The sequence below is a fragment of the Patagioenas fasciata genome, chromosome 1, assembly GCF_037038585.1.
Source record: "Patagioenas fasciata isolate bPatFas1 chromosome 1, bPatFas1.hap1, whole genome shotgun sequence".
In the NCBI taxonomy this organism is placed as follows: Eukaryota; Metazoa; Chordata; class Aves; order Columbiformes; family Columbidae; genus Patagioenas; species Patagioenas fasciata.
The window spans coordinates 68,321,076-68,733,699 of NC_092520.1; the positions used below are offsets into that span (position 1 = coordinate 68,321,076).

Sequence of the window (412,624 nt, forward strand, 5' to 3'; positions counted from 1 at the left end):
GTGTAGCTCAAGTCAGTGCTGTAGAAAGTAACAGTTAGAGATTCAAGTGTTGGAATCCCTTTAATTATATTACTTCCTGGTTTTAGTGTCCCATGCCTTTTTAGCAGAACCTTACCATTCTATGTATTATTTATGATCGTCACTTTTATAATATTGCATTGCACTCATGTCTTGTCCCATTATTCAAAGCAATGGGCAAACAGCTCTGATATACACCTTTGCCCAAGAGAGTATGGAATACATGTAAAATTGAAGGATGTTACCAAGAAAGTTTTATATGGGAGGACAAAGATGGCATTAACAATAAATGAGGACTCCCTCTATGGTCTTCCAATGGAGAACACACAATTTGTTCCAAGCCTCCTGTTCTGAAAGCAATCTGTTATGTTTTGATAACTTTAATTCCATGGAAAGCATTAATATTACTATCCTGGCCTTTGTCTTAGGCCTTCAAAGCTCATCAGAAGAGACAGATTTGTATAAAGAAGAGGAAAAATTGAGCAAGACCTGCATGGGTTAGGGATAAGCAGACAGCTACTTGAAAGAGATTGCAGTATGGTGACGAGTGAATCGTGAGAAGAGAGTTTGTATCAGCAGGGAGAAAGGAGTTGAATAAAGGAGGATGGGCCAGATTTCTGGAACTACATCAAGAAGACAGACCAAGAAAAGTGACATAACACATCATTATAAGGTATAGTAAGGCTGTGCTTGCAAGTAGAGAAAGGTTTCCTCATGATCGTCTGCAAAAGAGCAACTAAGAGCTTTAAGAATAAGTTTGTAACAAATGTTTGAACTGAAGTGCTAATTCAAATCCATCATTCAAATGTCATTGGGCTGCCATGAAGAGGAGTGGAGCAGTTTGGGCGGCAGCCACAGCTTTAACTGAGAGGCTAACCACTGTTTCACGCACAAGGGAAGTGGAGAGTGAAAAACGTGTCACTGAGCTTTGTTGCTCTTCCCATTTCTTGTTCACTTCAACTGAGCTCTCTGGACTTGGGGACCAGAGTGTTATTTTCTGTCTACGTGAAGTATCAAAAAGTTGTTAAATAATCAGCGGGACCGAGTGAGAGCAAATATTGTTTGAGGGGGCCTGACCTTATTTACAGGATCCAAAGCAGCGTAAAGGAGATGGTCATTGCTGTGGATTTGTTTGGAAGTTTTTTGTCTTTCCTTTTGCAAAAAAAAGCTCATGACAGGACGTAACCTCATATCCTCCGGTCAACTAGTTGCTTTCTTTCATTCAACAGTAATTGATACATTTTACTGCTATTATGAAATCAACTTTTGCTGATTTAACTCTTTTTGCAAGACTCAGCACTGAATTCAGAGCCACCCCATTCACCATTGCTCACAGCAGCCTTGATGTTTCTCCAGCTCAAAGCAACCACACTGAGATAAGGAAGGTCCAGGCTTGTGAGACTGAGCAACATAACCAGTTTAAGAGAACAACAAAAGAGAATGCACAAGCCACTTCAAGGCTTTCTCCTCTGGGGCATTCCCTAAAACTGGTGCTAAATCACTGACTGAGAGGGTGTTAGCTTAAGCAAAGTGGATGACCAGAATATCTGATACAAGAGGAGGCAAAAATCTGAATTAGGGACTACCATTTAACTGATATCACACTAGTAGTTCGAGCTGACGATAGTGTAAGATAGTAAACTAGTAATATAAACCTCTCCTGAGTGCTAAGCACAGAGCTTGAAAGTGAATTAAAATGGAGAAAGCAGCTGTGTTTTTTTAATGCTTGTCGGAATGCATGAAAATGTTCAACTCACTGTAACAGCTGGCTCCTCCACACATCCCCTCTGGCTCCTCCAGGTCTCTGGCCACTCTGGAGAACTGGAAAGGTGATACCATGGAAAGAAACATCTCTTCCATCCCTGGAGCAAATGGGAGAAGTAGTTCTGAGCTCTGAACTCTGTCAGTCTCCTTTATGCCGCCAGGCGACGAACAAGCTTCATGTCCTCCTGATTTCAGTTTCTTGCTCTTCGGCAGAAGCCTGAAGGAGGGAAGAGGAGCCAGACCACATCACTATGCGGTGGGTTTTGGTTGTGGGGTTTGTTTGCTTGTTTGGTTTGTTTTGTTTTTATTATACAGGGCATGTTGAGAGTGGAAATTCACATTACATGCAGGGAAGCTGGAAACGATAATTTTTGTTCATGATTCAACAGTAAGTTCTCTGTTAGTTTCCACACCCTTCATTTGTGTGGTGTTTCTCCTGTGTTGCTCAGCAGCATTGCAGGGAATGGTTTCAGAATGACACTGCACTTGGGAGAAGGAGCAAATAAGACAAAGGATATAAGGGAAAGGACAGAGCTGAAGGAAAAAAGCCAAATCTGTACTTTAGGTAAGCTGTCTCCAACACAGATTTCATTGTAGAACAGACATTGTCTCTATATTTAGAAAGTTAAGTGCACAGGCCCAACAAGCTACAAACATGGTACTTTCCCTTTTTGTTTTTTTTAGATGAAACTTCTCAAAGCTTGTTTTGCGTTCTTCAAGAGCAGCTTTTCAAGGACACATTTCAGTTTACCGAAAGCATTGCAAATCTGACGCATACTTTTGTGCCGACTGGGTGAGGTTGCTTATTGATGCTCAAACAGAACTGGCTGGGAGGGGAAGGAGCGTGGTTAGCAGGCTGTGCCCCACTCGAAGCATGCCTTCTGTCCCTCCAAGATACTCTGTGCCAGGTAGGTTCCTCCTCCAGACCACTCCAGGACTTTTGCTGGATGTCCCAGCCCTCAAGCTCAGAGACTGGTCATTAGGAAAGCCGGTGTAGAGAAAGGGAAAGAAAAAGCATAAGCAAAGCAGAGTCACCCAGTGGCATTGATAGACTGCTCTGAAGGAGTTACAGTTTAGTACGGCTTTCAGAGGCACCATGATATGTGTGAGAAACAAGTCTTGTGACCCCAGCTGGACTTGGACAGAGCAGTCATAGGTTGTCTTTTCACCTTCCCTGCACTGGAGAATTTTCTAGGTTTTCTGGAAAGGGACAGCATCAATGACTTATGAAGAGGATGTTGCAATAATGTAGCACTTCCTTTCTTATGGCACAGAAACGGATCTCCTGGAGCATAAACAGAAATAGAATAAAACATCCTAAAAGAAAACTACTCAAAGGCCTTAGCTGGTAACTTGTAGCAAACATGAGCATGTGTGAGATGTAATATGCAATGATTTATAAATTGGCCAAATCCACATAGCACTTCACAGAAATGCAAGCTACACATGCCTGACAAAGATTGCATTCCTCTTCTTGGCTTTAAAGCATGTAGACACAGTGGTTTTCCTCTTCGACCTCATTCTGGAAATTTCTCATTGGATTTGGGTGACTTACAAAAACAAACTTAGATGACTATGAAGCATAGAAAATCTATGATGTCCAAAGGGATAATTTTAACAATAGTAAAAAGACCTGACTCAGAAACTTAGAGTTTCTATCAACCCCATCCATGATACTACCTATTAATTATTATTGCTATTTCAACTCCCCTTCTGAAGTCTAATGCCAGCCAGTTATAACACCTTAAATAAAACCTGGTCAAAACACACTCTGTTTACAAATCAGTTGCATATGAAAAGTTGATGGGGTTTTCTGTATGTTTTCATTGCAATGGCTACTTGGAAAACAGTCTTAGGAAAGCATTCCTGGGAAAGCCTGCACTGAAGTATACTAGACAGCAATTCTCTTGTTTAAAAAACAGTTTATTCATCCTGACAAGGCAAGTAGTTGAAGTAGCCTCCTGCGGTGCTTTCAGGAACCTACATTTGTTGCAATGTTAGAGTGGTTACTAGTTTTGTTCAGTAATAATAATTTTCAAAGGAGATTGATTAGACTAAACCGACCATTTTATTGATTACGAATATTTTTTTGAAAACCTAGAAAAAAGCAGACTACAGGGAAAACAACTTCTCACTCTAAGTGTAAGAGTAATTTTACACAGAGGTCACTAGAACACTTCAAATTTCTCATTCAAGAGGTTTCAGCCACAAGTGGAGTTACACAAAGGCAATAATGTCTACTACATCCAATATAGGACATAGTAGCAATCAGTACAGCACCACAGCAGCTGAGACTGCAACTGGAACATTAATCAAAAGGTACCAGCACACTGTGCTTGTACTTCTGTGGTTTGACAGGCTTCCTGCCTCTCCCTGTAACACTCAACAAAGGAAGAACTGTAATAGTCACAAAGAATAAAAGTGGCACCAGCACTTGCAGTTGTTGCAAGTTGGGTTTCTATTCAAGAGGAGACTTAATTTCGTCAATATTTTTTGTTCCACATTTTCAGATATTTGATAATATTTGGCAGTCTGCGTCAAACAGAATGCTCATGCCCAGGCTGTCTACAGTAGATACATGTTAGTGCACATCTGTGGTCTACTCTGGGTCTACATATGCAATATATATGTGACCTATGTAAGGTCAAGCATCCCCCATTCTGAAGAGATGTACAACATTTGTAGTCCCTGAGTTTCATGCTTCTCACCCTTGCTTGGCATTTCCTAGCTTTTATTGTTCAGCTGGTAACAAGTCTCTTGATGCTAAGATACCTGAAATATGTAAGATTTACTGGCAGATTTATGGTATGCCCTTCCTTTCTTTGTCAGTGTTGTCAGCAGATATAAAGAGCAAAAACTGAATTCAGCACACACTCTTGTCCTGATGAATTTATAGCATAAACTCACTATGTTAAAAGAACTTGACTGCAAAGTCAGTGCTGGAAAAAAAATGGCAAGCATTAAAACGAAATCCATATAGAAACAAACACTTTCTGAGCTGGGCTTGAATGAAAGACAAGAAATAAGGCACAGGGCTGCTCACTAAATTACAAGGGAGAAAAAATTTCCTGACTACATGACCATTAAAAGAGAGCACCTTCTTTCTTGCCAATAGAGACAAAGACTTCCTAGAAGGTACAATAGCATGTGACTAAATAATTGTAACATGTGCAAAAAGAAAAAATGTCAAGACTACTTACGCAACTTTAAGCAACAAATGCATTTGAGTTATTAATTTTGCAATCTTGATGATGTTAATCTTGACAATATTCTGAGAATGAAAGGAATGCCCAGCTAGACCATACCAAAATACCCTATCTGTCCCAGCACTCAGTTTCCAGCAGTGGCCATAGGAGATGGTGTCCTCTGTTAAGGGACATGATACAAATCTGACCACTAGCTACAGCCCAGTCCTCTCATATAACCTCATGTTTAGGATTGTCAGGAGTTGTTGGCGATTGCTGTCTCCTGTCCTACCCATCTCCTCCCTTCCTTTGCCTCTCATTTCGAAAAAGCATATGGGTGTTGCCCCTCTCCTGGGATTGCCCAGCTCCCACTGCCATGGCAAATAGAGGCCTGCCCACGGGTGGGGTGCTACCACTGCTGCTCACCTTCCTCTGCTGGGCTTCATGGCACCTCTGGGTTTTACTATTGGTGCAGGAAGGAGGACTGGCAAAAGAGGGCCCCAGACATAGCACTGCCAGTGACCTTTCACACCCAGGTGTCTCCTCGCTCTGTGGCACTATCCAGGTAATGGGATCAGCATGAACAGGCTAATTCAGCTGAACCTGCCTGTGGTGGGGAAGCAGGGTCCGTGGAGAGGGAGCTACAAGGAATGCCCTGAAGTGAGACCAAGCTGCTTGCAAGAACAGGTGGCTCCCTCCCTTGACATTTCCTCCTTGAGTCTTGCCACCCAGGACCTCTATGCTGAAACCGCTGTCCCAGACTCTGGCAGAGAGAGCAATCTTGTTTTCAGGGCAAGCATAAATGACAGGCCCAAACCCTCTCTGATGAGAGACGCTTCTCAAGGCATCTGAGGAAGCCACTGTGGGATCCCAGCCATGACCCACAAGAGAGTCCAGCAGGCAGAAACAGCCATTGGCAGAACAGTCAGGCAAGGGCTAGTGCTGCTGTGGTGTTAGAGGGTTCATGTGTTTCCCCAAGAGCATCTTACCATTAATTCACCTAATTCCTTTTTGAACCTGCTGATGCTGTCTGCCCCCACAAATAGCTGTATCGACCATCTACAGAACGCCACTACTGACTGTGCAAAGTACTGTCTTTTTATAAGGGAAGTGTCAGTTGCAATGGCAATCCTTTAATTTCACTACCATGAGATTCATCTTACTTGTTGCATTCAAAACTCTGTAACCCCCAGTGATATCTATCTTTTCCCACCAGCCACTTTATCTCCAAACTGAAAAGTTCCAGCTTTTTGTCTCACATCATGGGACAGCTGGATCATTCACTTTAACATCATCCTGTGTGGTGCACCTGTATCATGAAATAAGGATACCATACAATACTCAACTGTTCAAACAATAATCAATGCAGAGGTGCCACAAGGTTTTATATCTTGGTAAAAAGATGCTTTCTGGCTTTATTCTCAACACATTTAGTGAGATCTTCTGGTTTCTATTGTACATTGACGTGATCCCTTCAGAAAAACTGTCAATGCTTAGTCCAGGATTTCTTTCTTGAGCTGTAAGTGCCAGTTCTGTGTTCAGAATTTTATAGGCATGGCCTATATTATTTTTATCTATATACACGATCTTACATCTACCTACATTGAGATTTATGTGCCACATTCTTACCTATTTTCTCGGTCTTGTGAGAGTCTTGTCGCAATCTCTGTTTTCTTTGACCTCTAAACCCAGTCATAGTCCCCTTCCCTGTGTAGCCTCATTCCCTCCTCCTCCTCACAAAACAGATGCCTCCAGTCTCCCTGTCATTCTCAGTGCAGCTGTCCATGAGCTTCTCCTCCAAACATCATCATCACAACCCTCCCTGTATTGTCACCAGTTCAAAGTTTTCTTTTCTGATTCTTACACCCATTTCTTCATCTCCCACTCCCTGTATACCCATCTCCTGTCAAACTCTCCACACATTGTTTCTTCCAACAAAAGAGGCTAATGCCAGTCTCCATGTTTAGACAATCTCCATCTCTTTCAAAAACTTCTATTTAGCAGATTCGCTTTCCTACACACTTCACCTGTTTTCTATTATTACTTTAAGCTGCTCACCAGAGTATGAACCACTTGCTCCTAATCTAACTTTAATGGGAGTCAGTCTAATGCTCCATATCCAGCTTGCTCTGTCTTTCCCACTCCACAGTCATGTCCCTTAACCTCCTCTCTGAGATTCATCACATACTTCCTTTCTCCAGTCTGTTCCTTCCCTCTGGCCCAGGTGTTGTCCCCTCTGCACTTGTGGAGATGGATTCCTGCTGCCCATTCATCAGCAGCAGGATGGGCACAGACACCCAAGGAGAGACAGATTTCCCTCTCTCAGTACTAGTGTCCAGTTTCATTATAGGGTAGTAGAGAAAATATAGGGAATGTCCAATATTCTTGCTAGACTAGAGGGTTCTATTGGTCCACAGACTTGTCCTGTCTGCTCAGCACTAACAGCCACAAGGCAATGCAACATGTCCAGTAAGGCTAAAGTCTTCAGAGTTGTAGGTTGCTAAGCCTCAAAAGACTCTACTGTATTGTGGAATTTTCCATTTTCTATAAAAGCAGAAATCTGACACTTAGCATCTGACTTCATCTCACTGTATTTCTCAAATGCATTTCATAAATGAGCTGTCAAGACTGAATATTTTATGGTATTTTAGTTTCAAAGTTCCTAATTTCTCACAATGATGCAAAGAAGTGAAGCTGGATTAAACAAATTAGAAAAGGAGCTGTTTTGAGGGAGCAATAGTGTGGCCAGCAGGACTGGAGAAGTGATTGTGCCCTTGTACTCAGCACTGGTGAGGCTGCACCCTGAATACTGTGTTCAGTTTTGGGCTCATCATCTTAAGAAGGACATTGAGGTACTAGAGAGAGTGCAGAGGAGGGTGACACAGCTGGTGAGGGGTCTGGAGCACAAGTCTGATGAGGAACAGCTGAGGGAACTGGGGCTGTTTAACCTGGAGAAAAGGAGGCTGAGGGGAGACATTATTACTCTCTGCAACTGTCTGAAAGGAGGTTGTAACATGGAGGGAGCTGGTCTCTTCTCCCAAGTACCAAGTAACAGGATGAGAGGAAATGGCCTCAAGTTGGGCCAGGGGAGGTTTAGATTGGATATTAGGAATTTTAATTTAAAATGATAAAAAGAAAAGAGGAATTGACTGAGCTGAAGAGGAGAAAAACAGAACAGAAGGAAGATGATGGCTATAAAAGGAACATTAATGATTCTGGAGTGTTTCACAGCATTGGTGTGAAGTACACAAGCTGTAACTTTCTGAGAAGCCACCAAAGGACATGCTTGAAGAGGAAGTGAAGAACCATGTGCCCTTGTGGTTACCTGACCCAATTAGTGATGGAATGTGACCTGATTTAGTAGGCAGGAACTATGCTTTTATAAATCACTGTCTTAAATATAATTGGTATTATTTTAGTATCAGTAAGTAATCGGTATTATTTTAGCTACATCGTAGCTGTGACTTCTTTGTGCTTGATTGTGCTTTCTTCTGAGGATGGCTTGTTGGGGCATTTTGCTTATATGTAGTTCTAAACAAGTCAGTATTTTTGAATAAGTGCTCACTTTAGAAAGCCTTTACTAAAGATAATAGACTGTATCTTCATTAGCTGAAACTCTTTCTGAAGTCTTGTCTTACAGATCATATTCATTGTTCATTTTGAGTAGCTCAATCTCGAATAAACAGCTGAGCCAGTTTCAAAAACAAATGTTTTCTTCCATTAATTTTACAAGAAGTAGCTTTGAAGGATGGTGTTACTTAGTCTGAACCCAGGAGGAAAGCAAAAGTCTGCTCAAAAAGATTCAAAACTCTTCCTTTGTATACCAGTGAGCATAAGATCAAAGTGACATAATCAAAACATAGATGATGATGGTCATTTTAATGTAGAATTTTCTTCCAGAATTAGAGCAAAGCACATTAGACAATACTTTTAGGTAATTAAATTAGATCATTTTGTACAATATAAAATCCAGATGTTCAACAGGGAGGGGTTTTGTCCAGGTTATAATAGGCTCAACTTAAATCATGCAGTGACATTGCCAGTACTCAACTGGTTTTGGCTAAACCCTGAAGTGCCTGTCATCATTCCATCCCTTATTGCATCCTTTTCCTTCCCCACCTTATCCTTTTCCTCTCCCTTTCATGCCTTAGACTCTATTAACCCATGCATAACTTATGATTTAGAAAGACTTATAAATCTCTTAGAAGTTGGAAACTGTCATTTTCATGGCATGAGTGTTTAAAATTATGAGCAGCTAAGACTGTGTTGAAGTTTCTTGAGATGGTGTTGACTCTAGATCTTTGTACTTCTCTCCCTCATTTCCAGACAAGTGGAAAAAATATGTAACAATAAAATGATGTGGAGATTCCTGGTTTATCTCCTTGTTTAATGTGTGACGGGGAAAAAGAGAAGATGCTGCCAAACCATCTTCCTTTGTTTTCAAGTTCTGCTTAATTTTAGATTTGAACAATGGCATTCAACCTGAGAGCAACTCCCTAGCTGCCTAAGAAATTGCCAGAGTGCATAAATATTTCCCAAGTTCTCACAACATTTACATCCCTTACAGGTATTTCTGTAGTCTTCTTACAGCTTCAGAACTGGAAAAGTGGCTCAGTGCTTCCTGTCCCCTCAAGATCAGCACCTCTGCCTCAATGAGACGACCTGCAGGTGTTCCCAAGTTCCCATCTGAGTGTCACTCCCCAGCACCTCATCACTTCTTGGTGCCACTGCCTCCATCAGGGCGCGCATCAGGTCGACCTTCCCCATAGCCTGCTTCAGCCTTGGGAGAGAAACAGAGACTACCTACAAAATACCACATCTAATTGGTGAGAATGTTTGCACCTCCCAGCAAGTATGTGCGTACTCACCCTAAGAAGCCAAGCAAAAATCTCTGCTGTGCCTTGATAGCCCAATACTGGCAAAGTTGATCACACCTAGACTGCCTAGTAAGGTCATAGAATCATAGAATCACAGAATTATAGAATAGTTTGGGTTGGAAGAGACCTTCAAAGGTCATCTAGTCCAATGCCCTGCAATGAGCAGGGACATCTGCAGCTAGTTTAGGTTGCTCAGACCCCATCCAGCCTGGTTTTGAGTGTCTCCAGGGATAGGAAATCTCCCACCTCTCTGGGAAACCTGGGCCAGTGTTTCACCACCCTCACTGTAAAAAATTTCTTCCTCATATTTGTCCTGCATCTCCCCTCCTTTAGTTTAAAACCATTACCCCTTGTCCTATCACCACAGGCCCCTCTAAAATAGTCTGTCACCATCTTTCTCATAAACCTCTTTTAAGTACTGAAAGGAATCGTATCCTTTATGAAGGCTGCACAGATTGAACAAACATGAGAAAGATGCACATTGCACTTTATGTTGCTTCAGGTGGATGCTGGTGTAATTAGTAGTATAGAGTTTGAGGATGGATCTACATTAGCAGGGTATTACACAGCACAAATTCATTTTAGATGCAAAAACTTCTCTGCATCCCTACTTCGGAGCTACAGCTTTTTACAACTGAAGCAGCATCATGTTACAGGCTTCAAAGCTGCATTTCTTACTTTTTGCCATGTTCTGGCCACACCCATTTATATTTTATGTCATAAGAAAATACAACTTTCACAACAAAACAGAAAACTACTCCACAGACCAGCATCCCTGTGGCTGTTCACTCAGCTGCTGCTCAGATCTCAGCTAACACACACAGCTCATGCTAAGGTCTGATGTATATTTGGAAAAGTGCCACTAGGTCAAAGCTAGGGCAACACATAGGCAGAACATGGTGGTCAGAAATGGCTAAAGGTCATTATACAGTTACTGTTACCTGCAGCTTGCTGTCTTGTGCATCCATCAGCCTTGCCTGTCGAATGTCTGTCGGTTTCTTCAGAATCTAATAACTCATGGAAACTGTATAGACCAAACTTCCAAGCTGGAAGGTATAAATACATCAGCTTACCCCAAAAAAGGTTTTTGAAGTGGATCCAACAGCAGCAGGACTGCTGAGGCTTTCATGTTCCTGGTGTGATACAGGGGACATCCAAACCATGACACTGGAGGAAGGATGAGCACTCATCATTGACTAGGTAAATGCTTTGCTCATAGGTGAACAAGTTAAGAGTTATGACTTGTGAGTTAGAAACCTCATAAATTAAGTGATGAATTAGTGAATTCATGTGTTAGACTAGTCTGTACAAAGGGGAAATAAGGCTTGTTTGTTGGGTTTGTTCCTTTCTTTCCTAATGAGCTCATAAAATAAAGTTTAATTTATGGAGTATGTTGTCCTGTAAGTTTGAGAGATCCAGATGGACCATGGCAATCCCAGACATATCAGCACAAATAAACGAATGGGCCAGAGAACAGGTAGTCAGAGGTCTCTCTCCATGCAGCTTAACTCCAATGGAAGTCCTCAAAAGGGTGTCCTCAGCTTCACTACTGGTGGACTGAATGGACTAGGGACTATTTAGGACAAGACTCTTAGCCTGGGCTAGTCCCCGTACCACAGCAGATATTTCTTAGGAGTGTGCAAGCTGGCACAAGCCCCAGGTGTGTCAGGGAGTGTGCAGGTAGAAGAGAAGGTCGTGGGACAGTGCTTGTGTCTCTGCCATGAACTGCTTTCATTCACAAGCACATAGATAGGCTTTCTATCTTGAAAGCGTTTTCGGAACACCGATAGATTACCTTTTGAACAAAGGCTTTTGCCTGAAATTCCCCCCATATGTAACAGAATAAAAAAGAAAGAGCACTAGGTGTGTATTAAATTTTTAAGATGTTTGCTTTCCTTTTCAAAGTCTGTTAATGCATGTCCAAAGGGTTTTCAGAAGCTGATAAGCCATAGCAGCTGAAGTTACAGCCATGCCCTTATTGCTATGAGCAGCAATTACACTCTGTGTTGCACCAGTAGAGAAAGTAACAAATAGAAAAATGCAGTAAGCAACACAAATCAAAATAATAACCCCTGTGCTTTTCTTGCGGGCTGGTAATGAACCAGGAGTCAGGTCAAACTATAGCCTGTTTAAAAATAGAATGGGAAGGGAGTAATTTGGTTTAATGTGAAAAATGTCCAGAAGTGATAAAACTTTTTACATCCTCCTCATCCCCTGCCAAGAGCTTCATACATCTTATCAGGCACACACAGAGCATGAAAAACATTTATTTGTTTACACTTCTTTAACAGGAGGAATTTAGAAAAAAATCGTGATCCATTCAATTCTGAGCAATGCACCAGATACTTTTGCTCTGCACATGACATAATCTATTTCCAAGTTATCTGATTTCTTCCTCATGAAAACTGTGGGGGGAGGGAGAGGGAAAAAAAAAAAAAAAGAAAAAAGAAAACCACCCAATACAAAAAAAAAAAAAAACACACTAAAACAAGAAACCCCTTTCCCAAAGAGATGAAAGAAATCTCATCATCCCTGGTCTGCTTCCACAACCAGAGAGTACACTAGTCTGATATTTTAATAGATTTGAGGGAGATGCCATGTATAAAGCTGCTTCTGCAATATGAAAACTTTAACTTGGTGTGCACATACAGCAGAATTAACAAGTCCAAGTCTGTAACAGAGGCACTGAAGATATTGTATCTTGGCTGACCTTGATATCGCCACTTAGATGCTGAAACAGCTTTCTGAAATGAGTCACTGGACCGACTTGAGTTACTGCGTGAGATTGGCAAGATAAATTAAAATTGGAGAACTTCGAATCATCCTAACAGAGGCATAGTCTGGAAATGAAAGTCAGAAATTCGAAATAATTTGTGGTGATCCTTTTTTACTCCACTAATTAAAACATTTCCAGAGGTAATCACGAAATCCTGTACACTAACCGTTTGAGACATGGGACTACATTGTGTAAGCAGTAGCATCATCTAATCTAAAATAACATCTGCTTTTAATTGCATCCCTGTACATAGCTATTAATTTTAGTTTTCTTAATTTTAAATGTATTTCTGCATTTTCAAAAGAAACTTCAATTAACACAGAGCTAATACAAATTACAATATAAATTAATGAATTATAAATTATAATATGAATTCTTGCATATTCAGGAGAAGCTTATGAACCATTCCCTTTTTATCTTCTGTGTTGAGTCTAACAGTTTGAAGACATTCAGCACAATAAGCTTTTGTTTTTTAAATCCATGAATGATCAGTGTCCTGCTGATCAGAATCAGAACCTAATCCTTGTAAAACAGCTTATTCATTAATCTCATAATTTTTTCTATGTTTTTACATTGGTTTTGTCTCTCACCCTTTCAACTGGAATTTATGTGATACACCATACTTGAAATCTGACCATTTTCAGATCATTGTCTGCAGTGTACCACTGTGGAGGTTTGTTGAGCATTCAACTAAAAACATCTTTTTAATTTTAGAAAGTAAGATAATATGAATGTCATACAGAAGGTTTAAAGTTAAGTTGCTGGTATTCCCAAGAGGAAATTTCAGGTGTGACCACTACTCAAGCCTCCCAGAATAGAATCTATGGTTTCCATCTGCCTTTGTTTTAAAATCAGGCCAAAAGGATGGCTTGAGACCTTTCTTGGCTAAAAAAGTCCTTTTGGAAATGGTTCAGACATCTCCAGGTACTCTCCATAAAAATGTGCAATATTTCTACGCAGCCTGAGCTCAGGCTGAGTTTGAAGTGCTTATAATATGCAAGAACGAAGTCGGCACCTCCTCAGAATCTGGTGCATTCCTGAGAGTCCTCGTCTGGGCACAGAAAAAGCTCAGCTACCTACTGCCACAGCCAAATTCCCCTACATTAAGAGACGTAGCTCTGTGTTAAGTCTTTACAGGCTGAGCCAAAAGTGTCCTTTTCCCGAGAACAAAAATATTACAAAGTCTTTTAAAGTCTCCAAGTTCTAGTCCATCAGGTGATTTGAACATAGCAGAGTAAACTGTCTCTCTCTAATTAGATTTCTTTCTAACGAAAGTTTGTAATACATAAACAGAAATTATAGCAACAATAAAGGTTTTAATATACAATTTACTTGTCAAACTGTATATCTGAATACAATCTAAGAAAGACTGTCAGTGGAAAAGCATATCAGACACTTTAAGTACTTTTAAAAAAAAGTCTGCCCCATTTATTCCATTTCCTGTGACACTGTGTTTCAGACTTATTTGGGAGTTTCTTTGCTAAAGGTTAAAAATAACTCAAGGTGAGGCCTAGATTTGATTACATAGGGGAGAGAGAGGCTCTGAATGAGCACAGGCAGGCAGCCTCCTGGCATTCTGAAGAAAATAGTAATCTCAAGAAGTAAGAAGTACAGAGCTTACAGTCACTTCAGGACTTGCAGGTTTTGCATCTCCACCCCCACACTTCTGAATCCAGGTGAACTGAAGAACTCACCAAACCCCAAAGCAAAATCCTATTGAGAATTAGCAGAGAATTCTGCAGGGCACTTCATTTTACATCTTGCAGCACTCAATCCCTTTCCTTTCCTTTCCTTTCCTTTCCTTTCCTTTCCTTTCCTTTCCTTTCCTTTCCTTTCCTTTCCTTTCCTTTCCTTTCCTTTCCTTTCCTTTCCTTTCCCTTCCTCTCCTCCCCTCCTCTCCTCTCCTCTCCTCTCCTCTCCTCTCCTCTCCTCTCCTCTCCTCTCCTCTCCTCTCCTCTCCTCTCCTCTCCTCTCCTCTCCTCTCCTCTCCTCTCCTCTCCTCTCCTCTCCTCTCCTCTCCTCTCCTCTCCTCTCCTCTCCTCTCCTCTCCTCTCCTCTCCTCTCCTTTTTTCTCTTCCTGTCTTAAGTACATTTAGTTCATCATCTGATCTCTTCCAACTTCATCCAAAGATTCAGCATTTTCCTTCTGAAAACTCTGGGTCATCGTTCAGCAAAAGAAGCCCTTGCTTCTCTGCTATGCCCACAGATTCCCTAGAACCTGAACATATGGGTATTGCTCACAGAAGCCCCCACTGAAGAAGAGAGTAAATAATTGGTTTTATGCTATGTTCAGCTTCTTTCCCTTTTTAACTTGTCCTTTGGACAAATTTTTCTATGCTCCTAGCTAAAAACTCGTGGTCTTAGTCTCTCCCTCCCCCAGACTTTGTTCAGGGTGCAGATTTGGAGTTTCCTGTTGGACAGCATGTGCTTGAAGTTCTCTGATTATTCATACTTGGAGCTTTTCCACCCTCTTTCACAATCCTGGCTCTGTAGTGTGCGAACTGCACAGGGAAATGCATTCACAGCCCACACGGTGGGAGTACTTGGTGCTTTGGAGTCCTTAAGTGCTCTGTTTTATCCTGCCTCCAGTTCCAGAGGATATATACACTTGCAAGAGCACCATAGCATCCTTCCCACATTCTGTTAACACCCTGTGCCCTCAGATCCTTGTCTGCTGAATGTCCCTGTGTGCACAACATCTCTGACCTCTGCCAGCTAGCCGCCCCAAGCCTGGAAGCCCTGCCGAATGGCGCACTCTGGGACTCAACCTCATCCCTTTTTGTAGCCCTTGTATTTTACCCTTTTTTGGCAGAGGTTGAGCACACAAAGACTACTTTCTGCCATCTCACAGTTCTGTGCTTTATGTTATGTCTCTTCTGAAGAGCAACTAGAAGACAGGCAAAATCTTAAAAGAGTTCTGCAGGAAAACACAGCAAATGCTATAGTCATGCTTCCAGCTGTATGGTTATACATATGTCTACAAGTCACAGTACAGATTTTCTTAGACAAACAGATAGGCTCAGTATCCCTTCTCTAATATATCTCCCTGGCAGGTGTCAGCTCTATAAAAACAGAAGACAGTAAGTCAAGTCAACACTGCTATCTGGAGCAATCCAATAGATACCCTCTCCATCATGTGCAGGAATTGACTATAGTTCTTTGGATGCCGCAACCTACTGGGTTAAGGTAGACTGTTTGTTCTGCTTTTTCTTTGTTCTGCAGTCAGTTCCTGGTGTCTCTGATGGCAGTTTCAGTGCTGTAGGCACTCCAGTTTTCTGCTTTCAAAAAAATACTACTAGATGACCACTGATGCTTTTGTACCTGCTCTTCCGCAACACAGCATTATTGGGCAGTCTTATTTCACAGGATTGCAAAAGATGCTTTCCTGTTTTGATGCAATTTTCCATGAGCCAACAGGGTCAAAATAGTGATCAGTAGTAGTGATAGGTCTAAAGCTTTGCTTTCCTGCAAACTAGTCAAACATAATGACCACCATACTTCAGTGAATTGTTAAGAAGTTATATAGCGAATACACAGCATACAATTAAATCTGCAAAGCACAACCACATTTAATCTGTAGTTGAAGAATAAATCTAATAAACTATCTAATAAAACTCACTGAAAAAGGATTTGGAGCTGTGAGTAAGAACGATTTCCTACGCAAAGCACTTTGCGGTCAGGAAATAAGACTTTATTTGCAAAACATGAACAAACAGAAGTGCACCAAAGACATCTGAGTACATCACCAATCTCTTCTCCAGATAGAGACAACCCACAGGATGCTGAAGTTTGGTTAACCAAGTAGGTCAAAAAAGCAACACAAGTGAGAGATTGTGCAGGTTATTTCTGGAGTTTCAAGAGATAAAGTGATCTTAAAACCCCACAGACTGGAATGGAAAATGGAACTGGAAACCCCTCCACATGGCTCAAACAGTACAATCATTCTGTGCTGTCTGTTCCTGTGGGGACGGCAGTATTTCTTTCTTTCTTTAACATAGCCTCTGTAACATGTAATTTTATAGGATAAAGATATTACAGTAATGAGACCACATAAGCCACATAAACTTAAAAAAAAAAAAAAAAAAAATCTTGTTAGAACAGAAGCTCTTCTGCACAGTGTGGCAACTGAGGGGACATCATAGCCCTAAGCATTTAAAGTTTCCTGAGCGATGCGGGTTGACTCTTGTGGAGAAGACCACAATTTGTGAAAATTATTTTAAACCCAGCTTTCAACCACTTTTGTCTTTCCTGTGCCTCCTGTTGCTGTTTTACATTGGTTTGGTGAAGACCCCTACAGTTTATTGCCTGTAGTCCTGAGGTTCCAGCACCCAAGAGTTCAGTGGATTCCTGTGGTCCAGCTGCAGCCCTCAGCCATGCTTTGAACCCTTAGCACGTAGATGTCCCAGTACATGGTGAGGACCCCTCTTACCTTGTTTTATATGGAAAATAAACCTCTGAGGGCTAAAGCGATAATCTTCCTTTACGCAGATTCACAATATGAATGCCTAGAAAGCCAGAACTAAAGGGAGAGACAGAACACGCCTCCTTTGAGTCTAGAGGGAGGCTGTAAAGGTTGGTTAGTTAAGTCTTCAGGTAGTTGGCCAAATCGTGGTTGTCATACTATGTGAAGTAGTTCACACTTTCACCCTTAGCATGTATAATTTGTTGGTGGCTGAGAATCAGAACATAAAGTCTTAATTGCTTGTGAGGTTGAACTCGTATCAGTGGTATCAGGGGATTGTTCTGTCCATTTCAATAACACAGCTGCAAGTTTATGCTACAATGACAATTTAAACACAGTAACATGATGAGTTAAAAGAAAACTAGCAGAGAGTAAATCTCAGCTGACAGAAGGTGTGCTATGTGAAATCATGCAGCCCCGCAACTCTGGGCTATCTGGTGCAAAACCTGAGGTTTAAAATGGTGCTGTTAACATTAAATCTTTCCCATAACATGGTTTCTGGGACACCCAGGGGTCACCCAGTCCAACATCTATGAAAGACCATGCGTCTCTTACATATTTTGCTCACTAGGATGCTTCTTCTAATTTTAGAAAGAAGAGTTGACTCATGTCTTGTTTGGTTTTCACTGTGTACGAAAACCCCATTAACAGCTTCCATGTGTTTGTTTGGAGCAAAGATCTTAGCGAAAGACCTGGTCAGCAGCTGTCATTACTTGGAAGTGGCAATTTCACCCTAGCAGATACTGGGCATATATCTCACATCATTTGCACTGTTTATGCATTTACCAGGTAATCATACCTTCGTATAGTAGACTACTTTCAGTCTGCCTTTCCCCATTTGCAAGTTACGCACATTCAATTAAGCCAATTAGCTGTATATGTCCATTATTATGACTTCAGTTATGATAAATATCTGAAGAATATCTATATTTACAGCTCACAGATCTCATCCCAAGTCAATGTGAAGAACTCTGATGTCTTCGAACAGCTCTGGTTTGGCTCCTAACCAAGATTCAGAGGACACTATAAAAGCTTGTCAGCTTAGAAACACTCACAAAAATGTCAAAGGTTTGACTGATATTACCTAATGCAAAGATCATTTTATCAAAAGCAGAACAGGATCTATATCTTTACTTCATTGTTCCTTTCTTGCATGACAAGTCTAACTTCTAGTGAAGAATGCAGAGTTGTGACTGGTCCTTTAAAATAAGGTAATGACCAAATTCATGGCAAAAGCCCTTTCATTTGGTAAAGGTTAAAATGCCCTGTGCACAAACTTGTGCAGTCCAGATACTGAAGCATGCAGGCAGCAGGCTGCCTTTCTTTTGTGACTCCTAAAAAATTATTGCCATGTTTAGGGAAGAGCCAAAGCAGAAGAGAAAACACTGTCAGGATGATAATCCCTTCACCATGCTGTGTCATTTACTGTTATATCCTTTAGGAAGTCCGAACAGGAAACTAAACCAGTCGGGTGTCTAAGGAGCCCTAGAAGACAGCAGAACTTAAGACTTTGTTATGTTATGATAACCAGGAAGCAGTCCATTATGTTGTTTTAATCTCATTCTCATACTTGTCCACTGAATAACTGAGTAAGACTCTGTTTTAGGCACAGACTCATGGCATTAATACTTACTGTAGGTTTGAACCGTTTTCATATCTTTTCTTTACTGCAATGCTTTCCCACTTTCCTTCAGGCACAGATCGGACATTACCTGATGTCATGTTGCTTTTGTATCTGTTTCTAGTGAAGTTAATTCTCGTTTTTTTCCAGCAGTCACTGATTAAATCATTGACCTGCATTTGTTCTGCATAGTAATTTATGGGATAACAAAATAGAAGCTTTAAAAATTGTCACTTACTAGAACTGGTGTGGCAGAAGAAAAAATATGTAACACTAAATCTAGATGCCATACAGCCCCTGAGACAATTTATTGTCTCTGACCATGGCACTCTGCAAGTACTTGTAACTATATTATCTGAACAAGGCTAATGAGAGTTTGTTTGTATTTGTTATGCTCTCCTGCTTTCCAGTAATAGCATGTCAGACATCCTGTCAGCAAAATGTCATGCCCACATTCAGTAGCTACTAATTAACTTTCCCTTCATAGCTCTGTCTAGTCCCTCTTAAAACAACTTCTCTTTCTTGCCTCTACAACAACCCCTGGAAATGACTTGCACATTAATCATTAAACAGTAAGCACACGTTGTGATTAAAAAGGAATACTCTGCTGCTGCTTCTTAATCTGCCACTCAATAACTTAGCTGGGCGCCCTTCTGTCTGATTATGTGAGAAAGAATGAACACATCTTTTCCTGCTCTCCTTCTCCGTTACTGTTCATGACTCAGAGGATCTTCTCAGCATTTCCAAGCTGAAGAGTCTTCTAGTAAAGCCACTCTACACCACCAATAATCTGTCACACCCTCCTTGGTGCTATATTTTGTCGGTGATGGAAGGACAAGAACTATATGTTCTTTCCAAGATGCTGGTGAGCCTGCTTTGCTGCAACCATCTAATGTTACTTGATGTACCTAACCCTACATTGAATCTTGACCTTTTTAGTGCCTTTCCTAACAATACCAGATAGGCCATCTGTCAGACTACTACTCCTCATTGAACTGATGCTTTCAGAGAACTAACTACAGCGATATCAATGTGCCTTTCCTAAACATAGGCAGCTGACGAAAAACCAGCTGTTGGTGTGGCTAATGCTGCTTTTCCACAGGCACAAAAAGGCTCTGTATTTTTCAACACTAAATTTAAATTTCATCAGATAGGCCTGTGAGAAGATTTAATTAGACCCTTCTGTAGCCCTTACAGCCTGTTTTAGTGTATTTGGCTAGCCTAAATAATACCATAGCACAGCCAAATTCTGTCACTCTGCTTTTTTGAGAAAAAGTTCCAGATTCCAGCACAGATGTCAGTAGGATCCCCCTGAGAACTCTGCTGGCAGGTTAGCAGCACCAGTGACCTCAACCAGCATCAGACAGTGTGATATGCCCTCATTTTTTACTTAAAAGCACTCAAAGGAAATTGTGAACTAAAGTGTCTCCTACCAACAGCGGGAGAGAAAGAGGATGCCAGTCTCTTTGCTCCCTTGTAGGAGTCTGGTGATATCATTCAAGAAGAGTGGTCCCAGGCTAGAAATGGTAGGACTTTGCAGCTTGTCTTAGTTTCAGATGGAGATCAACCCCCTGTTCTTCTACAGACGATGAAGGAAATTCTTGCCAGACAGAAGGAAAAAGGGGGTGACATGAAATATCACAGGGATCACGGAAATCTCATTCCCATGGCATTTCTGGAGTTCAGTGATCAATATGATGATTAAACCATTCTGGTGTGAACTGAATTCATCCTGCAGCTGACTCATGTGAAAGTGCCGGGTTTGATGTTGCAAGAAGCACCCGTGCTTCACACTGTGACACACTGAAGGTGCTCCTGATCTGTGCCAGCAATGTTCTGGTTGTTACAATCTACGAATGAATTCTCAGGCTGAAGAGGACAAGTGAGTTGTTAAAACATTGCTCTTTCTGATTGCTTTATCAGTACACACTGAGAAGAAATCCGAAAAGATCTGTGGCAAGCCACATGTTCCAATAATTCTGGATGTGAACTGGAAGAGCAACTACCAGACAACTATCAGAATTATTTCAAAAGTCCTTTTGGACTCTCACTTCAAAATCCAAATAATTTATAAGGAAGCAAAAAGCATCCTTTCAGTCAAGATACCAAAGAGATGGATATTTCTTCTCTTAGCACATTGAGTTGAAATTAAATCTTCCTGAGTTTTTCAACAGAAAGCCTAAAGAGCATCCTAGATCCTGAAGAAAAGTCAGAATTGCAGTGGTGAGAGAGATTCAATCTCACATTTTACTTGCTTTGGGACAAAGAATTCAGCATGGTTCTTCCATGTCTCAGCAAAAGTTCTTCCTGGAAACTATTTTGTCCAAAATTAATTCCTTTCATAGAGAAGTTAAGGTGTTAATAAATTGGCATTTTCTTGTGACCAAAGCTTGAATGAAGAAAACTCCGTTCTTCTCCAGTTACACTGGCCTCTCTCCCATAGTGAAGAAAAACTTGCCATCTTATTTGATGAAGCTGCCTAATTAAGTAATTTCCTTTCTCTCTTTTAGTTTTAAAGCTCTTGGAAGCCAGAACAGATTTGAGATGGACCCTACCAATATTTACTCATCACACTACATATGTAGCCAAAAATTATCCTAACTGCTTAAGCACTGACACCAGCTTCTTCTCTCTTTACAGATCCTGTTAAAGCCGTAAAGTCATCTCAGTACATTTTATTATTTATTTCATTTGATAGTGATATCCAGAAGAGGAAAAATGTACTGAGGGTTGATCCACTCCTTCCAATAGGAATTATTGGGACTTTAAATGAGCCACAACAAAACCAAAGCTCTGGTTTGTAGTACACAAGTCCATGTTATGGCAGGCAAAGCCTACCTGACCAGCATTTAAATGTCCTTAAGGAAGAAATCTTCCAATCTCTTGCTTAGCTACAGTCTTCATGTAATAGGAACCTTAACAGTTGAATATTTCAAGGGCTGGTAAGGAAAAGTGGGAAACTGCCAAACCCACATTCATGGGAGCATAAGTCAAGTGAAGGCTTGCTTTTCTGCAATCTCATTGTCACATATCTTGTTTGTACTCATAATCTGCCAACAGGGCAATTCTCATTATGCATATGCATGTGAGAAAAGAGCCTGAAGTTAGCGGAACCTTTGCCCTTGTTTTGAGTGGGAATAGGTTTGTACTCTGTTGTATTCCTTGAGTATCATTCATTCCTAAAAGCTCTGTGCTCCATTCAGGCTCCATGTGGCATCTGCTCATGTGTCATATCAGAAACTGGGAGGAAAATTTGCTTTCCAATAGCTGACTGCATATGCTAACTACTGAGGCAAACCTTTAGAACCCTCCTACGCAATAACTGCTTCCACAAGCTATTCTCCAGCATGAGTCTTATTTGTTCTGAGCCTTTTGTGCAAGTGCTTTGGGCAAATGGATTTACTGGAAAAGGCATCTGCAGGGCTTCCTTTCAATTCTCAGAAACAGTTGTTTAAATGAAGAGCTGTCACACATCACAACCAAATGCTCTTTAGGAAAATGCCTCCCCAAAATGTTATTTGCTTTTTCCTTCACTTTTGAAAGCCGGGCTCATTGCACAGCTCCTCTTCGCACAGGAAAGTGTGCCTGTGGCTTCTTCCACTTACAGACCTGATTTGCTTCTGACTGAAGTTACTGGAAAGGCTCTCATCACCTGCATGGTGAAGCAGATGGAAAACTGGAGAATGACTGGAGTTTTAAATAAGTTTGAAGAGACCCAGAAACATGCATATCTGTATAAAGGTAAATCAGTTTCTCTTTTGCTTTGTATTCTGTGAAGTACACAAGGTAGTCCTGATCCTGCTTGGGATACTAATGCAGCGGAAATAACAAGTAGCTGCGAGACTGCTTGAGTGAATCAGTAGTGTACAGAGATTTTGTGCAAACTGCAGCCCACAACAACAATTCACAATTGCTCTTGCAAATCCAAGGCTCAGCTGGAAACGTGCACAGTTTCTGATGAGGACATTTCCACTGATTTTCAGGAAGCCAAAATTCTCAGCCCTCATCCACTGCGTGTCTTTCCTGACTTCTTTCAAAGCTCTTTCACTTCTGGGTTCAAGTTATCCCCTCAGTTCATATACCTCCTGAGTTCTTAATCTGAAGAGAAGCGGCATTGAAGCTAGGACAGTACTAAGAAAAAAATAAAATAAAATGGGAGGGCTAATTGAAAACTTAAAGTTGTCCATACTCTGAGCATGCTTCTGCCAACCTGTCTTCCTTTTCTTCATGCATTGCCTCTTTTCATTGGCTCTGGGCACAAGTTTCTAAACTTTTGTTTCATTCCACACTAAATCCTGGTTTTCTTTTGGACAGAGTTGTTTTTCTTCTATCTGGTCACATCTACCACAGTTTGAACAGTACTGTCTCACAAGCATTTAGTCAGGTACTACTACCAAACCTGACAGAGTGGTATATCCCTGTCTCAGAGCCTTGAAAAGTAATGCAGCATCTTAAAAACAATCAAACACACAGACACAAAAAAAACCAAACAAACAAACAAAAAAGGCAAACCAAACCAACCAAACAAACAAACAAAAACACCAAAAAAAGAAAAAAAAAACAACAAAGCAAAACAAAACAAAACAAACAAACCAAACCAAACAAACAAACAAACAAACAAAGCCACCACAGTCCAAGAGGCTTCTGAGCTGCACTGGGATGGGGTATGGGGTAGAGCAGTGTTTTAACGACAGGCACTTTTTGGTCAACAGCAACCAGCAGACTAGGGATGAACTATGCAAGGGCGGCTGTGTGTACTCAGGAACAGAGAAAACTTGATGAAGACTCTGGGATCCTCCCCAGGACACTCCACTGCTGTCTGCGCCACTCAGTCAAAATCTTCTCTGTGCTCTCACACCTTGTCCTCTTCACTATTGCTGGTGTGGATGGCATCACACTACACTGAGCTGCTAATCACTGCACATTTCACCCAGCCTTTGATTGATCCTCAAAGGCATTTCAGCCCTGGGTAACCCAGCCCAGCTGGATGCCAGGCCATGTGCTTGCAGTTGATAGATTTATGGCAGATTCAGCAAGGATGCACAGAGAAAGTACATACAGACAGAAGGAGGTTTTGCTCTTCCTGGAGGTTCCATCCCATGATTTCCCTTTACAGGGCTTTTCCAGAACATATTCTTTCAGCCCATCAGTCTGATATGCCAGTTGTAGACACAGCATTTCTCTCCACATGAAGGTGGGAGTTTGTGGTTTGTTCCATTCACTACAAGAAAGACATTGAGGTGCTGGAGAGAGTTCAGAGAAGGGCAACGAAGCTGGTGAGGGGTCTGGAGCACAAGTCTGATGAGGAGCAGCTGAGGGAAGTGGGGCTGTTTAGCCTGGAGAAAAGGAGGCTGAGGGGAGACCTCACTGCTCTCTGCAACCACCTGAAAGGAGGTTGTAGCATGGGGGGAGGTTGGTCTCTTCTCCCAAGTAACAAGCGATAGGACAAGAGGAAATGGCCTCAAGTTGCACCAGGAGAGGTTCAGACTGGACATTAGAAAAAATTTCTTCATGGAAGTGGTTGCCAGGCACTGGAACAGGCTGCCCAGGGAAGTGATTGAGTCACCATCCCTGGAGGTGTTTAAAATGTTTTTAGGGACATGGTTTAGTGACAGTGTTAGGTTAGTGGCTGGACTCGATGATATTGAGGATCCTTTCCAACCAAAATTATTCTATGATTCTATCTGTAGCTTTGTAACCACAGGTCAACATTTATCACTTGATCCTCTGCAGACAAGTTGGGGCAAAGGGGGAAATTCTTCCTTATCACATTGCAGTTGTGTTTATCCTTCAATATAACTTGAATTTCTTCCAGCTGATTTTCAGCTTTGGCTTGTAGAAGTCCTACAAATCTACTAAATGTGACAAATTTTAAAAAGGGGGGAAAAATAATTTCATTAAAGGAGTTTACCTTACAGATAGCTTTATTAGGAAAAGTTCCTGCAGTGATCTGATTAGTGAAGATATTTCTTTAGGCAAAGTAACCATTAGAAAGCTGCATACTGATTGTGAACTTGTAGTTCTGAACTGTGAATTTCAGATTTTTTTTAATATAATTTTAAATTGCTTTTTCTCCTTCATTTCTTCCAAGTAATATTAGGGGATTTACACTACTCATGACTAAAAATGCAAATGTGCTTATTTGAGACTGGTTGCAAAATTACCAGAGGACAATCAGAAACCAAATTCAATAGAAAAGCCTTGAGCAACATTTGCAGGCTGTATGATCAATGCAAGTGTCAATGCCAATAACCTAACCTGTTTGTTAAATAGCTGCTGACGTCCAAATTCCTGCAGCCAAAATAACCATTGTGTAGATCACTCAAAAGAACAAAGAGTGGAGGAAAGAAATGACAGTTTCCCTGGTTAAAATAAATAACATAGGGTGGAAACCTGTATGGAAAGAAAAAAAAAGGAAATGTTAAATAAAGGTTCTTTTGGAAATGCAAAACCACAAAGTTAATTATATAGTTACATTCTTATTTGATCTGCGAACCTGAACTTAAATTGAATTGTATGTTTATTTAAAATGTGTGTTAATGTCCATAGACTTAGAAAGGTAGCATGCAGAAGAGGTGCTAAGGTGCATTTTGCACACTGCTGTTTGTAAAGGTTACTGAGGGCTTCCAAATAAAACCTCTCAGATTTTATGCCATACCGAGTTCAAACATTCAGCAATGAAATGCAGCCTCAGAGTGCCAAAAGTGCACCTGATATTTCTGTGAAGAGGTTAAACCACAAATTCATCCCCAGCCAGAAATGACAGGAAGACTTGGGCTGCTCGAAGGGACTCGGCTCTCCCTTGCAGGATGAGTCTGGTTTTTCCTCACTTAAGCTTTCCTTTTTAAGGAATATTTCCAACATCCTCCAGAACAAGCTCCAATGAATTAATGGAGTAACAAAGAATCAAAATTTTCTCTACTTCAGTGCACACAGAGAAAAGGTTAAATCTGAAGCAGTTCACAAAAACTCTGAGAAAGCTATTGAAAATATAGGCAGAAGCCTGTTAAAGAAGAACCAGGTATGCTAAACTGATGCACAAGTACTTTGTTGCTTGAGGGAAGAGAAAGCGACTCCACAAACCCTTGCACAAAACCTTGGAGGAAAAAACTTGAGGGGACTTCACAAGGTTATCTAATCTGTGCTTCTATCCTAAAGTGTGGGTGGTAGGCGTTCAACATCCTTATGGATATTTAACATACTCATAAAGATATCACAGTGTCCCCCCCATCATAGGCTATTTCTGGTCTTAAACTAGAAAAATTTGCTCCAGCTGAAGAGAATGTAGAATTAGGTTTCCCTAATACGGTATTTGTATAATGTTTACAAATGTTTAATTTGTAAAAACATAATGTTTATTTTCCTAAGCAAAACTGAGGAGATTACTGCTTGTCCTAATTCAGTGAACATGGAAAACAACTGCTTGATATCTTCTTGCCATTTTGGAAGTTTGTTATCATGTTATCAATATTCCTTTAATATTCTCTTATATAAACAAACTCATTTGTTTAAATTTGTTTCAAATAATATTTTTCAAAATTCTTCCTGGATCTCTGTTCTGGATTGTCTCCAACTTATGTGCATCTTTCTCAAAAAAAGATTCCAAAAGTCAATAAAGTTTGAATGCCAGATAAGGTCTTCCCTGTGAGGATAGAGCAGAATAAATACCTCTCATGTTATACGAAAAAGAACTCTGTTAGTACATGTCAAAATGAATTGTCTTTGTTGCAACTGGTTTGTATTATTGACTAACTCAATTCCTGGTTGACTTTGTTTTCCATATGCCTGGCAGAGCTGCTATTGCTTAATCAATTCCCCAAAATACCACTAAATTTTTTCCTAGTATTTTCTTTCTTGGATTTGTGCTCATCAGTTTTGCACTATCACCCCAACATATCAAACTTATTTTGACCTTTGCTGTTTGTCTTCAAAGTGCTTCCACCCTTTCTTACTGTAATTTGAAGGCTAAATTCATGAAACCGTTCCCCAGTCTGTCACCAACTTTATTAACCTACATGATTAGATTAGGCAGAGTCAAACCATTTCCAGGAATTAAATTTGCAATATTGCCTTGAAGTATCCACCATTTCACAAAATTCCATTGTTGACTACCCCATGAATACAGTTTTCCAACTAGGTGATCATCGGTTTTACATTCCCATCATCTCCACCATGTTTCTCTAGCTTACTTATGGCACTCCTCAAACCTGTTACTAAATCTGAGATATACCACAACTACTGCTTCCTCTTTAACACTAAGCCAGTTATCCTGGAAAAGAGGAAACAGAACTGGTAAAGCATGTTTTTGTTTTGGTAAACCCACTTTGCTTTTTAATCAGCTTTTTGTCTCTTACATATGTTCTTGTTCCTTAGATACTGCTTGGAGTTTTTTCCAAAGACATCCTCCTACTTATTTGCCTCACATCAGTTCAGAGCTTCCTTCCTTTATTTAGAACGCTATTGTTTTGTAGTCTTCTATAACTCACATTGTTGGCTGATCTCTGGCTGAATTGAATTTCAAACATATTTAATTGCTGTCCCTTATCTATTAACTTCCTCTGCCTCTACAATAAAGTTGCCACTAACACATTCCCAGAACTTGATGGATCATCTGTGCCCTCCTCTGTTCCTTTCCCAAAAGATATTTGAACAGTTCAGATCTCCACTACTGGCAAATCCTTAACTGTGAGACTTCTTCTTTTCACTTTTTATTTTTACTTAAAAACATTGAACAAGTCTACCTTCATCTCTTTCTGGACTTGAGAAGAATCATATACTATCTGACTGCACAACCTCTCATGTGCCTTTTTCGTCCTCTCCTGTACCTTTATAAACCAGCATCCTAGTATAATCTAGCTATGATATTAACTGACCAGATTGCAATAAAATATCTCACAGTATGTTGTGAAAAAGAGAAGAGGAAGAATTACATGAAACATCAGAATAAGGTGGAAAAGAATATGGGATAAAGATATTGGGGTAAATCATATATTACACAAATACATATATGTGTAGTGTTTCTACAGTGTATATATAAAAAATAGAAAAATTTCCAGTATTAACTAATCATATATTAACTACTAAAGGTTTTTTTAATGTTTATTTTGGAATACTTTTCTAATGTGGAACATATTTAACTGTCTGACACAATCTGCAAGCAGGAAATTAGCTAACATGAAGTATCTTTCTTGTGTCTTCCATTTTCTCTAATTGTGTCATTATGTATCAGGAATGGCAGAAGTAAATCAGTACCACATGTTGAAGGAGACTGGAAAAAATATTTAACCCAAAGGATGCAATCAGCCTAGTATCCATTTGGAAGGAAATCTAAGGCTTCCCTAGGGAAAAATAAATAAATAAATAAGTACATGAACTTGTGTAAGTAACTGGCAGAACTGACAAAACCATCAGACAATCTCAGTGCAAAGGAAGGTTTTAAGGTAGGTGAGGATGAACAAGGTTGCATAAGGAGCTCTCTCATGAGTTTCAAATGCAAAAGGAATTGAACAAAAAGTGAAGAACTGGTATCACAGAATCAGAGAGCCACAGAATGTTGGGGAGTGGAAGGGACCTCGAAAGATCATCTAGTCCAATCTAGTCGGAATTCATGAAACCTGAAAAGCTAACAGACAGAATGAGGCACAACCTATTATCACTTCACGTGAAGGACTGGGGAAGGAGACCTAAGAAGGGCTGTGCCTTCTCCATCCTTCCCAAATCCTTCCCCTTCCACAGAGGCAGAGCCAGGCTGTGCTCCAGGGAATGGGCAAAAGCTGTCCTGGGGAAAGGGAGCCAGATGACTTCTCCAGAAAGCAGCAAGGCTTGAGGGGGTCCACTCCCCACTCCCTGGGATGAGCCTTCCTCATACATTAGCTGTTCCTCAGATGAAAACTGTGACTATTGCAGGACCAGACACATGCATCTGCTTGCCCTTTCTCCTGACTGTTTTGGCATTTTGGCACACGTAGTCTGGCATGCCATGGCATTCTTCTCACTCAAAAAACATCTCAGATCTGTCTTTCCCCTTTCCAGAGGAAGTTTTGAATCCTAAGTACTGTGCAAAGGCAGGAGCCACCAACACCTACAGCTGTCCAAAAGTCCAGCTTTTCAGGTGGCCTCTTGGTGCCAAATGTCTCTCTGCAGAAATCTGAGTATTGACTCAGCTCTAACAGCACATTGCTCTACAACACGCATTTCTGTGCATGTATCAGCATCCAACTGTAGGTACTTAGGAAATATCCAAGCCACATAGAATTAGACCTGGAGGGTTAGAAAGTGCTAGAAATTAGGAGGTGGAGTTGTCTTGGATCTACAGACCAAAGTGAAGGATGTGCAGAACTTAGACATGTTGCAAGTTCAAGGAGTCAAAGTTCATATTTAAAGAAAAAGATGGCATTTCAGTCTGTAGGTCTGACTGTCCTACTGCAAGTCAGAGTGGAGGAAGGCATGTGACTTCTGTCTTGAGATGTGGATGAGAGAATACATTACAAAACTGTCGAGGGTTAAGATTGCAGGGTGACAATCAAACCTCCTCTCCCCCCCACTTCCCCCTTCTGCCCCTCCCTCTCCCCCCTTCCCACTCAGGACAGGCGATCGGGAGGGAAAGAAGGACAGAGAGAAGAGAGTTGGAAAAATTAAAGATGTTTTACTAATGCTACTAATAAGAATAGAGAAAATAATACAAAATATACAAAACCAATCTTGAAAGTCTCAGCAACTGCAGAGCCAGCACCGAAAGTCCTGGATTGGACTCTGCAGCCAGCCAGAGCTGGATTCAGTCTCTCACTAGGCCTCAGTTCACAGGGACGACCAGCAAGGTCCTCTCCTAATGTCAGCCATGAGCAGAAGGGAAAAGGAAAAGGGCCGAGATCCTCGTGATCTCCCACTTTTATATGAAGTATTCATGTGAATGGAATGTTATACACCGTTGGTCACCGGTTTCTGGTTGCCCCTCTCGCGAGATGTCCATCCATGCTTATCAATAAGTTTGCATTCCATTGCTAGGTTTACCAAAACAGGTGTCTTGTTCTCCAGGAAAATGCAGCTAATATGAAGGCTTCAGCTGACAGGCAAAATTCACTAAAAGAGAAACTTATTTTTAACAAAACCAGGACAAAAGCCAAATACAATCTTGCTTTTTTGTATGTGCAGAGACATGCTGTATATGCAGTGTGGAAGGGTGCAAGATAAGATGCAAAGCACTCAATAGTTAAAAAAAAACCAAAACAACAGCTTGAGAACCCAATGGCCTTCAGCATTAGCTTATGCCTTTCCTAGGAAAAGTGTAGGTTTGTTCCCAGGCAAAGAAGGAAAAGTACCTCTTTATGGGAACCAAGGAGTTATTTTCCAGTTTAAGCAGTCATCAGCTGGCAGATGTTTATGGAAAAGTTTTCCTTCTCAACTGCAGTCAGGAAAGCTGTACAGAGATACTGAGTGAGAACATATGGCATGATTTCATATTTTATCTCCTCATAGCCAAATTGCAGGAGACAGCTGGCCCAAAAACAGGAAGATGTGAAAGGTGTCAGGGTGGAGCCTGAGACTGGATGCAGCCAGAAGTGGACCGAGACAGGGAGTCATAAACAGTAGCAGAGTGGTCAGGGTTGGTTGAAGAAGTAGTCACGCAAGAGCCAAACAGTGGAAATAACACCACAATCCCTGATTTTTAATGGCTATTTTCCTGTGTCCACTCACAATAAATACGTTATACACTGCAGCACTGTTTCTCAAATTGACATGTTCCAACCCTTTGACTCCAACCAGGCCTGGCTTGACTAACATTCAGCTTACCACTCTGATTTTTAATAAATCAAAAGCTATTTTAGGAAAACATGCACTCACAGGAGAAAAAAAATAAAATAAAAAGAGTCTGGAGAACATTAATAAGATTGTAAAATCAAGCCTTCTGAAACTAGGCAATATAAGAACCGAGGATTCAGACACATTATGATACATTCTTTAAACACTTCATGCATTTGACCTTTTCCCTGCCTTACAGAGCACAGGATGGACCAAGCCATGGAAGTGAATCAGGCCTGCACCATACACGAGGTTGTTTGTGGTAGGATTCCTTTCTTATTCGCTGCAAAAGCTGGAAGCTAGTAAGGGATGAAGCAGAGGTTGGAGAAAAAGAGAAGACTGATTATTTTTTTAAGGATATCAATGTTGTATTTGAGAATCAGATTTCATTCTCAGTTCTGCCACAAAGCTCCTGCAGAAGGGCAAACAAGTAATATAAGCCACATACACATAGGTGATTACTAATCACAGAATCACAGAATGTTTGGGATTGGAAGGGGCCTCTGGAGATCATATAGTCCAACCCACCTGCTAAAGCAGGTTCACCTAGAGGAGATCGCACAGGAACAAGTCCAGGCAGGTCTTGAATGCCTCCAGAGAAGGAGAATCCACAACCTCTCTGGGCACCCTGTTCCAGTGCTCTGGCACCCTGGAAGTAGGGAAGTTTCTCCTTCTATTCAGATGAAACTTCCTCTGTTTCAGCCAGTGCCCATTGGTCCTTTTCCTATCATTGGGCATCACTGAAAGGAGTCTGCTCCATCCTCTTGCCACCCACCTTTAAGATATTTATAAGCATTGATCAGATTCCTGCTCAGCCTTCTCTTCTCCAGGCTGAAAAGACCCAGCTCTCTCAGCCTTTCCTCATAGGAAAGATACTCCAGACCCCTAATCATCTTTGTAGCTCTCCGCTGGATTTCTCCAGTCGTTCCCTGTCTTTCTTGAATTCAGGATCCCAGAACTGGACACAGCACTCCAGAAGTGGCCTCACCAGGGCAGAGTAGATGGGGAAGATAACCTGCCTCGATCTGCTGATCACACTCTTCTTAATGCACCCCAGGATACCATTGGCCTTCTTGGCCACAAGGACACATTACTGGCTCAGGATTAACTTGTTATCTGCCAGGACTCCCAGGTCCTCCTCTGCAATGCTGCTTTCCAGCAGGTCAACCCCTAGCCTATATGATGCATGGGGTTACTCCTCCCTAGGTGTAGGACCCTACACTTGCCTTCCTTGAACTTCATTAGGTTCCTTGTCAGTTTGTCCATGTCTCAATGAATGACAGCACAACCCGTTGGTATGTCAGCCCTTCCTCATAGTTTTATATCATCAGCAAACTTGCTGAAGGTGCACTTAGTCTCTTCATCCTGGGTCATCCTTCTTGCCCTTTTTGAAGTCTGGAGTGACACTGGCTTTCCTCCAGTCCTCAGGCACCTCTCCTGTTCTCCATGACCCTTCAAAGATGATGGAGAGTGGTTCAGCAGTAACATCTGCTAGCTCTATCAGCTCTCATGGGTGCATCCCATGGGAGCCCATAGATTTTTGGTTGTACAGTTTGCCTAAATGATCTCTAACCTGTTCCTCCCCAACCAAGAGAGAGTCTTCTTTTCTCTAGACTTTCTCTCTTACCTCCAGGGCCTGGGATTTCTGAGGGCCAGTCTTAGCAGTAAATAAAGAAGGAAAGGAGTCATTCAGTAACTCTGCCTTCTTCATATCATCCCTCACCAGGGCACCCACCTCATTCAGCAGTAGGCCCACATTTTGCCTAATCCCCCTTTTACTACTGATGTACTTGAAGAAGCCCTTCTTGTTGTCCCTGACATCCTCTGCTGGATTTATTTCCAAGTCGACCTTAGCCTTTCTCACCACATCCCTATATACTCTAGCATAAAGTTCCTGTGTTCCTCCCAAGTGGTCTGTCCTTTCTTCCACATTCCGTAAACTTCCTTCTTCCATTTGAGCTTTGTTAGAAGCTCCTTGCTCATCCATGCAGGTCTTCTGTTCCCTTTGCTTGATGTTTTACTTATAGGGATGCATCGATTTTGAACTTTGAGGAAGTGAAGTTTGAATATTAACCAGTTCTCTTGGACCTGCCTACATTTGAGAGCCCTAACCTATGGGATTCCTCCAAGTAGGACCTTGAAGAGGCCAAAGTTAGCCCTCTTGAAGTCCAGGGCTGTAATTCTACTTATTTGCCCTGCTTCATCCATGCAGGATCCTGAACTCCACCATCTCATGGTCATTGCAGCCAAAGCTGCTCCCAGCCTTCACATCCCCAACCAGCTATGCCTGTCCTTTGCCACCCCAATGGATCATTAAATTATTTCTTGCAAATGATGCAGCAAAGAAACTTTGAATTTACTGGTCAAAGAAGGTTAGACGTATGTATTACTGAATGGACACGTGGTTGTTAATGTTCCTGATAAACACAAAGATATTGAAGATAGGTAGTAGTTTTGAGTAGCTTAAGAAAGCTTTCTTGAGCTTTTTTCTTTCTTATTCTGCAGTAGTACAAAAGCAGACTTATCCTGTTGTAAAAACAAACAAACAAAACCAAACAAATAAACAAAAAAAAACATACAGAAAAGTCTTCATAAGTTTCATCTAGGTGAAAATTAGGAGAACTGTTGGACACCTTCTTTCCTTCCATTTGCACTGGTATCTATTTGTTATGAGGTATAGGAAATGATTCCCTAAGCCCATAGAGCAAACATAGCTTTGAAAAATGGCATTTGAGGCCCCGGCTTTAAACTGTGGAGAGCCACAAGGTTTATGCAGTGGGTTCAGGACACACAAGAATTTGTGATGTACTGAAATGCTCTATGGGGACTGGGAGCAGAACAAATAACTCAAGTTCATTAGTTTATTTTGAAGGAATGTATTAGGATATTGAATAGTAAGTTGCAAAAGTCTAAAATACTTCAGAGGAAAGTATATGTCCCTCAGGCTAATGGCATGTCAAACTAAAACATTCAAGAAACAAAGTCAATGACTTTTGAATGCACAAGGTCAAAGGGTGAGCAAACAAATTGCATGTGGTAAAATAAAATGGTGCTAACTTTAAAATTGCCCCTTTCTTCAACCAAATCACGCACACATTAACTATTTGTCCTGAAAGGACAAGTTCTGACTAAATTTTAAAAAGCTGCAACTACATTAGTCACTTCTTAACAACCTACTGTGTTTCATTAGGAGTCTGGCATTTATTTCACTACCTAAAATTAGCTGTCGCACATGAACCTGGAGTCATCACTCTTACAGTGTTTAAATGACATGAGTAATGCAGAAGTTTGAAAATACAATACTATGAACATCTGCGTTTAAAAAAAATCCTTTAAAAATGCCTCAGCTCACATCGTTTCATTGTAATACATAAATGCCTTGTGGTCTCTGAGCCCATGCATTAAAGCTTTACTCAGCTCACATGGAAAGGCTGAATGACAGTATACAACCACAAGCATCCATGAGTTAGTGACATATTTCGTCTGGTTTTGGTCAAAAATAATGAATTGTGTGCCCAATTTAATGTTAGATATATAGTGAGGAGTCAAGAGCTCCCACCTCATGAGTCAGTTTGAAATGCCTCAGCCTTGAAGCAAACATCTCTGTATTAGAAACTGATGCCAAACTGCATCAAAACACCCACACAAGGAGAGGAACAGCCAGGCCTGGGGCACTGTGTGGGCTCAACATCACCTGGGACTTTGGTTGACCAGAGAAAATAGCTTGAAATGAATGCTGTGCCATAGAGGTAGAGATGTCCCACTGGTGTAACAGGGCTTTCACCTTCCTCACAGGAGGGCAGGCAGGGTGCCCTGGCCACCATAAGGAGTGGCATGTAAGAGGATGAAAGGTGGGGACTTGTGCTTCTCCCAGAACAAAAGCCTTTTTGCTTCAGGCTTCAGACACCTTATGGTCCAATATACCTATTTGAGCAAGCCACTTGTTTTTAATATCTTTTTTTTTTTTCTCCCTTTTTGGTGTTTCTTTCAATGACGGAGCAAAATGCTTTGTTTAGAAGGGAAAAATTGAGTGCCCAGAAACCCATGGTGTCCAGAGACCTGAAGTGGAAGCCTACAAGACTGCCAGGTCTTGCATTATGAAGTCCTGTTCTGCACCACACCAAAACACCAAGATCTGACATTACCACTCAGGTCTCCTTCTGTTCACCATGCAGCTTGCGCTGGTTGATTTTTCTCTCCATGCAGGAGATTGGGTCCCACTGTGTGCCCCCTCCCATTCTCCTGTGCCCTGACAGAGCAGAGAAAAGGAAGAGGTGTGAGAAGGTGCAGTGGAGTTTTCTGTCACCTTCCTGAGCAAGATGACTTGGGAAGAGAGGAAGCGGAAGGGCTATTGCTCACAGGTGAACTGTGCTGGGACTGGTCTTTTTGATCTCCCCCCCATCCCCATACTGATACCAGTCCCCAAGCAGGAGGGAAGGGGAAGGGGAAGGGGAAGGGGAAGGGGAAGGGGAAGGGGAAGGGGAAGGGGAAGGGGAAGGGGAAGGGGAAGGGGAAGGGGAAGGGGAAGGGGAAGGGGAAGGGGAAGGGGAAGGGGAAGGGGAAGAGTCCTGCCTGCTTCTGCTGGGTTTTCTGAAAGGTTGCTCTTCAGGGGAAGGCATGTAAATGGGGATAGTATCCACTCAGAGAGGATTCCTCCCACTCCTGAGCTCATCTGCTAGAGTCCTGCACATAGGTCATCATGTAAAAGTTGCACCAGCTCCAGATGAGGCTTCATGAAACCCATGGAAAACTATGTGGATTTGCAACACCGGCAAAGGTACACAGCTGAAGGAAATTAGCATATCCCACCACATCGAGCAGGCTCCTTGCACAGTTGGTCCACTTGCATCCACTTTGCTGAAATGTATATTACAAGCTGCCCGGAGAGACTTAGGACCAGGGATTATCTCTGCAAATTATGTTTTGCCTCTGCAAACAAGCTGTGGCATGCTCAGACATCCTCAAGGTGTTACATAATGATAATTTGTTTTCAAGAATAACGAGATTAAAGTCCCATGATTCACTTTTAAATATCATTGTAAAAGTAGGATTTAATTAGTTTTCTTAATCAAAAACAAATAAAATGTATGCAACTGCTAAAAATCACAAGCACTAAATCTAAACTACAAAGTTGGTGGCTGACGTATCCACAGTCTTCGCATAACCAATGTGTCCCATACTGGTGAGATAGCTGATGAAAAAACTGAGTTACTTATTTAAGGGGAATGAGGGGGTTGCATTTGGGTAAAACAACACTCTGCTTTTATAATTGAAGTTAAAAAAAAAAAGAAAAATCCAGGCACAGGCAATAATCCTGAAATGTGATCCCATAAGCTGTAGAGTACTTCTGTCAAGCTTCTAGCAGTTGTGTTTCAGCAGCTGGTTTCTATGTCCTAAAGTGCTCTTCCAGGGCTGGTAGCTGGATGCCACTGCCAGTGATCGTTACTGCACCCTTTGCTCCTTGTCTCCAGTGATCTAAAATTCCTGTCAAAGCCTCCCCTCCTGCTGCTTGCCTGCAGCCTGAGAGGTTCTACTGGCCTGAGCCAGGAAGCTCTTGGGACCCTCGCTGGAGCAGAGCTGCTCCGTCCTGGTTCCCAGTACACAGCCAAGAGGGGACACACAGGAGAAGATGTTAAACAGTAAACAAGCAGAAAACAACATCCAGGATAGTGAGTCAAAAGGGACAGAGCAGCTTTTAAGAGCCTCCTCCTTTTCTCTGTATAATGCAGACACTTGGGTCATGTGAAGAGCTAACTCATCTGTCACAACACAGTTTTATTTAGAGAATGGATTGCTCCCTCCAGCAGGAAAGCCAAGTCTCATTAAGGGCTGTTTACCAGGGGCAACTGGCATCTCCTGGCAGAGTTTAAAGCAGATTAGGACTTTGGACATGTTTACATATCCAGCAATTGTGTCCAGTGTTTAATTATTTTGATCTTCCAGTCCTTACAAGCTTTGAACAGGCAGTAAGTATGGGCAGAGGAGATTTAACTGAGGAAATAATAATAACACAATAATTAAATTCTTAGATGATATTTTTTATCTTCAGCTGTCCAGCCCTTTTTCAATGGAAATAAAGAGCACAAAGCCAAAGGACATCATGCAGCCCTGCAGGAAGACCTCCTGCTACCACACACATCAAATCCCTTTCATAGATGTACCCAACTCCAGATTAAAGCTCATTTATTTTCCTACCCATTGCCCCTGCTGAGAAGCTCTTTCAGGACCTCACTGCTGCAGTGATTAGTGTCCAACTTAATTTTGGTTGTCCATTTTACATCCCAGTCCCCTTCATTAGCAAAAATAATTACATGCTCTTGCTTTTCACTCTTCCATTGGATGTGCTTACAGGCAGTTACCATGGCCTGTCTTTGCCTTTCCAGGCAGAAGATAAGCTCTTATTGCCTATTCTCACAAGTTCTCCATTTCCTGACTGTCCTTGCAGCACTTCACAGCTCTCCCCACGGGAAACCACCCTCTTCCACTCATCCCTGTGTTCTCCCATGGAATTCATGTTTCCTAAATGACACCACATCACCATGATAATAATTTCAGAAAATTCTATATATTCTTTCCTAGCAAGGAGTGATCAGTCATACAGCTCTGCCACTGTCATGTGGAGATGTGAATCTCTGATCATTCTCTCCTTTGTTTCCTCCTGCATTTTCCTGGCTTACACTCAGCAGGTAAACTACTCATCAGCTGCGACCAAAGGCATGGCATTTGTTTCTCCCTTGAGCTGTTAGCTCATCTCTACTTACAAGAAGGAGGCTTTAGTCTCCTGCATCCACAGGCTAGCCGAGCTATGATGATGAGAGCTGAGAAACTGCTATGGCTTTACCCGCTGCCTCCTCTGAAGAGCTCTCAAAATAGCTGAAAACCAGCCATGTGAAGTCCCAGTCAAAATGAAAAGAGTAGTAGCAATATATTGAGGATATATGTAATGTTAGCCTTCAATTACTTAGTTCAGCTGTGTCCCCAATTTAAAAGCCACAAGTTACTTGAGAGTCCCTTATTTTGCAAGTAAACAAACATAGCATCAACTATTTCCAGTCATAGTCTGGCCTCCCAAGCACTTATGACGAAGCATATTTGGGAGCCAAAGCAAGCAAACAGAATGATTCACTTATCCCACAGCTTAGCAGATGAATGAATCCTGTATAACCAAGGCAAAACAGGACTTCTAAGGCTTTAAACAAACAGTATTGTTGAAGTCCTGTGAGACAGAAACGCTAGTAATGCCTCGTTGTCTGCAAAGAAATCAAGACTTTCATTTCTATGAAACGTAAGTACATAAAAGTAAAGTTCTTGGGGTACTATTCAACAGATGACAAACCAGTAAAAATAGTGAGAGAGGACTTTCACTTCTTGTCAGAACTGAGAGATTGACTTTTCCAACACATTACAAAGGAGTTTGCTGTTTACACCTGAAGCTGTTGTCAGATTCTAAGACATTTTAGACTGCTGCAAAAACCTCAAATTGGTAGGAGGGAAACACAACTATAATAGCCACACTACACTTTGCAGTTAAAGATTCAGTTATGGATTAATTTCCTAAATTCTAACAAGTAAGCTTGGATCTATGTGAGGTTTTAAAAGTTTTCCCATTATTATTAGATGTGTGCCTCTCCCTTGAGGAACTTCAGGAAGATAACACCATGCCCCTTCTTGAAAAGAAATTGCTGCTGCCTTTCATTTGCTTTATTGGGCTCTTTACATCGTGTATACTAGCTGAAGAATAGACTGCTATAGACTACAATTTCCAGCATGCTAAACACACTAAAGTAGACTAACAAGTTATTTATATATATTTGGTGGTTTTCTTATCAACAGCCTCTGTTTGTCTGCTGGCAGCAGGCTAGTTTCATGATATACCATTTGTATGTAACAATATTTTTCCAATATTTCTGCTGCTGTTGCCCAGCAGCACCTGCCAGGAGCTGTCTGCTGAGTTGACTGAGCACCAGGGAAGGGTTGGAACCCCCCAGAGTCCCCAGTCCACCTCCACTCCCACAGCAGAATTCTCCTGGTCCCAAAGATCCTCTGTGTCCTCCAGTCTCACACACACGGCAGCTCTTGCTTTTCTTCCTGTAACAGCTCTGGCACTTCGCAACCACATGGTCCATGAACCACAGACTCTTTTCAAGGCATTGATGTGATATTTTCAGCCTGTTTCTTATGTTGTATTCCACATCACATACCTGTGTGCCTGCCTCACAGCCTCTTACAGTATTTTCATTTAGCATGTGTCAGTGCCCTTGCTCTGCACAAGGAGCTGCCAACATTAAAGTCATTGCCCAAGAAAGCCCAGTAGCCTCAACTCTGTGTCTCGGCGCTTAAATGTGTTTCCTCTCTGATAACCTGAAATCCCGTGGTCCACCACCAATCATTCCTGTAATCCATAGTGGATTCATCTCACTTCATCTTAAACTGGTGGGAAAAAAAGGCACCTCTAGAGGGCAATTCATCCCGTTTATTTTAGACACTGGTGATAACTCTTCACTGAGTGGAAAGGAAACCAATTGGACCAGCTGTATTCCTTTCAGCTGGTCGAAGGCTGGATGAGAGGCACCCCACCCTAAGCTATCTTTAGCAGCTTCAAATGCATGAGTGGACAGGGAGTTCTCAGCTCCAAAACATAAGACCTGTTCCTTTCTTTGTTTTGCTCTCCTGGGTCTCTTGCTTTGTAGACTCGAGTCAGAATAATCATCACACACTTTTATAAGCCATTCTCATATTTAAAGCATTATTCCTCACAATGGTATTTCACATGTTTCTTGTCCTCCTCCATGCACACCTTCTCACCACAGATACTAGAATTAAAAAAAAATATAACTTTATATTGACCTGCCAAGATTAACTCTCTGTGCAGATTGAATTCTTATTTCCACTTGCTCCCACATTTTTTCAAGGGCTTTGCTTGGGAACTGGCAGATCTAGTAATTTGGTGCTCTCCAAATTATGCATTTACTTTACTTTAGGTGTTACTCTGGTCAAACGTTAATTATGCTGACATCAAGAACACATTTTCTGAGTAAAACAAGATAATAATTGTTAACTGAACTCACATTTCCTGAAAATAACTGCTTCCACAGGAGCAGCCACCGTCCTGGATGATGACTCACGCCAAGACCATGGGACACCAGTCCCTTCTCATCTGTAGATGTTCCTCTGAAGTTGTTGCAGATGGATGAGTTCTCTGGCAAATGCTATAAACCCACATAGCCCTAGGAACAAGGTAGCCTAGTCCTCCTGACATCATTAATTTTTTTTTTAGTAGAAACATTGTGCTGCAGAGCCCTGAATTCTTGATGTGAGGTGGCATTCCCTGATATTGTATTTCTTTTCAGGTCCAATTATAAACCAGTACAAGTCCTCTGTCGCAGTTTGCCTTGAGATTTAGACATTTTCTCCTCAAAGTACCCTGAGGCTAATGACTATGAACTTCCCAGGATGGACCTACCCAAAGGACAGTGACAACTGGAGTTCTCTGATTTTAACTGAAAAAAAAGAGACAAAATTTTGCCATTGAGCAGTTGAATAAGACAGATCTCCCTGCCTGGGGACCACATGCTAAATTCACATTCCCACGGTGACAGTCTGTGTTAAACTATGTTTCCAGAAGTCCCCCCACAGAAGTCAGTGGAGGGACCTAATACTTCAACAGCAGGTGACCAGAGAGAGGAAGATCACCCCATATCAGCTGTCCAGAGTAAGCCCAAGCACTCGGGAGACTGTGGAGCAAGGACAACTATAAAAGTGCTGACAGTCAGAAGAGGAGCTTGGTCCATCAGGATTTAGTCTCCTTTGCATGTGCCCAGGCACAGCCACAGGACAAGAGCAGAAGGAGTTGAAGGACAAAGTCCATCCCACAGCCCCACAGAGCTGGGGCCATCACAACCCCAGCCCTTCCACAGCAGAGCACTGGAAAAATCACACCTCTCCATGAAAGAGCTGCCACCCCCATCTCACATCTTCCTTGCCATGAAACTCACACACCAGCCCTTTGTTTCACTTTTTATTTTTTTTCCATTTTTCACATAACATTTTTAAAAACAATATAGACCATGTTATCCTTGTTCATAACAATAAAAATCAATGTAAACCATGTAAACTATGAAGATCACTTGTTCAAGTCTACCTGTCAAATATTTACACTATATAGTTCATGAGAACAAGTCTACCTATCATGAAAGCCTCCAGAACATTACTACACTCATAGTCAAAGAAGCATATATCACTTCATGAAAGGTAAACCTTCGTTTCTTTACATTCCCCTTGTATTCAAGATGCCACTGAGCATGTAACAGCTGTTCTCTGTGTGTCTAATTTTTATCCCACATTCACATTGCCTTCTCCTTCTCTAGTTTGGAGGAAGATCTGAGGTATTTAACTTTCTTATGGCACCAACACTCCATATACGAAAAGCTCTACTTCTTTTCCTCTACTTAGTGAAATCCAACCCGATCCTACAGCTAGATGCGTTATCATGCTGCTCTTGGAGGATACAAGTGGATGGGAAGAACAAATCACATTTTGAAAGTTTACACTTATTGGCAAACCTAATTTGTTCTCTAGCTGCAGATTAGCAACTGCTTGAAAAAAATGAGCATTCCTGATGTACCTAAAACACTTTACATGTTTGTTCCAGTAATGGTCAGCTCATCTGTAGTTCTTTTTTCGTTCAAAGGAGAGATATCCAAGTGGAAGGACTGTTTTCCACACTTGCAGCCACGTTTTTCCCCATCTGCCCATAAAATACATGTATTCTTTATCATTATCTTTAAATCCTGCATTTGGAAACAGGGAAGCTTTGGTTTAAATCTCATAAAATGTGAAGGTTCTTGCTAATAGATTGAAAAGTTTCTTAATTCAAGTTACATCCTAGTGTTTAAAATCCTTCCAAATATTTATTGGGCTAAACTCAGAACCAGCTCTAAGTAGTGGTGGAAAAGAATTAGATTATGGCCTCTCCCAAAAGGATGAGAGTTGTTCATTTCTCTAGTTTGTGAGACCACAAGCAGTTCTAACATTTTTACTTTATAATTTGTTTCTTTGGAGCCAACTTTTTGCCTGATTATATTTTTCCCTACAGAGTTTGAAAAACCTCTGGGCTGACTTAGCCAAACAAAAAGCTTTATCTTTGGTATCTGTGAGAGGTGTCAGTTGTGGGTCTGTAGCAATCTGGACCTTAAGGCTAGAACTCTTCCCCTCCCATACAGATGAAGATTATTACACATCATATATGATGGAACTATTTCTTGGCTATCAGAAGTGTTATCTCTTGGAGAAGGAAGTAACCAAGTCATTCTACTCAGTCTGATCCTCAAAGTACAACATCATCACAGATTTATTGCTCCCTTATGATTTATCCCAAGACTGGAATCCAGTTAGATTAACCTAACTGGGCAGTGTTTTGCATCATGAGTAATCAATGTGCATACTTCCCTCTAAAGGGCACAAGGTTCCTGAAGCTGTACCAGCTTTAAACTGGTGCAGACTCATTTTTTATGGGAATCTATGCCAGGGTTTTATACCCATATCAGTAAGGAGAATCAGACCAGTCATGAAAGAGAGGCATAGAAGGACAAGATTGTACTGGTAATCTGTCCAATCACTTCCAGGAATAAAACTTTGTATTAGTCAAATTACTCTCAAAATACTGAAACACCCCTCCAAATTATTTTCTTGGCAAAGATAATAATATATTACAGCTGCCTGTGAATCTCTAACTATGAGATACTGGTAGATAAGACAGAAATGAATTCACCGGTGTACAATTATCTGTTACGCTGATGCGTTTATCTCTGGGGAAGGGATATTCTGAGACAGTCCATTTAAGCAAAGAATATTCCAAATGGTGAAAAAATTTAGATTTTCTGTGGAAAAGTTCATAGATATACAGCTGCCATGACAATCTATTTTTCTCTTGAAAAGGGAAAAGCACAGCTGGCTTTAGACTGAAGTGAAATGAGTTTGAATGCTTAAGAAAACTGCATGGAATAGTCTTTCTGTTGCAAGATTTCTTAGCTTCTGCTTTTAGGTTTCACAGATTTTCTTTTCCTCTTTTTTTTTTTTTTTTTTAATAGGACTATCAGAATCAGAAAGGACAGGAGCACCTCCCTTTCCCTACCCTTCCCATATCCAGGGCAGGTACTTGATAGGCTGTGTTCCCAAATGCTATAGGCTGCACCCTAGCTGCAAAATAATAGAAGCAGGTTCCCTGCATCTAGGCAGCATAAAAATGCAAATTGATATTTATAACTCAATGAGATCAAGGAAGATTTAGACAAGAGGAAAACAGCTGATATGTCAATCTGCTGGAAAAGTATATCCATCTGAAATGTCTCCCTGTGCCTCACATGGAATGTAGCCAGGATGATTTTTTCTTTTGGTGGCTGAATAATGAAGTAGATTTTAAACCTTTGCTATTGTGTATCCTTTATCTGTTCTCCGCTTCCAGCACTTGTGCACACATATCCCCCCCAGGATCACACAGGCCAGTGCGACAGGAATCGTTGCAATGTACCAGGGCAAGCCAACAGCTGGAAAAGTAAAGAAATGAAATATTTTGAGAAAAAAACTCCCAGGAACATAGTTCTCCAAGTTCAAGTAGGAAGAGGAGAAATCACAATAAAAAGGATGTCTGCAAGTTAACCTTACAGCAGGTTGATCACCTGTGAAAGGAAGAGGCCTATTGATTGAACACTCTGGGAAATGGGTTTGTGAAGATAAAATCACAGAAAAATTTTGGTTGGAAAAGACCCTCAGGGTCATTGAGTCCACTATTAACCTCACACTGTCACTAAACCATGTCCCTAAAGAACATGATCTACACATCTTTTGAACACTTCCAGGGATGGTGACTCAACCGCTTCCCTAGGCAGCCTGTTCCAATTACTGATAGCCCTTTCTGGGAAAAAAAAATTTCCTAATACCCAATCTAAATCCCCCTGGAACAACTTGAGGCCACTTCTTCATGTCCTATCACTTGCTACATGGGAGAAGACACCAACCCCATCCATGCTACAACCTCCTGTCAGGTAGTCGGAGAGAGCGATAAGGTTTCCCCTTAGCCTCCTTTTCTCCAGGCTAAACAGCCCCAGTTCCCTCAGCTGCTCCTTGTAAGAACTGGAAAAAAATAGGGTGAGAATTTAAATTTCAATCCTTTTGCACACATGACTCTTCACAACCCCTTCTTAGAGCAGCTATGTGCTTTCTGTCTTAATTTGGTGAAAGCACAGATACTCCAAGCAGGAAATAAATGCACCACATGGAAAAGGAGTTCATAACAGCTAGTCCACCCTCAAGCTCTGTGAATAGTTTTCTTATAGAGAGTGGACTATAAATTGCTAATGATCCAGCCAAGGTTCTAAGCTTTTTTCCAAAATACAGCTAATTTCCAAGACCAGTGTCCATCCAGACCATTTTGGATTATTCCAGCCTATATTGATTCATGGATTGCCTCCTCTGTATTAATACCTGTGTCACTCATGGAAGACAAGGGCAGCACATCATCTACCAAATGAGTACAAATCCCTTATCATAGGATGCTGGAGTGAATCATGAGTTATAACTCATAATGAAGACTGCAAATGTACATGTGCCTTTCGAAGACAGTGTGAGCAAGCTTTGGTGATTCAGGAAGATCACGAAAAGAAACAATTAGCATTGCTTCACATTGTTTTCACAGCTGGTTCTTGGCCAATGGTCCATCACAATGCAACATTAATTGCACTGAGCTTAGGGCTTCTCCATCAGGGTATTGTGGGGGACTACGGTGGGTCCGTGGATTCCCTGACACTTCTCTTCCCATTACTAGGAGCCAAAATAACGACACCCATCATAATTTACACTTCTTATTACTTTGGTGGCAGTCTGTGCATGAGGAGAAGGAACACTGTGATCTTTATTCTGCTATTGTCTTTTTTTTTTTTTCCTAGTTGTTGAGGAACTGGGGAGATCTGGCCCTGCTGCACTCAATGGGAGCTTGCCAGTAGTCTCCCTGGAGCCATTATTTCACAAAGTGTATCAAAGTTTGAGTCCTATCCAAAGGGCAGATACATTAGCACATATCCTTATTCCTGCAGACAATGGCAGTGAGTGACCTACAGAAAGAATATTTTGTGAAGAGACTGTTCCAAAGTCTACAGGTGAAAGAGACAAGCAATTTTTCCTCGGGCAATAATTCATCCCAGTACTAGCTCTGACAGTATAAAAGACTTGGATGATGATTTAGCATTGCAATAATAATAACAATTATCCCAAATAAACACTCAAACTAGTTACCTTCCTGCTTGACCCTTGTTGGCAATACTTGGTAGCCATATCTGTTCTGGGCCAGACATGTAAAATCTGTGTAAAAATCCACTTCTTTGACAGAATCAAAAATCAGTGGCACTTCAATGAAGTTTTCACCATTTTCTACAATTTCTCTGGAAGAAAAAGAAAAAATTAATGTTAAGTCCTTTTATAAGCTTTTCTTTGTTTGGTGTGTTCATTCTGACAGCACATTGCAAGCAAATGCATTGGATATTTGCTCATTTCAGATCTAGTCCCTCAGCATTAGAGGATACCTGTGTCTTCCAGCCCAGTTGTGCCAACTATTTGAGTTTCAGCAGTCAGTACCCATCCTGCACTTGTTGAATCTTCCAGGAAAAAAAGAAAATCTGTATCTGCCTTGCAAAAATAAAGAAATGGGAGGGAAGAAAGGCAAGCAGATTTCTGTATATCTTAGAGTTCTCTACACGGCACCACAGAAGGACCTAATTCCTTCTCTCTGACCACATTCGTTTCTGAGATTAAATCTTACTATCAGCTGAAAAAGGACATATGGAGAACATAACCCTGCAAATGCTCACTCAGCAAACTGAACCATTATTCCTGTCTATCGAGCATCCAAAACCAAGACCTCAATCCAAGAAACTGTCTAGGAGGTTTCCAACTTATTTCAAGCCGATTGTTTTATCAGTCCAACTATTTGAAAGTGGTTTTCTAGCTGCAGTCAAACATTGTCTCTTGATATCTTCTAGTCATTGCTGGAGAAGTTGTCCAGCTGCACTTTCATGACCTGTTCATGAGTCCGCTATGCCCTGCAGCCACGAAGTTCCCTGGGCACTCTCCCCGGGACTGCACCGCAGGAAGGCAGCAGCATGGCAGTGGGTACTTTGCTAGAGGAATTTGTTTTGCAGGGAATTTGTTTTCCTGGTGGCATTTGACCTGTTTTGACTTGCTGACATTCTGAGGGCTTCCAGCAGAGCTGGGGTATCTCATGCACCCTGGGCTCCATGTGAGCCCTAGCTGGTGTGGTCCCTGTCCTTGTGCAATTGTATAATAATATATAACACTAACAATTATAGTGATAGTAATAATGAAAATAATTTTTAAATTCTAAGTAAGAAAGTATATGTGCTGCCCTATTCTATAATCTGCAGAGACTACAGGCACAGTACATCCGATGGCTCCTGACTACAGATTTAACGCACAGTCACTTGCCCATATAAACAACATCATAAATTAATGGTCTCATTCATGCTGTGGTGAATGGGAAAACACAGCTGAGTTACCATGTTACCTCTGGATGCAGGTGTGCAGTAAACTAAACACAGCCAGGTTGTTCTCTGGTACTGATGGCCACAAATGGCCAAAACCAGCTCACATCTATAACTGCTAAACACTCTTATCCCTCAAAATAGGGATGCCATATCCCCAAACTCTGTTGGGAGTGGCCCCTGCTCCATGCTAAATCTTAATTGATAGCCAGGAGCTTTTTGGGAAGGTGTTAGCTGGAGACCGACCAGTTTAACCATTAACAGAAGAGGTAATGGCATCCCAGAAGCCAGGAACCTTCCCAGCTCTGCCCACTGGTACAGGCAGAGCCATCATTACTCAGGTGAGGGTGGTGACCTCTGTGGACACTTTCAGCTTCACCAAATGAGAGGTAAAACATGCCAACTTGGCCCTCAATTAAGATATATCAGTCAGTAGGTTTACCTCACATTTGCAAAGCACTAGAAGTGTGCCTGCACACAGTGAGTTAGCGCTGCTCAGATGACATGTGACAGGAACATAAAGCAGATAATTTCCCTCCTTTCCTAGCAGGAAAACCCCTGAAGCATACAGCTATGAGGCAGCTGAGAGAAGGCTCTGCAAGATGGGGAGAGACAGTGGATCAGGGCAAGAGGATGTAGCACATCCTGCTTCTGCCTCCCACCAGCATCCCTCCCAGTGCTTTCCTGGCGCCAGCTCTGGCACTCAGTGGGCATCTCTGTGAGTCAGTTTAACTCACTAATGTGGAAAAGAACAGCCCGAAGGGGAAAAACAATGTTATTAAGGAAACAAAACAAAACAAAAATGACAATGACAACAGCAACAACAAAAACTGGGTAGTTTTCTGTTGTCTTGTGTGTTCAGAGAACCTCATGAATGTCAGGGAGAGGATGTTGCTGTTTTGCTGACATGGGGTGAGAAGAAAGACAAGAGAAATACTAGAAAGGGTAAAGTCCCATTGCTTTCCACAGCAGTCAGCTCTTACATCAGCTCAGCTGCCCATGAAAATGTGCTTCAAGTTTAAGCCTCGAAGTTGGATCATTTGCAGTATACCATGATAAAAAGAAGAGATAAAGAATTTATTTTACCCTGCCTGGGCTGAATTTTGGTTTTGTTTGCCTGATTGTTTTTTTCCCCATTCTCCCCTTCACTTCAGATCTGTCCATATCTCATTTCATTACCTGGCACACAGTTGCACAGAAAGCCCCAGTCACACTGCAGATTAAATCAACAACCACAAGGAAACACTTTGAGCCAGACTTACTGTCGTTCCCCCTCGGTAATTCTGCTTTGCTTGTAAACCACATCGACAGCGGTGTCATTTGCCAGCCATTCCACATCAGTGTGCATGTGGCTGCTCAGGCCAACAAACACTTTGCATGGGAGAGTCATCTTGGAGCCTGTTGGTAAAAGAAAGATTTAAAAAAAAAAAAATTTTGCTACATATGGAGAACTACTCATTCCCTTGGTGAAAACCAACATCTCTAGAGGCAGATCAAGTTCCTACACATGTCAAGCACCTCTACATTCAAAACCAAAATTAAGCCCCAGATTGCTTTTGATCCCCTGCTCCTTGGCAGCAAGACCCTTCAGTTTGTCAGTCCTTCCCACTGCTAACTAAATTATTTTCCCATTGCAATAGTCAGCAACTCTTGCACTAGACACATTCCTCAGGAGGCAAAGTTGTGTTCTTGTGGTCTTGCTGCTTTTGACATACTGCATCTTAAAGGCCATGGTATGATTTACCACTGAAGCAACTACATTAACCCGCAGTGTAGCTTCACTCAGGTGCTGTGGGCAAGGGCATTTAGCTCATGGTGAGACCTCCAGACATAAAGTGAATGTGTAAAAATTCAGAAATTTTATTGTAATTATCGTAACTCAGAAATAAGGGTAAAGATCCTTCAAACTGGTGCATATCTATATTATATGGAAAACACAGGGCTCAATCATGCTCACAATTGTATTATTATATCTTGGAAGATCATAATAACAGGGATATAAAACACTCCACAGAGCTAGATAGGCAAAAAAAATGACTTGGTAGGCCTATGCTGATGGAAAGAAAAGTGACAGGGAAAACTAGGACATTATAGGACACAGCTGTGTGTGTAGTACCCAAGTTAAAAAAGCTTAGTGTAAAATACACCTGGCATTTTCTGGGAAGATGGAATGCAATAGAAATTTGTTGTCATAATATAATCTTCAAAGAAAAATTGAGATCCTATCAAGGTCCTTTCTAACTAGCAACAACTGTCTAGTTCAAACAGTAAAAAGCAATAAAAATATCTCCTCCAAAAAAGATGACTCATTCAGTCATCTACAGGATTTCTGTAGCTTCTCCTACAGAAACCTAGCTTCTCCTAATAAAACCTAGTTGTAGACAATAATATGCGAAACTACTCCAGCACTGACCCTCAGCTAATATAATCAAAATCAAAAGAAAGAAAACAATTTATGCCAACAAATTTCACCATAAGAGGACCTGCTCTAACTTTTCTTTGATAAGGTGTTTCCAAAAATAATGTTGGGCCTTACCGAGAGCAGCTGATGTTGTCTTCGCTGTTGGATACACAATTATTGGGGTAAATCTCTTTTCTTGCTCTGGAGAGAGAAAGAGAATGGAGAGGCAATGCTAGCACAACAGAAAATTTAATCACTACCCCAGAAATATAATCAAAAATGTGCCACTTCACTCAACATCTTTTATCTGCTAGGAAAGCATTTGTCTTAAACCCACTGGCACAGAGCGACACGCCCGCCCCCTGCTGGCCACTGTGCGCAGCAGCGCAATACCCGCCCCCCCCTTCCCCAGCCCGTCCCTCCCGTCGCCTCCCGTTTCACCCCTTTGCGAAATAGCGGCTTTTCCCCATCCTGAGCGAGTTTTAAATGTTTAATTTTCTAAGCCCTCACAAGTCATTCGCAGTGATAATTTCTAAACACACGCACACACACACGCTCCCGCAAGACATAAACTATTTGGTTTAACAGCCGCAGGCACTTGCAACATCGAGTTCTGCCTCCCGTAAAGCTGCCGCAAGTCTGGCAAAGGGGTGACCCCCCCAGCCCTGCCGGGGTGCTGTGGGAAAATCTCCAGGGCCAAAGCAAGCACCCGCGGTGTCCCGCTTTCCTTGGCAGTGCTGAGAGACCGAGTATGAGCTCCTCTCCTGAGTTTAATTAACAGGGAAGAGATTGTCTTAAAGGCTGTAATGTTTTAAGGGGTTGATATTTACCAACAATCTCCAGATGAATTGTTCTGGTGATTTCATACATTACATCTTCATATGGAAATGACATCTTGCAGGTGTAATAGCCAGCGTCTGTTGGTAGCACGGAAGTTATGATCAGAGAAGAGGAACCTTTCAGATTTATGAATTTTTCATTGTTGTCTTCCAAAGGCAGGGCATCCTGGAGAAAGGACAGAAACTGGTGTCATGGTTCAGATAGGTGTAGTTACACCTTGTGTTACTTCTGGACAAAACTACTTATCCCTGTTTCTCTGTTATTAAAAGTTCACTTATCACTGGAAATTAGAGCATTTCCACTTTCCCACTAAAAGACAAGTTCTTCAAATGTGTACCTTTCTCTAAAATGTTCTGAGGCACTATTTGAAGTATGAAGAATTGCTATATCCATCTGTCTACAATGTGCATGTTTAGCTTTTTAATAAACTGCTTATTTTAAATGGAAATAGGCTCTTTCCTGAGTCCTCTTAAGAGTAATCATCTAAGACATTCTTCTAAGACAAAATTATTTTAGTAACCATGAAGGTTTTCACAACACTGTTACTTTCCATACATGACCTCATAGGGGTAATATTCTAAGTCATTCTTCAAAGACAAATACTAGTAATCGTTCAGTTTTTCTCAAAGCTGTTGCTTACCCTACATGATCACATAGACTGTGATAAACTCCTGTTCTGTACCGCTAACATTTTGTTCATGCAAAGGTTGGAGCCCCGCTAGGAGCAATGATGTTCCTTCTCCATGGAGGCAAGCTAGTTCCTTCTGACAGTTATAACAAGAACCATATTCAGGGAGGGCAGACTTCTGCTTAGATAAGTGGGTTATAGCCCGGTTCTAAAGGGAATCCTGAGCAGAGATATTTTGCTGATACAGTAACAGACACTACATAGGTACTGCTGTCTGAAGCCAGCCTAGGTGTTGTATCCTATAGTAAGAATGATAGCTGCACAAGGCAGAGCCTGTGACCATAGTGGGAGTGTAAATAAAAGCTAAACCAAGGTGTCATGAAAATAAAAGAAAAATCCTGTGCTGTCCAGTGCAAGATTGTACAGCTGAGGATGATTAAGTGAGGGATATTTGACCTTATAGGCAAAACCAGGCTTGTGTACTTGAAAAGCCATGGCCTCCAAGTTAGGTAAGAGAATCCTATAAGCATTGTGTGATGAATCTAGTATTTCAAAATGCTATATTGCAGTTGATTAATGAAAGTTATCCCATCTGAACAGCTCACATGGGTGAAGCATCACTGGGAGGTCTTACTTCATGGAATTCACTAGAGGGGCCATAAAAAGGAGCACAGTGCCAAAGAGAAAGGCCTAATCTCAAGTGGCAATCCCTAGGGTCAGGGTAGGTAATCCAGCCTTGAAAAGAGTTACGCTGCCTGTGAGAGCATGTAACATGTAGAGCACTTCACCCTCTGCTGAGTCCACCCCAAAGAACCTTTCTTAAACTATATACATCCGCTATACTATGTCATGCTCATTAATAATATGATGTTCAGGAAAAAGAGAAAGTGGAGATGTATGTGCCTTTACAAATAGGTTGGGATTAGGTTTTGCACAAAGAGGAGGTGAAAGTTCTACCTTGTACCACTTGAGCTCCAGGCTTGTCCTATTTGGTGTAAAATCCCACAGGTCAGGGCAAACGATCTTTCCAGAGGTGGAAGTGAAGAGGACCTGGAGATAGGCAATCTCCCGAGCAGCTGTTTTCTCCATGACCGTGAGGTGGATGGAGACCTCGGCGCAGTAGGAGGAGTTCCTGCAGACAGAGGGGGAAAGGTGAGCACCCACCAGAGATAAGGGGAACTCAAGTGACACCCTTGGCTTTCTCCTGGCTTTGTTTCCCTCCTTAGTAGTTTCTAAGAGGCCAAGACTGAGATCATACCAGGAGGGATCCTGGAAAATCACTGGTACTGGTTTTTTTGGCACAATCTAAACATGTTGCTGACACGTCTGCCTTGGAGCTTCAGTCTTGTCTTTTTTTGTACACCAGATTTGCTGTGCACCCTTAGGCTAAGGCGTGATTTTAATTTTGCAAGGAGAAGGAACATGTTCACCTGAACAGCAGCAGATACATCATGAACCCTCCACCATTTCCTTGAAAGAAGTCTTGACTGTGAAAACCCTAATGACTGAAATCTCAAAGGATAAAATAAAAAGCTTGAAGCATGTATTAAAAAGCATCTGCAGTTTCTGTTCCATAACCAGTTGGCATTTCCGTAAGTATGCATTATTTTGAATAGAAAATAAGGCATTCTTGCTTTGAAAGTTTTGCAATATTTAACTTTTCTTTCTGGATCCAAGTGACAATAACTTCCAGTCCCAAGGAGTACCAAACTGGGGGAAATAAGTGCTTAAACTATGTTCTTCCCAACCTCTGAAAGCCTGTCTTGGAGATGCCTCCACCCAGGGCAGTTTTTGGAAGCCAGAGGGTCAGGGCTGGACTTCCAGGAGACCAACTTGGGGCTGTGAGCTGATGGACTCGCAATACTGCTGGGACACTGTGACTGGCGGTCACCTACAGGTCAGATGCCTAAATTCATAATACTTGCTCAGCAGAAGCAGAAATTCATGATAATTTCATTCTACCCTCATGTTACAAAGAGTTGAAAAAGATCTGATAGCTTCCCTGCAGGATAATACGTAAAGCAAATATGATTTGTTTGTATTTTATTAATCCTGTAGTAACGTTAGTGATGAAGCTATGTGCTTGGCTATTGTATACTTTTTTCAAACAGATTTCACAGCATTTTACTATACTGTCAATAATACTCCAGAAAGGGGATTAAAAACACCTTTCAAGGTCTCAGGTGACTATTCTGTGCTCTAGTACAATATTTGCAACCTCTTTTTATTCTGGCCTCACTATCCAAGTCTTGTTTTCTGCTCCACCACTTCAATTGCTGCTGAGATGTGTGGAAAGGCCAACCCAATATGCTGAGCATGATTTATTAACTGGAGTTCTGCCTGTCCATCTCGTATGCTGCTGACATGTCACTCACGAGGTGTGCCCTGCCAGCAATGAAACTGCTCTGCACAGGCAGCTCCAGGGATGTATAGGTATGTTTTCTACCATAGAGCCCAGAGCAAAGTGCCATTTGCCAGGGGTGTGCTGGAGGCTGACTGGAAGAAGGAGCTGGCAGAGGACAAGGACCCAGGACACCCTGTAGAATTCAGGTTCTAAGGGGTTCCTTAGTCCCCCACAAATCCAGACCCTGGTACCTCTTTTGAAACTGTACAGTGGACTGTCAGATACTCAGAAAAAGATGATCAAGTCTCAAACCACTGCAGCATCATAAATCTGGTTCTAGTCTCGTAAATGCACATCAAGTCTCATGACAGATCTTCCAGCAAAGCCAAGGCAATCAAAGTCTGGTTTAAAATCTGAAGTAGAAGAGAAGTAAACACCAGGAATAAGGAAGAGGGAAGAAGGAAGCCACTCCAAAGCCTTGGTAGGTGCTTCATCAGACAATCTGAATTGTAAATAAGGCTATTTGCTTCTTTGGAACTGTAACAGGAGGGTTGCATTCTGCAGGATCCCCTGCCTGCAGCATGTCCCCACTCACCACAGATCTGACTGGCTCATAAATAATCTAGAACAAACTCTCACGTACACTATTTCTTCCTGTGACCATAGCCAGACTGGCAATACAGTGTCACAATTGATCTAGATTTCAGTATATGTATCTATAGGAGACACACAATACATTTAAGAGTTCTGATTTTCCACATTTTTTTTCTCTAATGAAGTCATCAAAGAAATTATCTTATTCGGACATGCTCTGAACACAACTGGAGTTCAGAATCAAGCTAATGTATTTTAGACATGGTCGTCTTGTTAGCACACTGGATTTTCTTTTAAATACCCACCTTCTGGTGCAGATATATACTCCTGAGTCTTCTACCATTGCTGGTAAAAACCAGAGTGCATCTCCTTTTGCCCAGATTCTTGGATCTTCATCTCTTCCTGATATCATAGTTTTTGAACCATTTTTATACCATGTGATATTAGGGGTCAAGGCAGAAAAATCCAAATGTTTGTATTTGGGGGATGGGCATTTCAGAACCACAGGTTCTCCATGCAGTTCATAGTAGTGTTTGAAAAACACGGTGTGATCTGAGCAGTTTTCTATATAAATCAAAGATATTTTTACATTACTGTCAGCCAAGCACATTAAAAAGAAAAGAGAGGGAGACAGTAGGGAGAAAAGAAAAGGCATGCCCTTACCTGTGCTTTTGACTTGCTGGAGTCTGAAAGCAGAGGTGCCTGCTGTGCACATCACGAGGATAAAGAAGAGCCCACGCATTTTTTCCCAGAGAAAATTGTAAGAAGATCGAGGGGAAGTGTCTTGAAATCTACAGGGAAGTTTATTACAAGGTAGAAGATACAATGAAAATGCTCATCATTAACTGAAGAGTTAACTACTCTTTTCCTCACTCTGGACCTGGCAAGCTTTGGTTCATTCTTAGTAAGCAGAAAGTCTTCTTCATCCCTGGTTTTTTGAGGGCTGACTTGTGAAACAATAGCATGTGGCTTAGCAGAAACAGATCACTTCTGTCCCTTTCTGACTTCAGGAGATGCAAACAACATACCACAAGATGTTGCTGTCCCCACAACTTTCTAGTGCAACAGCTACTGGTGGACAAATCTAGCGCTGCTGATTTTGCAATAAGAGACAACTGAGGCAGGGATCAGCTGCTTCCACCTAACTGTAGTGTAGTAGCTTGGGTGAACACAGGAGCAAAGATACAGTAGAATAGACTTTAGCTCCTTAAGAAGTCACATCGGGTGTCTCCCAAGGTTGTATGGTCCTCATTAAATCCTGTGTTACTTTGCCTTCCCCACTATGGCTACCAAAGAAGGCCAGCTAGTGTAGACTGGGTTGCAGGCAAACCTCCTGCCATGCCCAAAGTCAAGCTTTCAAAGTTTCCATCAGTTATTTTTCTTGGGACAAAAGAAACTTTGACTTCAGTAGTATGCACACCCGTCTCTCTGTTCACGCACAAGTGAGTTTTCAGCACGGACAGTATCACCATCTGTGCTAAGAACAAAAGCAAACAAACAAACAAAAATGATGAGGAAAACCCTGAACAACTCATCCTAAAAATCAGACACAGTGACACTGAGGGGAAACAAAACTATCCGCTGCCAGTCATTCATTAATTGTCATCTGTATTGGCCTGCCAAGGGCAAGGCATCTTCTGCCCACATCACTGAATGCTTTGTGGTCTGCCACAAGGTTTCAGCTGCTGCTACTCTGCTGATTATGTGTTATTTCAGTGTACCACAGACAAAAATTCATAATGCATACTACATATAGGCACCAGTTTATGCTTTAAGGTATTTATGTGCTATACAGTACATGTATGCATGTGATACATACTAGTTCCATTTTATATACAGAAGTGTAAATTGCATGCATTTAACATTAGCCTGACACTACAGGATGAATATCAAATGACTGGACAATTACTTCAAATTGTATCAAAAAGCAAAAACAAATTTCTACCAATATAACACAGTCATGTTCATAGGTACTTACCTTCTGGCATCTTCTGTGTATCCCATCATGCTGATATTTATACTGTGGTTTTAATCCAAATTTCTCCTTTTTCTAGTAGCTCTGTTTATCTGACATCTGATCATTTTACTATAATAAACTATTTCAAGCTTATTGCCATCTCTACAACACCACAAAGCCAACCGCTTGCTCAACAATACTATTTCATAACCACGAGTCATCTCCCCTACCCCTAGATCTGCAAGAGTTTCTAGGGCATAGGCAGCGACCTGTAGCCCCTCTCAGGGCTACACCTGGACAAGGTGCTCGTGGCTTCGTCTGCAGCATTGATAAGCCCCACAGTTCACATCTAACACCCTGTAACATGGAAGTTTATCTCTCGTTAGATCCTTTGCTTGAGGAAAATACTTGGTTATTTTGTCCAGAGCTTTCCGGTCCCTCTGGTTTAGTTTCTAGCAATCTCCATAAACCCTGTACAATCTGAAGGTTTAAGGGAGGATTTTGTTCCCAAATCTCCATCAGATTCACTTACCTGTGGTTCTGCAGTCTTTCAGCCATTAACTTCTAATGAAAAGATACAACTGAAAGTTGCTAGTGAGGAACTTATATAGGTTTTAGCTCAACACATAGCGGAAATTTGTCTCTCATTGTGCAATCATATGTGTGTCAGAACCAAACGACATTTTAGACCCACCTTTCTTTCCTTCCTTCCATACAGTGAGGATGAGAGAAACAGAGACAGAGAGAGAGAGAAAAAAAAAAAAATGCATTTGGATTTCCCAAAAAAAGGGGAAATGACTGCTAAATACATGAGTAAATTTCCCTTTTTCTGACGAATGGTAGTTTGCATACACTCATCTCTTCACATGACTATTTCACGCTCTACCTCAAATAAAAAATTCTCATGGGTAACAAAAGGTGTCCTGCAGCATAGTCAGCAGCTGAATAACAGCAATCTTCACGTTATGTGGTTTAGCAAGTTCCTCATGGACAACATAAAACTTTCACGATTTCCCATATCACTTGTGAATCACAAATGGTTTGATTTTGCTTTCCTTCCATAACATCCATCTTAATGTCACAGCTTACATTAAGGCTCTCTTTGCAATGGTATATGAAGAATTAACATATACAAGCAGATTATGGCATCCAGGCTCATAAGTAGAAGGGGTAAGAAATGGGTTGTGCATTGTGGCAATGTTGGCCTCTGCCTGTTTAGAAGAAGGCAATCTAGTGGAGGACTTCAGCCTGGAACTGGACCACACGCCAGTTTTTCCTGTGTCTTGTCCTGACATGTGATGCCTCCTGAAGGAAACCTGAATTTCTTACAGCTTTGTGATCCCTCAGGGAGCATCTGTCACGCACGGCTTCAGTGCTAGCCCAGGAAGACAGTGTGTGGTGTCCAGCTGACCGGCTAGACCTCAAGTCAGCACACAGGTCCTTGCTAGCAGACCTCAGTAAAATACCATTCCCTCCCTGGGCTTCATAAACCTCAGCTGAGGACTCCTGGCCTGGAGCACTGGGGCTCAGGCTTTGTGGTGCTCTCACTAACCAAATAATGACTGAGGGATGAAAAGAACATAGGTGTTTATCACAGTAAGCATATAAGAACCATTTTTTATCTAACCCTAACATAATGCATTAACTCTTTCTTTAACTAATATCAGTCTCAGTTATACTGGACACAGAATATTGTTTAAGACGTGAAAAATTATCAGGTTTTGAGACCATGCTGCCATCTACTATGGAGAGAAGAAATGAATAGATGATGATATCTATTAATACAGTGCAATCTTTGAGGATGTGTCATATGCTTGAGTTGCACATATTTTTTTTCTGCAGGCAATATCCACCATATTACATCTATTTCAGTAAATAAACAAAAACAAAAAATCACAAAGCCCAATATTTCAATCTGCAATGGTCTTTACAATTTCTATATCCTGATCAATGTAGTCACTGCAATGGTCTCTGCAGCTATCAGCCCCACGCATGACTGCCCAGTTTTCCTTAAGCAGTCCCATTACTCATGAACCTGAAAGGCTGATAATGCACCTAAAAGTAGCTACTGCCCTGTAGTGCTCCATCTTCTCAGTGTAAAGAAAGAACTCATCTCCATTGATGCTAAACTCCCACATTTGGGTTATGAAACCCCGGGTCTTGCTTTCTGGAGCCCCCATACTTCATTCTGAGAATATGACCTTATGAATTATAGAATTATTTCAGTCCCTCCTTTTCCAGTTCGCTGTATGGCAACCAGACAGAAGGGTTGTCAGATTGGATGACCTATGCTATATTAAGTCTAAGTTCAGACTTACTATATGAGTGACTTACACAATAGACGTGGGAGTTTCTAATGGTAACCCTGGTCACAGGAGCCAGGCAAGTTCCCAGCAAATAACCCAGACATCTACCAAACTCAGAAAGAGCAAAACTACAGGAAATTAAGTTGGATAGCCATGGAAAGATTGTACCTACCAGCTGCTGCAAATGCATTCGTTGCATTCACTGAGTAAAGGCATCCAACAGCAAGCTGTTCAATGAGCAGCAGAACAAGCATCACTTGTTCTTCTGGAGAGGTTTGTGCCCCATGCCCTATCGCAAACACAAACATACACACATAAACACTCCTTCACTTCAGCTCTCCCCTCATGGCCTTTTCCTACCGCATTGCAACCTTTTCCTACCCCCACGTCATGTCCTCTGCTCCCACCTCACCCATGTCTAGGCCAGGTCCAGCTCATCTTTGGGCTTGCTCCCAACTACCTCAATACTAACTGGTCAACTTGGCATTGCCCATCACCATGTCTAAGGACTGGGCTCTGCCTGACTTTGGCTTTCCCATCTGTCCACACCAACAGTGGTCAATTTCCCTCACACTACTACAACTCCAGACACTTTGAAAACATAACCCCTTGTAAAATACAGCTGAAGCAGGCTAAAGGGTTCAAAGTGAGTTTATAGTGCAATAATATATGCTGACGTGCCTTAGAAAACTAAACTAAAACCAAATACCTATGGAGTAGCAGTGCAGTTCCAAGATAGCGTAATGATCAAGAGGAATCTCAGTCATACACCTAACAAGGATCAACACTTTCAATAAACTTTCTTCAGAAGACCTCTGTCTTGGTTTTCTTTTTACCCAGAAAAGGTCCTGATGACATGCACCAGTATCAGGACTTTAAGTTAAAATACTATATATGAAGGTGCAAAAATCTAGTTCAAAATAACTCAGGAAGAAATGAAAGACAGAAGCAGCATTTTTTAGGAGCTGTCTGCTGAGAAGACCATGTCACTTTGCGGCCAGTTATGACTGAGTATTTATAAACAAAAATATGCAAGTCTAGCAGCTATATATATATAGAAACTCTTTTAGGGAAGCTGGTGTCACTCTGTGGTTTCGCTGTGCTGATGATTCATTTATACAGCTCAAAATGCTGGAGCATAGCTGTGAAATTCCTAACTCAAAGACCAGGCTATTCCCCATATGTCTCATGCGTTGCTCATCTCACTAGATTGCTATTTCCCGCACCAGGGCTACATGCAGCTGCCTTGCTGCGTTTGTTGGATTTTGCTCTCCTAGTATAGCCCAAGAAAATAACCAAAATCTCAAGTAATATTTAGCGTTGTGGCCGTTCCTTGCCACAGAGATTTTCTAAAGGCCTCCACAAGCAACATTTGTCTATTTATTGTCCCTAGTCCATAGAAGGGGAAAATGGAAACTCAGACATCATGGAGTGGGGATAAGACCATTTCTGTGAGGGACATTTGAGGTGCCAACTTTTTCTAGTGACTCCCAGGTTCTGCTGTCTGTGCTGGAGGAGCTCATCCAAGTGGCTCTGTGGCTGATGATGTTTGGCATCCAGAAACTGTGCTCACATGGACTTTGCTATTTATTCTGTTATTGAGTTCAGCTTCACACAATTAAAAATAGGAGAAAATTTCTCTGGTTCACATAAGAATAAGGTGGTGAGGCATTAAGAAATATTGAATGTTGAAAGCTGACTGGCAAGCAGATGCAAAGTAAACCACAACTATTTCACCAACACATGTTCTTGGGCTTATTGATACAGGCAAACCCAGTTTTAATAATTTATAATGCCCTTGTGCACAGTTCCCAGATGGGCCCTTGGAGAGCACAGAAATGGAGAGGGAAGAAAAGAAGCTATCCAACTCTGAAAATAACCAAATAGATGGGACAGAAAGAGAAAGACTAAACAGAAAAATTAGCTCAATGCACAACAGATGCCAAGAATACAGGAATTTGCATGCTCATCCAGATAAATAATTGCTATCATACACCAGTTTTGTATGACCGATTGAGAGAAACAGGAGGAGATGGGCCAAGAGACATTCACTTTGTCATGAGAGAGTGTGTGTTTGGCCAGAGCAGTGACAGCTTGATTACGGATTGCCTCCCTGCTAAGGGCTCCTGGGATTTCCACAGACCCTTTCACTGCAAAAGAAACCAGGCAGGCTGTGAAGAATAATCACACTGTCAAGAGCTGGAAGGGTAGGGAGGAGGAGACCCTCATTGTAGAAGTCAACAGGGACAATGTAATAGCTGGAAAAGCACAGAGCCAGCAGCAGTGAAGCCAGAAATACTTCAAGCAACAAAATGTGCCTCACCTGCCCTCACCACAAATGGAGTTTGAGTTGACCAAGGGCATCTAGGTTGATCAAGGGGACTCTTGGTCATCCTCATCACTGTACCTATCACACCCATGTTTGCAATACTTGCCTGGAACACTGGAAGGTCTTTGTCTTGCCCACTAGCACTGAGCACAGACTGTCAGCAGCAGGTTAAATTCCCTCTGGACAGACATTCAATCATAGACTGGTGAAACAAATTATTTCTAAAAAAGTAGTATTTGCTGGCATTTTGTGTGAGAAAACCATCCTTGGGCACAGCCTATATGACATGCAACGCAAAGTGGACAAGCAGTGAAGGAGAACTGGTGCAAAGTTGAGTTTGCTGAAGATTGCAGAGTTAAAGTGCTGTTTCTGTCTCTATATATTGGACTGGAAAGGGTAATCTAAATTGCTAAATAGTGACAGTCTCACCATCACCGCATCTGAATGCCTCTCTAAAGCCAAAATAAAAGTGGAAAAAAAAATCTCTTACTGTCTTGCTTTCTCTCATGGATAAAATTATGTATAGATATGCTGCATTTTGTCTATGGTGTGTCAAACAGTGGCTTTACTAGTGTAAAGGGTCAGATGCTGAGAATTACATGCTGCAAGTGAAATCAGTAGGATCACTGCTGGAATGCAAGCAGGTGTATTTCTTTGCAGATCTGCAGATGATGACTGACAAAGCAGGTGAACCACAAGTTGCAGCTCAGCTTGAGGACTTCCCTGGGGTACCAGCCATCCCCACTGATTGGATGGAACAAGCCTAGAGTATCTACCATGCCTCAGTGCAGGACTTTAGGCAAAACTGCAGCACTGACATGGTCACTCACTGTGTCAGGGCTGACCGGTAAGGTTGACTAGCAGCTAAGATAACAGCGAGCAGACATTTCCCACAGCTGTGGCATCTTCTCAGACCACAGGCAATGAGTCAGTAGGGGCACTAGGGACACGCAAGAAAAAAAAGTAAACCTGAGATTTTTATGTAGCTGTTTTATTTTCCAAAATCCACATGTTTGCTTGCAATCATGATCAGTCTTTTTATATATGAAGCAACAAAATGTGCTCTGTGGTCTAGTGTGTGAAAAGTGTAGAGGGATTTAAAAACACAGAGCAGTGATTACGAAAATCCCATGGTAACAGTAGACAGGGGAGGAACTGTGTCCAGCTGAGGAGCACAAAGTTATACAGAGTTACAGGAACCAGAATAACAGGGACAACATAAGATTTCTAAATCAGTTATGGTGCTTGGTTTAAGCAGCCAACACAGCAAACAGGGAATTCCAGAAGCAAAGGGAAAAACAGATGACAAAGACTTTTGTTCATGATTGCCTTTTTGTTAGCTGGACTTAAAATTAATTGGTAAAAAGTAACTTGATAGCTATGAAAAACAGTGACAAATGTATGGCCTATGATTAGGGAAAAATTGAGCTGGCATGGATCATACATTACTGTAGGTGTACTGGAAGGATAATATTAACCATTCATTTTTTATTACATGAATAAAATCCTTGTCTCACCAAGAAGAAGTCATTCATTTAGTGCAGGCAGTAAATCTTCTCGTTTATCGTAGTTTTACTATCCTTCTGACACACAAGTATGTTTCACACACTTGTTAAAGAAGTAGAAGTATGAAACACACTTATTGAATACAGTTACCCATGGTATTTCTTTCCTACTCCACTACCTTGGTGTGTCGTTCATTATCACAGGAGTTACAGGGGCTGAAGTGGAGGACACAGTGCAAAATCTATGAAAGTATATACGATATAGAAATAAAGACACCAAAGTTTCAGTTATATTTGGTGTTATCCCTTAGGACTTGTCTTGTGTTTAGTGTCACGATGGTCAACGATTGTGACTTGGCATCAAGGGCTGCTTGAGAAAAAATAAGACAAGATAGACTTGATCTGGATATAATGGAAGAGGGGATTACAAATAAATGAATGACAAATCAATAGATGCAAGAAATAATGCTTCTTAGTGGGGGGAAAAAAGCATGTATTTGAAAACATGAATTAGGACAAATCAAATCAGTGCAGAAGAAAAAGAGCCAATCCAAACACCACCATCATCCTCCTGAAGATGGAATGCAAGAGAAACCTAAAGTGATGCTGTGAGATCACGTTTTTTTGCAATAAAGATGAGATTGGCTTAGATTTTTTATCTTCTATTTATCTGTGAAGGTGGTGCACACACATTGTGAAGCACTGAAGAAGGTAAGATTTTGTACGATTCATTCACATTAATGAACACATTTGTTTTAATAAAAACAGTTACCATCAGGTGAGCTTGGGGGTTTCTGTTATATTCACAGTGACTGATCACACAACAGGAGTACAAATACACACAGGGCAGCAAAACTAACCTTAGAAGGATTTTACTGAGCTAAGCCCTTCTCCAGCACATGGTGTTCTGTACCAATTGAAAAGGGAACTCACTATTTCAGCAATTGGTTTTTAAAGGCCTCAGGAGGATTTCCCACATGATAAGAAGTGAAGACAATATATCATGCCATTTGTTTAAGTTGTTGCTATCAATTTTATTTTGCAAATAAATATAAGGGATTTTTTACAGCAATATTGCTTTACTGTGCAAATTTTCCTGAATCACAAGCTGGAAGAGCATTCATTCAGACTTAGTCAACCAGAAGTAGGGAGAACCGAACATGAGGGTTTACTATCTGCAGGAAAAATTTGGGTAACTTTAATTAAAGATTGCAAGAAAATGGTGGTTTTTTTCCTTCAAAACATCTCTGGATTGAGAACATCCTTCCTAACAAAACTGAGATTCCTGCTGGCCCTTCTGGCTGTAGCATCCAGGATCTGTTACCTCAGGGGCATTTCCTTCACTGGGGACCCAGCAGAGCCCTGCACTTACTTTAAGAACAGCTCATCAAACTTGATCTTCTCATAAGTGCTGAGCCATTCCTTTGTCTTCACGGAAAGCTGAAAGATCTCAGGACCTCTATATGTTACTATTTTGATTAATGTACAAGTTCTTGCAACTAGGTTTCCCAGGGAGAGTGGTTTTGGCAAGATGTATGAATAATTGATGCAGCTCTTGGCTTGATACCATAGTTACGGGAACAAAAGAAAAAATGGGGAACTGAATTTAACCACATAGTACCATAATGATATGGCAGCACCGTTTGGAATCTTTAACCATCATTTGCTCCCTTTACATTGCAACTGGCCAGCTCTGCACAGCAAGGACATGACACTCAGCAATAGGGTATCTTGCTGCTCCTCAGTGGTTCAGAGCTGCTGCCTGTTTCACAACGTGTTTATGTAACTGGCCAGAGAAGAGAGGGTTGCAATTACTTGTCCCATGCAGAAGTCACCAGATCTTTCGCTGATTTTTAAAATATCCAAGAAAATTCTTGGAGATAACAGGTAAGAAGGCACATAGTCCTTGGCACTCTAATGGTAATTTTCAGACTCATTAGAAACTCTTTCTGTCTATATGTGGATGGAAACAAAGAGAAAGAAAAAAAGAGACATATACATATCCATACATGGAGAAATACAGATGCTGCCACCTGCTGAGAGGGAAGGGGTTTATTCCCATAGCAAAGGTCCCCAAAAGATGGGTGGAAGTGAAAGCCCTGCCGGGTTTCTGTTCCTGCTTTTCTGTGTGTGTTTTTTGTTGTCCCATGCAAAGTGAACAGCTAAGGATTTTGGCTGTGCTTGCCAGAGGACACCAGAGTAAACTGGCCAAAACTGTTCAGTGGAAACTGGTAAATGTTTGCAGAAACTAAAAGCTGTTTTACAGCAAAACATCAGCCAGAAAATGCTTACTTATTAACAACACAGCTAATAGCATTTTGGTGGTTTACACATATAGTGAGAACCCAAGTACTACTTTAAAAAGTATTTACTCTGTGTAGTTCTATAACATCAAAAAACTCAGTCACAGCAATGCTGTGTCATGTTAGGTCAAAATCCATTAATAAGTTTGCAGGTGATACCGTGTTTATTAGAGGCTGGCAGCCTCTTGCAGAGCCCCTGCAGCTGGGCATTCATGGAACCATCAGAACTAAAACGTCACCCTGCAGAGCTTGCTCAGACCACTTGTCTCTTAGGATAAATTTACTTCCTCACTTTCCAGAATCACTGCTATGATAGAAGAGAATGATTTTTCTAGTATATCCTCAAATCATCCAGTTATTCCTACTTCTGAAGGCTTGGTGGAATGGAGGAAAGGTCTGAAATTTTCTGGCACTGCAGTCTGCCAAAGGAAGATACGTAGTGTTTTCTTAACAATCTAAGCAGCCATCAGTTTTAACACTCAACTTAAATGAGTTTCAAAACTTGTAATGTTGTAATGAAGAAAAGTGCCTGGCAGAACTGTTCCTTGAGGCTGCGCTTTCTGAGAATATGAAGAAACAGCACCTTGAGGAAAGGATTCTGTCAATGTGCCAACTCTGATGTTTTTGTAAGATGGATTTTCCTCAGAAATTGGTGCACAGGAGGAATAATGAACTAACCTGCTCTTAATCTGCTCTCCTCCATAACCTTCACCTCTCTGCAGACCTCTGTCCTCCCAAGACCCCTATCAGTCCTGCTCAGGCATGAACATAGCCAGATCACGTATTTAGATGAGGGACTTTGTTATCCTTCTCTGTTAAGAAAGCATTATTTTGTACAGAGGCAAGTTACTTACTGATACAGCCACAGTAGAATGTAGGTCATGAGCAGAAGTAGAGTCAGGACACAGAAGACGGTACGTGGAGTGGTACAAATGCAGGAGACGCTGTTACCATAAGGAATTCAACTGTATCATTCTCCACCTTTGCACCACTGTAGAGAGGCCTCTTATCCATGTACCTGCTTCATTCATAAAGGCTGTCCAGATCACAGCCAGCAGCTCTTATGGTATAAAGATCTTTCTCAGCAAAGTTCAGCTTTGATCACAAGACTCTTCTTTACTTTCCTGTCCTGCAAATGTGTGCTTCATTGTGTGTGTATATATATCTATGTACACACAGCAGATTACTCAGGAAACAGTTAACTCTTTTGCTAGTAAAAGGCTTTGTCAGTGAAGAACAAAAGGTGTCATGGACCTTCAGGACATCAGGAGAAAGGGCAACTCATATATGTATGGGAAAAAGCTTAATAAACAGAGTAGTGGAAAACACTTCCAGATCTTCTGAAGACCTCACGATACTTCATAGGTGATCCAATAGTCAGGAGTCACATCTTGTAGCATCACAGAGAAATAACCATGACAGCTGGGGAATCCAAAGCCATAAGAATGTTAGAGCAGTTGCAGTAGATCAGACCAAAAATCCGTGTAGTCCTGTATCTGGTCTTGACAGTAACTTGCAACAAATGTTTAAGGAGACATAAGAACTTAACACATGTATTATGAATTTTCCTCCCTTTTGTTTTCTGGTAATGATCAATTAATGACTTTCAGAGCCTCCAGAAAGGACTGATCCCAACACCACCTGACTTTGAGGAATCTGGGATACCTCCAGCCTCTAGCCCTGACTGAGCCCCCCAACTGCCAGCTTTTCTCTGTGCTACCAAGTACCAAACCTTGCTGTAGGAGACACATTTCAGGTCCTCTGTCATTCATACTGCCCTTGTGTGTATATTTTGTAATTCTATACCCCAGTTGAGATAAGACAGACAGAACCACATGTATGAGTAATATCAAAAGTTCTGTAACAACCTTTTCTATTGTGCCCTTTATTCTCTTTTGTACCAGTTGAACCCAGCACCACGCAGTCACAGAAGCCCAACCATGTCTAGTCACAAACTTCCCGTTTGCCACTTAGTGCTGGACAAAGGTGCTTGATGGTGGCATTGTACATTCCCCTGTCATGCATCATCATCATCTACCAAGTGGGTGAGCAAACAACAGACAGCAAATTTGCAAAAAGCGAAGTCTACATGCAGGAGTTCTCTCACGTTGGCAGGCCATTGCAGCAAGCTCTGTTCACAGACTGAGGCAAGTGGCTTTTCATGTAATGGAGTTCTCGCCCTGCCATCCTATCCCTCTGACCCCCAGCACTGTACTCCTGTGCCTGCTTTTGTTCAACCCATCTCCAGATGTAGAACTAGCTGCTTATGTCTTTCTCATTACCTACAGATTCAACTACTCAACAGTCCCCTGTTTATATGTCTGACTGCAAAGACCACAAAGTACATCAAGGCTTTCTCCATGCAAGGAGGCAGAATTTTAAAAAGGCACCCATTTGCTAGAGTTGCAGGGATGACACCGCTGGGCCCAAGATATCTTGTGCTTTCTAGAACACTGTGCAGAACATGCACAGGTTTCCTGAAAAAATCCGGGACGGAGTTGGAGCAACACTTGTTGGGACAGCTGACCAGAACACACAGCACTTATCAGCAGTCTGTGTTCATGCAGGATGCAGTAACATGAAACTTATGGACACTGATTGCAGAACAAAATGTACTGTACATGTACTGCTCACGCAACCATATGGAGCTCCAGAACAAACATGGAGTTCTAAAACGTAGATATGTCCCTGAGAGCAACCTCATGTTTGAAAACAATTCAGTCCTCACATCCATTTCATGCTGAACCTCATGTTTCGCATTCTGGCTTATGAAGTTGTAGATATCAGGTTTTCTAGGTAAGCAAGGTAGCTGTAAAGTGCCAAGAGTTCACTGTACAAAAAGCATCCTATTACTACTCAAGTAATAGGAAGAGGTGCTTGTGAAATAAGACTCTGTGACTATGTTTACTTAGGCAACATCTCCATGCCAGTATTCATTGATCTGTTGTACCCAGGGGCCGTCCCAGATTGCGTATTGCCTGCCTTGTTCTGGAAGAATTGCCACACAACGAGAGGCTACAACTTGCTTCCTCTTTGATAGGTTTTTTGCTCACTTGACAACAAAAAGCTCACACTGCTTGAACTGGTCCAGTTTTCCACCAGAGCAAGTCAGCAATGCTAGGGAATGAGATGAGAGGAAAGCACCCAAGAACTTAGCTTCTGGAAATACATGCTGGAATTCAAAAAGCCAAAAGGCTATTATAATCACTCATATCTTAAAGTTCAATGTAGCCTGATTATATATATTTTCAATTTTTTCTGCAGTCCTTAAGATATAGGAGTTTGGGAATCCTGGCTCCAGCTACTTATTTGTACGTTCTGCAGGACATCTATTACCACTAACATCACATGCATGTTTTCTATTGGAACAAATATGACAAGGAATTTGTTCCGCATTGTGGGATGATTCCAAGCTACATTTCTCCAATTCTATTGGACATTGGAAATGTTTCTTTTTGATGGCCCCAGTCATCACTGCCCTCCACACAAAAGTGCTGAGAGCCACAACATAGTGGTTGATGTAAGTGGCAGGCACACCAATATTGCTCTAAATATGATCCAGAGCTCTTGTTAGCTAGGCTGGGTGGTAGCATGACCTGTTCAACATAACAAGGTATCAAGGCACAATCTTGTTATTTTTACAAAAAATTATACACCAAGTTTCCCATATAACATTTCCTTCCAGCAGCTGGAGTTGAAAGAATATACTGTTCCATAATGATTCCTGCTGGGAAGGTTATGAATATTGAATCAGTGGCTGTGCATCCATCTAAATCTCACTGCGTCATGAACGCCGGTACAGTAGGGAAGGCAGCTGCAGAAGTGGACACAAAGCAATTTGTCACATCAGTATTTCACTTACCTCTCCCCTCAGCCCTGGTTCTTCACTCTTCTTCCATTTTTGCTTTTTTCTTTTTTTTTTTTTAAATGACCTGTTCTCTCCAGTTTGTCAGGTTTGAACACGTGATACAAAATTAATGTTTTCTAATGGGTGGTCTTGTACTTTTTTGGCCTGCTGCCAGTTTTGGTTTTGTGAAAGATTTAATCAACATTTCATCAAAAAGAAGCCATGCATCATTTTTGCCCAACTCCAAAAATAACAGTTCCCGTCCCCATCTGTGACACGCAATAAATATTCATTTTTATCATGCATCCAGAGGTTTTTCAGCAGCACTAGGGACTGAAAGAACCTGAAATATTTTCTGATTTGAATATTAAAGAAAAAAAATACATTTTACACCAAATGTGGCTGTACTTATTTCAGAAAAAAAAATAAAAATCTGTGTTTCATGAAGTTTTTTGTGGATCTGTTTTATTCTAAAAGGTTTGCAGTGTTCAGTTAAAGTACATACTTCCTCCTCAGTTCATACAGCGTACCTTTGTATCTACCAAAAAAGACAGCTGGTAGCCATCTGTCTGTGCACGATGGCACTTACGCTGCTGACTTCACCAGCTCTGTTTTTAGCTACTTGTTCCCTCCTCGCCTTCCACATATCACACAATGTTCACTTCAAGGATTCCATACTTTCTTTAAATATGTCTCAAATACATCACTTTTAAAAAGAATTCCCAATAGTGATGAAATAAATAAGTTTCAGTCCACCAGTCCCAACACACCAGCACAGACTTGAAGGGGGAAATAAGTCCATTTTTTTATCCACATACTCACACAACCTTATGCAAAAAGGTTAAATAGAGATGACCCAAATTGAGACATTTGGCCTATGCAACCTCAAACCTGGGGCTTAGAAAATCTGAATCTGACACTGTCTCAGGACTACACTGCACCAGCCAAAGGGGGAAACTTCAGTCGACCATGGTCAAATGGGTTTGCTCAAGTCCAGCTCTTGTGCAACCTAAACAATTCAAATGTTTTATCTCAATGAGGAAGAGTCTAAGTCTCTAGGCAAGGTTTATTTAGGCAGCATTTTCATTTCCCTACAATATATTTGAAATATCATAAATAAGTTTAATATCCATTTTCTTACAATAAAAAAGCAATATAAAACTATGAAAAGTAAAGCAATGTAAAAAGTGCAATGTATCTCTTTGGAAAGCTACTGACATTTACAGTTGCGCTATTTCAACATTAACTTGTGAGATTATACGTTCACATTTTTACAGCACTTGTTACTACACCAGGAGATCAGAGCCTTAGCAGAGAACAGAATACAAGGCCATTGTAGCTCAGAGAGACCTCTCTGGTAAATGATAGCAAAAAGGGCTACAAACCATCTGTTTCAAATCATGAAGGAATCCAACTACCAATGCATTCTGCTGATAGCAGGAAGGATTAGCCAGTGCCTGGGTGCCGCAGGACACTGTGAACAGCACGGGGACTCAATGTGCCAAGAGCTGGCCTGCTCTCCTCAGCAAAATTAAGCACCATGTTTTTCCAAACTGGATGGATCTGATACTCAAATCATACTCAGCTGGAGTAGGCTGAAGCTTTTAAGTGTAGTGAAGTGAGAGTTTTAATCTGTTAACAGATGAAGACACCAGAATGGGTTCCTAACACATTTAAATGATAGCATTTAGATAAACCCTTTGGGGTTTGGGGTGGGGTTTTTCGTTTGTGTGGTTGTTGTTGTTTTGTTTGTTGTAGAAAGAGGAATCTAAAGGAGAAATTAAAAGGATGTCTCCAGTGTTACCCAATGTCTCTTTTAGAGGCCGTTCCCCACCAGCTCCTACAGGCATTATCCCACCAATCTCAGACAAGTATGAAGGGGAAAATAACAAGGAGTCCCAAGTGAGTTTGCATAGCTAACAGCTCTCTCGCTTGAAATTTTCTGCCCACAACACATGTTAAAAATATATAGTGAGGAGATGACTACATTCCATCTAAGGGACTAAGACTGCACATTTAAAATTTACTACATTTCTACTGGAAAAGGATTGTTCCCTGCTGTCCATTTCTAGGAGTTTACCTGCACTAATCATCAAAGCAGCAGTACAGCAGTGACCTCAAAGGTCCTTACAGGAAAAACCTCCCTGCTTTAGGGAAAAACACAACAGAAATCCCAAGTGCTAGAATTAATTGCTTTTTAACTGTGGATATATGAAATGTTGTTTTTCTTGGAGGTCTTTTTAGAGTAGGCTTAAATGTTAAAATCTTATGAATCTGGGAATAAATACAGTCATCATTCAGACTTTCCAAGATAAGATTCACTGCGTCTTCATACCCACATGCTACAAACACCATACACACTGATAACAAAACTGCCAACCCCAAGAAACTCCAAAGTCTACATGGCCTGTGTGAAAACTTAATGTGAAATCTTAACCTGAGATGTGAACCTCTCTAGAACGTGGCTTGAAGTTGGTTGTCCTAATGTAGTCATTTAAAAAAAAAAAAAAAGGTGAAAAAAATAATATTAAATACTTGCAACAGGTAGAGTGGTCAAGCTACTGCAAGAAGCAGAATTTCTGCATAGAGACTAGAAGTACTTTCATGGACAGCATCAATGTTATTCACTTAACAAAGACACACTGCATTTTTTTATTTCTTAACATTACAACCTTCAAAAAATATTTACTGTCACCGTCTCTGTAAACTTCAGATTTTGAACATCTCCCAATCTATTCTCATTGCACGAAAAAGAACCTATCATGTGTGACAGCAAGCACTCAGCATCTGTGCTGAGAGAGACAAGTTCAGCTCAGATCTTACTGGAAGGAAACTGGATGCACTTTTCTGGTTGTCACCTCTTCGTGAGAATGGTGTTTCCTGAAGTGAGATTAGAACTTGCAAAATGAGCTTGCCTAATAGCACCGTATTTCAAATCCAGAAGGAACTTCTAGGCCTTTGCATTTGGCTTTTGAGATGTTGGCACAGACAACACGTTCCAGAGTAAGCAGTGAAGACGGCTATTACAAAACTTCATTAGTCAAGCCTCAGAGTTACCACAGCCAACTTGAAACCAAGTCACGTACGTGAGATTATAGTATTTGCTGATATACATTTTGCAAACAGATGGCCAATTTAGAAGCAAGATTTGGATTTAGCCTGTTCAAAGCCACTTCTGCAGCTTCATCCCTTCATGCAAATACTCTGTTATTTGCACAAATTAGCCCAAAGCTGCTTGACTAAAAGCTAGAGTGTCTGCCCATCTTGGGGCAGTTATCACTGGGATACATGCACAGATACACACTGCAGTGCAGAAATGCAATCTCAGTACTACACAGTCGCATCTTTGCTAGAAGCAGCAATAGCTGCCTCCGCTGAAAAAATCTCCAATGTGTTGCTTAAACCCATTACATTGCAGGACAAACATTGCTTTGGGCAGAAACAGAAGTATGATAGGAGAAGGAAGGGGAGACAGCTGAAAAAAAGGGAGCAGATGAAAGAAAGAGGTAATGGGACCAATAACACTACTCCAAATAAGACTGAATTTACAGCTGTTGCAAAACAGCTTCTGCCTCTCAAACTTCTGGGAAGTCAATGAGTCCCACAGGCCCTAAAGACACGGTTGCAAGAAGGAAGCAAGCTGCTACTCCTGCAGCAGATGCAGCCAGGTGTGGGATGAACCTAAATGATAGGTCCCACCCAGCAGTTTCCCCCAGCTGTTGGCACCCAGCCTGGCAAGACCCAAGGTGCAGCACTGGGTGTAAAGCCTCACCAACCTCACCAGAGCCTGTGTCCTCCAGCTCTGGTGCACCAGCCACCCTCAGATCCACTGGCATGCAGCTCCCTGTGTCTCTCCTCCCTCCCCAGGGGCTGCCAAGAAAGGAACTTGAGCTCTTGTATATGTGGCTTTGCTATGCAGACATCTCCCAGTCACTGGGAAATCATGTCTGCCTCCCCTCAGTGTTCTTATCACAGAAGAATGGGGAGAAGGCCAAGGAATCATTTCAGGCATTTCAGCAACAGGAATTGAGAACACAATGTTCTCCACACAATTAGAAATAAAACTGAAACTAAAAGCTTTGGTTCTATTTATAGAAGAGGGTCAAGAAAATATCAACAATTTCACTTTGCCCATTTTCGTGACCTCTTGCTCTTTTTGCTACTCTCCATGGCAGAGCTGCCAGGGGAAACAGGCACAGTGCAGCTCACTACAGCTGGCCCTTGGGTTCCCCAGGGCGCTGAGTGGCAAAAGCAGATCTCTCGGCCCAGCCCAAGTCACTGAAACACACAGGTCTAAGAGCAGTTTACCACCTTCCATGAGGAGGGCCAGCAAAGGCACAGGTGGGCTTGCCAGGATCGCTCTGTGGTTAGGGCTGGCCAACCCTCCAAAGGGTCTGGTGAAGGAGGTCTGTCTGTCCTGCCAGAGCAGAAGTCAGCAGATCCCAGGCACACAGGTGAGGGCTGTCTGCTTCCTTGCCTTGGTGCATACAGGAACTCACAGACCCATTCAGAAGTAACTACAGTGTCATTCTGGGCTGTACCATGGTCATGGGTAACATAAAACTCAGAGAGCAGAAGATGGAGCTCATCACCTCCTACCAGTAGAAGACAGCTCTCCATTGCCCATTTCCTCACAGTTCATTTGAATTAACTTTCACTGTCTTGAGTTACCTGGAGTGATTTCTTCTGGATTAGACTTAGCGTTCCTGCAGAGTCTAGATTCACAGATTTCACTTCCAGACAACATTTCTGACTAGGAAAAACCCATGAGAGAATTTTTAACCATTAGTTGTTCTCTAGACCATCCATTCTGACTGGTCTTTTAGAAACAGATATCCTGCTGCAATGAATCTCAGCTGCAAACTGATCCCAGGAGATTAACATATTGGGTCAATTTCAGTTAAGAAACACAATTGTGAGACATTCTCTGTGAAAGCGTGACCGTCGGTGCTGAATAACACCTTGTTTGACTGGTAGGCACATGCATATGTGCAACAAGGAGCACAATGGGATCTACTCCTTTTGCCCACATACTGCTGCGTGGAAGATTGTGCCTACCTCCCATGTCATCAGTGATGCAATGGATCACTCTTTAGAAGCCCCCGAGGAGGATTTGTGGAAAAACCTAATTTGCACTGTCTTCACAAAATAACAATCAGAGTATGCACCTTGCACTTTTAGGCAGAAAACACATTTAAAGGTAGTGAATAAATCATCTTCCAAAGACAAGCTTGAGAAACAAGCACCAGAAATCAGGGCTCCACTGTAGACACTCATTTTATAGCACAGTGTGATAACCCTTTTCCCTCCTTTTCAGCCTAAACCTCCCTTTGTTCTACTGGTCACATGTTTTTCCTTAAGAAACAACCAGTTTATCTCCTCTCTAGTTAACAGTCATCTAACACAAGCTCTTTTCCCTCAGTGATTGGGAGACACAGCTAGCTGAACCCAAAGGACTTGTTCTCCGCTTGTGTTTGTCACACCTGAACAAGGGCTTGTGTGCTTGGTAGAGTTCCCGAGTTGTTGTTGCTTCCCCCTTCCTTAGCAAATTTCGGTTGTTCTAACAAAAACCATCACTCCAAGGCACCTACCTAATTTTGTGTGTGTGACTGGCACTTGTTTGTCCACAATTCTGCAACTGGGACCTGTGGGTTCCCTGATGTGAAGGCAACGAAGAGCTTCTCGCCTTGCGGGGATAGCAAGGCATGGGGCAGCTCATGAGTGAATGCTTTGGCCAGCTGGATAAAACCTTGCTTCAGTTCTTCATGTAAAAAAATCACAGGAGGCTATGCATTTTCTATCTGAATCTTTTCCTTTTTAATCAGAACTTCAATTCGCCATTCAACTGATACTTCCCATGAGAAAATGCCAGTCTTGCGAAATACATGTAATCTGATCAAGGAATGTGAGAGGTGAATTTTTTCTAAGGTCAGTTTGACCGAGACAGAATGTTTTGTTTAATTGATGCACTCTGAAATAATGTCACAAAATTTTTAAAGCATTTACCTCTCAGCACCTTCTTTCACCCAGCACACGTTTTCTTATAGGTATACTCAACGCCTCAACAACACGAATGTAAGCTGATGTAACACATTTCCTTTGGAGAAAAACTTTGTGAGCAGAACCATGAGAAAAGCTGTCCATTCAAAAAGCACCACATATAGGGAATATGGATGTAGGGAGCAACAAGAAAATACCTTTAAAATTCAAATTACAGTTAACACGATGACATACTTGTGGTAATTATGGCAAGAAAAATATTAAAGTTATTAAGGTGAAGAAATTAATTTTGACCAAATACTGCAAAGTTCCACTTTGACTTTTCTGGAATAAAATGCTTTTAAAATTCTCTTCCATAAAAAGAAAACCCTAATCTTTTGTTCCTTATTTCACATTAGGCTAACAGAAAAAAAAAATGCTTCTAATGATAACCCTCCCTCACTTTACAGGAATGTAGAGAGGTTCATTAGTATTTGTGAACCATACTAAGTTGATATAATTTATGAGAAAACGAGCACTTTGGATGACACCGAGTAAGATATACATAAGGCTCCAAATTAATTAATGAGGATGAGAGTTTTTGAACACTTATCCCTCCCATGAGAACCATCTGTTGTAGAGTGAGTATGGCACTCCAAGAAAAGTCTATAAATGTAATTAAATGCTGAACAGTCGTAAGAGGTGTCTGGGTTAAGTTTAAGTTAGGAATATTAAACCTTGGTGTTTTCAAATTTTTCAGCATTTTTTTTTAAATCTGTTTTCTAAAGGTTTGCGTTACAGCATCAACTGGTTAAGTTACGCAAGGCAGTACACGAACACACTCAATGGAAGACAAGCCTTGCACTGAGGAATTCAATATCATGACAAACATGTTAAAACCTCTGCTGGGATTAAGGCACCTAAACCCAAGCATGCAGTTCCCTTCCAGATGTCCAAGGTACCTGAGACATCCCCATCTCTCTGGGAACTCCAGAACTTCTATAGTAGCATCCAGGTTTTAGGGACCTCGAGTAATCCCTCTGCAAATGCTCCTAACTACCTTGGACCATTCACAGAGATAGTGAAAAGAGGGTTCATTTCCTTGCTACTTTGTGTGTGTTACCATGTAATATAGGCAAAGTTAACATCTGTCTGAATTTTGTGTCGTCACTTCTAACATCTGAGTTTGTACATTGCGACCAGGAAGGAGTTTCTCTCCAGCTGCAAAGTCTTCAGTGCCTGAAGGTGGAGAGAAGGTGGCCCACTGCCTTTCTGGCTCATAATTTCTAATGCCACTGCCACCTCAGGTCCCTGATTTCATGAGCAGAAATACTTGTCCGTCACACACCACACCTGCTCGTGCATCAGCTGCTCACCTGACACATTGTACAAGGGCCCTTTCAAGGCAAGGTGACATCAATCACCATTCATCTCAACACTGTAAGCTGAAACTTTTCAACAGCTGATTCCCAGGTTCAGCCATCTCAGCACTGTGAATTGAACCAAGAACTCAGCTGGCTGTCCTAAAGTGTGCCATCCTTGCCCTCAATTAGAGCCCTGGATTACCAATGTACTAAATCACTTCATTCTAAGCATGTGAAGAGCTCTGTTGAACCTGACTACTGGCTTACATCATTGGCAGTAGGCACGGGTTCATGCATTTCAATGAACATGAGTTTAAACGATGCCACCAAACTGCTGTGTGACATGAAATAAATCACTTCATTAAAATCGCTGGTTGTTTTCACTAGTGTAGAACTGAGATCTGTCCCACCGGTACATTTTTAAAAGCACTAGCAAAATGTTTTTATCTGAATGGCAGATAATAGATGAATTCATGCTTAACTTGCATTATCCCATTTTAGAAAAATTAGTTTTAAAAAACCCTATCATAGAAGCAGAGTAATGATAATTGCAGCTTAATTACCCATAACTGATTCTTTATGCCCTGAAATAATTTATTCTCCTTTTATACTTGTCTCTGATATCCATTAGAGTCATTACAACTGTGAGTCTATAATTACATACTTTGCATTTTAACATTCTATGCCAGTTTGTGCTCTCTTCTTATCTTTTAGTTAATTTCATTACTGAAACATCGAGAGAATTTCCATATGAATTTTCCAGATGTTTTTGTGATTTGATTGGGGGAGGTTAAGGACTTAATGAAGCTCAGCGAGCCAGTTCTTAAGACAGAGCTTCTGTACGTGCACACAAGTCTGGCTCTGCCAGCTGCTCTGTGTAGTCTGCACCATGGTAGGATCCATTGCTAGGATGTCTTCCTTCAGGTTTGGGACTACATTTAAGCATTAGATGGAGGTTAGGACGGAACTAAGTACGCAGGAGAAAGAAAGTTAGATTATGCCTGTGTTATATCTGAAGTTAAATGCTTAAGCCTGCAGTGGGGTTGACAAAGCTCTTGGCAAGGCTCTTCTAGGATGACCAAGGTCCACTTTCTGCTTCTTGTGGCATCACTGGTAGGAGACACAGGGTTGCCAAAAGCCAGGATCCCTCTTTGTCACAAGTGAGCATTCTCTATGCCATCTACATGCGTGTGCCTAGCACTGGTGAAAAATTTGGTAAAATCATTGCAACAAAACTGAAAAGGAACACACATATTCCCTTTATGCTTTACTTCCTCACAGGTCTCGCCTTGCTAGGAGCTTCCTGTCTGAATTGCCAGAGGTTAGTGAGCATCAACATCTGGTCCAGGAAAGCGACTGTGTGGCTTATGCTCTATTGCCTCATCAAACCCAGGAGAGACACTGGTGTCTCAAAGGGCTAGGATGGTTTAATGGCTGAGATGACAGATCTCACACTAAAACCTCTGTTCTCTTATTGTCTCTCTGACTTACTAAAAGCTCCCAAACACCTAATTTACTGTCTTCTGTCTTTCAGCTTTGCCTGTGTAAAACTAGAGTCTTGCTAACTATACCGACAGGACTCTACCGAAAACTGTCTGAAATCTCCCCCTGACAAGGGCCAAGGCAAGCAGCATTTTACAATCCCTTCACTCCAACAGTTATTTCACAGCCAGAAAAGCATTTTTTTCCATGGCTATTATGGTGTGGGCAAATTTGCTTAGGAGATGCAAATATTAAAATAAAATGGAAATGTGGTAATGTCTTCTAATGGACAAATTACGCTGAATGACAAATACGGGGTTGTGCAATAAAAATTTCACACAGAGGACAAGTAAAATGTGAGCTGTGTACAGCAGTTGGAACAAATTAATCTGACTTTCCCATGCCACACATTTACGCTACAGAACCACAAGAGCCTGCGAACAAAACATTGAAGTGAATTTCCTGTTATAATTTAACAAAGGAAAAACCCTGTTATTTCCTCAGCTGGAATGGGCATACATTTATTGAGTCAGGGATTTATTTTCTCAAACAACAAAACACCTCCCTCCCTCCTTCTCTCCCTAGTTTATATTGTTTAGAACGAGAGAAGGAAAAACCAGAGAGGTGAGAAGGAGTAAGATGGTCAGTATTTCTAGAGCAGAGTTTTTACCCTTTATCGGAGCATATGCTACACAGAGACACAGGATCAGAGAGTGAAAATTAAGTGGCTGCAATTACCTGATGTTCTCCTTAAATTACCCTAACCGGTAACCTCCACAGCTCTCTACGCAGCAATACCAGGGCCTGACCCTGCATTTCCACACCTTACCAAGCAGCACCAACACCTCAATGTGCCAAAAAAGCCTCTTAGAAAAAAGAGGTTAAGTCGAAAGAAGACAGTTGTTACCAGCCTTCTCGCCTTTAATGGGTTGGAAATAGACCAACAGCCAGGTGCTGGAGCTCAGCACTGAACTTGCTCATACTGGAAGAGAGCTGCAGCCAACATTCATCGCTCTCTGCAACTACCTGAATGGATGTTGTAGTATGGAGGGGGTTGATACCTTCTCCCAAGTAACAAGTGATAGGACGAGAGGAAATGGCCTCAAGTTGTGACAGGGGAGGTTTAGATTGGGTATTAAGAAAAATGTTTTCATGGAAATGGTTGCGGGGCACTGGAACAGGCTGTCCAGGGAAGTGGTGGAGTCACCAGCTCTGGAGGTGTTTAAAAGACACATAGAGGTTCTTAGGGACATGTTCAGTGGTAGTGTTAGGTTAACAGTTGGACTCAATGATCTTGAGAGTCCCTTCCAACTAATGTGTTTTTTTAATTTCATTTTTATAGCTGCTGGGTACACATGGCTCTTGGAACTTGCATCCCTCACACGCACAAAAATAAGCTGGCAGGCAAGGGACACCCATCCCGTGCAGCTGAAATCCTGGCCACGAGGCAGGTCCCAATGTGGCAAGACAAGTTCTTCTCACAGCTGGGTGTCCAGGGTTGCTTCCCTGCTGGACTGCTCAGCATTTCAGGGCAAAATAAGAGCCAGCAGCAGGTAAACCAGGCTGGCCATGACAAGTGCTTACAGAACAAGGCACAAGCAACACGGCACAACCCAGTGCTGATATTATGCTGGAGGAAGAGAAAAACAGCTTTTAGCTGAGAGGCTGGAGCTCAACAGGAGGGTAACAGCGCACTGGACAGGGAGCTGAAAATGCATTTGCACTATTATTAGCAACTTTGTTGCCTTGGACCATTTTGATACAGCAGAGCCCCATGTTGAATGCAGTCCCGTCTCCGCCCTAGGCTCTTTTTTTTTGCATTGGAAATTGTTTCTCCAATAACTTCAGTTTCTTTTTAGCAATATTAGTCTTCATCCCAGACCAGAGTACAGATACAAGCCAAAGAACTAACAAGCTCTCTGCAAGAGAGGCAGCAGCCCACAAAAACTATACTCTCTCCCTTTCATATAAGGTCCTACACAATCCTAATGCGCTAGCATGCGTGTTTCAGCAAAGTAACCCCCCTCCAAAGGGCTGCCTCTTGTAATTTGCAGTTTTTTAACTTTAATCTCATGGGTACGTGTACTTTTCATTACTAATATTTAACTTGTATATTTAAAATATTTTTTAAAAAATGTTTCAAATGCTCCCTTTGGTGTTTTGATCATTTCTTTCTCTGGTGTGACTACTGCAGTTGCTCATTTTGAAGATGCATGTTCTTTTGCTGCACAATTCATTTTCTTCTGTGTACATCCCACCTCCCCTCATGAGGTACAAATTTGGGCCCATCTCACCACTGCTACCTACACAAGCCCCACAGAGGAATGAGATCTGTTGCTCAGTTTCCAGTGCCCCAATTTAGTATTTCGTGCTGTAAATCACGGCAATTGTGTCTTTCTTCACCAGAGCGTGAAGGTTTTGCGTGTTGTCTATGGCCTCAGCTTGCACCCGCTGTGAAGCTCACACCTGGGGTTGCTGCTTTCACTTACTTACTGTAATGGGCAACAGCTTGTATCTGTCTTCACGACTAGCTAAGGTGCTCGACCAAGCTAAATACGTTTAACTGAGGGAAGCCTTAAAGAGGTCAGGAATGACAGAAGAAAACCAGCAGCTCCAGAGCAGCAACTGGAGTGAGCCAGCAGGAGCCTGGCCAGCAGTTGGCTGGTCCTGCTAATTTCTCAAGCTCAGTATCTCCACTTGCGGAAGCGGAAAAGCTGCGGGGCTCGAGGATTTCAGATACCTTTGTCCATAGGAAGCGAGTGAAGCCCTGAAACATTTCTTCGACTCGCGCCACATCCCACGCCTTCTGTGGATGAAAGCGCGAGGAAAGGCTGGAGCCGGGGAACACAGACTTCCTCCTCCGCTCGCAGAGACCAGCCTTGTCGGAAGGAAACGTCTGCTGCTTATCTCCTCTGCAGAAAACAGGCACAGCCCACAGTGGAAAAACATGGGCAAAGGCCAACAAGAACCCCGAACAGCAGCTTTGTATCAAACCTGCTCCATACTCACAGGGTTATAACTTGGAAAGCCTCGAGTTTTTTGGAGTCATGCTTTTATGTCGTGCAAGAATCTGGGCTCAGGATTCCCATCTATCACGCTCTCTTGGCAATAAGTGATGCCAGCTCGCAAAAATCACATGCCCCAAAGTGGCGTGGCAGAAGGGCACGTTCACAACACAGTCAGGCTCTCCTTTGTGCAACTTCTTCTTTCCCAACCCCCAGGCACTCGCTAATGTTTCTAAGATTTTTTGTTGTAGCTTTTCTCTTTAAAAGGAAAACTGTAATTCTCAAAAGAGCAACTGCACCAGGAGATAGGGTTTTCAGGAAGAAGGTTAAAACAAAACCAAAAATGCTCTCAAAAGCCCACATTTATTGCCAAAGTCTCTAAAAATGATGAGATTTGACAATGAGGCTTTTGTTCTTAGGATACATGCAACTAGGCAACATGCAGCTTGATTTCTGCAGCCAGTAGATATTCAAAATACTTCCCACATACAATAGGTGTCAATTTGACTTTATTTAAGGAAAAAAGGGGAAAAAACAGTAATTTCCATAATACACAGAAGACAAGTTAGATAGCACTGCAAAAAAAAGCTGAGTGTTTTACTTGTCACCAGTCTGCTTTGCAGCTCTACGATTAGTAATTTTAATGCAGTTTGTCATTTTGTATTATTGTTTAGCATCTTTATAATCAGCAGAGTTTGGGGTTATTAATCACAAAAAGTGTACTACTACTACTATGAAAAACTAAAAAACCCACAAAAATCACTTTCAAATAAACCATAAATATGTGATGCACATTAGTGTAACAAAACCATTTTTGTAAACATTTTCTCCAACATAACATGTGCATAAGATAAAAAATAAAAACACTGCAGTCATACAAGTTAGGGTTACTTTGACTTAAAGATACAGAAAATTATTACTTATTAAAGCTTAAAACTAAACCTAGGAGCTTTTCCTTTCTTCTTTGCTTACAAAAGCACTGTTTGAAGAGTTCGATGTGTACATAGTGGTTTTGTAATACTGTTTTTACCTTGCCGTGCTGGCGCTTCTGTGGAGGCAGAAGCTGCCAGGCGGCCAGCCCCACCAAAGGAAGGAGATTGTCCTTCCCCCCCGGAGCCTCCAAACTTCAACAGCACGTATCCGTGACTTGGGCATCCCTACTGTACTGGAGCATCTTCCTCTAGGTGAGTAGCATCAGCTTTCAAGGACTAGATTAAATTTTGACCACATAGTGCTGGAAGATTTATAGATCACGCAGACTGACATTCGATTGAATCAGCTTCGGCAAACTACGCTACAGGGCAACTGTGTGATTACACCCACGTCTACCATCACGTCGCATTTCCAAGTCCCCCTTGAGTTCATTATAGTACAAAAGGTTGATTGTTCTTCCGGCTGACCGCACCGGGCCTGAAAAGAACATATCCTTCACCTTCAACGCTATCCAAAAGTCATACAATTAAAAAAGGAAAAAAATAGTTCTAGGTATTCCTCCGCCAGCAAATGTAAGGCTTTCTCGAGTTTTATTTCTTATTTTTCAGGGGGAGGGGGGGGAGGGGAGGTGGGGTGTGTGTGCAGGCGTGTGCGCTGGCAGTACACATTTACCGCTCACTTTTCAACCCTCGACGACGTTGGAAGGAGAGTCTTCAGCGGCAACGCCGGCTGGGGTGGAAGGATTTACAGCAGTCAGGTTCGAACAGCAAAAGAAGCGTCTGTCGAGTCTGAGCTTTGCACGCTCGGTGCTCTTGGCTCTCAATCGATTGTGTGACCAGTCGCTCGAGCCACCGGCTTGACCGAAGGAAATACGTGTTTAAAAAGCCCTACCTGTCATGCCATGAAGGGAAGTTAACCGCAGCAGAAGACAAAGCCCAGGAAACACTGAAAGCCTGTTCACTGAATGAACAGTTTAAGGCAGCTGTCAGCAAAGTACCCCACCAAAGGAATTTAAAAAAAAAAAAAAGTGAAAACCAAAAGGAAAATGGCTGAATCATGACACTGTGCATTATTACAACACCAACAGATTATTATACACTCAAGGTTTCTCAAGTAATGAACATGTAGCCATTAAACAAATTATTACTCTCAAGACATTTATTACAAATGTCAGAACTTATTCATAAAATAAAACTGACTTAAAAAAAAAAAAAAAAAAGAAAAAAAGCCAGAGCTGGGATCTTACATCTAAACACAGGTATACGCTGTTTTTATGAATAAGCAGTATTAACTACATTCTTAAAAGAGTTTTAGTGCATTGCATTCTTAAAAAAGAAAAACATCACCACCCCAAAATGGTTCCTACAACATTTAACAGTTTATAGAACTAGCCTAGTTATTTTAACCTGCCTGTTACTAAGCCCACGTGTTAGAAGAGTGAAACCTCTGGGTTTAGGCTAAATTCAGACTTCCATTAAGGATGAAACTGGTTTTAAAAAATGCTTGCTTTATCAAATTGTGTAAGCAAATTACATTAATCAGTGTCTCACTGCCATACCGCTGCCACTATTGCCCCACCGGACCACTCTCTCCTCCTGCTGAAACTTGCTACGCAATAACAGTCAGAAACCTTTCAATCTGGTAGTTTTGGTATTAAGATTAAATTAGACATTAATGGTTTTCATCTAAAAACGTATAAACTAAACCACCTCTTTTATTTTATGCATTAAAAACAATGAGGTAGGCACAAAAAATAAACATATGTAGTTTGGATTTTATTTCTCTCTTTTTTTTTAGTTCTGCAAGTGCAGACTGCGGTAAAACTGTTGTTGCACTTCTAGGTTTAAACAAAAATTAAACCTTTAACTGAGGCAGTGCTAATACTGTGACATAACCAAGTTCTGGCCTAACACAGAATCATCATAGAAAATGAAATTTTTTACTTTTGTTTTCCTTTTTTCTTTTTTTTTTTTCTTTTTTTTTCTTTTTTATCATCTGCACATGTTTCAGGCAACACCTGGTACACAGAAAATGACTAAAGTTATTGGCCAGGCCAAAATAAAACTGCAGAAACAAAAAACTCAAGAATTCCACCCCAAGCCCCTTCCCACCCTCCCTGTCCCTAAGAAGTTATTCTAGTCACTGTGTCTTTCACATTTTATAAATATTAACTTCTTAAAACCTGCACCTTCCTCTTTGTCCACATATTGTCACATTACAAAAAAGAAATGTCAATTAAATACATTGTTAACATTACTAGACTAGATCTGCCCTCTGTTTCAGCCAGTCTGACTCTCTACGCCACTTCTCACCTTCTCTTGCCTGCTTGCTCTCCACTCAACAGCATGTTCATGGTAAGTCTGGGTTTTTTTTCCTTATTTCTCCCCCCTCCTCTGTTCTACCACTAACAAACAGAGTCCTTCAAAGCCTAGGAATCCTGGAGCTGAAGGGAAAAGAAGACCTGTAGCTTTCTAGCATGATCCCAAATCTCAAAGACATCGTAGCACCTGATGGCAATATCTTTACAGCACCAGCTGCGTCGCAGCCTCAGTTGAAAAACATAAAGAAACCTAACACCAGTGATGCCTGCACACACATTTACACAGAGTGCTGCATTAGTGCAGGTCTGTACTCCAGTTGAAAATAATTCCGAGTTATGAAGATCTCAGACTCTGGATGTCAGCAAATCCTCGCCAAATCCCATTGCTTCTACCAGCTCAGAAGAGAAGTCCTGCCAAGTGTCATGAAATAGACTTGACTGCTTCCACCCGACCGTACGGAGGCAAAGAAAACCTGTGAAGAAAAGAGATGGGTAAATTCAACAGGTTGGACTGCAGAGGCTTGAGTTTGCCTTCACTGCCCCTGATATTTAAGGTGGAATGGCAGTGCTGTGCTGGGAATAGCTGGGATGGAGTTGACTTTCTTCATAGCAGCTGGGCTTTGTGGCTAAACCAGTGTTGTTGCCACACCAGCACTGTGGCTACTGCTGTACAACACCTGCACAGCACCAAGGCATCCTCTTAAGCCCCAGCAGCCACTGGGCTGGGGATGGGCAAGAGGCTGGGAGGGGACAATGCCAGGACAGCAGACCCAAACTGACCAAAGGGACATCCCATAACCTCTAACATCATGCCCAGCAATGAGCATCTAGTTGAAGATGTCCCTGCTCATTGAAGGGGAGTTGGAGCAGATGACCTTGGAAGGTCCCTTCCAATCCAAACTGTCCTATGAATAAACGCTCAGGGAAAGGAAGAGGATGGGGAAACATCGTGGTGATGACATTTGACTTCCTAACCAAGCGCTGGAGAAGCAGCAGGATAACTGCCCATCAATGGGAGGCTGAGAATTAATTCCTTATTTTGTGTGCGATGCTTTTGCTGTCCTTATTAAACTGTCTTTATCTTCATCCATGAGTCTTTTTGCCTTCCTTCTTTCTTGTCCCCATCTCACAAGAGAGGGGAATGAGTGAGAGGCTGGGTAGGTGTCTGGCTGCTGGTCAGGGCCAAGCCACCCCCCATATCCAGTTTTATCATTTTGGCAACAAACTGGGAAGCAGGGGAATTATACCTTGTCATTGCGTTCACACAAGAACTTGAGTCTTTGTGCCCTTTTGTGCATGAACACACCGTCCAAATGTCCAGTTTCCACTGACCGTATTTCGATTGCTTTTTCTCCCCAGCCCATGATCTGGTTGGATCGGATGTACGCTTTGAAAAGAAAACACAGCACACAGCCCATTAGGACAGGTAGAGGGCAACATGGAAGAACCGAAAAAGCAGAAGCATATACGATGCACTCTGGTTAAAAATGACATACACGTACTTATTATAACATGTTCAAAGTGCTATTTCTGTCTTCAGCATCTTCATGAAGCCTAAAAATACCTTTTTTATTTTAATTTCCTCGTGGGTTTTCCATGTCAGTAATATACGTCTTGCCTGAGCATTCATGACACAATGGGAACCTTCCAACCTTCAATTAAATGGAAGGAACATCAAGTTTTTACAAAAGCTTTTTCTGTCAAGTTTGGCAAAGAGACAGGCTAATTAGGTGTTGACAAGGAGAAAGCAGAACCCAAGGTTTAAACAGACTAAAACCATCCACTCTGGTATGTCCCCAGCACTAGCTCTGTGTCTTACAGTGTTATTCTCCCTCCTTGAAGGAATAATCTGTCAGCAAAAACAGAGAAAGGAGAGAGGGAAAGGGAAAACTTGAAACAAAAAATGAGCTAGCCTCCTTTTATAGGAGTAATATTTCAAAAATCTATTCTCCTTCTTGAGAAAGCCAACTGGTCTGAAAAGTATTCTGTGTATCTTAAAAAGAGGTTCATATTAAGCTCTCCAAGTAGAAATACTATCATTTGTCATACTGCTTTCCTTTGTGCACAAATAAAGCAAAAAAATCAAGCATTTTTACTCAAGAGTGTCACTGGGGAAAACAGATTCGTAGCAGCATGAGGAAAAAAAATATGTTCTTGATAGCGGTAAAAGATCAAGTACAGGAGAAAGTCACCAGCATTGTGAAGAGGTCTATTCAAAAAGTGATTTGATGGATAGTCTTAGGAACACTGCCAAAAATAACATATGGGAACTTAATGAAGAAAAAGCTGCTGCCTCTGATTTGCATGCATATTTACCAGAAAAAAACAAAAAGAACAACAATAGCTCTTAGCAAGCAGAATTTAAAAAAAATGTTTAATTCTGCAGTACTTCTCTTTTATAGATTTTTCTTCTTATTAATTATCAGTGAAACTAAATCAAATTATCTATTACAGTACACCTATAGCATCACATATAGCATCATCATGGAAATGTATTTCTTTTTAAATACGTCACTAGTGGTAACTGGGCCAAATAGCTTCTAAAAATTGTCAGATGAGATGTTCAGATGGTGTCAGCTGCCTCAGTGCCATTTACTTGACAGGCACTCCAGTTCCCAGAGGAAGTACAATTTGCCAGTTGATAAATTCTGCTGGCTTTTAGATCTAGACAAGATTTAATCACCCCAGGAGCAAACATGACGTGCATGAAACTTCTTTAAATTTCTTCCTCCGTTATTGTTCGCATTGCTCCAACAGCTATCAGGAGTCGCCTCCCAATACGTGCATCCATTCCAAAGCACATTAAACTCAATGTGTTTGCCCAACAAAATGAAGGTGTGATCGCAGCCCATGCTCCACTCAGTGCTGAAATACAGCAGCACACGTGGTAAAAGGGATCCTGGTGCGGACTTGTGTCAGTGACAAACCTGAGCCCATTTTACTGTACTTATTGCTCCCACTCTCAAATCTACCTTATTTTGAACAGGAGAGATGTGGGATAATTATCATGCTGGGACAGACGAGCAATCTACAGGCGAATTAGACACATCAAATCAGATGTACAGACTGTTGTCTAAATAGTATTACCTGTAATAATCTCTTACCCATCTGCCACTTTATATGTCTTTTCTTTTTCATTCCTGAACTTTACAGCTTGCTTGGATTTTGTTCTTAAAAACTCAGCACAAAACAGATCCATATGATTACTCTCCACTTTGCACAGCTGTTTTCCAGGAATACTGTATCATCACTGCTTCTGAATCTGATGTCAAACCCAATGCCCCTTCCTTCTGCCCATGTGTACACACTCGTGTTCCCCAATGGCACGTAGTGTATGATTTGCCAGAGGCACCTACCAACTGAGGTTGGCATTTCTCCCCACTGCAAAACCACATCCTTTGTTATCCTTCCATACGTGTTGACATAAACTCCTTCATCCTCGTAGCAGACCAGTAGCTCCATCCCATCCGTGTTTGGGAGAATGATGATTGCGTGAGGTTGGATACTGCTCTGGATCTACAGGGACAGAAGAGAAGAAGAAGTCTTTTGTTTTAATGCCCCAGAGCCTGTGCTGGGAGAAAGGGCTGGGTGATTTTTGATTTTGGCTGACAGCAGATTGGCGGTTCACTCACTTTCAGAAGTGCTAGCTCTGCTCTTCCCCGGGCGAGATACCCTACACAGTGACAACAAAGACCTGGGAACCCTTAGGGCACAATTCCTCTCATCTTCAGGCAGCCGTCTAAACACAGGAAAGCTGAATTTCTCTGCAGAGATGCCCATTTCTTTCCAGGGGAAGAAAGGGATCTGGGGGCAAGCAGCCCAGATGCAGACCTCAGAACTCTGCACTGCAGTGACTAGTGCTTGAGGAGGTGCATCACACACTGCAGACTCACCTGACACCTTTGTGTACAATGAACAACAGGAAACCTTGGTAGCGAAGGCCACCTGGCCTTTGACAACCCCGTTGTACCTCATATCAGTGGGCTGTCGGGTCATTTGTACCATCACCTTCCCTGCAGCCTCTGCCAGGCATATTTGCAACTCGGCCATTCAGATGCTAGCCCTGGACCAGTCACGTTGGCCCATGTCAGACCTGAGTGGGCAGTTCCCAACCACAGAGACAAACTGATCGTGAGGAGAGGATAGAGAGCGAGGCACAAGCCCCTAAAGCACAGGTGGCCACACCTGCTCGGACCCTTCCACCCAATTTACAGCTGCCAGCATCTGGCAGTGATCCACAAGCCTGACAAGTTGGTCATCTGAGGAAAGGAAGAGGGTGGGGAAAAAACAGAAAGAAAGAAAAAACCCAACGCCAGCAGCAACTCTTACATGTGTTGGTAGATAAATATCATAGACTGATCCTGAATCCACATCAACGGCATGGAATCCAGCGCAGGAGCCATAGATCACTTTTAGTCTCTGACCCTCTTCTACAGTTAGATCCACCAGCAATGGCTTATGTACCAATTCTCCAAACGACTGTAAGACAACGACCAGTGAGATTTACTTTACTGCTTAGAACCACAGTGGACTTTACAAAAACATGTCCTAATGCACATATTATGGGTTTATTCATCCCACATCCCTCTGGCTCCCACCCACCAGACCAGCCAGACTAACATGTCTCTCATGGACCAGGACAGATAACTCCGCAACCCGTTGCATTTCAATCACATAAAACTGTAAGCGATTTTCTGTGGAGTTCACTTTAGTTGGTCTGTTTGTTTTTTTAGTAAACATTGTTTTCCCCAAAGTTCAGGGCAAATTGACACTCCCGTAGTGTTTGCTTCAATCTGCACAACTGACACTGATTGTCTGCACATCAGTCTGGTAATTATACCAAGCCAGTTAACTTCATTCCTGCTGCATTCAAAAACATAACAATGCTGAGTATCACTTAATGACTTGTTCTGCTCAGATGAAGATGTTTAGGCTCAGTTCACTTCTCTCTGCCTCATGTTTTATTTATAGAGAGATGAAACAAACAGTTTTGATATTGTGTCATTTTGATTATTAGTTTGTGCTCAGTTCCAATTTAGAACTTTCAACTATACTGCCTCTTAAGAGCTAAACAAGCTCTGAAAATATAATATGAAGGTCATGGAAGATTTACCAAAGAACTTGTAAGATGGCCATGATAAAATGTCAGAGCATTTTGGTAAAAGGGGTAACGGCAAGTGGATAAACGAAAACCCTACATATGACTGAAATATACTGTTACCTTAAAGGCCATAAATTTATGGTATGGCTTTGGTGCCCATGCATAGACTTCCACAGAACTCTTCAATGCAATTACCAAGAACTTGATTCTTTCATATTTTACTGAAATTGAAGAAAACAAACAAACAAAAATTCAGCAGTAATTCCAAATGCATTCCAGTTACTTCAGGAAGGCAGAAAATGACAATATTTCTCCATACTTACATACATTTGGAGATTTCTACTAACACTGTATTTTAGGATTGATAATTCTGTGTAGTTAAGTTTTTTGACACATTTATGCCACAAAAATCATTATTCTTATCAGTAACTGAACCCATCACCAAATCTTGAATTACATACTTATTTACACTTATTTTTTTCCACATTAGACAGTGCTTACTCATCAAGAAAAGAAAATTGGTTTTCAGACGGGGACATTTCCAATAACAGAAGCCTATGGCTGTGGCAGAGTGAACTGGCAGTTCCAGTCACAGGACTGACTGGTATTTTGAACTGATGGCAAAATTCTCCAGGGCAAAGGAGGGAATAAAAGGAACTAAAAAGTTAAAAACCAAGTCCATTTCAAAAGCAAAGACAATTTTAGTAGAATAGCACTTTTCTTTGTCCCTAAAGCCTGAGATAAGTCATTTGAAAAAACAAAAACCACACACACAAAAAAAACCTCACAAACAAACAAAATCTAACACAACCAAACAAACAAATGAAACCAAATGGAATTTACCAGAAACAAAGTGTCATGACAAAGCTGATCCACAAATTATTGAATATATCTCTGTTCCCACATTCAAACAGCTTGCTAAATTAACCATCAAAAAAGCTCTGTTCACTACTTCTGTTTTCCAGAGGGGACCAATAACATCTAGAAATAGCCATTCAAGAAATTTTGCTGGATCTGCACTTCCAGCTGCCATGTGAATTTGGGAAGGAACAGATCATGGGGACTTCCAGCTGCTGAGGCTTGTTAACCTCTTTTCAGCACCCTTTTTGGGGGAGAGGAAAAAAACCAGCATCACTTGGATGACATAGAGAAACCGCAGGAGGTTTCTGCTATATCTTCAAGTTTTAGGGGAATATGACAGTTTTCCAAAACAATGAGCAATTCTGTGCACCTTCACCTTCTGCCATTGTATCTCTCAACCAAAACTGATTTTGAAACATGGCAGGAGTGAAAAATTTCAGACTTGTGAGAAGAAAACTTATTTAATAAATGCTATTTTAATGCCTTTAGATAGTTTATCACTGTACAAGCCTGAAGTTGTTTTCTCTTGGTAGGTAACAGGGAGACAGAGCTACTACTTGCTCCCTTTTCACTCTGCAGGGAAGCAAGACTACTGAACTGTAAGTGTTAAAGGACTTGACATTTTTTCAACAGACCAAAAGAAGTCTCTCAACCTCCACAGCTGTACCAACTGAAAAACAGAGCTTTTGTTCAGTCTTGTCTAGCTTACAAGACTGCTCGGAATATTTTCTTGGGGAAGAGGGGTTGTTGAACAAAACCACCTTATCTGTGAAAGGGGACCTTTGACAATCCACATTCTTTGCTCTGGGTGCTATCTGGGAATTCACTCAAATCTTAAGTTTCAAAAGAGCAATGTATCATTTAGAGGAGCCAAAAAATTGCCTGAAGCAACCAAAATCCATAAATACCACTTCACCCTAACGTCTGAGACCCCTGTCTCATCAAAGAGACAAGGAAGCGACCAGGGCCAGCTGTCTCAGTGGTGGCCTCCCGAGCGTGAGCCCAACTCTTGGCAGAGCTCATCCCTCCTCGGGAACTAAAGCACAGCTGTCAAAGAGGCTTCTCACTACCTGAAGAAGTCATCTGCAGTTCAGAGGGAAGTTCAGTGCCAGGCTGCAGCCCAGAGGAACAGCCCCCCCTTCATCTGGAAAAGAATGCTCTTTGTTTCATGCACTTCCCTGCTGGAAAGTCTTCTTGCAATAGCTGTTAATGTATTGTTAACAGGCCACTTCATTATGCTGCTGATGCCCTCGGGTATGATACCAGAGAAATACATTATTTATCGGGTTTGGGGTCAAGTTCCTGGTTCAGCAGTCACTTACTGCCATCGTTATTGATTACAGCTCACAAGTAGGTTATTTCCAAGAGCACACACATGACAGGAGGAGACTGAGCTCAGCCAAATTGCTGCTGCTCCACATTGAATAACACAGCTGGAAAGGAACTGAGCTGGCTCTTAGGAGGAAACCAAATCAAAGGCAACATCCAGGGCCCATTAAGATGCATCATGAGACTGAAGGAGGAGAAAGAGCTCTTGGTTCATACCCCCATCTGCAGGGCAGCTGGCTCACTGCATACTCTGCTGATGAAATGCTACATGTCTCTCAATAGTTTTGGTGGAAGTTCCTACAGCCAAATCATTTTAGAGGACTTAAAGCCACTCAAAAGGCACCTGCCTAGTGAAAACACATTTCATCCCATAAATGTACTGCAATGGATCTGAGACAGCATTAGGAAACTTCATAAGCTAAGAGGAATCAATGAGTCATCTTGAAGTTAAACATATGCTTCTGTTCCCAGATGCTCCTCAAAGCTCGTGCACTAGCTGGGTTTGCTTTCTCCTCCCACTCTCTTTTTTTCCCCCCCCCACTCTTTAAAATCTACGTTAAAATGAAGACTTTTTTTCACGCCACTCCATCATGTGATTTCATCACAGTAAAAGATCAGGAAAACCTGTTAGTAGACTAGAGTCCCTCTGTCATCTAAAGGGTCTAACAGAGGCAGCGAAAGGTTACCAGCCTTCACTGTCTGCATTAGCACTCCCCTGGAAGTTGCATCCACCACGGGAAGGAGACAGATGGGGATTTGCACCCACTCCAGTTCACAGCCCAGCATCCCACCGCAAAACATCTCCCAATATTCAGTTTAATCCAGTACCTTGTCACCTACTCTGGCGCTTTGCCAGAGAAGTTCACTGTGAGGGACAGGGAATACAGCCAGAAATAAAACCAAATCTTAAACCCAGCAGCTACATGCACCGCAGTTCCCTCCCTCAACCAGCTTTTACCCCAAAAATTTGATTATCGTATTCGCTACTCACCAACTTTATAGTGCACGCAGCCTTCCAGGTCACCCACTGTTGTCCAGCCCTGTTTCTTTTCTACTTCAGGGTCGTTGTGAAGGATTTTATTTCTTAACCAGGACAAATAGTAAACTCGCAACTTGTTCTTCTTACCTGCCCACAAAACGAAAAGGGTTGGTTTATCTCCATAGGAAGATAAGTGCAAAAATCCCCTGCCCAAGCAAACAGAAAGGCCCGCAGAGCAAATCACAGTAACGACGACAGAAAAACTGCTGCAACCACAGATATCTCCCTCAGTTTTTATGCCCACAACAGCTTTTCTCTAGTCTCCACCCAAACACATGCTTTCCTGATAATCGATGACAGAGACTCATGGTAATACCACATGAACATAAGCTAAAGGAAACAGCTCTTGTTTGTCTGTTTTTTAGGATGCAAATAACTTTTATTAGAAAAGGGTTATACTCCACAACAAAAACACTGAGATTAAAAAAAAAGAGCTGAGTCAAAACAGCTCTTCTTCACACAATACCATAGGAGACTAGCAGGATGGAATCTGAGGCCTGAAATTATCTATACAGCCACCAGAAGAGAGCAGGACTGGTTTGAAAGGAGGAAGCACAACTGAAGAAGAATATGGTGATGAAGTGTATTGTACAAATTCTTCCCAGTTAGGGACCAGGACACTTCCATCCCTTACATCATCCTCGGACACAAAAACTCATTAAGTTTTATTAAGATTGTTCATTATTTCTCTGGCAGAAAAGCACACCAAACAACAGCACTAAACAATTTCATTACTGAACCACTTTACAGTAGTTCTGTTGTAAGGAAAAAACATAAAATATCTGAAAATGCAGTGAGGTAATTTCACACAGCCCATGCAAACTTTACCCACTCGCTAAAAGCTGACGACTGCTTTGTCAGCAAGCCCTAACCTCGTGGTGCACCGAGTGTCGTACTTATCAGGCTGCACACAGAAACCGCAAGAGGTGTTTCTTCTCCACAGGTGAGAGAATCTACTTGCCCAGGCTACCTTATCTTCATCTGCCATGGTCATCAAATTACAGCTCAGACTCTAACTCTCAATATGAGAAGCCTCCCTGAATGTGGAACAAGGTTCATAATAAACTTTATCAGTGATTCTTTAATAACTAATGGCTCACAAAGCATTTGCTGAACTAGTGAGAAGGTGACCCTGATGAAAATACTCAAGGTTTGCATTCTCCTTCCTCCAGCTGCTTTGCTGCCCGAAGCCATCACAGTCCCTCAGATGAAACTGGAGGTGAAGTAGAGAGGTGGTCACTGCTTTGATTAGGAACCATTTAGGAGGTCCTCTGCACAATGAAAGAGAATAGGAGATGCTCTCAGGGACCCAACTTGTCAGTGCAGTAGCTCCATGCTAGTGCTTCGCCAGCCACGATGAGGAAGCTGTGTGACTCTGGACAATGTTTCCCAGGCCTTGAAGCTGATAGGAGACATCTGACAGTGCTGCAGTCAGTGCTGGGCTGGCCAAGGGACATGGTACTGGTCTACCCTGCAGAAAGCCAAGACCTGTCAGAATGGTCCACCTGACAACCTGCTGGCCAGATCCACCTATAGGGTTTATCTAATTTCTTTAATTTGTCTATTAAGTTTTCACACGATGCACACCAATGGATCAGTTTGTGGATGGTTGCCCATTTCAAAAAAGGGTGTATAGGCACTGTCTTTTGTTTACCCCTGCTACAGATTTGACAGTAAGTGAGCACCCTGATCTACTGCCTGACTTCATATTTATTAAGCCAAGTTTCATAAAGGGATAAAAAGCCCCATCACTACCATGGCTCAGTAAGATTTGGAAAAGGGACCAGAGCAGGAAACAGTATTCCCAGAAGTCATGCATCTGACCAAGAAAAGGTCCTCCCATGAAAATTCTGCAAACAATAGCCACAAGGGGTCTTTTAGAAACACTGAAATAGAGAACACAGTCCAGACTAGGTGGTTTTGGGCGAGTGAGAGCTCAGAGGGCACAGGATAGCTGAAGGTCAGTACAATGCACCATAGGTTTTTAAAACCACCACAAGTCCCTGTGCACTGGGAGACAAACTCTCTCTCAGATATTTCCATGGCTTCAGCTTCCCTAGTAGCTTAGTCAAACTTGAAGGGTCAGAACAAACATTACACATGGGAATTTCCCAGCATGTGGCTAATTATATTTTTTTTTCTTCTGGTTCACATGATGAGCACCAGGGTATTTCTCTCCAACCAGAAACATTTTTCAAAACAACAACAGAGAAATATCTCAAGTGTGTTCCCATTGTGTTTTAGTGTCTAGCCCACAAGGAAAGTCACAAGACAGGAAATTCCTCTGCCTTTCAGCAGCCTAACATGAAAAGAGCAGGACCGGTTAGTTATATAAACATGGCTATGTGTGTATTTCAACAAGTTATGCTGCTCTTAATGTTCATATTGGGAGTGGGGGTATTAGATCCTTCTCCTTGTATATCTCCACCAGTCAGTTTAAAAAGCTTGCAAAAATCTGGCAGTATTTTTTTTTTTTTGGTCTAACTGTTATGGCCATGAAATAAGAAAGAGAACTCTGCTCCAGCCACCAAACGAACTGATCAGTCAGTGACTTCTATGAAAACTCCCAGCTCTGGTTCTCCCACAGACGCCATTTCAAATGTGAAGTCCCTTTACCTATATTGAGTTTTTTGTTTTTATTGTCGCTGTGGTTTTTAATTATTAAGCAGGCAGATTCCAACCAGTTCTTCTACTTTGTCATCCCTTCCTACCTCCCTGAGTGGTACCATCAGCAAGTTGGGATGGCAAAACCCTCAGGAAGCCACATGTGGAGTGTGTTCTGTACGCACGTCGTCGCTCTCTCTTCCAGTGTTCTTATGGCTCTCGGCACGGCATCACCTGAGCAGTCGAAACTACGTTTTTGCCTCTCAACAGAATGAAGAGCCAATTAACTCCTCTGCTTTGACCTGCAAAGCCTTCTTGTACCAGCTGTAGCAGCTCAGTATCTCAGCATCAAAAGCTTTGTTCTCAATAAGTTTTATATTTGAGATGTACACTGGGGGAAGAATTCACTTCAGGTTTCCAGACTCAAAAGAATGTATATTATAAGCAATTCCAGGTGACAATCCCCCCAAAATCCTAATGCACTGCAATTTCTTTGCACAACGTGGTGACACTTTTTAAACCTCGCTACTGTCAGCACATCACCATCCGAAAAAGCCGAGGGAATGTACAGCCAAGAGCACCGTACGGAGCTGAACAACGCTCCCAGCAGAGCAGCAGCAGTCCCAGGACAGAGCTCAGAGGTAGCTCCATAACCAGCTGCCAAAACACGCCATCTGCAGATACACCTCCCCATGTCAGTGTTCCCAGTTTGCCTGGAAAGGTGGAGTAACCCACTATAAATAAAAAGATACTAAGAGAAGTCCAGTATGAGCGTAGCTTAAATTGAGCATCGCAGCAGCTGGAACAGGAAGGTAAGGGGTGGCCTGAGCAAAAAAGCATAATGATTTCACCAAGTGTGCTCCCTATCCATCTCTCAGTGGGCAGAGCTGCCTCTTTCCTGCCTCGTACTCCAGTACACAGGAGATGGGACAGAGACAAAGGCATAAACCAGTTGAAGATCAGCCGATTTCTTAAGGGTTAATGTAGCGTGTCTCCACAGAGGAAGCAATCGGTTTGAAGGAAACAAAGAAAAAGGATGTGTCAGGGTACTCAGATAGTGACCGATATAAATGTAAATAAACCTAAAACAATTACACACAAGACTGAATCACAGACACTTGTCATCTGTGTAGGATATGCTTCAAACCAACAGATTTTACACAAGTTGGATTATGTAATATTTTTGTTTATAAGGTCTACTACAGAATAAACTCTATCAAATGGTGCTTTTCAAACAGCTTACATTTTAACATACAATGTTAGTTATCAAAAGGACACACAGCACGCTGTGGTTTTTTAAACCCTCCTTGATTTATCTTTTCTTTTTTAAAGATTTCATAGCATAGCTGTAGCTGAGAATGCAGCAAGCAATAAGCCAATAAAATACAGTTGTTCTAGACAGAAACGAAGTCTCACGTTGACACCAACAGGGGCACGGTTCTTTGGACCTGTAGTAGTATAACACTGCTAACATATTAAACTGCATGAAAATGTTTAAGTGTGTGTCCTTTTGCACAGGTGCTGGGAGAGCCAGTGGGGCTCTGGAGCCTCAGCAAAATTTTGGGTGACTCTGAACAATGTTACAGGAGCCACTGTGTGAAACCTCATTTAACATCCTCCCCTTGTCACACATGTGCAGCGTAACAAAGGCTGATTGCACAAACAAACTAAGCCAAAAGGAAAGGTAAATGGCTGAATTACATCTGTGAAGAAAGATTAACGGTTCACCACATCAAGTTGCTTAACAGCAGGACAACCTTATGCAATAAATCTCCGGGGCCAAGGAGTCTGAAACCTCAAGCTTCATAAAACACATTTTTATCAGTGCACACAAAAAAACCACATCACCATCACCATCTCCCATTGCTTTGCCTTCTCTCACTGGATGCAAGTGCAGATAAGGCTAAAAGCTGCACCGATCTGCCTTCTCACACCAGTAATTTCCACATCACATACACATTGTACTCCCCTCTCTCTCAAACACCAACAAACTCCGTGCACATCACTCTTATTTCCCTACTTCGCAGGAGTATTTCCCATTCTACAGATCTTAACACACAAGATAACCTTTAAACCCAGGTAGCAAATCATGTTTTGGTTAGAAAGAGGCCAGGCTGAAAGTCATCATCATGAGAGAGGGAAAGAATGCCATTTTCACAGACTTCACAAAATATTAACCTACAGCTCCCAAACACTGAACAAAGTCAGATGTTTCCCCCAAACCCATGTGGCATTTTTAAAGGCCACCCCATGGGAGAAAGGACAGGGGGCAAGCAGGCACAGTGTATTGTGTGAAAGTGATTCACTTGCAGAAACAGAGTGCAGACTCAGAAGCGAAATGATGGAAAACCCACTGACTTCAGTCAAGTCAGGACTTCCTCCTCAACACGCAGGCTGCCAAGAAAAGCGTTCTGCCATGCCACACCAGAAGTGGGGAAAAAATCATGTTGAAAAGTTAACTTTACCAGAAATTGTCACCAAGACATTCAGCCCTTCAAGTACATCCATTTGCTGGAATCTTCTTCGATTGATGAGTGGATAAACCTTCCCCTGACCACTTCTGTCTAGCAGCATCAGGCCACTTTCAGTGCCCACTAACAGGTTCACTCCTAGAAGAAACGAAAACAGAGACCCAAGTTAGCAGGTTGTTCTTCCACATACTCTGATGAACTGATGCTTGACACAGCAACTGTCTTGTTCCAAGCAGGTCTAACCACTGCTGATTGGGACTCAGTTGCCTGCAGCCTAAAAGATCTCATGATGTAGAGGCTCTCCATGCCACCTGCCCACAGTGACTCCTGACAACAAACTGCAGCGTTCAAGGGAGTGAGAGACTGGTAGACCATGGAGAGCTTTCTAGAGCACCAGTTCCCCAACAAAAAGGCACAATAACACTGGAGGAGGGGTAAGGCACAAAGTGGTACCCAAGCTTATGTATTCTGAAGGATGTATTAACTGTTGGTAGGGAGCGTGGAAACAGAATGTTCTTGACAAGAACATTGCAGAAAAGCAGTGGCAGGTGTCTGGTCCCCACTGGGAGGAGAGGATTGCAGTGCAGCCCTCACATAAATGGACAAGCACAGGGTTGGCCCTCAGCCTCCCAGTCATCTTTTCCATCTGAATGTTAAAATTAGAGGAATTACAGTAACCTTGTGTTTGTACAGATTTCTCCTAAAGATCAAGCAAATACAGATGAGAAAAGTCAGCAGGCCTGTTTCATTATACAAAGGTCCACACACCCACTGGAACATTTCTGTGCAGTCGTTTCTGCTTTCAGTTTACCTGTGCATCCATGCCCAACCCCTTCCCTTAGTTATATGCATTTTGAGGTGAAACTAATGAGGCAGTACAGTGGTGGAAAGCAGTGCCTGTATTTTAAAATGCAGGCACTGTCTTTATTCACAACCAGCCAAGTTCTTCTGCCACCACCCTACAATTAAGCAGTCCTGCTTTTTCAAACAAATGGAAATGTTGCCTGAAAAAAAAAGTACAGGCTCTCTGTGGAGGTTGGGTGTAAAAATCTATGCTATTGCATCCATGTCATTAATTTTAGCTTTCACCACTCAGTACTAGAAGAAATAGCTCCATAGACCTACTGCAATCAGTAACCTGCCAGATACTATGGCACTGACACTGGTAAAGGCAAAGCAAAACAAAGCAAAGTAAGCCCTGCTCTTTTTGAATATGAAACATCACCATGAAAAGGTCTCATTTACTTAAGGGGAAAGGAAGCTAAACCTTATCAGGAACTAAGCATGTGTACCAACTTAGATCACCATCAGTTTGGCCCTAAGTTTAATAAGGAAGTGCTTTGTTACAGCTGTAAAACACCTCTAGGATTTTACGCCTGTACTTTAAATCACCATTAACAGTCAGATACAAAGATCAAAGGAAAATAAAACCACTAACACAAATTGCTACTAGCAAAACAAGGCAGATCAGAGAAATTATGAATCATCTTTACTGATCCCACATGATTTTTCTCTGCCTTCACCCTCTCACGGTCTGAAAGTTTACATGAGCACAAGTCTCTTCATTTTATCAGGGAATTATATCAATGTATGCAAAAATAGCACTGGGGTAAAAATTCTTACCAGTGAATTCTGGAAATAAAGAAAACAGTGAAGAGCAAGATAAGGTGTCAGAGAGTTATTTAATTGACATGGCTTTGCAGGCAAGGAGGACAGGACAACAGCGCTATTCTCAGAAACAAGAAATGCTGGAAATAACCCCAAAAGAGAACTAAAGCTTTGGAAAGAGCTGTGAAAATGTAAACAAGAAAAGTGCAGTATGTTACTTATACAATCATCATGAGACTCAGGGGAATGGCCAGCTCTCTTGTTCATAGTTTTTAAAATGACATGCATGTCCATTTACAGTCTGTTAAGTTTAGGGATAGTAGATAAATATGTAAGTAATGCATGTGACTATCTTCTGTTAACATCTAGATAATGAAAAAATTCAGGTGGCTTCATAAACTCTGGTCAAGAAAGAAATGACACAGAAGAAGAAAGCTTTTGCTGGGTGTTGCAGCAGTGACTCTGCATTGTAGCAGGGAACAAACACAGTTTTAAACCTTTCACTAGTGCAGGATCCTGACTGTCTGACACCAACACAAATTACCCCTTGTGACAAGAAGGCCAGACACATTTGGTCAGCTGACACCGCATACCCAGCTTTTCCCTGCACTAACCACTCTTAATAAAACCAAGCCACAGTCTCACACTGGAAAATGTCCCTCCTATCCTTCCCTCTTCCCTCCTAAATAAACGGATGACTGAGGTGGAAAGTCACCTTACGAAACACATGTTAATCGCGCTCTGCAGCAACACGTTAGAAAGAGGCTCAAGATGATGTTCATTTTTCAAGTGGAATACCCTATGTGCACCACGTGTACAATGAAAAGATGATACGAGTTCCCAAATGTTGCAGGAGATGTACTAATGGAGGCTACAGAGAAAAGGGTATCCCAATCAGTTGAATGAAGGCTGAACTGTTCCATCAGAAGCATATATACAGCAGCAGGAAATTATATCAAAGCAGGAACAGCATAATAATGGTCAGCTTTTGCAACAAAAATACGTAAACAGGCACTGAATAAATGGAGAGAAACAGAGCTACAATTTCAGGGATACATTATTGAAGACCATAAGCTCATAACTGGCAAATCTGCACTTCAGAAGGGCACCAGTTGAGGGAGGAACAGCTTTGCCTTACCCCATAAGGCAGCACAGAGTATCTCAGAATTGAATCTCTTCTTGTATTTGCGGATCTCTGGGGTATCACTCTGTGGACGCGTATTCGTGGGATTCACATTGACAACTGATCCCTTCCGTGTGGGGTCTTGCCTTATTGCCTCCGATCTCATTGCTTCACTAGAAAATCCTACTGAAAAAAAGAAAAGTGCATGTAATCACCCTTAAGTGCTAAATTCTGGACAGACATTCTTTACACTAAGCAACCCAAATCAGTAACTGAGAATATTGAGCAGGTCTTTCTTTTTGTAAGAAATGTAAATGAAAAAAGAAATGAACTATGCAATCCATTGCAAATCAAATACAAAGCATGATGATAACATCAAGTACTTTAAAGAGCCACTGAACTCACTGAACCCTTTTCCAATTGTCATCTTCAGCTACTTTACTTACCCACAGAAGTCACAGTTGTCCCACTAGATGGAGAAATCTGTAGTAATCTGGGGTCTATAAAAGGTGTAAAGGAGGAGGAAGATTTGTGTTTCTGGAGTGTGTTACTAGCGGACTGAGTCTGCAATGTAAATTTCAACTTTATTAATATTAATGACAAAAAAAGGCACGGATAACAACAACCAACATTTAAAAGTCACTACAGAATTACACTACAGAGCCTCCCCAAGCTTTTATACTTCCTTCATAGATATTGCACTGCAGGCACCACACCTGAACTATATACATAAACACACTGCACATGCTACAGCAAAATGCAATTGGCTAAATAATTGTCCCTGTCACCTCAGCTGCTAGCAGAGATTTTTAGGACTGGCGACTACGATCAGGCACAAAGTGAGGGAATGCCTCATTTTTTAAAAAAATTTGCTTAAATGTATGTATACTCTCTTATCTGCAAGCTGTCTGCTACCTACAAGTTTTGTATTTATGAAGCATCTCCTAAAGTGAGCTAGTTTAGTAAGTTATGAAGTTTGATCTCTTGGCTTGTGCAACAAAATCACAATCATCTGGGATCAAGCATTCGCTTCTATGATAGATTTAGTGTCCACTACTGTTCACTCTCCCTATTTTGGTTAACCTGAGCCTCTTGCCAGAAAGCTGCAGCAGGTTCTTCCACCTTTATTTGACAAAGCAACACATTAAACCTGTATTGAACAAAGGGGCTCATTAGTGTGGAAGGTGTAGCAAACAGTGAAATGAAGCTATGAATATGTAGTGGATAAAATCACTAGTGTTTGCTAAGTTATGCAGTTTAAACATGAAAAAAACAAAAATAAAAACATAAAGAACGGAAGAAGACAAGTGAAACAATGAACTGTTAAAAGTGGAAATGGAACAACTTAAAAACCCTTGCCAGTTTAGTATTATAGTGACAACATTGCACACTGAAGCAGAATGGGACAAGTTAAAAAAAAACCAACATATATATATCTAAAGGGCATGCATGTGGCTAAGTTATACCAAGCAGTACTGGGTTTTTGTTCAGTTCTACACAAACGCAGTTAGATACCCTTCTTTATCATCAACTCATCTTCAACCTCCGATTTTTCTAAGCCTCATAGCGATGGGTCTTAGGAGTGTATCACTCCCTTGCACAGCTAAATACTGAAAGGCTCCTTCACTACCCGCCACTGCCCAAGCTGAGTTAACTGAACCCTGCTTATTTATTGTTTAGGTCAAAGTAACAAGCAAGCGTATCTCTGGATCAATCAGCTGATCTCTATAACCTACAAAAATGTGCTTTTAGAAAGATCGAAGACCAATGAAGCATAGTTGAAAATTAAGTATTACGCTAACTGCATTTCTAGGAGGAAACCCTCCCACCCACCCTCCTGCTATGTGGTTCAGAAGCGTTTTTGATCCTGCAGCAAACACACTGCCATCAGCCTACCCAGCTCACCGCAACATCTCCTCATCACAGCACTTGCACTCCTATTTGGCAGGACAGCTCTACCCTGAGAAGTAGCAGCTTGTTTTCCCCGCGTTTTGCTCCCCCTGCATCAATCCTGCTTGCATACAGTAAGGGGCTCCCCCCAAGAGACAGGCTGCCATGCAGCTGGGCTTCGGGCCACCATGCTGAGCTCCTCACTTCCTGCTGGGGCTGGGAAGGGGCGGACGATGCCCTTCGTTCACACGTGTGCAACTCCTCTGCAGCAGGGGGTTACACACACGTGAAGGACCAGGCTTATCCACCAGCACTTGGTGAGGAAGGGAAGGCACCATCCCAGGATCAGCCCAAGCCAAGCCTTGCTTCTCCACAGAGACACAACCAGTTCTGGTGGAGAAGAATCATCTTTACACAGCTGCTTTTCAGAGTACGCACATACTTGGAAAAAAACCCAAAGGTTTTCCCCCATTCATTATTCTAAAGCAACAATACCCCAGGCTTTTACAACCCTCCCAGGCAACACGTGATTTGTCCACCCAGCCCACATGGCAAGCTTTTAAGAGCAAAATCCCTCCACGGCCGCTTCCTCTCCCAAAGGGTGAGTTTCCACAAGCAGCTCCTCATACGTGCAGAGTTACTAGCCCAGCCCTTACTGACAAAGCCAAAATTAACCGCTAATTTTTAAGAGGCACACTGCTTGCAATTAGCCTGCTCCCGGAATAAAACAGAATTTAAAAATAAAAGGGTATTGGCTTGAAAATGCAATAGTCGAGTTTAGTTTAAAATGAACGCCATGCAATTAATGACTCACTAAGAGGAAGCAAAAATAGTAAACTGGCAAGTTTGTCGTGGGACTGCTCTAGAGTTAAGGGCTTCTTACACAGAACTGAAATGTGTTATTTGGGAGGTGGCAACAAAGTTGACAGAAAAAAAATAAAAAAGCAGGGGGAGATTGGCTGGAGTTCCTTTGCAAACTAGCTACTAGGTAACGCTGCTATAACCCTACCAAAGCAGCCAGCTGTGGTGTAAGACATACCTCATTAGTAGTTAGCTTGTCCTGGGGTGTCTGTGGGGACATGGTGGGTGTCGGCTGGCTGGAGGATGGGGAGGAGGAGGTGGAGGAGGTGGAGGAGGAATGGCTTTGCTGTAAGAGATCTGGCAAGAGGTGAATGCGACCGGCAAAGCCATTGCTCTCATGATGGCTGGCACGCTTTTTGTCAACTGTACTCTGTAGAAAAAACAGGCACACTTGTCTTGCTCAAGTGCTGCTTAAAGGTCTGTATCCCTAACAACCTCTCTCCTTCTCTCCCTCACTCACTTCCTACCTTTGTACATTTATTTACTTATTTATTTGAAAAAAAATAATCTGATAATCCATGCCTTGATGCCTGGACGGAAAGGGAAAGTGGGCAGAGCTACTAGAATTCAGCAAATTCCCACCTGTTCTGGAAGGCAAAAGCTTAGTTTGTGTGGTTGACTTGCACAGCCAGTTCCTCTAATTAAGAGAAGAGTAACTGCGCCGGTAAGTCTTCCACCACAACACGGACAAGCACATTTTTGGGGGTGGGGGTAGGATTTCTTCCCCTATTGTTTTGTTTAAAACTAACTCAAACCCTATACAGATAAATACTTGGACTGTCTGGTGAATGCCTTCAGCTAACTATTTAAAACAATAAGCACGAAATCTTAATTTTCAAACCAGAGGGCTCAATTAAGAAATTGGCATTCGGTTGTGAAGTTCAGAAATGCGATTACTCCTATAAGCTAGCACGCTCATTAACGCATGAGCTCATTTAAAAGCAGGGAATCATTATCTTTCAGAGGCACAAGAATGAAATATTTTTGGAATCAAAGGCAACAACCCAGCACTCGAGCTCTGTCTACATTCTCTGCCTCACCACCTACTTTGTTTCTCCATTCCCCCGCACTAACTGTTGCATGAATTTGTATGTGTGTGTGTGTGTGTATCATCTGAGTCGTCTATACACCCCGAACTACAGGTTCAAAACAATTTTTAAAATACCCTGAACACTCTCTCTCAGCCTTCCTCCCAGCCCCACTCCTGAAAGCCATGTTTGGTTCCATGGCAAACCTAAACTAAGTTCTTCCTTTAGGTACTTGCTCCACACCTGCAGCTTTTCTACCCTTCTCTCCCACAGACTTTGAGGTACTCTGCATGGTGCTGCCATGGGTGTCACTGGAAAGCATGCAAAACAGTAGCAAGGGATGAAGGGCTACTCTTTTCTTTGCATGCAAACATCTTGCTCATCTGCAATTCACTATAGCTGTGTTCTGATAATACGAACAACAAATATAATGTAGAAACAGCATGGGTGAATGAGCGAGTGGGTTAATGAGCACAGAAAAGGTGCAGCACTGCATATGGAAGGAAAAGCAATACCTGTCGGACAATTAAGGTGCCCTCCTTAGAAGGTGTCAAAGCGGGTTCACTCTCCACATCATCATGGACGATCATGGTTTTCACTGACTCTGTTTCACCATTACTCAAGTTCAACGTTGACCTGTTTGCCAGATAAGAAATAACTGGGATGAGACAATAACATTTGTGCCCCAGCTTTTGCTGCCTCACACCAAGGCATAGTCAAAATTAATTTATGTTGTGACCACAGCGGAATATTTACATACCCTGCCTAGAAAGGCTTCTCTGCTGAAAAAGGTCAGTAGTTCGTTAAACACCATTTCTTGTTTTATAACAAATTAAAGGCAGAAGAGGTAAAGGATATAATTTATAGAAACACAATTCAGCCTACTTTAATACTTTGGCACTTTCTTGAGGGCCTGTGAAACTGATTCCTCATCTGCAGAAATTACTTAAAGGGACTTATCTGCTAACTTGGTTCCTAAATGCTCAGCCTGATTTTGAAAAGATTGGCCTCACTGTTTGAAAATGTGAACATACAAGGCTGCTATGTCTTGCTCATAGATTGCTATAAGTTGAAGAACTAACATACAAGCCCAAATACCCAATGTCCTTTTCTTCAGCCCTGTAGGAGGGAAAACAGAAACAAAGTACAGAAGAACTAACACTGCTCGGACATCATCTGGTCCAGAAGTAGATTCATCTGCTCCTTCTTGTTCCATATCATCGTCTTCCTCATCCGTCGTCCCTGACTCCTCACTTGAGGATGAATAATCTGTCACTTTATGTGGAGGTCGCACATCCTCTACTGCTCGCAATTCCTTTGCCAATGCAGTTAAATCCTGATGGGAAAGGGAGGCAAAAAAATATATTGCAAGGAAGAGAGGAGAAGAGTTTGCAAGACAACCCCACTGGATTGGTATCCAAGTTTGCTTACTTGTCCACTGCTGTGTTTCCACAGCCCCAGCAGTATTGCTTCCTTTGATTTATTCATTCCTGATAGTTATCAAAACTCACTTTCTGATAATTTTAAGCACTGAAAGAGTCAATCTAAGGAGGCATTTGCCACGTTATAGAAAAATGTGTATGCTCTGAATCTAAACTCCTGATTCTGACTTCAGTTTATCCCATTATAGCATCTGAAAGACATACATAAGCACCTGGGCCCACTCTCACACAGTGGTTGACTGTTGCAGTTCACCCTTCCTTAACTTTGCAGGTTAACAGAATCCACCACAAGAAAACAAGCCAGCAAGGCAGCAGAAAAATCCTAAGACTTATTGAGCCACCCAAGGCACAGTGACAGAGAGCTGATCTTCTTGAAACCTTTTGATCCATTTCCAGTTGCATGGATCCACGCTAAGGAGCTCACCTCAGAGGTCAGACTCGTTTGTAAGCACCAGCCCAGTCGCACCCACCTGTTGCACAGTGCAGGACATAAGCTGCTTTTCTGTCTGCAGCTTGGAGTGTGGGCAAACCAGGTTTGCAGACAGTGCAATCTGCCCTCAATTGTGTTGCTATGCTGTATTTAGATGAACACGGTTTATGGCAAATGCTTCACACGTTATACTGTCAGAAGTGAAGGATCAGCCTCTGTGTTTCTTTAATAAAGCAGTTTTAACTGACAGATTTGGGTGCTGGTGCAGCATCATAACAGCAAGAGAAAAAAGTTTTAAGGAAAGCTGGAAATACTGTGAAAACCCACTGAGAAGCCACAGATACAACTGGACACAGAGTTGTAATCAACTGCAAACAGCGGTGAGAACAAGAAAACGTAAAAACTCTTTCATGGAATACAGCAACAATTGAAGGTCTTACCACTTCTCCCTGCACCATTCAGCCCAGCATTGGCACATTCAGGTCAAATGCATGATCATTGGTCCAGCCCCAGGAAGGAAGCGCAGGAGTGAAAGAGAGAAAGGCAAAGGTTAGAAAGGAAGAAGATTGGAGAGCAGAAATCAATTCCAGATGCAGAGCAAATTCTAATGTTTAAAGTACTGTGATGTGTGCAGGTAATTGCAGAGCCCAGGACATGCTGCTGAGCCCCCAATGGCATCATGAATGGAAACTCGCACTGTACTTTTTGTGGGCCTCCCTGAAAGAGAGGGGGGACAGGGAAAAGCGGATGCAACTTACAGCAGGCTTGATAGGTCTGAAGACTTCCTTTTTCTCTTCAGGCTTTTTAGGTGCGCTTTCATGACGCTGCGATGGCGAACCCTCTGATTTGGATGATGCTGCATGTGTCAAGACCCCCAAAAAGAACACAGAACAAAACACATTAAGCAGGGAGCTAAAATTTATTGTCTTACTTCACTTTGGACTGCGGAAGAGAGATAAGGTGGCTATCAGGCAGTGCCTGACAGCAAGACATAAGTTTCACTGGTTCATTACTACGTTATCCCTGAAGAACTATACAAAAACCATCATAAGCTGTGATCTGTATAGCTGACCTATGACTGAAGCTGAAGTAAACTGTCAAACAGTTGTAAATCAAAGAGGGTAACTCGAGTGTGGCCACAAGCTGCAACAGCATTCAACGTACCCCAGCTGAAACCTATTTGTAGCAGTCTGCACCCCCTCAACAACCACCAAGGCGATAGGTACCAAGCATCAAAAGGTACCCTTGCACATAGGAGGAGAGGACCTGTCAGAGCAAGAAGACTGGGCTGTTTGCATATGGGCAAATTCAGCAGTGACTGAACACCAATCAGAGAACACAAACACTTTTGTGACATCTTCTGCACCCACTGTCTTTCCCAAGCAAGGACATACAGCCAAGGAGGGTACTGAAAGGTAACCAACCTTTGATACGGCCTGTTCAAAGGTCTTTCCCAGTGAGGGTTATTATCCTTCATTACTGAGTGTTGCACAACTCAATAAATTTAGAAACAGGACGTAAGAAAGGGTGAAGGAAGGACTTACATCTCATCCGGAACCGCTCTCCAGATCCGCTCTGAGAGCCGGGGTGGGAGCCAGGCTGTGAGCCGGAGTTGCTTGAACCTGAAGAACTGCCACTGCCTGGTCTCGGTACGAGCTTCTCCACCCTTTCCCACAGCAGACGAGGCTCTATATTGCTGTATCAGGGGAGGGAGGAAAGTCTTTGTCATGTACTTCAGTTTCAGATTCCCGTTTCTAAAATCAAACATCACTCTTCCTCAGTGTTTTGCTAACAATTCATCTGAAAGAGCACTTAACGCTGAGCTGAAGGTATCAGTGATGCTTCACAACTCGAGCAGCATCTCCCTTTGAAATACCTGTTACCTTATTTAGGATGGTAAAAAAGAAAAAAAGTTTAGGTGGGTGTAACTGGAACTGGCTACCTGCCATTCTTACATATCTAACCCAAAGTTCGCATAGACTGCATGCAGCAGGCTTAAAATTGGCCCAAAAATGCCCTGGCCACTCAAGCACAAGCCAAGAAGCCTGACTCTCTCACACCCATCCAGTGGCTGGTCCACAGTGCTCTGCTGAGCTCTGGAAGTAGCCCCTTCCTCTCCCCTTCCTCACCTCAGATACTCTGTGTCACAGCTCAGGGATGCTTTGCCCCTTCTTAAAGTCTGTTTCTGGCTGAGAGGCCAGAAAGTTTCTGAGGTTGCTTCACTTAAATGTTACAAACACTTTGGCTGCTGGTAATCCTCACAGTATGCCTAAGACGACTTATGGCACCAAAAGGTAAGATGTTCGTGAATGGCCACATTTTTTTCAGTGACCTTAAGGATATTTCTAAATTATTGCAAAAGTTACAGGGTAGGCAACTCAAAGGAAGAGAGGGAAGAAAAAATTTTGCCATTGTTTGCTGACACACATGACACACCAAGGAACATCAATATTTATCACTGCTGAAAAGGGATCCAAATTTATCTTCCTTTCATATCTAGACAATGCCAAAAGCCCTCTGAAAATGCCTGGCTTTCCATGAGCCTTTTCCTTCCAACGCAGGAAAGGCAAGGACATGGAGGTTTACAAACCTCGTGGAGTTTCTTTGACCTGCTTGGTTATTTTGCTGCCCACTGCCCTGCAGTGGAGAATCACGGCGGGACAAGACTGGTGACCGAGATGTTGTTCTCACAGGTACCTTGGGAGAAAAAATGTTGTGTTAAACCCATGAAGAGGAGAGTGAGAAGAGGAAGATTAAACCTCTTCTGTTACAGAATATATTCTTAAGATTTTAACAAACATTTATTCTAAGTCCAAGCTAGCATCAATGACTAAAAGCAATAAACAAATACCCACAAAACCAAGAGCCTTAGTTGGGATGCTGTTCAGATTTGAAGACAACTGAAAGTTCAGTCTTAAGATTAAGTAGTGTTTAATAGGTACCACACAAACACATACACACCCCGCTACCCTCCAACTACTGAGACATTTGAAAAGAATATGGCATTTTGACTGAAGCAGGGGAGGCACAAAGCAATTTGCTCAAACAGCATGAAAATTAGGAGAATAAGCTCAGGGGAACCAAACAAATGCCTGGGAATGGACCAGCAGAAGGCAAAGACTGGTGGGGGAGCAAGAATATACTCAGAAGCAGCAAATCCCAGTGGATGGGAGGGGGGCGGGTAGGGGAGAGGACGAAGAAATATATTGAATGTTTCCTTTTTGTTGAGTTCCATCTCAGTTTTAAATATGCGTATGATTCACAGTTTGGGTTGATAACAGATGAAGAGGAAAATTAACTCTGAGCAATAACCTCGGGGATATTTTAAATTCTTTCCTGAGTATGGTAATGATTTTTTAACTTAGCATAATAAATTGTCTCTCTGAAATAGCTGCATTCTATAAATAATTGCCAATTTTATATGAAGCTTCAATATTGTACCTAAGATTGATTACCGTTAACCCGTTGACTGAACACCTACATTATGATCTGCCTTCCAAAATACTGTTACCAATGCTGGCACAAGGGCACAGTCTTCACAGTGCCCAGGGTATCACATCCTTAAAAAAATAATCATTAATAATAATAATAATAATATAAAGAATAGCACACATCTGTCTTTCTACTCCTTACCCTTGGAGGCACCTCGTCACTGTCTGATCTAGCCCAAGCCTTTTGGGTGGGGTCGGGTACCTCCGACCTAGAGTCAGAACTCTGATTTAGCACTTCACTGCGTGAAGGTGGATATGGGTCCTGGGAACGAAGATGGTGATGAGCAAATTTGGGAGAAGGGTCACTGAAGGAATGGGATCGCGAGACAGGGGAAACATTGTTCTTGAGAGATGCCAGATGGGACCACTGTACCTTACAAGAAAACAAAACATAAAACATTCAATGCGCTCAGTATAACTGGCTTTCCAATTAACACAGAATAAAGGCAGGTGGGGCGGGCAGAGACAAATTGGTTATGGCATTAGGTAAGCGTGGGGTGGAATCAATGCACTTAAAAGCAAGGCAAGCGCCCAAAGAACGTAACAGACTCAAAATACAGCACATATGCATTTTTTGGTGAGATACGCTCTCCACATACACGTACACTGGTGCCCCAAAAGAAAAGGCGACCTAATATCTGCACTGTGAGCCTGAGCCCAAAGGCCACTCAAGGCAGAAGTTGCCTGCTGTTCCCTGGTCTCCAGTGGGCTTTGGTCAGGTCTCATGGCAGCACTGGTGGGCTGGGAAATTTGAAGTGGATAACCAATTGAAGAAGTGTACAAAATTAAAAGATGCTGTAAAACGTGCAAACTGACAGACATTTATGTTACCTAATATATTTAGGAACTAGATGCAGTTCCAAACTTTTAGAGAAAGACCATAACACAAAAGCCTTTATTCCTTCACAGTCATCGCAATATATATATATATATATATATAAAGACCATAATATATATTGTATATAGTATACATATGTACAATGCATATTATACTGACACCATATATGTACTATATACTGTACATATATACATATTTATACACAAACTAAGCACACACATATACACACATTCAGTTACACATACTAAGAAGGCACAACAGTGACTTCAGAATTGGAAATCCATTGGGATTTCCATTGAAATCCATATTGAGCCTTCAGTTGACTCTCTCCTTGTGCATAAACCTGCCTTTCAGAACGGATTTCTGAGGAGGAGGAGGAAAGGTGATAACTGAGGAACACACTGGCTTTGCACCTAATAATTAATCACAACTTCGCTTTCAACCCCAGTTTCTGTAGACTGGGTCTATTTGTTTTCATATGATTATTATTTCCTCAAATTTAAAACACACAGTTGTTGAAGAGTCTGATTATCCTTAATATCAATGGCAAACCCAGAGACTTTAAAAGTAACTGGCACACAGAGCATGAACATACAAGTCCAATATTTTCAAATAGTTACAGAGGTTTGAATAAAGGCCAGGAATTAATGAGTGAGAGTTGAAGTTCTGTACTGATTTCTCCCACTCTCCCGTCTGGTCAAATTCTCCTGCTGCCCAAAAGAGTCACAATACCTAGTCACAAACAGGGACAATTTTAACTTGCACCGTCATCAACAGACCTAATTTGGGTGAGAAGAATTCAGCATGGAAACAGAGGAACTAAATACAGAACTATGCTATTTAATTTAGCATTTCTAAAACATGCAGAATTTATGGGCTATGTCTACGTTTTAGACAAAGCTTACTTTTTAAGTTCATGCTGTAATTCCTATGAGATACAGACACAAAGATCTGGAGAGTTTTCATTCGAAAAAAAAAGAATAGCAGCAGCCATGCAGCTCAGTGGTTTCAACCTTCCTTTTAATTTTACAGGAGTGGTACAGAACTCTATTTAGCAACTGTAAGCCTACTGACAACAAACTTGCTTTTCTTAGTCATGTTTTGTAAATCTCTTTGAAGCAGTGCTCATACTATTAAAACCCACTTGTTTAGTTAGATTTTTCCACAAGAATTTAAAAAACTAAACCAGCTGCCTTCTTTCCTGAGCATCCTCTCTGGTAATAAGTGTCTTGCACAGATCGAATTCTGAAATATGGAAGCATACTGCAACTCTCACCAGTGTTCAGCCCATGATTCCTCTGTTGCACAGATAATAACAGAATGCAACAGCCCTAATATTAAAAAAAAAAAAAACCACCCACAGCAAACCCACAAAGCCATTAGTTTATCAATAAAATAAGCAAAAATAGACAAAGATCAAATCTACTGAATGAACCAAGCTGTGTAACAGTGCTACGCTTTCTTTACATAAGACTTTCTATATGCCTCGATCTGCAAATCTGAATGAAACATGTTGGGACGTCTGCATTTCCTCCAGGCTCACTGAGATTTTCCTGGGCACTTACCTGGGGCTCCATCGGCCTCTGCAGGGCAGGCTGAGCAGGTTCTGAGTTTCCATTGGAAAAGGACTCTGATCTTGAAGGCACTGGTGGCTCCAATACTTTGCCCATCTGCTTAGACTGTGCTTCAGGGGAGCCCTGATTAGTTTTTCTAAATCTCTCCTCCACCTAGGCCAAAATAAACGGAGTATAAGCCTGAAGTCAATAAAAGCAATTACAGTAGAAATATGAAAGTGACTACCAACTTTCCTTTACCATAAAGAAACCAGATAAATTTGGCAGGATTTTTTTTTCCCTACTGCTTCCACCAGCAATGTAAAACACAGGGTGAACTGCACCAAAGTGGCAAGTAAGCCAATATGGAAAATCTGTTCTAGGAGAAAGGTTACAGCACTCAGGAAGATGTGAAGTGATACGATTAAAGACCATGATGAGGTTTCTGATAGCCTTGATAGAATTAAATCTGTCCAGGGACATCAAGGGCAACAAGGAAAGCTTCTGTAGGTACGCTGGTGATGAAAGGAAGACTAGGGAAAAAGCAGGTCCTCTCCAGAAGGAAATTGGAGACCTGGTTACCTGGGATATGTAGAAAGCTAAGGTCCTCAGTAACTTTTTTGCCTCAGTCTTCACCAGCGAGTGCTCCAGCCATACCACCCATGTTGCAGAAGGCAAAGGCAGGGACTGGCAGAATGAAGAACAATCTACTGTAGGAAAATATCAGGTTCAAGATCATCGAAGGAACCTGAAGGTGCACAAGTCCATGGGACCTGATGAGATGCATCCACAGGTCCTGAGGGAACTGGTGGATTAAGTTGCTAAGTCACTATCTGTCATACTTGAGAAGTCATGGCAGTCTGATTGGAAAAGGGAAAACATAACAGCTATTTTTAAAGAGAGAAAAAAGGAAAACCCAGAGAACTACTGGCCAGCCAGCCTCACTGCTGTGCCTGTCAAGATCGTGGGGCAGATCCTCCTGGAAACGGTGCTAATGCACATGGAAAGTAAGGAGGTGATTGGTGACAGCCAACATGGCTTCACTAAGGGCAAATCATGCCTAACAGCTTGGGTGGCCTTCTACGATGGGATGACAGTGTTGGTAGATATGGGAAGGGCAATTGACATCATCCACCCAGACTTTTGCAAAGCATTTGACATTGTCTCCCTCGACATCCTTCTCTCCAAACTGGAGAGATGTGGATTCAATGGATCACACACTTGGTGGATAAGGAATTGGCTGGATGGTTGCACTCAAAGAGTTGCTGACAATGCCACTATGTCTGGGAACAGGTTGCCCAGAGAAGCTATGGATGCCCACCCCTGGAAATGTTCAAGGCTAGGCTAAATGGAGCTTTGAGCAACCTGGTCTAGTGGAAGATATCCCTGTCCATGGCAGGGGGTAGAACCAGATGATCTTTAAGGTCCCTTCCAACCCAAACCACTCTATGATTCTTTCTACATAGACTGCTTATGGTGTTTTCCTCAGTATTTTCCTCACAGAGAATAAAAGGGATATATGGAAACAGAAACAACTTTACAATATAAAAGTACGTTTCCCATTGCTATACCTTACTGTAATTACCCACCTTACACAACCAACATCATTTAATTATCTGCTCTCATGTGCTTGCCTCTTTGGCAGTGCAAGAAGAGGCAGGATCTGCTTCCCTACCTGGTACTACCGGAGCCTGTTCAGCTTTAGATACAAAACTGTAGGACTGGTCATCCTCTCTCTTGTCAGATAGCTCCAAAACAATCTCACAGACTGCAGAGAATGGCCCCAGCAGTTTGTTTCTTGTTCTTAGGGACATGTAGAAGTTGTCATGTGCTAGCCTAGAGAGCTTTTCAAGGGGAAGACTAAATCAGAAAGTGCTCAGTCCTCAAAAGAACATTAAGAGAGGCTGCCATGCAGAAATGTCACCTCTTTCAAGGCCACAGCATTGCAAACCAAGGGAGCAGTACAAGGGGCTAGACACAGAGGGGCAGAAAGGAAATAACCTCCCATCTCCTAAGACAGCCTGTTGCTAGAATCAGGGCAGTGTGTGTGTTTCTGCCAGAGGAGCTGCTGCTGGGGAACGCTGAGCTCCCAGAACTTTAACAAAGCATCTAAGAAAGATCCAACTGGCAGCTCAGGTTGATTTCATTTGCTGAGATGCTGCTCACAAGATTTGCTTTAACCCTTGTGCCTGGAGCACAAAACCAGTACAGGGGTGGTTTCCTAATTGTTCCCTTCCAGTGATGGTCTGGAGAGACTGGCTGTTCACATACTCATGTCAGAAGACAGAGGCAACTTTCCAGGACTCCTTGGCTGGGATGCTTTACAAACCAAACCAGTCTCTGCTTGCTAAAATTTGAGGACAGTGACAGTTTGCCTATGGAAACAAGCACACAAGCTTCTGCCAGGTCTACAGAAAATACACCACGTCTGGGGAAATACAACAGTAACGGAGGTGAGCATCTTCACCATACAATCATTTTCACTACCACATTCAACTTGACAGAGCCATCCTTTAAAGCTTAAAAAAACAGGCCAGACTCCTTGTCATGAATAGAACAAGGAAAAGCCCCAAGTCTTTCTGTCTGAAGAAAAAGTCTTCATTGTCTCTAGATGTAGATGGTAGGAGGTTTCCTCCACAAAGCATGCGAACTGCACAAGCCACAAGCCCTCAAAACCAGGCAAAGAGGTGAGAAGGAGACAATCAGTGCATCCCTGGATAGAAACATGCCCTGTTCCACTCATCTGACTGTCTGGACCAGAAAAAGGTATTAAGCCTCACTTCTTGCTCTAATCTCCCCCTCTGTTTCCCAGAGCCAATCTTAGAAGCCCTCTTCCTTACATCCCCATTGCCACTGTAATTTGAAGAAAATCCCTAACCATCATTAGATTTTGCCACTTTGGCTTATCATCCTGATGGTCAGCATCTCCACAGATGGAGACTTTCTCTGGACAGTACTATATCTCAAAGCATGAGGCACAGAATGCTCACTCCAACTCCAATGTCAAGAATGACATTAGAGTTAATGCCTGCTTTTAAGATTAACTGGTATTGCTCCCACTGCCAGGCACCAAGATATGATGGCTATGCTTCTACCACACATGCATAGCAATTTCTCAGAAGACCTGACTACTAACACTATTTTTCTGTGACTTCACTTTACTCCTTCTAGTTTGAGCAATCATAAAAGGAAAAGACCACAACCGAAAAACAGCTGAGTCAATGGTTCTGCTAAAGGATGTAGTGCTTCGACTCTTCAGGAGTTTCTCTCCAACTTTGAAAGGAAAATGGGAGACAAGGAACAGAGACAGCTCTGCATCTCTCCAAAGCCAGCCTTCAAGTTGGACAGGAGTGCTGGACTGGCACTGTGCTTTCACTGAGGCAAGGCAGGAGCAAGGACAGGAGGGTTGGTTGCAAGCCTGCACCACCACATATTGGACAAGTCTGTGCTTCTTGCAGCAGAGAGAGACATACCAGGTACTTCAGCCACCAAGACGAATGGATAAGATAGCACAAAGATGGTTTATGAAGAGTTGGACAACAGCACCTACAAGAAAATTAGTTTGTGCTCACCAAGCCCAAACAGCAATACTTCAAAGACAATGAAGCACTACTGGACAAAGGTGGAATGAAAGCTATTTTATAATGTTAAACAGTCCCAAGGATTTTTTTTTGTTCTTGTTCCAAAATGTATTTACCTAGTTCTCACATGCTGGTGATGAATGCTATTAAGAGCCCTGACCAGTACTGCCCAGTCTAGCGGTTTGTGGGCAGTATGGTGCTCCAGGGAAACATAAGAATACGACCGCTGAAAGTGAGCCAAGTATGCATCAAAGAGGCAATTACTTGCTAAGCAATGTTGCCCGTGGAACAGTTAAGACAGGGGACCACTCACTGAAAGAAACAGCACTCTGACGATTTCAGATCGATTCGTGAGTGCCTGAGGTCCAAGAAGGCAGCACCACAGAGTTTTGTAAGAGCAGAACATGATCTCAGAAGAGAATACTTAATACTTCAAAAATGACACTAATGAAATTCAGGTTTGTGTTCATGAGAAGGTAATTTCCAAGAGCATGGGCTAAGGCACCAAATGTCTAAACAGGTGCTGTGTGCAAGGACCCCTCATAGGTTCATGATTTCCAATAGCCTGCCAATTTCCAATCGCCAGTACTTGCCAGAAACACAGATCACCAACTGCACCAACGCTTCCTGCGAAAACATGTCTGATGAAGTGAGACTAACTTCCTGACATGATGCTTCTAAAACCTTCCAGAATTTCTTTCCACCCTTTATACCTCAAAACTCTGAACTTCAATGATTGCAGCAGCAGTACTCAGAAATACCTCTTGGGTTTGGAAACCAGTGGCCAACATTTAAAAAAATCCTGCCCTCTATGAGCAGCGCTCTGGCCTCCCACTTAATATAGCAGAACCCCAGTCACCATGATGCCAACAGGTAGTGGCAGAGAAGCAGGTAGCAGATTCTCGCCCACAAGCAGGACTTACCTCACGTGCTCTTTCAGCAGGCTCATAGTGGGGTTTTGGCTCGGGGGTATGATAGCTTTGTTTATTTCTTTCTTGCTGCTGCTGTTGTTGTTGTTGCTGCTGTTGCTGCTGTTGCCGCCTGTGATCGTGCTGCAGCGACAGGAGGTAGGCTTGCTCCTGCTGCAACTGGCGCTGGAGTCGCTCCGCCTGCCGGTGTTCCTCCATCTCTCGCCATCTGTATTCCTTTGAGAGAACGTGCGAGTAATTCAAGACGTGGCATTGACTGTATGGCGGATGTGTCCCTATCCATCCCGTTAAAAATGCACCTTTCTGGTTATTTTTGCTTTTTTTCTTTAATTTTTTTTTTTTTTATTTCATTGTTAAAGTGTAGCCAAGAGCTAAGTTAGACCAATATGGCATGTGTCTCGTGTTGGTAAAGTTGAGAGTGTGCTGCTAAGCCTGACATGATTTGGAGAGTTACGTCAAAACTGATTTTTATTAAAGGAAGAAAAAGAGGTTTTTATACTAAATCCAGTGTAAAGTTCATAAAACAATGATTTAGACCAACACTAGGCCATTGTATCCCGGGGTGGATTTATGTATCATGTGTGCTTTTGATCTGCAACATAAGCACTCTAGTTCTTCACTGAATGCCAAGGTCTGTTCAGAAACTCAACCACCACACCAGAACTGTTCCACTTTAACATAAAGCCTCCTCTTATTGCCCAGAAAGCAGTGTGACCATATAGCACTTCTCATATGTGCCTGTCAGCCCACGACACTAGCATAAATGGCCTTTTAATCAAGCTCCTTTTTTGTCATACTGTCAGTGCAGCTGTGCCTGACTGAGGGAAGCCTAGGACTGGCCGGATAAATGAATCCTATAGCTACTGAACAAAACAGATACAGTGCTTTACCAGTAACATGGCCTGCTCCTGGAGCAGCTGCTGCTGTAGAATTTCCAAGTGCCGCTGCTCCTCTTCTAGCTGTCGCCTGATATACTCCTGTCACATAGAAATTACCCAGCAATAAATTTATTCAAAAGGAATGCATCAGAACCCCCTGGGTGGAACACCACACGCTACTTCCCCAGTTCAGCTTTAACGAGAAACACACTTCAGGATGGATTAGTGCCTGCAGAACAATTTAGGAAGCCCTGCCTCCTGAGCATCGGATTTTGGCCCCTTCCATTCTGAAATTTGGACTCCTCCAAATGTTGCCGGCATGGGCCAGAGCTTGTTTATGTATTTTGGAAGTGGTTTCAAGAAGCAGCAAAATGCACTTGAAGGTTTTTGGAAAGTTAAAACACAGCAAGTCTTGACTCAACACAGCCAACACAAAGTCACATGCAAGTTGTATTAAAACATTAGTTTGTTGCGCTGGTGCGATGAACTGTTAGCAACAGCTAGAGCCAGGCGTAGTGTCGGCAGAGCTGGAGCAAGCTCCCCCAGAAGGGCTCTGCCCAGGGCAGCTGGGACCTGCCCTGTCCTCTCCCCTGCTGCCCTCACCAGAAGCTTCTCCTGAGCAGACGCTGCCAGCCTTGCTGAATTATGGGATGGTTATGACACAAACAAACATCCACCAGGAAACAGATATTAGACCAAACTCTCTTGCTCTTGCGACCTAGCCATCACTTCGCCTGCAGCCTCAACAGGTCGAGAGGTTTCCCCGCCGCTTTGCCTGACCCCCTGGAAGAACTCAAACTCTTGAAGCACCAAACCCGAGCTGGTAACATCCTATCATGCAATTAATGGAAGTATGTAACATGTGCATGCGCACACACACAAGCACACGCACATATTTACAGTGTATGCATAAAGAAATTAATGGATCGGTGATACAGTGATGGGAGTTGTAGAAAGTCTTGTGACAGACTGATGAGGTACACTATATTTTTTACACACACTGGCTGAGCCATAGTTTGGGTTAACAAAAATTCTAAGAGGGGGCATGTCTTTTCTTCTAAAAAAGATGTAAATTCAGAGTGGTTCAGCTTGGCCACATCAATTAACCATTTGTCATTATTGGCACTGTGCATAATTAGCATTTGAACAGTTTAAAAAGCAGCTGGGGGAATACCCAGTGTCTGCCCAAAAGCAAATTGCTGTGCTGTAATTAGAAATTTTCTGTATATTTATTCCCATTGGTTAGTCTTCTCTCCTTTTAACTCAAAAATCTTTGAAATATATAAAAACACAATAAAATTCCTCAGTAACATGATCATCAATGATCTCAAATACAGTGATTTTATTTAAAGAAAAAAATAAGATATATCAGGCCAAAACCAGCATTCCTAAAGTTAATAGGAAATTTACAGTCAGCCTCTAGGACGGTAGTTTTGGCCCTTTCTTTGGGATCAGTATTTTGCAGTACGTGCACAGTAATTATTACCCTGATTATTGCCGTGATTTAAGTTTTTAAAGGACTTTAAACATGCAGATTTCATGCATAAATATAGCAGCCAAATGTCACAGTTTAAAAGGTTTCTCACCTGTACTTTCAACGTATTAAGGGCACACCGACAGAACTTAAGATACACTTGCTGCCTGAACTGGCATACATTATTAGAGCTGATTTTAAACAGACAGAGTAAGAGAAAGATATTGCATATTTAGGTTTTAAGCAGGAAAACCCTCTGCAGCTCAAAGGTTCCATCTCAAATTCAGAATATTCAAAGTTTATGATGAGCCTCTGTCCAATTCTGGGTGCCAGAAGGTGACAAGCAACAGAGCTGCCCTTCTCTGGGAGGTCTTCTGAACAGGGGCATGTCCTGCAAGAACCACTGATCCAGCAAGACAAGTCTAGAAACGATTTTCAGTCCCAGTAACAATTTCACCAATTCTGATGGTTTTAGTCAAGCTCAGGGGCACGAGCTGAATTTAGAATGAGTACTGCAACAAGACTTCTTTTTTTGAGGGAATATTGAGGCTGCCAGAATTTTCCATAAAGCCCTACAATCTATGTTAGTGTGTTTGCTGTCAGAGACAACAAAGATGGAAGGGTCAGTGTTACATTGTCTCTAAAGCTGCTTTAGGCTTACTATTTTTTTAAAAATCAAATTAGAATTTAGAAGAAACAAACTTATTGTGCATGTATCTGTATCATGGACTCACCTGTTCCCTTTCTACTCTCCTCTTTTCCTCCTCTGCTCTTCTTCTCTCTTCCTCTTCCTTACGCCTCCTCTCCATTTCTTCCAGACGTCTCTTTTCTTCCTGTTCTCTCCGCCTTTGCTCACGCTCCTGTTGCCTTCGAGCTTCCCGTTCTCTTCTTTGTTGCTACAGAAAGGGAAAAGAAACCACAAAGTTTTACTTTTGTTGTTATCAAAGAAAGAGGTGGGGTTGTTTTCTACTGTGAAGAGAAGGATTTACCAGGACTGGCAAGCTCTGCAACTGAGTGACAAAACATTTTATGCAAGTGTTCCACCAGGAAACTAACTCATACCCAGCACACAACTACCCCTAAAAGCTGTCTCGCTTACTCTCTCTGGTTTCTTCATGCACACACAGAAAGTCACGTACCATATTCCTGACAACCGAGGTGTGGAAGCTCACTGCTGCTCTTCAAGAGAGGCTCACACTGAAATCTCAATCTTTGAACAACTGTTCAACCCAAATCTTAATCAGAATGACACTTTTCCTGACTTCAACACATTATCTAAACGTTGCCAAAAGGGAATTATCAACCCCATTTAATCAGCTAAAACTCAAATGACAACTATCTGAGCTTTCCATAAGTAGCTCCTCTCTTAACACACATCATGGTCTGCTAAGAATTTGGTGGTGTTGGCCCAACAACCAGGCGTGATTTAAGGCACTGCCCAAAACTTCGCTTAAGAGAGAAGGAAGGCTGACCAACAGCATCTCAGCCCCTCCCAAAACATCAAAAGCACCTATATATAAAAGAAAGAAAACAGCAGAGCTAAGCTTTTGCACTTACACAGATAAGCTTTCATGCATGACCCAAATACAAAGTGGCGCTGATAAGTCTGCTCAAGTCTGGAAAGGACCTGGAGAACAGCTCTAGAAAGCATGAACTGACTCATTTACGTCTATATAGCCCCATGTATGACTTCAGAGGAGACATTTTAAATGCCCATACAGTCGTGACCAACTCTTCCTGTGCTTCTACAGAAGCATGTAGTTACTCCACCTACCTCGAAATCCCAGGCAGCCTCCCACTACTACCTAAGTGTCAAAAGACCCAGATGTCTCATGTTCAACCATTAACTGCAAATATCTCTACAACATTCACTTCCATTATAGATTTCTACAATACGCTAAAAAATGGAAAAATTTAAACCAAAAAAAGCACACTCAAATTTAATCCCAAGAACAAAATAAAAACCTGCACTGGTTATTCCTTTGAACATTTAGGTTAAGGTTAATGCTATCACCAATTTCTGTTGAAGCAAAGCTGCCATAGGTTCTCCAGTCTTAAGGCACTCCAAGTAGTCTTGCAAGAGCACTCAGATTAAGCTTTTATTTGGGTTCACAAATTCAGTTACTGGTGTGTGTTTCATAGTTGTGCTCAACTGAAAAAGCAAAGGCCAATCTACACTCCCTGTGTTACTTCACGGAACGAGTTTTCTCTGTTTGGCGCATTGCCCTGCATGACTATGAAGTAACTGAAAGCTCAACAGCCTTTTCCATCTTCTGGAATCAATACTGACATGACAGTGGAGAAGAAACATTGGGGGAACAAAAAAGATGGTTAAGAATTAGTAGTACTTCAATAAAACAGGCTGCTTTCCGATACTCTTTAACTATCTGCAGTTTGGGGAAAGATGCAATTTTCTTGAAGACCATTGCTGGAACACATCCACTCTGTAACTATGAAGCCTTCCTTCCTCAGTTCTCTACCACTTTCCCATGCCACAAGGGAAACACTCTTTTTTTTCCCTCACATTTTCTCTGTCTCGTCAAAAACACAGCTTCCTTGCTTTTGCCTTTCCTCTCCAAACTAAATGCATCTACCACCCTTTTCTCTCTTGCTTAAGCAAGCTCGCTTTGATGAATGTAGATATAAAAATAGCAAAAGTGCTGCAAGGCAGCTACGGCACGCGGTGCATTTCATAGGTTTCACTGCTCCCCTCCTTCAGTTTTTAAGCACTGTAAAAGGATTAAGTAGGCACTTTTATTTCTGAATATACGCATCTGTGTCAAACAATTTCTATATTTAAGTCAATATATTCAGGTGCCTCTTGGCTAATCAAGTCTGACAGGCTCTTTGTTTAAGAAAACTAAGATGTGAAGTACAATAATTCTGTTGCCCTGAGGATGTAAGAGACAGCACACTGCTGACTGGTTAATATGAACATTTATCAACTCAAACACTTCTTAAACATATGAGGCCTGTCTGTCTAACAATATTGTGTTGACATTGTTAAGTGGATATATTGCAGGTCTTGGGATGGCATAATTCTCACTACAAGGAAGATGGGTACAGATTAGGTCTTTTAAACTAAACAAATTCGTTTCTCAATGGAAAAGTAATAAGTAATAATTATAAAAATCTGATCTCAATATGAGAAAAATAAGCTACAAATTGACTAAGAGAGACAATTTCCCATAGCATCATGAAATAAACATTATCAGCTGTTAAAAGATAAGATTTTTAAGCAAACTGTGAGCCAGTGTGCTAGCTCAGGACTGACAGCAGATGTTTATTATCCAGCAAAAGAAGGATCCTCTGCCACCAGTGTGCATTCAAGTCTAATTTCCAAAGCACAAATGCACTACTGCCTTTCCTCCAAAGTACACAAAGAGATGGGGTTTCTCAGCATCACTTCCATCTTCCCATCAGACACCACCTCAGCCCCTCACCAGGCGGGTGGGCAGGGAGGCACCCGGCACCACCAGTACTCACAAAAACACCCCGCACAATCCACTTATTTCCAGCCCTCGCCATAAGAGAGTAGTTTCACCTCCTTTGCATGTGGCCTTTGAAACCTGAACATTGAACTACTGGCCACTAAGAAAGTGGAATTTACTCTTAACAAGCCCAGAGAAAGGAAACCTACAGCGACAAGCATCTCTCGGGTCCTGGTCTACACCTTGTCAAACTGATGGCAAAGCTGGTTGGTGGCAAGCTGTCATTGACCCAAGTTGGCTTCAGAAGCAGCCCTTCAGCTGACTTCCTATCACCCTTCTGTTGGCACAAAGTTGCTTTCCTGACTGCCTCTAGCAATTCTTCCATGAGGACACACCAAAGCGCTGGTCACCATGTTCCTTAGGCTTGCCCACAGGAAAGGAGACAGGTAAAACCATTAGTTAAAACTCATGTCAATTCTATTTATAAAACCTGGGCTTCTGAATTTAATAAATCGTGATTGCTAAATATTAAAGTTCTTACCATGCACTCCAAAAAAGGCCTGATGTTAAACACTGTTACCCAATAGACAGCAGGTACAGATCTGGATTAAGTGAAACTATGGATGCATATCCAGATCTTCTTTGGTTGGATATGGTATTACCAACTTTCTTGTACACGTCAGATGAAAAGCTGATTTTCAAGGAGCTAACTGTTAACCAGAAGGTAAGGGCAGGAACTCTTCAACGAAATTTCAGAGATGCCAAAACAGAATTTTGACAGAGCCCAGACAGCCTCAAATTACTGCATTTCACAAAACCAGCACTTACTAAGCCAACAATTAAAAAAAAAAAAAAACAAAACACCACAGAAAATACAGTGTCAATACTCTAGCTCCTTATCCAGGTTCAGGGTCCATTAATGATGATCTTGTAATGGTACCAGACACCTCCAAACTGGAAGACCATGCAGTAGAGCACGATTTACCAGGAGGGGGCAATGCAGCTACACATGCAGCTGGTGTACACCAATGAATTCAGGACTTCCTTCATACAGTGAATTGCTGAAGATAAATACAGACTTTCTAATTTTATATTCATAAAATATTATTACTCTGTCCTATATTCAGACGAACGTTGATAAATACATACATTAGTGATTTCTTTCACAAAGAATTAGGTAGCCTGGTATCAGTTTGGCAAGAGGATTGGAAAGATTAATAAACAGACTTTTGCTTTGCCCACACTAGAGATAAAGCAGAAGTAGAACTTCTTACTCAGTACCAGCCAAACTGCAAGCAATTCAAATTAATCAGATATGGATAACCTCCCGTTCCATAAAAGAAACGAAGCCCTGGCAAAAATTGCCTCCAGGTACACCTGCATTAGCATCTTGGTTCAGATCAGCAGTGCTCTTTTGAAGTGAATCATCCAATCATCTCCACTTACCAGGATTTGTTTCATATTTTGAAGATGTCTTGGAGTGCCAGCCACTCCTTTTGGATGAAATTAAAAAGGCAGATGCACTCCAACCACAAGCAGGCACATAGTCTAGACCTCAGCTAATCCAAAGGAACTCCTCCTGTCTTCAAACACATGAAGTCTGCGGGTCTTCAGCACTTTAATTATTGTGTTCCACAAATCTGCTTCTCCTGGACCGTACTACTTGCCAATGGACTTGCCAATGGACCACTTCAAAACATCCATCTTAGGTTCTCATAACCAGGGACAGAGACATCATTTAATGAAGTTATCCTGGTCTACAGAAGTCCAAACAGAATGGGATTACACTACAGCTAATTCTGAATCTCCCAAACCAGACTCAGTATCACAAAGTACTAATTCAAATGTCTTTCCATACCCATCACACTGAGAAGAAACACAGGCCTATGTCAGAACAGCCTGTAACAGCTCAGATTTCCTTTTTTAACCATCTAAACACTTACATGACACATAGCTGATACTTATGAAACTAATCTATGTATGATTTTTAAAAGGGGGATGGGAGTGAGAACATGCAATCCACTTTCCAAAATGTTTCAGGTAATTCTCTGCACTTTGACCACATATCATTTCTACCTCCTCAGTAATAAAAAAATGATAAGGTTTCCCCAAAAATGAGTTTTAGAAGTCACCTATATGCCTTTTAAAAATTAATCTTTTCTCTAATACTGCTGAGAATTACAGTTTTTGGCAGATTTCCTAAACACCGTTCTTGTTGCAGTCTCGGACAAAACTGTCTAGGCTCTGTGCCAGCATTGTAAGAACAAGCCCTCAATGTTAATCTAGGAAGCTGAAGGGGGGCAGAAGGAGGGGAAGTATAAGCAACTTGTTCAGGGAAATTATCTAATGCATAAAATTCTTCCCAAAGAATGTTAAACAGGTATATTCAAACATACACTTACTCTACACAAGCAAAAACTACAAGAAAGCAGGGCTTGGTGAAAACATCAACACAGTGATGGAAGCCCAGAGATTCGATGCCTGAGACTAATCTTAACTCACATCACCAAGCTCTTCATTGTTTACTGGTTTCATGAAAACAGGGGGGGTGACTTAAGGACAAAGCGACAACATTTCAATATTCTGGCCTTCAATTGTGTCACAACACTGATGTTTATCTAAATATGTGTCTACCACCCTTCCCCCATCTTAAAGAGCTTGTTTTGACTGTTGTTTTGTTAAAAATCACTTGGGATCATACATTTTTCCAACACATGATCCAACAAACCGAGTTCTTCTGAAAGCTCAGTGTGAGACTTCTTTTTAATTAACCTTAAGAACAATATGACCACTCCATCACGTGCAAAAGGAAACATTTATAGCCCCTCATTCATATTCATATAAAGGGAATCCATATTCACATCAAGGGAATCAAGTTGAAGTCTCAATAAAACATAAAAGCTTTTCCCTTACAAATGTTACATGGTTTACTGTGTAATCTTTTTCATTAAAACACCAACCTACACTACACGCCATCTTGTGGCTGCTGAAGTTGTTCTGGTTTGTATTTTAAAAACCAGGACTGGCTAAACACAACCTTCAGGTAAGTGCCCTTTAATTGCTCAATAAATTATGATTTCTGCAACATTCCCAAGAAGTTCATTCCTGTGCAGCAGAGAGGTGTGTTGATTTGTTTTTACTACTAGCAGCAGCATCTCCAGTATTTTAAAAAGAAATTCCGGATTTTGAAGAGTTGCACTGATTACTAAAGCTAAATGACCTAGATAATTTAATCGCAACCTCTGTCCTCATCAAAGAAGTACCACCTACAGAACCTTGGAGGTTAAAGAGGCATTTAAAAGAATTAATTGATTCTCATACTAAAAAAAAATTTAGAGGCTAAGTGGTATTTCAACTTTTGCTCACCTTTGACAGTACGAATATTGTGTTCATATTGTCTCATGGTCTCTTTTCCTAGCCTCTTTTTATTATCTGCTACCGCCACAAAATCACTACAGAGTCTAAAAACAGTTCGAAGAGCTACAATGTTTATCTTGGCGATCTTAGAAGGGTGGGGAAGAAAAAGAAGAGAAATGGAGTTTATATGCCTTCCCCTTGTCCCTCTCCTCCTGGCTTCATGTGTGGCTCAGTCTTCGCTACCAATCCCTCAGAGCAGCACTCAACTCACTTGCTAATTGAAAAAGACGGATAAAGAGCATAATGTGACCTGCAAAGCTTTTTTGAATTTTGTATTATTTGTTACGTAAAAACGTCACGGTATGCAAATCAACATTTGGTCCTGGTTGTGTCCTCATTAAACATCACCAGGATTTGGAAAACCAGACTGGGTGTAGTTTTTCCATCATTGCTAAGCAAGCAGTTGAAACAGCGACTCAAGGAAGAGGTCATTCAAGGACAACTGGAATTTGACCCTGCACTTCCTGAGGAGCCAGAGGATCGGTTTCACTTCAGCTCTGTGTCATACCCAGCTCTGGCCCAGAGAACTGTTTTGAAATCCTCCTACCTCTGCAGCTCACACTGTGTACTCCATCTACAAATATACAAATGCACACGAGATCTTAGGAGGTGAAAAGTATGACAGAACAATATTGTAGCTGTACATTCATTTTCTTTTATCTTCTGGTAATGTATGCAAATTGCATGCTTACCATATCACAAAAGTATGATGTACATATTTGTAATTTTCGCAGAAATATAATTTTAACATTGATTTATAAATCATATTTATAAATCTAGGTGGCTTTTAGTCATCATGTTACTATGCATGAGAGAGTAATAGATTAAAAAAATAGAGTTCTTCCTACCATGAATGAGTGCCAAACACAGATGTTTGAGAAAGCTTTAAAGGGAAATCTGAAGCATGTCATGGCCCCAGAAAAAGTAATGTTGAGAAAAAAAATCCATCTGGGAATAATTAATGTCTCCTCTTCTCTACAGCTACCTAAAGTCTAGACATGTTGCCTCTTCTTTGGAACAGAGACCAAGACACAGTCTTCCCCCAGATACCTTCAAACAACCCAGCTTTGGCTCATGTTGCCTCTATAGGAGCTGTTGGATATTCAAATGCTTTGGAAGTCAGGTCATATTCAAGTAGCCAGACATGGATTTAAGTGCTTTGCCCTACGTTTGCCAGTGGATTTGCACATCTTCTTTCCTGAGATGTGCTGGGGCTACTGGTAACTCTTTAAATGGGTGCAGGAATGGGAAACACAAGCGGAAGAGGGGCTTTTTCACCCCCTGAGCTCCAGCCTCTTGTCTGTACCTCTTCCAGCCGCCTCCTTTGCTCCTTCTGCTGCTCAATGCGCTTCTGCCTCTCTGCTAGCAGCTGCCTCTTGTACTCCTCCTGCTCACGGAGTTGCTGTTCCTGCAGCAGCTGCTGCCTCCGAAAGGCCTCGGACCGTTCCTTGTTTTCCTGCTGCAGTCTCAGGAAATCACGTCGGAGGGTTGATTCTCCAGGCACATTGACAATGGAACTGCAACAAGAGGAAGTCAAAGCCTCCTGGACAATGAAGCCTGATGGGCCATTAAAGACCTTTCCCAAAGCAGGGGACATTAATAAAATATAGCATGATGTTAAATTTTCATCTCGTTTCTTTCAGAGCAAAGACACTGGGATGCATGTTGAATACACGCTCTCAGTGGAAGGCGTGAAATGAGGCCAAGCAAAATAAGGACAGACTCTGACATTATGGAACCACGACCAATCATATTTGCCATAAATCTCCCTCCATCCAGAGCACACTGGCTCTAAGCCATATGAGGAGGGGCTTTAAAACCTTTAGCAGTCACAGAATAGGTATTCAAACCCTTTGGGTGGTTTCTGTGGCTTGAGCATTCACTTAATAAGAGACAGAAACTTAGCATGTTCCTGATTTACAGTCACAGATCTTTAGAGTTACTTGGCATGGTCTGCCCAGAGCCCTCCCAAAAGCAATTATTACCTTGGCTCTCCTTCTTGTTCAGGCACTTCCTCCTCTTCTTCCTCACTTCCACTATACTCATACTCTGTCTCATCTAACAGAAAAGAAACAAAGGCCTAGATAGTGCTTATATTTAATTTTAGGACAGTGGGGGTTGCAATAACGCTTTAGTGAACCAGTTCCTATCCCCTTCAGTGAGACGATCTGTCGCAGACCCTAGAACTCATTGTACATATGCAAGCCCAACTTCCCACACTTGTAGAGCTGCACAGTGCTTTAAAGCAGACTTCCAGCAAATTCCCTGAATTACACCAGGTTTTACATGTAAGACAAGACACCTGGAGAACCTTGGCACCACCTGAATAAAGGGAACAGGGTGCCCAAGACATGTGCTTCATACCTCTTGTGGTGGGTTACTTCCTGTGAGACTGGTTTATGGCACCATTCTAGGAATGAACCTACCACAGACCAAAAAAGGGAAAGGCACATAGGCCAATATCCTCTCCTAAATATTGTTTAATGCTTGTGTGGAAGAGGGAGTGGCCCAGAAGTGAGTAAATTTAACTTATCTGAAAATAAGACACTTGAAACTGATACTTTCTCTGTAGAAGACAGAGCAAAGGCTAAAAGCCTTAAAAAAAGAACATTTTAAGGGTCTGAGTTGTTTGGAGCTTTTCTAGGGGTCGGGATTAGAATGCAAAGCAGGACAAAAATATGCATTTTTAACAAGCTGAATACTTGATTTTTGAAGCTGCATACCTTTCTCTCCTCTCTTCTTCCTGGTCCTGTCTATATGGTCCTTAAGCTGGATTCGGACTTGCCTTTCATTTGGTTGGTCACGTATAAAGGGATGTTTCAGGAGTTGTTCTGTAGAAGGACGCTGCATATAATTCTTCACTAGACAACCTTCTATAAAGCTGAAAAACTTTTTTGACCTGAGAAAGCAGGAAAGGGAAAAAACAAAAACAAAATCAAAACAAGTTCACAGGTAAAACTCTGCTCAAACATTTTTTTTCTGTTCTTCACCAAAGTCTAATTGCTTTCCTCAAAGAGCAGGACATCCCAGAGGATGGTAGAAGTGCTGTCTGCAAATGAGCCCCCTAAACAGAGCTGAGTGTGCTCAAGCTGAGCCTACTCAAGCTGAGCACTGAGCTGGATGGACACAGAGCGATAACCACATACCTTCAGTGCCTAGGCACAGCCTCACAGTAACATACCGTCTTTCACAGGCATAGCTGCCCTGAAAGGTAGGATCTGTTAGTGAAGGTAAATCATACAAACCCAGCTCTGCTACTTCTGGACCAGAGCTGGGTAGCATCCAGCTTGCTTGGAGCACAGGTAGGGCAGCTCTGGTGTGTCTCCACCTGCCCACGCTATCTAAGGGCATGTCTGCTTCAGAACAGACGTACCAAAAGCCGCAAGAAGTGCGGCCAACATTCCCCTGACAGAAGCAGCACTGTATTGCTTTTGTACGCACCTGGGCTCACACAGTTAGGTCTGCAAGAATATAAGATTATTTTATTCTTTAGCTGAAGAGCCACACACAAAAAAAATCCTCAGAGAACAACAGGTGGGTGTTGAACAGTGTTGTCTGTTCAACACAAGCGCTTGGGGTAAAATTCTCACTGACACAATTAAAGGGTATGAACTGAACGGAGCTCCTCCTGCACACCACATAAAGTGACAGGTATGGGAGTTAGCTAAGTTGGAACACCACTTCCCTAAATTTGCAGTTCATTTGAACTCTTGAAAGAGGACCTCTCCAGATAGAAGTCACCAAACAAGCCAGCTTGCAAAACACCAGAAATATTCAAAACTGCATTTTTCATCATTCATCCTATCTTCTCATAACCTACCACTGAGCACACTATCAAAACAGTCGAGCCACAACAACACTGGCTTTGGCCAGAGCCACTTTTTGATTGCTAAGTGCTCTCAACCCTCTCCTGTGCTTAGGCGGCAAACACCTCCACTACATGGTTACGGGTAAAAACAACAGGGGTTTCCATCCATCACTTCACTTTCCTACTGCAATCTAAGAGGTGGAATTCAAGGTGCTTGGTTTTTGTTTGTCTATTTTATTCCTCACACCTTACATGTTATTATTCTAAATAAAAAAGTTAATGAAAGGCTTACGCAAATACTGTATATGAGTCTCTATTCCTTTTATATATGTAGAAAGCAAGAGGGAGAGGGATGCCTTGACAGTACAAATGCATAAACAAGTCAATCCAAGCAAAGACCAAGCCCAGCAAGCAAGCCAAGTTCAAACTATGTTGATATTGAACAAGCAGTCAAATCACTTCATTATTTTGACAGGATCACAGCATCCTGTGATCACATTCAATCTATATGAAACCTCTTTCTAGGGAGTCTTTTTGTTTCATACGTGCCAGTTGTAACCAGTAACTGGGAGGAAATCCTCCAATACGAATTGATTCTTCTCAGCTGGCAAGAAATGCGCGCTCAATTTCAATCGTTTACAATAATTATAGTAAAAGCTTCCATTAGTTTTAATAGCTCCTTTCAACTTAGCAACTAGAACGCTACAGTAGTGTTCTGTTTCTGTGTTACGATTCATCTGAGGAAACATACTGCATATTAAGAGGGCTTTGGGAGCTTTTTTTTTTAAATATGGGTTCATTTGTCACCTTAATACAGATGTTACTCTGTCACAGAAAAAGCTTGTTTTTTCTTTTCATACAACTGCGATAAAATTTCTCTAGGACAAACAGAACTAAATAAACAACGCATACTTTTTATTTGATGCTTTGATTCAGTGGCACAGAAGAGAACAATAGAGTGATTTTTGCTAACTTAAATTGCTTTACAGTTCTGTGGAAGCAGTAACAAAACAGCATGAGATGAGACACAAGAAAACACCACACTTCAAAAAGGGCTACAAACAAGAGATAACTAATACATACCATTTCTTGGATTTTAACCGTGGGGGAGGGTTCCTGGGTATCAGAAAGAGTGCCCTCATGGGATGCATGTCACAAAGTGCTGAAGGAAAGAAAACAAAACCAAACAGAAACATACAGACGTTGGCTTAGTTGCTGTCTGTCAATAGCATAGTTTCAGCTTCCACAGCCGTTCCCACCATCCCGACCACACATGTAGCAAACGCAGACAGCAACACAGCTAAATGGAATTAGCCCAGAATGACAACAATTCCACAGCTCAGTGTGCCAAGGACAGCCCCAAAAAGAGAAAGAGATCGAGACACCGATTAACCTTCAGAATCAACCATGATGGGAACATCTGTGCATGGCCTTTCTCCAGCCCTAAATCATCTAATTTACGTTCTGGTCAATAAAATATTGGGAGATGATGATGACAGAAGGGAAGAATGACACAGTTACTGTTTCATACAGACTTCCCTTCACCTGTCCTTCTCTCCCACTATGGAGGATGCCTCATTTTTGCTCTCCAGACTTGGAGATTTTCTTTAAGGTGTGACACTTTTGAAGCATGTGAGTGTCTGTATCCAAAACAGGACTCCCAACAGAACTGAAATGAAAACCCATGACTTCTGTCAAAAAAGGTCTTGTTGGTTTCAGAGGACATTTAGTGGGATTTCTGTCAGACAGCCTTTCCTCCTGCTCCATGGCAAGTATCATAGCAGCACCAACACAGGGAAACAAGGGAGCAGAGAGGGAAGGCTGCCCAAGAAAGATCACTAGAAACAAATCCTCTGGTTTTACCATCTTTCTATGCTTGACCCCTCACACCATCAGTCTCAGCCTGAACCACCACTGTACAAAGGAGATAATGTTTTCCACACAACAGAAATTCAGGAGAAACATACTGATGGGAAGATGATTCTGGAATCAGAAATAAGAGGCTACAAACTTGGCAGAGAAGCCTGTGGATCCCATGAGACCACCAAGCTTAGAGATGGATTCTTCAGCCACCCCATGAAGGAGGAGCCAGAGCCCACACACCAGAGGACAGGCAAAATTAAGAGCTGGTCAGCATTTACACTGGATCACAGAATCACAGAATGTTCTGAGTTGGAAGCGACCCATAAGGATCGTGGAGTCCAGTTCCTGTCCCTGCATGTGACAACCCCACAGTTCACACCATGTGTCTGAGGGTGTTGTCCAGTCTCTTCTTGAACGCTGTCAGGCTTGGGGCCGTGACACCTCCCTGGGGAGCCTATTCCAGTGCTCCACCACCCCCTGGGTGAAGAAGCTTTTCCTAATGCCCAAACTAAACCCCCCCTGGCATATCTTCCTGACATTGTCTGCTTACTTCTCAAATGGCCCTCTTGTGCTTTTACACAAACAGAGGCCAAGCTCTGCTTCACTTTGAAAATGAAAAAAATATTATTGTCCAATTCCGGGCTTACAAAACCCACAGACACAGATTTTAATTGAAAGCCACCCAGGCAATCCAACGCACTGAACAAAAAAAAAGGTAGAGCAAAAAGGAGGTCAAGTGGTAGCTCAAATGCTGTTAACAGGGCACTGGCTGAGATGTCCTGGAAGCAGCTCCTACATGGGCATTCATGCAAATGTGCAATTAGGAAGGGGGAAAAAAAACCGAACTCAAACCAACAAATCACCTAAAACACGAATCAAAACAAGAGCATTGTGCTTCGATTTATAAATTGTACATTAACAACAATAGTAAAAAAATCAGGCAGTGGCTATAATAAAATGACCATTTTTTAGCTAGGAAAATATCAATACTTAATTTCAACATGATTATTTCAAAGACAGTATGTGAGGAGAAAATATGAACAACTTCTTGTAGCTTTTTTTTTTTCCCAGGCTTCTCTCTCAAAAATGCTCGTATCAACTGATGACTATTCTCAAGCAGGAAGCATTAATTTCAGTACTCTGGTGTTGAAGATGGATTTACAGTTTAAGTCATGTCACTATTAAGGAAGATCGACACCTTCCACCAACAAGTGGAAACAAAAGGAGAAGCAATGTGAGTGTTACCCAGACTGACGGAAAGTCGACACAGAAACAATCATTACAGATGCTTTTTTCATTAAGGTCGGTTTACTCAAGGCCCCGCTGCCCCTCTCCCTGGCTGAGATTGCAGAATCCCAGGCCAGGCCATACACAAATGATGACACAATTTCAAAGTACAATATACTACCCACAGGAAGGAAGTCTGATGCTCGATTAGCTTCCAAATACTACTGCCATAGAAATTAAATTACTGCAGTCTACACTGTAGTGCCTAAACAGAATCCTATCTTTATCCAAAGCATTGCTATTTATGGGATTTTATATTTATAGGGTAGGCAAAACCAAAGAGAACAGAAATAACATGAGGATACTTTCAGAAACCTCAAAGCTAGGCTTAGATTACAACCAGAATCTCCCAAGTATATGTTTCAGTCTTAATCAGCCCACTGGAGAAGCACACGTATCACTTACGGGGGGCTCCTTCTGCCATCTCTATGGCTGTAATGCCGCATGACCAAAGGTCACTCTGCAGAAAAAGAGAGAGACCGTATGTTAGTAGGTGGATTTACCCATTCAGACAATCAGAAAGTACTATTTACAGAGGTCCTGTAGGTGAGATTGAAACCAAATACCAAGGCTGTTTAAATAACATAAGCTTGCTATTTTTTTTTAATAACAGTATTATAAAGTCCTACTTGTCATATGATACATATATATATATATACACAAATGCATGCACGTATTCATTCAGAGTATACAAACAACCCTTTCTAACAACACATAAAAATATGCTCATATTAGGACAGCCAAAAATACATTGGCCCCAAAGCTAAGTCTATCAAATGACAGAATTTTCAGTCCTTGTTTACTAAGGATTAAACATTTCCCTGTAGTAGACTCACAGAAAACACTGTACCTATTCCCCCAAACAAAAGATGGAGATATGAAGACTGCTGAGTGAGAGCCAGGAGGGTCCCACACAGGTGAGAGGTGTCACCGTCCTGGTGAAGAACCACCTCCAGAGACTGACGCTTTGCTTACAGGGCAAACACGGGAGGAGGCTGCTGGAAGACAGCTTGTTCCTGAGAAATGCAGCCTTCGTTTCTGGTCACAATAATGACTTTTTCTAAAAATTTGTCAAGACTAACACTCAAATAAGCTCTTCTTGTACTAGAAGCAGAGAAGCGTTTCTAACGATGGCATCTGCAGACCCAGCAAGGCAATCTTTTCTCTTGGTCCAACACAGCCATCTAAGCTCCTGTTCTTACAAAATTTTTCAACCATGTATTTCTGGGAGGAAAAAGCCTTACAGGTTCCACCAGGAACAATAAACCGGTGTTTTCAGAGACAGAAGAAGTTATTTTTCACATCACTACTGCATTAGGAAATATTGCAGAGAGTTTTTGGTCTTTGTTACATCATTTAACAGCCACCCTTCCTAATAACTCCATCTGCAAATATATAAAGCATTATCTCTAGTACAATGAACTGATGGATGTAAAATGTGACTAAATCAAGAGAAATAGGATCAATCTGATCAATCTTAATCAAAAGGTATAAAAACACCAATTCAAATAATCTGGATTTTTAAAATAGATTTAGACATGCACCGACATAATGATAGCTAATACCGTTAGCAGTCTTGGCAAATTGATATAATTGATATTCAGCTCTAAAATTCATTGTAAGGCCTTAATCATACGCTTTCTGATATCTTTTTTGCCTTTCTTGGTTAAGTTGAAACAATTGCCTTCGTTTAAGTGAAGATTTTTGAAAAGCATATTTTCACATTTTTTCTTTCTTTGTGCTTTCATTAAAGCAAGCTGAGAATTTTTAAGATTACTGAATACTGTCACTAGAGAAATTCAACTTTAAATACACTCACATAATATTCTTAAGGGTAGTGCAAATACCATCAAGCCAATTATGGCTTTGCAGTAATCATAACTTTGGTTTGCAGTAAGCTATGTAAAAAGTGACCTTTGTTGGGAAATGCTGTGATGGATAAATTTTTATCAACACATATATGTATCCTGAAATGAGGAATAGCCACAGATTTAAAGAGCTCCTTCTGTACCTCACTGGCTTTCCAGACGGTGATTCTATTTAAAGGCAACACCTAAAATGCATTGTTCTGGGTTACTACAATAACTAGGACATAATCTAACACAATTTAAAGTACAATCATTATACAAATTGAGAACATGAGCGTTTCCAATTAAACTAATTTTTGCCTTCTCTGAGCGCCTACAGCATGCTGAAGTCCTATACTCCTCATGTCTCAAAGCTGTAATAATACAAGTAACAGCAACTATTAAAGGTCGCAATTTGGCAGTGACCTATACCTTGTATTCCTGCAATAAGAATATAGCTACACAAAATAGTATTACTCTTACAAAATATAAAAAGTCTCAAAAACTGTCCTTGTTCATGGACATTCATATTCCAAGTATAGGGTTTTGGTTTTTGTTCATGGTTTTTTTTTTTTCTGTAAACAGGAGACTCTTACTCTGTAATCATACGTAGCATCTGGATTTTCATCACAGGCAATAACTTCTGGAGCCATCCAGTACGGAGTTCCAATAAAAGTGTTTCTCCTGCCAACTGTCCTGTCCAGCTGAGCGCTCACACCAAAATCCACTGTGGATGGGAAAATGGTAAAATAAAAATAAGAGGGGAAAAACAATGCAGTGATTACTTCTGTAAGGTGACTTGGAAATAAAACCATTTGGATGTTCCATGTGGGAGGACCATGCTGAGGAGAAATATGATGATTAATACTGGGGCAGCCAAGCCCTTGCACTTCACGGGCAACATGTTTAGGCTACAAGTGTCAAGAAACACAGCCGCATATGACCATCTCTCCTGCTCCCCTCTCCAGCCTGCCTGGACAGAAGGGAGCGTGCAGCTGCAAAAACACTGCCTTGGGAGGCTGAAGAAGGGCTATTCCCTTCCCAAATGGTGAAGCAAACCACCTTTGTTTATACAGAGGGAGCTGCTTCCCAAATGTACCTCTCACACTATGGGAAAACCACACGCGCCAACTCGTCCCCTTTTCAGCTGTCCACCTTTTCTGCCCTGAAATTGGACAGCAAAAATAATCTGTTGCTCCGCGACTTGCTCCCTGCTCTAACGCATAGAGCAGACGCATTGATAGGAGCAAAAGATGAGGATTATTCAAGATAAGCCAACTTTGAGCACATACGCACATGGGTTGCAAAAGAGGTGCCTGTTTCATTACAGCACAATTACATTACCAGGGTGTTTTCTTCCCCTCACTTCTCCCTGCTCATGACAACAATGATGTGTGTCTTTCTATACCAGTAATGGCATCTGCTCTAGGAGGGCTGTTGTCAGCTTCACTGCATCCATCATCTGAGCAACACTGACAAACTGGTGTAAATGAGCACAGTGAAAGCAACACTTTCAGGAGCTACTGTGCTCCACTTTGGACCAAAAGGAGGAAAGCTCTCCCAACAGCTTCCTCCTCCAGCAGCCAGGACGTCTTCTCATGCCTCGTGCTGCAGGAAGGTGTAATGAAAAACAGAAGGGATGTGGGCTGGGTGGGAGGGCTTCGGCATGGCTCTATATTTAACCAGAAAAAGGTGGCGAATGTAGCGTGATACAAATACAGAAGGTTAAAGTGTGCAGTAAGTGGAAGAGACAGATTAGAGAGAAGGAAAAAAAAAGAGTTTGTCCACTTGAAAGGGAAAGAAGAGGTTAGGGATGAGCGTGGTTTTCAGCAGGCATGTCAGAGCTGGAACTGCATTTTGAACTTGATGCCGCAGCTCCCTCAAGAGTGCCATTTAGATTGTATTTTTGTGTCCAGAACCTGCACAGCAGCTGCTATTTTAATTTAAGTCAAATAGAAGAATGACTCCCATCACTTCCTGAAGTCCAGAATGAAAGGAATCAGAACAAACCCAAGTCACGCATGGCTCAGTTGGGGCACAAAACAATCTGCTCACTGATTCTGGCATGAAAGTCAACATCTTCTAATGAAATGCAACAACGACCTGTAATCCATCGTCCTGAAGCAGGAGAAAATACGTGCAGGACCTCGGTCCACACAGGAGCAGTGACAGTGATCACATGCTACGGAACATGGCACCAGCCTCTTAAAGGATGAAATTACTTTGGGAACATCTGAAAACACAGGCTGAATGAATGAGGAAGTGGATGTGCATGCCTACTTACCGAGTTTCACTTCTGCATTCTCCGTTAACAACACATTTTGCCCTTTGATATCTCTGTGAATCACATGATGGGCATGAAGATGTGCCAACCCCTGTGTTAAGAGAGGAAGGAGAGACACTCAGAGTTAGGCTCTTGGCTTAGCAACAGCTACTCATACCCAGCATCCCCAAAGCCCGTAGCGCTGGGTTTCAGGCTCTTGCTCAGCAGCCAGGTACCACTGGACCCACAGGAGAACTGTAGCAGAACTCCCCCACACAGCTTTTGGTAATGGAGCAGCGACAGAGGCCCCAGGTTGTGCAGACACTGTAACCGAATACAGCTCAGCACCTGCACTGTGCAAACACCACTCAGCTGTTGCTTGAAGAAAGTTCAGATACCAGAAAGTCTCCGTGCCGTGACACTATAAATGACATCAGCATCAGTGTACGTCACTGACATCAGACACACACAGGGTCACCCAGAACTTAGTCCAGGAAGGGAGGCAGAGGGAGAAGGGAGGCATCATCAATCAGCATGCATTTGTGTTCCCCTGAGAAGGGCGTGGGGGGCTGATGGACTGGCAGTTTATTTGAGGGCAAGGGAAGACTGATGACAAACAAAAGCTCCACTTCAAAGCTGCAGTTCTCCAGCCTCCATAAACATGAAGCCAGATAATTAATTGTTCCTCAGGAGAAAAAAAAAAAAAAACACACAACCAAACACACACACACATGCAAAAGAAAAAAAAAAAGAAAAGCATGAGCATTGTACTTTCCAAAGGAAACAAAACCTCCTGGCATACGGTGCTTTTTGTTGAGACAGCACCTGGACACATGCCCCAAAGCGTTAGCCATGTGGAGGGAGGGCTGAGGAAGACATATGTTGCATTTTACTCTGTAATGTAATTGGGAGAACAACAGGCAACCCCTTCTTAGCAACTGCCTGTATTTTGGTTTCTCCTCAGCTCTGTGCTTGGAAAATTGTAGTCTCTGGTGGGATCATCTTGCCTGTTCATGTTGCCCTCGTAGGCTTTTAATGTTTTATGAAAAATAAAGAAATAGAACCTTTACAGCTGCAAAAGGTTAAGAGAGTACTGGTTGCTGTAGAGAAATATTTCCTAACACATGTTCTTCATTAAATGATCATTTACCAGTTTGCCTACATAACCATTGGGCTATTTTCTTTCTTTAAAACAGTTAATGAGCATGACAAAAAAACCTACCATCCACAACTCCTCTTCACACGTCACAAGTGAAACAAGTGAACAGCTGATGTCCCCGAGACCCTTCACTGGCTGCTAATGCTAAGTGGGGTCTTATTTTTCACAAGAATGAAGGCTTTTCCACAGCTTCACACAGGATACTTTTTAAAGCCTTCTGCTACATTGACTGAGCCAGAGAGATAATCGTCTGTTCTCTCCAGAGTACCATCTAACCTTACTGAAAAAACACATTCGGGTTTGCGAAGGGCTGGGAGGAGACAGAGGGACACAGCTCCATTTTCCTGCAGCCCCCAAGCACCTCCAGCCACACAGGGATCCACTGGGTTGACCTTCTCACCTGCGTCTTCACCTGCACCAATCTTTGGCATTTTAGCTCATTTTAACTTTGTGTTACACAACCTCTCTGCCTCTGACAAACTCGGTGTCGAATCAGGTTTTGCAATGTCTCATAGCATTGTAAGTTCAGCATTCCTTTTTTCCAGATATTCCAGTTCCCGCTAGCGAGCAATTAAGGCTCCTTTCGCAAATCTCTCGCAGGAATGAGAAAATAGCTTTCATCTAACTCTTTTCTGATGTAAATAATTCTTTCCTCTTCTCAGTAATGTGACTACTTTAACCTGGGAAAACCTAGGATAAATGCAACACAGCATGCTATACCTCCAGGGTCACACAGTTCTCAACTCAAGCTTAAGATCAGTCCTGCAGAAGTTAGCTTTCCTTGTATTAAAATATGCTGTGCATTTGATTTGAAACACAACCATCAGTAGGTTTAAAATGGACGAGTCCAAACACCAACAGACGGACTCTCTCCTAGCATTCGGAATTAAAGCAAGATACCAGAATTGAACATCTCCCTCCCTCACCATCTTAAAAATTGCCATGGCAGAGCAAATGTGTAACCCAGACAACAGCAGCATTGATTTCTGCAAGAACCAGGGACAGCTTCCTTTAACATAAAGCCCTCCAGAACTTCATTTATGATGAGGCAATTGAACAAACACACTGTGTAGGGGTACGGGTAGGAGGCAATTTTTTTTACGTAAAGCAAGAAGAAAACCATACGAGATTTACTTAGTGCAGCAAACAAATGCCAATTCAAAAAGCACTTAAACTGTACCAACTGGAGATTAAATATGAAGAGTAATTAGTTAAAGCTTCAGCTTTAGAAAAACTGGTAAGTGGCATTCCTCTTCCTGAGAAACTTTTGCAGTGCCGTCTGCTAGCGCTCTACAGCGTGCAGCCACATAGCACGTAGCTGCTCGTTCTAGACAGGCTGCAGGAATATAGGACATGCGAGCACATCGCAGCACAGAAGTCCCGACTGCTGGCCTGGGTCAACAACTCCTTTCCTCCACAGACTTTATTAGGAGCAGAGCAAAGGAGCTGAAAGTGCATTTGGAAAAGCCCATTCCGTAGCCTACTGTGTTACCACACTTACAACCTCAAGCTTCTCAAAAACAGTGTTTTATGGACACTGTTTCACAGATTCTAAAATAGGTCACTAGTTCTTCCGTTGGCTTCTGATGACTAGAAATTACTATTTTCTGCAAGGTTGTTGCTACAATACAGTACAACTCATGCTGAGTTACAAGATGCAGAGCAGAAATCTGTCTGCTCCTACACACTCTCCAAGCAACGACATGGCTAACGGGATTGATCAGAAACAGCTTCTTGCAGAACTTCAAGGTAGGCTACATCTCTGGAAGACTGTTTCAAGTGGAGTAGACTATTATCCTTACCCGGAGAATCTCTCTGGAGATATATGCTATCCAGTCTTCCTTCAGAGTATTCCCTTTCGTGTTCTTCACAAGGTCTGTGATGGAGCCTGCTCCACAAAACTCCATAACAAGCTGCAAAACAAATATCAGCATATAACCAACATAAAGCACAGTTCCCAACTGTCTAGTGAAGCAAAGTAATCAGGTTGCAGCAGTGACTTTGGAAACCCTCGTGAAGCAGAGAATATAATTTATTTTACATCTCTGCCTGAAAAACAGATTCAAAGCAAATGTCTCCGATGTGTGTCAGACATATATGGAATATGTCTCACATTAGTTACCACATTTTCAAGGACTGATATAATCACTGTAATTTAATGCTGGGAATCTGGGTTTGCTCAGCTATGCAAAATGCATTAGCAGCAACAGCAGTAAGAGCACATCCAATGCTGGAGGAATCAAACTGATCGCACCATTGCAACACAGCATATCAACTCCCATTTTTTTATGGGAACACACACTGATGTTTGTAGCCTGCTATTTCAAACCCGAATTTGAATCCTCTAGAGCAGGAGTAGTTACATTTATACAGTCCTAAAATTACATTCTGCCTTTTGAAGGTAAACGTGAGGCTGATGTGACCCCTGGTGAAAATGAGTTGGACACCTCTGATCTAGAGGATGTAGATGAGGTGGGATGAGAAATGTAATGGGTACAATTATCAAGTGCAGTTTTCTTTTTACAGCCACACATTCTTACTGCTCAGCTCATCTGCCTTGTTCCCATGAAACATGTTACCATCCATCTGGGAAATGGGAGAAAAAAGTTACTTTAAGAGCAAATCCACTGGTAACATTAAATCTTGGTTCAGCCATGTTCTTAAGGATGTGTGATTAGCCTATGTGATTCACTTGTCTATCTGTTTGGGCAAGCACCAAATTCTATTACTTTGTCTTTCCATAATGTGATATTTTATGTCATCCTCAAACTATATTCAAAAGGGAAAAGTTTATGAACATGATTGAGAAATATCTGCTTACCCACAGTTGGTCATCATGTCCTGGAGGACTTTTCTTAATGAAAGCACCATAATAAGTTGCAATATTTCTATGATGAGAATATTTCTTTAGCATATTAATCTCCAGTTTGATTTCTTCTTCCTCATCCTTTGGAAAAAAGAAAAGAAAACAAAACACCATATGTTTAATACACCATATGAAGTATTTATTTTCTCCTCTTTTTTACAGAAGTGGATTTTTACAAGTTTAATTTATACCAGCATCACACTCAATAAGCACATCTCATGTTCATGTCATCAAAATCCTGCTTACTGAGATGGTCTGAAACAGAGCTTTACTTCTCCAAGTTTTCAGTAGTGCAAAAAGGCAAATGAAGGATGCACTGGACTTCATTCAATGATGGAGCGGGACAGCATTTTAAAATCCCTTGGCTTGTAATACCTTAAGCAAATACATAGCTAGCAGGCTTTTATTCTACATAACCCAGAGAAGCAGAAAACCAGAAAAATCTGTGAATTTACAAGAAAAGAGTGTTATTTCTGTCTTCCTCATTTTTTTCCCTTTAATTTTGATAATTGCAACCAGTTCTATTTAACTGCCAGACAGTGGCTCAGTGCAGCTGGCTGCCAAAGCAGCCCCTCCGAGGTGGGTTGCCCCACAGTGAGGACCACAGGGTCCTTGGTCCTCCACCTTGGTGTCAGCATGGGACTGGTGCAGGAAAGCAGAAGTGGAGATCAGGAATTCCCCTCACTGCACGAACCACACGGTTCACCTCGTGCACAAGTTTCCTCCCTCTCCATGCATCTCCATGGAGGAAGAGTGAGCCCATCGGGGAGAGAGAGCTGGGAGCCCAGGCGGTAAACAGGATGCTTGGACACAAAGGTGAAGGAAGGATTTACCCCGGCTCACCTCACCTCAGTGAGGTGCCAAGCAGAGAGCAGCTCAGCTGAAGGGAGTCCATCCCTTCAAAGAGCTGAAAACGGGTAAGGCTACGCAACAACTCCTTAAAACCACCCACAATTCACTTTTGAAGTGACGGTGGGACGCGCTGCACGAAAGAATCCAGGCGGGCTTTGAGGTGATGTCTGAGCAGGTAGCCAGCAGATACAGGAGAAGACACCATCCCACCACCAGCACACTCCCCCAGCTCTCTCACACCGCACCGTGGCAGTGGGAGCTCATCTAGCACCTCTCAAGGAGAGGAATGAAATGCAGCTGGTTTACCCCTTCAGACACAATCTCCATCCGCTCCACAACCTTCTAGCCTTAGATATCCAGGGGGAAAATGTCTACCTTAAATTGATTCCAGGAAGGAAACCAAAACCTCTGTTCCCTAGGGTGGCAGGCTGATAGAAATGGTAGCACGTATTTTGATTATCCTGTAATGTCAAAGCTGATTACAAGATAAAATTTTAAGCCTTAAACTTCCTTGCAATTTGCACCATGCTAGCAATCAACTATCCTATTCATGATATACGCAGATGTTAACACATGTACATGTTAACTATTTATACACACTGGTACACACGGCCTTAGCAAAAGAAACCACCCTATGCTACAAAGCAAACAATTATTTCATATACACTAATAGCGGGATGCAGTGCTTTCTTGTAAAATACTACAAGAGAATTTCCAAAATGCACCAGGGACAAACTATTCTTAAATCTTGTCATGATGCATCTTTACAGTAAAACACTGTGTATTTCTGGAGCACTAAACAAAATAGTAAAATAATCTTGTAAATCAAAGTTCCCAGTGAACAGCACCGTGGGGAGAAAGCGCTACCAGAACAGCTTGTTGAGCCAAACACTAACTCGGTGCTTCCTCATCTGCTTCTGCTGTCCTTGCTGTTGTGTGATTTTATTTAGATCCTATTTAAAAAAAAGAAGAATACCTGTCTACACTAGAAACCACACTGAACCTTGAATTTAGGAAAAAAAAAACGTAGTGGGAGCTTCGTTATACTTAATGGTTTGGGACTTAATTGCAGGAAGGTTAATATGTATAATTGGATGAAACTGCTACTTTATACTGACTTTATAGAAAATTTTTTTCCTACCTTCATCACATGAACACAACAGCTTTTACAATACTACAGGCAAGAGGTCCTAAAGTTTGTTAATGTTTATCTGTTGCAACAACAACCAAAACCAAAACCACCGAGGAATAAACAATAACCAAAAAAAGGCACATACAGAGCCAGCAGACTGCAGGCAGCTACTGCTCTTTCAGTTTTTCCGTGTGTCAGAGCACCTGGTCAATGGCCTGCAGCAACCCCAAGCAGCTCCCTTAGCTAAGGCTAATAATGGTCTAAACTCCTGTTTCAGCTGTGATTGAGCATTTGTCCACAGCACAAATAGCATCTCACCTACAGTGTAATCCAGTCCAAAATTCCAGCCTACAAAAATAAATGGATAGAGTAATTGTTGCCAGGCTTTGGAAGATTCCACTTAGTGTGGATCGATAAGTCCCTGGCACTGAGTCCCAAAGACTTGATGGCGACAAGAACTATCATGAGGACTAATCAGCAAGGAGAAAGCTGCAATACCACTGTGGTACAGCAATTGGTGTAAGATAACACACACACACACAAAGTCACCAGACCAAAATTATTCTGTTCCTGATTCAGGAACAGTTTTTCCCAGGGTACAATTGATTTCATCCCAATGTGGACAACTGAAACAGGCCAAACAATGTGCGCCCTAACAGTGTTTACTTCCCCCACTTAACTACAAAAGGAGGATGAGGTCATTAACCGAGATCCAGACACCAATCTTGCAGATGTCGCACATCAGGGCAAGATAAATCCCACCCAAATATCTCACCGGATAAGACCATTTCCACATAAGGTCCCTCAATAGACACACATGCCATAGGGAGGACAGGTTGCAGCCATGATCCTCCATTGCAGAGGAAGGTGTTTTGGTGGCCGCCCCAGGGATCTATCTGGATGTGAGGGCTGACCTTGGGGACAGAAGGTCCCTCATCTCCTCCCAACAACACATGTGCTGCTCCACTGCCACTAACAGCCCCTCCGTTTGCAGAGGCGCCAGGATCACAAAAAGGGGAAAATTAAAATGGATTGAGGAGAGAGACTGTCATTCTCATGAAGAAATACAAGAGTACATCCTTTTTTCTTGGAGGAGAGAGGCAGCTGGTGAGCCCTTCCTAGTGATTTTATGCAGCTGGCATCAATTACCACTTTAAGCCATTATCTGTGGATACAAACTCCCATTGAAACCTTCTTTGTCTGGCCTTTGATGGGGCTGGTATAAGTGTTTTATACTTACACATTCGCTGTCTGTTTGTGACAGCACATCTGATTACCAGCAATTTTTGCAGTAAGCTATACTTTTGCAAGACTCACGTGGTTAAATCAAGCTCGGAGTGGCTTTCCTCTCCCTTTCCATGTGTTTCCCTTCAGAGATTAAATGGACATGTCAGCATCTCTAGGGATTTCTAACCACAGCGCTGTTTTATCAAAACAACTTTGCCTGGAAGATTAAAAACTGCATATGACGCCTGCACGGAAATCTACTTATGTACACTAAGATCACTTCTAACCATTTGAATCAGCACATTACAAATAAACCCAGGCGTGTTACCTCTCAGCATGCCATCCTGCGGCACCTGATCACCTTGCTTGCCGCTGGAGCACAAAACCTTCACATTGCTTGCTCTTCCACTCATCAATGCACGCTAAAGATCAGATTTCTTTTTTTTTCTTGCATGCAGATGGCAAATCAATGACTTATTAGTTTCATTACATCACCATTTACAAAACTGATGATTTCAGTATCTGAATGATTAAAGTATCTGAACTCAGTGCCAGTGGAGTAACTCCCAGTCAAATAAAAACTACTAGAGCAGACCCATGTAAGGAATATTAATCTAGACAGCTCAATTACGCAATTTCATCACGTTTTCCAAAGGTAACCCCCCTGCCTCATTACTTCAAGAAAATCCTGCTTATTCATACAAATTCTTAGAAGATGAGGAATTCAGAAGCACTTTGCCAGACACCATGGGAGGGAGGGAGGGAGGGAGGGAGGGAGAAGAAGGGAACTACAGCTCTAGAAGTGCCAGAAGCACGAAGGACATAACCAAAGGAAAAGTCACTCCATATCTGCCCCATTTTTATGTACTTCCCTAAACACAATTGTCTAGGTGTCTCAGAAGACCAAGCAAAACAGTCCTGACCTGCCCCAGCACTGCAACTGGTACAAGACGTCTCTGAGAATCTGTCTCTGAGAAACACAGCCAGGAGTAAGGAGGGAATTAACACTGCTTTCCAAGATCTGTAGTACAATAAAATAATTTCAGGAGCTGAATTAAAAACCAAAAACAAACAAGACACCTAAAAGATACAGCAAGGAAGTGTCCCAGGACCTGTAAGTGGTGACTTTCCATCCACACTCCTCTGGGTGGAAGAGCTGCCTGACCACTGCTCTTTGTCAGCTGTTGACTCTGGCCTCTGAAGGGACAGAACAGGTCAGGAAGCAGAAACTCAGGACAATTTCAGAAGATTTTATTTACCCTACTAGTATGATGAGGAGAAATGTGAGTGAGGAAACACAGCCAAAAAAGGATAAAGCAAAACAGTATTCTGTGATGAAAGTACGAGCAAGTTTATCTATCCTGCCAGATTATTTATATGCTCTCCTAAGTCAGTTTGCCGAGGAATTCAAATCAATCCCTTAATTAACTTTCCTTTCTAATTTAAGAAATGAGACAGTGACAAATCTCAGCTCTCCCTATACAAACAGCATCCAGTCATTTTAAGCTACAACAAAGTGTTTTAAGAATTAACACCACTCCCCAACAGTGGAAAACCAAAAAACACACAGGCAAAGGAGGATGATGAAAGTGGAAGCCTCCAAGTTTCCTTTCCTTTGCTTTCCCAGTGCTGCCAATGGAGCTCTGCCTGCCCATACCCAGGGAGCTGCGCTGCCTAGAGAACAGCGGCTGGTGATGCTGTATCTGGGGTTGCAGAGCAAGCTGAGCTGCTGAGGATCAGGAGCTCCAGCAGTGGCTTGTGGGGTTTGGGAGTCTCTGAATCACGGGAGGGTTGGGATCTGTGTGGAGGAGCAGGCAGCAGCCTCAGCCTGGCACGGGGAGGGGAAAGAGAGCGCGAACCCACGGGCACCTGGAGTGATGGAGAGGAAACTGGTTTGGCTTCAGAGGCAGAAGAACCACAGCAACTCAGCCTTTCTTTCACTCTCTCCCCACAACAGGCAAGTTGAAGAGAAACACGAGAAGCCCACAAGAAACAGTTTTTACTTTTGTTTCTGCCTCCCCTCACTTTTCATTTCTGCTCTCAGCCTACATTAAAAAAAATCCTAAAAGGCACCAAACGCAAAGAAAAGTCTTCCTGAATAAATCACAACACCAACTTTTGGAAATGACAATTCTGCTTGTGTGTCACATCCTCCCTTCCCCTCACACACCAGTCCTGGTCTGCATCCATTCGGAGCTGAATCTGTCCAGGACAGGGAAAGTCTGAATAGTGCCTAGCATAATAGGTGACCTTTTCTGGTGCTGGAATCCATAATCCATAATCCATAATCCACTCATTAATAAAGTTCTCACACACAAGAGAAATGTTTTGGCGAGAAGAGTTGGGGCAATATTGCACACAGTGCGGTATTTGAACTGGGAGCTGTGGCTCTGCCTCCAAGCAGGGAAGGAGACTGTAATTTTGGGAGGAACCAAACCACAAAAGCAGTGAGATTTGGAGCACCAGGCAAGTCCCTGCCAGTGCCTGCCAAGGTAGGAAGTTTGTATAAAGCACAGCAGCTTACAGTGTGGAGAGCACAACGTGGAGAAACGCAATCCTCTCCAATGCCACAACAGAGTGTCAAAACTGGGACTATTATATAAAATAGTTCTTAAAAGAAAATACCAAACAAAGGCTTCCTGGGAGGGAAAACCTAAACTGTTTAAAACAAAATACTTTAATCAAGATGTGCAGTAAACATTTAACAAGTCCATATACAGTTCTAAATCTTAACATACAAGAGCCTCCAACTTCCTATTACATCCCGTCTTTCTTGAGACTCTTTTACAGAGCCTTTGAGGTTTGTTACTCTCAAGCTAAAGACCTCATGCAAGTTTATTTCCCTTCTGTCTCTCTCCTTTGTTACCTTCTCATCTCCAGCATTCACTGTGCCTGTCCCACTTAACATGCAAGGTCCCCCTTTCACAGACCCTTTGCCCACAGACTGCCCACCTTGGCATCAGCATGTTCATTTCTCTGCACCGTCCTTCAAGTCCTTCCCAAACACGCTTGTTCAAAGGTCTAGCAGACCGTTCACCCTTATGAAAAGGCATCTGCCACGGTATGCGCTCGGTGACACTGAAGGAGCACTAGACATCCAGCCAGCCGTAACATGGGCAGGGAGCATCGCCCCACCACCCCACGCCATGAAGGTACCTATCAGACTTTGCCCCTGGTCCACGTATGCAGGCCATGAGGAGAAAGCCTTTCATGGGCTTTACCATTCACAAGCTTTCTGGAGCCCATCTTGTCACCAAGAGCTGCCCACCAGCCTCTGAGCCACTTCTGCCGCCGGCAAAGAGCTGTGCTGCCAGAAGCAGCAGACCAGCAATGCTCTGCTCAGGCAGAGTGATCTCAGAAGATGGCTGTGAAGCTTTTTCAAGGGTCAAAAAGAAAAACTCTTAAGTTTTGTGAGAACTGGCTGGAAGGACAGGCTGTCCTTATGACCACATTTGGTTACCTTCAGTGGCAAGATTTCATCAAGCAGGTTAGAAACACACTTCCCAACACATGCAGAACAGAGGCTGCTTTGTCTCCCCTTGGCACAACAGCCTCTCTACTGCATGCTAAAGGCACCATCTGAAATGAGAGAAAACGAGCCAAATTGTTTGCAACAGTGGCATCGCTGAGGCTGCAGCCATAAAGCAACAATTAAGTTAACTAGACAAAAAAGCATGAGGGAGGACTAGCTTTTAAGCAGGGTCCCAGCACTGCCCGAAGGAGCCTGTGTAGCAGCTTTGTGCGGGCACGGGAGACGGAATCACGTGCAGGCAGGAAGGAGCCAATAAACCACGTGAAGACAATACTTGTCTGTTGTCTCCCCCCTAAACTACCTCCTCTGCCAATCGCTTCGACAACAATATTTTCTTTCTTGCCTGATGTGCCCCCGGTGCCTTTGCCGGCCACTGAATGAGCTGCACTGAAGACACGGAGACTGCACCGCTGCTGACCTCCCCCAGTAAAACCCCAGGGCGTCACAAGGTTTTCCGAAGACTACCAAGAGAGAAACCTCCTAAGGGCAAATCCATTCAACCATTTCCAAGGCTAGTCCCTTGATCCTGGTCACAATTACTTAAAGAGCATCCTGCTCAGATTGCAAGTTTATCCCAGCTATACAATTTAACTGTCCAGCCCCATAAAGCCTAAATTATTCACAGGTTATACAACAAGCCAGCCTTGTACTGACACCTTCAGAGCCCTCATAAAAGAGGGAAGGTTTAATACGCTACTTCCATTACTATTATTCACGCTAAAAACACCCGTTGCTATACAACTCTACATCCAGTCTCGGTCTTTTTGTGATCAGAACAAGCCCTTGCTAGCAGATATGAAAAATAAGTCTGTATGTGAAGGCAATAAATTAAAACCATTTCCTTTATGCAAAGCTCTGGGCTCAGACAATGAGATGTAGATGCTGGACAGAAAACAGGCTTATGCACAAAGCCAAAAAATTTCACAGCTTTTCTGCTTTGAATCTCAGTGTGCCTTTGACGCCAAGGAAAGCAGCATCTCTGGGGGTGAGAGAGCAAGGGGAGGTGTTCGCCCACTGCTCGGTTTCTGCTTCCCTCGGGGTCAGCACAAAGCTCCAGCGCTCCCACCTGGCGGGCAGATCTCCTTCCCAAAGGGGACAGATACAGGGGTCCCTCCCCACCTTGTGCAGTCCAGACACTGCTGGGCCAACGGTTTGGAAGGTAAAATACATTAAAAATGGCAGTTCTGGCATAACATGAATGTTCTTCTAGCACATACACCATTAAAATCTATCATTACGTGAAGACACTGATTCCCTTAAAGGACAGATTCATTCAGTATATAGCCTCACACCCACACTGACCAAGAAGTCCTGTAGATGAAGGGGAAGAGGGATTTATTTACAACCCCTTTCATTTTGTACATTGAATAAAGCCCAAATGCTAATGAAGCCCAAACAAAATACCCCAACAGCTCGTGATCACAAACCCAAAGCTGCCACCTTGCACACCGAAACAGGACCAGAACAAAGGAGAGCAAGGGAAAGTAATCCCACTTTGGTTTTTCCTCTGGGCTGTTTCACATAGGATCCTTTATTTAACAGAGATAGGGCTGGAGAAGTAGTTGATAAGAGAAATGTAGGAGCTCCATCCATCACATACCCCCATTTCTTTGCCCAACAGTGATGTAGGGCTTGGCGCTGCTCGGTACATAACATTATTTAGGTCAAAAGCAAACACACAGATTTACAAAGCAGAGGGAGCAGACTGGCAATGGTACTCCAAAATCAACTATATATTTAAAAAAAAAATTAAAATATGGGGGACCACAAACAAGCACTACCACAACTGCCAGCAGCTGGCAGCTGCAAAACAAGTACCTTGTACTCCAGGACACACAGTCCCACCAGTGACCTTTACCTCTCCGTGGGACGAGTACCACCACAGGTGGACAGACCTGACCCCTACATGTACTTTTCCCCTCATCCTAAGTTATGGGCACCCAGGGCAGCTACGCTCCAGGCTTCAGCACAGCCACTGCACGCCTGAAATCAGACAGAATGAATCCAGGCTTCAGTCATAAGTAGCATCAATAGATAAATACAGTAAACACCAGCTGGAAGGCTACAGGATTTATTATCAACTTTGGCTTCTGAACCCAAATCAACTGGTAGGTAGAAAAAAAACTTTGTAACACATTGCTAATCCTTCAGGTGTCCACATTCCCTGAGTCTTCGAGGCTTTAATTAAGCAAACCCTCCTCATTATAAAGTTGCGAGCACTGCAATTTTTCCTCCAAAATATTTAAAACTGCGCCTGCAACACTCACAAAGCCCTGCATTTTGTCAGAAAATCAGTACTAAAGAAAAGCCCTGAAAACAAGATTACTGCATTTTCTTTGCAGCCCACCAATCCACTTCCATAAAGTGCTAAACTTCAATTAGCCTGTTATTATGAAGAAATAGATTTAATGCTTCTTTTCTGACGTGGTGTATCTCTGTCTGAGGTATTGTACATCTGTCAGATGAAAAGACACCTAACAGCCAGCCATCACATCCCCAAACATCGAAGGTAATAAGTTGGTTTAGGACCTAAGAGCCATACTTAATGCCCTTTGTACGTGCTGCTGGTAATCTGTGCTCTGTTTTACATCCACAAAAGGAAAACTTCAAATTTTGGACTACACTACAGCCTCCAAAAAACTCCTTCTAAGCAAGGACTAGTGTGAGATCATGATCTGACTTATTCAACACAAGGTTTCTTTTGTGAAGCAGCCAAAAAATGTAAATTACCCAGGAATAAAAGGAATAATTCGATCTGTACATGTGTCTTACAAACACGATTGAATGACACAGTGCGAGTGCACAAGTCCTTACAAGTTTTAATTTCAGGTAATCTTTGCCTAAAGGTTAAACACTCCAGCTCCACGGATCCAATATTCGTCACTGCTCAACCTGTTGGTGATCTGCAACCTTCTGCCTTGCCTTATGCAAAGAAAGGACTGCAAATGCAAAATGCCAGGCGTGGACTGGGAGGACTCAGGAGGTTCAAAGGCTTGTTCCTTTCACCACACGAGGAGCAGAAGGGATGGTAGAGAAAGCTACGACACCAGCCCGCCATTGTGTGTTCAAGAAACAGGCTGAATATGTTACCATCCATGCAGACTGTGGGTGGCTGGGGTGAGAAGAAGGGAGAAGACCTGATCAAGCCCTACATGCTTATCAAATTCCATTTTCAATTTCAAAAATACCCCAGAAAATATCTTCAGTTTCTTTCACCGACATTGCAAGCAAACACCACTTTGAAAGCAGGCAGAAGGACGTTTGTTCCTCCTCCCTTTGCCACCATCTCCTCCGCCTTCTCTTTCTTCTCCCTCTGGTTTGGTGAGAACTGCTCCTCCCAGCAGCGACAGAACAGAGGATTACCATCAGGTCGGTAGCCGTGAGACACGCAGCCCTACACACACCCGCAGAAACACCCTGTCCAAGCTCCTTCTGCAAAGGGCAAACCCAGGCCCACGACTGATGCCAGACCAGAGCTGGGGTTTCTGCTCCTCCACACTCTTCTGCAGCATTCCAGAAACCTACAACCCAACAGCTGCTTGGCAGTGAAAATGCATGACCCAAGCTCAGCTACTCTGTAGGAATGAGCAGAAAAGAAATTATTAGAAATATATGGGCCAAGAGCAGCTTCACTGGAGCAAAGATCCCTCTTCAACTTGTTCACATAAGAACAAGATCCATGCTTATAACCCTAAGGGTTTTCAGAGCAGGAAGGAATATAGATATTGTATTTTACCTCTAAAATACACTTGTGCTCAGAAATACAGCTCTTTTTTAAAAAGGAAATCCATTACAAAGTGATTTACAACTGACTGACAAGATGATGATGATGATTCTGTAATTATCAGGTCCAATCACTCAAATTACAATTTACCAGTAGACACACAAACTACTTGATTCACAGCTAACATTTTATTCAGCAGAGGCTAGGTCCTTCCTAAAACAAGAGAGGAGACAGACAACCTTTGTCAGTAACAGATAAATGTGGCTGCTGACGAGAGAAATTCAGGGACGTCTGCAAGGGGCAAATTTCCCTTCAGTGCTTGTGCCAAACCTTCCAGAGGACAAACGAGAACCAGGGCTGCGACCAAAAGCCTTCCTTTGTATTCAGACAGGAACAGCTGTTCGACAGGTACAAAGGTATGGTCACGTCTGGGCACGTGTGATAAGCAAGTTCTTTATATAATCAGTTGCTGAGGTTTTGATTTTCTTCGGTAGATTAATGCTGACTTATGCACAGCATTTAAAATCACCCTGCACTGCCAAAGCTCTATAAAGGCTGTGCACTTTAGTGTACAAGTAAGTGCATTTGGCGGTACGCCACTATGTACAAAATCATTTTCGTGCAGCTGCCAGCAGAAGGGAACTATATTCTTAGACCAGATGTTTTTGTTGTCAACACTGCCAAGCACGCCTGGAAACCTCACAGCTGAGTGGTGCTGCAGGAGTGAATTAACAATGAGCAGAGCCACAAGATGCTCGTGTCCATCGATCAAACAGGGCACCACAGCCCTCCCTCTCCCTTCCTCCCCCTCTCTGAGCAAGGAAGTTGCTGATAGCCAGCTAATTATTTACCTACCTGAGAAGAAAAGACCTTCTGCCTCCATCCGGATAAATAAAAGCAAAAAATACTTTGCCAAAAGTATTACACCGCAGCTGCATTTATCCTTAGTTGGGCAGGTGACAAAGAGACCGCAATTAACAGCCAAGAAAATAAGAGCTGAGAAAATATAAATGGTCCTGGCACTCCAGTACAGCTTTAGTTTTGCTGCTGGGCTGTGAACAGGCTCACATTTATTAAACGGCATTTCACCTCAAAAATCAGAGCTGCTACAGCATCTCAGCTCTCCGGTTTAAAACCAAACAGCTCAGATCCCAGCACAAGTCTGCCAGGTCTTGAGCTGAAACCCTGAGAGCCCTGGCAGGAGCCTGGGGGCAGGAGTCCACTTCCCAACCCCAACAGCGGCTCCCGGGGAGGGTCAGCTGCCCTTCATCCTCCTGCACCTGTGCTGCAAAGCCGGGTTCCCACCCACCCCCAAGCTGTCAGCCTGGTCTCACCTTTCATGACAAAGAGAGGGGACCTGTGGGCCTACAGGGACAGGAATAATAAATCGTTAGACAGCTGCTTAAAACCACACATGTGTATGCACAGCAGGCAGAAAGCAGACCAAACAGGAACAAGCGAGCCAGGCACTGGCACCTGGGTGCTGATAAGAAGAAAATGAGGTTTACTTGGCCCAAAACTCTCCTTTGACTCTCCCTCAATCAACCACAAAGTCTGTAAGAGAAACCTGAGAGGCCAGGCAACCCCTCCCAAAAAGAAAATTCCCTGCAGCTGGCAGGGAAGGGGTGAAAGCCCACTCACCTCCCCATCCAGCCTGAGGCTCTCCCCAGGTTTGTGGTGAGGGGGTCACTTCTTTGTTTATTCCACTCACTGGGCATCATACGTGTTCAGAATGAAAGGTGGCAGAAAGATGACACGTGTGTGTGTCAAAGATGACATGTGTGTGTGTGTGATGAGCTTGCTGGGAGCTGCTTTGGGGTCTATTTTCTCGGACAGGCAGTTCAGACAGCCCACTGCTGTACCGCAAGCCGCTGTTAAAGAGCGACACTCAGCAATTTGTCTGTAAAATAAACAACACGCCTAACGTGTTTTACCAAAATCCTCCTCTACAGGAATAATCTGATCTCCCTCAGAAAGACTATCGTTTGGGTTTCCCAACAGCCACCCCATCTCCTGCGCCAAACGTGGTGGCCCGGGCCTGCCCGGCTGCATCTGCACAGGAGTCACGTTCACCTCTCACGCCTGGAGCAGCGCCTTCCTGAAGGATAAATTAAAATGTTACATGTTTAAAAAAACACCCAAAACATACAGCCAGCCTCTCTTGTCTGGATAAATATTCTCCTTCTTAGGGACTTTTCCCTTAAAACAAAAGTAATGCTATCGCTACAGGGTCTCAGGGGAAGATGATTCATAGGCAGGAAAAGGCCTGTAATGCTGTGCTTGGGGTACTCACCCCAACAGATATTACAACTTTTTACTGTGCTAGCCCTGTAACATGACGAAGTGATGGTCTGAAAAAAAATCTTCAGTTAATCACACTGATTTGAAACCAAATAGCACTTAGGCCAGCCAAAGCCTGTGTGGGGGTGGATGGGGCATTTACATTCAAAGGAGGAAACTCGGATTGTTTGTAGAGCTTCAGAGTTCAGGATATGCTTTAAGGCACTGGATTTGCTCAGAGCGGAGCTGTGTGACAATAAAGCCAAGCACAAAGGGACTGGTTGCAGCAACCCTGCCAGCTCCATCGCTGAGGCAAGGGTCCACTGGTGTGGTTTGGAAACATGACCAAGCAGCATGGAAATGGCAGAAATCCCACACACAGCACATTGGACCTCTCCAATAGCTGGGGAGAGGCAGCAAAGTGAAAGACCATGTGTTGTGGGGAGTCAGCTTCTGCCAGACTACAGGCATCTGAACAAAGCCCGTCATGGCTAGAGGCTCCTCTCCTGTGGTTTCCTGCAGCCCGGTCCTTCCAACGGGCGCATGGAGAAATCCCAAAGCCCAGTCAGAATGGAGAGCCTCATAGAAACTGTTGGTTAAATCGGTTAAGCTTGTCTTTGCCGGTTTACTAACAAATGACGCTCTGATATGAAAAGCTTTCAGTTGTGCTCTGGCTGGCATGAATTAAAAAGCAAGGGGCTGGTCGGTACAAAATAGGAAAAGGAAGAACAGGGAGGCTATTATAAAGACAGCAAAACATAAGTTTAAAAAAAAAAAGTTCTAAGGTTGTGGTGGGGTTTTGGGGGGAGGGGGTTGGTATGGCTTTGTTTTGTTTTGGTTTTTAGTTGTTTGTTTTTTGTGGGGTTTTTTTGGTTGGTTTTTTTTTTGACAACTCTCCCCAAATCAGCTCCATCTGTAGTCGCTGAGCATCTGGGGGTTTCTGCCAAAGTGATCAGCAGCAAAGAGCTAGCATTTGTCTTTGAATCGCAGCCATTATGTGCTCCAGCGTTCCCACACCATGGACAGAAATTGGAGGCACTCGCAATTCTCCCTGGGCTAACACCAAGCCACCAATCCAAAGCACAAGGGATGACAGCAGTGCATGTGCACTGCTGCATATAAAGGCAGGACACAGCAGGGGAAAAAAAAAAAAACAGACACTACTGCTTTTCATGACCTCTCAAACTTCCTCACTGAAAGCAGGCTTGGCTGAGGGCAATCCTCCAACTCATTGGCAAACCTCTTCAAAGCCAGACAACCAGCTAAGGTTGCCTTTCATACAATACAGTCCTTATTCCCTTGCGCCTTTGGTTCGTGAGGTGACGCTTTGCCCTGGGAGGCACGGCACATACAGCCATGCCACAGTCACAACCCAGTTTTGGCCGCCCCTCTCCAGCGCCAACGTCGCAGTGCTGGCCTGAAGAGCAGACATGTGCCCCTGCACACCAACAATGTCCATGTCCCATCCTCTTGCCCTCAGGGAACCGCAGGAGACAGCAAAGCCCTAGATTTGCTGTTAACTGCTCACCAGCCCTTCCCTCCTTGAACCTGGAGGGCTACATGAGGCCCTCTTTTACAATTCACCTTGTAAAGATGATTAGAAGGTTAAAAAGGAAAAAAAAATAATTATGATGAAACAAATTCTCTGAATGGCAGATGCAAAAACTGCTGAACACCAGTAAGCTCCTATTAACCATAACTCAAAGGTCTCTCTCTGTTGTGTTGCTGGGCAGCAGGTTTCAGAAGAAACTTCTGCTCTTGACATCATGTGGAAGGCAAGCAGGTTTCTTGCTCTGAGCCCTCTACTGATGATCAAAAGCATAGCGGTTCACACAAGTACTTCCTTTGAATTCAACCATGAGGGAAAAAAAACAGACAAACCCTTGTGCAAGAGATCAGTGCTCATCAGCCATGCTAGGTCAAGATAGCCGTGTCTCAAGAAGCATGTAACAGCTCATGGAGCTATGCTAAGCAGAGTGTTTATAACTGTTTATCCACATTCTAAGTAGCTATTTGTCCTCCAAAGGCTGATGAATATGGGTATTTTGTGAACAATCATGGATTAGACCACTAATCCAAACCAGGCATCAATCCATCATGAATGGTTCTTAAGGCCCAGAAAAAAATTTGGAAAATTCACTAGAATACAGGCTTAATACTATATGTCTCTTTTTTTTTTTTTTCCCTCCAGTCTCAAACACTAAAATCCAATTTTTTAATCTACATCGTGCTTCAAGAACAGGCACAATCTCTGCTGTCCACCGAAGTACAGAGCTCCTGAATACTCTCGAGTTTCCACAACTATATTCATCCCATGCATTATCAAGCTACAGGTAAGATGAGTTGAAGAGACATCAAATTCTTACTAAATTCCAGTCTTCGCTCCTCTCTGAATCCAGCAGTCTCAGCGACGCTAGCGTGTCAGAAGGTCTTTCCTGTGAAACTGTATAACAGTCTGCCCAAAGCCAGTGATTCGTTTTCTTCTGCTTTAGCAACCAGCTGTATGAACTTCACCTACTACAGAACTAGCCATATATTTTTAATATCTCAAGTGGGAAATCATTAGATGCATCATATGCAACAATATTAAAATTAGCACTGTTTCCTACTCTTAAGTCTGCTCTAGCACCTTATATATATATATATATATATATATATATATATATAACACTTCACTGCCAAAGAACCTGCTCTTTTTAGTCATACCTAATATCGGGAGGAAGAAAGAACACTATCCAGTGAACTAGCAATGGTTCCACACAAGCATGCACAGCAAGGGCAAACTGGGCTTTTGTTGTGGACTTCACTTAAAGCAAACAGATGTCTTTCAGAGGTAAATCTACTTTGGCTACCTGGATTAGACCACTAAAGGGTTGTTTTCTTTTGCCATTCACTAACCAAATCACCATTAAACTCAGGATTAACACAGTTCTTTGCCTACAAGTATGGGTCATGGTCCAAAACATGGTTCATTTAGGCCAGCCTCTCCAGGTCACCAGATCAGAGGCAGCTGGCCTCACACATCCTCGGCACAGGTTTTTGACCCCACCATTGGAACTGATCTTGCCACCCAGCGATTCTTTGCTCTGACATTATCCTGAATGCTGGAATCCAGAAACACAATTAATGTTATGGAAATGGTCCAAAGCAGAAAGTGAAGTAATTTCTGAGGCAAGCAAGCAGACTAAAAATAGCCAACTGCACAGTGGAAAGAATCGGAGGGTGGGGGAATCCCTGCAAAAGACCTTTATACTCCATTCTTTATTCCTAAATCTGCAGGTGTGGAGCACTTACAAACAGTCCCTCCAGCAGCTGTCACAGGTGGCCAAGGAAGATGCAGACAGGCTGTTGGAAAGGCATCGAAGCCAATTTTCCTCCTGGAGCAAAGAGATGGCTGAGGGCGTGTGGCTCCCCAGGCGGCTCCATGGCTGTAAGCCTGAGGAAATGCTGCTGATGCTCCTGCAGGCGGGCTCCTGGCCGCAGCCTCTCCATCTCCCTGCCCGGCCCCTTTCACCCAAGCCCCTACCAGCTTTTGCTGGGGCAGAAACAGTAGAAAGCTAATCTGTATTAAAAACAAACAACCAAGCAAAGAAACTTCTTTGCCAGTGGAGCTCTCAAAAGGATGGAACCAGATAGATGCTGGTACACAGGGATCTGGGAAAGTGGGGAGGAGAGGCAGAGTTGCTGCTGCAGCAGCAGCTGGACATCAAATTGGTTTTGCTGTACTGTAAAACCACACCTTGAGGGAGAAGTAAACAGAAAATAGGGAAAACTCATAGACACCTATGTCAGGAGGAAGCACTGGCATCACAACAAGATGACATCTGAACATTTAGAACTAGAAAATGCAACTCTTCCTCCTTTCTCTCCTGCCAGTGGGAGAAATCTTTTCCTGACTTTACATAGGTGTTTGTTTGTTTACATTTGTACACACTGGAAAGAGAATGAGTTCGCATTTACATGCTGATCCATTCATTTTTGCAGGAATGGTACAAACTCTAACAATTTGTGTTGCAAATCAAGACCAGGCAAGGTACATCTCCCAAACTCTTAACCAAAACTGAGGAGCAGTGGCAATTCTGAAATCAGAACCAAGATCACCCTCAACGACTCCAATTTGAGTGGAGACTTGTCTGACGACACAGCCCCCTCTGATCTATAAATCAGTGCAACTCCTTAATTTCATAATTGACTCAAGGCTTTACATTCAAGCAAATTGCTGCAAAAAGACACAGCAAGAGAAACAAAAAGAAAAATTCAGAGTGAAAAACAGAATCACAGAACGGTTGGGGTTGGAAGGGACCTCTGGAGATCATCTACTCCAACCCACCTGCTAAAGCAGGTACACTTAAAGTAGATTGCACAGGAATGTGTCCAGGCAGGGTTTGAATGTCTCCAGAGAAGGAGACTCCACAGCCTCTGGACAGCCTGTTCCGGTGCTCTGGCATCCTCCAAGTAAAGAAGTTTCTCATCATATATTCAGAGGGAACCTCCTGTGCTTCAGTCTGTGCCTGTTGCCCCTCATCCTATTGCTGGGCACCACTGAAAGGAGTCTGGTCCCATCCTCTTGACATCCACCCTTGAGATATTTATAAATATTGATAAGATCCCCTTCCAGCCTTCTCCAGGCTGAACAGACCCAGCTCTCCCAGTCTCTCTTCATATGAAAGGTGTGGTAGGCCCCTAATCATCTTCGTAGCCTCACTAACTAACTAGTCAGACAATTAACTCATCCATAAAAAACAGTTTGTTTCACAGACTCAAAGAAGGGAAACACCAATAAACACTAGGGAAAAGGCCACCGAATTAAAAATGTGAGAGAGAAATAAAACCCTCCTTAATGGTGCTGCCTTTGCATCACTGTTTCCACAGCAGTGACTCAGGGCTGCCTGGCCGCCCGCAGCCCCGGCCGGGAGGACAGGTTAGCGCAGGGGGAGCCAAGCAACCAGCCGCCGGCACGCCTGCTTTCCCGCTTGCCTGGGGCCTGTTTGCCCAATTACATTTCCATGTGGTAAAGTATTCCATATAAGAAAACGATTCTCAGGGATCACGGACACTCTCCCTTCTTGCTCTCGCATGCAGAGCCAGCGTGCTTTGCCAGGTCCGTAACAGTTATCTGAAGGTCTGTGGGCTGCTGCATTTACACTAGGATTTCCACTTAGTTCTTACGAGCTCCAGAATCAAACACTAAAATTCAGTTCAGGAAGAAGGAGCTGTAGTGGAAAATATCCTCGCTCTGGTGAAACACTGCAGAAACACCTCATATATCAACCAACACGCAGAAAACTCAAAGTTCATTTCTGGAACTGACCCCTCCACTAGGCAGAGAGAGGGGGAGACATTTGTGAAGGCCCCATCATTCTGCAGAACCAGGGGCACAAGAGAGCAGGCTGCTGAACTTGCACCACGCCCTTTGCACCAGTGATGCACTGATTAAGGAAACTACCATTTTACCTGGTGGACATGAGGCAAAACACAACAATGTGCTCTCTACACAGTAGCTGCTTCTGTGACTAACTCACTAACTTGTCACAGATCTCCCTTTCAGATCAAAACATCTGAGAAAGCCTGACATGAAAAAATTCAACACCGATCTTCGCAATTTAATGACAACACCTTTGCAGATTTATTTAGCAGTAGAAAATGTTCTCTGCAAGAGAGGCTACACAAAGCACACTCAGAGGGCTTTAATAACTTTCAAATTAAACCTATACAGAGGACTGTACACAGGCCCCTTGCTGGAAATGACTTGAGGCATTTCTAGGTTCATGAGACAAACAATATCTTCTCCTACACTGATCAACTGAGCTAGTTTATGCAGCATTTTCAAGGTTCTTTTAACACTTAGCTCAGCTTCCCATTGCACACTTAAAGACTGGGCACAGGAGGAGAAGAACACTTTCCTGTAAGGCACAAGGGGAGCATTCATCATGGTTACAAGTCAGCTTAGAGTACAATGAATTTCCAGGTCCTTGCACATTAGCACTTGCTGCCATAATCTCTAGTTTTAGGAGCTGGGCTTTGAGACTGTTTTAGCCAACAACTCCCTACACAATCACTCAAACTGCATTTTGCAAAAGGAGCACTGTTGGGGGACTTAGAGCAAACATTTTCATCTTGTTAAAAGTTGGAGAATAACTTTGCTATTTTATATTTATATATACATACGCACACGTTAAGAAAGAGAAAGGGGGGGAGAGATATCATGTAGGATAATCTCAAATGTACAATACTATTTGTGGACCCATAAACTAAAGAATTAACCAGAGGGAGATTTTAAAATGCTTAAAAGTAGCTTGCCTGTGCTACCCTGCACACATTCCTACAGCTGCAGCACTCACTTGAAAGTCAAGCATCAGAACTTTTTCTTTTAAAAAAAAGTTATCTACCTCCTCCCCCTGATTTACTGCAACACAGTGGCCAGCTGACTGCTAATGGACAGTGGCTAAGATCTGCCTACCATTCCCAAAGCAGAGACTATAAATTTCAGCCGCTCTTCTCTGCACAGCCTGCCAGTTTTCACATAACTTGTCAGGACTTTGTATCTTTGGAATTTCTCTTCCTCATTAAACTTGGCCAAAGTTGGCCAGCAGATCTACAAGGTATTCAGTGGAAAAGAAGGCAGAACACACAAACTACCGCCAAGAAGCCTCATTTCCTTAGGAAGTCAAGATAAAAATATGGAATGTCACAGCAAAAACAGGAGGAGCCCACAGGCAGGTGCGGTTTATGATACTACAATTAAACACAGTCAAGAAAGATTACATTTCAAACAGATATATTCCCTTTAACATAAACAGCAAATTAATTCTCCTGTCTTTGATCCTAATACCCAAGCAAGATTTTAAAGTGCAGCTCTTGAAGTCAGCAGCTCACACTGGATCTGGGATCTCTTGCCTGCCTATTCAGGCAGGAGGACTACACCGCAAACCCGAGTTCTGCCTAGATACTTGCTAAAATGAAAGCACAATGCTCTGGTTTTACTCTGCCCAAACTGGCAAGAGCACACATGCTCTTAACACTGTATTGACAGGGTTGCCTTGTTTTCCTTGACTAGACAATATGTCTGATTCACCGGGGGTAAATTGAGCTGTGCTGTGCGTCTGACAGAAATGACACAAAATGCAGTCCTGTGCTTTATGCTATTATCTGCACACAAAAACATTTCTGTTTCCCATCAGAACTCGAATCTCCTCAGACAGCTCAAACAAACAAGAGCTCAGAGAAGGCAACAGTGAAATGCCTGCATCAAGGCCACGTGCATGAATATTCCCCTTGGCTCGGCAGTAATGCTCCATCACTAGAACTTGTGCAGGCTATTATTGCTCAAATTCATGTCAGTGCAGGTATGACCAGTAGGTTAAATATCATGACTGTGAAAGCATCTGCATGCTGCCCACAATGAGCCTTCACCACTGATAGTGTTAGTGTCCAGATTTCCCTAACACAGGCAGATGCTAGCAGTCAGTCATATGCATATGAAATCATATTGTCATTAGTGACTTCCTCGTCAATGTTAACAGAGCAGGTCTCCAGGAGACTGCAGGTAGCAAGCCCAAGGACTGAAGAAAAATAGGCACAGGATTACAGTTAAATGCATGAGTGTTGCCCACTTGGACAGATGAACAGTGCCCAAAACCGGGAATTCAAGTGCCTGTCCTACTCATTACAATGACAGTAACAGACGTCAGTAGCTCACCTAGATGACTTATCTTTTCCGAGCATGTCAACGCAGTCACACCATCAGACCAAAGGAAAGAATTTTTTAAGGAAAAAGTCCAGACTTGTCCAAAGAGCTTAAGACTTGCAGAGGAATCTTCTTAATATGGACTCTTGTCCTTCCACCAATGGAAGTCTCTGTAGCCTACACAGCCTTCTAGTTTCCATTATGTTCCAGTACTAAACATGTGCTCTCACATACTGACGAGCAGTAACAGATCTCAGTGCCACAGCTGAGGAGTACCTCCTGAGCATCATCTCATGTTACCTGGTTCTCTTACAGCCAGGTAGGCAACATTTTAAAGCTGCCCCCCTAAAAGTTGGAGATTCTTCTGTGCTCCAGGAGACAACAAAGTTCCCTTTATGTGGCCATAAATTCCATTTGTGCAATCTAAACTACCCTACAATTTACTGAGCACATTTTCTGCTACATAGGACAAAAACCTTGCACACGCGACCTGTCATAAGCATACAGATGAGAAGGCAGCAGAGGCAACACAGCTTGCTTTGCACTTTCTTAACATAGTGATCCACGACCAACCTTGAGTGTGAAGCCAGCTCCCGGCCACAGCTGAAAAGCCATGCACCAGCAATACTACTAAATGAGCACCATGAAGCCTTCACAGTAAAAGCTCTTTTTCTGTTGACAGATAATAGATGCTGGTGAGGCAGCAATGATGACCTCAAGGATCTTCATGGCAAAAGGAAAACATCTGTTCCATCCAGCCTTGAAACAGTCAGGTTCCAAAACAAGTGTGTTGAAAATATATAGAGAGGTACACCCACAAGGACAACTGCCTGTAGGCTGGGCATGCAAAAAGTCTTTTACTCAGGTGAAATCTTGTGCAAAGAAACCATAGACTGAAAAAAGCAGATAAAGAAACAAGCATGGACACATTGCAAATTTTTCCCACAACCACACAGTGTAAGTGTGAAGTTGCTCTTTGCTGGGACATAGCAACGCAAAGCCTTGGTACTCAACACCAGCTCTCTCCATACAATCCACATCAAATACCATTTCCCAAGCTGCTTGATAACAGCCATGACTTTCTGCCCTGACCTCAAACCACATGTGGAGCTCTCTCTTCAAACTCCATCTTGCAGCTGCATCAAACCTGACACCCTCCTCAACTCAAATAAGCTTCCAGCCTGACAGTCTTGCTAGCCACCCCAGGACTTGAATGAACAAAGTGAAAGTTTGCCCTTCGTCCAAACTGGTGCCACCACTGTTCCAGGGAAGTTTCTTGGATCACGTCCAAAAATTGCAGATAAGACTCAAGCCAGGTATTAGCTGTATTTGTCTTGGTGGGAGATAAAGCCACTGGTCCTTGCATGACTGTAAGGACAAAGGGGTCTCCAGAATTAAATGTCGCTTTGCACTCTTCGGACTACAAGGTGGCAGGCTGAGCACTGCTTTGCTCTTTTTGACCTCCTCCCAAACCAGATGTTACAGGGACTATGCTGTCCAGCTCTGTTTTTCTCTGAACTGTAATAGAAAGTTCCCAGCAGCTTTCTTTTTTTTTTTTTTTTGACCTAATCCCTGGAAGACAGAGATTAATCAGCTTCAGGAGACACCGGACAGCAGGGCTGTCCACATCGTAAATACCTTTCCTATTTATTTACTCCTTTTCCACAGAACAATTCTTTGTTTTGCCAAGTAACTGTTTAACTAAAGACTTCAAAATTTTGTACAGACTAGTAGTAGGCAATCTGACATTTCAGGGACAAGCAAGCAAGGTGCCAGTACTCCCCATGGGAACAATTTGGATTTTTAGGTCCTTGACCCATCTTCCTCAATTCATATCATAAGGAAGGAGCACAGCAAAGGCTCTTAGTAACTCTATTGGCTTCACGTTTGCTTTGGCTAACTTAGCAGTAAGTACTGCTATGGACTGGTATGTAAGTGATTTATCAGGCAGCTATGCTACGCTAGGTAAAGCAGTGCACTCATGTCTGCAGACTGAAGGGCCACTCCAAATTCAGCTTCTCCAAACTGGCTTGCCCCAGTTCTCTTGCACAGTGCTGTGGGGATCTGCATTTCCCAGTCTGCTACAGTGAGGCATCAGCTTTTTATTTTCCCTTTTGTTTTTTCTTTCCTCCAAACAGATAAAAATCCACACACTGTCTTTGGTTTTTCAAGGAAAAAAAAAAAACCTAAACAAAAAAAAAATCCACCACCTTACACATAAAAGTCAGTGCAAACTTTTCATGGTTATTACTTTTGTTCTTCCCTCATTTTGTCTGCCTGCATGTGTGGCAACACACACATTTATATTTATCTGCAGTCTTTCTGCAGACTGCTTTTGGGATGTCTTATGGACGATGAATAGATCATCCACATGACTGCAGTTTAGAACACCACGTGGGCCATAAGATACAGACTCACAAGAATCAAACTGATTTGCCTATCACAACAGAAAAAAGCTGTCAGCAGAGTCAGGAGGATGGCAGTGAATAATTCGGGTAACCTTTTCTGTTTAGGCAGGGGAGATGTGCCACGTTTCTCTGCAGGCCTGGAGGTTTTGGTTTCGGGCTAATTTTTCTGCAGAGCACATACAGAAAGGGCAAGACAGGCAAGCACTAAAAGCAACCCAGCTTCTTTCATAAATCAGCAGGATACAGTATCCAGTTGTTTACTTAGCATAATTTTACACAGACTAGACTGGACAAGTAATGAAACACTGGGCACAAGAGCTGAGAAATGCTGCTATTAAAAAGGCATGCGGAAAACTTTCCCAAGGGATGCCAAGAGTGTGTGTGGGAAGAGGTAGGAGGAAGAAGCAGCAGCGTCAGGGGTTATAACAAACAGAAAAGCAGCGATTATGTTTTTTCCCTCACAATCAGTTACTAAACCTTTCAAAGAGAAAAGCATCGCTGGAAGGGGAACACAGGAGTGACACTGGAAACAACCGTGCAGCTGCAAAGAAAACCTCCAAAAGAGTTGAGCAGAGTCAAACGGTCTGTTTAGGGTATAATGCAAGTTAGCAGCTCAGATGCAGGCAGATTTGCCAAGTAAGCTTTGCTAAGGTTTTAAATGTTATTTGCTTCACAAGAAAATGGATTCTTCTAACCAAATGGTGACTGCCAAACCTTACAGCATACTTGTATTGCATCTGATAACACCAGTCACAGCTCCCCGGGTGTGCTACAGTGCCACACACACAGCAAGTAGCTCACGGAAACCCAGCAGCATGGGCGGCAAGGGGAAGGGGTCAACGTGGACTGAACACCACCTTCTCCAAAACAGTGCCCCAAAAGGAACAGAGACCCTAAAATAAAAAGATTAAAGATAGACTACAGGAATCTCTCAAATAACGCCTCCCACCACAACATGTGCGCAGCCTGAGATTCATCCTACATATGTACATTTTGGAAAATAATTTTTAAAGCATGTACAGGCTGATAGTTTGCATTGTGCCCCTTTTATGGTCATTGGGCTCATTCCAAAAACTGAATAGCTTTCAGTTGATGAGGACTGGTGGATTTTTGTTTTTATTTGTTCTACACTCCAGTGAAATTTTTTCACACTACATGCACTCTAGCTTTGCCCTCAAAAAGTGAAAATAGGACCTACGTATGCATCATTCTGTAGGAAGACTCACAGATCTTTAGATCCTTTAGTGCTTGGTTTACTGCTGTAGATCTAAAGATCTATAAAGATTCATACAATCTTCTAGATCTTTTCTTAATTTGTTTAGAGAGGAGGAAAGTGGAAGAGACAGGAGAGTTTTATGCACATCAACACCCCCCACAATGTTTCAGGCAGCAGTACTAACTAGTCATAATACATGCAAAGATCAAGCTGATATCTTCAGCCCACCTCCTCTTTTCTCATCCTTACCACCATTCTTTTCAAAATTAAAATCTGTAGAGAAAACCACAAGAAAAGCTGAGAAGGATGAAGAACACTTCCACAGCACCATGTACATTACAGAGCTGTAATGTTCCTTCCAGCATCTCTAGTCGGAGGTTATACTACCTCGTTTTCTTCATGCCAACCAAAACTTTTTCAGGAAAGCCTTCACTCTGTCTTTGACATCCCTCCCGTCTGAGTGATCAAAGCTTTACAGCCCAGAACTGATGTAACCTCACTGATCCTGAGCAACATGTGAATTGCCAAATCAGGGCCTTGAAAACTGAAGATTTGAGGCGTGCCCACAGAGCGTGCCAACACATTAGGCTTTCTAATTTGTTAAGCCTTTGGCAAAGCAAGCACTCGATCAGAGGTATCACAGAAGAAAGGAAGTCTTGTGTCTGGTCTCAACGCAGGTTAGAAAAAACAATCAGATATCCTTCATTGCACTGCTTGTATTTAAGCAGAAAGGCATAACACTGCCAGTAAAATATGCGCAGAGGCACAAATCACCTAGAGCTTCAGTAGCTGCGCATTAAAAAGTTTTCTAGTTTCCACTCAAGCCTCTTTCCCCATGGGCACGGACACTGTTACCATTAGACTACAAGAAAAGCTCCTGTAACTGTAGCTTGCAAAGCAGGTGGAAAAAGTAAATTTGAGGCGCTTCTTTTGGGGCAGTACTGAAGGTGGCAGTCACTGCCCCCCCGTCGCCATGTTCTCTCCTCCCACCACCCCATAAGCTGTGTTGAGCTAGAACCAGGACGGTGCTGCACAATCCACCAGGAAAAAGGAGGTGTTCATGAAATCACCCCTTGAGGAACTGGAGCCATTGAGGCAACATCAATTTGAGCTACCTTCTCACCCACAGCCATCGGCATCTCTTTTGCAGTCTCATTCCATCTTCTTCCCAGCGATGGCACAACAGTTTGTAATGCCATGTGCTAAACTAGATCAATGCACCAATCCAGGTTATAAATAACTGGTGGAAAGAGCAGAGTGAGGGTATTTTTAATCAGGAACTGGAGTCTGTTCACTGATTCAGGTCACCATAGCTCTGGGGCAGCTGTGCTGGCAACAAGTGCTGGGAAACAGGCAAGGAACCAGCACAGCCACATCTGCCACTGAGAAAATGGTACATGCAATGGTATCACCCACGCCTGGTGTTAGCAACAGCATCACCCACGCCTCGTGCTAAAAAGTGGATCTGACTTAGCACGACTTGGAAGAATTCACACCACTTTTTTAGCCTCTGCAGGCTTATTACTTTGAAGCAAAAACACATGAGCTCCGCTAGTAGGAAAACACTTTTAAGTTGCATGGGGCTAATGTCTCCAAACTCCTCCCTCTGACTACCCTTCATCCCCTAAAAAAAGCATGAACTTGTGAGATAAAAGGTAGTGCCAATATACAACTAGCTTTTCAAAACCAGCCAAAAAATACAGAAATTTTCAAAACATAGGCCATCTCTCACAACATGAGCTCAGCCACATTACGGACAGCATTCTTCAATTGTTTTCCTTTTGCTCTGCAACCTCTCCACTACAACTGTTTGTGATTAATATATGCTATTAAAAACAGAGGGAGCGTGCAGTACAGCCAGTCTTAATGTTATGGAAGAAGCCTTCATTCTGCACAGTCCAGCAAACTGCCCTGTGTAAAGCTGCTGCACAAATGGAGACGTTGCTGTGCAAAGAACATTCACTGTACATCAACGCATCTTCATTCTTTTCTGGTTTGTCTGCTTGTTAACTGCAGCAAAAGGGCACTGCCTCCTCATGAAGGCAGCTTTTGAAAATCTCCAGCTGAAAACCGATTTTTATCAGGCCATCTTACAAAGTAAGAATGTCCAGCTCTTGGCAAACACAACAGCTTACGTTAGAGAGCAGAAGTCACACTGCTCATCGATCACAAGGAGATCCAGCGATATGACTGAAGCCCTATCAGTGAAACCAACCCTGCCGCCTTCTTTTCCTCCCTCCTGCCTGTTTACTGATTACACTCCAGCCACTAACCCAGGAGCTTGTGTCCAAGGCCATTTTCACTTGTTGGCGCCTATATACACACTAAAATAGAAAATATTTTGCAGCAACACCCTTGTAGGAGTTTTGCTTAATATAACTAGCTCAAAGACACCCTGCTCTTTACATTGCACACGCATAAACATGTTTTTTGAGGAGTTCAGAAAAGCAGGATGCTTGGTTTGAAGAGGTACGACCTCTCTTCAGAAGTCTGATACCTGTCCAGCATTGCAGATATCACCAAGGAGGATCTCATTCGATTTTAAATCTGAAGTTGTTGTGTTAATTTGCAGATGTAACTCTATAAAACACAAATGGAACCAATAGGGAAAAACTCATGTTTTTCCTAATCTGTTTTGAAGATTTAATTTATACTGATTGCTTTTTTAACAGCATAAACTGCAAGACATCTAAGGATTTAAATATGGGCATATATTTTTTATTTCTTTGGCTGGGTTAATTTCCCATCTTTCCCATCTAAAGCTCCACAGTAAATCCCCCTGGGTCAGTTACAACTACTACTTTACACTGCTGAATTCTGCCAGCAATCTGCTCATCGTTCCTGCAGATGTTTCTGCTTCCAGGCTTCTGGGAACTTTATTGGACCTGTTTCCTTTGAATAAACCTACACCCTTTTTAGGCTGCAAATGCACCAGGAAAACTACTGTCCTGTACATCAAGCAGCCTCCTCACCTGCTTTTTCAGTAAAAGCAAGATGCTACATTTAATAGAAAAATGTGGAAAGCAGGGAAACTGACTTTTTCCCCTTGTCTGAGAAACTTCTGAAAAGGGAATGCTACGTGTTTTCGTATGTCCTGGGACCAGCCAAAGCAATCTGTGAAGGGCAGAGGCCCCTGCACGCAAGCGTACAGAAATCTTGCAAAGGGCAAATGGGCTCGAGAGGTCAGGTCCTGCAAACAGAAAGCAAACAATGACGTGCAAGGACCTGCCCTTCAACATAAACATGAGGTAAGCCATGTGCCATCTCTCATTATTAAATTTTATCCTTATTGCTAATGAAGAAGAATGTTCCTCTACTCACCTCAGTAACATCCATGACTTTGATGGCTGCCAGCTGACCCGTTTTGACATGACGACCCTGAAGAAGAGAGAGAACTGTCAGCACCAGCATCTCACCCATCCCTTCAGCACACACAGAGTAAAACACTGGGACAAGAGCTCCAGCCACTGGGTTTTCCCCAACTGGACTGGGCCCTTCTGATAGATGCTTCACATGAATAACCAACAAATACTCTAGATGGCTACCAAAAAAAAAAAAAAAAAATAAAAAAAAAAAAAATATATATATATATACACACACATATATATATCTTTGAAATATTCTTATACAAGTCTTAGAAACCATTTCTTTTTCTCAGCATTTAAAGGATGATTATCAAGATTAAGCACAGACAGACTACATTCACAGATTCCCTTCTGTTTACTTTAGCAAGGCTCAGAGTCAGTACTGACAGTTTATTAACCTGATAGAAGATTTAAACTCCATGTATTGCATATTTTATTTCTATGTACCAGTGCCTGGTACCTGGGTGATATTTCACTGGGTAAACGCAAGCATGCTTAGGGGATTGCAAAAGGACATTTCTCTTTATTTTGGTCTTGGCTAGCAAAAAAAAAAAGTGAAGTTTCTTCAAGTAATACACCATACCCACAACAGCTCTCTTTGCCTGTCTCACGATAGCTAGACAAGAACAAGACGTTGTCTTCCTTCAGCTCTGCCACCATAAGGGTACGGTTTCTCAGTACAGCTGGAGCTGAATTAATAGATCCCAGTTCCTGCGGCAGGGAGCTCCAACCCTTCCTTCCCCTGCCTCCCTCCAGCCTCCTGGCACACACTTCTCCCAGAAGCACTCAGCTCCTTCTGGCACTCATCAGATCATATGATAAAGCTGATTGAGATCACCAAAATGGCAGAAAGTTAAACACAGAAAAAGAAAACTGTGGGGTGGGGTGGGGGCTTGGAGCTCGGGAAATTAAACTGGTTTGCTCTGCAGTTGGAGCTGAGGCAGAGCTGTCAGGAGGGGGTCGGCCCAGCTGGGCCCCTCCAGCCCTGCTGGGCTGGAACTCGCCTCAGCACACTGCTGACAAAAATCCTCCAGTATATTTTTACAGGAGGTGGGGGCCATATCAATTAGCTGCTCTGTATTTTTTTTCTAAACAAGCACTTAGAAATGGTTCTAGCATTGGTATTTTCCAGCTCTCCACTTAACACCCAGCAGTCTGCCCAGAGACTTCCAGTCAAAACAGCCTGGTCTGCCAACACCTTTCCCAAGTATCATCACCAAAGGCTCTTCTCCAAATCAGTCAAGCTCTCCAACCAGAGGTATGCCCACTACACTTCTTCACTTCTATCTCAGATAATAATAAAAAACCCCCAACCAAACATCTGACTAAAATCACAGTTCCTTCACCTTTCTACATTTCCCAGGCAGAAACCTACAGGTAGCATCCTCTATAGTTGATGGACAGCCATAGTGTATTTTTTCCCTAGACTAACTTTTTAACCTCTTTACAGATTCTTCTGAGACTGGCATCCCAAAACTGAAGCACTGCAAACCACCAGTCTCTTAGGAGAAATCTTGACTCCTTCACACCTTACAATGCCCTCCATGAAGGTACCGGCCAGATATTGCTCATGTATTACAAAAGACTGAGGAAATGCTGCAGAATTCACAGCCTCCACTTTCTTTTACAACTTGTATTGTGCTGCGTGTTCCCCTTATTAACCAACACACATGCTTTCTATAAATAAATTACTGTACTCAGGCTTCTGCTGGCTCTGTAAACTCTCTTTATGACATGCATTTTATTTTTTTTACAGCTTTGTCTCAAGCTGGTTTGGACTGTGAAAAAAAGTCAGGGTCATAAGATGTGTGCAATGGCCAAGGCTGACCTCACCTTGACCTTACTACTTCTTGAACCAAAGCCTTTCAGTAAGCCCAGGAGAGATGCAATTCCAATTTCCCACCCTGGACCTTTGCCTAATGACAAAAGTCTGTGGTTTTCTCCTCAAGACTTACCATCCCACCATGGAAGGAGGGTGAAATGTTTTATAACGAGGTGAAAAAATGCCTCCTCTCAGCTCTGCCCCTATTTTCCACAGCTCTGTGGAAGGAACTAAAAGGCGGAAGGACATGGGAAAGCACAGTTTGAGGTACAAAAAGAATATGCTAAAGATAAGAGAGGAACAAAGACATCTCAGGAAAAAAGCTCACAACACTAAGGACAACTGAGGAAGAAGAAACTTTTTTAAAAACAGCGAAATATGAGTCACCATTCATTCTGCAGCAAAGCAGGGATGCTAAAATGGTGGCAGAACATACTCCAAGCAGAAAAAGTGGCACACAGGAGGGCAAAGTAGCAAGACATCCATGGGTTGCCACGTATTTTATGGCAAGTTTGCTCTATTTGTCTCTTTAAATCTGGGAACTACTGGTGGGCTTGTTTTTTCCAGAGAGTAGCCTGAAATTTCCCAGGGCTCAGCTTCACAGCTTTTCTCAGGGCGATGGTTCCTCTCTGTGAGACTGGCCCACCAGCAACGACCAATGTGCACCAGCCCAACCACCCTTCCTTTCCCTGCAGCTTTACAGGACCCTGCTGGTGCCTCCAGTAGTCCTTGTCAAAACCAGGGCCATGACAGCTCCAGTCTTGCACAGCGGCTTCCTCCTGTCCAGCTTTGCTGTTTCTGCAGCGGGGATGGGAAAAGCTTCTCCATGACCCTCCTGAGGGACTGGAAAGCAAGGGAACTAACTGCAGACTGTGGGAAGTGGGGGCTGCTTAGCATCCCAGGCCAAATTTAAACCTCGGTCACTTCAGAATATTGTTAAAAATTACTCTAAATAACCTTTTCATAATGTATGGAGAGTTCATGTTCTAAGCACCTACGACATATATAAGGGAGGGTTGCATGACATTGATTTATATGAGAGAAAAGGACATTTTAAAGCCACATTCTTTTCAATAAAAACATTTTTAGAGAGAGGGAAAAAGCAAACATCACAAGTACAACATATAAGCATGAGCAGTTTTTTGTTTGTTTGTTTATCTGCTTAACAGCTCTGCTCAAGAACAGACTTGTCAAACTATTAGCATGCTGCTATAATTTTGCTTGCATCATGAAATGGCTGAGCATTCCTGTTTTGGAAACTGACTCTCAGATTTTCATAGCCAGCTTTTGCGTTGGAAAAATTTGTCTTCATTAAAAATACTAATAATAAAAATCACAAAGTTGTTGAATGCAATAAAAGAACTGCAGAAGTCATAGGTGGGACAAACTCTCTGAACTCAATCTCCTGGGATTAAAATTTATTCAAATCCAACTCCCGGGGCACTTCATAAATGTGGTAACCATTAAGGCCCCATCGAGACACCATCTCAGCAACACCAGCAGCCAACACTCCAGTAGGACAGCATTTTTCTTGCAGAACGAGGCCCCTGCTTTAGTACTGTCTGGAGTCGCAGCCCCTCAGGGCACCCTGGGCTCCCCCATCCCCAGGGTACAGCAGAGGTTCTTCCAGTTTTGTTTCTCCCAGAAAATTGCCAGCAATTACCATCCAAGTATCTGAAAAAAATGCCACGAGACTGCAAAACATGACTCACCTTAACTGAAATCAGGAGTTCCTTAAAATACTGCTAGATGCCAAATATCAGAGGCTGGGGATAACTGCCCCCTGGTCAGAAAGTTAAGTATGGGTATGCAACACACAATGATGAAGACAGCAAACTGGATCCCTCTTGGTAAGCATAAGATGACTGTCTCCAGAGCCAGCAGACCAAGGAGGCTTGCAGACGTTGCAATGTGTAGTAGGAGCAACAGGTAGGAAAAGCCGCGTCATCCCAAGAGTGAGAGTTTACCCCTTGTCAGGTCTCAGGGTGGGGGCCACAGCAAAACATCAGCACATCCTGGCTCCCACCCCCATGGAAAAGAGCCCACCAACACATTCTCTTCATTTAGACCACGTTCAGATTTTATCGACCAAAATTTCCAAACTACTTGTGATTTCTTACACATCTTCCCTGCCTTTCTTTCCCTCTTCTCATGAGTTTCTTCATATTAAAGCACTTCTTTATCCTCCTAAGGCAGTAATATAATATTTTTCATAAGAATATTTGTAAGACTACTACTACATCATTCAATTTTTCAATGGTCTATTGCGATGAGCAAGTCAATGGAGTTGAGCCTGCTGACCCCAAATCTTGTCCTGTTTCTTCTCATGCAGATGACAGAAAGTCCATTTACATAAGGAGGGTTTTAAAATAAATCTCACCAACACAGCAACACTGCAGCATTTGACTGGATCTTAAGCTGAACCCACTACTTAAACATATTCCCAGTCATGTCTGATAGCAACATGCTGTTTAGTTCTCATCTCAGTGGGCTTTATGGATGTCGAAAAGCAGAGAGGACAAGGGGAATCCTTGGTAGACTGCCAAGATCTGCAGAACATCACAAATTTCAAGCCTACCCACACTCTCCAAGTCCGTTAATACACCTACTGCTTGCCTCTTTCTTCCTCTGTACACATTATTACTGTAAATTTTTGTTTTGGAAAGGTTCAAAAGCAAGTGGTGTTATGTGCTGTTTTTCATGGTGCCTTTTTTTTTTTTTCCCTAAGATGCCTTAATGTTATCAAAGAACTATGCAAATTAAATGCAAAAGAAATTCTAACAGCTCTGCCCCCTACTAATTATCCAACATATGTATTCCGCAGTAAGGCAATTCTCCTACTAACACAGTTTCTGGCCTGTGTATTAATGTGCCTTTTGGGGGACTGTTCCTGGAAGCTCGCTCCCCAGCTAAATGGCATGGAAGTAGAATATGGGACAACATCACACATCAAGGAAGGAAGGCAGCGTGTGTGACTCATGACTTGCAAGCTTGGATTATCCTGTGCACTGTACACAATTAAGTCTTTGGAAAACTCCTCCAGTTTCCCAGTGTCCTATGTCGACAGTTGTGCAAAGAGCAGCAAATAAGTTGAAAAAAAAAACCAACTACTTATTCCCATTTCAGTTGCTGCAACATACACAGAAGCAGAAGGCTAGATTTAAAAATGCTTTCAAGTGAAAACTCACCATGGTATCACCTCTTAGTGCTGTACAACACCCCCATGCCAAAATTAACTTTCCAATTTGCTTCTCAGTTAGTTGACTCTAAACTCCTACCAGCCTGAGGCAATAGGCCATGGAGTAACATTCTGCTATTAGGTTGCACACACCAGTGCAATAAATGATACCTTATTATTCCAATACATGTTTACCATTGACTCTTTTTGTCACTTGCCAACACAAAGTTGCAGATCAAACAACTTTGTATTGTGAATACTTGGAGCCCACAAGATGTTTCTTCCCACTTCCCAGAAAGACTAGGTTTATCCTGTGAAAAGCGATGGGAGTAATGCTCATGGAGGAAACAGAACATGTGTTTTTGACAAGCAAAACCACAGAATGCAACAAAGTTAAAGCAGTTAAAAACAAACGATCAAGTATAAAATGTTCTTAAGCAAGAAGTCTACCTAATTGCATTTGTATCCAAAATAACACTGTTCCTACTGATACAGTATTCTGTAAGCTAAATAATCATATGTTCCAGCAATGGAGATAACTTGGTAAAAAAGGGATAGTGTTTATGTGGCATTGAAGCTTCTTCTAGAATAAAAATCAGCAAACAACCCCAGTATGAAAGCCTGGCAAATCACCGCTGAAACACACGAGAAGAAAAAAAAGGCCAACATCAATGTTCTTTCTTCCCGTTAGCTAATTTCTAAACCAAACCAACCAGAAGCTATTAGAGACTCCCACTGTTTAAGTCAAAGACTCTAACTCTTGACATGAAATGCCTGGAAAGCAAATTAGAAGACAACATACTCTATCCTGCTTTAGATATCCACAGGCCCACTAGCTCTCTATTGAAGAAATAATAATGACAATTTACTCATGCATAGTACTGCATTCTGTGAAGTACGGAAGACCAACAGTTATTATCAGTCCTGTACTTCCAGGGACAAAGTGCAAAAGATGTTAGCCACTAGTAAGGAGAAAGAGAGTCCTAGGCACTGATTTTTTTACTTTGATTGCTAGTTTTGTGGTAGTTTTCACACTCCAAAAGATGCTGGATATACATTACCCAGAGGCATTTCCTTCTCCCCAACAGCTCATTGCCTAAATAGGAAAAAAGAAAGAAAAGGGGAAGAAAAAAAAAAGGAGGGGGGGGGGGGGGGGATGGATGGTGGGAAAACTATGGCAGAGAGCCACAATTAAACTTTCCCAGGATCACAACAGGTCAAAGGCAGAGCTCTGAGTTACAACACATCCCTGCTGCTCTGTAGGTGGCCACTCAGAGCTTCCTGCCTCAGATCTGATGCTGCTTCTACAAGGGCACTTCTGCCAACCAGCTTGAGGCCCCAGCCTGAAAACACTCTCTTCACAAGCCGTCCTCAAAGTCATCGTCCCACCCTTCCAGCCACCACCAGGCTATGTCCAGATCTACTGACCTTCACTGAACACACTATCACCTATTTTATCTTACACTGGAGTCCCCACCCTCAGCTCTCTCCAAAAAACAGAAAAGCTGCCTCTAACCTTATTATTGCTTGTGTTTTTTGCTGGTTTTAAACTTACCCTAGGTAATTCAGTTGGGACATTACTGAAAGACATAACAAAAAAAAAAAAAAATCCAAACTGAAACAAAATAGAAGAATGAAACCAGAGCAGGGGCATACCTCCCACACACACTCAGAGTTGGCTCAGAGTACATTTGGCTTCCTCTGGAAACATGGAAACATCAGCTAAAAACTGCTGTGTCCGGCTCTTCCTCAAATCAATTCTTCACCCTACCTTAACAGCTTTACCAGTCACTAAATCCACCCCTCCTAACACTGATTTGTCTCTCGGGACCCCCTGCAATACTCTTTTTTTATACAGAACAATTTCTTTCTGGCAACTATAATTAAAAACAAGCCAGATGGAGAACATGAAGAGAATAATTCAGAACGAAATGAGAAAACATGTGCTTGTACATAGAAAATTACATAGGCTTCAGATGCAGATGATTTCTTATTTTACACCTCAGCAGCCACTTTCATCACCAAAAACTCCCTGTTGGACCTCAGCCACCAACTGATGGAGAAGCAGGCCCGGTTTGGTGGTGTGGCCATAGCAAGTCCCTGCAGCAGAGCAGGCATTAATGAGGTTGAAGGAGACCACCACAGGTTGAAGGACACCACTGCAGGTCGCCAGAGCAAGCCTTCTGCTCGCCAGGTGCCACCACACAGTCACAACCACCCGGGGCCACTTCAGAAGGACATCGTGCACCACATACTGCTTCTACCTCAGACCAAGCATGGCCCAAAGTGATCTACCACAGTCCCTGCACAGGTGGTCAGGGCTTCCAAACAACACAGGCATTTCCTTAGCCAAGAGAGATGGCAAGTGAAGGGCAGAGCCTCCCAATCGCTTCTCCAGAGTGACAGCAAAGTAAGTTTGGATGAAAAGAGCCCAAGGCTCCTTCTTTTAAGTTGGTTTTTAAATGAATGCATTATCAACATTTAACTCATGACTCCTGGACGTGCAAATCTGAGTTTTCCAACCAAAGGGAGCAATTTGCACCTTGTGACCAATGCGCCCTGCAAACCCAGACAAGCCTGGGCCCATCTCACTCTACTCACCTCCGAGAAGCTGCTGAGAAACCACCCCAGTGCCGGGCACATGCTTTATGAAACATGAGGTGAGATGCCTCTGACGAATTTAAGTATTTAAGCATTAGGTACACAGAAATGCATCAAAAGACATACCTTTCTTTGGGGAAAAAAAAAAAAAAATCATAATTAGTCCCTGCCCCCCTCCATGCACCAATGCTGTTTGTTGTAAGCAGCCTGTACTCTCTTGGGCAATGTTGTGGTCATACGCCACGAGAGAAAGAAAACCAAGACTACACACACCCTACCAGCCTTGTTGCATTCGGTCTACTGCTGAAAACAGTGTCAGAAAAATGTGCAGAACTGCAGGAGGCTCCATAACCAACACCAACTGAAAAACTGGCAAAGGTAACACCAGGCAGGGAGGGGACAGCGTCCCTCAGCAGGTGGCAACCAGCAAGTGTTTGGCTATGCTGGCCAGGGGGCCTGGCTGCTCGAGGCACCATCCCAAAACGTCCCCCAGCCTCCCAGAGACAGCCAGCAGGGGTATTAAATAGAAATAAACTTTTATTTTAATTTTAAATACATTAAATGGATGGGGGAATTATTTCAGAAGGTACAAAACCTCATTGTAAGCACAAAAGACATAGTGGGAGGGGAAGAAAAAATGGAAAACCATTGGCTCTGCTGCTTTTATTTCCTTTTTAATACATTTTCAGGTTTGCTGTTGTTGATTCAACCCACTGCACAAGGAGGAGCCAAACACATACACTGACACGTTCAGCTGTCCCCACTGAGAGAGTCCAACATTTTGCATAGCTGCACCACAAGGTGATACCAACCACACTGTGTGGGGAGGATCTGAAGCTGTTGTTAAACAGCTCAATATTAACGAGGGGCAAGAGGAAGGAGAACTATTTTTCATTTTTGCCGTCGGTACAGTGGAGCAGAGCAGGAAAGTCAGCTGCATAATAACTTTTATTTCAACATGGTTAAAATGAAGTATTTCACATCCACGACCTTTAAAAAACTCCAGAACGTTAGCAGTAAGGAAGTTAATGAACTCTTAAATATATATCTATATAAAATGAAATTCCTCTCCAACTATCAGTACTTGTCCAGTGCTTTAACACACAAAAAAGAAGGGCTGGAACTGTGTGTTTTAGTACTTTTTTCCTACTGTGAGCAGACATTGGCTGGCAGCTCTTTCCTTTAGCAATTACAAACGTCATCAGTGCCACTTTCAGTTAGTCACATCTCACCACGATGGACCAGGGAGCCATAATTTACCAGGTAGCAACCACTGAAACTAAAATGCATCTTCTAGGGCACCAGATATGCTGGGGGAGTACTGGAAGAGGAGGCATTCTTCAGAAGGATCACACCAGCCAGTGTAACAGCCACATGAACGAGGACTGTGTTTTATACTGTGACCCTGTACGTAAGAGCAAATTAAGAAATACTTCCCCAACTTGTTTTGCATCTTCAAAACACACATTTAGCCTGAAGTTCTATGTATTTTAATTAAACAAGGACTCACACCAGAAGACTCTTTCCAGAATTTTTTATCTTCTGATACCCTGCCAAGTACCTCTGTGATTCTAAAGAGAAAAACAAAACAAAACAAAACAAAAAACAAAGCCCACAAAAAAACCTGCAACCACCTTGTCCTTGAGAAACTGGCACATGGCCAGCGAGTGATCTGTAAACAGCTTTGTGTCCACAAAAACTATTTTCAAATACTCAGGCAGCATTTTCAGACCTCAAACTATTTCTGCTTCGTCAGCACAGGAGCCTGACTCAGAAATCCAAGCCTGTGCTAACAACCCTTTCTGTACCAGACTTGCCAACAACACAATTCCAGCCTCAGAGGTCGCTGGGCCCTTTATTTATTTATTTAGCAAAAGAGGGACCAAAACAAACACAATTTCCTCTGGGTTGCTACCTGAGCAGTATTTAAATTACATCCCCAAAGCCGGTGGCTATCGCATTTATTATGTGAAAGGCCCACACAACAGAAAAGTCATTATGGAACTTAACTCAACTTGCAAGTTAATCCAAGGAAAAGAACAGCGTTCATTAAGGAAATGGAGCCTGCACGTTCCCTGATTATTACTTTTTACTGAGTGCTCCAGAACGCACCAAGTGCCTCACAAAAACTAGTCAAAACACGTTTGCCACTCTTAAATAACACACTATGAGCCTTTGCAGACCAAGTTGTGGCAAACGAAAAGGGAAAGAAATTCCTTGGGAGGACTCGTAAAGCAAGCCCATGGTGCTGCTGGTCCCCACCAGCCCCGCAGTGCGTTCAGGATACAAATAAAACACAGATTAAGCAAAAGTTATTTCGGTGCGAAAGGATTTGTGAAATTCTAATCTCCAACACACATGCCTTCTGTAACTGTAGGCAGGATATACACTATACACAGCAGGCTTTTTTTTTTTTTTTTAGCATTTCTGATAACAATTGCAGATGGGGGGGAGGGAAACCCTCTTTTCTCATGATACTACACAGAAGTATTATTCAGCTCACCAACCAACACCAGCTATTCCTGCAGCCCACAAGTCACTCCTCTGGAATACAACTGTCATTAGATGTAATACAAAAATTGGTAGTCAGAAAGACCAGGCTTTTGGTTGTAAATCATCCAGCAAACTGGAACAAACAGGACAACTTAGTATTGCCCCAGTCTGCCAAGGAGGAGCGAGGACCAAAATTCAGCTGTGGAGGATGACTAATAAATACACTTTGTAACTGCTTATAGCCAGGCAGCTTATCCCAGCATCACCATCCATGAAACCTCTCTAACACTGCACCACTTCACAGGAGGCAGAGGGAAGGAAAGGGCGGGGGGGGTGGATGCTTCAACCCCAAAACAGCCCCCCGGCACAGGCAGCAAGGCCGTCCCCCTGGCCCTGCAAGCGTCCTGGCAGCCACACTGATTTGGAGGGCAAAGGCAGCGAGAACACGGTGTGGGCCTGGACAGGCTCCGGTCTTGCTGAGGGCAGATGTAAAACGTTAAGGGAAGCAGGCAGTAGGCCAGCCCTCCTGATGACTAACAGCAGGTTGACCATTCTCTGGCCCATCAGTTCATCTCTCCTAAATACAGATATGGAAATGGGAGCCTGTAAACAGTTTGGACTGAAGTCCCAGTGCCTGGCAAACCGAAAAAAACTGCCCCAGCAATCGCTGGGTCCCGACTCAGGAGCGCCCTACACGCCCAGATTTTCCATCCTCGGCTGGGTGTTTTCCAAAGAGGCAGTTGTGAAAGATCTCACGTACCTGCCCATGCTCTGGTGTCTCCAAGAGCAGGCGCGGCTGGCTCCAGGGATGCACCCAGCCACAGCTGGTTTGCAGCACAGCTGGAGCCAGCACACAGGCCCCTGCCATGTGGGTCTTTGCGCCTCCAGCCACTGCAGCTCAGAGACAGACCCAGGTGGGGAATAGCCCCAAAATCTCCAGTGAAAAGGGAGCAGTTTCTGGTTAGGGATTTACAAGTGAAAACATTGCTCAATCCCACTCAGAATGTAAACTCAAGAAATTGTAATCCTACAAACACAGATATACGTAATTATAAAGCTGTAGCCAAATTTAATCTCTCCTCTCCTTTGCTTCCAACCTTACTAAAAGTAGTGAAGAGGCGGATTGGTATTAACAAATTTTTTAAAATGTAGAAGCCTTCCACTTGTTTTAAGGTATTTGCTCAGTCACACTTTCCTAGTATATGTGCAAACCTACCTACAGAACAAAGTTTGAGCAACACTGCCTCAAAAGCTACCTACCATTTACACAAACCACTTGAATCTGGAAAACAGTCATGTTAAACACAATCAGGTACTCCGACCAAACGCTACAGCCATGACCTAAATACGTTATGTGGTATGGTGGTGCAGAACAGCAGTTCCTAGAATTAAGCGATCTTCCAATTAAGTGTCATGCACTGAAAACAAAATTAAATCAGCCATGCTGCTGCCCTACTACTTCTTCTACTCCCTTTTCACATCAGTGAAAGAAAACAAAATCCTTTCCACCAGTCTGAATGCTGTATCACCAGCAGGACTGGATTTCTGAGGTGCTGGGTAGGGGTCTAGATACACCAGCTGTGCCTGTCCCAAATTACAGCACTCTGAGGAGAGCTAAAACAAAGTAATTATTTTTTAAATCGTAATAAAACTGGATTATCGAAAGTTCCAATGCTTTTAAAGTTTGCCTTTTAAATTTACAGCCACTTGTCTAATTACTGAAAGAGCATTACAGTTTATTATAATCATGTGTCTGCACTGAAAACATCAATATAGCATGCTGGAATTGATTGCTCAATTATACAATGCACTGCTATTGCAAGTGCTGTCAAAGTAGAATTCATAACAAGTCGAAGGGCTTGTCTTTCAAAACACAAGCAAGAGTAATACTTAACACTTAAAGCACTTTCACTGAACCAATGGATCACCAGGAGAAGCACATAAAACATAAGATTTAGCAAACATGCTGTCAATTATGGGCCGTGTTTGAAGGCACGCACATGCACAGAGACGTATTTATGTCAAGTGTGCGGCAGCCCCATTCAACACACAGCCAAATTAAGGGCTGACAACAGCATGATGCTCTAAACCTGAGCACCAACCACCCCTTCACCACCTGCATCCCCTTCCCTGGATGACAAGACCCTGATGAAAGTCAGAAGCCCATCCCACCCACCTGGACAATAGGTGAGGGTGCTTCACCACCCAGGGAAACTATCCAAATCCAGAAACTACACGATGGTAAGGGGAGGAGGGGCAAGGGCAGACACCAATGCGCAGCCCTGGGAGACCCTTGGCAGCCCCAGCTCCAGCAAAGTTGTGCTGAAATGCTGTTCCACTATCACTTAAGGTGAAAAACAGACCCACGCATACACCCCAAAACACGTTTTCCATCAGCACACATTTCTGCCTGACCCTATGTCAGGGAGGCAGCTCTTTCCAAGGGAAAGCTGGTGGCTTTCTGATCCTCCCAAAGGTACCACTGGGGCACCCACTGCAGCTACACACAGCCTGACAGGCCATCAGGTCCCCACAGACACACAGGTATGTCCCAAAGGTCTTTACCTAAATCAGTGACTGGGAGGATCTTTTAGTCAAAATCACGTGAAAAGAACAGGGTTCATAGAATCATAGAATGTCCTGAGTTGGAAGGGACCCACAAGGATCATCGAGTCCAATTCCTGCCCCTGCATGTGACAACCCCACAGTTCACACCATGTGTCTGAGGGTGTTGTCCAGTCTCTTCTTGAACACTGTCAGGCTTGGGGCCGTGACACCTCCCTGGGGAGTCTGTTCCAGTGCTTCACCATTGAGCTACTCCTACTCCTACAACATTTCAAACAGAGATGCCCGGAAAGAAAATAAACAAACAAAACCAGGCTCAAAGTCTGCAATGTATTTCCATCTGAAACACCAGGAAAACCCAAAAAGCTTATTTTGATACTACGCTGCACTTGAGCTGAAATAAACACAGGAATTCCAAGCTGGAAGCTCAAAAGTTGCCCAGTACTGGAGAAAGACAGGAAGGAGCTGGTACCTTCCACTGCAGGAAAGATACAGGAGCTTCCTGTTCTGATTTTTGTCACAAAACCTAAATGCAACTGAGAAAGAAGCAAAGCTACCAGGATCAGAGGTAAAATCATCCAAGATTCAAAAAATTAAAACTGAAGAGCTGTAGCATCCAAGTTTCTGCAGGGAGCACAGAACAAGGATTCCTCAATATGCAACCAAATGGTTAGGGCAGAAAAAAACAAGCAAATGCAAGTTACTGGCAAATACTAGCACTCCATTTTAGTAAAATTAGCGAGTGCTTAATTTTATTTTAATTTATTTTTATGACTCTGCTTTTTATTTTCATTTTTCACTAATGCTTCAGTAGCTTACGAGCCATCTTCTGTGAACAATTTAAAATGGATAATGCACAGCTACCATTTAGTCTGCTCATTAGTTTAAGAATTTCAGGAGACACCATTCCAAAGCAAGAAGGAAAAAAAAAGAAAAACAACATTTCTCCATTATGTGAATAAGCATGTAGCTAAGAGAGATTTGATCTACTTAATTATACTGTTTGCCACTTGCATTTATAGTTAGCATTGAAATCTATGGATGAAATTCAACAAGAAGCAGCAAGTGAGAAAAGGCAAACAGTCTAGGAGACTTGCTGCATGAAAATCTTCAAGAACCATCCTTGGCTTCAATAAAAGCAATTGAAAATGATCAGGAAAAACTGCTAGTGTGAAACTGAAGTAGATCACTACAGCCTTCCGGTCTTCATTTTCATGTTCACTGCAGACCCAAGTTCATTTGTTTCACTTTTATGACTCCCATGAATGTGCCACACACTGAACGATAAGTACACATGTTCACTAATGACAAGCTTTAGCTCTGACTTGAGATGGAGATCACTCAAAGCACAGGTGAGTCTGTGCCAATACATTCCGAGCAAACAGACTCAAAGATACATGATACGCTTAAAGCAAGTCTTATTTCTTCAAGGAAATTCCCTTTAAAAGGATGCCTTTGGGCTACGTTTCTCCAGGCTGCCCTATGGAAGAGACGCGGGAGGGAGAGGGTCAGAAACCCAGCAGAGAGAACAGACAAGCCCCAGTGAAGGAATCAGGATGGACATCTGCACATCCAGTGTGGCACAGCCACCCTGGGGAGCCATGCCATACTACTGCTGGGCAGAGCCTTGGAAGACAGGAGGCAATGACTGCAAACAAACAAAACACAGTATTTTTGCTGGTGGATGGGTCAATGGCAAGGGAGCTGAAGATACGGCATGTAGGTGCAAGCACAGCCTTATCTTTCATCTCTTCCTCCCCATCAGATCTTCAGCACTCCCAGCGATGACGACTCCATTCATCTCAGAAAACAGGATCTCAAGAGAGAATACCTAATAAATTCAAGTATTGTTAGGATTTCATTTCCCCCAGCTAGAATCACCTCGTGAATGATGAGCAAAGCCTTCCTTTCTTCAATCAAGATTATCTGATACTGGATTGCATGTGACACTCACATGGCTACTGCCCAGGCAATCAAAAATCAACTGGGGTTTGGGGGGCGGGGGGGAAATGAACAGAGCTTCCTTCCTAACATCTCTGCTTGCTTTAAACATCCAAACTCAAGACAAATAAATCTGTCTCATGGATATACAACAGCATAAAGAAGCAACACCCACTCCAGAAAGGTGGAAGCCATAGAAAAAGAGAGGGGGAAGAAGAAAAAGGGACTGTTTCCAATACCATGTCATGAAGGATGCCTGTCCAGCCACCCCTAGGAAGCCACCAAGTGACAGCAGGCGTTTGGAGCAGACAAGCCCAGGAAAACAAGTGTGCACACAAGAAATTACACAAGGATGAGAGAATTCCAGTATTTAGCAATCCCAGCTAACACTACAACCTGCCTACATGCTCTTTGCATAGCAGAGTCTCCCTTCAGAGCGCCAAATTTCACTCCTAATGAGAAAAAAGAGAAAAACAAACAATAAAAAAAGTTGCCTCAACAGTGTCAGTGACTTATAGCCAATATAAGATTAAGGGAATTTGGTTCATCAAAGCTAGATTTAAAGGCGGCTTATCCAACTAATGATGCTGTTAATGAGAGTTAACAACACTTCTTTCCACCGCAGCTAGACACAGGCACTTTCAGGACTGGACTCTACTTGTCCTTTCCACCATGTTGGCCTTGACTAAAAAGTCAAATTTCAAACACAGGTACCTCAAACTCAGTGTGGTAAAAAAATGGCCTGATGTTCAAAGACGGGGGGAAAAAAAAAAAAATCTGTATTGTCTGCTACAATACCTGAAACATACAAGGTGCTTCCCAAACCTACAAAGCCAAGATAGTTAGGGCCACTGAAATGAAAAGGAACAATAACAAAAAATCTTAAACTTAAGAAACAAACATCCACTAAATGTTTTTGCAAAACTCCTTAGTAGATCATAAGCTCTCAGCCAAACTACTTCCAAAACTAGCAGCTGTGCCAGAAGGCCTCTCAACATATAAATTATTTGTGGAGAAACTTCTACATGCATTTAGATGTTAGCATTGCTACTATTTTTCCTTCAATTCATGCATGCAGTGAGAGTCTGACCCAAACAGCATCTCTATTTCTACCGTTATGACCACTTCCCTAAATCTTCTCTGTTTCCAAATGTTTCTCTCTACTCTTTTCAAGTCACATCCTGCGAAGTCTGCTACTACAAACTCTAAGCGATGACTTTCCTGTACCACCTTCCACTTCCTCAGAGGAAACTGCCTTAGCATCCAGTAGATAAAAAGCAAGCACTTGTTTTGCTCTGCAAGATAAAACATGCCAACTATCTCTTTTTCCTGTTAAACCCAGTAGGCAGCTCTAACCCTCTCCTTACAGGAGAACACAAGAGCATCAGAGAGGTCCTCTCACGGACAATGGGTTTGAGGTTGGTAGACAACGTGGTGATGGGAATAATGACAAGATGCAAAAAAGAGACAATTCCCAGGATAAACTCGGGAAGTTGGTCCTTCCCCACCCCCGGCTCTAGTTTTCCAAGTTTACCATGAAAACTACACGAAGTTTCAAAACCATTGAGGGAAGAAAAGTTGCCAGAAATGATTGATATCCTGAGCAACTCGAGGCACATTGAAGGAGACACATGAACACACACAAATCTGGGATGCTTGTCACCATGAGATGCAGTGAGGTGGGAGAAGGCTTGTCAAGAGGAGAAGTCTGGAAGGAGATGACACATTTCCACTCCAGTCATAGACTTCCTGTGCAATTTTGAACATGTAACTCGATTTCCTCTCATTTTTTAATCTATAAAAATGCTAATTAACTTTACAGTTTTGTTCTCAGGCATAATTCATTAATGTTTATTTTAAAAAGTGCTTTGATGTTCCTGGGTAAAAGCCACTACAGGTAGATCCCATATTAAGGAACAGCTAAATATGACCAGGATTGGTGCCTTACACAAGTATTTGCAGTTCCTCTGTACTGCGCAGCCATTTGAGACCAGGAAACAGCAGCCGACGCTTCCAGCAGAAGCGCCAGGCACACTCGGTGCCTCACCAGATCCGGAGGAGAGCAGCCGACACCACAAAAGCAAAGCAACAAGATCATGGGTGCTGAGGGAAAACCAAGGAAACAGAGTCAGACTTCCCTTTCCTCCAGTGAGCGGCCAAGACCGGAACGCCGGCATCCTGCGGCCTAAATATGGGTGACTGATGCCCTGTGGGAAATCCCAGGCCAGACGGAAAACAGCATGAGACTTGTTAGAGATCTCTGCCCTTTTGGAGCAGACACTGAGGGCTAGGCAGGAGGCTCTGGAGTACCACTCCTTGGCAGAGAGGAGCAGAGGGAGAAGGGGTGGAGGGGAGTAGGACAGGGGTCCCAATCCGCACCCCACAAGGTGTGATGCCACTGCCACCACTCCCTTGGTCCAGCAGCTTGAAGGCAGCGTCCGAGCTGGGTGCACTCCAGTTTTGGAGGCAGCAAGGAGAAGGGCCAGTCAGATCTAAGCAGGCTCTGGAAGCAGGAGGAAGGCCTTTGGTTTTGAGGAGGTGCCTTGACATGGTTGGAACAAAGCACGTGCAAGAGTCTTAACAGCAGGCACGGGTTCCCAGCCTTCATTTAAAGGCGTGCTGCAAACAATGCTGCAATTTGGCAGATGGGATGATAAAAAAGGAGTGTTTATTCAATAAGGCCACTGTTTACTATTCATCCACGTGAGATCCATCTTTTTAATTCTTCACTCTAACTCCAATTAAAGAAAAACAAATCTCCTATTCCTGAAAAGCTGGTGTAACTTGTTCAAGTATATGCATTATAACTTTCAGCTTCTGAATATTATATGTTAAATCTGGAAAGGCAGAAAGGGGTTACAGGAAGGATTACTGTTAATTCTTTCACTGTTCTTCAGTACAGCAAAAGGGAATGAGCAAGTTAAGACAGTCTCTAGAAGAAGCTATTTATTAGAAAAAGATCTGTTGAATAAACATTAACAGTATCATTTGGAAGTCTTCAAGAGGCTGTAAATCCAAGATTTGCTGATGTAGAGGAAACGCAGATCTTTATCTATAAGCCTGAAAGCAAAGTAAAATGAAACAAATTTCTGAATTCCCTCTCTGTAGAGACATTTTGTCCTTCAGGACAAAACTCTACTGCTTCAACACCATCGCTTCTGCAGCTTGCCTGGCCCAGAGCTGGAGGTGCTGGTGTCCTTTCAAACCTGTAAGGTGTTCTTGTTTCCAAATTTAAAAGTCACTAGATCCTCCAAAGGCTCGGTGCCTCAGAGGTGGTGAGAAAAACTACCTTTAACACAGGCCAACTCCTCCCACACTTCTCAACCAATGGCTCACTCTATGCCAAATTATTTTAGAATTCTGCAAATCCAAGGAAGAAGGTTCCAGACTTGAGGGCCGCACAGCACCCTCCACCCACAGGGACCCTCTCCTGCACTCTGCAACCCACCTGGCGTTTGTCAGAGGTATAAAACCTCCTCTTATATGACATTTTTTGCAGGGCAAGGTGGAAGCCCCAAGGAACTCCTTCAAAGTAAAAGATCCTCACATCCTTGGGTCATGATTCATTTGATGTTGTCATGGAGGACCACCAAGCACGTTGGTGAAGCCAACCACTCCTGTGACCCTTCAGTAGACAAATATCCTCGTCCTCCTTCCCTGCTCAGCTGCAAGAGTTACAGCTATTTAAAGAAACTGCACAACACATCCAACACAGAGGACTTGTCACCCTCCTCTCCACCTCCTCTAGTAGTGGCAGACAGTCAGTACATCATTAATTAGATCCTAAACTCGCCCTCTGCCTGGTGCTTTGTGCACCTCTGATTCATTAGAATATTCCTAAGGTACAATTGGAGATAATCACGCCGTTAGCAGGGCAGTTTAAAAGATCACATATAATGAGCACCAGTTAGAGGCAAGTACATGAGTGCATCATGAATTTAAAAAAAGAAAAAGAGCAACAGTCCAATTATCTTCTCCCTATGCCAAGTTTCAAATAAAGCCCTCTGTGAGGCCAACACTATAGCACAGTAGGGAGCAGCACAGTGGGCTAAAACTGTGTTATTCTTCTCTTTGTTGGGAAAGGAGGACTAACAACTTGGACTGGAAGGCATTTAACTATCTATTTGATTAGTCATTCAACAGAATGATGGAGATCACCAAAGCACCATCTAGCAAAAATGTACACCTGACCTCATGTCACATGCAAATGTGAAGTCCAAGTGCAATTCCTCCCTGTGCTCCTCCTCCTGTCTCTTTCTGAAGCTGGGTTTGATACCGACAACCTGCTTTATCCCATTTCTTTTAAACTATCAGGCTTCCTGCATTTTAAAAGAAGACTAAGCTTACAGCAAGACGTTGTGGAGAATGCGGAAGTTACACATGCAGTATTTTTAAATAACTATTTTATTTATACCACCCCTCAGGTTATCTGTTTGATATTAGTATGTCCAAACACCAACAGTTAAAGCAGAGCAAGGGGGAAACTCATGGAAAAAATAAAGCTACTTAAAAAAAAACAGAGCTTTTTTTGAGTAGTACAACAAACTACTTTCAAGTTTATACAGTTTACTTCTTCCTAGCAAGTCAAAGATCAAAGACGATCCTAAACCTCAAAAAAAAAAAAAAAAGAAAAGCTAGGAAAAGGAGCAGAGGTTAAGCGAGAGCTTGCCCTGGGTCTATGGGTGGAACTGACAGACTCCCACATCCGCAGGAACAGCTGCAGCAAGCCAGAAATTACCTTCACTCATCTAAAGAGAGGCATAGGTGGGAGAAACTTAATAGCTGGTGTCAACAGCATGAGTAAATACACCCCTGCATGCACATGCTCTGCAGGTTATTTTCAAGGTACAAACCATCTATAGGAATAAATGAACCAGACTGGGTTTGCCAGTCGTTCTGCATCACCCAAATACATATGATGTCACCAGCTCCCATGGGGAAAAGAGCCGAAACCAAACCAGGATGGTGTCATCCAGGCAGCAGGGAAGAAGGAAGCATGCAGCCCACACAACTTCCCCATCAGCCACGTCCTGAGGACCCAATCCGGCATGAAGCACCAGCAGCCAAAGCCCTTCCCTAAGGAGCCACACTCCGGGTAAGTGAGAGGAACTCACAGCATCCCCAGAGCCCGGGCTGGCGACGGGCAGGGACCAAACACAATGGGAACCCTTCATTTAGGAGCATGAGGGAACCTGGGAGCTAATTCTGTAAATAAAGTGGAAAGAGATAAGGTTGCAGCCACTCCACCAGCTACCAAGATGGCCTGGTACTGGGGAAAGCTCACGCCAAAAGCTACTTAAAGCTGGAACAACAGCCTGAATGGATTTACACAGGCTCAGCGTGGGAGTGCGGCTCAGCAACAATTTATTTCTTATTTATACTGTAGTACCACTCGGTGGCCTCAAATCCTGACCAAAGCAGCATTGTGTTAGACACCATTCCGCCACCTACATAGGCAACCCGCTTAGCCCAAAGAGCTTAAGAGCCGATGTCCTCATTCAAAGAACCATGTGCACCTAAGCTATCCCAGACAGCAAACACTCAGAGAGTTAAATCCTGTCCCAATTAGGGCAGAAATGTCACTCTGGAAAAGGTCTGGCCTGAAAAACCCTTGCTGCAAATTCAGCTCTTGCACCTGGCTGCATCAGGTCTAATGCTCAGGCCCTGAAAGTTCCCAGCTGCTGGGTAAATTGGAAGGGAAAACACTAGAGTGCTGCTAAGGATTATTTAATAAATTCACTAAAGTGGTGAACTCTTCAAAATGAAGCAATTAAAAATATTTAAAAACACAACCCAAACAACACACCAAAAGAACACTAAAAGTAAAAAAAACTCACTTCTCAGACAGAAACGTATATTGAACAAACTCAACTTGTATTTAGCTTTCACTTCACTCCTCCAGTTTTAGGGCTCAAAGGAGGTTTTCCATGCCCAAAATTTTTACCACCTTTATCAATTATGTCTCCCTATGAAAGCAATTTTGTCAGGATTGTCACAGTTCTAACCTATAGGGTCTGTGATGCTATTTACACTCCTGATTTATTGTGAGGTTCTGTTGGAGGCAGTTTCTCAGGGCATTCCTCCATTGAAGAACTGCTCTGAATACAGTTTCCACCTCTCAACAGCACTCAAAGTCTCCCTAATGCCAGTTTCTCTTCTAGTTTAAAATGTTTGCTAGTCTACTACAAAAGAAAGGATAGAATTTAATCAGATGAGGGGAGCTAATTCCTCTCATCACCCTTCTGATTTCCAAGGCCCATAGAAAACTACAGAGCACAAACACTCAAAGCAGTCTCTAGAGAGAACAAGACAGATGGAAACTTTCAGCCAAAACAGGGCGGGGGGGAAAAAAAGTTAGTTTGAAGGTCTCCAATCTGAGGCCCATAATGGAAACTGTTTTACAATGTGAATTACAACTTCCACTAGAACCCGAATTTATAGTATTTTCTTAGCATTTGTATGCCTAAATCAAATCAATAATTAAGCTTTGGGCTTATAGGATTTACTTTGTTATAGCATCCTACTTGGCAGGGCATTTCACAGCAGCAAGTTTGCATAGCAGTTCATCCATAACCATGATTTACTTCACTTTCATTAGCTTAAAGACTAAAAATCAGAAGACATTTAATTCTTCTAATTTAATATTTATAAATTAAGGAAGCAGGATCATGAGTAGTGGGTTGCTAAAAGCCACTTCCATGCCAAGGAGTTCAAGAAGAAAAACTTACTGCTGCCAAGGACATCACTTTCAGCAGGGCTTCACAATTAACTACCACTGTGCTGTGTGACTGGGGCTGTGATGAACCCTGTCAGGAGAAGAAAAATATCTACCTTCCCCCAGGCCAGGTCTCAGGGGGTGCCAAGGAACTGAGAAGTAATTTGGAAAGGCTGAGGCAGACTCCTGGTCCCGTGAATTTTGCTTCTATGGACTTCAAAGATGAATGGATGGACAGATGGATAGCCCACCAGTCTTCTCATACAGTAAGGAGGAAGAAAATCGCGTCACCAAGAGTGAGCAGATTAGATCAACAGGCTGCTAATAAAGAACAGCAGCTCACCAGCAAAGTGGAGCTTCTCCAGCTTTTGTCCCTTTCTTGGAGAACAGTAATTAGCACCTCGCCTTTTTGCTGTGCTCATGCAATGACAATGATAATGCCTTGTGCTAGATTCCAACTAGTATTAAAAAAAAAAGATAAGTAAATGAAATGTTATCTCAGCTGCAGACAATTTTATTACTACTCTACTCCCCACATTTTTACTAAAAATACTGTCATTTAAAGAAATCCATTTATTCTGTCCTCAGCTATGAAAACAAATTCTGTTTTTTGAGGGCAACATAGGAGTAACTTAAGCCTTTTCAAAACATGCCGCTATGAAAGCAAGCTCTCTCACATTAGCCAGATGAACACAGGACTATTTTTCCTAGCTTGACTTCATCCTTTCAGCTAAAGGTGGGGAAACAGAAATGTTGGTACAGTTTATGGGCAAAGCAAGCCACCTTTTTCAATGCATAAGGAAACCAAAAGGTCTAGTTTGCCAGGAGTTACTTCTCTAAATGTACAAGGTCACTTGCAAAGTCATGGGTAATTAATTCAGTAATTATCAAAAACAGTTAAAAAAAAAAAAAGATCCCCAGAGAGGAAAGGAAGAGTAGTGAAAATGCTCTTTCAAAGAAGTTTATTGCCTTGCCCACCAAAAAAATAGTGGGTGTTTAGGAGAAGGTTGTTTTGTTTGCAGCTTCAGCCAAGCTGCATGAAGTTTGTTCCCATTCTTGTTTGGAGGTAAAGGAGGCAAAGCAGGGAAGCTGCTACATGAACAAAAGGGAACAGGCAAAAAATGGGTAAAACCCCAGGTTAGAAATCACCTGAGAACGTAAGCAGAAAGCAGAGTGCAGAAGCAGTGGGAACTTCAAGTCCACCTGTGTGCACCAACACCTCACGAGTTCCCCACTGTCAGAATAAGCTCATCTACCATGGGCAGGCCGTACTGCTCCAGGCCGCAGCTTATACCCGTGTTTCACCCCACCACCAGTGCTCCACCAGTTAACGCTTCACTCAGACAAGACCTGAGCAGATGCCTATGGGTGTGACTTAGGGATACGGCTAAAAACCCACCTTAAGGGCCAAGAGAGGCCTGACAGCTCCCTTCTCCACACCTCCAGTCCCCAGGCTCAGGCACAGTTGAGAGAACTAAACCAGCAGAAAACTCCAATCGCTTCTTAGTAGCATTGAGGAGCAGGTGAAGAAAAATAAAATGAACATCCATGGCTTGGAGGGAAAATGGGTGCTGCTGCACTGGGAGGCTGAACACTTGCTGTCAGCAACCAAACAGGTAGGACTGGGGCTTTCTGAAAAGAAGGGGTGACTCATCTCCTGAGATTCCTTCTAGCCCTACTTTTATATTAATTGATTGACTGTGTATCTGTACATGCATATAGGTGTGCATGTATATATGCACAACACATAAATTATTGATTCGGGGACAAGGAAAGATGCCATGCTTAATTTCCTTAAACAGTTTGCAGCTGACCAGTGCTGCCTGGGAGAAAAATTAATGAAAAAACAAGTCAGGAACCCTTTTGAATTACTTAAACGTAAAAAAAAAAAGAAAGCCCAGCAACACAAGACAGCACCATGTGTCCCATATCTAAGGAGTGTGGTCAAAACCTTTGGTCTCTTACACAAGGCTTGAGTCCCCTGTTCAGGGAGAAAAGAACAGCCTTTGCCCTGAAGCCAAAGGAAATCTTCCTAAAGTTAATCTGCTGGTTGTTAAGTAACTTAGGCCAGGCACCAAAAGTATATGGGATCACATGCATTAGATTAGGACGCTGCATACACAAGAACATGATGGCTCCTGTTGCCCGGGCAAAGGTGCTGAGGGGGATGCATGCCCAAACCTCCACTTATACCTTGTCCCACTTGATGGGCTCAACAGGGCACTCACGAGGAGGTGGGGGCAAAGGGGGAAATGAATCCTGTTTTGTCACCTGTCCCCCTCAGAAAATGTGCATTTCACACTCCCTTCTCCCCTCACCCTTTCCCTTTCTAGCAGCTCCATTACCAGCAGGGCCAGGGTGGTGTCGGGGATCTGAGCTACTAACTTTCCTGAGGAAATGCCACTGAGATGGTATCATCAGATCCTTTGAGAACAGAGAACAGATAAGACCACACTCTGGGAGATAATTACCCATTTGTGCTACAAACATATTTTCTTTTACAATAGCCAGACTTTTGCTCTTAAACGACTGGGCAATTTCTTTTCCCCTCAGGAAGATTAACCTGCTATTATAAAAAACACTTACGGAAAGTGCCAACTGAAAGCGCGGAGTGACACAGATACAGATGCCTCCTGCCAGCCAGCACCAGCAATCCAGCTTGCACCCAGCCCTGTGGATCACACAGGGCCCTGCAATGCTGAAGGACTCCTGCTCCTTCTTCTGCCCCTTCTCCATCAACCTCCAGCTGCCCCAACTCGCATCTCATCTCCAAAGCTTCCTTCTCCCTGAAGGAGGGGAGGGCGGCTCTCAAAGGTACAGAAGGCCAGCAGGCTCCAGTAGGACTCGGATGTGGCCGTGGCCACTGATTCAGGTTGTAACACAGCTCAGCCCAGCCAAGCATCCCTGTCTCCACCACAGCTCTCCCTCATCTTGAAGCATTTTTTTTTTTGAGAAGCAATTCTTTTTTTCGGATGGTCCCAACACCATTTGGTTCCCACCAGAACGCTGGCAGAAGCACACTGTGATTTTGCTCAGCCGTAAGAATTTTAAACCATGCTTAAGCATGCTTGCTAACCACACTTAAAAGACCTACCAAAGTGCAGCCAAAAATGACTGAAGCCCTTCAGCTGGCCAAAGGGCACCCTGGATAAGTAAATAAATAAGCACACTGCCAGAGACAATAAGAGCCTATCTGAAATACTTAAAAACCAAATAACAGCATAAGAAGCTCCAATGGCATTTGGAAGTCAGTGCAGAAGAGTATGGTGTTCACAGGAATGAAAATTCAAGTGTTGATCCACTTCTGAAGGCTAGCACAGGGATTTCTCACAGGAAGAGCCAGGGGGGCGGGGGGGAGGAAAGAAAAAAACTGATTAGTAACAAAGGCTGACATTTTCTCAAGTCAGGAGAGGAAGTCTGGTATTTTCAAGACGGAGCAGTGAGTGCAAGTGCAACGGGAGACATGTAAATATCACAGCACCATCACTCGCCAGAAACAATGCCAGAGCATGGCAGGACACCAGAGCCTAGGGACTGTGTGGCACATAGGAGTGAATCCCATGTGCCAGCTCCACCCTATCCACCCCTACAGGCTTCTACTGCCTTTCACAGCATCCCAAAACCTCCACCAGCTTCATCTTCCTGAGGGCCCACAACCAAAGAAGCCTCTCCGTGGCAGAAGGGGTAAAGACCAGAAGGACAAGCCATGTCCCCCAGCAAGAGCCCAATGGGAAGGGTGGGAAATGGAGGGAGCAAGCTGCTGCCCTCACCTCTAGCACCCCCAAAAACCTTGCTGCCTCTGTGTGCAGCAGCAGTAACAGTATCACACTGGCAATGGCATTTTGGCAGCACCAGCACTGTAGAAGATTCAATGGTAACACTCAATATTACTTCAAAGGTTGTTAACAAAAGAAAATAGGCAAAAGAAGCGGTCAGGGATTTTCAGAAGATAGAATCATAGAATAGTTCAAGTTGGAAAATAACTCCAAAGGTCATCCAGTCCAACCCCCCTGCAATGAGCAGGGACATCTTCAACTAGATCAGGTTGCTCAGAGTCCCATCCAGCCTGGCCTGGAATGTCTCCAGGAATGGGGCATCCACCACCTCTCTGGGCAACCTGGGTCAGGGTTTCACCACCCTCATTGTAAAAAATTTCTTCTTCGTGTCTGGCCTGAATCTCCCCTCTTTTAGTTTGAAACCATTACTTATTCCGTAAGAACCAATAGCTTCAAAAGCCTAAGCTGCAAAAAATCCTGACTAAACTTCACTACAAAAGGCCAGGAAAGAGGGCTGTTTTCTTCAAAATCCATGTCAGGCCTACTAACCCATTGTGAGGATTTGCAGTGCTGTGAGACTCAGGACCTCCCCGACACCCAGCAACCCAGGGAATAAGATGGATGTGGTGAGCAAAATAGCCATGATACTCTGTGAGAAAGCACAGCAGCCAGTCCAACCTGTACTTAAAACAGCACTACCTTTCAAACGCCTGGAAAACTTGAGGCCAGTCTGGGAGGAAAGGTATTCAAATAAATGGGCAGTAAATAGGAGTTTTACATAATATCTGGTTAAGTATGCAACACAGGAAAGGCTAATCAGCGATGCTTACTCATTTTTCCTTAAGACAAAGACATGTCCTAACATCTAGAAAAAGAATATTTAAAAAACACGTATAATCTAAAACATGGATTTTCGCAGCTTTTTTAGGCTGCTGTAAGCTCTACTGATCACCATCCTGAGAGTAGTGCTGCCAAGAATTCACACTTCCTTCACATACATATTGTTCTCAGCCTCCAGAAGAGTTCAAAATTTTCAGGTAACTGTGACACCCCCAATTTCTTCTCTGACGCCATCAAAAAACAAAGCAAAAAAAACACCTGCACCGAACAACGGTTAAGCTGTATTTTACCTCTTCTTCCTTCCATCAGATATAGGGAACGTAGGTCAAAAATGTGCAGCAGTCAAGCTCCCTACATAAAGATTAATGACAGAGCTCAGGGAATCAATACCTGCTGCACTCCTGAAATGGCTATGCAGCTTTAAATCCTTTAATACAGTTCTGGTAAGTTTAAAATGTTAGAGTAAGTTCAGGTTTGAATAGGTCTGGGCATCTCATTTTACGCGTTTGCCAACTGAGAGTTAAAACTGAGCTTGAATGGATGAGGAGGAATAGGAGTAGGAAAGGCTAAAAAGCCAGGGGCAGCAGTCAAGCCTCAGCCCCTGAGAGCAGCTTACCCCCTTTCCCTACACCCGGGACATGGTGGTCAGAAAAATGGCCAATAAAATGAGAAGCCAGCTGAGAGGATCTGTAATGTGAAACGTTAACAAATTTGAAATGTGAAACTCCAGGCACAATACTGAAAATTTTCCTGTCTGCTGCGAGCAGGGGGGATAAACCAAACCCCACCAGAGAGGTCATTAAAGACAGATGGCTCACGCAGGTGGTTGGTAGGAGTGCGCTCCTCTGAAACCCAGGCACCAGCATCAATCACCCAGGTATCTGCTGGCAGAGGAGGATCCTCACCAGCAGAAAATGAGGCTGTGACCAGGACGGGTATGTGGCATTTCATGGGGATGGAAAACCCAGCTCCCACCAACCTCTGTGAACAGCCCACCCGTGGCTGATGCCACACCGAGCATATCTGGACCTGGGGAGACAGAGGAGGACAGTGCAGCCACAAATGATTTTTTTTCATTTAGGTTTCCTGGACGGGTATCAGCAATCTGTCAAAAATAGAAAGAAAAGCCCTAACCGAACCATCAGCTATGCTCATTAAAATCCTAAAGACATCTGGAGAGCTGCCCTTTATGCAGCATTAAGTCATTGGCAACTTCATCTTAACTTGTATGGATATTTCTCCGTCCTCCTTCCCCCCTGCCCTGCACTGAATTTAACTGCACAAGAGAGGACTGGGTCATGCTCAACGAAAAAAAATTAGCCAAGGGCCCACAGTGGGGTGAGGGAGACGGGGTTGGGGGGGGCTGTAAAGATAAGTAAACCCTTTGCTTTGCACATGTCTTGTCATTATTTATCTCCTTGCTGCCATCACGTGAGCCGAGCCAGAGCCTGCACACTGAACAAAGGGCCTTTGCTGGGCAGTCTACAAGGAGCCCTTTAAGCATTTCTGCACAGCCTACAAGTATCCTTCCAATTAGCCTTTAAACTGTGACACCAAAACTAAAAAACTTTTATGCAACAGTATTACCCCTTCATCATGCCACAAAAAGTGACATGGCTGGAGCACATACACCCCCACCCTAAATTTAGGCATGTTCTCTGCCCCCCTGTATCAATCAACAGATCAAGCTCTTCATTAGTGATGTTCAGCTAATTTGAGGGATGAATTTTCTCCTCCATGGCACAATGAAGAAAACAGTCAGCTATTTTAGATCCCTATTTGTACAGAGAAAGCAGTAAAAAACAACTTCTCCTCCACAGTCCAATGCTAACTAGAAGCAGTGCTTTAAAAAACAAATACAACTATAGCCCAGAGTTCAGACCTAAAAGGTGCACAGAGGATTTCTGCACAAGGATCAATACAAGGCCTGAACCCTTCTGTCTCGAAATGCAACACCCTGACACTGAACGTGCACGTTTGCCCGCATGTCCTAACAAGCCCTGCAGCACAACAGAAGGGTCTGCAGAGGAACAGACTTGGTCCCAAGGAGCTCAAGCCTGCAAGATGCTCAAGCAACCCCTGCCTCCCTTGAGCCAAGTCACCTGATTTCGTAACTACAAAATGAGTCAAATTGTGCAGAATCAGGCTCTGAAGTAGAAAAATCAGCTCCTCTGCTGAAACCACAGCAATCCTCGCCTGCCAGTTCTTTTTAATCGCTAGACTGACAGCCATGTGGTAAAGTCGACATCGCCAAGTACTTGTCATTTCATCGGTGCTGCCAATTCCCATCTTGCTGAGACAATGACACATCAAAAATAGCTTTCATCTGTTTATATACTGCATGCTCGGCAAACTATGTCACCAACTGCTGGTGTGGAAAAAAAGCCTTTTTTTAATAATCTCCATCCTGGAAAAAAAAGAGAAAAAAGATTACGTACTCTCTGAAAAATATGAAAAATGTACTCCATATTTTGGGAAACCTTCTATGTAAACCTTCTATGTAACCCATATTTCATTTAAGATTATTATACTGTGAAAATATTTATTACAGTAAATGATAATAATTCTCCCTTTTCACTAACAAAGAGCAAAGGAATCACAGTCCAAACCTTTTTTCAGCAAAATGTTGGTTTCTGTAGCTTCTAAAAACATGTAGAAGACAGAAACAGATATCTGAAAACATTTTTCTTTATAAAAATGGGGAGTTTCTTGCAGGCCCAAACAGATGCCAAAAACAACATACACAGAATTTCAGTCTTTCTTCACATTTTCATTGGTCTCCCTGGAAGACATGCACTGTATGAGTCACATCCTTTTGTTCCTGTCTTTCTAGGCTATTCAAATTTGCTGAGCGATTTCTTGGTGGACACAATAATTAGATAAAGTCTTGCTCCCTACTGATCTGATGAACATCTGAGTTTGTGTACATAAGTATATACCATTAAATGTTTATTTGTGCAATTTTCACTTTGTTTTCCCTCCTTCTGTACATAACACAAAGGGTAAGAATAGTTTAAAGCAATAAACTCCATACATGAAAATTTGAAAGTACATCTACAAGCAAATCCATAAACCCAGAATAAAGGTTGGAGTGCCAAATTAGAAAATTACAGCAGATCACCCTACAGCTGAGAAACTACATCCACCAAACACCATGTGGCAAGCAATGCCTAAAACTTGCTGCGATTCTTCATAAAACTCATCCTATACTTGAAAGTGCAAAAGGAACTGCAGAAATTCAGGAACAAGATATCTTTCACAGCTAAAAAGAACACGTTTAAAGTTGAAATAACTTATTTAATTAAGCCCCAAATTCGTTGTTAACAGAAAAATTTTCATCTGAAGAACTCCTAACTGCAGAACACATGAAAGTGTTTCAGTAAAAACAGGATTCATCGACATTTTTGGAAGGGAGTCCCAGCTGAGATTGCAGGAGACACCAAGCTTCAGGCCTGACTTACAGAGTTCTCATGACAGCCCAATAAATCAGAAAAACGTATTTTTCCAACTTGTAGATTAAAACAAATACCAGTTTGGTGATAGCATGCTTTTGAGCAGCCATGTTTCCAAAGGAAAAAGGACTGTTTACACTAGCCTGATACTCTCATAGACGGACACACACGGATCATTAATTACGCCTGGCAGATGGAAGCGGCTGCAAGCGCCTGCAACTCAACCCACAGGTTATCGAGCTGCCGAGGTGTAGGTGAAACTTTGCTATCTTGAAATGAGGGGGGACGAACGGTAGGAAAGATGATGCTGTGCCAGCTGCAGATGGCTCCTGGGTGTTCCTCCCCAGGGGTAGAAATCCAACCAGAAGAGCCACACACTTCTGCTGTTCTTCACTGGACAGCAAGTTCAATCAATCTGTTTTGACACAGCCAGACTCATTGCCACAGGATGCCAGCAAAGACAAAGGTGCAAACACAGTTTATACAATTAGGGTTGTTAAGCATGGATGAACCGTCTGCAACCTTGATATTATAAAAAAGAACAACAAAAAAAAAAAAAAAAAAGCCGCACATACCCCACATCCCCACCACCAACACCAAAGGCTGATATATCCTACGGGAGGTCTCTCTCTTTCTCTGTATATACATATTTAATCCTTTTTCTCCATCACTGCCAAGTATCAGAGACAGCAAGCCAGGGATTACAGACCTGTAGTCTGATCCCACATGGAAGCTCTTAGGCTAGTCCAAATATACTTAGACTTTTGTGTAGAAAAAGCTTAAGTTCTTGAAAACAGGCTTTTACATCAAGAGTGGCAGCTCATTGGCATCTCAGAAAGTCAGACCTAGCACTAAGTGCAGCTGAGAGGATGTAATGCTGACATAAAGCAACTAAGCAAAGGAGAAAGTTCTTGTTTTCTCTTTATCGGGATCTGATATCAAGTTGGCTAAGTGGACTTGTACAGCTCAATGGAAAAAGCAGATTTACTTTTTATCTTCTTCGTTATGGAAAAAGTAGCAGGTAAATTAAAATGGTCCTCAACCCCGGCTTGGGACCAGCCAGCGTGTCAGTTTCAGGGAGCAGAGCTCAGCTCCAGGCTCAGAAAAGTTCTTTTGAAACATTGCTCTGAAAGGAAAAGCTCTCCCTTGAGGATGTGGTGATGTGGAAGGGGGTATTGATAAACAGATATATTAGCTGCTGGTCTGTTCTTGCAGTCCAAATCAAACAAGGCGAAATAGGAGAGAATTATGTATGCATTAAGATTAAATTCATATTTTAAAATACTATTAGGGAACGACTGGTAAGAGATCAAATGCAATGCACTCCATGTAATCGCTGGATTCCTCTGGGGTTTGTTTTCTTTTATTTTTCCTTTTTTTTCCTTCATTTAAAGTAAATGTATTCCATAAGAGGAAAGATATTCACATATAGTTACATTTTAATTCGTTTAGTTATATAAACTACATGCCACTATAAAAATTCTCACCAGTAGTTTCAATTCCATAATTGCAAGCTGTTATTCACTTTCCATGATTACACATTCTGCCCCGCTGAAAAGTTTCTCCTTCCACTTCAAACATGGGGTAAGCAACTCCCAGACGCATTTAAATCAGACTGTAAAAGAACTTAGTGAACTTTCTGAGTATACTAAAATTAAGCCTGACTTTATCATCGTACTTCATCGACCTGTCATCGACTTCATCGCGTACCCAAAGGTAACATTGTTTAAAACCAACACAGGGCATAAGAACATTGCATAAAAAAGACAAGGCAAACTCTCACTTTAGTATTTCTCAGGTTAGTCTACAAGTAAGAGACTTTGAAGATAAATACAAAAATACATACAGCAAAGCTTCTGTAGAAAAATATAAAGCAACGCTTCTAAAGAAATAAAATCCCCATTACAAATTATCTTAGAATGTCATGCAGCAATCACCAAAAATGCAGTCTTACTACAAAAAAAAAAAAACACAAAAAAAAACATAAAACATGCTCTTAGAATAAAAAGAAAGGTCTTAATGGATGAGCTTTTATTCCAAATTTAAAAGTAATTAAAATGTATTATATGCAAGTGTTGGATGCGGCTGAGTCCATGACTCAGTTCTCATGTCACTTCCAATCACAGTGATCAATCTGTCCTTCAAGACAAAGTCTGAGAGCTATGAGTAAAACCATTTATTACTGCTAGCTCTAATTAATCCAAATCAAACCATTCCTAGTTCTTCAGTATTTAAAACAAACTAGATGCAGGTTTCTCCCATTTGTGATGCATCTAATTCAAACAGGAAACTCTTCAAATCTAAGATTACAAAAATGTAATTAATAAATTGGAATAATTTGTCCCTTTGGGTGTCTAGTCAATGAAATTATCTGTGAACATAAACTTGAGAGCGAGCCTGTATTTTTCTCAATATCAGTGCCATAGCACATCCATTCAACACTAAAATAATTCTTCATACAGCAGCCTTCTACATACATCAGCCTACAGGCAAGCTCCCGAGCCATCAGGCTGAACAAAAACTGGGAGGAGAAATATAACAGAGAAGGAATAAGAGACTAAAATTGCCACTTTTTAACAGAGATTATAGTATTTACTCAGTAGTGCCTGCCACAAGAAGGTGTTTTCACAGACTAGTTAATGTGTGCATGCAGTTCCCAAGAATACAGGCTAGGATAAAAATATTGATTTTTTTATTATTTTTAAGCTACAAAGGCACCCCAAATAATACTCTTTACTGACAGGCTCAACTTGTGGCCATCAGCATAGCTTAAACCACTGTAAATAATCTCCAAGGACAGTGATAATGTACAGTCATCCCCGAAAGAGAGAAGAGGGGTCGAGGGGCAAAGAGCTTACCAACACTAAGCACCAACATCTCAAAAAGAGCAGCTTCCAGCTCTGTCCAATATATGGCACGTTCACACATGACCTGTAACCCCCCACTGAATCCTGAGACTGGGATTCTGATCTCACTAAATCTGGGAATTATTTGGGATTTGGCCAGTACAGTCCACAGCAGGGTTGGATAGTAAATGCATAGCTACCCTTCAGAGCAAGATTAGCATAAAGAATTATTATTTCTGAAAGACAAGAAGAAAACAGAAGTGTGCAACAGCCATGCTATGAAAGAACAGTACTTTCCAAGGAGTGCCAAAGCCAGACAGATTTACAATCACAGAAAAATGAAAAATACTCACCACCCCCTACCCTAAACCTACAGCAGAAACCTCCTTCTTTGTGCTGGAGCTAACCAATATGCAGACCCAAATTTTGGCCCCGCTGAGGCTATTCTTTCATTCATGCAAGTGTTCGTTCAGTCTCTCTGCAAATTGGCAATTCGTACTGTCACACTCCATTGTCCCATGTTTAGGCTCTGCAAAGGGAGGATGCAAAAGAGGAGTTGCTGCAAGACTAACCGTGCATCTACTGTTTCATAACTTCTGAGCAAACAAACCCAAGATACTAACTTGGCCAACAGCATCCTGGCTTGTATTAGGAATAGTGTGGCCAGCAAGCCTAGGGAGGTGATTGTTTCCCTGTACTCAGCACTGGTGAGGCCCCACCTTGAATCCTGCGTTCAGTTTTGGGCCCCTCACTACAAGAAAGACGCTGAGGTGCTGGAGCGAGTGCAGAGAAGGGCAACGAAGCTGCTGAGGGGTCTGGAGCACAAGTCTGATGAGGAGAGGCTGAGGGAACTGGGGCTGTTCAGCCTGGAGAAAAGGAGGCTGAGGGGAGACCTTATCGCTCTCTGCAACCACCTGAAAGGAGGTTGTAGCATGGAGGGGGTTGGTCTCTTCTCCCAAGTAGCAAGTGACAGGATGAGAGGAAATGGCCTCAAGTTGCACCAGGGGAGGTTTGGATTGGATATTAGGAAATTTTTTTTTCATTGAAAGGTTTGTCAGGCATTGGAACAGGCTGCCCAGGGAAGTGGCCGAGTCACCATCCCTGGAGGTGTTTAGAAGACTCAGATGAGGCTCTTAGGGACATGGTTTAGAGGTGAACTTGACAATGTTAGGTTAATTGTTGGACTCGATGAACTTAAAGGTCTTTTCCAGTCAAAATGATTCTATGATTTTTTTGTGTGGTGGAGGATATTTTCTCATTTCTGTCAATGTAATCCAAACATACTCAGTAACAGAGCCAAGACTGATGAGTTGTGGGTGGTTGTACTGTGGTAGCTGAAGGTGTCCCTCATCCCAGGTGTCCAACATCCATCCCTGCCTCTGCAGCAAAATTCACCCACTGAAACCCGCTTACATGCCTGCTTCGCCTGCTCTGCATCGAAGCAGCATCTGGGTTCCAGCTGCCTCTGTCCACAGCCACCCAACAATAATACCAGAGCACTACGGGCTGGGGACTCCTTCCCTCTTTCCAGCTGCCACCAAGAAAGTGCTTCCAGCAGCACATTACCACCCCTCAGGGCTCATCTGCAAGCACTCACGGAGGTGCTGGGCTGTCCCCTCATATTGCAGGTTGCTTGTGCATTGTAAGTGAATTAAAAATGCAATCACAAATGCTAGTCTGGTTAGTTGTTTTGCCAATGACTTGAGCACAGGAATTAGTCAGGAGTCCAAAGGTCTTCATCCTGTAACCCTGAACCATCCATCACAGCTGAACACCAGCAGCTCAACACACCAGCAACTGCTCCTTGCAGGTTGAATATGGGAAGCATATTAATTTTCCTATCAAAACAGAGGATACTGGCCACATGATCCCTCTTCACACAATTAATCAGAAGGCAGTTTGAATTTAAATAAAATTATGGCAGAAATTCTCTTGTGTCATTCAAATTTCACCAGAAAAACAAATTCCGGTTTGCTGCAGGCAAAGGATGCAAATAGCCCTGAAGAACCATAACAAGCAAGCAAAGGTTAGTCAAAAAAAGGCCAATGCCATCTGCGCTCCTCCACACATTTGGACAAGACTTGGAATTGGAGGGCCATAGTTACACCAAACTTGCTTTTCTTTTGTCTTTTCAGTCACCTTTCCTCTCAGAAAAACAACTTCATGCTGGCAGGTTTGGGTATTCTTCTCATTTTTCAACCTGTAATATGGCTACAGCAGTTCTTCATCTACAAGACGCCTAATCATTTGTTCCCCTCCTGAATCCTGTGAGCAAGCAGACCTTGACAGAGATCCATTAACGCCCACATGATTCATGGCACCAGTCAAAAAGCAGAGCAAAACCATCATTAAAAAGATAAAGGAGAGAAGCCGAGGGGGCAGTTCCCCTAAATAAAGGGATTTATCTAGGAGGTGCTTTATTAATACGACATATAATGCAGCACACCATACTGGAAATCCACTCGCATGGTGGGCAGTCTCACAGCAGTGTGCAAAAAAAGAAAAGTAAACTCCGTAACTTGGGGGAAAATCAATACTAAGTCTCACCGCCAGCCAGCATAAATGATGCTGCTCCACAGACATTGTTTTTTGCTTGTAACTGAAGACTTGCATTGGCACTTTTTTTTCAGAGAAACTCGTGAAGCACCCAGTCAAACACAGAGAGAACAAGTTATTCAATGCACAGGGATGCCTGGTGTTTTGAAGCAGGGCCTTTTTATACTACAGTGTGGCTCTGGGAGAGGTAGCAGCCTGCTGCCCTCCTCGGCTCTGCTTCTGACTGCAAACCCAAACAGCTCAGACAGCAGCAGGCCACTATTTTTAATTACACAGCTGGGACCATCTGTTCCCTGAAGAATTCTTTAATTGCTCTTTGCTTGACAACCCCACCCCCTCTCAAAGCAACCAGGTCTTGAGCATCACATCACAACAGCCCTGAGGTCCCTGGAACATGAGCGCATCATTTTTGGAGTCCTTTATTCTGTTTTTTTTTCCAGCATCAAGAAAGTCTAGACATGTAAGTACTGAACAACTCATCAGAGACATCTAAAAAAAAAAAAAAAACTAAAAAAAATCAGAGCATCAAATATGCACACCTTCCATCTAGAAATCTGTGGTATTTTAATACTAATCTGCACTAGTATGGTGAGGAGGGGCAGGGAAGCCCTGTAAGCACCAGCACAACCTGTACCCTGTGCAGTTATGCTTGCCACATGGCACCCCACAGCTTGCAGGGAGCATGAGGAAAAGGCTGAACAAGGGACCCCTTACATCCCTACCTGGGGTTTCAAAGGCACCAGCAGAAACAGAAGCCAGCTCGTCTACTCCCAGGAAAAGATAAGGGGCACGCTACATCTGAGAAAGCACAGAAACATTTTAAATACTAATGCTTTAGGCTTAGCACGCTCTGTGTGAAACCCCAAAGTGCAGACGCCTCCATAAGGAAAGGTATTTCAAAGGGGATCCCCCTCACCCCCACACAATGCACATCCTGCGGGGTAACCCTGCATCAGAGAGGTGAGAGAGTGGGCATCACCCAACCCTGCATCCTCACGCTGACACATACTCAGCCCAGACTTCCACAGCAGGTCACAAAAATCACCATCTCCTGCCCCGACCCGTCATCCCTCCACAGCCTGTGAAACAGGGGTCCCAACACCTGAGTTAACCCTCCGTGAGAGGTAGCGCTGGTAAAGCACTTAAAGCAAAATAAAGTGCTGAGGAGGAAGAAAAGAAATATTCGGCAAACATCGCTTCAGTTTATAGCAGAGTAGGTTTATAAACCCTGCGAAAATAACCTTTTTTGTTTGTTTGTTTTTCCATTAAAACGCCCACTCACACACTCATGGAACAATTAATGAATATCATTCTTCCCTTCCCCTCTGCCCCCAGCCCTTTTCCACTAGCTCTGGAGGTAGTAAATTAAACATATGAAGAAAGTTTCCACTGTAAGTTTCAGTTTCTGACTTCATTTAAAATTTCATCACACTCCAGCTATTTCAAACATCCGCAGCCGGTCCCAGAGCTGCAAATGACACCTATCCATAATGGGAAAAATTAAGTGCTTAAAATTAAGCACCTTGCACTTAGGTCAATGAAAATAAGAAGTCCAAACACAAAACGTTTGGCATGTTCTTTCTCACTCTGTGCTTCTATAGCTTCTTGCTTTCAGTGAGCCTTAGGCAGAAATGATGTTTTTAGCATCCTCTGTCCTAACATTAATTATTCTCAAACCATCTCCTGTTACATATCTGCAAGTGCTTTCCTCCGTTATCTATAGACTGTGAAGCTGTTTAGCTATCCCCGGTCCACCCTGATGTCCATTATGTTATTTGGGACACAGGACAACTCGACAGTCCCAACTTTAATCTCCCTCACTAACTCGAAGAGCTACCAAGTCTCCTTCAAAAAGGTGGCTGCAGATGAGCTGTGGGCAGAATATTCCTGCTTGGAAAATCACTTACAGCTGCACCTTTGGGGGGAACAGGGTTTCACAGCCATACCAAAATAAAAGTTTGCACATCAGTCATGCAAGAATCCCCTGAATATATTATACAGAGTCTATATTGACAAGCACATGTATTTACCACGTACTGGGTGAGAAGGGAAGCATAAAGCTGTCTTTCTCCACTGCTGCTAGGAGAAAGCAATGCAGGTTTACACAACCCTGTGTTCACCAACCCACCACAAGAATATCAATGCATAAATACCAAGACCAAAAATACTAATGAGTAGAAAAGCCATGTAATCATTTTCCCAGATTAAATCCATCTGTCCAACAGAATCCATCTGTCCAAGGAGCTTATTAAGGCTGGAATAAGTCTTTTATTAGTCGGGTTACTAGGATCCAAGCCTTATCTCTGTCACCTTCAGGCAGGGCTGGCTGACCCCGCACCACAAGGCTTTGCCATGGCTTCTGTGACACCAGGTCCCCTGCACCTCCCACCTCCACACAGGGGAACCATGGAGGCAGAGGGTCCCTTTTTCTCGCCCTGCTTAATCGTGTTTGATGCTCCAAGGGAGAAAGCAATACTCAGAATGACTTTTCTCGCCCATAAAAAACAGGAAGGACCCTGCTGCAAGCGCCCCAACCTCAGCAGAGCCCGAGCTTTCAGACGCGGCACAATCCCACCTCTGTGCCCCGCTAGCTATGAAGGGACCCACTCAAACCCAAACCCGGGCTGAAAGAAGGCGAGTAATGTCTTCATAAGCCCACGAGGGCACGGTCCCAATGGCTGCTGGGGCCTCGCCTTGCCAAAGAGCAGCAAAGCGGGAGGCGAACAGTGCCTCGTCAGTCTCCCCAGCCGCTATTCAGAAGCTGGCAGGCAACTGGAAAGCCAAGAGGCTGCTAAAGTTCAGCTTTGTTCGCTGCTTGGCACAGCCCAGAGCAGCAGCCCAGGGAGGCCAGCACCGGGAACGGTTATAGAAGGGTCTCCCAGAAATGGGAAGGATGGGAGGAGCGGTTAAACAGAGATGTATTCCCACCATGGATGCCAGGAAAGAAAGGAAATGACCAGACTGAGACCCAGAAAAAAAAAAAAAAATTGATTCTCAAAGCAATTTAAGTGAGGTTACACCAGGCAAGGAAGAAAGGGCACAGATCAGTTTAGTTTGGATGGGAAATTGCAGCAAGAGCATCTATCAGGTTGCAGATTATCTTTTTTTTTTTAGCTTGTTTAAATAAAAGACATCCATGAACAACATGTTATAAGGTACAACTCCTGCTCCTCTGCACAGATACATTGGGGGTTTGCTTATTCCTCCCAAACCCTACAGGAAGTTTTTCCTGTGTTCTATATACTCCCTATAAAACAAACAAATACATGTTTACAGGCTGATAAACTACTTGCTGATACACTGCAGCAGACAAGAAAGAGCAATAGGACGAATTAAGTCAAAACCCCCCAAACCACTGGCATATCCACATCTACTTCTCATGATTCCCTGCTACAGGAGACCAAAGCACACTTCAGAAACTCGCCACTGCATTGGCCAGGACACCGAGCAGAAGTCACCGCTGTAATTTCTGCGTTCTAAAGACAAACTACATCAACAGCAACACATTCTGTTGAAAAGAGGAGGATGATACAATTGTTTTGAATTCAAGCACTGCAGAAATAGGGATGGGGAAGATGAGCAACACGAATCCCTCATCCCCTGTGGTGGTGCCTCTAAACCGTTACAACGGTGGACCATTAAGATCATGGGGAACCATTAAAACAACATAGTCCCCGCGGGCCCTGTCTATCTGTAACACACAATCAAGCTCTGAACCCAGCCTACGTTTTCTATAGTACTCGTGCACATCCTTACAAACAAGATCTCTACATCAAGACAGCCCTGGAGTTACTCTTTTACCCCCAAATTGCTCATCTTTCTTCACGTTTGGAAACACTGGGTGAAATGGACTGTATCCAGCATAACCATATGCACATGAATCGTACATGAGCACACGTGTGCTGGAGAAAGAAAAGAGGGAAGAGCCTGTATCTCCCTCCTCATCAGGGCTGGGGCAGCCAAGTTGGAAGAGCTTTCTGAGAAACTCCACCATGAACAAGGATACATGTCCAAAGAGTCAGTATGGCGTAATGCTGTACCTGACCCTTTTCACCCATTTGACTGGGCCTATTTTAGCACAGTGAGATGAGCTGAAAATGAGTTGTTTGTTTTCATATACATACGTAATCGTGCCTTCTCACCCTCTCAATTAAAAGGAAGAAACGCAAATTCACATTCCATCACTTCAGTCAACAGAGTCAACAATTTCTCCAAAATCTAGACTGAAAAATCAGTAAGACACAGCCAAAATTGCATATGCCAGACCATATCTAAAACCAAAATGACTGACGGCTCTACATTTTGTACCAGATCATACAATTTTCCCTCTCATATTTCCTGCCTCCCAAGAGGAAATAAAGAGAAATAATAGGTAGTGAGATGTGATGAGGGAACTAACCATCAGCAAGTACAACCTATAAAAAAATTAGTTTCCATCATTTCCACAACACTAATCTACCCCGATATCTCAGGAATCGGGAGGAGAATTACTGCCTCTACTTGTTCAGGAATTTTATTATTAGTTCCTTAACTGCTGAAGATTAAAAATATTTAATAATACATCTGCAAAACATACAGTTTCATGTATAAATAACTCCTCATCTTCTAAGCAAGGAGAAGGACATTCCTCCAAATCATGATGCTCTTCTAGCCTTTGGTTATGCTCTTCAGACCAAGTCAAACCTGCCTTATGCTTTGCAGGACATGTCTCTTTCCACAGCTGGTCCAGAAGCATTTTACACTTGCACGTGATACACTTTCAGGCCTCCCCCTGAAGTCTCTTCCTCCTTCCTCTCAAATTTACATGTACAGAGAGACTTCACCAGGATGAGAAAGCCCCAGTAACATTTCATCTGCACTGAAGAGAGAAAACGGAGGAGAAAGAAAAAGTGAGGGAGGAAAGAAAAAGGGTGATCGAATTTAAGCCAGACCTCTGAACAAGGACTTCTACCCTAGACTCACTAAGGGCTTGTCTACATGGGAAAGTCAGGGTGAAGGAAGCGGCAGTGTGAATTTTCAGCACACTTTTTCTGTCAGTGGACCAAACGACCCTGCACCGCAGGCGCTCTTAGTGCACACTCAGCATCCACAGGGGGAGTTAGTGCAGAGCAGCTAGCGTGCTGCAAACTCACACCCTAGCTTACCGCGCACTAACTTCCCCGTGTAGACAAGCACTAAGCTGCTGAAGCCTTCATTTGCCTAAACGCATCCTTTTGGTTTCTTTCCTCCCTGTCAGTGGACTAGTTCTAGAAAACTTGGGCCATCACGATACTAAAGGGGAAAAAAAAATAGCAGGCTAAAAAGGACAAACACTCATTCTTCTGGTAAAGCAAATTACAGCCACATGCAAAACTGCTTTAAGAGGTACACAAGTCAACACAGTTCATCTTTCCCAGGTCTGATCAGAGACACAAAGCCCAGGCAGACGAAAACCGCTAGCACAGGTAGCACCAGTAGGATCTCATAGGCCAACAACTGGTTTTCAGCTTCTCTCAGGTTCTGCCTGAGAGCAGGAGGAAAGCAGATTGCATCCCATCAGCGCTGAGGTGAGAAGACGTGATCTCCCAGTGCCGGCAGGCTGAGCTGCCAGTGCCCAAGAAAAGGTCTGTGCCACAGACACAGCTCAGAACCTGTTGCTTCTCTCTCTCTTAATTAATGAGGGCTTTTCCCCCCGCTGTCTGACTAAAGGCAAATTTGTCAAATCTTTCCTTCTTAAAGGCTGCCTCTAGCGCTCTGTCACGTAAGCCTCCCCTTGCCCTCTCTCCAAGTGAGCACGTTCCACACCAGTGAGATACTGATGCAGCTCTGAGCACACACTGACGCCCCAACATTCCTGTTTCAGGAGCTGTCTGTACCAGCAGGGACCTCACTGCCTCAGACCCATCCTGCCTGGTGATCCACACAAACTTGCTGCAGCCCATCTGTGGTCCCACTGGGGGACACCCAGGCACGCCATAGCAGTGACAGATTAACCAGATCTTGTTCTCCAGGAGAACAAAGCAGTTTAGCAAGCCCCAGCTCTGTCCCCTTATCTGTCATTGTTTCCAACCACAGATTCGGCTAAAACGATCAGACTTCAGACTCCTGAACCGTTCCCAGCACTTGTTTACCTGAAAGACCATTACAAGGTTAATATTGCACTTGAGGGAACAGAGAACCTTTCCTGAATGGCAATTTTATTGAGGCTTACTTTTTGTGCCTTACTTCCACCTCAATACTGAGAAGAATAAGCTAAAAAAAAAAAGGTATGAGCTTAAGGATCTACCATCTGAAGGTGTACATGCCTCAGGAACTAGGTAACCTGTACTGTGAACAGAAAGTAGCTGGTGCACTCTTTGGCCTGCCACACCATCAACAGTCATATTTATCATTTACTATTGCCAGAGCAGAGCTACAGCAGAGACCACAAAAGCTATAGGACAGATGTGGCCCTACACAAAGTTTTCTACATCTTAGGATGACTGCCAAAGGCTCAGTCCCACCAGGGCACCAACTCCAGGCAGGACACTGCTGCGCAAAGGGCACCAGTGATGACCTGGAAGTACTGTCAGCGAGGGCTGGTTACACTCTCACCTCTTAAAACCTTAAAAAATTTAAACTTTCAAACAAACAAACACAAACTAGAATGTCAATCTGTTGACTTCAAGTTTATCTCTTCATTGAAAGGTTAGTGAACAGAAAAACTAATTCCTCCAGATAAGCTTAAAAAACAGGCAAGTGATAAACCCCTTGTTTTTCACACAGCTCTACTGTCTTTTCCCTACAATACCCTCCACTCTAAATGACCTGCAAATTAACCAAAACATGAAATCTGACTCCATGCCTCTGGTCTGCAGAACACAATCAGCTGCCAGCAAGTCCAATGATGACAAAGAGGTTTCAAGGAAAGTTGTTTAAATATACTACTGCTTGTCAACATTAAATTTTCTACAAACACTGCACCAAACACAGTGGTCCCTGTTTAATGGGGCAAGAAAGGGTGCCCGACAAGGAGGAAAACTCCAAGAAAAATCAACAGTATTTTGAAGCAGAGAAAACAAGGATGGCAAAGTGGCTTCCAGGCTGTTTTCAGCTCTTCTACCTCAAGCTATAATCAAGCTAATCAGATCAAAACCAGATCTGGTCATTGTATGCATACAGGTTGTCAAGAGAACTCTCAGTGCAGAAACTGATACCAACGATTGCTTTTTCTATGGTCTTCTCTAGAGCAAACAAAATCCTGATAACCTGCAATAGTGCTAGCAGGCACACTACCGGTCCAACTACCTTGAAAAAAAGTGAAAACATATTGCTACCAATCTCACCTTGCCTTTAGAAATACAAAAGCACAGCAAGTAGAACAACCAGCATTTTGGCTCAATGACAAATGTTTCTGGTCCAGAAGCTCCAGAAGAAATTTTGCAACATTAGTTAAGAGAGTTTTGGGAGGCACTGTCATGTCTTTATCAGGAGGACCCCATTCCTACACCTGGGAGACATCTCACTTCAGTGGTATGGACATCCTCATGTCCTGAAAGATGCACTTCAGGGAAACTAGCACCAGCCTTTGAGGAACCATTTTCCTTGCAAAAGGTCACTCCCCTAGAGCCCCTTACGCAATTCCTTATTTGATCCCAGGCAAACAAACCTGGCCCAGTCCAAATTCAGAATGTCACTCCTTACTTAGGTGGTCCTAATGGAATAGTCTAAGACTAGGGCTTATGCTTCTTCAACAATACAGAGAAAGACAGTAGAGGAAGGCTGAACCGTAGCTAGGATTGTGCAAGAACAAAACTACCAACCCCATTTCCTTGAATCTTAGATTTTTCCCATCTTGCAGTTTCCAGGAGCAGGTGCACACACATGGAATTAAAAGTAGGTATCTGGGCTAGGAAGTAGGATTCCCATGGTTCACCATTACACAGAGCTACAAGCCTGTCTTTCCACTCATCAGTGCGAATGAAAGCATTCAGGCAAATAGGCCAGGTCATCAAATCAACTATCCCCTTTATTTCCACAGCTAAGAAGGAAGATGGGAGCTCTAACACGAAGCAAGCTTTCCAACTTTTCTTTAGCAGCCTACAGAAATTCTCAAATTTGTTTTCAAACTAAGGCCTCCCAAGGAATCAAGGGCTGGGGCATGGGTTTGAGTTACCGAGTTGGGTAGCAAACATCCCATTCACTGTGGGGATATGCAAAAACAGAAAAGGAAAAAATACAAATGGGATTTGGGAAGAATAAAAGAATATAAGCAGAAATAGGAGTGCAAGAGTTTCACTTCTGGTTTGTTTTCTGGTTTTAATTTTCAATTTAAAATGCCTCCTACAAAAGGCTTTCAGATTATACAGGCCAGTATTGTGAAGGCTACAATACAGACTCTTAAAACACAAACAAGAGAAGGATTTTGTTTATGCTGACAGAGCAAATTGAGCAGACCAAAACCTATCTTCAAATATTTATTTTCACATTGTGAATGTCAACATTCTTTTCTGTCTTCAGGACAAGTGGGTAAGGTACAGTCACTGTACAAGCCAAGGTCAAACACATCCCTCCAAGGTTTGATTTGGCTAGATACCACTGGAGGACTTATTTGTGCAAGCCTGGAGATATGTAATCGAGCAGGAGACTGCAGAGATTCCTGAGAATTTGTGGGAAGAGAAGGGTGTATTTATTAGTGTTTTAAATTATGAACAGGTGAAAGACTAATTGTTAAAACAACAAGGGGGCCAGAGCTCAGAGGAGGCCCACAAGTGCCTGTGCAGCAGGGTTCCCACCTAAATTGCAGACCCCCCCACACATGTACCCTGACCTCACAGCCTAAGGAGGGAGGGGAGGCTTGTGTAATGAAAGGGCAAAATAAATATCTGAGGCACTTAAGCTGTATTTTTTTCTACACTTAGATTTCTTTCACAGCAGCAGCACTGTAAAATGACCTTTCTGGCTAGAGCCCACCATTCTTGAGGTTTTCAAGGAGCATAATTTCAAAAAGGGTTTTGCAGTCGACCCTCTGCAAGGCAAACAGCCATCAAAAGCGCATGCACGTGTTTGTACATTTCCGTGGGGGGGGGTGTCAATCACATTTTCTGCAGAGAGCCCATGTGTGCGCCTTCCTGTTGTGGGGATTTCTGCACACCAAGGGATCCCAACAGCTAAACTGCAAGCATTGCCAGAATGCAAAGAATTCAAGTGCAACAGCTGGACCAAGACTACACTGTCTGGAAGTACCAGAGCAATCTACCACCACCCTAATGGTTGCAATTAACTTACCCTAGCACTGACTTTTTTGGTTGGTTAGTTGGTTGGGGTTTTTTGTTTGTTTTTAATGGCCCCTAAAAAAAAAAAAAAGACATCGAGCACTTGCCCTTGTGCAAAATCTTTCCATCATAAAGAATTTGGTTCCTGGAGAAGTTCAGTATAAACAGGCTGAGGTGTAAAACACAAAGACATAAAATTCTCCATTGTGGATTTTTTGGTAGTTGTTTTATGTGGGTCAATCCGCACGGTGCACAGGTCCCATATGTCACAGATGCACCCACACATACACACTAATCACATTTCAGGTACTATTCCAAGGTACCTCTAACTACAGATTAGGCCAGGATGTGGTAACCAAAAACATCTCTCTAAAAAATGTTATCTCTTCTAGTGTTGCACTGGGAAGAGTTACTAAGAAACATAGCAAAGCAAACCTTTAGCCATCAGTTTCAACCAGCTGTGGGTCAGACCTTTTCACCTTTTGCTGATCCTGTGGCAAAACCTTCCCCATATTACCTCTGTGAGAGCCTCTAACCCCTTTTTCTACTATTTCTTCTTCACCAAAGTTCAAAGAGGGCTACTCTGGCAAACAAAAACTATGTTAACTTTTCCACTGCTTGTCCATCATGCAATTCATTTCAGGGGTAAATTCAGAGCCTTTTATTAGCACAGTCGCACACAATCATCACAGTTTCCATTTCCAGCTGCCAGATGGCCCAGTAGGTGAGGCACAGGCAAGAAGCAGCCAGGATGCTGGTTTGGTAACCAGAAACTCCACACAGGTGTTTTGTCTTCAGCTCCAGCTCTTCTGAGTCACCTGTCTGAGACGTGCAGCATAGGGTCATCGCCCTGAGCAAGACAATAGTGATGTGTAAAGGAAAAAGGGAACAGGTAAAGATATTTTTGGTTGGTTTTGGTTTTTTTGTGTTGTTTTTTTTTTTCCCCCTGGTGTGTGCACATGAGTTAATCATCTTATTTACGAGGGGGTAGTCACTCCACCTACAGACAAGATTTGCGCTGGCTTTTCTCCTACTATTGCTATTAAGCATGTCTTTCAACAGCATTCACTGATCCACCATATGAAACAGCAATTAATAACTCAGATAGGGGAGTGGAGCACTAACCAAATCCAGACCTGTGCAACTGGGAGCAGAAACTGCACAATAAACTGCACAAAAGGTTGGCTGTACAAGAGGCACGGTCAAACATGTGGGCGCGAATCAATACATGTTGTGACAGAAACTCAGCATACAAGAAAACGCATTCATGGGTGACATGGCACAGGAGAAGCCCAGCTCACATGGTGACGCTTCTGGTCGTCCTTTTTTTCCCTCGTATCGCCACAACGTCACCGCCTGCAGTTACCACATTGTGAAACAATCCCCTCTCCAAGGTGTTTCTACGCGATGCCAAGGATGCCTTAAGCTAAGTACAACAGATCAGAAACCTTGACTTTAAAGAAAACACAAAGGCCGTGTTTCTAGGAATGTAAATGAGACACCTGCGGATCCAGAAAAGTGGGAACACTACAAAAATAAGAAAAAAAGTACGAAGCTCCCCCATTGGACTTTTTTTTAACGAATATGCAATGCAGTATCCAGTGAAATAGTAACCATTCGGTAAAAAACAAGTCTCAGTGAGCTGTAATATTTCTATTCAGAGCACTCCATGGCCACCTTTTCAAGGCGAGCGCTGAGTACCACATGCAGTCTAAAACTCAGCAAGCAGAGTCAGGCCCCACTACAAAGCCCTGTGAGGTCCAAAGAGATGTTATGCTGATCCAGGCAAGAAACTAAAGCATCTAAGACGCAGCCTGAGCCTCCAGCCAGCACGGAGCCTGCAGTGCTCCTGCTCCCCAGGGCAAGCTGTGCGAGACCTCCCAGGGACCACCCCGCAGGGCTGCCACCACTCAGCTGCTGGGAATCAGATAGCAATACAGGCACGTTTTCACGTACCAACAGGATTTGGGGCTGCAGGGTGGTTGGTTCTTTCCCCCACCAAGTGAGCCATCTGACGCCGGGTGGGAAGCCTCACGCTTCAACCTGCATGCAAGGTTAAGAGCTGAGTTAAACTGCACGGTATTTATGAAACACCGCAGGGAAGAAAATCAATAACATCACGTTTAGAGCCATTGTTCATGGTCTCATACACAAAACCTTTACCACTGCCAGGCTCCAGTTCTGTCTTGTGTTCCTCAAAGCACTACATGGTCAAACTTAGCCCTACAAAAACAAATTACAATTTTTTTATATCCTCCTACTCAGATGGTACACAAGTACCCTCATCTCCTGTGTAACAATTATACAACCCCTTTCATAGATAACCCAGTATCTGACATTTGGCTATACATCATCTTTTCAAAGTTCACAGCAAAAGAGAAGAACAGTAAGTTTTTCCAGTACCATCAAAAAATACAGCCCGCATCTTTTTCGGCAACCCTGGGGCTCAGCTGTTTAGACCTTAATCACAAAAATGTATGTAGCTCTCAGGTGGGGAAAAAGGGATGCAAGGAAAAGACAAAACTGTATCTATAGCTCTCCTGTTTTGCTTTAACCTCCAGCGATTACTCATCTCCACAGCAGGAATCCAGAATATGTCTTTTCCTGCAGACGCTTGTCCTCTTCTTGCCTTGAGTCCCACCCACCCCAGGCTGGCTCAGCTGCACACCTGAGGGATGTTTGGCTTGCAAAGGGAAAAAAAACAGTAAACAGGAGGAGAGAGCATCCCTGGTTCAAACAAATAAAAGGGCTGCACAGCCAAAAAGAATCTCAAGGAAAAACCTATCAAACAAGTTGCACACCCTTTACTACATCCTCAGGGTAAAACTAAACGATATACCAGTTTTCTGACGTGGGGTTTGCATCTCAATTTAATCTTCTATTAAGAAACAACAACAATAACCAAAATATAAAAGTGAATTTGGTATGGCACTAGCTAGCATATCTGCTGTCCCACAGACACAGGGACTGGGAGGAAGAGAGAAGGGGCACATGTTGTCCTACCGCTCTCTGGGGCAGAGTCTAGAGAAAGCAACAGCTAACAGATTTTGGTTTTGCCTCACTCTGACAGGGCCCATATGACATTTCTTCAGGAGCAGTGGCACAGAAATGGAACTTTTCAAGACAAAGCTGAAGGCACCTGTGAGTGCAGCCCCACAAAGCCGACTCGAGGGAGATGAGATGGCCGTGGGGTGTTCCTGATCAGCAGTATTAAGAACCACTTATTCAGACTGAGCTGTACTCTGGAGAAAGAGACCTAGATATTTATCTTCAGAGCGTAGGTGAGACTTGAGGGACCTCCCTTCAACACCCCTGCCTGACATTTTTAATCCAGATTTTGCGTGTTTGCAAGCGCTCTGACTCCAAAACTAACCACTTCCAGCCAACCTGGAGCCTCAGAGAAGGCTTTTGGAGCCACATTCACACGAGCGGCCTTTTGTCACCTCCAACACGTTCTCACGCGGCCAAAACCCTCTTCGGGCTGGGTACGTGCCATCGCGGCTGTCCCTGGGCAAGGCGAGCCACGCAAGCACCATGTTGCAGAGGCTTTGTCAGCGTGCCCGTGCCAGCCGGGGACTTTACCTTTCCCCACGTGCCTGTCAGCAGGCACCCGTGAGGCAGGCAAAGCCACCCGCCTGCCTACCCAAAAACGCTGGTGAGAAGCCAGTGGCTGGCCCCGTTCCCCTTGCATTAGCCAGAGCTCAGACTCCCTGCCAGCTTTCCGCTGGCTGCAGGAAGATAGGGATACCCAAACCGGCACAAAGCCCCGTCAGTGCAAAGATAACCTATTTAAAAAAAAAAAAAAAAAAACAACAACCAGGAACAGATTTGAACCCGCAGAGTGAGTTTGCATTGCAAGGATTCAGCACTTCTGATCCGGCATTAAAAGGCCCTAAAACCAGCTTTCGCAAATTGTCAATCTCCAGCCACAGTTTCCCACGCGCTCGTTTCGACAGCGGGACCAAGCCCAGCATCCCTCCTCCCTCCTCTCCCTCCCTCCCCACCGCCCCGGGTGCCGCTTCGCGCGGCTGCTTGGGGACTGCAATCCAGTTCACTGCCAGGGCTGTGCCAGCCTGGCTGCAGGGACAGGCACAGCTCCCCCAGCCGCCACTTCTGCCGAAAGAAATGCCTGAGAAACAGCCGCGTTTAAATTTGGGGCTTTGATTTTTCACGCTCCTTTCTGAAGAAGAGTGGCAGTGCCCCCTTACTTTGTGACTTGAACCCAGCGAGGGTAAAGCCCGAAGAAGAAAAAGTGAACGCAAGTGAATCTGACCTCGTTGTACAATAAATCTCTCTCAAACTGAATTATTCCTCGCACTCCACCCCTTTTCTAAGCTTGCTTAGACCATAATTATTTGAAAGGTAAGTGCCAGCTTTTTGCTGCACAGACGCACTTAGTACGTCACAGGGGCCAGGTCACTCACTACTCCCAGCCTGCACAAAAAATAAGGCAACAGAGTGCTGCTTCTTATGAATGCATTAATAATTTCCTCCTTACTAGATCATGTCCTTAGCACTCCTTTATTACGCTTGAAAACTTCTGCTGTTTTCAAGGAGGGGGACATGGAAACAACTGGAATACAAAGATGGCGAGAGGGCAGGAAGCTGTGGAGGCGCACGGAGGCCCTTGAGTGCAGTAGCCAAGCACAGCTGAGGGTACACTGACTGTGGAATAACCATGCTATCTATTATTATAATTATACTGGGAATTTATAATGTAGAAAACCCCACACTGATAAACAAACAATCAATCTCATCATGAGGAGATGCAGACACCCAGCTCTCCCAGCCAAATCAGAGGGAGCAGATTTGCACATCTAAGAAAAAACTGAGTACTCCAGAGCTGAGTATTGTAACCTGTTTGCTAAAGCCACTTGGTCTGAACCACCACCACCACCACCACGACTTACCAAGCACAGTTCCCCTCCAAACTCACCCAACAGCTGTGGACTTGGCTCAGGAATTACTGGGGGCAGACCCAAGTCACACTTCTCATCCTCTTCACAAAGTGATCTGAGCTGGGGAAATTATGCAGGTGGCAGGAGGGAACACATCTCTCCTAATTTAGGGTATCTAACTGCTAGGTGTAGCAAGTCACCTTCTGACCAGGGTCTAAGACAGGTCAGATGAATCACCTGGAAGCGCCTAGTCCTCTCTTAACCATAGATGCAACCAAGTCTGAGTAAACAGGTAAGCCTCAGACATTAATTGCACGTGTCTGAAATTCAGAAGTGAGGAGGCTCTGTGCATAGAGTGCCAAAATTACACCATTGTATTTAGCAAAATAAAAATGGAAAGTAGTCAAAGAAAGAAAGGGAGGGGAAATAACTCAATGGCTCTTCACAGGATGAAGAGGCATACAAACACACTGGGTAGAAATTTTTTTTTTTTTTTTTCAACATTCATTATTTGTTCACCTTTCTTTCTGCCTTAAGTGCAAACACGCTGGAAAATTGCTAAATTTCACTGTAACTTCCATAAACGTTGTACCTCTGTATTCAGCTACATTTCAGTGGGTCAGCACTATTTATTCACATTAAGGCACAATGCATATTACAATAACAGCCACATTTAAATAAGCATGGTTGTGTAACATTATGCAGTAGAGTCCAAATATAACCTGGTTTAGTCCTGCTAGCCTGGATAGAAGGGACAGGTTATAATTACATCAAGAAACCTCTTCTTAAAACCCGATAGAGACCTAAAGAAGATAAGCCTTGTCGACATTTAGGCTTTCTGTTCTGGTTTTCTGGTTTGCTTCTAGTGTCAATTTAAGGTAGAAATGTGTATTGCAGCACTTAAGCCCACCCATAATTCGTGGCAGCATCCAGAGCTGATTAGTCCTGTTGTATAATCACGTCTCCCTGATACATCAGGGGACTGCTGTTGCATGCAGGAGGAACTTACTGTGCCACTTTCACCATAAGCTGTATTAGACAGGATCATTTTTTGCCTCCTATCAACCTGAATGAGCCTTGCATAAAGCTACTAATTGATATAGGAAATAAAAACAAATACATACACACATACATGCAAGGGACAGCTGTCACAGCTCCATACATTGAGGGGAGGGCACCAGTTTAGAAGTCCTGATTTTAAAGAAGCTAGCAGCCTACCAGAGCAGTTAGCATTATCTCTTTAGTATGTTAACATGCATGATTTATATTATTCTGATGTGCAGTACACACATAGCTCTCTCATACACTGAAAAATTAATAGTAACGACACAGAGGAGACCAAGGCACAACAAGGCAGTGAGAGCTCTTAGCCAGAAGTTGCATGAAATGCTTGAATAGGAATATTTCACATATGGCTTTAATTCAACATGATAATTCAACCTCTTTGCACTATGTCCACCTTCCCATTCTTTTTGTCTTCCTTTTGTTGTCTTACCTTTTGTGAAGAGACAAAGTCTGAGTCAAAATTAGCACTTCATGTGATTTCACCATTCAAACCCTGAGGAAAATTTTGCTCAACATTTCCAGCAGAGAAGAATAGCTGAAAGCACAGCACAAGCAACAAGATCATTCCAGCAAACTTGTTTCCTTTTTGCTACTTTCTAGCTTGTGTGAATACTTCGTTCCCAGATTTAGAAAGAAACAGCTTTGAGCCCAATTTACTGTAATTTTGTAAAAGGAATGCTGAATAGAGATAACTGTTTTCTAAAGATACAGCAAGCAAGTGAAGTGTACAGCAACCAAGCATCCCCCTGCTGAAAAACCCTACTCGGTGCATTGCAGTACTTCAATGTTGTCACGTGAATGACTTCGGGCCTGATCTTGTAAGTACACTCATGTGCCAACAAACCCTTCTTTGTCCCAACCCTCGACCTTTCTGAACCAAATGTTCAGGCATGAAGCCAAGGTTCAGCAGCAGCTGAAGGTCACTCTGGTTTAGTGCTGGGCTCAGTACAGCAAAACTTGAGATCAGCTGAAATAAAGAGTGACGACAGCATGAAACAGTTTTTGGTCCTCATTCAGTCCACCTTCCTGACTTCATAATTTGAGGCAAACAACAACCAACAGAGTTTTCTGCTCCCAATGCATCACTGACAAAGGTACGCCAGGATGAGCATGAGCCTCCTTAGAAAAACAGTTACAAAGCCTTCTCCCAGTTTAGCATTTTTAATTTCTGTTTTAAGTTGATTAGATTTGTGATTTGGGAGCGGGAAGAATCCGAGAAGAAAAGGCGGACGCTAGGCCGCAGGTCAGGATTAACCCCAATGGCAGCTCGTCAAGGTAACAGAGTTAATTTCCAAAGCAGCAATCTCCCTTGGCGCAGGCAGTTTAAAGTCACTACCTGGCACTTCTATTTTCTCATCATCAAGATAAAAAGAGGCAAAGTAACACTTCAAAATGGGAAAGCAGAGAAACATTATGGATAGTTACCACATTGCTCCTTGATTTTTTTTTCCTCTAGCCTGTGAAAGGAAATGCTTTGTTCCTAGCTTACAGGCAAGAGACTGTTTGGACTTAAAAACCACTGGGGACACATAGGCCTGATAAAGGAGGGACCTTTCTGGAACAGGATCTACAGAAGTGTCTGACTCCTCTGTTCCTCACTCCCTCGCTGGGAGTATTGTAAAACTGATACCTATCAAGAGCAGCTCCTCAGTCCAGCCTGCCCTCCCATCTCACCCCTCAGCACTCTTCTTTCAGAAAAGTACACCATTAGCAGAGGCTGAAGTAAGTACTAGCATTCCTGTCTCCCCAATTCCAGGTGGAAGAACTACCATTAACCGCCAACCCTTCATCCTCTCTCTATCCCAAATAGTATTTCGGTATTCTTAATTGTGAAGATTTGGGACTTCTTAGTAAACGCTTTATGTGATGACATATCACACAAAGCCATATGCATCATATCATCTCCTTCCCAAACCAATTAAACATTTCATTTGCAAAGTACTAAAATTTCAATAAGAGAGTGAGATTGATTCTACCAAGACTTTTCTATAGCACAGCAGCTGGAGTAGCCTTTGTGGAGCAGGACATAAGGGATCACATCTCAGAGGAAGAGCTCGCATCCCAGTTCTCAGGTGGTCAAGTGCTCTTGCTAACACACTACAGAAGCACCACCAGCATTCCCTCTGTTTTGTGAGTGCTCACACCGCTGCTTTCAGGGCTGCAGAGTGATTTTCTGCAGCCCAAAGATAAGTGTCGAACTCCAGTTGCAACCTTGTTGCACACAATTCTCACCAGCATTTTACTTGCCTGCATACACAGCTCTCCAGTCAGCAGGCTGGTTGTGTTAGATCCATCTTTAAGGCACCTGCTCCCTCAGAGACTTATTGGGGGTGAAGAATTTGTGCTGATATTTTCACACAATAGCAAGGCACTGTCCACAATGTTGCCTGGAGTCTCCCAGGGGTACAACCCAAAAACGGAACAGATACTGTGAATACAACATTAGAAAAAGGGTGGTGAAAGAATTATGAGGGCGCCCCAACCACCCCTTCCTCAAAAAAACATACTATGTTTTCTACAGCATAATTAGCAGAAAACTGCCACCTCCCCTATCATTACAGGGCCTTTGCTGCTGCTGCCGACCCAGGTTGGCATGGGGTCAAGCAGGGAAGCCATTCATGGGACACCGAACCATCTTCCACTCCATGTGCCTCACAACTGGAAATTCCACACGGACTACCCACTTTATCACATCAGCGGCTACTGTGCCTTCCATGCCCACGCTAAAGTCAATACACCCAGAGGCAGACACCAACAAGGAAGGAGAACAAACATCCTACTGCCCAGTTCCCCTTTTTCAATCCATGTGTTTTCCAGTGACAGAGTAGAGAAATCCCCTGGACAAGCAGAAGAAAACACCAGGTAGCACATTTTGCAGTCCAGGCCCAGGAAACCTGCAAGGCTTTAGCATAAGGGCACGTGGTGCAGGAAGTCCTGTAAAGCTCAGGATCAAAGTCTGCAGAGCCGTGACCTTAAAAATGGATTTCATGAGTAATTCAACCTTGACCGGTTGCGCACTCATACATGGGCTTGGCACAGTGTGTTCAAAGCGGTTACCAGATGACTATTATCAAGATGAAATTGGCACCACTAAACTCTGCCTATAATCAAGGGCAACAACAATCAGCTTGTATAGATATCATTTATCATGGCTCTTACAGCTCAAAATTAAACGTGCCAACCACACTTCCAGGCACCAAAGCACAAAGAAAGAGAAGATTTGCAAAGACCACCTCAAAAACCACAGTTCATATTGATGCACATATCTGCGTTAATATAAAGAAAAAAAGCCTCACTCCTTCAGGCATAAGTCAAACATTGTGCAAACAGCTGGACATTGCATTTTGAAAGCATATTAGGCAAGCATCGCTAAAATGACAGGGTCTCTGTGGGAGGATGCTGTGCTTGTTAGGGGTATCCCTATGAGGTTGGGTTGACATTGCCTTCTAAGAGGAAAGGAGAGCTTGCTTGAACAATTTGCTTAATGCTGAATCTATTTTAAGAGCAGTGACCTAGATCTTTGTTTTGTCAGCAGGTGACTTGTATAACAGAGATGAATTGACAAGGAGTTAAACCAGCAGTGGGGAATGCCAAGGTGCTGATGAGCATCAGCAGAGGCAAGTGGCAGAGGAAGATGGCACCACCAGGCACTCCCACCCAAGCTTAAGCTTTCAAACCTTCAGTCAGCCATACGGTCATCTCCAGCTAACATAAGCCCTGATGCAGATATAGCCTTATCAGCTACATGACTGTGCCCCTACAACCTGTATCCATGCTGCGAGCATCTTTTACCACAGTTATCCATAGTAGCACAGTCCTCCTAAAACACATTTCCTCTCAGAGTATGAGCCAGAGCCCTTCAGTAGGAGTTTCAACAGTGTTTTACATACAGCAAACACATGCTTTACCCAATCATTCATAACCTTCCTGATGTTTCCTGAGAAATCACAGAATCATAAAATAGTTTGGGTTGGAAGGGACCTTCAAAGGTCATCCAGCCCAACCCCCTGCAATGAGCAGGGACATCTGCAATTAGATCAGGTTGCTCAGAGCCCTGTCCAGCCCGGCCTGGAATGTCTCCAGGGATGGGGCATCTACCACCTCTCTGGGCAACCTGGGCCAGTGTCTCACCACCATCATTTTAAAAAACTTCTTCTACTACATATACATCCGCATTGACGGCAATAATAAAACCACCAAACATCTGAGGCTCTGCCTCATACCTGTCTCTGCCTGAGGCAGCAGGTAAGACAGAAATCCAGTGCCCACTGGTGAGCTGCCCGCTCCGCTGCAGCTGAGGGGGCACGAATCCCTCCATCCACACTCACTGTCCAAAAGAGCTGCAGAGACTGAGGAGACATTTAGCCCTGACAAGCAATGTGGGACACTCGTCTGATCTTCAGCATGCTTTTTATTATTGGTGATAAACACGTCACGGAGAGCTTGGCAAATCTGGAGGGGGGAGACTTCACAGAGGCCCTGAAGCCGAGGGAAAAGGAGGCTGGTGAAGACCAAGCTACTCAGGTGGCTTGTATTATACTTTTGTCTGAGAAGGTCTTTGGTTTTAGCTGTCTCCAGCATTTCTTAAACCCCTACAACCTTAAGGAAAACAGACTGAAGAAAAATTAATTTCCCAAGTATTGAATATTATGAAGGATAGAGAATGCAAAACTCAAGAGACCAAGAAGACACCATTGGGGAAGAGAAAAAAATATAAGATCACAGGAAAGATCTCCTGACAGGGTCTCTCCAGAGACAAACAACTGCAGACCTGGTCTAAATAAGGAGAAATGGGGAAAGACTGTCAAGCTTAACCACCAGCCTGCCCTCCCACCAGGGCTGAAAGTATTTTTAGCAGCCCTGCTTTGCACAGCAATGCGTTGATTCCTCACAACAAAATATCACAATTGCTCACAAGGGATCAGTGCTTTTCCCTTAAAAAATTGTGCTCATGCTAGGAAAGATACCCACACTGTGAATAAGCAAACCAAGTTCTCTCTGGGGCGGTGGTTTTTCTTCTTTTTTTTACCCTCTGCAGCCCAGAGTCTGCCAGCCCAAAGCACGTGAGCGATAAAGCCGCAGTAAGAATAGACTGTCTGAAACAGCTATAAGCAACTGCTTATGGCTGGGGATTTTTTCCCCCTTGACTTCAGTCTCCGTGCGATGTTTTGGGAACACCACCACATAGTCCAACATAAATCACAGTGGGAGATAATGCGGTTGCATCTGCTCAGCAGAAATTGCCTGTGTCCGAGGCTCCCTGGAAAGACAAGTTTAAGCAAACGCTGAAAATGCAAAGCGAGAAGCAGGTGAAAGGTCCAACCTTTGCTCAGCCAGGAGGCAGGGGGCAGAAAGCAAAAAGGCACAGCAGCCAGTGGCACCGACATGCTCATGGCCCACAGACGGACAAGTATCCTCCAAATATAACTCAACAGGAGAGGAACACTGCTTTGAATACACAGGGATAATCAGCCCCTCTCCAGTCCCCAGCCACCCAAAAACAAACAACAACCAAAAAAACCCCAAACAAATTAACAAAAAAACACCACCTAAATATTTTCCGACTAAAATAAAATGAAATATCTCAAAGAAAACAGGAGGGGTAAATGCCTTCCTGCCACTCCTCCCTCCCCAACCTACCATCCTTGGATGCACTGGCTGCTGACAACACTATAGCAAATTGCTGCCAAAAGCAGAAAAAGGCCTTGGTCATTGGAAGCAAATACACCTGCTTGCACTCTCAATAATAGATTTTTAATAGAGCATAAAAAGCAGCAATAAAACCAATCTCATGCAAATATAATAAAATTAAACAAATAGTTCTGAAGCAAAAAATTTCAGGACCAGAGCTTTCTAGACCTCCCAGAGTTGGACGCATAGCCTTACGGCCAGCTCTGCTGGGATCGCTCTGCCCATCACCAGGATATGACCATGGCCAATTATACCCCAGTGCTCATTCCACAATGAATCAGGATCACCATGGGGGCAGGGGGATGGGAGGCAGAAAAAAGGGAAGGTGAAGAAAAATGTCAGAATACTGCAGGCCTAAAAAAATCAAAGATAATTAAAACCACACAGAATTCAAGTCTACTACACATTTATCAAATATTTAACACAGAAAACCCTTAAGCGTGCTGCTGTCAACTGAGCTTGAGAGAAATGTGCTCCTTTCCTAGCACGTGGCTTAATCTGTTCCCAGGATGTATTTCCTCACTCAAGTAATTTCAGTTTAAACATAAATGAACTGTGGATGTATATTTTAGCTAAACAACTGCCTTTCTTTAAACAGACCCCAGGTAAAAGGGGCATTAACCTCCTCTCCCTCTGCCTGCTCAGCACTGCTTATCAGCGAGATGAAGGCCTGTCTTTTCAAAGCGTGCCCTTTAATCCTTCTGGTGCCTAAACGTGAAGCTCCAGCAGTGCAATGCCCCCCAGAATGGGATGTGTGTGTGTGTGTGTGTGTCGAGTCCCCCCAGTTTTAATCTTCAGTCAGTCCCAGCACGGAGAGCATCAAACACCACAGGTTAAATTCAGCACAGCAGGACAAACAGGATCTGTGTCCAAGGGCAAGAGAGTCTCTCTCCTGAGTTTGGTCTGGTGATCCAAACACTTCAAGGGGTCAAGTTGGAAATCTGCTGTAACTTAAACCCTTCCCAAAACATAACCTGCTTTCAGTAATGCCTGCATGGGACAGATCCAGATCAATGGAGGGAAGTGGGAGACTCCCAAGTACTCAGGTATCTGTATTGTTATTGAATTTGCCATATAAGAGCAATTGACAATGATTAGAGCCTTCTACCTACCCAGGGCATTACAGGGGTCAGCATCAATGCCTCTAAGAAACAGATCTGCCCATTTGCCCGGACTACCTGATGTTTTTTGTCCAGTTAAATCTTCAAGAAACACACAGTCCTAAAGTAACCACGTAGCAGCCCCTACCTTCCCTTACCACTTAGTGTCTTTTCAGCCTGCTGGTACTGTACATACCACATCTGAGCAGTTTTCCCCTGGAATCAGCACAGCTCCTCAGCAAATTAATCTCTGTGCAGATGGTGGTCTCAACAGAAACTCCTCTAAGTACCTCCTAATACCTAAAAAACAGACTTGGCTCAATCCTCCCACAACTGTCACCTCCTTGCAGATCATGTGGAGGGGGACAGGGGGAGGACAGAGTCTTAAAACACAGCTTGAAGGATAAATGCAATCATGGTTTTCTTGGGGAAAAAAGCTATGTGAGTACATTCAAAATTGCAGATATCTGAGTGGGAGAGTTTTGATCTTTATAATTTGTTGCCTGCCACTACCACAGAGACCACTGCAATATTATCCAGCACCTGAAAGACTGAATAAAGATACAGCGGCAACCAACGCGCATAATGCTGGAGAGGTGACATACACCAGGCTTCTTCTTCATCCCCCGCTGCTCACAACATGGCATAAGGCCACAGACACTCTTACGTACACCGTAATTCATCCACAAGGTGAGGAAAATCAGAATAGGTAACTAATTCTGCTTCACCCGCTAAACACGTCAGGTTGGGAAACTACAAGTATAATAAGCATGGCTTTTCCCTCAGCCCTCCCACCCAGTCTGTGCCCAGGGATGGCAGGAAAAGCCATTCCCAGGCAGTATGGTCGGAATCAAAGCAGAGGGGCAGGCGGTTCCCAAGGGGAGAGCATCACTCCTGCACGGGGAACGGATGGCCCCAGCCACATTTGGGGGGTGGGAGAAAGCACAACTGGCAAGGAAAACACTGACTAAGCTCCGGGCTCAAAGGGCAGTCAGCCACTCCACATTTAAAGCTCCCCAAGTGTTATTATCATCCCAATGAATTATATGAACCATTTCTTAAGGCTGTGATGCCCACACAGTCTCATGGGGATGATCGCTCCAGCTAAGCCACAGAACCAGAGACGGGATGCGGTGACTGTCCACGTGGAAGCTGCGAGCCAGCAAGCTGAAGTCAGACCCACAGGGACAACCTGCCCTCCTCCCTCGGTTCTGCCATTCCCTCTCTATCGGTTGCCTAACATTTATCATCTTACACACTGCCATTTGGCATTTACAGAGCCACTACCTAGAGGAGCAAAACCCAAAATTCATACATACTAAATGTCCTACAGTGAACCGCACTGAGAATTTAAAAATTGCATGAAATTTTGGAAAGCCAGAAGCATTGTAACAGTTTAGAACAGAGCAATCAGAGCAGGGTGGCAGGGAGCAACGGGGCCCTCCTAGATGGCAGTGCTGGTAAAATACATTGCAGAAGGAGCAAATTTTAGAAAAGGTTGTTAAAAATTAGTTGTATTAAAATTTAAACCAGTCCTTCTCCTTTTATCTTTCTGACAGAATGTCTTTTTCAACTGCCACACCCAACCTCAAAATAAGTATCAGCTAAAACTACAGTTTATCCAGCTCAGTATTGCATTTTCCTCTCCTGAATATAATGAACAGCCACCTCCAGTTTAAAGAGATTCCTTAAACTAACATCTGCATCAGAATCAGCACTAAAATGCCTTGAGAGTTTCTGCTTAAACCCACACTTCGAAAACTCATGACTGAGTTCACTTTCATCAGTCTGAAGACAGAAGAAAATGAAACGTTTTGCTAAAATTTGTTCTGCTTACGTGTAAGAAAGCTCCCCTCTGGAGATGCATTTTGCAAAATCATGCAGAGAAATAGCATGAAGCCATTCTCTTTGTAGAAGAGCACACTGATTCGCAGAGGCTGGGTTTGAGGCTTAAAGGGGCAATTCAGAGATAAGAGGGCACTATTTTTTTTTTCACATGATGAGTTTCCCAGGACTCTGCAAGATACCTGTCCTGAACATGTATCCACCAATTGGTTAAAGACTTCATTTTGCATCCACTCCGCACCAACACTTGCAGCAAGTAGCTTTGTCAGAAAACCCAGTGTCAAATAATTTAAAAAAAAATCCCAACGAAGTCTACTTGGTAACTCAGGAGAAAGCTGTGTTTCAGTAACGGATGGAAAAAGCATGGAATTGAATCAGCTACTGCCTATCCCACAGCTGAGCTGCACCTGGATTAAATGTCAGAAAAAGACAACAAGCCTTGTAGCTACCAAGGTGCCAGTTTTGCTCAGGAGGATGAGCTGAGACCCAGTGCTTTGTCCATCACCAACCATGAGGAGATGCAACCCCTTTGTAAGCAAATCTGCAGCAGATTCCACAATGTTTTGCCATCACAGGCACAAAGCAAAGGCCGGGTTTTGATTCTGCACTTTTGCGGATGGATGGTGATGCCCATCCTGAAAGTCACACCTCTCCCCTGTCCAGCCACCCTTTTGTCCTGCCCACACCAAACAAGTCAGTTGTGCCCCATTCCTTCCCTTCTCCCCTCTAAGAGAGAAACAAAGGGCAGTAGTCTCTCATGGCTCCAGACGGAGGGATCTGGGGCTTGGTTTATTACATGCTTAACGGAGCACTGAATTACTGGTGGTTATTGCCTCGTTTAACTGCTTTGCTTAAAAGAGAAACATGAGCAAACAAGCATGTGTCACAAAAATGCCCCTATTCAGACAGGAGCTGACAGGAGAATAATCATCTAGGGTTTATGACTAGCAGCTTTGCATTCAGGCACCAGCTGAGGTTGCAGCAAAGAAACCCCCACCTTGTCCACCACCTCCTTAGGGGGCTTGTCCAGCCCTGGATTTACAGCCCGAGGTTAGCACATGCTAAGTACCCGAGGCTTTAGCTATACAGACTTAGCATGTGTCAAGGGCAGCGCGCCTTGTCTAGACAAAGACTTTGGATGCGCTTTAGTTTGCATATACAAGCATCACACTTTCAATCCTGGCTGAGAGAGGAGCCCTAGGAGAGAGCATCCGGGTGGAGCTCCTTCATCGGCAGGGAATCCCCTGACTTCAGGAGATGGCACCATGGTTTTGTCCAAAAGACAAGGGGATGTGCGGGGCGATTACCAGCGTGGAGTGAAAAACTGGCCAGAGACTATTTTCCTTCTCATTTTGGCTCAACTGACAAATGAAGAACTGTGACCCCTCTGCCTCCACCTCGCAGGCAAACAGCGCCGCAAACAGAGGTAGGCCTGAAGCCTTCATCTTGGGCATCGATCTTCCCCATGCCCAATGAAGAGGGACTTTAATGGGTTTTCTCCATGGGGAAGCAAGGGGTAGGAGAATAGCAAAGAGGCACACTCACTCCCATCTCCCACTCCCATCTCCCTCGTCATCTATTTTTCATGGAACTTGTAATGATTTTAGACTCATATCCCAAACCAAAACACAGCTGAAGTCAGCCCTGAGGTTGAGAAAGTGTTGAGGACAGGCTAAAATGGACAGAGCCTCATTTCTTCAGAAAGCCATGGTAAAAAGAAACCACAAAAAAAAAGATCTAAAGAAGGTACAGAATGCATGTGGAGAAACACATTAATGAAAAAACAAACAAACCTCACTCATCTTGGCAGAACTACAACCAATACCAGAGGTCATGTGGATTTAACCATATCCCTTCTATTTGTTAGTTACTTTTATACCAAAAAAAAAGAAATAAAGCCACAGACAAACCTAGAGGAAGAAATGCAAAGGATTATGAGTTTAGAGGAAGGGAGAGCGGCAGGAGGAATTCACCCACATCAGATGAGTGTGAGGCAAAAGAGCAAGAATGACGAAACAAACCACAGAAAGGGAGAGAAATTCGCCACAGTTAAAAAAGGGTAAAAATAGAAAATTCATTCTATTAGAAAACATTAAAGAATAAATCAAAGAAGTTTACAACATGAGACACTTTCAAAAAGTGATATTTCTAGAAAGAATACTTTTTCCCCCCTCAAGACTAGGAGAGAACATGGGCTCAAATAAGAAAATGTGTAAGCCTTTGTCCACAGCTCTAACCCCAAGCTGCAGAGCCAGGCTGATATCCAGTTTACTTCCACTGGCTTCAGCAGATGGGGCCTCATCCTGGACAGGCAAAGTACTTCTAGCTTTAGAAAAATAATCTCAACTAAACCAATATACACCTGAACACCGCAATAAGAAGGATTACCTCTACGATGTTCTTATTCCACTGCACTTCTTTTTCTCTCAAATGACGTTTACAGCTCTTAAATTATAAATATACAGGCGTTCTGCATAATCTGTTAAGGATATTATTTGTGCCAACCTAGGACAGCGAAGACATTCAAAACATTTCCCTTGAAACATTCAAATCATGAAATCACATATTTCTTGAAGAGAAGTTTGGCTTGGGCACTCACAAGACTTTTTCTACTGTCACGCAGAACGGTTCCCGAAACTACGTGGTTTTGCTGACAGTTGTGATTCAGACGCAAGTCCCTAGGCACTTCAGCGTGTTGTTTTTATCATCTTTCAAAGCGCCCATAGTCACTATTAAAAGAAACTCACAGAATTCAGCGCAGCAGAGGCAAACCCAATCTGCGCCTCATAAAGAAACTCAGGACTGAGCATCCTTGGAACAGCCCCATCCGCCTCTTGGGAAAAGCAGCATCTCAAGGTCAGGTTATAAACAACGGCACTCAGGGAAACACTCTGTACTGCTGCTGGGTGCACAGTCTGCAGAGGAAAAAAAGGAACGGCCTTTGAAGGCGGACAAGCTATTAAATTTTTACTAGGTAGAATGTTTACCGAAATAAATCTAGTGCTTTCCACTCTTGGTTATTATCATAACACATATGGTAACTGACATACAATTAATAAGGCTTTAAACCAAGAGTTCTTGGAAGGAAAAACACACTCCCAACTTCTCAGCTAACCTTGACAAAAAGCCAGGTTCTGGCAAAATTCAGCAACACAAGTGGCTTTATGGGATCCTGTGTTTATTGGGCACCTCTCGGCCTCACAACGAGCACCAGCTGTGAGCAGAGGAGGTGAGAAGAGGCTCTGCCGAGTCAGCACCATCCACCACCACTGACCTGCGAGCAGCCAAAGCTCCGCAGACCAAACTAACCCCCCAGAGGTATCGTACCACCCACACCTTCTTCAGCGGGTTTTTGTGTACATGTGCCATTTCAGGTCAGTCAACAGTTCAGACGATGGCAACCTCAAAAAGAATTTCGCCTCCTCTCCCAAGCATATTGATCCTGCAGGGTGAGCCGGTGTTAACAGTAATGCAACACTTTACTACCCAAGGCTATTGGCTTTGTTTCCAAACTCCCAAGGATCTACAAACTAGGCTGATGCCATCTTTACAGATCTGAAAAGCTGGTCACATTCTCTTTTCTCATGTCCTCCTATCTGAGTTACAGAGAAAGACTAAAACCCACGTTGTGGTGCTACTGGGTCAGTAGATTCTCCAGCCAGCCAAGGTATCTCCAAAACCCAGTGCTTTCAGCACAGCTCTGTACTGTGTAAGCAAACAGGATTCCTCTCCTTGCTGGAATAAAGCAACCAGATACGACCCAGGGCATTTCAGCTGTCTGCTTCACCTTCCCTTCTCCTTTCTGCTATAGGAAATCCTACCAGTGGGGAATACGAAACAAAATCTTCTCCTTTCCCCTATAGCCCAGTGCATCCACACCGCAAGTATACAAAACATATTTCCTGACAACAACAGCACATGCTGACTACATGCTTTGTTGACAAAAAGCTAAGAGGTGCAGAGCGACAGAAGAAGAGGACGCTCCAAAGTCAAAGCCCGATCACAGCGAGGGGTGGATCTGCAACCAAAGTGGCTCTGTCAACGACAGCAGTTTCATTGCCTGTTTCTCTCTTCCTTTCCCAAAAGCCAATGCCAGCACTGCCACGACACTCTGCCCACGAGAAGACACCTCCAAACTCAGCAACTTAACCAAAAAGAAGTCTGCTCAGTAACTAATATATTTTTATTCCTGAAGAGGAAACCAGAGCACTCTTCCATTACCTCAGAGGAAACCTAAGGAAAGGTAGCATTACTCAGAACTGATTTACTGCCTCAAACCATTCAGAAAACCATAAAGCCAGTGACATATAAGACAAGCAGCTCATTCACAAGAGCTCTTTGATCTTAAATACAAATAAAATTAGGTCAATATTAAAGATTTTCATTCCTTGCCATATAAGACTTCCACAAAGGCTAAGAAAAGCTTTTCCCATCTCTTCTTTTAACACTCAAGTTATTTAGCAAGTAACATTTCTTTCACATGACTTGAAACATTTTCTCCATATTCACTTGTCATCGCTCCACAATTTAACTCCTGGCAAGCACCTAGAACACATAGGGGGAGCTGCACAAAGCATTCTCCACAGCCCCCAAGGACAAGTCCAATCAGAGTACTTCATTGTGTTTCACATCGGGGAGAAGAAGGAGCAAAGCACACCATTCCCAACAGTCCGATCAAAAAAAAAAAACAAAAAAAAAATATTTTTCGGTAATTTCTTATTCAAAGCATTCCCGTGATTTTTTAACAGCTGAAGAAGAGAAAGCCTGTGCCGTCACTATTAATAGACTGGCACTCTTTCTTCCCCCCGCAAGATCACAGCAGAATCACAGGCAAAGGCGACAATTGAAGGGAGCCTGGAGGTGTTCCCGCCCTGCCGAAGCGCCAGGCCCTGGGGTGTTGGGACTTCTCTGACAGCACCCCTGGTACAGCACTGGTGTACAAAACACTGGCCATGAAATCAGGGAGCTCCTTGCCATCCAAGACTTCCCCGTAGTTCTCGGCACCACGACTTTTGTTCCTTCTCCTGCAACAGTACATCATTTACTTAGTCTGCCAAAATAACACAGGATTGAAGGATAAACTAAGGATATAGCATCACTTTGCATTTTCGGTTGAACCTGCTTGATTGTGTTACATGGCTTTAAAATGTTATTTATTTGCTCTCTAAATCAACCAAGAACTCTCATACAAAGAAAAAGGCCCCTAAAGCTATCACTGTATTGTGATACCTGTTCACAGACATCAATATACCAATTTTAAAGGTATTAATGCTGCTGTTTAGTCATAGTAAATATCCTAATACCTGCCACACCTCTGTTACAGAGAGCAATACAGTTAAATAGGAGCTATTCAATATAGGGCTTCCTGCAAAACTCATTTAAACATAGGAACCCAACCAACTGCAAGACAGCACACAATAAACCCACTGCAAACACAGGTAAAACTAACAGGGGTACCATGAGGTTAGCCCTAGGAGATTCACCTACCCAGTCACCCAAGAACATTTGGCGCTTCCCTCTGGGCAGCTCTTGAGAGACCAGAGGGACAACATGCAAAGTCTTCCTTCTCTTTGGCTTGGGTAAGGGTGAAAGCTGACCCTGGCTATCACTAAGGGAAAGAAGGGATGTCTTTTGATTAAAGTACAGAACTTTGCATTCAGAGATTTGGACTGTACCTCTCTCACATGTTTCCTGGGTGGCTGGGAACAAATTATATCAGTTCCCTGCTGTACTTCCCTCCCACATCCTCACTCCAAAGTAAAGCACAGTGGATAACTTGAGTATCAGAGAAGCACACGAGCTCTGCTTCCTTCTGTGCTTATACGGGAGATTACCGTGCAACTGCTAGTTCTGTTTAACAAATGGTGTGGAATATGAAACTTCGAGTACTTCAGGAATGTCGGCAGTAACTGCTGAAGGAGCATGCAGTATATTGCCTCAAAAAAACCCAAGTGTTAATTAGAGAAAAGATATTCGGATTTTCAACAGCTTGAGATTTAAAAATAAGATTCACAAACAGATTGAGTTCTATTAGCTGAGTTTACAGCTATGGAGAAGTAACGCAATGACATGGCTGGGAAAAAAAAAAAAAAAAAAAACAAAAACCCAAACAGGTTTGATGGGAAAAAGACACCTTGCAGAGAAGCACACCTTTGAAACAACAGCTTGAATGTCCGGCACTTAATTATGACCCTTATCAACATCATCAAAAGAGTATTTCTATAATTCTGTCCTGAAAAACAGTAACCTGGAATGAATACATTCTCTGTAGAAGTACAATTTATCTGAATGGGAAAGACCCCAGTGCTTACTGCTGAGGACACAGAGAGGAGACACAAGGCACTGACTGCTTTTCACCCTGATATTTCTTCTCACCCAGATCCCTCAGAAGTTTGGTAGAAAAGAAAAACTGACTATATTCAAGTTCCCAGCCTTCATATAAGAGTGCAGAGATACTAACCGAAGGCAAGAACGTTCACCTCCTGGTAAAGACATGCAAAAACAGGTCATTTATTTATGAGTCTTTTGGGAAGTCTTTTAGGATGTTTCCCTTCCAGCGAAGGCCAAGAGGGGTTTTACATGTCATTCACTTTCACACATCCACTTACAAAGGTATCTTCACTTCTACTGTATATCCCACAAAGAAGATGGACTGTAGGAGCTACTACATGCATAGCAGGGTGGGGTCAACCTGACCAACCTCAGATATCTAGAAGACATACAACTAAGACATTCACCCTATTATAATTAACAAAGACCCAGGTAAAGAGCAATTTACCTATCCTAGAGTAGTTATCTCCAGAAGTCATTCACCTGTCCTATACCATTACATTATGAGTTCTAGAGTACACAGCTCAGATCTAGACAGTGAAAGGACAGTAGGCAGCTCAACTACTTAAGCACCTTTCATCCAAGCCCACTGCAGAGAAACAAGTTGAAAATTACTGATGAGACATGTATATCAGCAGTTCTCACTACAAACTGCATTTTTCACCTATCAGGTCATCATAATATAACTGGAGATAGACAGTGCTATCAGGTTTTTTTAAGAAACATAAAAGAAACTCAATCAGATCAACCAGTCAGCAAACACCTCATCATTATATGCAAACACTGCTGCACTAGTTCCCCCAACAATTATCTTGATTATTGCAGTAGCACATGCTAGTGGACTACAGCTGAGGCTCCTTCCACATTTAGATTTTCTTTATGTACCCCCACCTGCAGGGGTTTATAACTCAGCTACATGTACTCCCTTTTGACAACAGCCTTGTAAGATGGGTACAGTTGTGTTTCCCTTTAGGTATTCTATTGAATTCACTTTGTGAGGCACAAAGATGAAGAAAAACAATGAACTGCAGTAATGTTGAGGGGTTTCAGACTTTAAGACTCATAAACCCAAGTACAGCATAGTATACTTTACTATAACACATGAAGGCCCATGGACTTTAAGCTTTTCCTTCCTGGGTTTGAAAACAAAAGCACCCAATACCATTAGATAGCAAGAAGTGTAGGGGGTAGGTTTTGAGACAAGTTTGTTTTGTTTTGAGCTTACTGTTTAAATTAGAATCATGAACTCTTGCCCACTGTCATCCCCTACAGCTACTCTCACAAAATCCTGGGAAGAAGCAACTGAAGCTACCAGAGCTTAACTGAAATTGACTGTTGTGTTTTTAAGACTCCAAGTAATTTTTAACAGTTCCAAATACAAAAATATAAAACAAAGTGCATCAGCCTTGAGGTAAACCACCAGGAATAAACTGTTGCCTTGGTAGTCCTCAGGAAGTTAATAAAACTCAGATTTGGTGCAACCGAGTATTTCAAGCTGCTGCCATTCTTCTACCTACCTAAGTAATATATTCCCATTTCACCTCTGACTTATGGTGAAGCTGCCAGGTGCAGGAAATAAACCCAAGAAGTCCATACCATGAACTGCTACAGCATAAAATGATGGTAACCTGAATATTCAAAAAAAAACCAGCCCGATTTTCAGAGCCCTAAGTTGTCCACTGAAGCTAAGGGGAACTCCATAGGCCTATCAAAAAGAAAAGTCACTTTTGAGGATTAGACAATACAGAGTGAGAAACCAAAGACCAGGCAGATGGGTGTTACAGATGGACGTCGGAAGCAGCATTTCCATGTAGAGAGTGGCACTAGAAGCAAAGCCTCCAGAGGCAGGTAAGGAGCAGGGCAGCACCCATGCCTCCAAAACTGCAAAGGCAAGAGGCCCAAAGGGATCTTACAGAGCAGAGGTCTTTGACACCTCTGTTATAGGGCTTCATAGAATCACAGAATAGTCTGGGTTGGAAGGGACCTTCAAAGATCACCTACTCCAACTCCCTGCAATGAGCAGGGACATCTTCAACTAGATCAGATTGCTCAGAGCCCCGTCCAGCCCGGCCTGGAACGTCTCCAGGAATGGGGCATCTATCACCTCTCTGGGTAACCTGGGCCAGTGTTTCACCACCCTCAGTGTAAAAAATTTCTTCATCATGTCTAAACTGAATCTCCCCTCCTTTAGTTTACAACCATTACCCCTTATCCTATCGCAACAGGCCCTACTACAAAGTCTGCTCCCATCTTTTTTATAGGCCCCTTTTTAAGTACTGAAAGGCTGCAATAAGGTCTCCCCAGAGCCTTCTCTTCTCCAGGCTTCCCTGGCCAGGGTGATTGGAAGAGCAATAACTGGACCTCACCAGCAGCCCCAGGGCACTAATGAGGCACTATGGGCACATATGGAAGAAAGCAGAGCAGCGGCCATGGTGCACCACCAACATCCCCAGCAGCCGTGCTGCTGACCCCAGCCTGCAGCAGACCTTCTCCAGGAGTAGCACTACCTGGCTCCAGAAACCATGTGCCTACAGCCCATGTTACTTCTTCAGCCCCAGGTACAAACCCATGAGTCACTGCGATCCTTGCACAGAGAGCAGCTCTTATCAACACGCCATGGGACAGCTCCAGAGGGAGGTGACAGAGACACACCAGATAAGCACTACAATACCAGTATAACTGCCTCCATGTTAGGAGTTCTACTGCATTAGCTGTTTTATTACTAGACAGGCTGATCAGGACCTGTTGGCACTTGCAGTGTCCTGTTTGTATAGCGATTAATGACAGCTCCAGCGGCAGAGCAACCCAGGGAGGCACGGTTTCGGTGGGAATGGAGCACTTTGCCAACAATCTGCTCCCAAAAGACATCACTTATTCTGGCACACAGTCACAATGCAGCTAGGTGGGCTGAGGGAGGTCTCGTCAGCCCAGGCTGCACTGAAATCAGCACAGTAAACTCTAGTCAATAAACCTTCCTCTGGTGTGCATAAGCTCAAAGCTGGAGGGAAAGCTAGTGAACTGCCATAGGTAAAATCTAATCTCTTTCATAATATATAAATATATATTTTTTAATATAAATTATATATGCTAATGTATTTCTACTGACAAATAGCTGCCCTTACTTTTCCTGATAATAAACACTTTTGTGACTCCACACCACTTTTTGTTTCCCACAATTATGAATCGTGCACTAATTCATTCTCAACATTTAAGCCAGCTGCTTCTTCGCCCTTTGTTTTCCTCTGTAAATTCATCTTTACTAGGCTGCTTCTCTCTGAGCTGTCCCACTATCTTCCCAACTCCACATCTTCCCACAGATTTGGTCCTTCAGTTGTCAGTATGATGGAAGATCAAGCAGGGGGAGGGCACGGGGAAGCCCCAGGGAAATGTCAATACCCTTCATGCCTGCTACAGTGAGTTGCACAGAGCACTTGAGACAGGAGTTGCACCAATTTCTAACTAAACTGGAGAGAAGCCCACTCCATCCATACATCCACCTTGTCCCTATGTGCTGTGGAAGTGCCAGTCCTCTGTAAGGGTGGGCATCTCCATTCCCCAGCCTCTGGAATTTCAACCTTCTTCAGGGGTCCTTTTACAGGTCTCCCAAACAGCAGTAAATTAAAACCAACATCACTGAGGTCAAGTCATAGTTATGAATTACCTGCAGAACAGCAGATTTCACGCTGCTGCAGGATGGCAAAGCCCAGCAGAGTAAGGGGATTCTCTGCCTGCAGGGCTGTCTTGTCTCCAGTCTGCATTCACTTCTCTTACAAAAAGCTGCTCTGCCCATCTTTGTAACAGTGAAATAAATACCACAGAAGTTAGGACTGTTGAGCCCCATGGACACCTAGAAGGAGATATGTCAAGCCTTGCTCAGGGCTAGACAGGGGACCAGGAACAAGAGTCAGGTAGAGGCATCATGAACTTCACACCAACATTTTGACAATTTGGCAGTGCTCAGCAGTTTGTGACCAGTGCAGAAAATACACTTTGGAAGTAATACTGAGATGCAATATCAAGATCTCCAAGCTTCCTACATTCAAAGCTACCTCAAGGTTCCCAAAGAGTACACACAGTCCTGGGTTTTTCCCCCTCCCTTTTCATAGTTGCCTGTTTTTACAGCCAACAGTAACTCTTTTTGAGCCCATGCTGACCCAAGAAACAATCAAGTACCCATAATGCTACAAATGTAAGGTATTTGATAAGAACTCTTGTGCAAAGCTATGTGATCCCCTCCCAAATGCACCTCTCGTTTCAAGAGACTTGAATTCTTTCCACCAGCTCCAGCAGGAGTTGGACTGGGACCTAAAATAATGCCGCAGATAAGGATCTTACTGTAACTTTTGACTACAGTCAAGTTCACATTGTGCAAGTCCATGCTATTGAGCTTAAATAACAACGTCATCCCAAGGCAGGGAGAATTACTTCTGGTGGAGCCAGAGTGTATAGTCAGAAATGTAAAACAGGAAAAACAAAAATACCGCTTCTCTCCAAGGAAAACAGATCTCGAGAAGGTAGGTACACAACCTAACCAGCTGAAATCACGCTTGCAACAGAAAGTACCTCTTGAGCAGAAGACGGGTAGAACATAAGACATACACACAAACACATGCTAGACCACATAAGAAAAGTCAGTTAGCATTCTAGTCCAAAACTTTATAGTAAAAAACGTATATGCTAAAGGCAGGGAAATGCAAAGGGTGAATACCTCTTGTAATGCTGGATTCCCTTTGGGGACATTGCTCTACATCAGCCCCTAGGGTGGGAGGCATGGACCTGCCGTTATCGCACAGGCCAAAAAAAGCATTTCTGTATACTACTAGCAAGGCTCTGGCACCTGGAAGTTGATAACATTAACAGGACAGACGAAAAATAAAGCAAGGAAATGGAAGATGTACATTCCTGTTTGTCTCACCTTCTTTCTTCAATATCCCTAAATTAACAAAAAACGCTATCCTGGGCCTTATGAATAAAGCTCACCTTTCCCATGCCTGGAGCAAGGTGCTGAGACCTTCATGGGTCAAATCATCTATCTACCTCTGCAAGCCTGGGGAAATGCCCCCTTACCACTGCCAACAGGGAAAGAGTACATACACATAAAAAGCAAGGAGAGAGTATGAGACTATTCCAACCGAAATTTTATCCACATCAGTTGAAAAATCCTCCTACAGAAAGCTGAAAACATTTCCAAGGAGTCAGCATAAGACTCAGGGCTGTATTGTTACATCCATCACCTCGAAGACCTGCACACACCGAGGTCCCAGAGTGCTGGGCCCTCTTCTAATTCCTCCAGGAATAAGAAGTCCCTGCCCTAGGAGCTTGGAGTTTGATTTAAGACAAGACACAGAAAAAAAGACGTTTTGACAAACAGACAGATGGACTGGGGGATGAAGAACAAGAGCGACATGTGGTTACCCATAATTGTCAGGTTGCTTTCTTTTCTCTTTTTCTTTTTTTTTTTTTTTTAATAAAAATAAATATCAGTAATCCCCACTGGCCACCTGCCTAGCTTTTGTATATTTAATTAAGAAGGATTTGTGCGATCGAGAATTGGTCGAAAGTTCAGCCAATTCGGAGGAGAATTATGAGGGATGGGGGCAAACAACACTATGGGCTATATCTAGCTGCAGGACCCTGAGAAATGTCGGTGTTCCAGCCACTGCCTTGTCCTTCCCAATTCCTCCAGCAACAAACTCTCTGTTTGCACCACCATCCAAGGAAAATCAGAGGAGGAAGGGAAAAAGAGCAGCTCACAGTTAAGAGAGCTGGTCTGGACCAGTTCCTGAAAGCCAGTGACCTCACTGATCCTCAGTACAGTTTGTCTTTATAGCGATAAGACTGGAATTGTATTCATGTTTAACAAAATCATCTGAATCCACAATGATGTCCCTTTAGCAGCAAGAAAGAGGAGAGAGGGGGAAAAAAAAATTCAACTGAGTTAGTAGAGAATACCAGGCACTGTCCCCTCTTCCTACACCCCAACACAGTCACCTTGTAAGATAGAAAGTCCATTAAGACAAAATAGAGTATCCTTAGCGTGGGAAAACATTTATCCAAGTTTTAATTTATTTTCAAATCAGCATTTAAACGACTACATCTTACATCATTTCCTTTTATGAGCCAGCAGTTAGACAATACACATCATTTACATGCAGTTTTGGAAGGCTGCAACATAAATCAACAAAAGAAGCCTTCACTATGAATTAACTATTACAAGGCTCCTAGAAAGCCACACCAGCCTTCATTGAGGGCAATTAGGAGTATCATCCCTAATTCTCATCCTTCTGGTGCGCTCCTGTTATGCTTCAGAACATGCACAAGAATATCCTTCCCCCAGTCATTACCGCTACAAGAGAATTACGATGCCTATATGTGAGACATAACAGCACACTCACAACAGCTATTTTAAATTGTAAGCTGTCTTTAAAAACATACACATACCCCCCCAAAAAATAGAAAGTGACTCAGCAAGTTAACATAGCTCAGCCTCAACAGCGAAGTTAATAAGCTTTATGCCTCTATGAATGATCGGATGGCAGAGATTTTTAGATTTGTAAAATATTAACCAATGCCTTTAGTTCACAGGTCATTTTTGCATTAAAGAAAAAAAAAAGAGTCAAAAAGAAGGAGGAAAAAAAAAAAAAAAAGAAGCAAACACAGCCAGCTCAAATCTTATCTTGAGGCAAATTTCAGGAGTGTTTTCATTTTGTGTGAGCCAAACTTCAAATTAAGCTTACTACTGGATGTGAAAAACTAAAATCTAACCACAGTAATGTCAAAAATGCTTCTCCACTATTTGCAAAAGATCAAAAGAAGTCCTTAAGGCAGCTAATCACTTGGTAAGCTGGCTACAAGTTCCAGCTACACCAAAGTGCTCTGATAAAGCAGGGCTGAGCTCAGGAGGGAAGGAGATGGGAGGCACAGCCACCCCCCAAGACACCAGCACGCATAAAAAGCACAATTGCAGGTTAACATCATTTTTTTCCCCTGAATTTTGTGCCACTCACATCACTCCCTGCTTTCACCTCACTACTTTGCTGCTTAAATGCGGAGTGAGGGGCGCTGAGCCCAGGGCCCGGGGTGCCCAGCCCCGGGTCCGGATGCTCCTCTGCCGGCTCTGGACAAGCCCGCACATGCCCCTCGGCTCCCATCAGCTGATACCAATCTGTCGAAGGGAAATTTCTCCCTCCGTACTCCAGCAGAGGCGTTGGGGGCTCCTTAAAAGCGTTAAGCTACAGGCTCAAGGGGGTTCCGCGGCCAGGTTCTGCCTCGCAACGTTTAACCCTTTGCTTTCTAACTTACGTGCGGCGCAATGTGCAAAAACGTCCCCCTTTCTGCCCTGCCATCATCCTTAAATTTTAAACTAACTACAACAGGGCAAAAACAACTTCAGGCCAGCCTTTCATTTGCCAGGGTTTCAGGTGATCAGCAGAGGAGCTCTGCGTTGCCCCTGGATGAATGAGCCACCCCCGTCACTGCCCCTTCCCCTGCCCTGGGCAAAGACTTCCCAAAAACACCCCGTTTCCTTGGCAGCACCCTGGATGGGGGTGCATCAGGCTCTTTTTTTTTTTTTTTTTTTCCCCTCAATTCACCAGCATGTAACAAGCTCCTCTTGAAAGGCAAGAATCCTTCACACAGGAGAGGTGTAAGCAAAATTACAAAGATGAAGATAACGTAAATTCTATGGACTTTTAAGTGGAGCAGTTGAAAACTTAGTATTCTTTAATACCTCATCACTGAGGTCCCAGGTCCATTCCACATAAGGCAACCCACTTTAACGGCATAAAATCCCAGGAGGATTCACACTGCTCTATGACAGGGAAAAACTCCACTTGCATTTAGTTGCCAAACAACTTAAGAACGTCCTCATATTTCATGTGTGTATATTTATCTATCTATATCTATATATATCTCTATATACATCTATACACCTAAATGAATGGCCAGGGTAGAAATATCTATAATCATAGAATAGTTTGAGTTGGAAGGGACCTTCAAAGGTCACCTACTCCAACCTCCTGCAATGAGCAGGGACATCTTCAACTAGATCAGGTTGCTCAGAGCCCCATCCAGCCTGGCCTGGAATGTCTCCAGGGATGGGGCATCTCCCACCTCTCTGGGCAACCCGGCTCAGTGTTTTGCCACCCTCATTGTAAAAAATTTCTTCCTCATGTCTAAACGGAATCTCTCCTCCTTTAGTTTAAAACCATCACCCCTTGTCCTCTCACAACAGGCCCTGCTAAAAAGTCTGTCCCCATCTTTCTTACAGGCCCCTTTTAAGTACTAAAAGGCCGCAATAAGGTCTCCCTTGAGCCTTCTCTTCTCCAGGCTGAACACATCTCTAGCCAGACAGAAGTATCTCTAGCTAGATATATCTGAGCTATTGCCAGCAGGCTCAGCTAAGGCAAAGAAGAGAAAACCAGGACTACATTCTGCTTTTCAACAGGTCGGCGCAGTCTCCTTCCCAGTGCTGGAGAGGAGACTCCCCAAGCAAGGCAGAACGACCTTCGGTCGGTATCATCATCGCCGGGGTGTATGAGCCAGACAAAGAGATAACGTCATGCCCTCTCCCGCTCCCTCCGTCCCCCCCGCAGTGGCAGGTCGCCAGCCAATCCCGCTCCCCGTGCCCGGTGACATCATCGCTGATGCCGACACCGAAATGTGGAAGTAACATCAAACTAGCGCTGCCCCAAAGACCCCTCGGCATGGGCTCCTCATAGACAACTTGCCCCCCACACACCTCACTGCCCCCCACCAGACCTTCGCGATGACAGGCCGGTTAAAAGGGAAATAAAACCATTTGGGAAGAGGGATTTCAAGGAGAGGTTGCTGGGTAGAAAAGAAAGCGGAAGGCAACAAGCAAACATAGTGTAACCACATTTTTCCCTCCGTTATGCAGTTCCTCCAAAAGCCCTGGAAACATACACAGTTTCATCTATAGGTGTCCCTGGAGCTTTTTTCCTAACAAAACAGCGGCTGCAAAAAGTTAAGTACTATTTCACTGCTATTGCACTGATATTTATATATATATATATATATTTATATTTTTTTTTACATAACTGCGTTTTTTCAAGAAGAAGAGGTTTAATCACATCAAGGAAGTTTTTTGTTTTGGTATATTTTGTTTATATAGAACTCTGTTGGCTGTCTCCATTGTGTCCACAACCGTGGCCAAATACCTATGAAGTAGCAGTGCAAACCCAAACTTACACACCTGTCAATGTCTGAAAGGCTCCATAGCAAAGCAGTACTTACTTATTTCTTTTAATTCCTGACACCCAAACCATGATGCCCTCAGTTAGCAGGCAAGACAAAACATTTCCATCACTGTCTAACCAGTGAGGGGAAGGGTAGGGAAATCTCAGACACACGCTAAAACTAGTACCCCGATCGAACCCGCCTGCTGTTCCCCGTTATCAGAATGACACCGATGCCCTTAGACCTCAGGTGTTCATTCACTCTTCCAAGTCGATACTTGCATGGGCTGAGTTTCATTGCTAGTGTTAACTATGCCAGGAGCCTTCTAGCATACTGAAAGAAAATGAAATTAAAGATCTCTATTGTCGAGACAGTTAAACAAACAAGGACTTAGCTCGTTAACAAGTAAGCCAAGAAACAATGCACCAAATTGCAATAATTAACAGGAGAGTCTCAAGTCACACATTCACACCCTGCATTTTTTTTTATAAGAAGGGTTCAGACGACGCAAACTCTGGGAGTAAGAGGATTACAGAAAAAGAAAAAAAATAAATGGTGTCATTTAATTTTTCAGAAAAAACTTAACAGTCACAGTAGTGTCAAAATGCAGCTTCTCATCCATCTCCCCCCTCTCCTCTAGCCTTTTGAGCCACATCCCTTTTTCCAGCTTTCTGCCAACAGCAGCTGCCTGGTTATCCCACTTCTAGTCTTAAAATGCAACTCGCACGCTGCGCAGACTACTTCATCATGAAGGCTGAGGTTCACGCCCTCAAAACAAACTGACATGTGTTTCATTTGCAGAAGAGGCACCAAAGCGCTTTATTTAGTTACTGGAGCTGCAAGCAGCAGTATCTTGCCATCAGGGAAACTCACCAATTATACTGCTTTGTTTACAAGCAAAAAAAAAACCAAACAAACCAAACAAAAAAAAAAAAAAACCCACACACACAAAAAAACCCAACACCCAAGCAGCTAGGAATAGTCGGTTACTTTCAGTTATCTCTCCTTCCCCCTACAAATGTGCCTTGCATTTCTATGCAATGTAAGGCTAGAGCCTTCCGTCTTCAGCCAAGTATTAAGACTGTGTGAATAATTAGTCATCCTCACTGCAAAGTCATGCAATCTCGAGATTTGTTTGTTCCACTGGAAGGGAAAAAAGAAAAAGGGCTAGTTTCACACCCACATGGGCACTCTCCGATTTCAATTTTTTAAAGTCATACACTTGTCAAGCAGGTTATTCTGGCAATTCTGATTTTCACTAAATCAGCTTCACTGCTTCGATCGCTTATTATTGTCACTCTACTCCCCCATCACTGCACAGCGCAGTGGGACCGGATGCAGCACCGTTCACCCCGACTCAACAGCTTCAGCACTTTGAAGGTTTTCCAACAAGGAAACCAGGGGACAATTTTAATGAAGGCCGATGCCTTTGTCTGAAGTCACTGCAGCAGTAGCAGTAACTTCCATGAGGGCTGCCAGCAGTAATTCTGAATAAGCCCATGGACTCATTTGTATAGTTTGGACACACTCTGACAGGGTCCACTGGGTTTGGTCATTTCTTGGCAGGGGGGAATAAGGACAATAAAGCACTATTTCATAATTTCAGGATGGGTACTTGGGAGAGTAATTTGTGCCCCTTTGGAAAAGCAGAAGCCAAGAGGCTGACAAACTTGTCATAGGCAGCAACAATGACAAGGACAACATTTTTATCATCCCTAACTGTGCTGCTTGCCCCAGCGGGTGGCTCGTCATCAGCCGTGTGCTCAGCCCGGCAGAGATGCCAGGTATCCTCTAGAAAAATGACAATAATAAAAGGCGAATAAAATCTGCCACAAACCTTGTAGACTTGCCCGTACGTGCCATTGCCAACCACTTCCACCAGTTCAAAAATCCCAGCGGGGTCCTGGGAGGGGGGAAGGGAGGAGAAGGGGCAGAGTGGAGGGGGGGGGGGAGAAGAAAAAAAGCGGGGTTACATTTTTGCGAGGCGATGGCTGCTGGCAGAGCCCAGCGACCGAGCCCGGCTGCTGGCGGCGTGCAGCTGTTGCGCCCTGTTTTTCCACGCACATGCCAATACATGCAAACAAAGGAAAAGCAGCCCAGGGCCGCGCTCCCCCCGCCCGCCCCCGCGGGGCTCCCCCCACGGGGCTCCCCCCACGCTACCGCCGGCCCCCCGCGCCCCAGCCCCGGCCCCAGCTCCGGCCCGGCCCGGCCGCCCCGGCAAGGGTGCGCCGGCCCCCGCCCCGCCGGCCCCGGCCCCCCACCCCGGCACTCACCCGCAAGGAGGAAAGGTCGATATCCACCAGACTTTTTGCAGGAGAATCGTTCGCCATTTTCCCGTCTCTTCCTTTTTTTTTTTTTTTTCCTTTTTTTCTTCTGTGTTAAATAATAGCGAGGCCGCCTACCCTCTCCCCGAAGCAGCTGTGAATTGCGCGGAGCTCCTCTCCTTTCTTCCGCCCTTCCCTTCTTCACTCAAGCCCCGCCGGGTTGAAACTCTTCAGCATTGGGAGGGGTTGGCAGGGGGGGGGATGATGGATAGATAGATGGATGGTGGGAGGAGGAGGAGGAGGGGGGAGACGGAGGTAAAGGAAAGGAAGGAGGGAGAACAGGGGGTGCTGCTGTCCGTCTGTCTCCCCGCGGTGCGGGGCTGGATCCCCCTCGAGGCGGGCGGCGGTGCCCTGGCCGGCCGGTCGGTGGGTGGGTCGGTGGGTGGATCGGTGGGTGCCCGCGCGTCCCCGGCGGCAGCGGGCTCACACCATGTCGCGGCGGCGGCGGCAGGAGCGGCGCCGGGGCCGGCAGCCTCTGGCAGCCTCACAGTGCACCCCGCACCCGGGCATGGCACGGCTCGGCTCGGCCCGGCCCGGCCGGCGGCGGGGCGGTGCTCACGCCGGGAGCCGGCAACCGCGGCCCCGCTCTGGCATGGGGCGCTCACGCCCACCGCCGCGGCGGAGCCCCCGCCGCCTCCGAGCCCTCCCCGCGGTGCTGCCCTCGCATGAAACGGCGCCGGGCACCGGTGGGCAGGGGCTACGCGTCCCGGCGGCGGCGGGGTACGGGCGCGGGGCTGGAGCGGGGTGCTGCGAGCCAGACAAAGATAGCCGGGGAGGAGGAGGAGGAAGAGAAGGAGGAGGAGAAAAGGGATACAAAATATACTGCGAGCGGGGAGAGCGAGAGAAAAAACAGCTCCCCCTTCCCTTCTCCAACAGGAAAAACCGGCGGAAACGCGCCCGCACCAAAGCACTGCTGGGTAAATTCGCGGGGAGAGAAAGAGAGAGGGAGGACAGGGAGGGGACCGGCCCTGCCCGCCCCGCCGCCCCACAATAGCCCCGACGGCGCGGGGGCGAGGGAGGAGGGCCTCGGCCCCGCCGCGAACAACGCCCGGGCCCGGATGGTGGGGAGGCCCACGCGTGTCCGCGGCACGGCCGTAGGGTTACGCGACTGGACGGGGTTGATTCTGCCGCGCCGCCTGTACGGTTGCTGTGGGCAGCCCGCCCTGCCTCTGCCCCGCGGCGTGGGCAAGGAGGGGCCCGTCAGCCGCCCCCGCTGCCCCCGCCGCGCCTGTGGGGCGAAGGTACCGCCGGTGTTAGGCGGTCGCCACCGGTATCACACGGCGCTCTTTGGAAATAATAATAAAAAAAGTGCACAAGGGTGGTTGGAGAGACCCCACTGCCGATGGGGTGGGGCATAGGAGTATTTTCCCCTCCCCATCTCCAGTGAGATGACTGGCAAAATCTGTCATCTTCTCTTTCTGCCTCCCCGGCCAGCGCAAAACATTCCTGCCCCATTGGAGACCTCTGTGAAAACATAACTGGCCTTTAGGACCAGGTTCAACAAACTCATGAGATGGCATTTTGACACATCGTTTACTGACAGCCAGAACAGTGTCAGGTCCCCATTCCCACCCAGAAGTATCCTCCAGAAGAATCCAAATCGTAGAAAAAATCTCATTACCCTCTCTCAAGCTAGTCACATCAGGCAGTTGCATGAAGGTGTAAACCTTGGCAGGATTTGTCTCTCATTGAAGTTCTTTATCACACTGATACGGCAAAAATGTTACCTGCTTGCAAGAGGTCGAGTTATGTTTCCTGTGGGAACCAAGGTTTTCCTGTCTCTTTTACTTTAACCACAAAATTACATATACATAGCTATAAGTATCACAGAAACATACTTTTAAAACAAAGCAAACCTGTTGAGCAGAAAGTGTAAGGATAAATTACCATAACAGTTTAATGGTGTACTTCATTTTCACTTAAAGTATAGTTACAAAGAAAGGACACTCAGGCCTGCACTGGGCAACTGTTTTTTTCTATACAGGAGCCATGAAGATGAATTACCAAAGGCCTGGTTTGTGTTACGTGGCTTATTTCACACTGCATTTCTATGCATAAGAGCAGCCTTGGTAGGTCAGACCCATTGTCTGTCTAGCCCAACGTCCTGTCTCCAGATGTAGCCAGTGGTGAATGCTGAGGGAAGAGCACAAGGATGCTTCAGCTGTCTAGTGATACTTCCCTGGGGCATCCTCCCAGCTCTCCGAGCTCAGGGAGTTCTTCAGCAGCATTTGCTGTCACCACATTTCATACCCCCTAATGATTTTTTCCTTCCATCAGGTTGCCCGTTTGTGAATTTGTACGTGCTTCTGGCTCTTACAGTGTCCTCTGGCAGGCAGTTCCACAGACGTTCCACCTGCTTGTTATGTGAAGACCACCTTTGTTCGTTGGCTTTGAACCAAGATCTGCTTGCTCTTGTGTTGGAAGAGACAACAATAATTTCCTATTAATTTTCTCCATTACATTCATTCTTTTTATACACGCCCTTTGTGTACCACCTCAGTTTTTGCCAGCTAGCAAATTTTGGTGGTTTTAGTGATACCAGAAATGTAAGCCACTCCATACTTGTCCTTCTTTGAGCTGTTTCTGCTTCTAACATCTTTCTAAGATAGGGGAATTGATCTCCATGCTGTGTTCACGATGTTGGGTTCCCCATCCAGTGTCATGGTAAAGTCCCGTTTTCCAGTCTTCTCCCGCTACTCCCTTTTTTCGTTATTGTCGAGTATGAAAATGACATTACTGTGGAACATGTCTTTTATAACTCCACACTATTGCCGTGTACTTCTGGATGCTGCAAAGACTTTGAAGCCCAAACTCTGACCTGCAATTTTTCCAAACCCAGTATCTGACGCCTTTCTCATGCCCCTGAAAAATAAAGTCTGAGTTTTGTAGAGCTGAGGCTCTCAGCTCGCTTTCAACATTGTAGCTCCCATCTGGCTCCGCCATAGTGCCCTCTCTCTGCTTTGAGCTTATACTTCCCATAGTGAGATTCGTTTGTTTTAGTATTGCAGCAGAAGACTGATAAAGAAGTGCTGACAAAAATATTGTGAATCCTTGAAAATTGTGGCATTCTCTAACTTTAGCGGAAAAAAAATAGTCTTCATAACAGAGTAAATCATAGAATCATAAAATGGTTTGGATTGGAAGGGACCTTAATGATTTCCTAGTTCCACCGCCCTGCCATGGGCAGGGACACCTTCCACTAGACCAGTTTGCTCAAAGCCCCATCCAGCTTGGCCTTGAACACATCCAGGGATGGGGCATCCACAGCTTCTCTGGGCAGCCTGTTCCAGTGCCTCACCATCCTCATACTGAAGTAAATGCCACAGGAGAGCTTCCTGCTGGGAAGGAAGCACCACACCAGGTCACCTTCCTTTTCCTTCCAACACAAGCTGAGGGATGAAAGGATTGCTTTCTTGAGGAAGAAGTCTCTCTGGCTGTGGCCAAAACCACTCTGTTCACATGTTCATCATGTTCTTCACCAGCATGGCATACTTACCCAGTTTGGAAAGTCTAAAGGTTAAAAGACCAAACCTAAAACCACTGGAAAGAAGATGAGCAGTCTGCTTTAAGTCTTCCTCACAGAGTGAAACCAGCACCACTGAAGGAGACAGTGAGACGGCCATCGAAAATCATAATGCAGATGAAATGCAAGGAAAGGCAATTTCAGCCTCGTGGATAGTCACCCCACACACAGAGCAGTAAATGACTGTGTCTTCTAATGACAAACTAAGTAGAAGCATCAAAAAATCTGAGTCAGCTCCATCTGTTCAGGAACAAAGCAGGAGAAAGCTGCGGGGCCAGTGTGCTGCTTTCTGTCACCCTCGGACTCGGTTCCGCCCGTTCCTGCTCCCTGTGTCTGCAGCAGCGGAGGGAACAGAGAAGCTATAGTTTCCTGAGCAGTTTCAGCATCCCTGACAAAAGGAGGCTGAGCCTCCCTTTCTCCAGCCATTTATCCCTATTCTCTGGCCCCTCACCCCCGTCATAAGCGTTCGTACAGCTGTGCAGTGAGCAAGAACCCAGCAAAGCTAGCCCAGGAAAGGAAAAGACTTTTTAATGTTGCTATTGATCAGTTCCCTGGGCTGCTTCATCACATGCCTTCTTGAGCAGTGGTGTTGACAAGAGGGAGTGGGGACAGAAACTGCATATAAGGGAGGAAATGTAACCGTAGTATTGCTTCTTGGTGGTAGCTGTGGCTTCAGCCGATTTCAATTCTCGGTGGACCCGTAGGGGTAGAACTAGAGAAACTTCCTTCCTTACTGAAAGAGGCACTGTGGGAGTAATGGGAACCCAACATTTATGTTCTGGCCACAAAAGAAATTCCTTGCCCTCTTTTTTTTTTTTTTTTCCCCTCAGTTCTTTGAAATTGTCTTTGTTTTATTCTTTTACGCATTTATTACACTGGGGCCCTAATCACTGACCAGAGATGTAGAGGTCATGGACTACACTAACTTTTAAAGAGCTTAATCATCAACAGTATTCAAGGAGATGAGTAAAGAGACAGGAAGTTCTGAATTTTCATTCTGTTTCTGCTACTGATTCATCCTGTAGCCTTGGGGCATCTCATTTCCTGCCTCTGTTCCCGTTCCATATGTGGAAAATGGGAGTGATTTTGACCTACTTGATAGTGTGAAGTGTTTGACATGTGCCCTGTTGTACTGTCTAGGGAAATGGTTCTCGCCTTGGCCAGGAAAGTCCATAAGGGAGGTTCAGGCTGGGGTGAGGAATAGCAGAGCACAGACTAGCGAACAAGGCTGAGTGAGGTTTTGCACAGTCCAGCTGTCCCGTTGCGAGTGGGCTCGCAAGACCAGAGGGAGGTTGGAGAGGCTTTAAAGACTGCTTGTTCTCCTTGTGCTGGTGATTATAGGACACATTGGGAGCCAATCGTATACAGAAGGGTGGCACACTATCAGCCTTCCTCCAGCTTATGCTATCCCTTTGCTGTCTCCACCACCGCTATCTCACACTTCCATGTGAGGGCTGCTCCACGTGAGCACTGCTGGCACATCCAGGATCTTAGCTGCTGTATCTGAATGTTGTATAGGTGGATGCATTCCTGCAGCTTTGGCCGCCCAGTTGTGCACGCACTGCTGCTGGCGACACACCGCTGCTTCCCCCCTCCTCAGGATTCTGCACTGCCTCCTGGACCCATGGGTTACCCTCATCCTGACATGCAGCCAAGGATCAGGCATGGAGCTAGACCTGAGCACAGGGAAGCACGCATACATGTTGCTGGAGGTGACACCAAGTTGCACAGGGCCCAAAAGGAGCAGCTTTCCAGCAGCTGTATGCTTTGAAGCCATCACTGTCCACCCACTGGCTTCCTCTGTTAGCGGATCAGGGAATGGATTGAAAGGACTCATGAAACTAAGGAGCTGCCTAAAAATAGCAATCCTGCTAGCCTGGGAAGAGGAGCAAAGAGAGGCAGAGTACTTTCTAGATCTGCTCGGTACCGGGTGGGAAGGTACAGTGCTGTCAGCACTCTCAGCACTTCAGAGGTGCCCACCTTCCCCCATCCCCTGCCAGGCTCCACATCTGTGCTGTTCTTTCAGCTGTGCCAGTACAGCTCCCCTGTGTTGTGGTCAGGTAGCTGGGCTGATCTCAGCAAAGAAAGCACCTTTTTTTCTTTCTTTTTTGCAGTCTTTGCTTTACTTCTTATTAACACCCTGCTTTGAAGGCGTGGTGGGCAATAATATGAGAACAAGAATTCTTTAAGTTGTTATTGCTCAGAGATCTAGGTTTCATGAAACCGCATCCTAAGTGCCATTTTGGGGTGAAAGAATTTCTTCAAATGGCATTGCAGTATTGTCTAGAGAGACAAATTAACCTTAGTCCTGTAATAATACCATACCTGTGCAGCACTGGAGCACCCAGCAGTTCTAACTCGATCCAGATCATGAATGAACATATGTCAATGTTCTCATGAAAATAACATAATACGGTGTTTATACAATCTTCATGCTTTTATGCTGGCTGTGGTGGAGAAAGATGGTACTTGGTCTATCTAAAGCCATAAGAAATGAGAAGCTGATAGTTGAAAGTATGGTATGAATTTTACCAGGTTTGCCAGGACCGTGTGCTCCAAGAGAAATCCGGGAACAAACCTGACCCAGCAGGGTAAAGTTTGGTCATTTGCATCATGTAGCTGTAGTATTTTGAGTCTGGTTCTGAACAAGTCCGCATAGGATTTACATCTGTGGAGCCACAATGTCCACAAGGAGGCTGTTCCTATCTCTGGAAGAGAACAGGACAAGGAGGGGTGACTTCACGCTGCTGCAGCCTTTCACTGACTCCACATCCCTAATTAATCTTCCCAGACTGAATTCGCACCACGGCCCAGGATCTCACACTTCACAGCAGACTGGGAGTTGACAGTCCTGCAGACAGGCTTAAAGCTGGCAAAAATGCATAAACCTGGAATAAAAATCCTGCTGTGTGCTTTGGCTAATTGGGAAGATCCTAGGTATATTTTCAGACACTGCCCATGCTCTAAGTTTTAACCAGCTAGCTGTTTCTGGTCCTGCGATCTATCACACTGAGCACGCAATTACCGAATGTGGCTGGCTGTCACAGGCTATCTCTGCTTGCAGTTAAGCTGGCTGGTAGTTATCTTCCCATGACCCAGCTGTGACACTTATTTCACCTCTTATAAAGGGCCCTCAGCCACATCTGCAGCAGCTATGACCAAACTTTTTCCTCTCCATTTGAGTCAGAACTCCTTGGGGAGTACTATCCCTCCTCACATTTGTTTAATGTGCCTTATCTCACCCAGAGGCACCTGGCGATGCTCACCTGGAGTTTCTGAGATCTGTGCTTTGGGCTGATGAGCAAGGCAGAGAGACAACCCGCTCACACTGCACTTGTGCCCTGGAATAAGAAAAGCTGCTGTATCAACATGATGGTGGCTGTGGCTCTGCAGGTGTTTCTCTACAGGCAGTGCTTGTGTAAGGACCTTGCAACCCTGCTCCACCAACCACATGTGCCCATGTCCTATGCTTTTCCTCCTCTTCTTCGGTTCCTGTCACTGTGCTGTCTTTGTGGTTGTGCTGGTGCCTTTACTGACAGAGCCATGTGATCAAACAGATCAGAATTGGAAATAATCCTTGTTTTCAGATTTTGGGTTGCTTTATCCAGCTCAGTTGTGGTCACAGTGAGGTGAAAAAGCAGAAACAAGCAAAACAGTGAGCATGGAGGTGGTTGGTTTGCTCTTTCATAAGCTTCCAGCTTATATAAACACGGTTTAAGTTGAGTCTGCAAGCCTACCAGGCTCTTGAGGAGATAGGTGGGGTTTACTTCTCAAGAACTTAGACCTTGTTTTGACATGGCCCTGAACATAGTCTTGATGTGCCATGTAATGAGTCAGAAATGCTGCAATGATATGATGTAAAGCACTGAACCTGTATGATCTTACTCTGTCAATTCAAGTGTGTTAAGAAAATACTGAAGGAGTCATTTTGTCCCAGAACATCTGATGGAGCAGGTGCTGTAGCCAGCTTAAAAAAAAAAAGAGCATAAATCTGGCACAGAAATATTTCTGTATACTTGGTCTAACTGAGTTGAAAGATTATTGTGTGCTTACATCTAATCCAGAGCAAGCTGATCCCAAAAAGCCCACAGACCTGGTAATAACGAGTCTGTAACCATGGCCTGAGTCAAGTTGGTACAGAATTCATGTTATCGGAATGAAGCCAATGCATTTCTACCAAGAGTGGGCTTCTGCAAGAAAGCTGTGAGAGCATAAATTCCCACAGTGCCCCTGGTCTGAGTACAGCTGCCCTCATCCTGCAAATTTATCCCTATGTTGAACTTCATGCATTGTGCAAACTCCCTGTAAATTCATAAATCTGTGAGGACTGTGGCTTAAGTGAGGTAAATTACAGAAATGAAAATTAAAGTGTAAAGCATATATTTTAAACAAACATTAAGGCTACAAAGTCTGTCCTTTGAAAGCTTTCTTCTTCAGTTTCTAAATGATTATTATTTGAATGAAGTCACTTTCGTTTTGTGTTATATTTGACAATGAGTAGGGAGTCATGTTTTGAAAGTAACTCTAAAATTGAAGAGTGAATTTTCACCAAGATGGAAAAAAAAAAGAATGGCATAGGTGAGAATTAGCTGTCCTTTCAAATGAAAAATTAAAAACCTAGTGCTGTTGAAGGAAACGTAGAACCACGTAAGGATTTCCACAATTAATACACATGCTTAATTGGTTTAAATTTCCCTTTCATTTTATACAGCACGAGGTCCACAGAGCCCATAATTTCTTGAAACTCTGGCTTTGTCAATGAAGCCAACTTAAAATATTCCCTCTCCTCCCTTCCCTGGCACCTTGTACCTGGTTTCACACTGCAGAGCGCTGCCCCCTCCGTGGGCAGCTCCTGCTCTGGAACAAGGGTTTGCAGGGCAGAGCCACACACTGGGTTAAAATAACACTCCTCCAGAAGAAGGAATCAGTTTGAGCGTGAATCAGTTCTGATTTCTGGCGTGACCCCACACACAACTGCAGTGGCATCACCGAGGAGGCTGTGACAGCAAAGATGAGCATGTGGGAGACTGAAATGGTGAAATGGTGTTGGCAACTCCTTAAGTTAGCTCCAACAGCAAAGCCAAGATCTTATGGAGCTGCTGCTGACATGTCAGTAGAAATGCCAGGGAAAGGTCCGTGGGAAGAGACAAAGCCTTTAGGCATCACCATGCAGCATATAATTTAACGAAAGACACCCACTGGTCATAATGGATGGTTGAAATGAAAATATTAGTCACCCTTGGGCTGGTGATTGACACAATGTAATCCTCCAGGTATTGTTTTTTTAAACAAAATGTTGTCATAAAAATACAGTAAAAGGTTGCATGTTGTGGGGCATTGCTAGGTTTTGATGTCAGGCGAAGTGTTTTAGCTAGAGTTTGGCCTGAAATGACGTTTTCTCTCCTTTTCTAGATCTTGTGGATTTACCAGGTGGCTCTTCTGTATGGTCCACTTACCTTCTGTGATCTGCTTTTAAGTAAGCCAAATATCGGGGGTGCTGCAGCACAGCAGCTTGGTTAAGCTTCTCAGTGTAACTGTTAGTGAACAGCTTCCTTATCAACACAATTAATTTATCTTCTGAAATGTGGAGATTTTTAGGAGTCTTCTGGTCATAAGAGAAACACTGAATAACAGTGGGTCTACAGAGAGCTATCACATGTGGGATTCACCTGTCCATTTTGCATGCCTATATCTAAGCTGGTCATCTAAGTTTCCTTTCAGAGCTGACTGAAAGAAGCAAGCACCTCCAGGGTACAGTTCATTTAATCCCAAAACAGACAGCTCAAGTGGATCAGGGGAACAGTATCTTGGCACTGAGGACAAGGAAGGCATGGTGAGTGTGGATGCTGAAGCCTGCACTGAATACATCTTGGGCTGGTGTGATGAATCCCATGCAGGTGGTTAATGCTCTTTCATGCCATGCCAGTTTTTAAGATTTTTCAGCTCTGTGGTCCTGCATGCTTGGGAAGCTATTTATCCATTTGACTAGAAAAGTGAAGTCAAGGGAACAGATATTTAACTGCTGTGAATTAGTGTAGCTCTTGTGAAACTTCATGGAAGCTCTGTTGATCAACTTCTCCCCTTTAAGACTGGTGTATTTACTACAAGCAATCATCATCGGGTACAAGTATACTGTTAGGCAATGGTGAATAAGCAATTTTCCCTTAGCTCAATTAGCTCTGAAATGGAAAAATCAAGGAAATTTAAACAAAGAATAGAAAAACAGCACATGATTTCCCAACAGCACTTGAGAACTTTTTCTGCTGCTTTGATCGTTATTGTTCCCTCCTCTCACAAGCCCAGACTGGAGCTGTTACTAGGGCTAGGTGTAAATACATAGGGACAAATGATGAGATGAAGGCGTACACCACAGGATGAAGTCCCAGTTCAGAAGACAGCTTAAGTACTGAAGGTAGCGGGTTGTTAATGACATGCAAATGCACACTTCTGAATAAGGGAGTTCTCCCAAATCAGATCCAAAGTACTTGGCAAGAGCACTTTGCAAAGTTCTCCTGGACACTGCCAGATGTACTCAGACCCTGCCTGCAGTTTCTGTGCTGATCAAGTCCTTGATTTTCTCCAGGAGAGAAAAGATCTCTTTACACTAGTGTCAGGATCTGAAATTCTGCTCATTAAGGATGAATATGAGCTCTCCCTTGCACTTGAATCTTGACAAGGTTGGAGGTAAAAACCTATGCAGCTGGAACCTTCTTGACCTCTTTGGAATATAAGAAGGAAAAAAAGAGCCAGTCACCTTAGGATCAGACATTCCAAGCATTTTGTGACAGTTAACCACTTTCCTCTCACTATCAAAATAACGTAGGACAGAAACACTGTATGATTTTTTGATGATGAAATTTTACACTGGCAAGGTAATCACCATGATATTTAAATATCAGCCTTCTCTGTGCATCACACAGCAGTTTCCAACATCTTTACTTACTACATCCTACAGGACAACAGATAACATCTACACGTAATATCACTTAAATCCCATATATATGTTGTCTGAAATCTCCGAGCACTTTAGAGAAAAATAATATTGTCTTTATCAAAATGCTGAGAAATTGGAGCTTACAAGTTCTTTCAAACCAGGGACTAATTTGGGATACCTAACTTAACACAAACTATTTTATTTTCATTCACACTTTGCATATCAGTTTTCTTGGTAGTTGACTTCATATAATCCTTCTCAATCCTTTCTTTTTCTATGCTCCTAACATCACCAAATACTTGCAGATCTCTAGAAGCAGTGGCTTCCCTTGAAAAATCCTGGAGGCTAAGTCTCTTGCCCAAAGGTGACTTGACCGATGAGCTCTGCAGCTATACTTTTCACAGAATCCTTGCAGCAACATCAAGGTCAGACTCTTTGACTAAGGCGCCCAGGACCACGCTGTACCTCAGCACCCAGACTGCCACAGTGTGTTTGTGCAGTCTGGCTTCCTACCTCATGTGCAGGCATCATGCTGCAGAACAAAACCTCCTCTGCCAAGTTGGATCAGACTCTTCTATCCAGATGCTGCCCAGATGTGTGCCAGCCAGTGCAAAAAGGGTTTTTATGCTATGTTGCCTCATCATATTTCAAAAGGCAAAACAAGACAGGTTGTGTCATCTTGCAGTGCCTGACAAGCATTTGCCACTCCAGCACAGGGCCTATCACTGCCAAGGATGTACATTACCTCCTTACTGCTTGTCATCACAGGCTGAGGACAGTTTATGAGTAGGAAAGGTCAATCAAAAGCGTGATGAAGTGAAGATCTTCTGCCCCAGTAAGATCCTGTTGATGGATGTATGCAAAGGAGTCTGGACTAATGACTGCAAAGGAAGATCTAAGATATTTCCTTACTGAACCATCTTGTCCTGGCTCCAGTTTTCCACAGCTCTCCTCTGTTCATCCCAAAGGCAGTAGCATGAACTGAACAAGTTCCCTAGACTCCCCTGGACTCAGAGCTGAGGAGCCCAGCCATACAATGAATCTGTATGGCTGGGTTTGGGGCCCTTGGCTTTGACTCAATGTAGTAGATGAGATCCCATTATTCAAAGTGCCCTTGAGCTGTACCCCTAAAATACTCACATTTGGAATAATAAAGCAGAGTTCCAACCTGCACCTAATTTGCTGGTATAAATGTTTAATCTGCAGTGCTTTGTGGTTTTCCTGTCCTTTTCAGTTGTCTGATTGTTTAGTCCTATTTGTAGGCAAAGAGATGTTCATCAAATTTGACTGCATTTTATGGTGTGTAAAAATTTACTCTGGGCAACAATAGATAGACGTCTGCACAAGTATCAGAGGTGGGAGTCTTCCTAAATGCTGTAAGATGTCCACAGTGTAGAAGTCCAAACTTGACCTCTTCACATCTCTCTTCATAGTAGTCAGTAGAGAAAGAAGGGAACTTCTTGAGTATGATTCACCTCATGAGAAATAGGTCACATGAATCACTTGCTACAAATGCCTATTTGTATTGACTCAAAAGAAGTCTAGGTACATAACTCAGGCACAAATGGTTACACTGCAAATGTCTAGAGTTAGATGGGATGAATCCCACAAGCCTCATCTGGACTTGATACCCTATAAAACCCCTTTTTTCCTCATCTATTCCCATATCAGGTGTGCATTTGTCAGCCTCTCAGGTGTCTCTGAGTATCTGCTGCAAAAGAGCTAGTTTGTCCCTTCACCCAGGAGTGCCAAACACCACTCCATCAATATGGTTGAGGGAAAATACAAGTTAGGGTAGTGGGGCTTGTCATGAGGATCAGCAATCAGGATCACAGAATGGGAGGCAACTCTGGAAATTGTCTAGTCTGACCCCCGCTCAGAGCAGGGTCAGCTAGTGCAGGTTGCTCAGGACTGCACAGTCAGGTTTTGAGTATCTCCAAGGATGAAGACTTCACAACTTGTGTTCACCCTTTTAGTAAAGAAACATGGGCTTTTGTAATGTTGAAATGGTATTTCTTTTATTTCCATTTATGCCAAGTGCCTCTTGTTCTTTTACGGGGCACCACTTAGAGTTTGACTTCATTGTCTTTAGTTGCCCCACATACACATGGATCAGATCCCCCTGAGACTTCTCCAAGCTGAACAATCCCAGCTCTCTCAGCCTCCCCTCATATGTCAGATGCTCCAGTCCCTTCATCATGTTCATGGCCCTTTGCTGACTTGCTGCAGTAAGTTCCTGTCTCTTTTGTATTGAGGAGCCCAGAACTGGATCCAGCACTCCTGATGTGTCTACCCGATGGGAATAATCACCTCCATCGACCTGCTGGCGACCCTCTTCCTAATGCAGCCCAGGGGCTGCTGACATCGTCTCGAGCTATTGCACTAGGCAAGGGTAGAGGGCAGCTGCCAGCATGACTGTAATTTGCTTTCCAGGAATGCCAGAAGCATGTTTTCTAGTTAAAGAGCCGCAGCCTTTAGGCAAGCCAAGTACGGCATGCTAGGGAGGACCCTTCATGGGGAAACTGTATGTGTGGGAGGGCAGGCAGGGAGTTCATAAAGAGAACCACTATTCTAGTACAAGTCTTCAGCAGCTTCTGGAAAAAGAGCTACGTAGAATCATAGAATCATTTAGGCTGGAAAAGACCTTGTGGTTGATGGGTGGGTGGTAAGGAAGGGGCAGCTGCTCTCCATGCAAAAGGAGATTTGCCCTGTTGCTGGCAGACAGGGTAAAAAAAAAAAAAAAAACAAGAAGAGAGGTTAAGTGTGATGAGAGGAGAAAGCGGTGGCCAGGCGGAAGCAGATTTATCTACAGATATAGGGTCTCCAAGGGAATGAGGGCTCCAACATTTATGCAGATGGCACCGTGTGTGGTCCTTCTTGCCCCAGAGCCACATTTCTCAAGGCCATTGCCACAGTTGCATGTGGATGGAGTGTCCTTTTAAGCACTGGATTCTGCCAGAGCCATTCGGATTGAAAGTGGCCCCACCACCCTGGCTTGGACTGTGAAGAGCACAGATTTATCATGCTGATCTGAAGGTTTTTCTCCATTCTGGCTTTGAAGTGGTATTGTGCACAGTACTAGCAAGCCTTCAGCCTCTCTTAAAGATTTTCAGGACAGATAAAGATGGAGCACTTATTAATGTGGAGATCCTCAGGGGAAAACTGCAGAATACAAAGGATCAATGGTCATGACAGAAAATAATTTCTGCTCTCTGAAACACACTCTTTTGCCCTCTGCTTGGAATGCAGCACATGTGGGTCGGGCTGTCCATTATCTAAAGGATTATCTAAACAAATACAGCAAGTCATTTTTTTGCATGTTTTGGTACAATGCTCTAGCAAAACTTGTGAGAGAAGCTAGGTTTGTTGTATTTTGACCTTCAGCAGATCATTTCATCTCCCCTTGGGCCTTTGTTCCTCATCTTTCTCAGAAAGGCGTAGTGAAAAAGAACACAGGGCTGATGAGCGGCATTGGCAGAAGAACTGAGGCTGCTGTTCCACAGCGATCAAACATCTTCCCAACCAGATGGGCCCAACTCCTCTTCTATGGCCTGGCAGGTATCGCACCAAAGCACCAGCAGAAAACAGGTCAGTGTTTTCACCAAGTTTGGGTGATGACATGGCTGCAGCGAGGACCCAGAGAGCACCAAAGCTGGCACCAAGACAGAGCTGAGCACCTGGGCAAGGAAGGGCTGGGTGGTGGCAACTCACAGGTAGAGTGGCCAAGGCTCTTGGTGCAGGAAGGGAGCCAGCAAAACATGTCTTAATTCTTCTGCACACAAGCTATTTGACAGTGTCCTGTTAGCTACGAGGGGACATTTGTAAAAGCTTTATCCACCTGAATGAGTCACTGAAGAACGTTGCTGGGATTTTTTTTTCTGGTTTGCCCAGTCCACTGAAATGAGTCAGTTACTCATGGAGATAACAAAAAGTGTTCACTGAAATAAAAAAATGCCAGCATTCAGCAGGGTGGCACCCCTGCTTAGTGCATGCTGTAAAATTCCAGCAGGCAAGGAAGGCCACTTGGCTCTTGTTCAGGAACTGGTAGGAAACAACCCCCACCAAGCTGTGATTCAACACCAAGAGAAAGAAAAAAATAAAATAAATCCCTTCCTCTGTAACAGGGAGTATGGATGGACACAGCTGGGTTAATAAAGCAATGCTGCCCTGTCACATCTGGAAACCCAGATTGGGGTGAAAAAAAAAATCCAATTAGCTCCGACTGTCTTTACTATAGTGGTCCTAAATCAGTCCCTAGAGAGCCGTTGCATCAGATAACTGCATCCCGCAGTGCCTGACTATGCGCTCTGCAACATTTGCCACAGATGGCAGCCACCAGCCAGGAGAGAGGGATGCCCATTAGCAGAGAGGCAGAACTCAGCTCGAAGTGCCTCCCTCAGCCTCAGAAAGGAGGTAATGGCATGAAACAGAGCTGCTTGCTAGCAGATGCCCCTCCCATGCAAAATAAGTTGCTGGTCTAAATTGAAAATATATATATATATATATATATATATATATATATATATATACAAAATATTATTTATTTATTTAGCCTTTTTTTTTTCTTTCATTGTAAAGTATCCAGGCAAAGCCAGAACTTGTAAGTTTCCCTTATTCCAGGTGCTAAAGCTTGCTGTGTGCAAAAGAAAAAAAAAAAAGCACCGTGAGAGACTGGCTGGATTCTCTCAGTTAGCAGGTGTTGGAAGCCTGCAGGGATCTGCAGGTTAATTAATCCTGACTTACCAGGGCTGGGGAGGCTTATTAGCCTCCACCCTAAAAATGAGGAAGACAGGAGGAGCCCTCTGGGGGGGAGGCAGGTAGTGTTTGTGGGGAGAGAAGCTGAGCCAGAGCCAACTCTGGGGAAGAGGCTTTAGGTGGGGCTTTTGAATTCATTTTTCAGCCCTTTTCTCTCAATAAGAGCAAAGTTCAGAAGAAGTATATTTTTGCACTTTGAAACAAACATCTAATTTGTCAATGGTTAGCGGGAGCTCCGGTAGCTGCTGTGCAGAAGCTAAATGAAGTCTCCCCACACTCTACCACAAAGCTGGGCGAGCACTTTGGTGTTACTCACCTTTGCTGTCTCGGGCCCTAAATGAGGAATTTCTAAGGCCGGTAGAGGGGGTGGAGGGAGATACTCGATTTGCTGTCAGGGCTTGTGAGCCCACATGCTTGACTTGGTAGCGTTTCTGTGCCTCCCTGCCCGCATGTCATAGGATATATGTTGCTTTCTAATCAAATTCGAAATGTCAGGGAAGGTATCGCTGGCCAAACCCCTGTTGACTGTGGGGGAGGGAAGAGGGGAATGGAAACACCACAGGAGGGGGATGGGCAAACTGTTTAGCATAGCTACAGCTTCAAGCATCTCTCCAATTGTTTATAGTTCAAACAACCGGCTGATGGCACCACTTCTTGCTCAACAATGCCTCTATCTCCTCTTTCCCCCTCCTCCTCCTTGCCTTTGAGGTGTTGACACCCTGACAAGCTCATCCCTGGCCTCCCCAGGGAGCAGGGTGAGGTTTTTCCAGGGAGGGCTGAGCTGTTAGTCCCGGCTTCCCTGCTCCTCCCTGCTCTTGCCCACAGCATCTTCTCACATCCTCCCCCCAGGCAGCTGGAGCAGCTCAGGGTGGCAGGTGGGACAGAACAGTGGGAGATGCCCGAGCTGCCACCACCCCTACAGGGGTGTGCACCCAACCACAGAACAAATATCAGTGAGAGAAAATGAAGAGGGAGCAAAGCCATCCTGCAATGTGAAATTGCACCGTCTAGGGAGAGGAGGAGAAGAGGTGCCTGCAGAGCTCCTGTTGTGGGAAAACACATAAAGCCCCAAATGTGGAGGGAAGGGCAACTGAAAGAGTAACTTGGAATAAGGGCAAATGGGAATCGGCAGAAAACACAGAGGTTCAGTATGGAGGGAAGCAGGAAATGGGGAGTAATCAATTCCTTCAGGGTACCCATGGAAAAGAAGTCAGAAGGGTGGCAGTCATAAGTGTGGTCCTACTGAGGATCACTCTTGTCATGTGCTGGGCCTGTGAAAGCTCTTCTCTCCCCCAGAACACTGGACTCAGACCTCTCATCCATGGTGTGTTCTCAAGGCAAACTCAGGTCAAAAGAAGCCTTTAATGTTGGTAACAATTGCCTTTGATAAAGCTTAAAAGAGAAGAATAATACACATTTTTCTTTGAGAAGGGGAAAAAAAAAGAGCATGACTGTTATTCCAGGGAGGGCTACTAGACTTCAGGCTATCACTTGTCCCGATTCTCAAGGAATAAATCAAAGGAAAATTCCCAGTGTTTCATTTCACGTGAGAAATGAGAATGAGCTCGTTCCCATTTCAGAGGGTTTGCTGGGATGCCCCTTTCCCTCCTCCAGCATCTGCAACCAAGATCAGAAAATTACAGAAGCGATGAGGGTGGTGCGCACCGCCCAAGGATAGTTCCCAAATTCCTCCCCCCCACAGAGGCACGTCCCACTGAAAGCTGCTGCCTGCAGCGGATTCAATCTTGAGCCACCTAGTGGCATTTGCTAGAAATCGGTTTTATAGGCAACATCAGCCAAAAGGCTGAGAAAAAGGTTTAGTGGCAGCTTTGTGGTCCATCCGTTTATTGGCCAAAGGGCACTGAAAGGCCTTTTTGTTCCTGGTCCCTGTTTCTAGAGCATCCTTTGCGGCATGGACCAAAAAGCTGAGTATCTCGACAGGAGGTACCGGGGGGTACACAGGCATGCAGCCCCCTTTCCCAAAACCCAGCTTGTCTAGGTTTCCTTTGCATTGGTTTCCTTTCCTGCGAGCTGTAAGCACCCACGTGTTGCAAATGCCTTAGCTGAACAGAAAGCCTTCTCTCCTGTATAGAGGATGTATGGGGGATTCCATAAGGGCCTTCGTGGGGGTCCGGGCAAAGGAATGGGGAAAAAAGAAAAAGGCTTGTTGTGCAGAGGCAGGGGAAGGGGAGGTCTGTGTGGTGCCGTGTCCCTCCTGCACTGCTGGGGGGAAGGGGAAGCTGGGTGGAAAGGAAGCCCAGGCAGCCTTAGAGTATTTCTTAGGGTGATAAACTGCTGTGGAATGGACATTTACTTTTGGAAGTAGCCAGCCTGCATTACTAGGTTTTGAAATGTGAAGCAAAATTAAATTGGTTAATCTGACCGCTACTCATTGCATCATGTTGAAGAATAGCTTGAGCAGTTATTTTTCTCTCCTGCTTTTTCAAGAGGGAAACCCAAAGCTGCAAAAATCATAAGTCATTCCCTCTGAAATCAGCATTCACCAAAAAAGGCAGATCTTTACATTTGTTTTTGCCTTTTCAAGTTCCATGGCTAGGAAGCTTTAAACAATGCAGATACTTGTTTTGTGTGAGAAGATGCTAGGATTATCACAAAGACATTGCTTGGCAGAATCAGGGGTTAATAAAAACACCAAATGTCATAAGACTTATAGTAAAATCATGGAGATTCACAATATTAATATATGTAACTTTGTCTTTTGCATTAGTTTCAGCCTTCTGAAAGCCAAAGTTTCCTTTCCCATTTTTTGATCTGCAGAACATAATTCAAAATATCAAAAAGCTAAGTGAGAACCTGGTTTAAAGAACAAGATATATAATATGTAGAAGCAAGGGTAGGGCAAGAATACTGTGATTTGACATATCAATCATTTCTATGGCAACAGACGAGGATATAACAATACCATAGAACTGAGCAGAGGAGACTGGGCAAGAAGAGATCGTCATTATTCACTACTAATATTTTCATTTACTCCTTGTAGAGATAGAATCGCAAAACACAGAAAACCATATGCAAAATATCCAGAATTACTGTTTATATTTTCACTTTTATAGTTTATAGAAGCAAAAATATCTTGTATACAATGAATGTATTCTTGTTCTTCCAGGAAGTGTTTATGAATCTATATGACTATAAACAAAGGATATGTTTTGTGAGAGTGTATATAATATAATATACTGGGAGTGTGATTGCATGTATAGTTGCAGAGACTGAACCTTTAATATCCACCAAGTTTGTGCCTTTCTATACTTCTCAGATGAAAATCATAGTGTTTAACTTAAAGAGTGATCATTTTCATATTTTTCTCATAAATGCATTTATTTATTCTCTTTCTAGCCACCATGGGTAGGGTTCAGCTTGCCTAAATCGTAGTGTCTGGATGTGAGATACAGCCTAAACTCCCACAGCAGCCAAGAAAGACTGAGCCCATACAGTTAGTAGAGCTTAGCAAGCTACCCTTCTCCTGAGGTAGACCCCAACACTTGGTCAGCCAAATTGCTCTCCAGACTTCACTAACTATATGATCTAGATCCTTCGTGACTGTACCAGAAGCTTAGACATCTTGCTCCCAAGCAGACACTTGTGCTTTAGACACCTGAGGCAGGGTCCATCTGTCTGTCCATTGGTGTTTGACATGGTTTCAGACACCTTTGGATGGCTGTGACATCCCCATGGGGCTGGTGGAGGACCAACAGGAGACTCCTGGAGCAGCAGCTCAAGACTAAGCAGGATATCCAACATCAAATGGCGCTGGAGCTGAGGTAGCTGAATCAAGCCAGGGCACCTACAACACAGCCAGGGCAAGGGATGAGCACCAGGGTCTGAGCTCAAACTCAGCCACTGGCACAAGGGAGACAGGGTGCATGTCTGGGGGTCCTGTGGGAGGCTAGTCAGGGCAATTAAAACCTCCTATAGTGCACACAGGACACTAACACCCAAAGATCAGGGTGAGCTGAATCCTCACTCTTGATGTTTACAGTGCAGGTATCTGCACTGGAGCTCATCACCCACGCTTCCTCTCCAATAGATGGAAAGGAGCAGGCACTGCCAGGAAGCTCTATCATCTCTTCTGAAGGTACACTATTGAAAGAGAGAAGTTACGTTCTGAAAATACCTATATCTCTCTGATGACCACAAAGGGAAACTCAGTGTAGGTGGTTTTACTGTAAAATGGGTCAGAGGAGCTCTGTCTGATGCACCTTTAAGAAGATCCAGAATGAGCACAGATGGCAATGATAATTGATGGATATAGCCTCATAATGTGGAGCCTTCCTATCCATTCACAGGCATTATCTCTATCATGATATTGGAGACAATATTAACATAAATTTCTTAGACTGAAGACTGATGATGTCATGCAAATGTTTACTGTTGGCTGAGCCTTTAAAGACCATTCCATTCCCTAACCAGAGGACAGAGAAAATAGGTACTGACCCTCTCCTTGGGTCTATCCTTGCTGTAATTCCTCTTTAGCTGCCTCTGCATAGCAAGGCCATGTTGAAATATTGCTACAAAATTCTAATATATTTAATTTTAGAACAGAGGCAGGGGGGAACAAACAACAAACTCACATACAAAAGAGAGATGTGTATTGGGGGTGAAAAGCAGTCGACTGACAGCTCTGCTCTGGAGCCCTTCCTCTGTTAGATAGCACAGGCCCCCTCCCATTGCTTGAACAGCTTCCACACCTGACCTTGTAAGAGGGCAATTCAGCCCCATATTCCTCTTCTCCAATAGGCAGTAATTAGTCCTGCACACAGCGGTAGCTTTGGTGATCCTGACACCTCCATAACAGAAGTGGAAATGAAAATATCAGCTCTCAGAAGGCTGTCTCTTCTCTTGGAGAAAACTAGACAAAACTGTTTTGAATTAAGGTACAAAACAGCCTCCCACACAAGGCCAGAGATGCTTCTGAAAGTCTCCTGCACACCTACGTATAAACACATACACCACAGAACAGATCATAGAATAATTCAGTTTGGAAGGGACCTGTCTGGGTGCCTCTCATTCATCTGGTCCATCCTTTTACTAGAACAGGGTTCTCTCAGATCAGGTTGCTCAGAGCCTTGAGCAGCTGTGTTGTGAGCATCTCCAAGGACAGGGGCTCCAGAGTCTCACCAAACAACCAGCCCCCCCATGCCAGGTTTGGTTTTCCTTTTATCTGATCAGGATTGCCTTTGTTGCAACCTGTGCCAGTTGCCTCTTGACTTGAGCTTGGCCTTCACTGTGGCTGTGATGGCATCCTTGGAGCCAAACTGCTGAAACAGATGAGTGAACAGTGTGGTGGGTGGAAAGCTGACTGGATTGCTAGGCTGAAAGGTTTGTGGTCAGAGGTACAAAGTCCCACTAGCAGCTGGTTGCTAATGGCCTCCTTCAGGGGTCAGGACTAGGCCCAGTACCATGTAACACCTTTGACCATGAGCATTGCTCTCCCTTTGTTCACAGAGCCAGTTGTCTCAGCACAGAAGACAGGCAGGGTGGTCAGGCATGATTTGTCCTTGCTAAACTCATGCTGGCTGTTCCCAGCTATCTCCCTGTTCTTCATGTGTTCAGTCACAGCCTCCAGAAGATATGCTCACAATCTTTCCCAGTTAGGCCAATCAGCCTGTAGTTCCTTGGATCCTTTCTAACCTTTCAGATGTCTTTTTCCAGTCATTGGAGATCTTGCCTGATGACCACAGCCTTTCGAAGATGGCAGAAAGCCACAGCTGTCTCCCTCAGCACGCTCAGATGTACCATATGTCCCAGGAGCTTCTGTCCTGTCTGTCTGCAGGCCATGTACACTTTAGAATATCAAAACACTATATCCACCTACAATTTGCTGTTAGACAGCCAGTGCCAGGAAGTGCAATCTTCTAGTTGTCTTTTTCTAGAGAATTGTTCATATCTTTATAGTTCTGTCTGGGAGATGAAACAGAGAACCTTTCTGATCTCCATACTGCTGCTCTGCAGCTAAAAGGGGCAGTGTCTGCAGAGAGACAGAAGCTGATCTTTTCTTTCGTAAAAAGGCTTGCAGCCACCACTCACCCTCCTCTTACAAACTTTGCAGTACTTGAAAGAGAAGCTGAATCCTCCTCCCTCCTAAAGGTCTCCAAAAACAACACAACACTCCCTGGAGAATCAGGAACTGGAAAGTAGGTCTGGAAGGTCTGCCGGTTTTTCTTCCTTCACACATTCTGCTACTGTAAATAAGCTAATTCTTGTATCAAATCCTGCTTCTTGCTCAGCTGCAAAGGGTGGGATGTCCCATGGCCAAACTGGCTGCAGACTTCCACATCTGAATGTGTTGCATAGATTCCTCCACAGCTGATGGAGGGAAGCAGGTTTTCCTGCCTTTCCTCATAAGGCAGATATCTAAAACAGGTCAGATGTTTCTCACAGTTACTGGAATGGGACATACGGGACCAGCTTAGATGTATGTGTCTACAATGAAGGTGCTCAGTGTTAGCTGGTATGGATGTTGCCTGAAATGCATATTAAAAAGTTGCACAGTTCTCTAAAAGCATGTTCCTGGCTCCTATATTGCCCCTCCAGTTAAACTCTGAGAAGACTCCTGGTAGAACAACTAACACTTTGGATGTATTAGAGCAAATCTCGAGGGAAGTAAATTCTAATTCTTCCCTGAAAGCACCTACCCATCAAAACCAAAACCAAAGTACTAGCTTGACTATCTTAGATGATTTTGACAATTTTAAAAAACATTTTTAGTGTGATAATACATTTCTTGTGCTAGCCATATCCTTAAGCCAACTGTCAGAACATGCCCACTGTATACTAGAAATTATCTCTTTCACTGGCTTGCACATGGTAATTTGCTGTTAGAAAATAAGTGTAAAACTCTTTGTATGTGGCTATAGCTCCATAGGCTTACAGACAGCACAGGATAGAAGACAGTAAGGAGTCCAACCCCTTGCTCTCAACAAACATGTTCAAAAGTTGAATGCAGGGATTAGCCTAGATACTCCCTACAATATTGCATCAACATCATGTTTGCATAGTTACTCCCAGTCCCAGAACAAACAGTAAGGAAATAGTGAATCAGACCACAGAGGTTTCCAGAAACCTCTGCAGACAGACTGGCTGAGGTGCTTGTGCAATGTATAAAAGTACTGTCACTTCTCTCCAGCTAAACTCACTCCAGAGTAATTTATTCAATGTTGTGTGAAGCACCTGTAAAAGTCTCAACATGAGGACTTTTATCATTCTGCTAGAGGCTTGAAGTTGAAAAAAATATTCTATCATCTGAACACACAGTCCATTCAAGAAGGATTTTTGCTTTAGGACAGATAATTCCACAATTAACTGAAACCCGTGTTTTCTCAGCTGAGCCGTGTCTGCATCCCTAACTCATTATAGGTCAAATTCTGTTATCCTGGTATCTGTTAGAAATAAGGTGGATTTCCCCAGAGAGGGTATTGATGAAAGATACAGGTCTAGAACAAACTACACTAGACAGTGAAATGTTTCCACTGCATTAACAAGTATCTTGAGGTAAATCAAAATTCCTTCAAATCATGATCTGCAATAAGATAAAAATATATGTGAAAATATTAAAAACAAAAACATAAATATTTTTTCATTCCATGCAATTACTTAAGACATCCCTGGTTTTACTTCATGGCTTTTAATAGACCATTGTCAGAGGGCTATAATTTCTGCAGTCCCAACTTTTTATTTACATATTTATTCTCTGGTGGATCAAGCGTAATAGATTCAGCAGTTCCTGTCCTGCCATCAGAGTTAAGCTTAGAGAAAGTAAAATCAACTGTAATCTGTAGGTAGGAAACACTTCCTCTAAAATTAAAAAGAAAACAGAAAACAAACAAAAATAACTCCCTTTATCTCTATGCTGAGATAAATCTATCTGCAAAGGCAACACACGTAATGAGAGAGGAAAAGGTGCCAGTAGACAGGTGTGACCTGCCTTTCGTTAGCTGTACCTTTATCTAACTGGGTGGAGACACAAAAGAAACAAAATCTTTCCATTTAGCTGTGTCATTACGGGGTGAGGCATCCTGGCTTTGGTGCACTGAAACTCTGACAGTGGGTATAGTCATGCTCTCCCACCAGCTTCAGTTGCTACATCTCTTTCCCAGCCTCTCAAACTCCACGCTTTCCCCAGTTTTCCCCATCACTGGGAAGTGGTTACCTGTCCAGAAAGGCGTGTCCCTCTATGTCTTTCCAGCATACCAGCGCATTAATGGTATGGCAATTTATCGCTCGCATCTTTCCCCTCATCCCCTTTGGTCATCTGAGGGTCTGGGCAACTTGATTCAACAGATGGAGTGCAATGCTCCACTATGCACTCGCTGCTCCCACTGGCTCTAGAAGAATTAGCACAAGCCGTACTAAAGGAAGATTTGCTCCAAGGAATTTAACAAGACAACTTGTCACGTAATACATGTGCAACTCTTCCTGTGACAGAAAATACGCCCATTAATAGTTTTAGGAAAGGGAATTTAGCTTATAGCTCTTTTAAAAGAGCAAATTAAACATCTAGGTGTGCAGCAAATAAACTCATATACTTTAATTTACTGCAGCTTCTAGGATAACATAATGGTTTATCTGTTGGTGATTAGAAACAATTCTGCAAATGCTTCCTGAATTTAGCATGAATCACCTGCAGAAAAGTCAAAAAAGAAGCACAGTGGTGTACAAGTCACATTTTGTTGGCAGGGAAGCTTTAGTCCTGCAGTCATGAAACATGTTGCTTAGCACTCAACATGAGCTGAGAGTCAAATCCAATAGCTTGCAGATATCAAATATTTTGCAAACATCAAATAAAATACTTCACAAACAAACCGCGGTTTGAATATTGTTCCAAAGTATTTGGGCAATACTTTGAAATGTATCTATTCAAAGACAACTGGGAGTTTTCAACATTTCACTAACTCCAATGGGCCAGCTCCAATGTAAGTATTATTTTTATCTGTTTCTACCAAGAGAGTACAAACATTCTAGCACTTAATATGTTTAGCAAAGCAATGCTGTAACTGGAAGCAGCACAAAGGACATAAGGCTTCTCTGTACTATCCGGGGATTAAAATTGGCAAACGTGTTTCACTCACTTGGTTTTCCAGCAGAGTCACAGAGCAGAAATAAGAGAGGCACCTAATGTACCAAGGTGTCTCCCTCTTCAAATGAAGGCTTGCTCCTTACAGAGTGCTTCATGGTGTCAGGGTGAGACCTCACATAGTGGGATGTCCACCACCTCCCTGGGTGAGTGCCAAGGAGGCTCTACAGTCTGATAGAGACCTATGTCGTAAAATAAAGCCTGACTTGTGCGTTAGTACAAGGGCAGCCTTTTGTGTTTCCTGGGGTACGCAGCCAGGCTTAGCCCTCGCCTACAAAGGTTTCCAGCCATTTCTTCCTACATCCCCACCAGCAGAGCAAATGTGTTGTAAATGCGGTTTTATGAATCACTCCCTGAAGATTTTGGGATGTCACTGAAGGGTCACAGAAACAGAAAATAGGGACCATATTGCTAGCTCACAATGGCTTACCATCCTCAGCCCAGAAGAGCAGAGCTGAGACCAATGCCAACCCCTCCAGCTTTCCACAGGCCTCACAGAGCCCCTGGAGAGCTGGAGCGGGGGGCAACTCAAGACACAGCCTGTCATCCATGCTTGTGTCTAAGCTGCCTTCTGCAGTAGGAACTCTCAGACTGACTTTAATGGTACTTATATATGGCTCTGTATGAGATATGGGCTGACTCCAAACCCCAGATTACAACTCTGCAGTGTGGCCTCTCATTTGCCCCTCCTTGAAAATCTTCCACCACAGTTTATAGGTAAGGATCATTCCTGGTGATGGGATCTGGGCAGGTACAGCCAAAAATTAACTCTCTGCTGGCACTTGGTGAGATTGAAGAGATTTTCAATAATCTGGAACACAAGCTGAATTTTCTCCGTATAAATGCTAGATGCAGCACTGTGATTAATGACAAAGTTATCTCCTGTGGTGAAACAGGAAGGTTTGGTCCAGAGCCCATGCTGGGAGGTGAGGGGAGCTGAAGCTAGGGCAGGGAGAAGGGCGGTTGCCGCTCCTTGTCCCCTGATCCTGCAGGCCTGACCAAGCGCCACTCAGTTCTCAGCTCTTCTTTTAGGCTTTGCCAGTCATCTTTGAATCAAATCTCTGCTAGTCCAGCCCCATGTTAGTGGTCAGAGGTGGTGGTATAAGAGATGTTACAGAAAGGCACCAGGTTTGGGAAAAACCCCAACACTGAGTGAAGCGTTTCTAAAACTCCTGACAATCTTTTTCCAACACAGAGCAGGGTCCCCACACCTGTGATCCCATAGCAGAGAAAGGAGGATGTCACAGCAATTGGCCCAAGACAGACTGTCACACCAAGGACTGCCCTTCCCAGACCAGCAATGCAACATGCCCTCTGGTGAGAAACCAGTGGAACAAAACAGAAGAATCGCCAAATTTTGCAGCCCTCCCAGATTTATCAGCTCACTGTTAGGACCAGTGATCTTTTTTTCCCATTTGGTGGAAGAGTTAAGGCCAGAGAACCTCTAGCCAGAGGGAGACAAGTCCTTTGGCTGAGCTGGCATAGCATAAGGCTATTTCATACATTCCTATCGCTCCCTCCCTGGGGCTCTGCATCCTCCTCTCTCACCAGTCTTTCCCATGGGATCTGCTGAGCCACCAGCCTCTCTGCTGCCTATGTACAAAGAGCTTTCCACCAGCCAGGTTCTTAACTTCTTATGTACAAAGAGCTTTCCACCAGTCCTCACATTTCCTTTGTGACAGTCAAGCCCACCTTGTCCTCTTAGTGCCTCTGCCATGCTAATGCAACAGGCCCCATCCCTAAAAAAGTCCTGGCACGGCCCAAAGCTTCTTCCCGGGCCATGCTGCTCGTCTGGTGGCACAGGGGAAGCTGAAGTACATGATCAAACTTGTTTGCCAGAGTTGCCAAAGGTAAGTCTGTTTTGCTTCCTTGTTTGCAGCACCTCGACAAGGTCAGGTCGAAGCATCTGGCAACAAATGACTAACTCAAGGCCGCCGCGTGAGTCAGCAGCGCAGCCTGGCAGGGCTGAGGAATGCTGATCGCCGGGTCTTGCCGTCACCACCGCATCATGCTTTCCCGGTGGCTGCCCTAGCAAAGTTCTTGTGGGTGACTACAGCGCAGAAATATCTCCTGTAATGAGGATTTCCCACTGCAGTTCTTGGCAAAGCTGAATTGCTCCAGATTTATGAGGCTCCGTTCAGATCTTCTCTAATTCCTCTTTTGAAACCCCATTACCTCCATCTGTGTTGCCTTTCGAATCAATCAGCCATTTTTACTTGATGGGCTGTTTTTGTGTTTGTTTTGTTTCTTGCAAATTCCACCAACTGAATTTTGTAGACTCCTTCATTACTCACATCTTGTGTGCAAACAAATGCAGCCTGCATAAGGAAAAAACCACAAATCAGCACAATTTTGTTTTTCTAAGCAAGCAGGCAAGTTCTGAGTTCTACCCAAAGCAAAGCAGTTTAGTTACAAAAAGCAATATTAACTAAGAGAGATGGCAGTGCTACATCCAAACAATTCAGAAACATTGCCCAGAAAATATTTCTTTAGCCCCAGAACTGTTTATTTTGCAGCTTCCATTTCAATTGCATTCAGTGACTGAGGGTCACATTCAGCCTGATGCTGAAGAGTGACCAAGCTTAAGCCTAGCAGGGCTAGGATGAACCAGTGTGTAGGCAGACATTGTCACAAATGAGCACCACCCAGGACCATTCTCTGTCGATAAGACCAGTTGGGATGGAGCAACCCATTATATTCAGCTCCCTTTGCTTCTGAAGCAAAGTATCTACTGGGAAGCAGATTTCAACTGCGCTAGCTCCCAAGTCCACTGGAAGAGCATTAGTCACCCCAGGCCAACTCCCTGGGTCAGGCACTGTCTAACAAATGAGAAGTGTTCATGACCAAGAGCCAGCAGCTGTGAGTGTCCTTTTCACTGTCTAATTAATTTGTACAGGAAGAGGGGTTAATTCCACAGAACACCAACCTCATCTGTGCACTGGGCTGGGATGTTACCCAACATTATATACGTGCACAGGGCTTGTTCTTATCCCTTCCTTGCAGGTTAGTGTCCTGTCCTCTGCAACAGTGCAATTGCTTATGTGATTTGGGGGCTGAGTTGGATCATTTCAGTAAGCAACACTGATCTAAATAAGCACATGCGATGGCACACCCAAGAGGTGAGCTGAAATGTGGTGGCACAGGTGAGGGCAGAAGCAAAGGGGCAAATTTCACAGTGTCATCCAAATATTGTATTTCTTTAAAAAAAATCCTTAGTTTATTGAATTACTGCCTATTTGTAGAACTGGCAGAACTTGGTCTATTCATCCAGGAAATTACATATTTGTTTATTTATGAGAGATGCTGACATCTAGAATAAGAGAAAAATTATGAAGCAATCACTTTCGAATTAATTTTGCGTGATGACGTGACTTTTCTGAAGTACTTTTGTCACCAGACATTACATTGTAAAAATATTATTGGTCATTTCAGATTATGTGGGAGTTTTGACTTTTTTGACTTTGATTGTGGTAACTTTAAACCCCCTTGACAAAGAAGATACTTCTTTTTTTATTGTTTTCCAATTTGCAGCAAAACAATCTGATCACAAAAGCTCCATTCCAGAATCTTTTAACTAGATTTGATCATGATTTGATCTTGGATTTCTTTCAAAACAGAACAAAAGATCTAAGAGTTTTTGTCTTGTGTTTTAATAGTAAATGCTATTTATGACCACTATCAGGAAAAATAAGGTCATCTGATGGTCACAGGAGAAGATCACTCAGCAACCTGCAGTGCTGCTATTAGTTGTTATCCCTTTTGGAAAGAAGTAACAAGTTGAGACTGAAGTTGAAATCCCAGCTGAAAAAGCTCTCTTTGAAGATGGCTGTGTAGCAGTACCACCATTCTACCCTTTTCATTACACCCTCATATTGTAACCACACAATCATTTGATTCCATCAAAAAGCGCAGCTTAACAAATCCATTTTCTGTATGCCACATGAGTTTTCATTGCTTATCCATTATATTTCTTATGTGTGGGGAAGGGGAGGGACATGTTTGACAAGCAGTGCCATGCCACTTCATAGATGCAGTGACAAATCCAGCTTGAAAATGTCCAATATGATGTATGAATGCTTTTTTTTTCTCTTTTCCTCAAGGACGGGTCCCAGGCATAAGAAGCCTGCTGAAGTTTGCTTTCACTCCAAAGTAGCAGGCACTGTATGGTTCCTACTGATTTGCTCTCTTTATGTCACTGCTTTTAAGGCCAGCTTTTCCCTTTCCCTGCTCCTTGGGGTACTGGAGCTACGGAACTGATTCTAGCCAGCCTTGCACATCACCAGCCCTACTGGAAGCAGCTGTGAAACCTGGTAGCTTTTGTTCTTCTCCCTGTCTCTTCTTCTCATGGGTGAAGGAGAACTGGCAGTACTGACCAGATCTCGCAATGCAATATTGGAGAAGAAATCTTGCCAGTGCCGTTCAAGCACATAGTAGCATCGTCAGCTCTGAGAACATAAGTTCTATCCAGCTAATGCTGAGCATCAAGATTTTAACACCTGAATGAATTAAAGAAGTTAGTCAGAAGCCATCTACAGGCTCATCTAATAGAAGCTGGATCCTAACTGTGTCCCAATCTGGATTCAGGACAAGACATAGGATTGAAACAGTTTTGATTTTAAGTCAGTCTAACCTAAGAAGCCCCAGTAAGCAGCATTTCTCCTGCAGCTGAGAATTCAATTACTCAGCAACCTTACGTTGGCATAGCCTTGAAGTCTGTCATATGATATAGCCCTGCATGGGAACGGTGTCAGGCTGTTCACAAGAGTCACAGGCTGGTCGCACCAACTTACACATATCGGTTTCCATCAGTGGTTTTTGAGCAGACATCCACTCCCCTCCTCCAGGAGTCTGTGCTGATACTGTCAGCAATGAGATGCTCTTACTCTATCTTAGGGAAGTAGCAAGAGTCCTGGCTGCACCAAAATAGTGTCAGCTGTTCCCCACAAGGTGCATCAACTGCTTATTGGTGTGAAACACACTTCTGTCATTCAGCCCTCCATTTTTTTTTGTTCCCCTGAAAAACAGTGCCCTTCACACCTTTATAAAGCTCCATATGTGGATACCACCATATTGGACTTGTATGTCAACAGCCCATTTAATTCTAACTCTCTACAACAGTATCATTGCCATCAGCTAATTCTGAGTCTTGAGAAAAGCAGATTGTTGTGATTTAACCCCAGCCAGCCACTAAGCCCCACACAGCCACTCGCTCACTATCCCCTGGTGGGATGGGAGGGAACTGGAAGGATAAAAGTGAGAAAACTCATGGGTTCATATAAAAACAGTTTAATAGGTAAAGCAAAAGCCACACATGCAAGCAAAGCAAAACAAGGGATTCATTCACTACTGGCCATGAGCAGGCAGGTGTTCAGCCACCTCCAGGAAAGCTGGGCTCCACTGTGTATAATGGTTACTTGGGAAGACAAATGCCATCATTCCAAAAGTCCCCTCTTTTCCTTCTTCTTCCCCCAGATTTATGTACTGAGCATGACATTATATGGTGTGGAATATCCCTTTGGTCAGTTCAGGTCAGCTATCCTAGCTGTGTCTCCTCCCAGTTCCTTGTTCACCCCCAGTCTCCTTGCTGGTGGAGTGATATGAGAAAGAGAAAAGGCCTTGATGCTGTGCAAGCCCTGCTCAGCAGTAGCTAAAGCATCCCTGTGTTATAAACACTGTTTGCAGCACAAACCCAAAACATAACCCCGTACTATTAACAGCTTCTATAATGAAAATACTTCTATACCAGTCCAAACCAGCACACAGGTGGAGATAGCTACGAGTCCTACAACAGAAAGATGTTACACTATTGTGTGAATGCAAGAACTCTAGGAACTTTCTAGTCTTTGGTTGAAGTTACCAAACCACAACTGGCACACTGGGTCAGCCGCTTGCAGGAGCTCCAGGGGCTCTTGACAGATGCCAAGCTCTTGCTTCCTAACACACCCCAGTTTCAGGACACTTCCTCCCTATTCTGGCAGATGATGACTTGTGCCCCATTATACAAGTTTTTGTCAACTCTTGTCTAGACTAAAGCAATGCCATGTATATGAGCAAGAAGTCATGAGCCCTTGGGAAATTCCAGCAAGTACAGAAGGCTGCAATTCTCCTTTTCACCAGCACAGACTAGGACAAGTACCCTATTTTAGTGTTTTCATGCAGTGCTGAGTCCAGCCCAAGTCTCTTGTTGCCAAAGCACTCAGTGGCCTGCGTCCCGAATTCACTTAAAGATCCTATGTGAAGACTGTGACAATCAGCTTTGCTCCTCACTTGAAAGAGAACTTCCCATAATGACAAACCTCACCCTATTGGAAATGAACTCTCCTGGAAACTATGACCACTACAAGCCTGGATCTTTTGTGCCAAGTGCAAGACCTCTGCTTTAAGCCTCACTTTGTCTACTGTACACAAACAGTGGCACATGGATTTAAAACAGAACTTCTGCCAAAACAAAGTAGTGCACTGCACATGTAACTTTCACCTTGGGGAAGGGACAGGACAGAAAACATGTCACTCATGCTACAGTTGTCATGATGTTCAGTGGGTGGCTGGGAAACCCATGACTACCAAACGGCTCTTTCAATAAAACACCCTGAAGAGCACAGTGGGTGCCCATGCAGCCTGTGCTTTGGTGTTTATGAAAGCCTAGATTTTGGAAACATTCATGTTTAGAAACATTTATGGTTATCACTTTGGGTCTTGTGAGCTTGACATAAGAATGCTCAAAGCGCGAAGAGTGATTTTAGTAAGCCGAGTTGTTCCTCTCATCCCTCATCTGCTGTAGGTGACTGCACAGCAGCCCTACCCAGGTGGAGAGCTGACCTTAGCAGCGGTCGGTGTTCCGAGCAGGGCTCAGGCAGACAGAAGTCAGCAGACCTCCAGTATCCAGCAGCCTTTCTGTGGATTAAAAGGAGGTAAGAACATGATGTTAACTGCCTTTCTGCACAAGCAGTAGCAACCTCTCTGATTTAGACCCTGGATATTCAGATCCATATTCAAATACTTGTGATGTTAAAGTGTGGTGACAAAACTTTTTTCACATGTGGTCCTGCATGCATCCATGCACATGTGACCAGAAGTCACAAGCAAATTTAACTACTTAAAATCTGAAAATTGTTTGCTGCAGGAAGAAGAACCCATTCAGAGATGTGGAAACAGTTTTAGATTGTTACCTAAAAGGAAAGTGCTGTTTTCTCTTTCTAAAACCCTGCATATCTGGCCCAGTCCTATGGAGACTACCAAAATACATCCTCATCCTTACTATTAAAGGAGAAGGGGCAGTTCTGAGAACTGATCGTAAAGTCATCAGGGTGTCATGTTTGCTGAATTAATTTCCTTTACTGAAAGCTGTAGTATCTTGTTCTGTAGGTAGATGGGCTTTGAATATGTAGTAAAGGAATAAAGGCCAGCATAATTTTTGACCAAAGAAGCACATACTTCCTGCCTCTTGATTTTTTAGTTTGTATTGTGTATTTTTCCTCCATGGTCTCAAAAGACAAATGTTGACTGAAGCCACAAATGTAGCTGAAATACTGGTTTTAGGATGCTGATTCCTCCATACTAGTTACTTTAATCAGCCAATTTGATGCATATAAACATGAGGGACAAACAGAGCCAAAAAAACATAAACCTTTTCAAGAACTCCAAAGGCTTGAGCAAGCAAAATGGCAGTCAAGTGTCATCGCCTTCAAATAATCTTTGAACTATAACCACCATGCAGAAAGATATATTTCATAGTATAAAATACAAACAGTGATATAAATGGCAGATAGGGACATGCAGAAGATGGCTTTTCCAGGAGTAGTTCTGTCCACAAATTGTTATACTTTGAGCTGTGCAATCTGTGCTTCACATATTTCATGACCAAGAAGGGCTAGATTTTATTGAGATACCTCCTGTATCTCCATCAAAAAGGAGGCCTTGACAGACAGAAGTAAACATTATCCTGTCACTAAAGCTGTTTAGTAAAGCTTGGATTATGCTAATGAAGAAAGATTGGCAGAATTTGTTAGTGTTGGGCTCAAGTTTGTCAGTCTTCTACCATCATAAGAGTGGACGATCTCCTCCAGCACAGCGGGGGTTACCAGGCTTCTTCACTACTTAGAACAGATTAGAAAAACTATTTAAGACTAAAGAAACCAGTTGAAGAATAAATGCCCTGGCAATAAGATGCTGAAGGTCAAATTCTGAGCATAGTCTATAGCTCTATTGTATTTGGATATCAAAGCAGATAGCTGGAGTATGCATGAGTATACATTTGTTCATTAATAAGGGGTTACTGTAGTACATTTTCTCCTGATCCTTTTTTGATCCTCAGCTCAGTACTTACACCCATGGTGAAGTCCCCAGAAACATTACGCTGATGTCAAACGATAAAATCACACTTAAATAAAGAAGATGAGGCTTTCCAAAGAGTTCCGTTTCCGTATGGGCTCATACATGAAACAATCCAAATCTTGCTGTGATCTCACTCATAAAACAGTGGCTAAACCCAGTCTCTAAGAGTTGCTGAGTTCTGTGTACTAACAAAAGGACACTTATAAGGACCTGATTAAAAAAAAAACAGGACAGGTCCCAGTTTCAGATGATCAGAAGTTAGCATAAGGGGCTGTGGTTAAAAGCCACGTTGGCCTTGCAGGATGACTAGCAGCACCCCTGATGGGGCAAGCGTTGAAAATGGCCACGGCACAGGCATTTTATCCTCTCTGCTTCAGAGGCACATGGACCATTCCTTTTGGGAAAATGTACAAATAGGTTGTTTTTCTCTGAGCTACAAAGCTTGTGATTAAACCACACTAGGCTGAAAATGTAAAAATCTCACAAGCCCGCAAAATGCTCCTCACTGTCACATGTAGAATTAGCAACCGCATTTATAAAGAGGGTTCAGACAGTATTGGATGTTGTGTGCGCTGATTATTTCTGCAATTTAACAAAACTTTCCAGGTCCTTATGCTTCAAGCCTCTCTGTTAGAGTTGAGAGCAAGTCTTTTACATCTGTGTTAAGCTGCAGAAAGGCCTTTCTATTTCAAGTGCTCAAGAAGACTTTCTTGTTTTTAAACAAACCTGGATATTGCATCTAACAGACAACACCACGTCTCTATTTATCCAGATATTTTTAATTTATTAGAAGCAGTCATCCATATTATTAGGTATTTTATAATTAAAATACATGAAAGAACAGGATTAACTGGCAGAACATGAGCGGGTACCTACTCAACAAAAGCAGACAGGGCAAAATACCTCATTTAATAATATTACTAATAATGAAAAATTATCTTAGATTTAACCATGCACATCTCATTTCCCAACCTTTTATCAAAGAGCTAAGGGTTTTTAGCGTGCACTAATAGTTAACAAATTTGGCTTCAGGAGACTGAAAGAGCTTTGTCATACGCATGCTCAAATGATCTTCCTTTCTTTCAAACTAGCAGACTGAATATTAACCTCTCTGTCATTAATGTGTTCATGCATCCTTTATTTGAGGTTCTTCCTAATTCCTTTGATTTCTCCCTGAAGGTGATAATCCACTCTCTAATTTGAGAGTCATGTATTACTGCATTGATTTTTGCATGAGCAAGAAGAGAACTGAATCAATCAATCAAACCTATGCAGAGTAACACTAAGCACAGTAACTCTAGCTTAAATCACATTTTCAGAATAGAATTAGTCCCAAAGAAACTTAGCATTTCAATAATAATTAATCACAACATTTTTTTAAAAAGTATTTTTATGCAGTTCTAAGACTGTGCTACATCGCTCACTGGAAATAAGAGCTGTAGTTGTGGTGTAGTTTGTTTTTGCTTTTGTTTTTTTTTTTTCCTGTTAAAATATGACATTACTCCAGCCATTGCATGTGCAATTTTAACCCAGGTAAGGAGACGATGTATAAGGAATAACTCTACAAAACTTTGCCAATGGATTCTGGTTTGTTTTATTGTGCTGTTTCAGTGTCTCGACTGAGCAGAGTAGCCCACTGTTTACAGGAGTTGCTCAGGAGAACGCTTACTGGAGGTTCTTGGTAATTCACAGAATCACAGAATGGTTGGGGTTGTAAGGGACCTCTGGAGATCATCTAGTCCAGCCCACCTGCTAAATCAGGCTCGCCAGAGTAGATCACACAGGAATCTGTCCAGGTGGGGTTTGAATGTCTCCAGAGAAGGTGAGTCCACAACCTCTCTGGGCAGCCTGTTCCAGTGCTCTGGCACCCTCAGAGTAAAGAAGTTCCTCATATTCAGATGGAACCTCCTGTGCTTCAGTCTGTGCCTGTTGCCCCTCATCCTATTGTTGGGCACCACTGAAAGGAGTCTGGTCCCATCCTCTTGACACCCACCCTTGAGATATTTATAAACATTGATGAGATCCCCTCTCAGCCTTCTTTTCTCCAGACTGAACAGACCCAGCTCACTCAGTCTCTCCTCATAAGAAAGATGCTCCAGACCCCTAATCATGTTCCTAGCCAGGTTTCAGCAATCTGTGGGAAAGGAGGTTTCGTCTTGATTTGGTTTTGTTGCATTACACTGCTTGTGTGCTGGGAACTGTAAATGAAGGAGGACAGCCCCAAGATGGAATGGGAAAGAGCGGGAAAAAATCATTTGAATGGCAAGGTGTAGTTGATGGTTTCAGAGATGGGAGATTCCCTCAGAAAAACTGGGTGGATATTTCCCTTCACCATGTCTTCCAATTAAAATTAAAATTAAAGAACGCGTGAGAGTCAACCAAAGGTCAGAGAAGGAAAAACTTGTGGATATTCCCCTCTCTGGAGCAGCTGAGGCTCAGTTGCAAGGCACTTCATGGTCCCTTAATGGTTCAGCTGCTGGAGTCCACAACTCCTGGGCAGTCTCTCCTCTTCCTCTCCACTCAGTGGGGAAGAAAACAAGAGGATGCTGATGCCTGGTGCGTCCTTCCAGGTCTCGTGTCAGTAGGGAGTCAGGTTATGGGTAGAGGTCCTTCCCATGCATTTCACGTGGGTAAATACAATATTAGCTGTGTGGAAAACAGCATCTGAGTTTTAGGTATGAAACAAGTGCTGTGTAGGCAAGTAATGTCACAGTAAGGTTGGCCCTACTTCTTAGTTACATATTTTTACTGATTGAGCTACATTTCTACATAGACCATGGCCATAACTGTGATGGTAACCTGCCATTAAGATGCAACATCTAAAAAAAAGACGTTCTGTGCTTTCTGGAATTTGTGAAGAGATGACTGTGCATAGATCAATGCCATGCCTACTGCAGTTTATGCAGAAGTTTATTAACTATTTGAATCCTTAAATACACTAATGCCTCTAAACAGTGTGAGTGATAAAATAGTTCCAGGGTAATTTCTGCGAAGAAAATGTTTGAAATTTGTTTTGTAGCTAAGAAATATGAAAAATATAAAATGACAAGATGACAGCTGCAGAAGCATGAAAAATTATCCTATAAGATTATCTGAAGTCGTTCATATAGATCACTTGACTATGATAACAAATTAAATCATGCTGTTTTCCAAGAGTCAATCATAGTTAAAATTGTATCACTTCCAAAACAAAATCTTTTTCACTCCCAATAATATGTTAGCATCTCTTCCAATTAAGAAAACAGTTTAAGATTTGATTTAAAAACATTTTTCTCTGTGGCCTCTAAGGCTTCAAATGATGGAAAAGATTTATGATTCTAACATTGCTGCACAGTTGAAAGGGGAATAATTGTCTACTTGATTATTTTCAAGATGGCAGTGAAAATACATTATAAATATTTGAAAATTTTATATATATACCAAAATTGAATATTTGAATTTTTAAAATATAACATAGTTTATGAATTTTAATTCAGAGGCTATACTATCCAATAACAGGAAACTCTAATGGATGAGTAATTACTGAACTTACTGCATAACATAGAAAAGAACTTCATGGATAAATTATCATTTCATCTTGAAAGCTGTATAGCTGAGGTTTTTCTAACTGATTTTCCTTATGTGTCAAAAACATTTCAGAATTACCAGATAGATTTCATTTTATCAGATTTGAATGCACTGAAACTTTGAGGCGTGTATGCACAAGATACTGGCCTCTGTATCTTAAAAGTGAAAAAATCATTAAATGTTGTCGAGGTTTTCTTTTTTATACAGCATGTTTGGAAAAATAGGTTTCTTTTGTGCAGCAGGTTAGGATTCGCCATTTGCAATTTTAAGGTTGTTAAAGCTGATGAATATGAAGATGATGAAGAGGCGTGACTTGTCTTCCACTGTATCCTAAAAGTTTGTTATAACAAGTTCTAAAAGTTTCAACTTAAAAATTTTAAATTCAAAACAATTTTTTTAATAGATTGAGGCTTAAAACATTTTTTTTTTTATTTACAAAAAGGTAAATTATTACAAGTAACAAGAGAAATTATTAGGTCACAAGTGTAGTTGTGTAAAAACTCATTTCAGTAAAACAGAAAAAAAAATTAATCAGTGGTATGTGTTTGCTCTTAAATATTTATCCCCACATCTTTATCTCAGCAAACATGATTCATTTATTTTCTCAAAAGAAAAAGGCCACCTTTGGGGGAAACAGTAAGCATTACTGCAGGTTAGAAACACGCTGCAAGGCTAAACCTCTGTCACACTCACGAGGAATACTGTAGACTGAGAAATTCTGAAGACCCATCTCACATTCCCAGAAAGATTTTATGAAGATTAGTCTGATGTGCCATCCCCACATCCTAGCTTTTTCCCATTTTCACATCTTCTGGAAGTTACTAAGTCTGGTCTAAACTCAGAAACAGCAGTAGAAAGTATATTTTCTTTTATGAACAAATTATGGCAAATTGCAGAAACTTGTTAAATATTGTTTCTGTCAAGACTGATCTTCAAAGGAAAATGAATTTCAACTACTACAGGTTAAATATTTTAATTGTTTTAGTTTAAAAAGTTTTAAAATCTGTGTTAAAAATAATCTCCTTGGATATATTGAAAATATTAAAACCTATAACAAAGCACTGTGAATTATCTATCTAAGGGCAGCAGGAGTGCATTTGAGAGAAAAATATGAGATACATTCTCTAAAGTATCTCTTAAAATGAAGCTTTGTCTATTATTTTTCCCATGGTTCTATTTTCTGTGATGAAAGGTCACACTACCCCTGGCTGCAGTCGCGATGAGGCTGCCAGAGCAGAGTGGCTGTTTGTTAAAGTTGCCCGGTTCCACATTAGATTTTAACATTCAGCGCTAGCATCATTCAAAAGTAAAGGGCAAAACCCATCTCTACGTTCTGAATTGCAGAGACACTGTGCTCTCCAGGTGGACTCCGGCTTAGTAGCTAAGCAACGCCATCCTGCATCTCTGACTCACATGCGCTGGTCCTTCCAGAGGATTTTCTTTGGCAAATTTTGCCTTGAATCACTTGTACATCTGCAGCTCATGTCTGCAATGTGCTTGTTGTAAAATGGTGAATTAATTACTTCAGTGAATAACTGTAGGTCTGCAGATAATCTCATTCATGAATTCTATAGCCCACATTGAAATTTTCAACTGGGAATGTATCTTCTGCAGTAAATCAAGTAATGTTAATTTATGCCCAATACATCTTTTGATCTATATTGATAGTTTTTTAAATTCACAAGTGTGAATGTTAATCAGCCCACTGACTCTAATATTGCCAAGTTTTGCTTTGCTTTATCCATGAGGATCATAACATTTAATTTGAATAAGTAATCAAAACAAAGTCAATTGAAAATCCTGAACTGCCTTTCGGTGACCCAACGTTTGAATTAAATGTTTTCTTCCCATGAGTATGTCACATGGGAATTTTCACAGACAAGTATTATGCTAGTAAAGCTTGCATGATCACATATTAATAGAAAATAAATATGAAAGGATTGCAACCACTGTTAAAATAAGTTCCTTTTTGAATACAAATTAATATTAGGGTATGTATTCACTCAGCTCTAGTCCGTGCTCACGTAAAACTCCAACAATACCAACCTGAGGGCCAGTCCCATGTTACAAACAGCACACAGTCGAAACAAGAAGTTTGCAATAGTGGAAACGTTTTATATAAGTCATCTGAGGAATGCTTAGCAGTAGGGAATGCATTTGTAAGTAATGGAGTGCAGTTCAAGACCAAGATCGCAAATCAGGACCATAAATCAAGGATGTTGACCAAATCAGAGACTCACCATGGCTGCTCGTACTCCAACCCCCCTAGAGGTCCTTCATGTCAGCAAGAACCTATGGGGTCAGAGTAACTGAATATGTCATAACTGAGTGTCCTTTGTTGGAAGGGACTCACAAGGATCATTGAGTCCATCTCCTGTCCCTGCATGTGACTACCCCACAGTTCACACCATACATATGCATAACCATGCAAGCTGCTCAAAGGAGGTTTCATATCAAATGTTTCACAGAGGCTGACTTTGCAATTTATTCAAATGGAAACAGAGAGTATAAATTAATATAGAAGACATCTTTTCATCCTAAACCATGTAAGTCTAATCTCATTTGCAAAACTGGGAAAAAGAAGCAAACTCTCATTCTACTGGAACAATTGTTCCGAACCTTTATTCAGCTTCATGTTTGCTGCTTGCTTCAGATCCAAACCAATCTGTGTGGGCCCACAACATCTATATCTATCCCAGCTGCACCAACTGGCCTAAGAAAAATATACTATTTCTCTTTATAAAGTTTGTCTTGGCTATATCTTTACTGCAGCTACAGCAATGCTACTGCTAGCAGCATAAATCAATGCTCTACTTATTTGAACAAAAGCCAAACATAGGCAAGTCATGGATGCTTCAGATGTAACTAAGAAAGAGACCATGCAACAATCATGGAATAAATTAGGTTGCCAGGGATGTCTGGAGGTTGTCTAGTCCATCTCCCTGCTCAAAGAGGGAGCCTGGTGGGTCTGAACAACTCAGGTGGGTCCTGAGACTTTCAGATTTCATTATTCCTACAGTGATTATGTGGTAATGCTTATTAAGTCTGATAGGGTGTTTTCTAATTTGTTGGTAGTCTCAGATACAAGTATTAAATGAAAATACCATTTAGGTAACTATAAGCAATGCATAAATCTTGCTATCTCTTGCTATGTTTTCTAGTCTGAAGGATAAAACAAGATTTGTAAAATAATGATAGGAATATAGGACTTGCAAATATGAAACTTGGAGAACAGTTATACAACAGTTTTAATCATATCACCTCTGACACTACCTGCATACAGTATTTCTTCGATGCGCCACTTTGGTCTAAGACATTCAAAAGGTGGGAAGATAAAACTACATCACTCATGTAACTCATGCTTTACCTTCAAAGAACTATTGAGGCAGGATTTTTATTTGTTATAATGAAAGTAATTCTCAGAGAAGATTAACTGTTAACTGCACCATCATTTAATTAAGACAAACGTATTATGCTGAAGCTTTCAACAAACATTTTCAAGAAAATTATTACTTGATCTAGCTATTTAAGCAAAACATTTTTTACCTGTCATTTTTAATTTAAAAAAAAAGAAAGAGAGAGAGAGAGAAAAACTATTATCTTCTTTCACAGTAAAATCTGTTTTTCTGTGGTGGAGGAGGGAGATGTTTTCTCTCTTTTCAAAATTTTTATAGCTGTTTTTTACCTTAAGCATATTTCAAAGCTGCCCTTCATGTCACGCTTCCTTCAAAACCAATTGATTGACTCTGTAAACAGTCCTGATGCACAAACACAGTCAAGGGTCATTTGCACGCGGTCTGCAGATCAGGCACAGGAGCTAATATCAGAGATGCTGTTTGATCCACCAGCCTCTGAGATAGATTAAGCTTTTCTGTGTGACTCCCCACTACTTTTATTGTAAAGAAAAAAATATTTTGTTTCTGTTCAAATGACTGTAACACGCAAAACCAGTATCACTATTTCAGAGTTTATAGCACAGCCAGCAGTAACGGAATGTCCTATTAAACAGAAAGTTAACTCCAGTTATACATCCAGGATGTAGAAAACAAAACAAAAAATACAAAAACAATGAATGGGGGAAGGACAATAAAATGCCACTTAGACTTGAAGGAACAAATACAGCATCTTCTGCCAAGCAGAAATGAAGCAGTTGCTTTCTCCTGCAAGCATTACCTCAGCCACTTCTAGACAGATAGGCTTTTATCCATATCTCCATCTTCATGACTCACCGCATAAATTGTTTGGCTGCCCTGAGTGGGTCTAGAGAGAGCGAAATATAAAGAGCAGGTGTCATCAGCACATGGTGGAAACCAGAGTCCTCAGCTCATAGTCACCCTCCTGAAGGCATTGCATGTACAGGGAGCACAAAGGGCAACCGGAGAGCCCTGTGGGAAGCGTTCACACCAGAGTCCTTCAGGACGAGAGGGACAGAGCTGCTCAGATAGCCCCTGCTTCCACTCGTGGCAGGAACAAAAGCAAAGAGCATGGAGATGCCTGGAAATGCTGTCATGGTACCCTCATTCTTCGTCCTAGTCAAAAAGAGATTAGTAGCCAACACTACCCTGGGCAACATCTAGAAATAATGTTGTACCAAGAGAGACTTAAGTGTTTCAGTTACTGTGTGGAAGGGACTTTCACCCAGTCTCCCCAACGGACACCCCAAAACTGTGTGATTTGAGATGGCGTAAGGACCAGAGTGATTGTCAGTGATTGTCCCCCATCTAAAGTCAGCAGACCCTAAGCCTTTCTAATGGCTTCACATATTTCAACAGATCTTAATCACGCAATGATTGCTTTATTTGAATCAGTTCACTCTAGTCTTGGCACATTCTGATTTACATACTATTTTGTGTTCCCAGCTCTGTCATTAATGTTTAATGCCTTAATTCAGCCATCAATCCCCACTCAGCAAAACGATTCAGCTAAGTACATATTTAAAGTTAAGCACATTCCTAAATGCTTTGCTGAAATGAAGTAGTCTTACATGCATGCTGACATGCTTTGCCAAACTGGGTTTTCATGCACAAAGGAGTTCACTTGCCATAGGCACTCGGGAGAGGAGTCTTCCTCCTGGGCATTTCTGTTGAAGTGTATGGCTCGTGAAGGACACAGAGCTTTCTGTAGCATCAAAGCATTATATTCAAGGAGAAGGTGGCTGCAATCCTGTTTTGGTTTGGTGGCTGCTCCAAATGCCATGACACAATCAGATATAATCCTTCATATTTTCTGAATTCTGTCACGTTGTTTTATTTTAAACTGAAGTTTGAAAGGTATCTACGACTCCAAAGATCTCTTTTCACAGTAAGCTCATCAGATTAATGCCTGATCATTATTCACATTATTCACATCTCAAGAGGAAGGAAAAAATCACTAAATCTTTGCACCAATGTCCCTGGTAGATAACTAGTAGAGATTTAAAAAAATAAAAATCAACAAAATATACAGATCGATTTCTCAAAACAGGATATTTACCTTCGTCCATGAGGACTCTTACTCCAACACTCACCAAATCATGTTAACTTTTTATACTGAAAATTTAATAGTATGTTGCTCCGGGGCTTAGTTTGTGGGTAGTGGGGAGGGATTTGGGCTTTTGTTTTTACTTTTCAATCTCTTTTACTAATTTCTTTCTACAGGACAATGAATGAAATAAATACCACAAAGGCCTTTTCAACTCCAGAGGAACATACAATTTATTACAGTCACATATTTCTGTTGCTGCTGGTAGTGGTGGAAGCATAGTAGATTCACTTGCTTTCATGACTGTTTTATACGTACTTGAGCATAAGTGCTTAAAAATCATATAAAGCACTTATTTTAAATATTTTAAGTACGTGAGAGATGTTAACACTTTACTGTTCCTTTACAAGACAGATGTCTCCAGCAAGAGCTCTTACATGGTCTGTTTACCTCACAAGATATCCAAATCTCACAAGGTATCCAAATCTCTTCTTGATTATGGGGAGCAGGGGCTGTGAGGGGAGAGTATAATTTGAAGAGGCAATTCCATGCTAAAGACACTTATTACCAGATTTTGGAGATGCCTGTTACCTCAAAGTTTGATTTAAATTTGTCCTAGTTATGGGTGAAAGATGCAGGAAAGACACTTCTTTAGCACATATTTTAATCAGTACAACCATACTCCCCATTTTAGGTTAAAATTTTATTCAGTCAATGTGCATGTGCATCAAATAGTCTTTCATTTTATGCAAGGAGGATGTCCATGACTGCAACAAACAGCTTTGCAACTTTCAGCTTCTGCAAGAATAAAAGCTTACTACAGTTTGACCTAGTGTACATCCACCCAGTCCTATCCCACAGGATTAAATTGAAGAAATAGATTTCAGGTTTTCAGTCAAATTCTGCGAGCAGCTTGGTATTTAAAATCAGAATCCTCCTCTCCCTACCCCCAAAAGTTTTACATTAGTTTGTAAGCTTAAAGAGACGTCTTCTGAAATCTAGAAAAACCCTAATCAAATAACAGTGTCAAGATCTGAACAGCACACAGATCTGTCTAGCTTGTTATTGTGATCTGGAAATTGAGCAAGAGGCATTCTGTGACCTACTTTATAGCTCTAAGCCGTGGACACTAACTGGACTGCTTCTTTGTGCAGCATTTGCTTCTCCTCATTAAAACTTTTCTGAGTAGTAGGCATTGTCCTGGGACTTTGTGATCTGTGTGACTCCCTTTGCTTTCAGTCTGTCACCACAGAAGTAGTCCATTTGTAATTTTTCAGTTTTAGATGATTTGTCAAAGTTTTTTTGTGTGTTTTTCTTGTTTGGTTTAGTTTGGTTTGTGTGTGTGTGGTTTTGTTATTGTTGTTGTTAGTTGTTTTGGGGTTTTTTGTTGGGTTTTGTGGTTTTGTTTGTTGGTTTTGTTTGTTTGCTTGTTTGTTTTTCCTGCTAAGGCATCTTTGGGCCTAGGGAGCTTCACAAACTTTGTGAAGTTGCAGATAGGCCCAGAAAGCCAGTTGTTGGCCATGAGCCTTGAGAACTATGACCAAGACTGAGAGGCACATGCAAACATGTAAGCGAGCCAGTTGTTGGAAACTGGAAATAAGGCTTCCTCTTCCCCAGGAACACAAAGTGGAAGGCGCTGCTGTGCCTGTGGTGTGAACAGGCACACCTGAGTCAGCAGGGAGTGTGCCAGGTATGGGCATGGCTACAAACTCATAGGGACAGCCCATTCTTCAACATCTTCTGGAATCACAGAATCATGGAATGTCCTGAGTTGAAAGGGACTCACAAGGATCATCAAGTTCAACTCCTGTTCCTGCATATGACAACCCCACAGTTCACACCATGTGTCTGAGAGTATTGTCCAGTCTCTTCTTGAACACTGTCAGGCTTGGGGCCACGACTGCCTCCCTGGAAAATCCACCTCAGAAGATCTGTAAGTGCTTACATGGCAAAGCCACATAGTTCTTATGACTGCTGCAATATGACGGCCAATGGCTCTTACAACAGCCATTTTAAAACAACTTGAGTAAGAGTTCACTGTGCAGTATTTGCAGGAGTATTTGCTGTGTAAGCTGAATGTCCCACAGAGGTCAGTAGGCTATAGAGACACAACATCAGTCAATAACCAAGAACTGTAACTGAGGAAAGCTTCCACAATAAGTTATTAAGTACATTTATTGATGACAGATTGTACTGGTTACAATGTGTATAGTAACCTGTGTTTGGGGCAAACATCATTTTCAAGGCTTTGGTTCAGGGCCCTGTAAGCAAGTAGCATCCTCCCATGGGGTTCTCTACACAGCATGAGGCTTTACAGATTAAAAGCAACATGTATTATACATGACATCTGCGTGCACTGCTCCTCAAAAGCAAGCAACATTGAGGGGCTAGAAAACCAGCAATGTTCCACCATAAATTTCCCTTTCCTGGTCCCCTGTCCCACCCACCTTTAATATTTCTGTCTACCGACACGATGGCTTTGGTCATCTTGCCATAACAAAGTAAGCAAGCCTGTCTGTGACACACATGGGCTTTCAGCAGCTAATTAATGTGAGGAAACCATGGCAGTTTCTAAGATGCCGAGTGCTAGTGTAAACCAATGCTATCCACTAGGAAGCTTTTAGATGCTTCAACCATGCATAATTTATTTTCGCCAGTCACATGGCAATAAAGCTCATTTTGCATAATGGATACTCGCAATGGAAAAATGCTTACAGGGTTTCAGTGGAGCAGACGGCCCTTTCATCTGTATCAAAGAGACCTTAAACAATTACGGGAGCTTACAGTGTTTCTGTATTATAGAAAACTCCGAAAATAATGTTTTGAAGGCGTGCAAAGCCCTTTAAGGCAGCAGTTACCCTGTTCAAATGTACCGCCGCACAATTGTCCATTTACGCCTCTTCCCGGCGTCTTTGTGCCTCGGGATTTACATCGAATTCATTTTCTGACCTTTAAAAACAACCCCGATTCGGCCCCGGCGGACCCGGAGCCGGCCCCGCCGCTGCCGCTTGCGCTCGGCCGTGCGAGGGTTCCGCGGGGCGGGCGGGGGCCGGGCTGGAGGAGCCACCGCCCCGCGACCGGGAACCGGCGTCGGGGGCAGCGGCAGCCGCGCGAGGCCACCCGCCGCCCCACCGGCCGGTACCAACGGCCCCGGGACCGCCCGCCCGGGATGGCCGAAGGCAGCCCCACCTCCCTCCTGCACCTCTCCATCATCCGCTGGTGCGTGTCGCCCCCTTCCCCGCCGCCGGGGCCGGAGCGGGGCGGCTTGGGGAGACCCCCGGTGGAGGGTGAACGGGGCGGGGGCGCGGGAGGAGGTGGCCGCGCTGGTCGCCATCCGCCTCCCCTCGCCGTGGGGCTTGCAGGATCTGCCGGGAGGGCTTATCTCAGGGAGGGCAGGAGTCTTGCTTTTAGCACTTATGGCAGTTTTGTAAGACAAAAGCCTGGTTTGCTGTAAAGGCCCCATCTTAGAATCATAGAATAATACGGTTGGAAGAGACTCTCAGGATCATCGAGTCCAACCATAACCTAAATGTAGCACTAAACTATGTCCCTAAGAACCTCATCTAAACACCTTTTAAACACCTCCAGGGATGGCGACTCCACCACTTCCCTGGGCAGCCTGTTCCAATGCCTGACAACCCTTTCCATGAACAATTTTTTTCCCGATATCCAATCCAAACCTCCCTTTGTGCAACTTGAGGACATTTCCTCTCATCCTATCACTTGCTACTTGGGAGAAGAGACCAGCTCTCTCCATGCTACAACCTCCTTTCAGGCAGTGGCAGAGAGCAATACAGTCTCCCCACAGCCTCCTTTTCTCCAGGCTGAACAGCCCCAGTTCCCTCAGCCGTTCCTCATTAGGCTTGTGCTCCAGATCCCTCACCAGCTTCATGGAGGTGCATAAATGATGCCATGAAAGTGGGGAACTTGCCCTGAAAATCCATCTCCCACCACAAGTCTTGATGACATGGAGATGGCTTGACATGATGCTGTAACGCAGACAGTGAGGACCAGCCTTGGCTGGACCACTCGTGGCTGGCGTGGTTTTACAATGCACCATGAATTGAATTATGGTTGGACTCTATGATCTTGAGGGTGTCTTCTTGATGACCTTGAGGGTCTCTTCCAACTGGAATTATTTTTATTGTATGAATGGCTGTGAGGCTGCAGAGCTGGTGTACTGAGTGATTGACATTCTCCAAGGTTATGTTTCCTTGAGGTGAAGGTAAGGGTTGAACACCTCAGAGAGATACCTTCTGTGGTGGAGTAAGGTTGTCACCATCATTTTCTTGTACTTTGAGAAGAGTGTTATCTACCGTGTGACAACCAAAGGGAAAATAGGCTTACTTTCCTTTTTTCCCGAAGCACAGATGAGTCCAGCTAGTAAACAGTGTTGAAGCGTTGTGTGACAACACACACAATCGAACTTTTAACTTGACAGCAAGTAATCTTAAATCTTCTTTTCCCCTCTCAGTAATACCTGAGCAGCAGGAGTTAGTCTGTTTTGCTGTCATATAGATACCACTAGTCCCATTTTAAAAGGACTGAAGGAAGAGGTTCACCCAAGATCATCCAACAAGTTTGAGACACTACAGAAAACTGGATCATAAACAACCCTTGAAAGGATGAACCAATGATTTTTTCATCACAATAACCTTACAAATCACCTTCTAATGTTTTGAAAATTTTTCAATATTTAGATTCCTTTTACAGTTGGTGCATTGACAATAGCAAACTAGATTTTGGTCCAGAAATGGTTTACAGCAAATTTACAAATCTCTATAATGGCCTGGCTGCCAAAGGTTCACATATAACAGGTGGCAAATTCCAAAAACCTGTAGTTCATTTGAGGTCCTGGAACCAACCAGCTAATAATTTCAATGGAAAGTGTGGATAGAAAGTAACACATAAATAGAGGAGGTGTGCTTTTTCTTTACCATCCATCTTTATCCTTTGCAACTCTTTCCTTTTCTATTTGTTGTCTTTATTAACAGTTTTGTTTTGATGCATGCCTTGAACACTCAGATTTTGAGAATCTCAGGTCTAATAGGCAAGAACATGAGCGCTGTGCTCTCTGTGGATTTTTTTTTTCTTGATAGACAGTATTTTTGTATTATGTGTCAGCACTAAGAAGGTGTTTGACTTGTTATTTGAGAAAGGCTGGCAGTTTAATAGACGATATATTCACAAAATTAAATTGCCAAATATTTTGTCATTAAATAGTTAAATGCTGAGGCAAAACTATTGGCAGAAACCAGCTACTGAAGCATGAATTAATTTCTGCTGCACTTCAAATTACTCTTGTGGTGTTATATTAAGGATGAATTTGGACTTAGGTTTAATCTCCTCTGGGACTGCTAAATTATGAAGGGTTTTGTGATGGTTGCTCTAGAAGAAACAAGCATTTCTGCCTGCTGGGAGGCAGAAGCTCAGTCAGGACTCTTGCCTAGAATAAAGTTCATTTACCTTTCAGCCCCATGCTGAGAAACACCCCATTAGCGTGGCAGATCCCCAATCTTTGGTGCAGGTTCCTGCTCATGCCTTGCCGTGAAGCCTTTGCTGTGGGGTGGTGGGGCTTGAGGTGGTGAGGAGCTGGTGAGGAGCTGGTGAGGAGCTGGTGAGGAGCTGAGCACAGCTCAGACCATGTACTTGGCGGCACCAGCCTCTTGGGTTGGCGGGTGAGAAGATGGGCTCCAAGGAGGTAAAAGTGAGGCATTTTGGGGCATTCTACTAGGGAAAGGGAAACCTGGGGGAGACAGTCAGTCTTCTTTCCTGGAGAAAGGGCATGAATAAAAGGTGAGATAGATATCATCAGACTGCACAGCAGTCATGGTCTTGCCTAGTCTGCTCTAGCAAGCCAGTTTGCCAAAGACTTTATCCACTATCTACTGCCAATACAGCTAATACAGGAAGATAAACAATGGGTCGCCTGAAATCAGACTACTAATAAAACAGAGGATGCTGATTTAAAATTTGACAAGCTTATCTCACCTGATGATTATGAAAAGTCTGCTTTCTCAACCAACTCGATTATCAGTAAAGACACAGTGAGTAACTGGCACTGTGCTGCACTAGTATTCAGCTGATAAACTAATTAAATATGCATAAATCATTTGATATAACGGAAGCAGAGTCACAGTAAGAAAACACTGTCATACGATCAGTGTGTCATTCTTTGAAAATTAATCTCTCTGCTTCTCTGCTCCAGCTTTGCTCTTGTATTTGTACTGCAGGTGGCTATTATCTTCTGACTTTAAAACTGTTGGCATTATCTCATAACTAAAAGGGGTTTTTTCTGGTGACGGTAACTCTTTAGGCTAATGAACAACTAAGGTTGTCTTCCTCACCTTATTCACAGAAGCAGTTGCATTTACTTGAGTATGACCATTCTGATAAGTAGGATGCACAAAGGATTTGGCCAAAGAATGAGTATTTAAAGACCTAAACCAGTTCCAGTCCCAGTAGTTCTATTAAATAGGAACTCTAAATTAAAATTCTCTTATTATACTTGAGCTAAAATCAATGAGGTTGTATAAGAACAGAATTTGGTCCTTTGTAGTTCATGCACTGTCCATCCCAAAACACCATATCACACATTTTAGATGGAAAAATGCTCATATTATTATCTTTGGTATAGTGGAGACCTTTCTAAATAGAGGATCAAAGTTACATCCTTTGATGTAACAACAATTACGACGCAAGAGATACTAATACTTTCCGTATTGATGTTGATATTATAATGATATTATTAAGTTGTATTTTTTAATTAAAAATTGTGAGATCTATTAAATTTATTAGCAGAGTTTCACATGACCTCTCTTACACTTCAGAAACTAGCAAACTAGAACTTTAAAAGTTAAAAACCAAACATACTATATATATATATATATATATATATATATATATATATATATATGCATGAAAATGTACTTTTCCCCCCCAGAATACAGATTAACATGAAAGGACTAGCTATCTTTGATTCTACACTTCCATAAAAACAGAGTATCTAATTACAGAGTTCACTGTAAACCTGATGAGGTATTGAAATCATAAGGTAACAATTATTTTTTCTAATTCTGACATAAATCAATTGATGTTTTTGTTTTAAAGGATAGCTGATAATTTCTATCTGTGTGAAGGATGCACTGTACCCCGTTGGCTACTATATGAATTGTATATGGAAAGCTGCTGTCCAAACTCCAAGTATCAAGTAAATTCAGCCACCTTTGGAAAGGTACAGAGTAGATAGGATATGTAAGATAAGAAGCAGAGATACCTAAACAGAAAATCTGATGATCAAATATGCACACTGTATGTCAAAAGATACTAAATAACAGAGAAGAATTAATATGTAATGTATTATGTTTGTGCCTTTTCTACCATATTTCTGGTAAGCCCTCACGTAGACACAGTTGTACTGTATTGTCTGGGATGGAGTATATTTTCTTCATGGAAGTGTTGTATGTTACACTCACAAAGATTTCTGTGCCAATATATTTTAGAAAACTTTACCAGGATAAACAGTGCAAGGTTGAACTTGTCCTAAGGAGCTGATTCTTCTCTCCTTAAAAGACTCCTTTGGTTTTTATATAATTTTATACTTTCTTTTTAAGCACACGTGGGGAGATTTTCCTTCGAACACACACTTAAAAAGTTGTTATAGAATCATCCAAACAAACGCAGAGGTAAAACCCAATCTTCTTCAAACAGTTCTACTTTTCCAATACACAGAGATTGATACAACCTACAGAGCAATAACCACTTAGAAATCCTAACTGCAACAAACGCTCATAGCTATTCAACTTCATTTAACAAATTACGGAAGCAGGAATGCCTTGTGATTATTTGTTGCTCAAAACTTTTTGCCCAGAATCTCCTATTTTTACTGCCAATATTTTTCTATTAGTGCCCATGCTAAGAGCTACTAAGCATTGTCTTAACACTAACACAAAATAGTTTAAGTAATAGTTGTACCTGAAATCAATTTCATTTGTGTGGGTGACCTTGTTTTAGGAATCATTTATCTCAGTCCAGTTGAATCTATTTTTTTTTACTGGGTAACCTGAATCACTCTCACCAAAAATTAAGATTTGAGTGAGTGATCCAGTGTGATTCGTTACTCTGGCTTAATGGTAATCCCCCATCAACCAAGCCCATGGGTAGAATTTGCCTGGCTCAGTGTAGATGTCTGCCATGAAGCTAGTCACCTTAAAATCTCTTGGTAGCCAATGGAGACAATAAGTAGTTACATATGATTCTTCTCACCCGAAATGAGTCATGTCAGGCAGCTCAGATGAAATATGCCTCAGAATTGCCTGTTTTTCTCCATTGACTACAGAGTCTACAGTGACTAGCTTAGACATCTCTGTCCTGTAGCCACGTAGGTAAAATTAATCCCACCCTGTCTGTACACTTTGAGGTACTCCAGCATGACTGAGTTACCATCTGTAAGCTAAACCTGCTTGTGGTTAATTCATTTTAGCTTTATGTTGGGACAGGCGTGGATGAAGAATGAGTTTGGTCACGCAGAAGAGCTTAGCTGGTGAGCCATAGCTGCTATAGGTTGGTGCTTGCAACTGTTTGCTCACAGCCTTTACTGACCCAGGACATTGCAGGGCAAGTTAACACATCCCAAGTGATCAAGCTGGGCTGCAGCTCCCCAGTGGCTTGAAAAGGTTCTTCTGCAGCAGGAAGGGGGACCAAGTAGCGAGAGGCTGAAGGGGGCAGGAACTACAGCAACCCTGGCTTAAACTTAGGCTACACAAGCAATTGGTTACCACAACCTAGCTAATGGTCTGAGCTATTAATAACTCATCAAGCTGTAGTAACCTGACTGCATTGCATGGACTATAAGGACTTCTGCAGTCAAGCCCCGTGTGAATAAAACTGTCGTGACACTACTAATCTCATCTGCCCTGAACACACTACTGTCGCTGAAGAAGAGGCAATGGGAATAAGCATGTGTCTCATGTCACATAGATCCATAGGCTGTCCTTTTAGGAAAAGGGGATTATGCTAAAACACCAGCTTGAGAAAGGGAACAGCTGAGGTGGGTGCATGCAGAACATGTAAAGAACAGGACCACTCCAACACTGTTCAAACTGAAGCTCCACGTTAGTGTGAGCTGGTGAAATTTGTCCTTTGGACAAGCAAAGTGCACTTTGCACAGAGTTCAAACTTTGCAATGCCAAGTAAAGGCTCCCCTCACTAACTTTGAGTACTCAACCCTCTTTTCCGGCTATACAGGGAATTTTAGCTCCAGCTGTTCTGGGTTAGTCTCTGTCTTCACAAGACAGCTCATGCGGAATAATCGTAGTGAAGTGGATTATTACCCTGACAGTATCTTATTACTCTGTAGGGCCTAACCTTGACAGATGCTGTGTGACCTCAGTTCATATTTACCACCACAGTGGTCAAAAGGTCGCTTTGCAGCTTGATGATTCAGTTCCTTTTAAAACAGATAAGTCAGGCCCTATCCTGCGAGTATTCCTTGCAAGAGTGAGTGGGTGGGCTAAGTCTCTTGTGCAAGTCCAACTTGAATCAGTAAGGCTTGCAGGACTGTGAGAGTACTGGAGAATCATGGCATCTTCAAGTTGCCCCAGGTGATATATCTCACCTGACTGTGGGTGGTCTGGTGTGTGCACTGACTGTGTTCCAGGGCAAGGTAAAACAGACTAATCTAAAGAATTCCCTACCTGAGGGAGGAAATCCTTTAAATTACTTAGATTTCGATCCACAAAAGTCTGATTGAGTTCAGTTCAGCAGTTACCATTTGAGAGGTATGTAAGAACAGGTATTAGCCTGCAAATAATGGAAAGCAAAACAAGTGATTAAGGATAAAAAATGTAGCAGATATGTTTTTGCATTTTAGAATGAATTTACTGAGTATCTCTGATTCTTTTTTTTTTTTCCCCCCAGCTCATTCGGTTAGTTTTCCCAGGTCTGGGGACAAGAAGGCTGGGCACAAGAGGGAGTACCAGGTATTTAGTTTGCGTCCTTTGTTCAAAAATGTTATTTATAACTGTTCTAATAAAATTTAGAAACAGCTGAATTTTCAGCTCCACCGCTGTAATACAGCAGCCAAATTGTTGGTTGCAAGTCTGTAATACACTGCAAGACCCAGAGTGACTTGTGATGTCACCCAGTACATTAAAATAAAGTTAATTCCATGAAGATCACCACCTGAGAGCTGCTTTGATAGGGCATGAATGCCAGATCAGGCTGGTTTTAAAAAAATCAGTGCTCCAATTTGTACTGGCTATTACAGCCTGTGTTGCATGAGGCACCTGCCAGACATCACAACCTTACTCAGAGCTCTTGAGACACGGGGTCAGGAAAGCCTGTCTCCGGGATGCATGGGGGTGGCAGCCGTGACTAATGTTTGTGTTGTGCTTTTCATCCTTGCACATATCTGTGGAGTGACCCAGCATGTATTGGTGGTCAAGGGAAATGTTGTAAACAGTTTAAAACCATTTAAATCAGACCATCTTAGATCCTCCTCCTACACTCCTTTCTTTTCACTTCCCTCTCTTCTAGAGCATAGAGAGTTTGATACTCTTTCATTGATTCAATATCTGAACTTATAATCACACTCCGAACATCCAGACTGGAAAAAGGGCTGTTTTAAGGGCACTGAGACAGAGTAATTTAAAAAGCATTTTGAGTAGCTATCAAGTACTGGCTTTGAGACTGACATGCCCTTACTTGATCTGCGACTTTTATCCACTAGTCTGGACTTGCTATCAGCTTGATTCAGCAAGATCCTTTATTTTGGGAGTGCCTCACCACAGACACTCCCAGACTTCTCCTCATAGCTGGCAGGATTTGAGACAGTGTGTGATAGCCCCGAGCCTCAATGCTCTCTCTTCCCCCCAGCAGAAGGTTACATTCTGTTGGTTGCTGGTGGTCCCAAACCCTTGCTCCCCTGGCTTCCCAGTGACCCAGCCTGGCCAGAGCCAACTGGTAGAACCTGGGAAGCAAAGATGGTGACCCTGTTACTCATCAAGGTTGGCATAAACCTTAGAGAAGGTCTGGAGGGATTTTAGCTTGCCATGACCACTGATGTGCCACCCAGTCTCTAAGCTGCTGCGAATGGCTGTGGAACACCTGCACCACATCCTTAAACTGCCATGTGGACGTGGGGCCCTCTGTCAGCTGGGACTCTGGTCCCTGACTTCACTGAGTGTTCTGTACAAATCTGCTGCAACCCATGCACCAGCTTATGTTTGCTCATTTAGAAGAAGGTATCATTCCAGGCCAAAACTGTTAAAAAGTTTTCAAAGAGTCTGTGCAATTATCTTCTGTATGTGACAACACGTTTTCAACAGAATTTTAAAAAACAAATGTACCTTATTTTACTCGATCTTTTCTTGTTTAAATGGGATGATTATCTGCTTTCAAATGAGGAATATGACTTATTTATTGGTTTATTGAAAATCATATGCTCATCAGTTCATATATTTTTTTCCTAGGTATCATTACAATGGAATAGCTATCAAGAAGAACTCTTCCTTTTATGCACGTTATTGCTCTCTTCTGTCTGAAAAAAATTATCACAGGTTTGTTTTTCTGAATGTTTTAATCATAAAATGCCACATGACAGTCTATATATTGTCTGTATATAAAAGTCTGTAAATCATCTATTGGACATTGACAACAGTATTATATTTTTCTTATTATTATACACAATATAAAAGTACTATGCCCTTAAGTGCTGTGCTCTAACAGAGAAGCTCCATTTTGAAAATGTGCCCCGCCTAATCAGACTTTCTTGAATTGGACGTTTTAGCCACATAGATCTTAAAAGCAATAACTTGAGCCAAACTTAAAACAGGAGCTTAATATATTGAGACTCTAAGAGTTCAAATAAATATATTGGCATTCTAGCACCTTCTGTATTAAACAGTAGGCTGAAGAGACATGCATTAAATGCACTGTTGTGCAGAGTCCTACACATAATCATGTTATCTGAGGTTTTTTTGCTACTTGAAACAATGAGGTATATTACTTTGAAAATACTTCCCTCAATTTGTTTTAAAATTTCGGATTTTAAAATCACCTCTTTTAAGGAAACAACAATGAGAAATGCATAAGATGATTATGAATTGATTGCAAAAATTAAAAGTCTGAAAGTAACTGATAAATGCAAGATACTTTGTCAGACTAAACTGTAGACGTGAGCACATTCCAGTTGCAGGCAGATGAGGAAGAGTTCTCATAGATAAGCTCATGGTTGAGGTAAACAAACCACAGACTTGTGTTTCTCCTCAGAAAAAAAGGAAGATAAATGCTGCCACCCCTTAGCAGTTTTACACTTCTTTTTAATGCACAGAAGAAAAATAGGTGCAGCATATGCCTTGGACTTTGGAGACCAGGCTTATATCCTCACTCTCTTACAGACTTGTACATTACTTTAATGTCTATACAGATAAATTCTGTGCTTTGGTTTCCATTCTTTAAAATAGAGCTATAGCATATTTCTATAGCATGAATGTTAGAGGGATACTATTAGCCTGTTAGGCACCCAGATACTTTGAGGACGACAAAAGTTGCTTCAGTGTCTGTGAAATTTCACATGATAGTTACTTAACTGAATGCACACTCCACGAGAGAATGGAAAAATATACCCGTAGGTTTATTGTCCTTCTCCATGGGTTTTGCAGCAGAGTAATGTTGCAGAAGTCCATAGAGTGACAGCAGTAAAGAATAGGACATGGCAGAGGATCAGGTTCAGCAGGCGATCGAGTGGCAATAGGTTATTGTGAGACCAAACAAATGATTCATAGGCAACTCGAGGCTCATTTCGCATGGGGCTCTTACTGAAGTGATATCCCTTGCTACCTGTGCACCCAGTATAACCAGAACAGGCCTTAGAGTTGACATCTGTAATGAGGAAAAGTCTTGGCCACTGTTCGAGGAACACTGCAAGTCTGTGGCTGCCTCTCTGGTGGTATTTCTTCTTCAGGGAAAGAAAGGTGTTTCCCTGCAGCATCACCTGAATACGGTAACCTTGTTGGGCATAGTAGGAGAGCTGCTAGTTCTGGTCGTAGAAGAGATGAGAAAGAGAACAGAACAATTTTGATTGTTGCTCCTTTTCCTCCCGGCAGTGAAACATACTGAAAAATTACAAAAAGTAGAAGGGATCGAAGAAGCAGTGTTGGCTAAGTCCAGGCCAGGTGCAGAAACAAAGCCTTTAGCCACTGCTGGGAGCCAGAAGCCCCACATGTGCCAGCAGAGCTTGTGTCCTTGGCCCCCTCACAGAAACAAGCCACATTCCCTGCCAGGCTGGGGACACACTATAGCCTCTGCTTAACCTTAGGGGAGCTGCTGCACTGGCTGCAGGCCTCCCTCTCCTTCTCCACCAGCTGCCAGAGGCGCCTGCCCAGACACCTCCTCCTTATAAATTGTATTTCACTTGGTCAAACCAAGGAAAAAGGTGCTGGCATAACCAGTCATCTAGTGATCTTGATAAAGGTTCTTGAGACAACTTTTCAGATTTAACAAAAAATAAAAATCAAAATGTAAAGATCGTATTCAGAGAAAGATAATCTTTCTAGTTGCAATAGTGAACTCTTTTAACTACAAAATTATCTTGTCTGACACTTCCTTCCTCCTCACAGTTATAAGGAGTTGCTAAGCTGATGTGTGGAGACAGACAGCTGAAATTCGAACAGCTTTCACTCTAAATGCAGCCACGCGTCCCTGTCCTGAGCCAAGGTGCACACCTGCAACACCTGGGTGGCCAAGTGTTGCAGTTACTCCTTAGTGTCTGATAAAAGACAGCAGGGAAAAAAAAAGAAGAGAGAGAAAGCAGCAAAAAAAGCACAAAACACAGCCAGAGGTGCATGAGTAGTGCAGTTTAAAAAAAAAAAAAAATTAGGCCACATACAAAATAAGCAGCAGCTTCGATCAAATAAGTGAGTTTGTTTCCATCTGTATTTAGAGTTTTCTACATTCATTGCAAATAAGTAGGAACACATCAAGGAAATACCTCATCTTTACTGTCCTTTCAGTTCAGGGTTCAGTACTTTTTGAAATCAGAATTGTTTCTCATGATCCAATGAAGCTGATAAAACTAGCAGTAGCAAATTCTAGATTTTTTTTTAATAAGAAAATTGAAATTTAGAAAACAACTGAAGACTTTTTTACGTGCAAGAACAAATCTTCTTCTCACAGAGGTAATCTTATCATTGGAACAAGGGTATTTGACCCATAATATCTCAATATTTGAGAGTGCGTTGGTGTGGACATTTCTACATTATAGTGAAGAAGATTTTTCATATACCATTGCAGTGCAGTCCAAATGCTGATCTGTGAACCAGACTCAGCTAATGGGATGTATTTCACTGGCTTGTTGCCATTTCTCTCTGGCAGAGCCAGAGACTGTCTGTTTGAGTTGTAAATGTGTTCTAAATAGCTATTGCTCCCTCCAATGCCTGAATAGAGATCAACATGCAGATGCTTTTTTTTTGATGCACCTACCTGAGGGCAAGGTAGAGCTGGGAGCCCAGTTGAGAGACCGAGGCATCCACTAAACCTGCGGTCTGGTGAAGAAAAGAAGGGTTTCGAAACTGCGATCCACTCTCTCTAATTACTGGAAAGAATATTTATTGACCATATTGAGATATTCAGCAATTGACATGGTGCTAGTAGCACGAACTGGGCCCATTAAAAGTCTGGCAGGTTGGGAGCTTTGCTTGTTGGTATGATAGAAAGGGTAATAAGATTATAATGGTTTGCCTTTGACTACAAAGAAGGCATTTGCCTTTTGGTAGTCAGTGGGGCCTTGGATGTCTCAGGTGGCTGAGTTGGGGTGATATCGGTCTTATACAGCACCTGTTGGTTCATTTAGAAATTGTGGATTTTTTTAAGATATGCATACTGCAACTCTGATGATGATGATGTGAAAGTAGCACAAAGAAAAACAACTGTACCCACTGAGGCCGCCAAATGGATTATGGAGATTTAAGGAAATCTGGTGTTTTGCTGATTTGTGTTACAATGGGGTGTCCTCTAGGAATGGGAGCTTTGAGGATGAGCTCTCCCTAAAATGGTACCTGTTCTGGCAGATCAAGGAGGCTTGGCCTATGGCAGTGTTAAAAAATGCCAGTGAATTTTGGCTTCGTAAGAGTTACTTTATGGTTCTAATAATAGGGAAGGTTTGGGCTTCTGACTTTCTAGCAAAGCAAACCTATGATTTTTTTAATTTTAAAAAATCTGATATGATTCTAGCACATTATCTTTTCTAATCTCAGTGTAATCTGACAGTCAACAGCATGTACATTCACTACCCTTCCTCCTCTCTTTTTCCCTTTGTCCTTCCCATTCACCTCCTTTGTTAGCTCTTTTGTCATCCTCACCATTGTATTTCCCATTTTAGCTCTAGTTCCCACCTCACAGCATCATCCAAACTCTGCAAGAGATACTGTGAAATGCCTTGTGATTTTGCTGTCACCCATTTTCCCCTTCTCCCACCCACCTCCTCTTTTGTGTGTCCTGTCTTTACCCAGGCACAGCTCTCCAGGGGAAGGGAGCAGCTATGCCTGGCAGACGAGCCCCTCTGTGGGCACTGGGTGAGTCTGAACCCCCTTTGCTAACAGAGGGAGCACATAGATGTTAAATTCCCATAGGTATTTGCATTTAATCATCACCAAGCTCCTGGCTGGCTGCTGGGGTGCGGGAGGACCCACGCAGCACCCCTTCTCACTTAGGGGGGAGCGGGGAGCCAGCCTGCTGTGGGAGCCAGCCCACTGGAGGAGAGTGATGCTGATCTGTGTTACCATAGCAGCAGCAGAAGATACAGCTGGCCGCCTTCTCAGGGAGAGCAGGAGCTGGAAAATATTAATTAATTTTGTTTCACAGGCTTTAGAAATCTGCAGGAAGGACCCATTTGAAAGAAGCGTTATGAAACATCTCTACTTATACGTTCTCTCCTTTGTCCAGCCACCAACTCTAAAATGCCTGGGAGAAAATTGATAGCATTACCAAACACATCCCACATGAACATTGTGTTCTGCCTTGGGCAGCCCGTTTGGTTGTTTCGGTGGGGCACTGCCTTTATGGCAGAGAGTAGGGGCAGAGGGAAGGGTAATTTTTCAGGTGACAAGGTTCAGTCCTGTGGGCAGCAGGGAAGCGTGAGGAAGCATTTCCCATGGTTTGAGTTTCCAAGCAGATAAGCTGTTACATTTTGTCTGCTGTCCCTTCAGAATGTCCAGTGGTACCCTGGTTTCTAACACATCCCAGCAGTGAAACTCAGCAGCCAGGGTCTGACTAGATAGCCTGAGTGTTGGCAGTCACCAGTGGAAGCATATTTTCTACAAAGCCCTTGCCTGTCACCCTTCAAAAACAGCTGAGTCCAAAAGGACCCTGGAGTTTGAAATGCCTTCGCAGACAGTGAGCAGGTGTCAGCAGCAGATGGAGGCTTGACTGGAGGAATCCAGCTCTCACAGTACGTCCCTTTCCCAGAAATGTTGCCTTTCCCTCTTGTAGCATAAGCCTCAGCAAAACAGGCAGGGAGAGAGGCAGGAGATGGGAAAGCAAGAAGGCAGCCTCCTGTGCCCGCATCCTGGGCTTTTCAGCCAAAAGCCAGCGGTCAAGCCTTTGCAGGTCCAGGTGAATTCTGAACATGTGCAACATTGCAGCAGGCTTGCAAAGTAAATGGGTGACAATTGGAAAAAAAACAACAACCATCTAAAGTGATACGGAGTACAGAACACAGAATTGCTGTGAAATTAAAGCACAAGGATGATAGTGTTTTCATTATTTGCATGTTCATAATAGTTATCATCATTGCAAATTAACTGATTTTGGTGCAAAAAGTTGGAAGGCATTGCACTGTTAAATGCCCATTACCTTGCTGTCTTTATAATGAATGGCTCAGTTTTACCTTAAAATGAAGTTGCAATACTCATTAGAAAATCATGGGACTACTGAATGACAGGAAAGACAGAGGGGTCATTTCTCAAACACAATGCTCCGGCCTAGTGCACTGCATTCAGTTTGAGCTAATTTTCTTACTAAATGCAAAATAAATCGGTGGGCTTTTTAAAGGTTTTTTTTTTTCTGTTGTATATTTTACCACAGTGGAAATGCCTGCAGTTCTGAAGATGCAGCTGTTTACAAGAGCAAAAGCCAAAAAAAGATGACAGTGAGTTTTGGATACATTAAACTTATAACAAAATGTCTATCTATCTGTATGTATAATTAGAACTGCTGTATATGTTCTGGTGAAATACAGTTAACCCATCTTCTTCTTAAAAATAGTCTATGTCTGTGTAACCTCACTAAATGCTTACTTCTCCCACTCTTGTTTCACCTGGTAGCGAAATATTTTTGTTGTCTTAATGTCAGCTCATATAATTTCATCTGTGCTGTGGGTGGAAATTGTGGCTGACAACCCAGTTTTTGAGTATTAACGGAGTTAGTGAGGCACAATCTTCCGGGCCTGAGGCCCAGAGTGACAGACCCTCGTGCTGCTGAGCCATTTATGTTTTCAATGCGTTCAGAGTTTATTGGCATGAAAAGTATTTAAAGATAATACTAGGAAATGATTAAGAAAACAAGAGTGCAACCCCTGCCAGCAGGCTAGCAGGACTATGGGTCCTGTACTTGGCACTGGTGAGGCCCCACTTTGAATCTTGTGTTCAGTTTTGGGCCCCTCACTACAAGAAAGACGCTGAGGTGCTGGAGAGAGTGCAGAGAAGGGCAATGAAGCTGGTGAGGGGCCTGGAGCACAAGTCTGATGAGGAGAGGCTGAGGGAACTGGGGCTGTTCAGCCTGGAGAAAAGGAGGCTGAGGGGAGACCTTATCACGCTCTGCAACCACCTGAAAGGAGGTTGTAGCATGGAGGGGCTTGGTCTCTTCTCCCAAGTAGCAAGTGACAGGATGAGAGGAAATGGCCTCAAGTTGCACCAGGGGAGGTTTGGATTGGATATTAGGAATTTTTTTAATTGAAAGGGTTGTCAGGCATTGTAACAGGCTGCCCAGGGAAGTAGCGGAGCCACCATCCCTGGAGGTGTTTAAAAGACGTGTAGATGAGGCTTTTAGAGACATGGTTTAGTCCCAGTGTTAGGTTAACGGTTGGACTCAATGATCTTGAGTGTGTCTTACAGCCAGAATGATTTCATGATTCTGTGCTCACCAAAAAGAGTAGATTTGAGGCTGACCTGTGGCAGTTCTCCAATAAGCATGCTGCCATGGGATGGCTTGACATGGGGGTTGTTGGGAGCCAGCCAGCAGAGCATGAGCAACAAGCTTATGTGGGCCAAAGTGAGGAAAAAAGGAGGGACTGGATGTCTGTCTGATTTTTACAGAGCACTGGGGTGTGGTAATGAGTGCTCTGAATTGGATGTAATGACGGCTGATGAGAAATGTGCTGTCACCTCAGCAGCAGAACCAACTATCTGCAGCCTTATTTAGAAGGTTACAACTGTGACATGAGGGCTATAGAAAATATATGTGGAAGATATGTATAGCACTACATATTCACTGGCCTTAAAAATAAATTCATGTACTATTTGGGATTTAAACATTTAGTCAGCCATGTTTGTTTCTTTCATCCACCTCTACTTTCCAAAAAAAAGACAAGGATTCCTCTGAAGGAATACATCTTATTAAAAATCATGTTATACAATTTCAAGGAAGTACTTAATACCTTTAATAGAACTGACAAGATAATTGTCATTTTTTTTTTTTATTATTGTTCAAAATTAACTCTGATGCATTGAGAGCAAGAATTTGCAGTGTTCTCCATCTCTTGTTTATCTGAAGACTGAACAAGAGAGATATCAGTACCCTTGGCCTGAATTCAACAGAATTTATCTTTGGGAGCAAGAGCTAGGGAAGAAATACCCATACGAAATGGTACGTTCAAGTATTTGGTTATCACACAAGTTAGCTCTTTGCCTCTGTGATCTTTTTGTACCCACTTTTTGGTCTTTTTCTCCAGGTTGTCCTGCTTGTCAATGAGTATCACAGCCATTGTCAAGATCTTCTACATATGGTGAGAAAGGAAGAGCTTGACAAGGTATGCCTTTGCCTTAATAACACTCATTCTGATAACAGCAAACAACTCTAAGGATAAAATAATTTCTGTGTAGCTTATTGATGGTTTGATCTAAGGTAGATGATCATTTAGAGACAAAAGGAGAATTCAGTCAAATTATTTGGGAGCTCTTAACTAAAACAATATGTTCCAAGAATCGGAGTTTGTAGGCACATCCTGAACACTGCTGGCACATCAACAGGTCTGAGCCCAGCACAAAACACAAGGCCATAGACACATATATTTCATTAGATCCACATATCCACAGCACAATTCTTCATTTCTCTCCTCTTTCTTACGCTGCCTTGCAAGGTTCAGCTTGTTGCCCCAGGATGCTTGCACTTATGCTGGCACCCAGCCAAGATGGGGCCAGTCAGAGAGCCCAGCTCCACAGTTATTCTTTTGTTTATGTGTGCGGTTTTATTGAATTACGCTTCATATTTCACAAGGGCAAAATCAGTAAAAATTCATAAATGACTTTGTGCAACAGGTGGAAGATTGTATCATGTCATTCTGGAGGTCTCTGCAGCCTGAAAATATAGCATTTATGTCCTTGCCAGATGTATGCCAGCTGTTCAAAATCTATGACAGGCAGCTATTCAAGGTACCGTAGACTCACTTGTTTGTTGTGATTATGTTATTATGTGTTTGTATCTTTTTGGTAGTTCTACCTGAGGAGAAGAGCCAGCTGTTTCTTGTGTGCTGTACAACAGGATTTTAGTTTGTACCTCAAGTCTGTTCTTTGGCTTCTTTGGGACTTTTTAAGGAGTCAGTGGAAATTAAGATAACTTAGATTATTCCTTTGAAAGTCCCTAATATAAATGGAGTATGCTGTTATAAATGTGGTCTGTAGTTCTGGCATGAGGTTATGTGGTGGAAATTTCACCTAAAAACTGTTTTCCAAATTAGGAGTTATTTTTCCTGTGAGGACACTACTGCATTTCTTGGTGACATTCCACATAGAAATACGCAGTTTTTTGATAAAAATAATTTGCTCCTCATTTACAGCAGGTCATTAAGTAGTGTCTAATAATTAATTCAGGACATGATATTTATTTTTAAGATCTTTTTCCTTCCGCTAATAAATGTAGCTTAGCTGTTGTTTAATTGGAAGGAAAAAAATTAGCTTCTTTACACTTATATTTAAAGTATAAATACTATTTTGTTTCAAGCTGCTGTAAATACCTCTAGTAGACCAATCATGAATTGTATTCTAGGAAATGGAGGACATCTTACTTCATGATTTCCTGGAGGAGGTGCCTGTGCAACGCATTAAGTCAATGAGATTGTTCAGTAAAAATATTGAAGTTTGGCTGCTTAATGCTTTGAAAGAGTTTCCATTACCACTCCAAATATCTAAATCAAAAGGTATGTTTGAGTAATAGAGATATTTGCATAAAATAACCTTTGCTTAAATAGCAAAGAAGATTGTATTACAAGACTCTTACAGAAATTATTTTAAAAACTTTTTTAACTGATGCAACTTCGATAGTAGTGAGGACTAGAGCTAGTTGGCATGCATTTAAAAATAAATAGTCTCAGATAATGTGTGAGAACAAATTTAAGCCAAAATTATTCAAAATTAATGGTAAATTAAAGTGTATTTGAATCTTTTTAAAGATCTGTTCTTGCCATGATTGCTTTGGCTGTGCAGTCTGCCCCCTGAAATTTAGGTATTTTTCTGTCTTTTGACCTTGCAAGTGGTTTTATGCAGATAAATTAATTAATGGCTATAGCACAGTCCAATATAAACGGGAAAAAAAAAGGCCATATTCCCAGAGGGAAACTATGACTTTGCCTTTAGAGGGGGATTTGAAAAAATCTGTACTATACAAAGGTGTGTGTATATATGTGTGTGTTTATAAATATGTATGAATGTACATACACACATATATTTAATGATGCTGAAAATTCTGACTAAAACATGATGTTGCTCAGTTGCTCACTGAGTGCAGACCAACTGCTCAGAGGCAAAGCAGGGCTCCTGTGTAGAATAAAGATTGTATTAGCTTAAGGAAGGCTTGCAGATAGTCTTAATTCTGACATTTCTTACATTCGAATGCTTGACAGAGCAAACTTAGTAATGTGTTTTTAAAATGTGACTGCATGGAAATATAGGTAATTAATCAGCTGCAACTAAGAATCAGTGATTTTATATTATATTCTTGGAGCATGCTTGTCATAGTTGCAACACATTATAAACAGGGGAAAACAGAACCAAAGAAACTAAAGCTTATTAACAGTGCTGCAAAATTATAGGTGCATCGAGGTGGAAATGTAACCCCCCTAAACAAAATACAGGAGGTTTAGAATTAAGGTTGCTTTCATTCACCTTAAACCATACATGTAAATGAGTATTAGTCTTGATTAAGAAGTATTGCATGCAAAAATATACTAGAAGCATTTTTCCTGTGTGCCATGGGTTATCAGATTTGCAGTGAAGAAAGAGTGGTGACCTGGGCAGCTTACTTATGCTTGCAAGTCCTAAGCTGCCAGGGTCCACAGCCCATAGTGCTGGCTCGGTGCCTCCACTGTGCCCTCCCGTAGTCTTTGTAGCTCCCCTAGGGATCTACTTTCTAACTTAAAAGATCTGTCTTCATTAATGTCTTTTAGACTGTAAAATATTAATGATATGAAACATCTGTCTCTTCTTTTTTAACAGAAGTTACAGTGTTTATAAAAAGACTTGGGAGAAAGATAGACCTTTCTAACATGGCCAAGGTATGTTCCAGAATCCTTGAAACAAAAAAGCTGGTCATCTCATTCACTCAAGCAGTCCAAGCTATTTATGAGACGCTCCACTGTAGGACAAGAGCAGCAGCACAGGTGTTCTTAGCTGTAGACTGCCCATGGTCCAAACCATGTTCACCCTCCTACCTATCTCTTCCCACACCATGAGTATGCTGACAGGACCTTTTCCTCCCTCTGCATTAAGTGAAAGCTTCTGAGATATGGTCAATGATCCTCCATGGAGAGGAGAACACAGTAGCTGCAAGGGTCAGATGACAGTTTCCAGTATCTTCATTCAGCCATGCAAAACCCAGTTTTATTCTAAAATTTATTTTATGTTGTGTCCTGACTACTCTCTCTAACAAGTGCCACAGCAGCCTGCACAAGGGGAATCACTAATACATCAGCTGCAGAGAAGCTGCATGGTTGGGGAGCAGGGCAGGAGGTCTGTAAGGGCACAAGACCCTCAACTTTTTCATGGATCCCAGGGATCAGCTGGCAAAATCTTCTCCATCCTCTGAGCAGAGAGTGCTGAAAGGAATGCTGAAGGAAAGCACCTTCTGAACTTTTCTCCTCATGGGCACCACTCAGATTGGCTTTTTTCCTTGGGCAAAAAAACAGAAAATCTCTCTAACAATATCTCTACCTGCTTTTTGGTCCAGAGTATCATTCTTCTCAGCCACAGTGACAAAGGAGATGCATCCGGGTGCTGCATTTTTATCCCTTTGAACACTGCAAAGTGAATTGTTTCGTTTAGTACGGCGTTATAATGACAGGCTGTACCCTCCCTGCAGCATTCCTTCCATTGGTGTCCCTGGATACTTCCAGATCCTTGGGTTTTGAGGTGATCTGGGCAACAACAGAACAGATAGGTCATGAACAGGGAAGAAAGCAGAAAAGAACAGGTGGTATGTTGTCTCCTCTCCTTCAAACACCAAGTACAAGATTCTCCCAACTTGCCATGTGGCTTAAATTACTACATTGTTTCCCCACAATAAAGGGAGAAAGGAAGGGAACTGTGGCTTAATGAACTGTATGGTATTGCCACGTTCTTCCTCAATAAACGCAGCTTCTCTTTATCGAAAAACTCATCACCAACAACATAAAAAAGACACACGTCACTTTAAAAAGGTTTTTAAAAATTGTAATAATACACAAATATGCACCGGTGTACTAACACAGGCAAAAGGTTCACTTCTGTGAGGTGCTGAGCACTCACAGTTCCCATATACTGCAGCAGTTCTTAGAGATACTAAATACCTGAAAAGCTCAGCTTTGTGTGTTTTGAAGGAGTGTTCTTGTGCGTCGAAGGACATGATCAAGCAAGACTGCAAGTGCCTGCTGTTCCCAGTCATTTGCATTTGCTTTGCATACTCAGAATATACATCATCCTTGTGCTGAAGCCATGATGTCAAGGGGCTGGTTGTAGGTTTTCAACTCTTCCCTGCTTATTCTTAATGCACAGAAAAGCTACAGAGGGTCAACAATTAATTTACACCCTCAAGATTTAGGGCAAGAGAATTGCAGCCTGCATTGGGGGGGATTCTCTAGCAGCAGCCTTTGACTGGTCTGCATCCCCTTTATGCTCTTTAACTGACACAAAGTGAACCTCGCAGACCTCAGAATCTGGGTCAGATCAACGCTTACAGCTGAGCACATCCTTAGCCTGGTTCTTGTTCATGTTAACAAGCTCTTGGCTCTGTTCTCACAAGCAAATGATGTTTGCACCTTCTCTAGAGCCTCTTTAAAATACAAAGGGAAGGGCAAAGGAGTTCTGGTGTACGTGGTGATTAGTCCCATCGGCAAGTGAAAAACAATAGTTTCAATAAATAAAATTATGCAAGCCTTGTAAATTAGCATCCCCATGAGTCTTTCAGCAGTGATACAGTCTCTATTACAACTTCTGCTGGAGATCTTGCCAAAGCCATGGATACTGGGCTCCAGCAAAGCAGAATAGGAAACAAATATCAGCTAAACATTCCCCTGCAAATATATCCTTCTGTCCAACACACACCAGAAGATGGTTAGCTAAACATCACAGGTGTTTAAAATTTTCAGCTTGTGAGGAACATGCAGATGCTTAGTGAAGAGGCAGATGTCCCTCAGAAAGGACTGTTGAGTGGTTTAGTCAGCCAGACCCAGGCTTGTGTGGACTTGTAGCCTATTTCTCCTGGTGGCTCTCATCAGTCCTCCTCCAGTGTATGCTCCTGGCTTCTACAAATCTGAGGTGAAGGTTGTATCCACATCTTGGTATTTAATAGCTTGATTTTGGCATCCATAACACCCTGGGGTAGTGAGTTCCAGGGTTTGATTATTTATTGAGTGAAAAAGTACTTAATTTTATTAACTTTAACATTTCTGCCCTTCTTCATGTAATTCTCCCTGTAAACCTCCATCACATCCTCCCTCAGCTATTTCTATTTGAAGTTCATCTCATCTTCCTACATAGGAGTCATTTGATATTTCTAATCATCCTTCTCAGGTTTTTTTTGTCTAAAATACACCTTGAATTTCAACCAGAGATGGATGGTCAAAGCAGGTGAGAGTGTCCTACTGAGAAGTATTACACTATGGAGGAGCTGTGTAACTGCAGCCTCCACATGGTGTAACCACACCAGCCCTTGTAGAATACTTTGCAATGACTTAGCCACCTGGTGAGAAAACAGGAACAATTTTGGCAGGGTCAGCATTCAAAAGAAAAAAAAAAAGTAACTTTCCCATCATGTGCAGATAAAGCAGGCTGACAGCTGCTACTACCTGGACATGCAGAAGTAATTAGAGCATAAAAAGGTGTGAGTTCCCTGTGAGAAAGGAATGTGAATATGTTGCTTGTTGTTTCTTCGGGCTGATTCCTGCCTCTGGTAACCTGTATTTAAGTGTTGTCGGAGCAGACGCTCAATCAGTTAGAGCATTTTAACCGGGGGCCACATCAGCCTCGCGGTTGCCTTCAAAGGGCCGAATGTAATTTTAGGACTTCATACATTTATACATTTGGCCCTTTGAAGGCAACCGCGAGGCTGATGTGGCCCCCGGTTAAAATGTGTTTGACACCCCTGATTTAGAGAATTATATTTAGTGAAGTGCATTAGCTAAAGTGACTGGTGTAAAACCGGGGCATAAAGAGGGGTACTGGCAGCCTGCTGAAGGTGCTGCCCCCGGTAGTTCCCAGCCTTTGGCTCATGTCCTCTTGTTGCAAGCAGCAGCTCTCCTTCTGACACTAGAAACTCCAGTAAGGTAAAAGACTTAGTCTTTAACTTAGCTGAAAGGGATTACCAAGTGAGAATCAGAGTGCCTTTTGTATTTCAGTAAAGCTAGCAGAAGGATGAAAAAGAAACATTGCCGGATTGGGAATTATGTTTGCACACAAATGGGCAGCTGCATTCTCTGCTGCTTGTGGGGGCATGGTAAGCCTCTGGCGTATTAGATTTTTTAAAACATTTACGAATCCTGAGGTTTTTCTAAATTTTACAAAAAATATTTTTCCTCTGTAAGGTCACACTGGACATGAATTATTCATATAAAAGCCTGAAATTCAACAAAGGCTTTAGGTTCTTACTGATCTCAGTATGGAAGTGAGAGACAAAGTGAGAGATTAACAAATTTTAATGGATTAAGGTTTAATTTCCTTCATCGTTTCCATCTTTTCATCAAGAATCTGGAGCAATACTGTTTGATATTAGCAATGGAATTTAAAAAAAAAAAAAAAAGAAAAGGTTCAGAGATAAGGATCAAAGTTAGGCTGAAAATTGCTTGCAATATCTAGCTACTTTTGGGGACAAATATGAAGCCAGACTCATTCACAAATTACTCATAAGCAGATAAATGGGATAAAATCCCAACTAATTTTAACTGGCACCACATTTATAATGTTGTTTTTGTCTTCTCAAAGGTTTGGGCAGCTTGAGAAGACTTGCCTTCTAATTTAATTGAAGCATATACTAAGGACAAGTAACATCAAGGGAAAGTCAGCCCTGATACACAATTCCATGTTTCAGACAAAATACCATTATTTGGTGTAACTATAACAACTCTGGGCAAAACCAATTGCTCAGATACTTCAAGCATGTTAACCACCACAGGGCGCCATTGAAAATAATAATTCCTAGAACAAAAAACACTTGAAGGCAACTTCAGATTCATCTCCTTTGATTTATTTTTTTTCCCAATTCAGAGACTGTTTATATCAAGTCTGGTATTGAATAAGGGAAGCTTTTTGACTGAGTTAGGGCTTGAGAAAATGAAAGGCATTAACTGTTTTCTTTTTATCTATAGATAATGAGAACAGTCTTGAACAGCAACAGCAAAGTCACTGTTCTGCGATCAGACTTGCATGCTGTCATCAGTCAGGGATTTCTGGATGTGCCTGGAAACCTCTTTCAACCAAAATCTAGGAATCCAGAGGAGCCACAGAACGACATACACCTCAAATGTAATATTTTTTTGTTATATTTTGTCTATCCACTTAAGCCCTTGCTTGCCATTGTTGAAGCTCCAGCATTTCCTCTTTTTTATCCACGGTTTCTGCCCCAATGGGAATTTCAGTCTTGCCGTAACCCAGGGTACTGGAAAAGAGCCAATAAAATTGAGAATGAAGCATGTAATATTATCATTTTAACTTTAAAGGTTAAGAATGAAAGCTTTCTACGGCAGCAGGAGTAGGGTTTGTGTTACTGAATGATGTACCTTCTAGAAGAAGGTTGACAAACAGGGTTGATCATTTATTATCTTTTTCTTTGACAAAAAGAAGATTCCAAGAGTTGCATTTCGCATTTTCCTCTGTTATTAATCAAAGTAGACAAAATCATTTCTTGTGGCCAAATTTTAAAATATTGTATGCTGAACTGGACAAGGACTATCAGCCTTTCAGCTTCCATGTCCTTTTGCTATGTTGCAGCCTGTGGGATTGATGTTGTGCTGTAAAATATTAAAATACACAGTTTGTATGCAGCCATGACATAATGCATTTTCCAACTTAATGAAAAGTGAGGGGAAGATAATGGCAAGTCAATTTTTAGATTAATGAGCTGCTGTTTAAATTGTTAGCAAGGGATGGGCAAGTTGGACTAGGCCGTGCATAGAACTGACAGGAGGAAACCTCAGCTCTTTTTTGCTGGCCCACCGCCAACTTGCTCGCTGACAAGGGATGCACCACAGCCTTTCCATGGCTGCTTTCAGTGGGAAAAATAACTTGCATTCTTCACAGAACCATCAGGAGAACCATTTGCATAATATTGATATACAGCTTAAAATATTAAAACGCTGTGCAGAATGCTCTTACTATATTTGCACATTATATTAATGATGATCTTACTCTTTCCAAGGTGAATTTATGGCATTCTCTGTTTTTGTTGCTTTTGCAAACTGTTACTTATAATAAACAAGGTTTCACAGACCTTATCCATATGCCTTCTTGAAGGAAGGTGTCTCAGTTTGAAGGGTATAAATTCAGAGAGGTGCCATAGTGATGTACCTTTTAGTACTGGGTAGTAGGTTCCAATGTTTTAGGGGAGCAGCTGCACTGATTTGTGGCAATATTATCTGTATTTCTGTTGGTCTCCAGAATATTCTGCATTTTCTGTTATTGTTTTAAAACTGTTTTCTCCCCCTCAACAGATAAACCAAGATTTTTTTTTTTCTTAACCACATAAAATCTCACACAAGTAAGTTGCTATTGCATATAACTAAATTCCAGCTTTCACACTGGAAGTGTTTATTCTTGCCACCTTTGCCATGATGACTAGGTCAGTGCAGATATGGTGGAAATGGACACAAATGTGAATTCTGTTTTCAAATTAGTGTACTATTCCTCACTAAAGGAATCATATAAGTATATTAATCAAAATGCTATGAACAGATGTCTTAATATAGTTTAAGCTAAAGATAAAAGAATAAAAGGCTAAAAACTGCAGAAACAAACCAAAAAGCAAGTCAATCACTTCAGGTAATGATCTCCCTTCTGTATTTCATAGGTTTGAATGACTTAATGTCTCTGCTGGTCCCTTCCATAGATATTCAGGTTCTCCTGAACTGTGTGTCTTCAAATCTTCAGGCTTTTGTCATTCAGGTATAAAATTAATTTAATCATTCCATAAAAGAAAATGTGATCACATCATTTATCGTGCTACATGCTGACTGTCACTAGTCTGCCGGAGCTACATTGTACTCTAGCAACCTGACCAGACTGCGTATTTCCATAAATACAATTTATGCATGTTGCAGAAAAAGGGGGAAATTAATTGGCACACAAAAATTCCATCTGTGCAAAAAACTACAAGCACATTTCTGTGCATATATCCACTTGGATGGTGTCAGTATCTGCTCTCATCTCATAGACACATATTATAACAGTCCCTAACAAGCCAAAATTCAAAAGAAAAATGTTAGTAAAAATGAAGTGAACACCTCATGATTACTGAAATCATTGATTTACAAAACTGTTGACTTTTAGCAGGCAGCAGGAGAGTGACAATTTCTAGTACACTGTCTCTAGCTCTTGTGAAAGATTCAAGTATGATCATTCTCACACGTGCACCTTTCCTTAAGTTACCAAAATCTACCACTCCTGTTCCATCACTGGTACAGAATTAGTGGTAGCTTGATTGTACAACTGCATTTGGTTGGTTGCCAAACCAATTACCTTGGGTCTGTGTGGTGGTTAAAGTTGTTTTTGGTTTTGGGTTTTGTTTTTTTTTTTTGCTTTCTGAAGAAGCAGGACAAACTGCACTTCTTGAGCTTGATTATTTCTTAAAGTTTTTTTAATTAAGAAGATCACTTTGCAGTTCTGTAGTGCCTTCATCTCACAGAATCCTCAGCTGCCTCATGGGATGATACAGAGAAGATGGACTTTTCATGGAGGTTCACAGTTATAGGGTATAAGGCAATAGACACAAGTTGCAGCAAATAAAATTTCCAATAGATAAAAAGAAAAAAAAAATACCATTAGAGCAGTTAAGCATGGGGAGAGGTTACCTGGAAAGCCTCTGGAATCTCCATCCTGGAGGTATTCAGAATGTGTCTGGATGAGGCCTGAAGCAAGCTGCCCATGCTTTGAGGAAGAGGTTGGATTAGATGATGTCCACAGATCCCTTTCAACCTAAGTTATTTCAGGATTCTAACAAAAAAACCTGCTTGTTCCACCCTTGTGTGCAGTTTGTACAGGGAAATTGCAACACAATAAGGAATTATTTTAAGCAGCCTGATCATAAAGTACTTTTTTTGCTCTGTCTGCAGCCGAGCAGGAGTAAAGAGGAATTCAGAAAATTGGCCTCAGATTTCCAGTTGAAATGGAACTTCCTCCTGAGCGCAGTAAGCAAGGTTATGACCCTGAACTATGCAGACAGTTTTGGTAAGTAGGATCTTTGTGACTCTCATCTGATATACCCCTCTGTCTCCTGAGATGGCAGAGGCACCAGATGCTTTTAACTGAGATAAATTCACACTGAAGTCATTAGGGGCATCACTTCTTCCTATGCTCTCTCTTGCAGCAAGCAGCACCATTCATCTGGTGCTGTGGCTAGCCAGGTCAGGCAAGTGAAACATTTTGTTTTTTGCCAGATTTGTTTTCTGATTCAAAACTCCAGGGTGAGCAGAAGAGGGGAAGGTATTATAGGAGCATGCGGCTGGAAACGGTGAGAAGGGCACGACTCCCTCTTTCGGCAGCAGCCATCATTTGTCTGTGGGGACATGGGAAACAGCAGCCTGAGGTGTGGGCCTCTGCTCTCCCTCCCTGCAAGAGCTGCCGACCCCAGCAGCAGGGTGTGACAGAAAGCTGGGGCCGCTAATATCCCAAACCATCGAAATTCCAGTGTGGGTTATATGGGTTCTTCCCATATAACAGAGCCAGAGCAGAGCCACTGCAATAATTACTTGCCAAAAGTTCCTCTGACAACTATATGCTCCTTCCTTTTCCTTATGCTTTACACTGATGTAAGTGCTTGCCTAGCCAGAAGCAAGCCTATTTAAGGTGTTAAACTCACTTGTCACTTCTTTGGCTGGGTTAGTTTTCTCTCTGTTTTAGGGCTTTGGGCTGTCAAGTATCAAATCCACGCCACACCAGTGAAAGGCAGGAGAAGTGAAGGGACTGTGCAGTCACATTCATTCAAAGAGGTTTGAAGTGGTACAGTCACATCTTGAATCAGTTCAGTCTCTTTCATTTCTGTATTGCACCAGCCTTATCTGCCTTTCCCTTAATTTGTAAAACCTTTCAGAGTCTCTCTCTGTTATTCACTCTGCAGAAATGCACCAGCTCCTGTGAATAGCATCTGATCTCAAACTGCACGAACCACTTTTTAGATTTTCAAAGGACCACCTTCACTTTATTTTCCTCTTCTGTTGGATGGGGCTTCACACAAATAGCCAAAGAAAAAAGTATGGTTTTGAAGTTAATGAGGTTATGTATTTCCTACAAGGACATAACAAAGGGGTATGTTAAGGTTGTTGCCTTTTGTATTCTTCAGTATTCTTCCCCAGCTGATGTCGGTGTTTGTGCACATATGTGCGCAGCCCTTTTCCACATCAAGGTGCCACCTTTTGCTTTATATTTAGATTAGGAACTCTCTGGAGCGGGATTAGAGTTTTGTTGTGTCTGCAGGGAACAGAGCACAATAGCATCCCTTGTCCGTCAGCTACTGCATTACAGTAATAATAAAATAATTATTCCTTTCTCTCTCTCCAGAGGAGTTCTACACAAAACTCTCCAATGTTACAAGCAATATTTTGGGCAATGGGGAAATTACGAATGTATTCCAAGAACAGCTCTGGAAACAATTCCCCATGATGATGAAATTCTCTTTACTCTTTCCACCACAAGAATAGTTTAATGAATTGCCTCCCTGTTCTGCAGTTGTCACTGATCGGGCGTACGACTGATGGAGAGCATCCCTTCCTCTGCTGAGCCTTCCTTAAACTAGTTACAAATTACATTTTCATCCCACTTACAACAGTCTTCTTATGATACTACAGTGGCACTAAGACTGAATTTATTCTCACATGTGAGAGAGTTAAAAAATGTCTTTTAACCTTTCTCTGTGATGCTCCAACAAATTTGGTCATTATTATATTCTTTCTTAATACCTTTGGTTCTTTAAGATATTGGGCTCTACAACGTAACAATGTCTCTTCTTTCCCATGGTTCTGTTCCAGTAGAATTTTGAGTTTTAGTGGACAAAGCTGAAGCCATTATGTTAAAAAGCCATCTGCTGTAAAAGTTCTGTACTCAGAGTCATTGCTTTTCAGAAATTTCTTACATCTCAGTATTTCTTGCAGAAATGGTGGGCAGCCTGCAAGTCGAAATATGCAGCATCCACACTGAGGTAACACAACCGCTTAGGCAAAGATGTGAGTGCCACGTTCCTGCAGTGTGCCTCCCCCCAAAATACACCACCTACCAGCAAGCAAAACCAAACTTACTTCTGTCTGGGGCTCTTGCCTTGGATCTTGGCACATCTGGCACACATGCAGGCATACTTACACATCTGAGATTAGCATTGACTTTTACCCTTTCCAGCCCAGCTTCCCCATGGGTGATGCCCAAGTGTGGTCGGAGGAACCGTGCAGTTACCCCCTCTGAGACAGCAAGGCGCAAGTGTGCTACAGCAGTCAGGGCTAATGAGACCTCTACAGCTCTTCCAGCTCCACCTCCTCTCCAGCAAATGTGCCTCTATGTGTCTCCATCACAGAGCCTCACTTCAGCTGGTACACCTCCATCTCCTTCACCACTCTCCCTTCCAAGGCATTCAGGGACGTATTGGTGAGCAGCGCTTGCTGGAGAGAGACCTGCGCATTCCTCTTTTGAAAGCAAACCGATTCACCTTTCTATCCCTCTTCAAATCTGTGTCCCTCTGTATTATCCCAAGGGACAGCTGGAGTGGTAGCTTTCGTTTCATGCTTACTGTTCTTGAATATATTGAAAACATCTGTAAGACTGTTAGAAACCGTCATGGACTACTAGTGTCAGGTCTGTGTAGTTTGAACTCCAAATATCAAGGTCCCTTTCCTTGTCTGACAGATTATCAAGTCTTACTTTGCTATCATTTGCTATCATTTAAAAATGTGCAAAAAGACAAACAGTAGAACCAGCAGCTTCTCAGACACATCTAACATCAAAAGAGGCAGTATTTTTCATTTTTAAAGCTCTATAAACCTTGGTCACCCATATAAATGGTGGTGTCTCCTTGTTGATGTCCAAGTAAACACATTTGTGGGATGCAGAGGTTGTGAATTGTTTGATGAATTCCTATGCAGATTTATGGCACGGAAGAAGACCTACTCTTTACTGCAAGGCCTTTCAACCAAGGTATGATTCAGAAGTCAATGGTCCCAGTGAGTCTCACTTGGCTTTTAGCAGTTATGTCCCAAGCTGCAAGGCAGGGCATTTGATGTCACAGATATAAGACACACAGATGTCTGTAGGAGGATTTGTTTGGGAAGAGGTGAAATTATTTATCTGTCCGAGGGGAAAATGGGGATGATACGTGCTTGTTGATAAGCTTTGTAGTAGCAGTGCATATGGGGAAGGGCTTGAACAGGAAAGCAAATAAACACACATTCCTCTCTAGCTAAAATAAAAAGGTGTTTGCTCATGTTTAAAATCTGCATTTGGTGCCTATTTCTCTGTGATATTTGGAAATACATAATTTTTTAAGTACTATTTGATGAGTGATTAGTCTGCTGCATTGTCGATCCCATTACTATCATGAAGTCCTTCAAAAAAGAACACATCATGAAAATAAGCAAATGAAGAGGATGTTAAAATTATTTTTGTTTTTCTTTAAACCTAGGATCCTGGCATTTGTTTAATTTGCTACTCATGGATTTTGTGGCTCACATTTTCCTGTCCTATATAGAGGAGGAAGCTGATGAAAGTTTCTGGGTTGCAAAGCAAAACGAGCCTCCTGTTCTGTGGGTTTATGAGCCCAACCATTTCTGGGGCTATATTGCAGAGGAGCAACCTCAAGCCAATGTTCCGCAGACAGCTCTTATAACTTTGATGCAGAGCCAGAATAACTTCGGATTAAGCAACGTTTTTCCAGAGTTCTGAGTTGTTCGGTGGACACAGCCGCAGGCGGCAAGGTAAAATAAATGTTAACTTTTAATGTTTTAACAACAACAACAGAAGTTATAAATTGGGTAAATTGGGAGGGATCAGAAGGGGTGTTGTTGTTTGAGAGGCTTTATGTGTGTGAAGTAGACCTAATGAAATCCAGGTTTGCATGGAGCTGTGCCCAGTGTCACCCAAACCTCAAGCCATAAAGCATCTTCCACAGCCCTCACCCACCCCAGATCCCACCAAGGGATTGTAGATTCCACACCACCCACCTCCTCATCACCACAGTTCCCTGATTCTTCCCTTATGTTTCCAGCAGACCTCAGGTGCTCCTTTAGATTCACCAAGCATTGTCTAAGCAAGAGCAGCGCTGTTCTGGTGGGTTGGGAGCAGCTTGTGGAATTGCTGACCAAACAGACCGCGTGTATTTATTGATCAGATACACGAGCATATGGCGTGGTCATTTCTCGCTGTTGGAAGCACCCAGAGGCTCTTCCCTCCACCTACCTGTTAGTTTTAGCAGAACATGCAGAAGTATGAAATCCTTGAGATCCTTCTGCTCCACCAGACTTTCTTGCAATCAGTCCACTGGTTCAAACTTACCAGCATAAGGGATGACATACAGGTAGAAAACAAGATATACTCTTCCTAGGATGCAAGGCTAAGTATGAGAACATGGATCAAGCCTCTGTGCTTAGTACAAGTGATGAATTATACATTCAGCTTTTTTCAGATTTCTCTTCCATGCAATAACAGCACTTGTCTTCACTCTTAGAGAACATTGTGTTTTCCGGAAAAGAGTGCTAGACAAATGTTAATGGCATTAAGATTCACAAAGAAAATTACACTTTGAGAGTCATCCTGCTGTAGCACCTCCCAAGATGTATTTAGCTTCCATAAAATGGGACCAGGACTAAAACCAGACTGTTTTTAAAACATCTTTATTAGCTAGAAAGACCCTCGGAGGACCCTCGTTTTTAAATTTAAGATATGCTAAAACTAACTCAACAATGAAAATTAGAGAGGAGAAAGAAGGCACAAAGGGGACAAATCAAGACTGATTTATAAATGTAATAGGCATGTTTGACAGTTGTTATCATTTTTCAAATGACCCATCCTGCCATGCCATGTTAATGTCAAAAACCAAACTGAGCTGGGTGCAGGCTATGAGCAAGGAATCTCTAAACCACTGATGGCCAGAAATTAGGAGACAAACCAACAGAAAGATAACTCAGTATCTGCTTTGCTTCCTATGTTCTTTCACTGTGTTACCTGTATGTGCTTTCATATGGTCATCAAAGCTCTTGTGTGGCTCTCAGCAGACAAGGGTTTGACCAAGGTGTTGTCTGTATACATGATGTTTTTACAATTATGTGTAACAGCTTTGCATACTTTGTACATTATCTCAAGAATAGAGCAAGGCTGACTAGAGTGAGGGATGAGGGGTATCTGAGTAAGAGATGATGGGCATAAAACATGAAATAAAGAGTAGGGTGATTTGAGAGAATGTATGGATGAAATGTAGGACTGGCAGAGTATAGAAAGAACCTAGAGATGAAAGATCCCAGTAGCTGATGGACTCTAACAGCCCATCTGCAAAATACTGACAATGGTGATTATTGAACTAAAGCCTAGTAAGAGCCTGCTGATGCTGTGGTTCAAGTGTTTGCAGCCTGTGGGGGAGATGAAAAACTTGAACCTGCAGCTCAGAATCTTTTCAGGAGCTGTGTCAGCACGAATGAGCACATCTGCCTACTTGTGTCCTTCAAACAGTTGGTAGCTCCCACCTCAGCCATTGCAGGCTCCTTCTCTGGGTGTCAATACTAATTCCATAGATTGCTGAGAAACACAGCTGCCAAAAGCATCTCCATCACCCACCCCTTCTTTCATATTGCTACCTTAGTAGATCCCCTGAATAGGTTCCCACTGCAAGAGGATTTGCATTCTGCAACTTTTGATCACGAAAAATCATCATCATGCTCCCAAGCAACCTTCTGCCCCTGCTCCTTACTAAACCCCGTTCGGCCACTACCTGTTGTGTGGGGTATCTAAACCCTCAGCAGCCTCAGTGGCATCCACCAAATGCGCTGCTGTTTCCTGGACCACATTTCTGCTGCCTGACATTTCATCACTCTGTGCATCCCAGGGATATTTCATAATTTTTCTTTTAGCTCCTTTACCTCATGCAGCCTCTGCAGCTCCCTGCGACCCAGTGTCTTTCATCAGCTCCCATCCTCCCATCCGTCCTCTGCCAACAACACCAACCTCCGTATCTTTTTCATCTTGTCCCACGAGGCATTTCTCTGCCTTCTCTACAGCCTGTTATGCTTGGGAAAAAAATCTGTTCATCGCACCTCCACCCTCATCTCATTGAAATTAGTGCTAAAAACTCGGTTTTGCTATGAAACCCTGGAAAAACGAGAGGGAGGACTGGTAAAAGAAATCAGAAAAGAATCTTCCAACCTTGGCCTGATAGCAGCAGCATCAATATGTGTCTGTGGCTTAGCAGATCCCTTCATGATCTTTTAGTTGACACCTCCATTCTTCCTCTTCCTTCCCCATCTGTTTTTGGTCCTTCATTCCTACTTCATGCTGAATATAAATTACACTCCTCAGCAGAGAGACCATGTTTTTCCATTTATTTTGAACAGTGCAGAACATTTCTGTGGTGGTTTTTTGTTTGTTTGTTTGTTTTTTTAATGCAATTTGAAGCATGAGAATAATTATTAATAATCTTGAAAAGGGAATACATTCCAACTTGGCGACATCTCCTGAGGAAAACATTATTTTTATATGAAAAAATATAAAGGGCAGGGAGTGAGACAATACAAGATTTGAACACAGTGGCTTAATGGGGAGTGTGGCAGACAACATGCTACACAGCCAAACACACATAATATGAACTAAGAATCGTCGAAACCAGTGGCAGTAACAAAGATGCTCTGAGCGAGCTGTAATCTACAAAAGTGCAGCTCAGAGAGCATTGGCCCAATCTTTATTCCTTATCACAGAGCTTGCAGTTGCTTTCTCTCAGCATGAAAGGCATTTTTTCATCTAGAAAATCCCATTCTGGGCTTCTTCTCTTCGTTCACTTGCTACTAAATTAAAATCCTATTAAACTGCACACCTGCAGTGGGTTTATCTGCAGAGCACCATGCTGTAGCTTTTAATCCAATTCCACACCTTTGTGACATACAATATTCTGCAAACCAGGGCGTAGAAAGACTGAGGTTATGCTGTTTGTAGCTCTGTCAGTAGAGAGCAAATCAAACACTTTGATTTGTTAAAAAGGGAGAAAAAAAAAAATGGACAAAGTTAGCTACTTCACTTAAAGGAACGATAACTGTTCATCTCAGAGATCAAGTGAAATCATTAGCGAAAATGATCAAAAAATGAGAGTAAAATCTTGACCCTGCTTAAATTCAGTGGCAAAGATTCTGCTGATTTTAAGAAAGCCAAGATTTCAGCATGAAAAATCAGTCCTCATCAGGGGGAGAGACAGGCTGAGATTATTCATTTTGAAAAAGAATATAGGGGTTTATAGCAGATATATAAAATGTGAATGATTTACTAAAAGTGGATGTGGCCTCCTCTCAGAACTTTGCCACTCTACAGTGAAACAAAATCTCCTCTTGCTGGGTTAAGTGATGTAAAATAAGCTTGATTATCTGTAAAATACCTCAGATTCATCAGGAAAGAACAGAGAAGACTTTTTTATTCAATGAAGGGATAAACAAATGATTCATAGTTCCTACAGTCAAAATATTTCCATGTTTCTTTTCTAATTTTCCACTCATTTCCAGGTCAGGAAGAGAGAATTACTAAAACTTTTACTAATTTGGATCTTCGAGGAGGAAGGGAAGCACTTTGTACTTAAAAATATGGACAGACACTTTTTTGCCTCTGATGAACAGCAAATCTTCGGAGAAAACCAGCCTGACTTTAAAATTCTTTATGCTAGACCATTCTTACATTTTGATGCAACTTTACTGTTTTCATTCTCTTGAATTTAAGAACGTTTTCTGGAAATACTAAATGCAAAAGTGTGTTAGCAATGGAGTTATTTTAAGTTGGCACACCATTTAGCCATTTGACTTTATTTTAATAAATCTTCAGGAAAAAAGGTGAAATACTTGTGGTTTGGTTTTATCTCTTTCTTCTATTTTTTGTAGTCAGTAAAGCTGAAGGCCTACCTGAAGTCATCATGATAAATTTATCTGGAAGCTATAGAAAAGATGAATGACTCTGCATCAATATTGCTTTGTGTCTACCATGCATAATCTTAAAATCATATTTATTGCATATAGAAGTTAGCACTAATTCCTATGTCTTGAGAAATTCCTGCTTTGTTTCCCATTTCTGCGGGATACAAGAGGCAATATTTCACATACAATCCTATTAACTGAAATTAAATAGGTTGTATATAATGTCATTGATTTGTTTATGTTAGAAACAAGGTTGTTTGAAATTATTCCATAAGCAAAGTGCAAGCAAAGACTCTTATAAAGACAAATCCTGGAATAAATTGGTAAGAAATAGTAAATACAGAGTATTAAATTTGTATCTTCCATACATCAGATTGCATGAGGAAATGCCCTTAAACACCAAAGAAAGTAGGATTTTAAATATATTTAAGAGCATGTCTGCAGGGAGCTGACTGGGCCTGGTCGTTATTTCAAGGACAACTGCGTTGTTATTTTAAGAAGTGACATTTCCTGAACTAGAGGAAAGCAATTGTCAGGAGCTTAGCAAGCTTTCAGTTATTTTGGTTTTGGAAGTCTACATTTTCCACTTGCATGTACATTCCTTTGCCTCAGCTGAAGCACTGAAGTGGGATTCAATACTCAAAACGGTGGTATTACAGCAGCTGTAGATAGGGCCATATGCTGAAGGAAAAGGTAGTCATGCATTTGATTTTGCTGATAAGATTAAGAGTTTGGTGGCCAAATTACATACTCAGGGGCAGCAGCTTTGTGGTCAGAAAAAAATCATTTGGGCCTTAAGGCCCATTATACCCATTTTTACTATCCTTCGGGTTTCTATGGTGAAACTAAAAAGCAAAACATTGCATCTAGGAAAAATATAAGCTAAAAATACTCAATATTTTCCAGTCCACTTCTATTTATTAAAGTTTATATTCTAGATTAGATATGCAGCATATTTTCATGGAGTAACTAACCAGAAGTTGTAATAGCAGACCGACCTTGTGATCTTCACAGCTATGGAAAGGTACGGTCTATTAGATGCATTCGAGAACTGTGTGAAAGGCAAAGGCTCCTGTGAGATTCATTCCTTACTGTCTCCTCTTGAACCTGTACTTCTTAAATAATTTGCAGGAATGCAATGAAAGTTTAGAAGCATGTATTTTAAAGAATTATAAATTTGCATTGTCATACTAAAGGAGCCTTCTGTCAAGAACGGAAAAAGAGTAGGATGCCAAAGTGCCTTTACTAAATAAGGGCCATCGATATAAACTCAAATATACATTCAAATATTTGCCTAATGAAAACCTTGTCTGGGAGATCATTTAATAGCAGTTCCACGTATTTACATGTCAAAACAAATCCCACAAGCACTGCAACAAATGATGTCTGACTTCTAGGACTTGGGGTCTTGCTGTTGATTGATCCCAGTGTCCAAATGAAGCTTTGCCTGCAACAAGAGCATTCAGGTGTGTGCACTCCCTTGTGTATTCTCTTTTCTGTAAGTGGAGAGATCATAGAATAGTTTGGGTTGGAAGGGACCTTTAGAGGTCATCCAGTCCAACCCCCTGCAATGAGCAGGGACATCTGCAACTAGATCAGGTTGCTCAGAGCCCCGTCCAGCCTGGCCTGGAATGTCTCCAGGGATGGGGCATCTCCCACCTCTCTGGGCAACCTGGGCCAGTGTTTCACCACCCTCAGTGTAAAATTTTTTTTCCTCATATCTAAATTGATCACCCTGTCTCTGCCTTGATGGCTCCATGTGCCTGGTTTTGCACATAAAGTACGTATAAATAATAATTTAATTAAACACCTGTCCAGCCACACACCTGACTGAGAGGGTCCAGCAGCCTCCCAAGTCCCCAGCAAAGGCCATGCAAACGCAGGGTGAGCCCGCAGCAAGCCCCAAATCCCAGGCTCTGCCCCGCGTGGCCAGCGAACCCAGGGGGGCCGAGTTCCGCCTCAGCTGCGCCCTCTGCGAGCCCACGTCGCGGGTGGCTGTCCCACGGGTGTCACCAGCAGACGTGGGCAGAGCCCACGACACAGTTATCCTAGCCGCGGGGAGGGTAGCGAGGGGCCAGGACATGAACGCGTGACGCCCGCCCGAACGGGGGGGTGCTGCGATTATTTGGGACTACCACCGGGGAGATCTCCAGGGGGGCTCCGTGGAGAAGGGGGACCGGAGGAGGGGTACCGGGAGGGGGGCCGGCGGGGAGGGCGAAGCGGCCGGGGCGGGCGGCGGCCGCCGGGGGGGGCTGCGGGCGCGGCGCGGGAGCTGCGGCAGAAGATGTCGCCGAGGCGGTGGCTGCCGGCGTGGTGGCGGTGGTGGTGGCTGCCCGCGCTGCTGTGGGGCGGCGCGGGAGGGTACGTGGTGGTCAGCTCGGTGTCCTGGCCGCTGCCCGAGGGGGAGGAGGAGGCGGCGGATGAGCTGCACGGCTCTTCCACCGAGGATGCGCTCCCCGCGCTGCTGGAGGAGGCGGGGGGCCTCTGGAAGCAGAGCTACCCGGCCTCGGCTTACCGGGAGGATGCGGCCCTGGGCTCCGGGCCGGCGGCGCGGCGCTCGGGCCAGGGGGCCGCCCCCTCCAGGATGTTCTCCTACCGACGGGAGGGCGGCGGGGCGCCGAGCCGCGCCGGGACCGCCCGCTTCCTCGCCCACTACAACACCTGGGGCTTCGTGGCTACGCGGGCCGCGCACGGAAAGGTACGGTGCACCCCCCACACCCGGTGTCCATACCCGCGGGCTGCCGCGGTCACGCGTGACCTGCGAACGATCACCAGGCTCCCCAGTGGCCGCCCGGCGCTGGCCTCGGGAGCGGCGTTTTGTTCCATTTCGCCACCACCTGCGCCGATGTCATCAGGCATCAAAAGCGCGGAGAAAATAGTATAAACTCCTTCTAGGAAAATAAATCGTGTTTTGAGTACAGTCGGGGGGCACGCTAAAAAATTAAAAACGAAGAAAAAAAAAACCAAAACACACACACACACAAATCCCCCAAACCAAACACCACAGCAGCAGCGAGGCACAGAAAAAATTACAATCTTTAAGCCACAACCAGAGGTACAACGTTGGTTTTGGAGACAGGCTTTGTCGTTCCCTACAGCCAGGGGTGGGTGTTTGCACCCTGCAGCATGCCCCTGGACACGCTGCCTGTCCCTGTCCCCAAGGGGTGACCCTATCTGACAAAGCTTTCTCCAAAACGACGGTTGTAACTCTTCTTTCTGCCCTGGGCTCTGGCTGTCACCCAGCCAGCAGGAGAGAGGGAGGAAGAAGAGGAGAAAGAGGAGGTGGAAGAAGAGGGGAACCTGCTGGGCTACTGGAAATCTGTGTGTCCCGCAGTGGTGCAGCTACGCTGGCTTAAAGGGCGATTTCTCTGTCAGGAGCATTAAGCAAGAGCACTGGAGAACCGGGGTCATGTTTTTTTTTCCAGCTTTAAGATATTTTCCTTTTTAAAATTAAAGGTTGGAACGAGACACGGCATCCAGTACCACTCAGACAAAAAATAACAATAATTTTAAAAAGACAGCTTTAACTTTCTCTTGAAAGTATTCACAGATTGATTTAATGTACAATTTAGAAAACAAAGTTAGAAGCATGTTAATCTTCAGAAAGCTTGGCTGAGTTAGTGTCAGTTCATGTTATTGTGAAATAATAAGCCACAGGTTAAAAAAAGATACCGTTAAATAAATACAAACGTACACACAAGAGGCCTGTAATTCTACATCAGATTGTCGGAAATCCTATTGAAACGTATGATCTTAGCTCTTCTGGTTTATGCTCTCACCAGAAACCCTTGGTGGAATTACAGCTATAATACAGTCTGCAGTTAGCTGTCTCTAGTTACAATGCAGAGGTAACACAGAAAAATCTGATTCATAAGAAAATCTATAATTGATAAGGGGGTGTTGCTGCTCTGAATGCCAAATTATGCTGCCTGTGATCCCAGTTCTTTTTGAGAATCCACTGTAATGTAAACTATGCATGACACTCTGAGCATTTTAAGCAATGGAAACATGTCCTGCAATATTACTGACAGCTACTACTTTTTTCTACATTGTAACATAATAATAAACAAGTATTTTTAGTTTCTAAGTTATGTAGCTTCATTAAAGCGTTCCTTCTAAGGAATGCTAACAAGGACCAAGCACTATAAGCATTAACATTTTAAAGACATATAAACATTAAAAATCAGAAAGCATGCAGTGCAGGCAATAACATCATCCAGGGTTTTCTTATTAATTTGATTTTGCTGTAAAGGATTTACCAGTAACATTGAGTTAATGTGTTGACTGATAATTTTACTATTTAACATCTGATTGACCATGAGGAAAGAAATATCTGAAGATGTGAAAAAACAGTAATTCATTAAGTAGCTGTCATTGCACTTTATAATGGGATGAACTGCATAATGAGTATAAACCGTAACAGAGGATATTAATGTGTGTCACTGCTGGGCAAGGACAGTTTTGCATGTGCTATATCCATCATATATGTGCAGGTCAGAGTATGGGAGAAAACTTTTTGAAAACTTGGCTCCTTGGTGCCCCTCCTCCTACATGGGAGGAAGGTTTGCTCTGGTTGGCTTGGTGGTCAAGACCTTCCCCCAGAGCTCACTTTCCTGCCCAGGCAGCTGAGCTGAGGTTGAGCTTGACTTTAAACACAGCTCTAGATAAAATGCCTTCCCCCCTCTCTCAAACTGATGCAATCACATTGCAAAACAAGGCCAAAAGGGGAGGCAAAATTAGCAAAAAAAAAGCAGGCTGAATCAAAGCTAAATTAGGCTCTGTGTCCTTTAGGGTTTGAAAAAGGATTTCAGCGCTGTTTTGGAGTAAACATTTCTTGAGGCTGATGGCATTGATTTTAATGTTCCTAAACATATTTAATTTGGTGAAACACAAATGTTCTCTCTAGTGTCATGGACAGGTCTGGAAAGAAGGAATAGAGGAGAAATCTGTTTTCATAGAAGCATGATAGATCTAATTTAGAAGAAGGTCTTCTGTCTCATGATGACAACAGAGAGTGGGAGACTGAGCACTTCAAGGATGCTGTCCTGTCAGCTGGAGCTCCTGAGGGAATGCCTGGCATTGCAAACCCTCTATGTGCAAAGAAGTAACCAGCTGCTTATTTGGATTTTGCAGATCCAAGGTATGCCCTATGGGAACTGTTTACTTCTCAGCGACGGTCCCATCAATAACAGCACTGGAATCCCTTTCTTTTATGTGACGCCGAAGGACAACACTGTGGCAGATCTCCTGAAGAATCCCGTGGCTTCTCTGACCCTGCCAGAGGCAGATGGAAATTTCTGCAGGTAACAGAGTTTTATCTGCCTACTACCACCTTACGTAAAGAGGGAACAGAGTCCTCAGAACAAAATGCTGGGACCCCACCTCCCATGTCCTGCATTTATTTTTTATTTCACCATCAGCTACAAGCTCCTCCTTAGGTTTGTTTTGCAGGAAGCTGTCCCAGTAGAGCATGGTAAAGAAACGCAGAAGCGTCATTGGACTATATTTTAGCATCAACAGCTGCAGTGGCTTTCAGCTCTCACATTAATGTATCTAAATTTCAATCTCTTCTTGGAGGTGTCTACATAAAATCTAGGTGTTCAAGATTCCACTGGTGTGAAGTCCTTAGGGTTTTGAGGGCTACCCAAGTCACGGTAAAGCAGACACCCTTGCTCTGCTGAAGAACTTTGGAGGTCCTGCTGATTTCCTTGGCAGGGCTCTACCTCTCCAGGGTCTGTAAGGAGATCTCAGGCTCTCAGTTCCCAAATTATACACTCAGGACCATGCCACTCAGTCTGGTTTCCAGCTCTTCAGAGAGTACAATTGAAATACCATTGCACATTTTCGGTGCCTTGTGTATCAAGAACAGCTGGCAGATGATCCCCCACATAAAGGAGGCCAGGTCTGAGATTTACTGATCTACAGCTGACCCCAGGTTTATCACTCCAGAGATAGCAGTGAGTTGACTTCTTTCTTCCTAATCATATGCACAGTGTGTAACTCCAGATCACTGAAGCTTTTCATGTGCAAAATGTATATTTGTAAACTGAAGGATGATTCAGTTTTCCCCTCCATGCTTGTCTCCTTGAAAAAGACATATCTCTGCCATATGTTTGTTTACAGTCAAACACGTGGCAAACTTGGCTGGGTCAGCCTTGTGTGAAGACGTGTTTCCAGAGGACTCTTTACGTGAGGAGGTACATGACACCGAAACTGTGTCAGACAGGACTCTGTTACCAAAGCAGATCTTAGCTGGTATTCCAAGGAGGGAGAGAGGAGAACTGGAAATTACAGGCTGCTTCAAAAAGAAATGGGCTTGAAAGTTTTTACCCCAACTTAAGGTCCTGGTTGGGGGAGAAGAGGTTTATCTTAAGAACTGGATCACAGATTTACCCATCTGGGAATTGCTTTGGGTATCATCTTGCCTCTCAAGCCCACTAGCTGAGAACAACACTGGAAAAAACAGTGAATGGCAAATGTAAAGCACATTACCGTTAATGTGCTTGAATTATGTCTGCATTTGCCTCCAGAACACACAGTTTTCTTAAGAGTTATGTAGTTACATAGTGGCAAAATGAGATGCTTCTTAGTCCTAAGCAGGACAAGTAATTTCAGACTGACATGCTCATACATGGCACCCTCTTGCAAAGTCAAACATCTAATAGGAGCCTTATATTGCAACATTTGTTAAGATGATTCAGCTTCGAGCTCTTGAGAAGGTCAACGGAGTGGTGAAGTTAAACCCAGAATGGTTCTGCTTGTTCCTTAAAATGATTTCATTAAATATTTTGAATTAATAATTTAATAAATGTATCAGTTCTTTTGTAACAGACTAATGAAGCTTATTCCTGCTTTCTAAGCTTTTTCATTCAATTAAATATCGATCTGAATATCTGAACCAAGTGCTTAAAAATGTATGCTAAGCCCTAGCACCTACCCAATGCCCTATTTTCAGAGGCTCAAGACTCAGAGCTGCTGGTGTTGAGCACTTCTGAAAATTACACACCCATTTAGGCACTTAAGTGTGGCCTTTCATCTCTGACTTTAAACAACCACTCTTGAAAGCCTTTGCCTTTTATGTTTTAGTAACATCATCACCCAATTTACTTGTTTGGGAAGTGCCAATTCACCAACAAAAGAGAAATGCTGCATCTCAACTTCCAACTCTCAACTCTCTCAACTCTTGGAGAATATTTATCCACTGTCTTTCTATTCAGTAACTATTAATTTCCAAACCAAACCACTACCCTTTTGCTCCATGTGGCAGAATGTGCTGCTGTTTGTCATGCAGCCAGGGCAACCTAGATTCTGCCACTCGACTTTCTAGTTCTCTCCACAGCCCAAGACCATGTTTTTAGGCCAGGTCCAGCTCTCTGGGCACTGCCAGGGAGATAAACCTGGACTTCCAAAACAGCTTAGGCCAAACTAATTACCATTGGCCACAGCTCTCCCTCCCTACCAGCAGTTCCCCACAACTCCCATCAGCTCTGGGATTGGCCTGACCCCGAGTTGAAACACCAATCTGAAGAAAATTAACCTGACAATGAGAATAAGGTTTTCCGCTGGCCCTTCTTCCTTCCTTCTTCCTTTCTTCCCAGCAGAAACCTCTTCCCTTTTATTTTTTTTTCTGGATTAGATTTCCACTGGGTTAGTAACTTGAATCAGCTCCACAGGAGCCAGAGGAGGGCAAAGGAGAGGGAAAGGGAGAAGGAGGAGGAAGATGGGACATCCCCATTTTACCACGTAACCATACTCTAAATATTGAGCTTACTACTGAATTGAGTACAAAGATTCAGAGGCTAATCAGTGCTCCTTGCATTATGTATGTTGTCCTTACATTCAATTTGTTTTACATTCTTTCTGGAGTTCTCATCTGGAACAGATATTGGCTGGCATTAATGCAAAGAACAAGCAAGACAGAGAATGAAAAGCTGGGGCATTTGTGGAGCTGCAGTTTGTGTTTTTGATGATAGCTAGGAAAATGTGAGCAAGCTCTGCTGCTGTCTCACAGCCAGGAAGCATGTGGGCACTGGAACTAACTTTCTTCTTTCCCATCCCTCTGTAATCAGGGTCAGAAGTTAATTTACTTCTTAAACTAGTGACCTGTGAGTTTTACATTTTAAACTAGTAAAAGTTTAAAATGCGACCCTATACATCATCCTACTGTTACCTTAGAGCTTCTGTGGGCAGTGTGACAGAGAAGAAAATAATGAGTGTGTCTGGGTCCCACTGCCAGCACTTGGGGTTGCCTGTCCCCAGCACTGCCTGCAGCACTGGATGTGCTGCTGGTGACACAGCCAGCTGGCTACCTCTGCCGCCAGCATCCCCAACATCCTTTTGGGGTGCACTCTACCTGCTGAGAGAGCCAACAGCACCCTGGCTTGTACCAGAAATAGTGTGGCCAGCAGGACTAGAGAGTGATCATCCCCCTGCACTTGGTGCTGCTGAGGCCCCACCTTGAATCCTGTGTTCAGTTTTGGGCCTCTCACTGCAAGAAAGACACTGAGGTGCTGGAGAGAGTGCAGAGAAAGGGAACGAAACTGGTGAGGGGTCTGGAGCACAAGTCTGATGAGGAGCAGCTGAGAGAACTGGGGCTGTTTAGCCTGGAGAAAAGGAGACTGAGGGGAGACCTTATTGCTACCTGAAAGGAGGTTGTAGCATGGAGGGGGTTGGTCTCTTCTCCCAAGTAGCAAGTGACAGGATGAGAGGAAATGGCCTCAAGTTCCACCAGGGGAGGTTTACATTGGATATTTGGAAAAATTTCCTCCCAGAAAGGGTTGTAAGGCATCGGAACAGGCTGCCCAGGGAAGTGGCAGAGTCACCATCCCTAGAGGTGTTTAAAAGGTGTTCAGATGAGGTTCTTAGGGACATGGTTTAGAGGTGGACTTGGCAGTGCTAGGTTAATGGTTTGACTCGATGATCTTGAAGGTGTTTTCCAACCTAAACAGTTCCATGATTCTATGCAGACAGCATATAGCATTCTCAGTGCAGAGCTTGATGTGATAGCTCAGCTTTTATATAGCAGGTTTCTTTCTTTTCTTCACTCACTTTCTATGAGAGGCAAGATCTTTTACTCTGATGGACCTCAGGTCCTGCTAGGATTAAAGTGGCATCTGTGAGGTTTTCGTTGCAAAGGAAAGTGTCATTTATAGATGGTTTTAATACCATAAATTTACTTGGTCAAGGGTGTTACTAATTGTTTTGGCTTCAAAATAATTGTACAAAATAGCTAAATGAGTAATGCTATACGTGAGAAAGTTCATGTCCTTGTATTCCAGCAATGTATTTGCAGCTTTTTTTCATTTGGAATTTTATTAGAATTTCATTATTAACCTACTCTGAGTTGTAAGAATTAAATGTGAAAGCTGGTCGATGTCTGTAGTCAATGCTCCTGGGAGTATCTGGCACTTTCCTGAAAAATGCTTCTGACCTATTGTATGCAAAAAAAAAAATCTCTGGCCTTTAGAAAGAAAATATAGCTGACATTTCAATAGTCTTCTTGTATCTAATGAGTATCAAGTGACTTGTGTGTGTGTATATCAGTTTGATATTAAATTTATTTAACAGCGATTTAATTTGCTTTGTTTCAGAACAGACTCAAGTTTCATACCATGACAATAAATATTTTCACTTTCAGGGATGTGAGGAATACACAGTGGCCTTTTTGGTGCTCCAGCCTTAATATTTAATCAGCTGGAGAGAAAATTTGACATGCATAAACTAATAAGAGAAATAACATTTACTAATGAAAGAAAGAGAGCCGTGATGCATCTGAAAAGGCAGCAATTGCAAGACATTGTAATGTTGCAGCTCCAGTCTGGATTCCTCATCCCTGACCCAGAGGTTGACATTTCCCAGAGGGAGATGGGCCACATGTCTCTGAGGAGGCTCTGATGGCCAGGCTGCAGAAAGCAATCGTTAGTGACTGCACTGCATCCGATCTTAAGGCAGATAAATGGATAATAGAGGCAAGAAAAATTAAATGGTTCAGACCTATAAAAAGACTAAACTGGCATGTCTGTGCCACAGACAAGCTGAAAAGACTCAGTCCCATTCTTACAGCTTTCAGAGGAAGCAAGACCGAGCCCGACATTAAAGAATAGAGTAGCTATTGTTCTAAACACATTTCCCAACACACAGGCTGCTCAGAGGATCCCTCTTTCCAAGTAAGCTCCTGGACCCGCCTCATTACAGCTGCAGTCTGGAAAACAGGCAATTAATTTTAAACGTGTGTCGCCTCCTTGACATTACGTTCAGCACATTTGTAGGGGCAAACTGCAGCCTTCTTAGAGAAGGAGCTGCCACAAACTGGTTTTCACACAAGGGAAAAAGCAACGAGCTTTGGGGTCAATCCATGCACTTTTTTTGTTTTTTGTTTTGTTTTGCTATTAGTTTGGAGAACGGTGTTTCAAATCCACACTGCAGACTGTGAGTGATTTTGAGGGACCCAGCTTCTTCTCTTAGTTTATGATCTGCATCTTGATGTTTCTGTCAGAGCCATTTTACCCACTATGCTTCATCTACTGCTTGAGATAGCAGATTGGCACTACCAGGCAGATGTGTTCAGTGGTATAAGCTGGCTTTATAGGTTTCCTAAACTCTGCATCAAAAAGGCTGACAGGAAGCGGGGAGCATCTCCAGTGCTTCTGGATACCACCAGGCCGTGGGAAGAGGCGAGTAATGCGGTGAGTTAGGGTCCCTGCTGATCAGCAGTATGCATTTACTGCTAACTTAATTCCTGGGCAATCCTGAGAGAAAATAAGCCTGTCATGGATGGCAGACACAACCTCTGGGTTTGTAAGGTCGCTGTCTGTTAATAGAAGGAAGACTAAAACAAAGAAATTTGGCACTGCACCTTCACACAAAGAGAAATGACCCATGCAGAAGACAAGGGCTGAATGCAGACATCCCTCAGTTTTTGAGATCCACCTCCTGGTTCTGTGGCACAGACACTTTTCTAGTTCTGGTGTTTATATTGACCTGTTTTAGTCATATGCAAATAATTATGGCAGTAGTTGTTCCTGAAAAATCTGTATTTAAAAAAATCAGGAAGATACCAAATTAGAAAGTAAAATATGAAACCTACTATCATCATGACCCAATGCACACAATATAGTTCTAAATTACTATTTTTTCCTGTATTCTTAAATAACCAACTTCCCAAAATCCCCGTCTGGTGACGTAGTATGTGTTTCTCTGACTCTGTTTACAGATATAGTTGATGCTGTGATTCTTTTTTCTTTCCCTGTGAATTGTCTATGGTTAAACTATATAAAAGTTTCCTGTATGAAACACAGAGTTCAGCTAAACAAATGAATTGTTATTGTCTGTGAAGACAGACAAACAGACTGACTTCACTTAACAAATTCTGATTAAAACATTCTAGGGAGAATTAACTTCTAGGAAGAGAGAAATTATTGAAAACACAAAACCAGGTATGCTATAAATACAGGCTCACTTAAGTGCAGAAGAGCCATTTTACCAATACTCTTCAGCTCCCAAGCCTGACTTCAGATTCAGCTCAGAAGAGTGCTCTTCCAAATGCAAAACAAAGATGTCTTTTAACTATCTTTGTTGGCTCTCAGACACGACTGATAAAGAAATTCTTGTCAAAATCAGAGCAGGGCAGGGCAAAACTGCCCAGCCGTATCCAGCTGAAGGCCAGCAACAGCTTTTCAGATTATGAAATTGCTTTCAGCAGAGATTTTGTTTGACGTTCATGCCACACAGATTAGCAGCACCAATACATTCTTTCTGCTTCAGTGACCATGGTAGTTAGTGGTGAGCAGATGAAATGTACGAAGAGGATAACTTGCTTTTCAAAATTAATCATATTTATGAATCAAAGTTATAAGCACCTTCCAGTAATTCTCTGAGGACATAGCGTTTTCACCCTTCCTTTCTGTAAATTTTAGGGGACAAAAAAATCCTATGATGTATTGTATATATACTAGAAAATAACTCTGAGTCTTTGCCTTGCGCCCAGGCTGAGATGAGCTTGTTCCAGCAGCCAGCCCCAATTCATGGCTTTGTAGGGCTGCTGCTATAGGAGAGGTTGGAATGTGTGGAGACAGTCATTGCCACATCACCCTTTTGCCACACAAGCTGCATGCTCTGAAGTAGGAAAAAATGCAGGAAAACTGTTCTCTGGGGCTTTCTTCTTGGCTCTCTGGCTCTCCTTTTCCACAATAGGAGAAGGCTGTCTCTCAACTTCTTTTCTCTTCCATTCTGCTCAAAAAATAGAGGGGTAAAAGCAGTGCTTTCTCACAGGGTGGGGAAAACTGCCTTCAGGGGAGATGGGGAGGATGTATGGATCCTGAGAGGGAGGATTGAAGGTCCTGTCTCCTCAGGGGAGTGGAGGAGAAGAGTGGCAGCTCCTCTGTGGGAAAAAGAGGCTGGGGAAGAAGAAAAAGAGAGATTCCCCTCCATAGACCCTTGGTTCCTCCCCCAGTCCATGGAGCATTGCTGAACCCTCCCACCTTCCTCTTGCTGATTCCTTCTCAGGACACCTGGCTCTCCCTCCCAAGTGCCCCCTAAACTCCTATTTTGCCTTTACTGCTGATCTGTGCCAGACCTGTTTTACCTCACTAATGGACTTTAGAGGCTGAGAATTAAGGTGATACCCTAGTGATAGTTTTGATCAGAAACCAGGAGACAGAGCACTGTCAGTCAAAGCAGAGATCTCAGATGTGAAAGGAAATCCTGAAAGTCCCAACATCGTCACCTCATGTGCAAATATAACCACATCAGCCTGAGCTACAGGTTCATCAGATCGGGACTTGGCTAGTTGTTGTACAGGAACATTCTAATTAAAACCCAAGAGATGGCTAAGTGTAGTAAACAATGTAATGAGTAGGTGGCACTCTTTACCCTGAACCACTCTTGAACCGTGACCCAGAACGTGCGGAAGTGGTTCGCAGTAAAATATTATAAGCGGGACGTGTCACCTCGCGGCATCACATCACTGCTGGGAAACATATTTCACTTGGACACAGGCTTCTCTTTAAGCTCAGTGAAGCTGACACCTTTGTGAGTGAGTGCAACTCATGCTCTCATCTCACAGGTTTGGGAGAGACAACTACCTGGGCTGGGCCAAACTCTGTAGGCCTGGTTTGCTCACCGTAAGCAGAGGAACAGAGACAATCAATTCTTTGCTCTTCACAAATCAGATGAATAATTAAGATAACCTCTCTTAACGCACTGCGTTATTATAAAATGCCTAAACTGAATCTTCTTCCATTTTAATCTGGCTTCCCTCGAGTTCTGCAACAAGGTGTACGTATTTTACATAAGCACAAGAAATAAATGTGCTCCCTATTGTTTGGCCTTCTTCCACAGTTCCGTGCTTTCTCTTCCCCTCCTTTCATATTTCACCATAGTCTTCATGAAATCCTCTTGGGGTAGACGGAGGACCTGATTCTGCTGAAGACAGGGCCTGAGAAGCCACCTGGGGTTTCCTAAACCGAGTTATCACCACATGTTGTCTCTCCCCATGGCGCTGCCCCCTCCCCTCGCCCCTAGTCAGCAGTGCACAAATATTGTATAAAGCTGCTCCTCCGCACCTACTTGTTCCTGCGTCAAAAAAGATAAAAGGAACCCAAGGACTAAGAGCTGAATGTGTGTTTATTTATACAGAAGGCAAGAAATAACTAGTGAATGCATTACTAGACCTCTACAGATGTGAGGGAGGAATATTTTAGTAAACATACCTACTTAGCCTGGTATCCCTTCATTATCTTTAGTAAAAATATGAGACATAGCCCTGCCAAAACTTCTAGGAAGCAAAGCCTGCATTTACATTAGTTGCACTAGTAACACCACTGAAAATTCAAGACCTGTTCACAATAGAAGTGGTAGATGTAAGTTTAGTATTTTTGATGGTTTAAGAAGTATAAAAGCAATCACACATTATTAAGGAAATACTATGCCAAAATTCTTCAGAAGCAGATTTATTTCAGAATATGAAAGGGTCCTTTGATAAAGAAAAAACTCTAACGCTAATGTAAGATTAGAGTACAAGGTTCCTATTCTGAAACAGAAAACCTATGATAAGAGGCAGTGCTAAAAACAAATCCAACAAATAGCACAGCAAACTGAACTCAAATGTATCATTACCCTGTTCAACTCCTCCAACACTTGATCTAACATAATCTTAAAAAATCATTTGTTTGCCTCATTTCCCAGAGAAGCAAACTGACCCTCCAGAATATTATTGCAATGTGCAAAATTCAGTCTGAGTAAATTTTACTGGGAATGATACTGTTGTGTGTGTGTCAATTAGTGTAACACCCGAATTCCTGAGAGAACATCGAGAAAACTGCAAATAGAAGGAGGAGCTAGGAGAAACAAAGCAAAACCAACACAAAAAAACCAAAATCCCAAACAAAACAAAAAACAACAAACAAAAACAACAAAACAAATAAACAACAAAAAGCCCCACCACACACCAGAAATAAAACCATTCCAGACATGGATGTATAATGTGGGGGGTTTGTTGTCAGCCAAATATGCAGAGAGCAGTTTTTCCTGTAAATGGGGGTAGAGTCACATCTGACACTCATATCAGGGAAAACTGTCTCAGCAAGGGCAAGGAGGATTCACTGCTTAACCACAGCAACTCCAGGTCAAAATCAGCAAGTACGCTTTTAGAATTAACATGTACTTGCACAAAAAGATCAAATAATTGTAATTGAGAAAGTGTCAGACCAAAACCTCTTGCTGCTCCTGATCATGCCTAGATCTATTGCCTTTATCCACTACTGTGAAGTGTACTCATCCTTTAATGACCCCTTTCTAATTCCTCTCTGAAAGTAATTAACAATGTCTTACCTATGAGGTATACCCAAGAAAGGCACTTGGAAATACTCTTACTTTACCTTCTCTTCAGTTGTTTTACGATACTCTTGGGCTGCAGAGGAAATGGTTTCCTACACACAGATATACAGCTATTAGTTTAAAGCAATCTTCTGAACTGAAATTTTGCTAGTGAGAAGTCCCTTCCTTTCTGCATTTTTAAGAATCATCAAGTTAAATATATAAGCATACGTAGAGGGTGTTGATACACACAGAAGACAATGATAGATCAGGAGACCGCTTCAAATGGACTTGAGGACTCTGTCATCCAGGGAAAACAGCTGCAAGAGTGTGAATCTGCACTGCTCTGGCTGCTGGACACGCAGACCCCCAGGTGACACCCTGTGTCTGTGGCATTCAGCTGCTCTCTCTCTGCAGCTGCATACCCTGCATTTGCTTTGTATTTATTTTTGTTTTGGTGGGTGAGTTTTCCTGTTGGACAATGAACACCGAATGGTCACACAACACCCAAAGCCTGTGCAAAAGAAATGCTGGGAGCTGCAGGTATCCCTGGGGCACGGAGCTGCGTGGCTTAGGGACGGGATGCTCTCAGGCCACTGTAAGCCAGCTGTGAAACTGCATCTTCAGCGTGTGGTAGGAGTTAGTGCTGAGGATCTGCACCGTGCCACGTGTCCACGGTGAAAGGTGTGTACTCTGAATAAACACTGATAGAAATAAAGCCAGTGACCAGATAGGGAAGGCAGATTTTCCGGTACTCAGAACACCATTCATTTATTACTTCATAATTTAAAATAAAAAGTACTGGAGAAAGTTAGACCATTATTTATAGATGTGAACAGCAAGTTTGAGCTTGATCTTCGGCAGCTGCCCTTCCTCCCATGCAGAAAGCACAGCAGAGGAAAAAGAGTATGAGTGGAGCTTGTCCAGAGGTCATTAAGCTGAACACCCCCTTCAGGTGACTGCTGCTCCAGCCTGAACAGGATGCTGAAAAAACATCCCAGAGATGATGTGACTGCAAATGGCTCTTTGGAGCTCAGACTACAGGCGGTGCCAAGTGCTTACTGGGCGCAACTGACTATAAATCAACCGCCTATACTTCCTCTCGTACCTCTGTTCGGGACCCTATCTATAAAAGCAGATACTTTATCGAGTGACTTACACAGTCTTTCAGAACCATCTGTGGGGAATCTGCAGGTGTTAAATTAGCTGCAGGAGGATGCCCATATGTTTCCTGCATGCAGTAGACACATATTGAGAATCATAATAAAATTAACAACAAAAAAAAAAAGCCATTGCACACAAGGCTAAAGGGCTCAAGCCAAGATCTTTAAGTAAAATCACACACAGATGAGATGTAATTTACTGTGATTTGCTGCTTCAGATTAAAACACAGAAAGAAATGCAGTCTTCGTTTGCTAGTGTAGTTTTTTGGTTTTATGTTCTTATGTAGACAGACAGCCCTGTGAAATACTTTGCAGTCTCAGACTGCTGGCAATGGGGCTTGGGGCTGCTCAACACTTGCCAGGATCTGGCCTTTGCAGTTATTTCATATAACTTTCTTTTTTTTTGGTGACTGATCAATTTACTTATGATTTATATCCTTGTATTGTATATGTCAGAGTCAGCAAGTGCATCTCAGCTACTAATGGGAGTTATATATTATACCTGCGTAGAAAGAGCCAAAAAGCAACAAGTGCCTTCCCTATCTTGGTTGGAAGGATGAAGGCAGTTGGAGAATTTCTTTTTTCAATAGATCTTGACTCTTTGGTGCAAAGCAATTGAAAAACAGGTAAAAATGAACAAGAACTGAGTTTCTAGAGTAGGCATAAGGAAAAGACCTTGCGTTTTACAGACAATACACATATGCATGCTTATTTTGTAGGCCCAGGTGCCAACTAATCATCTCACTAATTCTCTTCAGAATCCTGAATTCAGGTCTCTACGTATATCTCAGAAAACTGCCATTTTCACGTTTTTTTTTAACAATCTAACATATTAACCCATTTATTAAGATCATAAATTAAGATTAAGCAAGTCTCAGAGATCTCTTTCAGGTGAGTATTCCTTCAGCAGCCCCCCTGCATGTTATAGCTGGGCATAGAAAAGACCTGCAAGGCTTGACAAAATCTTGCAGCTTTTTATATGCGACCAGGAGTTCATATTCCTCCAAAACAAGGAAACCAAGCTATTACACATGAACATTTTCCTCTGTGCACAGAAAAAATTTAATTGATCCGGAGGATGCAAGGTGTGCCAGGCTGACTCTCACGGGACAGATGGTCACGGTGCGTCCAGAGGAAGTGGAATTTGCCAAGCAAGCCATGTTTTCCAGGTCTGTATGTAACAGGCATGTAGTAGAGTGCATCCTGCAGATTTGAAACAAATACCAGGATATGGCCATTTGTTATGGAAAATCTGAGGAATAACAAGCTTGATCTTTACTTTGAGGCCACAAAGTGTGTTGGCTCCTATGTGGTTGGGAACTACAGGCAGAGCTGTGTGACTTCCTTTTAACTCTTGAGGTAATGAACTATAGAAATGCAATTAGTCAGTATTCGGCTCTGGTACGGCATGTGGTTTATAATCTGGGGATTATGAAAATATTTCACCTGGCTTCGAGGAGAGATTCCATAAATCCAGGGTGTATTTGTTACCTTTAATGATTCTTCCCCACCTCAGGACAGGTAGAGCCCTTCAGCCACAACCCTCTGCTCAGAGACGGTGCAGAGCTCTGCTGCCTTTGGGCTTCTGCCTGTTTGCAGGGTGGAGTTTACGGGTTTTATTGTCTCTCCTGACGTACCACAAATGCTACTAAAGCCATAACACTTGCAGAAGAGTCTCCTTTGAACAGACAAGCACAACCTTGACACATACACACCCCCAGGGCGTGCCCCCATGTCCCCCTGTGGGTCTTCAGCAAAACAGGCACTAAAAGCCCAAACCTTGGCTGGGGCACACATTTCCCACACAGGCTGCCAGGGATGGGACTGCCTGGTCAGTCACGTTCTGCTGGGAAACTGGGATGAGCTGGGATCCAAAACAGCGCAGAGGTGAGATCCTCTCTGTCCTGCTGGAAGGGGTTAGGGTGGGAGCCTGTCAGTAGGTGTCCCATGAATAGCGAAAAATGGGACCAGGGACGGATGGGGCCTACATTGGCATACAAGCCTTTTTTTACAGACTTTGCAGAAATCAGATTCCTATGCGAGCCAGGGTCCACGAGCACCTTGGCAGCACATGCTTCACTGTCAGGGCCCAAAAGCCAGACTGACATGGTGAGGGCTGCCAGGGCTCACCCATCCAACGCCAGCAGTGGCTGGAGCCACTTCCCAGTGCCACAGTCATGGGTGCTCAGAGGCACAACTCACAAAATGGTGGGAAACCTCAGCTCAACCCAGAGGTAGCCAAAAAAAACATGGGGCAGAGGAGCACTGGGCCAATGCTACCTCAACATGCACCGCTTCCCCCACAACTGCTACCAAAAATGCAGCATGTTCAGAATGCTGTTTCCTCGGAACAGATATGAGCACAACCCTGACCTGCATTCAGAGAATCTCCTCTGGTTTTCCCTTACTTAGAGACCAAACAACATCTGCCTTTAGGGCTGGGGCTCTGCAGCAGGGGAAGGTGGTGTTTGCTGACAGCCTTGGTTGCAGTTCTCGCCAGACTGGGGTGTGGAAGATCATAAACCTTTCTGCAAGGGAAGGCAAAAAAGATGGATGGTGGTGGTTCTCAGATCTCAGATTTCACTCCAGCTGAAGAAAAAACAGACTATGCATATGCTTTGGCACTTTTTTTTTTCCTCCTTTTCTTTGTCCTTCCAGGCATCCAGTGGTAAGAAAGTGGCCTCGTAGCTATGAGTGGTTCTTCATGAAAATGAACATTGAGCACATCTGGCTTCAAAGCTGGTATGGAGAAGTTTCTGCCATTGCAGTAGAAGAGTATTTAAAAGCAGTTCCAAGTAAAGGATGATTGAATGGACTTCGAGATAAGAGATCTTCTGCGTTTCCTATCCAAACACTATCAAAATTTCATGCTGGATGGTTACCTTACAGTGATTTTTTTTTTCCCAAAAAATTGCTTCAAAATAGCCCTGTCCTACATGGAGAAGAGTGAAAATAAACCAACACAGACTTTAAAATTATAAAGGAGAGGCATATACTAGCCCTACCCTGCAGTGTACTAATGTGTCATTTCAAACAGGCAATGCATCATCTTGAATGCTGCTTTAAAATGCTTTGTGTCTGTTTGTTTTGACTTTTATTGCTGTGCACCCACAAGGAAACTACAGTATGTGCTAAATATAATGTTCTGATTTACAGAAAAAGCAAATTGCCTATTCAGAACCCTCTGTGTATTGTGGAGGTATTACTACTGCTTGGTCTCCCTTGGTTTGTAAGTACTCTAAGATAAACCTCATAGCTGCAACTTTAGATATTTTAGTTTTTAAAAAAAATATCTTGCTAAGCTCTCCTCATTTGCTAAATCATATTTTGTACATGTGTTTTTCCCTAATTATCTAATTTGGTATTTCACTTGGAAATTGAGTAGGAATTATCTCTTTTAGTAGAAAATTGCAAGCAGCTCAAACAACGTGACTTCAGTATAACTTAACTCTTACTGACACAAAACTGGTTAAACACATTAAGGGCTCAAATCAAATCAGCCCCACAAAGATTATACCAATACAAGTATAAACATTCTCATAAGAAAAATTTAAGTAAATGTCCTCAGCTAGCTTCTTCCTGTTATGAGACAGGAAAAGTATTTTAGTAGTCTGTAGTCCCTTTGTTTTTTTTTTTTTTTAATTACTTCTCCAGCCACTGTTTTATTTTTAACTCATTTGTGCAAATTATTTTTGAAAGCCATCACTAATTCATCTAGGGGTGGACCATTTAATTTTTTTTTAAAGAAGCCTAAAGATAGGTAGATATTTCAAGCCATGAAAAACTCATTTTCCTTGTGTGGAAAGTGCAAACTTTGTTGCAAACACGTCTTACGTGATAATACTAAAAGAGTTCAAAGGTATTTTTTTCATCTTCAGCCCTTTCTCTAGGTGTCCTGGCAACCTATACTGCAGGTCCTAAGGGTATTGCAGTAAGAAAGGTCCAATGGCTAACTGGCCAATTCATTACACAGTTTGCAAATTACACAGCGGCTCTCCCCATTAGGTTAAGAAAGGGACACACTGAATGGGGTGTCTGTGGGGAAGGTCTTCCAGCATCCCTGGGAGGGCACTTGAGCTCTGGACACCAGCCCATTCCACACCCAGGCTGAGGAGGAGCCCGGGTCACTGGGCAAGCAACCAGAACTTGTACAGGTTAATCCCCGGGCAGAGCTCAGAGGCAGCTGTGTGGGCTCTGACCCGCTGGAAACCAATTAAGTGTAGCTGAGCTTATTTTGGCTCAGGTGTGGAGAGAGGGAGTCATTCCCGAAGCAGACCTGGGCACTGTGGTAGCCCTTGGGTGAGTTCAAGGCTCCAGGCATCGCTACTATTCCTGATACTCTGTAAGAATTGAAGACAAATGCGGGGAGAAAACTTTCTTTAGACACTTATAATCATTTTATTTTCTTGTCTTGTCTCATTGCCAAAGACTCAAGTCAGAGACACAAGCAGTGCAAATCTTTTGCCAAGGTAATTAAGCGAAAGGAGGAAGTGTCCTGTCTGAGTCCATTTCCTTTTGTTTTGTTTTGTTTTTTCGGCAGATGAGCAGCATTTTCCCATTTGAGTTTGCCCCTCAATCTTGTACTGTGTAGTACTGAAGCAAAATGGCCCATCCTGTAAAAATGTATAGGATACCATCAGCTGAAATCCTCCTCAATTTGTATCATTTTGCCATTTTGTCCACTACAGGTTTGATAGTTTGCCCATTAGGATTAATGAGACACTTAAAACTGAGTTTAACAGGTCTAGAGCCTGTGAGGGAATCTCCACAAGTCTAACATTTCTGTGCAACTTTAATTATGTGTTTCATTATCCCTGTTCACTACTGTTCCCAGAGAAACACGAACTGTGTATTCTCTCCCCTGCCCCTAACATGCAAACAGATTAAGCAAATCCAGTGTACAAGCTTAATGTTTAAAGGAGCTGAAGAAGAAAGACAGAATTTTAGAAATGCTGCTGTTACTATATTCTCACTTCCATCCTTAGACAGCCTGGTAACAGTGACGCCATCCTATGTTCTATCCGTAAACTTATGAACACTCTTGCCTTAAAGCAGTAAGGGATTATATCGATGTTTAGTAGAGCTTTAACTGTTTAAGAAGTCAGCGTGCACTACGAAAGGTTGTGAATTTACAGTACCCTACTTGCTATCAGCTGTCTCCCTGCACACCCAGATTAACTGGAGTAGCTTCTGTATGGTAAATTGACACATTCATCACAAAGCTTTTCTATATGCACCTGCCTTGAGGCTTTTGACAGAACGTCAAAACATGAAACAGCAATGGCAGTAAAGTGACAAAAGGGGCTTCATGAAGAAATGCTGTCTTAAATCACCTGTTCTCATTTCATGCTTCATTCTCCCAAGGAATAGCTACCATAGATGTCCTTGAATGTCTGTAGAAATTAATCAAAAATATGACCTGCAGGTTTTGAATGGAAGCAAAAAAAAGGGGAGGAGATGGTAGTTTGCTTAATTGGGCTTTATGTTACTAATTATATACTAGTTCAAATTTTTGTTTAAACTAACACGTCTCAAGTGATATTTGTCATCATGTCATAATGATTGTTAAAGCTTTAAACCCAAAGAGTGTTACTGAGATATCATAATAAAATCATAGTCCCTTTAGACTGTAAAGGGTGTTATCTTACATCAGTTTAAGTCAATAGCCAAAATCCTATTTATTTGTTGTGCTTTAATTATCAAATAAGCATTTTTATAAAAGGTCTTGGTAAGTCCTTATGAATTTATTAAGGCTTTCAAGCTGATGTATAATTTATTTCCATATGTTCTGTATTTTAGTTATTTCTGTAGCTTCCGCAAAAAAGCTTGTTGTGCAACATGTATTATTTAAAACTTTAACTGTGGTTTTGCAATATTTCAGTGATGCATTTAGTCATGTCTGTATACTTGTTGAAAAAGGGAAGGCCATCTTCTAAACTTGGTTCTCACTTTTTTCTAATTTGTGCAATGTAATGCATGTACAGGATTTAAGCACAGCGAGTTTGAACTGCTGTTCTTATTTAACCAAAGAATGCTCTGTTTCTGATGAAATCTTCATCACTCTGCTGGATGGAATGCAACCTCTCTTGTTTCTGTATGTGTATTTCAATTTGCAATGTATTTTGATTTCTAAAGATACTGAATGTTGTTAATAAAATGCCTATCAAGAAGAAATGCAAATAAAACTAATTTCAAAGTTAGTTCAAAGTGCAGTTAGAATATTCCTGAGTCTGCAGTACAGCATCAGCCAGAGTAACTGACCTTTTGGTGATATCCATTATAATTTCTATCTGAACCCAACACCTGGTTTTTTCTTCAGTTTTCCTGAACCAAGCTAGTTTATCTCAAAATGCTTCTGGGAATTTAGACTCAGATCTGCCTTGATACAGTCGCGCTTTTCTCTAGGGAGGAAAGTCTAGCCAAGCACATTTATCTTCACTTCGTCTTCTCATTACCATCAGCTTTGCTTTCACCGTGGACATTAAATGTCACTCTTAATGTTTGCTCTTCTTTTCTACACATGGGGATTGAGCACTCACCTCTCAGGTGCACATTAATGGTATTTTGGAAGTTTCCTCAGTGCTATTTCCTCCCTTGTTAGCCTCGCTCTTACAAGTTCTTGTTACAGCTTGTTCTCTGCCGTCTGCTTTCCTCTGGCATGTTTTCCTAAGCCAAGGCTGACAATTTACCTCCTCATCTTGCTTTTCCACACCATTTCCTTTCAACAAAATTCAAGCTCTCCCACTAAAATTCCCACTTCATATCCGATAAAGCTTATAGGAAACAGACTGCGTTTCCTATTTACACTGTACTGTCTTTGTCTTGCCACTGGTTGGACTGTAGTAGCTGTGAGGACCGTGACAACAGTTTCCTAACCTGTGCAAATCACAGTCAACATCAGTTTCCTATTTCCAGTGACTCCATATTCTTAAAAGAACATTTCCTGCAGCTATTCTTTTCCTTTGTACCGGCTCTTTTTACTTTTATCCCATTTCCGGATTGATGTCTATTCTGATTACACTAAGTGTGTTTCACTTTTTTAACCAAAAAAAAATCTCATTTGAACAAAATTTTTGGACTTGCTAAGGTACTGTCACTTTTTTTGATTTGCTTTTTGCCAAAGACTGAATTTGTGCTCCTTCTGAATTGTCTGTCACTTACCATCCTTCAGCACAGCTCATTCTTCATCTGCCTCTCCCATCACCTCCCTGTGCCCCCTCCCATTTAACATTCTCCTGCTCTTCTGTTCCCTTACCCTCTTTTTCCTAATTTTTTCTTCTTTAACTCTAGTTTTTCTGTGTTCTTCCCTTGTATCCAAATTCCTTCCCCACAGCCCCTTCCACATGCCTTTGTCTGCTCAGTCTTGGCTGTCTTGATTTTACAACTTTAATCTTGTTCTCACAATGCTGAAGTCTTTACACTGCAGAGTATTTTGGGAGAATGCTAAAAAGCTACTTGAAACAATACATCGAGTTTGAAGTAAGATCATTTATTTATTTACTTGTGTGTCTGTGCATTTATTTATTTATTTAAACACTGACTCTGGAACAGGAATGGGAACATATTGGCCTTGGAGCTGGCACAGAGTAGGGCAGTTCACCTTCTGCGCAAACTATTCCAGGCTCCGCTAGACCCCCATGTGCATCAGCAGCCACAACGTATAATTGTGATTAGGAAGAAAAGGATATTACTTAAGTTTGACAACATCATTTGATGACATAGGTGACAATGTACAAGCACACAACTGTTGACTTCTGAAGCAAAACCAGCTTATGAGACGATTTCAGAAGCTGGAGAAAGGTACAGATGCCTCGAATGAATAAACAGGTAAGAATTTAAATGTGTTTATTTAAGAAGAGGGAAATATAAAATATTTCTATTTAATGGAAAACAAATCCATTAAAAGATCATGTCTATTCAGTACCTTTATCTCGTATTTCAATGTATTTTTCTCCAGTATTTTTTTACATGGTACTGACCCTTTTACTATTTTTCATCCCCTTGAAGTGAGCTCCCCTCAGTACAGCAGCACAGCTGCCCTTCGCTCAGAATCTGAGTGGCTTCACTCCTCTTGCACCTCCGTCTGTTCCTGGCTGCTGCTGACTCCCTGCTTCTTCCAACCGCTCCCACCACCTTCCCTCCAGCAGGTCACACTTTACCCCCAGTGAGGATGAGGTGTGCCCTGGAGGGCGCGGTAGGGACTGATTTAAATTCCCGGTGTGTCACTGGCCATGTTGATGAACTGCACTTGAAACTGCTGCCCAGTGCCAGGGTAAAGGCCAAGGGCTGGTTCCTGTGTGGAGGCTGGTGTGGGAACGCTGAGCCGACACTCCCTGCACAGGAAGTGTTTTGCGTTAATCAGAAAATAGTTCGGGTTGGAAGGGACCTTCAAAGGTCAACTAGTCCAACCCCCTGCAATGAGCAGGGACATCACAGAATCACAGAATGTTAGGGATTGGAAGGGACCTCCAAAGATCATCTAGTCCAATCCCCCTGCCAGAGCAGGAACACCTAGATAAGGTTACACAGGAATGTGTCCAGGTGGGTTTTGAATGTCTCCAGAGAAGGAGACTCCACAACATCCCTGGGCAGCCTGTTCCAGTGTTCTGTTACACTCACTGAGAAGAAGTTTCTTCTCATATTTAAGTGGAACCTCCTGTGTTCCAGTTTGTATCCATTGCCCCATGTCCTATAATTGGTTGTCACCGAGAAGAGCCTGGCTCCATCCTTGTGACACTCACCCTTTACATATTTATAAACATTAATGAGGTCACCCCTCAATCTTCTTCAAGCTAAAGAGACCCAGCTCCCTCACCCTTTCCTCATACAAGAGATGCTCCACTCCCATAACCATCTTCGTTGTTCTGCGCTGGACTCTCTCAAGTGGTTCCGTGCCCTTCTTGAACTGAGGGGCCCAGAACTGGACACAATATTCCAGATGCAGTCTCACCAGGGGACATCTTCAACTAGATCAGGTTGCTCAAAGCCCCGTCCAGCCTGGCCTGGAATGTCTCCAGGATGGGGCATCTCCCACCTCTCTGGGCAACCCAGGCCGGCGTTTCACCACCCTCATTGTAAAAAATTTCTTCCTCATGTCTATCCTTTAGTTTAAAACCATCACCCTTTGTCCCATTGCAACAGGCCCTGCTAAAAAGTCTGTCCCCATCTTTCTTACAGGCCCCTTTTAAGTACTGAAAGGCCACATTAAGGTCTCCCTGGAGCCTTCTCTTCTCCGGGCTGAACAACCCCAACTCTCTCAGCGTGTCCTCGTAGCAGAGGTGTTCCCCCGCTTAGGGACCGGTTCCGCGCAGGGGGCCGCCTTGCTCCCCTTCCCTGAGCTTGTGCCCCCCGCAGACACCCCGGACCAGCCCCGGACCCCCGGGACCGCCACTGATCCGCACCCGCGGCGGCAGCCCCGGGGGCGGGGCCGGCGGCGAAAAGGGGCGGGGCGTCCCTCGTGGTGCGGTAACTGCCGCTCGCCCCGCCCCGTCCCCTCCCGGCATCCCCCAGGGGAGGAGCATCCCTCCGCGGGGGTGTGGCCGCGCGTGCGCAGCCGTTGTGCCGGGGCGGGGCGGCCCGATTCTGCCTCGCCATTAGCCGCGGCGGCGGGCGGGCTCCGCCTGGGGCGGGTAGCGGCGGGCTTGTGGGGTTAACCTGCGCGGCGCAGGGCGGCCGCGGTGCAGAGCGAGGCGCGGTAGACGGCGGAGCGGCCTCGTCCCCGCTCCTCTTGCTGCCGGTGGGCCGCGTCGCGGTGGCGGCCGGGCCATGGTGCGTCGCGCCCGGCTGGCGCTGGTGGCGGCGGCGCTGGTGGCGCTGGGGACGCCGGTGTGTCAGGGCGCACGGGCCCTGGAGTGGTACACGGCGTGGGTGAGCACGGTCTACGTGGAGCCGCTCAGCAACCGCACGGTGCAGGGCAGCACGGAGAGCGGCCGCTACGGGGACAACTCGCCCAAGGAGAGCGCCCAGGGCCTGGTGGGCATCCCCCGCGGCGCGTCGCCTCGCCACATGGAGGGCTGCGCCGCCGACACCGACTACGACGTGCCGCTGCCGCCCGACGGCCGCGGGCTCCCCGAGGGTGATCCCCCGCCATGGATCGCCTTGGTGGCCCGCGGAGGCTGCACCTTCAAGGACAAGGTCACCAACGCGGCGCGGAAGCGGGCGGCCGCCGTGGTCATCTACAACGAGGCCCGCTTCGGCAACAGCACCGTCTCCATGTTCCACCTGGGTGAGCGGGGACGGGGCCTGGTTTTGGGAGGCGGCTTTGTCTAACGCCGATCAGCTCCGAGGGCGCAGGAGTGCGGCTCTGCGTCGTGCGGGGGAGTGTGGGCAGAAATACCTGTGAAAATGGTACAAAGAGCCGGGGTTTCCCCCCTACCCCCACCCGCGCTTCCGTTAAAACCGCCCTGGAGTAACCCCGAGCCCAGCCTTTGGCTTCCAAGTTGTAGCCCAGGTGTCCGGGAGAAGAGTCGGTGAAGCCATCGGGGCGGGCAACTGTGTCACAGGCTGCGGCCAGAGGCGCTGGGGGGGACATGGTTTGGTTTAGAGCCACCTTTTTGTATGGCAGCCCCTGACAGGATGGTTACAGTGGTGACAGGTAGGCTGCTTTCCGCAGGCGTTGAGGGAACATGCCAGGTATCCTGAAAATGCTTTCTGATGCCTTTGAAGGCATAGCTGTAGGTATTTGAAGGTAGCTTTTGGTGAAGGCTTTATTGTAATCACTTCCTCATCCTCTCCTGTGCAGGTCTGTAAGGGATGGGTATAGGCATCAGCTAATTCTTAAATGCTCGCTAATGTGGTAGGAAAGCTGATGCCTAGAGAAGGAGGTTGACTTGGCTTGTCTGAGCATGCTGGTGAGCTGTAACCTATGGACGGGGTCTGTGCCTGTTGCCGAGTTAAGGATCCAGGTTTTCTTACGCTGCAGTCAGTTCTTGGGCTATGACAGCAGAGTCTTGCTGGATTTTTATGAGTATGACAACATTAAATGCTTAAATCATACTGGCAGGGGGTAACCTCAGAACTCTGCTGTAAAATCTGCTTGCATTTGTAGACTTCTGTGGAACTGGAAGGTCTTTGGAGGAGGATACAAAGACAAAGCAAACTACATAGAAAGTGCTGCAAATGTGTGTTTCACATGGTCCTGGTGCAATGAGTTTGTTAATGCCCAGGCTGTTATTCTTGGTTGTGAGGAAGACTGAGGACTTGGTTAAAGCAGAACCATAATGCATTTCTAAAGAAAACAAACTCACTTTCTTTAATATGGTGATCTTAAAATCTCAGGGAGCCTGTTGCTTCATAGCACATTTGATATATTGGCTGGAAAACAGATCTCTTCTTGGAATACCAAGTGGCACCTACTTGGATGTTGGAAGCATGATTACTGTTCTTTTACCCTGCTGCTTGCTCAGGTAGATCAGTCTGACCTATCTCTTGTGTTCTTAATCTAATGTGAAAGTGGAGGTGGGACTCTAGGGAAGATGCACCTTTGATTTTGATCCCATGTGGCAATTAAGGTACTTTGTTGGGTAGTAATTCCTTCCTCTTTGACAGCTCTCCTGTTCGTTTGGGGTCTGGCGCTGTGTATTGTCCAGTCAGTACTAAATTTTTTTTCCTCCCTGTGGGAATTTTCTCATGTTTTGCTCCGTGCTCTGTCGTAGCCTCTCATATGCTCTTATTTGCTCTTTTGTGGAATCTCTTCCTCCTTTTCTCTTCTTGCTTATTTTATCAAACTTTTTTGCTTTTCTGCTATCATATCTGTGCTGTGGAAGACCATTTTGGGCTTATGCTCAGGTTTGGACTTGCTGGTATAGTTACATTTATCAGTGGTATGAAGACAAGTGCTTCCTGACTGCTGGTTGTAATTATTTTCTTCTTCTTAAGCTGACAGAATGTTGGCTGATAAAAGCTCTGCTGATGTAAAGAGTGTGACTTAGTATAGTGTATATAGAGGAATACATATTTCCTTATTTCTGCTGACTTCACAAATGCAAGTTGGATTTCAGGATGCTTTGGATGGGGGAGGAATATAAGAATGTATCACAATAGAATCACTAGGTCTCCTGGAGAAACAAATCTTTGTTTCGTGATTGAAACTTTCAAACATGTAAATGTTCATAGTTTTCAGTGCCCTTTGTGAATATAGGGAAGAATTACTGTTAGTGCTGTAAGTACTCAGGGAAATCTTCAGTGCTGTAGCTAAGGAGTCGAGTTATATGCATAAGAATGTCCACTTAATGGAGCTGCTGTTAGTGGTATTGTAAATGATGAGATGGAACAATGGTTACGGTTGAGAGAGGTGCAGCCTGAATTACATGAGGGTGCTCAATGGGTAACTCTAATGATTTCAAAGTTTCATCTTTTCTTTCTTCTGAAAAACCTGGCCTTTGAACTTTCTGGTGCGTGTGATATGTGTGTGCTATTGGTGGAGATGGGTTTTTTTAAAGGTTTTAGATGTAATACAACTTGAGTATAAAAAGAAATGCTTGATAAGGGAGAGAAGGGATTTGCTGTAGCTGGTGTCAAAACATTTGATAAAGGTTGAATATTCCAAATACTCTGCAGTTCAGTTATTTTTCATGAATACCTTGTGGGCTTCATGAGTGCAGTGAGTAGCAAACCAAAAGAAGGTTCTTCAAATGTGGCTTTACTGATGTGTGTCATGTTTTTTGAGTATTTACTATCTGCCTGAATTAGGTTGTTCAATATGCTGGATGACTTCCCTCCTCAAGGGATGTAATAGTGAAACAACTTCACATGTGGCTGAGGAGGTTTTTTCCAGTGGAAGATACTGATTTTACCCGAACAACTCAGTTATTGAATCTGAATAGTATGAACAGGAATATAGACTTTGCAGACAATCCTTACTCTGTTAATTTTTGTTGGTGGTTTGGAACTTAATATTATACAGAGGCTTCAAATTGCTTTTCAAAACCAAAATAAATATTGTAGGTAAATATCAGCTGGGAGTGGGTTGGAGAGGAATCTGGAGTGGCAAGGTGTTGAGTATTGTGGAGAGAAGACTAAGGAGAGTTAGAAGGTCAGTGCTGGTTGAGAAATTAGGGGGAGGCAGAGGTACATTGCAGGGAAAAGGAAAAAGGGTCTTCTGGTTCAATGTTTTTCCTCTTATACTTCATACTGGGCATCCAGCCATCTCTGAATCCTCTCTCAAGCCAGGATTTGGTGATCCTGATCAGAATGTAAGTTTGATACCTTGAAGACTGTGGAGTAAAGTACAATTGTGCTTAACACACAGGGGAATTTATAAATGTGATTTGAGGTCTCCGAGTTGTGAAGAAGCTGATGGAATGACACAACAGCATTTCAGTCTTTGAATAATGTGTTTCAGAACAGAAGTCTAAAATTAGTGAGGAATGAGTTAAAGCCCTTAGTCTTATAGGCTGCTCGCGGCAACTGCTTCTGAGACCGCTCTTGTTCCTTTTGTAATAGTGGATTGCAATTATTTTTTTTCTTCCCTTCCTTCTGTCTCGTGACCTTCAAGGCCATCGTGTTTAGTTGGATGGACTTTTAATGACAGGTTCATCACCAAGCCTTTAAAACTGTTAAAATGCTTTTAATGGGCACATATTTAAAATGTATGGCATACTTGTGTTAGTTCTAAAATGTGGTGTCCCAGTGTCTAGCAGCCATTGCACAATAGGATCCTGACTTCCATTTCAAGGAAGTAACTGGCTGATAGTTGGATGTGTTAGTGACAAAACAGAGAAAGGCATTCCTGGTTGTTGTGGGCTTTTTAAATACTTCTTTGTTAGAAATCATGCTGAGAACTACATAGCAGGATTAAATGGACTCAAGATTTTGGGACTGAAGAGGAAATCTTTATTGATTGAAAGGTCCATACTGCCTCTAGTCTTGAAAACTTTTCTTCTCTAAGCCTGAATGGAACCACATCTTTCTAGCAGTCTTGTAGCATTCATCAGTCGTCCTTAGGCTCCCCTCCTGTTATTTGTAACTCTTCAAGTTGATTAAGGACATAGGGCCTAACCTCCTGATGTAGGTATGTGGATAACAGCTCTGAGCAATGCGAGATAAATTTCTGCCTTCATATGGTCTGTTCTTGTTAACTCCCTGTGGGGTTGTACAGGGTCAGAAAGCCAGGAGTGCTTCACACTCTTCTCTACAAGATTCATGAGTCTCTCCAGTAATGCTTTCATGCTGGTTCAGAGAGGAGAATAATATTAAGTAAACAATTCTTAGTATGCTTGGACTTGTGGTATCACGTAGATCAGCACATTGTTGGTGAGTAGAACTAATTAGTGGAGCTTAGTTGCTTGTGGATTTTTCCTGTTTGTCTTCAGCTTTGCTGCTTTCTATCTTCTAATGGACCCACCTGCTGAGAGCCGGGTGGGTGCTGCTGGGGTGCCTGAGGGGAGGTACAAGTTGGGCCTTTCCCTGGTAGCGGCATCTTTGTCTCTCTGCACCATCCTCAACACCTCCAGAATTGTAGCCCCATTTGGAAAATCTCTCTTTTTGGGGCTGGATCTGGCAGATGGGTATAATGGTTCTTATATTCTTATGGTAGGTGACCAGAAGTGGGATACTTGCAGAATATGAAGCTGAAAAAGGATAACTGGCATTGAAACAGGATAGTTATTCCACAAATAACTGGAACCTTAAGTGTTTCATCCACAGAGAGAAGCTGCTGTCTACAGAAGTGAAACTTTTGCACATTCCCCTTGGCAGAGTGGCCAGGTTGATGAGGTGTCACAGCCAGAACAATCTCAACTAAAGGAGTTTGTTTTAAATATTTCAGGCAAATAAGGCTTTGTCTTAAGTAGGCAGAGAAGGTGGGTGAGTCTGGAATGCTGCTCTGAGTTTTGAAAACCCCCCTTGATGTAATGTTATAAATTGGGCAACTGTTTCTTTTGACATAGCTCCTCAGTAGTGAATCTAACATAGCCAGGGGGAGGAAAGGCTTTAAGTCTTCATTGGGAGGTTTTGTTCTACGTAGGTCATCTTGTCAATCTAAAAAGGTAGCTGTGACATTACAGCTTCAGCTTTCCAGCTAGGAAAACCCCACTCTTTCTTCTTCCTCTGCTTTCTTTCTGCATCAAGGTTAGCTTCACTTTTTCTCAGAGGTAGGAGTGCAAGGTAAGCTATAAACCATGACTTACCAAGGGTATATAGCAGTGTTGGTACACAAGAAGTAAGAGCTAGGTTAGATGTTTCTGAGAAAATAGCGGAGATGCTTCCAGACAATTGACTAAAACTGCAGTAACAGGATCTTTGGTTTTTGTTAGTTGGTCTTGACAGTATCTTACCATTTTGGTGGCAGTATGGTGCTTAAAGGTTTGGGCTTGTTTTTTTGTAATTAGGTGTTTTTTCATAAGGATTGAGTGCTTTTGAGTTCAAATATAACAGGAAAATCCTTTGGTTCTGTGCTTCCAAAAGAATCCCAAAGTATTTCTTGATAAGTCCTTGTCGTAAAGTCTCATTCCATTTTGAATATTCAGTGTTTTAAGAATTTTTCAGTATTTCAATGTTTAATGTAATTAAATATAAATATTTGAATCCTTTTTCCTCTTTTTGTTCATGTATCCAGTGTAATTGTGCTATGGATTCAGACTGAACTTGACTAAATGTCTCTCTCTTCATGGTGTTCACATACTGTCACCATCTGCAGCTGAAGTTCCAACACTGACACATAAAAGACCAGCTGTTCCTGAGTAGCATGTTAGAACTTCAACAACTTCATGATGAGATGTGTGTAACTTGCCTGTTTGTTTTGCTTGGCATCCACATCCCACTTTGCTGTGGAATGAGGTGTATAGGACCTTAAACAGTAGAGGTGCATCTGTTGAAGCTTATCTTGTGTTTGAGGGTTTCATAAAGTAAATAAATGGTTGTTTACTGGTAAACTTTATATCAAATCTGCTATGCCTGAAAAAACCTCAGAGGTTTTCCTACAACTTTGCTCATTGATCTTAACAGAAGAGGCCCAAATTACCATCAAGCCAGAAGGTCTAAATTCTTACTGTGATGACTTTTTTTTTTCCCTCTCCAACAGGAACAGGAAATACAGTGGTGATAATGGTTGGCTATCCAAAAGGAATAGAGATATTGGAGCCAGTACGAAGAGGGATTCCCGTAAAAATGACTATTGTTGTTGGCACGCGACACGTGCAGGAATATATTAGCGGTCAGTCGGTTGTGTTTGTAGCCATCGCCTTCATCACCGTGATGATTATATCACTCGCTTGGCTCATATTTTACTATATACAACGTTTCCTGTACACGGGGTCACAGTTTGGAAACCAGGTAATTGGAGAAGATGATGCTTCAGAGTGTTTACTGTCTCCTCAGTGGCCTAACTTTGCTTGTTTATTCTTGAAGATCTGTGTTTTCTTGCTACTTTACTATCTGTGAATGCTACTCAGCAATGGTTAGTGAGGCTAATAAGCAGTGTGCTAATTGGCATTGCAAGTTTGGCTAGTTATAATTATTAAATACCTGTATTAGGTTGTGGGAAATATATTTAGCCACTTGTCAACAACCAAGTAAAGGGAGCTTCTTGTGTGATTTGTCACCTAACTTAACTTCCTTTTGACGTTAAAAATGATTGTCATTCTTCTGTAATTTTAATCCTGAAAGTACTAACTTCCCTAACCAGACTTTTTTTTTTTTTTCCTTAATAAGACTCATAAGTAGTTAAGGCTAGAATTTTTGGTTCTAAAGCTTTATGAAAACCACTCTTGTAATCCTGGGCAATCCACTGTAGAGTGCCGAATTGCAGTACTTCCCCCTGAGGAAAGTACTTCATCATAGAGTAATTTAGGTTGGAAGTGACTTCTGGAGGCCATCTGGTTCAAACCCCTGTACTTGAGAGAGCAACTTCGATGGAGTTGTTGCAGGCCTAGACCATCTGAGTTTCTAAAGTATCTTGGAATGGCATTTCCCTGTGCTTTTCAGCTCTTGCGAACAGGTTAAGTTCCTTCCATGGTCATCAACAGCTCTACCACTGTTTTCTACTAACAGTGAAAAATAAAGTTGCACTTGTTTTTCTTGGCAAGCAGGTGTTTTGCTGGGTTTTTTGTTGTTTGTTTGTCCTCTGTTCAGAACACCACCACAAAATCTTTCAATTGACTGCTTATCATGTGGACTTCCTCTGGATTCTGTTTGAACATGTAGATTCTAGCTGAGGAGGAAGAGGGAAGGGAATCTTTTTTGCCGTCAGGAATCTGAGTTCTGAGAGGGGCTTGCAGGGCTCTTTTGGAAAAATACTTAATTTTTATTTTCAGTAACTGAGGATAAGACATGGGACTTCTGTATTGGTTAAACTTGTGGTCTATTTGAAATGGTGGTACCCTAGGGACTTTTTTACTATGTTTTAAGCCTAAGCACTTACATTCTGAGAACACTTTCAAGAAAACAAAAATTTTGAGAAATATTTGTAGAAAAAGGGGTGTGGTTTTGTGTTGAAACAGTTCTTTGAAGAAAGTTCCTTCTTTCAGTTACATTGGTTTCAGGGTAGTTCACACTAAGGGAAGTTCAGATACTTTAGAAGTAGTTTAAAAGTGTGTTTGCCTTTTTTTTTTTTAGGTTGAATGTGATGTCTCAGAAATATGCACCACAAGCTCTTAATGTATTTTGCCATTGGGCTTGTCATTTAAATGCTTCTTAAATGAAGTTGTGTAGCATTAGAAGATTATACCACTTTCTTCAGTCCTCCTGTTTTTAAAACAGCCACTGAAAACAAACTTATAAAATCATGCAAAATTTTAAATTGTTAATGTCTTGGTCAAGATACACCATTAGAAGTCTTCAAAATAATTTTGGAAACAAAAAACCCACTTCTCTAACCCAGTATTATTTTGCTTGGTGTACTGACTCCAGTATAATTAAAACTAGGGAGTTAAGGATGCCATGCTTTAAAGTAACTTGCTGCATAGCTGCTAAGTGAAGATGAAGATGGTTTTCTTAAGGTTTATTCTAAACATCAGTTTAGCAGTAAATCTTAGGAAGACCTATTTGCTACTGAACATAAGACAGGATTGTGCAGAAAACCCTGAGCTGATACAGAAGGTGGAAGAGACTGCTGTTGCTGGTTGTGTCTGTTTCTGAGGGAACTTTCAGACTCATTCTTTTTACAGCATACAAAAAAAAAAAATCCCAATTTTCAGTACAGCACATCTGTAAAACGATGCAAGCAATAGTAATCATCCTTAGAGAGAAAAGCTGCCATTACTCTTTTTAAAATTCCTTTATGGTATTTCATCAGTGAGGGCTGCTGCTAGACAGATGTTCATCTGTTAATTGGGAGGGTTTGGTTTCTCAGTTTCTAGGAATAGCTAGTATGTTGTCTTGGAATACAGTCCTGCTTTTATCTTCTTGCTTCCCCTCTAAGCATAGTTAGGACCGTTACTGTATAGAAGTCCAGTATGGTTTCTCATGTCCGTTAAGCCTTTTTTTGTTGTCTCCTTTGCATAATGTGTCTTTTCAGTGTAAAGCTTTGTGTAATGTGGGAGGCAGTGCTGAACTGAGGGGAGCACTAATAGCTCCGAGCAGCCTTTTGGCCCAGCTGTGGGCTGCCCGGCAGGATTCCACCTTTGCTCAAGCTTGTGCAGACCTTACCCTGTGCTTGCTTCCGGGCTTGCCTGACTAGAAGGTCTGGTTCTACAGCTGTTGTTTCAGCTCTGATTGCCTGTCCAGCCTGCAGCAGTTTCAATTTTCTGCTGGGGGAAGACCCTTAGTGCAGGCAATCAGGATAGAAGGCTGTGGATGTCCATTGTAAGAGCTGTGCGCTTCTAGAGAAGGTTGGCTGCTGTGCCCTGAGAATGCAAAACTTGCTGTCTTCAACATCTGCTGGCTGGAAGTATTTTGTAAACAAATTAGAGAGAAATCTTAAAATGAGTTCAGAAGATTTAGTAATCCCTATGGAAAGTATTTAAAAGCTTTGAAATGTAACTCTTAAAACTGACTTGTGTACTAATTTTTAACATCTTTACTCAAGGGACATAGGAAAGAAACTGAGAAAGCGATCAGCCAGCTTCAGCTGCATACTGTGAAACATGGAGAAAAGGTAATTCAGTGGCTCCGGTTGTTGCTGTATGATTTTCAGACTGTTGTCATGTCTTTAGAGAATTTAAACTGAAATTCTCACAGTGTAATTGCTGTGTGACTCTTACAGTCTTAAGCCCATTTTATAGAAGGCCAAGTTTAAAATTGAAGAGTCAAATTTGAACTACTTATGTAAGGCCATTTTGCAAATAGTATCTAGTTATATAGAATGTTGCAGTGGACTACAGAGCTGATACTGTCAAGATGAGGGAACACTAATATCTTATCAGCACTTGAAAACATCAACAAGTGGATTGCAAAATACTTCCTAAGGCCTATTGATTACACAGTTCTTTCAGCTGATGTAATGTCTTTTTTCTTAAAGGAACATCCATCTTTTTATTGATCAGAAGGCCTTAGAAATCTAAAAAGCTTTGAAAAATGAAACACTTGTTCCATCTTTTTACATACAATACATTAAGGGGCTGTATAGACTTACTTGAAGCATAAATTTTTTAGAAGTATATTTCTATGTGTTAAAATATTTTCAAAAATTAAAACAGCTTTCAGAAAGTTAGCTTTGTCAGAATATGGCCTAAACTCATAGCTGTATTAGAATAAATGAAGTAGGAAAAGCCAAGGTTCTAAAAAGACATTATTTTTGTCAGTTTCAGGCAGTTCTGATCTAGATGCTAAATTAGTTTGACTAGACTTCTGCTACTATGTAAACATTTTCCCCCACCCTTATTTGTCTTTTTGGTTAGTTTTTATGTAAGGACCAATTTGCTCAGAGATGAAAAACAAGGATTAGGTTTTTTTAATTCATGAATTAAAAAAAAAAAGAGAAGGGACACTTCTGAGTAAGAACTTTAAAAGCTGTGGTTCAACAGAAAGCTGCTCAACTTCAGTCACATGCTACAGAGAATATGTCCTTCATTTAGTAAATTGGTTTTTAAATGAAGAAAAACCCTGGCTTTGAACTTGCCTCTCTTGTGCATTCAGCATGTTTAAGTAGCATTTTATAATAGTATTTTTTACTTCTAATTATGTCCTAAATTCCATCAAAAAGTAATCTATATCAAGCTGTGAACAGAGGGTTGTTCATAGAATGGTGAGATCAGAGATCAAGAAAGATGGAATTGAACCAAAACTTATGTAATGCAGTAGCAAAGCCTAACATCAGCATAGGAAGAAATGGATGTAAAAAGGTTGTGATGAAACCTGTGGTGCGAACCACAAGGAAGCTGTTAACTGCTTTTAAGTTTGTGTTCATCAAACCTTTGGTAGCAGGTAGTTCCTTCCTGTCAGTATACCCTTGACTAAAATTAATAAATAAAATGGGGGAATTTGAGTTATGTAGTATGCTGGTTCTAACTGTGAGTGCTATATTAGTTAAGCAAAATAGAATGAGACTAGATTAAAATACTTATATTAAAATAGTGGTTTTCTGTTTGGTAAAATGTCTTGTAATTTGATTTGAATCAGCTTACTATCAGCAAACTTGATGATGCAGAGGTACTTTCATGAACTAATGTAAATTTATCTGGAAATACAGTCCCGTCTATTCCGGAAATGAGCATTTTGTGTTTAAATGTTTCCTTTCAGCATTACGACTAAAAGAGCGTATTTATTTTATTGTGACACCGTACAGTCTTTTATTATCGCTTCATTTGGGGTTGAGGTATTTAACTAAAAATAGGTCAATATTTTAAAAGTGTATTTGCTGTCATGTAGATCTTTCCTGAGAAGCTTATGGGATTATTGTAAAATGGACACTCATTTGAGTACGTGCTGCATATGGTATGCTTGGACTTTGCCTCCTATGCAGAATAAAAAATATTTGTTATAGAATAAATACTTGTTTTAACTTTGCTTATATTAAAAGTCTTAATTTGATTTGAGAATTTAAGGCATTAATTATGTAAATTGATAGCATGCAAAGGAGGGGAAAACTTGCCTTGAACTTGAAAGTTTGCTTGCAGTACTAATTCATTTGAGCATTTTTAGTAATGAAATGGAAGTGCTTTAGTAAACAGTAAACACAAAATATTTACTTTGTGGTGGATGAAAGAGAAGAAGTTGGCCCACTGTCCTCCTTCTAATACTTGTTTTATGCAACCGAATTAACACTGAATTATTTCTTTTTGGAAATACCCATCATATTTGCACCGCAACTGTAAGTAAGCATGGCTTCAAGAAGACAGTAAGACCTGATATTTAACCCTTAGAAAGAAACAAATTGAGGTGGGGGAATACTGTGTTTGACTGCTTCTCTGGTATGAGCTTGGAGAGAAATCTTACAAACCATCCTAAATTGCATACTTCAGTTCTTTTGTGGCTATCAAGGTCTATCTGCTAGCATGGGGCAGGAAAACTGAAAAAAACAGTGGGGGAAAAGAGGTTTGCAATATGCAGCCCCAAGAATCTCATTGTACGTAAGCACTTGAAGTCTTTGGGACCATCAGTTAAGAATTAGATTGTGCACTTTCAACTGAGATGACCTCTTTTAAAATTTAATTTATAGTTAGTTTAAATGGAAATTTTACTGTGCTCCCGTGAGCAGTGCCAATGTCTGAGACTTAACAAATTACTTAAGGTACCATGAATAGCTATTTTAATTATTAAAAGCAGGCAAACCTGGATTTTCTATTTGGTGTCACATGATCAAATCACCTCTTGATGGAACCTTCAAATGAGGGAGATGTTTTTATTTGCTAAACCATTTTATACATTTTGCATTCTGTGAAGCTGTTACAGAAAGCTTGTTCTGTAATGACATATGGATGTAATGCATTTAAACATGTCATCTTTAGGGTTTAGATGTTGATGTGGAAAACTGTGCTGTGTGCATTGAGAACTATAAACTGAAGGACACTGTCAGAATTCTGCCATGCAAGTAAGTTGCCATAATTGTTCCTTCCTCTCTAGCATGTTGTCACTAAAAAGTAGGTGACGAGCTTTCTGAAAGCTCTTCTGCAGCTCTGGTGGCAGAGCTGAAGCTGTGCCATACATATGTATGGCCTGTCACATGTTGGAGGGCACTGGGAGACCATTGAAAGACATGGACCTGTTGGAGAGGGTCCAGAGGAGGCCACAAAAGTTATCAGAGGGCTGGAACAGCTCTGCTGTGAGGACAGGCTGAGAGAGTTGGAGTTCTTCAGCCTGGAGAAGAGAAGGCTCTGGGGAGACCTTATTGTGGCCTTTCAGTGCTTAAAAGTGGCCTATAAAAAAAGATGAGGACAGACTTTTTAGCAGGGCCTGTTGCAATAGGATGTAGGGTAATGGTTTTAAACTAGAAGAGGGGGAGATTCAGGCCAGACGTGAGCAAAGAATTTTTTATGATGAGAGTAATGAAACACTGACTCAGGTTCCCAGGGAAGTGGCAGATGCCCCATCCCTGGAGACATTCCAGGCCAGGCTGGATGGGGCTCTGAACATCGTGATCTAGTTGCAGATGTCCCTGCTCATTGCAGGGGTTGGACTAGGTGGCCTTTGAGAGTCCCTTCCAAACCAAACTATTCTGCGATATCTATGCAGGAAAAAGGAGCAATTGGGAGAAGCATAGGAGTAAAGTAGAGCTTTCTTAGTATGAAGGTTGAACTGGTGGCTCTGTGGTGTTCTTGTGTTAATAACATATCTTATTTCAGAAAACTAGCATAAAAGAAGATGCTTCTAGAACTATGTCCTGGTAAACTAAGCAGTATTTAAATACAAGGTTGTAAAGGAATGGGTTTATTTTTTAATGTAGTAACTTGCACATCATTTGAAGGAATAGTGTGTGGCTTTCATGATATGTTCTAAAGAGCATTTCTTTTTTTAGGCACGTCTTCCATAGAACATGCATTGACCCTTGGCTTTTGGACCACCGAACTTGTCCAATGTGTAAACTAGATGTTATCAAAGCCTTGGGATACTGGGTATGTTGCACACTTACTTTAATCTTCAAGGTAGAAGTATAGTGCAGGAGGCAAGACTTCATGTAACTATTCAGAATGAGAATGGTTGCTATTATATTTCATGAGACTGAAGAAGCTGGGAAAAGATGCAGGAGTAATTCAGAACCAGAAATACCAAGGGATTTTATGGGTAAGAGCTTAAACAGTTTGAGTAGCTTATGAATCCTTTGTGTACTCTTTTATGCTAAACAATTTTTTCTGTCTCCAGCTAATGATAGTAAGGAAGTTGAAGCAGAGGTGAGGCAATTTGCCCAAGCTGCAAAAACATAATTCAGTAGATTCAGGGCATATATTTGATCTTGTTGAGAACTGCGATTCCAAAGAAGAAATTACAGTTTTTCTATCTTGAAGGTTTGTGAACTTCCACATATTGCCGCAGTTTTAGCCTTGTAAATGAGCCAGTACTTAGAACCATGCTGAAGACATTCACCAGAAATGGGTTAAGTAGAGAAAATGATGTGCTTTCATTTCTTTCTGGCAGCACCAGAAAAGAGAGATGAAGACACGTGCAGTAGGTTACTCAGTCACTGTTGATAAATAGTCTTGACTTCCACTAAAATGCCATAGGTGTGAATGTACCTCTCTTTTCTTCTACTGATCTACAGAGATCTTCAGCAAAGAAGGGCATTCCTTAGTTTCTGGGACCTTCCTTTCATAGACTAGGTTTGCGGTTTGACTAGCTTTTCTCTTATTTTCTTGCAGAGACTTAGCAGATCAATGGAAGACTTTCATGAATTACTTTTTTTCTTTAGTCAAAGGTGACAATACTCTTGTTATGTAATATATATACCAAATTGTGGCGCTTTTGTGTTTTAAGTTGAACTTTACCCAAGAGTTGCAATCTTTTTGTTATGTAAAAAAGTTATTACTTTAATATTATGTTTGCACCTTATTTTTTGCTCACTTTCAATTCTTGAAGGTGATGTAACTTGTGTTTTATGCAGAAGGATATATCCTTTTGTATACAGTCTGAAAGCTGAAATACTGGAACCTTCAGAACACTTTTATTCCCTGCATTTGTGCTTTTGCAGAGGATACTGATAGACCAAGCCTAACCAGGAGGAGTGCTTGTTAGACAAAATGAATGTTGGAAAGGAGGTTGAGTGGGATTGTATTAAATACAGAAGCCCAGTTCTTTTTTCTAATGGAACAGGGAAAATGTGTGTTGCTTATCAATCATTCAAGTCCTACTGAAGTTAGTACTGTGGGAAATCATTCAGTATTTTTTTTCTAGCTTAGTTTTCAGCCTGATCCAGGTCGTCCAATCTTGTTTGTACAGCGATTGTGTGAATTTTTTACTGACGTGAGGGGAAAAAAGTGTGAAGAGCGAGGTAGCTTCTTTCAGCAGTGTGCTCACTGAGTGACTTAACTGCAGACAGGAATGTGCAGCCTTATTGTAGAAATCTACTTAACCTTCTGCAATGAGGCTGAAGGCTCACTTCAGTTTTATGGAGGACAAATGCTTCAGATGCTTCAAAATTTTAAAAGCTTGGAGTAGAAGGGTGGTACTAAGTCTTAGTACCTGGCTTTTGTTTTGTTAAGAGCAGACTTCAGTGATCCAGTTCTCCATTATGCTATGTCTTACCAAAAACCCCTGCAGTTCAGCATGTCTGACTGATTTAGTATTGTTGAATCTTGTGGTTTCAGTGCTTGTTTGACTGCCTAAGGTTTGGAAACCAAAATCATTAATGCCCCCCACCCCCACATGTAGCATCACTTGCTTCTTAACTTGTGTTCAATTGTAGAAGTTCTATAGCTTATTAGAATTCAGTACATTTTAAAATATGCTGCTCTGATGCTAAAGAAAGAATCAGCTTAGAATTTCTCAGATCTTAAGATGGGCCTTTGCTAATTGTTTGAGGAGAGGAAAAATACTCATTATGAAGCCCGCAGAATAGCTGCTTTGACTGCGATATACTTGCTTGTATATAAATAAAGTCAGTATATCAATGGCTTAATGAAGGTAGTCTGTTTAATTTCAGGAAGAGAATTGTGCATGTAGGACTTCTAATTAACTTTCAGAATGGATCAGAAATAGCTCATGCTATACAGTAGGTGAAATAAATTCCTTTGTGCTGCAGATGTTCCTGCAAAGTGACAAGCTAGCATATTTGCATTTTTGGAACAGACTTAAATGTTAGGCTGGAGTTCTAGGAGGAGGGAAATTTGTTCCAATGTCAAATGTTTGCTCACCTCAGAAAAGTCTAAGCTTGCCCAACTCTATGATGGAAACCAGCAGTTTCTGCAAACTTCTTAAAGGATTGATAGGTTTGCTCAGTGAAGACTTTGGCTGGCTTGGCTCCTGCTGTTGCTGCTCTTGGCTTTGGAGTGGCTTTGAAAAAGTAAAGTGGCTTTTCTCTTGCTTGGCTTTGTTTCTTTGCAGTCAGACAATAACATTCAAAGTGGATGCTGCTTGACACTGTACCCATGAATGCATAGATAATGGGCAAAAAAGGTGTGTGTTCAAGTAAGGTGAGGATACAAAGTGGTAACATGGTGGAATGTTGATGCCTAATAGAAGAAAGAAATGTTAGTTAAATATATTTAATTTTGAAGGGGGACCCTGAAGATGTACTTGAAGTTCCAATACCTGAATCAATAAGTGGCAGCGTTTCAGTTGGAAGCCTGAGTATTGCTTTACAAGATGATGACAGGAATGAAGTAAGCGAATTGTCAGCTTCCTCCACTAATGAATCTGTATTGCAATGTACGAGCTTAAAAGAGGACGCAGGTGAAACCACAGCATTACTTGGTAAGTAATAATTTAGTTTATCACTTGGAAATCCTTAATGCCGTTCATCGTGTCAGAAGAAGCCATTCTCTGAGCGAAGTTAGTAGTGTTGGAATAGCAGCATGGACCAGACCGAGCCTACTGATGGTTGAAAAACACAAGCAGGTAGATTTTGAGATAATGCTATTGAGCTGGAGAAAACTGGTCTTGAGAGAGGAGGGGGAAAAGATAGATGTAAAGAGTGTCTTAGGAAGGTTGTCTGCCCAGAGAGTCTTGAGAGCTTTGGGTATATATGAAAATGAAATTTTAGATTAGTGTGACAGATGAAATATATTGAAATGGTAAATCAGCAAACAATTTTTCTTCTAATTCCTGGCTTCTAGATGTGGATGTCAGTGGTAACCGGCATGGAGAACATCTATCTAATGGAAGTTCCCACTGAACTGCTTCATGGAAGAGAACTTCAATAGACTGTTGAAGAACTATTATTTTTTATTTAATTAGTATGGACTTTTGTCTAGTTAATGGAAAAAATAACAACGTAAATTATTTTACCTTTCAAACTTTTCTAGCTGGTGTTCCAAAAGGGCTAATAACTTAAGAATTTTGTACACAGGAGGATTTTATAAAATCTCCTCTGGATGTCTCATCCTAAAAAAAAGATGCAATAACCCTTTTTCTGTAAGCATTGTTACAATGTCGTTGTGTTCCGGAGGGCTGTAACAAAGATGAAGACTAGGCAGTGAGAACAATGTAGAATGTCTAACAGGTAAATATTTTGGATGCACTATTTATGTTCAGTATGTACACATGGAGAACACTTACAAGACTACAACTATTAAAATGTTCTGAAAGTTCTGATCTGTTGTAATTGGAGATGGATATTCTTAGAAAAGACATAGTCTAACCTTGAAGAATCAAATAACTTCAGGAATATGTTGCATATCCTTTTCTTTCTGATGAAGAAGCTACTAGTTGCAACATTCCGTACATGTAACAGATACTAATTTGATCTTGTAAAGTGTTCTACTCAGAGTGGATGCTGAGAGAAAAGGAGGGTTTCTCCACCTTGTTAGCTTTTTATACTGAATGTGGCAGTAAAAAGTTGTGCTGGGTGGTCCTCACGTGCTGAGCATGTAGACTTATTTAGATATATGCACAATGGTTACCTCTTTCAGTCTTAAACTCAGTAGAACAGAGGTAAAGGGCTAATTAAGGCTAAAACATATTTATTAGTCTATTTATAAGAATTTACTGAATTCCTTCTTGCTACTGCTCCCATCCTGTCTGACTTGTTATGTACAAATTGAAACTGTTCCTTAGGATCTACAAAGTGTGGTTTTGTTTCTTCCTTTGCATAGAGATGTTGGAATTATTCTCTTGAATGTTCCACATTAGGAGTTCTGACTGGGTTTGCCATTAGCTTTTATTCCTTTCTGTTAGATTAGCAGTATTGTGCCTTATAGTAAAACACTTAAGAAATCTGAAGCATCTGAGAGTAAATGTAAACCCTGGCATCTCCCATTATGACCTCTTATTCAAATATTTATATACTGTAAGTGGTATAAGAATTGCTAAACTGTTTTGTAAAGAAATATGTATATTTAAAACACTACTTATTAAGAGTGTTAAGTGGATTGTTTAGGATTTTAGCATTGTCATGTTATAAATAATATGCTACATTCCTCAGTTTTCTTTTGTAAAGCTGTTACTACAGGTTGCTTAAAACAATGTCTTTGACTAGACATTTGTTTTAGAATGCATTTTGTTTTTAAAAATGTATATTTGGAATGTTCTTAAGAAAATATGCAATTGTTTTTCTAACTTACATTGAGCTTCAATAGAAGCAATAACTTTTTTTAATTTTAGAATGAATGTTCCAGAAATTACAGAGGTTTCAGCTGGGGAAATATAATCTGAACTTCTACTTTGCGGAGCAGATGTTTCACTCTAAATTTCCTTCAAAGTACTCCTTTTAATGCCTACTTTAAAAACAAAATCTGCCTCTTCCCTGTAGAAGTGTAACTTTTAGGTTTACTGGAAAATTGTCAGGTTGTAGTTCTGATGTCACCAGCAGGTGCAAGTTTTTGTGATGCCTTTATCTTGCAAGAAGCACATGAAAATGGAACATGACTGAGCAACCGTCTCCAAAACTGAACAAATAAAAAAACAACCCACAACTAAACCAAACAATGTAGAGGGACATTATGTCTCCAAAAGAAGCTTAGCAACGTTTCCAGAACTGCCTTTTAAACTATCTCTTCAATATTAAAATCTTCAGTCTTCTCCCTCTTCCTTAACACAAAACTGAACATTGATGTCGTAAATATTGAGAGGGTTTAAATTCTAGCTCAAGGAGGAACCAAAAGGCGTTACCAAGAGAAGTCTTGTCAGTCTGTGGATTGTCTTGCTGATTCCTGCAGCGCAGTATTCATGTTGGAGAGGAGAAATGTGGTAAGTACTTCAGCTTTTATGTAATACCTGTAAAACCAAAAGCTTTTCTTAAGCATCAAAGCTGAGGTCTGGCAGAAAGCTGGAAGAAAAGCTAAAGAACCTGCAAATTGAAAAGTGAGCTAGTAAAATCTGACATGTGATACTGCTGCTTTAGAGAGATATCTGAGTATGAAGATTCTTGGAGTATGTTTCTAATGCTGGCACTAAACCTGTTTGGCTTCAGCCTTTTACAACAGTAGTTGCCGTTGTTGCAGTTGAATTGGTTTGCACATAGTTCATCTTCAATATAGTTGGGTCTTGTAAGGCTAGCTGTGCTGCTGAGGAATGATGACAATAAAAGGCCGAATTGCAGTGCCTCCAGCAAGCAGTTTGCTCTCCTTGGGAGCACGATGACAAAAATGCTCCGAAGCGAATCGTTAGTCTGACCTCAGTCAAAAAGCTGACATGCATTAGCAAAAAGAGTGGTAGAATAAAAAGTACAGGAAAGAGACAATCTGTGGAGCTTAGAGTAGCAAAAGAAGGTTAGAAATGTGAAGCATATATGACATACTGTTATTATTTAATACATAATTTTGAGTAAACAGCTGTAGGTAGCTATAGGTAAATATAGGTTCCCAGATTTTGCTGCAATGCACCTAAAATGCTGGATCAAACTGGTATTTCTAGTTTCTCGCACTTCATTTACCAAAAGCTTATATGAAGGTCAGAACTTTATTTTTTTTCCCCCCTTATGAATGTTTTTGCAGGATAGGTGCCTTGTGACTCCCTTCCCTACCATTTGGAGCATATTTAGTCTGCCTCTTTTGCTTAGGCTGTGTGCTGACTAATGTGGAAGCTGATGACATATGTGCTGTGGGCTTCTTCTGCCCTCCCCATCATCTCCCTCTCTTCCTAGCTGCACATTTTTCATAAAACATGCAGGAATTTGTATTGGAGACCTCTGTCCCTTTGTCAGATTTTGCTGAAATCAGGCAGAGGGTTTCTTACTAGAGGCATTCGTGTGGTATGGTTATACAAAGCTAAAGCAGGGTGGACAGCCCCCCAATGGCGATGCTGAATAAATCACTTGGGGGAAATCTCTAGCAGGACTAAGGGATGTTATTGTTGTAGAATTAGTCTTGTTAGTATTGTGTTCATCAGTATGGCTTCATTCTGGTGTTACTGTTAGGGAGAAAAATTGTGAAGTTCAAGTGATTTTTTTTAAAAAAGGCGTTATGAACATGTCAAAATAGACTGTTGTTTAAAGCTAAAACTAGAGGCCACCCATTGTTCAGAAATTTTAGTTCATAGATAAGTCTACACATGCCAAATTGGAAAAGAAATGTGATGGTAAATAACTGTTTAAACTTGGTTCAGCTTGTAGACTTGATAGCAAGCAAAAACTGAACTCCAGACATTTCAGATCTAAATGCATGTTAATAATTCAATTACCTGCAGTACCAATTTAACTAGAATATTTGGCTTTTTTTGTTTGTTTTTTTTTTTTTTTACTAACTACCCCTGCTTTGTTGGCTCTAAGCAATGTTTGGATGAGATTCTCTGCATGTACTAGGGTACTTTGATTAGAAAGCAGTAACTCCTTCCCTTTGCCACCCCTGCCCAAGTAAGGGAATGTAGTTGGGTAACCCGTTGCCAGTAATTAAAGTTGGATTCTGGAGGTATGCCAGAGGAGTTTTTAGGATAATTTAACTCCAATGAGAATGCTTTTAATCCATGCTGATTTAATAAATTTGGCATAAATTTCTGCCAAAGCTGGCCTGTTAGACTTTGGGAATTCCTGACCTGTACCAGGGTGTAACTTGCATAGAGAAACACCATTGTAGCATCTCTGTCAAACATGCAAAGACTTTACTTTTTTCCTGTCACTTCTGGATTCAGGAGTGGCTGTCTTCATTTTCTGCTTGGCTTGCTAAGCTTTCTCTAAGACTAGCCAGTAGCAGTTGTGCAGAGAGGACCCCATCGAGCGTGTAGCAATGGTTACCCTGTCTCTTCTGTCCTGTGGTGCAGGGGATGCCTGAGGCAGAGGCAGCATCTGCATTTGTAGGTTGTAATGAGCTTGATCAGGAGCAAAAGGTGTTGGTTTTACATTACAGTGGCAACAGATAAGGCAGAACAAGGTTGGGCTCATAATTTAGCTGTCCCATAAAAGCAGGCTTTTCCTGTCTAGGCAAGTCTGAACATGCTACTGTTAGCAATACCAACTGTACTTTGAAGTATACACCAGTAGGTTAAGAATGGCATTCTGAATTTTGTGCTATACTTCTCCAGTTACTGCCACAATGTGTAATAGATATGTTTTTGTTACACAACAACATCCCAAGTGTTAAGTAAAACTGGAAGCTTGTGTTCAACAGAGCCTCCAGCACCCCCAATCAAGCCAGTAATGATGATGTTGCAGCAATGGTTAGGTGGGTGGTTGGTTGCTTATTTTTTGCCTTTTTTTGTGTGTGGACCATGGGGGGTTGTTGTGGTGTGGGGTTTGGTTTTTTTTGCCCTTTTTTTTTCTTGAGAGGTTGCTTGTGTAGTTTTCATTGGTTTGATTTTCAGCACTTGGCATTGAAATGCAGTGTTTCTGTGCTGGATGAAGATACAGAGATTAATAAGAACGTACTGACTCTCAAGCTCTATGAAGAGAAGTGCAACTGAAATCTAGTAGAGGCAGTGGGCAATATCTCTGTGTGTTAACCTGGAGGGAATAGAGTTCTTGGTGTTGGCTGCCAGGTGAATCAGATTGTGTTGGCAACTTGTCAAGAATCTGTTCTCCTCTGTCTCCCTTCAGCCACCTGGCTGGGTGAGACTTCCCACAGGGGCTTGGATGGATTTACCAGCTTGCTGTTAGGAGAAGAGAGTGGTCCTTTCTGGTTTCCTTTTCTGCTATATTCACTTTGCTCTGCCTCATGTTCAGTTTAAAAGTATGTGATAAACCAATTCATCTTAAGTGGCAGAAATTAAATCTATCAAAGCTGTGTTTTGATAAGCTCTGGAACTGAATATTCTCACTGTGCAATTGATGGGGGGGTGGAGTAGAAAAGAGCAAGACTCTCCCCCTAAGTTGAAGAGACTGCAGCTTTACATAGGGCCATGGTGAATTATAATTCCTGAAATTGAAGGTGGTGGCAGTGTGGGGTGTTAACAAAAACAGCTGTAAAAATTTTAATGTCTCCTGTCCTTGAGCCTGATCTTTACTGGATATGTTCTTTTCTCTCATAGGTGATATGTGAAGATTTGAGAATTGGAATTGTAAATTAAACATGCACAAATCAAAGCCGAAGGCTTTTTTGTTCAGTATGGGTCTGGATCTCTCCTCAGATATCCTGCTGTATTGCAAAACTTGATTTGAAAAAGTTTTTAAAAGTAGAATGTCTCTATAATTGCATGTGTTTGTGTAAAGAATGCATTTGCCTGGAAATTGTCCATCACACTACTATTGGATCTGAAGCTACTTTTCACCATTGGAAACATGGTAATGATACTTCATTTTTAAATGAGTGTATCCTCCTCATTTCAGAAGAGCAAAATCATTTGAGTTTCCATTGTTTTGTCAGTCTGAAGCTTAAGTCCAAAACTTTAAAGCCTGTAACTTCTACTGCAAACAGAACAGCAGAGAAATATTTGAACTTAGGAGTCTGTCAACAACTAGTCCCAATTGATTTGTCTTTTACGGTAACCTTGTACTAACTTGGTTGCATTGTTTGGATTAAGCACTGGGCTATGTCTTTTCCATTGTGTATGTATAACTGTAAGAATGTCAAGTTATGTGTTGTTGGAATTTGAGCTTGTAGCCATTAAATTACATAATAAATTATACAGACCTTTTAAAAAGCAATGTCTGAAAAGCTTCAGGGTTTTGTTTTCTTGGCTGTGCTTACATAAATGGATCTGAGCTGCTCAACACTAGCGCAGCACAAAACAAGCTTAACTTCAAGCGGGGTAGCCATGTGGGAGATGCTTTCTGCATGTTGTGTAGTTTTCTCTGTGTAACCAACACCTGGGTGTGGTGGGGTAACCATGGTTGGCTGTTAGATACCCACCCAGCTGTTTTCACTTCCCCCCCCTCAACAGGATAGGGGAACAAAGTAAGATGGAAAAAACCATGGGTAAGAAACAGCAGTTACCTTCACAGGTGAAACAGACTTGACAAATTTTAAAATTAATTTATTGTCATTTAAAAATAGAGTTGGATAGTGTGAAACAAGGACAAAACTCAAAGTACCCTTTTTCCTAGGCCCAACTTGATTCCTGACTCTCTACCTCTCCCTTCCCTTGGGGGGTGAAGGGGTCGTGGGGAAGGGAGGTTGTGGTCAGTCCTCAACATTTGGTCTCTGCCCCACCACATGCTCCCTCCCAGAGGCTGCAGTTCTTCCAAAACTGCTCCAGTGTGGCTCCTCTTTGCTACCACAGCTTTGCCCTGTAACCCCAATACAAGCTTGGGAAAGCAGGGCTCAGCTTCCTCCCTAACAAGGAATGTGTCAGCCCACAGCAAATTCAGTAATGAAGTTTGAATGTTTTCATCAATGCCCTGAAATTAATATATTACAGAAGTACCTATAACAAAATTGTAAGACTGTTTCTTGGTAATTGATGTTTATAGTTACATGAATCCCCAGTCCCTGGATTTGTCCTGTATGTCTGTATAACTCAAGCAGATACTATGAAGAGGCAGAACAGCCAGCTTTTGCTGTAGCATCACAGTAGCAACCTTTTTTTTTTCAGTAAGGCTTAAATTCTTTCATAGTAAGTCTGTAAATCATAAATTAGATTGCAATGCCTTGAACCAGCAGTAATCAGTTTTCTGATGGAGCATAGTACTTAGTCATAAGCTGTACTACTAAGTTCCAAACAAAAGTCTAAAATCTATATAAAGGTTTTTTCAACCATACTTTTGAAGAGGGGTAGCTGTAGATAAAAGCCAAATTGTACTTCAGCTTCAGTAGATGTAAAGCATTAAGGTGAAGTTCAGAGCACAAGCTCAGTTAACTGTTGCTGCTCGTAATGACTTTTAAGTGCCTTGGGCTTTAGAAGGAATATGTAGAATCAGAACAGATCTTGAGTAAATGCTACTTTATTTGGCCCAATACACCTTAACTCTGGGAAGCTCTACAAGTCCAACCACTAATGGCTAGAGAACACTTCCCACAGGACTTCTTACCAAAAGTTTATGGTGTATGAGATGAGATAAAAATGGGATTTTCAATCCAAGCAATTTAGCCACTTAAATTACTTGAAAAGAGAAAGACAAAAGACAGTCTTGATATTCCATTATTGATCTTCTACTTCATATTTGAGAAGCAGACTTGAGCTTTCATTTACTGAGCAGCATTAAATCAGAACTAGCTGTCTTTTCTAGTTGCTTTCTTTTTCAGTCCCAGGGCTTAAATAACAGCAGCTATTTTTCTTGCTGCTTAAAATAATACTTTAGCAGGCCTTCTCCCCAGTCCCCCTGGCACCTAACACCTGAATGGCTCTCTGACCACATGCTTTAGAAGGAAAAGGCTATTTGAATTTTGCTAGTCACAGAGCAACTGCCTGTGCAAGTCTGGAATCTCACAACTTGTTTTTATGGAAGAAATGGACCATCTTTCCTCAGTGAAACATGAAATAGTTGCAATACTTCAACTACTGATGGTATCAGGCCCATCTTCTGGAAAAATTCTGTCATCTTGAAAAGAGAGAGTACTGCTCTGAGTGTACAGCACCCAACATTTCATTCCTACAACATAGATAAACTTTTAGTTTTGTGTAGACATCAAGACAGCCTTGCCCTTCCTCAATGAAGCCAGCATGCATTGTTAGGAGTTGTATCCAGCTCCTAGAAGGCCTTAACACAGTAAAGGGAAAACAGGAACTGAAGTTACTTACCTTAGTACAAGTTTAGTTATTCACAAGCAGTTTTGAACAGAGAGACTGTGAGTACCAGATTTATATTTCAGTTTGCTGTGAAACTGCAAGTATCATTTGCATTCTCTCTGGAAGTAGAGCCTGTAGTTCAGGATAAGCATATGACATACAGAGTTTAACACAGTCAAAAATAGCCCAAGTGTAAGGCCTAACACATTTCACAAAGTCAAGCCTGTGTATCAGAAAAAAAGCATTTATTGTTTAAATGCATAAAATGTTATTTATAATTATAATTAATCCAGTGATTTAAGTTTAAAATATACAATTAATTGGTACAGAATGCTGGCAGGATTGTGGTGGGGTTTTTTGGTGTGGATGTTTGTTTGTTTTCCAGTGACACAGTGTTTTTATTTTGATGTTTTTGTTTCTGATGGATTTTCCCCAGTGTCTAATGTCTTCAGCAATCTGAAGAGGCCAGCTGCTTCTCGTATCCGACTGAACTCAATGCAGAATGCTTGCACTTCTATAAACAAGTCCTGGACATTAATAATTTTGTTTCTGATTAAAGACTGAAGAAAGACACAAACAAGACGTACCAAGCGGTTCTGAAAAAGAAGAGAGAGGGTTTCATTATCCAGAGAAATGTTTGCAACCATGTCAGTTAAAGGACTGTTGGCCCTCAGCAATGCCTCAACTGAGGCATTTCAGGAACAATTTAGTTTCAGCCGTGATCTTGTTCATAAGCTTTGCACATGCAGCCGCTTTTTTTTTTTTTTTTTTTACCTCCCATACTGCTACTGTATTAAAAAAAAAATTACTACTCTGCTTTGTAGTACTGTATTTCTGGATACAGGAACTTTCTCAAGATTAATCTCATGCACAAATGAAGCACAAGATCTACCTGTGCACTGTACTTGATTTCTTTATTAGGTATTCTCTGAATGAAGTCAGAGAGAAGGCATCATAGCTTAAGATGATGTCATCACTAGGGTCTCAGCCTTATTTTCTACAGCAACACTACAACGAAAAATGAACAAGCTTCACATTTCAAAATTCCCCAGTCACCACATGATTAAGACACTCCATATGGGCAGTGACAGCAACAGGACCAATTCCAACCTTGCTTTGTGGGAAGGGCTCTATCGCTGAATTAGCACATGACCCTCCTGCTGTCTTAGAAAGAAAGACATGACACCTAATCTAAGAACACATCTCAGAGCTCACAGCTCATTTCCCACCTGATCCAGTGTAAAGATGGGATCTCAGAAGTGTCCCTCCTTCCTAAGTGCTGCTTAGGTAACACCTTGCAGAGCAGGCTCAGACTTCGAAGTGGAAACCTAAGAACTGGCACCTACAACTTGCCACACACAGATCCAGTCATTAGCCATCTGCTTTCTACAGAGTAGATTTTCCTCAAGGACAAAATCAGATCTTACTCTACCAATAAAGTAGTCTCATACTTGACATTGGGACAGGGAGTTGAACCCAAACCAGTCTCTAAAAGCAACTATATACATGAACGATGCTTATCAGGCAGAACTGAGGGGATTTGATAGATTGTGTCCAAAGTATTTTAGGTTATTTGTCAACAAAAATAAGCTATAAACTATTTTTACAGGAACTAAGTTTACTCCTGCAAATTTTGTTACCTATACCAAGATAATTCAGAAATGGAACAAGTTATTTCTTTCACTGCAATCAAAAGGCATCACATTTCTTTTTTTTCTGCAACACAAATTAGTTACAAGAGTAACTTCAGTAATTGAGGAACATGAAACTCAGACCAAAAGTACAAAGCCAAGACACTGCCTGACTCCCAATCCCTGAGGGTCATGCCTCTTCCAATACAAGTGGGTTTGTTCTGTGCTTTTCAAACAAAACATCTTGTGTCTCAGTTGCTGTGAGGCCTCATACGCAGCATCAACAAGTGTTAAGATCTCACAAGCTTTGCGTGCGACTCGGTGATCAGTATGTCTTCCTTGACCCTCTGTTCTTTTTGTCCCCTGCATGCCTGATGCACAGCTGCTATATGCTCTCAGCAGCCCCTTTGAGTACAGTGTCCCACCCTGTGGGCACATTCTCAGCTGCAGCCCAGCTCTGCTGCTGTTTTCCTACCAAATGTAACAGGCACAGCTACTGAGCAGGTCACAGATCAAGCCGCCCATGTGTATCTGGCAGGGTTCCAAAGCAGAGATGCATCAGCAGCCACCGAAAGATAACAAATGGTTAGTCATCATCTGGAAGGGTACTGGGAACAAGACAGAAAGGGGTTTGCTGCTATCTAAACCCACACTGCACACATATCCTGTGTGCTGCACGCAACTTTTGTCTCTGCAGCTTAAGTATACAGTAGAGCTAGAGAAGGACACCAAAAAAAGCTTAAAGGAACAACCGCCTTGTTGCAAGAAACTAAAGAGGTTGCAGCCCTTCAGTACTGAGAGGAAAAAGCCAAGGCAAGACTTGGTCAAGACTCACAAAGCCTTGAGTAAACTGAACATGGAACTGGTTTTCACCAATGACGTATCCAAGAAAACAAGTTCTACCGGGAACCTGGTGAAACCAACAGATTGGTTTACGATAAAAGGAAGCACCTTGCACAGCATGTAGACAACCTTGTGTTCCAGAAGCGTGGAAAATTCCCGGGGGTAAGGATCCTTGAGGTGGCTACACTTGCATGCTGGTCCTGAGGAGGCAGGACAGGCTTTGGGAAGTGGAGAGTACGGTGTTAGAAAGATAGAAAAGAGGTGGTTTCTAGGTCTTTGAGAAGATCTGCGTGCTGCTGTAGGTCTGTAATAGTCATGACTGAAGGGCAAGACCTCCACATGAGTTTTGTGACATCACCTCAAAGGTCTGGAAGTGGTGGGCACGCTTGTACAGACAAGAGACTTGAAGCTTAAAACTAAGCAGAAGGCAAAACTAATAGTGTGAGTCAAGAAAAGTCACACTGGGTAACAGATAACCCGAGTCTCACAAAGCTGCAGTTTTGCCAGAGAGACATGTATTACATCTACAGAAAAACAGAGAATAGTAGTTACCTGTGAAGTCTCATAAAAAGGTTAAACACTATAAAGAACTGCACAGTGTGTTAGGAAAAAAAAGTGCCTTTGAAATAAAGAAGCAGTAAGAATAATTTAATGTTATGAGCCTTATAAAATCTCAGCACATATTACACAGTGCAATATATGGGACCCTTTTCCCCCCCCCAATTTACTGAAGTACTCACCTGCATATATTTGTCTTTAATCTGTTCACAGGTGGAGATACAATTGGAGATATAAAGATGAATAAATTCAGGTGGGAGATCAACTGCAGTAGTAAGCCTGTTCAAATTAAAAATATGCAGTGGTTTATGAAACCATAAATCTTGTGATTCTATTTTAAAACAGACGAGTTACACCTATGATACTAGTTTCTTTCCAGTCATGTAATACAGAGCTGATTTCTGACAGCTTCCACAGACATATTTCCACATATTTCTAACCATTTAAATTTATTCATGAAGAGTCAAACTTTTTTTAACTCTGACACGGTACAGAAGACAAGTTTGATTCGTTTCTAGTATATTGGACACACCTACAAACACTTGCTACATATTACACAAATGAGTCAATGATACTAGTTTCCTATTTACAATGAAGCCCCCAAGCTGTCAGAGTACCAAGATGCTTCTGTAGTAAGCACTGCAATACAATTTTGCTTATTCGTATTTGAATTTCAGGTACTGAATTTAGATGCTGAACTCCTTCCTTAAGTACACAACTGGAATAACTCCTTTGTTACATCAAAAGATCAGTCTCTTTAGTTCCCTCAGATCCATATTTTAGTCCTAGGAACTAAAACAATGTGAGTATCTACAACTCAAACAAAAGAGACCCTGACTAGATGAAAATGTCAACTAGAGATTAATGATGCATGATCATCTCAGAAGCTTCTTACTGCAAAAGAATTGGAGAACTATTGCAATAAAGAATAGTATTACTGTATTTTTAAGGGTTAACAGCAAAGCACACCTATTTGTGGTTTAACAATAGTGACTACTAAAGTATTTGAGCTGCCACTGTTTCTTAAATGGAAAAAGCAATACAGTTCTCTAAACATGACAACATATACTAAATGTAGAACTGCCATGAAGTTACAACATAATTTGACCAAAGTAACTCTAATCACAGTCCTATCTCAAGTAGTGAAAGGTGGGGAAAACAGTGTTTTAGACATTTTAGTTTCATGCAGTTGTCTTATTTCACTTAATCAGTGTCTCCCTGTTGGCACTGACAGTCATTTTGCAGTTTGAGTAAAGTTGTTCCTATGGTAGTCATGCTGTGGGAGAACCAGCATGCCTGACTGGTGGCACAGCTATCCTGAGTAAAAGCTCTTCTCACTGTTTCTCCATGTTGTGATCATTAGCCCAACTTCAGGGCAGTAACTGCTGTCAGTCTGCACCAGTAGGGAGGGATTTATTTCAGAAATATTTCTTTCCTCAAATGATACTTAAGGTGCAATTCAACTCTGCTGGGAAGAGATTGCTGAACAAGGCTGATCTAGTAGCTCACACTCAGGAACTGTCAAGAAATGAAGAAATTTAATTGGGAGAGATGTACTTTTGTCGATTGTGGCGATTAGCTGTCTGACAAGTTTTCCCATTGAAGGGGCCAGCATTCTATTAAGAAAATGGGCTGTACCTACGTGCAGAAATTATTCCCAATGAAGACAGGGCACGAATGTAAAGCAGGATGGTGATTTAACAATGCCACCTTTTGTTTGCTTAAGCTGCATCAATAATGCAAGTTGCGTTTAAGCAGATTAACTGCGTGGTGTTAACTTCTGGGGAGGATTCTCACAGTGATTGCCCTTTGTCCCACTGTAGTCTTATCTTCCACACAAGCATCCCTCAAGAAGCAGCAAAACTGACATTTCCAGATGCCCTAATAAAACACAATGGCTACCTCAGATGGAAGAGAAGACAAACTAGAGATGAGGCTAATTTTTAAGATACAAGAAAAGAACACGAGTTCTTCATCAGGAGCGACTGGATTGTGACCCATTAGAGGGAGTGACAGTCACTACAGTGACACAACCACACACATCAAGTAACTGGTTATTTTGCAAGTCGGTAACTAAATTTACAGCTTCCTGGGATGCAGGACATGGACTTGCTAGTGAAATTCATATATTAAACAGGAACCTGATGTTTGACTAAAACTTTAAACATGCTATAGATTGCAGCAACAGACAGCCTTAAGTGATACCTATTTTAGATCATTTTGAGCTGGATGTATCAAACAGTTTGATGAAATTATTTTCTACTACTTATCAAAAAGACATGAAGTTATCCACAACACAATACCTATTTCCCCATGCCTTTCAAAGTAGAAACACTTTTCTAACATTAAAGAGTGACACAGTGTTTTCTTTGAATAAGCCACTCCATTTGTAGAGTGGGGAAACTAGCATCGCACTTATGCCATAAATGTGCTTTATACCAAACCTAAAAAGGTAAAATATGGCATGTTATAAATAATTTATACCAATTTAAATAAAAATACAAAAATATATATATTTATAAAATATACAAATTAAAATTATAAATTATTAATGTAAAGTCAATGCCTTCACCATCACATCTTTCTGCTGCAAAATGGTGGGGTTTTTTCCTGTTAAGCAGTTTTGCTGCTGCTAATAGGAAGCTGTTAACATTACAGTGATATTTTAAAATAGCACTGCTGTAAAAAGGAACCTAAATATTGGCAGCTTTCTCTGAACTTGGCACTGAAGATGTTTGAGAGGTTCAATTCTTTCAGACCAACCCACAGCTAACTTCACAAATTTAATCTGGACTAAAATAAGAGGGTTTATTTTTTTCTGTTAACTATAGGCACCACCAACAGGAACTATGTGAAAAGCGAGTAGAGCCTTTCTGAAAGAAACAGACTTAGTCTGGTAGTCATAGAAAGCTAAAAATCCACAGCACACTCTTCCTTTGCGGGATTAATCAGAGCACACTTTTAAGTCTTCTTATTAAGTATTAACCAAAACAACACAAACAGCATAGGAAAACTGAAAAGGGAATGACAGTTTGATACTCTTTTCCGTCACTGTAATCTGACTAGCCATTTTTTCCATTCTTGTTACTTTTCGTAGTCTTTGGAATGCATTCAAACGCAGCCTCATGGCCAGCCTCACAATCATTCAATAACTGTTCTGTTATTTATTTAAGAAAACCTTCCTAGATTTGAGACAGTACTCACCGATTTACAACTTCCATTGAATGTAAGGACATGTCCATGTTGACCAAGACAGAAAAATACTCTGTTATCTGACTGGACTGCATCAGTTTCAGCAACATTTCTATAGCTACTAAAGGATTGTTTTCAACCAGGTCTGGCAATTTGGCAGGAGTGAGACCAATATGGTAAACAAGCTTGGGGTCCTTTTCCAGTTCTCCAAGGAGCTGTAAAGAAAAAAGACTTACGTGTTTATTTTTTTCAAAACTATTCACATTACTGCCTGAAGAAACTGCTATAACACATCTAAGCTACAGGACAACGACAACCCTTTACATTTAGGCATCTCTATTGAAAGACACTGGAAGTATACCTTAAAATTTCTATGTAAAAGCAACTGCGCCCATAAAGACTTTTAATAGGGCATTTATTAGTCTTTCATCAGTGGATGGCAAGGAAGGGAAGGAAAAAACACACATGAAAAGTTTCAGCTTTCTTTAGTTTCCTGCACAGCAGAAAGAAGCTTCAATTTCAAGGTCACTGTTGCCAGAAAAATTCTGGAAATAAAGGACACTTTGTAGTGTCACCATCATTATTATCAAAAAAACCCACTGAAATCAGGGTTAATACTATCAAATTGAGGAAAAATAAAATTCAGTGTTGGCATTTCTGAAGTAATTACTTAGCAAAACCTTCCACAGAAGCACAAACAACTTTTTTATAAGAATATTTTTCCAGGCAGAAAAATATTGGTGCCACTTATTTATCAACTGTAACTATGTTCACTCAGTGCTATGAAAATTAAAGATTTCTTCCTTATTCATATATACCCAAGTCAAAACTCTTGAGCTTTTACAATTTAAAGTACTTGGAGCTTCCATCAATTGAAGTGATCCAAATTTCTGAAATACACATGTCAATAAACAGCTTGTTCAAAAATCATTTTAGACAGATAAGTGCATGATACTTACCTGTGTCTGCTGTGGGGAAGTCAAGGGACTTTTAAAAGCTTTTGCCATGATTCTTTTTATCTCCACTCCAGTGCTGTTTTTAACACACATTGACTTATCCCACTGAATTGTGTGATCTGGCTCTATTGGATTTAACCACGCCAATTCATCCTCACATATATGGAGTGGAGGCGGCGGTCGAATAAACTCTGGTCGAAAGTGACCTAAACCAGCAACATGAAACGTTAAGCTTCAAGTATTCAGTTTTACAACAGTACAAAAAGAACCCCCCCAGTGCCCCCATTTCTTTAAGCTATTGTAACAATGAGAACAGCATCAGTATCTTATTTGCCCCTCGGAAAAACATTTAATTCTGATTTTTAGTGACACTGTTACATCAGTCTGTTTTTCCTCTTGATTCAGATCACCAAGTTACCGATTCTATGGCCTTTTTTCCTTCCACAGCAATTGCTTCCTTGGAAGGTGTTAACACTCAATGCAGATCTTAACATAGGGGACTAAGATCTGAGGGGCATCAGACCAAGCGTTTTAGCCAACAGATGACCTGGGTAACAGCTTGAAGACAGGCTACAGATTTTTAAAAATCTAGAAATGTGAACACTATGGAGTCTGATCTGGAGACAGCCTGGCACAGTTTTGCACTGTTTCATTCATCTTTATTCCCATTTCATACCTTGAAAATACTTCTGAATTACATTTCATCTGGAGAAGTATAACAACATGGCATGTCATGAGTTACAGCAACAAAGATGTGAAAATGGACATACTTTCTATAGGAGGTTTTGGTCCACTCACTAAGGCTTCTGTGATCTGGGAGGCAACGGAGCTGTCAAAACCAGAGTTGGAAGAATCTGGGTCAGGATCGCTGAGAATGCTGGGGAAGCTGGCCTTGCTCTGCGTTGGCAACTCGGACTGACGTTCTGAAAGAAGGCCAGTCCATGATATTAAAGCATAAAATTGAAACAGAGATGCCTGGAATACTAAAAGCAGTAAGGAACAAGCAACTTTAGTAGAGAAGAACTAGCTTAAAAAAACACCAAAGAAGCAAAACCAGATAACATCACCATGAAATTTAGCACTGTGTGAGGCAGCTAGCACTCAGAGTGCCAGCTGACAGGCAGGGGACAGAGGTATGCAGCAAGGATAAAGAACAGAAATTAATCTGGAACATAGTCTTGGCTTTAGAAAAGGTAAGTACCTGATGTAATTTGCATCTAAAAGCACATTACTAGGTTCACATGGTACTCCTGAAAGAGTTCACATGCTATATCTAGTTTTACAATCAGTTCTTGGAGCAGGAAAAAAAAAAAATCTAGAGAGATACATTTACAGGCTCCACAACAATGACGGTCATACTAGACCTGACCTGGAGTCAGCTATTCAGATTTATCCAACACGTTCCAGTGGCAATGTGGAAACTGCTTTTGCCTTTCCCTGTCAAGCTACAGCAAGTACTTGAGTGGAAAAAGATGGAGTTTAAGTGATTCTACATACATCACCATTAAAGCAAACCTGAAAGGAGCTGAAAGCATCCCTTTAAAGGCCAAATTACAGAACATAAACAAGTTACATAAAAATAAGATTAAATTTAGTGTATACAACTGGAGACTTAAAGGATATGTAGCTCAATACTCGCAGTCAGATTCTTACTTATTCTTTTGTCAAAATGTATCACTCTTCTGTACCTGAAGACTAAATAGCTGATCTTCTATGTTCTCTGCATTTTTTGAGAGATCACATTTTCCATTGCTTTGGCAAAACACCCCAAAACAAATGCCAGCAGAAAAAAAAAACAAAAACAAAGCAAAACCCAACTCCCCCAAAAATAAAATAAAGTTTAAAAAAACAAACAAACAACAAAACATGGAAAACCAAAACCAAACATGAAACACACACACAAAATACAAAACCCAAACACATACCAAAAAAACACACATTTAAAAAAAAAAAACCACCACTACAGACCATCACCTTACACCCCTCCTTCCCTCCACAGAAGGCCTTAAGCAATCTGAAGTCCAAAATTTTTGGTACCACACGAGGAATCCCTTGATAAAGTGCCACATGAATCTAAACACTGCTTTTTCTGACTAATAAGTGTAGTGCTGTCAGATCCAGCGTACTGTCCCTACCACTCCTAAGCAAAGTGTGCTTGCTACTTTCCACACCACCACATTAACCCTTTCTGGTTTCCCATGCATGTCAACTATTTCCCACAACCCCAAACAAGTTCGTGAGAGATGCTGAAACTGTGAGTGACAAAAGGCTCAGCAACGCAGCACCACACATTGCTGATTTCTTTTGTCTTTCTGCCTTACTTTATCCAATTATTTCAGATCATGCAAACATTTGCATATATCCTCACTGAGGCAGCACAACACTATGTTTTTCTGTTAAAGGCAACAACTTTTCAGTTGTTTTCAAAAAACCAAACCAAAACAAACAAAAAAAAAACCACAACACAATGCAATTTTAAAAGTCAAAGTCCAAATGAGCTGGTTTATAAAACATTTTCAGCTTTTATAAACGGCCTCAAACTTCAGCTTGTGAGTACTTTTGTTTAGCCAATGAACAGGATTGATTTAACAAATTAAGTTCTATGGAGAAAAAAAAGATAATCCAAATGATTAATGATGCTGAATTAGAAATCTAAAAGTTTAAGATAAAGTCCTTCAATTCATTGATTTTAGAAGACTTCATGAGCCCTTCGTTATATCCATTGATGACCAAAAGTTCACCCTCACTGCTTCAGCTATTAGGGCTGGATCAACAGTTTCAGGTAACCAAAAGTGAGAATTAAAACATGCTAATTTAACAGAAAAGTACATAGCATCTTGAACCAAGACACCTAAATTTAAAAAAGAAAAAAACAACAAACAACAAACAAACAAAACCAACCTTAAACCAATGACTTAGGTTACCTTACGATGCTTTTTTTGTTGTTGTTATTTTTACAGGTAAATTGAAGCCTTCTTTAATTTTTAAAGGAAAGCTCTACAATGTGTGACAAACTTAAGTTCAGTACAGGTCAATTACTCTCAAGTAAGAGCTAGCAGACAAACAGTTACTAGCACTTTGCCAAAAGACCCATCCCTGAAACTAGGAGAAAGTGGTATTTTTTAATATATATACAGTAACACACTAGATGAACAGAACCAATTTATAGGCAGAGACCAAGGCTCGAAGAAACATTCTGTAGACAAAGGGGAGAAGAGAACAAAGCAAGTTTTAATACTCAACCCCAAGATGCTTTATTCCAACACTCTATTTTTTGGAGGAAAAGACAAAACCAATCAACAAAAACCAGACCATACACACAAAAAACAAACCACCAAACAAAAACACCACCACAGAAAAAATAAAAACACAAAAAAAACCCTCACAAAACAAACAAAAAAAAACCCACACACAAAGCAAACAAAATCCCACCACAGCCAGAAACACCACCATATATTTGCACGTGAATTATCATAATGAGTTCAAGTTCAGAAGACAAAGTATTATTTTTTTCCTCCTTTTGCAAAAAAAACCTATTGGTATAGATACACTGACTTAAAAAAAATGAATGCTCTCTAAATTATTTAAATTGATTTTGCAAGTATATGCTAAACCAAGTCAAAATCCTCCTGCCTGCTCTAAATAGCTCTGAATTCATCTCAAGGGCCACAATTTTGAAGGGCCACAAAGTCTTTCAGCTGTTACGTTGTATGAAATGCAGGGGGAAAAGGTGTAAATAAACACTGTATCTAGGCACTGTAATACAAGTATTTATGCACTGTCAGCAGCACAACTTCACCCTGCATATTGAATCATTAGGAGAAATATGCTGAAAACTTCACACAGACAGTCAAGATGCATCACAATATTAAAATGAGCAAGAGATTTATCTTCTAAGAAAGTGAATAGAAAGCCGCTGTTTATTCTAGGAAGCTACAGCAAGAAGCCTGAGAAACACAAAATGAAACTTTTAAAAAATTGTTACATAATTTCTACAACTGCTCATAAGCAATTAATTACACACATTTACTGTATTATGTAAATAATGCTACAAGCACATCTTACAGGGCTTAATTTTGCAAAGCCCCATTAATGACTTTATACTGTACTTCAAGCCATCAGTGTCTTCTATTATTTTTAAAAAAAGGACAAATTAAAATTCATGGACTAGAGTACCCATTCATACAACTACAGTTTTGAAGTTCTCTACAGGTTTTATTTTTAGTGAGAACAAACTGTTCAGAAGGCAAACACTGTACCAAGGGGAAAACAAATAAAACCAAATTAAATAACTCCAGGCTTCTTTAAGGCATCACATGTGCCTTATGGAAAAAATCACAACTTCAAGTTTCACAAAATCTGAATTCACACAAGTATTCTAAAAAACACAGGCAGAAAGAATAGAACAAGAACCAGATGGGTTTGTTTGTTTCACCCCAGAAGTATTTTAGGGCATAAATTTGCATTTTCAAAAGATCCCAGTCTGGAAACAGTAGCTAAAGAGGACACCAGAGGGCATTTCTACACTGTGAACAAGGGACAGTATACCACAGCATAACAAGTCAGGGACAGATTCTACAGGGAAAAAAACAAAACAAACAAACAAACAAACAAAAACCCCAAACAAATAAATACATAAATAATCACTCAACAAAACAAAACAGAAAAGATGACAATATAAATATACAACTGCAGGATGGAAAAAGCCTAGTTACTGCCTGACCTCAAAGCAGTAAACCACGCTTTACAGATATAAAAGCGGGATGGTCAGTTTTTAAGCAAAAAGGTCCATTTGCACATACCTAGGAAAAAAAACTTTTTTTTTCTGTCCAAACTGGCTCCTTGTTCCCAACAATATTTTCATATTTCAGATATAGCTCCAGATGTGACTCATCAGTCAACATGATCAGAACAATCATGTTCCTGCTCCTTTTCTCCTGTCAAAGGATAAGCATTACATCGCTTTTCTTTTTAATCTAGTAAAAGTAGTCCACCTTCCCATTCTTGAGCTAACACTGTAAGATCTGACTTTATCTTGTAAAACTGAAGATTTAATTGTAATAGCTAATTTTCCAGGTGCAGTTGAAGTACTGGTACATGACAGCATGACAGTTATTTTGTGTTCTCTCATGCTAGAAATACTGCAGAGAGTGAAAAGGGACAAAAATACACACACACAAAAAGAACCAAAGCTTTAGATGTAAATCCTCCTGTATTCACAAGATGTTCTCATGCTTAAGGCAGTGCCTGATGCTAAAGTATGACAAAACTGTTAAGATGTAATCTCTGCTTGAGATTTCTTTATGTGCTTTGAACATGGGTTTGAAGACCATAAAGCACAGTAGAACCTTCTTCATATTTAGGATAAACAAGAGTGTTTCTCAGGTAACTCATAACCACGTTATGATCAGCATTTCCATTCATAATTGAACTACAGCTGCATCTCCTCCTTACCTGCTAATGCCAGCTGAAGACCACTTATATCCACTGACTGGGCCATGTTCCCCACATCCATTGAAGCAATCTGTCGAGGAGTCTTCTTGAACAGTTCTCTAGGGGGGGCCAGCATCAGCTGAGAAAGAAAGAATTTTTCTGGAGGAGTTATGGGAGGTAAGAAGCCTGTGGAAACAAAATGAAAAACAATCTCTGACTTTCAAGGCAGCAGCATTAATAGTTTCCATATACTTCACATAGAACAGCAAAAATAAAACACAAAGTGATGTGTTATTTATGGCAAGATTCGTGCAACTGAAGAGTCTTTGTTGAGTACATATAAAACTGCTACCTATTCAGCTCCTAAAGTGAGGTAAGATACAGCATTATACTGACCTGTATGATCATAAAATAGTTTGGGTTGGAAGGGACCTTCAACGGTCATCTAGTCCAACCCCCTGCAATGAGCAGGGACATCTTCAACTAGATCAGATTGCTCAGAGCCCCGTCCAGCCTGGCCTGGAATGTCTCCAGGGATGGGGCATCTACCACCTCTCTGTGTAACCTGGGTCACTGTTTCACCACCCTCACTGTAAAAAAATACTTCTCGTGTCCAGCCTGAAATATGAGGCTTGCCAGCAGCATGGGAACATCTGGGAGGTATCTCAACATGCAATATCTGATGCTAAGTCAGTTGCAGTGGTTTCTTTACATGCTTTCCAGTTTAGACAGGTAAAGAGCTATTAAATATGACCAGATATTGCAATTCATACTATCAGTTATAAAAGTAACGTTTTTAGAAACTGATTTATCCATTGCTGCTGTGCTTGCATTTAATGAAGTAGAAAAAAAGTGTTTCATAACCTTAAGAAATTTGTTTTACAGCTTTAAAGCTGCCAGAATCCTCCCGTTACCTCCAGGGCTTTGTAACAGCTTCCTCTCCAAAACCCCATATTACGGTCCAACCAAGCGCCCTGTCAGACACCAAGCCTCGCCTTGACAAGCTCCCACTGCTTTTTTTCCAAACGCGGGAAGCACAAAGACCCCGGCGGGAAGCCAAACCTGGGCAGCGATACAGAATCATAGAATCACAGAATCTTAGGGACTGGAAGAGACCTCAAAAGATCACATAGTCCAATACCCCGCTGGAGCAGGAACATCTAGATGAGGCTACACAGGAATGTGTCCAGGTGGCTTTTAAAAGTTTTCAGAGAAGGAGACTCCACAACCCCCCTGGGCAGCCTGTTCCAGTGCTCTGTTACCCTCACTGAGAAGAAGTTTCTTCTCATATTCAAGTGGAACCTCCTGTGTTTCAGCTTGTATCCATTGCCCCTTGTCCTATCATTGGTTGTCACTAAGAAGAGCCTGGCTCCATCCTAGGGACACTCACCCTTTACACATTTGTAAACATTAATGAGGTCACCCCTCAGTCTCCTCTTCTCTAAGCTAAAGAGACCCAGCTCCCTCAGCCTTTCCTCATAAAGGAGATGCTCCACTCCATCATCTTCGTTGCCCTGCGCTGGACTCTCTCCAGCAGTCCCTGTCCTTCTTGAACTGAGGGGCCCAGAACTGGACACAATATTACAGATGCTGCGGAGCGGGGAAGCCGCCGGGAGGGTTCCTCCGGCCGCCCCCGCCTCACACCCCCACCCCGGCGGCAGGACGCACCTGAGAGCGGCGTCCGCTCGGCCTCGTCGCCGCCGCGCTCGGGCGCGGGGTTGAGCAGGTGCGCGAAGACGGCAGCGAAGGGGTTGGCGGCCAGGGGCTCGGTGCGGTACATCTCCCAGAGGAGGTAGAGCGCGGTGAGGCGCTGCGCGGGGCTGGGCAGCAGGTCGGGCTGCTGCAGCAGGAGGACGAGGACGGAGCCCAGGCGGAAGTGTTCGGCCTTGCCGAAGTAGTGGTGGAAGGCGCTGGAGAGGCCCTCGAAGGTGCTGCCACCCGCCTCCTCCGACACGATGCTCAGCAGGCTCGACAGCTCCTTCGGCGACAGGCTCATCCTGCCGCCCGCCGGCCCGCCGCCTGCCGCGCCGCCCGACTCGCCCGCCTCCGCTCCCACCTGAGTGCCGGGCGCCGGGCTGCCCCCGCCCCCGGGCATCCGCCCGCACCCACCGCCGCCGCCGCCCGCTCCGGCCCGGCCCCGCCGCTTCCCACTGTCGTAACGCCGCGCGCGGTGTTGCGCCGGCCCCGCTTTACGGCGCGGCCGTAAAAGCGGCACGGCTGACGGGGCGTTCCAGCTCCGCGCCGGGGCGTTGGGAAGGCGCACACGCCATTGGCCGCGCGGCGGGGAGAGGGGGGAGCGGCGGACCGGGGCTCGCGCCCCCGCCCTGCGGAACGGGATTGGCCCCAGCTGCCCGCCGGGGGCGGGGCAGGCGCGGGGGATTGGCTGCCGCCGAGGGGTGCTGCGCGCTGCCGCGGGGAGCCGTTGAGGTCTGCAGGGGGAGCCTGGCGGCGCGCGACCCAGGGGAGTTTGTTTCTCCGCCCGCCGCCCGGGATGGCGGGAGCGACGGCAGAAGCGGGGGGGTGGTGAGAGCCCCGCTCCGCGCTGTCAGGGGCGGCCCCGCTCCGACAGGGTCCGGCGGTGCGAGCTGCCCGCGCCGACCGGCGGGGCCCCGTGGCCTCCAGCGAGGCAGCTGTGGCCGGCGGCCCGGAGGGAGTGGGGCGGGGGTCGGCCCGGCGCAGGGAGCTGGAAGATGAGCTTCCTTCAGGGAGGAGGTGAAGGGGCTGAAGCTGAGCCCCGTCTGCACGTCCCGCTATGGCCGCTGCTCCCTGCCCAGGTGTAGGTCCGCTTCTGGCTGAGAAAGAGCTCAGCGCCGTTGTGTTTGACAACAGGATGGTGGCACGTTTGATCACATCCCACTGTGAAATCATCCCATAGCTTTCTGAAAGGAGCCTCCACCCTAGACACCTTCCCTGTCATCACCCCAAATGCGAGAGAAGGCACGTTCCGGATGTATGTGGACCCGCTGTGAGGGGTTGTGTGTCCCTGAGAGTGACTGGAAAGAAAGGGACGCCAAGGCCGTGCTTCCGTCAGCAGCCATGGCAGCCTGGCCTTGCCACTGGCAATAAACGGGAAAGATGGTGGCCACCTCTTCCCGCTGCCCGCGTCTGCCCTGCCCAAAGGGCATCCTGGAGGCCAGCGTTCATCCCCTACTTCATGTTCCAATTCAGCTGAGAACTATCAGCTTTGCTGACGAGGTTCCCGGCAGAGCTGGAGGATGGTGAGCTTCAATAGTGTGTGATGGAAGTTGGGGATGGAAGAACATCTCTGTAGAGGGGGGTGATGTGTTTCACGCAGGTTACCTTGTGATGTGCATCTTGAGGGACAGCGACTCAGAGATGCATCAGGCCTAGCCTGAAGGAGTGCTGAGGGCGTGACCTGGAGGAAAGCTTTTTGTGGTATGTGCTGACGGAAGGGCTTGGAAACTCCTGAAAGCAGACATTGCTTCTGCTGATTCTTCTAGTATAAGTACTCCTCCCAAGTCACCCAGCCCAGAAGACCTTGGCTTTCTAGTTAGCCATGCTGCTATACATGATAAGATTAGGTTTCTAAAATAATATAGATTGAAAGCTAGTGTTCTGAATATAGACTGAGTAATAGGAGTATTCCTTAATTTACATGATTGATGGGAAAGAAACCCAGATTTCAGTGGTGTAAAGGCTTCACGTACATATACAGACATTAAAAAACAATGACTTTGGGAAAAAAAATGGTCCACAGCCGTGTGAGGTGTGATCTGAAAGACTTATTGATAGAGCAGCAACTCCTCAGCTGAGTAGGTGATGGTGAGAGGTCTGTTTGCAAGATACACGCCTGGAATAGTAAAGCAGATGGAAGAGGATGCCAGTGAGCTTCCTGCCGTGGCCAAACAGTGGAGTCCTTAGAAGTCTGGGTCCTTGGAAGTTAGGACTTTACTAATAGCTGCAGTGAGGACTTTAACCAAGAATTTGGAAGAAGATGAAAGGATTGCAAATTGCTGAGGAAGTTAGCTGTGTAAGTGTGCAGCAGGGCTAGCTGGAGAACTTTGGAATGCATGGACATGACCAAGAGCTTTCCTCCCTTACTTGTGACACAGAAAGAGAAGAAGTTGAGTATCTTCAGTCAAATCATGTGGAAGATCAGTATTTTAAAGAGGAAGACTCCAGGCCAGAAGAAGTTCCTCATAACTCAATGAATTTCTGTATGAACAGTTGGAAAGATGAACTTTAGCAGCTGACTTCAGTGCTCAGTCAATGAGAAGACATTTCAGTTTGCAGAAGAGCTGAGGATATGCAGAACAGGCCAACTGTCTTCCCCTCTGTCTTACTGACCTGTAGAGAAACTGTAGTTCTCCCTGTGAGAGAGAGTTTTGGCTCTGTGGGGTTGAACCATTGCAATAAACTGGGAAGGTGAAACCATGTCAGTGGTCTGCTGAGTGGAAAAGGCCCAAGTGGCTGTTTCTAGGTTTCTCAGAGACTGGAGATAACAGTTTGATACAAGGATATAAAAGACTTGGGAGAGTGATAGCTTATTACAGCAAAACTGGGTTTTCCTGAATAGGAGTTGCTGGTCTAAACAAAAGGCACTCATGTCAGTAGCTGTGGCTGTACATATCCATAACTCTACACAAAACCATAGAATGATGTTATCTAGCTCAGTGTCTTGTCCATGACTGCTAGCAGAGGGGTTTAGCGGAGAAAGCACAGAATGATGCTTTCTCCTGTGTCCACTTGGCTTCTGGTGATCTGCTGTTTGGGTGCTTGCTGAGTGGGAGGTGGAATGCTCATCCCTGTGATTCTCACCCCCACGGAAATGTTCTTCCTTGAGCTTGTCTTAAGCACTCTATGAAACCATTTCTAATTTTGGCCTGCCTAAAGCCCTGTGGCAATGAGTTCTGCAGTTTAAGAACCACACTGTGCACACCAGGACTTCACAGAATCACGGAATGTTAGGGATTGAAAGGGACCTCAAGAGATCATGTAGTCCAATCCCCCTGCTGGAGCAGGAACACTTAGATGAGGCTACACTTCCTCTCCACTCTGTTCATTGCTCATAATTCTCTGCATCTCTTATCATGTCTTACCTCAGTTGTTCCTTTCTAAGGTCACATTCCTTTCTGTGGCATCCTTGTTCTGCCATTGGCTTTAAACTCAAAAAAGATAGATTTAGATGAGATATCAGGAATAAATTATTCAGCATGAGGGTGGTGAGGCACTGGGGCAGGCTGCCCAGAGAAGCTGTGGATGGCCCACCCCTGGAAGTGTTCAAGGTCAGGTTGGATGGGGCTTTGAGTAACCTGGTCTCATGGAAGTAAGGGGTCTCTGCCTGTGGCAGGGGGGTTCGAACTAGATGATCTGTAAGGTCCCATCCAACACAAACCATTCTATGATTTAATTCAGTCATGCAATATTACAAAAAACCTCCTGCAGCACCTTACTGACAGTGTTAGTTTTTACAGTCCTGAAGGATTTTGTCACACCAGGAAACTTAGCATGTACCTGGGAGGCTGCATCCTCCCTCACTTTATGCACTCACAGCAGGTTACTCCTCTGTCTCCCCTGTGTGTACACAAGTTCTGGTCATTGCTGTAGGTTCATGCAATTTACTTAGTACAGAAATTGGACTTGTGGTTTGTAGTTTGTTAGGTTATCTCCGTGGCCTTTTTAAAGATCGGTATCAAAATTGCCACCCTTATTTCTTTGATACTGAGACCATTTCAATGAGCAGGTTGCACATTGCAGTTCATACTTCAGCGTCTTCATCCTTCAGCTGATGATCCTGGTGATGAATAGTGACTCATTTTATGCATTTCATTTCACATCTCTTACTAGCACCTCACTGTGAGATAGTTCTTTTCACTTGTACCCCATCAGCAAAGGTTCTTGTCTGGGAATGTCTCCAAGATCCCATATAGAGATGCAAAGAATTAATTTAGCTTTTCTCATAATCCTTCCATGAGGATTTTGTGTGTTGTGCTCATCTGTTGGCCTCAGGCTGGCCAGCAGCTTTTCTGTTTCTGATGTGCTGACAAAAGTTGTATTTATTTGGTTTTTGAATGAAGTTTGTGGTTAGAAATGATCGTGCCTAACCTTGTGCCTTAAATTGCAGGATAGTTTGCTGGGTCCTAATCCACAGTCAAATAGACCTGTGAGGCTTCTGTCCGAGTGGTCTTTCTAGTACAGCCTGCTCCTAATAACAAACTCTGCTGAAGACAGCAGAGGAAAAAGAATAATCATATTTAGAAAGAGAAAGCTGTCTTTTCATCTAAATTTCAGAAGTGTAAGCCACTCTTGGATAATGTTCTTACTGGAATAATGGATGTAGAATTGCAGAAATGGACTTCAGAGCAATAAAAAGTTCCCCCAGTGACTGAGATAGCAAAAAAATTGTGTGACTCATATGTGGCTAATGCAGCCTTCTGAAATTATTCTGTCCAAATTAAAAGGTTTCTGGTCAGAGCAGGAAAGGTAACATTTTAGAAGATGGAATACTTCATAGGAAGTGGGATGGGCACAAGCATCAGTTGACAAAGGAAATTTTGAAGTCACAATGATTTCAAAACAGGTTCCCATTTCAGGGTAGCAAAAATCTTAATCTAAGAAAAGATGGGGGTAATGTACTCCTGGGGCATGAAGTATAGTAAATGTGCTGCAAAAGAGGGTTTCTGTAACTGCACAGGGCGCTATATTTTGTGGGTGTATGTGTTGGATATTGTTGGGTTGAAAACTTGTGTAAATAAGAAGCAAGAGTGTGTGATACTAGTGCAGACTCAAATAGATGAGTTCTCAGCCAGATTTGATTTCTGAAATGGATCACATTACACTCAAGGAGGAAGGTTGGGGCCCCAGTTACCTCTGTGGGTCTGAGGGGAAGTCAGATTCTGCAGGAGATATATCACTGCAGCACAGTCTCACAGTGTAAAGGGAAGGGTTCAGTTTTCTGCCTTTGCAGAACAGCTCCTCTGGGAGCAGGCTGAGCATATTCCACTTCTTTTAGATGGCTTTATAGAATAGCTATTAAGTGGTCAATAAAAGCATAAAATATACCCGTCACTCTTCATGTTTGGGTTTGAGTAAGAACCTCAGTAAAAATCATGCTTTGAGTTCCTAAAGAGAGATAAAGGGATTTGGGCTGTACTTAAATTACTGACTCTCAGTCTCCTTGTCTAACTCAGTCCTCTTGGCTTATAAATGCTAACACAGATGCACAGATTCCAAACTAGCACAGACACAGACAATCCAGCTTGGCAGGTAACCCTTTGCAAATGCAAATACACCTTTACAAATCATTTGGCTGTTAGTATGCAATTGTTTTAGTATTTAAATGAACAGCAGCCTTAGATAAAATGTAATTTACTGGAAAATTCGATCCATGACAAAAGGAGCACATTCAGTTTTGATTTTATTTCCTGAGCTAAGAGAAAAGCCATGTAGTTTATTATAACAGTAGAAGATTTTTTTCCTCCTTCCCTTATTAAAATTGATTAAGTTTTTTTTTTGCTATTGTATTTTAGATGACTGCCAAGGAACAAGAACTGCATTGTGGGCACTAAGAAAAATAGCTGCTAATGAAGGTGCAATAGAAAAAGACAGGATTAGGAAGGAGAAAGAAAAAGTGACAAAGAAGATGTATTAAACTGACTTGCTCTGCAGCAGGTGTTTGAGTTTCTTCTAGCAAAGAAGCTGAAAATTTAGGAAACAACTCCCACCAGCATATCTTTTATCCCACATTTCATTTGGAAAGGACACAGTGGGAAGGAATTAAATCACACCTTAAAATCAAAGGGGAAACTAAAGCACTTCCAGATTGTTCTGTTTATTCTCATGAGACTTCTCTCTTGCACACAAATTCCTTTCTGTAATAATTTAAGTGACTTGTCCCATCTTCAGTGTATTTTAAATAGCAGCATATCAGAAAGGGGAAGGAGAAGGTGTATTTTGTAGGCATCTCTTCATGTGTGTCTTTTTAGTGACCACTGAATGTTTTTCTTCTAAATTTGTCTCTTCAATTGAAAACACAAGATGAGACCACCAGCGCAGAAACAGATTTTGTTATTCCTGGAGTAATCAACAATATTGGCACACTAACAATGCCTAAAAGCCTTCCTGAGTAACTGTATGAGAACACATCTTCACTTGTTAGTCAGACCTCAAAGATGCCAAGGAATTCTTGGATACTGCTTGAGGAGCACTTAAACACCAAAAATATCAAAACATGAATGGTTTCATAAGTGCTGAGCACTGGGTGGCTTAGAAATAAACATGTTTGTTGCTGAATTCTTTAACTACTGTGAATTTTAGTGATATCTCTGCATTTGAAGCCAATTTTCTAATGGCAGACGCTCACACATGTACATTCATGTTAGTCCACCCACTTGGTTTCTTGAGTATGTTAGACACTTCCAGAAGAGATGGGGTTTTGGCCCCGATTAAAATCAATGGTGAAACTCTAGCAGAGTCATACTGCCACATAAAAGCAGCCTACAGTATGACTATTTGCATATATATCTTGGTGTAGACCCTTCTCCTGACTTCTCTGATAATTCAGGAACATTTTCTCATTAAAAAAAAATATTTGAAGCAAAATAATATTTTCATTTGTCCTTTTTCTTACTGTTTAATCAGATAGGGATTTTAAAAATCCATCTGTAATTCTAAAATAGCTGTTTTGGGTGAAAACATTCAGTATATGCATTACTCAGGAGCTCTTCACTCTGAACTTTAATTTGAGCATTCAGCGTTTATAATGTGAGCTATGCAATTGCCCATCTGACTCAAATGGCACTATTTCCGTTCCCTGGCTCGATGACTTATGCTTTATGTTTCTGTTTTCATCCAAAATCAATTCCAGTTGAATCTTTACCTACGCAGATAAAATTGCAGGAGGAAGGACTTTATCCTTAAACTACAAATTTGAAATTCACCTTCTGAAATAGTATTCAATAATTTAGAAAGCTCTTGTCCAGGAAGTGGGAGATTCAGGTTCTGTTTTTTCTTCTGCCCACAGGCTTTTAAACTCCAGCCCAGGCTGTCGCTATTAGGAGCAGAGGCGAGCATTCATCTCCTCCGGCTGAAGTGACTTTGCTTTGTTTAGAGGGTAGAAAGATTTGCTACAAGGGAAAGGGAGCAAAAAGCAGAGTCTGATGATTTTAGTGAGAATGTGATTGGTGAGATGCAGGGTGGTGGTCTGCTCCAGAAAAGGCAAGCATGTGCTCAGTGACAACCAGGTACAAAAGCATAAAAACGAAGGGACTGGAAATCTGTTGTCCCTCTTGCCCATTTAAACTCCCAGCCAATGTAAGAGTCACTTCTTCCCATTCTTTCCCTTTAGAAAGAAAATTTAAGAAATTCAGTAAAGGAATCTCTCTTTCTCTAATATGTATGTAACTGTATATGCATGTACTTATTCGTGTATAAACATAGAAATTCATATTTAAATATTAAACCAAAAGTTTTTCATTAGAAATCTATTTCAGGTAGGGAAAAAGTCAGAGTTTCTCACGGTGTAACACTTTTCCACATGACATTTGACCAGAAGGATGCTCAGAAAAGCTCATTTATAGGTGTGCTTTTAGGACTAAATACAATCCTTTTGTGCAAGGAGGCAAAATGTCAATAGTATTTTTAGGGACATCACTGAGCATTGTCGTACAGTGCTATATATAGATCAGGCAAAGAGAGAACCTCAAACTGCGAAGACCCATTTATAAAAGTGTCTTTAAAAATATTTGCCAATTTTGTTTTCCTCCAGCAGTGGTGAAGCTCCACTTATTTGTCTGTATCCCGAGTTCTGCATCATTCATTTTATCACATTCCCATATGTTTCAAACACCCACTGAGCTCTTTACAGGGCTTTCTTTCCAAGTACCTACAAAGTTTATCCTGTGCCTGACTCTTTTATTGCCTCCTAAGTATGCTGCATGCCCTCAAAGTGTCTTGTTATTCATCCCATCTCCTGTTTTGTGCTGAAAGCTTTTAAATACATTTTAATGATGCGTAACTGCAATATAATGAGCCTAATAGCATGCTATTGATTTTCATTTGAAACAGTGACATTTGAACATTTCAATAGCCTTTCAGCATTGTGTATATTTAATGTGATTCAAAGACAAGGCAAATGCAATATCTCTCTACTAAAAAAACTCCACAATCTTTATCTACTCAATGTCTCCCCTGCCTTGCCTGCAATCTGTTTGTTGCAGTCAGCTGCAGTGGGTGTATATAATTTTCAGTGTCTTAAAACAAGCAAGCTATATTCCTTGGTACAAGGAAACAAAAGGGAAAAACACAAAATCACTGTATCCAGACAGAGCTTTGCTTGTCTGCTTAGGTCACAATGAAGTTATTAATGATCCATACCCAGCCAGTGCTGTCAGAAAACGCAACGCGTTCACTCCATAGTGAAGTAAACCGCCCGATGATGCCCTCTAGAGAGGAGGTAGCTGAGTTACAGGACACCTTAACTCAAACCAAGTGGGTGGATTAAGAAACACAAAAAGAAAAATGAAATCAGCAAATGTACATCAACGTAAGATAACAGTTCCCTTTTGATTAATAACTCAGTAGTTACATCATATGAAAAGTTTTGTTTACAGGAGAGGTTTCTGAGAAGTCAATGGGCAGGATATGAAGCAGCCATACAGGGCCCTGACTAGCCTACCTGGGTGCCTACTTGGACATAAAACTAACAGCAGTGTTGCCAGGCTGCACCAGCCATATATCTTTTTTGTGTTATTAGTAAAGACCTTTTTTCCAGTGTAGTGGCATGTTTTTTTCAGGGAGTGTTTATAACAAAAGAATACAAGTCAAATTTACATGAAGTATTAACCTTACCCTTCTAGCTTTTCACAGCATTGTTGATGTTTTTTACACGTTATCTGTATGGCAACATAAATGTGCATGACACTATCAAGGTATTACGAAATGCAGTTTCTGCCCTATGAGTTTATTGAACATAAGGTGATAGAAAGAGAGAAAAGCAAAGGACCAGAGAAACAAGGAGGGCTTATGCTTTTGTAAGATCTTCAGTTCGCTTGCTTTCCCAATCTGCAGCTGTTGGTTTGTAACCACATCAACCAAGAGGATCATCTGACAAGTTGTGACTCAGACTTTATTGCAGTTGAGTATAATTAGAGTGAGTTTTTAGCTTTTGAGCTTAAAAAAAAAATCAGCTGCTTTGATTACCCTTTTGTTCATGTCTTTTCCAGTCTCTGTGCTTGTGCTTTACTTTCAAGATCATGAGACTATTTCTGATACTATGTGATTTTGAAATCTAAGATGCTTTTTGAATTAGTAGTAGTTCCCAGTGTGCAAGCTAGGCTGAAATTATGATATACAATTCTTACTAAGAAATTCAAAACTATTTAACAAATAAGGTACATAAGACAGACATAGGCAGATGTTTTGTGACTAAAATGGAAATAAAGTTCTATTTCTTCCCATACCAGTGTCACTAACTCGTGACAGAGGTGATCAAGAAGACCATCTTAATTTGATTTACAGATTTGGAAATAGGAAATATAACCTGTCTTGAATAGATGGTGGTAGTAAGGAGTCACTCTGCTGGAAGCAGTAGAACATGGGTTTTAAACTACTCTGAGGCAAAATCTCAGATGCTGTAGACAGAAGAAATGGCTGTTACCATTTTATGTGAGATAGGACACATGAATTGTCTCCTGGAAGTACCTTATTTTCTTGGCTGACCACACAGGGACTGTAGAATGATCAGCTCAGATGTTTATTTTTTTATTTCTAATTTAGGACAGATCAATCCCATCCGTAAAGTTGTGCTGAATCCCCTGGGGAAGCAAGACCAAGTCTGAAGCGGAGCTGAGGTTAACTCCTGGTAAGAGCCCTAGTTATATCTGCAGGTGAAATATATGTTCCTTTCTTATCTTCCAACAGTGTATTGCATCGCTTTTTTTCTAGACCGTGCTGGTCTTTCATATCTTAAACTTAACTTCTTCGGGACAAGTACTGTCTCTAGTGACAGCCTGCCATGTAGCATTTGCTGGGTCTGCAAAGTATACCTGTAATGGAAATTCTAGCTTGTCTCAAGAAGAAGGGGCTTCCGTCCATAGGCCAGTAAAGCAAAAACTAAAAGGTAGTGCAAAAGCAAAGGAGATGGATGATACAGCCACTTCTGTTCTGCCAACCCGCTATGAGGGAAGTCGCCCTCAGCTCCTGCCAAACCGTTCTCTTTTTTTTGATGTTATGTCAGCTCTCATGTCTCGCAACAATCAAAAGTCTCTAGAGGATGTGGAACTACTTTGTTCCCTGTCTGTTAAGTGTGGCTATAAAAGACCAAGTCCACAATGCTGCCAGTTCAAAGAAACCAAAAGGTAGTACATTCAAATCTTGTAAACCAAAAGCATTCTATATACGGCATGCATAAAAAGAACTTACTGCCACAGACTATCACCAAGGCCAAGGTTGTAACGAGGCATACGACGTTTTCAAAGATAACAAAAATATCTAGAGTTAACGCAGGAAAGGAGTAATTTAGAAGGTGTATAAGTGCTTCTTCAGCTTGCACAATCTGATAATGATGGATGAGACCTTTTTGGGGAGTATTTCCTCTGAAGTAGCTGGTCTTGGTCACCATCAGACAGGAATCTCTAGACCATAAATCTGACCAAATATAGCAATTTCTCTGTTGCTCCCTTATACCTGTGGGAGTCTACTGACTTTGCATGAAGGATTTGATATAAAGTGCATCATCCACCATCGGTGCAGAAGAAGTGCGTTCGTTCTGTGGTGGTGTGAAAAATTGCCCAACGGGCAGTTGGTTTGCAAGCCAACAGTGTACACACATGGGTAATGTGGTGTTGGTGTACAAGACCCTGCATTGGTTGCTATGCTGTCATATGTCTAAAAGGATCCCAGGTTTTGAAATTCACGAACCTCCTGCTCTTCCTTTTAATGCTCTGCTCAAAATCCAGTACAAACTTCCTCTCCCATCCTGACTATTTATAAGTGTACATAGAAACAAATGTTTTGTAAAGATGTGAGAGACATTCTGCTTTATTCCCAGGGGCAAATAAAGCCTTTTATTTTTAGTCCGGTTTCCTAAGGAAATGAGACTGATGCAATCACATTGTCTATTTGTCTGTCTACCAAATCAGCCCCCTTCCCCCCTTTCCTCTCCCCATCAACTTCTGACCATTAATCTTTCCAGACAGATCTAACAGAGAGGCAAAATTCATTCCAAAGTGTTAAATGCACATGAGTGTTACGAAAATCAGTGACTGGGCCAGAGGAGAGACCTTACCAGTTCCATCACTGGAGAAGTACTTGGCTGAGTTCAGCAAATAGGCAGGAACACGCCAGCAAGTCATCTTCTGCATAACTGTAACACTGATGTGGTGCATGGGTGGCATTTCAGAGATACTTCTGGACAGGCTCTCCTGGGTACTTGGCTGAATTGCAGGGGTCGGGAGAGAGAGGTGGCACAGTGGAAGGAGCAGGCAGGCAGGGGCCAGAGCACGCTTGGGGTTTTTCTTTATATGTCCTCTCCTGTGAGGACAGCCTGAGAGACTTGGGGTTGTTCAGCCTGGAGAAGGCTCCAGGGAGACCTTATTGTGGCCTTTCAGTACTTAAAAGGGGCCTATAAGAAAGATGGGGACAGACTTTTTAGTAGGGCCTGTTGCAATAGGACAAGGGGTGATGGTTTTAAACTAAAGGATGGGAGATTCAGGCCACACATGAGGAAGAAATATTTTACACTGAGGGTGGTGAAACACTGGCCCAGGTTGCCCAGAGAGGTGGGAGATGCCCCATCCCTGGAGACATTCCAGGCCAGGCTGGACGGGGCACTGAGCAACCTGATCTAGTTGCAGATGTCCCTGCTCATTGCAGGGGTTTGGACGAGATGGCCTTTGAAGCTCCCTTCCAACCCAATCTTTTCTATGATTCTATATTCCAAAAAGACTGAATGTTAAGGTCATGTTCTGGGGAGCTTCTGAGTGGCTTCAGTGGTGGCTAAAAGACTGAGTGGAAAAGAAATGCAAAAGCAGTGCTAGAGAAGTGGTTGTCATTGACTTTGCCATTACTTGACAAGTGTTTCTCGGGTAATTCCTATCATGGAAAATAATACACACTGGAAAAAAAGGGACAGGTTCACATCCAACCAGTTATTTTGATAAAACCTTTGCAAGTGCATGTGCTACCTCAGATGGAGTGTGCAGATCAGCCCACACTTTAAGTTGTGGGCAGTCTCTGAGGTTTTCCAGTGTCAATGTTAGGATACTTTTACCTGCTGAATGTAGCGAGTGTAATCAGACCAAGGCAGACGCCCAGCCTATCCCTTGGCTGCCTGTTCCACTGTAAGGTATGGTCCTGAGCAGTGTATGTTTCTGTGTTGGAGGGAAGTATATACATAAGTATTTATTTACTCATGTTTGCATTGTTGTCTGGAAAGTACTCCAGATGCCTGGAAAATAGTCTTAGATAAAGCTAAGACATGAGTTCATGTTTCCACTATGACATAAATATTCTCTTATATTTCAGCGTCACAGCATTGTCCCCAGTGACCTGTATTTCAAGTCTCAGTGGCAATGGAAGTGTGTAAACACCTTGGAAATGTGTAGCATGATGCCACATTATGAGAAAAGGGCACATAGCTAAAAGGAAAAGCAATTTTAGCTTTTATAAAGCTTCTTCAACTTAGACATCTGCTAATGCCTTTCTAACATCCTTATTGTGAAGTCTGAGAATTATTTTTGTTATGGAGAGAACGGTAAGATCATTTAGGAGACTAAGCTTCCTTTAGTTCCTCCCTGTTCAACAATATGCTTGTCAGTAGATAATGTTTACATGTGTTTTTAGCAAAGATATAAGGTCTCTTGTCACAGCTCTAGGAAGCAGCTTCTTCTGTTAGGGAATTCCAATAAGTCAGTACCCTAAAAATCTATTTAAACCAGTGTGGGTGACATGCCTTTTCTCCAATTGCCCTATCCTTTCTCACTAAACTCAACCTACTTGTTTCCTAAATTCTTTCAAGCCTAAATCTGAAGTATTAATATCTCTGAGTACCTGGTAACTACTGTCTTACAAGGGATTCAGAACAGGCTAATGGGCAGAAATGTGATAAAGAGATATCACAAAAGCAGTGACCCTGTTGTGAGGAACAATGTAAGAAAGAAAATTTCTTCCCCCCAACCTTTCCTTAACAAAAAAGAAACTTTCTTAGTAGGGGGAACAGAACACAGTTTTCTTCTTAGATAAGATGACAAGGCAGGAATCTGCTGGGGTTCGCTGATCTTCTGAAAATCCTTAGTGATCTTGGACACAGATCCAAATTATTTTGAATGTGGTTGACCTTGGAGTTCACGGGAAAGGAAGAAGAGTCAGGTACCTACAGCATGAAACTTTCTCTCACATACACCAATTGTGATGCACACAAGTGCACAAACATGCCACTTGCAGTACAGAGACATGAGATCCTGTGGCATCCCTGATTTCTGTTGCTGTCCCTGCCTGTCACAGAAGACTGGCGTCCTCAACTGACACCCTCACAGAAGCTGTGAAGGTACAGTGTGCTGTGTCAACACAAATAGCATGGAGCATGCTGGCATCCAAACAAGGTTAAAGGCTGGGCCATATTGCCTTCAGCAACTGAAACCATTCTGCAAGTATTTAATATATAATTAAACCTTCTTTTCCCTTCAGGTGTTCTGACCTCAGCATATAACTGCATGCCAGGACAGAAGGTGGTGGGTAATGTGGGTCAAAGAATGTAATAATGGGAAGAAATATTCTACTTGCAAGTATATTGTTGAAAATATTAATAAATAAACTGAGTCCCTTTTCCAAAGGGGAAACCCTAGCTTTCCTCAGGATCCTTGTTTCATGCACTATGCACCTCATGCTTGTAGCCATAAATGTTTCCCTCTCATCAGCCACCATGTGCAGATCTATGTCCCTGACTGACAGTTATTCCTGTGTTTCTTGCAGAGATCACACCAAGGACAGACACATGCAGTCAGTGTAGCTGAAAAAGTGCACTCTCCCTCAGCCAGCTACTATTTCGTGTGTATTGGCCACCGGAGCCTGTGGTTTGGCATCAGCAACCACAGCAAAAACATCTTACTATCGCAGCACTAGAAGTTGTCTAATCAACATGAAAATGGTTGCCTAAGCCTGGTGCAGCCATCCCCTGGTTAGCAGTGATGACCCATCTGTGCACTGGCCCCCTTCTCTGCTTTATTCTAGCAGCTGTGGGTCAGAGAAAACTCTTCACAGGACTCCCTGAAGGCGGCTTTCCCTACACAACAACTCTTGTAGCTGCTGCTCATCACCCCTACTCTAGATCATGATGCAGTTTCACAACACTGTGGCACCAGAGACCTCAGCTGGCGAGGGCTGAGGCAAACAGCAGCTGTCTGAATTCTGCTACATCAGCAGCACCATTTCTTTGCCAGGAACCGTTGCCGTCAAGTAAGGGTTAAAAAAAAAGCACTGTTGAAATGCCCTTTGTGGCCAGAGCCTTCTGTGTGCATCCTTCTGAAATAACATCACAGTCCAAAACAGGAACAGCTCATTCACTGGTGGAGGATCCATGTCTGGGCAGCAGCTGGAGAGGACACAAGGGAGAAAATGCTGAATGAGAAGTATTTTATTTTTGGTGGTTTAATAATGCACTAGGAACGTCTGTGAGCAGGAGTTGAGGAAAGACAAACACGTCTTTCTAACAGAGTGCCGTGAAACCGTTCCTTAGGCACTTCACACTGGTGACGCTTTGAAGTCCTACTCACCCTCCCAAAACTCCTCGTGTGGACTTGCTTATAGACCTGTGCACCAAATGTATGCTCCCAGGCGAGTTTGGTTTGTCTGGGTATCCACACCAAGATGCGTAAGCCAGGGTAAAGCCTATGGCGAGAAGCGGGCAGAGGTACAGCTTGACAAAGCTGTGAATGTATGGCAGAACTGAAAGTCTCCAGAGTCCGAGGGCTGCTTCTCAGCCAAAACAATGGCAAAGTGCTAACACAACTAGCCAAATTTCAGTTCCCCCATTAGCTCACTGCTTTTCCCATGTAGGTACTGAAAGTGCCTGTATGTATGTATGTGTTTCTGTATGTTCTTTGTCTTTAGAAGATGGCCTGTCCCTGCAAGCTCCTGGGTTTTCAATGTCCTTCCTCTGGCCAGGAGTTACTGCAGCTTCCACAGGCCATGCCAGGGCAGAGTAAACTTCATGTCACATTGCCACAAGGTAGATGGACTGAGAGCCACTACAGAATCGTTCGATAGCCTAAAAATATTTCTGAAAATGCTTTTTTTGCTAATGTCCTGAATCTTGTTGCTGGAGAATATAAGCACCTCTGTGACAAGCCACTGTATCCTTCAGAAAGCTGAATCTGTACCATGAATGGATCAGCCCATATACACCCACCAATGTGAATGAAGTGTTGTAAAAAGTAGGAGAGAAATGTCAATACTATACTTAGATAAATGGCTTCAACAGGAAAAAGTGAGTTTGCTCAATGTGGTTTATTAACAAGCTGAACATTCAGAGCATTTAAAACGTCTACCTAATCAACAAAGGAAGAAATCAGCTCTGTGTTTACACAGTCTTGTAAGAACCTCCTTGTTTTCAGTAACACTGAAACCTGTGGTTAATTTCAGCCAAAGGACAAAGAGGGGCAGAGGCTTGGAGGAGATGGAGCTTTACAGGCTCTGTCAGCTGGAAGCTAGGCAGGGGAGAAGGGCTGTACAGTGGAGTCTGACACCATTTTTGTATTTCGATGCCTTGAATCAATCACAGAACCAGAGAATAGTTTGGGTTGGAAGGGAGCTTCAAAGGTCATCTAGTCCAAGTGCCTGCAATGAGCAGGGACGTCTTCAACTAGATCAGGTTGCTCAGAGCCCCGTCCAGCCTGGCCTGGAATGTCTCCAGGGATGGGGCATCTACCACCTCTCTGGGCAACCTGGGCCAGTGTTTCACCACCCTCAGTGTAAAATATTTCTTCCTCATGTGTGGCCTGAATCTCCCCTCCTTTAGTTTAAAACCATTACCCCTTGTCCTATTGCAACAGGCTCTGCTAAAAACTCTGTCCCCATCTTTCTTATAGGCCCCTTTTAAGTACTGAAAGGCCACAATAAGGTCTCCTTGGAGACTTCTTCAGGCTGAACAACCCCAGCTTGCATTCATGCTCTCACTTCTTGGCCGCTCTGCAGATGTGTCAGACTAGCTGGCCTCAGCATGGAGGCCTTGGGAAGGAGTTCTGGACCACGCTGGAAGGAGGGGAGACCAGAGGACTGAAGATGTAAAGGCAACATGGAGATGTGGGGAGGGAGGTGCAGGGAGACTGGTACAGGGAGGGAAGGCAGAGGTGAGAGCAGAGGCTGTTACAGGTTTTGCTGGTTCTGCCACCTGCAAAATCCCCTTTTTTGACATGTGAAAGGAATGTGAAGGTGCAAGACAACAGGAATTAATAAATAATCAGTAATACTCAGTGCTTTTCAGTTCCAAGCGTTTTATAAACATTAATGAACCTTCATGAGCTGTTGGAGAGGTATTTAAGCCATATTCCATTTTCATAGATAAGGAGATGAAAGCTCTGGCTTAAGTCCAAAGTTTTCAAAAGCAGAAACTACTTTTAAAAGCTCTCCTTGACAGTCAGCACTGGAACTCTGAAGGGATCGATTTCACTGTTGCCATCATTGTCAACTATATGCTGATCACTTCTGCAAAGCTAGGTCTAAACCTGCACACTCAACAGCAGCAATAGCTTCTGAAAATTCAGTTTCTGTTGGCTTGTTGGGATTTCCCAAAGTATTTAAGGAGAGACTGGTTTGTGAGAGAAGTAGATATGTAAAAACATTTTAATTTGTTACTATTGCACCATGACAAGAATGGAAACCAAGACTTTGCAGGCTCAAGATACTTACAAAAAGGGCAAAGTAAGACAAAGATTAAAAGAAAATACTTCCAAGTAAACCCATTCATCTGTGTAAATGGGAAGGCAAGCAGAGTATGTTTTCAAATCTTTCTACATCTCTCATAAAGACTAGGCAGATGCTTTGGGTGCATTTCTGTAAGTGTGTGATGAATGCTTTATTCCTGGAAGGAATAGAAAACATGGATGTGTATTAGTCACAAGTTTCGCTGAAGTCAGGAAGAAACCACGCAGGCCTTCATTAGAAAACGTGCATTAATAGTCCAGAGAAGAAGAAGATATATATTATTTATAGCAATATAATAAAAAAAAGGAAGAGAGAGTTATAGTTATTTTCTTTGCAATGTTGCATTCCCAATTTTAATTGTTCTGTGGCTTTGTTTCAAAGACTAACCTCTTGTTTACCTACCTGCAAAAACACGGGTGGTGAAATGGCAGGTGTCACATTCAAATTAGCCAGCAGCCAAAACAGGAGGAAATCACAGAACTTTCACACAGAATATAGCAGTCAGGTAAAAGCAGAAATGCAGTGCTGATCAAAGAGAGAAGGTTCAAACCCAGTCCTAGGCATGTGCAGCAAGGTTCCTCCCAGCGGTATCAGCAATGTGTTGAGTACAGTCTCAGCACAACCTTGAGTGTCATAGCAGATCCTTGAAAAGATGTAAGAATCACAACAGAAATGTTCCCAGTACACAAAAATTAGTGAAAAATTGCCAGAACAGATTATCTTAAAGGGTACCTCAAAGGCACACACATAGACATTTTAAAACTCATCTCAAAGCACTGACAGTTCTATGGCAATCAGGTTTGTGGTGTAGCACAGTTTTGCCATTCTGGCATCCACTGTTCCCCATGGGTGGTTGGAAATACTCAGGAGGTGAGCAGAAACGGTGGTTCCTTCATGCACCTTCTGTAACGCCGTGCCCAGCCCTGGCAGCACCGGCAACCCCAGCAGCCCCAGCATGCTCACCCCAACACTGCCCGGGTGGTAACACAGCATTGAGCTCTATGGTGGGACATGCCAACTCTCCACAGCTGCCAAACAGGTGGGCAGGATTCACAAAAATGGAAAGCAGTGGAGTTTTATGAGGCGTCAAGCTGGTCGTAGGGTCCCAGTGTGCGAAGGGTTATGAGAAATCCCATGGAACAGGAGTACGGCATCAGACCCTTCTGCATGTAGGCAGGATGGAGAGCATAACAACTTCAGCGATACTTCCATGTGTTTCTGTTCTGCAACTCCTGTGTGCTTTGAGTCATCCCTGACTGAGAAAAAGGCATGGTTATTTCACAATTCAAAAAGGATTTACTGTCTACACAAACGGTGTTCTAGGGGATGAATGATCAAAGGAAAACCAGGGCAGGCACCTGAAGGAAATATTTAAAAAAACAAGAGCCCGTGGCTCCAAGTGCAAGCAAAGCAAACTGGAATTTCAGCCAGCTTTCTAGGCCATACTTTTAGTCAATGCAGATTGTACCCAGAACAAGCAAAAGGCAACTATGTTAGAAATACCTCTGCCCATCTTCATACGGAAACAAGATGGGTCGCCGCAAACAAAGCTGGCATACTTTTGGACATGGCTTGTGTGTGTTCGTGTGGGGTTTTTTTGTTGTTGTTGTTTTGGTTTGGTTTGGGTTTTTTTTGTTTTGTTTTCTCCAAAATCACCTAACTATTGCTGAACTCCTGAGGACTTTTTGATCTTGGAAGATGGATTAGAATGGGGATTTTGGATCAGGAAACAGCCTTGGAGGAAGTAGCTGCTAACACTGTCTGCTCCACTCCAGGCTTCCTTTGAGACTGCCTAGCGCGAGTGAATGCCAGCAGCTATGCTTTCAGTAGCGTGTCAGTGCAGCAATACCTTTTTTTTCTTTTTTTTATCAAGGTCCTTTGTTTTAGCTGCTGAAACACCACTGATCCACAGAAAATTTGAGTTAGAAAATGGGCAGGCCAGAACCTCCGTTTAGGAAGTTTTATCCTCTGTGCTCTGGGCTTTTCACTTTGTCACAGATTACAGAACCTTTATACCTTTACATCTGATTCTGCCACTTTTGTTCTTGGCACCGCTGATTTCTACAGTTGTTCAAAATCCCGTCTCCCCAAATTTAATTTTACATTCCAAAAGGTATGAAGACCATTGGTTGCTTGCTTCATTCTCCTTAGGGAGTGCCAACGCATTTTGGGAGGCTAACTCCTCCATACCCAGCGCACTACAGTGACTATGGCATGCCAAAAATAAACGGTATTTTTGGAATGTAGTTTCTTATATAGGCCTGGGCATTCCTCTCCTTTTGTACCAGAAAAACTTTAGTGTATTTGTTCATTGTCAAACTGGGTAATATATAAAAGTCCTAAAAGGATGGGGTCTATCCACAGCTATGTCTTTGAGAATGAAAAAGCCTCTGAGACGAGGGGTTGGGCCTGCAGAGTATGAGCAGGGAGGGCAATCAGAGAAGTACTTTCTTCTCTCCATGATACCAGAAGTCATCAACAGCATCTCCTCTCAGCTTCCCAGGGTTGTTAGCAATGGGGTTGGGCAAGCTCTGGTGAGAGAGGTCTTCTGCACCTACTGAAGGTGGAGAGGAAAGCAGGTGTGACTCAACTCTGGCAGAGTGCAGAAGCATTATTAAGCACTGTGGAGGGGGTATCAAGTGATGGGCAGGGCAAGTGATGGTCACATTCCTGTCATTTGCAGAAACAGTGGCCATGAAGCCCCTGCCTCAGTTTCCCCTCTATCACCTGCATGCTCTGCAGGGATAGCTGCATATGAGTAAAGGGCTAAGGGACTTTTTTTTCCTTCAATATTTTGGAGGACTGGAAATTGAAGGAGACAAGAAAAAAGATGGAGAATTACTTCCTTAAACAACATATATGTATTATTTCAATTACATGTCCTGAGAGGGGCTGTCTTCTTAGGAAATGTTTGTCAGACACCTTGAAATGTGATAGCCCTTCTAGCATCACAGTAATTGTGTGGTTCCAGAAGAGATTTGGCAGTCCTAAATTGCAGAAGTGGGTTTTGCAACTGGACGTCAGGGAGCGATGCTAGAAGTAAAACAAGAAGTGGAATCAGCAGCACAAACATTTTGGACATTTCTGTCCTAAATAGTTCATCAAAACACCTAACACTTGAGTGAGCTTGGCCAGTCGAAATATAGAAATGCACATTATATTGTTGTTGACAGGGAAAAAGCCACAAGATATGGTTGCATAAAACTATGAGTCAGGACCTCTGATCTGTTTTTACAGTGTCGCCTGTAGCTTAATTGCACTTACTCCTGACAGTGTGTTATATCTTCATTACTACACAGGCATTAGTTTAATCAGAGATAATAAATGAAACTTCTGAAATCAATTACCGGTCATAACATTTTTGTTACTTTACTAGAGCAGGTGGGAAGACGAAAATATGTGGACCTATAAACATTAACTGGCTTTTGCAATCCAGTTATTACAGGATGAAGATGATGAAATTACTTGGAAATGTAGCTGAGAATGCTCATGCATTTCCACAGCAGGTCTTGGTCTTGGAAGACCTCAACTACCTTTGCCATCTTCTGGATCCTTTCAAATCCAAAATGCATCTTGGATTTGATCTTTTCAAAAGATCTAAGCTTACGAAATGCTTTTGCAGATTCCCGGGATCTGATGCTGTCACAGTACACTCGGTGATGGAGTCGTGATGGTTCTTTTACCTTGATCTTGAAGCGCAAAATTAAGGCAACCAAAATGCGAAGGCGTTAGAATTCAATCAGTGTTACTTTATTATTTTGCTTATAAAGCGGCACGCGATAGTGAGAGAGAGTAAGAAAAAGGGAATAGAAACAGGGAAAGAAAAAGTAAAGATGGGAAATGAGGATGCGTTTACCACCAGTCGAGCTTCAGAGGCGTCCCTCTGGTCTCCCATCCCGTAGAGCCCTGCCGGTCCTCTGTCGTGGTTCGGGATCCTCTAGTGGGAGGATCTCAACAGTGTCCACTTGGGAGTCATCTCTTATGCTTCTTCACCCTGCCTCGCTCCCATTGTTTGGGGCCAGTCTCTGCCTTGATTTCGCAACCCAGGCTTAAACTGCGCAGGCTCGAAAGATCCATGCTTTCTTTTGCCAGCACTTATGTGGCCAGCATTAAGGGGTCTCTCTCTGGTCCATTAGGGGACTTCATGACCCTTGGTGAGCTTCTGGGCATGCTCTTTATCATTGGCTGTTGTTTGAGGGAGCAGGTGGGGGACAGGTGTGACTGAGGCTGCAGGTGAGGACACAACTTCTGGATGGCAGCTATTGTCCCTGGGTTGAAGAGACCCTCATAACAATCATTTTCAGGAGGCAGGGGCTGGTTTGGCTGAAGCAGCAGGCGAAGTCCATACAGCAGCCATTGTAAGCAGCAGCCCCCCGTATTGGAGAAAGGAGTGCAATACAATGCTTCTCCTCAAGGCTTCTCTCCAAGTCATTGTCCATGCGTTCCTTCTGTCAGGGCCTCAGTTCTCTCAGTTCCTGATGGCAATGGTCAGGCAAATCTTCAGACTGACTCTTACAGATGCATCTGGCAGGAGGGGCCTTTGCAGCATGGTTTCAATGGAGGCACGCTGCCAGGAGTTGGGAGCTGCATGTGAATTACCGTGATTTCCCTTTGGGCCCTCCTGTTTCTGCCAAATTTGACGTGGCCTTCTGCAAGTGAGAAGCAAACAAGGACCCTTTACAACAGGACAACATGAAAAAACCTTGCAGAGGAGCCTTTCAAAGCATCTTAAAATATCCCTTCTTGTAGGGGATTTCTTGTAGTGAAGGAAGTCATTAGCTGGGCATAGGAGGCAGAGAGTACCTTACTTGGTTGCCTAATCTTTCTGATCACAGCGTTACATTAGAAAGTAACTCTATCTTATATAAAATTATTCATCTTACACTATTTCTAAAATCCTTATAGTCCTTCAATACACTATTCAGCACAGTAAAAAATTTCCTGGTCAGCAGGATTTGCTTAGTATTTAATCTAGCCTTTCCTTTTAGAAAACAAATCAAAACAAAACCAACCAACCAAAAAAAAAAACCAAACCCAAACCTCTTACTGCTTTTAGTGAATTGCTTTTTAAATGCAATAAATACATGACTATCTTTGTGTTTAACACACCAATACTTGTAGGCAGCTATTTTGTGCGCCACTTCAGTTGTCACTTCCAGCTGAGGTGCACATAAATCAGACACATCCAATCTGAGCTTGCAAGTCAGCTTTAAACCCTTAGTAATTCCTGTTTTTCTTTTCTTAGACTGTTTCTGCCAGATCTACATCATTCAAGCACTGAAGTACTCTGAAACTGATATACCAAGGATAGTCCCTCTGGACTTCTGTAGAGGAGGACTCCTATCTACAGGGATTTGTCTCCATATGCAGGAAATACAATCCCCTGTTACATGGAGAGCTTGGCAATCACAACAGGGCGTGAATTTTGGATTTTGAGAGTCCTTTCAAAGGTGACCCTGTGCCTGGAGCAATGTGCTGAGGTCTTGAGGCTGCTGCTGGGTGCTGACCAAGTGTGTCACCACATCTGCTCCTTAGTGCTGTGCAGGTGGGAGATAAGGTCTTTTCAAAATCGAACCACATATCAATATAGAGAATCTGAAGACTTGTGGCTTCAGTTCTCCAGAAAAATCCCTTCCCTGCTGTCAGAGTGATCAATGGATTTCAGCCAGAAGGCTGTGGATCTCTGCATTGGCAAGTGGTTTCAAGGGGACATGCCACTAAGAGAAGCAAATGCATTGATGCCTGCTGACAACTGGTCTACAGGAGACTGAAGCCGTAGTGGAAAACTTTGGAGGTTGCAGAAAATAAAAGGTCAAAACCAGCAGCTGTTGGTTAATCTCTGTAAGATACTTTTTTGTCGCCTAGAATAAGTACATTTTCGTTATTTTTCCCTAGGTGTATTAGTCAGAAGTTTGAATTTCAAATGTTATATTTGCTAATGTCTATTATAAGTATAAATAAATTAAGGTTCATCTTTAGGCTTTCATTTAATGATAAATGCAAATTAATCTGCCTACGGTCTCCTGCCTGAAATATCAGCCTGTTTCCTTCCCCCAGCCCAGGACATGAATTTTCACCCTGGTTTTCCTACAGTCACAACATTACTAAATAATTAACCTACCCAAAACAAACAAACAGAAGTTTTTTACTAGTTTAGTCACTGCACTTCACCACAGGAGGTCTGGCTGGTGAGGGCAGCGTGAACAACCTGTTTTGGTGGCAGCCCATATGTGCATCAGCTTCAACTATGCAACTGCAAGCCTCAGAGCCTACCCTAGAGCATTGCACACCCTCCTAACTATGTTCAAGCATTACCAGCTCCGCTTCGATGTAGGCTCTGAGGGTTTGGTACCTTCTGCAGGAGGTCCAGACCCCTGCAGCTGCCTGCTTCCTACCCGTAGAGGCATCATTCATTTTATGCACAGGAGGAATCTGCCTACCCCAAGCATGCAGAATAAAAATTACATATTATGTGCTTGATGGATGAAAAAGATGAAGCTGTGGGATGTTAAGGGGCATGCTGAGGGCTGGGAAGGCAGCTGGGAAAGCAAAGTTTTCCCCATGCCTGTCCCTTGCACCCTATGCAATCTGTACTCTATCTCATGGATGCTTGGGAACTGTGCAGTTTATTCCAGATATGACAGATGCTGTGCTCTAATGTAGTCTGAATGGCAGACTCCTTGACGTGTGCTGTTTGGTACTGAAATCTAGGAAAGATACATAGCATCATAAATAACCCAAACACAGTCATTTCAGAGTGCACGTTAAGGGTGGCACGAGGCCAGAAACCCCATTTTCTTTCAGTGCTTTCCTTTCAAATACATCTTCATTTTTTCAAAAGCTATTTTTCTACCACCTACTAACCGTAAGTACCTTCAGGCAATTGAGTAAGATAGCCCTATCTTTTCTAGACGATATCAGAGAACATATAAAAAGGTCTACAACTTCTCACAGCACCTTGTTTTTTGTCTAATAATCTACTAGATTCCTGTCCTCCCTGGTTTTATTTACTCCTCTAGACACCAGCTTCATAAAACTATTACCTCACATGAGATTTCAGAAGATCCTCAGATGATTCAAATACTGGCTATGGAAATAGCCAGTACATTGCTGCAGGACTTTCTCCTTGAACATAAACCTTTCCTTAGCTGTTGCCAAAGACTCTCCAGTTAGCAGGTAGAAGCTGCACCATTTGATGATGAGACATGTATGTGTGGGGTATTTTTCCTTACTGTTTTTTGGTTAAATAATATAATAAGTAGGTTGAGCTTTTTTCTGCAAGCCTTTTTGACCTGGAGGCTATCGGCACCTGTTTTGGTGCCTAAGCGGCTGTGTTACTGCTTCCTCACGCCTGCGGTTGCCCATCTGCTCAAGGTCAGGAGTGGCACATAAGAGCCAGGAGGAGGGCATATGCGGATGGTCCTTGGCCGTGCCGCAGCCAAGGCCAGGGACCATCTGAAATACCTGCCCTGGCAGCCTACGGAACATGCTGCATGACGAATGGCTTCATGCTCAAAGTGGTTCTGGCAGGTTCGTACATCCTGATGACTTCTGTGGGAAAGGAGATGCTCAGGGCTTGGGGGTGAGGGTGGTGGTGTCCTAACACTCATGGGCGTTTTGGCAGTGAGAGCCTTTCTGCAACCTCCTCGAGATGTCAGGGAATGCTATTCACAACCACATCAAGAAAGAAGTATGCTCCTACTTTCAGTAGCTATGAAGTGTTTATTACAATATATATTACAAAGTGCTTTGTTTTACGCTGTTGTCCTGGATCAGTTTTCCCTCATCTCATCCATCCTCTTTTTTTCCCCTCTGAAGCTGCTTCCCAGAGGCTCTTTGTTAATTACGTCCCACCAGTTCCATGTGTTGGAAAAGCTGCTTTATTTAAAAAGCACAAATGGTACCATTTTGATTGAATGTCTGTCAGGCCAACTCAGAGGTGGTTACAAAGCCCATGGCTTTGGAGGAGTACCAGTGGTGGGCTTCAAGAAGAAGCTTGTCTCAAGATGTAAGAGACAATCATCAGCAAATTTGCTGATGACACCAAGTTGGGAGGGAGTGTCGACCTGCTGGAAGGCAGGAGGGCTCTGCAGAGGGATCTGGATAGACTGGAAAAATGGGCTGATTCCAATGGGATGAAATTCAACAAGACCAAGTGCCGGGTCCTGCACTTTGGCCACAACAACCCCCTGCAGCGCTACAGGCTGGGCGCAGAGTGGCTGGAGAGCAGCCAGGCAGAAAGGGACCTGGGGGTACTAATTGACAGGAAGCTCAACATGAGCCAACAGTGTGCCCAGGTGGCCAAGAAGGCCAATGGTATCCTGTCATGTATCAAAAATAGCGTGGTCAGCAGGACAAGGGAAGTGATCCTTCCCCTGTATTCTGCATCGGTGAGGCCACACCTGGAGTATTGTGTTCAGTTCTGGGCCCCTCAGTTCAGGAAAGATATTGAAGTGCTGGAGCGGGTCCAGAGAAGAGCAACAAGACTGGGGAAGGAACTTGAACACAGGAGCTATGGAGAGAGGCTGAGGGAGCTGGGGTTGTTCAGTCTGGAGAAGAGGAGGCTTAGAGGTGACCTCATCACTCTCTATAACTACCTGAAGGGAAGTTATAGCCAGGTGTGGATTGGTCTCTTCTCCCAGGAAATCAGCAAAAGGACAAGGGGGCATGGGCTTAAACTCTGCCAGGGGAAATTTAGGCTGGATATTAGAAAGAAATTCTTTACAGAGAGGGTGGTCAGGCATTGGAATGGCCTGCCCAGGGAGGTGGTGGACTCACTGTCCCTGGAGGTTTTTAAACTGAGATTGGACATGGCACTTAGTGCCATGATCTAGTAAATGGACTGGAGTTGGACCAAGGGTTGGACTTGATGATCTCTGAGGTCTTTTCCAACCCAGTCGATTCTGTGATTCTGTAATTACAGAGGCAAGTGTGCATGACACTGAGCCTGAAACCAACTGCTCTACTCCTTCGTCAACTCTCAAGCTCAAAAGCACCTCAAAGGTCAGCAGTCTGCTTCGTCCTCTTCTCAATTCCACCTCAAATCAGCATGCCCAAAAAGCAAGGTTAAGTGTAAAAAAACACTCCAAAAACAACAGAAGAAATTAATATTCAAATATCTGAAAAGGGAAGAGATAGTTACCATCTCACTTCACCGAGCATTTAAACTTTCATGTCTTATGTGTCTTCAGGATTGTTTTGGGGGCAGAGGAAACCTCTGAGCTATTCTTATCCTGAAAGGGCATTTTAAATAACCCCATCTTACACTTTCATTAATTTTTAAATACATTGTTGTGTGGCTGTCCATCGTCTCCTTTTAACAGCTTTTATTTTTGTATCAGACAAGCAGTATGCTCACAATGCTTGCTTGCTCTTCTATGTATGGAAACGAAATCGTTCCTTTACACAGGAATTGTAAAGAACACAGACCACACAGTGTTTACCAGATTGCAGCTGAGTACAGAATTTTACCTGCTAAATGTTCCCACTGGCAGCTGGAAACCAGTCCACGTGGGCACCTTCCAAATCCCAGTTAATAATTACTGCTGGTGGTGCTAAGTATCGCACTGCAGCATCAGTCTCTCTCAAAGAGTTGGGAAATTCACAACTCACATAACAATACGTTGAGCTTGGTAAAGTAAAGCTCAGGTTTTTTTCCCTAATCAGCATTACCTACTAAGAGGGTTCTTTGCTCAACTGACGACTTTGTGATTTAACCCACAGTGACTGGGGTCTTTAATCCAAATTAAGAGCCTGCAACTGCAGTGGTTAGAAAGAAATTATTTAATATTTGCTGTTAATTGGAAATGGAACATGACTGAGAAAAAGTATGCTGGTCATGTTTTAATGGCAATCCGGGTTAACCGAAAGGTAAAATACGGTGTCAGAGGATTACCAGTGTAAGGTGCTGCAGC

At 42.7% G+C, this 412,624-nt stretch overlaps 6 protein-coding genes and 1 non-coding gene across 20 annotated transcripts; 4 read left to right on the top strand and 3 right to left on the bottom strand.

Annotated features, from left to right (window-relative positions):
• Positions 1-40,517: 40,517 nt before the first annotated feature.
• On the bottom strand, positions 40,518-55,460 carry IL1R2 (interleukin 1 receptor type 2). Its single transcript, XM_065845307.2, has 9 exons — positions 55,350-55,460; positions 53,524-53,651; positions 53,166-53,424; positions 50,880-51,054; positions 49,285-49,459; positions 48,590-48,655; positions 47,316-47,451; positions 44,792-44,937; positions 40,518-43,047 (listed from the first exon to the last, which is right to left on the bottom strand). Exons 1-9 carry the CDS (start codon positions 55,373-55,375, stop codon positions 42,920-42,922), a joined length of 1,239 nt encoding a protein of 412 aa, XP_065701379.1. The 5' UTR covers positions 55,376-55,460; the 3' UTR covers positions 40,518-42,919.
• A 23,969-nt stretch (positions 55,461-79,429) lies between these two features.
• On the bottom strand, positions 79,430-243,014 carry MAP4K4 (mitogen-activated protein kinase kinase kinase kinase 4). Of its 13 annotated transcripts, none has more exons than XM_071808215.1 (33): positions 242,504-243,014; positions 242,068-242,133; positions 166,042-166,098; positions 138,618-138,743; positions 137,599-137,709; positions 134,659-134,749; positions 132,971-133,101; positions 130,933-130,987; positions 128,461-128,539; positions 126,293-126,468; positions 125,555-125,627; positions 124,876-125,086; positions 117,456-117,617; positions 115,260-115,346; positions 114,364-114,585; positions 109,872-110,033; positions 107,611-107,835; positions 106,568-106,674; positions 105,522-105,673; positions 104,736-104,833; positions 104,418-104,426; positions 103,266-103,441; positions 102,621-102,741; positions 101,256-101,447; positions 98,773-98,890; positions 98,342-98,512; positions 95,590-95,733; positions 90,473-90,607; positions 87,412-87,512; positions 86,520-86,669; positions 85,547-85,706; positions 83,438-83,577; positions 79,430-82,663 (listed from the first exon to the last, which is right to left on the bottom strand). In XM_071808215.1, the coding sequence occupies exons 1-33, from the start codon at positions 242,558-242,560 to the stop codon at positions 82,580-82,582; spliced, it is 4,149 nt and encodes a 1,382-aa protein (XP_071664316.1). In that variant the 5' UTR covers positions 242,561-243,014; the 3' UTR covers positions 79,430-82,579. The 13 variants fall into 13 exon arrangements, with proteins under 13 accessions (XP_071664316.1, XP_071664310.1, XP_071664307.1 ...); XM_071808209.1 differs by having other exon boundaries at positions 98,342-98,509; positions 107,611-107,841; XM_071808206.1 differs by having other exon boundaries at positions 107,611-107,841; positions 242,504-243,013.
• Positions 243,015-247,741: 4,727 nt separating this feature from the next.
• Positions 247,742-321,159, top strand: RFX8 (regulatory factor X8). The gene is made up of 16 exons (XM_071808075.1): positions 247,742-248,015; positions 287,211-287,440; positions 294,140-294,201; positions 295,693-295,779; positions 299,731-299,793; positions 301,304-301,367; positions 302,948-303,082; positions 303,168-303,245; positions 303,754-303,867; positions 304,481-304,631; positions 305,926-305,984; positions 310,266-310,422; positions 311,963-312,057; positions 313,224-313,338; positions 316,772-317,063; positions 320,841-321,159. The coding sequence occupies exons 1-15, from the start codon at positions 247,742-247,744 to the stop codon at positions 317,029-317,031; spliced, it is 1,944 nt and encodes a 647-aa protein (XP_071664176.1). The 3' UTR covers positions 317,032-317,063; positions 320,841-321,159.
• A 2,353-nt stretch (positions 321,160-323,512) lies between these two features.
• Positions 323,513-343,426, top strand: CREG2 (cellular repressor of E1A stimulated genes 2). The gene is made up of 4 exons (XM_065829505.2): positions 323,513-323,940; positions 326,376-326,545; positions 338,275-338,388; positions 339,878-343,426. Exons 1-4 carry the CDS (start codon positions 323,527-323,529, stop codon positions 340,023-340,025), a joined length of 846 nt encoding a protein of 281 aa, XP_065685577.2. The 5' UTR covers positions 323,513-323,526; the 3' UTR covers positions 340,026-343,426.
• A 3,431-nt stretch (positions 343,427-346,857) lies between these two features.
• RNF149 (ring finger protein 149) lies at positions 346,858-372,034 on the top strand. 2 transcript variants are annotated; one of them, XR_011738951.1, is made up of 9 exons: positions 346,858-347,444; positions 353,241-353,491; positions 356,184-356,252; positions 359,044-359,126; positions 360,051-360,147; positions 362,743-362,938; positions 363,301-365,371; positions 368,582-368,834; positions 371,655-372,034. XR_011738951.1 is itself a non-coding variant. In XM_065829504.2 (7 exons), exons 1-7 carry the CDS (start codon positions 346,985-346,987, stop codon positions 363,357-363,359), a joined length of 1,215 nt encoding a protein of 404 aa, XP_065685576.2. In that variant the 5' UTR covers positions 346,893-346,984; the 3' UTR covers positions 363,360-365,162. The 2 variants fall into 2 exon arrangements, 1 of the variants encoding a protein (XP_065685576.2); XM_065829504.2 differs by lacking the exons at positions 368,582-368,834; positions 371,655-372,034 and having other exon boundaries at positions 346,893-347,444; positions 363,301-365,162.
• On the top strand, positions 365,688-365,803 carry LOC136097419 (small nucleolar RNA SNORD89). The gene has a single exon (XR_010650808.1). It is a non-coding gene; the product is annotated as a small nucleolar RNA SNORD89 (small nucleolar RNA).
• CNOT11 (CCR4-NOT transcription complex subunit 11) lies at positions 371,447-385,941 on the bottom strand. The gene is made up of 7 exons (XM_065829502.2): positions 385,500-385,941; positions 383,853-384,017; positions 379,169-379,321; positions 378,402-378,604; positions 377,455-377,657; positions 374,433-374,529; positions 371,447-371,814 (listed from the first exon to the last, which is right to left on the bottom strand). The coding sequence occupies exons 1-7, from the start codon at positions 385,924-385,926 to the stop codon at positions 371,617-371,619; spliced, it is 1,446 nt and encodes a 481-aa protein (XP_065685574.1). The 5' UTR covers positions 385,927-385,941; the 3' UTR covers positions 371,447-371,616.
• Between the last annotated feature and the right edge of the window lie 26,683 nt (positions 385,942-412,624).

Excerpts from the sequence above, each read along its gene's own strand:
- RFX8 (XM_071808075.1), top strand. The coding sequence starts at position 247,742 with ATGGAGCTAGACCTGAGCACAGGGAAGCACGCATACATGTTGCTGGAG. Across the intron at positions 295,780-299,730 it reads TCTGAAAAAAATTATCACAG|GCACAGCTCTCCAGGGGAAG; the intron begins GTTTGTTTTTCT and ends GTCTTTACCCAG. Across the intron at positions 299,794-301,303 it reads AGCCCCTCTGTGGGCACTGG|TGGAAATGCCTGCAGTTCTG; the intron begins GTGAGTCTGAAC and ends ATTTTACCACAG.
- MAP4K4 (XM_071808206.1), bottom strand. The coding sequence starts at position 242,560 with ATGGCGAACGATTCTCCTGCAAAAAGTCTGGTGGATATCGACCTTTCC. Across the intron at positions 125,087-125,554 it reads GAACAAGAAGGAGAGCCAAG|TTCCATTGTCAATGTGCCTG; the intron begins GTAATAATTGCT and ends CTCTTGTTGCAG. Across the intron at positions 85,707-86,519 it reads ATATTTATCTACCAACACAT|ATCCAGAGCAGTATCCAACC; the intron begins GTAAGAGTTGCT and ends CTGTCCCTGTAG.
- CREG2 (XM_065829505.2), top strand. The coding sequence starts at position 323,527 with ATGTCGCCGAGGCGGTGGCTGCCGGCGTGGTGGCGGTGGTGGTGGCTG. Across the intron at positions 323,941-326,375 it reads CGCGGGCCGCGCACGGAAAG|ATCCAAGGTATGCCCTATGG; the intron begins GTACGGTGCACC and ends TGGATTTTGCAG. Across the intron at positions 326,546-338,274 it reads GCAGATGGAAATTTCTGCAG|AAAAAATTTAATTGATCCGG; the intron begins GTAACAGAGTTT and ends CTCTGTGCACAG.
- IL1R2 (XM_065845307.2), bottom strand. The coding sequence starts at position 55,375 with ATGGCTGAAAGACTGCAGAACCACAG. Across the intron at positions 53,425-53,523 it reads CCAGCAAGTCAAAAGCACAG|AAAACTGCTCAGATCACACC; the intron begins GTAAGGGCATGC and ends TGATTTATATAG. Across the intron at positions 43,048-44,791 it reads AACAAGGGTCAAGCAGGAAG|CTGTTGGCTTGCCCTGGTAC; the intron begins GTAACTAGTTTG and ends TTACTTTTCCAG.
- CNOT11 (XM_065829502.2), bottom strand. The coding sequence starts at position 385,926 with ATGCCCGGGGGCGGGGGCAGCCCGGCGCCCGGCACTCAGGTGGGAGCG. Across the intron at positions 384,018-385,499 it reads CGAGCGGACGCCGCTCTCAG|GCTTCTTACCTCCCATAACT; the intron begins GTGCGTCCTGCC and ends TTGTTTCCACAG. Across the intron at positions 371,815-374,432 it reads TTAAAGACAAATATATGCAG|AACCGCTTGGTACGTCTTGT; the intron begins GTGAGTACTTCA and ends CTTCTTTTTCAG.
- RNF149 (XM_065829504.2), top strand. The coding sequence starts at position 346,985 with ATGGTGCGTCGCGCCCGGCTGGCGCTGGTGGCGGCGGCGCTGGTGGCG. Across the intron at positions 347,445-353,240 it reads CGTCTCCATGTTCCACCTGG|GAACAGGAAATACAGTGGTG; the intron begins GTGAGCGGGGAC and ends CCTCTCCAACAG. Across the intron at positions 362,939-363,300 it reads TGAAACCACAGCATTACTTG|ATGTGGATGTCAGTGGTAAC; the intron begins GTAAGTAATAAT and ends CCTGGCTTCTAG.